Source organism: Myotis yumanensis, unplaced genomic scaffold, assembly GCF_028538775.1.
Source record: "Myotis yumanensis isolate MYYU_CA2020_CCGP unplaced genomic scaffold, mMyoYum1.0.hap1 SCAF_3, whole genome shotgun sequence".
In the NCBI taxonomy this organism is placed as follows: Eukaryota; Metazoa; Chordata; class Mammalia; order Chiroptera; family Vespertilionidae; genus Myotis; species Myotis yumanensis.
In genome coordinates, this window is record NW_027223754.1 from 201,200,556 (window position 1) to 201,756,867 (window position 556,312).

General features: G+C 46.1%; 6 protein-coding genes, 1 non-coding gene and 2 pseudogenes across 16 annotated transcripts; 6 read left to right on the top strand and 3 right to left on the bottom strand.

Annotated features, from left to right (window-relative positions):
* Positions 1–942: 942 nt before the first annotated feature.
* Positions 943–64,153, top strand: TXNRD1 (thioredoxin reductase 1). Of its 2 annotated transcripts, none has more exons than XM_070410944.1 (14): positions 943–1,049; positions 21,902–22,024; positions 25,296–25,368; positions 26,757–26,876; positions 31,654–31,796; positions 32,214–32,329; positions 33,724–33,949; positions 36,566–36,658; positions 37,302–37,378; positions 40,581–40,737; positions 44,179–44,286; positions 49,667–49,762; positions 51,914–52,048; positions 62,200–64,153. In XM_070410944.1, exons 2-14 carry the CDS (start codon positions 21,938–21,940, stop codon positions 62,260–62,262), a joined length of 1,494 nt encoding a protein of 497 aa, XP_070267045.1. In that variant the 5' UTR covers positions 943–1,049; positions 21,902–21,937; the 3' UTR covers positions 62,263–64,153. The 2 variants fall into 2 exon arrangements, with proteins under 2 accessions (XP_070267045.1, XP_070267044.1); XM_070410943.1 differs by lacking the exon at positions 943–1,049 and adding an exon at positions 2,344–2,446.
* On the top strand, positions 12,789–16,123 carry EID3 (EP300 interacting inhibitor of differentiation 3). Its single transcript, XM_070407957.1, has one exon. The coding sequence runs from the start codon at positions 12,880–12,882 to the stop codon at positions 14,062–14,064; it is 1,185 nt and encodes a 394-aa protein (XP_070264058.1). The 5' UTR covers positions 12,789–12,879; the 3' UTR covers positions 14,065–16,123.
* Positions 64,154–100,275: 36,122 nt separating the features above from the next.
* Positions 100,276–111,378, bottom strand: LOC139006514 (fructose-bisphosphate aldolase A pseudogene; annotated as a pseudogene).
* A 20,103-nt stretch (positions 111,379–131,481) lies between these two features.
* CHST11 (carbohydrate sulfotransferase 11) lies at positions 131,482–359,979 on the top strand. 3 transcript variants are annotated; one of them, XM_070410945.1, is made up of 3 exons: positions 131,482–132,122; positions 240,399–240,484; positions 354,679–359,979. In XM_070410945.1, the coding sequence occupies exons 1-3, from the start codon at positions 132,005–132,007 to the stop codon at positions 355,531–355,533; spliced, it is 1,059 nt and encodes a 352-aa protein (XP_070267046.1). In that variant the 5' UTR covers positions 131,482–132,004; the 3' UTR covers positions 355,534–359,979. The 3 variants fall into 3 exon arrangements, with proteins under 3 accessions (XP_070267046.1, XP_070267047.1, XP_070267048.1); XM_070410946.1 differs by having other exon boundaries at positions 131,483–132,107; XM_070410947.1 differs by lacking the exon at positions 131,482–132,122 and adding an exon at positions 180,623–180,693.
* Positions 359,980–389,954: 29,975 nt separating this feature from the next.
* On the bottom strand, positions 389,955–473,155 carry SLC41A2 (solute carrier family 41 member 2). 6 transcript variants are annotated; one of them, XM_070410948.1, is made up of 11 exons: positions 473,076–473,155; positions 449,954–450,679; positions 442,956–443,063; positions 436,032–436,103; positions 434,741–434,885; positions 430,754–430,900; positions 416,763–416,910; positions 412,078–412,157; positions 410,419–410,550; positions 408,867–409,015; positions 389,955–393,315 (listed from the first exon to the last, which is right to left on the bottom strand). In XM_070410948.1, exons 2-11 carry the CDS (start codon positions 450,506–450,508, stop codon positions 393,130–393,132), a joined length of 1,722 nt encoding a protein of 573 aa, XP_070267049.1. In that variant the 5' UTR covers positions 450,509–450,679; positions 473,076–473,155; the 3' UTR covers positions 389,955–393,129. The 6 variants fall into 6 exon arrangements, with proteins under 6 accessions (XP_070267049.1, XP_070267054.1, XP_070267053.1 ...); XM_070410953.1 differs by lacking the exon at positions 473,076–473,155 and adding an exon at positions 473,048–473,067; XM_070410952.1 differs by lacking the exon at positions 473,076–473,155 and adding an exon at positions 472,924–472,982.
* Positions 473,156–473,874: 719 nt separating this feature from the next.
* Positions 473,875–483,389, top strand: LOC139006515 (Na(+)/citrate cotransporter pseudogene; annotated as a pseudogene).
* A 3,356-nt stretch (positions 483,390–486,745) lies between these two features.
* Positions 486,746–496,739, top strand: NOPCHAP1 (NOP protein chaperone 1). 2 transcript variants are annotated; one of them, XM_070410955.1, is made up of 4 exons: positions 486,746–486,885; positions 488,599–488,685; positions 490,747–490,883; positions 493,648–496,739. In XM_070410955.1, the coding sequence occupies exons 1-4, from the start codon at positions 486,771–486,773 to the stop codon at positions 493,855–493,857; spliced, it is 549 nt and encodes a 182-aa protein (XP_070267056.1). In that variant the 5' UTR covers positions 486,746–486,770; the 3' UTR covers positions 493,858–496,739. The 2 variants fall into 2 exon arrangements, with proteins under 2 accessions (XP_070267056.1, XP_070267057.1); XM_070410956.1 differs by having other exon boundaries at positions 486,860–486,885; positions 487,513–488,685.
* A 5,643-nt stretch (positions 496,740–502,382) lies between these two features.
* Positions 502,383–551,038, bottom strand: ALDH1L2 (aldehyde dehydrogenase 1 family member L2). Its single transcript, XM_070407958.1, has 23 exons — positions 550,961–551,038; positions 544,678–544,822; positions 540,596–540,830; positions 535,736–535,901; positions 533,957–534,058; positions 533,658–533,747; positions 530,899–531,033; positions 529,631–529,756; positions 528,729–528,820; positions 525,978–526,125; positions 523,404–523,523; positions 522,694–522,821; positions 520,762–520,912; positions 519,956–520,026; positions 519,769–519,874; positions 519,461–519,548; positions 518,832–518,925; positions 517,098–517,194; positions 516,172–516,270; positions 512,692–512,857; positions 510,563–510,668; positions 507,253–507,452; positions 502,383–503,266 (listed from the first exon to the last, which is right to left on the bottom strand). The coding sequence occupies exons 1-23, from the start codon at positions 551,006–551,008 to the stop codon at positions 503,211–503,213; spliced, it is 2,769 nt and encodes a 922-aa protein (XP_070264059.1). The 5' UTR covers positions 551,009–551,038; the 3' UTR covers positions 502,383–503,210.
* Positions 533,132–533,260, top strand: LOC139007871 (small nucleolar RNA SNORA24). Its single transcript, XR_011471009.1, has one exon. It is a non-coding gene; the product is annotated as a small nucleolar RNA SNORA24 (small nucleolar RNA).
* Positions 551,039–556,312: the final 5,274 nt, after the last annotated feature.

Genomic DNA, 556,312 nt, shown 5'->3' on the forward strand with positions numbered 1-556,312 from the left:
GCGTTTGCGCACGTTCAGAAGCTGAGAGGATTGGAAGGGGCTCAAAAAAGTGGATTGTGTTTGTCTGCCAGGTCATAAGTGTGGTTTCTCACAGCCTTAAGAAACCAGCACCCTTTCACCTAAGTCTGCTTCAGTCTGGCAGTATCCAGACAAAGAGGTGGGGAAGACATTTATTTATTTATTCATTCAGCAAATATACATACCTGGCTACTGGTGCAAGTGTCAGAATATGACAGAGCATGGACGTATGAGAGAGCATGGGTACTTGGGCAGCTACAGGTGGCTTGGCATGGCTGGAGTTGTATACTCTCCAGTTTTCCTTAAAACTTCCATGACAAACCTAAACCTGAGTGGGACAAGGAGGAAGAACTATGGGGGAAGTTGTGTGTTGGTGCAATTTGTCACTTCGTTTCAGGGTTAGTCAGGGTATAGTAACTTCCTTTAGGGAATTGCCAGGCTGACTAATCCATTACCTGAGGGCACTGGGTCCCTCACTTTGCTGTTCACTCTATAGAATACCCAGGAGTTAAAAAAAACACAACAACTCATGCCCAGGTGGCACCCCATACCCATGCCATCCGAATATCTGGGGGTGGGAACCAGGTGCCAGCGTTTTTTATAAGATCCTTCCGTGATAACACGGCAGCAAAGTTCTGGAGTCACCGCCTTAGGGCATAGTCCAGTTTTGTTAAGTTAAAACCCACTCTTATTTTGGGTTCTGGTTCCAGACATTCCTTAAATTGTTTTTGTTCTTTTCTTGGGTTGGGGGCGCTATCAGCAGGAAGAGGATGTGGCGTCACCCTTAGGGGAGCCTAGCTAGCCGAGCCGCGGGCGTAGGTCGCCAGGGCTGCACGAGCCGCGGATTTCTGCTTTGTCATTCTGACTCTGGCTTTCTGCCACCGCTCGGCTCACACAAGGGCGTGGCTTCCCGTAGCCACCGGGAACCAGCAGCGGCTCCACTGTTCGCTTCAGTCCCGCATTGCATCGGAGCGGAGCGGACGGTGCGGGACACCTGCAGGAGGGCCCGAGGCCCGGGAGCGCGTGTGCATGTAAGCCTTGGGTGACCTGACAGCCGACCCAGCCCGAGCGAGCGGCCGGGACCGAACACCGCCTGCTGGGTGCCCGGGAACGCAGGGAGGGGAGACGTTGCAGGGGTGTCTGAGGGAGGGTGAGGCTCTTAGCCCGGGTTAGTGAAAGCTTCACCTGTGGTAGGGGGACACCGGCCCCCTGGTGGTTTCCTTCCTCTCGCTCTTCTTTGTGGAGACAGTTTGCTTGCACAATATCCGAGAAAATGGGTTTTTGTATCGTTTCTTAGTGCACGACCTTGACAGATCCTCGACAGCATTAAGAGAGTGTAATAATTTCACGACGCTTTTCCAGGATTTTCACACCACCGAGTCCCCGAAAATCCTGAGAGGTTGGCAAATTACATGTATTTACATGTTCAAGGCTCAGAATCGTTGGATTCGCCCTAGGCAATTAAGCGGGGACAGCTGAGAGGAGCCAGGGCTGTTACGGGACTTTTTCAGGCGATACAGGATAGTGTGTAAAGGCACACACCACACTGCCCGAGTGTGGGTCCTCCAGCTGCTGTTGACCAGCTTGTGACCTTGGGCAAGTGAGCTTTTCTGTGCCTCAGTGTCCCTATCTGTGAAATGGACCTGCTAGGCCTTGCTTCAAGAAGGTTGTGAAGATTGTGTTCATATATGCACAGCCACTACAGAAGTGTGTTAGCTATTATTGCTGTTATAAACACTATTAAGTGTTGGTGTGGTTTTTGTCTCATGAATAGGCCTGGTATCAGTGTAACTGGAGTCTTTTTAGTTCTATCACTGATGCATTCTCTGAATTCACCTGAAAATTTGGACCATTAGGTCCCATATGTCATGGAGGGTGTTGCTGTATTGCTTCGGGCAAATAATCTCCCTAAGTGGAAAGAGTGTTCGTAATTCTGCCCTATGGATTCAAATTTCCAAGAAACGTTGGGAGTTGGATTTTGACGTCCTGTATAGATGCAGAGTTTTAAGATTAAGTTGGGAGGTGTTTTATAAACCGCTCAGTTTAAAAGCTGAGGTAATTGTGCCCTAAGCTTCCCTTTGGAGGCTTTCCTGGGTTCCGGGTGTCCTGGGAAGGCAGCGCGAGCATGTTTAGGAGACTGACTCGGGTCTGACCGGAACGCTGGCCTGTGGGATCCGAGCCGGGCGCGGGCGAGGTCGCGGTCAGGCTGCGGCAGGGGGCGCTGTTCCGCGGGAGGCGCGGTGCGGGGCGCCGGGGGGCGCGCACTGGGCTCGCGGAAGCCCCGCCCCCGGCGCGCACTTCCCGCCGCGTCCCGGAGCGCCCGCCTCCCCCGCGCCGCGAGCGAGCGCTGGCCGAGTGACCTCGGAGACCGACGTGCTCGTGTGTTTGTGAAACGGAGAAGGCTGGCGGCCATGGTCCGACCCTGAAGGTAGGTAGGAGACGCCGTTTCTTTCGCCCGCTGCGCTGGGAGTGGGCCCCGCGTGGTCGCACGCCGCCTTTCACAGCCGGGGCGGATGTGCACCGACTCCACCGGAGCCGGGCCTTGGAAATGACACGGAAACGCGCGGGCTGGTCCACGTGTTACTGGAAGTTGATGAAACGTTGAGTAAAGCGAACTGGCGAAGGGAATATGTAACTCTTTTCATCTTTAAAAATGCATTTTTAAAAAAATATATTTTATTGATTTTTTACAGAGAGGAAGGGAGAGAGATAGAGAGTTAGAAACATCGATGAGAGAGGAGCATCGATCAGCTGCCTCCTGCACATCTCCTAGTGGGGATGTGCCCGCAACCCAGGTACATGCCCTTGACCGGAATCGAACCTGGGACCTTTCAGTCCGCAAGCCGACACTCTATCCACTGAGCCAAACCGGTTTCGGCTAAAAATGCATTTTTATCAAGTGTCCCTTTCCTCCTATTGTCCCTTCCTCTTTCCCCGTAAACCTAAAGAACTTAAGAACTTTTAGGAGAAGTGTAGACTTGTTTGTTTAGGGAAGTGCTGAGAAGAGGGGATCAGGAAATGCTTGTCGTTTTGGGCCCCTGTCCTCCTGTTCTGTTCTCTGGGAGGGAAGCCCAGACACCCCCGGTGCAGGGAGAGCAACCAGGAAGCTCGTGGAGTGGTTTTATTTCTCTTCAGGTGTCTCCTTTCTAGCCCAGAGTTAGCAGTTGTGTGGAAGGAAGAGGGAAGTTTTCCTTTGGCTGGTGGCAAGCGTGCTGGCACTCCTGCCGCCGGCCCCTGAGGGAGGCAGGGTCATGCCCTGGCGCAGGCAGAATGCTTGGAGGCTGGTGTAGGGGCTGTGTAACAGGGATGATCGACATCGGGTTGGTTACCATCGCCTGGACACGTCTGCTTTAATTTCTGCTAATTATCTTTTTGTCCTTGTCTGTTTCTATCTATATAATTTTTAAGAAACGGAACTCATATTTGAACACATTGCCTTCTGAGAAAGTAAACTTGTGGCACAGTTAAATGCAAAATCTATTTAGACATGTGTGCCTTTCGGAAGGATATTAGCAATTAATTTACATTTTTATTCTTCTAAAAATTTTATTTACGTTTTTGAAAAATGGTTATAGGAAATGGAGATAGGCTTCAAAGACAAATAGCAAGTTAATGGACAATAAAGAGATAAAAAGGCTTTTGGCTTCATTTAAAATGTTGTGTTACTCAGACCTTTAGTTTGCAGGGAAAATGAGACAAAGGTCTATTAACATTCCTGTCTGATTGTTCTCTTTGTTCCACCTATTTCATAAAATTGCACTTAAAAAGTTATATAGGCGTTTGAGCTTTATATAAATTCTACAGATGATCCTGGTTTTAACATCAATGGGAGGAAAAAGAATCACTGTTTTTATACGATTTGGACCCATTTTACTGATATAATCTGATGTTTTCAATTCCATATGGTCATAGGTAATTTCAGACATTTAGGGAAGTGAAAAGCACACTACCAACTCAATTAAATCATGTAGCACACCTCTTTTAAGTAAACTTACCTCTCAGCTCTGTATCATTTGGTTTATTTTGGGTTTTTAATGAGTCCTAAGGAATGGAGGAAGAGACACAAGATAAGGACCACTGGTTTGAAACGTTTGTGAATTTCCAGCCAATTGTTGCCCACATTTGGGGCTAACTGGTGGGTTTTGAAAACCTTTAAGGAACATTGGGTTTGAGTAAAGAAAGGCATTTATTTAGTGGAGATTTGAGTGTTATAGGATTAATGTTAAAATCCTAAAGTCTACACCTTAAAAAAAGGTTAGGGTTTCATACTCTGATGGCAACATAAATAACGGAGAGGGAGTTTTTACAAATCTCTTCTTCTCCCTTCTCTTAATAGTTTTTTCCTTTGCCTCCTTACCTCCTCAGTAAGTATCAGTGGCAACAGCAGAACTCACCTTGCTTTCATTGTACTGTAGAAGACAAGGGAGTGAGATTCCTGTTTCAAGGAACTGATAAGCTCAGATGATTACCTACAGGAAGAAGGTTTTAAAGAAGCGTTTCAAAAACTGAGTCTACGGAGCACCTACACAATTCTCTGGAGTGCTTATTAAACATGCATGCCTGGGCTTTACCCGAGGTCTTGCTAAATAAGCCCTCTGGAAGGGACTAGGACAGCCGTGGCAGGCTGGATCCGGCCGTTTGAAATGAATAAAACTAAAAAAAAAAAAAAGACCGTACCCTTTTATGTAATGATGTTTACTTTGAATTTATATTAGTTCACACAAACACTCCATCCATGCTTTTGTTCCGGTCCAGTTTAAGAACCCATTGTGGCCCTCGAGTCAAAAAGTTTGCCCACCCCTGGGCTAGGATCTGCCTTTATTTATTTATTTATTTATTTTAAGCAAGCCCCCTCAGGTAATTCTTACAAATACCAAGTTTGGAACTTTAATGTTTAAGTTAGTTTAGTCAGGATTGGTTGCTAAATAATTAGAAGTGAGGAAACAAAGAACTATTCTTTAATACCCAAAATATAATAGTTAGAAGATAGCTAATGGTAACTCAACAGGTGAGTAACAGTTTATATGTGAATAGGAAAATAGGGAAATATGCTATCTGTGGCTAGGACTTGTATGTCCATGTGTAAAATTAGAACTAGGGAGCTACTAAATTCTGAGAACTATAAATAGAGTTCCTATTGCTCAAAGGAACTGGCTTTCATGAACATTTGAGTTCTTAAGGGCATAATGCAAGTATTCTTTATAGGGAACCTTATATGTAAATCAGTGTCTCTAGGATTCCAGAGCATTGAAATCACTTGTATAAAATGCCTTTTGTTGGTATTGAGAGGAACAGCAAAGTGAATGAAAAAGTGCTTATTGGAATACTAAGTGCTGGACATACTTAAGACTTTAGTAGTCCCCAGTAGTTTGAAATAGTAGTTTGGGAGATAAGACTTAAACTGTGGCAACATGGGACTTAATTTCTTCAAAGCAGGTGACAAACACAAATCAGTGCATGATAACAATCCAAGTGAATTATGAGACGGTTGTGAGAGGAGCTCAGATGTGATTGGGTAGTGGTCAGGCTCGGTAGCCCCGTGTTCCAGCCTTAAATCTGGGTACACACTGAAACAAAGACAGGTCTCCTCCTTTCAAGCCTAATCTCCAGTTACCAGAAATCAGACTCTTAACTGAATAGACACCAGGAGATGAGTGGTAATTTAGTAACTCTCCAACTATTACCTTTCTCTCCTAATATTCTATCAAAACTGACAGAAAACATTTCTTTTTATTCTTTCCTCTGAGACAGTTCCATCGAGGGAGATGAGGAGGGTACCTGCTTTTGGTCTAGTTAAGGGTTGAGGCCTGAGGAGAATTGAAGGACCACTTTGAAGATGAGGGAAGTGAACAGGCTCTGATTTACTTAAGAATAAGGAAAAGGGTAAGGACTAACAAGAGTTTAAAGGAGGATAGATTATTAGGACTGAAAATGAATTTATCTGGTGCTGAATCCATGTTGCGACCCATTGACTCCTCCCACTTTAACCCACTGACAACACAAATCTTTTTTGCTGTGTAGCTGTTCTTTTACAGTACATGTCACTATTCTGGTGGTCCAGGGTTCAGATTTCCTCTGGCCTTTCCTGTCTGTTCACTTACCAGGGCCTGACTGCTTCCTATGTGTGTGCCTGCAGTCTATCTGAACTTTGCCCAGGCTATTTCAGGTACTTAATTCCTCTTGCCCAAAGCATTTCATCAGTCTCTAACTTGCCTTCCACTGCTGATGTCCCTCTCTTTCCAGTCCATCTGTGTTCAGAGTCATCTTGCTGATTGCTTCTGTGCTGCCCCCAGATCTGTACCGGTGATAACGTGCACACGCCTTAGTTTGGTATTCTGTGTCCTCAAAGCTCTGGGTCCCACCTATTTTTCTGGTTATTTTCTACTCTGCTCCCTCACCTACAGAAAGCTCCTGGGAATACTGTTACAGCCATAGTCCCCAAATGTCCCTTTTTTTGCTCTGCTCTTTGTTTCAATTCCTGACTTCCTGCTCAAACCCACTTCCAACTGCCTGTTTTAGAGTACAAGGCCAGATTTGCCCATTCTTTCTCTCCTATGTGCTCCCACAGCACTCCCATAAATCCTTCTCTGGAAAAGGAGGAAGCCCACCAATGACTTTTTTTTGGCTTCCATATCAGTAGTAGAGAGTTAGTCTTAATTCTTTGTGCCTGTGATCCCAGATCTGTACTATATAGAGCTCAGCAAATACTTAAGACATTCCTATTAATGACAGTAGCTACCATTTATTGAATGTCTGCTGTGTGCTAGACTCTAAAAGCTGTAATAGCTGGTTGAGTAAATCCTCACATTAGTCCTATGAAGGAGATGGTTTATCATCCAATTTTACAGATGAGAAAATGGAGGCCCTGAGAATTTAAGGAGCATGTCCAGATTACACAGCTAGTTAAGTGGCAGAGCCAGGAATGGAACCCAAGCCTATCTATACAGTTCACTTTGGTGTACTCACACTTCTGGCACTTGGCTGTGTGTTATTGCTATTGGGATACATGCCTGATCTCCCTGGTGTGATGGTGTGATTCAAGGCTGAGCCCATGCAAATCTTAGTATTCCTAGCATAGCTCTAGCAAATTGGAATTCATTCATTAGATGCTTGCCGAGTGGAACTGCATTCCTCTGTGCCTACTAAATGGTAGCTTCCTTTAAGATGAAAATGATTTATTTTTATATTTTCTCTGTGTTTTAATACCTAATGTGCATTCAGTTAATATTTGTTGAATGAATGATGTTAGGGCTCACTTAAGTGAGGTGTTTAGGTACAAGGTGTCTGATTTTTTAAAAAAATATATTTTATTATTAATTTTTTACAGAGAGGAAAGGAGAGGGATAGAGAGTTAGAAACATCGATGAGAGAGAAACATCGACCAGCTGCCTCCTGCACACTCCCCACTGGGGATGTGCCTGCAACCAAGGTACATGCCCTGTACCGGCTTCGAACCCGGGACCCTTGAGTCCGAAGGCCGACGCTCTATCCACTGAGCCAAACCGGTTAGGGCAAGGTTTCTGATTTTGTGAAGGTGGGCTATCTTTGTCAGAGACCAAGCCCCCTAAGATGTTCAGGAGAGAGTCTAGGAAGCATATAAAGCAGTTCAGAATTTTAAAGAGCTGTATGATAGCAGTGTTGTCCACCAGTCAACACTATTCAGCAGTCTATGCAGGTGTGTCCAGGTCAGTTGAGAAGAAATTCACATTATGTCTATTTTGCTACTTATTGAGCACCTGTGTTTTCGTTATTTAGCTAGGTACTCTGTTATCTCTAACACAAGTTTGTAGGGCAGAGTGTGTACTTTAAAATACATTTGTCAACGAATGTTTGTGTATGACTTTTTACATAGAGTCACAACCCCTCTCTACAGCAGAGGAGGAAACTCAAACTCTGAAGAAAATAAGTGGAAACTAACAAAGTACTAGTTTTGATTTGAACCCAGGCCTCCAGGGCAGAGTTCCTTCTAGGTCGCTTCCTCTGAAAGCCACATAGCCAGTGCTTTGCTACCCAGGTCTATGAAAACTATGCTCCTGGTCATTGCTGACTACCAAGATGTCCCAGGAGAGCTGATAATTGCTCTTATAACCTGAAAGGCTCTATTCTCCTCTGTCACACCCTTGTTTACATTAGTTCTTGAGGCTTGGCAAGTCTGTTGCCACTGGGTTTTCCTAAGTGTCAGTTAAGTGTATGACTTTTACCACAGACTAAGGTGGAGGTTTTACATACTGTGAAATATTTCAGGGAATGGCTCCAGATTATTTTGTGGGATTCAACTGTCATTTTATCTTTTATTTCATTAACAATAAAACAGTATTATTTGAATATAGAATAGTTAATTCAACACCTCTTTCAGATACTGTGTTTTCAAAGGAATTTGCTGAAATCCAAGGAGCCATTCATGGGAAAAATACACATAAATAATTTTGCATATCATCTCAGACTCTGTGGACCTGCTTCAGAATATTTAGTAGATAGGATTACCTTTCAAAGTACTATACACACTACATTAGCTAAAGCCTTACGTTTTAAAATTTTATTATATATCAAATTTCTTTTCACTGATATTTGTTATAATGGGACATATTTTTGTATTCCTCCTTACGGATTTAACCTTTAAAACATTTTTCTTTTCCTAAATTAACATCAAGGAGTGAAGCTACTGGTTTGATTATTTTTTTTTTTCTATTTGATGTCTAATGTTTATTAAACATTTGTTACCTTTGGGATAATTTAAGATTGATTAAGTACTCAACAGTTGAAAATACTGTCAAATCTATCACATAATTCTCACTTAATACATATAATAACTCCATGATGTAAGAAGTAGTATTCCCATCTTACAAATGAGGAAACTGGAGCCTGAGGTTAAGCAACCTGCCCAAGATAACAGTAATAGCTAATAGGTCAAGATTGGAACCCAGGCTTGCCTTCTTTCACCGTTCATTGTCTTTTCAGAAACCCATTTGAAAAACATATATCTGCCTTGATCATAGCACAGTTTACCTTTAGCCTAAAGAACCAAACAAAGCAAAAATATACACCCAGAAACATAACCTTAAAGGAAGTTAAAAAGAAAAAGAAACTGTACCTAGTATCCTAGCATCCTGCTACTCTGACAAATCAAATAGGACTTTTACCTGGCAGGATGAGGAGAGAAAAGCTGCTATGAGAGAAGAAACAAAATTATTAGGGAGGTAGCTAGAGGCAGAATAAGTCTTATCTGTTGGAGTGCAGGACTCCAACTCTTAAACATCTATTTGTTATAGATTAATCCTGAAGTAAAATCCCACTGGAAAAGGTAGTGTGCACTGTGTGAGTTCTTTTTTTATTTGGCCAGAAAGACCTGTGATCTGTGACATATATCCCATCATGTTTGTGTTGAGTGCTGGGGTTGTGGGACAGAGCTCAAGAATGCTTGGAAAGAATGAACCTGAGTTATTAGCAAAGGGACTAAAAAAGAATGCAGGAAGGAAAACTGAAGAAAGGAAGAAAGAAAATGGAGGGCCATATTGAGCCCTTAGAGCCACTCCTGACAGAAGAAAAAGGGGAGAAAAGGAGCTAAATTATCTTGGAGGCCAAGTTGTGTCATTGGTTGCCTGAACTAATACTAATGCATTTTTGCTTTATTTTACAAGTCATAAAGAAGTTTACCAGTATAACTGCAATTGTGTATTGCTGTCATTTATATAATTACTATAGGCCCAGTGTACAAATTCTTGCACAGATGGGGTCCCTTGGGATGGCCTGTGGAGTTCTGGCCCCAGCTCACGCCCTCAGCCTCATGGCGCCGCCCCCTCGCTCCACCATCCTGCCTGCGGGGTGAACAATCAGGGCCAGGCCCCCACCTGGCTTCTTCAGGGCCTGGGAGTCAGGCGGTGGCCCTGCCCCCCAATGCCACTGCTGGTCGCCATCTGTGGGGTGACTGGCAAGGCTATCAGGCCTCCGCTCACACCTGCCTTGGCCTGGTGTCACCCGCTCACTTGCTCCACCATCCTGCCTCAGTCCTCCCATTGGGGCCCATTGGGGCTGGCAGCACCTCCACTGCCGCCCGCTGCCAGCACTGCATCGCTGATGCCTGCCATGTTCCGCACCGCCCCTTGGTGGTCGGTGTGTATCATAGCGAGTGGTCAAACTCCTGGTTGAACTGCCTGAGGGGACAATTTGCATATTAGGCTTTTATTATATAGGATTACCAGTAATTTGACCTTAGTTTAGAAAGTCACTGTTTAGTGATTTAAGGATTCACAAGTGTAGAAATTCCCATTCTATAAATTATTAGGGAAAGTCATTAGACATGAAATTTTTATTTTGAGGCTACATCTGAACCTTGTGCTCCAAAGGCAGATTTAAGAAGGCAGAATATAATGCAAGTATGTCTTCTTTCTGAGGCTGATTTAAGTTATGTATTACTAAGGTTTCTTAGGGACAGGGACCTAGCATAGAGTGAATTAAGTACTGGAAATCACACCTTAATAATATGCTTGTCTTATTGTGTTCTGTTGCTTCAAGCAAATTGTGTGGGCTGTTATCTCCTGAGAAATCCCTGTAAAATGTATTAGTAATACTTTATAAGTAGGTTAGGAGAAATAATTTACTTTTCTAAAGTATTTTGAAATTCTTAGATGAAAGGCTCTGTATGAAGAAATTGGTGTCAGCTATTTTCTCTGAGTTCAGAGAAAATAGGCACCTTAGAGTGGGAAGGTTGGCTTATCTTTAGCACTTCTTTATAAGTTACTTTTATTGACTTGCAAGTGAATATCAGAAGCTCCCAAGAGTATGGTTAGTTGTAAGAGCAAATATTTTTGGGTTTGGGACTTGGAATTAGCTATGTGTTTTCATCTAAGATTTAAAACAGGTTTAAATATTAGTTTGTAATTGGCTGACTTGGGGGCAAAATATGGCCCTCTGTTGATCGTGGGTCCCAACTTTTTCCTCTTGATCTTTCTTTATTTCAGAGACGGGATAAGCCTGACTTTCTGAAAAGCATCAACTTTCATTTCCTATTTGAAATTAAATCTCTTGCTGCTAAGTAACTTGTAATAGGTTGTGGAAGAAAGTTTTTCATCTATATTCATTTATACATTAAAATCTACATACTCAAATGCATCCATGTGAAAATAGCTTTGCTTGGAAGACTTAACACATTCTTGCTTTAGAGAAGCTAACAGTGTAATAGGGCAGAACAATATATATATACACATACACACACACACACATACACACACGTGCACACACACCCACACACAACTAATCTTAATAACATGGTGTCTGAAAAATGCATGCTTCTTCCTCAGTTACCCTTACTTAAAGAAATAATGGTGAATGGTAGTAATATAAATATTTTGGAATAACTTAGTTTTGCCATTCATGGATTTGCAAGAAACTTTCTGCTAATGTCAAAGAAAAATGAACCATTACAACATGTATCCCAATTTCGGTTCTGAACAAATAGTCATACAATCTTCCACTCCCCAATCGTGTTAAAAGCTCCTACTTCCCAAACAATAAAGTTAATTTTTCAATGAAGAAAAGAAAAAAAAAATAAGACAAATGAACCAGCCTAGGTGCAAAGGACGGAAGGTAGGGCTAATTTCCTTCCTGGAGTCTTGAAACCAGAGTTGATAGATGAAGTGTGGTGTCTTCTCTCTCCTTTAAAAGGAGCACCTGTTGCAGTGATTAAAAGCTTTTTATCTTGTGGGCAGAGTGCATGTTATCTTAAAAACAAAATTATTTCTTTCCAGTGTTATGTATAATTTGCTGCTCATGTGACTGCTGAGCTGAGCCCTTTCTCCAACTGTACTAGAATTTCCAGTGAACTAGTGTGTGAATTTTCCAATTTAGATTAGTCACCCGATTTACAGCATTCACTTGCATATCCTTATAACAGATTGTGTTTAAAATCTTCATGGCTTTGCTCACCTTTTAGGGTTCAGATTTACTATCCATTCAGTCTGTGGCCTTTAGCCTTTGGCAAGCTTTCAAATAAACAGCTCTTGCAGAGACTGTACCCACTTTATTCTCCCACCCTTGGGTTGTGGAGAACCGAAGATCACTTGAGTAATAACCCCTCTCCCCATCTTCGAGCTTGCTCTGGCGCCGAAATTCGAACACAAGTGACTACCGCCCCCCCCCCCCCCCTCCTCCGCCCTCTCCCCATCCCGAGGTAGGTTGGAGGGGGTTGGGCTTTGGAGGGCTTAAGAGGGCCCACCATGGTAATTGACGCAATTTACATTTGTATAATAAAGAATTGAGTTACAAACAGCCATCTTGCAAATGAGCCCTTGGAGTTAGGCCTACTTGTAATAGGGTTTTGCAGTCTTGCTCCTTGGCCTTACGGGCATGGGCAGTTTATAATCTAGACAGATTTAGTTCTCAAAAAATGAAAGAATAATCATAGTAATAATGAAAAACCAAGGTCGACCTAACTGCAATATGTGACAGCAATCTAAAGCGCAGGACCTTGAGTTTCCCCACAGTTTTGTCAAACATCCATGTGTTTCTCTGAAAGCTAGATGACACTGTCAGTAAACGCTAAAACAATACCTATCGCCTACACGGGTGTTCAGTGTGGGGTTGGGAGCCATTGTTGCGTCGTGCGTTCTGTGCGGCCCGCGCGGTCCGGCGCGATCCTGTGCATGCGCTGCCTTCCGCGAGGTGGGCTTTTTGCAGGGCCCTGCGCCTGGGCTCCGCGGGGTGGGCTGTCGGGAGGCGGGTGAGCTTGGGCGGGGCCTCCTGCGACGCCAGCCCTGCGCATGGGCGGACGTCTTCTCAGCTCTGCCTGACGCCGCTGGCCGTTGTTGGTGAGAAACATCGCGAAGGCCCCGAGCAGAGCGCTACCTGATCTCCGCTGTCACCGACATGTCTGATGAAAAAGATTCCCTGCGGGGAGACGAAGAGAAAGGAGAGGAGCCGGTGGTGCGTGCCATCCCCGGCAGTGCCATCCCCGGCAGTGCCATCCCCGGCAGTGCCATCTCCGGCAGTGCGTTCTCTCTGAAGCAGGCCGAGGAGGTGGACCCCCTGAAGCTGGAAGTGGCGATGGGGGCTGACGGCTTCTCTGACAGCTGCTCCGAGGACTGCTCCGACGACCTCAGCTGTGCGGCAGCCCACATAGATCCAAATCTCCTATTGCTTGTGGCTGACGAGGAGAAATGCCGGAATATCCGCAGGCAGTACCGGCAGCTCATCTATAATGTCCAGCAGAACCGGGAAGACATCGTGAACACGGCGAGCGACTCATTAACCGAGGCTCTGGAGGAAGCCAATGTCCTGTTTGATGGAGTGAGCCGAACAAGGGAAGCAGCTCTCGATGCCCAGTTTCTTGTTTTGGCTTCTGATTTGGGTAAAGAAAAAGCAAAGCAGCTGAATTCTGATATGAGCTTTTTTAATCATGTAGCATTTTGTGATTTTCTGTTTATTTTTGTGGGTCTGAACTGGATGGAAGATGATGAACGTGATGCGTTGAATGGTTGTGATGATAACATAGTTCTTTCCTTCTGGGAGACAGTACATAAGGAAGCAACATCCTGGATATCGCAAGCTGAAACATTCCACTTTCTTTTTGGTTCATTCAAGTCAGAGTCTTCTGCACCGAAGCGGCGACCTGGACACCATAAAAAAGCTCCCAGGGTGGAGGAAAACGTGGATATGCCTACAAAGCTGAGGAGGCTGGACCTGAGTAGCAATCAAGAAGGGACAGAAAAAGAAGTAGAAAGAATCTTGGGGTTGTTGCAAACGTATTTTCGAAAGTATCCTGACACTCCCGTATCCTATTTTGAGTTTGTGATTGATCCAAATTCTTTTTCTCGTACTGTGGAGAATATATTCTATGTTTCTTTCATTATAAGGGATGGTTTTGCAAGAATAAGGCTTGATCAAGACAGGCTGCCAATATTAGAGCCCATTAATGTTAACCAAGTGGGTGAGGAAAATGATCCCAGTTCCCATGGCAGGAAACAAGGAGTTATATCTTTGAGTTTACAGGACTGGAAAAATATTGTGGCGACTTTTGAAATTTCAGAGGCTATGATTAAAAGCTCTTACTAAATATTTTTGTTCTTAGTATAGGGTGCATTTCGTGGCTTTTCTAAAGTATCATCTCAAAATAGAGTGTAAAACCTAAATAGAAGCCCATATTGTATCTCTTGTAAAGTGAGAAAATATTTTCAAGAACATCAGAAATTGTCTTACTGTGCAGTGTATTTTTCTTGGTAGTTTATAAAGTTGTCATGAGCTGTTATTTAAAAACAATCACTGGCATGTTCATGGAAATTTTTTTGAATGTCCTTTAAGACTTTATTAATAAAATTCAGTTCCAAATTTCGTAAATTAAAAGGTATGTTATAATTTTCAAAAAAAAGTATCAGTTATGCTCTGTGATACTGTATTCCTCTGTTACAGGGAATAAAGAGAATCCCATATGGGATTCCTAATCAGGTTGGGGAAAGAGTGGGTAAAAAAAAAATGCTAAATTAAAGAAAGACTATCTGTAGGGCAATGAATGTGCAATGTTAACACTTAAACACACACACACACACACACACACACAACAACAGGTGCTTTGCTTCATTGCTAGAAAGACTCAGTAAGATTAATTAGTGGGTATCCACATTCTAAATAATTCTCCTGTGATTAGTTCAAAAGAAATATAGTGTCTACTGTAGTAGATGATGTGTCAACTAAGTGCTGAAACGTGAGTAGGAATTGGTCACAGATATGAACGGTATACTGGACATGGAGGCAAATATAGGGAATTGTGAGAGGTTTATGGCATTAGAAAACCATAAGATCTTTATTCTAGTTGAATGTTAAACTGGGCAAAAATGAATTACCTTTTCTGTTAGTATTCTCAGAGGAAGAAGATACTTTTGTTAGATTATTTCAAACAAAATCTTTTAACATCTAGTTCTAGTCTTTATCTCCTTGGTTAGTTTCTTCTTTGACTCCTAGTTTTTCTTTGTAATTTCTGCTAGTACACCGTGTGTCCTTCAGAAATCAGTGATGTTTCATTATGTAACAACAGCCTTGAATATCTGTTCTCAATTCAATTGTGCGTTTCTTAATAGGGCTTTCAATGCCTGGAACTGCCCCTGTTTCAACTGAAATAATTGATTAATTTATTCATAAAAGCCATAAATGCTCCTTTTTCTTTTTAAAACATAAACTAATGCCTTATTTGGAGGTTATCCCCCAAAATTTGGGTTTGTAAGAAAGCAGTTTTGAAGGTGCAGTGAGCATGCCTATAAGCTTCTTTTCTTGATCCCTATAGGAATTTAATCTTTGGTACTGATGGATTTTGCCATTAAACATTATTTGGCAGGTGGATACATATTTTGCATAGCAATAATGATAAATTTTCCTATTAAGTCTAGTGTGGTATGGAGAGGGGAAATCCAAAGACTAAATGAATGACATCAAGATTGAGAGGAGAGGTTTTTGTATGTGTAATATTGAAGAGTTTTTTTAAGCAAAAATAGAAATTTCTTATGAAACTTGGCCAATTATTTTCCTAACAAATTAAGCCTTAGATTTCCCAGTCAGTTTGAGTGGAGGGTCTGCATGTCATGACCCTTGACCTCCCCCACAGTTCATAATGTAGACAGATCAGTTCTCACAAAAAATTTTGAAGGAATGCTGACCCTTCCTGGTTGTCTATCACCCTTTTATTTAGCAGTCAGGAAAGCATCTTTTGGTCTCACTGATCTTCACTTTAGCCTGTTTCTTTCTACCAGTTGAGTTCCTTGATTTCCAGAGACTTGCTGTTTGAGGAAAAGATACTCTTAAAATGATAGCAAAAAAAGAAAAAAATCTTCCTCAGTTCTTTACTTGCCACCAGATTGCTCTGTTAAATGCCTAGTGTATTTACCAGGAGTATTGAGACTTAGTGATGACTAAATGCAATAATAGAGAATGTGAAGGTTTGGGGTCTCCTCTACAGTTATAGCTGTTAAAATATAAATAAAATTAACCACTTGTTTTGTTTTTTGTTTTTGTTAGTTTTTTTTAAAAAATATATTTTATTGATTTTTTTACAGAGAGGAAGGGAGAGGGATAGAGAGTTAGAAACATCCATGAGAGAGAAACATCCATCAGCTGCCTCCTGCACACTCCCCACTGGAGATGTGCCCGCAACCAAGGTACATGCCCTTGACCGGAATCGAACCCGGGACCCTTGAGTCTGCAGGCCGATGTTCTATCCACTGAGCCAAACCGGTTAGGGCCACTTGTTTTGTTTTTACTGGTTGTCATGATACCTGGGTTGCCTTATCACTTTGAAATTAAAATGACTGCTTGCTTACCTTGAAGAAAAAGGTGAGTTGACCAATAGGTTATTTAATTATAGGGACTTAGGTATCCACCAAATTGCAAATCTTGTGGGTTTCCCACTAATATAGAGTGGCTCAAATTTCAGATTTCAATAAAATCAACTGAACTTAGGAGAATATTATGGCAAAAATTTTTTTTTACTAGTACTTTCTTATATAACAACCACTTTCTGTTCAAAGGACCTGGGATTAGATCCTGACCCTCTAATATTCTAGTAGAGACTTTGGGCAAATTATTGAACCTGTAAACCTTAGGTTTTTTTTTGTATTTTGTGTTTTTTTACTAAGTGAAAATAATACCTATCTCACGTTTACAGTAAGGATAAAATTAGAAAATGTATGCGACAGGCACTTTAAAATATGAACGATTGGGTATGGTATAGTGAGAAAAGGAAGAGATTTGTAATCATACAGACTTGAGTTCCATTCTTAGTTCATGGGCAAGGCTCTTAATCTCTAAGTGCTTTTATATTGTCATTTCTGAAATGGGAAAGACATCTGCTTGGCAGACTATTGTGAGAATTAAATGGTAATACACGTACGTACAGTGTGCACGCGTGCACACACACACATACACCTACCCCACCCCACCTGCTGTAGCACCATATCGCTGCTCATTGTGAGCACTCATATTGGTGCCTCATTCTCTAGATCAGGGTTAGAAAATCCATGCTGCCACCTCCTTCCATGGTGACCATCTCTGTCATGGTTTATTCACTTTATTTTAAGTTTAGATATGACTTCATTTGTTTTAGGAAATCAGTTACCAAGCGATTGGAATTAGTGCTTTGTTGATTTACGTAACAACTACTTGAGTGCCCACTGTGGCCAGGCACTGCTCTAGGCACTAGGGAAAAAGTGGTGGACAGATTATGACCCAACTCTCATGGAATTTGTATTTCACTGGGTGTATTAGTTTCCAATTGCTTCTATAACAGATTACCATTTAGTGGTTTAAAACCAATTATGTTTTATAGTTCTGGAGTTTGGAAGTCCAAAATTGGTTTCTCTGGGCTAAAATATTGTTTCTGCACACTTGAGTTGCTTTCAGTATTATTTTTGCACACTTGAGTTGCTTTCGGTATTATTTTTGCACACTTGAATTGTTTTTGGCATTGTTTTTGCACATTTGAATTGCTTTTGGCCTTTTTAAGGGGAATCTGGAGCAGTGTTTTACTGGGGTGGGGAAAAGACATTACTGAGAGGTAGATGGAAGAGAGGAAAGAATAGCTAATATGTAAGCCCGGCAAACACCTGCAGGTGGGGTGTTGTGTATTTACACTTATGTCCTACTAGAGGCCTGGTGCACGAATTCCTGCATGGATGGGGTCCCTTGGGGTGGCCTGCGGGGATCAGGCCCCAGCTCGCGCCCCCAGCTCCGTAGCCACGCCTGGCACACTGCCTTGGCCTGGCTGGCGCCACCCCCTCACCTGCTCCACCATCCCACCTTCGGGGCGATTGATTGGGGCCGGGTCCCCCACCCAGCTCCCTCAGCACCTGGGAGCCGGCCAGCGGCCCCCACCCCGTCTGGGGGCAATCAGCGGGGTGATTGGGCCTCCTCTCGCATGCACCTTGGCCTGGCGCTGCCCGCTCATCTGCTCCACCATCCTGCCACGGTCCCACTCTCATCAGGGCCCATTGGGGCTGGCAGTGCCTCCACTGCTGCTCGCTGCCAGTGCTGCATCACCGATGCCTGCCATGTTCGTGCCGCCCCCTGGTGGTCAGCGCACGTCATAGTGAGCTGTCGAACTCCCAGTTGAACTCTCAAGGGGACAATTTGCATATTAGGCTTTTATTATATAGGATAGCATGGTTCTCAGTGAGGTCTGGATTCCTATAGGGGCCCCTGAGGCTCTTTCAGGAAGTCCTTGAGGTAAAAATATCTTAGTAATACCACTTGGGTTGCGGGAAACGAGTTAAGTCGGCTCGCGTGAATTGCGCGTACTCCGTGGGAGCCGTCTTAAACTCGGTTCATATAGATTTGCGGTGGAGTTCGGGAAACGTGTAAACTCGGGCCGATTGTAACTGCGTATTACCAAATATTTCATTTCAATCGAACCCATACTTCAAAAGATATAGGCATTTTAACGCGCCATCTTATATTTTGGCGGGAAATTCACCCGCAACCCAAGTGATACTAAGATGCTGTTTGTCCCTTTCACTCTAATTTTCTTGCAAGTCTACCATAGAGTTTTCCAGAGGCTACATGCATGACAAGTGATGTTACAATAGAGTGAATGCAGAAAAGATATGGGCTGCCTTTTATTAAGAGAGACATTAAAGAGAATTACCAAGATATAAAACAATGCCACTCTTTTTGCCAATTAAAAATGTTTTAAATAAATTATGTTTAATTAAATATTAAGATATTTAATGACTTACAATATTTTAAATCTTTTCTTAGTTTTAATTTTTGATATGATAAATATTATAAATAAACCCCATTAATCAAAGCTCTTTGGGGTCCTAAAAATTTTAAATTGTAAAGGGATTCTGAGACTAAAAAACTTTGAGAACTCTTCTGTATCAGCTACTATAATTAGCAGCCACTATTTCTAGTAGTTGTAATTGAAGGTGAAAGGAAGGAACATTTTTCTCTAGTCTGCTTACCCCATCTGTATGCTCCTTTCTTACATTGCCTGGCGGAGCTGTCTTCTACTGTCTCTCTTATTTATATTTCAGATGGGAAACCACTTACCTGGAGCTGAATTACAGTAGCGTCACTTTTAATTTAGATTGAAATTTGAAGACATCATGTTTAGTTCTGGAGTTAGCTGAATGCTTCAGTTGCCTGTCTTTCTGATTTTACACAGTTAAAAATGTTCAGGCTCTCTTAGAGCTTGCTTTGTAAAGTCTGTGCACTGGTTGATATAATTTGACTTTAACCTTGGACCATAAGAATCCAGGTCTGATACAGAATTTCAGCACAGAACAGATTATAAACATTTTTGGAGGGAGTATGTGGCATGACAATGCTGCCTTTTTTTTTTTTTTTCTCTTGCTTTAGTAGCTATTTTGGGGGAGGTGGTTGCAAGAATGGGTGGTTTTCTTTTAGGCAGCCAGTGATTGTGTTCTGGCATCATTTGTGTCAAGTAGATGCAGATAAAATGGGGCTGAGATTCAAAATGGTTATTTTCCAGAAGAACATCTAAGTGCATTTATTAATTCTTTCAGGCCAGCAAGTCAGCTTTATGTTCTTTAAAAAAAAATTTTTTTTCTAGCTTTATGCTCTGTGATAGCAACTAGAGCAGCGGTTCTCAACCTGTGGGTCGCGACCCTTTCACAGGGGTCGCCTAAGACCATCAGAAAACACATATATAATTACATATTGTTTTTGTGATTAATCACTATGCTTTAATTATGTTCAATTTGTAACAATGAAATTGGGGGTCACCACAACAAGAGGAACTGTATTAAAGGGTCGCAGCATTAGGAAGGTTGAGAACCACTGAACTAGAGAGTAATGCTTGTTATCTGAAGATTATATTGGTCCTTTGATCTGAATGGCTATTGTTACCGAATTGTTTTTCCCCCCACAGTGCCTTGTGTTGAAGGAGGAGCCTCTGCCATAATGCCAGTTGATGAATACTGGCTGTGTTTACCAGCCTCTCATGTTAGACCTTTTGTACAGACCGTCAGGGTGATGCAGACTTGTCCCCACTGTTGCTGGTTTCCAGGTGTTCTGCCTTGCATCCCTGGGCCATCATGTGTACCTGCTATGCTGCCAAGGGGCAGCCACAGTGCTGCGCCTCCCCCTCCTCCTCCTCTTCCTCCGCCATCACCACCACCTTCCTCTATTGCACCCCCTTCCACATCCCAAGCTTCCTGTTCTACTGACCCCAAGCTCAGCCTTTCACCCTCAACATCTGAGGTAGGCAGGAGAAAAATGTAAAGTCTAGGCTGGTAAGTTTGGGGGCTTTTTTTGTATTAAGGTTAAAACTTGATTTTTAAAAAATATTTTTTATTATGCTTAACTTTTATTTAACTTTTCCAGTTATTATCCCATATTAGCACAGATTTTTATTTTAATGAACGGTAATATTAAGTATATCACCAAAAACTGTATTTAAATCTAATGTGAAATGGTAAATAATGTGTATAAAAACCAGGGGAATGAACTTTTTAAAATTAAAAGTCCAGCCCTGACCAGTTTGGCTCAGTGGCTAGAGCGTCGGCCTGTGGACTAAAGAGTCCCAGGTTCGATTCTGGTCAAGGGCATGCACGTTGGTTGTGGGCATGTCCCCAGTAGGGGGTGTGCAGGAGGCAGCTGATGGATGTTTCTCTCTCATGGATGTTTCTAACTCTTTATCCCTCTCCCTTCCTCTCTGTAAAAAATCAATAAAATATATATATATAAAAAATTAAAAGTCCAACAATTATATTATAAAGACTGTTATGTGCCAAGTATATGGAATCTAAATACCGAATACAATACAGGAGGCTTCATGTATTGGTAGATTAAATAAATGAGCTTTATAGAGTTGTGTATTTTTATTTATTTACCCCCCACCCCTCCTTTTTTATTCAAAATGCCTTGCAGAATTAGGGACTTTTCCATTTATGTCAATTGATGATTTATTTCTGAATTTCTAGATTTTATGCCTTACCTAAACAATATAGAAAAGTCTTAAGTATTTGGCTAATCTGTTTCAATGGCTAGTCACCAGTCCACTATCTTCATCTGAGACCCTAGCCCACACATTATTGTACCTTTGACTTGAAAATAAAGATGATTGACAAATTGTATTGATGATTCTATTAAAAACATACAGTACAAATGTTTAAAAACCCAATTTAAAACCTAGTTTAAAAATTCTGGGATATGCCCTAGTTGGTTTGGCTTAGTGCAGTGGTCGGCAAACTCATTAGTCAACAGAGCCAAATATCAACAGGACAACGATTGAAATTTCTTTTGAGAGCCAAATTTTTTAAACTTAAACTATATAGGTAGGTACATTGTTATTAACTTAATTAGGGTACTCCTAAGGCTTAGGAAGAGCCACACTCAAGGGGCCAAAGAGCCACATGTGGCTCGCGAGCCGCAGTTTGCCGACCACGGGCTTAGTGGATAGAGCACTGGCCTGTGGACTGAAGGGTCCCAGGTTCGATTCTGGTCAAGGGCACATGCCCAAGTTGTGGGTTCGGTCCCCAGTGAGGGGGCATGCAGGAGGCAGCCAATTAATGATTCTCATCATTGATGTTTCTGTCTCTTTCCCTCTCTGAAATCAATAAAAATATATTTTTTAAAAAAGAACAATCCTGAGTTGCTTCTTCAATATTAAAAAAAAAAGTTCTAGGATAAAAGGACGGATCAAATTTAATTTAGGCCTAAATTGATTTTGTTGGGCCATCAGCACCTTACTTATGTGACACTTCGAGGAGCTATCTGTGGTGTGAGAAGATTGAATGTTTCATTTGTGTGCTGTAATATAAATGAAACATTTTTTCTTTGAAAAACTCCTTTTGCTTTTCTTTAAAGAAAGGTTTTTCACAAAACTCTTCAGACATTGCTGCTTATAAGTTAAATTATTTTCCCTTTCATTGTTTTTGTTCTTTAGGCTTATCAAGAGGGCAGACTTCAAAAGCTACTAAAAATGAATGGCTCTGAGGATCTTCCCGGGACCTACGACTATGATCTCATCATCATTGGAGGGGGCTCAGGAGGACTGGCAGCTGCTAAGGCAAGTCTTTTTATGTGTTATGTGGGTTACAACAGTTCTCCAGATTCTCTGTGGAATTTGAGCCACTTTGTGACATTTTGCACATTAACTTGGGTAGGACATGTTAAGGGGACCACTTTATAAGTCATTTTTCCAGCTTGAACTAAATGTTCTTTATTTTTTTAAAAAGATACTTGTATTGATTTCAGAGTGAGGAAGGGAGAGGGGGAGAGAGAGAGAGATAGAGACAGCAATGATGACAGAGAATCATTGATTGGCTGTCTCCTGCACGCATGCACGCATGCGCGCGCGCACACACACACACACACACACACACACACTGATGATCAAGCCCGCAAACTGGCATGTGCGCTGACCTGGAATTGAATTGTGACCTCCTGGTTCATAGGTTGATGCTCAACCACTGAGCCACGCTGACCGGGCTGAACGATATGTTCTTTACATAAAAGTACTGGACTTAGTATTGTTGGGATGCATTTTTATTCATTTTAAGTTTGGTTGATTTTTCAAAGATAATAAGGGTGTTGTGTGGAAATGGTTTGAAATTAAATATATTTCTTATTCTTAATAAATATTTATTTTTTTTTCACTTTGATGTTCCTATTCACAACTCCTCCTCCACAATAGAAAGGTGGAGAGTGGTTAGATTTCTTAAACTCAGTAAAAATGATTTGCCTCTTGTGTATATACTGTGAGCTAAGAGAATAACCACTAACACTGGCCTGGGGTGGCCGGTAGAGGATTACAGGTAAGAGAGGTCAGAGTGAGGCTCCTAGCCCTGAGTTGAGATTCATTTGCCATGTGTGAAGGGACCCTTGGAACTGTCATTCTTGCTGAAGAGGTTCTTTTAAAAGATGAGGTGCTTATACTCCTTGTAGCTTGTGGTGAATCAGTAAAGGTAGATTCAAAGGAAGCTGCCCAGTATTGGAATAGGCCAATACCTGGTATTAAGTAGTGCTTTGCTATAAATGACTAAGGCCTAGTACTGTGTATATGTATTTTACTGGTGTGATGGTGGTTTTGGAGGACACATAGACTCAGTATTTTCAAATAACCCTTGGAGGTCTAGTTGCCAATACACAAAGCTTATTCTCTGAGAAAGGTAAAGGATGCTCTTCAAAATGAACTTTTGACTGTCACCACTCCCCTAAAATAGATTGGGAAATCTTATAGATCTCAACTTTTTCATTGGCTCCTCACATTAGTAAATCTGACAATTTTAAAGGAAAAACTTCTCCAATATTCTGCCTAGAAACAAAACTTAAAAGTACTTTAAAAAAGATTATAAGATACTAGAGGCCTGGTGCACAAAAATTTGTGCACTCGGGGGGGAGAGGGGGTCCCTCAGCCCGGCCTGTGCCCTCTCGCAGTCTGGGACCCCTCGGGAGATAACAACCTGCTGGCTTAGGCCTGCTTCCGGGTGGCAGAGGGCAGGCCCAATCCCTAGGTGCAGCCCCTGGTCAGACTCAGAGCAGGGCCGATTGGGGAGTTGGGGCGCCGCCCCCTGTCATGCACAGCGCAGGGCGGATCGGGAGGTTGCGATGCCACCCCTAGTCACGCTCAGGGTAGGGCCGATTGGGGGGTTGGGGCACCGCCCCTTGTCACACTCAAGGCAGGGTCGATAGGAAAGTTGCAGCGCCACCCCCTGTCACTCACAGAGCAGGGCCCATCACGGGGGTTGGGGCTCCATACCCTGTCACACACAGAGCAGGGTCGATCAGGGGTTTGGGGAGCTCCCCCCTGTCATGCACAGAACAGGGCCGATCAGGGGGTTGAGGAGCTCCCCCCTGTCACTCACAGAGTAGGGCCAATAGGGGAGTTGGGGCGCTGCACCCTGTCACACACAGAGCAGGGCCGATCAGGGGGTTGGGGCGCCACCACTGTCACACTCAGGGCAGGGCCGATGGGGAGTTTATGGCTCTACCCTGTCACACACAGAGCAGGGCCCATGGGGGGGGGGGGGGGGATTGGGGCGCCGCCCTCTATCACCCACAGAGCAGGGCCGATCAGGGGGTTGGGGTGCCGCCCTCTATCACCCACAGAGCAGGGCCGATCAGGGGGTTGGGGCGCTGCCCCCTGTCACGCTGATCCCGGTGCGGGGAGGCCTCACGGCTCCACTGATCCCGCCCGGCAGAGTCACAGATCCAGGTCCCAGACCGCAGACAGCCTTGCCTGCTGCCGCCTGCCTTCAGTATGCAAATTAGCGGCCATCTTGTTGCTTCAGGGTGGGGTCCACACTGGGGTGCCTGGCCAGTCTGGGTGAGGGGCTGAGGGCCGTTTTCAGGCTGGCGGGCAACTGAAGCTCCAAACCTCTCCTTTTTTTCTTTTCTTTTTATTCTGGCATTTATTTATCTTCTATGGCTGTCACTGGAGCTGAGAGCCGGCTTTCTCTCTGAGGCTCGGCTGAAAGCAGGTTTCTGGCCTTTGTTTTCTGTATTCGAAACAATGTTGCGACTCCAGCTCTGAGATCCCCGCTGACTGACAGGAGTTTTCTGGGGTTTTGTTTATCTTCTATAAATGTTACAGTGTTTCCAACTGAAGCTCAGAAGCCGGCAAGGCAGGCGGGGAACATTGGAGTCCTCTGTCACTGAAGGAAGCAAGCCTCCCTGTTTGCATCAGCTGCCTGGCTGCCCGCCGTCATCTTGGCTGACAGTTAATTTGCATATCTCCCTGATTAGCCAATGGGAAGGATAGCGGTTGTACACTAATTACCATGTTTCTCTTTTATTAGTGTAGATAGGCTGGATCAAGGGTTATAGATTATCAGTAAGTCTGTTTTACTGGCTACTTAGCACTTGCTTTGAAATGGTCATATGTTTTCCAGGTTATCTCTTAATTTGTTACTGTTTGAGTGGAATTATGTAAGAGGATGCTAAGATTTCCAGCTGATGGACAATTTTATAACTAATTTGTTCTTAAAGCCAGTTATAGGATTATCTAAATATTGCTTAATTTTTTTCTTGAAATAGCACTAATTTTGGTATATGAAATTCCCAGGTATTAATAACTGGTGTTGCTTTAGGCATTGTAGCCTAATAAAAATAGCATGGATTTTTTAACATCCCATTTCCAGTCTGTCTGGAAATGGACATGTTAAGGTATGGGGGGGAAAGCTGTGTTCCCTTTGTGCTTTGGGGGGTTTGAGCTGTGATCTTGCAGTACATCATCCATTTTTATGAGACTAGCAATAACCTGGAAGTTGTTTTTATTATTTACATTTTTAATGGATAAAATCACTTTTCTAACTCATTTTAATAATTTTATTTTCTAGGAGGCAGCCAAATATAACAAGAAGGTGATGGTCCTGGATTTTGTCACTCCAACTCCTCTTGGAACTAAATGGGGTAAGTTTTTAAAATATTTTAGAAGTGAATATTTGCAGGAGCAGGTTTTTCCTTGGTATTGGTTTAAATGGCTCCTAAAATCCAATTATAAAATAAAAAATTAAACAAACAACCAGCCCTGGCTGGTGTGGCTCAGTTTGTTGGAGCATCATCCATCCTGTACACCATAAGGTGGAGAGTTCAATTCCTGGTCAGGGCACATACTCAGATTGTGGATTCAGTCCCTGGTCAGGATGTGTGGGAGGCAACCAGTCCATATTTTTCTCTCACATTGATGTTTTTCTCTCTCCCTTCCTCTCAAATCAATTAAACAAAACAAACCCCAAAACATGTACCTCTTTTACTTATGCTATGTTAAAATGGAATCCAGTTAAATGTTGAAAATTTAGATTCCTGGAAGTTAAGATCATACAAAACTTTATCCACAACTTTTATGATGATTTAAAGCTAACTTATACCATTTTGTTCATCTCCCCACCTGCCTACATTTTACTCTCATGGAGACAGCTATCACCATGTTTTAAGCTCAAACATGCTAATCTTTTTTTTTTTTTTTTTTTATGAATTCTTTTGTGAGAATCAGCAAAAGCTAAAGACCACACCATCTCTTCTTTAAAACATGCTCATATATTGAGGCCTGCGCAGGTCCCAACCTGACTGTGGTTTGGAGTTGCTATCTGCCTCATAAAGTAAAGTAGAGGATTTGTCTTCTGGGAGGACTAAGTCGTCTTCTCCTTTGAAAAAGCCTCTCACATAGTTGGTTTTGGCATCTTTTAGGAATAGAAGGGCAAGTATTGAGGCCTCAGGAGTCTGGGTTTTCATTTGAGGTAGAAAGAGAAGATAGTGGTTAGAGCTAGAAAGTCGAGAGTGGGGTATAGTTATTTCCAGAATATGTCACTGTTAACCCAGCCTGGGCTTCATGATAGTCATAGAGATGGATTCCTTAATAATAAAATAGTAGTAAAAATGCAGTTTATAAAATGCTCATATACAACATATTTTATATGTAGTTTCAGGCCCACTACAGTTCAATTATGCTCAGTTTCACAACCCCTTTATCAGGTAGTTCTGCTCATAGATTCAATGGCAAGTATGGGTTGTGCACAAAGTAAAATTTCAATTTCTGGCATCTCTATCAGCAGGCAATTAATTTTGAATCTTTGCAGTATGTGGACATTTGCTCATTTTTGTGTTTTCTGATGTCTGTGTTTGGTATATAAGGCTATCTGAACTTAGAAATATCACAAGACTTAGGGATAAACTTGTCTAAACAGTATTGGCTACATTAAGCAAATAGACTGTGGTTCATAGACTAGTAATAATTGTGGATCTTTTTCTTTGAAGGATTGTAAAGCAGGTTGTGAACTGATTTCTCAATGTTGTTGCAGGTCTCGGAGGAACATGTGTGAATGTGGGATGCATACCGAAGAAGCTGATGCACCAAGCAGCTTTGTTAGGACAAGCCGTGCGAGACTCTCGGAACTATGGATGGAATGTTGAGGAGAAAGGTATGGGGGGGAAAGCTGTGTTCCCTTTGTGCTTTGGGGGGTTTGAGCTGTGATCTTGCAGTACATCATCCATTTTTATGAGACTAGCAATAACCTGGAAGTTGTTTTTATTATTTACATTTTTAATGGATAAAATCACTACAGTTATCCTGTGTCAGGTGGTGACATAGCTGTTATGGTAAGAACAGATATTGTACTTAGAGTTTCTTTCTTTACTAGAAAACCAGAATTCTTTCAAAGAAATCATAGAGAATTTCATAGAGGAGTACAAATTACATTTACTTTCCTTTGAAGCTGTTACATTTTTCTCAGTTTAAAGAAGTCTGTTTCATGAGCTGATATTTTTGGGGTGGAGGATGGTTAGTCTTTTTCAGATTAAAAGTATTTGGAGCCCGGTCAGTGCTGCTCAGTGGTTGAGCATTGACCCATGAACTAACACAGTGGTTCTCAACCTTCCTAATACTGCAACCCTTTAATACAGTTCCTCATGTTGCGGTGACCCCCAACCATAAAATTATTTTCGTTGCTACCTCGTAACTGTAATTTTGCTACTGTTATGAATCGTAATGTAAATATCTGATATGCAGGATGTATTTTCATTGTTACAAATTGATCATAATTAAAGCATAGTGATTAATCACAAAAACAATATGTAATTATATATGTGTTTTCCAATGGTCTTAGGCGACCCCTGTGAAAGGGTCGTTCGACCCCCAAAGGGGTTGCGACCCACAGGTTGAGAACCGCTGAACTAACAGGTCGCTGGTTTGATTCCTGGTCAGGGCACATGCCCAGGTTGCAGGCTTCATCCCCAGTAGGTGGCCGTGCAGAAGGCAGCCAGTTGATGATGTTTCTCTCTCATCGATGTTTCTATTTCTTTGTGCCTCTCACTTTGTCTCTAAAAGTCAATAAAGGCATATTTAAAAAAAAAAGTATTTAGAGTACCCTAGAAAAGTTGAAGAGGAATTTGTTGACTTTATCTGGTAGGAGAATAACATGAGGTCTGGCACAGCTTCATGGCTAATTAATGACCTAGGTCACTAAGTCCTTAAAGAATAAAACTCTAGCCCCTATCTGATTTTAGCTTTGAGATCTATGGGTTATGGGATATTTGAGGGACATCTTTCATCCAGAAGCTGGGGTAAGTTATTTTGTGGCTTTTTTTGGAGTTTTAATTAATAGGTGATTATTTCTTTAAAAAGGCCTACATACATGCTTTGAAAAACTTTGCTTCCACTCAAACTAGTCAGGCTTCCTTTATTGATGCTTTTCTTTCTCATTTAAAATTAACTTTTTTGATCCCCGGCATCTCCACCAAAAAAATAAATAAATAAATAAATAAAATAAAATTAACTTTTTTCCCAAGTCTGGAATCTTAGAAAATCAGTTATTTCAAAAGTTTTCCTGGGGTCATATCTCTTCCTCAGACCTTAGAAGGCTACTTTCTGGGTTTTTGGGATCTTAAAAACATAAGAGATAAGTATAGGCCTCTGCTGAATGTAAATTTTATTAATAGGGCCAACTGAATATTATTTTAATAGATTCAGTAATCAGGTGGGTGGTGAAATATAACTTGGTAAATTTGGTAAGTATTCTTTCCAGCAAAAGAATGTCTCTGTCATTGTTATGTAATAACTAGAGGCCCATTGCATGAAATTCGTGCACAGGGATGGGGGTGTGTGTCCCCCCTCAGCCCAGCCTGCACCCTCTCCAATCCAGGACATCCCTCTCACAATCTGGGACCACTGGCTCCTAACTGCTCACCTGCCTGCCTGATGGCCTCTAACTGCCCCCCCCCTGCCAGCCTGATCACCTCTAACCGCCTCTGCCTGCTGGCCTGATTGCCCCTAACTGCTCCCCTGCCGGTCTGGTCACCCCAACTGTCCCGCCTGCTGACCTGGTCATCCCTAACTGCCTTCCCCCCGTCCCCCCCACCCCCCCGCCGGCCTGGTTGCCCCCAACTGCCCCCCCTGCAGGCCTGGTTGCCCCACACAGCCTGCTGTTCAGTCGTTTGGTCGTCCCTCACTAACACCCCTGCCAGCCTGGTCGCCCCATGCAACCTGCTGTTTGGTCATCTGTCCGGTTGTTTCGGTTGTGACGGCCCCTGGCTTTTTATATATTAGGATAATAAGCATTGGCTATTTTTTTATGTTGAATTTATTTCTAAATTATATAATAAGGAAATAATAAACGCACTGCAACGGGGGTAATAAAAGCCACTACAAGCATAGCCCACATCCGTGCAGCAAAAGCTCCCTGAATTTCATGGGAGTTTTAAAACTTAATTCAAGGTTTCTTTATTTGTCTATCCTTACAAAAATTATTTATCCAACCAATTTAAGTTTTACCACTTTTGTGTTTCCTCCCCCTTTCCATATTTTAAAGTAGAAATATATAGTTTTCTATTTTTATACCTTATACCTCTTGTATTTGTCAGCCACAAAAGCAATCTCTGTCTTTGTAGTTAAACCCCTTCACTCTCCCCAAGTTGAAGCCTGGTGGTTTGCTTATTGTTATCTTCAGCTTTTCTCATTAAGCTGAAGCAGACAGTGGCCTAGCTGTGAGAACCAGAGGCAGGCTTTGTAGGAGTGGCCTATCAGGATCCACTGAGGGAGCAGTAATTACTCCCCTCCTTTTTGTGTTTAAAATGATTGTGGTAAAGAATTAGTGGATTTAGACAAATGTTTGTCATCTGATCTTAGAGGAAGAAGGAAACTTAGAGATGTAATTTTCAGATGAGAATCCCCTAGAGACTGCTGATTCATTTTCCTAACAGATAAAGCGAGGAGGCTTATTTTGCATTTTTCTTATAGAAACAGATCTAATTGTGTGTCCTTGAACAAAGAACAGTGCTCAGTTTTCTGGGAAGAGTCTTCTCTGACACTGAAAATAGTTTGGTGAGGGAGGACAGGGACACCTGAGTCTGCCCAGTGACAGGGGAGTGACACCTACGGGACGCAGCCTGTGATCTGACATTTCCCTGAAGCTCCAAATGGAGAATGTACAGAAAGCAATTAAGGCCTTAAAAAAAATTACTTGAGCTCCGTTATGTAAATTGGATGAATTGGTCCTTTCTGGAAGATTTATGGGCTTTGTATTTTCTAAGATTTCCCTATTTGAATTCTCCTATGCTTAAGAATTAAGTGTATCTTTAAAATATTAAATATTTGGAAAGCTTTAGAATCCCATTGTCAATACAAAGAAAGCAAGTTCATTGGTTTGTATTTGGGGGCTTGCAGTTTGGGATAGATTCTCCTACCACACACCTGTCTTTTCACATACACTGTCTGCGTTTGCCACTGGGTTAGTGTGTAGCCTTGGGCAGGCCATTTGTCCTTCTTGGGTTACAACTGGTAGACCAGGCCAGTGGAATTGGGAGGCCTAGGAGAAATGCTGGGGCCCTGCCGGCAGATGGGTGAGTGTGGGGATGTGAAGTATCCAAGTAATATTTGGGAATGCAGTGCATTTATTAGTTCCTTATTATACAATTTAGAAATTTTTATCCATTGAAGGTGGTGGATTTAGGCATTATTAGAAGACAGGGCAGCCCTGGAGAACTGGGGTTCAGGAATGTTATGACCAATAGTCCAACAAGGATCCAGTGACCACTATTAGTATGTAAAGTAGGAATTTGGGTTTTACAAGACCAGAAACTCAGTTCCCAGACTGGAATGCAAGGTCAGGACATAGGAGCAGCTAGAGTGCCCTGATGCTAAATCCCAAACTGGTGGGTGGAACTTTTAAAATCCTTCTGCCTGATCAAAATCACACTATAGAGACTGGGGATGGATGGTGGTTGGCTATCCCCTTATCAGAGGATGAAGGAGCTCTGGTAGAAAAGGGGGTTTGAGAAGTTTGGGAATCGGGGGATCTGACGGCAACAATGGAAGGCTGACTGAGATTGGATCTGGTCTAATCATTGAATTTGGATTTCTGTCATTGAAATAACAATTTGTTGGTGCTGTTATTTACTCTCAACTATGTCTTCTTTTAGAATATGGTATCTGCTATAGGATTAGCAGAGTATAGTTCACTTAGTAGTTCTACAACTGTAAAGTTTCAGAAGTGAATCTTCCCTTTAATCTAGTCCACTGTTTCTTTACGGGGGTGTTAATGGCATTGGTGTTAATGGCACTGGCACTTTGTTGGCCAGACAGCTCTTAGTTGTAAGGAACTGTAGTGAAGGATGTTTAGCATTACTGGCCCTTGGGCATCCCTAAATCACTGTAACTAAGCCAAAATCACCACTAATAAAATGCTGGGGTTTGCTTAAATATCCTAGTTTTTTTTTTTTTTTTAAAGAGAGGTAGCCTGGCCAGTGTTGCTCAGTGGTTGAGCATGGACCTATGAACCAGAAGGTCTTGGTTCAATCAGGGCACATACCTGGTTTTGTGGGCTTGATCCTAGTAGGGGCCCTGCAAGAGGCAGCCTATCAATGATTCTCTCTCATCATTGATGTTTCCCTCCCTCCCTCCCTCCCTCCCTCCTTTCCTCCCTCCCTCCCTCCCTTTCATTTCTAGATAAAGAAGAAAAAAGTTGAGAATGGTTATTTTAGTCTTAAGAATGTCCAGGAAGCCTTGCATTATTTAGTATTGTGGTAGTTTTCTAAAAAGGAAAGAATATTTGAAGATTAAAAGGTTGTTTATGGCTTGAAATGAAGGACTTGCCCTTTTCAACTAAAAGCTCTGCTCTTTGTATTCCATGTGAATAGTTACTGAGAAACGATCTTCGCCAGGCAGTTGAAAGGCTAAATGTTTTGTCTTATTTCCTTGTGCAGTTGGACATGACTGGGGGAAAATGACAGAAGCTGTGCAGAATCACATTGGCTCTCTGAACTGGGGCTACCGCGTGGCTCTTCGGGAGAAGAAAGTCACCTATGAGAATGCATATGGGCAGTTTGTGGGGCCTCATAGGATTAAGGTAATTGTGTGACAGCCTAAGTAGCTTCTTTTGGTTTGTGTTAAGCTTTGGTTGGAGGTAAGGGAGGAAAGGAGAAGGGGATCATCCTAATGAAAGTAATAGCACTGTGACCCAGAGTGTCCAGTGTGGTGATTTTGCCATCACATCTCCTTGTGGGGCTTTCTTCTGTGATGTTGGAGAGAGTAAGAGAACTAGATTCAGGGCCACAACATCTGGATTTGAGTCATGGCTATGCCGTTTACTAGCATAGTGACCTTGAGCAAGTCCCTTAATTGCTCAGAGCCTTAATATCTCTTATGTATTACCAAATTTATATGAGGATCAAATTGGACAGTGTGGTGAATGGCTTTTGTTAATGTGAAGTTACAATTCTACGTCATGAGAACTATTAAAAACTGACATTTTGGTTCCTTTTAGACAACGAATAACAAAGGCAAAGAAAAAATTTATTCAGCAGAGAGATTTCTCATTGCTACCGGTGAAAGGCCACGTTACTTGGGCATCCCTGGTGACAGAGAATACTGCATCAGCAGGTAAGGAAAAGATCGCAGGGAGAAAAGAAAAACCCATTGTGGATTTATGCTTTTGCTTTAGTCTTAAAACCCATTTTGTCCATTTCCTGGAACTTAGTGGATTTTTTTACCATATTTTTGCCCAAAAGGGCAGGGGTTTGGGAAAAAAGAGAAAGGAAAAGTTATTTTAGATATGAGAATATTTTAAAAATTAAAAACTATAAACATTGGTCATCTTACCACCCAGAGTTTACATCACTCACATATTGATGTATGCTTATATTGAAATTTATATATGTGTGAATATGTTTTATGAATGTATTTTATAAAACCAGATGGACAGTCACAAACATTTTGTGAAATGATACATATGTGTATATATATAGGATCGTCTGTTACCTTACCCTTTAACACTTGCAATGTGACACTGAAAGAATGAGAGGATGGCAGACCATTTAGATTTATCAAAGCCTGGTCCCTATTCTCTGTTCAGTTCACTGTTCAAATGTTTGCAGTGTCAGTGTAGATGAATCTTCCGAAATAAGTGAGTCAAGTAAGAAGGTTTTGCTAAGTGATTTATTTTTGTCCAAGTGATAATACTGGTGACATTGTTTTTCAGATGTTTTAAATTATCAAGACATTAACATAGATTGTTGATAAACATGTCCTCTTGGATGCTTTTCCTCCAGTGTATCTGATTGTGTTATAGATTACTCTTTTTCAGGCCTTTTTTTTTTTTTTGGCGGGGGGCGGCGGGGGGGGGGGGGAGGGTATGATTTATTTCCTCTGTGCTTCATATAGGGGCAGCTCTGATGGCAACTGTTGTCTTTGTTGTTTTGAATAGGCTCCCTTCTCAAAATTTAAAAAATTTATTTTCTAATGCTTACGTGATTTCACTCATATATTCAGTATTCTTCATTGAGCAAGAAGATTTTGTCAGATTTTACTTTTTATAATTGACGTTTACATACAAAAACTGTATGTTGGGTTTTTCCCCACTCTTGATAATTGGTATTCCAGATAAGAAGTACCAGACTTTCCACCTCAGGGAGAGCTGAGTGGTGGGATAAGGGTTTAGATTTTTAAATGTAGGATATTAAACACAGTAGTGAAGAATTGTTCCAGACAATTCAGAATCGGTTTGTTTGACTGTGAGTTGGACTGTGGTCAGAAGTTACATAGTTTGCTGTGTTTGGCCCCAGAGTAGCTTGAGCTACTCCCCAAGCCACTGGGTGGCAGCAAAGGGAGAGTCTAAGACCTTATAAAAACTTCTCATATTATGTATGTAGCTAATTAAATTTTTACATCTTAAAGGTTTCTCGCTCAGAAGAAAGTAAAAATATTTGCTTTGATTTGGTCATTATTCCCATGAACATTTTTTTATTTCTGCCTTTTTTTTACAAATCTCTTTTCAGTGATGATCTTTTCTCCTTATCTTACTGCCCGGGCAAGACCCTTGTGGTCGGAGCATCCTATGTCGCTTTAGAATGTGCTGGGTTTCTTGCTGGCATTGGTTTAGATGTCACTGTTATGGTACGATCCATTCTCCTTAGAGGATTTGACCAGGACATGGCCAACAAAATTGGTGAACACATGCAAGAACATGGTGTCAAGTTTATAAAACAATTTGTACCAATAAAGGTAAGTGGAGTTGCCTATAAGTTTGTTGGTTCTATACACATATTAAAAGTTAGGAAATAGATTTCTATAGGTGATAGAAGTATAATCTCAGAATTATAAAACATAAGGGGCACTGTAATTCCTCAATTATGTGGTAGTGGTATGTAAACTTGTACCTACCTACCGCCTAAATAGCTTTGTTCTTATTTGCAGAATAATAATTTCTTCATTACCTTTGCTTCTCTTCTGTTTAATACTTCCCTTTATGCATTCCTTTATTATCTTTGGTCTGTTATACTTTGTTCCTTCATACATACCAGTGATTTAAATAAGAGTTCAAGACTAGGCAGCTTTTAAAAAATTTCCCGTAAGACATTTCTCCTAGGTGTACAGTGTAGTCAATAGATGTGCTATACTATTCTGGCTTCCCTGAATACAATTACCTATTTTTGTTATATGGGGTGGCCTTTTTTGTTCATTTCATCTTCTCTTGAAAGGGGCCGAACGATATGACAAGTTATATTGGGACTTGTTAACATTACCATAGATGTTTGATATGTAAGAGTGACAGAATCAAACACTTTGTGAATCTCAGATTAATAGTTTCCTTTAGTGCAGGTGAGGATGGAACTGTTCTGTTAAAGTTAAGGAATTTTAGCTGCTATTTTAAAAATTGCTTCGTGGGTTAACATAGTTTCATTGTGTGACCATGAATCTCATAGTGTTGATAGCACATGGAGCACTGAGGTCAGAATGGCGTGGATTTCATACTGTTCTGCCAGTTTCTTGCCATATGACTTTGGGGGAATTACTTTACCTCTCAGAGCTTCAGTTTTGTTTTATAAAATTGGGATGATAATAGCACCTATCTCAGTTCTTGTGAAGATCGTAGTAGCTTACAGTTAGAAAGACGGTTCTGGCTCAGAGTAGGTCTAAGATGAATCTATCTCATAATATTGTAGTGGGGATTAAGTAACAAATGTCCTGAAGGTTATCAGTACTTATTGCTGTAGCTGTTTTTTAGGGAGTGGAGGTATATGGTTAGAAAACAACGGCTATCAGTAATGCCATACTGATAGGAAAGCAGCATCTTTTTTTTTATATATAACATCTGGGGACTTGTGAGCCCCTTTGAGGACCTGGTGGACTATCCCTGGTGAAATAAACCTGTGTCTGTGTACATAACATTTTGCTGAGGTTACCAGGTGTCTGATTCCCCAGAGGCTAGTGCAGCCGTGGGCAAACTACGGCCCGCGGGCCGGATCCGGCCCTTTTGAAATGAATAAAACTAAAAAAAAAAGAAGACCGTACCCTTTTATGTAATGATGTTTACTTTGAATTTATATTAGTTCACACAAACACTCCATCCATGCTTTTGTTCCGGCCCTCCGGTCCAGTTTAAGAACCCATTGTGGCCCTCGAGTCAAAAAGTTTGCCCACCCCTGGGCTAGTGTGAACGCTTGCTACATTATAAAGAGACTGTGTGGAAGAAGCCTCTGCAGAGAGGAGGGATAGAGGGCATTTTGGGCAAAGAACAAAGTATGAGCAAAAATGCTGTTGGGAATAAAATTGTTCTAAATGCAGAAATTGTTCTAGATACAGAAAAAGCCTGACTGGAACAGAAAAGTGAGTAAGGCAGAAAGGAATTAGAGGTGGGGTCAGGCCCTTATCATTTTTAAGCAAATCTAAGCCATGGACCAATTCAACTTTTCTCCAAAGATTAGAACATTATACCTTAAATTGAATGGGAAAGACATTTCTTAACTGTATAAGAAAGCAAGGGGGTTCAAGAAGGAAATCTTGACTGTCTATTAGATGTTGAAAATAAAATCAATCGTGACAGTTTTCCCACACAGAGCGGTTGTATTTTAAAGGGAGGGTAGCCATTGCAGGTTATGTGTATGGATTTCTCCCAGTAAATATTTTACAGAAACCCATGATTTGGCTGTCATTCAGAGGCAACAGAGGTTCACTACATACTTGCAGAAGCCTCCAGGCAGTAGGGTTTCTTAGTCATTGTCACCAAGTTACCATGGACATCTATGTGTAGTAGGCTAGTATGTTCAGTCTCATCATAGCACAAGAACCAGGACTGCTCATTCCCTCCCTACATCCTTCACTGAAGACAGCCCGTGGTGATGACAAACAGACACACCTCCTTGCCCACTATGGTTTTTAGGGCTTTCTAGATGTTATCTGTATCATGATTGACCTACCCTCATGTCTGTTCTTTGTATAGAGCTGGGCATCTGTAGTCAAAAGAGAACCTCTGAATATGAGCAGCAGTGGCTCTCCAGGGGATTAGTGGTTCTGGGTGACTTACAAGACAGCTAGTCATTGGTTTGATTTTAGGGATTGTAGTCTGCTTTCTTTGGCTTTCCCTTTCACTTTTCTCTCTGAATTCTGCATAAGAACTGTGTGACAGAAAACCTCTCTAGCAAACATTAAGCAGTGAGAAAAGGGATTAATAAGAGAATCACATTATCCTAATGATGCTGGGGTGAGGGAGATAGGACATGAAAGACCTTTCAAACCAGATTTTGTGTTAACGTTGGGTTAACCAGACAGAAAGGGAGAAAGTAATTATCCACTTGATACATGTCTTTATCGTTGAGTAAAACCTTATCACTTTTATAGGTTGAACAAATTGAAGCAGGGGCACCAGGCCGACTCAAGGTGGTAGCTAAGTCCACCAATAGTGACAAAATCATCGAAGGAGAGTACAATACGGTAAGGAACAGATATAGATCCAGGTTCATACTTCATTTTAGATTTCAGATTTCTCCACTGTAACTTAAAATATTGTTTGTTAAATGGCTGTAAAAGGGCATCAGCATTTTTAAATGAGCTAGAATTTCTCTGTCCCATGTTCTTCCCTTTTAACTCCCCAGCCCACCACTTTTTTTTCTTTATTGATTAAGGTATTACATATGTGTCCTTATCTCCTCATTGCCCCCCCATCCCTCACTCATGCCCTTACCCCCCTGGTGTCTGTGTCCATTGGTTAGGCTTATATGCATGCATGCAAGTCCTTTGGTTGATCCAGCCCAATACTTTTAATGTTTAAAATAACTGAATTCAGTCATAGGCTCTGCTGTCTTTGTCTTTAATCTTGTCTGGATTAATTGAAGAATTGTTAACTTCCTTTTTCTTAATAAGAAATGGATAAGGATTTCTGCTATATCATGTTTGAAGGATTTTTTTTTTAAAGGTTGTAATTTGTTTTAACTCTTGCATTATTTTCTTAATGAAATTTCTTCCCAGGTCTGTATAAACCAGGTTGGCTTAATAAGCAGAAAAAATAATGATTAAATAACTCATGCAGAGCCTTTTTGTTATAAGTCACTACCTATATGTTAATTTTTTTTTTCAGGTATTGCTGGCAATAGGAAGAGATGCTTGCACAAGAAAAATTGGCTTAGAAGCCGTGGGTGTAAAGATAAATGAAAAGTAAGAAAAAAACCTTTATTATATCTTATCGAATACTATTTCAAATACTTATAATATTGATTATTGCTGGAGTTTTAGATTTTTAAAGTTAATTTTTATCATAGTTGAAGAGTTCTCTTTTTAAGTTCAGAAAAAGTCTTCCAGCACCACTCATACATAGTATTTTCTGTTTTTCTTTTCAAAATCGAATTGAGAGCTATATTGGCTTGCTTTTTGTTTCTTTAGTGTGTATGTGTACAGAAAAAGATCCATCCACGGTTAATTGTAGAAATATGCTTTAGCTTCACTCAGCATGTAGATTTGAACCATGTTTAAAGCTACCAGGTTTTAAGGTCACTAGGACTAGGGTGGTCACTACATTTCTAGTGACAGCTGCAGGTATGAAAACGCATGTCTTCAAGGCTTTTAAAAGTTAAAGTCCTTCCATCTCTCTCCCAATTTTTTTGAGGGGGAGGCAATCAGAATTTTTGGTGGCCTTGTTTTGACAAGGCTTTAAAAAAAAAGGTAAAGTCCTTTGGACTGTACTCCTGCACCAGATAATTGAGACTCTGGTATCTGCTTATGGGAGCAGCATGAGGTATTTCCCAATACCGCCTTTCTTGAATCCAAATATAAAAGCACCTGCTGTGAACGGCAAGCTCCGTTGGAGTAATGGCAAGCTCTTAATCCTTGCAGGAATCACATCTATTCAGGAGAAGAGATTTCTAATCTTATTGTGAAGATTATTTTTTCTTCGTTTTTTTCATAACTTGCTAGCCTGTTTCCAATTAGGTCTGAGGTTTAGATTTCATATAACGTTAATAGTTATTCTGTATTTACTGTGAGCCATGGACTATTGTGCTGAATGCTTTATTCACATTCACATTCAATCCTCACAATCCCTTACGGTAGATAAAGATGGTGTTCTTTTTCTTCCTACTATTATTCCCATCATCATTATTCCCATTTACTAGTATATGTGTGTGTGGGGGGGGGGGGGGCGGGGGGGAATGAAGCTTAGAGATAGTAAATAGCTCTCCCAAGACCAAAGAGGTAATAACTAACAGACCTGGTTATTACAGTTTATAATTCTTTTTTTTTTTTTTTTTTTTAAATTAAATCTTTATTGTTCAGATTATTACATTTGTTCCTCTTTTTTCCCCCCATAACTCCCCTCCTTCCAGCTCCCACCCCACCCTCCACCCTCACTCCCCACCCACTGTGTTCATCCATAGGTGCATGATTTTTGTCCAGTCACTTCCCGCATCACCCACACCCCTTTTTCCCCCAAGAATAGTCAGTCTATTCCCTTTCTATGTCCCTGATTCTATTATAATCACCAGTTCATTCTGTACATCAGGTTATTTATTCACTTGATTCTTAGATTCATTTGTTGATAGATGCATGTTTGTTGTTCATAGTTTGTATCTTTACCTTTTTCTTCTTCTTCCTCTTCTTAAAGGATACCTTTCAGCATTTCATATAATACTGGTTTGGCGGTGATGAACTCCTTTAGCTTTTCCTTATCTGTGAAGCTCTTTATCTGACCTTCAATTCTGAATGATAGCTTTGCTGGATAAAGTAATCTTGGTTGTAGGTTCTTGGTATTCAGCACTTTGAATATTTCTTGCCATTCCCTTCTGGCCTGCAAAGTTTCTGTTGAGAAATCAGCTGACAGTCGTATGGGTATTCCCTTGTAGGTAATTGAGCCTCTTTCTCTTGCTGCTTTTAAGATTCTCTCTTTGTCTTTTGCTCTTGGCATTTTAATGATGATGTGTCTTGGTGTGGTCCTCTTTGGATTCCTTTTGTTTGGGATTCTCTGCGCTTCTTGGACCTGTAAGTCCATTTCTTTCTCCAGATGGGGGAAGTTTTCTGCCATTATTTCTTGAAATAGGTTTTCAATATCTTGCTGTCTCTCATCTTCTGGCACTCCAATGACTCTGATATTAGACCGCTTAAAGCTGTCCCAGAGGCTCCTTACACTATCTTCACACTTTCGGATTCTTTTTTCATTTTGCTTTTCCAATTGGGTGTTTTTTGTCGAATCTTTGGTTTGATTATTGTACTCCTCTGGTCTGCTATTGGGTATAATATTCTTTATTTCAGTCCGTGTATGCTTACTTTCTAATTTCTTTATCGTAGCATCGAGGGTCTCATTAGTTTTCGTGAGGCTCTGCACAAATTTATGGCAAGCCCTCAAAATTGCGATTCTTAGCTCCATATCCTCCATTTCTGTCATGTTTTTTTTGTCTCCGCATCTTTTATGCTTTCTTGGTGCACCCCCTTGTGGTCTCTGTGCGCAGTCTTGTTCTAGCCAAGCCTTAATTGTTGTAGTTAACACTAGAGGGATTTGACCCCCAGGCCGACTGGCTATAGGAATCAGCTGTATGGAAAACGTCTGCCTTCTGGGGAGGCGCTAATCCAGCCTTTGCCTGAGGCGATCGGCAAATGGCTGTGCGCAGGCTTTGGGCGGGGCGGGCTCAACAGGGCGGGCGGAGGGAGCAGTTATGGCCACGCTCAGTCCCGTTCCCAGAGGCTCTGCTTCTCAGAACCCCGGCAGCCGCTGCAAACCTCGGAGAGAAAGCTGCCCTCAGGTTCCAACTGATGCCGGATAATCCCGCTTCTCCCGTTTGAGTCTGGGTCCCTAGAGACTCGCCCGGATCTGGAGCCCAGAGTCTGAGACTCACTCCCGACCGAAAACAACAACCGCGCCCTCAGCCACCAGCCCGCTTTGCGCGCGCACCTCGGTACCTTTGTATTTTCCACACTGCGCCGCCTGTGAGCCTCGATTTGCTGTTCTCTTTCCTTCTAGTTGTAGAGTCTCTCTTCAGCCAGCCTTCCTGTGGTTCTGGGTGATGTCTGTTCAGTCTTTTAGTTGTATTTTTGAAATGGTTGTTTGCGGCAGCGGTCTCCGGTGTTTACCTACGCCGCCATCTTGGTCTCCAGTTTATAATTCTTATTCTTAACCACTATGTTCCAGTTTTTCCATTCCAGGGTTTCTGTCAAGTTTTCTTATTCCTTTATTTTTCAGAATAGCAGCGAGAATGGTCTCTAAGCTTTTATTTCTTCTGAAATAAATAAAGTTGTTTTGTTTGGTGTCATACATTAGAACATTGTCCCCAGCTGGAGTCATAATTTGGGGCTTCTTTGGGATAGAGGGGATTTTTTTCTACTTAATTAATAATGGTAATTAATGATGATTTTTAACGGGATCAATTTACAGGAACGGAAAAATACCTGTCACGGATGAAGAGCAGACTAATGTGCCTTACATTTATGCCATTGGCGATATTCTGGAGGGGAAGCCGGAGCTCACCCCTGTAGCCATCCAGGCGGGAAGGTTGCTGGCTCAGAGGCTCTACGCTGGCTCCACTGTCAAGGTGAGTGACACTTCACCCACTGAAATACTGTTTTTAATAATATGCCCAGTTCTCTATTTAGGGATAGTTGGGAAGTTTCCCAGGTCTTAAATAATTTAGTTACTTTGATGATGGCATCCTAGATGTGCTTTATTACTTAATTCCAAATGACATTGTTAGGAATGCTGTACCTTTGTGATTTTATTAAGAAAACTGTCACTCTTGGAATTACAATAAAAATAAAATGAGCTTGATTAATCAAGTTTCAGCACTGTTATGTTCCATTTACACATAATAGTTGCATTTTATATCAGTTTTATTATTAAGGTAAGAAATCTTGTTGTGATACCTATGTAGAGTATGTAAAAGGATTTGGGGATCTGGGGAATAATGGCAGTGTACAGAGCTGCTTAAATCAGTGTTCAGGCTGTATTTCCCTGTCCTTTCTAAAAATTGGTCATCTGTGCTTAGAATGTTGAATGTGTTCTATTAATAACTTAATGTGGTTTTTAAAAATCAAAGTAGGAAATTGAAACTCTTAGGTATCTTTCATGGGACCAGTTACTGAGTGTATGTCTGCTCATGGTGATTTTGCTTGGGGGCAGGGAGAGAGGGGGGGTAATGGGGAGTGACAGCTAATGGGTATAACATTTCTTTTTCTGGTGATAAAATTTTCTGGATTAGATTGTGGTACTAGTTGCATATTTTGTGACTATACTGAAAACCACTGAATTGTAAACTTTGAAAAGTGAATTTTATGGTACGAGAATTCTATTTCAAATGTTAAAAAAAGTAAGAGAGGGAGGGAGGGAGGGAAGGAAGGAAGAAGTGAGGAAGGAAACACTAGCACTGAGAGAGAATACCCAAGTAAGATACAAACTTGGAATGGGGCAGGGAAAAGAGGGCTCCCCAAGGTTGAAAAAAATGTTTTATTTTGCATTCATTTTCTGGAAGGTATTTTTACTGAATATAGAGTTCTAGATTTACAGTGTTTCTTTAAATATTTTAATGATTTTTCCATTGTCTTGTGGCTGCAGAGATTCTAAAGAGAAATGCACTATCATTTCTATGTTTGTTCCTCTTAAGATTTTCTTTTTGTCATTTTTTTTTAGCAGTTTGAATATTGCATGCCTTGCCATGCTTTTCTTTATAACTATTCTGCTTGTGATGTGTCTGAGATTCTTGGATTTATCTGTTTATAGTTTTCAGCAAATTTGGAAAATTTTCAGCCATTCATTATCTTTTTATTATTTTTTTTAAATCCTCACCAGAGGATATTTTTTCCATTGATTTCTACAGGGGGTAGAAGGGAGGAGAGAAACATTGAAGTGAGAGAGACACATTGATCCATTGTTGCCTCCTACACATGGTGACTGGGGATGGGGAACCTGCAACCGAGGTATATGCCCTTGACTTGGCATCTAACCCCAGACCCTTCAGTCCACAGGCTGATGCTCTTAACCACTGAGCAACTGGCCAGGGCTTCAATTATTTTTTTCTGTCTACCCCCTTTTTTGTTTTCCCTTAGACTCCAATTAATGAATATTGGTTCACTTGATATTATCCCATGATCTCTGATGCTCTGCTCCTGTGTCCATTTCCTCCCCACCCCGACCCCATCTCAGTGCTCCATTTTCTTAGAAAACCTATTGCCATGTCTTCAAGTTCACTGATTTTTTTTCTTCTGCACTCTCTTGGGCTATTAATCCCAATCTGTGTGGCTTGCAGTTCAAATAGTCTTTTTTTCTCCTCAGCAGGTTGATGGTTTCCTTTACCTGGTTGAATAGACAGAACATATTTATGATAGTTCTTTTAATGTCCTCTGCTAATTCCATCATCTTTTGTTCAGTGTTTGTTTCTGTTGGTTGATTTTTCTCGTGGTATTGGTTCACATGTTCCTGCTCTTTTGCATGTCCAGATACTGTTGGGTGGATGCAGATACTGTATATTTTACATTGTTCAGTGCTGGGTTTTGTTGAGTTCTTTTATACAGTGTTAGGATTTGTTCTGACAGTTCGTTAAGTTACATAGGGTTAGTTTTATCTCTTTTGTAACTTGCTTTTAAGCTTTTTTAGGGTTCGGCTACAGCAACCTTTCACCTAGGGCTTAGTTTCAACCATTAAATTGATGCCTTTGGGCATCAATTAACCCCATTTCTCTCACATGATGAATTCTTTCTGCTTTGACTATGGGAACAGGAACTATTTCCAGTCCTATTGGAGCTCTGGTCATTTTGGAGCCTACTGCTTTCCAGTGGTTCTTTCCTCTGAGGCGTTTACAGATCAGTACTCAGCCCAGATCCCAGGAGTTCTTGTCTAGCTCTACTGGCTTCAGGGCTCTGCCCAGCAGCTGCTGCCAGATGTTTAAACAGTGTTGCTTCATATCTGTCTGGTTTTCTAGTTGTGTAAAGCAGGGAGGTAGGTCTGGTCCCGGGTACACTATTGTGGCTGTCAGTGGAGATCTGCCTTTACTGTTGAATCAGAATTCCAAAGGTTTATGTTCTTCTTAGAGAAAAAGGATTCTATTTATTGTTTGCACAGGGAGACTCATTTTAAAGATTTCACCCTACTGTTTTAGAGAGTGAGAATTCAACTTCTCATATTTTAAACGCAGAATGGCTCACCTCTGTGGGTAAATGTGACTGGGTAGGTTTTCATCAAATAACATTTACAAACATTTTGCATTTATATAATAACAGTTTTCACAATTCACATCAGCATATTAAAGACTGAAATATTTGGTAATTGAGAAACATTTATTTGCTTAATACAGCATTTTACAACTTCTTTGACTTCAGAATCCGTTTGTCATCTATGTCTATTATCATAAAATGTGCTTTGGAAATAGAATCCTTAACTTTTTTTGTTTCTCTAGTTTTCATTTCACTTTAATTGCTGCATATTGTTACATGGAGTGTATGTACTATAGAACTACTTCCTTATTTGCACTTTAAAGCTGCTCCATATTGCCACTATTGAAGAGAGCTATAGCATTGCTCAGTTAATGCACGCAGCTGTTTCTGTATGTTATTATAGATGTCTAAGAATAGGTTTATTGGGCCAAAAGGTATAAAATATTTTTATGACTCTTAATATGTATTGCCTAATTAATTTCCCATAGAAGTCTATTAGTTTCTGTCACCGATAATGAGACCATCAGCTTTGAGTACACTTGTATTGTTTTTGGCTGCTTTATTAAAGGTAGAGGAAGTATGTCCTTGTTGTTAACATCCATGAATCATTTATTCATGACTAGTCTTGCCAGACATTAAACCTCTGCCAAAACTTCATGACATCGGTTCATGGTTCTCATGTGGTAGGTTTATACCTGGGATTGTTGTGACTTCCCATATTTTGGTAGAAATTCATTAGTCTGCTTTTCTCCCCTAATTTGAACCTTTTTGAAGCATACCCTTTTTTTGAGTTATAACTTCTCTTGTAACTCTTCTCCATTTTGAAATAGTGTGACTATGAAAATGTTCCAACAACTGTATTTACTCCTTTGGAATATGGTGCTTGTGGTCTTTCTGAAGAAAAAGCTGTGGAAAAATTTGGGGAAGAAAATATTGAGGTAAGTTCTACTCTACTGCTTTCAAAATTAAAAATAATTTTAAGCATACAGAAAAGTAGGAAAATTGTACAAAGAATTTTTGTACAATTATCCAGATACACATACTATTAATATTTGTTTTTTATGTCGCATAGTCTCTCTTTCTCTGTTTCTTTGTATCTGTGTGTATTTTCTTTCCTGAACCATTTGTGAGTAAGTAGAATGCCTCTTTTCTCCTAAACATTTCAGTATATATTTCCTATGAATAAGAGCATTTTCTTATAAAATCACAGGGTAGTTATCACATTTAGGAAACTTAATATTGATACAACTAGAGGCCTGGTGCACAAATTCGTACATGGTGTGGTCCCTAGTCCTCGCCAGTGATCAGGGCTGATCAGGTTCCCTGCCTTCCCGCCTTCCCCTCTCCTTCCCTCGCCACCCACATCCACTGCCACCCACCCCTGGTTCCCTGTCCCAGCCCAGGGGCCTGGCTCCGGATCAGGCGATCGGGGCCTGCAGGCTGGGGGCAGCTCCTGCGTTGAGCATCTGTCCCCTGGTGGTCAGTACGCATCATAGCGACCGGTTGTTTGCTAGACTTTTATATATATATAGATAGATACTTTTATGTGATCTACCTTCTATTTTTCAGTTTCATCATTGATCCAATAATACTTGCTTCTACTTTTTAAAACCAACTTTACTGGTTTCTTTTTATTATTAAAACAATATTGTTGAAAATAGGAAAAATATAGGAAAATACAAAGAAAAACATTAAAAATTAACTTAATTTCTGCTGTTTTATTAGGTTTTGTCCCTCTGCTGTTATCCTCTAATTTACACTAACTTTTATCATATAGTCAAGGAAAATGCACATGAAGTGCGCTATTTTCATATACACAAGTAATGCTACACAAAGTGACTGCTGCTTTTTAAATCATTTGAGGAAAAGTTTTTAGTAAAACCTTCTAAAAGACCAGAGTAAGTTTTAGGATGTAAATTTATTTTAAATCTCTTACCAATCTTTTTCTTTATTATGTGCATTAGTAATAGCATGTAATATCTTGGTCTAGGAGTAATATTAACTTTTTTCTGATTCTAAACAGAGTGTTTCCTTGTTGTAGGAAGCTCGAAAAGATAAAAAAGGAAATTTTAATTCATGAAGTAGTAACTGCTGTTAATATTTTGGCATATTCTAGTCTCTAAGTAGTTATGTATGTTTTTATATATTGAATGCATGTATAATTTTGTGTAGGTACATATATCTTACTTTTTTTTTTTATAATATATTTTATTGATTTTTTTACAGAGAGGAAGGGAGAGGGATAGAGAGTTAGAAACATCCATGAGAAACATCCATCAGCTGCCTCCTGCACACCCCCTACTGGGGGTGTGCCCGCAACCAAGGTACATGCCCTTGACCGGAATCGAACCTGGGACTCTTGAGTCCACAGGCTGACGCTCTATCCACTGAGCCAAACCGGCTAGGGCTATATCTTAATTTTTTAAAAAGTGTGATTAAGTTATGTGCAGTATTCTGGCCTACTTTACAATAATATTAGATCATGAGCATTTCCCCCTAAAAACATCATTTTTAAAATGACTTGTGTAATTCTTTTTAGGGATGCTATACAATAATTTGTTGTGCCATTCTTTATAGTGAAAACCTGTTTACAGTTTTATACTATTAATAGAATGATGAACCTCTTCATTGTTCACTGTCTGTTTCTCTGATTATTTTCTGAGAATAGATTTCTATCAAGAGGTTTTTAAATTTTAAGGTTCTTAATATACGTTGCATATTTCTTGGCAGACCATCTTTGGATTTTGTTTTATTAGAATTTGCATTTTTTACTATATGAATAATGCATTTGTGTTGAAATTTTGGAACATGTAAAGGAAATAGGAAACAACTCTTTTTTTGGTAACAGTAATTATTAGCAATTGGGTAAAATTTCTTTAATCATCTTTTTCCTATATAATTGTTATCATACTATGATATACATTCAATTTGGTAACCCATATTTTAAGAAAAATTTACATCATTTTTATAATATAAAAGAACACTTATAATGTCTACAAGATCAGTATGTTTTTAAAAGATAGCTAACCATATATGTTTCGAATTGAGGCTAGCAGTTAGAGGAGAAAATAAATCCCTTTAGTCATACAGGACTTAAGTTTATGAAACATCAATAAGGATGTCTATGTCCTTCCATTTGCCTACCTTCCCTCCCTCCTCTGCTTCCCTTCAATACTCCTGGTGAATAATGTCAATGGAGGGAATGTCTTTGGAAGCATTAAGCAAGAAAACTTGATAATTGCTGTAATTGTTGCTGGCACTTGACTTGTTTCATGACCAAAGTTGTCCTTCCTCTCAGATAACAAAATAGAGGTTTTTTGTGTGTGTGTGTTTTTTTTTTTTTTATTAAATTTTTATTGTTCAGATTACATTTGTTCCTCTTCCCCCCCCCACCCCCCCCCCCCCCCGCATAACTCCCCTCCTTCCAGTTCCCGCCCCACCCTCCGCCCTCACTCCCCACCCACTGTCCTCATCCATAGGTGCACGATTTTTGTCCAGTCTCTTCCCGAATCTCCCATTCCCCTTTCCCCCCCAAGAATAGTCAGTCCATTCCCTTTCTATGTCCCTGATTCATTATAATCACCAGTTCATTCTGTACATCAGATTATTTATTCACTTGATTCTTAGATTCACTTGTTGATAGATGCATGTTTGTTGTTCACAATTTGTATCTTTACCTTTTTCTTCTTCCTCTTCTTAAAGGATACCTTTCAGTATTTCGTGTAATACTGGTTTAGTGGTGATGAACTCCTTTAGCTTTTCCTTGTCTGTGAAGCTCTTTATCTGACCTTCAATTCTGAATGATAGCTTTGCTGGATAAAGTAATCTTGGTTGTAGGTTCTTGGTATTCAGCACTTTGAATATTTCTTGCCATTCCCTTCTGGCCTGCAAAGTTTCTGTTGAGAAATCAGCTGACAGTCGTATGGGTATTCCCTTGTAGGTAATTGAATCTCTTCCTCTTGCTGCTTTTAAGATTCTCTCTTTGTCTTTTGCTCTTGGCATTTTAATGATGATGTGTCTTGGTGTGGTCCTCTTTGGATTCCTTTTGTTTGGGGTTCTCTGCGCTTCCTGGACCTGTAAGTCCATTTCTTTCACCAGGTGGGGGAAGTTTTCTGCCATTATTTCTTCAAATAGGTTTTCAATATCTTGCTGTCTCTCATCTTCTGGCACCCCAATAATTCTGATATTAGTCCGCTTGAAACTGTCCCAGAGGCTCCTTACACTATCTTCACACTTTCGGATTCTTTTTTCATTTTGCTTTTCCAGTTGGGTGTTTTTTGTCAAATCTTTGGTTTGATTCTTGTGCTCCTCTGGTCTGCTATTGGGTATAATATTCTTTATTTCAGTCCGTGTATGCTTACTTTCTAATTTCTTTATCGTAGCATCAAGGGTCTCATTAGTTTTCGTGAGGCTCTGCTCAAGTTTATAGCAAGCCCTCAAAATTGCAATTTTTAGCTCCATATCCTCCATTTCTGTCATGTTTTTTTGTCTCCGCATCTTTTATGCTTTCTTGGTGCACCCCCTTGTGGTCTTTGTGCGCAGTCTTGTTCTAGCCAAGCCTTAATTGTTGTAGTTAACACTAGAGGGATTTGACCACCAGGCTGACTGGCTGTAGGAATCAGCTGTGTGGAAAACTTCAGTCCTCTGGGGAGGCGCTAATCCAGCCTTTGCCTGAGGCGATCGGCAAATGGCTCTGTGCAGGGCTTGGGCGGGGCGGGCTCAACAGGGCGGGGGGAGGGAGCAGCTACGGCTGCTCTCAGTCCGTCCCCAGGGGCTCTGCCTCTCTGTCCCCGCAACCGCTGCAAACCTCGGAGGGACCATAGCCAGACAGTCCCGCTTCTCCCGTTTGAGTCTGGGTCCCTAGAGACTTGCCCGGATCAGTAGCCCAGAGTCTGAGACTCCCTCCTGATTGAAAACGACAACCGCGCCCTCAGCCACCAGCCCGCTTTGCACGTGCACCGCCGCACCACCGTACCTTTAAATTTTCCACACTGCGCCTCCTCTAAGCCTCGTAATGCTGTTGTTTTTCCTCCTAGTTGAAGAGTCTCTCCTCAGCCAGCCTTCCTGTGGTTCTGGTTGATGTCCGTTCAGTCTTTTAGTTGTATTTTTGAAGTGGTTGTTTACGGCAGCAAACTCCGGTGTTTACCTATGCCGCCATCTTCGATTCTCCTTTTGTGTGTGTTTTTTTAAAATTCGTATGTTAATGCAAGACAACATGTAATGACATGGCTTCTTTCTCTCATTTGCTGGCTCTTTATTGTTATTATGACTTAATGTTTACTCTTTAGCCTGAGTTGTAATTAAGGGATGAGCTTATAGCAAAAGTATCTGACAACAGGACTTTTAAAGTCATTTACTTTCTGACCAGTTCCTATTTATTTCATGAATTTTTTGGGAGGTGTTTTGTGTATGTTTTCTTAACTTTGATTTTTCAATTGCAGTTGACATTCAATCTTATTTTATATTAGTTTCAGATGTACAGCATAGTGGTTAGTTATCCTATATAATAAAAGCCTAATATGCTAAGTGTCCGGTCTTCTGGTCAGCTATTCAACCAATCAAAGTGTAATATGCTAATGATATGCTAAGGCCGCTCAACTGCTTGCTATGATGTGCACTGACCACCAGGGGGCAGAAAGTTGACCAGTCGACCAATTGCTATGATGTGCACTGACCACCAACGGGGAGACGCTCCAACTGGTAGGTGAGCTTGCTGCTGGAGTCCAGCTGATCAGGACTGAGTGAGATGGGCTGGACATGCCCTGGAGCCCTCCCGCAGTCCCTCCCATGGCTGGCCAACCTCCCATGACTCTCCCCGGCCCCGATCGTGCACCAGTGGGGTCCCTTGGTCTGGCCTGCACCCTCTCGCAATCCGGGACCCCATGGGGGATGTTGGAGAGCAGGTTTGGGCCCGATCCTGCAGGCCTGGCTGAGAGACCCCACTGGTGCATGAATTTGTGCACCAGGACTCTAGTGTAATTTATAAAGTGATCCCCCCCCCCCATCAGTCTAGTACCCTCCTAGCACCATGCATAGTTATTAGAATATTATTGACTGTATTTTCTATGCTGAACTTTGACGTCTCTGACTATTTTGTAACTGCCAATCTGTATTTCTCAATCCCTTCACTTTTTTTACCCAGTCCCCTAACCCTCCTCCCCTCTGGAAACCATCTTCTCTGAGTCTGTGTCTGTATGAATTCTATTGCTTAGTGAAAGTCTAAATACTAAAGAGCCTCCATTGTCTTTGTACCAGAGCTAGTGTTTGACAAACATGCTTCCTAAGATGATGAGTCTAATTGTGCTTATATCTTCTTAGGTTTACCATAGTTACTTTTGGCCATTGGAATGGACGGTTCCATCAAGAGATAGCAACAAGTGCTACGCAAAAATAGTCTGTAATATGAAAGACAGTGTAAGTACAATTCTCGTTTAATCCTTTCAGCTAATTTCATTTTGTTTTTAATATGTAGCTATATTTTGATCACATGGTACACACTACACTCCTTTCCTGTTTTACCTGTTGGTCTCCCCAGCTGCATAGACCTCTGAGAGCAAGGACCATGGTGACACAGTGCTCTCCCCCCCAGCTTCACCGGCACAGAGCCCTACACATAGGAGGAAGGCAGCTAAACTTGCTGAGTGAAGGAGCCATAGGGACAACTTGAGAACTCTTTGTGTTTTTGTGTATGAAAGGAAACCAATTAAGTCATCAATGATCTAAAAATGGCAAAAAGAAAAGAACAGGAGTACTGCAAGTTTATATCCTAAGCAGCTGTCCCGAATGAGAAAGCGGTAATGGGAAGACCTCTTAATTGGGTTCTGATTTAAGGTTTCATTATCATCTGATTTAAGGCTACATGTGTCAGTTGATAATGAAGGCCTATGGGCAAATTCTTTGACCTCACAGTTTGTCTCCATATGTACAAATTGGTTTTCAAACTTTTCTGACTGCTCCCCCCATTTTATATTGTAACCCAGGACACATGTTTGTTGTGCACATACTCTATAAGTATTGTGAATTAAATCTTATGAGAACTGGTATTTTTAACTTAGCTAGGCTCTTACTTTAAGAAAAAATACAAATGATGCTAAAGAAACCACATATTAAAAGCCTAATAAACTCATAATTTTCTTATGTGGGATTGAATATAATTAAGCTATATATCCTGTTTAGAAGTTACTGCTCTCGACAGTAGCACAGTAGCAGATTGCTTTTTGCAGAGCCCAGGGTTCTAGGAAAACCTGGATCCTGTGCAAAAAGACATCATCATAGATGCATTTAGTAAGTGAATATACTAGGATAACCATAACAAACTCTACACAGTTGGCATCAAAAACAATTTTAGGTCCAGTTTTTTCTTTTCAGACAAGTTTAATGAAAAGGTTATTTGTGTGAGCATACATTAGATAGAAGTTAAGTAATTGTGCCAGGGCATGTAGTAGCTAATGGAAGGGCTGGAATTCAGTCCCAGGCAAGGTCGATTCCATGTTATTAACCATTATCCCATGCCTTTTGTAGTCTTTTGTAGTCCTTGATCCTGTACCCCTCATTTCTTCCCTACCCCACAGGCAGCAGTCTTGAAGTTGGAGTGTCTCACCTGTTCATATTTTTATGTTTGCCACCTCTGATGTATCTGTAAACATTATAGATTGTGGTTTGATTTGGTGGTATCCTTAGCTAATTAGAGCCTGCAACTTGTTTTTAATCTCAGTTTTTGAGATCTATCCATGTTACTACATTATTTCTAGTGTATTTTAAGACCTAGTGTATTTTGTACTTTGTTTATCCATATGCTGAACCCCTGATTGTCAGGATGAATGATGTAAGTCCAACATGGAATATATTACAGTACTTTGGCAACAGAATGACTTCTTGATTGCTTTCCATAGAGTGATTGAGCCTTAGGCTGAGCACCCCACAGCCTGAGTTGCCTCGTCGATTATGAGGAGATTGGACTAGACAGTCTATCTCAGTCAGAGTTGGCTCTCAAAGTCTGAACAATGAAGTGAATCAAATTTCTCTCCTCTTGGCAGAGTTTCTCCTGAGTTTGGGATAAGGAATCTATCCAAAATAATTCCTACACAGTTATTTCAGAGTTACCAAACATTTTTCTATTGTTTTTCAAAAATGCTCTCTATCCCCAAAACCTGAGTTAAAATGATTTTAACTTGAATGAGTGCTCTGAAATGTTTCAGCTGTCACAGATAGGTTATCTGGGGCTTTGAGACAGCCCATAGAGGAGATGAGGACACAGCTGCCTTTTGAAAACATTTTCCAGAACATTTTGAGCTTTTGGAGTTGCGGGCAGTTCTGCTTTCAGTGTTTTCCCTCGTCATTTGTCGCTAGTGCTCTTCTCTTCCTTCTTGCTTGATGTGACCCCACACTCTATATGGGCCCATGTTGGAGTTACCTTCAGCCTAAACAGCTTTTAGCAGCAAGCATTAATATAAGTCTGTGGCCACTTTTAAATGGGGTTTTTAGAATGGACTGGGAAAATACTTCAGGCTGCTAAGGGGTGGGTGGAAAATCAGCATAATTGTATTACTTTGTTTTATATTTTAGGAACGTGTTGTGGGCTTCCACATACTGGGTCCAAACGCTGGAGAAGTTACACAAGGCTTTGCAGCCGCACTCAAGTGTGGACTGACCAAGCAGCAGCTGGACAGCACCATTGGGATCCACCCCGTCTGCGCAGAGGTGGGTCACCTGCACTCTCATGGCTCTGCCTAAAATGCACACACAATCTGGCTTACAAGTGGCACATCTAGCATTCTGGAGCTAGTGTTCTTCCTGCTGTATCGAGCTGCTTCTATACCTCCTTGCAGCTCATGAATGAGTGAGAATACCTCAAAAAAAGACCTTGTCTCTAGAACCCACATTTTCCTCTTTCAGACGGTTCTTGTTCCTGGTGTGAACTGGATAGTACTGCCATGCTATTAATTGGTGAAAGCCATAGAGTGATTTATAGAGATGTGCCTTAAATCTTTTATTTATCATGTCTTCTAAATTATTTTTATGGCAGTCAGTTAATAATGCCATTCATACCCAGAAACAGCTTAAATACTTGGTATCTCGGATGCACCTTGAGAATAAATGACAATGGGTGCCTCTTTAGCTTTGGATATTAGAGAATGAGATTTGAAAATGATGATTTTAAAAGATCAGGCACATGATAATAGAATTGGAAATTGACCATTCTGGGCCTCTGGGTGTTAGTTTTCTTCATGTTTGTCAGTGATTATTGTGGAGTTGAATGTTGTGATGCTTACTGTTAACTACAAATTGTAAACCCAAAATGTGTCTATGTTGAAGAAGTTGATGAAGATTGGGAAGAGGTATCTCATACCAGCTTAAGTATGGAATTGAAATTACAGTCAGTGGTTTCCATAGTGTACGTTGTGCTTGTGCACACATGCACACACGCACACATGCACACACACTCCTGCCAGATTTCGTTCAGCAGCCTGCTAACTGGTGGTCTCTGTTCTTCATTGCCCTTGTACAACTGAACTCTTTACTGAGTACGAAATGTCAGCTTCAAGGCCTGGGAAAATATTTTCGTTCTTTTGCTTTGCCGTGTTAGGGATAGTGTCCTCCTCTACCTTATTATGCACCTGGCTGGGATAGTAGCATGAAAGTTCAACATGTTCAGTGATTAGGGCATTATTCATAGAGAACTACTGTCTTATGAACTCAACCTAAGCTTCAAAAATATAATGTAAAAATTGAAAATTGTCTAGATTAATGCTCTTAAACAATGCGCTGTGATAATATATTTTATTCAGTGTAATGAATAAGACTGTCACTGTCTGCCTAGGGGAGGAGCCAATTAACTTTTTCCCCCCTAACACATAACTTTTAGCGAGTATGTTAATGTCCTAGGGCTGCCTTAACAAAGTAGCACAAACTGGGTGGCTTAAAACAAAGGTTTTCTCTCAGAGCTCTGGAGGCTGGAAGTCCGCCTCACGTTGTCAGCAGGGCCATGCTCCCCAGACACTCTAGGGAAGAATCCTCTTGCTCTTCCCATGGCTGCTGGCAGTCCTTGGTGTCCCTTTACTTATAGGTGCATCACTCCGGTTTCTGCCTCTGCCTTCACATGGCCTTATCTCCTATGTGTCTGCGTCCAGATTTCCTTTTATCGTAAGGGCATCAGTCATTGGGTTAGAGCCCACTCTAATCCACCGTGACCTCATCTTAACTTGATTATAAATAAAGACCCCATTTCCAAATAAAGTCACATTTACAGTTGCTGGGGCCTCAGACTTGAACATATCCTTCTGGGGGGCTTAATTCAACTCACAACAGTGAGTATATTTAAAATTCTTGATGCCAGTCCAAGGGGCTTAAAAGCTACCACAATCATCTCCAATGTGGATGAAAAGATAACTTCTCAGTTTACATCTGTGTGTCTAATGTTTTCATCTGAATTCAGCTCTCACTGGGCTGGTTAGAAGGAAGACCGCTGAGGGCTTGGCTCCTGCGGCCCTCCTTGGTAGGGTTGTGCTGTGACTCAGCAGTGGTGAGCCCGGCAGCATCTGGCAGGGTGTCGGCCAGCTGGGCAGAGAGGTGCAGTAAAGAGGCAAGACATCTTTCTGAAGCCCCCCTACAGGGAGGCCAGCCAGAAGCCTGTTTTCCTTGGTACACCTGGCACATTTGAGAGCCTTTTCTAAGCATTTACCGCTGTGCATCTCCATCTGTTGATTCTCCTTTGACGTTGAAGCTCTGAAGCTAATTTCACTGCTTTGATAGCCCCCCCGCCCCCTTCCTCCCCCGGCTATTGGCTGATTTATGAGATAAAAGTTGGGTGCAGTGTCACTCTGTGAGCACACTTGTTTTGCGGTTATGTGCACAGCACTGTGCTGGGCCCTTGAGGATACAGCAGGGACGTAAGACGCAATTAAGAGCAGGGAGGCAGGTGAGTGAAGTGCCAGTCACAGTTCAGTGTGTCAAGCCCTAGTGCATGGTAATGGTATCATGTGGTGTTTGGAGTAGGGATACGGGGCAGGGTGGCTGAGGAGGGAGTCTTGCCTAAAACTAGAAGAATGTGTTGTGTTAGCCAGTCAGAAGGAGCACCAAATAGAAGGCCTTTGTGGGAGCAAGCATGGCTCACTCAGGGAACTGAGAAACCCTCAGTACTGCTGTAGCTTGAAGAGCTTATAGTTTTAAAAATCATATATATGTATGTACACACTTATACATACATACACATATACATACACATACACATACACATACACATACTGGAGAAGTAAGTGGAAGGTCATAGCCTTGTAAATCAAGGTACAGGTCATTTTTACTTTATCCTGAGGCACTGGGCTTCAGCTGAGAAAAGCTTAAAGTGGGAATAACATGATCAGATACGTTGTTGAGAGAAATCACTCTTGCTACACTGGAAAATAGACTGGAGGAGACATGTCTAGAGGCAAGAGTGGCAGCCTGAACTAGGACGGTGGCAGTGGAAATTGAGACACTGATCCACTGAAATAGAAGGGCGAGTTGATAGTACTGGCCAGCTGGTTGGAAATGTGAACAGGGAAGAACTGAGAATGATTCACATTTGTGTCTGACATAGGGAGTGATAGATAGAGCAGGTTCTAGGGGAGAACTCCGATGACAGCACTGATGTTTGTGTGGGTTCCTGTGTGTGTCCAGCACTCTGCTCTATATGTATCGACTTAGCCCTTGGAAGAAGCCCAGGAGGTCGGTGCAGTAGTATCTCCATTTGACAGATAAGAACAGAGAGGTTGAGCAACTTGCCCACAGTTACCAGCTTGGAGGTGGCAGAACCGGGATTCAAATCCAAGCCACCTGACTCCCGAGGCACCATGCAGTACAGATGATAGGCCATTTCCACAGACCGTCTTACAATATTTAACAGAATTTAAAAAATGGAAATGATATTGGTGGCAACACGAGCATAATGAAGACACACAGACCTGGGTTGTGATCTCAGTGAATTCTTTTCAGTGAACCTGGCAAGTCACCTGGCTTTTCAGGAGCTTAGTTTCCACGTTAAATAAATTAGAGATAATATCTAACTCATAGGGTTGGTGAGCAATGCTATGTGGAAAGTGGAAGCGTCTCAGACAGTTCCTGGCATATGATAGCTACTCAGTGACTGACTACATCTGATAGATGGATTTCCCCAGGGTATTTCATTATAGATGAGCCTTGACTAAATGGTCATCACTACAGTATTTTTAAGGGGAAGGGGGAGGGTGAGTGGGGAAGGGATATGTATTTTGAAAAAGCTCCTCTGAATTTTTTTTAAATCCCTGGTTATGAACTATTTGCTTAGAAATTCGATTTTGAAAAACCAAAGGCTTCTAACCCCTGACTATGGAAATCTTTTTTGAAGCTACTTGATTGAGGGAAAGTGAAATTTGATTGGTAGGGGATTTTAGGGACCCTTCTCTGTGCTAAATGCTGGGGTCTGACATGGACTTGCTACTGGACCACTCACTGCCTCTTCATGTCAAGCTATATACTGTAGAGGGGTGCTGCTCCAAGTGCTGGCCACAGAATGTTTGTTACTGTCCTTAGTGAGTTAAGGATGGAAATGAAGAAAGGTTTAGAAACTTGGAGAGTAATTTGACAGCATTGGATTTAATAATTAAAAGTAATATGCCTTTTAAAAATTCATTTTCCTAATACATTTTATTGCATTACACAAGTGTCAGTCCATTGGATGGCTTAGAGATAATCATTTAAACACTGGTCCTGAGCACTGCTTTGAAGTGTTGAGAACTAGTCCCAGCTCCCAGGCCAGCTGTGGGCGGTTGGCAGAATGAATCATCAAATGATGTCTGTTACACTGTTTTGACAAAATAACCCAGGCAATTGAGCAACCTTTGCTTTTGAAGAGTAATTACTTAAAAAAGTGGACAAATTCCTCAGTTGAGACTTTGCTCTTTGGAGCAAAATCACTTCTAAAGGGTTTCCTTCTGGAATTGCTCTTGTTTCTGTGTGTGTGTGTGTGTGTGTGTGTGTGTGTGTGTGTGTGTGTGTGTTTTAAATATATTTTTGTTGATTTCAGAGAGGAAGAGAAAGAGAAACATCAATGATGAGAGAGAATAATTGATTGGCTGCCTCCTGCACCCCCTCTACTGGGGATTGAGCCCACAACCCAGGCATGTGCCCTTGACTGAAATCGAACCTGGGACCCTTCAGTCCTGCAGGCCGATGCTCTATCCACTGAGCCAAACCGGCTAGGGCAGGAATTGCTGCTGTTTTAACCAGAAGCCCGTTGGTGTCAATATGAGAGGGAATCTTAGCCTGGGAGCATCAGTGATGCATTAGCATTATTCAGTGTGAAGATAGTATGGTGATAATTTATTCTGGACATCTGAGCAGCAATATTTGAATGGGAAACTGGTTGTACATCATTTGGAGTCATAATTTCAACTTGTCAAGTATAAATGTAGGGGAAATATAATAGCTCAAGAGGAAAGAACATTAGAAAGCCCCCTGTGAAATGTCTTTAAATGAACTTCAGTGCCCAACAGCAAACGTTTTAATAGTCAACATAATCATAGTCTAGAGCAGCGGTTCTCAACCTGTGGGTTGCGACCCCTTTGGCGGTCCAACGACCCTTTCACAGGGGTCGCCTAAATACATCCTGCATATCAGATATTTACATTACGATCCATATCAGTAGCAAAATTACAGTTATGAAGTAGCAACAAAAATAATTTTATGGTTGGGGGTCACCACAACATGAGGAACTGAATTAAAGGGTCACGGCATTAGGAAGGTTGAGAACCACTGGTCTAGAGTGAGGGGTTCTTGTGAGGCTGGGAGGTGTTGGAAGCAGATGTGAGTGTGAGGTGAAGCCCGAAGCAGTGTTTGATCCTTTGTTAGTGTTCTTTGTGTTGCACAGAAAAACATGAAGGGGCAGCTTCAATGCTCGTTTTTTAAAATTTTATGAAGCTTCTAAAGCAGTTATATGCAAATGAAATCTTTGTAAAAATCGACCCCATCAGTTTTTTCATGTCTACTAACAGTGGCAGTATATTGGCTTCCCCCATCTTTTTAATGTGAGTGTGTTATCAGTATAAGAAAAATAGATAAGAGCTATTTCTTATCTGCTTGCATGTTTGATAGGTTTTATTTTCTTTCCAAATCGTAGGTTATATTTCTAAATTAATTCCCAAGAAAGAAAACTTAAGCTGGCAAATTCATAAGCCTGAAATTTCTTTGAATGCATTCCCTGGCTCTTTATTGTTCTTTCATTGTAAAAATTGAAAAGAGTGTGTTTGTTGGTATTTTCAGTTGCCCATGATATCATTCTAACTGCTATTTTCATTATTGAATATTGTCTTTCTGCCCTCTTCCACAGTCACACATTTTTTAAACAAAGGAACTTTATTGCTTTTCCAAAAAGTCATACTAACTTACAGTGTCATCAGCATTGAATTGAAGAGTGCTAATGAAAATGCTGCAAATTCAGTGTAAAATAAGTTATGGGTGATAGCTTATTTCAGGGATTTTCACATATCTTTGCTAACAAGTATGAACTCTTTTCTCATCATTACTTTTTTAGATAAGAATTGTTTATAGTTTCCTCCAGCTTCCTATTTTAAATGTTTTCAGGTACAGGCCATTATTTCTTGATCTGAATTTTTTGAGGGGCTGATGACATATTGGTATATCAGGAAGGGGAGAGGCTTTGTCACTGTTTTAAGCTAAAACAGACCATGGGTATTTCTCAGTATTGTTTTCCTTTACATAACAGTATTTCCCCCTTTAATTCAAAAGTACTTTTGATGCTGAAAGCTGTTGTTTTGATTTGTATAAGTCAAAGTGGCCTTGATATTTTTGTGCTCTTTCATTTTTGTATTAAAAACCAGCAAATCAGTTGTTTCTCAGGAGCCAAAGAGACCGCTGACTAAAAAAGAAATCCAGGTGCCAACAAGGATGCAGGCACTCAGTGAGTCCACACAAGAGGCCCCCAAATAAGCCATGGCGCCCAATCCCAGTAAAACAATTACTGGCTTCAGAGGTTGGTCCATCCCTGTAGGGTAGGACTGATGGACTCGACAGAATCTTAGCAATGTTACCTCCCAGTCTACTTTAGTGCAACCAAAACGATTTGGATTAAAATATCAGTTGTACTCAGAGATCAAATATGTTTCTAACTTTAATTTATTGGACACAAGCTTTTTTGTGTTTTCATGTCTGGGCAATATAGGTGGGACAGTTGGGTGGTGTTTTGGTTTGGTGTGTTTTGCCTATAAAAGCAAAGGTTTATTCCTTGCTGGTGCTCTCTGGTCTTCATGGATGAGCTCAGCTTCTGTGCATCTTCACCAGGACCAGGCTGATGGAGCCGCTTCCTGAGGCAGTGCTGGCACGTGGCAGAGGGGAAGGGAGGTAGGCAAGCACACTTGGTGTTCAAGAAGTCATGCATCCCAATTCCACACACGTGTCTTTGGCCAGAGCATGCCCCGGTCCCCAGGTCTGTGTCCCAATAGGGTGGAAATGTGTGGTCCACACAAAAGGTCATCACAGGGAGTTGAAAACACTATATGAGTTATTATGAAGTGTCAACACAATGAAAGATCAGATTTAACAGATAAAAAGCAAAATATGTGACTCAGTAATTGACGACCTATCATAGTGTGAAGGTGGAAAAATTAAGAACTAATTCCAGGTACGTGGCCTGGGCATCCAAGTGGTGGTGATGCCAGCATTGGGAAGAACAGGGTTAGGGGAAGAGAACGGGTTCAGTGCTGGGCATTTTAAGTGTGAAGTATCATCCACGAAGAGGCACAATTAGGTCTTACTGGTGTGTAGCTCAGAAGAGACACAATGGCTGGAGAGATGGCAAATTCATCTGTGTAGGAGGGTGTAGTTGACTGAACGAGACCACTGTAATAAGAGGGTATCTAGATGGGAGAGAGCTGAGGATAGGGCCCTGGGGTGGTACTTTCTGGTCTTGTCATGTCCTGCATGCATGGACAGTGGCAGCATTTATGCAACACATTAGAGTAAGTACATTTAGGTAGCTCTGGTCTACAGCCAGCCCGCCTAGGGGCTTGGCCATTGCGAGGGCTGGGGCAGTCGGTGCTTCAGTACCCCTATGCCAGGGCTGAGGAATAGCCACAGAAGAAGGAAACGGGAAAGATCACTACCAAGGAAACAAAGGGAGGAGAGAATTGTAAAAGGTAGGTGAGCTCAGCAGCAGGAAATGCTGCGAACAGGAAATGTGTGGAATGAAGACTGCAAGGTGCCCTGTGGATCTGGCAGCTGGAGTTACTGACAAGTTCAGGAGAGGTGTTCACGTGGAGTGGTGGGGGCAAAGCCAGATGTCAGCGAAATGGGGAATAAAAATAGACCACAGATTCCAACAGCTTTGCGGTTTTGGCTGAAGGAGGATGAGAGACATCGGTGATAGAGCTGATCATAATGTTGAGAGAGGATTGTGTTACGATAAATGCGATCTAAGAAAGACCAATGGAAAGAGCAAGGTTAAGAATAAAAGGGGTGAGGTCAGGTGATGTGTGAAATAACGTGAGGAGATGAGACCCAAATCCCAGCCTGGAGGGGGCATTCTTGCCCTGAATTGTAAGGGGGAGGGGTTTAATCCTAAGAGCAGTGGGTGTGGCACACCAGGCAGGTGATGGTGACTCTGTTTCCCCTTGTAGGGAAAGGTGTCATCCCTTGTTACCGTTTCCCTCGCTGGAAAAACTTTTGAACATTTTTGGGTGGTGTTGGTCTGCTAGTGACAAAATCACTCAGCTTTTGTTTGTCTGAAAATGTCTTTATTTTGCTTTCTTTATGTATTTTTTTGTTGACCGTAGAACTCTAGGTTGACAGGGTTTTTTTCTTTCAGCACTTTTGAATTTGTGCCAGATACCTGCATTTTGTTGTCCTCCTTTCAAGAGTACCGAGCTTTCTTGTGGACCATTAATGTCCTTTTGGCTCATTGGATCCTTTGGGGGGTTGTTTTAAGCTTTGTTAGGGTGGTCTAGGGTAGGTGTTACTCTGGTAATGCTTAGCCTTGTTCCTAGGTATGGCTTTGTGGGGGTCTCCACTGGTTGCCTCAGGGGTTCAGGGAAGCCACTGGACTCTAGGTCGTGAGAACTGGGACTTCTCCCAACCCCGAGTGGGCTCTGGTGGTGGTTCAGTTTACAGCTGTCTGGCTGTGGCTTCTTCCCTGGCCTCGTGAGGGCCTGCCCCCTCGACCTGCACAGCTTGGTATTCAGCCAGAGATGAGGGACCTGTATGCAGATCTCTGGAGCTTTTTATCTGTATAGCTCCTGCCTCTGGGAAATTCTGCCCCACAAATCCAGCTGCCTCAGCCTCCCCAGTCTCCCTTCTTGTCGCTGCAAGTCACCAGGATGTCTGTGCTCTCTGGCTCCTCCACCAGCATCTCCTAGGTGCTTCCAGGTAGACAGCCAGGCCTGTGGAAGGCTCATCTTACTTGTTTCTCTGAGTACAGGAATCACAGCCCAGTGCCTGTCGTCCCATATCTAAAATAACGGTTTCATATATTTTATCTAGTTTTTTGTTTTTTAAGCTGAGAGAGATGGTTTAGTACCAATTACTCCAGTAGGACAGAAACGAAGATCTGTTTCTAGATGTAGAATTATGATGTTTTTTGAATATCGACTCTGTTTCCTGTTTGGTGAAACTACAGCAATAAGCAGCTGTTGGCTACCTTATGGTAGACTTATAGGCCAGGATTGCGACACTGGTCTTCCACGGAAATCCTCACGTGTGGCAACCTGCGTTACAACCAATCAATTAGGACTCCTGCTAAAAATGAGATTCCTGGGCCCTACCTTAGCTCTGCCAAATGAAAATCCGTATAATTTCTGTGTGTTTCAATCAGTCTAAACAGGCTGTGTTCACTAAAGTTGGAGAAGCATTGTTTTACATATACGCCATCTTGTAAAGCAGCAAGTTAAAGCTGCCTAAAGATGTTAATTAGCTGTAAATCCACCAGCGCCACATGTTTGCAAGGATGTGAAATGAGAACTCGTCAGTCACTGCAAATAAGAGTGTTAGTTGGTCGAACACCTTGGAAATCCAGTCAAGTCAGAGCTGCATTTCCCCATCCAACCCAGCAATTGTACCTCCAGCTCTGGGTGTGAGGAGACTCCTGGATGCCACAGAGCATGTTGCCAATGGCATGTTGGCAATAGCATGGATGGCCAACCAAAGGAACCTGGATATGTAATCGTAATAGATGCACCACTTGAATGATTTGGATATGCAGTGTACAGCATGTGTAGCATACTGTAGTAATTGAATACTCTTCAGTGAAAAAATGGAAGAATTAGAGCTGTGTGTCCGTCCATATGGGTGAGTTACAGAAACATGTTTAGCTCAGAAAGCAGGTAGCAGAAGACAATGTCTTGCCATTTTCATGTAAAGTTTTAAAAACTTACAAAAGAAAACAGGAAGAAATTCGTAGGAAGGGTCGGCAGTGATTGGGGGAGAAGTAGGGAGGAGGCACGTCGGACTCTAGCCACATTCCTAAAGCACCCTGAGCTGGCTGGGTACATGGGTGTTTGTAATGATACACCTTGCACATTTCTGCGGGTCCCAAATAGTTCATGTGCATTTTCTTAGAGAAGAGACAGGCAACTTGGGTAACTTGTTTTAATCACCCTTTTGCTAATAAAGTTTGTCATTAAAACATAAGTATTTTTCTCTTTCGCCTTTGTTTTAAAATGTTTTCCCCTTCTATTCTCTGGAGAAGTTGAGGATATCCGTGGTCGTATCACTTCTCTGTTTCTTTCATTTTAAGTCGTCATTTTAACTCGATACGTGTGGTGTGATCTGAACTCCTGTTAACTCATCTGCTCGTGTGTCTGAGAATCTCGTGCTTTCTCCTCCCACAGGTATTCACGACTCTGTCGGTGACCAAGCGCTCCGGGGGGAGCATCCTGCAGGCTGGCTGCTGAGGTTAAGCCCCAGTGTGGATGCTGCTGCCAAGACTCCAAACCACCGAGGTGTTTCCTTGCCCAAGTCCAAGGTGAAGTTTTCAGGAAGCTTCTTTGGCTTCGACACCTATGTGTCCTGGGCCTGTATCACCCGAGGCACCCTTGGATCTATGGGTAGGAGGTGGTGAGTGGAAGGCGGGCAGCATCACACTGGGGTCACCATGACGGACTCGAAACTGACCTTCGGCAGTGCATCGTAGGGTGCGTCCATGAAGTCACTGGCCTGAAGCCCCCGCGGTGGGCCGTGATGGAACTACTGGCGAAGCAGTTTTAGCATGACTCTTTCTGTGGGTTTCTTATCCTCTTTGCCAAGCTTCTGTTGTTGATTACTGTTTTCTATTTTCTCCAAGGTGTTAATGATACTAGAGATGAAAAAAAAAATGTTAGCGCTCAATTTTTGTCCAAAGCAAGTCTTGGTTCGAGTATGCTCATGGCTGCCTTGTTGCTTGGGAGGCATGGTTTGGCTCACTTGGAGGCTGATAGGCTCGTCCCATGATCCAGAACTGTCCTGGGACTCAAATGTTCTGTTCTACTCGACTGACCTGTTCAGTGTCTCCCCTAACAAGTTACATGTTCAAGCAAGTAAATGTGTGGTCAACTCTGGCCAAATCTGCCCCATGTGTTCCATCACTAGTTACTATTTTTCTTTCTGCTTAGGAGAGGAAATGGCTACTTGGCCAGCCTATCTGGGCGAAATTCCATTGCACAGACCTGACTGGTCCAGTACGATCGCCATCATTATTCATCATGGAGGCAGATGTGCTCCTTAAATGGGGAAAAACAATACATGTCTTTATTGAGTCTGCTGCATGCTGGTCTAAGGGAGCTGAAATGCTTAATACTTGTTTAAAACTTTTTTTTTTTTGAGGGGGTAGCTTTAGCTTTAAGCTAAAAGCACAAAACGTCACGGCTTTATTTTTCATGTATTTACGTATCTGTCCCTTGCTAAGAACTACATTTATAGGAAAATGGGTCTTTCCACACTACCATTTAACTCTTTTGTGGTAATTACGTTTTTAAGGAAGCTCATCATATACCATAAGTTATTATTTTTGAACACAGGTGGATGTGAAGGATTTTTGTTTAAAAACCAAATGGTTTTGATACTTCTGTTGAGTGAATGACTGTACCTGGTGGGGTTTTAGCGAAAGTGTCTGTGCTTCGTTAACATTCCAACTTGTGTTACCAAGAGGAGGTATCCACAGTTATAGACTCCTGTGTGAATGTGCTGACTGAGGATTATACTCGGGCATCGTCTCACTGTGTAAGTTGGATTTAAATGTGTGCTGTGGCCATCAGGCCTCCCACCAGCAGTCCTGTAGCTCCTGTTTCACTCCCTCCCCTCTGCTGGTATCTGTCAGCTACAACACCGAGTAGTTGATTCAAAGTACATTTCTTGTCACCTCAGGGAACCCCTGCGTGTGCCTGGCATTCCATCACAGAGCCCTAACCCTTCCCACAGGGCCCTGCCTCGCACCCTCATCCCACCTGGTTATGACGAAAATGAGAAAAGGAAAAACAGAAAGGGAGATTGAGGCAGTTGACATCTAGTTTTATTTATTTTTTTAATATGTTTTGTCTCCAAGTGTGCCAGTCTCTGAAATTTGAACAGGAGGCAGTGAGAGAGGATTGTGCCGAATCATGTGGTTCTCCCTGCTCAGTGGAATGGAAGGTTCTGCCCCCACAAGAAGGATTGTACTTTATGGACTTGTCTTGTTTAGATTCTGTACTTGCCCATTGTATTGAAACATATTACGTTCTATGTATTTTTGTTATAATTCTTCTGAAAAAAAAAAACAACAAACAAAAAACCCAAACACCAATGTGAACTATTAAAAGGTATGATAACCCACCCTGTGTGCCTTCTTACTGAATGGTGGTCTTGGGGTTCTTTGCACGAGCCTTCTTATCGGCGATCGCGAGAACCAGCTGCTAAGGAAGCGGCAGTGATGGGCTCTCAGGACTGGGCAGTATGCTGACGTTTACAAATTTATGGCATCGACTTTTCACATTCCAGTTTTTAGCTCGTCCTGATTTCACCTGTCAGTCTTGGCCTTCAGGGTGACGAAACCACCCCATCCTACTCCAGGTCACTCTGGGTCCCAGGACTTGGTACGTCCATGGCTGCCTCTCTGTTACTGAGTGAAGAGACGAGAGGAAAGTATGGAATGCTTACATCCAAGGCATGGTGGTACAAAGTGAATAAACACTGGTTAATTTATGTGTCAGCTTGACTGGAACATGGGGTGCCCAGCTCTTTGGCTAAACCTCATTTCTGGTTTGTCTGGGAGGGTCAGGTGTTCCTGAATGAAGTGAGCACTTGAAGCCGTGAAGTGGAGAGCAATTTGCCCTCCCCGGTGTGGGTCACATCATCTGTCCACTGAGGCTCTTAGCAGAGGAAGAAGGAATTCAGCTCTTCCCGATTGCTTGAGCTGGGACATCCACCTTCTCCCGCCCTCCTGGCTCCTTGCTCTCAGACCGCTGGACTCGGACTGAACTACCCACTGGCTTTCCCACCGGCTTCCTGCGTCTCCAGCTTGAAGACGGCGGCAGGTCGTGGGACTTCTCAGCCTTCACAATTGCACGAGCCAATTCCTTATAGTAAATCTTTTCTGTATGTGTGTATGTATATATACATATGATTAAAACAGACCTTGCCCTGAAGCTGTGCACGGTTAGGGGGGCAGTTGAGGTCAGCAGTGAATAAAACAATAATCCTTGTCCTCAAGGTGTTTACATTACAGTTGAGAGAAATGTGCAGAAATACCAAGTAAGTTACACAACGTGAAGTGGTGGTGGGTGCCTAGAGCAGTGGTCGGCAAACTCATTAGTCAACAGAGCCAAATAACAGTACAACGATTGAAATTTCTTTTGAGAGCCACACTTTTTAAATTTAAACTATATAGGTTGGTACATTGTTACTAACTTAATTAGGGTACTCCTAAGCTGGCCTTTGCTAAAAACGTCCTCAATCTGATGGAGGTACGTTCGCTGTGGTCGACCCCTTCCAACTCTCCCATCCACACTCGTCCTGTACACTTGTTTCGTCTATCTCCTTTCCAAAAACCGACTTCTGCGCATGGGCCATGAAGTTTCAATTGAACTGTATGTGCGCACCCGCACATGGTATTTTGTGGAAGAGCTACATCAAGGGGCCAAAGAGCCGCATGTGGCTCGAGAGCCCGGTTTGCCAACCACTGGCCTAGAGCATGTAAGAACCGGCACCGTTGGGAGCCATGGGAGGTCTCTGGGCAGAGGAGGGGTGTGGGTCAGGGTTGAGGCAGCCTGAGGCTTCGGGCAGGATGGAGTGACTGCAGTCATTCAGGGGAAAAGCTCTCTCGGTTCAAGGTGGTGGTAGATGCGACAGGCAAGTCCTGGTGGGATTTAGCGTTGGATTGGATGTGGGTGGGGGAGAGAAGTCAGCAACGACTTCAACTTTTGGGGCTTCAATAACTAGGAGGATGGAGGTAGGAGGTGTCATTTCACTGAGATGGGAAGTGATGGGAGGAGGGGCAGGTTTGAGGGGAACATCAGCTCAAGGTTTGGGTCCTGAGTTTGAGATGACTGTCGGACCTCGGAGTAGAGATGGCGAGGTGGAGCTGGAGAAAGGTCAGGATGGAGAGTTAGATGTGGGTCAGCCCAGAGAGGATGTGTCAAGTCCCCAGGAGGAGGCTCCCAGGGCTCGAGTGCAGGGAGAAATGAGGAAATCGCTGCTAGAAACCAGCAGCTGCCCCAAAGGAGAACAGAGCAGAGCCAGATTCTTCCTTTCATGAAGAATGGCAGGTTTTAGACCCATAAATGTGGGCAGGGAAAGGACATTGCAGGCAGACAACCAGACGACATTGAAACAGAAAGTAAGAGGGAGATGGACAGGTGAATTGTAAGCAGCCTGTGGAAGGCCCCAAACAGCAGGCCAATGCTTTTGATGGCATTCGGGGCCATGGGGAGCTGGGAAGGTACTGGACTGCAGGCTGGGACTGGAGTGAGGAGAGGCGTGCACATACTGGATTAGACTTGCACCTTCATCTCCCCTACTCCTCTGCATAACTGATGGGCAGCTCGGTTGGGAGCAGATTAGCATCCTATTGCATTCCAGACTGAGATAACACCAGTTTGAATCAGCTTTGCCACCTCTTGGCCAAGTTTTCCATGTGTAACCTCGCTCTGCCTCAGTTTCCTCATCTGTAAAATGGGGATATTCATTGAGCCTTCCTAGCGTGGCTGTGAGGGTTACGAAGTTGAAACACATGAAGCGCTTAGAACATGGCCTTACTATGCAGAGAGTAAGCATGTGGTCAAATTGACTTCTTACACAATTTGGTCAAAGAGAGATGAAGTCACAGGCAATTGCAAGTCAGAGCAGCGGTCGCCAACTGGTGGTCCGTGAGGTCCGAAAGGTTGGCAACCGCTGAGTCAGAGCAAGGAAAAGGGGCAGTTGTCCTGGAAGAGCTCAGATGGATATTACCCTGGAGGCTGGAGGTCTGAGATCAAGGTGCTGGCCAGTTCATTTTCTTTTTTCCTGAGGCCTCTCTCCTTGCTATGAATAAGGCCACAGACTTAAAAGTTACAGGGCTTGCGAATCAAAAGGGAAGGACAGCCTGGCCAGCATGGCTCAGTGGTTGAGCGTCAACCTATGAACCAGGAGGTCATGGTTGGATTCCCAGTGTGCCAGGCTGCATATCTGGCACTTCGGCCAGGCGGGGCACGCTGTCCTAGAACACATAGATAGGAAGGTCTGACATCAGGCCAGGCCTTGAGATATGGTCTCATAGCCCCTTCCCAGCACGCAGGCCTTCTTTCTCAGAAGGCCCGGAAGTCTCATTCCAAATTTGGGAGACAAAGGACTGGAAAAAGTATAAATAGAGTTTCCTCCATATTGGAGGCCCAGAATTTGAAAGACACATTTTTCTCTGGGCCTCCACAGAATTTAATAATAAAATGTAACTCCTGTAGTCGGCACGGCAGTTCAGCCTCTGCTTCGGCAGGGTGCTGTAACTGTAGTCGTTGGCCAGCTCAATAAATCCTCGCTTGCTGTTTAAGACCTAATTGGAGTCGGTGGTCTTATTCTCGCGAATGTTGATCCACAACACCAGTCAGGGCACATGTCTGGATTGCGGACTCGATCCCCAGCAGGGGTCGTGCAGTAGGCAGCCAATCAATGATTCTTTCTCATCGAAGTTTCTCTCCCTCTCCCTCTCTGAAATTAATAAAAAATATATTTTAAAAAGGGGGCGGGAGGAGAAACAGCTCAAGCACTGTATGTTCAACTATAAAACTGGTGCCAAATAACAAAGGTAGACACGGAACAGATAAAGGACCTACATGTATATGGTGCAGCCATAAAGTCTTTATGGTAAAGGTAGAAAAATATATCTGACCTAAAGGTGGAGAAAGACTTCTTAAGCCATGGCCTAAAAGCATGAACCATACAGCAAAGACATCGCGTGGGCCAACTGCATCACAAGGTCTGACCCCAAAGACCACCAGGAAAGAGTTAATAGGATTAACAAGAAAATCAGGAGAAGCTAATTTCAGTGTCTAAAACTGACGAGGGACTTAGACCCAGGGGACAACAAGGAATTCTGCCCAATCAACAAGAAGACAGGAGCCCCAAAAGAACATGGGCAAAGGACATTGAATCGGTTATTCCTGGAAGAGGAAACCCCATCATCTAACAAGAGAGATATACACAAGCTTCTGGCTAATTAAGAGGTGAATTGGGATAATGAGGGCGAGTTATACTCACCAGATCTGCAGACATCAGGAAGCTGATTAATGCGTAATGAGGGGACCTCGGGCTCTGCTGACGGGAGAACAGACTGCTTGTTGCTCCGTGTGGAGACAGATCAGGCACCTCAGACCCCAGGACCCAGCAGTCCTGCTCCTGACATCAGCCCCGGAGAAATTCTCACACATGTCCCTAAGGGAAAGTGCTTAAAGATGTCCGTTGAGCATCTTTTTGGAAGTTGGACCCAATTCTGCTGTCTCTCCCTGCAGGGTGGGTGAGCAGGCCGGGGTGGATGCAGGACACACAGCATTCTGGGAGGTACCATGACATGGGTAGATGCGAATGAGGAAAACCAAGGAAGAGAATGAGCCCTACAACTGCTGTTGTGTATTAAAGTGACACACCTCTTACAAGCACCTCTACAAGCAGCACCCAGCCAGCACAGCAGAGTGGCCGACTGTGGAGGGCAGAGGAGGAAGCAGTGGAAATAAAAGGAAGTTAAAGAAAAAGAGGGCACCACACTAATGCCAGCTGTCCTGCAGCCCAGGTGGCGAGCAAGGACTCTCCAAGCCTCGCTTTTCTTCCCCATAAAGTGAAGATAATAATGGTGCTCACCTCCAGAGTTGCTGGGAGGACCACATTAGTTAATACATACGTGAAAGTACTCAGAATAGTGGCTGACAGTAAGCGGGTGCTGGGTGAGTGGGCACTACTATTCGTAGCAGGAGGAGGAGGAGCTCAAATCTCGGCATAGGAGGTCTGAAGAAGTAAAGGTGCAGTGCTGGGCCCTAGCTGGTTTGGCTCAGTGGATAGAGCATCAGCTGTGGACTGAAGAGTCCGGAGTTCCATTGTGGCTGGGCACATGTCTGGGTTGCCGGCTCGATCCCCAGTGGGGGGTATGCAGGAGGCAGCCAATCAATGTGTCTATCTGCTTCTCTCCCTCCCTTCTACTCTCTGAAAACAATGGAAGAATATCCTCTGGTGAGGATTAAAAAACAAAACAAATTAAGGGACAGTTGGGATTCAAGCCCAGGACAGTGACCTGCCTCTTTGGACTTCAGCCAGGCCCCCTCCTGCCCAGGCAGCAGCCAGGAAGTCTGTTGGTCTGGGAAGGACCAAGTGACTCTGAGCCCCTCTGACTTGGAGTGTGGCTCAGAGCCCCATTTGATGCTCAAGGAAGTGAGGGTGACCTTAGGGAGAGCGCTGGGCCAGCAGGGGGCGACCCAGAAGCACAGGCTTGTCTCCAGCAGGGGACAAGCACAGAGCCAGCGTGGGAAGCACTCCACGCTCTGCCCCCATCGCCCACCTGGAACCCCACGTAGGCCTCCCCTAAGAGAGTAATTACAAAATTAAAAATGGCCCCGTAAAGTATCTTTCCATTTGGGAACCCTAGAAGGTGACACTGATGGGTGTTATCGGGGCTGACGCCTTCCTCCCTGCGCCCCCAGCCCTAGTGTGGAGACAGCCCTGGGGATTTTGTGGGATGAGTTCCCATCCTGGAGGTGGGTGGTGACTGGTCCATGGCAGGCCCCGCCCTTCCCTGACTTGCTTCCTACTGTAGTAAATTTGAGCCTGGTAGTTGGTGAAATGAATTTCTCATGGTGAAGTGAGGAGCCGGGAAATGATTAGGAGTGCAATTGCCTTGGCTCCTGTTTTGCTCACACAACTTGAAGAGTGCTTTGTTATAAATGTATTTTTATGATTCTGGTGGCATTCTGCCGGGTCCATGACCTGGACCATTAAGCAAAGGAAGGGAAGAACATCAGCAGCTGATCAGGGCTGGACTCATCCCTGGGGGGCAGGGGGGGGAGGTAACTCTGAGAGACTGGGCTGGGGGCTCCGGCAGCCACAAGCACAATATTAAAAGCTTGTCGTCAGCATCATAAATCCTGCTCTCCCCCGAGCTTCTGAAATAAGGCTGCTCTGATAAAAGCGCCCACTCTGCCGCACGCCATCCAGGGCTCTCTCATGCAGGACCTCATTCGGCTCCCAGGTGGGCCAGAAATCGGCATATTGCCCCATTTCCCAGAAAAACCTCGGGGTGGTGGCTCAGGCACAATGTGGACAATCTGGTGTCTTCAGCAAATAAAGTCAAGGGAGAGTAACAAGGTGGAAGGAGCCAGGGCCCCCAGGTGACGGGCCCCGAGCACCTGCCCACCTCCATCTGCTGGGTGAGAGAGAAAGACGCGTGTGTCTTATTGGCCCACTCTTGGAAGATACTGCACTTTGGGGGCTCTGATATAGCAACTTTACCTAATATAGCAGCATTCCAACTAATAGAGCAATTTAATTTTTTTTCAGAAAATAACAATATGAGAAAAAGCTTATAGTTTCTATTTCAATGAAAGGAAATCAGTATATAGGCACAAGATTTTTAGGGCAGTGAAACTACTCTATATGATACTACAGTGTTGGTTACGTGACACTATACATTTGTCCAAGGGTGATCCCCATTGTAAACTCTGGACTTAGAGTGATAAGGATGTGTCAGTGTAGGTTCATGGATTTCACAAATGTGCCGCTCTGGTGGGGGATGTTGCTAATAGGGGAGTGTGTGTGTGTGTGTGTGTGTGTGTATAGGGTCAGGAATTAGAGGAAATCTCTGTACCTTCTGATTAACTTTGAACCTGAAATTGCCCTTAAAACAATAGCCTATTGAAAAAAAACCCCAGTTTTATAGACGTGCACCAAATATGGAAGACCCAGATGGTGTGGCCTCCGTCCGTCTTCTCATGGCTAGTGGAGAGGCCCACGCTTATTTGACAGAGCACCTGGGGCTTGGAGTGTTTTGTGAATAACTCTCTATGTAAGATGCCCAGGTAGGTTCCCCAAGGTTCACCTGGGCCTGATGGTCTGAGGATCCCTCCAACCAACGAATGAGCAAGAATCTAGTCACAGGACAACCCAGCCTGTTGCTATGGGAGTGACGACCATGGGCCTCACAGAGTGGCTGTGACAAGTGCAGGCTGTTCCCAGCATGTTTTCATTTTATCCTTTGGACACTGATCTTAGAATTGCTCTGTGTGATGGTATACTTGTCCCACCTCTTTTGGATTCAACACAGCTACTAAAGCTATCAGAATTATACAGCTTTGAGTTAGAAGGGCCGATTTTGAGTTTGCGTATGTTTCAGAAATCTGAATTTAGTTTTAGATAATGACAGCATGTGACTCTCATTAGATTCATGAGGTGTTGTATCTGAGGAGAATGAGGGCATTAATTGTATTTATAATGAAATTCATTAGTGCATGAATATTTTATTCATGACTATTAAGCGCTGGTAGACTAGGCCAGCGCTGTGCTGGGTCTGAGTTTGGAGTCATCGCTCCGTTTCTGTAGCTTCTCTGCTCCTTCCCTCAGGCAGCCACACAGGCACATGTGTACACACCTGTGCCCAGGCCCCTTGTGCAGCAGGAGAACAGTGTTCAGGTGACATATTCTTTCTGGAAGCAAAAACATGTCAGGTCTGATCTAACAGGAGTGGGGAACTTTTCTTCTGCCAAGGGCCATTGGATATTTATAACATCACCTGAGGCTCGGTACATGACATTCATGTACTTGGGGGTTGTTCCTCAGCCCATCAGCCCAGCCTGTGCCTTCTCACAGTCTGGGACCCTGCGGGGAGCGGGCCTAAGCCAGCAGGAGGACATCCCCCGAGCCCAGCTTCTGGCTAAGTGTCTCTCCCCCTGTAGGAGTACACTGACCACCAGGGGGCAGCTCCTGCATTGAGCATCTGCCCTCTGGTGGTCAGTGTGCATCATAGTGACTGGTCGTTTGGCTGTTTGGTCAATTTGCATATTAGCCTTTTATTATATAGTATTCACTTATTATAAAGTTGTGTTCCTATGAATAAAGCTCCTAGATTTATTGAATTTCAAGTCTCATCTGCAGTTGCCTTGGCAGGGCCAGATCAAATGATTTCGTGGGCCTTATGCAGCCTGTGGGCCAGACGTTCCCCATCCCTAAAACAGAGCCTCCGTTATGTGGATGCAACAACAGAAACAGGCCCTCAAAACTTCTGACGTTCTATGGGACTTGGGGCCCAGGTCCCAACGATAGATTCCCTGGATGGCTTCCCTCGATGGCTTGGAGTCTTCCTGGTGAGGTCTGTACCCTCCCCCGGGCTCCCTTCCTCCCTAGCTGCAAGGGAGGCTGGGAAAGTGAGTTCCTTTTAGCTTTTCTAGTCTATCGAGTGGATCAGCCAATGCACAGTGTATATCTCAGCATCTAAAATAGAGGCAAACTAGACAGTGGAGGGAAACGGAGGAAAACCAATCTTTGTTTCCTGTCTGCCCTCCTCCTGCAGGCTCCCCCACTCCCCCGCCCCCCCCCCCCCCCCCCCCCAGTTGTAGGGCTCAAAGAGCTCCATAATGTGCTGCATGAGTTATAGTCATCATCTGGAATGTCAGAGCTGCCAACAGGGAAAGCAAAGCGAACCATCAAAGCGGGCTGCCTTGACCCCTGTTTACTTGTTAGAAGGTTTGGATTTGAGTTAAATCGTCATTAAGCAGTCGAAGCACTCGCTTTTACACCTCACCTCTCGTGACCCCCTCCTCGTCTGGCCATTCTTTATCCTCAGTGCAGCAGGGGCCAGTCCGTTCTCCCCATAAATAAAATCAGTGAGAAACCTCCAGGTACACTGCAGGGCACACACAGGCGCGGTGAATGCCGACTGGGCTGGGCGCATGTTAATTCACCAACAGGGAGAAAAGTGTCAATATTTGTGGGGAGGCGAAGTCGCCACGCTTAAGAAAAGGCCACATTATGGAGATGGAATGTTGTATGCAGCGACGTTTTTAGAACCCAGGGGGATCAATAAAGAAGAGTGAAGTACGTGTGTATAAGAATTAGGCACAGACGAGCCTACTGGCTAAGACATAAAGCAAGACTTCCTACCCCACCCCCCACCGCCCCACATCCCCATTTCAAGAAATAATGGACATTTCCCAGGGACTGTTCTGTGCAAAAATCTAAAGGTGCTCATGCCAAAAGACGGAGGGGGAACCACTGCTACCAGCCACCACAGAGGTCTGTATTCTGAGTGGATTGGCTGCTTTGTTCTCCAGTCATAAAGGAATTAGAGAAGGGCGGGTCAAATCCCAGCCCAGCCACGTGCTGTGTGACTCTGGGCTTGTTCTTGAACCTCTCTGTGCCGCAGTTTCCTCAGGTATGAAATGGGGGTGATAGCATCAGTACTTTCCTCCCATGGTTGTGATGACGACTAAGCAAGTTAACTTAGGTCAGTAAGGAGCTGGCAACGGAGCTGGCATGTAGACAGGGCTCTGTGGGAGTCAGCGATTATTGGACGTGAGCTGCCGGCAGGCAAGCAGCGGATCTGGCCACAGGATGCTGGCTTTTCCCAGCTGTGCCTGCGAATGTCTTGTGCCGAGCAGAGATTTTGAAAGCAATGCATGTATTTTCTAGAAGGAAGGCCCAGAGACGGGGTAAAGGGGGGTAGTGGGAAGGGGGTTGACCAAGTGTCCTATAAACAGCATAGGAATTCAGACTTTGCCATCAGACGCGTTTCAGTTTCAGTTTGAACCCCGTTGCTGGTCCACACTAGTGTGATCCTGGAGTAGTTCTCTGCCCTCGTGTGTGAAGGAGAGATGGTAAATGCTCCTAGCCCGAGGGCTGCTCAGAAGGTGCAATAGGACACGGATAGAAAAAGGCTGGCGCATGCCTGGCACATATGGCGTTCAACAAGTTAATGCGGCAACAATAACTCAGTCAGAAGCAGCCTGCGGCTGTGGGAGAGGGACTTGCCTCTTGACTGTCTGCCCCATAATCCATCATTTCACTAAACAGCAGACCCTGATGGGGTGCAGGGTGGAAGCGGTCCCAGCTGTGTGTAGGGGGGTGCCAGCCACTTGGGATCCTCTCTCAGCCTGTGGGTGCCTGTGAGCAGTGACTGGGGCTGGGCTTTGAGAGGTGAGGGTGTCAGGAGCTGGTGTTGGGTGGGGCAGGGGCTGTAAGCAGAAGAGACTGGACAACCTCCATGCAGCATGGGCCAGGATGGGGGCCTCCAGGTGAAATAGCAGGCCCCAATCTAGGCTTTCTTGGCTGCAAATGCTACCATTTCTAGTTCAGAGGATTGTTTTTGTATTTGAGACCCACTCAGGAAGATCAAGAATGATCAAGATTATTAAAATATAGAATGTTTAGCCTTTGGGGCGGAGACTATGTCTGCTTTGTTCACTTATCCCTAGGGCCTCAAAGAATAGGTACCCAATAAATATAGGTTGATTAAATAACTGAAAATGAATTTAAGTAGCTGGTATTTGAAGCTCCCATATACACAAAGATGTTTGTTACAGCATTATCTATCCTCCTATCTAATAAAAGAGAAACATGGTAATTAGCCGTACATCCACTACCCTTCCCATTGGCTAATCAGGGCGATATGCAAATTAACTGCCAGCCAAGATGGCGGCCGGCAGTCATGCACTGAAGCGAGCAGGGAGGCTTGCTTGCTCCAGTGACTGCGGACTCCAATGTTCCCCGCCTGACTTGCCGGCCTCTCAGCTGCAACTCTAAGCAACTATGTTGCAAATATAGAACCTAAACCAAACCCCAGAAACCTGCTTTAGTCAGCCGGGCTTCAGCCACCCGGACCACAACATTGTATCAAATAGAGAAGGTAAACAAAGGCCAGAAACCTGCTTTCAGCAGCCGAGGCCTCAGAGCTAAAGCCGGCCCAGAATAAAAAAGAAAAAAGAAAAAAGGAGTGGTTGGGAGCTTCAGTCACCCGCCAGCCTGAAAACGGCCCTCAGCTCCTCAGCCAGACTGGCCAGGCACCCCAGTGGGGACCCCCACCCTGATCCAGGACACCCTTCAGGGCAAACCAGCCCCCCCCCCCCCTCCGTGCACCAGGCCTCTATTCTATATAGTAAAAGGGTAATATGCCTCCCAGCACCGGGATCAGCAGAGCTGCGAGGCCTCCCAGCACCGTAATCAGCATGACAGGGGGCAGTGCCCAAACCCCCTGATCGCCCTGCGGCTCTGTGTGTGACAGGGGGCAGGGCCACAACCACCCTATCTGCCCTGCTCTGTTCGTGAAAGGGGAAGGCGCCCCAACCTCCTGATCAGCCCTGCTCTGTGCCTGATAGGGGGCAGCTCCCCAACCCCCTGATCGCCCTGTGACTCTGTGTGTGACAGGGGAAGGCGCCCCAACCCCCTGATCGGCCCTGCTCTGTGGGTGATAGAGGGTGGCGCCCCAACCCCCTGATCGGCCCTGCTCTGTGTGTGACAGGGTGCGGTGCCCCAACTCCTCCCTCCCCCACAGGCCCTGCTCTGTGTGTGACGGGGTAGAGCAATAACCTCCCCATCGGCCCTGCCCTGAGTGTGACAGTGGCGGCGCCCCAACCCCCTGATCGGCCCTGCTCTGTGGGTGATAGAGGGTGGCGCCCCAACCCCCTGATCCGCCCTGCTCTGTGTGTGACAGGGGGCGGTGCCCCAACTCCCCTATCGGCCCTACTCTGTGAGTGACAGGGGGGAGCTCCTCAACCCCCTGATCGGCCCTGCTCTGTGTGTGACAGGGGTGGCACCGCAACTTCCCTATCGACCCTGCCTTGAGTGTGACAGGGGGCGGTGCCCCAACCCCCCAATCGGCCCTACCTTGAGCGTGACTAGGGGTGGCATCGCAACCTCCCGATCCGCCCTGCTCTGTGCATGACAGGGGGCGGCGCCCCAACTCCCCAATCGGCCCTGCTCTGAGCCCCACCAGGGGCTGCACCTAGGGATTGGGCCTGCCCTCTGCCACCTGGGAGCAGGCCTAAGCCAGCAGGTCGTTATCTCCCGAGGGGTCCCAGACTGCGAGAGGGCACAGGATGGGCTGAGGGACCCCCTCTCCCCCCCGAGTGCACAAATTTTTGTGCACCAGGCCTCTAGTATATATATAAAAGCCTAAGCGACCAGTAGCTATGATGTACACTGACCACCAGGGGGCAGGTGTTCAACACAGGAGCCAAAACCATAGCATGGAAACATGGAACAGACTGATGAATCTCAGAGAGAAGTGGGGGGTGCGGGGGGTGGGAAGGACAGAAAAAGTTTAACCGAAGATCTTATATGCATATTAGAGGCCCAGTGCCCGGATTCGTGCACCGGTGGGGTCCCTTGACCTGGCCTGCACCCTCTCACAATCCAGGACCCCTCAGGGGATGTCAGACTACCGGTTTCAGGCCAGGCTGAGGGACCCCACCAGTGCACGAATCGGTGCCCCGGGCTCTGGTTTATAATAGAGAAGAACTAGTTTTTTCTAGTCTGGTTAAGAAGTCTGTGGTATTGAATACAATGTAGTGGATGTTAGTATTAGCGTTAACAGGAGGAGTATAAAACATGAAAAAGTGTTTATGGAAAATACAGGAAAAGATTATAGATGAAATTTAATAATGCCGTGATTAAAACAATATAAATGTGTAAATCTAGATTAAGATTGTAAGGCACATTTAGAAAGGAAGTTATTATTGTGTAAAATTAGTGGGCTTATGAGCAATTAAACACTTCTGATAATGTTTTACACTGGCTTCGAGAATATCTTTAAACTCTTTTAAAGACGCTTTCTAAATCGATGAGCCAGTTCACTGTTTTCCAGGGTCTGCTTGGTGAGCTGTGAAGGCCTCATTGGATAGGGAGGGGCCTTCTGGAAATTTCCGTCTCCCCACTTCCTGGCTCAGGGCGACAGGTTATTCCAGGCAAACACAGTGGCCTCAGGTTCTCAGTGCAGAGGGCCTCCCGGGGACCGAGGTGCCATCATCTGTGCTGGTCAGACGTGGCCAACAGAGGGCTTTCCGAGCTTTTATTTCCAAGTCTGTTTCTTCCCTTCTTTTTTCTTTTTTTCTTTCCCAGTTTTAGTAAACAGCCAGGTCTGTGGTTGGAACGTGTGGAAGGTAGCCTGGTCCCTCCCCTCCTAGGCTTGTCCCTGCTGCTTGCGGAGCCCAGGCCTCTGCCCACTCCCACCCACACCCTCCTGTGGTCTGACGGGGACCCAGCACTCCCCCAAAGCAAACCTTTGCTTCTGCGGTGTCCTAACGGACGTTTGATTCTTTGTGGGACCCGCTGGTGTCCTGCCCAGCTGTTGGGTTGACTTGCTCCTGGAACTACAGCTTCCAACTATCCAGGCCTTTGTTTGTAACAACCACACTCTGGGACGGGGAAATAGGTCTCTGTGAAGGTCCAGGCGGAGCTGGGTGGGCTCAGCCTCGCACAGCTGGGTGCCAGTGAGACTGCCCCAGCGAGACAGAGCCCAGCGCCACACGGCAGGCGAAGCCAGGTGGGCCCTGAGAGAAAGTCCACTGCGTCTCCCGTCGGGCCCTTCTTTCTGCCCCGAGGTCTGGGCTTCCCCTTACGTGAGTTAGAGCAGAATTCTGAGGGTCGGCTTTGGGGGCTGACAGGCTAGAAGGGTCTTGGTGTTTTTCTGGCCCCACCTGGCATTACAGGGAACAAGCAAGAGCGTCCCTTCACGTCCACTTCCCAGCTCAGCCACTTACAGGGCGAGTGTAATAACAGCTCTCATCCATTCATCTAGTTCGGTAGATGCTGCACATTTTATATGCTTCATCCTTTTTCTTTTTTTTGCTTCATCCTTTTTCATCTCTGCAGCTGTGGGCTGTGTGTACGCTTCAGCAATGAGGCCCAGAACGGGCAAGCTGCTGGCCTGGGGGTGCCCAGCTTGTAGATGGTGAAGCCAGGATCCAAACACAGATGGGTTTTGCTCCCAAGCTGATGACTTAATCCGTATCCTTATTACCTCCTTCTGTCCTGCTAAGCCAGTTTCCCTTCCGAAGCAGCAGAATTGACTGTGTACGGTGCTCCCTTCTCTCCTAAACCCAAACTGCACAAATCCTGAACACCCAAAAGTTGTGTTTTAAAAAAACCAAACACACACACTTCTAGCTCCAAAACTCATGCAGCAGCAAAACCTGTGCAGAGCTTCCATGAGGCTCCTCGTGGTCTCGATTTATCCAACTCACTGGGAATGTTCATACGTTTACTGAGGAAACATTAACGATGAGTTGGACTGTGGGTCCGCCCCAAATCTGCTGGAGGTGCAACACGGTGCGCGGAATGTACAGACTTTCTCTCGAACCCCGGAAATCCTGAATTCCGAAAGGCATGTGGTCCCAAGGGACTGAGCTGAGCGCTGAGGTCTGTGGAACCTTGCCCGCTCTCGCTCCCCGGCCCCCTGCTTGGCCAGGCCCTGTAGGAACTCTGGAGGCAGTTGGGTAACAAAGGTCAAAGGTTGACAGGTACACGCCCTTTGACTCAGCAGTTCCTCTTCTAAGAGTTTCTTCTAAGGATTCAGCATGTGAAAATCTGGAAATAGAGTAAATACCCTAAACTCAGGAAATAGCTTTGAAAAAGGCTGATACATTCAAACAGTGGATCCCTATGAGCCATGAACATTGGTGCTTGACTTGTAAGTCTTCTAATCTGGAAAAATATTCATTAAGTGCTGTTAAGTGGAGGAGAGACCCCAAAGTTACAAAACAGTACATACATACTCTATGATCCTATATTTGTTAAAAGGAGAAAAATGACAAGAAAGAACACTGTTTTATTTATTTATTTATTTATCTATTTATTTATTATTTTGTATTGATTTCAGAGAGGAAGGGAGAGTGAGAGAAAGACAGAAACATCAATGATGAGAGAGAATCATTGATTGGCTGCCTCCTGCACACCCCCTACTAGGGATTGAGCCCACAACTTGGGCATGTGCCCTTGACCAGAATTGAACCCAGGACCCTTCAGTCTGCAGGCCAACGCTCTATCCACTGAGCCAAACCAGCTAGGGCAAGAAAGAACACTGTTAATCAGTCCTCACAGTTGCCTATCCAGAGCAAGCAAAGTGAGGTGGGCATGCTCCCCTCCCCCCCCGGCCCCCCCCCTTCACTCCACAGCCAGAGCACTAGATGGATTGCAGTGGCTGCACTTTCTGCAACCTGAGGTGGGTCATTTAGGGATTTTCATCTGTTCCTTTGACAAACATGTCTTCTATTTTTCAGGCACTGCGCTAAATGTCAAGGATGTAGAAATCAGTAACACGAGGCTCCTAAGTTGTCTCTCCCGGTGGCTGTGGTTATACCTTACTCATCTCTATCTTCCACGTTTCTCGTTGTACCTGCTATCGCATAGATGGGGGCTCAGCAGATGAATGACAAGTGAACAGGGTCCCTGTCACAGTCCTGGGGAGGGTAACAGATAAAGGAATAAGCTTGATAAGGTTATGGGCGGCATGTCCCGGTGGGGACACACAGGAGGGATGATTCACTCTGGGGACAAGGTGAGGGGAACTGGTCTGGATAGATGATCTCCTTATGCCCAACCCTGTGTTCAACTCCATCGCAAAGACAACAAGCTCACTCAGCGCCTCTGACCCAGACTGCGCGCCAATGCCAATGCCAATGCCGCGGAGGAGCCGGGGCAAAGGTGCTCTCGTGCCTTAGGTTCCTAAGAAAGGATGGGATGACAAAGACGACTTAGGCTCCTGCCTCTTTAATCCGGTGTGTTCTCCTTTCCTTTGCTGTCTCTCAAGTCAAGGGGGCGGTGGGGAGAGGAGAGTCCTTGGGAGGTGGGGGGTTGGGGGCGCGGTCCACAGGCGGTCATTTTATTTTTCAGAATTTCGGTTTCACTGCCCTAAAAATGCCCTGTGCTCTGCTTACCCCCTGACAACCACTGATCTTTTTCACTGCCCCCATAGTTTTGCCTTCTGTAGATGTCATATAATTGGGATCACACAGTGTAGCCATTTCACACGGGCCTCATTCCCGTAGTGATAAGCATTGAAGGCCCCTCGCCGTCTTTTTGTGACTTGACAACTCGCTCCTTTTTGTGCTGAGTAAGATTTCATTGTCTGACCCCTTGCCTTCCCACTTTGTTCTCTTCTTTCAAAATTGTTTTAGCTATTCCAGTTCCTTTGCCTTCCCATATAAAGTTTAAAACAATCTTGTCTATTTCTACAAAAATCTTGCTGAGAGTTTGAAAGGGATTGGGTAAAACCCATATATCAGTCTGGGAAGAATTGACATCTTTTACTGTATTGAGTCAGCCAATCCATGAACACGCTATGTTTCTTCATGTATTTCGATCTCCTTGGATTTCCTTCGTAAATATGTGTGGTTTTCAGCATACAAGTCCTATACACGTTTTATTATATTTACAACTAAGTATTTCATATTTTTATGAACAACTGTTAAGTGGTATTGTTTTCAAATTTTGATGGCCAGATGTTCATAACTATTATATGGAAATACAACTGATTTTTGTATATCTATCTCGTATCTTGTGTCTTTGCTAAACCCACGTATTTATATAGCTTGAGGATATTTTTTTTTTTTTGTAGATCCCTTGGCAATTTTTTACATGGACCCTCATGTCATCTGCAAACACATCTTCCTTTCTGGTCCGTATGCCTTTTATTTCCTCTTCTTGCCTATTTCACTGGCTACTTGCAGCACCATGCTGACTAAGTGGTGAGAGTAGATATCTTCGCCTTGTTCCCAGTATTAAGGGGAAAGCTCTCAGTCCTTCACCATCAAGGATGTTAGCTGTAGGGTTTTCTCGGGTAGATTTATTTATTAAGTATTCCTTCATTCCCATTTTTCTGTAAGTTTTTATCATGAATGGGCATTGAATTTTGTCAAATACCTTTTCAACATCAGTTTATATGTACATGTGATGTTTTCTACTTTAGTCTGTTAATATGATGGATTCCACTGATTGATTTTCAAATATGTATTTTTATTTTTTTCTAACATTTTTATTTTATTAAAAAAAATCTTTATTGTTGAAAGTCCCTTTTTTCTCCCCATTGATCTCTTCTAGCCTGCCTGCCACTCTCCCCCCCACCCCATCCCCGGTCCCAGACCTTCACCATCCTATTATCTGTGTCCATGGGTTATGCATATATGCATACAGATTCTTTGGTTGATCTCTTCCCACTGATTTTTAAATATTGAATCAGCCTTGCATCCTAAGGATAAACCCCACTTGTTCATGGTGTACAATTCTTTCTATATATTCTGAATCCTATGTGCTAATGTTTTATTAAGGATTTTTGTGTCTATATTCATGAAGATATTAATCTGTAGTGGTTTTTTTGTACTGTCTTTGTCTGGTTTTAATATCAGGGTAATACTAGCTTTATAGAGTGAATTGGCAAATGTTCCTTCCTCTATATTTTCTGATAGAGAATATAGAGAGAGACAGTGTTACTTTCTCTTTAAATGTTTGGTAGAATTCTCTAGTGAAACCATCTGGGTCTGAAGATGTCTTTTTTTTTTCTTTCAGTTTTTAAATTACAAATTCAATTTCCTTAACAGTTGTGAGCATATTCAAATTATCTAGTGCATATTGAGTGAGTGGTGGCTGTTCGCATTTTTCGAGGAATAGGTCCCTTTTATCTAAGTTGTCAAATAATGTGTGTTCTCAATAGCATTTTTAAAGCTCGCTTTCCTGTGTTCGTTCTTCTCACATTGAAATGAGATGCTGATTTCCCTACATGCCGTACCCACCCTCCTTCAGGTCAGAGATGAGAAATGACATAAAGCTGTATTCTGTGTCTTGGACCCTCAGGCAGAGCCCAGGATGGGACAGTCCCAGTGTAAACTCACAGAGTTTCGGGGCATCAGCTGTCCATGGGCTTCTCTAAAGTGTCCTGGAACCCGAAGGGCTGGAGACCCGTCACCTAAGCCTCCCTAGAGAGACCTCAGATGAAGAGACCAGAGCCCCTTCCCTCATTTGAGAAGACTCTCCAGGGGCCCCAGGTACCACTAGGTGGCGCTCAGAACGCACAGTTGCTTGCATTGGCCAATGTGGATCCAAGAAGCTCAGCTCAGCAGGACAGGTCTGTGGGGGGGCATTTTGTTCTTTCCGTGAGATGAACGCTAGAGCCTAGAGCAGTGATTCTCAACCTTCTGGCCCTTTAAATACAGTTCCTCATGTTGTGACCCAACCATAAAATTATTTTCGTTGCTACTTCATACCTGTAATGTTGCTACTGTTATGAATCGTAATGTAAATATCTGACATGCAGGATTGTCTTAGGCGATCCCTGTGAAAGGGTCGTTCCTCCGCCAAAGGGGTCGCGACCCACAGGTTGAGAACCGCTGCTCTAGAGCCTGCAAGGACCACAGGAGCTCTGGGCTGGTGGAGTTTGCCGCACTTTCTCAGACAAAAGTGTTAAGGCTTGAGAGGCTGGCTGGAGGCTCCTGGGAGGTGTCCGAGGACCTAAGAGCAGAAAGTCCACACTGAGACAAACATGCCCCCTGGAGCCTCTGTCTGGTTAGGAAGCAGTGACGCCCAGACAGGCCTGGAGCAGAATCCGGAACCGATCTGCCCTGGTCCCCTTCCAGGCCTGGCTCTGGAGTCCCTGGGGGAGGCCTGAGGTCAGCCCTGCCTCTGCCACTCGCCGTGTGCCTTGGGCAGGTCTCGTGCAGCATTTTTTGCTGGGTTCTGGACTAAGTCCAAATCCTGACTCAACCACGCCGGGGCTGTGCCACCTTCGGGAAGTTACCTCAGCTTTGAGAGCCTCAGGTTCATTGTCGCGTGGGGATAACCATGACATTCACCTCCTCGTGCCGTGAAGCTTGAATCCAGGTAGATGTGCAGCACAACGTAAGCACTCGATGGGCATGAGCAGGTACCTTTATCATCACTGTGATGATTAATCCTTGTGCCTTTCCCATCCCTACCCTGGGACCAGATGTATTCGCTTCCCACTGCTGCTGGAACAGATGCTACAAACGTAGTGGCTTAGGACAGTGTAAATTATTCTCTCACAGTTCTAGAGGCCAGAGTCTGTAATCCAGTGGCATTCTTTCTGGACACTTCAGGGAGGACCCATGTCCTTGACTTACTGGGCTTCCAGAGGCCACCACATTCCTTGACTTGTGGCCCCTTTCTCCCACCACACCAGCCTCTTGCTTCCACCATCACATCTTTTCCTACTAACTCCAACCCTGTTTTTAAAAAATATATATATTTTTATTGATTTCAGAGAGGAAGGGAGAGGGAGAGAGAGAGAAATGTCAAGGATGAGAGAGAATCATTGATCAGCTGCCTCCTGCATGTCCCACATTGGGGATTGAGCCTGCAACTCGGGCAGGTGCCCTGACTGGGAATCGAACCTCCTGGTTCATAGGTCGATGCTCAACCACTGAGCCATGCCGACCGGGCTAACTCCGATTCTCCTGCCTCCCTCTTTTAAGGATCCTTTTCACCTTGGATCATCCAGGATAATTTCCCCTCCTGAAGCTTCTTACCTTAATCATGGGACCCAGTGAGCTGAGGCCCAGTGTGTGGGGGCTCCAGGGATAGCTCTCTCTTCCACGGGACAGGAATGAAAATCAGTGTAAGCAAGTGGGTGTGTACATATGCCACATGCAAAAGATTTTCATCCCAGCATTGCCGGTAACCGTGAACGGTGGGAAGACATAGTGAGTTTGGTTAAGTGGGCAGTGGTGTAGCAGGAAGCAATGCAGTGCTGTGATGACTGTAAGACTGGAGGAAAACTCTGTTGAATAGTACTGAGAAAAAAGTATGCACAAAACTGAATATACATATTCTGTGATTATAACCGTGAAAACATGATGTGGGTTTACAAGGATTAAAATTAGAAGGCCCTTATTAACGAATGGAAATAATTACTTTGTAAGACTGCTTGGGGTTATGAGTAGCTAAAAATACCCTTTAAACTATTCTGCAGTGAACACTATATTTTATTTCTTCTAAAGAATTCCTGCAGGGATTTCTTCTTGTTTGCTTGTTGTTATTATTGTGTGTGTATAATCTGATTTTATTTTCTGAGGGTCCACCTAAATTTGATTTACAAACTTGGTGTCGCATATCCAATTTTGTGCCCTATTTTCCCCACTTTACAATATTAATGATCCTTTTTAGAAAATGCCTTTTTAAAGAGCTTCATAATATTTTGTAGATAGATTTATAACTCTGTTATTTATCTATGTTGCTGCTTTTACTAGTAAGATGGTTTAAATTTTTCACAGCCAACCCAGCATTAACATCTTCGTATATTCATTGTTGTTCCACTTCAGGAAAGATTTCTAGATATGTGGATTATTTATCTACATACCAGTATGTACTAGAGGCCCGATGCACGAAATTCGTGCATGGGTAGGGTCCCTAGGCCTGGCCGGTGATCAGAGCCGATCTATGGGGCAACCAGTGGGGCAATCGCCCCCCACCCACTGCTGGCACCCACCTGGGCTAGCCTGGGGCCTGTGGGCTGGGGACAGCTCCTGCATTGAACGTCTGCCTCCTGGTGGTCAGTGCGCTCCCACAGCCAACCTCCCACAGCCAGCCAACCTCCCTCAGCCAACGAACCTCCTGTGGTTCCTCCCCCCGGCCAGCCGGCCCCAATCGGCCCTGATCGATTGGGACTGGGCGAGAAGGCCCCAGTCGGCCTGATCACCAGTCAGGGCCAGGGACCCCACCTGTGCACGAATTCATGCACTAGGCCTCTAGTTTTCAAATAAAATTCTAGAACTACGACAACATAAAGAGTGGAGCCTTTATAGCTGCTGTTTCCTTAGCATTGCCATGGTGCTCTGCTGCAGTCATTTCTGAATGGGTGGACCAGTTGGTTGCCATTTTCCAGGGTCTGCCTGGTGAGCATGTGACACCGATTTCCTGATTTCCTGCCTTCGATCTTGAGGGTTCCAGTCTTTGGATGGATGCTATGTGTGGAGAGTGGAGGGACAGAAGGGGACAAGGGCCCTCATGGTCTCAGCGAGCTGCTGGCAGGCACTTCTGACTTCTTCCTGGGTGGAAGGAGAAAGCATCATAAACCCAACCCTCTCCACAGCCTTCTCCACATCTTTTACCCCATTTAACAGCACTGTAAGGGCAGCAGACTATCTTTAAAAAGGAGCCACTTTGGAGAATGTATTCTGTAGAAATAACCTTTTTTTACACTCCCCTCTTCCTATGTCCCTCGTTCCCATCTTTTGCCCATTTTTTGTACCATCTTTTTTTCTGGAGCTGTGACCCTCAAGCTTTGGTTGGGTTGGAAGCATGGGGAGGCCAGTTCTTTAAGACGTAGATTCTTGGGCCTCCCTTCCAGGGTCTGCTCTAGGCAGATGTTTGTCTCTGCATTTTTACCCACCTCTCCAGGTGCTTGTCCTGCAGCTGGAGTGAGTGAGGATCACTGTTCCCCTACACTGAGGCATGTGCCCTGGAATCATGGGCAAAGCCCAGAGGGGATGAAGGGAAGAGACCATCTGAAGACAATCAACATGGTGCTTGCTTCTTTCTCCTTCAAATGCCTAATCAAACACAGGAATGAAACATGACCTGACCTTCCTTTCAGAATCCTTGATGGTGACCTTCACGTCCCAGGAGAAAAGTTAGTCAAGACTTAGATACACCTGATCTGGATTAAAATTGAACAGCTGTACTGAAAACCATGTCCTTGTGGAATGACAACTGGATGTGCTCAAAAGATTTGTTCAAATGACTGGGTGGAGATCCCAATTGAGGACAATAATTCTTTTTTTTTTAATTATTAATTTCAACTATTTCTTTTACTTTTAAAAAATATATATTTTATTGATTTTTTACAGAGAGGAAGGGAGAGGGATAGAGAGCTAGAAACATTGATGAGAGAGAAACATCAATTCAGCTGCCTCCTGCACACTCCCTACTGGGGATGTGCCCAAAACCAAGGTATATGCCCTTGACCGGAATTGAACCTGGGACCCTCTATCCACTGAGCCAAACCAGTTAGGGCAGTAATTCTTTATGATCAGGTCCATCCAAGATGGACTCAGATGATTCAACCAGCTCAGGAATCTTCGTCTGTTCTACTGATATTGAGAATGCAATGATATTAACATATTTCATTGATTCTAAGATCACCTACCCCCACAAGCACACACCTTAGCAGCTGTGTAATTGGGATGTGTCCATGATTAAAGGTCTCATTGTCATTGACATGAGGTCATGACGTAGCTACCATTGCCTGACCCAACCCTCAGCCCCAAAGTGCAGACCCTGGAAAGAAATGCTTTGTCAATGCCATCAGTTGCCTGGAGGGTGACTTTGTGTTAAAAAAGATCAACACTGACAACATTCAGGATTCAGTTGAAAATCATTAAGAAAATGTGAACTCTGAAGACGTTTTGAGAATAACTTAACCAATTTTTTTTTTCACTTCCATTTTTCTTTCTAGGTGTGCCCAAGGGAGATAGGTGATATATCCAATAAGTCACTAAATGAGTACTTTTGATAAGTCTACAGTAAAAATTTTAAGAGATAAGACACATTGAATAGTTTAATTGGGAGTATTTTTTCCTTTCCTAGTGGTACATAAAACAGTGGTGCTTCTGACAGTTGATGGCATCTTAGATACAATGAAATGCAGCAGCAGCTCATACACAGGGCATTTCCTACACCAGCTGTCAACACTTCATGCGCACAAACTCACGCAGATCCTCATTACTGTTAGTCCCAGAACAACCGAGAAGGAAACAGAGGCACTTGGGAGATGAGGAGATTGGTAGAGTTGGGTGGGATTCCCATGCAAGCAGTATGCTCTGGGACCCAGGATCGTCGCTGTGCTGAGGGTCTGACTGAGAAGTGTATAAGCTTGCAATGTGTTGGATAATAACCGGTGAAGAATTTCCCACCAGGTTTGTATTTTAACGAGCATGGTATGGATCGGGAAGAAAATGTGCAAACCTTTTGCAAAGATAAGGCCAATTCTGTGCAGGCAAAGGGCCGTGGTGGGAGCCTACATCATGGTTATTTCTTGTCCTGAAGCCCCCAGCAGGCACGCCCTCATCCACCAGGAACACCGCACATCAGGAAGTTTCTTGTGGCTTCTCATTGCATTGGACGGAGACTTTAAAAGAGTAGACACAAAATTTGTTTCTACATTGAAATAGGGAGTGACTTCGATGATGACTGATCTGCACATTTTTGCTGCCTTTGTCAGGGGGAGAGGCAGTCCCAGCTTTCAGGGACTGAATTTAAATTCTTTGCAAAGGATTATGTAGGCACTAAGGCCAAGGGTACAAATGTAGATTCAATGTTTGACCTAATGGTAAAGCCTACCCCCCAAGTTTACTTCATGTAGCAGCTTCTAAAAAGTCTGAATTAGCACGAATTTTATTGCTTTTATTGCACACGATGAGATTGATATGGTAACAGTGACATTTGGGATATGAGTGACTGGAGTTGATCATGGAGACAATCTTTGGGGGCTCAGATCATCAGCAGGTGACAAAACGTACAGCTTTGGTGATAAAACGGAAACCAAAGAATCCGTCATCTCTGTTCATAGAACATTTCCTTTGAAAACTGTTTTTCTAAGGCAAAGACAACAACAAAAGAGAAGACTGGTATCAGAGACCCTTAAAGCCGCTGTCTGCCCCAAGCGTTTTGCTCTCTCAGCAGCAGAACGTTTAGGAAAACGAAGCTGACCCAGACCCCAAGCACCCTGGGTTCATTTTTGTCTGCCCTAAGGGAAACTGATGTGGAAAAGTTTGAGAAGCTCTGCTTTACAAAGAGTCCCTTGAGCCTCATGGCCATTGGTCATGGAAGTAGGAAAACACGCCTGGTTCCTTCTGTCCTGGGCTGCCTTCCATTGGTGTCCACCCATGACCATGGCCTGCCCATTGGCGGGCAGGGTCTTCGCAGCTGAGGGCTCCCTTGGCAGAATGTCCTCGGTAGTTTCAGCCCAGGAGGCCCAGGTAGTGTGGTTTGCAAGGCAAAATTAGAGACCACCCTAGAGTCTTGGGTCTGAAATAGTCTTTTCCTCTGTTCGGTCCCCTCTGGTTTGGTGTTGGGGAGGTGGAGCTCTGAGGGGCTCAGTCTGGAAGTCCAGTGAGACAAGAACACGTTGCAAAACCAATAGAGTCCACACCTCTGTGTACACAGAGGTTGGAATGTTTGCACATTTTAGAATAAAGTTTTTCCTATTGTATTAGGATTTTGAAAAAAGAGAACATATTTCCATGTATTATAATATTCATTCATTCAAGAGTATTGTTGAGCTGCTCTGGGCATGGAGAGTGCAGCAGCAGCCAACAAAACAGTTAAAATCCCTGCCCTAATGGAGTTTACCTACTAAGGAGAGAGAGAATTTTAAAAAATGATAAAAGTATCTAGAATATCTGATGGTGATCTATAAAGACAAATAAGGAAAGAGGGATGAGAATACGTGTGTGTTAATGGGTTGGTCATGATGACCAAATATCACTGAACAGGTGACATTTGAACAAACAACGGTGGGATGCTGGGTCTGTGGTTTTGAGGGTACAGCCTGTTGACTTGCCTGATGGACTGGGTGTAAAAGGAGGGAAATTGGGGATGACTCTGAGGGGTGACAGGCAGCTGATGATGTGGCTCCTAATGACCCCACCTCCTGGTACCCATGTCTTTGTGTAATTCCCTTCCTCTTGAGTCTGGGCTAGACCCAGTCACTTGTTTCTAATGAGTAGAAGATGGCAAAGTTGATGGGATGTCATGTCCCTGATTAGGGTACAGAAGATCTGGCTTCCTCCTGTTAGTGGGTTCTCTCTGCTTCCCTGCTGGCTTGCACACGTCATTGGAGCAAGCTGCTGTGTTGGAGAGGTCCCCAATGGCAGGGATCTGAGGGCAGCCCTTGGTCCAACAACCCTCGAAGAACTGAATCCCGCCAACAGCCACATGAGCTCAGAGGGGTCTTTCCCCAGTTGGGCTTTGTGATGAGATCACAGCCTCTGCTGACACTGTGATTGCCACCTGTCAGGGACCTTAGAGCTGAAGGCCCAGCGAATCATGTCCAGCTTTCTTACCCTTAGAAACCGGGAGCTAGTAACATGAGTGTTTTAAGATAAGCTTGAGGATAATTGGTTATACAGCTATACATAACTAATACACAAGGTTTTTGGTCAGGGCAACTGGAAGAATAAAATGACCATTTCTCATATCATAAGATGAGTGTAAATTGAAGGTTTTTTAATGGGAAAATAGCAAATTTGGTTTTGCATATGTGCAATATATTCATATTTCTGTCTCTGTGATAATGTTTCTCATGGATTTTTCAGATGGTAGTGACCTACCAATAAATATGATCTAAATGCTCTCCCATGGACCATTTCTTGAAATGTTAATGAGTGCATGTTCAGAAATAAGATTCTATGATCATTTAAGTCACAGTTATGTCTAGAAACCGAGAACCTCAAATACATACCAACCCATTAATTCTGACATCTCACTTGTAGAATTTACTTATTCTTTTACAGTTTGCACAAAACTGGGATAAAATTCATTATGTTGACTCTAAGGAAGAGATTTGCCGGAGCAAATTGACAGTACAGGCCATTGAAGGGAAAGAATGTTTAATTTTTAGCATTTGAGAAGGATGTAGTTATGTTAACAATTTCACTGGCTGTTAGTAGAAGTTTGCCCAGCTTGCTGAGGTGCTGAATTATGATAGCCTAGGTGGAGACCAGGAGCAAAGCATGGAGCCCAGAGAACGAAGGAGGCAAACGAAGGAGGTGACTGGTTGGACACTGGAGTAAGGAAGAGGGAGTGGGTTGATACTCTGTGTTGCTTATCTACTTTCTCATCTTCTTGGGAAAGAGTACCATTTTGGTGCTGGTATCAGGTGGCCAGTGTGACAAGAGATGCCGGTCTTCACACAACCCTGGAAGGCAAAGAGTTGTTCACTTCAGCCATTCTGATGGCTCCGCTCCCTTTGCCCTGCTGGTGTAGGATGGGCGGCACAGTCAAGGTCAGTGAGACGTGAAGGAACTCTCCTCTGGGGCACCTCTGTGAAGGGCTCTTTGCTCTTTAAGGAGCATGTTGAGGGGAAACCTCCCTTTCCTGCTCCGGGACATTGCTGCCTTCTCGTGTTGCTTGGAACCAGGTGAAGTGATCCAGCCAACAGGCTGAGGGTGGCCTCGTGGAAAGACAGGGGAACTTGGTCCCTGGATGCTGAGCTTGAGCCTACACGTTATCCGCACCTGGACAGTCACACTGGGGACCTGTTTTTCTATGAGATAGAAAATTTTCTGATGGTTTAAACCATTTTGAGGTGGGTTTTCTGTTCCTTGCAGCCTGAAGCATTTGGAGACAGGAAAATTCTAGATAAGATCTGGTTTTCTGGCTTAGTCAGAGAACTCATTTACCGAAACAGAGAATTCAGAAGGAGAAGGCGACTGGGCTGGGATGTGAGAGAAATGATGACGTGGACCCAGGCATGTTTAGTTGGAGGTGCCTGCGGGACACCCAGGTGAGGACATCTGTGGAAGGTCTCACGTCAGACCTGGAGGTGAGGAGTGGGAGTCCTTGTGTAACCGAGAGGTGGTGGTTGCAACACAGCCTTTGATTTGGGTTTGAGCCCAAGCTTTATCTTCTAATACCTGTGCGACTGGGCAGGGCACTTAACGTTTTTAAGCCTCCATTTCCTCACTTGTAAAATGAAACTGCTTGCGTTAATATTTCCAAAGTAGGAATCCTTACCCCAGTGTGGCAGAAGCGATGTTACATCTCCTTTAAACCTGGTTTCCACTTCTCTAGGGCCCATGGGCCAACCTCATGTCCCAGAATCCCCTGCTGTTAGGTAAGGGTCCCATGGATGTGATACTCTCTCTTTCCTCACCTGTCAGCTGGGTGCAGAGAATCCAGGGGTGGCCCTGAGACCACAGGGGGTGAGGGAACCTTGAGATGGAAGGAGCCTGGATTCCTGAGAGGCTTTGTGGAGAACCCCAGGCCCTCCAGCCACCTACATTGAACTGACATGAGCAGAAAACCAACCCTGACCACGCTGTTTCTATAGCAGCTAACATTCCTTACCCAGACTCACACTCCAGTGTATCCCAGCGGCTGATACACAAGATGATTTTAAATGTCGATGTTATACATTTGATTGACAGATATTAGAGAAAACGCATATATACATAAAACTAGCTCATCAGTCTTATGATTTTAGATGTATTATTACTTAAAATAAGGGTTGATTTGATTATGTGAGTTGGTTTAAGAAAAATATCAGGTAAATCACAGAGCAAGTGTTAGGTGGGAATGGCAGAAATGGTAACAGTGGCACACACACGCCGGCTCACTTCATGAGATGGTTGTGGGGCTAAAATGACACAATGTACGGGAAGGACCTCTCGGAGGCCTGGCACATAGTCAACGTGATAAATGGTAGCCCTCACCTTGTGATGGGCAGACCTGCATCACAGGATTGAGCCCACCGCACCATAGGACTGGTTCACTGTTGACATGCTTATCACCCCTGCTAACTCTGAGCTTAAGGATGGGGAGCTGCCTTATTCCTCGTGGCATCGTCAGTGTGGCTCGGTGCCCAGCACCCAATGGGAAACCAGTAGATGGTTTGGGTGTAGACAACCTGGGCAGCGAGACGTCCTTTCTAGGATTACAGATTTGAATCCACTGGACGATGAGCCCCTTGCAGACAAGATCTATGTCTGACTCAGTGCTGGGTCCCAGAACCCAACACAGTACCTGGCACATAGTGGGTCCTCAATAAATAGTTATTACGAATGCACCGATTTTAATCATTCTCATAGACTCCTACATGTTCTAAATTTGGGGTTGGTCTCGAGTTAGCACCCCAAGGCGGTGCCAAGGTTCTTCCCAGAAGCTGGTGAGGAGTGGCACCCATGGGACTCCCCATCCCTTGTCCCCTGTCCCCTGTCCCTTCTCCCAGCAGCTCAGCCCTGCCTGGGGGAGGAGGACAGCATGCAGCAGAGGGGAGAGTGTGGCAGAGATAAATCTCCCTCCGAGGTAAAAGCTGGCTCTGCCTCCTAATAAAACTCAGACGAGAGTGTGTATTTTAAAGCAAATAAATGTTTCAGGGCCTGAGAAGGGAGACGTTAATGGCTCCATTCGAGTTCGCGGAATTTATTTTCCATCAGGGCCGGGCTTTCTGAGAAGCCTGGTTCAGTCAAGGTTAGACATGAAAGATGCGCTTGTGGGCTCAGTGGCCCCACGTCAAGCCCCCGAGAACTCACCCGCTGCACACTTCTTAATTAGATCTCCGACCCCGCCGCCGCCGCTGGCACAGGGACACGCTGGCTGTTTCTTGCTCCTTTTGGCTTTTTCCATGTTGGAAAAGATAATCTTTCAAACTTGTTTTTCACAGTCAGCACTGAGACAACCAACCAACTATCGGGCTGACCCATCCGAAGGGTGCCCATTAGTCGGCAAGGAGGGGTCTGGCTTGCCCTTTCAAGAAGGAGTATTTTAAACAATGAATGGTGTTGACAGAAGTGAGGTTGGGAATAAAGATTCCTAATGAAGAACTCTAGCAATAATTACTTATTGTCTATATTTATCGAAAATGAGTACATACAGTATTGCTGTTTCTCTGAAGAGAAGAATGTGCATAATTATCACAACTTTATCTCCTTTCCTGTTTTGGTGACTAGCAATTGCCATTTTTTAATTACTAGGGCAAAAAGAAAATGTTACCCTTAGGTGAGATGGCTCTAGTGTCATTAAGAATGCATTTGCACATTAATATCAGTAACTTAGTGTGCAGGGAATAAATAGAAAGTATTTGGGCTTACCATCCAGCTATTAGACCTGTGATAGAAAAATAGCCTGGGATTGGAACTGTTTGTTTCTGGATTCCTGAAATGAAATGAGTTAGTTTTCCTCGGAGGTATATGGGAATCACCTCTCTTAACAAAGGAGACATATCTAATAGTACATGTCCATTTATGTTTAGTGAAGTGCTCGTTATTGTTTAACAACCAGCTCTCCAGGCAGAAAAATTCTTGATACATAGCATTGGCCAATTGCTGTGGTGTAAATACTGCCATCATGAGAGATAGCAATATGATATCATGGAATACACGGTTGGGATGGTATGTGGGCAATTAACTTCCAAAGCTGGTGTGAGCTGGCTCAGCACATGACTGGTTATACATTATATATTAAACACATTGGTTGAGGACATACTCTGTGCCAGGCACTGTCCTAGCTGCTGAAGTCACAGCAGTGAACCAATAGACAAAGCCCCTGCCCTAATGGAGTAGGAGAAACAGACAATAAACAAACAAGCAAACTAATAAATATGTAACATCACGTCAAGGAGTGATGAGAGAAAAAGCAGAGGAAGAGGAAGGGTTGTGACAGGTGAGGGGGAGCGCTTTGGGTACAGTGGACAGGACAGTCTTTCAGAGGGATGTCATGAGCACACATTTTAATAAAGGGAAGGAGTGAGTCCATGAGGATGCCTGGGAAAAGAACATTCTAGAGAGAAGGGAAAACAAGCACAGCGTCAATGAGGTGGGAGTTGGGAGGATGCCTGGGGGTGGCATTGAGTCTGTTTCCGAAGGTCCAGAGATCTGGGAAGCTGGGGCTCCCCTGTAGGACATGGATGAATGTCTGGCTGTCTCCAGGAAAGCATTCGCGCCCTAACTTTAGGCAAGGGCTGAGCCTGGGGAGACCATGGCTCTGCCTCCTGTCCAAGCGCCATGGCTCTCTGTGGGAAGTGTGAGCCTCCCTCTTACTCTCATGCCCTCTATACCTCCAGCTCCTTCATGTCCCTCATACGGATTGGCTCCTGACATCCTTATTCCTCTTACATTCAAATGTATGCCTGTACCTAGAATGGCACTCCACAGGGGCAGGCTAGTGCACAGCTCATTCTCTGTCTCCCGGAACAGTGCCTGCCCCATCGTCAACATTCAGTAAATATTGAATTAATACAGGAAGATGCCAGCGTCTAATTAGGTCATTAGGACTTCCATTGAGGTCCTGCCTGAGCTCCTACCCCACACCCTCAACATTTCCTATCCCTCTTCCTGCCACTTTTGTCCACTGCTTGGCACCTACAGAGTTGCCTGGGAAGAGGTGCTCACAAACACTTATTGAATGATTGAATGCATGGCTATTATTTTATCCGAAGTGACTTTAATTTTTATTCTAGATTACTTTTCTTTTATTCCTCCTTCGTATTATGGATAGGATGTTCTATTGATATTTTCAAAATTGTGTGTGCAGGGAAATAAAATGATCTATGAATTTTATTGGAGTACAGTGAAGGAAGCATTCAGATCTTTATGAAGGGGCTGCTGGGTCTGACAGGTGTGAGAACTTCTGTGTTAGGCAGAATGATTCTCAGTTACTTTCCTGTTCTAACAGGCCCCTGGGGGTCACCCTGAGTGTCTCAGAAGCTGTAAGAACTTGGGCAGGCCGAGGGCAGCTCTGGGGACCTTGGGAAACTCCGCTGGTGTCTTCAATGAGACATGCGTCTGGGACAAAGGTGGGCCTTCCTTTCTGGGCATCTCCAGTGAGCACCAGGAATCGGAGAGAGGGTCATTGGTCTCCAGTGCTCTGAAAACCCGGTCAGCGATCAGAGAGCGGGGGTTTGAAGGGAGTGTCCCCCTTCATGCCATACTTGATGTTAAGTGCACAGAGAGGTACCAAGTCCAGCCAAGGAGTGAGGCTTCTTTTCTTGTGGGAGCAAAGTCTTGTTGGATTTAAACACAGACCAGTCTGCTCTGAGCTAGTGATGAGAATGGAAAACATATTGACATTGCAGGTGTTTAAGTGTGAACATAGATGCTTCTTTCTATCTGTTCATTAGTAACTGGGCAAGTCTCCCCACTCGAGAGACTTTGTTGTTGTATTTTATTTTCACACCGACTTCTAAGGTGAAGACATTTATGGCAGGACTTAATCTTCAGAAATAGGGACCTGGCAGCTCAGTGTTGAGAAAATGATACAAAGGACAGTCATGGCAGTCGTACCATTGGCTCTGAGATTGAGGCTGGAATGGTCACCTCTGTGTTTGAGACGAGGACAGCAGGATCAGAGAGGTGCATGGATTTACCCGAGATCAGCCTGCTGGTCAGAGGCAGCCTGGGATTCAAAACCAGGCTTCCTGACCCAGGACTGCTGGTTTCTTTGATGGGGAGTTAATAATAGAAGGCAGGAACCATACCGCACAAGTCAGGTTTCTCCAGAGAAACAGAACCAAGAGGATGTGTACATATATATATATATATATCTAGAGAGATTTTATTCAAAGGAATTGGCTCTTGTCTACAGGGTAGACCAGCAGGCTGGAGACGCAGGGAAGAGTTGCAGTTTGAGTGCAAAGGCTATCTGCTGGCAGAAGCCCCTTTTGCTTTGGGGAGATCAGTCTTTGTTCTAGTAAGACCTTTAACTGATTGGATGAGGCCCACCCTTGCATGAAGGGAATCTGCCTTACTCAGAGTCCACTGATTTAAACGTTAACTGCATCCAACAAACACCTTCACAGAAAGATCCAGAATACTGTCCGACCACATATCTGGGCACTGTGGCCCAGCCAAATCGAGACATTAAATTAACCATCACACATATATTTACTTAAAAATATGTTTCTTTTTTTAAAAAATATATTTTATTGATTTTTTACAGAGAAGAAGGGAGAGGGATAGAGAGTTAGAAACATCGAGGAGAGAGAAACATCCATCAGCTGCCTCCTGCACGCCCCCTACTGGAGATGTGCCCGCAACCAAGGTACATGCCCTTGACCAGACTCGAACCTGGGACCCTTCAGTCCGCAGGCCGATGCTCTATCCACTGAGCCAAACCGGTTAGGGCTAAAATATGTTTCTTAATGATAGCAAATGTAGTACATATTCAGTCTAGAAATGTGAAAACTGCAAAAATATTAAAAAAAAACAACGTTCAGTTCTACCAGGTTCCACTGGGATGGATATTTCTTACTACTTTAATTCTAAGCATGTGGAGTCTTTCTATAAAGAATATATTCATATCCCCTGAAAGGTATAACTTCACATTAATGTTTTCAGCCTACTTATTTATTTACTTATTTATTTATTTTATTTTGCAAGACTCCATGAATTTTTCCCTAGGTTAATAAATATTCTTGAACATCCTGATTTGTAATGATAGCACAGCAGGCCTGTCTCATGATGGTTATAGTGAATGGCTTTCCCTTCTGCTCAACATCCTTCTCCCCCCCGCCCCTTTTTTTTTTCTCTCATAATAGCACCTTGACTTTCTTTTAGGGACCTTCCCCTCCCCCTCTCCCAGTCTGTTTGGCTCAGGATGGGCCTGGGGCCAAAGCTATAAATATCAAGAAAGAGGGGTTTCTTTTCTCTAGGTTGCTAGGCTGGTAGACTCTAGGTCTAGGACAGCTGAAGGTCATTTTTGTCAATATTTGGACTTGATCCTAAAAATGAAGCCAGTATAAAGGAAAGCAAAGTAGAGAAGTGGACAGAAACAGACTCCTGATTACATTGTTTGCACACCCGAATGCAGCCATGCCTGAAGCTACTCTGCTATACTTTCCAGCTGTGGAAGACAATAAATGCATCATTTGTTGCCTCAGCCAGTAGAGTTAGATGTTGTCACTTTCCCCAAAAGGAGTTCAGAGTCCTTTCTGATACGCCATTCCACTTGACATGACTGTACTGTTTGGGCGTTTTGAGTTTTTTTGCTAATTTACCCACCATAGGCGAGATGTTGCAAGAGGATCTGGAGAAGACAAAGATAACTAAGACATGTTCTCTGACCTCAAGGAGCTGTGACTCAGTGACTGGGACCGCGCATACTTTAGTCATCCATAAGGATGTGAATTCTAACTCCCTGTGGGGATTCCTGTCAGCTTATGAGGATCCGGACAAGCTGCCCAGAAGAAGCATGTACCCTTGACCTGGAAGGAGGCGGGAAGGGATTGCAAATCCCTTTCCAGGGTCTAAGACAGGAGTGGGCAAACTTTTTGACTCGAGGGCCACAATGGGTTCTTAAACTGGACCGGAGGGCCGGAACAAAAGCATGGATGGAGTGTTTGTGTGAACTAATATAAATTCAAAGTAAACATCATTACATAAAAGGGTACGGTCCTTTTTTTTTTTTAGTTTTATTCATTTCAAACGGGCCGGATCCGGCCCGCGGGCCGTAGTTTGCCCACGGCTGGTCTAAGAGGACCTGTGTGATCTGGTCCAGAACCACAGCGTTAAAGAATGTACATGTGAATCGCCTGGGGATCTTATTAAAATGCAACTTATGATTCAGTAGGTCTGGGGTGGGGCCAAGATTCTGCATTTCTAATGTGTTCCCAGGTGAGCTGGGCGCTGGCCGAACTTTCAGCAACTATGAGTGGGGAGGGCCTGGACCTTAACCACTCCCTCCAGCCTGGCCTCACACCAGGCCTCCACCTGACCCTCTGCCCTTTGTGTCCTGGACCCACCCTCTGGCTGCCTCAAGGCCTGCAACCCACTGGCCCTCCGCTGGGATTGCTCCTTCCTGCCCTCCCACTCGGAGGGCTTCTCTCCAGTCTCTGCTCAGATACCACACGTCAGACAGGCCACCGGCACCCCCGCCTGCTTCACACGGTACTTCCAAGCTTTCTGCACATCGTAGCGGAGGCAGAAGACAATACTGGACTAAATGGATGAGCAAAACCTCGAGGGGCTCCGTTTCTTGCACATTTGTAATCTGTTCTGGGCACGTGGCCAGGAAGCTCAGCCGCGTTGCATCAACCTGTTTGACCAGAATCTGCAATTATCACGTTGATTGATTGACTTACTGTCTGCCTTTCCCAGGAGGAGGGAAAGCCCTGGAAGGCAGACCCGTTCATCTCGCTCGTCACTCTCCTCAATGGTGTCAAGCATGTGCTTAGCAAGTGTTCCCCCCGTGGATTGAATGAATGAGTGGGTGGGAGATAGAGTGAGACAGGAAGCAGGACGAACAGTGCTGGCAAAGGGGAGATGGTGAGCAAAAGTGGGGGATAAAATGAGTCACCCACTTTAGCTGGAGCCCGAGTAGAGTGTGTAGAGGAGGTGGTTGGTGAGGAAGGTTGGGAGCATTCTGTGGAGGCCTCCTGGTGATGGGTGCATTGGTCAGATGTGACCACAGGTCAGCTTGAGGAGTAGCCATCTGGCTGATGGGGAGGGGGAGAGGGAGAAGGTGGATTGAGAATGCGGACCAAGAGCTGCCAGAGGCTCTTGAGGCAATTTGTGTGAAAGGGGGTGTGGTGGTGGCAGGGGAGCAAGGGGACCGGTAGGAAGCTGGGGAAGGCTGGGAGTGGAAGGCTGGTGAGAAACAAGACTGGTGATTAAGCCCAGCCAGCGTGACTCAGTGATTGAGCATCAGCCTATGAACCAAGAGTTCATAGTTCGGAGGTCATGGTTTGGAGGTCATGGTTTGATTCCTTGTTAGGGCACATGACCCTGCTGCGGGCTCAATCCCCAGTGTGGGGTGTGCAGGAGGCAGCTGATCAATGATTCTCTCTTATCATTGATGTTCTCTCCCTCTCTCTCTCTCTCTCTCTCTCCCCCCTCTTCCTTCCTCTCTGAAATCAATAAAAATATATTTTAAAAAAGAGAGACTGGTGATGGAGTGAGGGTGAGGGACCAGGGGCCTAGACCCTTGAGGGCGGTGCTCTGGTCAGAACGGGTTAAAGGGAGGGCCAGGTTCTCTGGGGAAAGGTGAGTGAAAATAGAGGAATTGGTTCCTGATTCTAGTTTGGGAAACTGATGGAGTTACATAACCCGAAGTCTAGAGCTTAAGGAAGGGTTCGGCCTGTGATACTGAGGACAGTGGCAGGGGATGCATCACCTCCCTTCTCAGGCCTGCAACGCGGGTGCAGGCATACCTGGAAGTGCCGTGAGGTTGCGAGGTAGCACAGGTAGGTGAGTGACTCACAGGATGCAGTGTAGTGTGGGTGTCGCTGGAACCGCTCCAGGAGGGATGTGTTTATTCCCCCAGTTGACGGGTGTGTTGGTAGCTGATGGCTGATCACTGAGTCCCTGCAGAGCCCTGCCTCGCCCAAGGATGTGCCTCCTTCCCTGGGATCAGCTACATCCAGTGACTGGATAGGTGTGTGGGCGCTAAGGCTCAGCTTCCCCGCCACGTTGGAACAAGTCTGCAGCCCCAGCCTAGCTGCAGAGCCCATGGGATGGGCGGAGACTTGCTTGTGACTGTCCCTTGCCCCTGCACCCTCCCCCCAGCCAGACCTGCTTCCTTCACTGGCCCTCCAAGGCAGGTTTTGCTCCTGAGTGAGTGCGCTCCCCGATAAACTCCTTGCACGCCAGCCTCCATCTCCGAGTCTGCTTCCCAGGGAACCCAACTTGCAACAGATGGTAAGATCTTGGCAGAAGGCTTTTAAGGACTAGAATATCAGGTGTTGCTTTTTGGCCAGGATCTTAGACACGATACTGCAAATCTTGAGTACAGAGCTAAGAAGGAAAATAATATTCTGAAGGGCCGGGCTCTGGGTCCAAAGGCCCCTCCCACACGTCAGCGATATAGAAATGATTGGGATGCAGTGCTACAGTTAATGAAAGACCAGAGGGGCTAATAATTCAGAAGAAGCAACGAGCATTAATGACGTTTCCAGATGTATATGGCAGACGTAATGTGATAAGGAGACTATCTGACTTCGTTGATGGCAAAGTTGCAGGGTTTGCAAATACTGAGGTCAATGAAAATAAAAGATGTAATTTTCCCCCCATGAAAATTATGGCACCCCTGAATTCTATGCATGGATTCCCTAAAACACACACACACATTAGTGTTACAGTGTGTTAATACTTTAAGATAGTTCTAGATAGTTTGATATAAATGTGTGTTAGTGACCCTCTTAGCCAGTTGGATGCCACGCTCCAGGGCAATAAGATAACAGTAGATCAGAAGGGGTCATCGCTGCTCACCAGGTGTCTTACTGATTAGCACAGAGAATAGCACAAGTGCGTTTTCACCGGTGAAATTTGTGTAGAAATGGGCTCTCCTTAGTGCTGGTCAAGATTAGCGGATTGGCTGAAGTGCTCTGAGACCTGCCCCATGCTGCATGGATGGAGCGTAAGGACCCATCAAGGCTTGTCCTGTATTCTCAGGGAGGTGCCTGTGTGCAGCCCTGGGGTGGGAGGCCAGCTGATTGCCTAACAGCAAACACAGGGATGACACACTCCTGCCTCTGAAATTTGGTTGTCTCGCCCTTAAGAAACAACCAATAGGCAAGCAAATCAGCTAAAAAGTCAGAAAGCTGGAACATCACCAAGTTTATAATTATGCTTGTTAATCAGTAAAAATAGGTGAGGTGAGGTGAGTTTGGTGTGAGGGTCACTTTCAGTATAACCAGTGGTGAGGTAGCAGAGAAGTAGCCCACCTCAAACATTCCGGAAAAGTCTTACATCTATCAAAAAGAGCCCAAGAGGTTGTGCCTGACCGTATTGGCTTAGGTCAGTTTGCAACCTGGACAGTTAAACTGTCAGCCTATAATCATTTAAGCCACCACCAGTACTTCACAGAAGGCAAGCTGAGGGGAGGATCGCAGGCTCCATGATGGGCACAATGCCATTCTGCTGGCAGATTCTGGCATTATTGGCCAGAACGTCGGCGTTTTCCATGGCGGTGAGGGTTGAGGGGGTGTGTTCACCAATCTTCAGCACATAGCGCCACTCGGCAAAGTCAGATCCATCCTTCTTGTACTGGGCACAGCACTCAGACAGCCCATCCAGTCCTTAGGTAGTAGTCTCTGCCAGGGGTACCATACCCTTGTCCACCTTGATGCCCATAATACCACCCTTGGATCTGATAACTTGGGGGAAGGGACGCCCATCATCTGTCTTCTGATAGAGCATCTCATGGAAGAGGGTGACACCCCAATACAGGGGTTCTTGCAGTCATCGGCCGTCACCAGTAGCTGGCAGGAGAAGCGCTGGTCTCCTTGGGGTTCTCAGTGCCAATGGACTGCAGCCGTGTGGCAATGCTCCCAGTGGACTCATCTGCAGCCAGGGTGCCCTTGCTCAGAGCCACGATGCGGTGAGCAAAGTCAGATGCCTCTTCCTTTTGCTCTGGGGTCAGCCCTGGGTGTTGGTAGGGCCTGGGGCCAGTCAGTTCCTGGCCCAGGAGAGAGGCGGGCTTATGTGGTGCAGCCGTGGAGGGCAGCGGGCTGGCGAGTGGACTCTGGATTTAATTCTTGCTCTGGGTCAGGTGGAATCTTTTCAATGACTCCAGTGCGAAGGCTTCTGCAGATGTCTTTAAAATAGTTATATTCTTGCAAATGTATTCTACGCTACCCAGCCCTCAAATCTGTGATATTTACATAACTCAGATGTCTGAGCTGGGGGGTGTGCCACTGATTAAGCGTTGAGGAATTTAGACTTTGAGACTTACAGCGATGATTCTCGTATCCTTAAAAATCCTCTTGTTACGTACGTAGACTGCATTGCCTGGATCTCTCTGGGGGCTTATGATTTCTGCAATATTCACTAATTCCACCCATTTTTCTATCCATCAACAACATACCTGGTCTACCATTTCTCATCAGTAGATCCCTGCATTAGTTTGGGTCAAAGGTGAATATTTGTATTACACAGTTATTAGCTGCTCAGTGGTGTGCTGGTTAATTGGGAGGGAAGCCCTGACTTGTAGCATTTGCCAGTTTCTGTGGTGTTAATATTCCCACCATATAATGTCAAGCTACCGATGTTTAACAACTGTCTCGCAAACATCCTAAAGACTTACCAAAGAGCACCCCATTGGAGCTGTGTGACCTTTATCAATTTATTTAATATCCTTGGGCTTGTTTCCTTGTCTGCAAAATGTGGATATTATTAGTGCCTACTTCCTGGGGAGGGTGTGAATATTAAACAAGCTGATGGGTGAATGTGCTAGCCAGCGCGATTGTATGCACTCAATAAGTAATGGTTGCAATCATTGTTACAGTTTACAAACACCTGATTATATCTGATGAATTAAGCCCCAAACAAACAAAATACTGCCCTCCATCTCCTATTAAGTTTGTGGATTTCCACAGATTCCCAGATAGGTGGGTCATGTATAAATCATTTTGCTGCATATGAGTCTTTTCTGAGTAGGATCTGGTTCACTTTCATTTAGCAAAAGATATTTCTATAATTGTATCAAGAGTGTCCTGCTAGTATACTGTTGGAGTTTCGGGGCTTTGTCATCTAAAAAAAAAATCTTTTTGCTTTTCATGATTCAAAAAAAGCACACCTTCTTGAAAGCTTGAAAAATGTCCCTTCTGATTTTCACTTTCATATCCAGAAAGGACTAAATTATCCCCGGCTCCTTTGTGTACTTCAGAGGCAACAGAAATGGACTTGCCTGCTTAATGCAGCTAATAATATAGCACACTTTGCTGTCAAACAGCTTTATCGATTGGCAACACTACCTGTGAATGCCTTACCTGCTGCCTTTGGAAGGTATATTAATGGCCAGCTCCTGAAATTATGGCAGAGGCAGCGTCTGAGTTAATGGTTTCAGTGAGAGCTTCTAAAAAGTCTAGGGGAGGAGTTATAATCTTTCATTTTCATAATGAAGTGTCAAGATGTGTCTGGCCGCATGGTAGAGAATACCTAACAATGGCTGGGGCAATCAAGACATTTAATTATCCCTCACAACAAGATTTCTGCAATGGGCAGTTCCAGGTTGGTGCAGGGGCTCACTGATGACTTCCCACCTCCCCTCTGTCATCCTCATCATGTTCCCTTTGGTCTTCGGCTGGTTGCCTCATGGTTGCAGCCTGGCTGCTGCAGCTCCAAGCATCTCCTCCTTATACAATCATGTCCAAGACAAGAAATGAGGAAGGGAGAGTGGTAGGAAACTCTTTCCACTTTTATCAGGAAGCAAAACATTTCCTGGAAGCCCCTGAACAGACCTCTTTTCATATCTCATTGGCCAGAATGTGGGCTCATGGCCACCTCCAGCTGCAGTATCTGGAAAATCACAGTAGGTCACCATGTTGGTTTAGAACCACTCATGATATATCCCCTGGAGCTTGGGGAGGAGTTTTTACTCCCTGAACTCAAGGGCTCTGCACCTCATATAAGAGCAAAACTCAAGTTCAGGGTTCTATTAGTAAGGAATGGGGGTATGGAGGGGTGGGGCAATATCTGTCACATGTAATGAATAAATGTCACATGTATGACCCTCACATGTTAAATTTGACTCTATGAGGCAGGTCAGGTAGACTAGTGGACACCTGATCCTGCCTGCCTGATGTCCATACCTCTTTCTTCTGTTGGTAGAACCTTCATTCTCCTTTGGAGAATCACCTCTCCCTGACCCCGGGAACACATGCAGTGGGTGGAGACACTCAGGGTTCAGGTGACCCTGGCTGATCGATCCATCAGCTCCCTCCGCCTCCTGCTCGCAGTGATTATTTCAGGGATGGGCACAGGACTCAATCTGATTTGATGAGCCTCAATCCTAGGAGATTTTTGGTAACTGTCGGAAAAGATTCGATTTCTTCAGGGGTTGCTGGGAGGATGTGGGTGTTGCCCTCTTGGGAGTGGGGGTGGGGGGGAGGGTTGCTTGTCTGAGGGGAAAGCAGGCCAAGAAGTGAAGAAAGACAGGTTGCTGCCAACATTGTTTGAGTGCCTGATTCCAACTGTGGCTCGTCTTCTCAAATTCACACACACAGCCATTATAGTTCTTTTGCTTTTACCAGTCTGTGGGGGTTTTTGTCTGTTGTCATAGAAAGAGCCCTAAGTTACCTTCTATGTGAAACTTTCCTGACCCCCTGACAACTCCTCTTTTATTTTTGACTGCACTGACCTCAGACAGGCTCTTACTGCCTTGCTCCCTTGCATTGTTTTATTCTTTATTAGAGGCCTGGTGCACAAATTCATGCACAGGTGGGGTCCCTCGGCCTGGCTGGCAATTGGGGCTGATCAGGGCCATCTCATCCAGTCCCTATCAGGACGATCAGGGCTGGCAGGCCTGGGGGTGGGGGCGGAGGGACCACGAGAGGTTAGCCGGGCAGGGGTGGGGGGGTGGGGACCATGGGAGTTTGGCTGTGGGAGTGCACTAACCACCAGGGGGCAGCTCCTGCATTGAGCGTCTGCCCCCTGGTGGTCAGTGCATGTCATAGTGACTGGTCAACCGGTCGTTCAGTCGTTTGGTCGCAACGGTCGTTTAGGCTTTTATATATATAGATGTATACAGATTGCAAAGCTTCTCGTGGCAAGGACCGTAGTAGCCAAGAGCAGGGATGCTGGAATCCTGACTGCTGTTTTGGGTTGACCACTCTGGGCAAGCTGTTCAACCTCTAGAGTCCTTGGCTTTCTCATCTGTAAAATGGGGATGATAACAGCGCTGTGTGTATTAGTTTCCTGTGGCTGCTGTAACAAGCTACCACAAATGCTTATGAAGCTTCTTGACACACCATAAGGGATGAGTATGCCCCACTGCACCTGCACCTATAGTAACCAAACCAATGGAAATGTGAAAAATTCAAGGATGGCCACTTCACTTGGCTTAACTGGCCAGAGGCCTTGACCCAGCCCTGTGAGATGAAGCTACTTGGAAAGGAAGATTCTGGAGCTCACTCTGCCACATAATCCATCCCCACCCCCACTTCCAGGCCAAATCCTGAGGGGGGTGGGGAGCTGGAGTTGGGTTTCCGGGGATTGGAGGATTGCGTCCCACCTAGCTCTGGAATCACACAGAGTGACATTCTCATTCAGGGACAGCCCAAGGTTGGATTACATCCCTAGCAAGTCTGCTGAGGGGAGAGCACAGAGGCCCTTTCAGAGGAGAAAGGCATTAAGAATGCAACACCAAGATCTTGATTTATCACGTTCACTTTTACCTGTCAGTCTCCTTGGATACGCCTCTCAATTGCAGGGTGCGGGTTTCGCTTAGGCATTCTGCTCACAGCCCGGGCTTGGTAGCTGCATAATTAAACGGAAAAGAGTCACCAAAGGAGGCTGGAGAAGGATGACTGCTCTCAGAGGGGAGGAGGGGGAGGGCTAGGGAGGAACCTGGAGGACTCAGGGTCTCAAAGGGGTCGCAGAGCAAACCACTGCTCTTGGCCATGTCTTCCCACTGAAGCACCAGGTGTTCGTTGCCTGCAGAAGGCCTGGTTCGTCAGAACTCCCTTCTGACCGTTATTGAGGAGGTGACATTGGATGCATGCACAGGTCCGACCAAACGACTTAATCCATACGTGCCCTCTCTCACTCTGCATGAGGCCGATTCACTGCCTGGGACCGGGAGAATGAATGCAGGCTGGACCATCATATTGGGCTGAATAGTGTGACATGGTTTAGAAGAGGGGTCTTTTGCAGAGGTAACTGGTTAAGATGAGGCCCTACTGGATTAGGGTGGCCCCCAATGCAATGACTAGTGTCCTGATAAAGAAGAAAATAGGACACAGACACACAGAGAAGAAGGCTCCGAAGATGGAGGCAGACACGGAGCGATGCAGCTACAAGCCAACAAATGCCGGGGTTTCCAGCGGCCCCCGTAGCTAAGCAACAGGCACGCAACAGATTCTCCCTCATCTCCAGAAGGAACCAACCCAGCGAGCACCCTGATTTCAGACTTCTGGCCTCCTGAACTCTGAGAGAAGGAATTTCTATTGTTTTAAACCCCGAATTGGTGGTCATTTGGGACAGCAGCCCCGGGAAACTACAGTGATGGCGAACCTTTCGAGCTCGGCGTGTCAGCATTTTGAAAAACCCTAACTTAACTCTGGTGCCGTGTCACATATAGAAATTTTTTGATATTTGCAACCATAGTAAAACAAAGATTTATATTTTTGATATTTATTTTATATATTTAAATGCCATTTAACAAAGAAAAATCAACCAAAAAAATGAGTTCGTGTGTCACCTCTGACACACGTGTCATAGGTTCGCCATCACTGAACTAACTAACACAACTGCCTCGGACTGACGTCAGGCTACAGAGTGAAAGACAACGGAGGGGCAGAGTCGGAATGCCCCGGTCCTGCCTCAGCTCACCAGATGATGAGTCACTTTGGGGGTCCGAGGGGGAGCCCAGAGTGTGACCCCAACCAGCTCATTCACGTAGAGACTTGAAGCAAGCTGCGAAGTGTCTTCCCCTGACAGCACCGCTAATAAAAACCACACCGTTGGAGCAGAGCCTTAATTAAAGCTTTCATTCTGGCCGAGCTGGAGTCCTTCTGTAATGAATTTTTATTCTTTCCTCTCTCTCCACTTGTCAGGAAAGCAAGTACGCTTATCTCAAGTACTTAATCAAAACACAGCCGTGTCCATAACCACGTACAGATGTTTTTATCTGCTGATTAGCATGTAGGCTGTGGGTCTTGAGAATAGTGGATCGCAGCTGCTCGAGATGACATGTCAGAGACTTTAGTGAACCCCCTTCAGATGGGTTCATGGGGCTAAAATTACTAAGGCAGGAAAGGCCACTAAGAAATTTTTCTTTTCAACCGTAAGAGCATTCCATCAAACAGAGCACATATTTGCCTCGAAAACTGTACTTAATCAAATTTCGCTTCTGTCCAAGCCAGTCTGAGGGTGGAGCCAACCCCAGCTGATGCAGAGCAGAGCAATGGATCCTGATGACATTGCCTGACGCCTGGATGAAGCTGTGCCTGAAGCCATCCCTGCCGACCAGCTTTTAAAAATATTGGCCCTCATAAGCCTCAGATCATAGCACTTTATGTAAAATATCCAACTTGTTTCTTTAGTTCCAATAACGGGTAGCCGTTTCCCTTCTCTTCCTGTAGGCAGTCATCCTTGTGTGTTTATCATGTAACTTTGTGTTCATATCCTTTGTTGTAGTTGGAATCGACCCAGATGGTTTTGTCATGTCTCATTCTTTCTTTTACTTTTTTTTTCACTGGGTGCCATGTTTTTAAGGTCCACACATGATGCTATGGGTACCATTTTACTAATTGATTCTCATTATTGCGTGCTTCTCCCTGGTATATATTTACTATAGTTTACTAGTATATATCTGTTCCCCTGCCACAAAACACTGTGATGAACATGCTGTGTGTGTGCCCTGTGGATCTATGTAAGAATTCCCTTGGGTCCTAACACTAGCAGTGGGATTTCTGGGTCCCGGGGGGCACTTAATTTGACTATGTAATGCCTGATTTCTCTCGGTAAGGGTGACCCAGTCTACACTCCCAGAAGCAGTGTCTGAGGGTTCCCATATCTCTATTTCTCCTCCCACCCCCAGCACTTAGCATTTTCCAGTTTTTTAATTTTCGCCAATCAAATAAAAATAAGGTAACATCTCATGCTTTTAGAATTGGCATTTCTCTGATTACTAATAATTTTGAGTATCTATCAGTATTTATATACCTATCAGTAATGTGGGTTACCACTTCTATAAGCTGCCCATTTCTATTTGTTCATTTGTGAGGGTTCCTTATATATTATAAATATCAACCCCTTGTTGATTTCAGAAATTGAAACTATTTCCTCCTTTCTTTCATCTGTCCATTAACTTTGTCCACAGTGTCCTTTGTGGGTAAGAAATCCTTTTTTTTTTTTTTAATATATATTTTTATTGGTTTTTTACAGAGAGGAAGGGAGAGAGATAGAGAGTTAGAAACATCGATGAGAGAGAAACATCGATCAGCTGCCTCCTGCACACCCCCTACTGGGGATGTGCCCGCAACCAAGGTACATGGCCTTGACCGGAATCGAACCTGGGACCCTTGAGTCCGCAGGCCGACGCTCTATCCACTGAGCCAAACCTGTCAGGGCGAGAAAGAAATCCTTAATTTTAATACAATCATGGTAGGCAGAACTCTAAAGGTGTCTCCCCAGAATTCCTGTCTCCTAATTATTTAATGAAACACTAATAGAGGTATTGTAGTGAGGGGACTCTGCAGATGTAATTAACGTTAAGGATAGTATTAGTCTATTCTGGCTGCTATAACAAAATAGCAGAGACTAGGTGGCTTATAAATTTCTGTTTAAAAGAAAACAGAAATTTCTGTTTATAAGAAAACAGAAATTTATTACTCACAGTGCTGGAGGCCGGGAAGTCAAAGATCAAGGTGGGGGCAGAGTCGGTATCTGGTGAGACCCACTTTCTGGTATATCGGGCACCTAGCTGTAACCTCACAAGACAGAAGGGCAACAGAGCCCAGCGGGCCTCTTTGTAAGGGAGCTAATCCCATTCATGAAGGATCTGTTCCCATCATCTAGTCATCTCCAAATGACCACCCTCCTAATACCATCATCTGGGCTGGGGGTTTGTGATTTTCAACATGTGAGTTTTGGGAGGACACAGGCATTAAGAGCGTAGCAGGATTGTCCTGGACCATCTGGTTGGGCCCAGTCTGGTCACTTGAGCCCCTAAGGGCAGAGGCATTTCTTTGGCTGACATCGGAGAGATGCAGGAGGAACAATGAAGGCGACGGGAGGTCAGAGGGATTTGCATCCTGAGAAGCACTTGACTGTGTGTTGCTGGCTTGGAAGGCAGAGGAAGGAGTCTCAGATCCAAGGAATGGGTGTGGCCTCCAGGAGCTGAGAAGGACCCCTGGGCTGCTGGCCAGCAAGAAAACGGGAGCTCAGCCCCACCACTGCCTGGCCCTGAACTTTGTCAAGAACCTGAGTGAGTCTGGAAGTGGATTCTCCCCCAGGACCTCCAGGTAAGGGTCCAGGCCAGCCTGGTGGGAACCTGGGCCACGTACCAGCTGAGCTCACTGGACTTGGGACACAGAGCTGGGAGGTAACAGTGGCGGGTGAAGTCAATAAATTTGTGGTAACTTGTTATGGCCGTGATAGGAAACGAATATACTAGTAGTAGTCAAATCTATCGATCTTCTATCTGAGGGCTTGAGCTTTTGGATTTTTTTTAAGTCCCTCCTCACCTCTATGCGTGTAACATTCTCATGGGTAGGGCAGGAGGTGGAAGGTGATTGCCCCCAGAGTGAACATTGTTTTTCAGGGGAGTGAAAAAAGTAATACTCTTTTTAATCAAAGTACAGATCTACATACAATATCTAAACAGAAAATTGGTATAACTGTGGTATTAAAAGTTCCCTGTTGTGAGCATGGGGGGTGGGGGGGTCATAATTAGGAAAAAAATGCCTAAGAAAGCTCCTTAGGAGGCAATAATAGAAGAAAAAGGTGGAGAAACACTGACTCATGTCATAATGATATTCTTTATTTTTTGAAATCATAGTTTTATCTTAAATATTGAGTTCTTTAACATATGTAGAATTTTACTGAGTTCTTCTAAAAATACCTATATAAAATTTTTACTGGAATTGCATTGAATTTATAGGTTAATTTGAGGGAGAACTGACAACTTTATAATATTAAATCATCTCATCAAGAGCATAGAAATCCACTTCACTTATTCAGATCATCTTCTGTACCTTTTATTAGGTTTTTAAGGTTTTCTCCATAGAGGTATTTGTGTATTATTTGTTATTGCCAGGATACTTTAAAATACCTGTGGAGCTGAGAATGGTGTCTTATTTTTGATGCTGTATTTACTCAAATCCAAGATGCCATCAATGTAAGATGCATCCCAATTTCAGAGACATTAAAATGTGAAAAAAAATGTGTTTGAAAGTTATATTTTTCTATTGATTTATTGCTGGTGTAGAGAAATGCTGTTGATTTTTTATGGGCTAATCTTGTATCTGGCAACATTGCTTATAAGTCCTAATAATTTGTTTGTTGCTCCTGTTGGTTTTTCTAGGTAAATGATGAGCGTTTTATCTCTTCCCTTCCAATATTTACACTGTTCTCTTCTTTCTTTATAGCTCTGGCTGTGACTTGTAGTACTATGTAATCATTAGTAGTGAGAGTCGATTGTGGACTTTCAGTTAATGGGGCAACAGGTTATTTTTTTTTTAAGTCAGTATGCTTGGGTTTTACAATCTAAGAACTGTGACTGATATTAAGTAGTTTCTTCAAGGATACAGAGTGCAGAACTCTAGCCAATTGTTGAAGGAATCCATATTTTTCAGTCATCTATCTTCACACCACCTGGCACAAATGGAGTGGCTTAGCACCACCTTGGTCTGTGGATGAAGGCAAATTCTTTTAGAAAGGTGTGTGGCAGGAAGAGAATAATTGGTGGGTTTAGTGGAGTGAGAATAATAATTAAGATAATTACAAAGATGATGATGATCCTTTCATCTTTATGACTATAAGTTTTCAAAGTAATCCTTTATCACATTTGATTCTTGTGACAGTCCTGTGAGGTGGTTGGAAAATTATCATTCCCACCCAGCCTGCTCGTGAAACTAATATAGTGGCTGAGTGTCGACCTATGAACCAGGAGGCCACAGTTTGATTCCCGGTCAGGGTACATGCCGAGGTTGTGGGCTCGATCCCCAGTAGGGGGCATTCAGGAGGCAGCCGATCAATGCTTCTCTCTCATCGTTGATGTTTCTCTCTCTCTCTCTTTCTCTCTCTCTCTCCCTCTGCTTTCCTCTCTGAAATCAATAAAAAAATTTTTTTTTTTTAAAGAAAAGTATCATTCCCTTCATTTCTACATGGGGAAAGGAGATCATTCCTTTCTACTTGGGTCCATGGATAGCTTCTGATAATTCTATAAGGGTTGGGGCAGCTGGGCAAAGGGGTAGGAGGGCCCCTGAATCAAGTCAAGTAGAGTTGGGGAGGGGGTGTTGCTTATTCAAGACAATCTTGATCAACAACTGGAAAGTACAGTAGTGGCCCAGCACACCAAGAAGACCCCGGATGACAGGCCAGGGCCATTTGATAAGGAAAGAGCCGGTCACCTAAAATGGCTTTTGGAATCTCAGACAATGGCAGAAAAGCGTGGCTCAGGGAAAGAACCCCAAATGAGAAGATGTGCGATGTCAGAAAGAGTTTTGGGTCTGAGTGGAAAAGGAGGTCCAGATGAGTGCTTCCGATCTAAGACCGAACCAGAACTTCTGCACGAGAGTCCTAGAGAGCTCCGTTCTGTGAGAATTTGTAACTGATTTTAAAAAACACCCACCACCAACACACACGTTATGTTTAGAATTTTTTTTTATATATATTTTTTTTTTTATTGATTTTTTACAGAGAGGAAGGGAGAGGGACAGAGAGTTAGAAACATCGATGAGAGAGAAACATCGACCAGCTGCCTCCTGCACATCTCCCACTGGGGATGTGCCCGCAACCCAGGTTATGTTTAGAATTTTATGTCTGTACTATGCTAGCATTTGCAATAAAAGACTGATGAAGCAATTTGGTTAAAGGTCCTTCAGCCCCCTCTTTCCACCAGAGAAAAGAATGAGTGGAGACAAGAGATTTATTACAAGAAACCCGCTTACGCAATTGTGGGACTGCCTAGGCAAGTCTGAAATCTGTGGGGCCGGCCGTGAGTTCTTTTTTCCTGGGTAAAGAAAGCCTCAGTTCTGCTCTGAAAGCCTTCCCACCGATTCAGTAGGCTCATCCAGGGTATCCAGATATTCCAGGAAAACCTTCCCTCCTTAAAGTAAACTTACAGTAAGTAATCACACCTACAGAATACCTTCACAGCAACACCTAGATTAGCGTTTGATTGAGTAACTGGGATCTACAGCTTAACCAAGTTGACATGAAACTCACCATCACAGCCCCTGTGCAGTGTATAGTTGAGTTGCCTTCATCCACTGAGTCATTCTCACTTGAGCCCATTGTCTCGAGACAGGGACGCTGCTGAACACTGGTGAGCTCTGGATGGCACGGAGGGGGACAGCGGGCTGGTGACATCAGCCTCTCCTTCCCAGTGACCTCCCCAACCTCCCTTACTCACTGCTGACTGGCTTATGGGGGCAAACACTCCCTGCAGGTGTAATATCAGAGAGAACATTTAAGACTAATAAAAAGTGATTTTTACCCACTGTGCCTCAGCCGTGGCAGATACTGCAAAACTGACTGTGTAGGTTAGAAGAGAGTTGCACTGTGAACTTTTTGCATTTGTTCAACCTTTTTGTACATTTGTCATGCCCTTGGCCTTTATATTGTATTAACATTCGTGTTTTATTCTTTTGAGAGTCAGGTGGCATGTTCCACAGGTCGGGTATGACGTGAAAGAGGAGGATTGGTCCAGGCCCATGGACAGCCTTGCTAAGGTGAGGGTGGAGGATCACAGGTGAGACCTGGAACCGGAAGTCAGGGAGGAGCTAGTCTTCTGAGACCCTTCCTGCACCAGTCAGATAAGGGACACAGAGACGCTGTTCTTTACAGGGAGAGGCACTCATCAACGGGCTTTCACAGGCTGGGGAGCCGTGAGGTCCTGGCCCCCTGTGTCTGTGTGACAAACAAAAGTACAGCAATGGCCCGGCCCTCTGAGAGGACACTGACGACAGGCCATGGCCATTCGGAAAGGAAAGGGCTGGTCTTTTGAAATGGGTATCAGAGTCTTGAACAGTGTAAAGCATTGGAGAAAAAGTCACATCAGTTGCAGGAAGCAAATTATTCAGCAAGAGAACTTATTGCCCCGAAAAAGAGAGGTCACACAGTGGGAGAAAACCTAATCACACCAGTAAAGGTTCAGTGAGTAACATGCAGGACCAGATGCAATGTGAGAAATCGGAAAGGTTCCACTCGCAAAGGATCAATACAAGTCAATGACATGTCACATGATGCTGAAGAGGTCTAACTAGTAAATTGAAAAACAATAGCTTCCCTACACAGGTTGAGATGTTAACAGATTTTACCAATACATGTCATGGTATCTAGCATTTGCAGGATTTGTAAATGGTGAAATTCAAGAATCTTTCTCTGTTGCAAAGAGTTGCCCCCAAACAAGTAAAAGCCAATATGTATTTTTTTTCATTACTGACTTTAGTTTTCATTACAGCTTTATTGAGATATAATTGACATGCAAGCAATGGCATAATGTGATGAGTTTTGATATATTTGTATACCCGTGAAACCATCATTACCATCAAGATAATGAATACACCCATCACCCCAAAGTTTCCTCATGTGCTGGGTGGTCCATTTCTCTCTGCTCCCCAGGCCCAGGCCCAGGTGAGAACATTGATCTTCCTGTTACTATAGATTAGTTTGCATTTTCCAGAATTTAATATAATGCAGTTAAACAGTATGTATTCTTTTGTGTCTGGCTTCTTTCACTCGGCATAATTTTTTGAGCTACAACAGAATCACCCTGCTGTGTGTACCTATATGTTCTTGTTTTACTGCTGGGTTGCACTCGTTCCATGATATGGATATACCACAGTTTATCCGTTCACCTGTTGATAGACATCTGATTTGTTTCTAGTTCTTGGCTGACAAAGCTGCGATGAGCATTCATGTGCAAGTATTTGTGTGGACGTATGCTTTCATGTGTTTGGGGTAAATGCTTAGAAGTGGAATGGCTTGGTCATATTGTAGGTATATGTTTAATTTTGTAAGAAACCACTTTTACAACGTGCGCTTTATTATATGTACCACCTACAGACTATGGGAGTTCCAGTTACTTTGCGTCTTCGCCAGGACTTGAGATGATCCTCCTTTTTTAATTTTAACCATCCTGGTGGCATTTCACTGTGGTTTGAATTTGTGTTTCGTTAATGACCATTGGGGTCTAGCATCTTTTCATGTGCCTATTTGCCATTTGTATCACTTCTTTGGCAAAGTGTTTGTTCAAATACTTTGTTCATTTCTTATTAGGTCATCTTCTTATTGAGTTGTAAGCACTCTCTATATTGTAGCTACCAGCCCTTTGTCGGCTATATGTTTTGCAAATATTTTCTCTCCAGCTGGGCTTGCATTTTGCTTTTCGTCGCTTTCTTTTGAAGAGCAAAAGTTTTAAATTTTGATGAAGTCGAACTTGTTGATTTTTTTTCTTTTCTGGTTCACATTTTTTGTGTCCTACTTGAGAAATCTTTGTGAGACCCAAGGTCACTGAAGTGTTTTCTAATATTTTTGTCTAGAAATTTAAAATAATGAATGTTTTATTTTCAAAATAGAAATGCCAAATATCTCCTCTGTCTTAGAGGACCTATTTGGCATTTGTGTGGGTGGTGCCCCTTCCATGGTTGACCCCAGGAAAAATTCAGCCTCTCTCATAAAACAGAAAATCTGGATGTTGTCACAAGATACTGCTCTTTTCATTGTGATCTGATGATGTCCAAAACTCTTGGTGATGAACTGAAGAAATTCTAGTTGATGCTACAAAAATAGTTAACTTTATTAAATGAAGTTCATTCCAGATTATCTGAGTTGTGTGAAAACCTGGGGTGAGGAAGAAAGACTTCTTCTTTCTTGGAACACTGATTCTTGTCCAGAAGCCCAAACAGCCATGTGGAGAGGCCACGGGGGAGGGGAGGCCACGTGGGGAGGCCACAGGGGGAGGCCACGGGGGAGAGGCCACGTGGAGAGAGGGAGCCTTCCAGTCCTACTGCTGTGGTGCTGGACACATGAGTGAAGACAGTTTGCATGCTCCAGTGCCCACCACCATCACACTGAGAGACCTCAGATGAGACCAGTGGCGACGATCCAGCTGATCCACCTATGGAATTGTAAGAGCTTAGGAAATGGTGGTTGTTTTTGTCATTCAGTTCTGGGATGGTTTACTACCCAGCGATGGGTAGATGAGCACTCTAGAACAAAAGTCCCCTCAGAAGCTTCCAGGGTGGAGAAAACGACCGTGCTGAAGAGTGTGCCGCGGCACCTGCTCTCTCGTGGCCTTGTTCTTGCTGCTCTCACTACCGGAGAAGAGGAGAAACTCAACCTCTGCGCCGCTGTGCCCGGCCGCCCATCCCCACTCCGCCACGTTCAGCCAGACGCCCCTCCGCTGTGCCCAGGGCAGGGGTCCGTGGGGCAGAGATCTGGATTCCCATTCCCCCCTGCACTCCTGCCTTGGAACCATTTTCACTTGTCCCCCATCGCCCCTCACTGCCTTTTCTCTAGAAAGATCCCTGACCCTCAGGTTTGTTGCGATTGTGACTTGTGAAAATGCCGGGGCCATGGTCATGCAGACCCTGCTTCGGTAGACCTGGGTTTGACCTAGGAGGAGGGACTTTGTCACACAGCAGGTCGGGTGACATAGGACATTATGGGGCCATGGTTTGAGACACTCCTTGTCCGCTCCCCTGGTGGACAAGGGCCATTTCTGTGTCCTGAGTTGTTCCTGATGAGTAGGAGTGTGAGTGTGCATGAGAATGTGTGTGAGCATGTGTGTGTGTGTGGGCATGTGATGAGTGTGTGAGTGGGGGATGAGGGTATGACTGTCAGCACATGAGCATATATGAGTGAATGGGAACATACATGTGAACACATGACTATGAGTGTGTGAACATGTGTGTGAACATATATGAGGACATGGGGTTGTGTGGCAGTGGGAGGAAGGCGCCAGCCATGGAAGGGATGTCAGTGCCCTGGGAGGAAGTGAAGGGCTTTGGTGTGGGACACATGAACTTGATGGCAGCGGCTGCTGGCACTGGTGACTGGCAGCACCCAGCAGCTGAGTTAGCTGCTTTCCGTACAAACACAGGCGCCCGTGCTCTGGCGGAGTCCAGAAGCCACACGTTATAAGCAGGTGTCCTGGGCGGGTAACGGAAAAGGGCAAAGGAAACCAGATGGACCTGGGAAGGGATGTGGGCTGCACTGGAGCTGGGCAGTGGGTGGGGGATCTCACCTCGTTTAGTACTGCCCCTGCCCCCTTTAAGGGAACTCCTGGCACTGGAGCGGGGAACTAGCCGTGGCGTGGTTTTCAGAAGTTCTCACTGCCGTTTGGCAAGTCAGAGCCACAATAATCATCATAATGACACTTGCTAGCACTTGCTGAGCATAGTTCTCCGGTCCAGACACTGTGCTAAGTCCTCTTGGGGCATTAGCTCACTTAAGTTCAACTTGGATGATTGCAGACATCTTCTGGAATCCTGATCCTGAAATGAACATGTAGAACAAAGTATAGATATCCCTGCTTAAGAGAAAAGTTTTTTTAAAATTATAATTAAAAAATATTTTTATTGATTTCAGAGAGGAAGGAAGAGGGAGAGGGAGAGATAGAAACATCAATGGTGAGAATCATTTGTGGGCAGCCTCCTGCATGCCCCCCGTAATCTAAGCATGTGCCCTGACTGAAAAGGAACCATGACCTCCTAGTTCGTAGGTCAATGTTCAGCCACTGAACCATGACAGCTGGGCAAGAGAAAAGTTTTAAATAAAATAGAACATATAAGAAATGCACAGACCGTAAGTGTGCACTGCAATGAGTTAGCACAGGTGAGCACACCTGTGTCACAGCCCCCAGAAACCCCCTGTGGGCCTGCCTAACCACAGTCCCCGGCCTCCTACAGGAATTGTCATCCAGCCCTCTAACCCAGGGGTTAACTTCGCCTATTTATAAACTTGCTGTGAATTGAACCACACAGTAGGTGGTTTTGTGTGTGTATGTCTGGCTTCTGTCCCTTGACATGTGTCCATGAAGTTTGTCCATGATGTGGCACGTGGCAGTTTCCCTTCATTTCCTTTGCTGTAGATGTGGAGTCTTGCATTGTGTGATTGCACCACAATTTATTTGTTCATTCTGCTGTGGGTAGATTTTTTTTTTTTTTTGGTTTGAGCTCTTACAAGTAAGGCTTAGGTAGCTCTGCTATTTATTGTTTGGCTTAAGGAAATATTATCTGTTCATATTGAATACATAGTACAGGTGGCCACGTAATCCACTGCAATGGCCACTTAATGCATATCTGCTGAGTCACCAGCACTCCAAGAACGTCAGTCCTGCCTTCAGGAACCAGAACTTATTCCGGGTAGTTTGCAAGGGGTCCAGCCCCATTATGGGGGTGGTGAGATGAAAGAGCATTGGAGTTATCTGGTCAAGAACTTGCCTCCTCCAAGCCTCTGTTTTCTCATCTGTTAAATGGGAAGACCGACAGCTGCCTGTACAGGGGTACTGGGGAGACTTAAAGAAAATATACACGAAGTGCCAGGCACCTCCTGATAATAGCTACATTGATTGAATGTTTACTATATATCAGCATAAAAAGTGCTGCACATATTCTAACTCAATCATCTCAACACCCTTGAGGCGGTGGCATCATTATTGTCAATTTACAGATGAGGAAACCAAGTCAAGGGGGTTGGGGAATTTACCTAAGTCTACACTGACACAGCCGTAAGCAGCTGAATTGGGAAGTACACTGTGACCTTGACCACCACTGTGATCTTGGCCACTGCAGGTCACCCTGCCCAGGAGCTGCAGCAGCCACCTTGGAGATTCAGCTCAGAAACATCCACAGAGCAGGTTAGCACAAGTTTCAAGCATCTGGCTGACCTTTCTCTTCACCTTTCACTTAGGGCCAATTCCTGGCTTCAGGCAGTAAAGTGAGAGCCAAACACAGCTTCCTTTGAAATCCAGACTCTGTTCTCTCTCTCCCCATGGGGCCCCGGGGCAAATGAATTCTTGCCGAAGATAGTAGCAGCTTGTCTATGGGGGAAGCTCCGGGAATGTTGGACTGATGCATTCAATCTCAAATGTATTGATGATGAAATGAATTGATAAATTCACTCATTTATTTCACATGTATTTACTGGGCAGCTGCTCTGTGCTGATGTGGAGCACTAACTCTAAACATGACCGGTGGATGCCCTTGCCCGGAAGGACCCTGTGTTCTTGAGTTGGGAGGCACAAAGCAGCAAGTGAAAGGTATTTTCAGAGTGACAAGTGCTTTGAAGAAATGAAATGGTGTTCATGACTGAGGCTGGCTGGTGGGGAGACACTACGTTAGGAAGGGTGGCTGGGGAAGGCCCCAGTGAGGAACTGACATTTGAGCTGAGGCTGGACCAGCGAGAGGTTGGCCATGAGCATACCTGGGGCCAGCATCCCAGGGGAAGGAGCAGCAGGTCTCTAAGGCAGGAGCAAGCATAGCAAATTCAAAGAGCATCAGAGCAGGCCAGTGTGGTGGGATTGTGCTAAGCAAGGTCAAAGAGATGCAGTCAAATAGCAGGGAGGGGCCCGATCGCCAAGGGCTTTACAAGCATATAACGTAGGAACGGCTGGCCAGTCCTCCCCCGCAACACCTGGTCTAGCCTTCTTCCATGGTAATGAAACCCCACTTTTAACTGGGCACACAGTTGCCTTAAAGACTACATCTTCCAGCCTCTCTCTCTCAGTTAAGAAGTTATGTGACTTAAGTTCTGCCAATAAGGTGTTAGCAAAATAATCTTCTTCAAAAGTGCTCTTCGCCTCGTTCTTTTCCATATCCCCTTGCATCCTGCTGCTTGGACCTCTGATGCGATGGCTGGGACTCCACTGCTATGTTGTATCACGAAGAGGTAGATTACACCTGGGGATGGTGGCGCAATGACGCGGAAGGTACCTGCATCCCTGAGGACTTTCTAAGTCGAGTCATGTTGGCCAGTCTTTGACTGCCTACTTCTCTTCTCTCCAGGAGGAAGAAATAAACAAAATGCATTTTTGTTGTGTGTAAGCCACAGTTATTTGGGGTCCTTATTACCCCTCAACTGAACAAAAGCTGCCTTTGCTACTGATTTCCATAATAAAGATTGTGGATACTCCTAACTTTTTAACTTGAGCAACTGGATAGATGCTGCCATTTAAAGGGATGGTGGAGAGTAGGGGGGAAAAATTGGGTGCAAATCAAGAGTTCTCTTTTAATTATATCCAAACTGAGATGCCCATTATACATCCACGAGGTGCCGTGGACAAGCAGGTGGCTGGATATTTGAGTTGGGAGCTGGGGGGGTTGGGTGAGCACAGAGCTGATAAATTTGGAAGCTATCATGGTGGTGTCGGTGTGTGTGTGTGTGGGGGGGTTGTGACTTCTCCAGAGCCACATGGAGAGACCCCAGAAGCACTCAGTCTTCTGAGGGGGTAGTGAGCTTGCCATTGCTGTTATAGGTAAGCTTCACTTTATACCATACATTCTTGGACAAAAAATTGAATTTTGGTCAGTCCAATTCCATTATATATGTGCTGGACAAATGTGCTACTTAAAAAAAAATCCTTTTGTGAATTATTTCAGGAGGGCCAAGTTTCTTGGTTGCCTGCCTCTTGGGGAACCCCCTGCCCCTACTCTTAGTCCTTGTGATGGGGGGGCGGGGGGCTGAGCCCATTTCTGGCTCCAGAGGACAAGATGTTACCAGGTCTGGCCAATGAGAACAAGCTGTGTCTTAAGGGACATGTCTGAACCAATATTCAGTCAACATTTTATCCTTTTTACCTGTTTAATTTGTTCCAATTTTGTTGGGTGTTTTTCACGCATTTCATTCTTGCATTTCCTTCCCTAAAATATAAAATGAGAATTAAAAACCTTTAAAAAAATAAAAATGAAGGTGTTCAAGAGGGATTCATAAATCTAAGAAACATGAAATTATAGCATTGCAAAGGAACTTGCTAATCCAGACACCTGCCTTTGTGAATTTAATAGGAAAGATCACAGCACATGAGAGCTGGCAGGGACTTCTGAGGTCTACAAGGCTAATGTTTCCCGGGCACCAATTTATGGAATGGCCTGGATTTCAGGGAATTTTTTCCTACTTACAAAAACTTCACTTTTTAAAATCCTCACCTGAGGATATGCTTTTATTGATTTTAGAGAAAAAGAGGAAGAGAGAGGAAGGGTGAGAGAGGAAGAGAGAGAGAGAGAGATGGTACAAGACCCTGGCATTTGAACTGCTCCCTCTGCCTTGTTTTCGCTTCTTCCCACAGACCACTGAGGTGGGAACAGGTGGCATCCCACGCCTTCAAAGTCACAGCATCGTATTCAGAGTAAACTGGTGTCTGGGCAGCCAGGTCTGACTGTTGTTAATGTACTCATGGAAGCTAAAGAAATATAGAAAGTTCTTTTTCCTTCTGGCAAATCCTGGCTTCCAATGCTACTCAAGATTCAAAGCTGACGAACGACCTTTCTGCTCTAGCTGGGACTGTTCCTTTCATGGGGAGCGTCTCATGGCCCCTGCCTGGCAGGGATGGCTGCAATAGTGGGTGGACTTTAATCGCTCACATTTCATTCCCAAAGCGGTTATTTTCACTTGTATGATGCTTTGCAATGTAAATGCACTTTTATGGGTACAGGGTGGGGCAAATGTAAGTTTAGGGTTGTTCGTATGGAAAATAAGACACTAATTAATAAATAACATTACAAGGATAAATTCGGTGTTTTGTGTACTCACAACAGTAAACCTACTTTTGCGCGCCCCCCCCCCCCCGCCCCCCCCCCTCCCCGCCACAGTATTATGCCGCAACAACTCAGTGACTGAGATAAGCATATCCATTGTATGGATAAAGAAACTGAGACTAGAAGAGGGCTAGTTAATGGCAGAGTTTAGGCTTGAACTTATGTCTTCAGACTTGATGGCTACATGACATTCATCACTGGCAATAGATCTCTACTGACTTTGGTACTCTGAACCGGTGCAGGTGTGGTCGAAATCATCCGTTCATCTGTTCCCACCCAGCGTGGTGAGCTGAACACTGGCCCCTAAAGATGTCTACATCCTAATCCATGGAACCTGTGAATGTGTTACCTTACACGGCAAAGGGAAGTTTACAGATGTGACTGAGCTACTGATTTGAGATGGGAGATTATTCTGATTATCTGGGTGGACCTGATATAATCACAGGGGTCCTTATAAGAGGGAGGCAGGAGGGTCAGAGTCAGAGAGAGAGAGAGAGAGAGATTAGAAAATGCTTTGAAGATGGAGGACAGGACCACAGGTAAGGGATGCAGGCGGCCTCTGGAGGCTGGGAAAGGCAAAGAAACAGACACTCCCTAGAGCCTCCGGAAGTGATACAGCCCTGCTGACACCTGGATTTTAGCTCACTGAGCCTGATTTTGGACTTCTGACCTCCAGAACTGTAAGATGATCAACTTGTGTTGTTTGAAGCCACTAAGTTTATAGGCATTTGTAACAGAAGTAAGATGACACAAATACATCCAGCATCCCTTCTTGTTCCAGAATCTCAACTTGGCCTCTAGGGTTGGTCGCCTGCCTCTTGGGGAACCCCCTGCCCCTACTCTTAGTCCTTGTGACAGGGGTGGGGCTGAGCCCATTTCTGGCTCCAGAGTACAAGATGTTACCAGGTCTGGCCAGTGAGAACACTGCATTCTCTGTCTCAATGGCTGGCGGGGTATGAGCAGGTGGCCACAGTTGGGCTCCTCAGAATGAGGCTCTAGATGCCTGCTGGAGCCGCCAGGGAGGAGGCCTGCACTTTCCACAGTGGAGGAGGCGCTGAAGGACCTGTAGTAGGTGGCGGCCACTTGAGAACAAAGACAACACAAAGGGCATCGGAGCAGAGGGCTGGAAGGAGAGATATCCCTTAAGACACAGCTTGACATCTTGAACCCGGTCATGCCTAAAGCCAGCGATGCCCCTTGAAGATCCCAATGAGAGAAGCCAATAAAAGTCCCATTTTGTTTATGCGAGCTGGAGTTGGATTTCTAAATCCAAATGTTCTCGACTTAATATAGTTGCTTGGTAAGGAGTCACCTAAATAGTATTATTTGATGATTGATTTTGTTGAAGTTCAACACTATTGAGCAGAATCTAGTACTATTCAAGAGGAGCCAGCTCAGCAGGCATGGCTCAGTGGTTGAGCAGTGACGTATGAACCAGGAGGTCACAGTTCGATTCCCAGTCAGGGCACATGCCTGGGTTGTGGGCTTGATTCCCAGTAGAGGGCATGCAGGAGGCAGCCGATCAATAATTCTCTCTCATCGTTGATGTTTCTATCTCCCTCTCCCTCTCCCTTCCTCTCTAAAATCAATTATATATATATACCATGTTCTTGTCCCAATGGCATTGACCATGCAATTAAAGCCGGGTAGAAAATAGGACTCCCCCCCCCCCCCCGACCCCCCCATAGAATGTTACAGCTGAGAGTTACTACGTGAGTCCTAGTACATAAGAGACCCTAACACTTGTGTATCGGTACATTGCTTTCCTCAGGCTTTACCTCATGCGGTATGGAAACCCAGAAAAGGGGAATGACTTGTTTTAAGCCACATGGTCAGCTGGTGGCCGAGCAGGATCAGAACCCCTGCCTCTGACTCCCAGCACCGAGCTCTCTAAAGCGTGCTGCCTGGAGCTCTGGAGTGAGTCTTATCCCTCCCCCTCTGTGGCTCCGGAAACTCATACCCTGCGGTGTGCAATTAGTATTTGCAGCTCTCCCTTGTTGATCAGCATTCTTAATTTTATTTCCAGAGTCCTAGGTTGGTCATTATCATAATGAGATTACTAACATCTTGAATATTAAAAATATGACTCTACAGAATAAGGTTTGTGTTCCAAGGTTATTGTTGTTTACCAATACCCATCATTCAACCTGCTTTTTTTACATCACTTGGTGGGGCAAGATACCCTCTGCCATATCCTATATTTGAAAGCATCTCCATTTGAGTTCCTGATATTGACGGCATTGACCTGACACAGCTACGTGAACCAAGCTCGCCAGACTATTCTAGATTCACCCCAGTGTCAGAACAGGAAGGGATCTTAGAGGTTACCTAGTCTGATCTTTGCTTCTTTTCATTATACTTGTTAAATATAATTTAAAGATGTCCTTTTAAAATTAAGAATTTATTATTTAAAACTATATTTTTTATTGCTTTTGGAAAGAGAGAGGAAGGGAGAGGAAAAGAGATAAAAAAAATCAATGTGAGAGAGAAACATTGATCAGTTGTCCCTCGTTTGCACCCAACCAAGGATCCAACATGCAATCTGGGTATGTGCCCTGATCAGGAATCGAACTGGCGACTTTACCGTGCATTGGATGATGCTCAATCAACCAAGCCACATCGGCCAGGGCAAGACTTTATTTTTTTAAAAAAGCAATTTAAAGTTCATAGCAAAATTGAGAGGGAGGTACAGAGATTTCCCTATGTCCCCTCTCCCCACACACGTGCCTCCCCATTATCAGCACCCCCCACCAGAGTGGTGCATTTGTTACAGTAGATGAAACTACTTTGACGCCTCATCATCATTCCAAGTCCGTGGTTTGCGTTAGAGTTCACTCTTGGTGTTGTACAGTCTATGGGTTTGAACAAATGTATAATGACATGTATCCATCATTATGGTGTCATACAGAGTTTTTTCACTGCCCTAAAAATCCTCTGTGCTCTGCCTATTCATCCCTTTTCCCCCTTCCTCAGCCCCTGATCTTTTTACTGTTGCCATAGTTTTGCCTTTTCCAGAATGTCACATAGTTGGAATCATACAGTGTGTAGTCTTTTCAGAGTGGCTTCTTTCACTTAGAAATATGTATCAACCATTGCATTTTCCAGTTGGAAAAGTGAGATTTGGAATATCAGCATTCTTGGTTAAAGGCTATTACTATTCTGCTCATTTATGAAGAACATTGCTATTTTAAAGAATGTTAGGTAGCTCACAGACATTCCAGGAGGGTCAGAGGAGCAGATACGTGCCTAGTCAACAAGAAACAAGACTCTCATGGGGCTGCTCCAGTAAAGACATCGCTGTGACCATCAGAATAGGTTGACTGGTGGCCACCAAAAAGGTATATCCACACCCTAATCCAGAGACACCGAGAATGTGACCTTATTTGCAAAAAGGGTCTTTGCAGATGTGATTAGGTTAGGATCTCAAGAGGAGATCATTATGGATTCTCTTGGTGGGCCTCAAATTAAAACACAACCAAAAACAAGTGTCTTTATAAGAGGCAGAAAGGAGAAAACACAGACTCAGAGAAGGCCAAGTGAAGATGGAGGCAGACCTTAGAGCCATGCAGCCACAAGCCAGGAACACCTGGAGCCGACAGAAGATGGAAGAGGAAAAGATTCTCCTCGAGAGTGTTCAGAAGGAGAGCTGCCCTGCCGGCGTCTTGATTGTGGACTACTGGTCTGCAGAACTGTGAGGGAATACATTTCTGTTGTTTTCAGCCACCAAGTTTGCAGTCACAGGAAATGAATATACTGCCCCTGGGTGCATGGGTGAACCTGAGATTGCATCCTGTAAACTCCTGGCAGCTGTTCCAAAGAGCCAGACGCCGCTGCCACCACCCCGGCCACACAGCACACGTGTCTGATTGGCAGAGTCTAGGTCCCAAGCTGAACCCTAGCTGCAAGGGATCCTGGGAGAGCACTTCCAGGATCTGGCTTCTACCTTGAGTGGGAGGGACTTGTATTAAGGAATGCTCAAAGACACTGGGTAGCTCTAAACATGACCAGCGTCCTCTAAAAAGGTGATTTACCCAAAGTCAGTATATTATTAGTGTGCTCAGGCTACTATAACAAATACCACAGACTGAGTCGCTGACACAGTAGACATTTATTTTCTCATAGTTCTGGAGACTGGAAGTCCAAGATTGAGGTGCTGGCAAGGCTGGTTTCTGGGAAGTCTCTCTCCTCGGCTTCTAGGTGTCTTCCTTCTCGCCGTGTCCTCACGTGGCCTTTTCTCTATGTGCCGGCAGAGAGAGCTCTGGTGTCTGTTCCTCTGATAAGGACACCAGTCTTATTGGATTAGGGACCGACCCTTATGACCTCATTCAACCATAATTACCTCCTTAGGATTCTATCTTCAACATGTAGTTACATTGGGGGTTGGGCTTCAACATGAATTTTGGGGAACACAACTTATGACAGTCGCACAGTTAGTTTGAGATGTGTGGAGATTTGAGGACAGGCATCCTGGCTCCCAAACCACCTCCTAGCTCAACTCCCACTAAACTTGGACATGCTGGGTCACAAGGTAAAAAACAGAGGCCCGTGTTAGCTTATTGCCTGGCAGGAACGAGGCAGAGAAGGAGAGGAAATGGAGCATAGAAGGGGAGGAAACTGGCCGAATTCTCTCAGATACATCTGTGGCTCGACTGTAGGTTCTGCTTTTCCATCTATACTTTGTAATCCGTATATTCTGAGTCCTTAGTGGCAAGCAACAGAAACCGACTCCGACTTATACAGAAAAGGAGTTTATTAAGAGGAGAATGGATAACTCAGAGAAACGCTAGAAGGGCTGCTAAAGAGCTAAAGCGTTAGGGAGACAGCTGTAGTCACTATCACAGCACAGAGGCCATCCAGAGAGGCCACCACTGCTGTGGACCCCGGATGCCGCAGCTGCCACCACTAACTCAGATCCTCTGCTGTCTCTGCTTCTTTGCATCAGCAGCTCCTGATTCAGCATATGCAGTGGGTGCCTCTGATTGGTCTGACTTAGATGTGTGTAGGCTCATAACAATTCTAAAAATATGCATTATCATTCCCACTTTACAGACAAGGAAACTGAGGCTTAAAGACATTATATGACCCGCCCAAGGCAGTTAGGTCTGCCTGACTCAACAGCCCATTCTCCCAGGAACCACATTTGGTGCCTCAGCCCCATTGCTCGGAAAAGGACACAGGGCTGTTCCAGTCAGTGTTCTACCCACGAGGTAAGGCGGTCTGTCCCCTTCTCATTCCACCCTTCCCAGCATCAAGGGATACGTATCATTTAGCACACACCTTTGCGGATTTGATAGACTAAAATGGTGTCTTCTTGTTTTGGTTTTCTTTAACTATGAGGTTGAACATTTCCCCACATTCTGTTATCAAACTGTTTCCTTTTTGCATGGGAAAAAGCCCATCCACGCTTTTTGTCCATGTGTCCATTGGGGTCTCAGAGGCATCATCTTAATTGTTCCTCTGAGCGCTTCCTATTGCAAAGAAACTTAATGCTCATCTCCCCCCCCCCCCCCCAATGAATATTTTCATTTGCTGTTTAACTGTGTTCATTTTCCTTTGACACAAAGGAGTTTCACATCTTAGGAACAAACATTTCACAACTATTTCTCAGGCTGCCCACATAACACAAGGGATTGTTTTAGGGCAAAACATCTCTAACACTGGATACTCAGATAATATCCCCCTTTTCACGCCTTGCTAGAGCATAATACTTTTGGGTCCATAGGTCTTCGGTGAGTCCTTTCATCTGGAGAGAGAGGGGCATAAACAACTCTGAGAGGCATGGTTCTTCACCAAACCCCAGGGCAAAAAAAACACACAAGAGAACATTGTGCCAATAATTTACAGACTCATCTTATCCTCCCTCCCATCTAAACAGCTATTTGCAGGGAGAGAGGAGAGGAGGACCAGAGAATGCTAAGGCCCTGGCTTAGAGGTCACCAGCATTTGAGCTGTAGGAAGCAAGGGCTCTGAAAGGGAGCTTGTCTGTGCGTGCAGGAACCCCGATGAGGGGTGGAAAAGCTCTCCTTTAGCCCCGAATGGCCCACCTCCCATCTCCCCTGTGCTTAGGTGACCTCTGCCCCCAAGCGCCTTTAAGCTGGGCCTTGATAAGGCATGATCTCGATGAGAAGCCTAGAAGAGAGGCTGTCAGTTGTCTGTAGAAGACATTGACACAGTCTGTGCTCTAAAGCATGGGTCTTGGTGCCACATAACCTTGATTCACATCCCACCTCCCACCAGCGCTTAACAGCTGTGTAAATGTGAGCAAGTCCCTTCATCTTTCTAAGGCTCCGTGTTGTCACCTGTGTAAGGGGAGGCTCGCGCTGTCCCTGTGTGATTGCTATGAGGGTTGGCGGTGGGGCATGTGCTCAGCAGAGCCCGGCATGCAGTAGGGAGCCCATTCTACCGTATCAGGAAATTAACTGGCAGGGGCTTGTGGGTCGTCTGCTTCGTGCTTTGGCATCAGGTCTGTGGCAACGGTCCCAACAGTCCACCTTCATGAGCTTCGACTTGGGGAGGCCTAGGAGCTGGGGCACAGCTCACCAGGTGACCCTGCAACTAACTGTACAGGATAGTGTAGACCGCGGAGTACAGGGACAACTTAAGAAACCTAATCTTCTCGATTGATGGAAGTTATACACCTGTATGAATTTGCTAAAACCCAGCAAATGATACTTAGGACGAGGGGGGTTTATTTATGTCTATTATACTTTAAAAAAACCAGGAGAAAAAAAAATCAGAAACAAATTCGAACTTTCTTCGTATCTCTTCCTGCTTTGGTCTGCTTTCTAGTTTGAGTTACACAGCGGAGCGGCCACCACGAGGTTTTCAGTTACAGGTTAGGTTCTGAGCATCTTAATCCAGACCTGGCAGCAGAGCATCAGGCCCTTGGGTCAGGCCTGGGTCACACTGGGCACCGCCCAGGCCGCTGCTGGCCTTGTCTGCCCAGCTCCCTTTAGGCCCTGCTGGGGGCACTGGGATCCTGGCTCAGGGGCCACTGTGCCAGGGTCCAGCCTCTCCTTTTCACTGAAGAGACCTTCTGCCTCCCAGGGCACAGAGCGGGAGGGCTCTCCTCCCTTCAGAATCTCCCCCAAAGCTCCCCTTCTCTCCCTGGCTTTATTTCTTCCATAGTTTTTTTTTTTTTTTTTTAATTTTAATTTTAATTTTTCTTTTGATGAGAGAGAGAAAAAAGGGGGTGGTGGTGGTGGGGGGAAAGACACATTAATTTGTCATTCCTCTTATCTGTACACTCATTGGTTGATTCTTGTATGTGCCCTGACCGGAGATCGGACCTAGAACCTTGGCATATCAGGATGACGCTCTAACCAACTAGGCTACCCGGCCAGGGCATCTGTTTCATAGTTAAAAAATTTTTCCCAAGAAAGTCTTTATTAACCCCCTCAGGCAAGGTAGCACAAAGCTTATCTGAAGTGGAGGAGGAGGGGTGGAGAAGTAAAAAAATACAGGGGAATAAACACAAATATTTCAGTAAGTACTGCTCAGGGAATGTCAGAGGGCCTAAGTAATGCTTATGTCCTAACTGCGGAGCAGCAGGAGGCAGGAGGCCTGGAAAACGGGTCACAGGGGCTCTGGAGGGGCCGGCAGAAGCCCAAAGCGTCATTGAGTGCCATGTCACCCTCTCTGGCACCTGGCCAAGGAGGCAGCTGCAGCCACCTTCATGTTACAGGCGGAGAAAGCAGGGCTCAGAGAGGTGAAGTGACCTGCTCTGGGTCATACTGGTCCATCTGAGCCCTCAGCCCGACGAACGGTCTGGAGAGGAGAGAAGGGACTTGGGGCCACTGCCACGCGCTGCCTGGCTCCTGGCTCTGCCAACACCTCTGTGGGCCTGGGTGTGTTAGGTCACCTTTTCTGCCTCCGTGTCCTCCTCTGTGAGAGAGTAACACTGGCCCCGATCTGGAGGGCGTGGGTCAGGGGCAATGTGTACCGAGCGGGACCTGGCCCGGAGAGCTGTGGAGAAGGAGATGCACCCCTGTCTTAGTGGGGGTGCCCGGGTGGGCGGGGGGCAGGCGGGGGGGTCTTTTGGTTGCAGCCTGAGAGCTTCTGTCATCTGGATGGGAGTTTGGGAGTTGACCAGGGGCCACCTCTGAAGAAATACTTGAGAAGGATGAGCAGCTCCAAGGGGCCAGGAGGGTGATGGAGGCCACCTGGGGGCAGGTGGAGCGGGCATGGGGCAGGGTCCAGGTGCCACAGCCCTGTCTCCTCAGGAAGGGGGCAGAGGAGCCACGGCAGCATCCGATAGTCGAACAGTAACAGTGGGCACATCTTTCCTCCTCCCTCTCCTCTTGCTCATTTTCTTCCCATTCTCTCTCCTTTCTTCTTTCTCTCTCCCCCTCCATGTTCTAAAAGGCCCGTGAGGCCCAGCCTGCTCTCCGCTGTCATGAGGGACCCGCTTGTGTACCTGCGGTTTACCTACCTGTAGAAGATTTGTACCCTGGATCTCCACACGCTGCGGACAAATGTTTTTAAATTCAACTCCACAAATATTTACTGTGCTCTGGGTAACTGAGCGTACTTTGTGCTGGAGGTGACAGAGAGATGCAAATGGGCAAAGCCAGTCCTCGGAGGAGCCAGTGTGGGGCCCCTGGCTGGTGCTGGCAGGACACATGCCCCCCTGCCCCAAGGAGGCTAAGGAGCTCTCTGTCTACCAGGGCCCCGGGCCACTCCTTTCCCCCACAACGTGCGGAAAGGGCCACGGCTGCCAGTCCCGCAGGATCTCAACAAGACCGTGCATTGAAGGCGTCATCTGCAGGAACGAGGTAGCACTCAGCCTGCAGGGTTTGGTGAATATCTGTCTGTTCACCGCGGGTGGCACACACGAGCTGGAATTTGGGTTTTGCATCCATTTCTTCCTCTCCTTAAGAATGATCTGAGATCAATATACATTGGTCTTTTCCTCAACGTGTTTTTTGGGGCCATACCCCTCTTTGACACAGACAGGCCCCACTTTCATTTGCATGTTATTGAATTTGGAGAGGAAGGGTCCATGCCTAAGGATCAACCAAAAGGTTAAGCCAAGTCCCGCAATGAGCAACGGTGACTATTTGCAGAAGCTCTTGGGGCAAAAAGGAATTTAGAAAAAGGAGGGAAAATAAGATCCAAAAAGGGACTACGAAGTTGCAGCCAGGAAGACGGTGCCCCACATACTTTAGGCTCTCTGACTGCCTGGCCTGGGCATAGAATGGAGCAGTACTAGCATGTGAGTAGTTCTGGCTGATAAATGATGGACAGAGCAACACGTGTTTCCTTGGGCTGGATCTCTGAATTGTGCCACATGTACAGCTCCTCTGCTAATCCTGCAGACATGTGGTGGAGTGAGATATGAGCCCTGGTTGCTTTAAGCCACTGAAGTTAGGGCTTGTTTGTTACTGCAGCAAAACCAGCCCATCTGACTGTTACACTGGGAAGACAGAAAGCTTGATTTGAGAGGCAAACTTCTGTTTCCCTCTCCACAAAGTTCAAAATATCAAATCTCCTTTTCCCACAATTTTATCAGTCAACATTGTCCTTTATAGGACCAATATTTATCATGTAGCATGCACAAAAGTTGTAACCGAGTTTTGTTAGGATACTAATGGAAAGGAAGCAGTGCCTCTACTTTTCCCTCAACCCTAAAACAACTAGTTGAACTTTCTACCCCAAGAAAGCATCACCTCTCCATCTCTGACTTATTTGTACCTACTAGGTGCCCACTGCTATGCTGAGCATCACAGAGAGACAGAAACAAACAGAACTCAGCCTAGTAGGTACAGTGACTCAAGAGGGGTTCGGACCTAGTGCTCAGAGCACAGAGGAGGACAGAGGCCGCCTCAGGTGAGAAATCAGGGCAGGCTTCATGGAAGAGGTGGTAGTTTCCCTGTCAGAACCTTACCCCTCACTGTATGTTTAGGCCAAACCCTGATTGTGGAAGGCTGGGCATGGCTCCCCATCCTTCCTCACCACGTGGGCCACCTTGACCCCTCCATGACCCACCAGGATTTGACATCTGACCTCTCCCTTGGCCCTGTGACGTCCCAGACTGCTTTATGCATGTCCAGGCCTTTGTACAGGTACAGTGTGGTCTCTGCCCTGGAAGGTGAGGGACCCGTTGAGTGAGCAGAGAGCAAATCCCTTCACACAGCTGCTCTCCCCACCGCATTACGTGAAAGCAGGAGTTAAGGGCAATCACTGGAGAGTGACTTTGTGCTGGAGCTTGTTCAGCTAGGCTGCAACTCATTCACATGTGAGCACACACGGATACAGTACAGACCAGCTACACACATATTGTGCTGTAACTGATTGTCTTCTGTAATCAAAGACAAGGCCGCTGACTTCGCTGCTGCCCCCCACATGGTGACTGCTGGAGGAAGACTTGGGGGGAAGGAAACTGAGGTCACAGCGGTGGTGTCTGCCGTCTGCCGCCTGTATCTGTTTGCAGGTTGTGCCTCTGATGTGTTGAGAGGATGAGGCCCATTACATTCAGACTCAATAAGTATTCGTCAAATGCCTATTATGGGAGAAGCATTGAAAGACACATTATCTTGTTTCATCGTTAAGTTATAGTAGTAACGACTTGATTACATGGCACAAAGTCAGAGAGTCTTTACAAGAATATTTTTCCTGGTATATATTATTGTTAGAATTTAAATAATGCTTTAGCTTTTAAAAATACTGCGCACATTTATAAGGAACATAGAAGGACATGACAGTGCCTGAGTCTGCGTACAGAAACCACAAACGGCAGAAGAACAAGATCTGGGGTTCCGGGTGGTAGATGGGCGGGCTGGGTTGGGGAGCCTGTGATCACGGTATTTGCCCGCATCCACTCTATTGATTGCGAAACAACCGAAAGGCAGGGAATTGGACATTTTAAACCACTTCACACAAAATAAGAAAGCGATAGTCAGCCAGGCTTGGCTTCCCAGCTGTTCCTGGATTTGGATGAGAGTGACTTCGCGGGGCATCCTCACACTCACATCCATCCACCAGGCTGAGACTCAGGGAGCGCTCCCCTTAGGAACCAGAGCTTTACAATCCACAACCCCCTCTGCCCCGTGGAGGGGTGGGTGTCAGAGGCTCTGCGTAAATCCCCGGGAAAGCTCAGCCGTCGCCTGACCCTGCGGGTGGTGCAGCTTCCCTAACCTTGACCTGAAGTCAGCCTCTCTGACCCCTTTCCACAACTTCGCTCAAGCTGGGCTGTCGTTTCAAAGACAAAAACAACAACGACACGAAACCACCCCGTTCTGGGAGTCGGGAAAGGGTACTCGCTCCCTGGGGGGGGGCAGGGACAACTTCCCGGCTACCTCCTCCGTCCAGAGGTTTTTAAATCATCGCCTCCCATCAGACCCCTGCGCGCTCCCGGTGCCCCACCGGCTCCCGCCACTTCCCCGTACCAACGCCGGCACGAGCGGGTGGCAGCACCGAGGCGATTTTATGCGTATTTTTTTCCTCCGGGTTTTGTCATGGAAACGCTGACACAACCTCCAGACGGCGGCCCAGCCGGCTGGGGACTGAGGGCTTTTGGGACCCTGCGGGAGCGAGGCGCGCACTCCGCACTCCCCGGGAAACAGCTGGACGCGACCAAGTCCCGGGCAGGGGCGGGGGGACCCCGACGCTCCGCCCCTGCGCTCGGGGCCCTCCCTCCGCCCGGCTCTCCGCGGGCGCCCTCCCCTCGCCGGGGGCTGCGAGTTGCATTTGGTAAAACCCAGCCCCGGAATATATAGATCATTGGAGCGCAATGAAGTAGCCTTTGGAGAGGAGGGAGGGTGCCGGTCCGACAGCCACAGCGGCCAGCGCAGCGGCAGCGGCAGCGGCGGCGGCACCACCATCACCGCTCGCACCCCAGCCGCCCGGCCCGCGAGGAGGCAGCGGCGGCCGCCGGCGGGAGCGGAGGCGGCGGCGGTGAGACGAGGAGGAGCCGGAGGAGCCGAGCGCGCAGCCGGCGGGTCCACGCATCTCGGCACTTCCAGAGCAACTCCGGCGTCTTCCACACCCCAGCCCGGGGCTAGGGGCTCCGGGAGCGGCCGCAAAACCAGCCCGAGCCTCCTCTCGAGCCCTCCCAGCCCTGCCCTGCGCCTCCCGGGCTCCCCTCCGCGCCGCGGGGTCCCCGCTCCTGCGCCCCGGGCGCGCCTCCCGGACACCCCGGTCCCCGCAGGCAGGACAAAGCCATGAAGCCGGCGCTGCTGGAAGTGATGAGGATGAACAGAATTTGCCGGATGGTGCTGGCCACTTGCTTGGGATCCTTTATCCTGGTCATCTTCTATTTCCAAAGTATGTTGCACCCAGGTAGGGGGCGCGTTAGCGTGGTTTTGTTGGATATTTTCTTCTCTCTCGCGCTCTCGCTCGGCCGCTCCGCCTGGCTTCTCTGCCTCTTCCACCCTTACCTCCGCTCCCTCGGCCACCTCGGGGCCCCTCGCTGCCCGGCTCGGCCGGGGTCACCGCGTCGGGATGGGAAGGCGGAGGGAAGATGTGCTCCCTCCTCGGCTTCCTCCCGGCTCCGGGCTGGAGGATGGGACCAGGAGGGGCGGTAGTTTTTTTTCTTTGTGTCTCCTGTCTGTCCGTCTGCGAGGTAGCTGGGAAAGGTAGAGGCTGTGGGAAGCTGCTGGGAAGCGGGGGTCGGTTTGAAGAAAGCGAAACTTCCTCCCCATTCCGGCCGAAGTCGGAGGATGAAAGAGGCGCCGGGAGCCGGCCGCGCTACGCCCGAGCACGCTGCCCCTTCCCGGTGGGGGTGCCAGGGGCGAAGGGTGCGGGCTCGGGCGAGGTAGAGTCCCTGCCGCGAGCCCTGGAGCCCGGGGCCCGGCTCCACGTGTCCGGGGCTGGGCGCCGCGCCGAGCAGGTGTGGGGAGAGGGTGGGTGCCCGGCGCTGCCCCTCCGCCAGGCAGGGGAAGGGGCCTGGCGCTGGCTGTTTGCCCCCGGGGTCCGGATCCGCATTGACCTTGCGGATGGTTCCGTTGGGCCTGGTCCAGCTGCCCTGCCCCCTGCCCCCTGCCCCCTGCCCCAGCCCCAGCCTCGCGCGCCCCAATCCCCACCCTGCACCCGGGAACCCGGCGCTCCTGGGTCACACCTTGGCCACCGCAGTTTTGGAGGAAACTTCTGCTGGGACCTGGGCTGACCATCAGGTTGCACCCCCACCCCCCACCCCCTTCCTGGGCTCCTAGCACCTGGAGGCCCCGGGCCGCGTGGGAATGAGTTCCCTCCTCCCAGACCCCGGGGCTTAGGTGCTTTCACCTCTGACATCTGGAGGGGGAGAGCCAAGGCTCCTCCTCCCCAGGAGCGAGAGGGAAAGTTTGGGACCTGGAAGGGTCGGGCGCCCTGGAGCGCGGAGGCCCGGCGTCCCCAGCTCGCCTCTGAAGCCCAACAGGTAGAAAGAACCTTCTTCAGGGCAGGCTTCCGGGGTAACTGGTCTCCCCGCCCCACCAAGGGTGCCCCCCCACCCCCCAGCACTGACTCTGAAATCCGTTTTTTTACGCCTGTGGGTTGTCTTTCTCAGCATAGTCGCAGCAGTAATTTGCTTTTATAATTCTAAGGAGGAGGGAGCTGGAAACACGTTTCCTTCCAGGGAAACTGGATTGCTTTTTTTCTTTTTGCCTCGGTCTTCTCCATTCTGCGTATCTAACACTTTCAGCAGACCTGGATTCACCCAGCCTGCGTTGGGGTCGATGGCAGAGGAATAAAACTGTTCTTTCCATCAGATAGGCAGGCTGCGGACTGCAAGGTTCCTTGACAGCGTGGGGACAGAATGGCCCCTGGGTCACCCTGGAGGAGCAGTTGTTAAGGCGGCCACGCTGCCAGGGACATGGTCTGACACCATCCCTTGCCACCTCAGGACATCTGAGCCAGCCTTGTCAAAGATGGCTTTTGTTGGCCGTTGGGTATTTTTAGTTTCCTGTCAGCAAACGACAGCAGGGTTTGTCACCTCACCCAAACCCGTGGCTGTGAAACTTCTAAGGGAATTTAAAAATGGACCTCGCTTGCATCGCCCGCAGTCCGGCCGCGGTTGCAGGGGCAGGACCAGACAGACAGTGGCATCCTGGTGGCCAGGCCAGGCTCCACCCTGAGGGCTGGAGGACTGGGCGGCGTGCACAGACCTGAGGCTCAAACAATTTAAACAAAGGACCGAATGCTTTGCTCTAGACTCTGGAGATGTGTTTAGGCCGCATAAAGTTTTGCCTGGACTGAGGTGCCAGGTAATTCTTTGCCGAAATGCCCGGAACATGGAGAAATGCCAGCCTCGAGCAAGAATGCCCTTTAACTTCTCTGTACCTATTAGCTGTCCAGTGAAACAGTAATAAAACTACTAATACCACCCATGGTTTCCAACACAGCCTGGGCTTTTTTCTTTTCCTGTGTGAGAATTGGGAAGTAACTTTCTAGCCAGAGATACCAACTTGGAATGGGCACTTGGCTAAGAATTCCAGCTCTAGTTAAAGAATCAGAACCCAACTGGAAAGTGGCATCAGCCCTTGTCAGCCTGGGCCTATGGGACCAGCGGAAGGATGCTGGTCTAAGGCTCTCCGGGTCAAGATCCTCTGTCCTTGCCCCTCTGCTCTCAGCCTTTGCTTCCCTTCCTGGTTCCATTTCCTCCTAAGAAATGGCATTTGTTTATTATTCTCATCTATGTGAGTGTGCTGTCCTGATATTTCCCCCCCCAGTCCATAGAACAAATGCTACTTTCAGTACATCCTATGGGATGTAGAAAAGAACTGGAGAGCTCGACTAAAAAGTCTTCCTTATTGTGAATTACATTTGGTTCTACAAAAACTCCGTGTCCATGATTTGTTGTTATATGGGACATAAATATAGGCTTTGAAATCCATAGGAAACATTTTCTTTCTTCTCCATTTTTAAAAAATTGCTCTGTTGATGACAGCGGATGCGAAGGCTTTGACCTACCGCTTTGATTTTCTTTGAAAGTCAGCTGATCGTTGCTCCCCTGAAGGACTTAGGGCAATGATAACCGATCCTTTCCCCTGGCGCTTCCGTTTTAGTCTCTCCGGATCACCCTGCAAGAGGCAGAAGGCACAGCCTGGCACAGATTGTGTTGCTAAAAATTTGGAGCCCTCTGGCAGGAGTTCTGAGTACCTGTATCTGAGATAAATAAATTGTATTCCAAGTGACATGGGTTCATTGGCGGCTGGAGAATGCCTGGAGCGTATGAGGTGGGAGAGAAAGAAGAAAAGGAGGAGACAGCTCAGTGATGGTGGTGGGGGGTGTCTCTTACTCTGAATTTGATCTGGGTGCCCTTGTCTTTCATAAACTTGAGTAATTTGTACACTTGAGTGCTTGAGCTTTCATTTGGTTGGAGGGGTCAGCAGAAGTGGTCCTTGTCAGTCAGTAGGGCAGTTTTCCCTAGATCTTTGATGCTCGGAGTCAACGGTCTTTGTTAAGAATGTCTTTTAGGGCAGGGCCCAGGTTTCAGGCCGAGTTCGAATCCTGATGGTTTGCACAACACATAGTAGGTTCTCAATAAAACACGTGCTGGATGAATGCATGAAGTGGCCAAACTCTAGAAGACGGGCTTCTCCGGTGTTCAGGGATGTGCGTCAAGCCTTGCCAAGCACGCCTGGTCCGTAAGTCTGGCTCTATCCGATGTGGACGCATCCCTGCCTTTCCAGTCTCTCAGGGAGCTGTGTGGTGCCAGGCAGAGCTGAGCGCCCCCAGGCTGCCTGCGTGCCCAGCGCCCAGCTCTGTGCACCTTCCTTTTGTGTTCCTCCCAAGGTCTGTGGCTTTGTGTGAAGGCCCCTGTTCCATAGCAGCCTGCAGAGGAGAAAGCCTTAGCCTTGTTCCCTTCCTCTCTTTGCATTTTTTTTTTTCCTTTTGCAACATGTTTACTTTCACTGTCGCCTGGGATTGCTTTGGTTGAATGTATTGAAAGAAAGGCTGTACTCTTTACTTAAAGACTTCTTGAGTTACCCCTTTGTAGTTTCGCTTGATGAGATTTCAAACACTTTTGCATTGCAACTTTAATCTACTTATAAACAATATGTGCTCATTTTAGACAACGTAGGAAGTACAGAAGAGAAACAATCCTTCCTTATTCCAGCACCCAAGGGCAACTGGTACTTTTTTCTACATATTTTGGAATATATATGTATATATTATATTTAAAAAATAGTTGCGATCACATCATGCATTTTGTACCCCGTTTGATACAAATACACCATTAGGGTGACTATTAAGTTTAAAGACCGAAAATTTAACCACAGCCTCTTCAATTTATAGACTTGCACATACCTCTGCCCTCCCCCCACCTCCTTTGCAAGATATCGGTCTAATATTCCTTTTCTTTTGCTTTTTAATTTTAAATTTAAAAATCTTATTCACGAGATGAGTCTTGGAGTTGCAGGGGCTGTACTTATGTTCTCTATCTGCGACTTCCTTTGAAAAGGTCTAAATAGGAGACGGTTATGAATCCTGAAACAGTGTTAAATTAGCTGTGGGGTGGCCCCTTGGCAGTTTAAGTGTTTGCGCCTCCATGGGCGTGTTCACAGCTGCATTCAGATAAGACAGATGCACTAGGGCAGTTTCCTGAGACAGCTCTAGCCATTGCTGAGGACTCCTCTTTCATTGCCTCCCGAGATAAAGTGGTGCTCAGGCCCCAGAGAAAGGGTGGTTGGGGGATTTCTTGGGGGCACAGGGCCAGGGAAGCCATCCTCAGCAGAGGCGGCTTCTGTTTATGTTTATCTGGTTGAAAAGTCGTTTTGTTTAGTACCAGCTCTATTAGCACAGCCATTTAGAAACAGGAAATTAAAGGCACCACCCTTTCCCTTCTTAAATCCAGCAAAAGGACAAGCCTCTTAATCTGGGGAGGGTAAGTGAAAAGGGCTCCCTTGAAAGTCCTAGCCGGTAGGCCGCTGGTAAGTTCAGATTCTGAGAATGAACGGGAAGTTGTTATGCTGACTCATTTTCTCTTTGTAGTTTTTCCCCAGTTGAATTCTTGAGACCTCACCTTTATCACAGGGGAAGCAAGAGGCAGGTCTTCCGATGAGATTATTGGATAATCTGATCTGTCCATCAAAAATTCTTGGAATTGGTAATTTGACGCATCTTAGATCAAATAGGACTCATCAAAACTTGAGAGCAGAGTTGCTCTCTCCATCTCTCTCTCCTGCTTGGTGCCAGATTCGTTCTAGGCACTGGGGATAAAACACACACTTTCATTTCTGTCCTCAAGGAACTTACATTCTAGTGGGGAAGCCAGACTCGAAACAAATGCAGAAATAAAAATGTATGGCTTGTCAGATGTGTGAAGAGAGAGAAACAAAGCAGAGAAGATGGGTGAGGCGGGTAAGAGGCAGGGATTGCAATTCCATCGAGATGATTAGGGAACGCCACTGATCAGGTGACATTGGACACCTGAAGGAGGCGAAGAAGCGGACACCACCCCAGGAAGAATGTCTCAGGCAGGGAGCAGCACCCTCTGGGTCCCTGAGGTGGGAACATGCATGGCCTGCAGCACTGAGGGAGGGAGCAGCCACAGGTTACGAGCTGGAAAGAGACTGTGTGGGCCTTGGCCTTGGGCTTGGCCTTGACTGAGTTTGGGATGGGAAGCTCTGGCGGGGTTAGACCAGCGACACTGGCAGGAGGGGCATGGGACAGGGCTGGAAGCTGCTTGCACTTTTTTTTTTGCAAATATATGTTTTTATTGATATCAAAGAGGAAGAGAGAGATCAAAGCATCAATGGTGAGAGAGAATCATTGATCACCTGCTTCCTGTACACCCCACATTGGGGATTCAGCCCGAACGAAACCCAGGCATGTGCCCTTGACCGAAATCGAAACCGGGACCCTTCAGTCTGCAGGCCATCGCTCTATCCACTGAGCCAAACCGGCCAGGACAGCTGCTTGTCCTTTTGAGCTGACCACTTCATCAAGTGGTCGCCATGTAAATCCCATCCCCCCTCCACCAACCCGGCCCCACTTAGACCACCCCTCTGCCCCGCTGTAAAGTAGTCATGTGCAAATCAGGAGAAGAGCCTTGAGAACTTGTTCCACTGAGCTTGAGCTGGGAAATGGCATTCATCACCAAAAACCATCGGAAGTTGCCCTGACTTACGTAGGCACCCAGTAAAAATACCATATTTTCCAGATGGAATGGACTGATGATTTGGGAGCGGAAGACCTGGGTCCTAGCGTGGGGTTCCCCCGCTTCCGAACCCCGTGAGTTACTGGAAGACACTCTTTTTCTCAGGTTCGTGCTTGTGAGACTTGGCCGTGTTACTGATGGAATCTCAGCACTGCTGTCCTGGTGGGCAGGTGTTTCTCTTTCAGGGAACGCAGAGCAGCACCTGTGTGAGTCCTGACCCGCTTCCCATAATTGTGGGAAGGCCGGGGAAAGGCACTCCCGCCAGACCCCAGGCTCCGACCCGGAAGGACCTGGTAGGCCAGGGCCCCCTGCTTCCTAACTGCTTTGCCCCACCTTTGCCCTCCACAGGCCAGGCTGCTAGTAAGGCTTTTCTGCCCAGCCCCATGGGGAATCTGCACCTGTTTTCACAGCCGGAGGCCCTGCAGTTAGTGTCTCTCTGAGGAGCTGATGAGGCTGGTAAGAGACTGGGAAGGGAGGGGAAGTTCTTTAACTTGAAGCCTTGAGGAAAGGATCGCCAGGGTGGATTTTAGATGCTTTCCCGCCGCTGCCGCTGAGCTCTCTCTCCTTGCCCTTTAGAAATGTGTTGTGGTTGTTGGTTTACTTGTGCTTGTTCCTTTCGGATTCAGCAGGGGGTAGGTTCTGCCTCTGAGCTGGGCCCAGAGGCGTTTAAGAGGCATTTAGAGAGTAAATACAGTCATGCGCTGCGCTGCTGAGCCCATAGGATGAATATGTTCTGAGAAATGCGCTGAGAAATGTGTCTTCAGGCGATTTCATCTTGTGGAACCTCACAGAGTGCACTTACACAGACCGAGGTGGGATAGCCTGCTCTACCCTAGGCTGTCTGGTCTAGCCCAAGCCTGTCAAACTCAAGGCCAACACGGGCCAAATAAGCAAGGTTTAAGTTTACGTGGGCCACAAAAAACCAAAAGCTTCAATTTTCATAGAAACGTAGGTTTATTTCGAAAAGTATAGTAAAAAAAAGAAAAAGAACAAGAGCAATGATAAAATGAATTTTTCTTCCCGACACTTGGCATTTCTTCTCTGCTACTGCCTTTCCTACTTCGGGGGAATCTCGTTCGCAGTGATTACTCTCAAAACTGACCCAAGGTGAGTGTCAGTAATTCTGGATCTGACAGGAGACTTATTTCCTTTCATAATTGTAAATACGTGCTCACACTGTTATATCAGCTGGGCCGCAAAAATATTTGTTGTGGGCCGTATGCAGCTGCAAGTTTGACATGCTCAGTCTAGTGCAGTGGTCGGCAAACTGCGGCTCGCGAGCCACATGCGGCTCTTTGGCCCCTTGAGTGTGGCTCTTCCACAAAATACCACGTGCGGGCGCGCACGTGCAGTGCGATTGAAACTTCGTGGCCCTTGCGCAGAAGTCGGTTTTCGGCCTGGGCGAGTCTCTTTTGAAGAAGTACTGTTGATATTTGGCTCTGTTGACTAATGAGTTTGCCGACCACTGGTCTAGTGTATTGCTCCTGGGCTACAAGCCGGTACGCCTGTTTCTGTACTGAATACGGTGGGCAACTGCAACATGATGGTAAGTATTTGTGCGTCCAAACGTATGTAAACATAGAAAAAATGCAGAAAAAATAAGGTTATAAAAGAGAAAAATGGCACCTGTACAAGGCACCTACCATGAATGGAGCTGGTAGGACTGGCAGTTGCTCCGGCCGAGTCAGTGAGTGAGTGAGGAGTGAATGTGAAGGGCCTAAGGCATTCTTGTGCTAATGCAGACTTCATAGTGCACAGATTTCAGGCCACACTGAATTTATAAAACAACACGAAATTAAAGCGAGCAAGAAAATGATGCAATCCAGAGACACAGTAAAAACGAGATAGATCAAGCTGCTGCTGGTGTAACATGGCATGCTGTTTTATAGCAAAACTTTTTTGTTTTGTAAGTAGAAAGAGCACACTCTAGAGTAATAATAATAAAAAAGTATAGTACAATAAATATATAAACCAGTAACATAGTGGTTTAATATCAAGTATTATGTATCGTACATCATTGCACGTGCTATACTTTTATATACAGACGGCTGTAAGGCATGGCGCTACAGTGTTGCAATACTGTCATGTCACTGGGCTGTAGGAATTTTTCAGCTCCATTATAATCTTACTAGAGGCCCGATGCATGCAATTCGTGCAGGAGTGGGCCTTCCTTCCCCTGGCCTTCCCTCGAGCCGCCGGCAGGCACCGGGCCCCGGGCTTCCTTCACAGCCCCGGCTTTGTCCGGAAGGACGTCCGGTCTAATTAGCATATTATGCTTTTATTATTATAGATGGGACCACAGTCGTGTAAGTGGTCCATCCTGAGTGTCAGTGGTTCTCAGACACCTCTTCGCTCCTGTCCCCACCTCACCGATATGCACAGAGCCAGGCTGGCCTCTCACATCCAAACTGCTGCTTGTGTGGTTGGTCCCACTCTGCCCTGCAGACCTCTGTGCTCCTGCTCTGCGTGGAGTCAGTCAGGACTCAGGGCAGAAACTGGGAAGCAGTCTAGGCATTTAAAGCAGGAAAGCATTTCATGCAGAGACTCTGGTGCTTATAGAATTGGTGGGAGGGTCTGGAGGCCCAAGGATCTCGCTGGGCCTTCAGGAATGAGTCGCAGTTAATCGTAGCATATGTAATAATTTAGAAACACATGTATTGGCATGGCTGCTCAAAACTGGCCCACCAGGGGTTCTGCTACCCCCGAGACTGTCCCCTGGAACGTCCCAGTTCAAGAACAAATTGATGACACATCAGGAATCCTGATTTCATAACTGGGACATTTACCCACTGCAGCTGCCTGTCGATACCCAGAAAATAGGAGAGGGACCCTGTTATGCTGTAGCCGAAAACCCTTATGTCCCCATCACTAACTTTGCCAGCAGCAAACAACCCCAGAGGCAGGGAGCTGGCCTCTCACTCATGCTTTCTGAATATTGAGTGAGTGCTTCTGTTTTGGGGGAACCATATTCACATCCAAAAACCTGGCTTCCAGGCAGCCTGGGAAACACGGCTTTTACGTGACCAACCTCTGCGGTATGGGAAGGCCTTACCGTACAGGAGGGGGTGGATGGGTGATGAAACATCTGCAGCGCTCACCACACGCTGTTGGTGAAACACGTTCGAGCAGTCATCCTCAGCATACTTTGTTTCTAGATCATCTGTGCGTATTGCTACCAGTAACTACGTGTCTAGGATAAGGGTACTGTATTTCTAACTTTCTAACAGTAAGTGATTGTAAATCCACACATTTATTCTCGTCTGGGTAGTTCTGTTGGCTGACTCCGTGTCAGCTCTGATGCTATCGTCCTTCTTACCTTGCAATTCTTGTGTGCGTGTGAGTATTATCTCCCAACCGTGGTTTCCTGGCTGGGATCTCCTTAAATCCCCATTCCGTTTTGTGAGGATTACTTTAGGTGGAAGTAGATAATATAGCCTGTAAGCCTATGTATGATTCAGTGGTAAGTGGTGAGCCATTGAAATGTGCTCAGAGCAGTGGGATTATTGAGGCGGCCACCAGAGTCCCTGTAAGTGTGGCTTTCCAGCTCCTTTTTCAAAAGTTTCATAAATGGCTGGTAACTTGATATGGTGGGTTAGGTGGGGGTGTTTGTATCCATTTGTATTTAACATTAATTCCTTTAAAAATATTTTTATTGATTTCAGAGAGGAAGGGAGAGGGAGAGAGAGATAGAAACATCAATGAGAGAGAGAGAGAGAGAGAGAGAGAGAGAATGAATCATTGATCAGCTGCCTCCTGCATGTCCCCAACTGGGGATCGAGCCTGCAACCCGGGCACGTGCCCTTGACTGGAATCGAATCTGGGACCCTTTAGTCCACAGGTCGACGCTCTATCCGCTGCACCAAACCAGCTAGGGCAACATTAAAAATATATGTTTAAAAAATATATGTTTATTGATTTCAGAGAGAAAGGGAGAGGGAGAGAGAGATAGAAACGTCAATGATGAGAGAGAATCATTGATCAGCTGCCTCCTGCACAACCCCCACTGGGGACTGAGCTCTCAACCCAGGCAGGAATCGAACCGTGAGCATAGGTCAACGCTCAACCACTGAGCCACATACTGGCTGGGCTTACTTCCTGTTTTTAATATGAGTTCGTTTTTTTTTACAATAAGTACAATGGAAGGCCTGGTGTCTTCTTCCTAGGCGCCTTGGTGGCGGGGAGCATGTCCACTGGACTTTGGAACCCCAGGTCTGGACTTGTGAATGGAATTGGTGATTGTCAGACCCATCATGGTCAACTGTGAACGAAAGTCCGGTGTTCACCGGGGCTAGTCCTAGCACTGGGGAGTCCGAGTTGGCTTTAGATAAATAGTATGGGGAGGACCGAGTTCAGTTCTAACTCAGGTGCCTGTGGATAGAGATAAGGAGACCCTGTCATATAAGTGTTTAAGTCCTTATCAAGCTCTGGCTTGAGTGATTATCTTAAAAGCCCTGGGAAAGAAAAAAACACACCACTAAGGCAACTCGAGTAAAATAGGCAGGTGGCTGGGCTTCTGCTAGATGCTGTTCGCTTCAAAGAATCCCGGAGAAGGACAGCACAAAGGCCCCTCTAAGGCAGGTTGTAATGTGACACTTCGCCCTTCTTAATGGTTGACGTATTTTACCTTTAATACCATCGTATACGTGGCCACTCGCCATAGTGAGAAGAGCCCAGAATCTGCAGTCCAGAGACCCGCTTTCTGCCCCCCATGTCCGTTCAACATCGCTCAAGATATTTCCGGTGAATGCTTCCTACGAGGTAGGCTGTGTTTAGGTACTAAAGACACAGCGGGGACCAAAAGAGACACACATCCGTGTCCTCATGGTACATGCGACTGGGGAGACACAGTGAACAAATGCATGTTTAACAGACAGAGATGCCGGATGGAGACACATGCTTCGGAGAAAAAGTAAAGCAAGAAGAAGGCTGTGCGGGGCGGCGTTTTTAAACAGGGTGGTGAGGGAGGCTCCCCGTGGCGGTGGCTTTAAAGATCCAGGGGATGAGGCTGTGTAGGGGATGAGCTGGTGAAATAATACAGGTATTGCTTCCTGAAGGTTGACATGGGTCAGGTGTTTAGTGTATATTATTCCTCATGGGCATCTTATAATGCACACGCGTTATCACTGTTTTACACGGGAGCCACTGAGGCATAGAAAATGTCACTTGTCTGAAGTCCCACGGGAGAGGAATGGATGGAACTGGAATTAAGCCATGGGTCTGACTGAAGGCCTGTTGCTCTGGATATCTGGGGGGGCTGTCCATTGGGGGTTACCCCACCCCCACATTGGGAAATGTGTGGGGGTGCTCTTGACCCCCTCAAGGATTGAAGGCATCAGTTCAGTGGGCAGGGCCCCGGATGCTACATATCCTGCAAAGGGTGGGATCTTTCTGCCCGTCCAGGAATCATCCGCCCAAGCGCCAACATGTTCCTCCCTGAGAAATAACCTCCCGACTCCACGCTCCAGCAGCATCTGGCACGGGCCCTGCTTACACCCCATGACTCGGCCAAGTGCCTGGCACAGTGTAGGGTCTGAATAATTGATCGACTGAGTGAAAGTCACAGACTCAGAGATTTGGCCCCTGCATTTGCCAGGTGACGGTGGTAACATTACCTCTCTGACGTGGTGGTGAGGACTGCAGGAGAAAAATGAGAAAATCGGTGCGAAAACGAATTGAAAAGAGGTGCAGAACCAGCACACGTACTGTTCTTACAACAAACGCACCGTGAAGCCTCCTTCTCAGATTTTAATCTTCATGTTTGCAAAGTGCTGTTGTATTTTATCCTCTTGGAAACCCGGCAAGGGCTTATCCTTCTCATGTGTGTGTCCCACGCGGTAAGGGTTACTAGGAGTCGCTTCTGGACTCCTGTGAATGTCTTCTTTCTGAGCGTACCACCCTCTGCTGAGCTGGCGCGCCTCCCGGCCCAGGCCTGGGCTGCGCTCTGCCTCGTGCAGCGTTTTGCAAAAGCAGAGTTCATTTGGTGAAAAGTCAGCCTTGTGGTTTCATGCCGAATGCAAAGGCCATAGCTCCCCCGCCCCCAATTATACACGTAATTACCCCTCAGGTTCCCATTAGCTTGAAAAAGTGACACTTGAAAAAGAAAATAACATGGGGTGCCCGTCAATGCCATTTCCGAGGCTGAGCTCCGAGGAGGAGGAAAAGTTCGTTATGGATGGGGGGGGTGGGGGGGTGAAATAGCTGTGTAGCAGCCGGCCTTACAGGAGCGGTGGTGCGAGGCTTAGGGTGGCTCATGGCACAGGCCAGCACGTTCAGGCCTGTTGTATGCGGAGGGGGACTCTACCCATAAAGTCCTCTTGCCCAGGGGCCAGTCACGCCCACTCTTTTAAAAATATATTTTTATTGATTTCAGAGAGGAAGGAAGAGAGAGAGAGATAGAAACATCAATGATGAGAGAGAATCATTGATCAGTTGCCTCCTGCACGCCCCCTACTGGGGATCGAGCCTGCAACTGAGGCACGTGCCCTTGGCCGGAATCGAACCGGGGACCCTTCATTCTGCAGGCCGACGCTCTAGCCACTGAGCCAAACCGGGTAGGGCCCCCACTCTTGGCTCAGCTTCCTCTGGTGCAGGGATTTCCAACCTTCCTCATCTCGTGGCACACATAAACTCATCACTGAAATTCTGCGGCACACCAAAAAAGGTGTTATATTTTTTTGCCGAACAGACAAAGAAAGAAACGGTATAATTTAGATTTATTCATACTGGACGGCCATTGTTGTGTTGGCTGTTGTCATCTTCTTATTTGACAACGTAAGGGGAAAGAGGTCAGTGCCCCTGCCTAAATAGGCAGGTATGTATTGCATGTTTTAAACATTCTTGAGGCACACCTGTTCACAGTCGCTGCTCTGGGGGATGGCAGAGGCCCATTTGTGCCCATTGTCATCAGAGCAGGTACTGAAACTGAGTTAAAAGGCTGTAATGTTGATGTGGGTGAGGCTCAGGGCTCTTCAACCTGAGGCTGTGGGCATAGTCGACACTCTTCTCTGCTCTGCCCCTCGCCCCTCAGAGCCAGGGCCTGCTGAACTTGATACTTAACCGAGGGTGAGGGGTCTGTCAGTGCTTAGGGTTTTTTACAAGTTGAAAAAGTCCCTTTTTAGGCACTCGACCCTCCAGTGAACTTTCTGCTTCAACTCATTATTGGTTTATAACAGTGGTTCTCAATTGGGAACCATTTTGCTCCCTTCTCTCCCTACTGCAGGGGGCATTCGGCAGGGTCTGGAGACAGACACTTGGGGTGGGGAGTCCCATTGGCATCTAGTGGGTAGAGTCCCCGGATGCTGCTAAACCTCCCACAATGCACAGGACAGCCCTCCCGCCCCTCAGTAAGAACAATCCAGTGCAGAATATCAATAGGAAACCCTCGCTTAGGTACAATATTTTTGTGATGCGTCACTAAAAATAACACTAACAACAGTGCTCATTTCCTGGGAATTGCGGTGTCAGGTAGTATGCCGTCCTTGAATCATAACATTTAATCTTCATTACAACCTTGTCAGGTGAGCATTTACCAGTCCCATTGCAAAGATGAGGACACTGAGGCTAGAGAGGTTAAGGAGCTGGAACAGGATCCTGGCTCGGGCCTGACGGACACAAAGACTATACCGCACCAGTATACCCCTTGTGCATGTTCTTGGTCTCAGCTAATTAGGTCAAGAGGCAATTATTTTACAAGAGCCTCAACCTCGCCGCAGACTCTAAGTGGGCCATTCAGTGATAGCCCCTTCTCTCCTTACCCTACACTCTATCCCTGGCTGAGCTCATCCCCAGAGGGCCAGTGCTGTCATCTGTGTTCAGATGACACTCATTCTCCTCTTCGACTTGGATGTGTCTTAAGATCAAATGTTACATCTGCATGAAACCTTCACCCGCTTAGACAGACGGAGGGGATGGCTGTCCTCCCCGGCCTCCCGTGGGACTTGGTGTGTGCACACTTCCATTATTATACTCTCTGGCATTCTGGCTCATTACAGGCAGGCCATGACCTGCTTACCACGGTACCCCAACATCGGGAGTAGAGCCTGGTACATAGCAGTTGCCTTTTGGGGGCTGCTGCAGCAAAACCACAGGCGAGGTGGCTTATGAACGACAGGAGTTTATTCCTCACAGTTCTGGAGGCTGGAAGTCTGAGATCAGTTAGTAAGAGCTCTCTTCTGGGACACAGAGTTTTGTTACATCTCTGGAGTCTCTCTTATTAAGGTCACTAATCCCATTCCTGAGGGCCCCACCCTCATGACCCAAAGACCCCACCTCTTAATATTATTGCCTTAGACATCAGGTTTTCTTATTTTTTAAATAGTTACTAGTGATAAGTTTTATTTTATAGTAGGACTAGAGGCCCGATGCACGAAATTCATGCAAGGGACTTGGCCCTCGCAGCCACGGCTTCGTCTGGAAGGTCGTCTGGAAGGATGTCCGGAAGGTCGTCTCGCTGTCCGGCCTAATTAGCATATTACACTTTTATTATTAATTGCTTGGAAAATTTCACTGTACTTTTTATTTATTTATTTAAAGATCAAACAACATTTTTTCCAATTACAGTTGACATGCATTATTATATTAGTTTCAGGTATAGAACATAGTGATTAGCCATTTATATACCTTATGAGGTGAGCACCCCACTAGTACCCATCTGACACCACGCATAGTTATTACAATATTATAGACTATGTTCCCAACGTATGAATTTGGGTGGGGACGCAAACGTTCAGACCACAGCAGTAGCCACTCAGTGACTATTTGTTGAATGAACAACTGCACTGCTGGAGATTGGCGGCCAAGCAGAAGGTCCCGTGTATTGGGATGGCCCTTAGGGAATTCTCAGCCACAGTCCTCGCCGGTTTGATTTTCCGTTTGATGCTACAGTGAGTGAGCTGCCGTGTAAGAGCGCACAGGACAAATCATCACAAATCTAACACCACGGCTAGATGTAGACGCAGCCAAAAACCAAACAACTGGCAAGATGTGGTGCTTCTGTGCTGTCCCCCGAGAGTGACCGGGGGGCGGGGGGTGTCCCAGGAAGGGACCTACTCACTCAGCTTGGAGGGAGGGTCTGCAACAAGACTCTCCCGGGCCAGCCCTGTCCAATGGGAATGTTCTGTCAGCTACATGTGCAACTACTAGTATGTTTCCTGGTAGCCACAGTGAAACAGGTGAAATTAATGTCTAAAATGTTTCCATTTTCATAGGCAATCGGCATTAAAAAAATTATTGAGATATTTTACATTTTTTTGTACTAAGTCCTCCGAAGTCCTGTGTGTATTGTATATTTATAACACAACTCGGTGCAGACGCGTGCTCAGTGGCCACCTCTGGCTAATGGCTAGCTACCATATTGGGTACTGCTGCTCTGAAGTACTAGAGAACTTTGTATGCATTGGATTGCAGTTTTATGCTTGCCTTCCCCCCCCTCCCCCACTCCCTCCCCCTTTATTTAAGGGCAGGTTTTCATTCCTGGCTTTAAGTTACACCCTTTGGGAAGACTGTTGACTCTCTCAGGACTTAGGTGTTCAATCAGAGAGATTAGCCGTGGAGTCCTACTGGTCTAGCTAAAGTATTTCAGGCCCCTCAGGTAGATATCTTCAAAGCCTTCTGGTTAATCAATCGCCAGCCACGAGGCAGTGAAACTCAGAGGGGTTCAGGAAATGGCTTAAATTAGGCTTAAAATGGTTCTCACACAAATGTTGGCGTGTAAAGACCGGCCCAGGGAACATTCATTCTGCCGGGTGGACAGAAGCACCTGTGATGAACTGTCTTATGGGCCAAATGTGATGGGGCTACACAGAGAGACAGATTGCTAAGGGAGGGGGAGGGGGTGATTGAATGAGAGTGGGGTGGCGAGGAGGACTTCCTGGGAGAGGTGATGTTGCACTGGGCCCTGGGGGAGGAGGAGAGATTGGCTAGGGGGGAAATGGGGGAGGGGAGGACAGGCATTGCAGGCGAGGGCACCTGCCTGAGCAGGGTGAGATGGGAGGGAGAGTGGGCTCAGGGCGGACACGTGGTTGGCAGTGGGCCTGGAGGCCCCTGAAAGCTCTGAAGTTTGAGTTTTATTCTTGGGACCAGAGAGCTGCAGGGTTTGCTGTTTTACAGACGATGAAACCTAAGCTCGGTTTAGAGAAACTTGGGTTTCACTGGAAGGGCAGGCGTTTTCAACTCAGTTTCTCAAAATGAACTCTGGGCCATTTTTGAAATAGTTGCTATTATTATCATTTCATGGGAGGTAAGCTTATTCATGAATGTCTAACGTGCCGAGTAAGAAATAGCTCAGAAGCACTCTGGTGGGCTTTGAAACTCCGCTGTTTGCATTGCTTGTGCCCAGATGGTAGGCTGTGGGGCTGAGTTTCAGTGTCTCGGTGGCTCACGGCGCCCTGGGTCACCCGCTGAGTCCCGAGCAGCAGTGGCAGGAGCAGGGGAAAATGTGTCCGTAGATTCTGGGAGAATTTCTCGCTTCTGTGTGAGCTCACCGGGTGGCCTGGGGTCAGGGTGCGGCTGGGGACTGGCCCGGAGGTGAGCAGTGTAGACAGCCCGAAGTCAGCCACTTACTTCTTCCTGGGAGCCAAGACCCGGGGGTCAGGCTGAGGGCCCCCAGAGGACGCTCACCCTGTGCGCTGTGTGTGGGATCCGATCTCGCCGTCCCCCGGAAAGGTGCTGCCCTATGTCATCTTCGTATCAAAAGGCCGCCTCCTTTGAGGTCCCCAATCCCGGGCTGTGGGAGGGAGGATGGGTGAATTGTGGAGCTCATGCATGACATAAAAAAGCATCTCTGGCCCGAGCCAGTTTGGCTCAGTGGATAGAGCGTCGGCCTGTGGACCGAAGTGTTCCGGGTTCGATTCCAGTCAAGGGCATGTACCTTGGTTGCAGGCTCCTCCCCGGTCCCGGCCCTGGTCAGGGCACGTGCAGGAGGCAATTAATCGATGTGTTTCTCTCACGTCACTATTTCTCTCATCTTTCCCTCTATATTCTACTCTCTCTGAAAATCAACAGAAAAATATCCTTGGGTAAGGTTTTAAAGAAAAGAAAAGAAAAAAGGCGTCTCTGGCTTTCAGATAATTTCGGGGGGGCATCATGTTCGTACAAAACAGAGGGCCCCCTTCATTCTCCGCTAGCCTGTGCCGCCTGCCAGCTGTCGACAAATATCCCAGGGCTGGTTTCCTCGTAGGGCATCTCACCAGCTTTGATCCCCCCATCCTTTTTTCCCCATTAAAACAAAAACACACGGCGAGAACTCTCCCCAAGGCTTCATTAAAAACAAAAAGTAATATAATGTCATTATAGATGTGCAGCCTTTTTTAAGGGGGCGTGTGGCCATACAGACTCCAGGGGGGTCCTGGATTTACACTCGTAAACTTCTAAGGATTTAGGGATTAGGGGTTGCAAGGTCTCATTAAGGCAGTAATTATTATTGGATGTCTATGCACAGTATTGGAATGGAGATCCCTTTGAAAATGGGAGAATTAGATAGGGGATCCTCCAAGCCAGCGGTTCTCAACCTGTGGGTCGCGACCCCTTTGGGGGTTGAACGACCCTTTCACAGGGGTCGCCTAAGACCATTGGAAAACACATATATAATTACATACTGTTTTTGTGATTAATCACTATGCTTTATGTTCAATTTGTAACAATGAAATTGGGGGTCACCACAACATGAGGAACTATATTAAAGGGTCACGGCATTAGGAAGGTTGAGAACCACTGCTCTAAGCCCTCAGGGTTTATCGTAGCACTTTCTGTGCACTTTGGCTCTTTAAAAATGGAAGTGCCGGTTCGAAATCAGAAACGAAGCAGGCAATCTTCTAGTCACTTGTAATGCAGCAGCTTTTGCTGGGAGAGCGTGAGCCACCAGATGAAAGACAATTATGCGCTTAAAAATATGAATTAGTCACAGCAGCCCTGCTCCTGTGAGGCGAATCCCTTTAATTCAGGAGGGGAGTGGCTCGGGACTGCGGAGAGAGAATTCTTTTGAGGTTTTCACAGGCTTTGTTCCCTGCATCTGTGAAAGCAAATTGAGATCTAAAAAAACAAACACAGATCTGAGAGCAAGTGCCTTCTTGAAAATGGAATTCCAGTGGACGCGGAGGATGTTGTCATTGGAGGGTCGCAGGACATTCCTCCTTTATTGTCGTCGGAAATAAACGAGCGATGGGTCAACAGCAACGAGTTCTGAGCCCAGAAGCCTTTGCTGCCGTCGCCGAGTGTGTTCGATTCTTTACAAAACACGGTGACCCCGACAGGAAGAGGCGGCGCAGGGATAGAAAAGGCCCTGGGGTGGAGGTCAGGAGACCTGTGTTCTGGTCTTGGTTCTTCTCCTCAGTTCTGGGGACCTTCTCACGTGTTACTAACAAATGTCCACGTTGCTCCTTCACGCCCAGGGGGCCCAGAGCAGGTCATTCCAGGCCCAGGAGGGTTTCAGTAAGCCCACCCGTATCAGAGTGCCTCCCAGCCTCGCTGTTGTCTATTTTGGGGTTCTGGGTAAAATTGTGCTAAAAAGAAAGTGTTTCAAGTCTAAAGCCATCAACAACTTGGCAGTTTACTGCTTACTGTTTCTAGGACTATTTATTTCCCTCAACTCAGATCTCCTTCTGTGAACAGTTCTCCGAATTGATACATACTTACAGTTAAGGGCGAATCATAATTAGCGTGAAGAATTCCTGCTAATGCAGTAGGAACAGGTTGACATCTACCCACACCTCCATCCATCACTGAAACATTTATGGACCAAACATTTATCCGACTCAAGAGACACATCTAAAGGGGACTTAGTTCCTGCGTTCAGATAACTTGCAATTTAGCAAGTGGTGACAGACCCATAATTGTGAGCTGCTGTGCTTTGGGATAATGGCTATGGGCAGCTAGAAAAGGGGGCGTAAATAGTTTAGGGGAGGTCGGGGAACTTCCCAGAGGAAGGACATTTGAGCAGGACCCCGGCCATTCATTCAGTGACTCAGCAAGCCTACCGTGTGTGCCAGGACCGGTCCAAATGCTACGGAAACAGCAGGGAACAAAACAGACGATGATTCCTGTTTCGGTGGAGCTGACATGGTTGGCAGGCAGTTTATCAAGTGGCAAGGTTGGCTGTGCTACCGCTGGCTCCTTCTCCACCGTTATATCTCTACACCCCCCCCTCCCCCCCCGCCTATGCGATGTCAAAGTAAAGCAATGTTCACATGTGTATTTATTTATATTTCTGATTACAAAGTTAACCCAGCTGTGTCATAGAGAATTTTGAAGAAAGGAACCTACTTCTAAAATTGTCACCCCTGACCCCTGCCACCCAGGAAGAATGTCTGTTAAACTCTAGTCTGTTTATCTGTGAATATATATATATTTACAAAGATGCAATCGCTGTGCGTATATTATAGTGTATCTTGCTTTTGCCACTTAGTGCTGCATCATGGGTATTTCTTCATGTCATCCAATTTTCTTTGAAGACACCGCAACCTTCCATCGTATAGAAGTCATAATATCCCATCATATGGTCATTCTCTTTTGTTGAACAATTTTGAAAAGGACTTTCCCCTTTTAAAAAATTACCATGATGCACCGTTTTGTGCATGAATCTTTGCCTGAGTTTCTTTATGTTTCTTTGAAATAAATTTTCCAAAAGAGAATGCTGGGCTGCAAACTGTTGAGGGCGTGTGAGAGGCCTGGCCGCATTGTTTTCTGGAAGGTTGTATCCGTTTATGTTCCAGCCAGCAGGGTATATGAATGTGTGATGTCTGAGCCAGCCTGATGTAGCTGTGGTCTGGATGCCTAACAGCCTACCTCAGACTCAGCCTGCATGGGGCCTATTTGGTTTCTGATCCACACTGGGTTACAGACAATGTCCCCAGTGCCTGCCCTATCACAGACTTGCCATGAAATATGCGTTTGTTACCTACGTGCCTGTATGTCCGAATGAATGAGCCAAGGAGAACAGGGGGCAGTTTCAGTGGGAAGAAAATAGAATTTGTGTCCTTGTCCCAAAGCACCTTATCAAGGGACTTTCAGGGGGAAGGGAAGCCCATCTACAGACAAGTGCTGGTCTGGAAGCCACCTCCACAAGCTCAGGGCCTGTCCAAGGCCTGTGGATAGAGCATCCTCAGGGCTGAAGTTCAATGCAAAGATATGTCTTGACTGTTTGCTCTTTGGGTACCATTTAGTCTTTTCCGCAGCCTGACCCGGGAGGCACTCTCTTCATCCTCATGTTTAGGTGGGACTCAGAAGTTTTGTCATTCATTTAAGGTAACACAGAGCTATGGTCTACATGTTTGTGTCTCCCCCCCCACCCCCCCCCCCCCGCCCCCCAATTCATATGCTGTAATCACCAGTGTGATGGTGTTAGGAGGTAGGAACTTGGGAGGTGCTTAGCTCATGAGGATAGACCAGGGGTGGGCAAACTTTTTGACTCGAGGGCCACAATGGGTTCTTAAACTAGACCGGAGGGCCGGAACAAAAGCATGGATGGAGTGTTTGTGTGAACTAATATAAATTCAAAGTAAACATCATTACATAAAAGGGTACGGTCTTTTTTTTTTTTTTTTTTTTAGTTTTATTCATTTCAAATGGGCCGGATTTGGCCCGAGGGCCGTAGTTTGCCCACGGCTGGGATAGACCCTCATGAACGGAATGAGAAGACAGCCATCTGTGAACCGGGAAGAGGGCCCTCATGGACCATGTTGGCACCCTCATCTTGGACTCCAGTCTCCAGAACTGGGAGAAATCAATTTCTGGTTTTTTTTGTTTTTGTTTTTTTTTTTGTTTTTTAAGCCACTCAGTCTGTGGTGTTTTGTTAGAGCAGCCAGAATGGACTAAGACACACTGCTGGTAAGCGGTAGAGCTGGGATTCCCAAGTCTGTCGGACTTCAAATGCTTTACTAAGATCTTACCTCTGTAAAGATCATGGGGTAGTGTCTGTGTGAAAATCTCCTTCTGTGATGGAGAAGGAAAATGTGTGTTGGGATGATCCCTGAGCTGGAATAGCAGGATGATCCGTGAGCTGGAAGGCAAGTGGACAATTGCTTGACGGTTAACAGGGCCTGATAACAGCTCTGGGAGGCATTGTGCACCCAGTGGCCCCCGGCAGGTGTGAGGAAGGGATTCGGATGCAGGGAGTTCATGTAGTGACAAGGACCAAGATATTATGGCACCGATTCTTTTTTTTTTTCATTTATTGATTGAGAGAGAGATGGGGGGAGAGGAAGGTGGGGGAGAGAGAAAGGAACATCGATTAGTTATTTATGCTTTCATTGGTTGCTTCTTGTATGTGTCCTGACTGGGGATGATGCTCTAACCAACCGAGCTACCCAGCCAGGGCCGAGCCATCGATCCTTCCATGCGTCCTACCACTTTCAGAAGAGTGATGCTAGCAGTGCCCCGAGAATGAAACCTCTCTGGGAAACTGCTTCTTCTTCTTTTTTTTTTTTTTAAATATATTTTATTGATTTTTTACAGAGAGGAAGGGAGAGAGATAGAGAGAGTTAGAAACATCGATGAGAGAGAAACATCCATCAGCTGCCTCCTGCACATCTCCCACTGGGGATGTGCCCGCAACCCAGGTACATGCCCTTGACCGGAATCGAACCTGGGACCCTTCAGTCCGCAGGCCGACGCTCTATCCACTGAGCCAAACCGGTTTCGGCGGAAACTGCTTCTTGATGAAGTTCTCAGGTTCCCCTAAACAGGAAGCAGGGGTGAGAAAAGCAAAACCAAACCCAGCCCATGACTGTGTTTTTTCTTTTGCAAAAGTGAAAGATAGTTACACACACACACACACACACACACACACACACAAATACACACACGCACACACACATACAAATACACACACGTACACGCGCGCGTGTGCCCAGCAGATGGGGCTTCTGTGAGACATCTCTGTTGCCTAGGCCTCCAGAGGGGAAGCCTGGATATATTTCATCATTCTCTCTTCTTGAACATTTTATAAGATTTTCTCTTAAAAAAAATGCCACGATAAACATTTCCACACAGCAGTCTTTGAGTTTTATGTCATTTCTTTGAAGCAGTAATGGAAAATCATTATTCTTGATATCAGAGTGAGACTGGCTGTCCACCACTCTAGTGGCAGCACCCAGGAGTGGCTTGGGGGAAAATTTAGGTCCCCACAATTTCCACCAACCCACACTAGCCCACCCCAAAGACACACTTAGGAAAAATGCAGTGTTTTTTATGCAAATGCAGTGCCTAGCACCACTCTCCTATCCGGTCGTCTCTCCCATAAGCCTTTTTGTATCAGAACTGTCGCTGTCCCTCTCCTCATATTCTCTCTCTCTCTCTCTCTCTCTCTCTCTCTCTCTCATCCTCTCCAGGGTATATTTCCCCCCCATTTTTAGGGAGAGTGGAAGAGAGAGAAAAACACAAAGAGAAACACATTGATTGGTTGCCTTTTGCATGAGCCCTGACCAGGGCCTGGGCCTGGGAGGAGCCTGCAACCAAGTACTACATGCCCGTGGCTGGAATAGAACCGGGGGCTCTTTGGTCCACAGGCCGACACTCTATCCACTGAGCCAAACTGGCCAGGGCCTCATATTCTCTTTTATGCACACCCTGACTCCCATCCACTTAGCACTGTGGTAGAACCGGAGGAGGGGAAGTGAGAACGGGTCTAAAATAGCTGGCTATTAGGTTTCCTGTTAAATAGGATGTGGTCAGTTAACTTTGGTTATCTGTGTGTCTCGTTCAGACACGGCTAACAGTAAGCATACCACGTGCCCGGAGCACAGTGGGGCCTGCCTGGGACTGAAAGGTGTTACCAGAAACACTGGGCCCACAAACAGCCTGAGGAAAGCCACTGTGACTTAGCATGTGGGAAACAAAGGTGACGTTACCTGGAGCCCTCGGCAGCAGCAGGCGATTTCAAGACTCCAGGAGGCAGCTGGGAACATCTCATTTAGGGCCATTGGGGGCCGTGGTTATGGTTTGGTTCTTTTTTCTTTTTTTAAATATATTTTATTGATTTTTTACAGAAAGGAAGGGAGAGAGAGAGTTAGAAACATTGATGAGAGAGAAACATCGATCAGCTGCCTCCTGCACACCCCCTACTGGGGATGTGCCTGCAACCAAGGTACATGCCCTTGACCGGAATCGAACCTGGGACCTTTCAGTCCGCAGGCCGATGCTCTATCCACCGAGCCAAACCAGCTAGGGCTATGGTTTGGTTCTTAATGCACCGTGGGTGAGACCCTGAAGTTGTCTCTCTGGTCTAGGAGGTTACAGGAGGGAGTGTTGTTGTTGTTGTTTTTACTACTGGAAACGACTACATGGACGGAGCTGTTAAGCAGGGCCTGGGGTGAGGCATGTTGATGGATGGGCATTTTCAGAAAATCTGCCTGTCTTTATTTGGCATTTCCAGACTTGTCTCAAATACTTGTCTGAGGAAGTCTTAAGGTATTGGCCAGGAATCTTTTAGATGTAAATTATCCCTCCCCATAATTCCATTCACATTGGTTTTAAGCAGAAAAGGGACTTTTTTTTTTTTTTGGTGCAGGGAACTGAAGGAGTCTAAGGACCCTAGGACCTGGTCTCTCATGCCTTATCTCTCTCCTCCTGGTGGCAAGATGGCTGCCAACAGTTTCAGCCTCCATCCCACCCTCTCAGAAATCAAGAAAAAGAAAGAATAGTTACTCCCGACCCCCCCCCCCCCCTCCCCTCCACCCCGCAGCAGTTTCCACAAGAGCTTTGGTATGCAGACTCATGAGGGCAAGGATTTTTCTATTTTGTTCACTGACATTCCCCAGCCCCTGAAACGGTACTTGGTTTATATAGTAAGTGTTCAATAAATACACGAGTGAATGAATGAATGAATGAATGAATCTCGTTGGTGTGGCTGGGATCACAGGCCCAGTCCAGGAGTTGCGCTGAGTGTAGGAGAGAATGGCTCCCTAAGCAAACTGGGGGTGCTGTTACCCAATATGGGGCATATGATACTGGACAGAAATCACCCCAAGTTTGAGTTGAGCTGGACCAATGGTATTGGACCTGCGTTGAGAGCATTGGAGGAGCCTTCTAGCAAAACCAAAGGGGTCACCGAGTATCAATCGGCCTCATAACTGGGCAGCAGGCATTCTAGCCGGGCTGTGGAACCCTAGACGTCACAGTGCCTTGATTGAAGAGCTCAGGGAAGAGCTGCCAGCATGTATCTTGTGACTGAAATAAGAGCCTTAAACTGGCTGTTGAAATCTTCTTGAAAAATAAGACAACACGGTGACGTGTTCAACATGCTCACTCCACGTATAACTTAGGGACATAGGGCATCCTGGCTGCCTTTGACCCAGGGTCACCGAGGGCTGCAGACAGATTTTCTCCTGTCCTTAGTTATCTCAGTTCTTATCTTTAGCCTCGGTTCTCAGAACCCTTCACCTTAAAAAAAAGCGAAAACAACCAGTTCAGAGAAAGTCAGCCTCTTATCTTAACACAGAGATCGGGGATTCCGAGAAACCCCGCCCAAGGCCACGGATGCAGAGCGAGAAGCTGGAGGGGCACCGTGGGCCCCTGCTGGTGCCTCACCCTGGCCCAGGTCTGCGAGGCGGCCCTGGGTGGCTTCTCCGGGATCCTGCCACACGGTCCAAGTCACGCACCGTCATGTTGGAGGCGGCAGGAAGGGCCCTGGTGTTAGCCCGGTGGGGTCACGCGGACCTGGGTTCAGCAACCTCAGTGCTTGAGTTCCGGCTAGGAAGTCATAGAGGTAGAAGAAGTACTTTGTAGAAGAAATGGGCTTAGGAAGCAAGTTATGGAGGTAAAGGAAGGGCCGTTGGAGCTTGGGAGTGAGGAAGGTGATGGTAATACCCTGGGGGAAGGGGGAGGAGGAAGGAGAAAGGCAGGGGCGTGCTCCTGGGAGGGACGGGCGCTGGGTCCTCCATCCTAAGGTTTTAAGGGTGGAGATTTCAGGGGAGGTCCCAGGGGAGGATCTCGATAGAATATCCATCAGCTTTCCAGGTGTGACCTTTCAGGGTCTGGGTCTCCACTGATTGATTGGTGGGGCCAGGGAAGGGGGTCATCATCCAATGCAGCTGGACCTGAGGTCAGCCGTGGGGTTGCGTGTCTGGTTTTGCCACTTTTCTGGGCTTGGAGTTGAAAGACAACTGAGGCCTAGATGTTATCTCTAGGGAGGAAGGGTCAGGGCGTCCAAACCGAATGACCAGTGATTTGCTAGGAGAGGAAAGGTCACCCTGGGGCGAGGTCCCACCCTACAATTGTCCGTTGCTAGGCACCCAGTGCTTTCCACCCTGGTGACCTTCTGTACCTGACCCATGGCCCTTGCTCTGCTCATGTCTGTCTAACTGCCTACCACATCCATTGTCAGACTCGGGAAATGGGTCGTGGGGACCTTGAATTCCAATCCAAAGCGTCTCTCATGTGCAGTAACTACAGCGCTTTTGTGATCAGTAGAACCCTTGAGCTGAAAATGGAAACGATGGGAAAATGAAAAGGTCTCCAAACGCAGACTTCCTGCTGGCCCACCTTCCTCCTCCGTTTGGGGGCACCTGACTGACATACCATTTTTAGGCGGCAGGGCCATCTAAGGTGGATTGGATCTTGGTTTGAAGCTGGAGTGTAAATCATCGCACAGATGTGTGTGTGTGTGTGTGTGTGTGTGTGTGTGTGTGTCTGTCTCCTCCTCTCCTCGCAGCCTTCTCTGCCTGGGAGTTTCCCTTTGCTGGGTGCCGTCCAACGCATGATGCCGCTAGTCATTCCTGCTTGACCTTTAGATTGTTCTCTGTCGGGAAAATATGATCATGAGTCTGTGTTCTTGAGCCGATGTCTCACAGTCTTCCCGCCTCACTCCCCGTCCCTGGGAGAAAACAGGTTTAGTGTGAATTTCATGTTCACCGGATGGAAACGGCGATCAGATGGGAAGATCATGCCGTGGCTCCTGGCTGTCGAGGCGGGAGTCTGCGGATGGCCCGTGGGGCGCCCGGCTCTTGAAGGTGGTGACTTCAGCTATTTGGGGGTCTGGCTTTTTGCCTGTTGGCAAGACAGCCTGACTGGACTGTGGGGTTCATTAGCCCGTGTGTGCCTGCGAGTGTGACAGCCCGGCCACGGTCATGAGCTTCGTGCTCTGGTCCTCTCTTCTGGATGGGGAGATGGTCTGAGGCTGTGTCCCGGGAACTTTTCAGTCGGCTGAGCCATGGCGCCTGTTTAACGACCACACCTGAGAGGCCAGCCTGCCAGGGCTGCTCCACAGGAGAAACTGAATCATAGGGTCGTGACGACTCAGAGCTGGAAAGAGCCCCTAAGCAAATTAGAGGGAAGAGCCCTTCCCTGGGAGTAGAGAGACCCCCAACTCGGGGCTCCAACTCCACTCCTGTTACAGCTGAAAGGGGTCTCTGATGAGGGGGGATGTTTATAGGCGGGTGTGTGTGTGTGTGTGTGTGTGTGTGTGTTTATAGGCATGGGGTGGGGTGGGAAGCTTGCTAGCTTTCTACTTTCGTTATGCAAATACAGAACAGTCCAATTTAGCAGCCTCATAGAACTAGGTTTTCATAAAGAGGCACATCTGGATAGAGTGAAGAATAAACACAAGCAAGCCACATTTCAGTGTGAGATTAAAAAATATATTTTTATTGATTTCAGAGAGGAAGGGAGAGGGAGAGGGAGAGAGAGATGGAAGCATTAATGATGAGAGAGAATCATTGATCGGCTGTTTCCTGTATGCCCCCCACTGGGGATTGAGCCCTCAACCCGGGCATGTGCTCTGACCGGGAATTGAACCGTGACCTTCTGGTTCATAGGTTGACGCTCAACCACTGAGCCACGCCAGCTGGGCTCCGTGTGAGATATTTTAAAGTCTCACTTTGCTTTTGGTGACTCCAAGGTTCACTTCATGAGGAACACAGCAGGGGGTGACCGTAGGTCTGTCTGCCTGTAGTCTTGTCCCCATCCATGACTCCGTCAGAAATTCATGCTTAAAATGACCCCATTGTTCCCAACAATTACTAGACTAATAACAGTGGCGCCTCTTCTTGAGTGCCTGTGACTGTCATGCTGGCCACTTGAGAAACAGTGTCTTGTTTAACACAACGGCTTTGGAGAGGTTCTCGTTGTCCTTACGTGACAGCTGAGGAAGTTGCACTTGGAGAGGCAGAACATTTCTCTCAAGGTCACCAGCCGAACATAGACTGCTGGCTCCTGCAGGTTCAGAATCCTGTTTCAACGCACCTGTAACAGTGTGGACTCATTTTTGTAAAAAAAGTAAGAGCTAAATCTTCCTAGGTGGGAAGTAGGGCTACAGATCATATTATTATTTGTGTTTTCGACTATGTATTCTTTGCATGTCTAAAATACTGGTAAAATTTTCAAACAGACACACGTCTGACAACTTAAATGTTTTTATTTTTATTTTTTTATTATTACTATTTTTAAATATATTTTTATTGATTTCAGAGATGAAGGGAGAGGGAGAGAGAGATAGAAATATCAATGATAAGAGAGAATCATTGACTGGCTGCCTCCTGCACGCCCCCCACTAGGGATTGAGCCTGCAACCCAGGCATGTGCCCTTGACTGGAATCGAACCCGGGACCCTTCAGTCCGCAGGCTGATGCTCTATCCACTGAGCCAAACCAGCCAGGGCAAATTTTTTTTTAATTTTTTTAATTAAGCTAATGTGCTAGGGGCCCAAGACTTCTGGAAATGGGCCTTTGCACAGGGGATGCGGGTCCCGGGGAAGGAGGAGGAGGAAGAGGCTTGCTCTGTCCCAGGAGGCGGGTCCAGCTCGGGGCACCCTGGAGACCGAGGATTCGCTCCGTAGCTAAGTGCACCTAAGCCTGTTTGCTGCTCACCATTGTGTCAGCTCAGGCCGCCTTAACCAAATGCCACAGGCTGCCTGGCTTCAACCACGGGAATTTATTTTCTCTTACTTTTGGAGGCTGGAAGCCCAAGATCAAAGTGTTGGCAGGGAGGTTTCTTCTAAGGCCTCGCTCCTTGGCCTGCAGATGGCTGCCCATTGCTGTGTCCTCACATGGTCTTTCCTTTGTGTGTCTTTTTGTGCCCAAATTTCTTCTTGTAAGGACTCCAGTCAGTTTGCATTAACACCCACCATCACAGCCTTATTTTACATACTCACCTCTTTGAAAGGCCCGTCTCCAAGTACAGTCCCATCCTGTGTTCCTGGGGGTTAGCACTTCAGTGTGTGAATTTGGGGAGACACAGTCCAGCCCACAGCAACCCTTCCTGGCAGATTTGGGCAGAGATCCGTGCCTCCAGCATTTCACTGGTGCCAAGGGCCACGGGGCTCCCCATATTATCCGTCGTGGGGATGTTAAGACGACAGCAGGCCTTAGACCAAGTTCTGCCTTGTGTACACTTTTGAGCAACCAGCCATGTCAACCTTCACTGTAGCGTATGCTTGGACCCCAAGGGAGGCCTGGTTGTGTGATCTCAGGCTGTCGGACAGCACCTTGCGTGGAAGTTCCTCTCATAGCAGGTGAGAAAGTTCTGGGGGCAGCAGTTGGCGTGCTAGTTGGATTAGGCAACAGAATTCCCTGCAAATGTCTGGCGGGACCCTGGGCCAGAGCATATCCTGACAGATGTCAATCTTGGCCTAGAGGGTGTCAAGTCTAGCCAAACCATCCATCTTGAACACCTCTTACCTCACCATTGTGAAGTTATTTCTAATATTCATGATGCTAAATTTCCCACCTTCTGGTGTATATAAAGATGGTGGATGGGCTATTAGACCGCCATTGGGGAGTGGGCTTCTGACTTACTTTTCCTTCCTTCCTTCCTTCCTTCCTTCCTTCCTTCCTTCCTTCCTTCCTTCCTTCTAAAATTATTTATTGGTTTGAGAGGGAGGGGGGAGAGAGAGAGAGAGAGAGGGAGAGAGAGAGAGAGAATGAATTTCTTCTTTCACTTATTGTGCATTCATTGGTTGCTTCTTGTATGTACCCTGACTGGGAAATGAACCTGCAACCTTGGCGTGTGGGGACGCTGCTCTAACCAACTGAGCTACCCAGCCAGGGCCTGATTGTCATATTTCAGTTACTAACCACCCTGCAGTGTGTGTTTCCCGTTTAGGGACCTTACATATTACCTGGCTGCATCTAGTGTCAAATGGACATACACTCTGTCATCCAGTTGCTCCTATTGTGTTTTAAGGTAAATTGCAGACAATATAAGATTTTGTGAGAAAACTTCACCATGTTAGCATTTAGCCCTGAGCCCGCAGTATTCCCAGATCGAGGTATGAGCACGGTGATTTCCCGTCTTGAAACGTTCAACAAAATCAGGAGAGGGATTGGATCTGATGCTGCATTTTTATTAGATGTTAAGTCTTGAAACGGTTTTCCCCCAACATTGCCCTGGGGAATCAGAGAAGCAGAAACTGAGTTTCTGTTTTCACCCTTTGAAAAGAGAGGATGGATTCATCACAAGAACTGACATTTAAAAAAAAAAATACAGTTTGGTATGTGTGATGGGTCTGAAGAGACATGTAGAACTCAGGAGTACATATTTTTGAACTGTTTCAAAAATTCTAGCGTAAGGTTTGAGGAACAATAAAATATTGACCATCGTTCAAAGAGGAAAAATACAGGGCGATCTTTGGCAAAGCCTTTCACTTTGCTCACATTTCACTCCTTTCTGTGACTTGTTGAGAGCCAGCCCCTACTGTGATCTCCTGATGCTAGGGGAGGTCTCTGAGGGTTTTTTTTTTTTTTTTAATCTTATCTCTTAAGCCTCCAGCCTCGTGGACACAATATATTGAATCACTTCCTCGTTCATCCCAGAGATATTTCTGAGAGCCCATTGTGTTTAGGCACGGTGCTAGGCTCACTACAAGCAGCCCCTCACTAGGTCCATATTAAATCCTGTTAGATTTCCCCCAGATATCTCCCTTCGTGACCATCAGAGAGAATTGTCGCCCCAACCCACCACTTCATTGGATGCAGACTTTTCTGGGAATGACCTGGGGTAGGATAGACAGGAGAATTTAGCAAGAGCCCTTAAGTAAAATCTACATAATGGATAGTTGCCCCCAACTCCCATGATCTGTTCTTCCCATAGCAGCCTTAAAGAGTTATTTAAAAACGAAAGTCAGTTTACTTTAGTCACCTCCTTAAAACCCTCCAGAACTTCCCATTGCACTTGGGATGAAATTTTCACCACTTACTGGGTCTACAAGGCTCTTCAAGACCTAGGCCTTGTCCACCTTTACAATCGTCTCCTGCTACCTGTGGTCTCACTTGCTGTGCTCCGGTCATGTGGATCTTCTTGGTCTCAGAACCTGCCTGAGGGCCTTTGCACTTGCTGGTCCCTCTACTGGGAATGCTGTTCTTGAAGATTGCCTGATTTCCATCAATCTGACCATCTGTTCTGAAAAATTACCTCTTGTAACACCACCCCTTAAAAAATATATATATATTTTTATTGATTTCAGAGAGGAAGGGAGAAGGAGAGAGAGAGAGATAGAAACATCAGTGATGAGAGAGAGTCATTGACAGGCTACCTCCTGTATGCCTCTACTAAGGATCAAGCCCATAACCCGGGCATGTGCCCCCACCAGGAATTGAGCCATGACCTCCTGGTTCATAGGTTGATGCTCAACCGCTAAGCCACACCGGCCAGGCACTTCTTTTTTCTTCATGTTTGACTCCTTGAAATGAGCTTCTTTTTCTTTGGCATTATCCATTTCCTCAAGTCAGAATAGAGGCTGCCTGAGGGCACAGCCTTTGTCTGTTCATCCTTCCTATGTATCCCCCACACTACCCCAGTGCCTACCCCAGAGTAAAAGTTCAATGAATATTACTGTTGACTCATGGAATGAATAAATCTCTTTTAATGCCCTTGGGCAGCAGTGAGTCAAGAATGGAATTCCTTTTTAAAGTTAATGCTTTTGGCTGAGGATGTGATCCTGGAACAAGACTCAGCTTGGAGGTACCACCGTGGGTTATGGCATCAGTTGATCTAAGTTTTGTTTTTTTTTTTTAAACAAGAATCCAGGATGTAACTGAGGACAATTTCAAGTTGAATTCATATCTACACTTACCTATAACTCTCTTACTGACTTTCAGCCAAGTTAGATTTTTTTGAGCAAGGAGAGATCAGCAAGTGGAACAAAACAGTCATGGAAATGGTGTGTTAGGGGTCCGGTTTGCTCGCAACATAGGCAGCTCAAACCAATCACATTCATGGGGCGCGGGGTAGGGCGGGGCTCTGATCCCCGTGCTCATCCGAGGATGGATGTGGAAGAGAACATTGTTGCCTGGAACCAGGTAGGTCTTGGGCTGTTTAATTTGTTCTTTGGTAGACAGACAGAGGTGTTTTTCGAGTGCACCGGTCGTTCCCTCAACAGGTATTTGCTGAATACCTGTTAGGTGGGAGGTATCCGGCGAATAAAACAGACATGAGGACTTGTAATCGAGTGGCTTTGGACACGTCCTACGTGAGGGAAGTGGAAATAATATGTATGTGCAGATATGTGTCACATGCTTCATAAATGGTGAGGGTGTTAGTTAATCGCTGGGATTTGTTCTAGAAAAGCAGGCTTCAGGTGGGCCATGGAGGGGTGATTTGATGGCCCTGGGACTCTGGCTCAGGCTAATGCTGGAGGTGACTCACCCAGGTTCGAAGGGAAGGGCTCACCTAAGGTCTTGTATATGTAGGGAGACCTGTTGAAGGTCTGTGAAGGGCAGTCCCTCCTGAAGCATTGAATTCTTTGGTGCGACACTGCCAGTGGAAGCGAGCTGTTTGTCATTTGTAAACCCTTCAGTGCACCAGGACGTGGGGCTACAGTTGGGTGGATAGAATTGGGCTGATTTCCTAAATCTCCAACAGGGTCCCCCCTGAAGGGATGCCAGATGAAAGCTAGAGCCTGCCCCACTTGCTGTCACTGCCTGGGAGCCATCCCATCCCATGTTCATGTTCCTTATCACGGCTCTTCTTCCAGGGGCCCAGCGATAACATCTCAGAAATGACACACACAGTCTCCACTTCTGAGGATGTGGTGAATTGGAGGCAGTTTTCCAGGGGAAGGACTTTGTCTCAAAGCATTAAAATAGAATCTGTTCTAAGTCAATATTTCTTTTCAACTTCTCTGAACTCCTCCGATCCACCTCGTTCCTCCACTTCAGCAATTTTGTAGGCGTATTAGTTCTGTAAGTCACCTTGAATTCAGAATAGTAACTCTGGGGTTGGGGGCAGGGGACTAGCTGATTGACTAGAGGCATTTAGTGTGCATTTAAAAAAAAACATTTAAACCCAGCAGGTGGTGTGTTTTATAAAGAGATTTTTAACAATTAAAAAATTTAAAACTACAAAAATCATGTAACATAAAAGTTACCATTTTAACCATTTTAGGTGTACAGTTTAGTAGTATTACATATATTCACAGTTCAGATCTCCAGAACTTTTTTTTTTATCTTGCAAAACTGTATTTGTTAGACAATTTCCCATGGCCCCTACTCCCAGCCCCTGTTAACCACCATTCTACTTTCTGATTCTATGAATTTGACTACTTAATACCTCATAAAGTGGAATCATATAGTATTTGTCTTTTTTTTTTTTTTTTTGACTAGCCTATTTCACTTAGCATAGTGTTCTCAAGGTTCATCCATGGTATATAGTATGTATCAGATCTTTTTCCTTTTTATTATTATTTTATATTTTTGATTTCAGAGAGGAAAGGAGAGGGGGAGAGAGAGGGAGAATCATTGATTGGTTGCCTCCAGCACATCCCCCACTGGGGGTTGAGCCTGCAACCCGGGCATGTGCCCTGACTGGGAATCGAACCCTGACCTCCTGGTTCATAGGTAGATGCTCAACCACTGAGCCACGCCAGCTGGACAGATCTTTTTCCTTTTTAAAGTTGAGTAACACTCCATTGTAATGTATGTAACACACTTTCTTTGTCCATTCATTCAGTGATGGATGAGATGACACATGGGTTGCTCCCAGCACTTGGCTATTTTGAATAAGTGTTATGAACATATATATGCAAATCTCTTTGAGACCCTGCTTTCAATTCTTTTGGCTGTATACCCAGAAGTGGGATTACTGGATCACATGGTAATTCTATTTTTAATATTTTAAGGAACTGCCATACTCTTTGCCGTAGCCTCTGCACCATTTTATATTCCTACCAACTGTGCATAAGGGTTCCGCTTTCTGCACATCCTTGCCAACACTTGTTATTTTCTGTTTCTCGATAGTAGCCATCCTGATGGGTATAAAGTGGTATCTCATTATGGTTAAACAATGCAGTTTTATTACTTTTTACTTCATGTTGTAATCATTCCATAAGTTGTAATCAATACAAAATGGAATCAATGCATAATGTAACCAGCACACTAATAGAAGTTAATTGCTGCTGCTTATTGTTTATTAAGTCTTCTGTGCACCCTGCATGACTCAATTCTCACCTCAGTTCTATGAGGAACGTTCCATTTTTACCCCATTTTACTGATGAGGAAATTGAGGCTTGGAAAATTGAAGTAACTTACTCAGGGTCACACCTAGCAAAAACCAGCATCTGAGAATTTGAACCTGGCTGTTTGGCTTTCGGGGAAGCCCCTGCCTCCTCCCTCTTTCTAAGGAACTAAGCTACAGAATATCCCGAGCTGACCCACGCCAAGAGAGGTATAGACAGCGAGATCCTTCCTTGGGAATAGTTTGTTGGTGAGCTCAGGAATAAGAAGATTTTGGAATAAGGTTCATGCCTCAATTGTCAACAAAGCCGCATGTAGCAGCCCACAGCTGAGCCCCCCAGTGGCCAAGTCTCTTTAAGCCCATAGCTTGTAAAGGACTCTACGGTTTTGGTTCGAATTCCCATAACCCTTGAGTAACTAATAGAGAAAGTGAGGGACGAGGCACCTAATTTTGAACATTTTCCTTGACACTATTCAATTCCTGAATTTGGTTTCTATTCTCTGTGAGTGTGTGTATCTGTGTGTGAGGAGGGAAGGATGTTGGATTAATAAGTCAGAAGGTTCATTCTTAGATTTCCCCCAGGTTTTCTGGAAAGCCATGGAAGCTCTGGAATGCCTGTCAAATTACAAATGTCAAATATTTGCTTTAATTTTTGTTCATCTTCATCTTATTTACTTTTGTTTCTTGGCTAGGTCTAATGTAGTCCAGTCCCCTGTAGGTGCGGTGGAAGTGGCTGCTAGCCGTAATTCCCCATATCGGTTCTCATGTTTGTGTTGGATTGTCATCTTAACAAGTGCTTCGAATTACATTAGGAAAAATACATTACGTTATTCCAGGTCAGGGGAGCAATTTCACACTCACATCTGCTAATCCTATTTGTAAATAATGGCACAGGGCCACCGAACAGGGCCAATTAAATCGGCAGGGCCATTCCTCCCTCTTTGATATGTTTTATTTACCTTTTTCTTATTTTGGCACCATAAAATAGAAGCCAAAATCTCCATTGAAAACTAGACTCACAGACTAATGCCCTAAAACTTTCATTATTAAAACAAAGACAGATTTGAAAAGCGGATGTGTCATTTCCTGCCACAACGTCCTGGACAGAGCTTGAAGGATGAGTTTGGTGTGTTCTGAGGACCATTGAACTGGGGGAGGGGGTGGTCTGGAAGAATTTGCCATCCAGAGACCGCCATTTCCGCTGGACGGGACAGGGAGGCCTGCTCAGCCCCACCTTTGAGGCGACGCTTGTGGACGACTTAGCCACCTTCTAACTGTGTGACCCCTAGAACCGTTATCTATGATGCCCAAAGGACAATACCTCCTCGGGGGACCTGTGCACAGATTTCACAAGCTGAGGTACATCAAATACCTGGTAAAATATGATTGTTGCTTAAAAGGTGGGATGCCTTAGAGGAGAGTTACTGTCCTTATTCATTAGGGGCTGAATTGTGTCCCCTCCAAATATGTATGTTGAAGCCCTCATCTTGGTGACCTCAGAATGTGACTGTATTTGGAGATAGAGTCTTTAGAGAAGTGATTATGTTAGAATGAGGCCATCTGGTCTGACTGGTATCTTTGTAAGGGGAAATTTGGACGTGTAAAGACATCCCGGGGGTACATCTGGGGGTACATCCCAGAGGACAGACTATGTGACAACACAGAGAGAAGGCGGCCGTCTGCAAGCCAAGGAGAGAGGCCTCAGAAGAAACCAACCCTGCCGACACCTTGATCTCAGACTTCCACCCTGCAGAGCTATGAGACAGTAACTTTCTGCTGTTGAAGCCCTCCAGTCTGTGGTGTTTTGTTATGGCAGCCCTAGCAAACTTGTCCACCCTTTCATTCCGTTCATGCTTTTACAACTTCTTGAGTACCTCGTGTATGAAAAAGAAGCTCACATCCCATTTTCTCTGCAAATAGTTACCTTGAAGTTTCTCCTTCAGTTGTTTTTTTTTATTTATTTATTTTTTTATTTTTTATGAGGGGCCGAAGTCTCTTGGCCTTCACTGACTGTTGCCTACCCTTTCTGTCTGTTTTCTGTCTTCTTCCTCCACCCTCTCTGAGGACCGCTGGACTATTAGGCCGCTGTCGGGCATCCTGCAGGCCATCTTCCTGTCCCCTTCCTTGTTCCATCCTATGGCTCCAGGGATGTTGGGCCACACCTTTCATCTTCCTAAGAGTCTCCATCTTTGAGAGGGGCGCCTCCTTTCCCTTCTGGTCTGTGCGTGGGTCAGATGTCAGCGTCTTCACTTTCCTAAGCACGCGGGTCCCTTTTATTTTAAAGGCTTTATTGCCAACCATTACTGGGACACAGGCAGATAGAATGGGAAGTGATTAGATTTTAGGGGAATGTTAAACTGCCAGGGTGGGCTTCCCTTCAACCCGGTGAAAAGCCAGGAGAACAAAGGGATGGGCCCATGAGGACAGGGCAGTGTTAACCCTCGTGACTCAGGAGGGCCACACCTTCCAAGATGCTTTTTTACTGGAAACTTCCCTAAGAGACCCTCTTCATTGAGGAATTCAGCACTTTACTTCTGGTTTATCCGACTTGGCAGGCGGGGTCTTGGGTATCTGTGCAACTCGGGTTTCTGAGAGCCCATTGCAGGGTGCAGCTCCAAGAGCTGGGGTCCTTGAGTTAACCATTGATTTTAATAGTCTTTTGCAGCTGATAACATTGCTAAGGGTTTCTTTTAAGGAAAGTTTTAAAATAAGAGTTTTTAGGTGGTTGGAGGGAAAAGTTATTTTTTATTTATATTGTTTTCTAGCAGTAAGGAGAGAGAGAGAGAGAGGTGATTATTCAGTTTTGACTTTCTTCTCGTCTTTTCTTGATCTTTTAAACCCCTCTCAACATGGCCTCCACTCTCCTGCTCCACGACGTTCAGTGGCTCACTATTGCCAGTCCTTGTTGTTGTTTTTTTCCTCTTCCCAGGGCATCTTTAGTTTAGCTCTCCCTATCTGGACCGTGTTTTTTTTTTTTTTCAATTTGATGGATCCCAAAGAATAGAGCAGGAATTCAGCAGATACTTATTGGTTGGTCTTTTTTTGGGAGAAGGAAGGGGTGCTTGGTTTTTCTTCTTTTATAGGCTGTTGAGAAGCCAGAGGTTAGTTTTGATTTACTCTTTAGTGCACAGACCTTCCCTAGCCAGTCGGGGTGGGGAAGAGGGTGAAGGGTGGGTAGGTGTCTTTGGGCCTGCATCAGAGTTGGGGTGAGGCCTGCGACCAGCCATTGGAGCCCCAACCATTGAGGGAGAAATGCTTATAGCCTCCTTCTGGTCCCCTGCCGGGATGGGCTGGGAAGGGAAGAATTAGGGAACCCAAGTCCTGGGCTGTTTGTTGGGAGCCAGAAGCAGCAATTGATTGTTGGGCCATTAACTTTATGCAGCTCTGGCCCACACTCTACATTTCTGCCAAACAAAACAAAACAAAAACACAAAAAGTCAAGGGGAAGACCGGGAGGAAATGTGTCCTGACAAATGGCTAGAGATCCATCCTGGTGGTTACGAGAGCTTTGATTATAAAGAAGTCATTATTATGTAAATCAAGTGGACTCTGAAGTCTGGACAGCAGGTAGCTCAACATTTGAGAACCAATCAGGAAGAGGAATTATAAAAAAGGGGTGGGCTCTCCTGGCTTCAGACTGCCTCCTGCAGGGCCAGCTCCTCTCATTCTCTCCCCCTGCTTTCTTGCCGCCCTCCATTGTCCCCCTGTGGCCTTGGGGCTGCCACCCTAGGATCCAGGGCATTTTCTGAGCCCTGTGCACCCAGCACAGCCAGCCTAGGGCCTGGGGGGATGTACTCCATAGTGTATTGCTGTGTCTCTAAATAATACTCATACAGCTTTGCAGTATTTGTTTGTGAACTTTTACTCCAGCACCCTTAAGCTCTTTCTGTTTCTCCCTGAAGCTGTCTTTTGAGTCCATTTGCCAGGTCTTGTTAATGGTTTGTGTTTTTCTGCTCTCATTTATTAGATTAGAAGCTTAGTTCTTGGCTTCCCCCTCTTTAGGGGAAGTTCTTGCTTTGTCTCCATAAAACGTTGCTGTGGGGCCTTTGCTTGGTTTATTACTTTGCATGAATACCTGGCAGCTTCTAGCCGAGCTTTCCTTTTATTTCTTTTAACGTGCAACACTGCCTCCCCTTTGGAGGGCCTGGGGCTTGCTACGGGTTTGACCTCTCATTTTTCACGTTGGGAGGTAAGAGTTTGCATTTGTCAGTCCCAGCCTAGTGATAAGTGGCACAGAGAATTTTAAATGGGTTAAAATTAAGCCAAGTGGCTAGTCAGGAGCAAAATTAACTAAGGACACCAGAAAGGAACAGGAAAGGGAGAAGATAAACGCATTCCTGAGGTCTTCTGCCATTTGATAACTTACCAATACAAGACCAGTTTGTTTTCAGCTTGGTGTTTCGCTGTGAACCGGGTAGAAAGGATTACTCAAACCTTCAACAGGAGAGGAATATAGGAACAAAATGCCGCGATGGTTCAGATGCTGGATCTGTTGAAGTTACACACAGGCTTTCCCCTCCGTAGCCTGTTTTAGTGGAGGGGTTACCAATCCCTTGCATTGGGGGGTTTCAGTTGGATGACAAAACTGTCAGTCATTTTTGCCCTGGTTGGTGTGGGGCTCACCTACAGGGCTTTAGCTTCAGTGCCTCTGATTCTCTGAAAGAAATAAGGAAGGAGAAGTGGAATCGGATGAGTACAGCAGGATGGTGGGTTCATCTGGTGATTCCAGGGCATAAACTGGGGGGAGGTTCCTCGGGTCCAGGTCTCTGGAGCGCCCCGGCAGGAAGGCGGGTTTGATCGAGGGGGTTGAAGAGACCCCTTGGTTTCCATCCCGAGCACAGGGCCGGCACTCAGTGCAAACAGGACCTGCTATCAAGGACACTGCATTACCCTCGCAGTCCTTGAGGGCCAGAGGGGCCCCGAGTTCCTCAGCCTCAGAGACGAGAGGCAGGAAAGTGGAGCCACTTCTCAGAGCATTCTGCAAAGGAGCTAAGAACAGGCCCGGAGGCGGAGAAGGATGCTGGAGATAGTAGCCCCTTCTTGCAGTCACAGCTGGGCCATGAGCCCAGGTCTGTCCTTTGCAGGTTTTGTGTCCTTGACCCTAAAGCAGTGGTTCTCAACCTTCTGGCCCTTTAAATACAGTTCCTCATGTTGTGACGCAACCATAAAATTATTTTCGTTGCTACTTCATAACTGTAATGCTGCTACTGTTATGAATCGTAACGTAAATATCTGATATGCAGGATGGTCTTAGGTGACCTGTGAAAGGGTCGTTCGACCGCCAAAGGGGTCGCGACCCACAGGTTGAGAACCGCTGTTCTAAGTGCTTGGTTTTTAGAACCGAGTGTATTGGTCAGATAATTCAGTTAGTGAAGATGTACATTTGGCCCAGCTGACGTGGCTCAGTGAACCAGGAGGTCACGGTTCGATTCCCGGTCAGGGCATATGCTTGAGTTGTGGGCTTTATCCCCAGAGTGGGGCGTTCAGGAGCTAGCTGCTAGCCGATCAATGATTCTCTCTCATCCTTGATGTTTCTATCTCTCTCTCTCTTCCTCTTTGAAATCAATAAAAACATATATTAAAAAATATCTTTAAGATGTACACTTGGAGTACCTGTTGGTTGCTGTGGGACAGAACATACCCCCACCCCAAACAGAGCTCAGGTGTTCCCCCCAGACTGCTGGAGATGTAAATGGAGGGAGGTGGTGTGACTTGTGAGAGCTAATTGATTTCCATCCCCTCTGCAAATCAGCCTTTCAACTTTTCAGCCCCACCCCTGCACGTGTGAAACAATTAACACGTGAGGCAGCCGGGAGGCAGCGCGGGTGCTAAATTGGGCGGCTGGTAGACGCTGTGTGATTCCAAATATCAAGTGCAACATGAGTTAGGGAAGGAAGAGGCTGATGTGGGGAGTCCATCAGCAAAGAGTTCGAGAAGGAAGCACAGGGAATAGATGCTCTGTTAGAATCTGGAAACTCCTGAGGCCCAGGGCCCAGGAGAGGAGAATTCAGAGGCAGCTCCTTCTGTGAGTCATCAAGATAAGTATCTGCTCGGCGCTTCTGAAACTGCACGCAGTGGGTCTGCGCAGGGCCCAGGATTCGGCCTTCCTGACAGGCTCCCGAGTGATGCCAAGGCTGCTGGTCTGAGGACCACGCTCGGCGAAGCGAGGTCTTAGGTAAGTAACATTTAGATCGGGCATTAATCTGTAGATCAGATCATGTAACTGAAGGTGTTAGTTCCAGGGAGAAGGAGCTGTTGTCACCTGGGATGAGCATTCCTGTCCACACATCCTCAGGGTGGTGAGCGGCATTGCATGGCCTGAGTTTACACGTCACCTGTGTCACTTCCTAGGTGTGTGTGACTGTGGTGTCTTAGTGTGTTTGCGTTGCTATAACAAAATATGGACGGAGGAACTAGATACAATAGAAATTGATTTCTCAAAGCCTGGGGGCCGGAAGTCAGGGCAGGGTGCCAGCATGGCCCGGTGAGGGGAGGAAGGGGCGGTGCTCCTGGCATCGAGCGGATGGAAACCAGGGAAGCTGCTAAACATCCTGCAAGGAATTATCCGGCCCCAAATGTCTCTAGTGCTGAGGAGAGAATCCCTGACCTAGACCAGTGCCTCTCGGACTTAACTGGGCACTGGGTCCTCGATTAGTAGGCCTGGGGTACGGCCTGACACACCCCTGGTTGATGTTGATGCTGCCCGTCGGGGACCACACTCCTTGTAGCAAGTGTTTTCTAGAGTAGTCGATGTCAGAGTGACCCTGGTGTGGAATCACACTCCCCCACTTAACTTAGCTGTGTGACCTTGGGCCAGTCACTGAACCTCTAGACACTTAAGTTTCCTCATCTGTGAAATGGGGGTAGTATTACCCGGGTTAAATGCGATAATAGCTGTGAAGGGCTTAGTGCGGTACTTGCCCGTGTTGAGCAGTCAACAATGTGGCCGTTACTTTCATCACCATGATTATTATTTGCTTAGCAATTTGGCTGTTTGTCCAGCGTTTCATCATTTACCTCCCTTGTGCCAAATGGCTTTGCTAAAATAGGATCCGTTGGGAGGAGATAGAAATGACCTCCGTGACAGTGAATTATAAAGAGAGCTGGTATCATTTTCACTCGTAAGTCACCCCGCTGTCTGACACCGGGTGGGGGCCGAGGCTGGAGCAGGATGTGTAACATCGACTTTGTTCATCACGTCTGTGAATCATAGCAGTTATTCTGCACTCACTCATCGAAAGAGTGTGGGGAGAATTTCCTAAAAAGAAAGGGCCCTTTTCCTGGGTTTTCACTCTACAACGGTTTTATGGATAATAGAGAAGCATGACAAGTGAATCTAGATGTCCATTTTCACCGGCATTCAGGAATATTTGCTGTCTAGCGTAGGAGAATTTCAGAGCAGGGGTAGAATTTCAGAGCAGGGGTAGTCCTTAATACCTGTTGAGGACTATTGACAAGGGAGTTTGTCTTCATTCTTGTGATACCCTTATTCTAAGACCAAAGACTAGGAGAAGCCCAGCATTGCCATGTATTAGCCATGTGACCTGGGAATTATGTCACATCTCAAAGCCTCAGTTTCCCCATCTCTAAAATGGGAGAAAAACAGCATGTCCTTCTGGAGTTGAAGTGAGGCTGACAGGAGATGAAGCATGTACCTCCCCCGCTAACTACTGAGCAGTGTCGTTCTAGGCCTGCCCTGGAAGGTTGTTCCTAGGAAGCCCGCTTTCAAGTGTTCGTGCATTAGACCCGCGCTGGGAAGTTAGGAATAGAGCTTTGAAGGCTTTCCATCAGGTCTAACTCACGAGGGCCTGGGTGGGGCTCAGGAGTCACCTAAGGGATTCTGGGACTGGTGTGCCACCCTGAGAAAGTGCTAGTGCTGAGGTTGGAGCGGTCACCGGTGGTGCCGTGGTGTCCAGCAGAGACGGAAACCTGTCCGGGCGGAGCGGTAAGAGGACACACTAACTCCCGAGAGTTGTTCTGACAGGCCTTTCATTTTGGCAGCGGCTTCTGCTTTCTTTGCCAAGCCATCATTCATTACTGGGAGAGAGGAGGGGCCGGGGAGGGGAGGGGAGGTACACAGCTGGCTGTCAGAGCAGCTGCCCTCCAGGCAGGATAACCCTGGAGCCAGCTTAAGCAATCTGGAAGTCAGAGGTGGAAGTGAGGGAGGAGAGAGCAGAGGCAGGTGCCACAAGCATTTCTGGGTTTCCTGGCAAATGTGCAAAGATGATACAGAGCAAGGGGAGTGGGGAGAGGTGAGTGCGGGGGAGGAGGGCCGGTGGTGAGGAAGCCCTGCGGGCTCCAGGTGCTGGCCCCCAGGAGGATCTTTGGAGGAAAAGGGTCTGAGCTATGGAGTGCCGTGTAGGGAAAGGCAGGGAGAGCTCAGGTGTGCAAGGCCCCCCCCCCCCCATCCCCCCAAGTGTCTGCGCAGAGCTCCCGGGCAGAGCAGATGGCCACTGTCACTGCCAATGCTAAATCAATGACTAGAGGAGGGTGAATGGTGCCAATTAGCAGGATACCCAGGTTCCCTTCTCCCAGCCTGAAGGGCCCCATCTGGGAACCCTGGCAGAGAACACTTTGCCTCCTATTGATAGAGATTCAGCTCTTACTGCTTTATTGAGAGACATTAAGGTGAATGAAATGGATCAAAGCAAAGACTATAGAGCCACTGCCCGTTTTCAAGTTCCAACTTTGCTCCACATCGGCTGGGTAACCCTGATAAAGTTACTTTACCTCTCTGTGCGTTGGTTTCTCCATCCATCAAATGGGCATGGTGACTTAGTTCCCTCAGTTATTGCCGCAACAATACTGCCTAGCAAACAACCAGGAGGCCTGCGTAGAACACGCTGATAACTAGTGTTATTCACACATCTGGGTGGTCAGAGGGCTCTGCGATCTTGGCTGGCCTTGCGCACGTGTCTGAGAGTCACTTATCCAGAACAGCCCTGCCGGGATGACTGAGGTATTGACTCTGCCTCACGTGTCTTTTCCTCTGGCAGGGGGGCCCAGGTATGTCCTCACAGAGGTGACAGGTGCAAGAGTCTGCTCCCATCCCACTGACCAGAGCAAGTCACTTGGCCGAGCTCAGAGTCAGAGCCTGGGGCACAGTGCCTGCTGGAATTGGCATGCAAAGCTACTTGCCAAAGGAGTGTGTCAGGGAGGGGTGAAGAGAGATAGCCCTTTTTGTAATTTATCACAATTACTAACTTCACAGTTTTTCTATTACGAGCGAACCCTCACCCACCCAGTTATCATCCTTATGACGTGAGATGAGGTGAGTGTTTTTGTGGCTTTGATAATCATGTGAGACAGTGTGATGGTGGCGGTGGGAAATATCACTAGTGATGTATTTATGTGATGGGACCTTCCTTCTCATAGCTGAGCCACCATGACTACCAGCACCACCACCACCAGGACAACCAGAATTACTGGTACCATCCACCATCCTCCATCTTCTCTGGCGACTTTCCTAACCAGTGCTCCACGTTTTGTACCTGTACCTGCTTCTATTAACTCACACTGTGTTTGGCGTGCAGTATTTTTTGATGGGTCTCCTGTTTGCCTCCCTCTAACGTGGTAAAACAGGTCCCTGTAGCTTAGTATCTAGAGCAGAACCTGGCTTATAGTGGGTGCTCAATTAATACCTGTTGAGGACTATTGATAAGGGAGTTTGACCTCGCTCTTGTGATACCCTTATTCTAAGACCAAAGACTAGGAGAAGCCCCGAGGCACATAATTAGAATCTCAGGCACAAGTGACAAGGGACACTGGATTCCATGGATGGGCACATGTCAGGAAGCCTCAGATTCAGAGGTGCTCTAACTTAGATCTGTATAAATGACCTTGTCATGACTGCCCACATTATTTAAGGTGACACTAGCTTCTGTATCATAAATCCCCAGATGTCGGTGAATGAACACAAGAAAAGCTTATTTCTCATTCATGCAACTGTCTAGAGCAGGAGTTCTTGGTTAAGCTGCTCATCTCCACTTGGTGTTTCAGGGACCCAGGCTCTTTCCATCTTGTTGATCTGCTATTTTCAACACAAGGATCCCAAGGTCACTCTGAAGGTCACCTTTTTATTATTATTTTGCTTTATTTTATTTTACTTTTTTTAGCCAGCTAGCCAGAGGGTTAGATGAAGGCATTTGGTTTATTGAGCCAGGCCTGGAGTTGGCTCCCATCACTTCTGCCTCCATCCCCCTGGCCAGAGCTTGGTCTCAGTGGGGCAGACCTAACACAATGGTGTTTATGCAAGAGATGTGCAACATTCTTTTTTTTTTTTTTTTCACTTATATCTGATTTTCCACTTTTTAGCCAATCTTAACCAAACCCTACTTTGGTTCCATGTAACGTTGGGTCCTAGTCTGCAGCCCCGGGACAAACGGGAGTCTTCAGACCAGGCAGGCGGGGTTGTTGGAGAACATGGGCCGCTATTTATAGTTTTTGCATGGCGAAGGTAAGACTGTTACTCTGTGCTGTTCTTACAACACAGTAGATTTTTAGGCTAAATATTTATAAGGTACCGCTGGCTGACAGCAACAGGGAACTCAGTGCCCATCGTGCTTGGTTTAAAGCCTCTGAGATCAATAATGGCTGAATGTGCTTTCCGGAGCAGAATTTAATCTGCGTGGAGTCGGGGACTATTGAATTGAGTGACTGCAGCAAAACTTGGCTCCTTTCTCCTTGTCGTGAAACATTGTACAGCCTGCCCTCCATGATCAATACAAGGGAGATGTTGATGAGGGGAGTCTGTGTGGCAGACAAGCCGTTCCCTTTGTCAGGATTCAGATGCTCTGGGAGTGTATTGATGAGCAGTCAGCTTGTGATTCTTGTAAGTGTGTATGTGAGATTCTTGAAGTTCTTTACAGAGGAGTCAACAGCCCACACTGTTATCATAAAGTCTCCTGAATGCTTGTACTATGAGGACTGTGCCCAGGAGAGCCCCTAGTTTTATAGATTTGGGAAGTTTGTATGTACATTGAAATGGGTAGGGGAGAGGGGGTACTTTAAATTAAAAAAAAATGTTTTTATTTATTTCAGAGAGAGAAAGGGAGAGGGAGAGAGAGATAGAAACATCAATGATGAGAGAATCATTGATCGGCTGCCTCCTGCATGCCCTCCTATTGGGGATCTAGTCCAAAACCTGGGCATGTGCCCTGACCGGGAATTGAGCTGTGACCTCCTGGTTCATAGGTCGACCTCAGTCACTGAGCCACAGCAGCCGGCTTGAGGGGGTACTTTAATCATGCACATCTCACTTAAAAAAACACCCCAAAACCTCTTGTGTTCGATGCCATAAATCAAAGCATCATGGGAGATGAATTTTCTAGACTTTGCTGTGTGGAATTTCACTGAGAAAAAGTAGCTGAACAAAATGCCAAAGCAGTTTGGGGCAAACCCTTGGCTCAGTCAGTCTCCGCCATCATGGAGTTTACAGCCTAAATCCCCTTCTCTCTGTAAATGCAACTTTCATCGATTCTGTTTATAATAAAGTCTCTTCCCCCTCCTCCCAGAGTTCCTTTCAAACCCCCCTCGTCCCCCTCCCACCTGGAAAGCATTGGCTCACTTCTTTCCATCACTTAGGAAATTCTGTTTGGGGGTCCGGTGTATGTGACTTACTTGGAACCTAGAAATCCACATGCCAGTTCCTGCCTTCCTGTTTTCTCTCAAAGAAGGCTGTGCTGTATGTTACTATGTTCCCCGTGTCCTGCCAGCATGCTTCCGCATCTTCTCGTTGTCGTTCAGTTCGACTCCACATGACGTTACATGGTAAGTACCACCGACAGGCAGTGGTGTAGTCGGACCATGCGTGGCCAATTTCACGGCTTTGCATGGTTTGCTGAACGTTATGCCACCCGCCTTGGTCATGAAACGGTTTGAAAAGTAACCCTTTGGAGCAGCTGTTCTGCTTGGTAAGTTTCCTGGTCAGTGGAAGGGAGTGCGCCGGCCAGAGTCTGTGACCTCACGTGAGTGATTTCTCCTTGCCAAGCCTCGGTTTCTTACTTACCGTCTAGGTATATACTGAGCTTTCCTTGTCAGGGTTGTCAGGAGAATGTGTGCAAGGCTCCTCGACTGTAACGAACACACACAGGCCCCAGTGATGGATGACGGCTATTAATTATTAGTGCTGCATACAAAGTCACTCTCAGTGAGAGATTTAAAACATCCGTGGTGCGGACTGAAGGGTCCCGGGTTTGGTTCTGGTCAAGGGCACGTACCTTGGTTACAGGCTCGATCTCCAACCCTGGTCAGGGTGTGTGTGGGAGGCAGTCAGTCGATTTGTCTCTCTCACGTCTACGTTTCTCTCGCTCTGTCTCTCTCCCTCCTTTCCACTCTCTAGAAATCAATGGAAAAATACCCTCAGGTGAGGATTAACCAAAAAATTAAAAATAAAAACATCCGTGGTGGAAATAAAACGAAATAGGAGATCAGAAGTAGTGATTTTTCTACTACTACTTTATTTTAATCTCTAGCAGCCTTTGTGGGGGCAAATCCATGGTAGCTGGAACCTGTGTACCATGTAGGGCTCCTGTTCACAGATTCAGTTCCATACATACTATCATCAGGAGCTTATGGTGTTCCAGGTACTGTGCTGGGAACTGTTTGGTTAAAAAGGTGGGACAGAGTTAACAGGTCAGCCAGGGGGCGCTTCCTTTAAGGCCTTATTGTTGGGGTGACCCTGTGCCCTCTTTTGCCCTGGATAGTCCTGGTTATGGCTGTTGTCCTGGAGTAATTACTAACAGTGTCTTTTTCATGTCAGAAGTCAGAGGTGCCCTAGTTTTGGGAAATCAATGATCTGTCAATTACCAATAGAGTCGATTATTGAGACACGGGGTTTATTGAGAAGAGGACTGTTGGAGTTCTCTGCACAGGAAGGAGCACACAAAAAGCTATTATTCCTCAGCGAGTTGAGTCCAGGCTAGATGGACAGCGTAGGACCAGCGAGGAGGAGGCAGAGGGAAGGCGTTTTGGAGATACAACAAGCTAAGCGCCACCAGTGTGATCGACGGAAACCCCACGGGAGGCACCATCTGGAATTGCAGGGGGAAGAACCAGTCTCGGCACCCAGGCTGTTTTGTTTCAGTTTCATCCCTCAGCCCATCCCAGATGTTTTCATCGAGATCCTAACAATTAGGCGTTTTTTAAAAAAGTATAAATTTATTGATTTCAGAGAGGAAAAGAGAGAGAGAGAAACATTAATGGTGAGAGAGAATCATTGATCAGCTGCCTCCTGAATGCCCCCTACTGGGGATCGAGCCCACAACCTGGACATGTACCCTGACCGGGAATTGAACCATGACCTCCTGGTTTATAGGTCAACGCTCAACCACTGAGCCATGCTGGCTGGGCCTAACAATTAGGCTTTAATCTTTGCCTTAAGAATTCTCTAGCAGAGGGATTTGGGGAGTAAGCAGCCAGGGAGGAGCCACTGCTTCAGGTGCTGAGCTGGGTCATTACCCTGGTTTTTATGTCCATTTCCTTCCTGACTCTAGGTGCACAGGCCCCAAGGGAGAAGCTCAGGGCGACTTTGTATTCCCACGGGTGCTTCAAAATGACCTGATTCCAGGGGTGGGGAGTGGGGGTGGGCAGGGGGCTCAACCCTGCGGTGACATAGTGATTGCCATTGGAGGGCTTTGCTTTTTGATTCCATTTCTCCCACACGCTGAGAGGACATTGGTTGCGGTAGATCTAGGGAAGTGTTATGAGTTGATAAGAATGCATGTTCAGAGTTTATTTCTAAGACAGTAATCACGAGGAATGTACATTCAGACTTCCTGGATTTGGGATGTGAATCCGCCCCCCCCCCCCCCCCCCGTGCCTGCCTTCGGTTTGAGTGTCTGTATGAAATTAAGGTGGAACAGGGTCACGCCTGGCTTAGGTATTAAAGCATCACCCTGTGTGTTCATGACGAAGCCTTCACCTTTGGAATTCCTATTTGCAACCCGGGGCAGCACAAGCGATTTTCTGTGTCGTTAACTTTCCCCTGTAGCACCAAAGGGCAGGAGGCGGCTGGTGTCCCCGTTCTCTTTCTCCAAGGCAAGTGGAACTGCCGTGTGTTCTGTGAGATGGATGATGCGTGATTGCCCTCCTGTTGGCGTGGTGTTTGTACTTTCATACAGGAATCCTTGCCGACTCCGAGGTGCACTTCACTGGGATGTTCCCTGTTAATTCTCTGAAATCAATACTGGATGAATGGAGGGCTTCCTGTCCATTATTAGCAAGGTTTTGTGGCAGGCTCTTAAGTGCAGACAGAATTCTAGCAGTGGGCTGAGAAGGCCAAGGCCATGACCTCGGATAAGTCATGTCAGGCCTCAGTTTTCTCCGAGGTAAACTGAGGCAGACAAGGACATGGAAAGTCCGCCTCCCAGGGTTGTTTTGAGGATGAGTGAGATGATCGTGAAAGGACTCTGGGTCATTCTAATGTGGTGTAATGCTATCATTGAGTAAGCCGCCCAAATCCATGGAGGACTAGAACAAGGGTGAGCCTCTCCGGATTTGCTATGGCCTGTGAGCTAAGAATAAAGTTACATTTTAAAATGGTTGGAGCCCAGCCGGTGTAGCTCAGTGGTTGAGCATCGACCTAGGAACCAGGAGGTCAGGATTTGATTCCCGGTCAGGGCATATGCCTCGGTTGCGGGCTCGATCCCCAGTGTGGGGCGTGCAGGAGGCCAGCCGATCAATGATTCTCTCATCATTGATGTTTCTATCTCTCTCTGCCTCTCTTCCTCTCTGAAATAAATAAATAAATGTGTGTGTGCGCGTGTGTGTGTGTATATGTGTGTATAAATGGTTGGGAAAAAATCAAAGAAGAATATTATTCCCTGTCACATGAAAATTCTATGAAATTCAAATTTTCAGTGTTCTTAAATAAAGTTTCCCTGGAACTCAGCCACTCTCATTTGTGTACGGCTCTTCTGTGGCTGCGTTCGCACTGCCACGGCTGAGCTGGATAGGAGAGGAGGTTCAGGTTTACCTGCCGTGTTTCCTTCATTCGTTATTTGGGTTCCGAGGGACTCAAGCTTCTCCGAGGCCCAGGAAGGGACATGAAGGAGGGTTGTCCATGGCCTTTGACCAGATTCAATTTGACTCTCGCAAAGTCCCGGAAGGGGACTTCACTCTCAGACCCGTGAGGCCTGAGCATGGTGTTCAGGAGGGAGGGGCCTGTTTTAAGGCTGGGAGGGGCCTGGGCAGATGCAGTCACCCTCGTTAATACGCCCCGAGCCTGTCCCTCGCTCTGCGTGTGGTGGCTCCTGTGAAGGAACGGGAGACCAGAAAACCATGTGTGTGTCACTTGGAAGAAGAGCACTCTGGTAATGAGACGGGATCGGAGGACGATGGGGACAGGGATTATAGCCAACCCTTCATTCCTTCTCCGCAGAAGAGTCCACCTGCGTAGTGAGTGCAGCGTCCATGGGGGCACGTTGGAGGGCTTATTTCTTTAAAATCTGTGATCCGATTTAATTTGCCTTAAACAAAAGAAGCAATTTAGTGTGTAATCCTGGGGTTTATGGTGTTTCTGCTAAGTCCTTTCACCTTTTGAAAGGTGGTGTTTTGCATTTTAATAGAAACTATTGTTTTCCTGAGAAAAAAAATGTTAATGCTTTCTTCTCTCTTCAATGGAATGATAGAGTCAGAGCTAATATCTAAGGAGATTTGAGGCCCAATGCTGCAAATCTTGAGCTCTCGATCTCCCTGTGTGTATGACGTATACACACTATCAATTACAGACTTCCTTTAAGGAATTTCCAGGAAGTGCTCTTACCACGAGGGTACAAATTAATGTTTTTCTAGTTTAATTACAGCAGTTTTGAAAGGAAGCACCTTTCAGACCATTATCTAAAGCCGACTTCCTTTAAAATTAGAGGGGCACCGGTGTACTGATGGAAATCTGCCCTAGCACACCGAGACTCACCCGTGCCTGGGGGCAGCTACGCAGTACGTGTGTTTTTTTAGTTTTCTTTTTTACTCCTCACCAGAGGATATTTTTCTTTTGATTTTTAGAGAGTGGAAGAGGGAGGGAAAGACAGAGAGATATATCGATGTGAGAGATCGATTGGTTGCCTCCTGCATGTGCTCTGACCAGGGCCCCGGGCCAGGGAGGAGCCTACAACAGAGGTACATGCCCTTGACCGGAATCGAACCTGGAACCCTTCAGTCCGCAGGCCAGGCCGACGCTCTGTCTGAGCCAATCCGGCAAGGGCTGCAGTGCGTTTTGACCTGGGAGAGGACGTGTGTTTTGAGGGGCTGTGGTAGGGATGTCTGCAGAAACGCGAGGGGAACGCGTCTCTCTTACAGCTGTCATCATACTTATCCAGTTCCAGCTCCCGCTTTAGTAACCGCCTCGCTGCCTTCCAGTGGAGTGACCCCAAGGAGCCATTATTACGGCCCTCGCTTGATGGGTAATTACTGGTTGTGAGGTTTGATTTGACACCAGCAGTTTGCGTGATCGCCTGTCGGGTTTGCATGGCTGAGATGGACGTTTCCATTCATCTGAGGCTGCAGCGTGGAGACATGGTTGCAGTGGGGTTTGCCAAAACGTGACAGTTCCCTGGAAGGACCGGGACAGCTGTTCTGAGAACGCGGCAGAGCCTTCACACTTGGTTGCAGTGAAGTTTCTCTTGCAGGTGCAGGGTTGGTTCTTCTTCTTCTTCTTCTTTTTTTAAATTCTCACCCAAGGATATTTTTTCCATTGATTTTTTTATTTTTATTTTCAGAGAGAATGGAAGGAGGGGGAGGGAGAGAAAGAGAAACATCGATGTGAGAGAGTCACATTGATGGGTTGCCTCCTACAGGCGCCCTGACCTAGGCTAGGGATCAAACCTGCAGTCCAGGTACATGCCCTTAACTGGGAATCGAACCTGAGACCCTTTGGTGCGTGGGCTGAGACTCTAACCGCTGAGCAACACCAGCTAGGGCCAGGGTTGGTTCTTAAAGACTAGTTGGGTTTTCCCAAGAAACTACTTGTGTGTGTGTGTGCATGTGTGTGTGGTGTATGTGCATGGGGTGTGTGTGTGTGTGTGTGTGTGTGTGTGTCTGTCTGTCTGTCTTAGGAGGCCCAGCTGTAAAAGAGAAGGGGTCTCCATCGGGTACAGGAGCTCCTTTGGCCTCAGCTGTTATTCCTAGCTGTGGGCATCAGAACTGAACAAGGGTCCAGGGCTGCCATTGAGGTCACTTTTCTTTCTGCACAGCCACGTAGCAGGCAGTAAGGGATCAGACAGCAAAAAAATGTTATGGCTTATCTGCTGTCAGCCCTCAGGGGAGTCTCTGAGCTGCTGCTGGGCATCGGTTTCCTCATCTGTCAAATGGGTCTAACCATACTCACCCTGCTCATTTCACAAGGCCTTACACATCCCGTAAGATACCCGACCAGCCATAAAGGAACAGGGGTGGGTCATTCCATGAGAGACAATATAGCTTAGCAGTTAGTTATTAGTTAGCAGGGTAGGCATAGACAGGGGTCCTCAAACTTTTTAAACGGGGCCAGTTCACTGTCCCTCAGACCGTTGGAGGGCCGGACTATAGTTTAAAAAACAACAACTATGAACAAATTCCTATGCACACTGCACATATCTTATTTTGAAGGAAAAAAACAAAACGGGAACAAATACAATATTTGTATTTGCATGTGGCCCGCGGGCCATAGTTTGAGGACCCCTGGCATAGTAGTTGTAGCTGTTAGTAGCAAGAAAGGCTAATTAGTACACGCTGCTCCTACTTAGCCAAATGCCTTTAAAAAAAACAACAACAAACCTCTGTTTTACTATAGGACAGATGGTTCCGTCGCCTGAAATCCCAAAGCGCCTGTTGAAGACCTTAGGATGTACTGATTTTGTTCAGTTATGGGTTTTTTCCTGGAGCCGGAGTTGGGCAGGGGGAGGGACATGCTCTCTGCGTGCAGCCAGTGCTGCAAAGTGTTTGTGGGTCGGAGGGGGAGGTTTGAATTCCCTGGCGAGCCCTTGACCTTTGCTGTCTCTGCTCAGGAAGTCAGACAGGCCATGGCCCGAGGTGCCTGTGTTCACCCCTTTTCTTTTCTGGCCTTCGAGGTTTGCTTTGAGGTCGACTGCCTGCTTTTCCTCTGGACTCTGTGAGCTGAGGGAGAAAGAATCGGACACATTCTGAATCTTGCTGGTGGACTTTTTTCATCTGTCAAGGGAATCCCAGCATTCCTTAATTAGACATGTCTTTTCCCCAGCTGCTTTAACTAAATAATAGTGATGATGATGATGATGATTGACTTCAGTTTCCCCAGCTTCCTGTGCAGGTGCTCACACACAGGTTCCGTGAATGAATGAATGACTCGGAGATTTACAGAGGAGGATTTAGAGATTCACCATGAGCGTCAGGTCAGGGGGCCTTTGAGACAAACACTCATTTCCTCTGGGTTTCTGGCCTTTCATTTTCCCATGTAACTGCTTTCTTCTTCTCCAAGTGCATTTCTGCCACGCATAGCCCCACAGGTGAGCATGGGCAGGTATGACTACGAGCAGGTGGGCTGTCCTCCCTCCCGTGGCTTCTCTGTGGGCAGCAGCTTGGGAAACCCCCCTGCAGACCTGTCCTGGCCTCCTGGTTGCTACGGAGGGTTGAGGTTTTCAAGATTGTCAGTTGGCACGGAATTCAGACCTGGTCTCATGCCACCTCTGCGTTGTAGAAACTCAGGCCCAAAGTGAAGTGACTTGTCCAGGGACACACGGACTTAGGGGACAACTAGATGGAAACCTACATCTCCTGACTCCTTCTAGCCCTGACCTAATTCCAGGAGGGCAGGCTGTGACTTCTGTCCCAGGGTGTCCCGGGCAGAGATGATACCTCGGAGGGAGATGCCCTGCATAAGGTGTCTGCTGGGCTGGGGAGGGGGGTGGGTCCCAGGGCGACTCTTTGGTTCCGTGGACACTGAGGGGAAATGGATGTGGGTCCTTTCCACTGTCTGGTTGAAATGAGTCCCCGTCTCCCAGCCTGGCGAACTGTATCCTCTTCCTGGCCCGTGGGCACTTTCCTCCTCTCCCCCTCACGGCTGCTGCACGGGACACCAGGCTCTGGCCCAGGGAGCTGCCGGGTGAGCTTGTTTGTCCGAATTCCTGCTCAGTGGTGAAATCCCAGGCAGGATGTGAGCACTCTCCCTACGCACAGGAAATGTGGCTCTCCTGGAGCTTATAAAACCGGTGTCTGTCTCCACCAGCTTTTCTTGCCCCGCTATATTTATCAATAATAGGAAATTCAATCAAAAAAGACATTCCTTGAACCAGCGCCTGCTTCTCCAATCCACTTCTGGTCTCTATGCTCCGGTACTCGCTCGGGCTCTGGTCCTCGGAAGGGAACGTTTCTGTGCACGGTAGGAGCACAGAGCCCACTTCCCTGGGAGCCCGTGAATCCAAACCTGCCGGCAAGTCGGTGTACCTCACCCAGCCCGTGTTCTTCTCTGTAAATGAGGAAGGTGTTGTAAGGACGACATGAGATTGTATTGTGTGTGGAATAGGCCTCCCTCAGTGCTTGATACTTGGTGAGCCTACAAGTCGAGGTGGGTGCTGTCCAGACAGCCTCGCTCTGGAAGGATCTGTGTAGGTGTGTGGCAGGGGTTCTCAAGCAGGCTGGTCATCAGAATGACAGGGGTTCTTAAAACACCAGCACCACATACTCATTCAAATATCCAGAAGTGGGCCCACTATCCCACCATTTTATAAATGCCTTTTTTAATTGATTTTTTAGAGAGAGAGAGAGAGGAAGGGGGCGGGGAGAGAGAGATCGAGAGATCAGTTTTTGTTGTTCCACTTATTTGTGCATTCACTGGTTGATTCTTGTACGTGCCTGACTGGGGATCGAACCCACAACCTTGGTGTATCAGGACGATGCTCTAACCCAGTGGTCGGCAAACTGTGGCTCGCGAGCCACATGCAGCTCTTTGGCCCCTTGAGTGTGGCTCTTCCACAAAATTCCACGTGCGGGCACGCATGTACAGTGTGATTGAAACTTTGTGGCCCATGCGCAGAAGTCAGTATTTTGTGGAAGAGCCACACTCAAGGGGCCAAAGAGCTGCATGTGGCTCGCGAGCCGCAGTTTGCTGACCACTGCTCTATCCAACTGAGCTACCCGGCCAGGGCCAGCATCCTACCATTTAAAAAGGCTTCCTAATGCCTCTTCTGATCCCCAGCTATGTTTGGGAACATCTGCTGGATGGGTTTTACTTTTTTCTAACCATCTTTGGTAAAAGCAAGACCGTGGTGCGGTATAAATGCGTGGAGGATTTAAATATTCTGGCCATTTTTCATGCTTGGTTTGGGCTCTGCTATTTCTATGCGGTGGGACAGCTGGGGTGGGAAACGGGACCATTAAAAATTGTCTGGTAAGAGAAGCTGTGATGCTTCACTAACTAGAAATGGATACCCTGCTCCTTAAAAAGGCCTTCGTCTTATTACTAAAGACAACTGAATTAACGCCACTCAGGAAATTATTTCCTGGACGCCGAGGTTTGCTTCTGAGATAGCTGTGAGATGGAGGGTGAGAGGCAGCTCACGGCTGGCTTCCTACCTCTTTTCAGGTGGGTGGGTGGGGTTTCTTCTCCCTCTCCCTCTCCCTCCAACTCCTTCTCTCCCTCCTCTGCCGCCGTGGCACTGGGAGAATGCGACCTAGTCACTTTCTGGAGAACCCTGGTGTTTGTGGAGTCAGGCAAGCCAGCTTAAATTCTGGCTCCAGCCTTTAAATAGCTGGAAATTTCACAAGAAGGTAACTGTTCCCACCTAGGGACCTACCTATATCCAACCTGGCACGCAGCGTGAGGCCAAAATGTTTCTGTTGAGCGATGAGAAATATACCAGACCAGGATGCCATGTGGCCCTTTCCGCTTCCTGGCTCTGTGACCCAAAACACGTCTTTGAACCCCACAGAGTGAGCCGTGGTCCCCTTGGTGGTTACGCGGGTGTTCACATGCCTTTCCTGAGCTTTCCCAGGTGAAATACTGTTTCTCGTATAAGGAATATTGTCATTGTATAAGGAATATTTAGTACTACTCAGCACTTTTGCTGGTTATTTATCTGTTATTCCTCTGTATGTTTAACATAATAAGTTGTATGTAAGTATCTTCCTTCCTTCTTTCCTTTTCCTTTTTCTCTTCCTTTCCTTTTCCTTTCTTTTTGGCTCTTTAGTGCCCTGGGAACCTGCGGCGCCCACACTCTTTGAAGAAATGTTCTCTGGAATCTCACGTGGGATGCCCGCACCCCACCCCAGGTGCTGTCTTTAAAGATTCACTTCTCGGGCCGTGTTTGCTGGGGAGGGAAGAGGACGCCTGAGTGAAGCTGCTCTGACCGCGGGGCTGCAGTCTTCACAAGGCCAGACAATTCTTTTTCTTTGCTTCTCAATCGGAATCGATGTCTCTGCAGAAGGACCTGTTTATGGTGGTGACTAGCCCAAAGTGTCCTTCTGTGGATCAATGTTTGCTTCCTACTCTAGCGACTCAAGAGTGAGAAGGACACATGGAGAAGATAGCAAATATGTTCTGGTGCCAACAAATGGGCTGCCTTTCAGAAACATCATTTGCATTCAGCACGTGTCTGTTCAGTGGGCAGTTATGGAGTGTGCCGTTGCTGGCATCTGCCTGCCTGCCTTGGGGAAGGTCGGAGTTCAATAGCAGCCCCCATGTGGCCCTGTCGTCACTGAGCCAGTGGGTTCTGCAGCTGGGCCGTGCGTTTATCTGACTCTAGGATTCACTGTTGAAAAATGTGTATCTGGCCAGAAAACAATCTTAGACACAGAAACATTAGAGATTAAGTTCCTTACAGATAATTTCAGTATTTTAAGCATTGGTATAAGCATCTCTTTATCCATCCATTTATCTACTCATTATTCATTCCATCCATCCATCCATCCATCCATCCATCCATCCATCTATTTTGGCAAGTGCTTATTAAGCACCTACTATGTGCCAATTCTGTGCTAGGCTGTAGGGACAAAAAAGTCAAATAAGACAGGTCCCTGTCCTGAAGAAACCAGCAATCTAAGATGCAGGATGTTTTCCTAAATTTTAAGTCAACTTCTTACCCGACATCTCCCTATTTTTATTTTGTTTTCGTTCCCATCTCTTTTGAACAAAGCACGGCATGTGACCACTGTGACATTTTCACTTGTTTTCATAAACCCCAGTTCTAGAGTTGGATTTCAGGTTTTGCATAACTCTAAGCACAGAGTCAGTGCTTGTATAATTCAACAGGAAAAGAGAGGAGAAATCATGGTCCTGAAAAGAAGATCAAATCTTAGGCGTGTAAACATGTGTTAAGGTATCCACTGGAATTCAAGTTTTTTGTTTTCTTTTTTAGGTCTCAGACTGTGTATTATTCAAAATTCCTTTTTGAGCTTTGGGTAAATTAAAGTGCAAAACTTCTAAATCTATTATTTGAAGGCCATTTGGGAGGCAGAGACTCCCATCTTTCAAATTAGCATAGGGACCGGATTAAAATGAGTGGTTAGAGCATGGGCTTGGCGTCTGACAAACCTGGGCTTGGATCTTCATTTTGCCCCTCTCTTCCTGTGTGACCTTGGGCAAGTGACTTAACCTCTCTGGGCCTCAGCTCTCCTCTTTGTAAAACGGGGACAGTGACAGTATTCACCTGGGGGAATGATTCTGAGGACGGAGTGAGATCAGAGATTTTGCAAAGTGCTGGATGCAGGCCTGGCATACTGCACTGTCACATCTCGCTGTTTTGATTTTTTATCAGGAGCAAAGGGATTGTATGACTCCAAAGAGAAAAGAAAAATCTTGGCAACTTGTAGTTTCAGTGGTGAAATGAGATGTGCGGCGATGGCTTTGGGATTACACAACTAGCAATCCCCTGAGAGAGACGAGTGCTTCTCATGCCATCTTTTTTTTTTTTTTTACCGTTGCTTTGACGGGGATGAATGGTGAACAAGCTATTTTTGCAGCTAAGGGGTGGCGAGTGTTTGTGTCCGTAGAGAGGTGGGAGGAGAGAGAGTTTTAAACCTCTAAGCAGAGCCATAGATTTTCACCTGACATGCCTGAGGATTAGCATATCACTCAGGCAGGCCAGCCACTCCCAAGAAAACCTGATCCTGAAATTAATTTCAACAAATCAAAACGGCAATTATTGGTCATTGTAACTGACATTATATATATTTTTTGAAGGGCCGGCCAGCAGGTTGGATTTTATGCTAACGCTTGAGGCAAAGAGTTCAGTGTAATGGAAATTATTTCCACAAAAGGATTATTTTCTTTTAAAAAGAGAGTTTCTCTGGGTGTTTTGTTTTGTTCTGTTTTTTTTTCTGGGAGGTAGTTCTCTATGCTGTTTATAGAGGCCTTGATCCTTTTTAAACTTAAGGAGCATGGTTGGCCTCCATGGTAATAAATCGAGAACCATATGGGGGCTCAGGGGCATTGAATTTATGTGCTTGACTTCTTCCCCCATTCAGCTGGCTACTTCCTGGGATGGTGCATTTGATTGATGATGTTTCTGGTGTTCTGTGCTGCTGGGATGTCTTTGAAGTTTCTCCTGCCATGGCCTGAGGTTGGCCCCTGTGAGGTGTTAACGGGCTTCCTGCTGGGGCTTTATTTGTGAGGGGCGCTTGTTAGAGGGGCCTTGATGGGCCAGCGGGGACCCTGAGCCCTTGTTCTTGTTTGTCCACTAGGAAGGTTGATTCTCAGACCTTGCGTCCCAGATCCCCAACTCGTGTTTGGAATTCAGTGCCGCATTGGTTTTATTCTTGCTCAACAGACCACTTCCTGTTTAGCTTCGGGGGAGGTTCCAGACCCTGGTGGGTTTTGGTGGTAGGAGATCAGGCCCAGCCCAGGAATATGCTGGAACAGTAGTTCCGAGAACCCACACTGGCAGGTAGACTCCAGCAGGGGATTTGCAGCGGGTACGTAGAGCTTGTGTCTTGAGGGAAACCACCAAGCTCCCCAATGTGCCCAAGGTTGCTCATGGCATTGTCTCACCAGTGGCCTCCCTGCCCGTACACTCTACTCTCTCTCTCTTCCCAAATCCCATTCTCCTCTTTCTAAAATGAAAGCCTGTTCATGTCTCTCTCCTCCTTCAAACAACATGAAGAATGGTGTGACCTCCCCAAATTCCCATGTGAAGTCCTAAACCCGGGGACCTCAGAGAGTGACTGTATTTGGAGACAGAGCCTGTGAAGAGGAGATCAAGATAAAAAGGGGTCAGATGGGTGGGCCCTCATCCCACCTGACTCTGTCTTTATGAGAAGAGATGACTAGGACACAAACATGCTTGTGCATAAAGACCTGTGAGGACATAGGGAGAAGGCAGCAAGCCAAGGAGAGAGGCTCGGAAGGAGCCAGCCCTGCCGACACCTAGATCTTGGACTTCCAACCTCCAGAACCATGAGAAAATAACTTTCTGTTGTTTACGCTCCCCTGCCTGTGGTGTTTTGTTATGGCAGCCTCAGCAAACTCATACGCTTGGCTACCTTTGACCTATGGGATACATTTCCAACCCCAAGGAATGTCATAGGAGGGCCCTTGTTTTCTGGCTTCTGTCTACCTTTCCGGCCTCGGGCTCCTCCATTGCCTGATGAACTACAGACCCTTCAAGGCTAAGTTCAAGGCCACTTGCTCTGTGTGGCCCTCCTAGACCACCCTGTTTGTTCCCTCCCCTCCCCACAGAGCTTGCATATTTCTCTGGATACTCCTGAAACTATGCTATCACAACTTTATGAATCATCCTATAATTGTTTGTTCTTTTGTCTCTCTGAGACCTTGAAGGTAGGGATTTTGTTCATCTTTGCTCCCTGGCACTCAGCTCTGAGCCTGGTAGCTAGTCAAGGTGTATGGACTTTACTGATCTGTTTCCTTAGGACCCCGCCCCCAATCCTGTGCTCTACTAGAAGAGATGACAAACCTTGATTCTCCATGGGGAGTTAGTTAGTAGCGCCACACAGGTGTGTCCTTAGGTGACAGTGGTAACAGGTGACAGCGATAGCACCAGTAATTGTAGTTAGTGTTTATTGAGCACGTTCTATGTGCCAGATGAGCATGCAGCTTATTGAATCACAGTACGCTGTCAGCTAAGCATATCCTCAAGTAAACTGGAGCCCAGTTTCCCTGGAAGATGGTGCAGCCATAGCTGTGAGCAAGAAGAACCAAAGGGAAAGCCTTCTTTATCCCCAGCTCCTTCCCGCAGGCCAACGCCCAAGGCAGGTTTTCCTGAAGATGCCCAATCGCACAGTAAAATTTCAGTGAAACTGAAGATGCCCAATCGCACAGTAAAATTTCAGTGAAACTGGCAAAAGAATGAAACCTCCTTTAACTCCTTCTTCATCTGAAGACATAGAAAGAAATCGCTTTCAGCAAGAACTCTGGTCACTAGAGCCGTTGGGATCCACTGGGCGCCCTGCCGCTCGGGAGCGGGGTGGCCAGGGCTGTCCCCTGGTGCCCGCCACTCGCTGGACATGGAAACGGAGACCTGGAGATGATTTCTGAATCGCCATCAGGTCATAAGAAAAGTTCGTGAGTGAACCAGACTCTATGCTCCTTTCCCTGTGATGCCCGGATAGAGAGAATTTTCAGTTCACTCCTCATTCCAGGTACTTCCGGGCTTTTCCATTGCTTTCAACTTTGAAAACTTGTGCATGAAGAGCAATGACTGGGTGGTTCTGATTGGATACACGTGACAGCATTTCCTCGTGCGCGGTGTCCCCAGGACTGATGTCACAGTTCTTTCTGAATTGTGCCACACCACAGGGTCCACGGAGGGAATGAGAAGATTAAAGAAGTGTAGCAATGCAATCAGCAGGTCCCGGGCTTAGAGGATCTTAGACTGGGGTTGGGAGACCCAGTGTCTGCAGCACTTGCGCCTTATTCCCATTCCACCTTTCATGCCCAGGCAGACACTGCTGAGGAAATGAGGTTTCAATGGACAGGTACCAGGGGCTCTCCCTGAGCTTCCCTGAATCTGGGGAAGGAGAAGGGCGAATTGATCACCTGGAAACCAGAATGGCTAAGGACAGCCGAGGACACCTGCCTGCTGGGCCTTGCTGGAGAGATCGTTAAGCCAATCCTAACAATTGGAAGTCGGTCAGATTCCTTCATTGGGTCCGGTCAGCTGGTTGTATGGCAGGAAAGCGGCATATTCTAACCCCTGGGATCTGGCTGCCTGATTCAGTCTGGCCCTGCCATTTTCTTAACTGTGAGAACTTAGCCAGGTGACTTGCTCTTCCTGCCCTGGTGTCCTCTGTGGCAAAATGAAGATAACCATGGTGCTTGGTGTATAGGCTGCATAGAGATTAAATGGGATAATGTATGTAGATAGCTTAGGACCCGTTTTAACAGAGAGGCTCAAAATAATAGTGGTTTCGAAAAGATGAAAGTTGCTTCTTCTCTTACATATAGGCAGGGTGTATAAGCGTAGGGCTTGCTATGGAGATTGGAGAACAAGGGACCCAGCTTCCTTTACCTTGCTGCTTTGCCATCCTTCGTATGTGCCTTCTACCTCATGACCCACGATGGCTGCTTCAGTTCCTGCCATCATTGCCACAGTCCAGCCAGGAAGGGGGAGGGGAAGTGGAGGGCGTGGTCTGAAAGTTGCCCACACCTCTGCCACAGCCCACTGGCCAGAGCTTAGTCATAGGACCACATTATTCAAAAGTGAGTTTTAGGTTTTAGATGGGTCTCCCACTAAAAGCTCTGTCACTATGTGAAAAGGAGAGATTGGACATTAGGGGGCAACTGGCAATGATTCTTCAAGAGTTAGATGCTCAATAAATGGTAGTTTTCACCACCACCACCACCACCACCACCACCACCACCATTAGCACCCCCAGCATCATTATCATCGTAGTCATGGTCATCATCATTTCTGAACTTAGCCTATAAATTCCTCCGCTTCCTCACTTCCTAATTTGCCCCCTTATTTTCCATTTTAGCTTGTGCTTTGTTCTCTTGCAGTATTTGGTCCAAATCCATGTGCTTCTGGCACCTTCATATACCTAGAGGTTGGGAAGTAACCACAGCCCTGTAATACCCTGTGTGACGGAAGTGAAGATGAAAGCTGGTGAGGGCACTGGCAATTTAGGAATAGGGGAGACGAGCGCATACAGTCTTAATTGAAATCGTGCAGGGCAATTTGGTGTGGGAAGAAAGCAGTGTAACTGCCTTTCAATGTAGGTTAAGAATACGTTTTGTTTTCTTTTACTGCTTCTACTCGCATGTTTGTGAGCCTCCACTGAAGATGCCTTGCCTCTCCAGGGAGTTCTTCTCAAAGTGTTAGTCTAGCTATCCAGCCTCCTGGCTCACCTTTGGGGTTTCCAAAACACAGGTTCAAAGTCCTTGGCCCCGGAAGGATGTGGAAGCCGAGTTCCTTCTACTTTACTTGCATGTTGAATGAAGGAAGAGATTCCTTCCATAGACTCTTCCTTATTCATGATTTAAACGCTCTGCAAGTCTGTCATGGTGGAGATGCTTCACTGAGAAATCATGTGGACTTTGGACTCATGAAAGTGTTAAGGGACGGATGCCACTTTCCTGCTATAAATCCCGGCGAGGCTAATTGAATGGACCTCTAGCTAGCCTTTCTGCATCCCAGAGTCAAGTTTTAGCTTCATCATTTGTCGTCTCCCTTACTTAGCCTTTTAAAAATACGGTGTCAGAAAGTGATACGTTCTCCAAGGAAAGTTACTCCAAGATTATGGCCTTGCTTCTTCCTACTAAGGCATTTATCTTTAAAGAACAGGGGCCATGGAGACAAGGGACTGGGAAATTCTCAGAAAGAAACATTAAAGTCGACGTCATTTTTCTTCTCTTCCGCATCCTCTCCTCCTCCTCGCCCCTGCTGATGATCCTTGAGAACTCTCTGGGGAATTCCTCTTCTTTGCTTTATTCCTTGTTATTGTTCTGGTTCGGGCCTTCAGCATTCCTTGCTAGGACTGTTACAGCAGTCTCCTGGTTTCCCTGCCTCCTGCCTCATCCCAAGCACGTTCTCCCAGCACAGATCTGAAGAGTCAAGGTCTTGGTTGTAGGTAATCAGTTCTTTCCATTGCAATCAATGGTATGAATGTGGTACCGTGTCCAAAGCCAGGCCATCACTATTGGTGTCTGCTAACAATTAATAACAGGCAGAATAGCTGGCATGGTGGTAGGTATTACTAATAATCCTCTTTTACAGTTGAAGAAATGGAGGCTAGAGAGACTAAGTTACCTACCTAATGGCACCTGCTAAAATGTAGTGGGGTCAGAATAGGACTGTGGGCAGCGAGACTCAGAACCGGTGCTGTCAAGTACAGTGGTGCCTTGACTTACGAGTGTCCCGACTAATGAGTTTTTCGAGATACGAGCCGTCTCTCGGCCGATTTTTTGCTTTGAGTTGCAAGCTAAAATTCGGGTTACGAGCCAGCTTCAGACACCCCACCGCTAGTTGGCGCAGCAAACGTCACAGTGAACGCCACAACATCAGCCCAGCATCGCGTGTCTCACTCGTTCATTTTTTGATTTGACATACGAGTAATTTGAGTTACGAGCTCCGCCACGGAACGAATTAAACTCGTAAGTCAAGGCCCCACTGTACCACATCATGTGTTGGGCTCATTTCTTTCCCCCTCTCCAGCCCTCTCCTTCCCTCATGCCCTGGCTTCCAGCCCCACGAATCAGTTTCACACCTGTCTTGTCACCTTGAACCACAAGACCTGGGAGTTGTCCATGTCACTGTGCCTTTGCCTAGCGGTTCCTGCTGGCTGGCAGGGAAGAGTGCCTGCCCTCGCCTTTTTGGTTGGCAACATTTTACTTCAAGGTCTAGTTCAGTCTCCTCTGGGAAGACCCCCCTCCCTCTCCTGTCAGGTATATGAGCCAAAGGTGGCCATGGTGTATTGGCCCCCTAGGTTTTTATTTCTTTACTGCAGGCCGAGACCGTTAGCTCAAAAACACGCCAGCGCCAAACTCAAGTTTTGACACATCCAATTGTTAAAAAAAACAACAAGAACATAAAAAAACCAAACAGCTCAAACAAACACATTTTTAGCTATTTAGGACCTGCCTGCTTTGTATACCCTGCAAAATTACAAGCATATGTTGGCCATTGGTAAGACAGAGCCTTATGGTTATAAGTAAGATACTAGTGGTATTGCTGCCATAAGACCAAGCCTTATGGTTATAAGTTACTAGTGGTATTACCGCCACAAGACAGAGCCTTATGTTTATAAGTAAGATGCTAGTGGTATTATTGCCATAAGACCGAGCCTTATGGTTACAAGACTCCAAGCTGTTACTGCCCTTTGGAGCTCTGTGACTAACAGCTTCCCCTCCCTGCTGTGGAGGGATGTCACGTGGCACACATGAGCCTCCTCTCCATTTTCCCTCTCCCCCAGGACTTCCCTCATCTTCCCCTTCTGAATGGAGGACTCTGAGCCGAGCCTCTGGTTGATCTCAGAGGGGCTTCCCTTCCCTGCAGCCCTGCTCAAATCCCTCCTCCCCCAGTGAAGTCATTGTGTGTTACTGCCTCTTCTGGTCATGCTTGTTTCCTGATCAGCCCACAGACCCGATGATGCTCTCTTACGAGTTTCCATCGGATTCTGAAACCGCCTCCCTTTACTGTACTCGTTGGTCCTGGCATAGTTGGCGGTGGACTTCATGGCCGTCCCTCTTGGGTTACAGACCAAGAATCAAGGAAGCTGAGGGTCCCTGAGTTCGGCAGGACCGAGAGAAGGTTAATGAACCCTTGGACACGGTCCAGCTTTCCCAGTATTATAAATCCATTTGCTGTTTTGCATGTGGTCGCACCTCATCTTGGTATCTATATATATAAAAGGCTAATATGCAAAGTGTCCCCTCGGTAGTTCGACCGTGAGACCCGGGAGTTCGATTGCTCGCTATGATGTGCGCTGACCACCAGGGGGTGGCACGGAACATGGCAGGTGAGCGCTGAGGGAGTGAGGGAAGGAGGAGGTGGGGAGGGAACTGCGGTGGTGGTGGCGGTGTGCAGGTGGCGAGGGAAGGAGGAGGCGGGGAAGTGGGGAGGTGGGGAACCTGATCGGCCTGATCGCTGGCCAGGCCTAGGGACCCTATCGGTGCACAATTTCATGCACCAGGCCTCTAGTCAAGTATAAATGTGTTGGTATTTTGTGAAGCACCAGCGGTAGGGCCCATGAGGAAAGGGAGAGAGAGATAGGAACATCAATGCTGTTTTGATGGCTGTGTCTCGCCACCCCTTTAATCTAGACTTGCCAAAGAAAACAAAATAAATAGGTAAAAAAGGAAGGGGAGGAAGGTTGTTGGCATTACAAAAGGATTCTTCTCTATACTTTCCCTCCCAAATTGTGTTAGAGTGAAACTTAAATTTACTGCCTCCTCGCCCCCCCTCCCAAATACTTTAATTGGGATTAAAGTTGTTCCATAATAAAGTTAGGTCTTGAGTTAGTAAAGATCCTTTTTTTTTTTTTTTTGAGAAAAAGAACTAAAATGTGGTTTTCTTGGCATTTGGCAGGGTTTGTTTTGAAGTAACAACTCTTTTTTCCTTAAAAATTATTAATGTAATAGTGATATAAAGTTTTAAGGGTAAGTAAACGTATTTAGCAAAGCAGCATGTTAAATATTTCTGTGACAAGTTCGGTTTCTTGTTCAGAATATTTTATTCAGGAAGGAAAGTGACTTTCAAAGGTCGTGCCTCTCATTTCAGTTTTCTTCGATGGCGTAACCGACGCCAGGCGTGAAGACACGGGCCCGCGGCATCTGCGGCGGCCCTGGCCCCTCTCAAGGGTTAGCTTCCAGCTCGCTTCCCTCGGAGGCCGGGGAATAGAGCAAGAACACATTTCCAATCGTATTTTCCCTCGTGCAGTCACTCACTTGCCGCTCAGGATTCCTGTTCAGCGATTTCCATTTCGCTGAACTTTTTACTTAGCGTTGAGTGACTTTTCCATTCATTTTTATCCCAGTAGAAACACATCCATGAAGGTGGCCAGGTGGGTGGATAATAAGCGGATTCATCCTAGAGTCCTGGGCACAGTTGGATTGTGAAGGACAATCCTTATTGGTAGATTACATTAACGTTCCTTCACGACATCTATTAGTTCAGCTCTTTTCAGTGACCGGTCAGCAGCATTTAGAAGGGACGTGCATTAGAAACCGAGGAGGTGAGAGAAGCTGTGATCACTTTAGTGTTTTTTGGGGTGTAGCTCCCGTCCTCTTTATGTAAGTCTTCATAGGATTAACGCAAGGCTGGCAATATGAAGGCATCTTTTTAGAGTGAAACTTAAATTTACTCCCCCCCACTCCCCCCTCCCCAATACTTTAATTGGGATTAAAGTTACTCCATAATAAAGTTAGGTCTTGAGTTAGTGGAGATCCTCTTTTTTAAAAAAAAACACTAGAAAAATGACAATTCTGGAAAGGTTACATGTGACTCGCTGTGAACATCGATGACTCAGAGAATGTTCTTCTCATTGCTTATTGATCAGCATTTGCTATGGGCTCCTGCATTGCCATTCTCCCCAACAAGCCTTAAGGATCCACAAGCCACCACATAAGGAAGGAAGGGAGGGAGGGAGGAAGGATTTGGTGTGTAAGCCCGTGTTGGCTATGCATGGTTCTTTCCATGAAAGATGCAGGATCTAGAAGCTCTGCTAGTCTCCAGGCTGCTGGATTGAGGAACGAATGGATGTGTGGAGTGATTTTGCAGGGAGCTTTTTGATTGGATTGTTTTCATTTGCACACTGGTTTGTTAGTTACCAGAATATAAAGGACACATTTTTTTTTACTTAATTGTATTAAGGAGCTCCATTATTCTTGGTTCACACAAGCCAGGTTTCTGATGAGCTGTGCCACCCCACCTTCATTAGGCAATTTAAAACGGGAATTACACGTTTTTCGGAAAGTAGCTAATTATGGATAAACCGGACACATTTGCATTTTTGTAGAACTACTGAGGGAGGCAAAGATTCTGGGTAGAAGACTACATCCTACTGGGCTGCAACCACATTCGTGGCGGGAGCTATTTCTTCTGATTCTAAGAAGACTTGGAAATGTGACATGTACCTTCTCATTCTCTCTTCAGAGGCCTCACTGCCTTTTGGGGTCTGTGGGCCGAGTTCTAGGTCAGGAGCTCTGTCCTTGATGTTGCCATGGAGACTCCCTCACCCTCCTGGATTTCAGGGTGGAATGGAAGTGGTGGTGGGGGGGGTGTGGAATGAAAAGACACAGGCATCTGGAACTGTCACCTGCGAGGGTGGCAGCTTGTCTCTGGGAGAATCTGTCCTGGGTGCTCCCTGGGTCGCCATGCCCTGGGTGTCAACTGCACCATGTCTGGGTGCGCTGATCTGCTCATCCTGAGGAGGTTGGCGTGTCCTTACGCCTCAGGGCCAGAGCCCACACTGACTCTTTGACGGCGCTGCATTCCAGGAGCAATGTGGAATGTTGTTTACCTCTAGCAACATAAACCTCGCACTGTGGGACCGAGGTATTCGCGAATATCGTCCTGTCTCCTCTGGCCAAGGTGGTTCAGTATCGACTAAAATTAAATCCACATGGGTACACCGAGCACAGGGGAGACCTGGGGGGCTGGAGAGCACACTGCCTGTGTGTCTGTGATGACATTTATTTGCCCAGTGGTAACCTCAGAGTTATAAATCAGGACATTATTTCCCAGACAGGATCCTGTAGTCATTCATGATGCTATAGGAATTCCAATTTATAATGTATGTCTACATAGACAGGCAGAGAGCATGAAAGGCATCCTAGCTTTGGATTCAGGGTTAATAATAAGCGGATTCATCCTAGAGTCCTGGGCACAGTTGGATTGTGAAGGACAACCCTTATTGGTAGATTACATTAACGTTCCTTCACGACATCTATTAGGTCAGCTCTTTTCAGTGACCGGTCAGCAGCGTTTAGAAGGGACGTGCATTAGAAACGGGGGAGAGGCTGTAATTTGATAAAGTGTATCCATTTAATTTGTTAGGTTTTATTTTCTATATAAAATGGAGAGAATAGGAAACTGGACCAGTCTTCCTGCCTAGCAGGGGCAAGATGGACTAAGAAAGTGTCTTAGGGACATGCGTTCAGAAAGGCTAAGAAATGATGCCTGGCGGTGATGAGAAATGAGAGTGAGCACTTTCTCACCCCCTTTCAGGGCAGAGTCAGACCGTGTAACTTCCTTTAAGTCTCCTGTGGGTGTCCATAGACCCAGGATGTAAGACTAATGAGACCAGCTTCTTCACATGGAACCGGCTGTGAGTTGAGGGCCTTTGGGACAAGGTCAGGGGTGTGTGGTCCGAGGACCAGCATCATTGGTGTCCCTGTTGTTAGATGTTAGAAATGCAGAGTCTTGGGCCTCACCTGCCCAGGTAATGCCCTGGTAGGATCTGCCCCGCACTTCGCTTCACTGTTCTCCCTGGTTCCGCACATTAGCCTGTGACGCATTTTCTTGCTTTCTCCTGGGGATAGTGAGGACTCCAGGTTTGGGGCCATGACTCTGCTCATTGTGGCTCTGCTGCTTGAAAGTTCTAGCTCTCTGCCTTGCTGTTCTCATCCGTAATGTGGAGATAAGAGCACCCAGCTCAGAGGGGCTTTTTAAGCAGTAAGTAAGAAGTATTTGTTAAAACACTGCTCCAAGAACCAATCCGATAGTACAGGGTGATTATGAGTGTGATGATGGTGAGGTTTGTGACGTATGTCCCTGCTGATGGCCCATGCCTTCGAAGAGACTTCATCTTTGTTTTCCTCCATGTCCCTTCTCTGTGCCTGGAACGTGGTTGATGGTGATGTAGCATCCGAAGCTGAAAATCCTGCATCTTTGGAAGATCAGTGTGAGTCAGAGGCAGCAGCCCTAAAAGCTAAGCTCCCTGGGGAGCATTCTAGAAGCCTTTAATGAGACTGTTCCTTCGCCGTCAGGTTCAGGCAAGTCCCCGGCTGCTCTTCGGGGAGCAGACCACATCGCACACAGGTGTGGGGAGCGAAAAGGTGTGGTTGCTAAGAAAACACCGGCTGTTTCCATCACCGTGTCACTGTGGAATGAGATGGGGAGTGACGAGCGCAGATACGTTTGAAATTGATTTGAATTGTCCATCAACTGGGGAAGATGTCATCTTGGAATGGGGTGTGGTTGTGAGACACAGAAGATCTAAAACAGCAAATTCTAGGGAGGTGGGCTGGGCTTCTCCATGGACACACGGTCCATCAGGTGGGACTCTTAACCTCAGGCCTTGTGGGTGCCCAGGTAGTTCTTGGCAGAGCTGGGCAATAGAATTTGGAAAGCAAAGAGTGATGTCTCTTTGCTAACCTTTCTCCCTGCTACCCACACCTGCTGATGCCTCCACTTATCGCCTTCCTCCTGGGGCAGCGGAGTCCAGGCGTACAGCGCAGCGCCCTGCGTTTATTCCTGGCGCCAGCGCCTGCCCGCTGTGTGACCTCCGGCAGGTTACTTCGCTTCGCTGTCTCTGCATCTGTACAATGCAGGTAACAATATCAGAGGCTCTGGTAAGATAATGCTTGGAAAGCTCCAAACCTAATATTTATCTTATATTACAAACTAGAGGCCCGGTGCACTGGTGGGAGGTGTGGCCTGCAGGGATCAGCCCACTGTGGGAGCGCTGCTCATCCTGGTCAGCCGAGCAATGCTCCCCCTGTGGGAGCGCACTGACCACCAGGGGACAGCTCCTGCATTGAGTGTCTGCCCCCTGGTGGTCAGTGCACATCATAGCAACTGGTCGACTGGTCGTTCTGGTCGTTGCACCGTTCGGTCGCTGGGCTTTTTTCAGTTATCTTTTCAGACTTAACAATGATGTAAACGTAACTGTAAAAGTTATGAATAACATGAGTAAATCAAATTTGCCATTACATTGACCTATATTTTAAAATGGCATTGTAATTTAGGATCCATAAGAAGAATATAGGTGCATCTCATATTTAGGGGGAGTCACCATTTTAGCTAAGAACCATAACCATCAATTCCCAGACTTTGTAATTTTAGTTTCTGTCTGGAGCTCTGGCAGGCAGCTCTTTGGGGAAAGCCATATTTTTGCAAAGAAAGAAAGAGAGTGTGCGAGCGTGCACGAGATGGGAACCGCAGCTCTCGGGCCCAAAGGGCAGGTCTCTGGTGACCTCAGGCCCCTCTCCTGCCCTCCACTACCTCCCCTGGATGCTCTTGACTCAGATTCGTGTCACAGCAAAATCAGAAGCGACTGATGACATGTCAAGGACCTTTGGGGAAACTTGCAAATGGGTAAAACCGCAGCGTTCAGCCTGGGAATGCGAGGGCTGCCTCCTCTCTAATTACGAAGCTAATGAGAACTGGAGACGCAGGCTCCAGGGGCCCGCGGGGAGCCAGGAGCGATTGCGATGCCCGGCCTCGGCCCAGGGGTTCACTCTGGAAACATGGTCTTATCTAATCACGCGTGGTGTGTGTTGCATTGAAGAAGTGGAGTGGAAATTGAGCTTTCCCTCTAAGATTCCGCTCCTTGAGTTAAGGTTGAAGTCAGGTCAGAAAGAATACTTTTTCGTCTGCGGCGTTTTGACAGCAAAAGCGTCAAGCCAGTGGCAGGGCTTCCGAGGGACTTTCAGGAGAAGCCCCGAGTCGCTGACGCAGCCGACGTGCCGGCTTCTGGGAGCAAGGATCTCAATGCCGCTTCAAGTTTTATCCCACAAAATATTTTCAAAGTAAGAAAAATCTCTGGGATTCTATCCAGCAACTTCTTTTTTATCTGCCCTGGTCATGCCGTCCTCCTTTGGTGATTCACCGGCAGCCTTTGGCTTTGCTCCAGAGACGTGAAATTCTCGAAGGTGACCTGCACAGAATGGTGTCAGCCCACAGTGACTCATCACCTGTCTGAGAATCACGTCTTCCATGGCCGTCTGCCTGAATATCCCTCCTGGGGGTTTCTTGTCTGCCTACGAGACCCTTTTCATGAAACGTGGTCCATGTGCAGCTTGCGTGTCATTTGTCATCTCTCGCAGTTCTTTCTTTTCACGACAACAGAAAGAACGATAGCGATGTGTATGAAGTGGTTCTCTTCAACATGTGTTCCATTTCCATGGTGGCCAGTGGATGTTCTAAAATAGAATTTGGATCATCACCGCTTCCTTTCCAAGCCCACGGTTAAGGATGGGACAGTTACTCAGGATGCGTTTGTCTGATATTTAAGGGACACCCTTGCTCTTTGTTCCATTTCATGGCGGGGGGCGGGGGGGGGGGGGGAGACAGTTGAGGAAAGGGCCATGAAACTTGTGTCAGGACCGCTCATCTGGAGGGGAGGCAGTGTCTCAGGCACAGAGACCACCAGGCAGCCTGCTGGTGTTAGCACGCCCCAATGTCACTGGGTAAGAGCACTCCTGCATTTACCCTCTCGCAGCACCCTGGCTGTGAGGGATCAAGTTGGGGTGAACAGTGACTTCATCTTTCCTCAACTGAGAAGAGTGAGGAGTGCTTGAGATGCTAGAGTAAGAACATTGTGGAGAATATGCCGACAACAGTTTGAGAAATAACCCACAGGCAGCCGGCCTGGAAAACAGCCTAGAGGTTCTTCAGAACTTGAACGTGGAGTGACCAGCGGCATTCACTTCTGCGTATATACCTGAGAGAATTGAAAGCAGGAACTCGAACAGGTATTTGTGCACCAATATTTATATCCCTATAACAACCGCCAAATAGTGGAAACCATCCAAGTGTCCATGGAGAAGTGGATGGGTAACACAGGGGGTCTGTCCACACAGGGAAATAGTATTCAGCCTTAAAAAGGAAGGAAGTGCTGATGCGTGCTACAGCATGGATCAACCTTGGAGACGTTATGATAAATGAGCTGTCAGTCACAAAAGGACAAATACTGGCTGATCCCCCTTATATGAAGTTCCTAGAATAGTCCAAATAGAGACAAAAGTAGACTGGTGGTTGCCAGGGCCGGGGTGGGGGGATGGGGAGTTATTTAATGCGTACAGAGCTTTAGTTGGGAAAGATGAAACAATTCTAAAAAAAAAAAAAAGATGAAAAAATTCTGTAGATGGATGATGGTGATGGTTGCACAATAATGTGAATGTTCTTAATGCCCTGAACTCTATACTTAAAGGTGATTAAAATGGTGAATTTTATGTTACGTGCTTGCCCAGGGTCTCTGGGAGGGAGGTCCTCAGGGACAAAGGGGGGTGTTGGTTAGAAAAGGGAGGGTGACACGTGGTGTGTTTCCAGTTTTTACACGAGCAGGACAAGTCGGTCCTTTGTCAATGTCGTATCTGTCCCTGAGGTGGAGAAGGGGCGTGGTGATCTCCTCTGGCCTCACATGCCTTGTGAATTTTTCTGCAGAGGAATGTGGCCATTCCCCCCACCTCCCTGCCCTGGATTTGACTCGTCTTACAAGCGCCCGGAGGTGTAAGTTCAGGGAAATGAATACCTGTGGTGGAATCCTGCCTGCTGTACTTTATCAGCAGCATCATGAAGCACACGGTGGTGGTGGTGGCGGTCACTAAAGCACTTCATAGTTTCCTCGCTTCCTCCTGCCTCTTTCTCTACCTCCCCCTCTCCCACCCTCACCCCAATAACCCACAGATTCCACTGGGCTGGGCTGATGGTTGATGTTCCGCCCTTCGTTTACTTTGGGCACTGGTTTAGAAGTATGAATAGAACTGATTGCTGTCCGGATGTAGGGTTTCTGAAGAGAACCTTCCTGGTTGTAAAGACAGTACTCAGAGCCCTAGCTGGTTGGGTCAGTGGATAGAGCATCGGCCTGCAAACTGAAGGGTCCCGGGTTCTATTCCAGTCAAGGGCACATGCCCAGGTTGTGGCTCGATCCCCGGTAGGGGGCATGCAGGAGGCAGCCGATCAATGATTCTCTCTCGTCATTGATGTTTTTATCTCTCTCTTTCTCTCCGTCTTTGAAATCAATAAAAATATATATATATTTTTTAAAAAGACACAGTGGCCCTAGCTGGTTTGGCTCAGTGGAAAGAGCGTCGGCCTGTGGACTGAAGGGTCCCAGGTTCAATTCCGGTCAAGGGCATGTACCTTGGTTGCGGGCACATCCCCAGTAGGGGGTGTGCAGGAGGCAGCTTATCGATGTTTCTCTCTCATCGATGTCTCTAACTCTCTACCCCTCTCCCTTCCTCTCTGTAAAAAAAAAATCAATAAAATATATTTAAAAATAAAAATAAAAAAGACACAGTACTCAGAAAAGAATGAGCAGAGTTAAGGCTGAGAACAGTGTAAACTATAGAGATTGGGCCCCGTGTGGGCACAGAAAAAGGACCGGGTTGGTGGGGCGAGGGGAGGGAAAAGGAGAAAATGAGTTTTGCTGTTGTGGGAAATCAGGAGTCTGAGCTGCAATAAGGAGCTGTGGTAGGCGCAAGCCTTCCCCGGAGGTAACGGATTAGGTGCTTTCTCTCTGGTCTCTCGCAGTCATAATGAAGTCATTGTCAAGCCCATCTGAATCCCTGCAGTGAACACACTGGGTGGAGGCTGGCCCTCGCACAGGCCTGCATGGTCTACAAGTATGCCGTCACTCTGTCCTGCGGCGGGGAAGTGGGGAGGTGTCGTTTATGAGAGCCAGCCTGTTGCGTCCTGCTTCTGAGAAGTGGGAGGCGTCCGGGAGTGAGTGGCACACTGTCCTTTCTGTGTGGGGTGTCCCTGTGGGAAGTGAGAAATCCCCAGAAACAGGCACAAGTCCTGGCTGAGCATCCTTGCCGTTACCTGCAGAATGAAAGTGAGAAAAGGACCCCAGGCGAGTTTTGGTACAAATTGTGGGGGAACTATCAAGTCATTGCCTTCTCAACTTCTCTGTCCTGCTGTCCTTGTGAGGTTTAAGGACCGAGTGAGCGAGTGGCCCCTCGAGGGCCCGAGGCTTCCTGGCTTTGCTGAACCTGGGGGCGAGGGGGGGGGGCTGGGACCCTGGGGGCCGACCAGCATTCCTTTTCGGAGTCTGTCCTGGTTTCCTTTGGAGAATGAATGTGGACTGTGTTCCCATGGAGGATGGAGGGGAAAAGCCGCTCTGAGTCAGGGTTTTGAGAATAACAGCCCTTGTCTCTGGCCGTCGGGCACATGCTTGGTTGATGGACTATCTAGAAACCTCGGCTTAAATATAGAACAAATGGATATGAATCTGTTTTTTAAAGAGGGGAAACTAATATTTACTGAATGGAAACTCTATGTTCTAAATATGTTATTTTCCGTCGTTCTCCCAAAATCTGGTGAGGCAGATGATAATAAGTAACATTAATTACAAACATATGTCGGGCTCTCTTCTAAGTATTTTATGTGTAAAGTAGACAGATTTAAACGTAGATACAAGAACTCATGACACTGAGACACACGACTGGTTAAGTAACTCGCCCAAGATTTCACTTAGTAAGTGACAGAGTCAGGATTCGAACCCAGATATTCTGGCTCCAGAGCCCCAGCATGGACGAACCCACTATCCATGAGAAGAGGAGCCCCAGTGTGACTTGCCCAAGGTCATGGAACTATAAGTGAGCAATTTTATTTCTCAATATTTCCGATTGATCAGGAATAGGAAAGGGTTCAGCTCTCCTCCCCAAGTTCTTCTTAGCTGGCCTCCTAGGGATACCCCGAGCAACCCAGAGTGCCCACCGAGAAAGGTCTGGGGTTCGCGTCTACACGTAGTGAAAAGGGAACTGAAATGCGGCCCCACCAAAGCGTGAGTGTGGCACCTCGTCTTTTTTCCCAGGGTGGGGACCGATTCCATCACGGCAGTCTCCTGTTGGTGTCTGCAGCGACCTCAGTCCCCCCACCCCTTTCCCTCCTGAACAAAACCCGAACAAAGCCAAACAAAAAGCCCAAAAGCGAGAGAAGTGGTGGCAGGACCAGCGTGTTCGCTGGGGTAGTTGGCCTTTGCCCAGGGAGTGAGCCCAAACCTGCCGTGACAAACACAGCCCCAGGCCGTGCCTTTTGGAGCAGCGTCCCCCAAAGCATTAGTTGGGTGGCACTAAGGTTTCCCAACCAGATGATTTTCTGCCGTCAGAGCAGTATTTCTGATTCGGGCCTATGTCACAGAAACACCAGAGAAACCAAGTAGAGAACTTACCTTTTCTATGAAAAAATCAATAATAAAGTACTCAAGTCTTTTGGCTACTCTCACAAATACTGACGTGTTTGTCTTGCTGGTTCCAGGGAGGAATACCGGTTTGTGGGGGGTTGAATTCTATTGTGAAGGGGAGTAACTGGGATGGTACAAATTGTTAAGCTCTTCTCGAGCACTGGGTACAATAAAGAAGGAATGCAGCTCCAGAAAGGGGGTGGGGGTGCAGCTATAGGCAGATGGGCCAGATGGTTTGATTGCCAAGTGGATTGGAGCCCAAGTCTTCAGGTTTTCAAGTGGGTAATTAGACCAGGAAGGAGCCAAGCGCAGGCTTGCTGGCGCCAGGAACAGCAAGATTTTCCCCGTTCAGGTAGGATCATCTTAGAGCTGAGCTGGGAGCATGTCAGTTAACAAACACCTGATGCTGTGTCCGTGATTGGGGGCAGAGGTCATAGAAGAGTGCGCAAACGGGATTCCCACCCCTGAGCAACAGGAAGTCTTAGGCTGAAGAGACACTAGAAGAAGACAGTGTGATTAAGCAGCAGGCTGCATGGTCTTGCTCCCAAGTGCGAGCATCTCTGGTGAGCGGTACATCTGACATAAAGCACAGGCTCTGGAGTCGGAATGTTTGGGTCTATATTCTAGCTGCTCAGGCTGTGTGGCCTGGAGCAAATGATTTCATCTTTGGGGTCTTTGGGTTTTCCTATAAAAGGAGACTAGTCATAGAAGCTACCTCATGAATTTGTTATGAGGATTAAATGATTGTCCTCCTGGATAAAAAGAAAGAAGGCCTTTGTCCCTGCTTCTGGTTTTTGAATTCAGTCTAAATGCCTGGAACTGTAGCAGCTCTTTTGTGCCCATGAGACAGTGATCAGAATTGGACGGGGAGAGGGGGCGGGGAGATTTGATATGCAAAGGATGGCTGCTGAGAAGGGCGGAACTGTCAGGATCCTTGATGACTCTGCTGGGTGGCCAGGGCAATGCCTACCTCCCTCCAGACTTTCTTATGTGAACCACTGCTGGTTAAGTTTTCTGTTATTTGCAGCCAAATGTACCATAATTAATACGAATTTGTTGCTGTACTGTAAACTCGTTGAAGGTAGGGCAATGACTTATTCACCTTTGAGCTCTCAAAGAGAACTTGGTGCCCTGCACACAGTAGGTACTCAGTGATTTAAGACAGGAAGATGGGTGGTTGGAAAGAGAGGGAGGAGAGAGGGAGGCAGGTAGAAGTGATGTGCTGGTAAGTGTTTAACTGTTATCTTTCTGGGGAAAAGAGTCTGGATTTTCCACCACCCTCTGGCAGGTGGAAAATCTACATATATCAAAGCCTAATATACAAAGCTTCCCCTCCGGAGTTCGACCGACCAGGAGTTCAATCGCTTGCTATGACGTGCGCTGACTACCAGGGGGCGGTGTAGAACGAAAGAAGGCCCCAGCCAGCAGCTGGGGAAGGGAGGCCCTGGCCCACAGCCGGCAGCCTCTAGGGATCCTACCCATGCACGAATTTCGTGCACTGGGCCTCTAGTATATGATAAAGGAAAAAGCCAAAGTTGGGACCATTGTTGGGGGGAAAAAAAGGCAAGAACTATGCCAAGGGACATTTCTGTATCACCTTCAGGATTTTCACGGATGTTATATCCAGGTGTCAGTTTCTTTAAAAAAAAAAAAAAAAAAAAGATTGTGAGTTATTTACTGGTTCCACCTCATCAGAGGCCCAGAGGGGAGCGCAAAGGCAGCGAAGGAAGAGATGTGGGAGATTAATGATTTGCTGAGAGGACTCTGCGTGACCGGCGAGCCTCAGCTGCTGCCTGTCCACTGAAGGGGAGAGGGATGAACTGCTGGCGACTCAGACCAGGTTTTGAAACGAGGACTCACTTCCGCTGGAAGAAAAGCCTGGAGAGCGGGGTTCCAAAGGGGCCGTCACTTGTCAGCAAGTTGCAAACTGTACCTGGGGGTCCGAGTCTCGGCCCCCACCTGACCACCCTTTGGACACTGAATCAGAGGCACCCCCTCAGCCATGCGGAGTGGACGTCCAAGGGGACATTGGTCGGAGGAATGGTGATTTAATGCTGGGGCTTTTCCCAAAGGAACAACCAACAACCCACAGCAGAGGAGCAGGATGGGTTCCTTGTTATTTATAGTGTTTTTCCCGGTCACCTGGCCTCTTCCCACATGGTTGGTCCATCCTGTTGTGTTAAAAGGCAACCTTACTTTTCAGTTTAGAGATCAGGATCTTGGGGAGTTGGCCATCAGCCAGATACCTTGATCTTCCTTTAAGCAGAATGCAAAGGGCCTTGTACTTTTGCCTTGCTGTGAATATGGCCTCTCTTCTAAGGCACGCTTGTTCTTCAAGGGCCAGGTAAGTAAACATTTTAGGCTTTGAGGGCCATGGGCGTCTGTTACAGCTTCTCACCTGTGTAGCTACAGAGCGAGAGCATCCATGGGTGATAAGTGAACGATGTCATGGCTCTCTTCCCATGAAACTATTTTTACAAAAACAGGCAGCCAGGCGGATTTGGCCCAACAGTGGCCAACGGGAGCTGGGAGGGGTTTTAGGTGGACTGAAAACTTCTGTCTTGGATCCTAATGCATTGCAAAAGTCAGTGCTGCAAGACCCTTCCCCACTGGAAATCCCAATGGGGAGCAAAACGGGGTCAGTGGAACCCCTCCTTCCCCACTGGTGGTGATGCGCCAGCCAAACGGTAGGAGGCAGAGAACGTCTTTGGCCACTTTAGTGAGAGCACTGCTCTTGTCTGGATGGTGCAGCGCCTGGGACGTCCAGTGAGATGGTGGTGGCATGTTTTGTGTTGGTTGGCAGGTGGCCACAGTTTAAATTTCTCCCCGGGACTTTGCTCAGCCCTTGTTTCTCTTGTTCCCTTCATCCTTCTGATAGTGTGGAGAAAGGGAAAATTGGGTGAGTGCTGACAATCCCTGTTTGAGCTTATTTCTCAGCAGTTTTCAGGCTTTGGTCTTATTTCAAAGGCGCCTATTCTACCATCTTGAGGTGTGGGTTGGGACTCACTAGCCTTTCCTCCCAGGCTGGGAAGAGTTCGTTTCCAATTTTACAAACGTGATTTCCCCGACAGGAACAATGATCACCCAATCGCAAACCGCACAAATCTATTTTCACATGAAGGCCAGAGGAGGTCTGGGGCCAGGCAGACACCTTGTGGACCCATGTGTCGGTGTTAAGGTCTCCTAACACTGACAGCGCGGATTCAGTGGGAAGTCGCCTGGTCTTCAGTTTATCTCTAAGCGTGTATTGGTTGTAGGTTATTAGAAGCAGTTCAGCTTCAAGCGACGAAAGCCCTGCTCTTGTTGCTGGAAGCACCCAGTTTCAATGCCTTGTAGGTCTTGCAGGAAGAAGTGACTCACCTCACCCCCCTTTCTGGCTTACTCTGCACCAGTGAAACTTAGAAGGGTGTCCTGTCTATGGAAAGTCTGGATTGACATGTTTTGTTGATTATGGCTGTCAGATTCTTCAAGGTGACTTAATGGTGGGGAGACCTAGCAGGTTTGGAGAGTATTTTTAACCAACCTGTGTGGGTCTGATAGCCATTTAGGGACTAGTAATGGAATCTAGAGCTCTGTGTGAGGCTGTGGGAATGCAGTGAGGGGTGCAGGGAGCCCAGGCTTGAAAGACTTGGGCGTGGGCAGCTGTTGGGTGATTTGATCCTCACGTGGGCTGGTGGTCTCCTCTCATGGTCTGCTAACAGCTGTCAGTCATCCTGCTTTATAGAGTCTGTCCACCACAGGCAGCAAGAGGGGCCAAGGGTGGGAAAGGGGGGGCAGGCTGGGTAGAGGGAACAGCATGTGCAAGGGCACAGAGGCACGAGGGACCCTGTCCTATTGAGGAAATAAATGCCTGTCTTGGAGGGCAGAGCTGACCAGTGTTTGATTGGAGATGAGAATGGACCAGGAGCAAAGGATGTGTGGGCCCTGGCGCTGGTGCCCCTGCTCCTGGCAATGACTGAGCGTATGCCGCTGGCGTTAGCCTCCCGTTTCCTGTGCTGCATAACATGAGGTGCAATACCTGCACCCCAGGCATTGTCCCTTAGGTGCCAGGGAACCTGGGGTTCCACAGAGGAATCTCAGGGCTGCGGGGAAGAATCGAGGAGGGGGGAGGTAAGCATCCCCTCCCTTCCCATCAGAGCAGCTCTGCTTCATCCTGTGTCCGATACTGGCTTTGCTGCCCAAGGTTTTCTTCTAACGGAGACTTCCGTGACTCGACAGGTTGGGCCCGCCTGTACTAGCTGCCCTCGGAGGGCCTTCTTATGCTGGCCCCACGGGGCTCTGTTAGGATTCATATGAGTTTGAGTCAAGACCAGAACCTTAGACCCTGAGCCAACCAATTCCACTGGCATAGTTTTCCCCATGAAGAAGTAGGAGGGAGAGGGACTTGAAGCTGCAGTGGGGTTGGTGGGGAGGTGGGTTACAGAGTTATCGGAAAACCCAGTTTCTAAGCTTGTCATTAGAAGAGCCGTCAATTTCACTCATCCCTGCACTCATCCAGTCATTGATTTGTGTATTTATTCAGTGCCATGTAGGCTCGTGGTGTTCAGTGTCATCATGGGGCCTCCTCGGGCTCACCTCCGATGAGCTTGGTTAATGCCAAGCAGATGGATAGGATGCTCATGTTAGGTGATAACGGAGGCTCTGCTCACTTGTGACTTGCCCTCTGGAGGAGGACGTGGCGGGGGGGGGGGGGGGGGGCTGTTCCTTTGATATCACCATATTAGGGTCATTGTCCCTCCCTTTTAGGGGAAGAATGTGGTGTGAAGATGAGCGGGGTAAGGAGGACTTGATGCACAGGCGAGGGAAATGTATTTTTGTCATAGGGTTTTCACTCTCTAGACTTGTGGGTTACAGTCAGTCATCTGGAGTGACCAGAAGAAAAATCTGCTCATGGTTGAGACTGGAGGTTCACACCTCCCTCTCCCCTTTCCTCTGTCCCCCTCACTTGCTGTCTTCATCTCTGCATATTTGTAGCTTCTATAAAAGATGCCGTTCCTTGTAGAAGTCAGAGACAGCTGGTCCTAGTTTTGGAACTAACTGCCAGGACCAGCTGTGGGACCTTGGACAAGTCACCCAGCCACCCTGAGCTCAAGTGCAGAGGAGGGGGTTGGTCCATGTGGTTCCAACGCCCCCCTGGCCATGCCTGGATGCCTAGATCCTGTCTGACTGCTGTGTCCGGAAGCATTAAAATTTATTGTCTTCCCCGGAGCCAACTCCTGCTCCATTAAACAGCTTGTCCCTGAGGCAGATGGAGCTGGCAGAGGGCCTGTCCTTAAAAGCAACAGGTTGGGTGCTGGCAGGCTCACAAAGGAAGTCTCCAGGGAGGTCGCCTCCCTGCTGCTCTCTGCGCAGGGGGTCCAGGGCCCTCTCACAGCCTGTGGGCAGAGAGGAGCCCTGCCCCCAGGGAGAAGGGATTACTGAGAAAGCAGGGAGGGGGTGGCGGGCAGGGGAAGATGGGAGAGATGCTCCCAAAGGCAGACCCTGGGACACTTGGCAGAGGTGGCATCAGTCATTGGAATCTTGGGTGACATGTGTGGCGGACGTTCCTGGGATGAGCTTTGGAAGGACAAGAAAGACCTCCCAGAAAGAGAGGTCATAGTAATAGCAGCTGGTGGTTAGTCAGCTTCCATTCTATGCAGATTAGTTATGTATATTATCAATAATACCTGAGATCACATAGAGCCTCCATGTTACAGGGGGGAACGGAAGCTCAGAGACCTCAAGGGACCAGCTGCAGGTGACTTGGTCGGGAATTCATGGAGCTAAGATTGGAAGCCAGGTTTGGCTCCAAGCCCCCCTTTTCCATGGCCCCAGCTGAGAGAGTATGATAGGGATGGAGGGAGGGGCCCTCCATCGCCCTGGAGCCCGGGTGGAGGCGTCAGTGTCCTGGGCCTGCCATAGCAAATGACCACAAAGTAGATGACTCGACACAACAGAAATATATTCTGTCACGGTTCTGGAGGCTAGAATTCTGGAATGAAGGCTTGGTTATTTCTGGAGGCTCCGAGGGGGGATCTGTTCCGTGCTCCTCTCCTAGCTTCTGCTGGTTGCTGGCAATCTTGGTGTTCTTGGCTCATAGAGGCATCCCTCCAATTTCTGCCTCCGTCCTCACACGACGCTCTCCCTTGTGTTCTGTCTTCACATCATCTCCTTCTCTGAATGTCTCTGTGTCCACACTTCCCTCGTGTAAGGACTCCGGTCATGGGATGAAGGCCCACCCTAATCCTGTATGACCTCATCTTAACTCGATTACATTTGCAAAGACTTTATTTCCAAATAAAGTCACATGCACGGGTTCCCAGCAGCTAAGACTTGAACAGATTTCAGGGGTACACAGTTCAACCCACAACACTGGACATGGCTGTAAGGTGGGAATGGGGGGTGGGGAGGTAGGGTTCATTCCCAGCTAGGACCCGGAGGCTGGAGAAGTCAGCGCATGGAGGACTTATAGACCATGCTTAGAACTTTGGACTCAGTCCTAGACTAGGCAATGGGGAGTCGGGGGGGGGGGGGGAGCATTGAAGGGTCTGAATTGGGGATGGGTGGTCAGACAGGCTTGGTGAGCTTTGGGAGGAAGGGGCAGGGACAAGAGGGGACTCTGGGTGCCATCAGGAGTCTTGTATAACAGCCTGGAGGAGAGATGAGCAGGGCCTGAGCCAAGGCACTGATGGAAGAGGGTTAGATCACACAGGGCCTTAAAGGTCAAGGTTGGGTGTTGAAACATTTCTAATCCAGGTTGACAATGATCTGGATACACATCAAGGGCCTATAGGAAACTGAAGTTGAACTGGGAAAAGACAAGGCAATCGTATTAACACTCTTCTTCTCCACTCTGCTTGCGTTTACCTTTGTCCATATACAGAGACACAGCTTTGGAGTTAACCTAGGAATTCAATGTGGCGGAGCAATAGGAAGGTTTGGTTGAGCCATAGTGGGGTTCACGGTGCCTTCTAGGAGCCCTGTCTTGTGTGGGGTAATTAGAACTCAAACGTGGATCAGCATGGGGAGAGCTTCTTGAGATAGGAGGCAGCGATGGTCATGGCCCAGCAGGCAACGCTAGTAATTGATGATGCTTTAGAGTTGGGTAGCAGAAAAGACACCTGACTTGAACTTGGAAGAAGATAAGAATCTAGTTTCAATTCCCCTACTTACTGAGTGATTCGTCATTTAACTTCTCTTAGCGTAGTTTCTGAAGTTGACGTCCTTGTTCTGTTTATCCATAAAGAATAAAGAAGACTGTTGTAAACTCTCGCCACTATTCTAAAGAAGGTGCTGGGCCTACATGAAAACACTTCTATTAAACCATAATACATTGAACTTGGGGCTGTGTTTTACCCACCCCGTGTCTCTTGGACTTAGAATGCCAAGGTTACTGGAAGGGTTTAAAACACACACACACACACACACACACACACACGCACACGCACGCACACACATGTTTTATATGTGTGTGAGCATGTATGTGTATGCATGTATGTGTATATAAACTATGTGTGTGTGTGTGTGTGTGTGTGTGTGTGTGTTTTCCCTCATACCTTTAAAACTGAGGTTCTCCATCAGGACAAGTTTGCCAGAGGCGAAATTTGCCAATGTCTCTAAAGAACACAGTGTACGGTCACCTTGAAAATATCAGAGCCACTTAAGCTGGCCACATTGCAAGAATCTTTGGGAAATGGAGCCTCGTGCTTCCGACGGGCCATACCCCCTGGAACAGGTGAAATGCATCCGGGATGGAGGGTGCCTGGCAAGTCGGGACCTTTTCAGGTCGGCAGAAGTGCAGTTACAGAATACCTTTGAGGTTTACTCAGACCTGGCAGGAATTCAGTTCTTTCTTGGAAGGCCGTGAAAGCTCTGTTTTACATGCTGTTTCTCTGTGGACAGAGAGGTGCTCCCCGGGGTACACTGGACTGTGTCGCTGCCGCTCTTCCCCCGCCTCCTCTTCCATTCGCTGGTGTCCTTTAGGATCCAGGCCCTCCTCCAGGACACGTCCTCTCTGCTGAGCGCCTGCAGCACCTCTGGCCTCACCCCTGTTAAAACACACTGCCTTGGGATGTTCTCTCCCCGGTGAGACGTGCAGAGGGTTTAGAAGCCACGCTATGCATCTGCGGCTTCCCAGGACCGGTGACCATGGGAAAGATCACTGTATCTGTTACCTGTCCAGACCGGGATTCAGAGGGACGGGCTGGGTGGGCGGGCTGCTGATTAGGGCTGGGGTTCCTTTGCCTCCTGGCCTCCTGGATGGTTTGGTGCTCTGACTGGGGCACTGATGGAAGAGGGAGGAGCCAGGCTCTCCTTCACTGCAGTCTGTTGTGGTTTGGCTGGCTGGCAGTGACCATTGCCATGCAACAGCCAGAGGTACTGCACCAGGGGGCCTCTCTCCCACTGTCTGTGCATCGGCCCCTCTGTATGCCCCCTTCAGCCCTCAGCCCTGCCACAGGAGGGGACAGAGGGGACTGGAGCTGTGAACTGGGCCAATTGTAATTGAATTCTACTTGCTATACCTTTACTGATGAGCTGTAAGTCATTAACTTTGAACAGAGCTAAGATGGGGTGAGAGTGGCTCATGGCTGGCTACCTAGCTGCTTCTTACGACTTGGAAGGCCATCTTGACATTGTATAGATGTGACTGTGGGAATTGCTGATGGGACCTAGAAATGCCATAACTGTCATACTTCGCTATTACTTGCGGTATGTTTCACATTTATTAGCTCACTTAAGCCTGAAGACAATTTTCTCCATTTTATAGATGAGGAGGCTAAATCTCAGAGATGTTAAGTAACTTGCCCAAGGTCACACAGCAAACAAGAGGACGAGTTGGGATTCAGTCCCAGGCCATGTGACTGTATAGTCTGTGCTCTTAACCAGTATTGTACACTGCTTTTCTACTTCTGAAATAAAAGTGGAAACCCACCCATGGAGATCTTTAAAATAAAAGTAGGAGATTAACTCTTTAAGTCAGTGCTGTCTTATCTATAAAGCTATAGTTTTAAGTATTTACTTAATAAAGAAAGTAGTTAAAGGTATGCCAGACACTCTTTAAGTCAGGGGTCATCAAACTTTTTAAACAGGGGGCCAGTTCACTGTCCCTCAGACCGTTGGAGGGCCGGACTATAGTTTAAAAAAAAACTATGAACAAATTCCTATGCACACCGCACAAATCTTATTTTGAAGTAAAAAAACAAAACGGGAACAAATACAATATTTGTATTTGCATGTGGCCCGTGGGCCGTAGTTTGAGGACCCCTGCTTTAAGTGATCTCATAATAGCTTATTTATCTCACAACGACCTTGAGAGGGAAAAAATGTTACTGTTATTTCTATTTTATAGATGAGAAAATTGAGGCATAGGGAAGTTCCATTACCTATCTAAGGTCACAGGGCTAGGATGTGACAGAGCCAGCATTGGAACCCAGTCGTGTGGCTTCAGATGACACACACATAAGTAAAACTAGCTTACAAATCGAAACAAGACAAACTTCTCGGTGGAAGAAATTCTAGGCATAGAGAACACTTTTGGAGTAGCCATATTAGTTATCAGAGCTCAATTTATGAGACCCCTCAAATTGTTCAGAATGTGTTATATTCAGAATGAAAATAAAAGGCGTATAACAAATACAACCTGTTGAATTCATTGAAAGCAACAATCAGCAGGATTTGTGGACAGTTTACCTTCAGTTGAGCATCCCTTGTGTTCTCAGTTTTCTGTTCTGAGCAGTTACTTTGAAAACTCAGCGAAAAGCTCAGAGGCTATCTCAGTCCATTTTGTAATCTCCTTACCACATCTCGCTGTGGCTGGGTACATCACAGCGAGCGTGCTGGATTGAGGGGAATTTGAAGTGTTTTTTTCCTGTAGCAGAACCTAATGAAGTGGGGAGATTCCAGGCTGGGAATTTGCGGTACAAATTCTGTGCTGTCCCAGCCTGTCCATCTACCTGTCCCAGCTCAGGGGTCCCTGGGAGGTCAGTCTTGGGAGGTCAGGCAGGGAAGGTGATGGTGGTCCCGGTGGTGTTGGGTGGTACCGTGGACCACACTGTGCCGGGAGCCCCCAGCGCCTGGTTTTCCCTTTGAGGACTCGTGCTCAGTGCAGCCCTCCTGTTCAGCTTCATAGCCTTCTTTTACAGTTGGCAGAAGAGGACATGTTGCGAAAGAAACTCCCCTTGCAGTCCAAGCACTTGGCCATCTGAGCAGCCCCACTCCACAATCTACCAAATTGCTAAACTCAGAAACAGTTAACGGTCTTGACATATCTGACAGCTTACAAAACCGCCCTGCCCTGGGTTTGATGGCCGCAGTGGTGTACGTGGAGTATGAAACCAACGTCTGTTTGGGGAGGGTCTGAGTTAATCACCCCCCATCCCCTTATCATAAAGGGTTAAGTTTCATAAGAGCCGGGCTCAGGTGCCCATTTCTCTCCTCCACCCACACCCTGTTCCTTTCCCATCACCTTCTTGGTTGTTGTTCTAAGAGAAAATTGACTCATTTTTAACATTTAACAAGCCTCCCCCTCCCATTAGTAGGTGTGTGAGCAGCTGGGGATTTTACCATCTGTGAACCCTTTACCCTCCCAGCAGGTTCTCTTTCTCCTTCGTGGCCCTGTGCATCCAACCCGCTCCACGCGCCTTCTCTGTGCCCCTCTGCTCTCTTTCTCGCGTCAGGAATCAGGCTGGGTGGTGCTGGGCATGGGGTGACCTCAAAGCTTTCCTTCCTTCCGGAAAACTGTGCCAGGCGTTTCTTGTCGGGGAAGAGAAGTGAGTGCACAGGGTTCTTGCCCTCAAGGGGCTCATGAATTTGGGAGGAGAGGCAACAGCATGGACGTTACTAATTGCGGTTTAGCAAGTGCTCAGGATGCGCAAGGCACTGGTTTCTCTGAATGGTTCCGTGTAATCCTCACACAGCCCTGAGAGTTTGGGAATTTTCTCCTCATGTTAGCGATGAGAAAGTGGCCAGGAGGATCCGTCAATGGGCCCAGGTTACATAGCTAGCAGGTGGTGGAGCGGGCAGCCTGTCTTCAGACAAACAATATTATAACCATTATTAGTAGCAGTAGGAACAGTTATTGAACGCCTACTACGTGCCGAGTGCTTACGCCCACTATCTTTCGGTCTCCATGAAATGCTACCGGGAGGGTTTTATCAGAAGGCCACGACTTGCCGTGCATCACACTGTGGGAGGCAACAGCGTGGGGCTGATAAAGCATGATTCTAGAGCTTCCAGGCTCCTCACCCCTGGGTCCTATCCCCTCTCGCTACAGCAATGCCAGACTTGTCCCCAGCCCAGCCACATGTTAGAGGGAAAGGGAGGGAGACTGAATATGATGGCAGCACACAGGCCTGGAGTGGGATGATCCCGGGGGCCTGGGTTCTATGTTCATTCCAGATGGGGTGTATGAGTCCGTCAGCATTTCCGGGCCCGGTGGTCGCAGTGAGCCGGACAGAGGGACCCCTGGAGCTTGAAGCCCAGGGCAAGGGGACCGCGATGAGGTAGGTCCCTTCTGGCAGGGTGAGTGCTATGGGAAAACACACAGGAGAGTGAGGTCACAGGGGGCCCCAGAAGGCCTCCCTCAAGCGGGGACACTTGAGCTGCAGTCTACGTGATGATCTGGGTGAAGAGGGGTATGGCTGAGGCAATGGAAGGCAAAGAAAGTTCTGGAAGCTGCAGCAGCTTGATGGTTGGACCAGAATTTCCTGGGTGTGCTCTGAGATCTGTGAGTGGCTCTCGGCGGCCGAAGGGTGGCATTCGGCGGGGTGAGGTGGACACCGTGTGGCTCCCTCTGAGGGGGCTGCTCTGTAAGCGGCAGGGTTGGGGCCCCCTTTACCGGAAGGGCCCCCCTGTGAGCCCAGGGGTGAGACGTGCGCCCTCATCCCTTAGTGAGGTACCCCTTGGCCGCTTGCCTGGAGGGTGGAGAAGCTCACGATTGAAATAAAAGGGTTGGCACTCTTGTCACCTCTAAGCCCAAGGGCCATGATTTGTGACCACAGGGTGGATGGCATGAGTGCATACCTGTTGGTCTTCTTTTAATGATCAAAGTATGAAAACTGCCGTCTCTTAGATTTGTCCCCTCCCAAGCACATCCACACGCAACGGTGACAGTCACACTTCTCACGTGCTCGTTGTGTGCGCCTCATTGGGTTGAGTGCTTTTGTTGCATTAGGCCTTTTAGACAACCCTGTGAGCTGAGTACTGTTTGGATTCCCACTTGCAAGATGTGAAAGCTGAGGTCAAGAGAGGTGAAGTGTAAAGAGCCCAAGGACACACAGTTGGGAGAACAGGCCAGGTGTCATTGCGCCCATTTTACAGAGGGAGAAGACTGAGGTGCGGTGATGGAAGAGATTTGGGCCTGGAATCTGGGTGTTCTGATGGTCTACCAGCAACGGGAAAGGTGGTAGAATTGTCTCCTGTGTGCCTTGCCCTGACTTGTTCAAGGACTCCAGGCGAGCAGGAGCGGCAGTTCCTGCGGCCACACCCCTTTGGACATTCTGAGCCCATGCCAAGCCTGCCTCTGCTTCACCCACCCTGTTCTGTGCAGCCCGTTGTCCCCAGATCTCTCTTGCACCCCAGGTCCCCCCAGCTCACCTGGGCCACTTTTAAAAGGGCTGTTTCCTGGGCCTCTGGATAGGCCTGTTGGGTCAGGATCTTGCTCACCAGGCCCTGGAATCTGCATTGACCTCACCCCAGGCAGTCCTGAGAGATGTTTAGGTTAGAGAACCACCAGCCTTGGCCTCAGTACTGAGACCCCAAGGGGTGGAAATGGCCGTGGATTCTCTCTGAGGTTCACTCTGATGCTGAAACACAGGACCATGGTTACTTTGGCCAGGGGAGAGGCTCTTAGATCATCCGCCCCAGGCGTTTGGGGACGTGCTGGAAATAGCTCAGTGGCTCAGTGTTTCTATTTTGTATCAGTGTGATTAGGTGTGTCTGGGGGCCACAGCCTAACGTTTTTTGGGTAACTTTTAAAATTTTTGTAGTAAAATATATATAACATTTTAACCATTTTTAATGTTCAGTTTAATGGCATTACGTACATTCTCATTGTTATGCATGGAGCCCAATCTAGAAGGCTCCTTTGGCAACACCGAAGGAAGGAAGGAAGGAAGGAAGGGAGGAAGGAAGGAAGGAAGGAAGGTCTTTGCACACAGTAGGTGCTTAATCTTTCAGATGACAGTGGAGCCCTGGGGATTATTGGGGTGATAGGGTACATTATTATGCATTTAGTAAGCTATTCCCCTTTTGACTTCCTTATGAGCAACTTAACCTCAGTCTGAGGTGGTGAAGGAGAGGCTGGCCAGCTATGCTTACCGTCGCTTTCTATTTCTGGGCCAGGCAGGATGATGAGTTCATTGTCTGGTCCATGCCAAGGGCCACTTCCCCTGCCTCCCCCACTTCTCCCCAGAATGGAGAAGATCTCAGTAAGAAAATCCACGTTTCCCCCCAGCTCGTGAGTGGGTAAGAGGCAGCCCACGGTCATGACTAGGACTAAGGTTTCCAGTGCTGCCCACTGCAGACCGCTCTGGTTGAGAAGCAGACAAATGGGCCTTTTTATATTTAAGAGGAGATGTTTTTTTTTAACCGTGTATCAACAAAAGATCTGTAGACGATTTTGTTAGACATTTCACACTGCTGACTTCATAAGTGCAAGAGTGCTCATGACCCGTTTGTGTTTTTGGTGCGTTCGGGTTTATTTCTGTGGTTGCCAGGCTCTGAGGAGCCCACAAAAGCTGGCCTGTTCAGGGGTGGAGTGTGTTGCCAGTGGGATGTTGGTGAGGCTCACGGCAGGGTGGAGAGGGCATGAATCAGCCGGTGGATGCAGAGTTCCAGAAGTATTGAATTTTGCAGCTGGGAGGGATCTTATACAGAGTACCCCACCCCATTTCAAGATGATATTGAGACCCAGAAAGTGTGTGTGGGGGGGGGTCCTTTCCCAAGTCCACAGGACTCATAGGAACTCAGCCAATGCTGGCTTCCAGGTCTCAGTCCTCTGACTCTCCAATGCCTCAGACCTTCCTGAACCTTGAACTCTGGCTTTGGTCGAGTACAATAGAAGTGTTCCTGAAGCCAAGGGTCCTTTCCAAATTCCCTCGTGTAGTTTGTGACTTCCCTGTTTTTCTTTTCCTGTGTTTGGGTAGAATCCATCTTTGCTCCAGAGCAGACCTTTCCATTTGAGTTTCTTTCCCAAGATCTTTATCTTCTTGATTACATTTTGGACACCCACCCACGCCCCCCCCTTCCCGCCCCCTGGGTTCTGAGGAGGCCCCTGGGCGCGTTGGCTCTCTCTCTCCAGGATGGCAGCACAGCTGGTTGGAAAATGGAAAATTGAGTCATCGGCTTTCTGGCGTGGCTTATCTTTTCTCAGAGGTCTGAAGTCCCATCTGATATTATTTAGTCTGGGAAGTGATTTGGATGTAAGCAACAGAAATGACTCAACAGAGCTCTCTGTGATTCGGATTCTGGACGAGGCCTTGGAAACTGGCTGATTTCCATGGAGAGAGACCGCCAGGTGAGAGCCAGACCCTCACATTCCCAGCAAAAACCAGGAAGGTCCTAGGCCAGTGGTTCTCAACCTGTGGGTCGCCAACCTGTGGGTCGTGACCCCTTTGGGGGGTCAAATGTCCCTTTCACAGGGGTCGCCTAAGACCATCCTGCATATCAGATATTTACATTACGATTCATAACAGTAGCAAAATTACAGTTATGAAGTAGCAATGAAAATAATTTTATGGTTGGGGGTCACCACAACATGAGGAACTGTATTAAAAGGTCGCAGCATTAGGAAGGTTGAGAGCCACTGTCCTAGGCTCTTGTGACATGCCAACCTCTCAGCTGCAAGGTCGGATTAATTAACTGACTAATTCCGGGGTGTTTATTGAGGACTTATTTTGTGCTGGCTTCAGCCAAAATATGGGATAGAAAAAGAAATTTAACACGGTCTCTGACCTTAGGAAGAGGCATGGAGTAAGCACCCAGGTACCTATGAAAGGGCTTAATTCCATGTTTCTGTTTCCTTGCTATCCTTAAAGAATGAGAGATGCTATGGAAAACGGTATGGAGATTCCTCAGAAAATTAAAAATAGAGCTACCGTATGACCCTGCAGTTCCACTTTGGGTATTTTTCCAAAGAAAACAAAAATACTAACCAAAAAGATATGTGTACCCCTGTGTTCATGGCAGCATCATGTACAATAGCCAATTCATGGAAGCAACCTAGGTGTCCGTCTATAGATGAATGGATAAAGATGTGGTACATATCTACAACTCAGCAATAAAAAAGAATGAACTCTTGCCATTTGCAACAACATGGGTGGACTGGGAGGGTATTACGCTAAGTGAAATAAGTCAAAGACAAATACTGTATGACAGCTGTTGCGTAGAGGGAGTAAGACTGAACTCAGGTCCGATTGAGTTTGAGTCTCTGCTCCACCCCTTGACTGCGCCCCTGGACAAGCCATGCAGGTCCCCAGCCCCCAGCCCCTCACCATGGAATGGAGGCACGCTGACTCATCTTGGGACTGTAGGCACTTCACTTAACCTCTCTGACCTCTCATTTCTCATCTTTAAAATGAGAGGCTATGAAGATGCCTGTGGAAGACCCATTGGGACAGGCAGGCAGCTAAGCAGGTATTCATTATCGTCATTCCCGTGTCAGGAAGGGGCTGTTTAATGCTTTATCTTGAATGAGGTTTAAAAAACACACAACTATATTCCAACGTGGGTAACTTCTCTCTCTCTTTTTTTTTTAAGATTTAAAAAAAATTTATATAACTTACAAAATGATCACCCGAAAAGTCTAGCACGTCAACGTGGGCAACTTCCAGTTGCCAGTGGGTAGACGCGTCCCCTGGGCTGTGTCCTCGGGTTCCCAGCCTGATTGTCCCCAGCCAGCCATTCCCTCGGAATAACTCTTTAGGCCAAGCATATTGGAGATAAAAGCGGACTGGTTAAGCATCCTGCTCGGCGGGCCCAGCTGACTAGGAGCCATGTTTTGGGTCACCTGCTGCCTCTGGGTGGCCTGGCTCACCACCCTCTTCACCAGCATGGATAATCAAGAGGCACACAGAGCTGTTATTTGTCATCGAAAACCACGTACAATGGTCACATAAGATCAGCCCTAAGTAACTGGTCCCTTTTATTTCTGATAGACATTTGGGGGAAAAGGCCCGAACTTTGAATAAAACCATTTGCTGGTGTTGTTCATTGGTTGAATGTCGACCCATGAACGAGGAGGTCAGGGTTCGATTCCTGGTCAGGGCACATGCCCAGGTTGCAGGCTTGATCCCCATTGGAGTACGTGCAGGAGGCAGCCAGTCAATGATTCTCTCTCTCATCATTGATGTTTCTCTCCCTCGCCTCTTCTTTCTCTGAAATCAATAAAAATATATATATTTTCAAAATAAAAACCACATTTGCTTTTTGCTCTCACCACCCTTCAGTCGTTTCATTTGGGGATTGACGTTAGAAATCATTTGTCACTTTCCCCCATATATTATAGGTTTGGGGGATAAAATACCTTTTTCGGTTTCCGTTAACAAAAGAAGATTTCAGGCTAAGTTAGAGGATAAAAGAAAATGGAAAGTAAAGATTGGTTTCTGAATCTGACGGAAGTTTCCAATACTGTTCAACCACAGGAAAGCCAAAAGCTTTAACTATAGGTACAGGCTGGAATGATAAAGTTCAGAACATGAAAAAGGGGGTGGGGATTAGTTAAGTAAATTAGGTCAGAGGTCAGGCTGCCGGTGTCCAAATACCATGAGACTCAATTTCTTCTTTTGAGTTGGAGTTAAGACCCTCTGCGCCGTAGACCTGGAGATTGTAGATAATTGAGAGACGTGTGAACGAATAAACGCTCAGTGTCAGATCCAGTCAGAGAACAGCAGACAAATGTGTACCTGAGCCTTCAGCCTCTGCATCAGAGACAGAATTGTGTCCCATTAAAACAGTGGTTCTCAACCTTCTGGCCCTTTAAATACAGTTAGTTCCTCATGTTGTGACCCAACCATAAAATTATTTTCGTTGCTACTTCATAACTGTAATGTTGCTACTGTTATGAATCGTAATGTAAATATCTGATATGCAGGATGGTCTTAGGCGACACCTGTGAAAGGGTTGTTCGACCACCAGAGGGGTTTCGACTCATAGGTTGAGAACCACTGTGTTAAAAACTTCCTGGATGTGTAAGGAGCCCAGTTTTTCTCTCTTTATATCTGTTCTATTCTGCTTCCACGATGTACCTGGGCCCAGACGATACTTGTCAAGAACGGGGTGCCCAGTCCTCTGTGGCTTCCTGCCTCAGTTGGAAGGACGGGAGGTTTTCCTATGTCTTAGTGACTTGCTTGAGCGAACGGCTCAGAAAGGTTCCCACATACTGATTGTGGAAAGCCCTGAGCGTTGACATCTACTGCGATCAGAAGGAAGTGAAAGACAAAAGTGCCCTCCCTGCTGTTTCTGTGGCCCTCCCTGACCTGGCCCAGCTTCCCTCTCTGCAAAGCCGCTCCCCCTGGACCGTGGACATCCAGGAGCCTGCGTCTCCTGCCAGCCTTTTCCGAGCAGAGCCTCCTGTAAACAGATGCTTCCTGCGTCCTCACTCCTCCGGACAGACGGACGGACGTTGGGGCCTGCTCCCAGGGATGTGAGCTCCTTTGGCTCCTGCTGGAGGAGTGACCTTGATCATGGAGAAAATGTTATCCCTCTTTGTTTATTTGGGGTGGGGTGCTTTCTCAGATTTTGAGAAAGCTGGGTATTACTTGATTTAGTGACCAAAGATTAGAGATCGACTGGAAACCAGGATTTAAAGGAGCACTGTCCGGGAGCTCTGGGGCTGTTTTTTGGAGGAGGGTTAGGTCTCATGATTGAAGGTCTTTCTTGGTGCTGCTGAAGACCCACTGCGTTCAGGACACCGGGGCGGGGACCTTGGTGTGATGAGTGGCTTGGGCATGGGGCTGTCACAGGGTAGGTTATCCTGAAGCTGTCTGCCTGCACCTGAACGGGCCCTCCCTTTGGTGTCACCCTCCGAGGGCAAGGGCGTTTGGATGATGTGGCACTTTGCCACTCGGACTTGAGGATTTTTGTATTGGCTTGGAAAACATTAAATGTGCGGGGGGTGGCGGGGAGAGACCTCCTTCCAGGGGTTTGGGCTTTAAGATGAGGGCTGGGGTGGGAGTGGAGGAGGCCCTTGGATGTGTGAAGGGAGACAGGAATGTTCTTCATCATCATCGTTTCGTATTTGATCAAATCTAAGAAGGCTACAAGTGTAAGATGCATCGCTATTTCAGAGAAGTTAAAAACATGAAAATAATGTGCACCCAGGAATCGTGGCTGGCCATATACTCGACGCTTTCATCTCCTCCCATCTTATGGGTGAGAAAACAGGGACACAGATGGGCGAGGAGATGTGCAGAAGATCCCTCTGCCGGCTAGTGGATCGCCAGGACGCCCTAGGGCTCACTCTTAGCCGCCTCGCTCTACTCCCCAGCAGTGAACTCCGCGTTGCGTTTCACATGTGTGTCCGAACACTTTGATGTCAACACGTTGACCCCTCTGCGCTCCATCACCTTCATGAAGTAACTTAAACCGCATTTCCATGGCTTCACAGGACTGCTCTTTCTCGGGATGGACCCAGGGTTGTGAAATGCTGCTTTCTGTGTGTTTCAGGTTCACTCATCTCCCCCTCCTTGCCTACATCAGGTAGGTCTCTATTGACAACACTCAGATAATGACCGTTTACCCGTTATCTCGGTCTAGAGAACCTGTCGTTACTGGCTGTGTAACTTTGGCAGATGCACTTGTTTCCTCACCAGTAAAAGGGGAATAACACTTGTGTTCAGGATGGTCTTGAGAAAGGGAAGGTTAAATAGCGTTTACTAAAGGGGCTGGCATTCAACCTGGCATAGAACGGAAGCTCAAAATATGTTCTGCTTATTTTCCCCTCTGCCCTGGGTCACCCAGATGGTAGGTGGCCCCAGGCTCGAACCCGGGCCACTTCCCACAGACACAGAGAGGGGGTGGCCCTTTATCCTCTTGTACCTGTAACCACTGGCAAACGCCCTATTATTTTACAGCATAAAAGGCCCTGCCTGGCTGACTTTGAAGGGAGTTTTAATTGAAACCCAGCCTGAATGTGTGCACACCAGGCCTTCCTGCTTCTTGCAATAACAAGGGTCTGTGCCCGGCTTTCTTACTTTTGGGAGAAAGATGGGACTGTCTCCATATTGTCACAAAGGTGTGTTTTTTTAATAAGTCTGAAAACGCTCAACCTTTCCCTGGGAAACCCACTGCAGCCGCGTTGGTTCTCCCTTTCCCCTCCTTGGGTTCATCCTCATCCCACTGCGTAGCCTCAGAGGGACGGAGGAGTGAGGCTGGGTGGAGTGAGGTTCAGCGTTGCATAGACTCCCTAGGAGGGAAGGAGGGAGGGGAGAGATGGGGAGTGTGGGCTGTTAATAGGCTACAGCTGCAATGGTCGTTCCCTCTGACCACACTTCAGGAAGAATAACATCTGAGGCGCCGCATGGCTCCCCCAAGGCCCCGAGTGCCTCTTTGCCCCCAGCCCGGGGCTCCCCACCCACTTCTCCAGCACCTTTATCTCCCTCACCCAGATGGCAGCAACTGAAGAGATACTTAGGCACTTGGCATTCTGGACAGGCAATAATTCGGCACACTATTGTGCTCTCAATTTTCAAAGATCTGTCGGGGGAAATGTCCGCATTAGTGGCCACAGATAACTCTGGGACTTTCTTCGGGAAAGTCTCTATTTAGAACTTCCCTGGCTTTCGGCAGCATCTTTAACTCATAGAGTTGATATGGATCAAGTGTTATAATAAAGCCATCGGTTTTAAGTGGGGGAAATAATATACAACATGGAAGAAGCATAAAAGCCACTCTAGCCCTGGCTGGTTTGGTTCAGTGGTTAGAGGACTGAAGGATCAAGGGCAGGGACCTCAGTTGCAGGCTCGAATCCCAGCCCAGGTCAGGGTGTGTGCTGGAGGCAACCCATCGATGTGTCGCTTTCATGTTGATGTATCTCTCTCTCTCTCAATCAGTCTCTCTCTCTCCCTCTCTCTCTTCCTTTCTCTCTCTCTCTCTCTCTCTCTCTCTCTCTCCCCTTCCCTTCCACACTCTCTAAAAAATCAATGGAAAAATATCCACTGGTGAGGATTAACAACATTGTTTTTCTTTTTACACCGTATATGTATTCACACAGCTGAGATCCTGATCCTTGTGGTTGTTTGAATTCTGCAGCTTTAACGTAAACCCCTTTCCCATGCCTCTCGTTGTTACCTTTAACAACACTGTCATGTTCTGAGTAGTTCATATACTGTGATTTAGTAACGATGTCCCTACGTGAACTATGATTTATGAAATTCTTCCTCTAATCTTGGACATTGGGACTGTTTACAGTTTTTGGCCGCTGAAAGGGAAGTATTATAGGAAACATCTTTGTGCATAAATCTTTCAGCTTCTGTTCAAATCCCGCCTGGGTGTAATTTCCCAGGAGGGAAATCGCTGGAGGGGAAGGCTGTAAACATCTTCACAGCGCCAGCCGCGCGGTGTGTGCGGGGGTATTTTAAAACTCCGTGTTCTCCGTTAGCATCTTGGGCCGGCGAAATGTCAGGAGAAACGGAGACTCATGGACAGTTAAGAAGATGACTCCCATCTTTAACTCACCTAGACATACGGAGATGAACATACGGGTGTGGGCAGGTGGGTGGCTGCCTGGAAGGCTCTAGCTCCTCGTTGCCGTGAGCATGTCTTTCGTCGAGGGAGACCTTCCCTGTAACGCTGTCTCTTGCTCATGGAGAGAAGGCTCTGTCCAGCAGCCGCACGGCCGCCTGCGGGAACTGCCTCCCTCTCTCCTTGAGCAAAGCCGACATGGTTCGACCTCCCTTGTGCATCACCAGCTCCTTCTGTGCACTGACTGGCTCGTGACCTCATGTGTCTATATCACGTCCATGACAGTGAGGTTCGGGGTTGGAATAGAAGAGGGTTTTGAGGTGCTCTCTTGGGGGATAATTAGAAAAAGAAGGCACTGGGTGGGCATCAGAACGGTAGCTTATTTAACTTACTGCGTGCTTACCTTGGGCCCGGCTGCTCCAAACACTTGACATGAATTAACTTATTTAGTCCTCATAACAGCTGTACTGAATAAGCATATTGTCCCCATTTTACAGATGAGATCACTGAGGGCCAGGCGGTTGAGCATATTGTCAAGGTCACATAGGATGTGAGCCCCTGTGTATTAGTTTCCTTGGACTGCCCCCACAGAGCACCACAAATGGGTGACTTAAAACAGCATAGTGTATTCTCTCACCGTCTGGAGGCTAGAAATCTGAAAGCCAGGTGTGGGCAGGGCTCTGCTCCCTCTGAAGAGTGTAGGGGAGAATCTTTGTCTCTTGTTAGCTTAGGTGGCTCCAGCAGTCCTTGGCTTGTAGCCGCATCGTTCCAATCTCAGCTTCCATCTTCCCAGAGCCTTCTTCTCTGTGTATTTCTATGTGTCCTCTCCTCTTCTTATCAGGACACAGTCATTGGACTGAGGGCCAACCCTGGTCCAATAGGACCTCATCTTAATTTCACTAATTACACCTACGGAGACCCTATTCCAAAAAAGGTCCCATTCTGCGGTTCCAAGCTGACCAGCCTTCTGTACGGGAGGGAAGAGGGTAGATGTGGGGTTCATGCCCTGCCACGCTTGAGGCTACCTAGAATATCTCCCCTCGCAAGCAGCTGCACTATTCAGGGGGACTCTGAAGCTGTGGGGGACCCCAGAGGCAGACCTAAATGTCTCTAGGTCATAAAGTCAGACTTGGAGCAGCAGCCACAGAGAAGAAAGTATTTTGGCATGTTATCGGCATCACTGCAAAATAAATTTATAAGCATTCCAGGGAAACCGGGGGGTTGGGAGGGGGGAGCGTGTGAAATTCTCCAGGGGGAAGGGCGGGCACATGGAAAGTGAGTGTACAATGCCCATAGTTACTCATTTAAAGTGTGCAGAATGTAATTAATAGGATCTGGACTGCTGGGGCTGTCTCTCTCGTTTTATTTAAGTGAACATAAAACGTAATTTATAAGGGCTTTCCTAGGTTAACTGCCAATTTCAGTTCCTTGAACTGTTTTTCCACAGAGTCTTACGTTTCTCAACAATAAAATCCGTCTATCCCGTTAGGGTTTTCGGGACAGAATTTGCGCTGAGCTTGGGGGTCGAGGCGGGTTCTCCTTCACCCCAGACACTTGGACCCTCTGCCCTTAGACCAGCCTGAAGGTGCCAATTCCTGTTAATTCTCTGTTAATGTGAGCGTTTTTATGTCATTGAGGTGACAGTTGTGTATAAAAAAGACTCCTGAAAAGATGAAAGCTGCAAATCATGGGAAGCTAGCCTTTAAGTTAAGAATCTTACTCTTCAACTTATAAATGTAGTAAAATGCTAACACTCCCATTTAGGGTTAACTGTTGTAAAACTGATTTTTTATTTTTCAATTATAGTTGATGTACACGTTAGTTTCAGGTGTACAACATAGTGATTAGACATTTATATACCTTACTAGAGGCCCGATGCACGAAATTCGTGCAAGAGTAGGCCTTCCTTCCCCTGGCTGCCGGCACCAGCTTCCCTCCAGCACCCAGGACCTGGGCTCCCCTCCAGCTGCCAGCAGGCACCCGGGACCCAGGCAGCACTGGCTTCGTTCGGAAGGTCATCCGGTCTAATTAGCATATTATGCTTTTATTATTATAGATGAGGTGATCACCCCAGTAAATCTTGTACCCATCTGACACCACTCAGAGTTATTACAATATTTTTTATTATATTCTCTATAGGGTAGCTTTTGATTCATATTTGAGCCTTTAATAAACTTAACTTTCTTTAACATTTTAAATTGCATTAAAAAAAATTTAGTATATTGCTCTAGCTGGTTTGTTCAGTGTAATCAGCGTTGGCCGGGAGACTGAAGGGTCGCAGGTTCAATTCCGGTCAAAGGCACACACCTCTGTCACAGGCTCAACCCTGCCCCCCCCCCCCCAACGGACCCCCCAGTTGGGATGTGTGCAAGAGGCATCCAATTGATGTGTCTCTCTCATGTTGATGTTTCTCGCTCTCTGTCTCTCCTTCTCCCTTCCACTCTCTCTAAAAATCAATGGGAAAAATATCCTCAGGTGAGGATTAATAAATTTTTTTAAATTTAGTATATTAATATCCTTTTTTAGTACTTCAGTTGTCTGACAAAGGAATACTTACATAATATTAATCTAATACCTCAAACTTAGAAATACAGTGACTCTTAAGTTTATTCAGTGCTCCAACATTACATGTAAACTTAGAAGATTTCAACTTAAAATCAGGAGGCAAAAAAATTATTTAATTAGATCTTTCATATTGTTATTGCAAGGTAGACCTACTCAAATAGGTCTAAATAGGTCTTAAAATACAGTAATCTTAAGGATTTTCTTCTTAAACATTTCTGTACTTTTTAAAATAGCCTTATTGAGACATAAAATTCACCTATTTTAAGTGTAGAACTGAATGAATTTCAGTATGTTTACGGAGTTGTACAACCATCGCCACGACCTAATTTTAGAACATTTCCATCACTTTAAAAAGAAGCTTTGTGTCTATTTACCGTCACTCGCCTTTCCAACCCCAGGCCTTAGGCAACCACCAGCCTACTTTCTGGCTGTATATTGGCCTGTTTTGGACATTTTCCTTATTTACCTTGAAATCATACTAGGTTGGGGTTTTAAGAAAACAATTGTGCCATGTCAAACAATTTTGGGGTCCCCAGCAGTTTTGGAGGTTACTGCCTCAGTGGCCTGAAGTTGATGATCTGACCCCTAGCTGGGGAGCTAAGCTCCCCCTCTGATTGGGGCTCTTGCAGCCGATGATCCAGGCCCAAGACCCTTCCTACCTAACTCAAAAGTCTCCCCTCTGCTTCCTGCCTGTCTGCTGGGCTCGCTGCTCCAAGACCTGAAGTGGGAGCTGACTGAGCACTCCGTGGGGGGCTCTGGCCCCGAGGCCACGGTTCTGAGGTCATGCTCATGCCGCCACGCAGCCTAGGCCACGATCCATCATCCTCACAGGCTCACCCAGTGGCCACGCCCACCCAGCAGCCTCTTGGCCCAGCCTCAGGTTCCTGCTCCAGGTTCCCCAGCAGGATGGTTTAGAAAGCAACCCCCCAGCAGAGACGTATAGATCTCTGTTTATTTATAGATCCGTGCTCATGGCAGCATTATGCACAGTAGCCAAAAGGTGGAAAAGGCCCTCATGTCCATTCATGGATGACTAGATAAGCAGAATGTGATCTGTACACACAATGGAATATTATTCCCCCTTAAAAAGAGTGGAATTCTGACACAGGCTATAATATGAACGAAACTTGAAGTTTCTAAGTGAAATAAGCTAAGTCAAATAAGCCAGACACAAGAGGACAAGTACTATGTGATTTCACTTCTATGAGGTATTAGAGTAGATTCGTAGAGAAAGAAAGTAGAATGGTGGGTGCCAGGGGCTGAGGGGAGGGGATTGGGGAGTTAGTGGATACATTTTCAGTTTGGATGATAAAAAAAAAAGTTCTGGAGATAGATGGCGTTGTTGGTTGCACATCTGTGTGAATGTACTTCATGTCACTGAATTGTACACCTAGGGTTGCTCTCCATGCTCTCTCAGTGCGTGGACTGCAAACCCTACTGGCCAGGAAGATCATTTTTTCAGTTTTGCACCCTGCCATTTTTCTTGCTTAATCAGAACCATTTCTGAGCGTACTTTTCTTCAATCATATATAATCGTACCTTGATATTCACACAGCATTGGCTCTAGGACACCCCCGCCCCCAGATGCCGAAATCTGCGCATGCTCAAGTGCCTTACAGAAACTGGCGTAGCACAGTGCGCCTCATTTTCTTTGATTGTGTGAGAGTCATTGGACCACATTGTCTCTAAAGACCCTTCCTGTCCGAGATGCCCCTGATTCTGCACTCACCTGTCTGACAGCTGGTTTGCGCTTGAGCAGGGACCCTGTGCTTTTTGGAAGTAGGCACGACCCTCTGCTCCAGGCATGTTCTTTTGCAGATGGGATAGAACAGTGATGGTGAACCTATGACACGTGTGTCAGAGGTGACACACGAACTCATTTTTTTGGTTGATTTTTCTTTGTTAAATGGCATCTAAATATATAAAATAAATATCAAAAATATAAGTCTTTGTTTTACTATGGTTGCAGATATCAAAAAATTTCTATACGTGACACGGCACCAGAGTTAAGTTAGGGTTTTTCAAAATGCTGACCCGCCGAGCTCAAAAGGTTCGCCATCACTGGGCTAGAAATCATCCAGAAGAGGAAGTGTGTTGACTGCAGAGGCCCTGGTTTTGGTGAATGTATTTGGTGGCCCGGTCTTCTCCGGCAGGTAAATGCTGTAATGTAGACAGTACATCTTCAAAGCTGAGTATCAGAGTCGTCGTCGTCCCGTCCCCCCGCCCCCCCCCCCTCGCCCCTGCCCCCCCCCCCTCCCCGGCAGGTTTCTGTGGCAGTAAATTGCCCGGCTTTTAGGTGAAGCCGTGTCTTTTCTCTTCCCGAGTTCTACCAAGTGCATTCATCAAATTCTCAGATTTATACCCTTGACCTTCATCTGCCAAAAGTTTAATTTGCTTTTTCTACAACCACCTCCCAGGCTGGGCATCAGGAGCTCTGAGGAGCTTGTAGGAGGAGGAGAGACTGACATGGAACTTAGCTATAATTAGGCTCAGATTATTCCCAAGTGACATAAAACCTCAAATCCCTCCTTATTCTTTAGTCGTTGCTTCTAGGGGCTCCAATAAGAAGAAACGATCTGAAATTGGTTTTGAATGGCTCTGGGCTGTCCCTGCCCGGGGGACCGTGAGCAGGAAGGAATAGGAAGCTGGAAAATTGAAGTTGGATCATGGTATTAATGAAAGCTTAGGCTGAACCTGGCCCCCACCTCAGTGCTTTGGGGGTCCTGAAAGGTCACCTGGAACACGATGTGTGAATGTCTATAAAGCACCCATAGGCCCTGGTTAGTTGGAGAACCTGGGTCACCGTTCAGCACGGCCTTTGTGCCTGGCCTCTTCCAGGCATGAACATTTCTAAGCTGTAACGTGGCTCATTTCAGAGAAGTGGGGGAAAGCTTGCAGGGGTTTGGATCCCAGCTCTGCCACTTACAAGCTGGGTCATTGGAGAAATTCTTCAACCTCTCTGAGCCTCAGTTTCTTGTCTTTAAAATGGGCATGATACCGCCTACTTCCAGGTGTTTGTGAGGAATAGAGGAGAGACACTAATAAAGATGAGTGTTTACTGAGTGCGTGCAGAGTTGTTTAAGGCACCTGGCAGTTCCACAAGAATGCCTCCGATTTGTTTTGCTTTATGTTTTTGTTTTAACGCCTTTGCTAAGAAGGCCCTTGGAGTAATTTTGAGGAAGTCTGGTAGGAAAGAGCATGCCAACTCCTTTGTTCTTTTGCTGTGAGTAAGTGGTCTGACCTGATACCCGTTAGCAGAAAGAATATCTTCTGTGAAACCCTCAGGTCACTTGACCTGTTGTTTTATTTTCATTCATTTGACCCAATGTGCTGAGTACCTACTATGCACTAAGCACTTGGGCAGAGGGCAGATAGAGAGGGGCCCACAAGAAAGGTAGGCCTGGGGGCTCGGCTGCTAGGGATGAGAGTGGGAGGGGGTGAGAGGCTGGTCTGCTCCCCCAGCTACCCCTGTGGGACCTTTGACCTTTGGCTGTTCTGCCTCCTCACTGGGCCCAGTTTTTGGTGTGTGCTGACCCCCCCCCCCCCCGTGTGCAAAAGGGCTTATACTTTGTGTTAATTGTTCATTTAAGTCTGGCATTTCTCACATCTACTCCAGAAAATAAAAATTAAAAACCACCAAATGTCTAGTAATGAGAGTGCTTAGTTCCGTTTTATCCCCAGAAAAGCGAAGGGCTTAAAGGGAAGCTTTGAGCAAAGCTCTTCCAAGACAGTAAAAAAGCAAAGTTTAGTATTCCGCCGCTGTTCGCCGTTTAATCATGCCGCATCCCTTTGGCAAGAGATGCTTTAGTCTGGGGCGGCTGAACGCATATAAGCGTGTTCTGTCTTGATGTGGGGACAGAACACGAGCAGTGATGGTCAGATGTGAGATGAGGACCCTTCAGACGCCAAACCTGAGTCTCGATTCTTTATTCTTTGCTGGGCAGTGCAAACAAGGAAAGCTAAAACCTGGGCCTATCCAGACATGAAGCATCCCACATACACACTGGGTTCAAAACGCCTCAGATTTCTTAAGATAAAAGTAAATCTCTCCTATTAACCAATGTCACCCCCATAAATTTAATTTTTTAAAAATGGGGGGGAAAGAGTAAATCTCCCAGAGGTACAGGTTCCCGAGTATTTGAAAACATTTCTTAGCATGTCGTAGTGTTTCTGAGGACTGACTTACCTCTCTTTCCCCTCAGCTTTCTGAGAGCTGCGTAGGACTAGGCCAGCTCTGTGCCCGATGGTGACAGGAAGAACCCTTGGCGCTTCATCACTCCCTCCCGTCCCTCCTCTCCTCTTTCTTCTTCTTCTGACTATTCCTTCTAGAGCAATGGTTCTCAACCTTCCTAATGCTGCGACCCTTTAATACAGTTCCTCATGTTGTGGTGACCCCAATTTCATTGTTACAAATTGAACATAATTAAAGCATAGTGATGAATCACAAAAACAATATGTAATTATATTTGTGTTTTCCGATGGCCTTAGGCAACCCCTGTGAAAGGGTCGTTCGACCCCCCAAAGGGATCTCGACCCACAGGTTGAGAACCACTGTTCTAGAGGTTGAGCCAGAACAAAGAATTCAGGTTCTAGCTGTAGTGACTCAAAGGGAGGCTCTCCTGTTGCATTTAAAAGGTGGTCCAGCCCTAGCTGGTTTGTCTGGGTGGATAGAGCGTGGTCCTGGGTTCAATTCTGATCAAGGGCACGTTCCTCCCTGGCTTCTCCCCAGTCCGGGGCTCGTGCAGGAGGCAACCAATCAATGTGTTTCTCTCACATCAATATTTCTCTCTATCTTTCCCGCTCTCTTTCACTCTAAGAATCAATGGAAAAATATCCTCCAGTGAGGAGTAAAAATAATAGATAGATAGATAGATAGATAGATAGATAGGAGGGTGAGGTTCTTCCCCTCTGAGACCTTCTAACTCCGCCCCCTCCAGTGGAATGTCAGGCTGGAGTCCTGGGTGACTAGGACAAGAGGGTTTTGTTCCAAGAATGGCCCCTGTGGCCCATGCTCCCCCAGGACTCAAGGCCACCAGCTCTGCTTTCTAGAAGGTTTTCTGGGGGAGAGGGGAGTCCCCATAGTTATTGCTATTATTATTAGATGGCATTTTTTCCATATGAAAAACCTAGTCATTCCAACCAAGATGCCGGCCTTTGGCCTTTGGCCTTGGATTGTAAGCTGGGAAGACATGGATGGCACATCTGTCTCACAGCCAGGATTTGTCTTTCCTTTCACATCCTCTCCCGGCCCTACCCTCTTCTCCCCCTCCTTCCCCTGTTACTGCCTCACTGCTCTGCCCCAACCCCCCACCCCAGCCCCTCACACTCGACTGCCCCGCCCCCAGCGCTTCTCCAGGGCTGTATAACCATGTTTCTCCGGGGAGAGCCACTGCTCTGTGCTTACGAATTAGGGGCTTCGAGATCACCTGGTTTTACCTCTTCGCCCGACCAAGGAGAAAGCTAAGGCCCAGGGAGAACTTGTCCAAGGTGAGGCTCTTGGTGCGGTGGTAGAGCTGGGGTCAGGATCCAGGCCTGTGACATTGCACATGGACGGTGTTGGGTGCCATGTACCAGGCTGTTCTGCACTTTCATATAATTCCCATAACCACCCTCGGATATAGGCACTATGACTGCATTCAGCAAGCTGGATGTTGGCTCCATGTCCCAAGAGGAGTTAATAGTGAAACCAGGCTCTGGATCCAGTTCTGGTTAATTCAGTCCTGAGCCTTCTCATTCCCAAGGGCACTGCCTGGTGACCCGTTTGTCCCAGTTTGCCTGGGACTTTCCTGGCTTCCGCACTGAAAGTCCCCCGTCCTGGGAATGTCCTCAGTGCCAGGCAAACCAGGACAGTAGGTCACTCTAGCTTCAGTAGGGTGACCTCCAGAGGGGGTGGGGAGAGCTGTGACATAGCGCCTCTCCGGGCAGACTGTGGTCCCACGGTTACAAAGCAGAGTGGCCTGTCCTTACGGGAGTAGCTCCCTCGGAGCAAGCTGGGTATGGCTCACCCTTCTTCTAACCTGCTGAGCTTGACTCGGACACTGCCCATCTCAGCGCCCTGCGACAGATGGACTAGACCACGCTGGACGGCGGGAGTCTGTGCATTTGGAGAAAACATCTCTGTAATTACAGCGCCTCCCCGGACTCTCCGAGCGTGGGGAAGAGGAGGACCCGTGCCAGGCTGTTAGGAAATCAGACCGGGAAAGGGCTGAAGTCAGCTGGGTGTCAGAGCTGTGCGGCCAGGGACAGGGGTGGAGACCATTTGGGCCTGGGTGACTCAGTCCAGGAGGCTCCACTTTGAATGTTGAGGGACGTGAGAGCACTGGTTTTTGCGGTGGGAGTGCTAAGTGTAAAAGCATCAAGACCACTGATTCCAGCCCAGCTGGCGTGGCTCAGTGGTTGAGTGTTGACCTATGAACCAGGGGGTCACGATACGATTCCCAGTCAGGGCACATGCCCGGGTTGTGGGCTCAATCCCCAGGGTGGGGCGTGCAGGAGGTAGCCCATCAGTGATTCTCTCTCATCATTGATGTTTTTCTCTCCCTCTCCCTTCCTCGCTGAAATCAATAAAAACATATTTTTTAAAAAGAATCACTGATTTGAGAAACAGACTGGCTTAGGTTTGAATTTGCTTCTTTCTCTGCCATTTGCTGGCTGTCATTTGGGGCAACTTAACCTCTCGAAGCTTTTGCGCTCAAATGGGTACAACCATCATCAGGAGCAGGGCTGGGTGGGCAGAGGGGAAATAAAAAATGAAGCACCAAAAATATAAATAGCCCTGGCTGGCATGGCTCAGTTAATTGAGCGTCATCCCGTGCATGGGAAGGTTGCCGGTTTGATCCCGGGCAGGGCACATACCCAAGGTTGCAGGTTTGATCCCTGGTCGGGGTGCATACAGGAGGCAACCAATTAGTGTTTCACTCTCAAATTGATATTTCCCTCTTGCCCTCTCCCTTCCTCACTCTCTAAAAAAATCAATAAAAATATTTTAAAAATATATATGTGAATAAATAAGGTGGAGATAAAGGATGTTATTATTCATTATTTCTAACAGGATTTTTATGAGAATCTAATGAAGCAATGTGAAAAAAAAAGGCTTAATTAGCATTGTGTCAGGCATCTCAGGCACATGGTAAATTCTCAATGTGTATTTCTCATGATGATGATTATTAGCGGTTGCTGTGTTTTATAAGACCTGAGTTCCAGGCCGCAGAATTGGTTTTATGAAATGCATCAACAGCAGGTTCCCACCCAGAGAACCACAGCATTTCCGTTTTGTGTCTGTAGACCTGAGTGAGCGGTGCCGCCGCTGCTCCCTTCTGCCCCAGCAGCACGGGCAGGGGCCCGGGGAGCCGCCCCGAGAATGAGTGGGCCCCACTCCCTTGTCTCCAGCGGACTTCCCGTCACGGGCTCTCAGCTCACTGGGAGTGAAGCGTCCCCTTAAAACCAACAGTGCTCGTCACCATAGTGAAACAAACACGAGGGGCTTCGTTTTAATTTTAGCTTCATTTATGTGTTTGGAATACACACAACTGTTCCCGGTTCCAAGAAATCGTACTGTAAATGGAGCTAATTAGGTTCTTCCAAAAACGGTCTTGAATTTCATTGAGTCGAGTTTGGAAAGGAGAAAACAAGTGTTGCTGCTAAATAGAACTCGTGGTGATGGGTGGACAGTGGGAGGCCAGCATTAAACATCCTCAGGGATTCCTTTCTTAGGGCTCTTGATCATCATACCTTTCATTTTCAAAGGGGAAAAAAAAGTAACAGCATCCTGATGCTACTGGAAGTTTCCTCCATAGATAGCAGGCAACGAGCTGTCTGCTGCGCGTAAAGGAAGCCTTCATTCCTAGATCATTCATAAGCTTCTTTGAGTACCTACTGTGTGCCAAGCACCAGAGAAACAGCATGAATAAGATGGGGAGGATCAGTATCCCCCCCATACCTAGTGCCTGGCACATAGTAGGTACTTGATAAGAATTAATCGAAGGATAAGTGAGTGAGTTTAGTAACTGTTAGCTAATAGTTTGGCCATCATCTCGCTTCATTTTGATGACTCCTATAACACTGGATTACATTTTATATCACCTGTCCTTGAAGTGGCCAGCCAACCAGGTCTTGGGCCAGGAAGAAACGATTGAGACGTGGTGGATTGGGCACTTGACATTGGTCCTGCGTGGCACCTGAGAGCATAGGCTGCCTGTGCTAGAATCCTGTCTTCCCCTCTTACAGGTCTTGAGATCGAGGCTCAGTATTCCAATCTGTGAAGTGGGGACATTCGTGTACCCACCCCATAGGGCTGTTGTGCCGATTAAATGTGCGACTTCTTGCTGTGCCCTGAACGCTCTCTGACCGTTAAATGCCACCGTCTGTGTGTCTTGGTGGCTCAACCTCCTCTGATGCCTTTTTCCCCTGAGACACACACAGGGTCGATGGACTCACATTGAAGTGCGGGATTGGCAGCCCTTCCTTTGTCTCCCAGGCCTGCAATAGGTCCTGTCATTTGATATGAAGAGTCCAGTCGTCAGGTCTGAGTCTCAGCTTGGCAACTTTCCACCCATGTGGCCTTGATCTTGGTCAGGTTCCTGAAGTTTAGGAGGTGATCTGTAAAAGGCAGGTACTTCCTTCACTGTGTGAAGGGTCACGCTTCGCCAAGTGCCTGGCACACAGTGAGCGCCCCATAAATGGTGGGATTGTGATCATCCCCATAAAAAGCACACAGGCCCCTTTGGCTTCTGTGGCCTGGGGTGCCAAAGCTGCTTCACACGGCGCCTGGTGAAGTCCGGGCAGGGCTGCAGGAGCCGCCGAGGGCAGGCGGCCTCGGGAAAGAACCCGTGCTGCAGGCCCCACACGGTCAAAGCATTTTAAAGGCCTTGTATTAGAAAAATAAACCAATTAAATAATACTGCCCCCCATAAAAGCTGACTTTTAATGGATTGCACGCTGGGGTTCTCTCCGTGGCGGTCCCGCAGCCACAGGTCTCGGCCAGCCGGTCTGCCGCCATGGGGAGAGTTTAATCTTGCATGGCGTGGGCATAATTTTACAAGCTTTATGGCTGTTTTTTTCTCCTCCGAAGTGTTGCTATGTCATTGTGCACCAAGGGCAACTTGCGTGCATTTAACAGTTTACCTCGTTTTGGGTGGAAATGAAAAATGAAGTAGTAAATTAAAGAAAAACACAACATGGATTTTTTTTTTTTTTTTCCCCTCTTCTCGAGGCAACCGTGGAGGAACAAAGGACCAGTGTTTCCCCATCAGCCTAATCAAATTCTAATGGCTTTTATGTGCGGACAGTTGCGCGCAGATCGCCTCCTGCCCAGAGAGGGCTGTAGGCCGCGGCGGTGTGCTGGGGATCACACTGCTGACCCCAGGAATACTTGGGGCCGTTCTCTAGGGCAGGGGCCAGCAAACTGCGGCCTGGGGGCCACAGCTGGCCCATCATTTATGTCTGTGAAGCGGTTAAAAAAAAAAAAGCAAAAGAAAAATCATATTTCCTGACATGTGAAAATGAGGTGGAATTCAGATTTCAGCGTCCGTCCATGTGCCGGCGCACAGCCGCGCCCATTCATTTCTGCATGGTCTGTGTGGCCGAGTGGAGAAGCGAAGACAGAGACCATATGGCACAAAGCCAAAACAGCGCCTGGCCCTTTGTAGAGAAAGTTTGCTGGCCTGGCTGTCGGAGGGAAGGGAGGAGAGAGGAAAGGAAGCTTGGAGTGTCCCGGAGTTGATGACTTACCCTCGGGGTGTTCATTCGGCTCAAAGTGACAAGTCCACGGAGAGGTGCATGAGGAGTGGGTTCACCCGGAGACCTTCCAGAAGTGATCAGCTACTGGCGATGGCTTCTCTCACCTTTTGGACCCCAGGTTGGTCTGCGTGGCTTTCCTGGCAGAGAATCCGGAGCCCGGCCTGAGGTCTGGTAACTTCTCATCAGCTCACCCGACGGCTCAAGAATGGAGAAGTTCCCACGTCCCCTCCCAAGGACAGGGGGAGTGATTTTGGTCATATATTATGTGCCAATCTAGTTTATGGTCTCCAGTAGCTTCAGAAATTTCTAACACACACCTACTTTTTTTTTTGCCGCCACCCAGTTGAAGCATTCTGCATGTAGTAGTGACTCATTTAATCCTCACAGTCAACCCAGGGAGCCACGTGCTTTTGATGGGGAACTCAAGCGGTTAAAAATGGTTCCCTTTAGTTAGGCAGTTAATAGGCTTGGGAACTGGTGCACGTAGAAAGCTATTGTTCCAGGGACTGGAATGTCTGGCTGGGCCTGGCCTGACTCGAGGAGACCCGCAAGGGATTCGACCTTTGTGCCCCAGGAAGACTGCAGCCACCAAGACAGTGTCCGAGCCATTGTGCTCAGGATGCAGATAGAATCACCGGTCAGCTGATGAAGGGGTGCTCTTATCTGATTAACCTTTTTCCCTGAATTCCAAGCCCTTCCCCTACATTTTTCTTCTCTTTATAAAAAAGGGTCGGCTGGAGATGAGATGTAAGACGGTCTTTTAGGGTATGTAACCCGCCATCCTCTCGGATCGCCGGCCACCTGAATAAAGCCCCCCCATAAAGATGCAACCCTGGCCTCGACTTATTGATTCTGGTAGTGACAGGTAGCACGTGTGCCGACTTTTCTGGGCTCACTTTTCTCATCCCCGTTTCACAGACGAAGAAACAGAAGCACAGAAATGTTAGGCACCTTGCCTAAGGTCACACAGCTGGTGAGTGGTAGAGTCAGGATCCAAACCCCGGCTGTCTGCTGCAGAGAATGTCCTGCTGCCGCTCTGTAGGGGTGGAGTGTCTAGGCCAGCCGTGGGCAAACTACGGCCCACAGGCCGGATCCGGCCCATTTGAAATGAATAAAACTTAAAAAAAAAGACCGTACCCTTTTATGTAATGATGTTTACTTTGAATTTATATTAGTTCACACAAACACTCCATCCATGCTTTTGTTCCGGCCCTCCGGTCCAGTTTAAGAACCCATTGTGGCCCTCGAGTCAAAAAGTTTGCCCACCCCTGGTCTAGGCTGTGAGAGGACCCGTTTGCTCGTTCCCATCATGCCCCCACCATGTCCGTGCACAAGAAAATCGCCTCCTCTGTGAGAAGAAGGCACTTGTCCATTCATTCATTCCCCACCCTCCCTTCAACAAATGATTATCAGACGGCTAACGAGGAGGGGCTGCACAGAGTGAGGGTGTTTGGGAATAAGAAGAATGAGACCAGAGAGAATCTTGTCCATTTAAAAGTAGTCCTTGATGTTGGGCTTTTGAGACGTTCGCTTAATTCCCCTCTTTTGTTCATTGTACGTGCCACCTCTGTCTGTCTGGAACGACACACACTCTTCCTTTCTGCCTCCAGCCAATATTTTCACGAAAAAGAACCTCATTTACCAGAGGCTTTGGGGAGGCCAGGCCCCGGACTCATTCCGTGGGAAGAGCCCACCTGGGGACCTGGGGGGGGGGGGGGGCGGGGAGGGGGTGGGGAGCACGGTACTGTTCTGGGGACCGGATGCCTTGGGGACCAGGAGCAAGAGGTTCTGACTGACTGTTGAGGGAGGACGCTGTGGACTGTTAGGAAGGTCACCAAGGCTGGTGCTGGCACAACTCACTGTCTTAGAACAGCCTTTACAGTGTCTTTTGTAAGTAGCTTCATTGCAGTGTCTTAGAGGCCTGTGTTGTTGCCTTAATATTTGCTGGGAAGAACTTTTAGCATTATCGCTGCCCTGCCGGGCGTGGCGATGCCTGGATGTTGGGAAGGCAGGGTGGCCCCGGTGCCGTTAAAGGTACAGCTGTGCTAGAAGCCGCTTATCTGTCTTCCTTCCCCACCTGTTTCTTCTTCCCGCCCTGTGCCTTTTCCTTTGTCAGACAACAACCGTTTGTTGCTCATTGCTGATGAGCCTTCACTTTCTTTCCTCAGTCATGCGGAGGAACCCCTTCGGCGTGGACATCTGCTGCCGGAAGGGGTCTCGAAGCCCCCTGCAGGAGCTCTACAACCCGACCCAGGTAAGCCCGGGAGCTTCCTGTTGTATCCGTGCATCGATTTGGGGGGCTGGTGGGGGGCGATGAAAAACTCCGAAATGCTATGCTTTGGGGATTTGAAACTCCTTGCACTGCCTGGCGTGTTACCTTCAGTGGTTGCTTTCTGGGTCACCCTTTCTCTGTACAATGGTTAGAATTAGGTACTTCCATGGGGTCGTGCTGGAGTGAGCCCCCCGAGATCCACACGGGTGCCAGCTGTGGGACTCAAACGACAGAGCTGGCGGGCTGTGCAGTCTCCCCTTTGGCATCCCCAAAGAAGGTGCACATGGGGGTGAACGTGATTATGAAAGCCCAGGAACGCCCCAAGAGTCCCACCTCACTGCGCCATTTTGGCAGGACGCCCTGTGTGCGTGTGACTTTTGCTAAGTGACTGTCACTGGGAGCAGAGGGAGGAGTCCCGGTCGCCATGATGCGTGTGGGTCTTGATGAGGAGGCTCCGAGGCTGGTCCTTTTGTGGGAACGTTAATTAGCACTTGACGCTGAGAAGTGGTGAGTGAGCAATAAGTGGCCCGTCCGCTGACCTTCGATCGCTGTTAAGAAAAGGGAAAAAAATGACTGCTTTGGCCATAGTCTCTGAGCTTTATTTTATATCAAATTCTTAATTTAGTGTGTCTGTGGACCAAGTTGCTTGGTGGAGGCCAACACTGCTTGGTCCTCGAAGGTACTGGACTTCCAGAAGTTTTGCAAAGGGACAAGCCTGAGGATGTTCAGATCCCACATCTCTTCCCTGTCTCTCACCTGCACTTCCTTCTGGAACAGTGGGCTCCTGAGGTTGCTCATCACAGGTGGCCTACCCAGGTCAATGCACTGCTCCGTCAGCCCCTCCCTCCACCTCAGAGCTCGGTGTGACCGGGCCAGGTGGGCTAGGCCACTGCAAACTGGGGCTTCCTTTACTGGGAGCTTGACATTTGGGTTTTGTTTGGTGCCCAAATATTTCGATGATAGCAGGCAAGTCTCCCGCTCCATTCTCTGTCCTTAGGAAGAGGCAGAGCCAGCTTCGACAAAGGGCAGAATTTCTGGTCGGCCACATTGACAACAGCACAAACAACCGAGATGCAAGCCGCTCCCCTCTTTATGTTGCCACCCTCTGTTCTCAGACCATTCCGCCTTCAAACCAAACTGCCAGAGCACTGCTGCTTTCCTGAGGAATGTCATGGGCAACATATGGTATCATGGGAAGAGCCTCTCTCTGAAGTAGATGGCCCTCTGGGCTGTGTCTGTGCTGTTCACTGCTGTGTCCCCAGCCCTAACGCAGGGCCTGGCCACTAGCAGGTGCCCCCAAATATCTGTGATTGAAAAATGAATGTCCAGGTTCAAGTTCCTACCTTACCACCAACTGGTAGTGCAACCTTGGATGCACAATGAGTCCTCCATTAGGCTCATTTTTCCCATCTCCCTGGGATGTCGGGAGGGTGAAGTAACTCAGATGTGTCAGAGGCTGTGTAAATATGACTCATCAGTATCATGGTCATGAGGATGGATTCAGTGTTGGAAGTCTTGACTTTAGAGTCAGACCAGGTTCAAAGAATGGCTTTCTCACTTATTGGCTATGTGAATGTGGGCAAGACACTTAACCCCTCTGAGGCCACTTTCCTGCCTTTATAACATGGTCCTCAAAATACCAGCCTTGCCCTCCAGTGTGGTTCAGTGGTTGAGCGTCGACCTATGAACCAGGAGGTCACAGTTTGATTCCCGGTCAGGGCACATACCCGGGTTTCGGGCTCGATCCCCAGTGTGGGATGTGCAGGAGGCAACTGATCAATAATTCTCTCTCATCATTGATGTTTCTATCTCTCTCTCCCTCTCCCTTCCTCTCTGAAATCAATGAAAAGATTAAAAACAAAAATACCAGCCTTGCAGGCTTACATGAGAAGATATGCCTTCCTTGGTGCCTCTTATGGAGTTTGTTCATCCCCGGATTCCTGTCACCCATTCACTCCTTCAGCTGCTATTATGAGTATCTGCTCTGTGCAGCTCAATGCCAGGCACTGGGCACAAAAGGGTGAGCAGTGCATGCGGTTGGCCTTCCACATCTGGTTCCATCCCAGGGTTGGCATGAGTGAGTAGACGGGCAGTAAACCAGTCAAAGGAGAGAGAACCCTCCTGGGTAGAGTCCATCTCTCACTCAGTGGTAGCGTTGTGTGGGTGAGATGCTCATTTAGCAGCAGTAACCCCGGACCTGGGAGGGGGGATGGGGCTGGAGAGGCGGCTCTGGGAGCATCTGCGAGGGCGTAGGTGGGTGAGTCACCGCCCTGCATCAAGAATGCCAAGGGCAAGCTGTCTGGCCCCTGTCGCTGGTCACCAGGAAAGTTTCCCTGCAGGAAGATGGCCCTGTTTCCTCGGGATGTTGTCCCGGGATGTTTTTTCTTAGGCTGGTTTCCTTTACAAGCTGCAATTATGTTCCACTCCCACACAAGATCGGTCCATGGCGCTTCTTGGAGAAACTGTTGGTGTTCCTTTGGGCTGCCCCGGGGTGCTACGGGGAGAGTTTAGTTAGGTCAGTGGTTTTCTACTGTCCTAATGCCGAGACCCTTTAATACAGTTCCTCATGTTGTGGTGATCCCCAACCATAAAATTATTTTCCTTGCTACTTCATAACTTCATTTTGCTACTGTTATGAATCGTAATGTAAATATCTGATATGCAGGATATATTTTCATTGTTACAAATTGAACATAATTAAAGCATAGTGATTAATCACAAAAACAATATGTAATTATATATGTATTTTCCGATGGTCTTAGGTGACCCCTGTGAAAGGGTCATTCGAGACCCCTTCCGGCAACCCCATGGCCTGAGTTAGGTTTTGTGTCCATGAGGCACTTGCAACTTTGCACCTGATCAGGCCTGGTGGCTGGTTTCTCGCGTTTTCCTACCAGCCAGACTGTTGGCGTTGCTCAGCCTGGGTCGATGGTATCACAGAAGCAGAGGACCACCCCTGCAATCGCTAGAAACCAAACTGCTCCTGGAGACCCGGGTCCCCCTTGGATGCTGATTGGGTATTTGCGTTTGACAGATGGTGGTGAAAACAGGAACCGTTTATTTCAGATGATAAGAAACCAACATTGCGGCAAGAAGGCGCCGTCTTGTTACTGTGTACTGGTGCCATAGACCAGATGCTTATGCACATTTCATCCAGTGCTTATAATAAGCCCCAAGCTAGGCATTACACCCTCATTTTATGCATCGGAGAACTGAGCCGAGAAGGTCATACAGCCTGCCCAAGGTCACACCACTAGTAAGAAGCAGAGTCAGGATTCAAACCCAGAGCAAACGACACATCTGTTTATCTCTATGCTGTGCTCACTGTCTCCAGCAAACTTGTCTTGGCAGGAATTATTCCTTGTCCCCTCAAAAAAAAAAAAAAAAGCACGCAGATTTTTGTTGGACAAAAGCTTAAAACCTCCCTTGGGAAAATTGGCTATAATCTGATTTTAGTGCCCAAGGTTTCTTATTTTAGTGCCTTGCAAACCTCTAACCATTGAAACAATCGGTTAAAAAAGTTTGTAGTTGATATTCTTAGAAAAACTGCACTCCGATGTCTTATAATTTTCCCGGTTCTCTGCTGCCTCCCTGGCCCCAAAATAAAACGTAATTGCCGATCAGATCAGCTGGAGTCAAGTCACTGAAAGTTCAGGAGTTTCCAAGTGCATATTTGTGGGCCGCGCACATCTGTGGGCCGCCCTGGCTCAGCTCAGATGCAGGGCAGAGCTCCGATGTCAGCCATTAATAGGGCATAATTGTCCCTAAATGCCAGCGAGGGCGAGACAGCTTGTCCTTCTGCCTCGCCCACCTCCTGGTCCTCTCTCGGGTTCCCTGAAATCTTCACAGCATCACTCATGTGGTTCAGCCCTGCCCTGCCCTGCCTGGTTCTTTCTTTAGCATTTATACTCGCTCTGTGATTACCACGTTCGAGAAGACAGATGCACAGCCCCGGGCTGGCCAGCAATTCATGAGCACTGAGCCAGGAGGCTTGCACGAGGTTCACTGGTCTAACAGGCGTTCCTAGGGGTCTCTGAGGACCAGTCAATGTTTTATTACAAAATAATAAAATCGGACCCTTATTGGTCCATTCTTCAATGTGTTAAAGTAAATTTACTTCTCCATAAGGTAGGCCCCAGGAGGAAAGATGGAAAGAGGGGGAGAGAGAAAGGAGGAAGGTAGGGATGAAAGAAAAAAGAGAGGGAGAAAGGTACTATTCATGGACTATATAATGCATCTCAGTGACTATTCTAGGCGTTTTTCACACATCTCTCATTGAGTTTTCACAACAACCCTAAAAGGAAGGGATCTGATAACCCCATTTTCAGATAAGTTAACGGAGGCTCAGAAGGGCTGAGTTATTTGCTAGACTATCTCAGCTTCTAAATGGTAAGCTGGGTCTATCCAACCTGGGGGGATTGTAGGAAGGTCAGAGCCCATCACTATCTTTTCTGGGTGGACAAAAATGCTTCCTCGAGGCTCTTTCTGCACTCTCCTCCGCCCCCCCCCCCCCCCCCCCCCCCCCCCCCCCCCCCCCCGCACACACACACACTAGGCTGAGACCTGGGATGTACCCAGGATAGTTGCAGAATTCCCAAAGCCAGGGCCAGGGCTCATGAGATGGGATGGCATGGGATGCACAGCAGTTGTCCAATAAACAATTGCAAATCAGTGTTTTGCTTATTGAACCTGATATTTGGAGACAACTTTGTCTGCTGGGCGGAGCCACGCTAAGCAGGTGTCACCCCGAAGAACTCTGCTATGGGACAGCACACCTTGGTGAAATTTGGAAGCCGAGCTCATTGATTCGGTCGAAGGTTTTAAGTTGATAAAAGCTAGGGACCTCTCCTCGTCCCAAACTAAGCAGTTTCTCAGCAACACTTGCCAAAAGATGCTTCTCCTACAGGCATTTGTAGAATAAACAGAGGAAAAAGACATGGGGAAGAGAGGCACTTAGGTATAGGATGTGATACGTGCTGGGTGAGAGGCTTTTAGCAAAGTTATGGGACAATCAGGAGTAAGCAGGTAACCCTCCGAGATGCAGGGCACAACGGGAGGCGCTAGGGAGGAGGTGGCATTTGAGCCAGGCCTTTGAAAGCACATCAGACTTCACCTGACAGAGAAGAGGGAACAGCATCACGGAGGGAAGGAGCAGCAGGCGCAAGGACCGCAGGGGGGACAACCCATGGCACATTCAGAGAACAGGGAGGAGTTTGTGGCTGGAGTCGGAAGCTGGTTGGAGACGAGGCAGGAAAGGAGGTTGGTGCAGGTGGACAGGGCTTGTCCACTGTTCCGGGAGGTTTAGTCTTTATTCACCGTCAGGGTTGGAGGCCCTGAAGAGCCCACAGACGATAGTGTGCAACGTATGGACCAGCTTCTGCTTCTGACTCAGTCTCTTGTTAGCCACAGGGCTTCTCCAAGGCAGGCCGTGTCCCCTGGCCCCTGCATGGCCTCGTCTATAAGATGAAGGGTGTGGACTAGATTGTGGTTCTCAATCCCCCTGCACATTAGGACACTCAGGGAGCCTTGAGCAAATGCCAGTGCCCAGGCCTCACCCCGAGGTTCTGATTGAACTGGTTGGTCTGGGATAGGACCGGATGTCAGTATTTCTCCAGGTTCCCTAGGAGATTCTGATGGGCAGCAGGGTTCCGGAGCCCTGGGCGGGAACGGCTGAAAGGACCCCTTCCCTTCTAGAAATCGTTGATTCTCACATAACCCGTTACTTGAAAAGCAGCTCAAGGCACGTGCCCTGAGGTTGTTCATGACCATTTCTGTTGGAAGTCCCCAGGTCAGTGTTGTGCATATTGGCCTCGTTCACTAGGGTGGGGATCACATTGGGAAAAGTGTGTGGTCAACGCCCTGAGCGTTGGAGACTCAGTCAGTATTTTGTGGACAAACCCGAGAGAGCCCCCAGGCAGGCAGCGAACTAGGAGCAGCCCTGCGTGAGGACACTTGAGCCACTCGGACTCGTTCCACGCCAGGTGTCTAATGGGCGCTTCTGAGAAGGGAAGAAGGGCTCCCTGCCCTTTGAATTGTTGTTGAGGAAGAATGATGCTGAATGGTCATATCCACTGGGGACGGCAAGAAAGAGCAGACATTGTCCAGCCCCAACTCTGGTCAATTAATCCCTTCATTACCAACCACCTGGTAAATGACGAGTCTGTCTAATTATCTTGCTTTGACCCAACAGCTGCCTACCAGCCGAAGAGGGATTAATTGATTTAGTTGTGGACTGGCTCCCTATGCAGAGATATTACTTACTGTCAGCCTAGCAGAACGGCAGCTGGCTGGCCAAGATGAAATATTACATTAACTTGATCTTACACACAGCACTTGGGAAAATGCTTCATTATTAATTGCAAATTACAATAGACGAGCAAAACCCATTTCAAAAACCAAGGACAGCGAGCGGCTCCATTGTTCTTGAACCTGGGAAGGTGACCTGGTCGGGTTTCCAGTCAAGCCAGGACAGAGGGGGACTCCAGAGCCAGGTATGATCTGGGTCAGAGGAAAGGGTTGGATGCTCAAAGGAAGTGGGGGGAGCCCAGCCCAGGTGTGTGACCTGGGGCAATTCCTTAGCCTCCCAAACCTTGGTTTCCTTAGTGGTAAAATAGGCGTGCGAGGCCAGGCTTGCAGGCCGGTGAGATTCTACATCATGTCTAAACAGCACCCAGGAGAAATGCCGAGGGCAGAGTTGGTGTTAACCAGTCGCCGTTAATGAGCTGAGTTTGGTAACCTGGGACTTACCTTATCAGGTCGGGGCCAGGCTGTGCCCTTGTACCGCAGGCTCAGGCGTTTTGCAAATGCACACTTGGAATTTTGTTGAAAAATAATAAGATAGATTATTTCCTCTTGCCTGGAAGCTACTAGCTTCATTGTGAGCACTTCCTAAAAATGTTGACTTATGTGTTCTGTCTGATAGATTGTTATTAGTAAGCTTGATGCATTGACTTATAAGGCCATGGGTGTGTGTGTGTGTGTGTGTGTGTGTGTGTGTGTTGGGAAATGGGCAGATACAGCTATTACGTTTTTTGTTGTTGTTTTTTTAAAAATATATTTTATTGATTTTTTTACAGCGAGGAAGGGAGAGGGATAGAGAGTTAGAAACATCGATGAGAGAGGAACATCGATCAGCTGCCTCCTGTACACCCCCCACTGGGGATATGCCTGCAACCAAGGTATATGCCCTTGACTGGAATCGAACCTGGGACCCTTCGGTCTGCAGGCCGACGCTCTATCCACTGAGCCAAACCGGTCATGGTACAGCTGTTACGTTTTAAAGGCCTCCTGTGGTTGTGTTTGTCATACCCCCAGCACCTAGCTAAGTGCCTGAGTAATGGCTTTTAAGTAAGACTCGTCTCTGGGCCGTGTTAATGTGATGTCATTGATCTCATCGATGGGTCCGCATTCATTCAGGCTGTCTTTGTAGGCGGTTGTTCTGTTTCAGGAAGCCTAATTTGACCCAGTGTGTTCACATCTGCAGAGTAAGCTCCGTGTCCGTCTGTGTGGATATAATCTGGCGTGTTTCGATGAGAGAAGGGCATTCGCGTGACAAAACGACCTGGGCAATTTCCAAATGGTAACACAGCTGTAAAATCTGCCATTTTCGGAAGTTATTTCCTAAATTACCCTCAATTATAAGAGGCCTCGACATAATTTGATTTTTTTTTTTTTTGTAAGTTACACAACTCAAGAAGCTTCTCAGCCCATTGGATTTAACCTTGTTGGCATGGCTAGAACTGAAACAAAGCCCTAGCTTGTTCTCAAGTTTTCTGAGGGGGAGCCTGGCTGGGGATGGGTGTCAGCACAGCCCCATCTTCCTGCCTCCTGTCCCCCTCACTTCCCAATGGCAGTCGGCATGCAGATCTGGGGGGAGAAGGGCTTTTCCTCTACCATTACTACTGCAGTGAACTCTGGGGCAAAGAGCTGAACCTTTCCTAGAACTGGAAACCTTGGTTGTAAAATAGAAATAAAATACCAGCAGTTCCGTTATTAAGGATTAAGTTAGAAAATATATAGAAAGTTCCAGGCATGTGGTGCGCTGCTCAGCAAATTCTGATTTTTTATTAGCTTCGATGAAACCTCCTTCAGGAAGCTCTCCCTGATTTGTTTTCCTCCTTCGAGTTCAGGTTAAATGTCCTTCTAGAACGGTGCTGCTGACTCACAACACAATGCGACTCACACATGTAATTTGAAATTTTCCAGCAGCTACATTTTAAAAAGTAACAAGAAAACAGGTAACATTCATTTTAATAATGTTTTATTTAACCCGGTGTATCTAAAACATGATCCTTTCGACATGTAATCAACAAGAATATTTAAGATGTTTTAATATCTTGTTTTCATTCTAAGCCTTTGAATTCTGATGAACACATCTCAGTTCACACTGGTCACACGTCACGTGCTCAGTAGCCACATGTGGCTGGTGACTGCTCTGTGGCCCATGTGGGTCTGTAAAATGCCCCTTTATCCCCACCGCATGCTCATGTTCCCCTTGTTCCTGACACTTGTTCACACGTTGGACATGACTTTACTAGGCTTTGTGCCCGGGGGCGGGGGTTGTGTCTTATTCATCTTGGGGCACCTAGTGGCTCCCCAGCCAGTCACAGAAATGGGGCTCAGGAGGTGTGGGCTCTGAGGGCACCTCCTGTGCCTGTGCCTCCAGCAAGCCCGGCGGGTGGAGATTTGTGCTGAGGAGGTGGCCAGGGCTTTGAGCCCCTGGAGGCACCGAGGCAGCCACCCATCCAGGCGGGAGGGAGGTTTCCTGGGGCCCAGTGAGGTCCATGCTGCAGAGAGTACGTCCCTGCTCCAGGCCAAGACCTGATGGGTCCCCGACAGGCATCCTTCCTGCGGTGTCTGTGCCAGTCCCAGGGAAGGGCTGCCCCTCGGAGAGGTGTCCTTACCAGTGGTTCTCAACCTTCCTCATGCCGCGACCCTTTAGTACAGTTCCTCATGTTGTGGTGACCCCCAACCATAAAATCATTTCCGTTGCTACTTCATAACTGTAATTTTGCTACTGTTATGAATCGTAGTGTAAATATCTGATATGCAGGATGTATGTAGGCGACCCCTGCGAAAGGGTCGTTCAACCTTCAAAGGGGTCGCGACCCACAGGTTGAGAACCGCTGCCTTAGACTCTATGAGATTCCTTCTGAAGACTAGCACGGGGCGGGGGGGTGGGGAGGGGAGGTTGAGAGAACAGTGCAAGGGGTTGGATGCTTGAAGGGACTCGGGAGAGACAAGTAGGCGCTCACTCCATGTGCCCTGAATGAAATGGAACTGGAATTCCTTTGCACCCTCCGTCCCTCCCCCACTTCTTGCAAACCCCCTGTATTCGGTTCCAGAGCTGCCGTGACAAAGGGCCACAGGCTGGGGCTTCCACAGCAGAACTTGAACCTGGCAGCCTGGAGCTGGAAGCCTGAGTGAGCTCAAGGTGTGGTTCCTCCACAGGGCCGTGCGGAAGGCCTTGCTGCCCCAGCTTCTGGAGGTCTGCTGGCGATCCTTGGCGTTCCTTGGCTCGTGGAAGCGTGACCTCAGTGTCTGCTTCGTGTGCACACGGCGTTCTCCCTGTGCCTGCCTGTGTCCAAATCTCCCCTTTTTATAAGGGCGCTGGTCACATTGGCTGAGAGGCCCACCCTACTCCATCCAGTATGACCTCATCTTCACTAATTACAGCCACAGTGACCCTGTTTCCAGACAAGGTCACATTTTGAGGTACTGGGGCCAGGATTGCAACATACGAGTTGGGGGTGGAGGGGAGGACACAATACAACTCATACCACTTGCTGTGTGCAGAGCACTGTGCTGGATGCTGGGGCTCTGGCCCTCTGTTAGTTCAGACTCCGATAGGAGCAAAGGGCCAGTAAACTGTTACAGAACGACGGCTGTGCGAGTTCAGTGCACGATGCTGGAGGGGCGTAGAGATGAACTATTACCTGGACTCGGCGTGTGCACGTGGGAGTGTGTGCATGTCGGTGTGCTCATGTGTGTACAGTCTTTGTCGCCCCGTGGAGCAAAGGCACAGGAGAGATGGCACACGGCCGAAGGGTGGACTTCACCCTCCCGGACACAGTCAAACCTGGGCATGGGGGCAAGGACGCCCTGTCTGTCAAGGGACTGAGCATCGCCCCGGGGCCCTCCATCCGTGCCCCTCTGGTTAGGACAGAAGCCAAGGATGCATGAACACCAAGTGCCTCCGTAGCTCCTGAATTCTAGAAAGGTCGGCAGCTCGAGTCCCAGCGGATCCGCGGTTCAGTGTCTACGTGACCACGCCGCGAGACTCTGCCAGGTTGGCCTTGCCCCAGCCTTGGCAGGTGCTGGGCAGGCCTGGAAGGGAGCTGGCCGTTCTGGAACATGCCACAGGGTGTGACGGCCAGACAGACTCTGGTGCTGCCTAAAATGGCCTGCGGCTGAGTTTCCCTCTCCTCGTCTTAAATCAGGGGTTTAGAGCCACACATGGCCAGGGCACAATTCTGGCCGTCATCCTGAATACTGGAGAGAGCGCTGTGACCGACGTTCCGTCTCCAGCGTGTTCCCTGAAGGCCATGTCCACAGACATATCCACGGACATGAGGACGTCCTGCTGGAGCAGAGCTTGGCATCTGAGAGCCGGGCAGGCTCAGTGCCTGCTGGGACCCAGGCCTCCCATCCCGTCCCGGCATCTGGGGAAACGCTCTGAGAGAAAAGGGGAATGTCTGAGGCCACACAGCCTAGAAGTGATCAGAGCACGGGGCTGGGCCCGGCCCTCCTGGGCTGGAATCCCAGAGCCCACACCTGCCAGCTGTGTGGCTGGGAAAACTTCTTACTTTCTCTGTGGCTCAGTTTCCTCAGCTGTAACATGAGGACCATACCCGCACCTACGTCATAGGGTTCTTGTGAGGACTGAATGAGCCCAGACACGTGAAGCACTAGAGCAACGTGTAGCACTGAGTGAGGCCAACATAGTGTTTCTGCTGTTATTATTATTCAGGCGCAAAGGCCACGAAGGAGCAGATGGTCCCCGAGGACAGATGAGCATGTTGAAGTTCAGATCACTCAGAAGACAGGCCTCCCCTACAGCCTGATCATCTTCCACCTGTTAAAAGGGAACTTTAGAATTTTTTTAAAAAAAGAGAAATTCTAAAAATTGCCCAGCTGGTGAGGCTCAGTGGTTGAGCAGTGACCTATGAACCAGGAGGTCATGGTTCGATTCCCGGTCAGGGCACGTGCCTGGGTGGTGAGCTTGATCCCTAGTAGGTGGTGTGCAGGAGGCAGCCAATCAGTGATTTTCTCTCATCATTGATGTTTCTCTCTCTCTCTCCCTCTCCTTTCCTCTCTGAAATCAATAAAAATATGTATTTTTTTAAAAATCTGAGTGCTCGGGCCACACCTTCAACTTCCTAATTTAGAATTTCTGTGGCGTCACTGCTTTTTGAAAGTTTCTGGTTGGTTCCCCCTCGCAGCCGAGTTTGAGAACCGCTGCTCTAGGATTTATTACTCAGAGAGGCCTGGGGACCAGCAGCCTTGGCACTACCTGCCTGGGAGCTTGTTAGAAATGCAGAGCCAGGGCCCCCACCCCGCCTGCTGGATGGAAACCTGCATTTTAACAGGGTGGCGAATGGTCTGCATCAGCGATGACGGGAGAGGGCTCCTGGGGGAACAGCCGCTCTCTGGGACCCCGGGGAGAAGCAGCTGGCCGGTGCCTTAGATAACAAGACAGGTGGTGGATTTGGGAGCCAGGGAAACCAGAAGGGGTCCTCGCCTGTCCCAGAGCCTGGCACGCGTCTGCTTTCTGGAAAATTGGAAAACGGAAGCTGTGTTTATGCAGCATGGAGTGCTGTCAGTGGCCGGGAGCTGGAGTCCCCGAGGTGGGCTGGAGGGATGGCCAGCCTCTCCTTCCTCTGGAGGCATTCAACGCTCACAGCCGGCTCAACTCTGGGAGAAGAGATAGGTGACTGCGTGGGCGCCCTGGAAGCGAAGGCCACTGCGGTGCCTTTAAAGGCAGCCCCGTCCTTCCTGGGTGCTGTGTCCCGGGGTGAAGCGGATTTATAGGGTTTGGAGCTGAACTGGGCTCCCTCGGGCGGCCACGGTCCATGTTCGTTCTTTTCATGCGTTGGGCTGTTTCTGGCCTTTGTCAGGAAACTGGAAGGAGGACCCCAGGGTAGACCCTCCATTCCCCCACCCTCACTCCAGCCTTTACCGCCAGATGACATGTGTAAATGCCATTCTCCTCCTCTAACCGCCCCCCACTACTCCCATTTCCAAATGCCAGGAGCAGCAGACCTCAAACAAAGCAGTTTACTGGGGAGAGAATGGAATTTAGAGCCCCAAGTCCTGAATTCAAGTCCTGCTTCTTCCACTTACTAGCAGGGGGATCTTGGGCCAATATCTCAACCTCTTCGGGCTTCAGTTGCCTCGCCTGGAAAGTAGGAATAATTTATTCAGCTCTGTCTAAAGAGGCCACATGGTATAGCAGTTAAAACTTGGAATCAAGCTGCCTGAATTCAAGTCTTATTTACTGGCAGACAGCCGTGTGTCAGTTACCTAATCTCTGGGCGCCTCCGTTTCTTGATCTGTAAGGTGGGCATAACAGCAGTGCCCGCCTCTTTGGATTCTTATGAATATTTAATGAGTTGCTTTATGTTAAGGGCCTGGAATAGTGGCCAGCACAGTCCACACTCAAATTTGTCAGCAAGGATTATTTTCTCACCTTGATGTTTTCATCTTTAAAAATTCCCACTATTCGTCCTTAAAAAAGAAAAACAGATAATCACAGTTTGGGTCCTAGGAACTTTCCCTTCAGAGAAACTCCTTTTGCCCAGTGACTTTTACAGCTCCTCACATGCAAGCCACCCGTCATTGGCTTTTCAGACGCATCCTTCCCCATTTTACAGATGGGGAAACTGAGGCACAGAAAGAGGTTGTTGACGTTTAATGTAACACGTGTGCGGTCCTCCAGCCAGTTGAGAAGTTAATTGCGGAGCCGAGGTTCCGTGGCTCTTGGCGCCAGGCCACCTCCACCAGGTCAGCTGCTGTAGCGGTTCTTTGAGGAACCTGAACTGAACTCCTTTGAGTCTCCATTCGCTGTGCGTAGTAGAGATGGAACCCCCCCTCTCCGTGCCGACTCTTGGTAGGTCGTCAGCCGCCATGAAATGCGGGCGAGGCCTGCTCTGGGCACCCCTGGGTGAAGGATGCCCCTTCTCTCCAGTGAGCGGGACCCAGTGAGGGGATTTAGTGCTGGGCTGTGTGTCTCCCCTGCTGTGTGCCAGCACCCTCTCTCTGCTTCCTGGCGTCACCTCTCCAGAAACTCATTCAAACCCCTAGTAAGTCAGGCCAGAGCATCCCTGAGTCCAGAGCGACATTGCTCAGGTTAGAAACAGCACCTGGCATAGGAAGTGGAGGGATGTCCTCCTGTGGGTTGAGGAGTTGGGAGGCTGCTTTTAGATGTGCTGGTGTTGAGCTTGTCCCTGCCTAAGTAGGCATAGGGACCATCTGTAATTTTCTCCTAAATGCCCCCTCCCTCCTCCCGCCCTGGTCTTGCTAGGAGCAGCTCCATGGAGACACCATTGGATGGTCATCTTTGATCCACTTGCCAAAGCGCCAACCAAGAATCAGTATTCAGACAGGAGCACAGTGATGTGGGTCTCTTTCCTGATAACAGGGAGCGTAGAGCCCATGGAAGCCAGCCTCACACAGGCTGCTGGGAAAAGCCGGGGCAGGGCTGCCCCGTTGGGGAGGGTTGGCCGCACTGACAGGAAGACCCATTGGGTTTCTGTGGGGTCTGTATTACTTCTACAGCCTTGCACAGACCGCCCGCAGTAGCTGGTAGAAGGAATTCATTATAGGAAAGGGTCAACTCACCCCTCACACCCACCTATCCCTAAGGGTAAGGTTTTAAATAAACTCACACTGAGCCCCTGGTTTTTGCGGATGGAACATTCTGGGTTCCACTTTGCAAGAGCAACCCAGAAATCCGTTAACAAGGAGCAACTGGTCATCTTCGCAGAGGGACAGATGTGAATCAGAGAAAGTGATTTCTGCCGCTAATATTAACACTACGGTGTCGGGTGAATTTCCCGCCAAAATATAAGATGGCGCGGGCAATTATTTAGGTTTCCCGCGCAAAATCAGAGTTAGTTTAAAATGCCTATATCTTTTGAAGTATGGGTTCGATTGAAATGAAATTTTCGGTTTCTTGTGTAAAAAATAAAAATTTATTCAATCACAGACATTTTTTTATCTATTCAGTACATAAATAATTCGATATATGTAAACTAAATACGAAAAACCCAAAAAATACTTATTACCTAAAAATATACACATATTTTTAAAGTTTAAAATAAAATTTTCATAATAAATCAAAACAAATAGAAATTAATAGTTTTTTAGCGTATGATATTTTTCAAAACACGCCCCTTTATGTAGAGGTATATTGCAAAATTTGCACATGTAGCGTGTCTCACTGCGCAATTTATGAATGGAACATACGCGACACCTTCTCAAAATGTTTTTCTTTTTTCCACTTCCGACAATTGCCTGTAACGTATGCTTTCTCATGTCCATCGATAGCCTGCATGGTGTTCTCTACTTACAAGGGATTTTTATGATACCTATTACCCCAATGGGTATGAAACGGTTCGCATACGCAGGTAGGTATCTTTGTGAACGGCAAACAAACAAATATTTGGTAATACGCAGTTACAATCGGCCCGAGTTTACACGTTTCCCGCACTCCACCGCAAATCTATATGAACCGAGTTAAGACGGCTCCCGTGGAGTACGCGCAATTCACGCGAGCCGACTTAACTCGTTTCCCGCAATCCAAGTGCTAGTAAGTGAGCCCCGCCATCCACTCAGCCCAGCCGCTGCGGAATTCTGTAATTGTTATGCCCGAAGGAACCTTTATCCCAGGACTGATGGGCCTACTTGAAAATGTCATTGCATTTTGTAGGGCAATTGCATGCCAGAGTGACATTTGGAAATGGGGAGGTTGTCTTGGGACATGTCCCCTCAAAGGTACTTAGTCACCCCCCATAGACTGGCTCCCAGATGGAACCCCGCTTTCTCCCACTCGCTACTCGGGGTCTCTCTCAGTTCATCCCCGTTTAGAGTCTCAGTCTCGCTCTCGGTAGGTTTTCCTTCGTTTTACAGGATAAATACACAGATGTCTGAAAAGAAATGCGACTTTTGTAAGGAACTGGCAGATACTAGGGAAGTTCACAAGCAGCTGACATCCAATTATTCACGGTCACGGGGGAAAGGGATGAAATGAGAAGCAGAAATCCACAGATCATCTCCAAACCTCGTGATAATCAATAGCCTTCTCTTCCAACATGCCTTTCACCAGGGCCAAGAAATAGGCTGACTCACCCTGCTCTTCAAAACGGAGTCCTGAGAGATCAGTAAAGAAGGGCTAATTTGCCAAACCCTATTTTAATGAGAAGCATCTAGAGCAGCGGTTCTCAACCTGTGGGTCGCGACCCCTTTGGGGGTCGAACGACCCTTCCGCAGGGGTCGCCTAAGACCATCGGAAAACACATAATATAATTACATATTGTTTTTGTGATTCATCACTATGCTTTAATTATGTTCAATTTGTGACAATGAAATTGGGGGTCACCACAACATGAGGAACTGTATTAAAGGGTCGTGGCATTAGGAGGGTTGAGAACCACTGATCTAGAGGAACCAAAATTATTATTTTTTTAAATGTGTTGTTTTTTTAAAAATTATTTAAAGTGTCATGTTTCTTGAGCAAGTGCCGAAATGAGCGTATTTTGTTGGTTTGTTCATTGTCTAACCACTGAATAACATGTGACATTGTGACTTTCTTTTTGCTAAAAAGAAATGATTGGGATTCAGGCCTAGATGATCTTGAAATAAGAACCAGGAGCTAGCTAGGAGGATGAGAGTCAATTGCAATTGATAATTGAGTCTCCTTCCCCCAGGGCACCATGGTGTAACTCAGTCAGAGGGGAAGAAGTGATAAGTATCTTGTTAAGATAAGGCCTTGCCAAAAACAGCCCCTGGCAAATTGCTGCCATTCGTGTATCAGATTAGTGCACAAGGTGCAGTCTTTCTTGAGCCTAAGGAACCTGCTGGTCTTTATCAGTTCCGTTGTTCTCATTTCACTTGCTAAAGAGCCATGTCCAAATCTGGCCAAAGCTTGGAAGGTGGTGGTGCCTCCTATCTCCAGCTTTGCACAGGGGGATCCCAGGAAGTCCCCCAGACCATGGCCATCAGTTTGAGGGGCACCTTCATCGAGGCCGAGGAAAAGGATCTGTTTGGGGAGTAAAAGCCAGCCTTGTGAACGCATGTGGCAGGAGCTGCTAAACCCAGATGAGGGAACCAGAGCAGACATCTTGTTTTTCCTCTCTGGTGCTGCCCTTGACTTTGCCCTTGACTCAGGGTCATTCAAAGCCCAAGGCCTGCAGTTACTTGCCTCCTAAACTGGGATAGGCAGAATGCCCCCCAACCCCCCGCCCCCAAAAACAACAAACACAAAAACAAACCCCCAAAACCACGATGTCCATATCCTCGTTCCCGAAGGCTGTGAATATGTCACCTTGAATGGCAAAAGGGACTGTGCAGATGTGATTAAGTTAAGAATTTTAAGATGGGAAGATTTTCCTGGTTTATCCGGGCAGGTCCAGTGTAATAACAAGGGTGACGAGAGGGTCGGTGTCAGTGTCAGCGTCAGTGATGGAGATGGGATGATGGGTGGAAGCAGAGGTCAGGGTGATGTGAGGATGGGGCCATGAGCCAAGGAATGCAGGTGGCCTCCAGAAGCTGGGAAAGGCACAGGCATGGTTTCTCCCTTAGAGCCCCCAGAAGGGATTGCTAACACCTTGACTCTCAGACCTGTGACCTCCAGGGCATGGATTTTTGTCTTAAGCCACTGATTTTATTACAGCAGCAATAGGAAACTAATACATGAGCGCCCATGTCCAGGGTCCAAGAGAGGCCTGGGAGATGCTGGGTCTGTGACTCTAGCGTGGTAAGTGTGAAAAGTGGGAAGACTGATGATGTTGGTGGGGACACTGCCTTGGACAGAGCGTAAACTGAGGTACTGTGAAAATGCATAACTAATCTAAGCTGTGAGCCAGCAACCCTGGTGGCCGAGGTACGGTCGAGGTCTGGGCTGCCTGTCGTAGATAAAGCAATGCACGGGCACTTGGTGTAAAATGTTGGGTGCCGGCCGACCGGCTGGACTGTCTGCAGTTGCATTATGAAGCCAGGAAAAGGCTATTTCATTTCCATCTTCTTTTGGGGATGGGAGAAAAGCACCAGCCTCTCCAAGCTTCCCTTGACTTCCAGGAGAGGTTTATCCAGCCACAAAGCCTATGGGTGAGCCCAGATTGATCTCCATTCTGAAAAATGCAGTTGAGCGAAATGATTGTGATGAACGGCGGCTCCAGAGAAATATAGTGCCCCGCTTCCATGTCTCAGGCTGGGGAAGTGAAATGTGGAGGCTTGGAGGAGGGAAGATGGGTGGTGAATGAATTGCCCAGCTGAACCACAGAATGGAGGCGGATAAAAGCATTGTGCTGAGCAGTTATGCATCTCATTAAGATGCACGCAGTCTCGGCCTCTGGTGCTAGGGGAATTGTCAGAGCAATTATGTGCAAACCTCAATTGTGAGATTTGAAAAGGGGTCAGTGCACAATTGGCAGGTGAAGAAAAGGAAGGGAGATGGTTTGAAACAATAGGTATTTAATGGAGCAAGAAGACAGGGATATAAAGAGGCAGACACCCCGATCACTCAGGACTAAGTGTGTGTGGCCTCAGAGTCAAATGCAGGCCAGGTGGACAGTGCATGTGGTGCCCTGAACAGGCCTTAGAATCAAAGTGGTTTGCTCTGTAGGAAGTTACAGGGTGGTGCTTAGGACACTTTTGTCTAATGAATGAATGATTGGTGCTCGCCAAATGTTTGTCAAGGAAGTGAATGAAGGAAGAAGGGAATGAATGAACAAATGAATAAGCCAATAATCCATGTAAAATGAGGATACTACCAGTACCTACCTTGTATGGCTGGTGTGAGAATTAAATGGAATAATGCACCCAAAACCCTTAGCACAGCGCCTGACACTAGCAGACACTCATATTTAGCTCGTATTGTTCGTACGTTTTTTCTCAGGGGCGTTGGTGAGCTTCGGCTGCCGTAACAAGATACCCGACTGGGTGGCTTAAACACTAGGCATTGCTTTTCTAAGCTCTGGAGGTTGGAAGTCCAAAATGAAGGTACTAGCAGAGTTGCTGTCTGGTGAGGCCTTGCTTCATGGCTTGCAGACCACCGCCTTCTAGCTGGGCCCTTACATGGCGCCTCTTCTCTCTGTGAGAAGAAACAAAGGGAGCAGAGGGAAAGGGAGATTGGTGTCTCTTCCTCTTTGTCTAAGGGCACCAGTCCTGTTGGGTTAGGGCCCCACCCATAGACCTCATTTCAACCTAATTACCTCCTTAAAGGCCCTGTCTCCACAAAGGAGTCAGGCCTTCAACCTCCGAATTTGGGGAGGACACAATTCCGTCTGTAATACTTACTGGTAAAGAATCAAAACTTTCAAAAAAAAAAAAAACTAATTAAAGAATCATTAGGCCCAACCTGATCACTAAGCTGCTACACAAAAACCTCTGAAACCACTGAAGTAACCTTTTCCTGAGACGAGAGATGGGAGTGTTCCAGAAATTGGACAGACTTCCAAGAACCCCTTTCCTTCATGGGTGGGGTACCTGATCCCATGCTCCCCCAAAGACCCCCAGAGGCCATCCTTTCACTCTTCACTGTTAGAGATAGAGGCAACCCACGAATGCTTTTTTCTTCCCTAAAAAAAGCAAATTCCCTGAACTCTCTCTCTACCAGCTTCCCTCACACAGATGCGCCGGGAGTGAAAGTCAGCCACGTGAACCTACGTGAGCGCTTCTGGGTAGCGTTTCTTTTTCTGTCCTTTTCATCTCCGAATCCACCTGGAAGACAGGGGAAGCTCATTAGTGTGGCCCCTGCTCATTTAGAACATGGAACATTTCCTCCACGCCCACCATGAAGCACGAATCTGTGAAGCAAGTTCACAGTGTGAGCATAATTAGAGAAGACGAGCCCTGTGGAGCTGGGAGGTACCTGGAGATGATCCCCTCCGTCGGTCCCGTCGGTCCCGTGGTGGCTCGTTTCTTTTCCAATGAAAACATCCCGGCTCTGCCCAGCGCACACAGTGGGACTGTTGACCCTCCTTGCGGACGCCAGCCTGACTCACGGCGCCTTGTTTGTTTGTGAGAGACCCAGGCGCTTTATTGGCTGTGGGTGCTTTTTACTATGTGGACTTCGAGTATTAAACGTGCATTTAAAAGCAATATTCTGCGTTCAGCTTTTCCACTAATGACGACTGGCCTCCTCCCAAGGTAGCTTGCGTTATTTTGGTGAGGTTTTACAGTTATTTAATAATAAATACTTCATAAAACCTCCTGTACAATTCATTCTAACCGGCACTCCCTCTTACAGTTATGTCACCAACAACTTCTTTCTGAAGGACCAGAACTTTTGTCTATTCATGTGAACCTTGAAAGCGGCATTCACCGAACCCCGAGAAGCAGGGAGAAGCGTAATCCTTTGCAGGACAGGGGCCGAGCGAGTGGAAGAAGGCGTGTGAAAGCGTTCTGCGCCTTCGGGGAGGGTGAATAAACGCTTTATGTTTTTCTTCGCTGCCATCTCTGGCTTGGGCAGCCCCCCAGGAGGGGTCAACATATATTTGTGGGTGCAAATGCATTTCCTAGGACAGTCCCTGGGGAATGGGCTGCTTTTCAATGTGATTTTTTTAAAAAAAAGTAAATGAGATGCCTACTTATTCATTTAAATCAAACTGGAGCTGCCATAGGACGGGATGTTCTCATTAGCAGATCAGCACACCCGCTCTGGAGTCAGGCCTATTAGGGCACCAGACTTCAATCAGTGGGTTATTTCCCGAGCCCAGGTTCAGAGCGCCGGCGAGGACAGCATGACAGACGTTCCTTAGCCTTGGACTCGAGGAATTCTCTGCCACAGCCCTGGCCCACAGGAATGGAACACTCAAGTATTTGGGGCGGGGCTTCTTATTCTCTCCTTCCTGGGTATTTAATGTATCTTCAACTCCAACTCTGGATTAAGGCTTATTGCCAAAGTGTCTTCTCAGCATAAAGTCAATTCTGTATTTGGTAGGATGATGGTGTGATGATGATGATCATGATGGTGATGGTGGTGATAGTGATGATGATGGTGGTGATGGTGATGATGATGATGGTGATGGTGGTGATGATGATGATGGTGAGGGTGGTGATAGTAATGATGATGGTGGTGGTGATAGTGATGATGGTGATGGTGGTGATAGTAATGATGATGATGGTGGTGATGGTGATGATGGTGGTGGTGGTGGTGGTGGTGATGGTGATGATGATTATGGTGATGATGGTGGTGATGATGGTGGTGATGATGGTGGTGATGGTGATGATGGTGGTGATGGTGATGATGATTATGGTGATGATGATGATATAGCAGAGGTGGTGGTAGTAGCGGTAGTCATGGTTGTTGGTAACATTCCTTTCACACTTCCTCTGCACCAAGCACTATGCTGGTGCTTTGCACACATTATTTCAGTCATCATAACCCTAAAAGGTAGAAACTCTATTTGACAGATGATGATGCCAAGGCTCAGAGAGGTTAATAACTTGCCTTAGGTCACATAGCTGGCAAGTAATCACAGCGGGAGGTAGTCCCCGGCCATCTCATGCCCTTACACCCTGCCCTGCTGCCTGGCACAGTGTTCTAAGTCTCCATCTGCCAAGACTCTTACGTCCTTGGATACATGCTACTCCCATTACGGTGACTGAACGGGCTCGGAGTGGAGGGTGTCAGGCAGGGCCCCTACATTCGCCATAAAGCCTGCGGTTGGGAGGCAGGAGACTGTAGGTCTTTTGCTTAATCCCAATGTCCCATTCTTCCTGTGCTTCCTTTAGGGGCCTATTTCCAGCTGGACAATCGCTGACAGGTGGCCCCTCACCTCACAGAGCCCACTGACCACACATGTCCAGACAGTCTCTTTAAGGTTCCGCTTTTCACATTCAAGAGAAGACAAAGGGCAGAAGATTTCGGTCTTCAGCTGCCAGGGTCGCAACATGAGCCTATACTAGTAAAGGCTTGTCGAGTTTGGAAGCATTTCCAGTTTCCTTCTCAGAAAGGAGTTTTGACTTTGGGCCACTGATGCTCAGCGAAATGTGTTTCCCACTGTCCAGGACAACGGTGGTACTGAATTATTCTAATGGAAGAGGGTCAGCATCAGCTAGAATGAGCAGCAGCATTTCAAATGAGCTGGCCTCTCCCTCATTCTTTACTCTCGTCTTGGGCCCCTCTTTCTCTTCCAGCCACGCAGGCCTGGGTTAGTTCCTCTGCTGTACTTGCTTTTCCTGCCACTGGGCCTTTGCACATGCTGTTTCCAATTCCTAGAAAGCTGTCTTCCTTCCCTTTGCGATTGCTCAACCTCAAGCCAAGGGTCGCCTAGAATCTGTTATATGTTTCCTTATCACCTTTTCCTCTCCTTTATAGCCCTTTGCCCATTATAATGGTTTTGTTTATTTATTTTTTTTAGTACTTGTTTAGTGCCATCTTCCCCATTGGATGCTAAGGCCCAGGATGCCTGCCTCTGTGCCTGCTTTATGCCCAATTAGCTCCTAAAACATGGCAAGTGCTGGGTAGCTGGGGTGAGAATGTGGCACCTCCAGGTTTAGAACAGCTGAGTGTTCTGACAAATCTACTCCATATCTTCTTTTCCATCCAGATTCCAGATCAAGAGCAGCAAATAGAAAGGCGGTTAAGAGTGAGAACTCCAGAGCTAGGCTGCCTGGGTTTGGATCCTAGTCTGGCCTCTTACTAGCTGTAGCCATTTCTACTGCCGTGTAACAGATTACCACAAACTTAGCAGTTTACCCCAACACACATTTATTAGCCCTCAGTTTCCATGGTTCAGGAGCCTGGACCGCCTCAGCTAGGTCCTATGCTCAGGATCTCACCAGGCTGCATCCCATGCCAGGCCCAGGTCCCTTTCCAAGCTCTCATGTTAGTGGCAGAATTCATTTCCTTTCAGCTGTTGAAATCGCAGGCCGGCAGGACAGTCTCTTGAAGATACTTACCTGATTAGGTCAGGCCCATCCAGGATAACTTCCCTTTTAATGAACATACTGTCAACTGATTAAGGACCTTAATTACTTCTGCAAAATTTGTCTGCCATTGCCTTATAATGCAACAGGAGTGATGTCCTATCATATTCCCAGGGTCTACCTCTACTCAAGGGAAGAGGATTATACAGGGCATGTACACCAGGGGAGCAGCACTCTCAGGGACCCCATCTTAGAATTCTAGCTGTGTGGCCTTGGGTAAGTTGCTTAACCTCTCTGTGCCACTGTTACCTCATCTGTAAAGTAGGGCTAACAGTAGTACTCACTTCATAGAGTTTGTAGTGAAGATGACATGAGTTCTTTTATGTTAAATGCTTAAAACAATTCCTGGCAGGTGGTGAGTACTCAATAAATGTTAGCTGTTTCACAGCCATAAAGATGAGAATCCCAACCCAGCCAGTGGGATCCACACTCAGGAACACACTCCCACCAACTGGCTGGATAATGAACTCTGAGAGGCCAGGCTGAAGGGAGAGGAGAGGCAGGAGGATATAATGAGCTTGGAAAACTGGCCATCTGAGAGAGGAAGGACAGCTTCCCCTCCACAGCTGGAAAACGGGCGAGGCAGACAGAAAGCTGTGTCAAATGACCAAAGCAAATTGGATCTAAGTGGACACAAGTGCCCCCATTACAGTTCCGGTCACTAAACATCTTAAGGCAAAGAGTCATGTTGTTGTCTCTTTGGAAAGCTTAGAAATCCTTTATGTCAGGGATTTGAATCAAGATTGACATTTTAATTACGAAGAATTGCACATAACTGGATATTTGGGCAACTTTTGTAAGCAGCTGTACCCCAGAATATAGATCAGACCTAAAGAAAGACTCCCAGTTGGTTCAGTTTATTTATTTTTTAGAAAATATATTTTATTGATTTTACAGAGAGGAAGGGAGAGGGACAGAGAGTCAGAAACATCGATGAGAGAGAAACATCGATCAGCTGCCTCCTGCACACCTCCCACTGGGGATGTACCCGCAACCAAGGTACATGCCCTTGACCGGAATCGAACCCGGGACCCTTCAGTCCACAGGTCGATGCTCTATCCACTGAGCCAAACCAGTCAGGGCCCGGTTGGTTCAGTTTAAAAAGATAAAGGTCCCCGACTGACGTGGCTCAGTGGTTGAGCGTCGACCTATGAACCAGGAGGTCACGACTCAATTCCCAGTCAGGGCACATGCCCAGGTTGCTGGCTCGCTCCCCCATGGGGGGCCTGCAGGAGGCAGCCAATTAGTGATTCTCTCATTATTGATGTTTTTATCTCTTCCTCCCTCTCCCTTCTTCTCTGAAAACAATAAAATATATATTTTTTTTTAAATGAAAAGATAAGGCTCCCTGGTTACCCCGGTGAAACCTGAGTGCGGGTGCGATGTGGCTGGAGGGAGGTCTGCCTAGAAGTTTGCTCCGTGACGCATGCATCTGGCTGGAGAGTGTGAAGCATCGACTTGTTGATCAGGCTGGGATGCTGTAACCACATGTGGGGAGACAGCGAGGTGGGTCAATGAAGCAAGTTCACGGTGGCATGTTTATGCGCGCCAGCTGACAGCGAGAGAGAGATGACACAGCTTCTATCTTTGGCAGGAAGTTGCGTCAGAGAAACCCCTTTCAGTGGGGTCCCCTGGGGCAGGTCATCCCCTCTGCTGTAAATCTCATATTTTGTATCTGACAGTTCAACTCAAGTCATGTTATTGACAGTGGTGGTGGGCACCATGGATGCTCTGCCCAGATCCCCCTGGGTGCCCACCCACCAGTGTCCGTCTGCTTTTACCTAAAGGCCGAACCTGGGACTTGCTTCGGAGGCTGCATTTGGGCTCCTGGAGTTGCTTCCTCTTGTGCACAGAGAAGGGCAAGAATCCAGGCATTTGCCTCTTCCTGGGCAGCTCTTACTTAGCCCGGCTCCCTCACCTCGAGTGGGGGCAAACTCGGAGGAACCCAGTCACGCTCCCACGCTCCCCGTGGGATCAGGTTTAGGACTGGCTTTAACGCCTGAAATCACATCCTTGCTGGGATTCTTCATTTCCCATCCGACTCCCAGGACCGGCTATGTAATTTGCAGAGCCCCTTGTTAAAACGTTCTTAAGAGTTAAGAATCTCAAGACAGTGATAGTAGAGTGTTTCACCAAGCATAAACCCTCTGATTGGCAGGCCCCGTGTGATGGGCAGGCCCCGTGTGATGGGCAGGCCCCGTGTGACTTCACAGGTCACACACCTACCAAGCCAGCACTGGCCTGCCCCCCCTCCTTGCCCCCCACTTTCCTGGGAGCACCCCTTATTAAGTCACTGTGTGTGAATTCTTGTACTGAGCTCTGTTCTGGATGGATTCTAAAATGCATACGCACCAAGCCTTTCCTCTGGGAGCCGAGGGAAGACAGATGAAGGCACCGATCATTACATCACACGTCTGACCACGAGGCAAAGCCTAATCCTGCAGGTACCCGCAGCGAGCCGTGTGGGAGGAAGTGCTGTCTGGGAGCACATGAGGGCTCCTGGGTTCCAGGCCAGGCTTCTTTCTTCTGCCCTGGGGACTTGGTGTGCATTCTCCATGATGGACAGGGAGGACTGGGCTTGATGGAGTGGGAGAGGGATGGGAGGTACAGCATGAGCAAAGGTGTGGAGGTGGGACTTCTGTTTATTTAGCAGGTGCCTACTGTGTGCTCGGTGCAGAAGATTTGAATTTAAGACGACCAAGTCCCTGCCCGCAAGTGGCCCGTCAGAGATGCTTACAAACCAGCTCTGGTCAAGTTCTGGGCCAGGGAAGTTGAGCTGAAGGGGGTGAGAGGAAGTACAAGATATGAGGGAGGGAGTCTGGTCTTCTAAGAATTTATCACTAGGTGTTAGGAATCTTAGAAATTCACATCAAAGAAAAGATTTCTTTAATTGTGGAATTTCAGACACTGACACGCTCTTGGGGTTGACTTGGTGGTGGTGGTGGTGGTGGTGGGGAGGGGAACCTTTGGAAAACCAGCCCTGTAATTGGTTCCCTAGCCCATCAGTTTGCTCAGATGACATGGTTAACCCCTCTTCTAAGTTTGTTGGACTCTTACTGGAAATGACCCCGGGCCCCTCCGTGGCCTGGCTGGTGACAGTGCTGGGCCGAAGGTGCTCACTTCTTCCTGCTCCTCTCCAGGGAGCCCACAGACCAGCCCCAGCTTCCCAGAACCATGAAGCACTGGGCCCCACGCCTCCCCCGAAACCCCAGAAGCCGGGAAATGCAGGCTGTGGTCCTCCCAGCGAGGGCGGGATGGGGAGGCTGTGTTGAAATGTGTGGTTCTTCGGGGGCTCTGGACCACTCCTTTCTTTATCATCAACGTTGCCAGGCTGAGGCCATCCCTCATTTTCACAGCAGGCCTCCGGGCAGGGAGGATAATCGCTCTTCCTTCCGGGAATAAGTGCATAAATGCCCTGAAAACACTGGGCTGTGCCAGGAAGCAGGAGGAGGAGCTGCCTCTCCTTTTACGCTGTGGCTGTGCCGTCTCTCTCGTTAATCCCTGAGCTGGTTAGCTGTGCGTCAAGTTCAATGTGAGCACCCGCTGATCACGGCTCATGATTCTTCCTCGACACATAACCCATTTGTGGCAGTAACTCATGACTTCCTCACCGTCTTTATTAACCAATCCAACAAAGGCACACATTATTCTCTGAATATAGATAATCGAACGATTTTTAATTATTTCGTCGTGTTGGAAGCGGGAAGAGAGCGAGAGAGCTTCACATTTTCCTCTCTGCCTCTACTGTGGTCATTTGGATTTTTTAATTGTTTTTGTGGTGGTGGTGGGAGGGGTGGGGGGTCCGGCTTCGAAAGCATCCCTAAGTGTGGTCTGCAGAGTCCGGCCCCGGCTGGCCTTGGGTCACGTCTCAGAGCCCTGTTTCCAAGGAGACTTCCTCTGGTCCTGTGACATTCCCCACACCTGCCTGTTCCCTCGGCCTGTCTCGCCCTCCACGGGAAGCTCCACGGGATAGGGCTTCCTCAGGAAAGCTTTCTCTGGCCCCCCAACTAGCTCGGGTTCCTTCATCACGTGCTCTAGCTGTTCCCTGTGCTGTGCTTTTCTAGCACTTCATTCCACAAGTATTTATGGAGACCCTACTGTGTGGCCGGCTCTGGTGAGGCGCTTCTGCCATCAGTGAACAGAGCAGGCACAAACCCCTGTCTTCAGGGAGCCTGTAATTCTGCATGTTTTGAGAGTGTGATGATAAATAACTATTTGGTAAGTCGTTTATTAGCGTGTCTTCCCCACTAGCCTGGAAGCTTCATGAGGACAGAGCCACATCGGTCCTGTTGGCCAGTCTCCAAGGCACTGCCAAGGACCATGAATTTCTGGCACATAGTAGGTGCGCAGCAGGTTCTCAGGGGGTGAAAGGTGGCTTGTGATCTGATGGCTGCTTGATTCCCGAGGCTCTCTGAGGTGGCAGTGCCTTCCTTTGGGATCCAGGTGTCATTATGTGGAATTAGTTTCTTGGGGCCCAGGAGAGAGGATGTGAGGGAGGAGGAGCCGGCTCAGCCGCAGGTCTCCCCGAACCCTCGGGGTCTGCTCTCTGTCCACCCTCTGCGATGCGCCCCACAAATCTTGCACTATTTCCAAATCTCTCCTTGTGGATCGCTCCTCATTTCAGCTTCTGTGTATTTTTACTCTTACAGTTTCTTGGGGTAATTTTATGTTTTGTCATCTGTGTATTTGCTGGGTGGTTGCATCAGCCTCCCTTGCTTGCCCCGAGGCCACTTCATCAGGTGTCAAGACGGGTTTCCCCTCTGGGTGGGGGTTGGTTGGTCCATGTCTATTTCACCACTTGGAGCCCATGCCTGGCTGCTTCCTGCTGATTTGTCTAGATGAGTCATTAACCTCCTAAGAACCCCACACCCTCAGCTGAAAAACAGATCATCACCCTCCTCAACGAGATGTATTTGCTCCATTTATCTTATGGGACTGCTCATTCGATCACTCGTCCATTTATTCATTCATTCATAAAGTGAGGGAGGGGACGGGGGAGGAATGGAGCAGGTCAGGACTGGAGTTAGACAAGCAAGGCTCCTGGTTAAGCCGCATTCACTATCTGGTGGTCAAGTGCAGGTCAGCGTCCTGGCCCTGGGAGGGAGGAAGAGAGGGAAGGGTATGAAGGCATTTCTCCCTGGAGCAAGACTGCTAGTGAAGACGTGCCCTGCCTCTGTAGCCAGCCCCACCCCCCTTTTCAATGTCATTGATCACAAAAGCCTCTCACTAGGTGGTAACTGGCCTCCAGGGTAGCACATGGAGGGGCCTCCACACAGCCTTTCCTGATCTCCCCACCGTGTCTGTGCTTTGTATATATCAAAGCCCGTGAAAGACCACTGGGCGGAGAGAGGGCCAGAATCTCCACCTTTTTAGGGATGAAAAAGTACATTTTTACCCTTAAATCATCACCTAAAGGCCCCTTCCATGGCAAATGCTACCTGGCCATCTGGTGGCACGTGCCCAAGGCTTCTCATCTTTTAATATATGCCCAGACTCTTAAAAGGCCGTAATTGCCCGCTGTCTTACAAGCAATCCTCTTATCACAGGGGGTCGGGGAGAGAGTTCAGGAGGCAGACATCAGCATGCACACCTGGCACATCCAATTCAGCTGTTTGAATAAGACGGAAAATGGCCGTGCTGATGGCTCTGCGGTTCCCAGACACTTGGCGGATTGACGTAGCTGTAGGACACGTCCATGGCACAGCTGCTGCCGCAGCCCTCAGCTGAGTCCGATGAACCCCATTTCTCACTCTGATGCGGGCGGAGTTCGCCAGGGCTGCTTTCATCCGCAGAAGTGAATTAGAGAGCCGCTGATTGCAAATGCGGGGGGTGATGGTTGGGGGTGGGTAATCACTCAGCAGAGAAGCAGCTGCCAGTGGTCCTCATCTTTTGTGCAACAGCTCCCAGGCCAACGCGCATGACACAGGCTGAATGAATGTTATTCGCATTCAGCCCCCTGTGGTTTTCATTCTAGGCTGGATGGACTGGATCAATTACAATTTAATAATAATAATAACAATATAGCTAATATGTATTATGTATGATGTGCTAAGAGCTTTATATGAAGGGTCTACTATGGATCCCATTGTACAGATGTGATCACTGAGGTCTAAGGAGCTAGGGCAGTGGTGGAGTCGGGATCCAAATCCAGGTCGTTGGCCATCTCACATCCTCATGTCTATGTTCAGTGTCCTCAGGGATCCTGCCTCACTTTCCCAATTCTGCCACCTTCTACTTCGGCCAGACGGAGTTACTCTCTGACTTGAAGGAACATTATGGTCCACCCCTCACTTTACCGAGAAGGACAGTGGAGGCCTGGAGAGGGAAGGCGGGACCAGGGAAATATCTCGGGTCCTAACCTTTTGCAAAATTCTGTGTATTTGTTCTCCGTGTTCTCTCTGCCAGCTGGAGGTGTTCTTCAAAGTCCTTGGCCTTTTAGACATGCTCTGTACTGTCCATCCCTATGACACCTTTCACGGCCACCCTCTTTCTTTCTCTAACACTTGGGTTTTGTGCATTTATTTATTTAATGGCAGTGTGTCGTGTTTAAGGCCTGGATGTGAATCTTGGCTCTGCCACTTAGCAGCTGTGTGACCTTGGGTAAGTCACTTAAGCTCTCTGTGCCTCAGTTCTTCGTCTGTAAAATGATATTAGCAGTGGGCGTGGAGTGAGTGCCCACCATATGCTCTCATGTAAACTTCTACCCTTCCTATTGGAGGTGGGATGGGAAAGGGTGGTTAGCACCCAACAACTGCTTGAATCGCCAGCACCCACCACTCTCAGGATGAAGGGAATTCTTGAGGTTTGGGGGTTGGCGTGGGGGGAGTATGGAACAAAGTTGGGGTTGGGATGACACAGAAAACAAGCTTATGTATCTGCTAGGAATCCCCTGCCATTGGCCTGGTCGTCTGAAGAGAAAGAGCTGTGGGATGTTTGTCTCCAGTCCCCCTTTCCTGGGTGCCTTTGGTGGAAATCTCCAGCGAATCCGCTAGGGAAGAGTTTCTATATCTGGATGGGTCCCAGTTCTGCAATTCCCTTTAGTGGCTCTAACTTCAGTTCCTTTAGTTCTCAGCTCCACTCTCCCCGCTTCCTAAAACCGGAAAGGCTCCAGCAATCTTCAGGGAGTTTAACAAATCCCAGAACCAGTGGCAGGTCCCTGTCCAGAGAGCTAGGCACCTGCCTTGCTCCTGGCACTCCAGCGGAGAATGTCTTTGCCTGAGATGTCAGTCTGGGAACTCGGGGCTCGGAAGTGTCAATGTCAAGTGCATTTCCTGTCACCTTACTCTGGATGCACCTGGGCTTGGCAGCTGTCAGGGACTGGGGTTCTCAGAGTCTCACCTGGCTTCCCATGACCTTTGTTAGAAGATTGTGCCATCCTGGAGTCAGTGGGACAAGTGACAGTAACTTCTGTCAAGTGACAATAACATTCATTCATGTGCTTTGAAATTCAGGTCTGTAGTCATATTTTATATTGACCTTTTTTGGAATCGGTGGACATGATTTGGACTATAATAGGGTATACTTGTATATTATAGGTGGAAGATTAATATAACAAAATACTTTAAAACAGCCAGTCACAGCACAAAATTTGTATATGACTGTTCATAGCTTTATTCATAAAGGCTCTAAACTGGACACAACCCGAATGTCCACAAACTTGTGAATGGATACAGAGAAGTGGTATGTCTATACAGCGGAGTACTATTCAGCCATAAAAAAGGAACGACTGTGGATACATGTAGTACTATGAATCTCGACATTATGCTAAGTGAAGAATGCCAGGCTCAAAAGGCTACAAACTGTCTGATCCCATCTGTCTGACATTCTAGGTAATGCAGAGCTACGCTGATAGCAGATCAGTAGTTGTGCTGGCCTCAGCCCCACTTTCAAGGGGCAGACCTGAGCGGGGGTCCTGATATTCTTCCCCCACCTACACTAGCCAGTCCTGCAGACAGAACCACCATCAGGACTCGATGTGTGGCTGCTGTTGTATAGCCGTCAAGCCATAGCCAGGCTGGACCTAGCGGGGAAGAAGCAAGATGAGGTCAGCAAGAGTCCAGGGCAGCCGGTAAGATAGACACTGTCTTCATGTTTTCCTGGTGAGGTCAGCAGGCCCCTCTTTTCTTTAAGTTGAATTTATTGGGGTGACATCTATACTAATAAAAGCATAATATGCTGATTAGACTGGATGTCCTTCTGGACGAAGCCGGGGCTGCAAGGGAAGCCTGGGTCCCGGGTGCCAGAGGAAAGCCAGTGCTGGCAGCTGGGGGAAGGAAGGCCTACTCTTGCATGAATTTCGTGCATCGGGCCTCTAGTTGGTTAATAACATTACATAGGTTTCAGATGTACAATTCTACAGTGCGTCATCTCAACAGGCTCCCCCTGGAAGCTGGAGACAAACATGTTCATTTTATATAAAATAAATTTGCATTTTCTGAATATGCCAGAAAAGCAATTTTTCAAAGTGCACCTTTTCCAGACTATACCCAGTGATCATTTTGGAAAACATAGGAAGACTGAAATGACATTAGAAGGACTTTAACTCCTCTACCCAGAGATAATCGTCATAAACGTTTAAATTTATATTCTTCCAGGTTTTTTGATGAATATATAGAAATACATATTTTTTTAAAAATGGGATCACATCATGATCTTATTCTTTTCCTTTCACAGATTGTGAGCATTTTTACTTTATTAAATATTATCCCAAAATGAGATTTTTACCTACTGTAGGATGTTTCCATTTACATGTTATTTATTGACATAACAAATCGCGGTAAAGCTTAGTGGCTTAAAACCACAATTCTGGTTATTTCTCACAGTTTCTGTGGGTCAGGCATGTGAGGGTGGCCTGGTTGGGCGGCTCTGCCTTGGGGTCCCTGGTTTGGTGTGGGCTGGGCTGGAACGGGGGGACCCGCCTCCAAGGTGGTTAATGCTCCAAGGTGGTTCATGCACATGGCTGGCTAGTGGCACTTTTCCTCGTGGCCTTTCCACAGGACTGCTTGAGTGTCTGCACAGCGTGGCACCTGGGATCTGGGTTGAATGGTGGGGGAGAGAGAGAGAGAGAGGGAGAGAGAACCAGGCCGGAGCTGTGTCTCTTCTATGGTCTAGCCTCAGAGGTCTCACGCTGTCACTTGGGCAGGAGTCTGTCAAATGGAATGTACATTCCTGAAAGGCTTAGGCACCTGATGTACACGAGCCCGGTCTGCACTTGGTTGCACTTAGTCCAGCTGGGACCTAGGAGCAAAGGCATCTGGGGCCACCGCAGCTCCCTGCCCCCTTTAGATCATCCGCTTAAGCATCCTTATGACCAGCCCCTGAGGGGATCACCGTAGAATTCAGTGGATTAGCAGGGTCTGGCAGGAAGCAGAATTCAACTCAGAGACTCGAATGAAGAAACCACTTACAGAGATTTGAGCGGGGACGAGGACACCAACAAGATTTGAGGCACATGAGACTGGCCAGAGGCCTGAAGGGGTGGGGGAGTTCGGCTGTCCAGTGCAGTGGAAGCAGGGAGGGTGCACCCTGATCTCCTCTGTCCACTCTTCTCTCTCTGTTTTTCTCTCTGTTTCTCTTTCTCTCTCCCTCTCTCTCACTTTCCTTGCCTCCATCTCTCCTTCTCCCGCCCTCTCTCTCTCCCTTTCCGCTGGTTCCTCCTATTGGCCAACTGAAATGAGTCAAGCAGTAGCCAGCATGGACCCCATTTGGTATGGTCTGTGGGGTCACCTCCCGAGGAAGAGAGAACCGAGGAGAATGAGCGGGAGGCGGGACCGAAGAGGAAACGGAGACTAACCAGCTCATTGTCCGTCAATATTTGTGGCACATCATTCGGGCCCAAAACAGTGCATTAAAACAGGGGTACCTAACCCCTGCCATGTTGTAGATGTGGGGCGATTTTATTATTAATAATAATCCTAACAGCAGTTTAGCTATAATGTGTTAAGTATTTTCCATGTACAGGGCAGTGTATTACATTACAGGGCATTTTACACACACTCTTTCCAATCTTTATAGCCAATCTGTTAGGCACGTGTTCTCGCGAGCCTCTTCCAGGCAGGGAAAATGGTTTGGAAAGGCTCAGGCTCCTGCCTGGGCTACAAAATTAGTAGCAGAGCTCGACGGAGCCCAGATCTGCTTTATTCTAACTCCAGGTGCTTTCCTCGCAACGCCGCCCGGGCCAACCTAAGGGGCTGGACTGACGTGATTTCTGCAAAAGCCTTCAATAGCTTATCCTACAATGGAGCAATTTTTTTAAAAAAAAAGAAGAATATAATCTTTAACACACCAACTCATCTGGACAGTTGCCCAGAAGTTAGAGTATTGTCTGTTTGTCAAATTATGGGGGTTGTGCCAGCGCATACAAAGTAGACGAGTAGAAGAGTGAAATGAGGAACTCAGCGCTGCGAGCGGTGAGCTGACGTCACAGGGGTCACCTTCCAGATCTTAGCAAATGATCGTTTGAGGCTGCTGTTGTTGATGGTCGAGGCTTGCTGGCATCCCCTGAAGACAGTGTCCTGGCAGCCCTGGGCACCCAGGAGGCACGCTGTCAAGTCCTTAGTTCTAGAAGGAAAGTTTCCCCCCACTGCACATGATGGATGTGAGGGGGATCAGAGGGAAGTGGGGTGGGGGAGGGAGGGAGGGAGACACGCCACATAACGACATTACTTTGCACTCAGCACATCACAATAATGGAAATGACCTGCTCTGTCTTCAGTGCTGGACACGTGATAAAATAAAAAACAACAACGTAGGAATTTCCCTGTTTGATTTTATTACATCCTTCAGCTTCTTCCTGCAAGGAGGCAGTGGCCTTGATGACAGGATGCGGGGCTGGGGGGGTCACCTAGGTGGAGGAGGGGCTTTGGTAAGGGCTTCCTGTGCAGCCAGAACCTGGTGGGTTTGAGTGATGCGTGTGTCTCCTCCGGGCAGAGAGTCTTCTGTTTATACGCCACACTCTAGGTGCCGTGATTGAAATACCTGAATGCTCTGGTTATTGCCCGGTCATTCTCTTGGAGATGCAGGCTCAGGAGTAGCAGGGCTCAGGGGGAGGAGATGACAGGGGGCTGGGCAGCCCATGTGTTCACTAAGTCTCCAGGGCAGAAAAGAGGGGGCCAGGCTCCCATCCAAGCCTTTGCCCGCCCGAGGGGCAATGCCACATGGACTAGACTTTAAATCCAATTTTAGCCCAGCCGGTGAGGCTCAGTGGCTGAGCATCGACCTATGAACCAGGAGATCATGGTTCGATTCGCAGTCAGGGCACACCTTCCAGATCTTAGCAAATTACCAATCCCCAGTAGAGGGCATGCAGGAGGCAGCCGATCAATGATTCTCTCATCATTCATGTTTCTAGCACTCTTTCCCTCTCTCTTCCTCTCTGAAATCAATACAAATATATGTTTTTTTTAAAGAAATAGAATTTTACTTGAACCTAACATGTGGGAAGTGCAGTAGTGCTTGGCGAACATGGACCTGGGGTCCTGCACACAGTAGGCACTTTCTTAGGCAGCGTGACTCAGAGCCTAGCCAGTGTGGGATGGTTAAGAATGAGGCCTTGGGAGCCACGTGGCTTGGGTTTTGCATTCCATCCTCTGTCATCATGGGTGAGTCACCATGACAATAGCCCTACCCCCTGGTGCTGTACAGGGATTAAATGATTTAGCGCTTGGGAAGAGTTTGACACATGGTGGCTGTTAGTCATTATTATTCTTCCTAATTTTTAGCCCCACTTCCAAGTAGCTATGGTGGCCTTGTATGGCTGGATTTTTTCAGGAGCCCAGTTGTCAGCTCCTCTCCTGGTTCCCAGCCATCCAGCACAACGCCATCGGATTAATTTCCAAATTAATCTAAAGCTTTGTGCTCATTCCTTATCTGCATTAAAAGAATTAATACCGGTGTCAGAGCCCTGCCTCACAACTTGGCGTCCGTTCACGTGGACACGATCTGCGGGCTCGCATTGGAAAGTTTGAGCCAAGAATGTGACACCCGGGGAGGGTGTTCGGGTGCATATAATTTAATTAACATTATTGAACACCTACTCTGTTCCAGGCGCTGCTGTTCGCCATTTTACACCCACCCCACCGGTGTTTTTGAGGAGAAAAAACACTTTAAACACAATATGAACTTGGAAACCCCAGATGAAAGAGAAGGGTTTCAGCTTGGGGTGGAGGTGGGAGAAGCCCAGAGCCCCCCTCCGCACCCTGTCCTTTCACCTTCGGGCCAGTCATGTGTGGAGTGCCCCTGGCTTGGCCTCCCTTGGTCTCTGCCACTTTGTGCCGTTGGAGAACTGACCAGAAGTGACCGGCCCAAGGCCATCCTGGGAGGCTCTGTGGAAACAAAGCCAGAGCCCTTATTTCTTGGCGTATCGTCCATCTTCCCACTCCTTCCTCCCCCTTCCCTTCTCTCTCCTTCCCTTCCCCTCTCCATGAGCCTTTCCACTGAACCCTAGATTTATGATGAGGTGACATTAGACAAGGAAGGGAATGCTCCTGAGCCTGAGTTTCTGTATCTGTAGAGAAGGTATAAATATACCCACTTAGCTGGGCTGTGGGGCATGAAGGAGGTGTGACTATACCCAACACAGTCCCCAATCCACGACGTCAGGCCTCACCCTTCCCGCCCAACCCAACTCTTAGAGTCATGGAAGATGCAGAAATAGGAGGATGGGGGCGGGCTGGAGGGGATCAATGGAGGGGGGAAAAGGAGATATATGTAATACTTTCAACAATAAAGAATTATTTAAAAAATAAAATAGTATTGAACAAATACACACACACACACACACACACACCCCAAAAATAAAGCAAAAATATTACTATTCCCCAGCTTTCAAAATTAACAAAGGTTCACTTTTTAAGAAATAATGTCTTTGGTACTTAGAGTAATTAACTCTAGGGATAAAGTTTAAGACATGTTTTATTTTTTAAAAAGAAAGAAAATGCAGAAATATTTTAGTGTTTCTTAGCAGTCATTTACATTCTCAATGCACTCAGATTTGCAGTTTGATTGAGAGAAGAACCACCAAATGAACTAAGAATGGCGCTGGGCAGTGACAGTCCCTGTGGGCAGGATAATCTAATTACACAGAGGAGGGCAGCCCACTGGGAGCCCTGCCTGCCAGCCCCAGGCAGCAGCAGATTGTGGGGTCCCATGTCCCATGTCCCCGTGGCTACAAAGGACTGGAAGGTACAAGACAGGTGAGGGGACAGTGAGGGGTGAGGGGCTCAGCCTGTCTACCGGGGGAAATGGTTCCAACGAGCAGCAAATGATGATCACTGGTGTGCATCTTGCCGGGTCGCCTCTGGAGAACAACCTTTGCATTTGGGTTAATTTAGAAAATATTTTACATCTGCTGTGTTTATTGTTAACTCGCCCAGTTCTGGCGGGGTAGCTATTAAATTCCTAAGGCCAAGACAGAAGACAGCGTTTACAGTCCTAGACCGGGCGCCTCCCACTCCCCCCCCCCCCCCCCCCCCCCCCCGCAGGTTGAAATGAGGCCAAGAATTGGCGACTCTTGGTTTTGACCCTGAGCGGCGTGTCCCCACCCAGAGGCAGGTCCAAAGGGCCAGGGGCTACCGCCTGCTCCAACCATGCTCCCTGCCCAGGCCATGGGCCATCAGTTTACCCTGGGCCTCAGGACCCCTCCCCACACCACTCCCTCTCGGTCTAGGGAGGTGTTTAAGCTTTTTTAAAAAATTGTTAACACATAACAAAAATTACCATCTTAACCACTTCTGCGTGTGCAGTTGAGTTGTTAAGTATATTCACACTGTTGTGCAACAGATCTCTAGAGTGTCTTTGTCTTGCACAATGAAATTCTGTCCCCACTAAACAACACCCCCCCCCCACCCCCAACTTCATGCTACTCCCTGTTCCTATGAGTCTGACTAGGGCTTCATGTAAGTAGAACCAGGCAGTGTTGATCTCTAGGGGACTGACTTCTTTCACTTAGCCTCGTGTCCTGCAGGTCCGTCCATGTTGTAGCATGTGACAGGTGTCCTTGCTTTAGAAGGCTGAGTAATATTCTGTTGTACGTACGTATACGCCACATTTTTTGTTGTTGTTAATCTTCACCTGAGGACATTTTTTCCATTGATTTTTTTTTTAAGAGACAATGGAAGGGAGGGGGAGTGACAGAGAGAGGGAAACATCAATGTGAGAGAGACACATGGGTTGGATGCCTCCCACCTGTGCCTGGACTGGCGCCGGGGATGTAACCTGCAACCAAAGTATGGGAATCGAACCTGGGACCCTTCAGTCTGCAGGGCAACGCTCTAACCACTGAGCGAACCAGCTAGGGCCACATTTTCTTCATCCATCAGTGACCATTTGGGCTGCTTCCACCTGCATTTGCCCTTTTGAAACAAATATTTTCTGAGCACTTACTACGGGGGAGGCACCCTGTCTGCTGCTACCCCAGCACCCCTACTCCATGTGCCAGAATGTGCCAGGCCCTGGGCTGAGGTCTGTATTCATGTCATCACTTTACATGATTTCATTTAGTCATACCAAGAACCCTGTAAAGTGGGTGCTACCATCATCTCAGTGAGGAAACAGAGGCTCAGAGTGATGAAGTGACATGCCCGAGATCACAAAGCAGGGAGGGGCAGAAGCAGGATTAGAACCGGGACAGACTGGCTCTGGGCTTGTAATTGCTAAGCAGTAGATGGGTAGTCAGACCTTAAAGTCTGGCCCAAGCATTGAGGAGTGTCCTGAAAAAGCTTCCCAGGCATTTCCCTGCTGAATGACGTAGCCTTGATGAATGACACCAGACCTTTGTCTCCACCCCTGTTCCCCAATAAGAGCTGCAGGGACCCACGGAGAAACCTTGGGAGGGAGCTGTCTTTACACCTCAGTGTCCCTTACATCTGCAGGGGGCCAAGATCCTGTTCCCAGGGCAGTTGAACCCCCACCCCCACCCCCAGGCTGGAGCAAAGCTTGGACGCGCAGACAGTCTCCCAGTTTGAAAGAATGTAATGGGTGCTGGGCACCCCAAGTGGCCCCTTGCTGTCTGCACATGATAAGGTAAGGGGTGCTAGGTTCACAGAGTTCATTTCACAAGTATTTATTGAGCACCTAACAGGCACTAGGTGCTGGGGGTGCAAAGGTGATCTGGAAGGCAAGGCCCTGACGTCCTAGGGGGAGCTCTTTGAAGAGATGGCCAGGGGAGGGGGGTGCTGCAGTCACTGGAGTTGGAGACAAATAACCCCCAGCATCCGAATCCTCTGGGCTTATCCTAGCACTTGGTGGTGCCCCAAGACCTTCCATTGGCTCCTCCCGTAGAATTTTCTAAAAAGGCTTTATGGCGCGCGTGTGAGAGAAGCTGCGTGGTTGTCATAACAGCATGGTGACGAGCTCAGGAGGAAGACGCCCACAGACTCAGTGGGAAACAGCCAAGGACGTGGAAACGTGCCGAGAGGGTTGTAAAGGGGAAGAGAACACGGCACTCCAGGCGGGGGTGGGGCTCTCCCCGGGTCCCTGAATGCCCCTTGCAGGTGGCCCTCTGCACAGAGTGAGAGCAGGGAGGAGGGGTCCGCCTGGTTGGAAAGCACCCTTCAATATTCCTTGGGGGGGCTTATACTTCCTGTGCACCCCCTGCTACCAGCCCGAGGCCCCGAGGCTTAGGCCACTTCACTCTGCAGGGGCAAGGGGCTCATGCCAGACAGCTCCGCCCGTTGCCGAAGCTGGGTGATGCTGGGGCACCCCCGGATGGATGCCAGGGAACTGGGAAAACCCCACGGCCCCGCCGTTCTCCTGTGACTCTCCGCTGCCAACTTCCCCCCAAGTCTGGCCCTCACTGTGGATCAGCAGGCTCCCCGTCTCCAACACGGAGATGGTCGTGCCTGCGCCGGCAGGACTGAGTGCAGTATGTGAAGCTTTGGGCACCCAGCCAGGAGCTGATTTTTCTCATCCTTTGGCCGCTGGCATATGTGTTTGGGGTCTCGCTCTGTCTTAGCCCTTCATGACATTCTGGGAAATGCTCAGAAATTGAGGGTGGGGCTCATTCATGCCCAATAACTGTGGGCAGACGTGGTGGGGGCTGTGGAGTGGACGGGGAAGGCTCCTGCATGCCCTGCTTTCGGTGGTGGACGGGGAGCGACTGCAGAGCTCAGAGCAGGCCTCCAGCCGCGCAGTACGGATCCCCCACCTTGGAGCTGGGCTGCGGGCAGCGTGTGGAGGACACTTCAGGCTTTTCTGTTCGGCTTTCCTGTTTGATTTAAGAGATGCCGATGCGAGGCAGCTCTGCCACTCCACCCTCAGCAGGCTCAGCTGGACAGCGAGGGTGGGTCCCTTCCTCTCCTCACTCCCCTGAAGGTCTGTCAAGCCTTTGCCAGAAACCCCAGCAGGAGGTAAAGGGCGGAGCCTGAGGCGGGAGAGGAGGGACAACTGTCTTCTTTGTGTATTTGGGGAGCAAGAGCTTGGTGGACAGAGAAACAGTAAATCAGGTCTCGACCTTCCTTTTTCCTCCACTGTCTCCCGCTCCATCCCAACAACCCACCCACCCACCCCCATGGTTATGAAGATGGTTTTCTTCTCTCTATCTCACTGGCGGGGCAACATTCCAGTGCCCGTGAGCTAAGCTGGCTGGGGCCACTTGTGCATCAGCTGGTCCGATCGTCAGCGGGTCCGATCAGAGTTCACCTTTGTTGACCCCTTCTAGGTACTGAGGCTGCAGAGGTGCTCAGCCCAAGCCCCTGCCTCTGGTTCACACTCCGGAAGTTCCAATGTTTCGTGGAATTCTTTGCAAAAGGATGACGTTCTGGGAAAGACCTTTAGACTTTGCCCAATCAAATGTCATCTTTTTGCCTGGCTAGCGTGGCTCAGTGGTTGAGCATTAACCTATGAACCAGGAGGTCACGGTTCAATTCAGTGGTCAGGGCACATGCCTGGGTTGTGGGGCTTGATCCCCAGTAGGGGGCGTGCAGAGGGCAGCTGATCAATGATTCTCTCTCATCATTGATGTTTCTATCTCTTTCTCCCTTTCCCTTCCTCTCTGAAATCAATGAAAATACATATTTTAAAAAATTTCATCTTTTTTTTTTTTTAATTGATGAAGAAAGAAAGTAACTGGCTTGGGGAAATTGAGTTACTCCGGCTCACAAAGCTTCGGAGCCCAGCCCAACCTCAGCCTGTGCTGGGTCTCTGGGCTGCCACACCAGCATGCTTTTCCAGTTACATAACAACCCAACGGAACAGGATTCCCTGTTCTAGGAGCATCTAAAATTCACAGCTTGCAGGTCTCTCTCGTCTTTGGGCGAGAAACAGAGAATAAACTTTAAAGGTTTCCCATCCTTCACCCGAAATGACCCTGTGCCCACACGTTACGTTGTCAGTGCCCTGCATTTTATGATAGAAGACATGGGACGTTTAGCTAATTCTCCCGGAGGAACGGCGGGACTGACGGGACACGGAGCTGTGCGGGGAGGATGGGAGGAACCCGCCTCCCATGCAGCAGTTTTCAGGAACAGAGAGCTGGCCGGGGAACCCCAGCACCTCCCTCCTCCCGGGGCAGATGAGAGGAAACCTCTCGGCATGTTCGCAGGTCCTGCCCCTCCCAGGCCCTGTCTGCGATCAGCATGTGAGAAGTAACGCACGCCGCATTTCCCAGTCTGGAAAATTAGCCATCGCCGTCTCACATCGCTGGGGTCTGGGGAGGAAGGAAAAAAACGTAACACCCCAGGTGCCTCGTGTGTTTGAATCAACAGGTCATCCTGGCCCCGGGGACCTGAGCGGCTTCTGCCTGCGCCCGCGGTTGCCGCTGCCCGGGACGGGACGGGACGGGACGGGCGTCCGTGTGTTTTTGAGGGTCCCAGGGCTCCCGGGCAGTGTGTGGGGAGCACGCCGAGGGAGAACCTTGCTCAATGAGCCACTGTGTCTGTCTTGGCTCGGGCTCCTGGAGCGTGGTGTCCAAGGGAGCCTGGGCCCAATAAAGACGGGCTTTCTTTCCCTCTCCGTTGACAGAGGGGGTTTTGAAGGTAGCAGGGGAAACAGAGTGCGCAGTGTTCAGGGACGCAGCCCACCTTCCCGGGTAGTTTTCCACTGCGACAGACCTGCCCGGGCAAGCTGGCCCGGGAGCCGGGCCTTTTCCAAGCGCGCTGTGTGCCCTGGGGCCGGGCGGGCCGACTGGCGCTTTTGCAGAACCCGGTCTGCAACATCCTGGGTCAGGGGGGCGAGGAAGACGCGTGTCCCCGGTGCGTTAGGGTCCTCCAGCTGCCGGAACCAAGTCCCCCGCACTGGGTGGCTTAAACAACAGACATGTGTTGTCTCTGTTCTGGAGGCTGGAAGTCCAGGGTCAAGGTGTGGGCAGGGTTGGGTCCTTCCCAGGCCTGTTGCAGGCCCCTCTCCTTGGCTTGTAGACGGGTCACCTTCATGCCCCCCTGGCTTTCTCCCCGCAGAGCAGGCGGGTCCAGATTTCCCCTTCCGAGATGGACACCAGCCATGTTGGATGAGGGTCCCCCCCTCGTGACCTCATCCTAACTTGATTTCTGCTGTAAAGACCCCATCTCCAAACATGGTCCTATGCTGAGGTCCTGGGATGGTGGACGCCGACATTGGCACTTTGGGGGAGGAAGGGAACACAATTCAGCCCACAGCAGTGTGTACCTTACGTTCCAGCCTGTTTATCGGGAGATGGGGAACCAGCCCGGGGGCCGTAACTCGGTCACTTCACAGCGGATTGATGACTGGCCCTTCTCCCTGCCTTCTGGTTCCATGTTCCTTCTTCCAGACACACCAGTCAGAACCTGTTTATACCACAACTAGAGGCCCGATGCACGAAAATTCGGGCAAGAGTAGGCCTTCCTTCCCCCAGCTGCCGGCACCGGCTTCCCTCAGGCACCCGGGACCCGGGCTGGCTTCCCTCCAGCCCCAGCTTTGTCAGGAAGGACATCCGGAATGACGTCCGGAAGATGTCTGGTCTGATTAGCATATTACCCTTTAATTATTATAGATAATTAGAGCTACTCCTCACTGGTTGCTCCTTAGGTACCAAGCAAGGTTCTAGGCCCTTTATTCATGTCATCCTCTCCATGGCCCGTGACAGGCTCTGATTGTCCAGACAAGGGAACAGAGGCACAGGAAGGCTAAGTAACTTGCCCAAGGCCACACAGCTAATAAGCGATAGAGCCAGGATTCGAACCCAAGCCATCGGGTTGCAGGGGGTACATTATAAACTACTTCCTTAGTTAATAGACTCTGTATTTGGCATGAAGCCCATCATAGCTTCCGTGCTTAAGAATTGGGATGATGCAAGGGGTAAGAGCACAGGCTCTGGGTTCCACGTCTGTGCGTCCTTGGTTATCGGCTGTGTGACTTCGGGCAAGTGATGGAACCTCTTTGTGCCTCACTTTTCTCATCTGTAAGGTGGGAAGGACATTCTCTCAAGGTTATTTTGGGAAGGACACATGAGAGACCAGCACACAGTAACTGTTAAGTAAATATTATATTAGTGGCAATATTATTTCACCATTTTCCTTGAAGAGCCATCACCCATGCCTGTGTCCACCTCATCATTCTCTGTCTGCACAGTCCAGAGCAGCACTGTCCGGTATGGGAGCCCCGAGCCCTTGAAATATGGTCAGCGTGACTGAGATGTACTATAAGGGCTAAATATATACCATAATTTAAAGGTATAGCATCCAAAAATCTAACTTATCCCAATAATTTTTATATTGGTTACGTACTAAAGTGATCATGTTTTTGATATATCGGGTTAACAAAAATATGTAATTACAATTAATTTGTCTTGTTTTACTTTTTTTTAATGTGGCTACTAGGAAATCTAAAATGGCATGTGTAGCCCGGCTGGTGTGGCTCAGTGGTTGAGCGTTGACCCAGGAACCAGGAGGTCACGGGTCGATTCCATGTTAGGGCACATGCCTGGGATTCTGGCTCAATCCCCACTAGGCGACATGCAGGGGGCAGCTGATCAATGATTCTCTCTCATCATTGATGTTTCTATCTCTCTCTCCCTCTCCCTTCCTCTCTGAAATCAATTAAAAAAAATTTTTTTTTAATAAAATAAATAAGATGGCATGTGTAAGTCATACTGGGCAGTGTCGATCTAGACTATAGCCTGGAAGCCCCAAGGACCACATCTGTTTTGTCCACTGCTTTATCCCAGCACCTCTCTCAGACCCCACCTAGCCTTACAGAAGACACTTTAAAAGAGAAATAGTTGATGTACTTTTGATAATACAGATGCTCTGCTCTTAGACCCAGAAGGGTCTGTAGGGCACTAAGCCAGGAACAGGGGAAACTGGAGTTTTCAGCTCTCTGGGTCTGTGGCGTTGTCACTACCCTTGGCCTTGGCCCAGGCTGGCCTCCCCCTGAATGGCCGGGTTTGATGGCTGGGCCTTGCTCTCTGGTGGCTGCCCCGCTAGTCAGCCCAAGGGAAAACACGGCTGTGGGTGTCGCTTCTATTTTCAGCAAGTTAGAGAAGCCAGTTTGCACAGAGGACACGGAAGCTCCCTTCATAGGCCCAGAGGCCATGAAAGGGATCACTGTGCACGGTGAGCAGGAGAGAAAGGCCTGGAGGAAATTTCCACCGAGTCTCAGGTCCTGTTCTGGCTGTGGCTTCTCACACGGAGCCTTGTGAACATAAAAATGCAATCCTTCCACCTCTGTTCCTCCTCCATCCCCCCTTCTCTAGAGCAAACCCCAAACCCAGCCCTTCACCTCAGGTTTATGGAAACAGACCAGCCTCACCTGCAATCCTGACAAAACCCAAGAGGTAAGGCCTCTCGGGGTAGGGATTTCAGTCAAAGAAAGCTGGGTCTGGACGGGGCCTTCGAGACCGGTCCAGTCTCTTCCTTCTTGGCTTTCTGTGTCCTCCTCCTTCCCGACACATCCGTGCTGCTGGTGAGAGCTCAGCGTGCAGGAGACGTGAACCCAGATGACCACGTCCACAGCTTAACCTGCCCACTGTCCCCTCGCGTCCATTGCAGATCGCCTGGGCTCCCCCACGTGCCCTCCTGAGAGGGATGCTGCTGGATTCACCTCCGCCCAAATCCTGACGTAGCTTGGCTTCAGTCGTGTGTCTTTGCGCAAGTGACAACTTCTCTGCGACTCCTTTTCCTCCGCTATAGAGATGGGAAGAGTTGCGCCTGCCTGACTCGTCACTGGGGTTAAGTGAGATAATATGTGAGCGGCAGCAGGCGGTGCCCGGCACGTGGTAGGCAGGTAGGCAGCAGGGGAGGGGCTTCCTTCCTCTGGCCAGGACAGGTGAGCACAGGGATGCTGGGCTCTGTGGCCCGTCTCCAGCACACACAGGATTTTCACCCCAATTTAATGACACTCGATGAAGAGTTCTCTCCCACGCAGATCGGGAATCCGGAAGCCGGAGATTCCCAGTCCTGCATTGCTCTCCAGGGCCACCTGTTCTTCCTGTTTGTGTCGGGATTAGAACAAGGAATCTTGCCAGAGAGGAGATATTCCTTCTAATTAAACATCCTGAGCCTCATTTCCCAGTTGGGGATGATGCAGTGAGCTCCATATGGGTGGAAGAGAAGGGGAGCAGGAAGCCGTTAGTAATAGAAATATAAACTCAGATGGTCACAGGGGTTATTCACGAAAGTCAGAGGTCCGCATTGCTAACACGGCACCTGGCACACAGTAGGACTTCAGGGCGTGCTGGTCCCTTGTCCTTGGCGTGATACCGAAAGCAGGTGGTAGAAGAAAGGAGAAGGACTTGAAGGCCTGGACCCGGGTTCAAGCATTAGCGTTGTCTCTCGTGAGCCGTGACCCCCTCAAGCAAGCCACTCTCCATCTCTGAGTCCCAGGGATTTCTCATCTTAAAAATTGGTCATGAAGATTGAATACCAAAATGAAAGGGCTTTGTAAATGGCAAAGCACAGAGTGTTAGCTCCCCATCCTTAATTGCTGTGGGTAATGATCATGATTTTGTGCCTCTTTTTTATTTGATTTGGGTAAATATTAGTCAATTCCCAGTTATGATTCAACCTAGATTTTTTTTTTTCTCAAATGCTACAGTTTCTAGGCCATCTCCCAACTCTGGCAACCAAATATCAACCACGTTCGCTTCCTGGGAACAGAAACCTAGGTTTCCTTCATCCTTTATTCCTTCTTGCCTGATCCGTCAGGGGTCCCCGGCTCCCCGAGGCACCAGATGGGAGAGTAGGAGCTCTTTTTGAGAAGAAAGAAAAGGCCCTTTGAAAAAACGGCTGATACCGAATGTTTATTTAATTTCGGGGGGAGGGGAGCGGGGGCCCTGTTTTTGTTTGGTAGGTGTAATGCAAGTAGAGTTTATTGCTACTTGAGCTTTTAATTGGTTTACTAATATTTTTTACAGCTTCTTATTTTAATGTTTACAGGCCCCCAGATGCTGGGGTTTACCGACATCCGTGAAGGGATTGATAAATGATTTAGTTGAAACAGCAAAACTGGAGGCATTGTATGAATTAGGAACTGTGCCACGGAGCCCACTCTCGAGCCACTCATTTCATGCGATTTGCGTGCTGCAGCTGTTTCTCACCACAGTCAAAGGAAAAACAAATATCGACTGTCTCTCCCCCCGCTCCTCCCCCCGGGAAAACCAGGGGGTACCCAGGGGACTGGGCAAGGCCTTTGGGGAGCAGCAGGCGGGGCTGGCAGTCTGGTCGGGGTTAGGTCTTCAAGGCAGGGCTTCCTCCTCCAGGTTCGGGCAAGCCCTAGTCCCCCTGCCCTCACCTCTGTGCACTTCTGGTGAGGTTTACCTGCCCGGATGGAGGAACCGGCGGACACGTCATCCTCATGTCATTCAGAGCAGCCGTGGGACTTCTGCACACACTTTCCCTCAGATGTCAGCTGGGGTTGAAACCCTCTAACATCTCTTTTGACCTGGTGATTATCTATTGAGTCTGTGGTTTAGCCTGGGCTGATTTCGGTGGGTTTGTTTGGCTATTGCTTTTTCTTCTCCGGTGCCATCAGAGATTGCTTGCAATTTCTGACATCTTTTTTTCCCCCCCTTGGATATGAAAGAGATATTTGTTTACTACAGGAAATATATAAAATATACACATCAAGGTCAGGGTTATGGTGCCCAGGGCTGCTGCACACATTAATAAAAGGTGGCCTGGAAAAAAAATCAAATGAATATACACATCAAATGAATGAACTAGAATTCACCAGCAAACCCACCATCTAGAGATAACAATTATTAGCAATTTTGATAAATATCCTTTCAGACTTTTTTCTCTGATATACACCTTTGTGGTTGCTTATTTTTTTAATGGACATAGCCTATATATTTTTTTGTTTTATCCATTTATCTTTTTTGAGCAGTTTTGCTCCACAATAGTCAATGGCTGATGTCCAGAGGGGCATGGACACACCGACCGTAAGAGCAGATAACACACTGGGAATGGTTTGCCCAAGTGCCTCATGCCCTTGCAGAGAGGTGACGTTGGCTGCAGCTGTGCATTTTTGTTTGGGGACCTTCAATGTCATTTCAAGGACACTGACATAATATAGATACCTCTCGTCCTTTCTTTAGTCCACTTCAGGTACTATTCTTAACAAGTTCCTGAGGGTGACTTAGTTATTCTTGTTCCCTTCCTTTCTTCCTTCTGTCCGTTCATTCATGCATGCATGCATGCATCCTTCCATTTATTCATCTAACATACTCTCTGTCCTTCTTCAGCCCAAACATGTATCCATCCATCTATCCACCCATCCATCTATCCATTCAACATACTGTCCATCTGTTCTTCTTTCCATCCATCCATCCACCCATCCACCCACCCGGTGTACTCAGCAACTAGGGTGTGTCAGGCCCTGTTTTTGGCGGGAAGGACGCAGAGGTACATGATGCGGCCCCTGCCCACTAAGAGTTAACAATCTCCATCCAGAATCTCCATCTGCCCTGGGCAGGAGATGGTACCCTCCATCTGCTCTCCCCACCCTGGCATCCGTCATTCCAGCCCGCTACCTGGCAGAAAACCAGGGGCATGACAGGTAATTCCTCTTTTCCAACGGAGGCATCTCAAGGGTAGAAACTGTATCACTTCCCTGTTATAAATCCCTAAACGCCGACACACCACAGCCCAGGACTGCGTGAGACCACAAGATGAACTGAACGTTAGAGTAGAGGGTGAAGTGGCGGCAGCAACATTTTTAAAAAGCTCTTTCTCAACACAACGATTCTGTATCTCATACATCACAGAAGAAAGGAGACGCTGACAACAAGCTTCTTGATAACTTTAGGTGTTTTTGCGTGTTGTTCTTTTTTTGTTTGTTTTTTGGTGTGGTCTGCCCAGGTTTTTGAGAGGCAGCAAGGCTGTTCTCTCCAGGTTTAAGCAGCATTTCCCCTCCCTCGAGATTTGTTCTGGAGAAGCGGGGCTTTGTGTAAAGAGGTAAGATTTATTTTGCCGGGGAAATAGAACGCGGAGCATCGCTGGAGGAAGCCCTCGTTGGCTGCCGGCTGCAGTGACTGTAAAATGTTCTAAGTGTGAACAGCCCCACCCCCTCAGACAGAGTGGGCTGCACTTTTTCCAGGAAAACGCGGTTGTTTCTTTTTTACGGTGCCATTTCGACTTCCCCGGACTGCCATAGATTTATAAGGAAGCAGTTTCTCCAGCGGGTCTTGGTGACATCCTACAGCTTTACATGTACCACTGATGAAGGTGCTAGAACCGTTCCATGTAAACATTTTTCCATGTCACCAGCTTGGGCCCATTCGTTACTTTTATGGAGCTACACCACATGTGGATGTTGTTTTTTTAAAGATACCAAAATATTTTTTAATAACCCAACCCCGAGGCAAACCTCAGAGGTTAATTATAACAGCGAATGTGGCCAACGCTCAGGCTGTTCAGAAAGAAATAGACAGAAAGTGGCTCCGCGCTCTTTCTGTGCCGCAGTCACACCTTCCACATGGTGTGTCCCAGGGCCCCACCCCCAGAAGCCCTCTCGTCTTCATCCTCTCCTCCCTGCCATCTCTCTGGTGGGTGGCAGGTGGATGGGAACGGCCTTGAGATTTCAGAACAAAAGGCCTTGAGGTCTGACTCCATTTACCCAATTTCTTGCTAGCTGTGTGGCTTTGGTGAAGTTACTAGCCTACTCTGGGCTTATTCCTGCATCTGGAAAAGGCAGGTATAATAATCACACTCATCTCAGGATTTGGGGGGAGAGCTTTGGAAAGGGAACAAAGGGAAGCAAGGGAAGAAAAGAGAGAGAGAGAACACCCCTTTGCCATCATTTAAAAAATATATCAGCCCTTGCTGATTTGGCTCAGTGGATAAAGCATCGGCCTAGCCTGAAGGGTCCCGGGTTCGATTCTGGTCAAGGGCACATGCCCTGGTTGCGGGCTCAATCCCCAGTAGGGGGCGTGCAGGAGGCAGGCAAGCAATGATTCTCTCTCATCATTGATGTTTCTCTCTCTCCCTTCCTCTCTGAAATCAATAAAAATGTATATTTTTTTAAAGAATTGTAAAAATGTATCATAGTCTGGAAAGTCTCGCGTCAAGCTGTGCCATGTCCGTAGAGGTAGCCGAGGGTAGAAGTTACGAGTGCAGAGTCTGCAGACGCACTGCCTGGGTGTTAGGCGAGGGTGGGTGCCTCCATTTCTCCTGTAAACCTGAGGTAATAATAGTGATTACTCCTGGGGTGGTTGTGATGATTAACTTACGTCAGCGATTTTCAACCTCTTTCGTCTCATGGCACACAGACACTAATTACTAAAATTCTGTGGCACACCAAAACATGTTATATTTTTTGCCAGTCTGACCAAAAAAAAAAAAGAAGGAATAATTTTGATTCATTCATAAGGGACGGCTATTGTTGTGTTGTCTGTTGTCATTTTTTTATTTGACAATCTAAGAGAAAAGAGGTCAGTGCCCCTGATTAAATAGTCAGGTGTTGCATGTTTTAAAAATTCTTGTGGCACACGGGTTGAAAATCGCTGATGTAGATAATCAGTCTAAAATGCCAGGCAGTGTCTGGCACATATATGTTCAATAATTGCGAGTAGTAGTATTTCTAATGTTTTACTTTGTGTGCCTATCGAAGACTTTGTATGTAAATTTGAAACAAAAATTTGTAATTTTCTCTGGATACAAAGACCCATTTAGTCTTTCCTTCTTTCCTTTTTCCTCCCTTCCTTCTTTCTTTGCATATTTAAACCAACATATATGGAATTGGCATCAGGTTACTTTATTTAAATAGCTGTCAATTGCAAGTTCAGTTTGAACAGGGATTAAAAGATATATGTAATATTTTGAAATTGTGGCAATTATAGATTCTTTTTCCCCAAAAAAAACCCCACACCTGAACTGTTTTCCTCAAAGTTTTCAACTTTGGGTGGAGCCAAGAATCGAGAAATTTAATAAAGGAAGTTTGGGTGTGTTGTCCCCCCAAAATGCAGTACAGGAGATCAGGGGTTATTGTGAAACGTGAGCGGCCTCTTGCAGCCCCTTTGCCTTGCCGAAGCCCGATTTTATTAAGATAAGACTATTCCATCTTCTTCTGTTGTTCTCGGGACGCTGCACTTTTGTAATTTATTTGGTACCATGCATCTAGTTCAATTCTAGAGGGTGTGATTATGGACAAATAAAATGGGATGGAATAATCCGAGCATCCTGCGTCATTGGTATTCAAATTCAGTATTCAAGGCTCAACATGCATGAAATACAAATTTTGCTCTGAAATACAATGGATGGCCAACAATTGTTTCTTGATTAAACTAAGAAGGAAAGGGGGGGGGGGAGGGAGAGGAAGGGTCCCGTGCGTTACAGCAGGTTGGGGGCTGGGTCCCTTCAGAGACGTGGGGAGGAATCTGATAACCCCATGTCCACAGTTCTCCAGCTCTATGTGTGCTGTGGTTGGGACAGAGCCAGAACGACAAATTATCTTGTTCTCCAAAATCATGCTAGGGGTAGGGTGACTACCCTAGCCTGCAAACGTTAAGGTTCTTCTAGCCCCTCAGAAGAGATTGACAGCATTTTGGTACCATGGAGACCTGCAGGGTCCTGCTCCCTGACCACTATTTTTACAATAAAACGAGAGGCCCAGTGCATGAAATTCATGCACAGGTAGGGTCCCTAGTGGCTGCCTGCTGCTGGCCGGGGCCTTCCTTTGTTCCACACTGCCCCCTGGTGGTCAGCACACGTCATAGCGAGAGATCGAACTCCCAGTCGGTCGAACTCCCGAGGGGACATTTTGCATATTAGGCTTTTATATATAGAGATGTTAGTGATGCAGCCCCAGCCTAGGGACTTGGTGGTCTATCTCTCCTGGGCCCTCTGGCTCACGGATGGCCTGCCAAGGCTTGTCTTTCACGGAGTTTGCTAGAACGTGGGTCTGGCTCTAGGTAAATGTCATGCAGTAATGACACACACACTGTTGGAAATTCCGGCCCTTGGGTTTTGTATCAGCCTTAGCTCGCCTCTCAGTTAGAAGCAGGGTTCGACCCTGTGCTGGGAAGGGCCCAGTGGAGACCCAGGGCAGTGTTGCACGAGTGAATGGTCCTGACCTCGTTCTCCATCTGCGTTTCCATCCAAAGCAGGGTGTTTGAACTCGAAGAGACTCCAGCATTCATCCCGGCTCTGCTTCCTACTCAGTTTTGACCGTGGGCATCCAGGAACTCCCGGGGGCCTCAATTTCCTCCTCTGTAAAGCAGGGCCGGAACGATCCCACCCTGACAGGTCGTGAGGATTGAACGAGGCCTGTCAGCTTCGTAGCACCGCCTGAGGGCCCGGGTGACGGTGGTCTCACGTCTAAGTTATCTGGGGGCCTTTTCAAATGCTTGAGATGCCCAGACCCAGAGATCAGCATCAGAAACTCTGGAGATAGGGGCCCAGGCGTTCCTGTGTTTTAAATCCTCAGAGATGAATTGGATGCTCAGCCAGGGTTGAAACTAATTGTAAAGGAACTGGATTCACAGAGCCTTCTCGTTGGGAGGCAGTGTAACCAGCATGACCATAGGAGCTGGAGTTGAATACATGGGTTCTAACCCCAGCACTCCCCCCTCTCCCTTCCCCCCCACACACAGCCATTTACCATTGACCTCGAGCCTTGACTTAACTTCCCTGGAAGTCAGTTTACTCATCAAGAAATGAGGACAAGATTAGCACCTCTCATAGAGTGACGGGGAGATTAAGTGAGATAATACATGTCAGGTCTTCTAAATGCCTGCCACAGAGTAAGCCTCCGGTATGTGATAAGCATTTTGTGACTCATTTCACCTTCATAACAGCCTGAGGTTGCAGGTGCTCTCATCATCCACATTTTAACTCTGGGAGACAAAGACACGGGCATTCGTGTAACTTCTCTGAGGTCACAGGCGCGTGAACCCGCTCCCCGCTACACCAAGCTCCTCACCTTCACAGAGCACCGAACACGGCGCTGAGCGGGGTGTCGAGTCAGGGCGTCTGCCCAGCTAGGCTGCCGGTGATGCCCGGTCCGTGGGCTGCAGCTGGCCACACAAGTGGGTCCAGGGTACGTGCTCTGTAAATGATGTTTATTTCATCTGGGGTAGAGATGGGCTGTGCGCAGAGGGAGAGCAGCATTCTGGGTCCTTCTGTCTGTCTCGCCTGTGACCGTTTATTGCTCCTCTGGGGTGGGCGGCACTAATTCATGCCTCACGAGCAGCATCCTCCAGAGATGTCGGGGTCACGGAGGAAGAGAGAGAAGCCCACCCCAAACCCATGCTTTTCAGAGGGAATTAGGTTCTGGGACTCATAGCCCTGCGGGAACTTCATGTTCTTTCGAATCGACCCAGTAGTTTTCCTTTAAGAACACAGAGAAGCCCCAGGCAGCCATCGCACCCCGACATTTCTCTCTCCCTATTTCTACAGGCAAGGAAAACGGCCCAGGAACTAAGGAAGCCCCCAGCCCCAGTGAGGCTTAGACACACGCACTCCTGCACTCCTCCGGGAGCCCAGGCCCGCACAATCGCCCGCTCTGTGTCCGGTCAGCCAGCTGGGCCGAGCCTTCCTGGGCACCGAGCTCTTTCCTTGGCCTCCCTCCCCCACCTCCTGCCCCGCTGGCTCCACACCCTCCTGAATGTTCCATTCTGAGCAGCCACAATCGGGAGCCTGTTTCCTTGCTGGGAAAGGGGGCAGCGTGAAGGCTTTTAAACTTGCTGGGTAATTTAAGGTATTTATCGCTATTTGGAGAGCTCTGCTTGTTTTGAATCCTTCCCCCCGCCAGCTTTCAGGAATGGTGCACATGATTATTTTTTCTCTCTGAAAAGGATGCCTCTGGGTCCTTCCGCTGCCCCGAGGCCGGATTCTGAATGCAGCCTCCAGACCTGGGCGCCTGTGCTAAGGTTTTGTTCATTCTCCATTCAGGCCGCCCATAAACATTCATTAGGCGCCTCCCGTTCCAGGCCAGACTCCTGTTTACAGACAGCTCCCCGTCCTGCGCTCGCCTGGCCGTGAGCGTTTCCAACACGCGGGGCAGCAGACGTGGAGGTCAGAGAGCCTGGCTTTGGATCCAGGCCCACCCAGGAGCTGTGTGGGCACCGTTCTCTGTTTCTCCAGAACTTTTTTTCATCCGTAAAATGGGTGCAGTCACAGCTCCTTCCTTATTGCTCTGGAGGTCAGACTACCTGGGTTCAAATCCCAGCTCTGCCATTTCCTCCTTCTGTGATCCTAACTTCTCTGTTTTCTGAGTTAACGTATCTTTACGTGGAAAATGACAGGGCGTTCTCAAAAGGGAGTGAGAGGGCTGGCCGAGTTAATGCATTTAAAGTGCTAGTGCCGGCACATAGAATGTGCTCAGTGCAACCAATGCCAATGAGATAGATAGATGATGATGATTGATAGATGATAGATAGATAGATAGATAGATAGAGAACACACACACACACACACACCTCCTCTCCTGGCAAGAGGCACTTGGTAAATCTAAATTACTCCCCTCCCCCTTTCCTAAAGGCTGAACGAGCCCATACCTGGACAGCGGTGGGAACTTGCCAAGCTGCTGAAGATTCTGTGCTCTGCACTCCGCTTGCTGAAGGTCTTACTGACCTAATAGGGAGAGAGGAGAAGGGTCCCCTGGTGCACCCTGGCCAGAAGCCCCCTGGTCTGCTGACTTCCCTCTGTCCTTCCCGGCTAAGGGAGACCCTCCCTAGGGGCCTGCTGCAGAGACATCCCCACACTCAGAATCTATAAGCACCGGCTGCCCCGGCACCGCCCTGGGGCAGTGGCTCTTCCTCCCTTTTCCATTCAAGTTCCTCCATGAAATGCTTTCATCTTCCCCATGTTCCCCTTGCTACCTCCTTCATGGATTAACCCTCCCTCCCCCGAAGGTGATGGGCAAACCAGAAAGCCCTAACACCATGTATGGAGATGAAAAATATCACCAGATTGGAAGGCTTCCGTGAAAACATGGCCAGTTTTATCTTTCCTCCTGACCGCGTGGAGGGGGCAGGTGATCTTTCTGGTCAGCTTGCCTCTAGTCTGCTGGCCTGCACCCCCTCCTCCGGGAAGCCTCCCATGATCTCCAGTCTGATTGGACACTGTGGTTTTGTACTCCCCAGGGATGTAGGGGAGCAGGTCAGAGCCAGGCTGCTCGATGGAAACCTTGACTCTGCAAGTGAATTGGCTTTGCTGCGTCTTAATTTCCTCATCTGTGGAATGGGATCAGCATTAGCCCCTATTTCACGGTGTCATTGTGAATATTCAGTGAGATGCCCCACATAAAGGGCTTAGACTGGCTGGCCACGTATCATTACTGCTGCTCGGAGTATTATTTTTGTGAGTTTATTACTTTTATTGGTTTTGTCACCAAAGACCTTATTAGACCCTCAAGGGTCTGGCAGCAAATTAAAAATCAGAACAGTATCTCATTCAACTCCAGAGAAGGTCGTAATGATGAAAAAGCCACTGTTATAAGTGAGGTGAAATTTGTTTACAAAAGAATCCTCTACTAATATAAAAGCTCCCTTTAAGTTATATTTTTAGACATTTCAGCCAAACTTAATTTTTTTCTTCCTCTTCCCCCTCCCCCCCCCCCCCATTGCATAAAGTGGGGAGAGTTCCCACAGCCCGGTGGGCGCCCCCTGCAAGTGTGGGCCGGGGGGCACAGTGAGGCTAGCACACTGGGCAGGGACAGCGATTTCCTCTCTGTAGCTGGCGGTCACTGCTCAGTGGCCATGACGTACCGGTTAGAAAATATCTTCATTATCAGCCCAAAGGAAAGAATGCCAACATTTCTGCTCCGACTTCACGTGTGATATGATTCAGGTAGCCCGGGTGTTTCATCCTTGACTGTGACATACATGCCTGCGAATGCCAGAGAAGTGCAAGGATGGCTGTTTCTAGAAGCACGGAAAGCTAGGGGTGTGCACAGGGCTGCAGGGCTGCAGGGAGGATGCTGCTTTCTGCTTCCTGGCAGATTCCTCTGAAATACTGCAGTTGAACCAAAAACTCTGAAGGAAAACTGCTTGATGAGATATCCTGTGACCTGAGAGCTGGCCACCCGCCCGGCCTTGGTCCTTCAGTGCTGGAACATGTGTGTGGTTGGCCTCAGATGCCAGTCCCACCTCCAGAGAGACCACGGGAGGAATGCCCTCCCAGCGGGGCGAGATGCTCCCTGTGACGGGCAGCTCAGTACATGACAAGGGGCGCACACACTGCGAGGCGGCTCTCCAGGCTGGAAACTGGCTCATTGTATTGACTGCGAGTCTTCCTCCTACAGTGAGCCTCCTCCAGGTTTCCCACGTCACTCCCATGGCACCCTGTTCCACCCACGGCTCCCCCCAGACGTCCAGGCTGAAGATGAGCTGAGCTCCTGGTACGGGGCCATACCTTTCCCATTACTTTTCTGCGGCTGCCATAACGAATGACCAGAAGCTAGGTGCCTTCAAACAACAGAAATCGCTCTCTCACGGTTCGAGAAGCCAGGGTCTGAAATCGGGGTGTGGGCGGGCTCGCGCCCCCTCTGGAGGCTCGAGGGGAGGGTTCGTCCGTTCCTCTTCCAGCTCCCGGTGGTGGCTGGCGCCTCCGACTGGGGGCCCCAGCTGTCTGCTCCATCTTCTGTGTCTTCTGTGTCTTAGGAAAGACGCTTGTCATTAGATTGATCTCAAGATCCTTAATCACATCTGCAAAGACCCTTTTCCACGGGCCATTCACAGGTTCTTAGGAATTTGGATGTGGGTGTGTCTTTGGGGGCCACATTCAGCCCATTGCCCCTTTTATTGGGAAGGTTAGTTTTACGGATTAGCCCCGACTGGAGGAGGTTTTCTGTGGTGAGTCTCGGGCATTCCCCCAAGAATAAACATCTGGTAGTTCGTTTCCAGCTGTGTGACTTGTGCAAGTTACTTAATCTCTTTGGGCCTCACTTTTTTCACCTGCAAATAGGAATAGTAATAACAGCACCTACACATAGGCTTGTTGTGAGGATTAAATAAATTCACGTAAGGAGTAATGCCTTGGGTACTGTCTGGCACATAGCCAGCCTCTTTAAATATAAGCTATTCTGATGGTGGTTATCATGGTATCATAATCGCATTGGAACCTACCCCCAGACAACAAGACTTCCTAGACCACTCATTTATTTATTTATGTATTTTGCAATTTTTTTTAATTTTATTTTTTTAATTATAGTTTGCATTCAATGTTATTTTGTATTAGTTTCAGGTGTACAGCAGAGTGGTTAGACAATCATATACTTTACAAAATGCCCCCCCCTCCCCGATATTTCAGATACTCACCTGGCACCATACATAGTTATTACAATATTATTTATTACTAGAGGCCCAGTGCATGAAATTCGTGCACAGGTAGGGTCCCTAGCTGCTGCCACCGGCTGCCAGCCGGGGCCTCCCTTCCCCTGACTGCCTACCTGCCACCGCCCCTGGCTGGGGCAGGGCTGGCTTGGGGGAGGGGCCGAAGGCAGTTGGCCGGCTGGCCCCACCCCTTGGTCGAACTCCCAGTCGAACTCCTGGTCGAGGGGACAATTTGCATATTAGGCTTTTATTATATATGATATTCCCTATGCTGTACTTTACATCCCTGTGACTATTTTGTAACCACCAATTTGTGCTTCTTAATTCCTTCACCTTTTTCACCCAGTTCCCTAAACTTCCTCCTCTCTGGCAACCATCAGTCTGTCCTCCATATCTGTGAGCCTAGAGCACTCACCTGACATTCAGTGTATTCTTCTAGTGTGCTGGCCTTTTATGTCTCAACTTCTTGGCTCAGTCAAAATATAGCTTGGAATATGTTGCTGTGTGACCTTGGGCAAGTTCCTTAACCTCTCTGAGCCTGGAAGGGCTGCTAAAAAATGAAAAGGGGTCAGTCATGTGGCATCTGGTTGACATCAGTCTCCGTTGGCTGCACCGTGAGAAAACAGCATGTTGCAGTCTGCTGCCACTCCGCAAACCCCGGTGGCATCTTTCTTCCCCACGTGTGTCTTTATGGCTGCTTGGTCTTCCCCTGCTGTCAGCTCTCCCCGGCCTGTAGTGAATGGCTTGCTGTTAGTTTTAGTCAATTTCCACCCCTGAGCCCAATTTTTCTTCCGTTTCAGGAACCGATAAGGCTGCACATTCCAGATTGCAGTCCCAGAGCATATGTTTGGGGAGAAAGTGTGTTAGCTATCTAATCAGTCGGTAGCTGTGCAGTTAGCTAAAAGGTTCCCAGGTAAATTCTAACTCGGTGTGCTTAGAACACCTGCTCTTTCCTTAAAATGCTGCATCATTTCCCTCGGTGGTCTGTCCTGGTGGGTAGTGACCGGATCCTAATATTTCTATAACAATAGCCACCCTAACAGAGCCCTTACTCCCTGCCGGGCGCTGTCCTCAGCACTTGGCGTTTCCTCCTTGTGAAGAAGGGCCTGTTACACTCTCCATGTCACAAACCAGGAGAGAAATGAGGCCCAAGGAGTTCCAGCAGCTTCTTGCCCTTTAGCACCCAGTTGTGGTCGGTGGATTTGAACCCAGGCCTCGGAGTTCCGCAGCTGTGTTCTGAGCCACCACCCAGCCCCTCGGTAATGTCTGCAATGATTTCTAGGAAGCACAGTCCTGCCAGCGTTTTATGGAATTAATTGAACGTGGAATGGCTTTTCCTGTTAACTGAGGAACCTACATCCGTCTCTGCTAGCAGATTAGGATGTTTCCTTTGCCCCCTGGTTGAGACTGTTGTCGGTGGAAGTGGAGTTCTTGGGGTGCCTCTGGGAAAATAATTCCCTGAGGCCCCCAGGAGAGGATGGGGTTCGTAGAAAGCTTTATTGATGATGGAAAACTAAGGGGGTTCCCCTTCAAGGTCCCATCTCTGTCTGTCCAGCCTGGAAGAAGTCCAATCTTGCCTTCAGCGGGACTAGAATGAAAACCAGTGTCCAGAGTTTTGGCTTCGTATTAAAGTCCACTCCAGGCCAGCATCCGGCTGGCTTAGCTTGCGTTCCCAGCTGCAGTCCATTGCGTGTGAGGTCTTAAGGCCCCATGGCAGGCGAGTGCAGGGTCACAGAGCAAGAGAGAGTATAAAAGGGAACCAGGAGGTAAGAGAGAGGGAACTCTTGGTTTGGGGGTTTTTAACATTTCAAGATTTCACACACTTGCAGTGGCTTTGGCCTCCTAGCCAATCCATTGTTCCCCAGGCTAGAATAATAGGCACCTCCCCTGTGCCACCCCGACTTTTACTGCACATGTGCCCGTCACCCCCTTAGTTTGATCCCTTCCCCCAGTGATCTTCAGGGAATGGACCGGTGGTTTCTTGGGGTATGAAGCTGTAGTTTCCTGGTGACGCTGCCCAGATGACCATGCTTATAATGTCTGGCCTTCCCTTTGCTCCCTCCTCCTCCTCCTCCTCCTTCTTCTTCTTCTTCTTCTTCTTCTTCTTATTATTATTATTATTATGTATTTTTCTGTTCATTTATTTTATTTTTTAATCCTCACCCTAGGATATTATTGATGTGAGAGAAACACATTGATTGGTTGCCTTCTGTATGCGCCCCCACCAGGGCCCCAGGCTGAGGAGGAGCTTACAGCCAAGGTACATGCCCTTGACTGGAATCAAACCCGGTACCCTTCGGTCCACAGGCCGATACTCTATCCACTGAGCCAAACCAGCTAGGAATCTTCTTATTAATATTAGCTAACAGTGGTAACAAAACTAGTGCAAATTTTTGTCTTATGGGTTTTCCCATCTGGGATATAATGCCCTCATCTTCTTACCCTGTGCTGGTATCAAAATATGGTCTTTCAAACCAGATGCTGTGTGACCTGGAGAAGCCATATCACCTCTCTGAGCCTCACTTTTCTGGGGTTAATAACATTTCACACATGAAGTGTACTCATGTATATAAAGCGTCAGGCACAATAGCACGTCTCAATACATGGTAACTTGAAAAGTAAAATATAAGATACTTTGTGTTTTTCTAAAGAAAGGTGCTGTATAACTCTCAAGATATAATATTTTTTTACTACATTTTGTTTTCTCAGATAAATCTAGGTTAGATAACTGTAGTACTACACGTGTGTTTAGTGGAGAACATGCTAATATTGAAATATTCTGGCCAAATGAAAACTTCATAAAGAGTTGAACCAGAAATTTTTCAGAGTTGAACCAGAAATAGATGAGGCTGATCATCATCTGTAATAATAAAAGCGTAACATGCTAATTAGACCAGATGTCCTTCCAGACGACCTTCCAGACAAAGCCAGGGCTGCAAGTGAAGCCCGGGTCCCGGGTGCCAGAGGGAAGCTGATACCGGCAGCTGGGGGAAGGAAGGCCTACTCTTGCACGAATTTCATGCATCGGGCCTCTAGTCATTTAATAATTTACCATTGAAATAGGTCTGATTAAGAAACTATAACAGACATCAATTGCATCAGGTCCAAGAGGATCTCCCCATCTCCAGATCCTTCACTTAACGCCCGTCTGCCCTTCACTCAGGAAGGTCCCACAGGCACAGGTTCCGGGGGTTGGGATGGGCCCCTGGGGGCCGTCTTCCTGCCCAGCACCAATGGACATTATCCTTTTTGGCACAGACCACAAGCTCATTTCTCGGGGTGCTGCGTGGCGTTGGCTTTGGGGCCAGGCAGGTTTAGTCCCAGCCTCAGCTCCCCCTGCCCCCAGGCATTTCACATCTTAGCGCCACTCTCTCCTTCCCTCATCCGAAAAATAGAGGCTTCAGTGCCCGTTTTGCAGGGCTGTCGAGAGCACAAAATGAAGTAATGTGTGCAGAGCGCCTGGTCCTAATTGGCTCGAAAAAATGGGAACCATTCTTCTCCACGATGATTACTTTTAAATTATTTTTAATGCTCCTGTAACAACAAACAGAGCCCAGTGTCTTGGTGGAAACGAACAAGGGTCTTTGCGTGCAGGTCGCGGGGTTTCTAATAATGGGCCGCCCAGAGAAGAAAGCACCAGCCCCGGTGCCAGCCGCCAGGCCCGGGCGCGGCGGGGAACAAAGGCAGCATTCAGCTGACCGGAGGATAGGTGTGGACCCGGAGGGAAGCGGAGCGCAGATCCGCGTGTCAAACAGTATTTTATTGTGAAGGCTGCGGATCAAGGCGGCCTTTGGGAACCACGTTTATATTAAAAGAGGCACAAGATATTTTATGGCCCCTATTGAGGCCCCGCACTAAATAGCAACGCTGTTTGATCAGCCTTTCACAGGTTAGGCGATGTTTCCAGGAGGAATTGGGTATAAATCTTTCAAGCTGCCCATTTGAAAGTGGGAGAAAGCAGTGGAGATTTGAGGGCAGTGGAGCGGAGAACGAGAGAGAGAGAGAGAGAGAGAGAGAGAAGGGGACCCTCTGATCAGTCACCACAGTTCAGATGCGGGCACGCCCTCCTTAGGGGCCATGTTGCTGAGATGGGCAGCTGGAGATTGGGTGGCAAAGCGGGGGCCCTGCTTCCCCTTCCAACCTCATCTCATCTCACCCTGCCCTCTGGCCCTGCGCTCATCAAACCTGCCAAACTAGTGAGCCTTTGCTGTTCTTGCCCCTGGAAGTCCTTCCCCACAGATCTTCCTGTAATTGGCTCCTTCTTGTCAAGTCTCAGATGAAAGCTCCTCCCCCGAGAGGTCTCCGGCCCCACCCCACCCCCTACAGTCACTCCTGTAGCATCATCGCTCTGTTTTATTATCGTCATAGCAGTTGCCACCGTCAGAAATGATCCTGCTCATGTGTTTGTCCATCTGGTGTCTCTCTCGCCACCTCTGGAACAGGGTCTCTAAGGGAACAGGGACCTCAGCTCCTGTCCACTGCCATCGCCCCAGCACGAGGACTTGGCCTAGCACGGAGAAGGCATTTATGACAGGAATCACTAACACCGAGAGTTTATTCTTTCATTCAGTTGCTCTCCACAAATCCATTATACAGATGAGGACACTGATGCATAGTTAGATACATGGAAAAAAAAATCATTACTAAACTAGTCAGACATATTTGAGGTATTGCTGAGTTAATTGAACAACTATATCAGTTGTCGATTGCTACAGTCATTCCGATAAGAAAACACCCTATTTCTTCATGCAAGTTGTCAAGGGTGCCAAGGAGCAGAAAGAGCAAGATGGTTTTCTTAAAATTTTCTACTGGGTGGGAGACAGAGACTGCATTTAAATAAATATATATAAATATATGTATTTATATGTTTATTGATTTCAGAGAGGAAGGGAGAAGGGAAGAGAGATAGAAACATCAATAATGAGAGAGAATCATTGATCGGCTGCCTCCTGCACGCCCCCTACTGGGGATCGAGCCTGCAACCTGGGCATGAGCCCTGACGGGGAATAGAACCGTGACCTCCTGGCTCATAGGTTGACGCCCAACCACTGAGCTATGTCGGCCAGGCAAGACTGCACTTTATATTTTCAGAGAGTCGCAATGAAGATTCATCGAGCATCCATCCTGTGCCAGGCCATTCTGCCACCTTTTATTTTATTCTTATTTACGATGTATTTTTTGCTGGGATTCAGCCCCCAGAGTTGGATACTTTTATTTTTAAATACTCACAGCAGCCCTGAGAAGTATAGCACCGGCCCCGTTTCATCCGCGTGGGAAGCAGAGATGGAGGGAGGTGAAGGCACTTGGGCTCACAATCTTGGTTCTATTTTTATTCCTGCCACGATTCTCCGGATAAAAGGCTCTACCCGACAGAGCGTGCCTGGGACACAGGAGGTTCTCCTGAAAAGTTGGCCGAGTGAATGAAGGAGGAAGGACACCCACCAAGCTGTGAGGGTGGACATCGCTGCTTAGAGATGAGGACATTGAGATTTAAGAGATTTGGTTCAAGGTCACTTGGCTAGTAAATGAGTCAAGATTCCAACCCAGACAATTCCGGCCTCTCGAGCCAATGCTGTCTGGACCCAAACGTCTTCTGCGCATTTAGACTCCCCCCCTCCCACCCCCAGGAGAGAGGCAAGGGGAGAGCAGGATATATGTGTTTGTAACCCCTCGAGGGGCAGAATCCCTACTCTCTCAAGACCAGAACTACCGCAGGCCCTGAACGTCCCTCCCCAGCCACGGTCTCCTTTGAATGAGGGTCGGGAGGGGGGTGCTCTGCCCTGGCCTCGGCCCTACACGTGGCTCTCTGGGGGGAGAGGGGCTGGGAACAGAGAGACCCTGCAAACAAAGCCCTCCCGGGCAGCGAGGCCAGGCCTGCGAGGCAGTTGGGCTTGACCAGAGCGTGGCAGCCGGGCCGAAGGCTCAGGGACACCTGCCCGGGGAGACAGCGCACTCTGTTTCTCATTTGGAAACGACTCGTGTCATTCACAACCGAGTGGGGAAAAAGATGAAACAGGGCCCCACCCTGTGGAAAGTCTTAGAAAATCTGAATTCGCTTCCAGAAGTACCGCCAGAGTCATTGCGGCTCATCACCCGATGACCAGCTCCTTCCACGAGGCAGCGCTGGCTGCGGGACACGGGGCTCACCCCAACCTCTCTGTGTGGTGGTGGTGTTGTTGTGTGTGTATCCCCCCAACCCCTCACCCCCCCCCCCCCCACACACACACACACACCATCACAGTTAGCTGCTGGCCCGCCCTTCACTTGGGAGCGTGAGGGATTTAATGACAGTTGGTAAAGCCCCACCAAACCACCTGCTTTTGTTTGAATGACCTGCATCTTGGTCATCTTCCTTCTCTCACCCAGCATTGCTGGGCTCCTCCTAGGAGCCAGGTTTGCGCCAGGCCCGGGGGTACAGGAGTACGCATTGCCACTGCTGTCCTGGTTCTCACGTCGAATACGTTCTAGTCGGGGAAGACAGGCAGTGCCAAACAGATGAATGGGAAAATGCCAGGTAGTAGAATGCAGCGATAAAGCAAAGCAAGGTGATGGTGCTGTAGGGGAGGGGGGGGGGGTGCGTCGAGGAAGGCAACTGGGGCAGGGACGTTTGCACTGTGAGATGTGAATGGGAGGAAGGAAGCGGCTGTGGGGACATTCGGGGAAGATGTTCAGGCAGAGGGAAGGGAGGACAGGTTGAAAGGCCCCCCGGTGGAAGCCAGGTCGTCGGTGTAAAGGACCCAAAACAGAGTGCGGCTCTGCCATGGGGAATGCTGGGAAAGGCTGGGAGAGGGGGGTCAGGCTGGCGGGCGGGGGTCAATCCGTGGGGCCTGGTCAGGCCACAGGAATAAGGATGTGTTTACGAGGAAGCACCATCGCTGCTGACCGCTGGGCAGAGTATGGAGCCTCCCACTGGTACCCTCTCCAGGGAGGGTTTATTTCTGCTTGTTGGGGCAATGACCCGGCTCTTGCACCCGGTAGGATGTGAATGGAGCTCTCCCTGGGTGTGTGTGGATGTTATTAAACCCCTCACACTCCCCTCTGCTCTGGTTCGTGCTCACCAGGCTAACTTTTAAGTCTCTCAGTCACTCGGACCTTTCATGGACCCTGCACTGCCCGTGTTCTCCAGGCGGAGGAAGGCTGGGCGTGCTGGGCTCCGGTTCCACATGCCACAGCCACGTTCCTGATGAAGGCGAGGGTTTGGGTGGAAGGAGTGTGGGGGGTAGGGTCAGACAAGTCCACGTTCAACTCTCCAGCTTGCTCCTTAATGGCCGTGTGATCTTGGACAAGACCCTTAAGGTTTCCGCACCTCAGTAACCATGGGGATAGGTAATAATATCGACCTGGAAAGGTTGCCCTGAGGATTAATTGAGATAGTAAGTGGAAACATCTAGCACACAGCTAAGTGCTTGACTACTCTCAAGGTTTCTTCACTCCGGGTCAGTTGTGTTATCCTTGGAAGTGAAGGAATAGAACTCCAGCTGCACACCCCTGAGCCCCAGTGAGGGGCCGGGGCCACGGGCTGTGCACACTGCCATCTGAACCATAGTGAACATAACAGGAGATCGCCAACAGAAAGGAACGAGGTCCTAATTCATGCTCGCTCTGGAGGTGATCCTCACAAACATGGTGCTCAGCGAGAACAGCCCGTTACAAAAGACCCTGTATCTTACGATTTCATTTCATGTGTGTGAAATCTCTAAAGTCATAGAGATAGCCAGGGAATGAGCATGGCAGTGATGGAGGAGCAAGGACAGGAGGCAGAACCCGGAGGAGGGCAGGGCTCCCCAGCCCCAAGCTGAGGGCATCATTGACAAGGAAGGACTCTTCCTGCAACTGTGCCCAGACCCCTGGGGGTGGCTCCTGCTTTCTTCCTTGAGGGATTACAGAACACATCGGAATTGGTAGGAAGTACAGGTGGACCAACAGGTAGGAGAACAGGTAGGCGGGTGCGTGGTGTCAGCCTGGGGTAGTGAACAGAGCACTGGTCTCGAGTGTCAGAGCTACTCAGCCTGTTGCCTCTCCGAGCCCAGTCCTATCGTCTGGAAAAGGAGAATGATAAACCCTGCCCCTCCCTAGCTCCAAGGGCCCTGGGAAAGCTCGGAATAAAAGCCAGGCACCTCGGTTCAGTCCAGGTGCTCCGCAGCTGTAAGGAATTACTGTCTGTGTAGCCGCTTCCCTCAAAGGCGGCCTGCAGTCCCCCACGCTGCAGATAGATTATGATTAAAGTGCGGGAGTAAGTCAGAATCTTAGTAAACGCTGCGATCACTTTGGCATTCCTCCAGCAAACTGCATGGGTTTTTTTTCTCTCCTCTCTGCTCCCAAGCAATCTTTCTTACATTGGAGGTTGCCAAGATTTTATGGCTATGTGGTTATCTTATCCATCCAGATGGTTAGCATTATTTTATGCGAAGATGAATCTGCAAAACCTCATCTGTCTTATTGCTCCAGGAGCATTAGGTGTAAGGCTCTTTAAAAATCTTAAAGGGCTGAGGTGGCACGTGACCACACACTTTTTATCAGTTGTGGCTTGAAAACGCTGCTTTTCTATCCCTTTATATTTATATGTAAGCAAACTAGTTTGTTTGGTATAAACTGCCTAAACTTTACGACTCTTAATGCATCTGCTTGTGACTGAGACTTGCTTTGTACTGAGGAAAATTAAGCTTTGATTTATCATCCAGTGATAAATTGTGAACACTTTTTTCCATTTTTATTTTGCTGTGTCTACTCTTTGTGTGTGTGTGTGTGTGTGTGTGTGTGTGTGTGTGTTGACTTCAGAGAGGAAGGGAGAGGGAGAGAGAAATAGAAACATCAATGATGAGAGAGAATCATTGATCAGCTGCCTCCTGCATGCCCCCCACTGGGGATCAAACTCTGCCCTGACTGGGAATCGAACCCGGACCTCCTGGTTCATAGATTGACGCTCAACCACTGAGCCACACCGGCCAGGCTTCTTTCCATTTTTAAGCATTGATCATTAAAGCGTAATGTATGAGTCAGTGACCAGGGACTCAAATACCCCTTAGTGGTGTGACCTCAGGCTAGCCTCTGGGCTCCCTGAGTTCCAGTTTCATCCCTAGGTGAGCCCCGCCTGCAGGACTGCTGTGACGGTGACATGTGATCATGCATGCGCAGTGCCTGGTGTAGAAGGACTTCACGAAGGCTATTAGGTAGCACTGTCGCTGTGGTTGGGCCAGTGAAGGATTCTGTGTGAGAGGTTGGGCCTGGACTCCTGTCTGGGGCAAGTTCGATGACAGCAGCAGCTCCTGGCCCTGCGGGTGCTGAGCGCCCGCTCTCGGCCTGTGCACACCTGAGACAGGACTCGTCTTACACCATTCTCTTGTGCTATGCCTGGGCATCTCTGGCAGACCGTCCCGGGTTTTCTGATGGTTCCAGGAATTCTTTAAACCATTTCTACATAGTGACTCACAGGGTTGACCCGACTTTTTCCTCACAGTCGAGTGAACAGCCACTCACCTTCTCTTGCTGTGGCACAGGGCACGGCTGACTGTCCCCAGATGGCAGGATGTGGGGCAGACACACTCTAAGAGGCAATCCTCTGCACGTCGCTGCTCTCCCAGGTGCAGAGGACACCAGCACCCGGGGGCCGGTTGATGAGTGCTGTCAGCGAGGGCAGGAGACTTGATTCTGCACAGGCAGTTCCTGTGTGCTACTCTCCATGGGCTCTTTACCCAGGACTTCCAGTCTTCTTGCCACCGTGGACACCATTCTATCAGAAGGAAGGAGTCTTGGGCTGTTTTTGTTATTGTTGATCTTGGTGGTTTATTGTTTGTGTGTTTGTTTGTTTTTAAGGTTTTATATTGTGAAACCTTATCATATAAAGGGTTGGTTTGAAAGTTGTTTGTATTGGTCCCAACTTGAAGGCATGTGGCCCTTTTCCTATGTAAATACCACAAACCCACAGGTAACAAGACAATCTCTCTGGACGTTGCCAGGTACTGGGCAGGGTTGCCATAGGGCCCAGTTTTCAGGAGTTGCTCTGGGAAGTCCACAGAGGTCACCAGCACTTCCTGGGCCATCAATTTAGCATCCGAGTGCCTTATGCATGGTCTTCTTCTCATTTGGGTTTTCAAGCCCATGGTTGTTGACTGGATTCTCAAAAGCACCTTGCACGTTAGCGGTACTTAGTAAATGTATGTAAATCTTAGCACAGCAGTAGTGATACCTAATAGCCATGGCTCACATTGAGTGAGCACTAACGGTGTACTTATACCAAGCTAAATAAAGGCTTTACTCAGATGATCTTATGTCACTCTCCAACCGCCCCATTAAATAGGTGCTGTGACAATCCCCATTTTGCAGATGAAGAAACTGAGGCCACAGAGCTTACGAACTTGCCCACAGTCACAGCTGGAGAGCAGGGGCGAGGGTTCGATCCCAGGATGGTCTTCAGACAACTTTTGGGAAGTTGAACAGGTGCTTCGAGCAGAGATGGGAAGAAAGATGCCAAGGTCAACTTAGTTCAAGCTTCCTTTTAAAGAAACGGCCTTTTCTGCCCAGAATGATCATATTCCGGAGAGCTGCAAAGGAAAAGGTTTCCCACAACTTTCGATTTCAGTAACTGTTCTTACTGAGCAACAACAGCCCAGATGCGGTCTCCTGGGGTGGGAGCTGCTGTTGTCAGGCCCGACCGCGTTTCGTTCTGGTTAGGAGGCAGCTTTGTCATTCTGCTTCCTGCTCTTCGCCGACGCGTGGGGGAGTTAATGTTCGCGCTTGAATTGGGCAACCGTGTGGTTGTTTTCTGTGCGTCACTTCCCAGCGTGGCTTCACCTGGGCCTTGAAATTCTCAGAAAATACAACTGTGTAAAGGTGCGGGTTTTTGTTTTTGAAGTTCCAACATGGGTCTTTGTTAGACTAATGTCTTTTATTCATTCATCAAAAGGGAACGATCAGCCAAGACCCATGTAAAAATCAGTAAATGCTATTAACAGTCATTGTATTAAAGGCGATGTAAAGTGGCACACAAACATGGGGAAACGTTCACCATCAGAGAACTAGAATTACAGCCACAGTGAGAGGCCACGGCACCCCTTTCAAAACAGCTAAATCAGAACGACTAACAATACCAAGTGTTGGCAGGCTGTGCGGGAGCAGGAGCTCTCATGCACTATGGGGGGGGGGGGCGGTGAGGGGGGACGACGCAGGTGGGCAAAACCAGTTTAGATCACAATTTAGATGGCAACTGGGGACCTTTGTGGGCTTTAAGGCTGTTCCAGCAAAGGAGAACCGTAGAGACCTGCTGGTCCCATCCTGACATTTTTGCAAATGAGATGCAAGCACTCAGGTGACTGCAAATCCACTAGGTTTTAACTCTGGAAGAAAGTTTGCTGTTAGCCGGCCGGTGTGGCTCAGAGGTTGAGCGTTGACCTAGGAACCAGGAGGTCAGGGTTCCTGATCAGGGCACATGCCCGGTTGCAGGCTCAATCCCCAGTGTGGGGCGTGCAGGAGGCAGCCGGTAAATGACTCTCTCATCGATGTTTCTCTCTCTCTCTCTCTCTTCCTCTCCCTTCCTCTCTGAAATCAATAAAAATACATTTAAAAGAAAAGTTTGCTGTTAGAAAAGATGGGTTTAGGAAAATGCCTGGAGCTCTTGTCCTGGCCTTTGACTTGGCCCCTGTCCCTTCCTGCCCAGCCTGCAGCCTCAGGGCCATCATCGCCTGCTGCCTCCCCTGCCTGACCTACACTGGATGCCTTTTCCATCGCCCAGGGCGGGGCCAGTGACCATCCTGCCCCGTGTGAAGCTGAGCCTGGTGTGTGAGGTGTGCCCTGGTTACGGCTGGGGCCGCACTCACCTCCGTAGCTCAGAGGAGAGGGGGGCAGAGCCTGGTCAAGGTTCTCTTTCGTGCATTCATTCAGCAGCCTTTTACTGAGCACTCCCTGTAATTACTTATATAACGAGTGGTAGTAACTGCATTTATCTCATGCTGCCCTGTGCCCGGCACTGTGTTAGGTGCTGTCTTACAATAGAGCCCAAGACATCCTGGGTCCCTGTCCAAGGCTAGAGACGGGGTGGGGGAGGCACCTGGCCTTTAACGCAGGGGAGAGATGAGGGCTGCCCTGGGAGAGGCAGAACACCCCCTTCCCTCTCCCTCCCACCCCCAAAAAAGGCATCTCAGGAGAAAAATCCAGCCCCTCATCCCACCCCAGCTCTGCCCGCGCAGGCCCTTTCCCCAGCCCTCTCTCCCGTGGTCTCTCTGTCCCTTTTTCTCTTTCCTATCCCCCTCCTACACACACACCTCTTTCACAAAATGCTAGTGTGTGTTTTTTTAATTTAAAACCACTGTGCAAAAATCATAATTTAGATCAAAACTGGGTAGACTCAATGCGGAGAGTGTTTTTAATTTGTCTAATAGCAAGTGTCTCCCCAGTCAGGTGGGCGTAAGGCTCTTGTGACGCGGAGATTTAAGTAGGAATTAGTCCCATGCAGCCACAGGAAATCAGTCGGGCAGAGAACGCATTGAAAAGAAGGAGCCAGCAAGATTTCATTTTCATTCAAATAATGTGGTGCCTGTAATAAGCTGGGAACCTGGTTACTAGCGGCCTACCAAGGGGAGTAGGTGGGAGGACTTGCATTCAAGAGAGTTTGCAGTGGGGGGGGGGGGGGGGGGAGGGGGGGGGCGGGGGCCTTGAGGACTTAGACCTTCCTGCAGGAGTCTGCATTGTGAGGGTTGCATTGCTTCATTTGTATTCCTCCTTTCAATTCGCCGAAATTGGTGTGACTTTATGTTTTAAGTTGTCTTTGCTCGTTTCCTTGCTGGGTAGCAGTAAAAGTGATTTCTGACTCCAGCTCATATGAAAAGTGGAAGCATGAAAACCAGCATCCGAGGCCTTCCTCTGGCCAGTCGAGAGAAAACAGTGAGAAGGGGCCCGCATTAAAGGAGACATGAATGAATGAATGAATGAGTCAGGAATTCATTGCCTGCAGTCCCTTCTGGAGAATTTCTCTAGCGCATAAAGAGGCCCCACAGAGATCCTCATTGTGGCACTGTTTATACGAGGGAATTGTTTGGATAGCCAAGTAAATTGTATTATTCCAGACTATGAAATACTCTGCAACGATTAGGAAGAGCAAGGTAGACCTAAGTCTAATAAAATAACTTCATCTCCTGTTGTTGAGGAAAAATGGCATGTAGCTAAAAGATACTTTCAGTCCAAGGCTGTCTGTCTTCAAACCTGCAGTGTACAGTATTTTCTACGGGTTCATTTACAATAGAGGCGTACGGACATGTAGAAACTGGTCTGGGCGGACTCTGATCAGACTGAAATCAGCGGCTGTATGTAGAAAGGTAGAGAGGGGACCAGGAGTGAAGCTGTGACAGTTACACCCACGGAGGGAGCCTCGGTCCTCGGAGCGGGAAGCCCACAATGCTGACCAAGCTCTGGCAGGCCAGGCCTCGGCGCGGGGGGGGGGGGGGGGGGGGGGGGGGGGGGTAGCTTTGTCCCCGCTCTGAAGTCAGGCAGGGTGTCTGCCTGTCTACCATGTACAGGACATTGCGTCAGGAACCAGGGCCTGTGTGAGCAACACTACCAGCTAGCCTTTGAAATAGCACTTGCAGTCTGCCAGGTAGTTTTATGTATATGAACTCCCTGAATCCTCACCACGAATCTCTGCCGCAAGCACTATCATTATTCCCATTTGACAGAGGAGGAAATCGAGGCCCGGAGAGGTAGAGTGACTCACCCATTGTCACACCACTAGAAAGAGGAGGAACTGAGATCTGATCCCAGAGCCCATGCTGTGAAGCTGCTGTTCAATATGTGGATGGCGATAGCAATTATCCGCCAAATGGGGCCACTGTAGAAAGTGAAGTGTAACTTACACCAGGAGTCTGCAAACTTTTTCCTAAAAGGCTAGATAGTATATTTTAGGCTTGGTGGGCCAAGAGGCAAAATTGAGACATCACATGGGGACATATATAACCATTTAAAATGTAACTATATAAAAATATGGCCCAGCCAGCGTGGCTCAGTGATTGAGCATCAACCTATGAACCAGAAGGTCATGGTACTATTCCCGGTCAGGGCCTATGCCTGGGTTGCGGGCTTGATCCCCAGTGTGGGGCGTGCAGGAGGCAGCCGATCAATGATTCTCTTTCATCATTGATGTTTCTATCTCTCTCCCTCTCCTTTCCTCCCTGAAATCAATAAAAATATTTAAAAATAGTTTTGAAAAATAAAATAAATAAAAAATATGGAAATTATTCTTAGCTCCAGGACCATAGAAAAACAGGCAGCTGATTGGACCTGGCCCTCAAGTTTATACCGGAAGTTTCTGTCTTGCCCAACTCTACCTGGCATATCTATTCATCGGAAAGCGTTGCCGGGTGTCACCTAGACAGTGGGGAGGCAGCTTAGCACCAGGGCCATTCACAGTTCAAAGCCCAAAAGCCCAGGAGTCCTGTGTTCAAGCCCATCTCCGCCCCCTGGAAGGAGGGCCTCCTCCCCCATGAGCCACTTACCCTCCCAGAGTCTCAGTTTTTCAGCCTGTAAAATGGGGACAGACCTGCCTCCTTCTCAAGGCTGCCATGCAGCTCTAGTGAAAATCCACATATCAGCGTCCTTCTCATTCCTATTACTCAGCACTCACCAAGCACTTCTGCGCCAGGCACGCCACCCCCGGGAGCTCACAGGTTACCTGGGGGCCAGGACGCCACGCACAGATATTGCATGAATGTGGTCTTGGTGGTCATTTCTGTGAAAACTCCGAGCCTGTGGTCAGGAGCAAAGGCCCCGCTCCAACACGGCTCTTGGGGAAGGAACGAGTTTGGTTACCGCCCAGCGTGGTACCTGGGATCAAGTGTGCTCCAGTAAAACGAAGCGTGAGCGTGGCAGAGGGTGTGAGCTTTAATGAGAACGTGCCATCGAAGTTCTTGGAACTCCTGGAATTAACAGGCCGAGCTGTCAGTGGAGCTGTTCACGGCTGGGCGCCGGTCCTGGGCTGCGTGGGGAGTGATCGAGCCGCTGGAGTCCGCACCGCCTTCTTTTGCATCAGAACTCTCCGCCATCTCTGCCTACATAGCCAGAGCGGCTGTGGGTTCCCAGCTTTGCTGTGGAACTAGAGTTCCCGGGGCCCGAGTCAGATTCCAGGCCAGGCGCTGCAGGAGTCAGGGGCTTCCCGCCAGACTCTTTGCTGGATGGGACACAAAGCAGCCAGAGAAGGCTCTGGAAGGTGGGGTGGTCCTTGAGTCAGCTATTGGGAAGTTGCAATGGAAGTGGGCATGGGGGGAGGGGTCCTTTGGAGCTGATGAGCTGCCTTCAGGTCTTAGAATTGCCACTTAAGGACCATGTGTTACGTTGAACAAGGAATAGGACTTCTTTGCACCTCAGCTTACCCATCTGTAAAATGGACATGGTATTGCCCAGCCACCCCGCTTGCTGTGAGGAGTAACTAGTGGAAAATACTAACATTTAGTGAGTGTGTCTTACCTGCCAGCTCTTGTGCTGAGGGCCTCGTCTTTCCCTCTTGAAGGCACTGTGAGGTGAAGGCACGGAACAAGGAGACATTCCGTGTGTATTCCAAGAACTTAGGCAGTTTGGCTCCAGAATTATCAACATCCTGAACCACTGGATGCCTCTGCCCCATTAAGAGAGATAATATTCATAAACAAAAACAGTTCTCAAAACGTGTGTGGTGCATGGTGTGTGTGTGTGTGTGTGTGTGTGTGTGTGTGTGTGGCCTTGCGGTTCCGCTTACTGCACAGGCATTTCCTGTACACCTACTCTGTGCAAAGCTCGAGACCTAAAGATGACTAAGTCACAGTTCCTGGCTGCGAGAAGGCAGCTTCCAGACAGATATTTTTGTCTTGTTTCAGAACCGGTGATAAGGATGCTTCCTTGTTCTCGTCTCCCCATCCTGTGCTTTAACTTACCATTAAGTCTTTTTTTATTTTTTATTCTGTGACCACATGGTCAGAAGGAGCTGGGGGTAGGAATCCATTGTGTAGAAGCAGCGCTAGCTTAGCCCACCCCTCGCTCTTCTCATGCATACCTGGTGCCATGTGCCAAGGTAACCACAGTGAACTGTTCCGGTCTGTGGGAACAGTGGGACAGCCCAGGCGGAGCCAAGCAGATGAATAACGTTATTGGAGGAGGATGTAAAGACAGAACCTTGTGTCAATAGTGATGTGACCCGCCCCCTCCCCACCCCATGTAGGCAGGGGTGCAGGCTGAGAGAGGGAGGCGCGGGAAATGTGTTTGGCCTTTGCCCAGCAGTTCTGAATGCGCATGATGCAGCCTTAGATCCCAGGGGATCCTGAAGCCCGTCTGCCTGCTGCCATGCTGTGCGAGAGACTCGCGGAACAGTTCCCGCACCTTCTGCTTGGCTCCTCCCTCTCTACCTTTCCTCTTTCTTTCTTTTCAACTTAGGAAATTTTTGAAGATGAAGAAAAGTATAGCAAATGACATAATAAGCAGTCTTTTACACACCGCCCCAAATTAATAAAATATTTTGGTGTATTTGCTTCGACTCTCTCCTAGGTCCGTATGTGTAATAGAAACACACCATCCCCAAGGTAGAAATGCTTTTGACTCCCCCGTCCCCCCCCCTCTCAGCCTCTTAGTACAGATCTGCCCTCTGCACCCCAGCGTATGTATTTCCATTCACTTCCTCTGTATGTGACCATTTACAATAGCAGTACAGTTTGTGTTTACCTGATTCATACAGGTGCTGCCCCCCTGAATATACTATTCTTCCGTTTGCCTGTTCCCTTCCTCCTTGTGTTTTGAGGTCCAACCTTGTGGATCCCTCGGTTTGTTTTAGCCGCTCTATCGTTCTCCGTCCTATGACTGTACCGCATTTTAGTTTTCCACCTCCCTGTAAATAGACACATAGGTTGCTTCCAAGTCTTGGTCACTACAAACAACACTGATTGGAGCGTCTGGCGCATGTCCACCTCCGGATGCACACGTGCAAGAGCTCCCTAGCATCTGTGTCAGGACACCCACCGGCAGCGGACGAGGGTGCCTGTGTCCCTGTATTCTCCTAGCCAGACGATTTAGGCAGACGTTTCGCATTTCTCAACAAATGAATGACTTCTCCCTATTCAAACAAACAAACAAACAAAAAACACATTTAAATGAGAAACAAATGAGGAGCGTGCACATAAGTGTGCGAAGCCTTTCAGTGAGAAGGAATGCTTTGTAAATCCCTGGGCTCAGCGTCTTCCCACCTCCAGGCTCCTGGGCAGCCTGGCCCCTCTGGGAGAGAGAGCCTCCTCGCTCCCTCTCCTGGGACCTCAGCCTCTCACACAGCAGCATCACATCGTAGCCTCGGCCAAGTGAAGGCGTCTTCCCGCAGCAATTTCACCAAGTCGTGACTTTCCTCCTCTGGGTCATTTGAAACTGCTGTCAGCACGTGGTCCAAGTCTCACCCCCCACCTCTCACCTGGACAGACACCCCTCATTCTCGCTGGCCTCCTGGCTTCAGTTTCCCCCATTTAATGCTTCCATTCATTTCACGCAATCATTTATCAGCCCATTTATTCATCCGTCATCGGCAGAAGCCCTGCCATGTGCATCTGTGTATTACGGCCCCTCATTACCTGCTGGATCAAATCCAAATGCCTTGGCCTGGCCTTCGAGGCCTTTCCCCATCCCACCTCCACCGTTTCCCCGGCATCCAATCTCCTTGACATCAGTTTTGCAAACTCAGGGTTGTGGTGGGCCAACACAGCCAGTGGGTTCGGTGAGCCTGAGGGCGGGGGGGGGGGGGGGGGGGCGGCGGCAAAGGATTTAGAAAAGACAGACATAGAGAATAATCTGGCTCCAGGTGGATCTCCTGTGCCTGGCTGAGGCCACAGAGACCCAACAGCAAACTGATGCTTTATTTTATAGCCAGAGGTAAACAAGGTAGTGGTCACCATAGTTACAATGTTCTCGTGAGTTTCATTTGTTTTGGCAGCAGTTGTTTTTGCATCTCCCTCAGCCCATTGGCTACCCAGATAAGATCTAGGGAGCGTCATAAGGTCAAGCTTAATTATTCTAAGAGTGCTGTGCCCTCTAAGCTGGGACTTGTTTGTGGCTTTGCCAACAGGTCAGTCTGAGGCTTAACCCTATAGCCGCTCCCTACAATGGTAACAATATTCTTGCTCCCTCTGCCAATGCTCCAGTCAGTGCTTGTTCAGTGCTTTGTGGTCACTTGCGGCTCAGCTTGGTTCTTATCAAGGAGCCTTCCCCATGCTCCAAGGTGGAGCTCACCTTTTCCTTTCTCTGCTCCATTAGAGCTTGGTGCATCGTTTTCTGTCTCACCAGCCACCTTTGTAGCCTCGGGGCTGAGGGCTGGGCCTGGCATGCAGAAGGTGCTTAAGTAAAGTTTTGTTTTTTAATGAATTTTTTAAATTGATTTTCAGAGAGGAAGGGAGAGGGAGAGAGAGATAGAAACATCTCTCTATATAAAAGCCTAAGCGACTGAACGACCGGTTGACCAGTCGCTATGACGCGCACTGACCACCAGGGGGCAGATGCTCAGTGCAGAGCTGCCCCCTGGTGGTCAGTGCACTCCCAAAACCAACCTCCCATGGCCCCTCCTCCCACTGGCCAATCTCCTGCAACCCCGATTGCTGGCCAGGCTGAGGGACCCCATCTGTGCACGAATTCATGCACCGGGCCTCTAGTCAATGATAAAAGGGAATTATTGATTGGCTGCCCCCTGCACGCCCCCTACTGGGGATCGAGTCTGCAACCCAAGCATGTGTCCTTGACCAGAATGGAACCCAGGACCTTCCATTCCACAGTCCAATGCTCTATCCACTGAGCCAAACCAGTTAGAGCTTAATTAAAGTTTTTGATGACTATCTCCCAACTCCTTTACTGCTGCACCTACCAGGTCAGCAGAGGCAGCGAGTCTGTTATCTGTTCAGGAAGTTTTTCTGTTGAGCAAATTAGTGCCGGAGACATGACTGAAGGTTTATTTAATCTTAAGAAAAGTAATTGGTTTTTTAAAGAGTTGAACATAGTGATGAATGAATAGTCTTTATTTTTAATCAGGAAGTCTTATCTAAAGCAAACATTCTCTACTTGAAAACTCTTTTGATTTTACTCTTTATTTATAAAAGTAATTCAACTGAATGTAATCGACCGTCTTTAATTTGGATTTTGCTAATTAAGATCAAGCTCTTCCAAATCAATAGGAGTTGGGGGAAGAGACCTCACTGCCTGGCTGGGCGGCCAGTCTGGTACATGCACTAGCTGACTGGGCTGCATTCTGTCAGCTCACTGGCTCCAGCTGCATGGGAATCCCCTGGAATACTAGCCAACATGCAGATTTCCAGGCCTGGCCCTCGAGCTAATGAATCAACTCCCTGGGTGCGGTCAGAAATCTGCATTTTTAACAAGCTCTCTCCTTGACTCCATCTCACAGTGAGAGTGAGAACCAGGGACCTAGGTCTGTGCTGCCCAGCCTGGTAGCCACTCATCACATGTGCTTTTGGGCACCTGAAATATAGTCAGTCCACATGGAGATGTGCTGGAGGTGAAACAGACCACCGATGTCTAAGACGTAGTGCTCCCCAAGGTAAATACCTTGTTAATATTCGTTAAATATTCAGGACTGTTAAAACAATAGATTTTGGATCTGTTGAGCTAAATTATTCATTTCACCTGTTTAACTTTTTTTATTGTAGCTGCTAGAGCATTTTTCATAGATATGTTTTTATTGATTTCATAAAGGAAAGGAGAGAGAGATAGAAACATCAGTGATGAGAGAATCATTGATTGGCTGTTTCCTGTACATCCCCACTGCAGATCCAGCCCTCAACCCGGGTATATGCCCTGACCAGGAATCAAACCATGACCTCCTGATTTATAGGTTGATGCTCAACCACCCAACCACACCAGCCAGGCGCTGCTAGAGCATTTTAAATTACAAGTGTGACTTGCATTTTATCTCCATGGGTTGGCACTGGCCTGGTTTGTTGAGTAGCTAAGAGCATGCTGCTTATCTCCTGGTGAATTTCCAGTAGTTGGTGTTGTTCACTAAGTGTCCGTTGGATGAATGAATGAATGAATGAATGAATGTAGTTGATCAGTAACACATGATTTCCTGTTGCCTCCTGTGGGCCTTGAGACAAGCTGTTTGACTTCCCTGGGCCTCAGTTTTTTCATCTGTAAAATGGGCAGAGTCACCAGAGCCCTGTTACCCGCTTCTGGTAGGATCTCATCAGTGAATTAGGAGGAAGGGTCTTAGACCTCAACTAACAGTGACTGAGAAGCACTGCTGAGTGGGGACAGGAAATGGTGCTGCCTGTGCTTGCTGAGGGCTGAGGTCAGAAGCCTCCCTGGGAACCCACTATAATTTCATCTTCTGCTGCAGCCCTTCCCCAGGGCACCTCTTGCTTTCCCTTGGAACCAGAAATCACCCTGCCCCCTCTAGTGAGCTGCATTGCCCATCTTTCTTGCAGCTGAACCTACACAACTTCTGAGTCTGTTATTCATTTTTATTCCATTACCAATTCCTGACTCAACTCTAGAAATGCCAGATGAAACATCATTGTGTGTGTTTTTCAAAACCCTTCTACATTGCTCTGAAGGTTATGTATTCACAAGGCAGGATGGTGTTCAGAGGGCAAGCTCAGATCATCTGGGTTCACATCCCATCCCCACATATTAGTAGTTATGTGACCTTGAGCAAATGAGCCCAGTGCCTGAGTTTCCTCATCTGTAAAATGGGGATAACACCAGTAATAAATTCATATGTAAGATGGAGAGAGTTACATGAGAATCCTTACTAATAAAAGGCTACGTAGCCTTCACACCCTCATGCATGAAGCCCTCACGCCGTCACAAGATGACTGTGCACACAGCAGAGGCGAGGTTCCCATGGCCCTGCACACGCGCCGTGGAGGCAGGACCCCCGGCTCTGGCCTATATCTTTGGGGCAATCCATTGAGGAGCCCCGGATGGGTGGGCGGGGCCTACCTCTTTGGGGCGATCAATCGCGGGGCTCACGCACTGTGAAAGGGCACAGGCCAGGCTGGGGGACCTTCTCCCAAGTGCATGAATTTTGTGCACCGGGCCTCTAGTAATGTATGTAAAGCAATTAGCATGGTACCTGGCACCTGGTAAAGTAGTGGTGTTATTACTGATGATGTTATGATTGCAGTTTCAAAAACCTTTATTCTGCACTCAGTGTTATGCCCAGTATATCACCCAATATCCCAGAGAAGGGAAATTTCCCCCATTATAGCAGCTTTTATGAAAAATGGCCTAGTGAAAGGATTAAGGGTGTAAGCAGCCATAAGATCCAGAAAGGAAAAGTCCTAGGAACTAGACAAAATATGATAATAACAATAATACTAAACGCCTGCCGTAGTCCAGTCCCAGTGCTGGGTCATGTCCATCACACGCGTGGTCTCGTTTCATCTTCATGACCATGCCATTCGCCCTGGGTGTGGAAGCTGCGCCTCAGAGAGGCGGCGTCCAAGGTGAACCTGCTGCTGCGAGGTCGAGTCCAAACCCGAGCCGGCAAGACCTCTGCTCCTTCTACCGCCTCATAGTTCTCTCTGTCAAAGTGCTGGGATCCATCCTTTCCATGTGTCTGAAAGTCTTTTCCTTTAATAACACACTTTCATCCCCAACATTATTGAAGACCAGGCAAAACCAAATCCCTGAGGTTGAAACCAGAGGCCCTGCTTGCTGGGGAGAGTACCCCAGGGCTTGCCGCATGGGTGGGCTGTCCTCAAAGGGCCAGGAGGGTCAGGTGATGATGAAAGGCGGATGGTGGGGTGGGCTGCCGGGGTGTATGGAGCTCCCTGACCCTGCAAGAATCAAGGCTGAAGGCGCAGCGTTCTGGCATGCTCGGCATTGAGCAGACCAGGGAGGTTGCTCCAGGTGAGAGTTCAGGATGGGAGGTGAAGGATGGAGTCAGGAATTAGGAAGCTGGGACCTGGGCCCCCCAAGGCTGGCCAGTGTGTTCAGTTCCAGAGGGACTGAGCAGAGAAGATGGAGCCTGATGCCCACTTGGGTGCTGGCACGTGGCAGGGACACAGTGTGACCCGGTCCTGGGTTCTAGTAGTTCCCGAAGCCCAGTTCACCTGGGTTTGGACTCAGCAGCCACTCACACCTGGCTGCCAGGCTGGGCCCGGGAGGGCAGGACTCGGGTCCACGTGCTGCTGCAAGCGCCTGGTCACATGGTCACCAAGGTCCCCTTGAATTCTGAAAGCCTGTCTTCATGGGACGAGCAGGGCGAGAAGTCTGCCTTCTCCCGTTTTCAGAGAGCCTTTGTGTAGCTTGGGGAACTCTCGATGGTGTTTCATTCGCCTGGCCACCCTCCAGGTTGTCCGCTGCCCATTTCAGAGAAATCCTGAATGCCTCCACATTCTACGTGCTCATTAAATAATAACAACCCTAACCATTAGCAAGGCCTTTCTCTGTGACTTGACCGACATTCTTCTCGGTCATGCTCTGTCCCGTTTCACAGAATTGCCTGTGAAATTTCACAGGAGCCCTGGGTTTATAGATGCTGACACTGAGGGAGGCATGGAGAGGTCGAGTCCTTTGCCCCAAGTCACACATCTAGCGAGGGGGCCCCCAATTATGCTCTGACTGTGCACATGAGGACGCAGACCTATGGGGTCTTGGAGGCCTGGGCCCAAGTGATTCCTCAGGTCCCTTAGGAAGCATCCGATAGGTTCGTCCCAGGTGGCTGACCTACCCCAGCCCACGGGGGCAGTCATCTCTCCCTCCCCTGCTCCCTCAGCTCCTTCCAAGTCCCTCCCCCTCTTCTGCCTGCCCCCCCACCCCCCCGCCAAGCAGTGTCTTAAAGCACGTTGGAAACATTAGCTTGGCCCTGCTGTTCATCTTAGCTGCTGTTGGCTCAGATATAGTTTGGACGTTTCTCCAAGGGCAGACAGCAGGCCAGCCAGAGCCAATAATGGATTCCAGCAGACTGGACGCCATTCAGATCTCATGCGAGCCTGGCATCCGCGTCCTCCTCGTGCATTAGCAGCTGTGGGGTGCTGAGCACCACCCCCTCCCCAACCCAAGGAGTTTGGCCCCGAGGCGGCCCGGAGGGCTCAGCAGGTGGTGGTCATGGCTGACCTCCTGGCCCCTCACCACCCCCACACACATACCCCTCGGGGACTAATAAAGAGAAATGCTGGCCCTTGGGCTCCCCTGACCTCCATGCCTGCTGGTTCCTGTGAAATCGTGAGGCCGGGAATGCCTCTTTCTTTCCTGCTGTGCCTGCTGGGCCTGGGACAGGGCTGGCCTCACAGGCGCGCAGGAGACGGGTTTGTTGAATGGAGCGTTTGAAATTCCTGTTCATAGTGTTCTGCTAGCACAGCAGTTCTCAACCTGTGGGTCGCGACCCCTTTTGGGGGGTCGAATGACCCTTTCACAGGGGTCGCCTAAGACCATCGGAAAACACATATAATTACATATTGCTTTTGTGATTAATCACTATGCTTTAATTATGTTCAATTTGTAACAGTGAAATTGGGGGTCACCACCACATGAGGAACTGTATTAAAGGGTCACGGCATTAGGAAGGTTGAGAACCACTGTGCTAGCATGTGGGCTGCTGGACTCCAGGCCCCTCGCCCCATCTGCTTGCTGGGCGTCTGCTTTGGATGTTATTAATGTAACACGCCTGAAAGCGAAGAAAGCCGCTCCTCTCACATCCCCGGCTCAGCAAATGGCACCCCCTGCCCCCTTTCAGCTGCCTGGACGGAATCCTCAGAGCCCCCCTCAGCACTCTCTTCCATGCCACGCATTCAGCCCACACGCAGAGCCTCTCAGCTCCACCTTCAACACAGACCAGGAGTGCAGCGGCTGCTCCCACCCCACCCCACCCCGCTGCTTCCCCTGCCCCCATTCTCGGGGACTCTCTGAGCTTCCACCCCCTTTCCCATCCGGAACAGTCTCATGCTGCAGCCCGAGCGGTTCTAGAGCATAAGTCAGATCACGTCTGTCCTGCACTCAGCCCTCCACTTCAGAAGGAAGGCCGGGCCCTCCCCATTCCGGGCTCACTGTGGTTCCTCGTACACACCAGGCCCGTGCCGGGCACACGCCAGGCACACGCCAAGCTCTGCCTTCGTCTTGCTTCCCCAGATATACTCGTGGTTAGTTTACCTTCCTCACTTCTTTGGGGCCTCTGCTTAGACATCACTTTGGATTCTCCGAGGATTAAGGAATTAACACGTGAAAAGCATTTAGAACATTGGGTGGCTCACTAGCTGTTCCTTACGGCTGTGTTCTTATCAGGGATCCTTGGGGCCTGATTGATAGCGATCACTGAGGCTGGTGCGTGGACTGCACGCCCAGGGCCTGGCCCACGCCACACCCAGTGGGGATGTCAAACGTTTGTCGAAAGGAAGATGCCAAGATGAACGCCCTGCTCAGTACAGGCCACGAGAACTAGGTTTCGCCCAGGCAACCTAGGAATTCCTGCTGCCACTGCTTCGGCCTTTTCTTTCTCCCCCAGAGGGGTCGCAGTGAAGGCTGTGGCCCGAGCGGCTGGGTCTGCTTCCAGGGCTGGCCCAAACCTTGTTAGGCCTTCTCCGTGCAGAGCAGCTCATAATCTGAAGCAGCTGCTGTCCCCCAGCAAAGCCAGGCTGTGGGTGTCCGGGAGCCCGGCCTTCGAGGCCTCCTCTGGTTAACTGGACCTCGGCTGCTTGTCCCTGAGGGGATGGAAGGCCCCCAGGACACCCCGGTGGCACTCGGAGGCACACCCCAGTTTCAGCCTCCGGTTTAGTGGCAAGAGTTTCTGCCTGTTTGTGTTCTGTAGGCCGCTGTGTGTTGAAAAACAAAGGCATGGAAACTTCTCGGGAATAACAATACATGAAGCTTTTCCCCCACTACGAGGGGATGACCCTCTGCCTGGCCAGAAGCCTCCCGCTGATTGGCAGCCTGCTCTGTGCCCGCGGAGCCGCCTGGGGCTGGCTTGGGAAGGATCTTGGCTCAGGTAGTGTGGTTTATGCAACGTTGTTTTGTGAGTGGAAGCCCCGTGGCCTGGTGAGTTTGGAGTCAGGGAGACCCAGGTTTCGGCTCCAAGTGCATCACTTACTCTTTGCCTTCACTTCACCTCTGGGAGCCTTCATTGTGTCATCCATAAAATGGGGGTGAGACTCACCGCCTTGCAGGATCTCGGTGAGGACTAGGGACCGTGTATGGCAAGAGCCCAACACGTAGGTGCTCAGGAAACAGGAGCCGGGATATCTTTCCATTTATTTGTGTGAGTTTCCATTTCTTTCGTCCACGTCTTACAATTTCCTTTTTCAGCGATAGTTTACATCCAGTGTGATTTTGTGTTCATTTCAGGTGTACAGCATAGCGTTCAGACGATATACTTTGCAAAGTGTTCCCCCCAACATTTCCAGAGCCCACCTGGCACCATACATGGTTATTCCAATATCATTGACTCTATTCCCTAGGCCAGTGATGGCGAACCTTTTGAGCTCAGCGTGTCAGCATTTTGAAAAACCCTAACTTAACTCTGGTGCCGTGTCACATATAGAAATTTTTTTATATTTACAACCATAGTAAAACAAAGACTTATATTTTTGATATTTATTTTATATATTTAAATGCCATTTAACAAAGAAAAATCAACCAAAAAAATGAGTTCACGTGTCACCTCTGACACGCGTGTCATAGGTTCGCCATCACTGCCCTAGGCTGTACTTTACATCCCCGTGACGATGTAACTACCAATCTGTACTTGGCAGTCCCTTCACCTTTTTGCGCCCAGGCACCAATGGGAGCTGTTAGTCATTGCTTCGTGCAACAGCTCTTTATTGAGCACCAACTGTGTACTAGATGGAGAATAACACAGACAAACCCCCCTACCCCTGTGGAGTAAACGTTTTAGATGGAGAGCCAGACGATAACCAGGTAAACAGTAAAATGGATAAGTCAGGCGGACCGGCTGTAGGTTAAAGATTGTGGGCAGAGGAGGCTCACTGAGTAGATGGCGTTGGAGCAAGAACCTGAAGGTGGCCAGGGAGCTGTCTGTGCAGATACTGGGTGACGTGCTTCGTGCTCTGGAGAAGCAGTGCCCAGCGTGGACCCGCCTCGAGGGGGAGGCTCGCCCTCCGTCATCGTCATCTTTGCATCTTTTGACATGGGCTTTTCAAGACATACCTCTCTGGGTCCCATCGCCTGGCTTCCGCCCCTTCATATTTTTTTTTAAGTATATTTTTATTGACCTCAGAGAGGAAAGGAGAGGGAGAGAGACATGGGAACATAGATGATGAAAGAGAATCATTGATCAGCTGCTTCCTGCAAGTCCCACACTGGGGACCGAGCCCACAACCTGGGCATGTGCCCTGACCGGGAATCGAACCCTTGACCTTCTGGTTCATAGGTCAACGCTTAACACTGAGCCATGCCGGCTGGTCTGCCCCTTCATTTCTAAGCCTTATTCACCAAATGAATCACCCTGCACAAGACTTGCAGTGTCTTCAAGGAGTTTTGTCTGAATAATGGAATTAATCGGACCAAATGTTATTTTTAAATGTTCCAGGGAAAGAATGAATGTGTGCCACTGTAGGGCTGCCAAATGTTAATGTGGAATACTTGGGGCAGCACGTAGCTGAAAGCGGGGGAGGAGCGGGTTGGGGAGGAGGGACAGGATCACGGCCAGTGTCCGGATCAAGGTCAGTTTCTAACCTTTGACAGTGAAGACAGGAGGACAAAACACTGGACAGTCCTTCTCCCCACCCCTTGCGTAGCCAGCTCCTCCTCATCATTCGGGTCTCAGTGCAAATGTCACCTCCTCAGGGAAGCCCTCCCTGACCAGCCCACGGAATTACCTCCTGAGCCTTGTCACCACCTGAAATTATCTTATTTCAATAGTTTGGCATGTGTGGTTTATTTTCCCTTTTAGGGTGAAAGTGCCAGGAGGGCAGGAACCTTGTTTCCCACGAACCTAGGAAAGTAGATGGTACACAGTAACTGCTTATTGGTTATTGCCAGTGTTTATTGGTTAAATGAGTGGATGAAACCCCTTCATATAGAGCTGGGGGGTCACCCTAGACCAGTATTTCTCCACTTGCAGGTTATGTCCCATGAGTGGGTTGTGACATCAGTTTTGTGACCCACAGATAGCATTTAAAAACATGAAATAGAGAAGAATTCAAACTATCAGGGCTCATTACACACAGGAAGTATTGTTTTTTTAAAACTAGGTATCCTTGTGCCTATATATTCTCTTTATATCTATGGAATGACACTTTATTTCTCACTGTGGAGTAGTCAGCGAAACTCAACAGTGAATTCTAAGCTTTCTCAAGCTCGGTCTTCAAAAGGAGCATTCTCCCCTTCGCGACTGTAAACCTAGTCCCATAAAGTTTACATTCCGGGGCCCAAGCAGAACTTTTAGAAAGATTCCTTTGTTTCCCGTTAGCGGGGGTGGAGGGGTGGGGAGTGGGAATGAAAAACTTTTCACTGTAGAGGGGACCCAACCTCATAAGTCTCCGCTGACACAAGTGAAGTTATTTACATGCTCACATACAAATATACACAAACACACACAGATACATGCTCATACACCCACCAGCACACAAGCACATGGACACATACGGATGCACACAGACACATCCACACTCAGCACTCACACAGTGGTCCAAATATGTATCTGTATATACACACATGTGCACATATCACACAGATACACTCACAAACACTCATGCATACATCAACACAGACACAGTTACAGACGAACACGTGTGTGCACAAGATCATCCTTATTTCTTCCATTTCATGTGCTGTCACCTCCCTCCCACCGTGGAGCCCCGGGCCATTTTCAGGTCTGCACACTGGCCGGGAGCCTCAGAGCACAGCCCGGTCCTCACCGGCGTCGGGTAGGTGGGCCGAGCACGCCCACCGGCTTGGCAGTTCGGCAGACGTGGGTTTGAATCTCTACACCTGGCTGAGTGACATCACGGAGCCTGGTTTCTAACTGGGCTTTGGGGATGTTGGAGGTCACGCCTACCTCCAGGTCGGGTGGCTATGGGTACGAGCTGTGGGCACGTGAGTCCCAGCAGGAACATCGGGACCCACAGTGCCCCTCCCGCTGTGTGAGGTGGGCCGGCTCCCGGGCCCTGGGAGCCTCTCTTATAAAACGGGGACGTCACATCTCCGGCTGGACGCTGAGCAGGGACAGGTCTGTAGGAGCGGTGCCAGCACAGTGGCTGGCGAGGCTTGGGAGGTGCCTGTCACCTGCTGTGTCCCCCAGGCTGCATCTTCCCAGTGGGCCCCCTCCTAGCCCCCCCGCCCCCCATGCTGTCCTCACACAGAAGCCAGGCTGGGCTCCCCTGGGGACCCTCCGTCCCATCGTTTAGAGACGTCCCTCTGAAATGATGCTGCATCGCTCGCTCCTGCGTTATTATAGGGATCAGCCCCGTGTCCGGGGGGCTCGGGTCTAAGGCGTCGGGGCAGAGGCCGCTCAACTAACGCAGGTCAGTTGAAAAGATTGTGTCGGTTTCACCTTCTGAGTTTCTGGCATCTGGCTCACAGACAAGGAGGTGACAAGAGTGGCTACCGGGGGGCGGGGGGTGGGGGGGGGCATCCCGGGTCCAAGAGCAAGGCCCGTGCAAACACGGCGCCTGGGATGGGGAGGAGCAAAGCATCCCTCCTCCTCCCCATGTGACGCATGTTCTGCGTGACCTTTGGCCTCCAGAACAATACAGAGCAGTGGATGTCAGTGACAAAGAACCTGAAACTCACAGAAACGCGATAACCTAACCAGGGAGCAACAGACTGGCTGCCATCTGGGCTGCCTCCTGGCCCTCCCGAGAGGCGTTCCCATGCGGGTGGCCCGGGAGCTGCTCTGCCCACAGACTCACCCACCCCCGGGAGCTGCAGGGCCTTCTCTGTCCCCTCCGCTTCCCTCCATCCTCAGCCGCCGGGGAATAAATGCTGACCGAGGATCTGGTATGTGCCTGGCGTGTGCCGGGTGCCTTGGGGGACCGGAAAGCGAAGGGGACAGACACGGCCCTCACAGATGTCTGCATCTGGTGTGAGGACAGACCTTATCCAAATCACGAGACCCACGCCAGCCAGGCGTGCTGGGCCCGGGCGTGCTGGGAGATCGGTCTCACCGCCAGCTCAGGGCGAGCCAGGGCGGGGAGAGGTCGCCATCGAACAAGGCGGTGAACTGGGGACATCTGGTTTCATCCTTACCACTTCCCCTGTACAGTTCCTCATGTTGCGGTGACCCCCAATTTCATTGTTACAAATTGAACATAATTAAAGCATAGTGATTAATCACAAAAACAATATGTAATTATACATGTGTTTTCCGATGGTCTTAGGTGACCCCTGTGAAAGGGTCGTTCGACCCCCCAAAGGGTGCACGACCCACAGGTAGAGAACCGCTGCCCTAGAGGAAGGCCTGCATAGAGAACCACATGTATGCTTCCATTGCTAGGAATTGTCCAGAAGAGGCAAATCTACAGAGACAGAAAGTGGATAAGAGGTGGCCTAGGGCTGTGGGCAGTGGGGGGGCGGTATGATAGCTAAGGATGTGGGGGGGGGGGGGTAGGTACAGAGTTTCTTTCTGTAATGAAATTGTTCTCAAATGAATTGTAATGATAGATGTCCCCCTCTGGGAAAAGACTGAAAAGCATTGAATAGTACGCTTTGAATGGGTGAATGGCATGGCATGGGAACTATAGCTCAAGAAAGTGGTTCTAGCCCAGCTGGTGTGGCTCAGTGGTTGGGCATCGACCTATGAACCAGGAGGTCAGGGTTCAATTCCCAGACAGGGCACATGCCTGGTTGCAGGCTCCAACCCCAGTGTGGGCAGTCGACCAGTGATTCTCTCTCATCCTTGATGTTTCTATCCTCTCTCCCTCTCCCTTCCTCTCTGAAATCAATAAAAATATATTTAAAAAGAAAGTGGTTCTAACATTTTTCATTTAAAGTCGAGCCCTCTTACCCTTCTGTCAGCTGGCCTGTCCCCACAGCTGGGAAGCAGCTGGGTCAGCTTCTCTCTCTCCCTCTCTCTCTCTCTCTCTCTCTCCCTCCCTCCCCTCCTCCCTCCCTCCCTCCCTCCAGCTCCTAGGTGAGGAAGGCGGGAGGGGTGGAAAAGATGCAAGAGAAATCTGGCACCCTGACTGGGTCTGGAGCTGCTGTCGGCTCTCTCTCCGCCAGCACATACCTCCGACGGGCTCTTCCCTTCATGGCGCTTTTGGGTTCTCGGGCACTTCCCAGTCCCTGGGGATCTCCGGCCTTTGGTTTCCTTAATGAGACACTATTCCAGCTTGTGGCTTCCACCTGGTTCCTCAGCCCCTGCAACCCCAAGGCCCCGGGATCCCATAGTCACGCCCCCTGCAGACAGCCCCTCGTGGACCTGCCCAAGGATGACCCTTGCCAGCCCTCCTCCGAGCAGGGCCCCTCCTCGGGTCCCGGGAAGCCACCTCCTCCCTCCCCTGACGCAGTCTGAGGGACTGCCCTGTAGCTCAGCAGGCGCTCGAAGCTGCTGGGGAGTCGCAGGTGAGAGGCTCAGACAGCGGGTGAAGGTAGGGGGCACATGTATGCAATTCTTGGTGATTTCAAAGCCCCTCTCTCCATTTAAGGTGAAAGGCAGACCTCTCAGCCGTGGGGGTGTGGGCAGGTGGCGCCCATGGCTCTAGAGCAGCTCTCTCCAGTAAACCTCTCTAAACCCTAAAACCCCAGCCTTCTGTGAGGACGTGGGCAAGGTTGAGTGGGACTGTGGGGCAGCGTGGAGAGTCTGGGAACTCAGTTCTTAGTGCCTCCCTCACAGCCTCCTGTAGTCCAGTGCCTGCTTTGATCGAGTCTCCCGTGTAGGCTCATGCTTCAGCAGAAACTCCCATTTTAATATCCTGATTCAATTATAGAATACTAGAGGCCCGGTGCACGAATTCATGCACCGTGGGGTCCATCAGCCTGGCCACGGGATCGGGCCGAAACCAGCAGTCCGACATCCTCTGAGGGATGTAGTAGTGCGTGAAGCGTCAGGCAGCTGGGAAGGAGGCCAAGCCTGGGCCAGTCCACTCCCACTTGATAGCCCTACTGAGGAGATGGGGAGAGAGACTCATGCTGCTGCGCCTGCCAGCTGTGAGCCCAGCGTAGTTCACCCGTCAGTCAGCTGAGCAGTGCTTCCACTGTGGGAGCACATTGACCACCAGGGGGCAGCTCCTGTGTTGAGTGTCTGTTCCCTGGTGTGCGTCATAGCAACTGGTCGTTTGGTCGTCTGGTCCTTCAGTTGCTTAGGCTTTTATATATATAGAATATATCGAGATTTTAGGGGAGATCAGATTCCCATATCTTCCCTGGAGGGGTGGATTGTGCTCAATACTAGTAAAACCATATTCATGCCAGGATAGGCTTGTCCACTGAATGCGTTTCCTGGGATGCCCTGTGAATGCTTTTTAAAGACATCCCTTTCGTCCAGCCAGTGTGTCTCAATGATTGTGTGTCAACCTATGAGCCAGGAAGTAGCGGTTTTGACTCCCTGTCTGTGCACATGCCAGGGTTTCAGGCTCAATCCCCAGTGTGGGGCATGCAGGAGGCAGCCAATCGATGATTCTCTCTCATCGTTGATGTTTCTATCTCTCTCTCCCTCTCCCTTCCTCTCTAAAATAAATTTTAAAATATTTTTTAAAAATAAAATAAAGACGTCCCTTTTAAAACAGTGCCTGAAATGCCCACGTGGCTTTGATTGGAGATCCTGGTATTTTCTTGCCACTGCCCCCATACCCTCTTCCCCCTAACCCCCCTCCCTATACCATTTGAATAGCTCCTGTATCCAAATCAATAACAAGGGCTTTAAAAAATCACAAGGAAAGTTGAGGTGGCGGCATTCCGCCCAGGTTTTGGTCTCTTTGCTCGCACACCTGTCCTGAAGCCTCCGGCGGGGACGTCACCAGAAGATGGTAGAAAAGAGCTTTGAGAAACGGCTCTTCTTTCCTTCCTCTGTGACTCAACAGCCAGGCTTTTTTTTTTTTTTTTTTTTAATGCCCTTCATGTTGATTTTCTGTTAATCTTGGGAAGGACCCAAGGACAACGGCAGCCAATTTCTAATTGAATCCAAATTTGGGGCGTGGGGGTGGGGAGTGAGGGGCGAATTCTCTTCGCAGCCACATGCAGTGTCATTGCTGAGCAGTGTCTCCAAGGGTGAATGAAGCGGGACTTCAGAGGACGAAGGCGACTGGGCAGCCAGACCCTTTGAAGATGAGGGAGGGATGCTTTTGGAAACTTTTAAAACATAAAGCAGCTTGGTAAGGACGTAACTAGAACACGGGGCCCTGATGGACTTGCCTCGCTTGGTTCTGAGTCTACCTTAGGGTCGGTACCGCACACGTTTGCCGTCTCGCGCCAACGAGGGAAATGAGAAACCACCACAAACAGAAACATCTCCCTGGAGGCTTCCGCGTGGCTCACCCGGTGCTTTTTCTGATTCCCCAAAAATTAACGTTATGGGAGGGGTGCGGTGGGGAGCACCAGACGTAGGTAGGGAAGGAATCGTCTCGGGAAAAGCTGAGTGAGTCTCCTTGGAAACGTGTTGATGGGCTGACAGCAAAGGGAGGCTGGGCTGGGTGGGGTCGGGCATGAGTTGTGAGGATGGAAAAGTCACAGGGAGCCGCCATTTCCCCAGCACTCGCCGTGTCTACGGTTCTGTGTGAGCATTTTATAAATTGTTTGGTAGCTCTGCGGTGGGCACTGCTGTTATCACTCTCATTGTGCACCTGGGGAAACTGAGGCAGCGAGCTGAGAGGTAAAACCTGGGATTCACTCCTCTCTTCAGCTCCCTTGGTGGAGGTCAGAGGCAGAAAGAACAGACGATTCGTTTTGCCTGTGCATTTATTTACTGTGTGCCTGAAATAACGCTCCTCACAGCCACCTCACCTCGCAGCTCTGCCCTCCTTTTGCAGAGGAGGACATGACCAGAGAGGTTAGGTAACATGCCCAAGGTCACACAGCTAGAAGGCAGTGGCGCTGAGATAACAGTTCAGGTCTGCCTGGTTTCAAAGCCCAATCAGCCACCCTCTCGGTGGCTCCGGAGCCCTGTAGACAGCGTTCGGGGTGAAGGCAACTGGGCGTGTCTACACGGATGGGCCGCTCACCCTCAGAATTACCAGCCAGGAGGAATCGTGTTTAGCCAGAGCCTCTCTCCCTCCACGGGCCCTCCACACCGCAGGTAAATTCTTCAAGCGGACGTCATCACTCTTCAAACCTGCCCCCTCTCCTCGCCAGCATAAATGCCCTTTCTCCTGGGCTGACTGGATGGGGGCCATGCCTCCCAATTTACGAGGTGATACCAGCCTGAGCTCTGAGCAGTGTGGCTGGGCGCTTCTCCTGGCCCGGGCCCTCGCCTCTTAAAGCCTCCTCTCACTTGGCTGGGAGCAGGGGGATTGTGACTTTAGGGGACAGTCGTCTGTTGTTCTGTGCAAGCACGTCCAGACCCTCTTCCAGCCTCCTCCTGCGGGACCCCCAAGATAAAGAGGGAAATGCACTCGATGAGGGACTCCAGCCCCCGGCCCCGCGGCTGGGCCGTGGGGACACAGTGCTCTTGCGGTTCTCCCGGTGGCTGCGGAGGACAAATCCTGCCTTGTCCACCAGGCTGGGAGCCTGGCCTCTTCAAACACGGCCAGGCTGTGGTTAGTCCCACCCAAGCCCTCCTCGGGGTGCCAGCAGGTATGCCAGGACCTGGCAGAGCTGCATTTATTCTGCTTGGAGATTGGACATGCCCGGCTTCCTGTGACACCCTTTAGCCAAGACGAGACAGTGGGCGCATGCACGTCTGAGACGGAGCCCTCCCAGACAGCATCCTGTGGGCAGGGCTGCCTGCCTGGCTTTGCCCACTCTGAGCATGAGGGGTACACCCACCAAACCCTGGCAGGGGCCCCCGTTCCAGGTGCATGCAGTGCAGCGTCCATACTCTGGACAGTATTTTCTGCAAGGGTTTCTAATGGCAGGTCACACATGGGACAGCTGCCTGTGCCTGCCTGGAACTCGAGGCCTAATGTTCAAATCCTGACCTACAGGCAGAGCCCAGCGCAGAGTCCCAGGTGTGCATCCTGCCGAGGCCCTGGACTTGCTGGGCACCTGCGGGCAAGTTCTGGCCCCTCTGGCAGTCTTAGCTCCTCATCTGTGAGATGGAGGCCATCGTGGTCACTTCTGTCCGGGCCATTGTGAAGGGTTCAATAGGACGCGTGGCATAATCACAGCTCACATCGAGTCTGCTCACCAGACGCCAGCCGCCAACCAAAACACTTCCTTTTGTCTCACTTAATCCTCCCTGACCCCATCAGGCAGACTGTTCTTGTTCCTCACGTGATTGATGTGGGCCCAAGAGGTGCAGAGCGTGTGGAAGGTGTTGATGGAGGGAAGGAAGCCGGCTCCTCAGCAGCCTGCAGGCTCACTGGCCCCTCCTGCCCTCACCTAGGCTCCTGTGGCTCACCCCCACCTCCCGCCCTCCCCCCCCCCCCCCCCCCCCCCCCGTCCCAGCAGGAAGCTCTGCCATCTCAATGCCCCTCCCCTCGGGGAACATTGCTCAGGGATGAATGGGTCTGGGATGCAGGCTGCTGCTGGAATAAATGAGCTCATGTGCGCCGTGCCTGGCTCTCATCGAGTGAGCATCACCCTATGAATCTCGATGAGCTTACCCAACGTATAGCGACGTTGGATCAGTGTTTAAATGGACGGCCTTGTGCTCGCTGAGAATGAACAGTCAAGAGAGGCCTGTCGACTGTGGGCAGCTCGGCTCCGCGCGGGCTCAGACATGGAGCCCCTGCCAAGCCCTGAGAGAGGTGCAGCCCCGGCCCCAGGCTCCGAAGGGTCTGGTGGTGCTCGTTTTCCACAGGGGGTGCCAAGGGCTCCGTGACCCTACTTAGCATGGCCTTTCACACACACACCCTCCGCCACAGTGTCCCAGACACCTGCTTACATGGGGACTTGCCATCCTCTGGGCCAGACGCACACCTGGGGGTCCCAGTCACACCTACACCCCCTTGTGGGCCTGTCCCCATTCCCTCTCATTTTAGGTGCCGCATGGGAGAGTGTCTACATAAAAGTCAAGGTGCTGGCCTGAAGGTGGGTGGCTCTGGAGTGTCTATGACCTGTGAATCCCCATTGCTCAGATTAGGAAACTGAGGCCAAGATGATTGTGGGACCAGCCCAACGTTCCCAGCTTCTGAGTTCCCTGCTTAGGCTCTTTCTTAAGCTGCCTCGCCATGTGTTACTGGTGAAGAATTAATTTTACAAAAAATATTTTCACAGTCTTCTCGCCCTCCCTCCCCCAGCCCCTTTCAGGAGTGTGGGCTGTTTTTAATCCTACCCCCGACCCCTCCTTCTTGTAGGTAAATAGGTGATCACTGCTCTTTAGGAGAATTGCATGGTGTCTCCGCCCTGCCCCCAGGACTTGCCTTTAGCCGCTGGCCTGTAGATTGCCATGAGCAAGCAGATACGACACTTGAGAGTAAGCAGAAGGAGCACTTTCAATCCTGTTGCTACCCATGTCTAAATTAAGGCAAGGAGGTTCCCCCCAAAAAGGCAGACGGTACTAAAGGCTTGAAGGGCACTCTGCAGGAGGCAGGCTCCTGCCGGGAAAGGTTCTCTGACTCTCGGGGTGCCTGGAACCCCAACACCTCTCTCCTTGGAGGGTCAGCATCCACCAAGGCCGTGACCCCAGCCTCCTCCTCGCCCTCCTTCGCCCAGGGAGGGCTGGCTGTGCCCTGCCCCCGGATTCTGGGCTGCGGCGGTTCCCGAATGGGGAACCGGTGCGAGATCACCCCCAGTGCACTGTCTCCTGGGCCTGTGACTCTTGCCTCCCCAGCTGGCACACAGGCTGGGAGGGCCAGGGTTGAGATCTGGGGTCCCCATGTCCCTTCGCAGTGATGTCAGCATCCCCTTCTGGATGAAAGGGCTGGGCGATGAAATGCTATGTTGGCGTATAGTGTGAAATCCTGTTCTTTCCTGTCCATTGCATCTCTGGATGACTCTGTGAGATCAACTATATCCTCCCCTGGCCCCTTGCCACCATCACTCATTCCCTTTCTTTCTCTCTCTCTCTCTCTCTCTCTCTCTCTCTCTCACACACACACACACACACACACACGCACATGCGATGCTGGCTGCGGTCCGACAGGAATATAGGCTTCCTGCCATTAATCGGACGCCCTGCCTGCAGACACAGCATCACTGTCTATTCATAGTTCTTGTTTAATTCTAAGAAATGCTGCTCTAGCTAATACCTACTTCAGGGTGCATGGCTGGTTGTTGTATCAGCACTTTTTGAATTATAAACACCCCCCTTTAGCTGCACCTCCTCATTTATTTTAAGTGCTCTTCAGAACGAAGAGCTGCCGGGTGGCCCGCAGGCCCGGGGTGTGACACGGAGGATGAGCTGGCCGGAGAAGTGGCCGGCCCCTGGAGGTGGTCAGGGAGGGTGGCCGGGCCTGAGGCTCCACTTACTCCCGAAGCCCCGAGAACCATGGGCCCAAGCCACCTCCCCACGGCAATCCAGGTCCCAGCCTTGCACCCAGTTCCTGGAGTGTGAGAATGGGCACCCACCCCGCCCTCCAGACCTTCCCTGCCTTCCAGGCTCCGCCACATCTTTGGGCCGGAGGCCGTGTGGTCTTGCAAACGTGTTGTTCTTTGTAAATTGAATGAATGGAGCTCTCTGGTTCCACGGGCTCTGCTGGAGGCTTGTGGGGCCCAGGAAACACGCCTCCTCCTGAAACGTGCCCACTGAGCAGCAGGATGGCGTCAGAATATTGGACCAGCCCCCGTTTCCCGAGGCCCTACTGTGTGCCAAGCATTTTACCCATGCCATCTGGTTTTACCCTCCCCACAGTCGCAGGTGGTGGGTACCGTGCCTTTCCCCTTTTCACGGATGAGGAAGAAGGAACCAAGGAAGGTTCTGTAAGCTTGTCCACAACCTAACAATACTGAGGGGCGGAGCCTGGATTCATAATGTCAAACTGGGACAAACACCTGACCCAGGTTTCCGGGGGCTCGGGCAGTCCTCACGGCCTTTCTGGGGGAAGTATGTTTGCCTTTGGTTCTGTGTTGCACTTGGCCCTGAGGGCTACGACTCAGCCTCCCTTTCCAGCCTTGTCCTGCAGGCGCCTCAGCCAGTGGAACCAGGGGGGCCAGGGTCTGGGTTGCAGCCACACTCACCCCAGGACCACAGCCATCTAGCACACACGTCCCCTGAAGATGAATCGTCACAGCTACTAATCTGAAACAGTATGACATGCCGGGGTGGCTGCCAAGGCTGAACAAAGCCGACAGACGCTTGACCTTTGAGGGAGAACACCGCGAGCTTCCCTTCGCTTTCCTTTTGATTTGCTCTGTAATTAGAAACGAAAAACAAATTGGAGAGGGTCCGTGAGCAGAAGAAAGCTAATTTGAAAGAAAAAAAAAAAGAAACAGAACGCGTCACACAAACAGGAAGTGGAAGGTGTTAGCTGTGTGGTGTTAGCTGGTTGGATGCTGCTCTGGGGCTTTTTAAAACGACAGCACCTGTTCTAGAGTATTCTAGACCCGTGTGCACCTCCTCTGCCTCCCTTAACGAAGCTGGGGTTTTGGCTTAGTCTTCTGGGGGTCAGAGGAGCAGCGCTGAGCGGCCATGCACCAGAGGGCAGGACAGGAGGCAAATATGCCCCCTCGCACACAGCGGAGAAGATTGATTGCTTATTCCACGAGGGTTCTCAGTGTCTCATCTAGAATCCTTAGCAAAATGCGTAACCAAAGACGGCTTAAACCTTTGCTGGAGGTCCGGCTTTGAAGTTTAAAGGCATTCTTGTCCTTTTCATTATCTGACAGACGGGTCAGAAGTTGGGTTTGGGTGGTCCTTGCTGACCAGCGAGGACCGTGTTGTAGGTCCCGGTGCAGAGCCTGAAGCAGACCCGGGACCTGCCCCTCCCTGTGCTCTGAGAGAAAGCCAGGACAGCTGGATTCAGGTGGGGACCTAAGGGGCTTGTAATTAAAAGGCTGTGGTGGAAACCAGAGGCCTGGGATTGGTACCTGCGACGGCAAACTAAAAATGGACTCTACCCGCAAGGCAGACAGGAGGATCCCAGCCATGGGGGGGCCACCGGGAGTTGGAAAACAAGAGAGGCAGCAAGCATCTGCCTTCTCATCTCTACACCCCCGGCCCCGCCCCCGGGCAAAGGAGGTCAGCTCCAGGGTGGAATTTTCTAGAAAGGGTGGGCTTGGTTATTGATGTAGGGATTAGGATGGGGTGTGCTAAGATATGAGGGCTGAGACATCACAGTGTAATTTCTCAAGAATTTCCTAGACACGTGTTTTATAACTAACTGGGCTTTGCTATGTGTGATTAGAATACACTGCCTACTAAACTCATCAGCAAGGTTTACTGTATCTGAACAGTCTCATTATCTGTCTAGCAGAACTCTGGGCCCTGAAGGGGTTGGGTGTGGGGCAGGATAACTCTGGGGAGATGGAATAGGGATGATATTAGGGACAAGTCTAGGGCATGTCAAATGGTTATATAACAAAATTAATAATTAGGAAGGACAAATTTGGCCACTTGGCAGTTTTGTGTGGTCCACCAAGCTGCCCTAGGCCACCAGTATAATTGTGAGCAGGTGGGTCTCTAGGGATCTAGAACCACACCCTGGCGTGGTTTCTTGGGTGGCAGTGGAGTGGAGGTGATGAGATTGAACCAACCGGTCCGCCATCCTACACACTGCCAACATTCCTAATTGTCGAATGAATGAATGAATGAGTTAATGTGCTTTTATAATCGGGTTTACACAGAAATCTACGCTCAGGACCCAAGGAAGACAAGTTTCATTCTCCAGTGTCTTTCATTTAGTCTCATCCGATAGGTACTTACTTATTGGGCACCTGCTATGTGCCAGGCAGTGTTCTAGGTTCTGGGGACACAGCAGTGAACACAACAAATAAACACTTGACGACAGAGTTTATGGACTGGTGGGGGGACAGGCACACAGTCACAGCATCATGAGAAAGGCTGGGAAGGAGGAGGACAGGCCCCTAACCTGCTCAGAAAAGTCCTCCCGGGAAGCAACTGGTTAGCCGAGGCCTGACAGGTAAGCTAGAAATCAGCAGACAAAGGGGAGGGAGAAGTGGACCCGGGCAACAGAGAATGCTTTGGGGTAAAATTCAGTATTGAAAGAGTGGGGGGCCTCTAGGCATAGCATGATTTTAGAAAACAACAACAATAATAATTGCTCACGGCTCTCCATCAAGAGAATTTTCACTTCCTTTTCATAGGCTGCAGCTCTAATTGGGTAAGAGGTCCCTTCAGAAATAGAGATTGTAATTAGTTGCTATTCAGAAGTCTTCCAAGGAACTAATTTGCAAGTCTCTTCAGGCTTGGCCTTAAAGCTTCCCCAACGCTGTTACTTTGTGTGAACCAAGCCTTGAGAAACCTGCTGGATTTCTGATGAAAAGAAAAGAGGAAGTCAGGTGTGCCCACAGGAAGCACACGGGGCACACAGGGCTTCCTGGTCCTGATTCAGAAGCATCTGGAATAATCAAACTGTCTTCAATCCAAACTCCTTATTAAAAAAAAAAAAGAAAGAAAGAAAGAAAGAAAAGAAATAGAAGAGTCCTGAGGTGAGCCTGCATCAGCTGGGAGTCTGTTTTCCTTAAGAAGCAAGGGAGTTGGAGTAGCAACCTCAGACACGAGCCACCCACCCGGCTGAGGTTAGGGTGAATTTCAGAATCCCCAGACCTGAGTTTTAAACTAATTCTCCATAGTGCTCTGCATTTTGCAATGTCCCTGTGAAAAGTGCTGGCTACAGGGTGCTGTGGTCCCCCTGGTTCAACTCAAGAAAACAGTGAGGGCCTGGCCAGCGTGGCTCCGTGGTTGAGCATCAACCTACGCACCAGCAGGTCACCTGTTCTATTCCGGATCAGGACACATGCCCAGGTTTCAGCCTCAATCTCCAGTAGGGGGCGTGCAGGAAGCAGCTGATTGATGTGTCTCTCTCTCGTCGAGGTTTCTCTCTTTCCCTCTCCCTCTCGCTCCAAAATAAGTAAACGCATATTTTAAATTATTTTTTAATTTTTTAAATATATTTTTATTGATTTCAGAGAGGAAGGGAGAAGGAGAGAGAGAAAGAAATATCAATGATGAGAGAGAATCATTGATTGGCTGCCTCCTGCACACCCCCTACTGGGGATCGAGCCCGCAACAGGCATGTGTCCTTAACTGGAATCGAACCTGGGACCCTTCAGTCCACAGGCTGATGCTCTATCCACTGAACCAAACCAGCCAGGGCTTAAATTTATTTTTTAAAAAGAAAACAGTGGGGACCCCTGAAGTCCCATCCTCGATGTCTTGAACATCCAGAGGCCCCAGCCCTGCCCGGGAAGGCTCACCTCATCCTGCCCTCCCAGGTGCCTCCTGCTCTTACAGTTGCTAGAGGGGAGGGGAGGGGAGGGGAGGGGAGGAGAGGAGAGGGGAGGGGAGGAAGGGCAGTGCCACTGAGGAAGGCAGTGGGCAGAAAGGGACAAGGTGGACAGCCAGTGTCTCTCTCCCCCTTGAAGGGCCTGTTAAAGCAGTACCATCCTTGTCCCTGATTAATTGCTGAAAGGGGAAATGCGGTTTACACGAGTGTACTAGCAATTAAAACAGGGGAACAAAGCTGGGAAAACACGCCAAAGCACTCATAATAATGCTCTCTAGTTAACAGGAGCTTGGAGGATTTTTCTTTTCCTCTGATTGTTTACCTCTAATCATGACCTTTAGTTTCTAGAATTGTTTTAAGAATTAAAGCAAGAGAGAAAAAAGGGAGCAACAAAGATAAGCTGGCGGGGAAACAGACACGGGGTTGGGTTGACCCGTAACAGACCAGACTCCTGCCCGACTTGCTCTGTCTCCGTGAGCCAGTGGCTCTGAACTTGAGCTTTCTCGTCTGTGCGTGGTGCTCTGCCTCCCGTGCTCGCCCTGGGAGGCCGACAGCTGAGTCCAAGGCCACCTGGGAGCGGGCGGAGGGGCTCTGTTGGCTCCTGGGCTGCAGCTGCCTGGAAGGGGCCCTGCCGGCAGAGGTAGCGAGCCTGTCGGAAGCACCGGTGTCAATGCCGGTGCAAGGACGAGCCTCTTCTCCCCGGAACTGCAGCAGCTGTTCTGCGTCCTGAGCGTGGCCGGCTGCTGTCTGCTGACCAGCTGCCTTCTGAGGGCAGTCTTTCCTGCCTGCCCCTTTCACCCTGTCTATACCTGTGCCTTGACATTAGCTATCTCCTCTGGCATTCCAAGCCAAAGAGCGCAAACTCACCGGAACCTTCCTTGGAGGGCTGGTTTGCTGCTCGCAAAGGCTTTGGAGGGGTGGAGGGTGGGCATCTCCGTCACACTGACCCCTCCCCTGAGCACGGGTGCAGCCCCAACAGCTACTCTGCCGCCAGCAAACACACAGGAAGTCCGATCCATAAGCAAAGCCGAGCCCCAATGTGTGCGCCAAAGAGACTAATTTCCCCCCATGTGTGCCGGTGGGTGGCTCTGTACGACCCTGAGACTGGAGGCTCCAGTCCGCTTGGTTTGGACGTATCCAGAGGACATACCCCAAAGCAGGTTTCTCTTCGCTTCATCTCGGGGGCATGGGGAGCAGAAAAGAGAGAGACTCTGGTATCTTCCATCCTGTTCATGGGCTTTCGAACTGCGGCTCTGAGGCCACATTTTCTAAAGAAGAGCAAGCAAACGGGTGTAAGCCAGGCCTGCCCGTCCCTGCAGCCCAGAGCCTCGGGAGCAAGCGTAGACCTCGCCGAGCAGCATTCTCATCTGGGAATCAGAGACGAGCTTATCCGCCTCTCAGGGTTGGGGGATTCAGGAACTACCTCCTCAGATTTCCAGCACCAAGGAAAGGTTTCTGGAATGTTGGGTCCCTTCCCTCTCCTCCCCTCCCCTCCCTTCCCTGTCCTGTCCTGTCCTGTCCTGCATGTAATGATTCCAAAATGTGGTTTGCAGTGAAACGGTGGCCTTCCCCGAGGAGCACTCACTCCCCAAATAGAAAACCCAGTGCTTCTGGGGAGACCCCAGGCAGTCGGGCGTGGCCACCAGGCAGCCCTGCACGGAGCCCGGGAAAGACTGGACCGGGCACACGGGGCCTGTGTTCCAAGCTTGGGAGTCTGGACTCCCCGTGGAAGGCCGTAGAGACTCGTGGTGGCTTCATAAAGTGCAGGAATGATGGGCTCCAAGCTGGGTGTAGAGCAGCGGTTCCCAACCTGTGGGTTGCGACCCCTTTGGCAGTCTAACGACCCTTTCATAGGGGTCGCCTAAGACCATCCTGCATATCAGATATTCACATTACGATTCATAACAGTAGCAACATGACAGTTATGAAGTAGCAATGAAAATAATTTTATGGTTGGGTCACAACATGGGGAACTGTACTTAAAGGGCCAGAAGGTTGAGAACCACTGGTTTAGAGGGACTGACCTGGTCCCGAGGTTTCGGGGCAGCAGTCAGACTAGAGGGGGTGTGACTTATGCCCAGGCTGCCAGCATGTGCAGGAGTGGCCAGGCTGTGGGGAGATGTCTAGGCATCTGGCAGGGCACCTGGGCAGAGAGCAGTGCCATGCCCGGAGGCAAGGACTTGGGAAGAGGCGGGTGACAACGCGCTTTCAGATATTTGGAGTTTGGGGTTCCTATGGGACATGGCTGGGTGATGACCAATGGGAAGGTGAGGCCTGGCTTTCTGCCTTCCCCGGGAAGAGTCCTCCCTGCAAAACCATTGCCCCCGTGTCTCTGAAAGGTCTGGGCAAAGAGCGTCCCAGGTGGAAGGGCAGGAAGTTCAACCACCCAGATGAACTGAGTGTGCTGTGTTCCCTGGAAGAGAGGGAGGGAAGGAGGGAGGGAGGGAGATCTTGCAGAGGAGGCAACTGGGAAGAGGTCAGTGACTCAGGCTCACCCAGCAAATGCTGGGCCTGGCTGAGCCGGAGCTTCATCCTGAGGCATCCGACTTGGTCCCATGTATTTCCAGATGTTTCTGGTTAGAAATTTCTATAAAACTCAGAGAAAATGCCCCGCCCTTCTGGATCCTGGCCTGTGTGCAGAGCACCCGGCTGACTGAGCTGTGGCGGAGCCCAGGGAGCAGGTGGGCCGCGGCCTGGGCCCCACCTCCAGGGCACCCCAGGAAGCCCACATGGATGGCTGTGACCACTCTGCTCTGCCCTGAGCTGGCCACGCCCGGGCTTCTGGAGGCTGGTTCAGTTCTGAACTCCACCCGGGTGCCCGTGGGAGACAGGGCCTCCTGTAATTCCCTAAACAAAGCTGTGGATGTGCTGGAAGTCCGTGTGAGACACCCTGAAAATCCGATTGTGAGACCCAGGGTGAAAGGGGTCCCTCTGCTGAGCGAGGCATCTTCATTTCGGATCTCGATGGGAACAGAATATGGCTTCTGGGGACAAGAAGGCAGAACCCATGCCCGAGGCTCACACCCTCGAAACCTGTAGTGTCTTTGAGAAGAAAGTTTGACTTCCCTTTAACACCAGTGACAGATGATTTTTATGGGACATGCTAACGAGTTATGGGAATTTTCAAAACTCTGGGAAGGGTATTTAATCAGAGCTCCCTTCCTATGAGTTTAGTTCAGTAAGCATTGCCCGAATGTCTCCATGCGCCCAGAATTCCTGCCTGCCCCTGTGAGGTGCACCCGGGCTGTGGACCAGCCTGTGTGGTCCAGGCCATTCCCAGCGGGCATGAGGTCGAAAAGGCGGGCAGCTGAAGGTCAGCCTGGGGGTCACTGGTGTGAGACAGAGGGTCCATGCTCCAGAACTGGACCACCAGGGCCAAACCCAGGCCCTACCTCTTACAAGCCGTGGGCCTTGAGATTTGTGTGTAGGCTCTCTGAGCCTCAGTGTATTCATCTGTAAAGTGGGGGTAACACTTCTCAGGTTATTGTGAGAATTAATTGGCACAGTGACTGCCAAGTGCTTAGCAGATGCCTGGCCCATGGTGGGCACCCAGTACCTTCCATCCCTTCACCAGACAGGTCCCACCAGCACGTCCCGTGTGACACGGACTGCGCTGCGGCACAAAACATGCAGGCATAGTGGAGTGTTGTGAGGAGGCCTGTATGGGACAAGAATTCTCAAACCATGAAGCTGGGCTTCCATTCTTGCATGTCAGTGGCTCTCAACAAAGCAAATATGACAGCTAAGCTGGGTCAAAGAGCAAAGATAGGCCGATGACCTTGGAAAGTTGCTTAACTTTCTGGGCCTCAGTTTCCTTATCGGTAAAATGGAGGTGTTAGTGTGCACGGCACAGAGTTATCAGAATCAGAGAGAGTTAGGTGCATGCCAGCACGGGTCTGGGGCTGTGGGCGTGGCCGTCAGCATCACTGTCACTCCATGTTGGCCAGCTGGTCCTCTGGCTGTCACTCTGGCTCTGATTACCCACGACTCCATTGAAGGATAGAGTTTCCCATGGGAATAAAGAGGCAGGCGCCCCCAAGTACCAGTTAATTTCTCAGTCCACCTCCAGGCAGGAGTCTACCGCCACGTGGAGCCCCCTTCTCCCAGCCTGGGGCCGTCCTGGTCCATCCCTGTCCCCCCGCCTCCCCCATATGTGATCCCCCGCGGGACCCGGTCCTTCCCCTGCCACATGGCTCCTGCTCACTAAACATTGACCTCAGTGAATGCAACACCTGGTTTTCTTCCACCTGAGCCTGCAGGTGAATTTGTAGGCCACCTTGGGGTCATGGACTTGCTAATGAGTGGTCAGTTGGTCCAGACTCTTCTAGATCATTCTGTTCTGCTCCAAATCTCACACTGACCCTTTGCCCAGTGCTTCCTGAGGGCAGTGCAGGAGACACGAGAGTGGAGACATCCCTGCCTCCTTTTGAGTGACTAGCTTTTACATTTTTTCCGAAGAAATGGAGGCAAGGGGATCCTTTTCTGCCTGGTTTTATTCCCAGGGCCCAGCCTGGAGCCGGGGCAGGGAAGGTGAGCCGGGAGGAGGGCGGGCATGGCTCTCCCCTGGGAAGGCTGGCGGCCTGTCCCCCGCCGTCCCCAGGTGCCTTTGTTCCCTGGAGCTGCAGGGCCTCCGATGGAGGACTCAGCCAGCACAGGGAGTAGATTCATTCATGGGAACCGGCTCCCCTCCCCAGACCCTGACCCACTTGCTTTCTGGCGCTCTCTGTTCGCTGTGTTGTCTCAGAGAATGCCACTTAGTGTATGAAAAGAGATTCCCTCGCTCCACGGGGTCGTCATGTCTGCGAAGCCTCCTTTCTGGAAGGCCTGGCTGTGGGGTGCCGCGGCCTCCGTGGGCCCCGCAGCTCATGCAGCTTCGCAGGTCGGCCTGGCTCCACCACTTTGAGCGCAGCCAGTGCAGGGACAGCCGTCGAGCCCCACCCACAGGTGCCCTGGGGTCGCTGACGCTGCATCTGCGCCTCCTGTTCCCCCGCCACCCCTTGCTTCCCGGGCCTTCTCTTGCTCCCCTTTCCAGGGGAGATTGGTCCCCACCAAGGAAAGGCGTCGCCTGCGCTCTGATCCTACTCCAGCCTCACACCCGCCTGTGAGATAATGAGCTCCAGGTGACTGAGCACCTACATCAGCATGTCAAACTCAAAGGCTCACGGGGGCCACATAAACAAGGTTTAAGTTTATGTGGCCACAAAGAAAAGCTTCAATTTTCATAGAAACATAGGTTTATTTCGATAGAGACATGCTGAATACAAAGGGCTGAAATAAATGAGTCATCGTTAACATAAAATAATAGAACATTTTAATAAAAAGTAATCTGTTTTCTTGAACATTAACTTAGCAGACACTGAATAACTGTACAAATTAATAAGCATAATACAAATAAACCTATTTTTCTTGTTCTTTGAAAGCGAAATATTTCCTGTTGCGCACACCAAACAAGTCAGTCCAAGACTAATGACGTGGCAGTCGGCTGCTAAAATATTCGCCGCTAGTATTAGTGGAGAGAAATGGTGAGCCTGCGCGTAAGGCATGTAAGGGAAATGAATGCAACACGATTATAGCAATCAGTCATGAGCGAACGTTGTAGTTCGTTATTAATTATGTATAACAGGATATTGTAAAAATTAAGTTACGAAATTTTTATTAAAATGTTTCTTACATACCGTTATATTGGGTGGGCCACACGTGGCCCGTGGGCCGCAAGTTTGACATGCTTGACTTACATGCTGAGTGAATACATCTGATCTTTTCGGCCACCTCTGAGGCAGGGGCTATTGTTTGCCCATTTTGCAGATGGGGAAATAGAGACTTGAAGAGGTTAAGAAAGCCCCAGGCCTCTGGGCTAGCCAGTGCAAGGTCTCAGAGTCCGACACCAGGTACTGCCAGTCCCTGAGTTAGCACCTGTCAGCTGCCACACAGACTGCATTGTAAAGTCTTCCTTTCCTCATCTGTGACCTGTTAGAATGTGTCTCCCCAAACCTTACCTTGCTTTGCACTAGCCTCCTCTCACCATCACCCCCAGTAAAGAAAAGGTTGGGGGCAGCTGCCAGGTTGAGGTGATCTCCCAAGGGATGGAGCATAAGACCAGGAGGTCAGCGACCCGCTGGTCAGTGGGAGAGGGCTGACCAATCCAGATCCCACCGAGGGGCCAGGTGGGGCCTGCAGGCAGCAGGCTGGGTGGTCTGGGGGCCGGAGACGTGTGCCTGCCTGGCAGAGGCCAGGTGTCAGCCCTTCCACAGCGCTCAGAGCCCAGGCGTGCGGGCACATGCAGGCCTGGGCTTTCTCTCCCGCTCCGCCCTGTACTCAGCACTATCTGGCCTCCACCCTGGAAAGGCAGGGGAAATGAAAGAACAAGTGACATCAGCCACTCTCCCTCCTTGCTGGTACGGAGGCTTAGTTAAGGAAGGTGAGTGCAAGGGACTTCTTGATCATTTCATAACCACCTTGGCCTGAATGCAAGATGAGTGATGCCTTTGGTGCCATCCCCTGCACACCCCCAGTGCATTGAACATAAAGGAAGCTGTTTTCAGCATCACATAGCACCTTAGGAGGTCAGTGCTGTCTTATACGCCCATTTTACAGATGAGAATATTGAGGCCCGTGTTAAGTAACTAACCCAAGGTCCACCTCCGGTAGGTGGTGGAGCCAGATTTTAAGTCCCGGCTGCCTGGTTACAGAGCCTGTGTCTTACGCCACTCTGCCGCTTGATGGAAACAGATACAAGTAAAGAAGATCTCTTTTTTTTTTTTTCAGGGGAAAGAACCTTTAACTTTGATTATTAATTGCCTGGGCATGAAGAGCAGCTGCAGGCCAGGGGATATGCTTAATTCTTTACAGACCTTATTCTTTTAAACCTCATGACAGCCTGTGACGTGTGTGCTACTATCAACCCTCACCTTACAGACGAGGAAACTGAGGCGGGGAGGGTGGAAATGGGTGAGTGCCCCTGGGTCATCTGGCTAGTCAGGGGTGTTGTCAGGAGTCACGTCCAGGTGTGTCTGCCTGATTCCAGCATCTGACCTCCGACCCCTGTGTCAGGTCAACTCAGCAGAATCCCCGGCTTCCTAGGCAGGGTGAGAAACCAAATGCTCTCCATGTTTGCTCAGTGTCTATTTAATGGGTTCAGGGAGGCACTAATTTTCTATAAAAATTCTATCCTGGCTCTGGCTGGATGGCTCGGTTGTTTGGAGCATCATCCTGCACACCAAAAGGTTACAGTTCGATTCCTGGTCAGGGCACATATCTAGGTTTCAGGTTCAATCCTCAGTTGGGGCATGTATGTGAGGCAACCAATCCATGTTTCCCTCTCACCTAGATCTCTCTCTCTCACTCCCCCCCCCCTCCCTTTCTCTCTAAAATCAATAAATATATCCTCTGGTGAAGATAAAAAAAATTCTATCCTAAAATTAATCCTTCCTTCCACTGGCCCAAACAAGGTCACTATTCTGTTTTAAAAACAAAGTTGGTGTTAGAATTTCCACTGAATATGACCCCACGTGTGTCACCAAAACACTGCCCTTAGGTTGGTAGAAGGTAGCAAGGACGTCTTCTATAGCTCACGGAGGTGGTTTAGCACCATGTGGATGGCACTTGGGCACCACCCCTCATGCTGTCCCCGAATTCATCTCTACGCCATCAACAAGGGCTGCTGGGTGGATGAAACGAGAAGATTCCACTCTTCACAATAGATGTTTCTCTCTATATACAGCAGCCACGCCCACAAGGGAAGACGGGGTCCAGGCCTAGGGCTGCCGCTCCCGGGAGTGGGCGATGAGTTCCCGTCTCTGGGCCTCAGTTTTGCCATCTACACATCAGGACATGAGATCAGATGATCGCAAAGGTGTTTTCCAACTCAAAGCTCGGCGCTCGGAAGACTCTAGGGGAGTGAATCGCTCGAAAGCTCTGGGACAAGGATGTTTGCACTCCGATGATCCTAACTTGAGGGCGTCTTATTCATGTCTGGGCCCCAGGTCGAAGCCCAGGACATCACGTATGGTGTTATGTGTATTTGTATGCCCCAGACGTGACCTGAGAGGCAGCCCAGGATAAAAAAAAAAATCCTGTACGTTTCTCAGTACACAGCAGGTGAATTTAGATGTGTTTGCTCCTGAAGTGCTCGGCGGTGGCCTTTCGTGAAGCTCCCAAGTGGACCATCCTTGGGAGAGGGAGAGGCAGTGAAGTGACTGAGACAAAAAATCTTCGTGCTGGAACGGCACTAATGTGTGGGCACAAGGCTGTTCACCCTTTTCTAAGCCCTGCAAGTGCTGGGCACTGAATGCCTGGCACCTGGATGGAGAGATGCCCAGGCCCTGTCCTGAGGCCCTGGAGGAGGGAAATGAGATAAACTCCCTTCATTCTCGGTGATGTAACTCTGAGCAGGGTGGAGCAGCTTCAAAGAGGTCAAGGTGGTGGAAATGGCTCCATGGGTGCCCAGTGTGTTGGGGATGGGGGTGGGGAGGGAGGGAGAGAGGGCAGTGCCTCCAGGGCAGGGGTGGGAGGAGGGTTTGGGGCCCCATCTGCAGAGCTGGCTCAGCCTCTCCTCTTTATGAAAGAAAGAAACACAAAACATGCACCATGAAAGCCCAAGAGAGTGGCTTGCAGGCACCTTTGGGACAATAGGGAAAGGGGATACGGTTGAAACGTGCTACTTGATTAAGAAGTAAGGTGACCTTTTTGGATCTCTCCATCCATAGTTCACTTTGACATTCCAACGCACGCTGTAGAGCCTGCTGGTACATATGAATAGCTAATCTCTGCACACCGAGAAAATTGCTCCGCAGAGCACCAATGTGCTTAGCAGCTGCCAATCCACATTGCCTCCGATTGCCTCTGTCTTCTGTGTCAGCGAGATATTGAATGGCCGCGAGCCAGACATTTCGCACAGATGACAAATGTGTTGGACGTTCACTGCAGACCCGCTCGTGTAAAAGCAAATGCTGCCTCAGCAGTTCTCAGTGGGACGCAGGGCCAGCGGCCTTGCAGGATCCCTCCTCCGGGGCCGTGGTCAGGAGCAGGTACCTAGGACACCCAGACCCACTGAGTCACAATTTCTCAGGAGTCCCCATTGTACCAAACACCTGCGGTGATTCTTAGCGACCCTGAAGATAGAGAATTGCTATGAGGCAGAGGAAGGTGGACCAATATGCCTGCTATGCTGCCAGCCTCTTAGGAAGCAACCCTCTAATAGGTACAGAGATCAAGAGAAGGACTGTTGACCGCGTGCCTTCTGTGTGCCCGGCTAGTGCTTTCCTGGTGAGCTCTCGCGGAACCCTCAAAGCAACCCAGAGAAGTAGACACTCTAATTGTCCCCATTTTACAGATGGAAAGCAAGCCTGAAAAGGTCAAGTGATTTGGACAGAATATGAATAGAACATTCTGGTGAGTCTGGGAAGAGAAGCAGGAAGAGTCAACAGAGCCCGTTGGTCCAAGGAGGGAGAGAGCAGATGGAGAAGCTGGGGGTGTCACAGCGCCCTGCCCCTGGAGAGCACTGCCCTTGGGGAGGCGCATGGGTTGGGGCACCCTCAGCAGTTTGAGGCTGTGCAGCGGAACCCTCCTCCCTCTCTCCTGCCAGCATTCAGCTCAGTCAGCAGGTGCACACTCTGCCCGCCCTCTGACTTCTGATTTCCCAGGAAACCCAGCCTCCCCAGCAGTGTGGGAGCCGCATCCCTTCCCCACCATTGTCCCTGTTCCGGGCCACCATTCATCGGAGGCCAGTTCAGCTTGGCAGCCACCCCATCCCTGTTCCTGTGCCCCTCCCGCACCCTCCCAGGCGTCCGGAAGCCCAAACAGCTGATCTGAGATGGAAAGGAGGCCTTCGAGCCACACCTGGCCGGGCTGGAGGGGAGCCCTGGCAGCTTGCACCCCACGCCAAAACCCCAGGGCAGCCCTTGGTGCCGTACCCTCTCTCACGATTTCCCTCCTCCTGTTTCCTGGCCTCGCCAGATGGGTGGAAAGTACCAGTTTCCCCCCTCAGCAAAGGCTTTTGCGGTCACCGGAGCCCATTTCCACCCAACACCCAGAGCCCCAGCTGCCTCTCTCTTGGCCTCCGGCCGCTGGGCCGATGCTGAGCTCTTGCTTGGCTGCAGGATCTGTGCCAGAAACCCTCTGTGGGAAGGTGGGGTGGGGCTGCCGGGGCAGGAGCAGGAAGCCTGTGCAGCCTCATCAGGCATTTGGTGGCCTTAAAAATCCCCGCCGTCCCCCAGTCATTCGTTCGGGCATGCGTTCATTCATTCCACAAAGCTTTAAGGCAGCAGTCGCCACCCAGTGGTCCATGGACACGGGTGGTCTGTGAGGTCTGAAAGGGTGGCGACTGCTGCTTTAAGGGCCTGGTATGTGCCGACACTGGGGATACAGAGTGAACCAAAAACTGAAGCCACCTGCCCCCTCAGAGTTTGCATTCTAGACGGGAGAGACACACAGAATGAGTGTGTAAATTGCGTTGAGTATTACAGAGACAGGTGAGGCGGGCGGCGGGAGGGGCTGAGAGAGCTGAGCTTCCACTGGTTTCTCTCAGTACCTGCTGCTGACAGTCAGCGTCCCGGCTGCACTCTGGAGCTCCTGCAGTCTGCCCGTTCCACCCGGTTCCCCGTCCCGCACTGCCCCACTGAACAAGGCAGCTGGGCCACAGACTCCGCGAGGGCCCCTCCTCCCTGGCCCCATCCTCAGATGCCTGGGTGAGGGTGCCAACTGGTGGCCCGCAGGCAAACCCAGCCCCAAAAGTACGGTTTGGCCCACAGCATTTAAGAAAAAAAATTATTTCAATTAATGCAGGGATGACACATACAGTCTGGTCTTCTGGCTTCTCTCCAGAAACTGAAAGATCTTCAAAGATGGGGTCCCATTCCCTCATGACGACATGGGTAAGGCTGAAGTGGCATCCCCCCCACCTCCCAGTGGCCCAGGGACACCCTGCCCACTCTGGAGGGCAGTTGAGTCTGTGACCCTAACCGAGGTCACCGGATTCAAACCCCGCACACAAAAGCAGTACCTTACCCACAAGCCTAAAAGGACCCTCCACGGCAGCGGTTCTCAACCTGTGGGTCGAGACCCCTTTGGCGGTCGAATGACCCTTTCACAGGGGTCGCCTAAGACCATCCTGCATATCAGATATTTACATTACGATTCATAACAGTAGCAACATGACAGTTATGAAGTAGCAACGAAAATAATTTTATGGTTGGGTCACAACATGAGGAACTGTATTTAAAGGGCCAGAAGGTTGAGAACCACTGCTCTTACAGTAAACCCTCCATGTGTGGGCCTCGATTTCACCGACTTCGGATTTAACAGACAAAATTTCCGGTCCCTATGTCATACGCGGAAATTAACACCTTGTTAATTTTAAAATGCTTTTAACCAAGATTTGCTTGAATTAACAGGTTATTTTTGTTATTAATTCAGTGTTATTTTTAACACATTTTAGCAAATAGGCCATATGTTGGAAAAAACATTGTAGTTTTGCCGACATAAATAAATGTTTCATATCTACAACTAAAGTCTACGTATTTAAATCCAAGAGGTGCCGCCCGTAAACAACATTCGGGGATGACTAGCCCGTGACCACTCCGCACTGCAAGTGGTAATCGGTTCTGTTGTCTCCTGACCTGACCTTTCTGCAGCTGCTGTTCCCACGTGCGCTAGGCCACGCCCCCTAAGCCACGCCCCCCCTAAGCCACGCCCCCGCCGTGTGCATTTGTTTACTCATGGCGACTGGCGAATGCGTATTTACTAGGCCTATTCAGTATAAATATAAAATTACTGTGACACGTATAGGAAACTTTTCTGTGAAATTAAACGTTTCATACATACTTTAATTACACAAATGTGTCTGCATGAGTAAAAACAAGTAAATTAACTAATTTGTCCATTTTTTAACAGACGCATTCGGAAAACCTACTTATTATATAACGGACTTTTGGCTTTCGCAGACGCCCCCACCTGAATTAGTCCCTTACAGCGAGGTCTTCCTGGACGCGCTTGTTTCTGCCCACGGAGCTCGGAGCCCTGGCTCACCTTGTCAGCTGAGCCTGGTCAGTGCCCAGCCCTGGGTCACCCCACAAGACGTCTCCTGCACCCCCGCCTCATGTCCTAGGGCTTCCCACCCATTGCACCTTTAACTTCGTTTGCTTTGGAAAGAGATTCCATCCTTGCAATCAAGCAGGTGTTTCCCTTTGTGATGGGTTCAAATCCTAAAAAACCAATTCCTTTGGCAATGTTCATGTCAACTAACCTGGATTCACCTCTTTCCTGAACACTTTATGTTCTGCAGCAGGTTCAGACCAGATTGGTTCTTTAAAGGCCCAATATCTTTCTCCTTTCTTTTCTAAACATGGAAGCTTAAGCATTCTAGGATTCCCAGTGGTTCTCTATGGACACACCCAAAGCCATCTGAGACCCGTGACCCTCTAGACCAGTGGTTCTCAACCTTCCTGATGCCGCGGCCCTTTAATACAGTTCCTCATGTTGTGGTGACCCCCAACCATAAAACTATTTTCATTGCTACTTCATAACTGTAATTTTGCTACTGTTATGAATCGTCATGTAAATATCTGATATGCAGGATGTATTTTCATTGTTACAAATTGAACATAATTAAAGCATAATGATTAATCACAAAATATGTAATTATATACGTGTTTTCCGATGGTCTTAGGCGACCCCTGTGAAAGGGTCGTTCGACCCCCAAAGGGGTCGCGCCCCACAGGTTGAGAACCGCTGCTCTAGACCTTTGACCTCTGGCCCTATTGAGAGGAAAGCCCGTTTCCATTAGATCTGAGGACCAGGAAGATGCAACTCGCCCAAGGTCACATGCAGGTCCCTGCTCGTGTCCAGTCTGTGCGTTAGGTTGTAGCTTGTGGCATTGAAGCCACTCAGGCAGGGGTCCCCACCTGGAGAGCTGTAGCATCCCCAGAGCTGAGCACACCCAGAGCAGGTACACCAGATCTCTGTGGTGGGCCCCAGGCCTCACTGGAGTTTCAAGCTCCCCTGTGGTCCCAGTGAGCGGCCAGGGTCAAGACCCACAATTTCAGGGCTGCCCTGGGGCTGGTGACCCCCAGGTGGGTCTTCGGACCGTGGGAGGCTGCACAGTGCGTGGTCTCAAAGCCCAGGCTGCCTGGATTTGAACCCCAGCCCCAGTGTCTAGCTGCCTGATCGTCAGCCAGTTACTTTTTCTCCCTGCCCCTCAGTTTTCCCATCCATAAATTGGAACACTAATCTTATTTAGAACGCTAACGATTAACAGGGGCTGGAACATAGTAAGTAAATGGTAGCTAGTATGCTTAGTTATACTGTGTACCTCTTTTTTGCTGTGGGTGTGGTTTCACCAGTGATTCCTCATGAGTTGCCCTTTTCATGAGAGTTTAGGAATTTCTGTACCTGAAAGAAATGATAGCATCACAGCAAGTCAGGCGGTCAGGGTCTCCTCTGCCCCTCCCCCATCCTAAACGCCACAGGATGATTGATGGTCGAGCAATGAGGGGCTTGTGGGGTGGGGGAGTTTGTATTAGGATTTTCAAGTGGGGAAACCGAGGCTGGGCCCAAGCTAACGGTTGTTAATGGCAGACTTCGCCAAGCCCCCCTCACCCGATGCCTCCGAATTTACCGTTTTCTCTGGGATGCCACTGTTCTCTGGGAGGCTGCTCCCCCCTCCGGTTGGGTCCTCGTGCGTGAGAGAAATGTAAACACCACAGAAGATGTTTTAATTTAAGGGCAACCAGCTTCTCTTCCTTTTAAGATGAAACGCCAGAAAGTTTGAAAGACTTTTTCAAACAGCCCCTAAATGTGGTACCTACACTGATTATAGATGCCTTTTTTTTAAATGTCCAAATTAAAAATAGGCATCCAAACAAGAAGGCAGGACCCAGCCGGGAGCCTGCAGCCGTGTCCACGGTTTCCTAGAACCAGCCCTCGCTCTGGCCTAATTTATACTTTCGGGAGATGAAAGGGAGGCGGGGGGGATCAGGGCTGGAACTGAAGGCAGATCTGGGACGCTCTTGGCCAGGGGTCCTCAAACTTTTTAAACAGGGGGCCAGTTCACTGTCCCTCAGACCGTTGGAGGGCCCGACTATAGTTTAAAAAAAAAACTATGAACAAATTCCTATGCACACTGCACATATCTTATTTTGAAGTAAAAAAACAAAACGGGAACAAATACAATATTTGTATTTGCATGTGGCCCGCGGGCTGTAGTTTGAGGACCCCTGCTCTTGGCAGTGGACGATGAACCCGGGTTCCGTGTTCTGTAATTAGGAAAAGCTACGAATGGGTGAGGGATGTTACATCACAGTCCTTTCCTCACAGTGCAACGCCCTGGTTCTCAACGTGGGGTCCTGGGCCAGCAGCCTCCGCCTCCCCTGGTGGGATGAGCCCCCCACAGCTCCAGATTCACATGTTGAAATCCCATCCCCCAGGTTCTTCTAATGTAACTGGATTTGGAGACAGGGCCTTTAAAGGGGTGATTAAGTTGAGTCCATTTAGGGCGGACCCTAATCCAGTAGGACTGGTGTCCTTGTCAGAAGAGGAAGGGACAGCCAGGTGACAAGCAACAAGAAGGCGGACATATGCGAAGCAAGGAGAGAGGCCAGCCCTGTCCGCACCTCCCTGACTGTGAGAAATAAGTTCCTGCTGTGCCGTCCACCCAGTGTGTGTGTGGTATTCTGTAATGGGAGCCCGAGCAAATTTCCACACTCGGGAACTTGCTAGAAATGTCGATTCTCAGGCCTATCCCTGACCTACCAAATCAGGAACTGCATCTTCACAAGCCCTGCGGGTGATGTCCACGTGTGCTGGTGGTTGAGAACCACTAACATGAAGTATTAATACTTGGCGGTAGCCAGCCCCCCAAAAATGACATGTGGTTGGAAACATGGTCTGGTGTGTTAAATATAAACCTTTTAGCAGGCTCTGGAGAAGTTCCAGTGGGTTCTTTAATGAGATGGCGTATGCGAAAGTGTTCTGTAAATGCTGGAACGTTCTGTGGACTTTAGGCGGCAGTGAATAGAAACATTGGTATTCAGGCAGCTGGGGCAAGCAACCCTCTGAATACTCCAAAGTGAGAAAATGGAATCCAAGCACCTCCTGAGCTGACTGAACTTTCTGAGTCGCTTAAAATCTTGTCCATTTTCTTCCCCAAGCACTTGGAATGTTGCTCCTTTCTGAGCACAAAAACAAGATTTAATCACATTTCCCTTTTTGCCCTTGCTACTAGGAAGCCCACAACCAAGTGAGGTCTTTAATCACAGCCTGTGTAGTTAGTATATTTGATTTTTTATTCTATTTCAGTTTTATTCTGCATCTATGTCCTTCATGGTGGCTTCAAATACCTTTAGGAAGAAAAAAAAGAGAAGGAAAGGGAGTGAAAGAGGAAAGAGATTCCTCTCACACCTCAGAGAGTTACCAGATCAACAAACCTCTGCTGAGTGGAATTGATAAAACGTGGCTGGGAAAGACAGGTGTTCTCTTTCAGTGACAAGGGAGCAAACTGCTCATCAGCGAGTCCTCTTCATGCCCTGTCTTCCTGTCGCCCCATCCCTGTAGATGATACTCAGGGAACTTGTCCATTGCTGGAGTTATTCCTGTTAGTGGAGCTCCTGTGAGTCCTGCTTGGGGACCAGTGTGGAAGTGACAGGGCCAGATTTGCACGTTTTTAAGGTTAGAAATCGCTGTTTGCCTGTGGTTTTCAACCGAAAGAATTTTTACAACACACAACACCTGACTATTTAGTCAGGGCACTGACCTCTTTTCTCTTAAATTGTCAAGTAAAAAAAATGACAACAGGCAACACAAAAATAGCCATCCAGTGTGGATGAATCGAAATTATACCTATTTTTTGGTCGGGTCAGCAAAAAATCTATTTCTTGGTGTGCCGTGGAATGTTAGTAATTAGTTTATGTGTGCCATGAATGAAAAAAGGTTAAAAATCGCTGTTGGGGTCATTAGAAATGGGCAGAGACAGAAAGTAGATACATGATGAATCTGTAACGAGTAAAGATCTTGTGGTGTTTCAGGGGGCTGGGTTTTACAGTAACTAGAAATGAGAAGTGGTGGGAAAATTGAGTCCTCGTGCGCACAGGGGAATGGATATCAGATGGCCGGGAGCCTGCCCAGCAGACTGCGAGCGCCTGACACGCTTCCGACAGGACTTCGGTTCCAGTAAAACAACATCGTCCGTCAGTTAATATTGTCCATTTCAGTGTTCACATTTGTTTGGGTCACGTATACCTACTTGTGCATATTATATTTGTGCATATTTTAAGTAACATTGTATTTTTAATAAGTTAAACCAACACCCGTCTGTATTTATTTTAAAATAAGAAGTCCTAAAAATTGGTTTGTCTGCCCTAACCAGTTTGGCTCAGTGGATAGAGCGTTTACCTGCGGACTCAAAGGTCCCAGGTTCGATTCCGGTCAAGGACATGTACCTTGGTTGCGGGCACATACCCAGTAGGGAGTGTACAGGAGGCAGCTGATCGATGTTTCTCTCTCATCGATGTTTCTAACTCTCTATCCCTCTCCCTTCCTCTCTGTAGAAATTCAATAAAATATATATTTTTTAAAAATAGTTTGTCTAACAATTCAACACTGGAGGCCCAGGTGGACTTCCTCCTCCTAGAAGGGACCCGGCTGTGTCTCTCGATTGAGAAGGTGCTGGTTCTCTTGACTCTGGCCTCCGAGTCCTCAGGGACTCGCTGCTACAGGTGTGCCATTCGCCACGCCAGCTGGCACGGAGAAGAAGGAAATGGGAGAGAAAGAAACCTCAGTACCACATGGCAAAGCCCCACTGAGTTATTTTCTGTCTCTACAATTGGACGTAAAGCGATACGCTGCTATCGTTTCTATTTTTCACGGCTTTGTGGTCCTGAATGCAGTATTAACTGACATGCTCCCTCCCTGGGGACGCAGAAGGCACCGAGAATTGTCTCCATCTGAAAAGAGCTGGGAAAGGGGCGGCGGAGGTGGGAGGTGTGCTGAGTCCCCGTTTCTCTGCTCTTTTAATAATTTATTGCCTTCAAAACTGTCCATAGCGATTCAAACGGGCAAAATTGATGGCCCCTTTTCCTTCCTGGTCCTTCTATTTTAGGACAATCTGTTGCTTTGTTTTTAATGGCATGAACGTTCTTCTTAAGGTGAGGGATTAATCCGCTAAGAAGTCAGGGTATGCAAAGGTCATCATTTTCCTGTTCAAAATAAATAGTGAATTCCATGACCTAGGGCTGGCCTGCAACAATAGGGTGTTGGAGGCCAAGATTCAGGCGCGCCACGGTGGCCTGGTCTCCTGTCTCTTATTCTAGGTCAGTGGTTCTCAACCTTCCTAATGCCGCGACCCTTTAATACAGTTCCTCATGTTGTGGTGACCCCCAATTTCATTGTTACAAATTGAACATAATTAAAGCATAGTGATTAATCACAAAAACAATATGTAATTATATATGTGTTTTCCGATGGTCTTAGGTGACCCCTGCGGAAGGGTCGTTCGACCCCCCAACGGGGTTGCGACCCACAGGTTGAGAACCGCTGTTCTAGGTGGTTCATGAGAACTGGTTCCGCCTGGAAGTGAATGGCCTTTTGGGGAGAAACTTGCTCCTAGAATGTAGAGGAGCACACACATCTTCCCTGTGGCCCCGATGCAGGCTGCCAGCTCTGGCCTGGTGCCTCCTAGCCTGTGAGCCCTTTAGGAAAAGGTCGTATCTCCCAGCGGAGCAGAATAGAGTGAGGGCCTTGTACACTGTTAGGTCTGCGCACGTCTGACTGGATAGATGAATATGGCAGAAACAACAAGCTCAAAGGCAACACGTGCAAATACCCAAATGTTCTGGTTGCAAATAATATCATCCAGACTCCAGCTGCCTCACACAGCAAAGCAAATGTATTAACTAATGTAACAAAAGCCCAGGAGTCAGGGGTCTGGTTTCTGCCACGTACAGACCTAGGTATTCAGATGATGTCACCCCGATACATCCCTATGTCTTTCTGCTCTGCACCCTTCATTCCCAGTCCAGCCCCTCCCTGACCCCACACTCCAGGGGCCATCCACACAGCTCAGCAGCTTGAGAGAAAAGGGAACTGAGAATGGAGAACAGGTTCCCCGAGGAAAATCGAGGCCCTGCTGCCAGAGGAAGCAACAAGCAACAGATGTCCACAGTGACGGGCTTGGAGGAACAGTGCCCCCCACTCCCCCTTGCATCAAAATAGAGCAATCAAATGTCAGCCCTCTGTGCTTGCTTGTTTTCAAGAAAATGGGGTGCTGGAATCGAAAGCGGGTGGCTTTGTTTGCCAGGCAGCCCTGAGTTGAATACTGACTGTGTGTTGCTCACTGTGTGATCTCAAGCTAGTAACTTAACCTCTCTGAGCCTCCCTTTCCTGGTTCTTCCCAGCGAGACTGGAAGCTCAAAGGGGCAGTTACCTCATTGTGCTGTTTTATTACTGCATCTGCAGTGCCTGGCAGCATGATGCCTGGCACAATGGCAGGTACTTGGTGATACTAAATAAATCAACAACGGTTCAAATTTGTTATACAGTGAAAGGAAAAACTGTATAGCCCTAGCCGGTTTGGTTCAGTGGATAGAGTGTCAGCCTGCGGACTGAAGGGTCCAGGTTTGATTCCCGGTCAAGGGCACATGCCTGGGTTGCAGGCTCGATCCCCAGTAGGGGGCGTGCAGGAGGCAGCTGATCAATGATTCTCTCATCATTGATGTTTCGCTCGCTCTCTCTCCCTCTCCCTTCCCCTCTCTAAAATCAATAAAAATATATTTAAAAAAGAAAAACTGTATTTATGTAGCTGTAGCAAAATGCCAGGCACGTAGAGGGTGATGCATACGTTATAGAGTTGATCATTATATTATTCCACAAAGGAAGGATGGGGGAACCAAGAGCAAGAGTAAGGGATGGAGACGTAGGCCACTTAGTGGTCCGCTGGCTGTCTCAGTGGCCTGCTCCGGCCGTCACGGCGATGCCTGTGGCCAAGTGCAAACATCCCGCCCGAGTACTGAATTCTCCTCCCTCTTGTGTCCCCTCTGCAGCTCGAGCTGTCCAACAGCGCGGTCCTGCACCAGATGCGCCGGGACCAGGTCACCGACACCTGCCGGGCCAACAGCGCCGTGAGCCGCAAGCGGCGGGTGCTGACGCCCAACGACCTGAAGCACCTGGTGGTGGACGAGGACCACGAGCTCATCTACTGCTACGTGCCCAAGGTGGCCTGCACCAACTGGAAGCGCCTCATGATGGTCCTGACCGGGCGGGGCAAGTACAGCGACCCCATGGAGATCCCGGCCAACGAGGCGCACGTCTCGGCCAACCTGAAGACCCTCAACCAGTACAGCATCCCCGAGATCAACCACCGCTTGAAAAGCTACATGAAGTTCCTGTTCGTCCGCGAGCCCTTCGAGCGGCTGGTGTCCGCCTACCGGAACAAGTTCACGCAGAAGTACAACACGTCCTTCCACAAGCGCTACGGCACCAAGATCATCAAGCGGCAGCGCAAGAACGCCACGCAGGAGGCCCTGCGCAAGGGCGACGACGTCAAGTTCGAGGAGTTCGTGGCCTATCTCATCGACCCGCACACCCAGCGCGAGGAGCCCTTCAACGAGCACTGGCAGACCGTCTACTCCCTCTGCCACCCGTGCCACATCCACTACGACCTCGTGGGCAAGTACGAGACGCTGGAGGAGGATTCCAATTACGTCCTGCAGCTGGCGGGGGTGGGCAGCTACCTGAAGTTCCCCACCTACGCCAAGTCCACAAGAACTACTGACGAAATGACCACGGAGTTCTTCCAGAACATCAGCTCGGAGCACCAGACGCAGCTGTACGAAGTCTACAAACTCGATTTTTTAATGTTCAATTACTCAGTGCCAAGCTACCTGAAATTGGAATAAAGGGGAGGGGGGGGGGCTGGGGGAGGGGGATGGGGGGGCGAGGGAGAGAATCATGCTTTTTAATTTAAGATTTTTATTTGTCAAAAGAATTATATGAATATTGGGTTATTTTGTAAATTAATATTTCTTTGGGGATGATGCTGCGAGCAGCATAGTGAGAATTATTTAAAATCCTTGGTAGGGAAGGACAGCTGTCTTTGCAGGAGAATAGGGTGGGTGTCCCTGGTTTTAGACATGAGTACTGCAACACTGTCTCAAAGGTTTCCTTGTGTTCCGGTGAATTCCATGAACTGTGCATTCCATAAATTCTAATTAATATTATTTATAGTTATTTAAACATAGTGTCTGTAGAGATTTCTTGATGTGGCAGCATAAGAAATCTGTGTTTCATTCTGCGCTTGCTCTAGCTCACGTGGGGGCGTGAATGTTCTCAGTCGCCGCTCATAGACTCACTGTGTGGTAAGAGCCGTTGTGATGTGTGTTGATGCCACCGTGCTTGACATTCTGCCAGAAATAAACGGAAAGAGGCACCTTTGCAAGGGACTAATTCCACACCGATTTTCAATCAACCCCAAAGTCCCTTGCCCTAAAGAAATGTGATTTTTTTTTAAGCCAAGGAGAGAGCTGATGGTAGCTTTTTATTTCCCCCCCCCCCACCGGAATTAATAGTCTGATAGAATAAGCTTTTCTGAAGAAATTTTTAACTGGCAGTGCCAGTTGTGATGAAGATGAAATGGCTGTTGCTTTATAGTCAGCAAGTATTTATTGAGCAACTACTATGTGCTGGGCCTCATTCTAGGCCCTGCAGATAGAGCATTGAACAAAAACAGTAGTCTCGGCCCTCAAGAAGCTTTACATGGACACCGAGTATCCAGCTTGACAATTAGCAAACCTCCGCTATCTTGGGCTATTTATGAGCAGGTCCATGACCCCTATAAATTTGCATTTTTCTATGACATGAATTTGAAAACCACATGCCTGGAGCAGGCCCCTGAATCTGGTGCGTCATCCAAGCTCAAGGCCCCACACAATAGATGGCAAAAATATCTCCTATCCTGTGCCTGCTTTAAGGTACTGGTAGTGTCCACCTTTAACCCCAGAATAGTCTTGCCAGACACAGCTTGGAAGAGTGCGGTGATCGATTAGTGATGTCTGCTTCGGGTGAGGGAAGGGGAGCTTCAGCTGCTTCCAGTGCCACCTCCTGCCATCTCCAGCCCAGCACCCACGTCTCCATGTTGTTTCCTACTCTTGCCACATAACACCGTGGCAGGACTCCTACCCTCGGGGATTTGCAATGGTCTGGCGTTTCTACCCCTCATGGAGGTCAGGGGTGGACTCCGGGTACACACGGGCACATGCACACCCTCTCTCAAGTCCTCCCAAGGCTAAGAGGCCATCAGCACCTGTGTGATCGCCATGCATAAGCAGCAAGGACAGCCTTCCGTGACGGTAATTCATGCCCCTTTCCTCTGGAAGGCTGGAAATGTCCACTTCCTGTTCCTTGCTAATGAACACCTGCTCCCGCTCCTCACCTGCAGCCATTTCCCACTTCTCGGTTGACATTTGAGCCACATCTCTTGCAGCTAGTGAATGAGTTGGTAGCAGATTTTGTACATAATAATAATAATAATAATAGTTCTAACAATAGGGGATGGGGTGGGCTGGGGTGTGGGTAAGTTTTGCTTTTTGCTTCGTTTTTTCATGCAGCCTATAGCCAAGGGGTGAGAAGACTATTCTAAAACAAACAAAAAAATGAATAATTTATTCACAGAAACTATGAAAATTGTATGATAAAGCTCAGAGCCAGCTCCGTGAGCAGCAGCTGCCACATCTCACCGAGAAAATTATTTTATTGAATGTGAGTGAGGTGTGCCCGGGAGGAGGTGGCCGGAGCTATTTATAAATGCTGTGTACCTCCTTCCACGCTCTCTCCCCTTGTGAAGGGCGCAGCGACTCTGCCCTGGATGGATAGAGATTTATGCAACATGTTTTACCCGTCGAGGGACAGTCTCCGGCTGTCCCTGGAATTGGGACTCTGAACTCTATTTCCAGGCAAAGGAAACTGTCCTCAGAAACAGGGCTTCTGCTGACAAAACAGGCTGTCCATCGTTTTAAAATGTGTGCTCTACAGAACACAGGTCCTAGGGGATGTCAAGTTCATGTGATGCAAAATGAGAGTTTTGTGGTCACGTATCCTTGGCAAACGAAGTGAAGTCAGCTCCCTTCCTGCGGGACTTTTCAGAGCCCTAATGTGTGCTGTGCATTGCCAATCCCAAGAGGATCGTTGCGTCAGCAGCATTTCCTGAACTTATGTGACCAGAATTCTCTATTTTGCAGATCATCTCACAGAGCTAGCGTTCCGCAGAGTATACTTTGGTTAGGTCGATTTAGCCCATCTGAGTTCTTCAAGGATAAAAACTGCCTCTCTTACCCCCTCCAAAAACCAAAAAAAAATCAAAATCAAACAGCACCACAGTGAGCAAGCAACAGAGGTAGGTACCTTATCCAATGAATTCAACTTTAACTTGTGTGCAATGGTTCTAATCCTGGATTCTACCACAGGCAATACTTCATCCCTCCCAAGCCAGTAGAGGAAAGTTTTGGGTGGTATGGACAGAAGTGGGGGGAGGGGGGGCATAAGGCCAAAGTGGTCCCCCTATGCCTCAAGCCTTAGGCTGCTCAATGCAAGCAGAGTGAGCTCAACGCTTGATGAGCACTTTTTCGGTTCCATAGGTTGGAGCTGTTCACTGTGAGTTCTTTGGTTTTTAAATGGAAAGTCGCTTAGATCTCCTGACTTTTGCGTTTCCGTGCCTGTCTTTGATCAGCTGTGCGAGCGAGCTCGGTGCTGTGTGCAGGTCGCCTTCTTTCATCCGTTTTCTCTCTCTACAGTGAGAAAGATTGCCCCTCAGGGGATGACACATCACTATGGTTCTGCAGCGAGAGATTCTTTCTCCTTGTGTTTTGTTTTCAGGTTTCATTTTCTAATGGTATAAAAATTTTTTAATTGATTCCACTGTTTTTGCCGAATGTAGAATATAGTGTGTCCTTGGTTAAAAAGAATTCATGGTTAAAAATGTGCCTGGAAAATAAAACTTTCTGGGGTTTTGTTAAAGAAAACTGTTTGAAATGCTTGCTGTGGCGTGCTTAGCTGGAGAAAAGTACAGGCAGGGGTCCCACCTCCGAGCCACTTTTCAAGGGTGCTGCCGTGTGCGCAAAACCAGGTACAGCCAGGGTAGTACTGACAAGGACATTCCTGCTGACCTATTAGCCACAGCGTTGGAATCCTTGCACCTTCTCTGCCCCCACCCCGCTCCCCGCCTCCCCAGCTGGACTGGGGAGAAGGGCAGTCTGCTGACCCTGGTGTCTCAGAGGGGACCTTCCTCCCTTCCTACCTGTCCACCAGGTGAGCTTCACCGTCCTGCTTGCTCAGGACCTGGATGCCACAGGAGAGCAGTGGGCAGTGGAAACTCCAGTCAGACCAGTCCTCCTGGTGGCAGAGCCCTGGAAGCCCAGGGTCTGAATCCTGCCCATAAAACAGTGATGGCGAACCTATGACACGCGTGTCAGAGGTGACACGTGAACTCATTTTTTTGGTTGATTTTTCTTTGTTAAATGGCATTTAAATATATAAAATACATATCAAAAATATAAGTCTTTGTTTTACTATGGTTGCAAATATCAAAAAAGTTCTATATGTGACACGGCACCAGAGTTAAGTTAGGGTTTTTTCAAAATGCTGACACGCCGAGCTCAAAAGGTTCGCCATCACTGTCCTAGAAAGTTCCCATAACTAAAGCCAGTCCCCAGCACACTTAGCTGGTGGGGTCTGGACTAGTGCTGAGGTGGTGATCACAATAGTCCCTGTTCTAACCCGGCAAGAAGCCGAGGGACTCTGTCCCGGTGGGTGATGCTCAGAGCACCTCTCTCAGCCCAGTCCTTGCCCCACGCGCACACAATCTGTGCAGACCTGGGGAGCAGAATCCTTCCCTTGCCCACTCCTATGTCAGCAGGACTGACCTCATCGCTCTCCCACGTTCCTACAACCAGCATTTCCCCCAGCCTTTTCCCATCACAACCAACTAGACCCTATGAACAGACAACAGGACCTTCTACAGCCAGCTTGCCTGTTGACCGTTAACAGGCGCTCTGCAGTCTGCTACTCTGTCAGGTACGGAAGGGGCTGCCCGTACTATTGTCTTAGGAGCATGCTCAGTATGGCATATGGACATATAATTTAACATCTCTGTGGAGTGTGATTTTTTTTTTTTACATATTTGTATGCAGTAGAGGGCTTGTTGTAGAAACCTCTCCCTGTATCTTACTGTACTGTTCAAGAAAGCTGAATTCCACATTGCCAACAAAAGCGTGAAATGTTCCTGAACCTTCCTCCAGGAAAAGCCATTCAAGCCTGATTATTTTTCTAAGTAACTTCAATTAAATTGAAGAAAAAAAGAAGCTTCTCTCTGTGTATGGTTTGTTCATGGCTCACGGACAGAAGGCTATTGGGGGGGGGGGGGGAGCGGGGGCTGTGTTCCTTAGCTTGTGGGGGCTCCTGCCGGTGTACAGCAGAGAATGGAGAAAGTCCGTGATGCGGACCCCGTCGGCGTCTTGGCCAAGGCAAAGACCACCATCATCCAGACCCTTCCTGTTTAGTGCACGAAGGCGAGCTTTCTTCATTCTGTTTTGTCCATAAACTCTTTGTAGACTATGTGATAGAAGACCCACCATGACCATGTAGTCCTACCAGCCATGTGAAAAATAAGGAGACAGCCCGGGCCAGTGTGGCTCATTTGGATGTCATCCCATGCACTAGGAGGTTACCAGTTCGATTCCCGGTCAGGGCACATGCCTGAGTTGCAGGCTTAATCCCCAGTAGGGGACATATAGGAGGTAGCCAATCAATGTTGCACTCTTCTATCGATGTTTCTCCTTTCCTGTCTAAAAATCCATAAACAATCTATATATATAAAAGGCTAAGCGACTGGCCGACCAGCCAATCAGCCAGTAGGTATGACACACCCTGACCACCAGGGGGCAGACACTCAATGCAAGAGCTGCCAAGCAACAGCAACTTTGCAGAGTGCCCTCTCGTACTCTGGAACCCCTCAGGAGATGTCGGACTGCCAGTTTCAGCCTGATCCCCGCAGGCCAGGCTGAGGGACCCCACCTGCCAGAGGGACCCCACTCACTCTGCAGATGCCCTTTGAGTCCCAGCACCACCCCAGGTGCAGCCGGCCGGGGAGGGACCACGGGAAGTTGGCTCCAGGGCGTGTCTGGCCTGTCGCGCCCAGTCCCGCCCCACCAGCCACCTTCTAATCAATTTCCTTTCAATGTGCATGATTCCATGCACTGGGCCTCTAGTTAAAAATAGTAATAATAAGGAAACAGAGACTCCAAAAGGTTAAGTGGTGTTGGTGACAGAGCCAGTATAGGAACCCAGGTTGATGCACCTTCAGAATCCCATGCTTTGGACACTAAACGACATGCCTCTCTTAATGACTGTCCCACTGTCCAGAAGTCCTGTCTTTCAATCCCCAATTGCCCAATTCTAAATCCGTTCCTTTTCTGATGCCCCTCTCTCATATAGCTTCTTTCTGCTCCATGGATGGACGTTTCTTAGCTTCATTGATAAAAACGATTTATTGATTTACATTTTGCTAAAGAAGAAATCACTCAAAGTTGTTTCTCTGTTGTATTGTAGTCTACTTTCTTTAAATGTATTACCTAAACATTTTAACATGAAACTATTGGGTTAAAAAGTATATTTCATATTTCAGCCCTACCAGACATGGTTCTCATCACCAGTGGCCTGGCTCCCACCCATGCCTGGTGTCATCGCTGCCCTTGCTCTGGTCTCATAAGGTTGGGAAATGTCTAGACATGGAGCTTAGTTGTCTGAAGTTAATCGAAAATGCGCTTCCTTTTTAATGTAGTCAGTGGATAGAACTTTGTCATTCCCTGCCCCTGTCTCAAGAACATCCCCAATTTTAGTTTACTTCTCTTAGGGTAAGACAAATGGCCTCTTGTCAGTGGCCAGCTAACCAGTTGGTATTTCAATGGTATCACAGGTGCCCACTGTCTGATGCCATAGAAACTACAGAAACTACGGAACCTGAGGCCTAGACCAGCGGTCGCCAACCGGTGATCTGCAGACCACTGGTAGTCCATGAGGTCCAAAAGATTGGCGACCGCTGGCCTATACCATTGCCAGGCCAGGCCAGGGCGGGGTCACTATTGATCCACCACCAAATGAACAAAAATTGCCCCTGGCAGAATGATTAGCATACGGTGGCAGGGTGTCCTTTCTTGGGAAGAGCTTTCCTTTCTCAAGTGACATCTTTCCTACATTTTTGGTGTTCAAATAATTTTTATAACGGTAGATGTTCATTGATATTAAAAAGTAAAATGTTGGCAATTCCATTGTCAGCCCCCAAAGTCATTTCAAACATTTTCTCAAAAAGTCATGACATCCAGAAAGACCAGGAACCACTGGCCAAGAATGTATTTGAGACATGAAGTGAGGGGCAGAAACTCGAGGGCTTGGTGGAGAACAGAATTCCAGGGAAATCCCTCCTGGGGTGCAATTTTGAGCTTTGCACAGCTGGTACCCAGGTACCTGCTCTCCCATTTGATCCCTGAGGTCCCGGGTGACTTACCAGAAGTAGAACACTGGTCTGTGTTCATTCACTATAGAGAGCTTATCAGACATCTTGGGTCCAGAGTGACGGACATTTCCAATGTAACACAAAAAAGGGACATTCTAGCAAAACTGACATGAGACTAAAACAAACAACCGTTTCCCCATTCCATAATCCTCTCCTAGCGCCAGCCTCCTCCCCACATCACAACAAGCTGTAGATGGAAGTTGCCTGTTGATTCCGAATATGTAGCTGGCTGAGAACTGTTCACAGACATACTACCTCCGCCTCTTCCTCTGACATAGGAAAAACAGGAACATCTGAATGATGCCAGAGTTGACATAAATAAGAACCCTTGAGCCCTAGCCAGTTTTTCTCAGTGTTTACAGCATTGGCCCTCAGACTGAAGGGTCACAGGTTCAATTCTGGTCAAGGGCACATACGTAGGTTGCAGGCTCAATCCCTAGCCCCAGATGCGGCACATGTGGGAGGCAATCAATGAATGTGTCTCTCTCACATCGATGTTTCTGTCTCTCCTCCTCCTTTCCACTATCCCTAAAAGTCAATGGGAAAAAAATATCTTTGGGTGAGGATTAACAACCAAAAAAGGAAAAAGGGGAAAAAAAAAAGAGCCTTTGAGATCACCAGCCCCAGTTCAACCACCAAGGAGTTGTTCATAATCTAGAGGCAATCTGAGGGCCTCAATGTCCTCATTGGCAAAATGAAAAGAATTTTTAATTTTTCTTAAATGAGCCCCTTAAATTGTTTTGTGCTGAACACTCATATCTAAAACAAATGAAGCAGAGATGTCGGGATTGAATAGCGTGAGGCCCAGTGGGGCCTCTTCCCTGTAAAGGTCCTATGGACTTCCCTGGACCCCTAGGGTTCTAAGGAACACAGTTTGAGAACCACTAAGTTAGATGACCGCTGAGCCCTTCCAAGCTTTGACATGCTCTAATGATTTACCCAAATCTTCCTCTGTGGCTCCTCGCTCTGTGGCTTTACGCCAAAGGCTCCTTAGCAAAGGCTCTGGAGGTAAAAACTGCTTTAAGGAGGGAGTGAAGGCAACAGCATTAGGATGAGATTACAATGGAAGAGAGGAAATTAGGAAAAGGAAAAATTAGAAGCTAAAGGCAGATGCAGGAAACAAGTAGCTCACACCCAGATCCAAGATGGGAAGCAGAGTTCACACTCTTTCCAAATGATCTACCAGGGAAATGCGGTTCCAGATTCCTACAAAACCTCTTTAATTTGAAATATAAGAGACTGGACCAAAAAAACAGACTTGTATTCATCTGCTTTTTAAAAAAAAAATAAATAAGAGAGCATCTCATTCTGAGAGACTAGCAAAGGGCTTGGATTTCACGCTGGTTTAAACAAGCCAGCTGGGGAGGGTGATCTTCTCTGGCGCGTCCAGCCTTGGACCTTCACTCGACAGATCATGCCAGAAACAACTTGGTGCTGGAACCAAACTGGCAAAAGGATGAAGGCAAATGCCTAAAGAGGAAATGAAAGAAGGGCCTCTCACTACAGGAACGACACCTGTACACTGAGCGTACAATGAGCACAAACTCAACTGGAGGTGGCTGGGAGATGTTTGCTTTTAATGTGATCTTTTCCAAAAATATATCGTTCCATAAAGAAAGTTGGCCATAAAAGTGGCTAACTTTTATTAACTCATGTAGTTTATAATGTGCCTTGTAATGTATAAAATGTTTTCCATTTACTCCTCATAACATCCAAATACTTGTACCCTTTTTTAAAATATATACTAGAGGCCCTGTACACGAAATCCATGCACTCAGGGTGGGGGGTCCCTCAGCCTGGCCTGCACCCTCTCACAGTCTGGGAGCCCTTGGGGGATGTCTGACTGACGGCTTAGGCCCGTGGTTAGTTGGACATCCTTAGTGCTGCTGCAGAGGTGGGAGAGGTTCCCACCACCACCGCTGCACCCACCAGCTGTGAGCCTGGCTTCTGGCTCAGTGGTGCATCCCCTGTAGGAGCACACTGACCACCAGGGGGCAGCTCTTGTGTTGAGCATCTTCCCCCTGGTGGTCAGTGCACGTCATAGCAAGCGGTTGAGCATAGCATTTCATTAGCATATTATGCTTTGATTGGTTGAACGGACAACCAGACGACTGGACACTTAGCATATTAGGCTTTTATTATATAGGATTTTTATTGATTTTAGAGAAGGAAGAAAAAGGAAGGAGCGATAGGAACATCAATAAGGGGAAAGAATCATTGATCACCTGCCTCCTGCATGCCCCACACTGAGGACTGAGCCTACAACCTAGGCATGTGCCCTGACCAGGAATTGAACAGTGACCTTCTGGTTCATAGGTTGATGCTCAACCACTGAGCCACACCGGCCGGGTGTATTTGTATCCTTTTACAGGTAAAAGGGAGCAGAAGAGTCGAGTCATTAAATAACTTGCCCTGATTTTGTCATCTATGGCAGAGCCAGGACTCACACCAAGTCTGATTGACTCCCCAGCCCGTGGGAACCAGCGTCACTTAGGCCAAGCCCAGAGGCAGGCGTCTAAATCTGGGGATGATGGTGCTACAGACAGACATGGAGAGAGATTAACACTTTAGCCAAAGTGGCCAAAACTGATTAAATACAACTGAAAGATATTAAGAGAATAAAACAAAAGAAGCTGGAAGAATGAAAGGGTAGAGTCAGACTAAAATAGTCACAGAAAACTAAAGGACTAAATTAAGTTTCTGCCTGTGCTGTTGAAATAGGAAAACTCAGTTCCCTCCCTGTGTTTCTCCTTTCTTCTCACACCACATTGTGACACTCAGCACTCTGACACCAGATGTGCCGGGGAAGGGGGGGAGGAGTCCCCACAACAAGCTGGCCACTGATGAAAGGATTTGTCTTACTCAAAGGGGAGTAAACTGAAACTGGGAATGTTCTCGTCCAGACTTGCTTCCACTGACATTTACAGTGGGATAGCGTCAGATCTCACAGGTTAAGGTCTCAGTCCCACAAGATGACCTCCCGCCCATTCAGATGCCAATCACAAATCACCTGTGCTTCTGACCAATTGGCTATAAATCAGAGGTTCCCATGACCCCTTCTCGGGTTCAATGAATTCACTAGAGCAGCTCACAGAACTCAAGAAAATAGTTTTCTTACTATTCTATATAATAAAAGGCTAATATGCAAATTGTCCCCATGGGCAGTTCTACCATCCAGGAGTTAGACATGTGCTGACCACCACGGGTGGCGAGGAACATGGCGGGCGTTGGCTCTGCCCCACCCCCCGCCAGCAGTGGTAGCAGGCCGGGGGAAGGGAGGCCCTGGCCAGCAGCCTGCAGCCTCTAGGGTAGTGGTTCTCAACCTTCCTAATGCCCCGACCCTTTAATACAGTTCCTCATGTTGTGGTGACCCCCAATTTCATTGTTACAAATTGAACATAATTAAAGCATAGTGATTAATCACAAAAACAATATGTAATTATATGTGTGTTTTCTGATGGTCTTAGGTGACCCCTGTGAAACAGTTGTTCGTCCCCCAAAGGCAGTGGTTCTCAACCTTCTGGCCCTTTAAATACAGTTCCTCATGTTGTGACCCAACCATACAATTATTTTCGTTGCTACTTCATAACTGTAATGTTGCTACTGTTATGAATCGTAATGTAAATATCTGATATGCAAGATGGTCTTAGGCAACCCCTATGAAAGGGTCGTTCAACCACCAAAGGGGTCATGACCCACAGGTTGAGAACCGCTGCTCTAGGGACCCTACCCATGCACAAATTTTGTGCACTGGGCCTCTAGCTTATCATAAAAGGATATGATGGAAGAATACAGATGAGCTTCCAGATGGAGGAGAGGCACAGGGCTCGGTCTGTGGGAAGGGCACCAACTGTCTGTGCTCTTTCCCAGCCCTCCACTATCCCAGAGCCTTCATGTGTCCACCAGCCGGGAAGCTCTCCAGAACCACACTTGGGGGATTTCTATGGAGTTTCCTCACTTAGGCATGATCGAGCATTAACTCCATTTCTGGCCCCTCTCCCCTCTGAGTAATGGGGGTAGGGCTGAAATCCAAGCTTCCAGTCATGGATTGGTCTTTCTGGTGATCAGCTCCCCTCCAGAAGCCCACCAAGAATCACCTTATTAGAGCAGAAGACACTGCTATCACCTGGGAAATCCCAAGGGATTTAGGAGCTCTGCGTCAGCAGCAGAGCTCAAATATTACAACAGCAGAGGTTCCTGGCACTCTGATCACTTAGGAATTACAAGGGTTTGGGGAGCTCTGTGCCAGAAATAAGGACAGATATATATATATATATTTCACAGCTGTCTGTTACAGTATCTTGCCAAAACAACTGGACTAATAATCAATACACTTGGGGAAACTATTCAGAAAGGTTAAACTTCAAATAAAATCCAGATAGCAGAAGTGAAGTTTAAATTAGGGGTCTCAGGCGAGGCTGTGAGCCTGCTGAAGGGAATAAGCCCCGAGTATTCTGACAGTCTGGACAGAGCAGTCCAACCTGGGTGTCACACATTAGCCCCAACCCGAATTTCAAAGGCAGCTGGCTGTTCGGGCTGAAGACACTGTGTTCCAGAAGCTGCTCCCATCGCAGCGCTGCACAGTGCGCCCCGGGGTGAGCGGCAGAGGGATGCGTGACCTTCCAACAGGGTGGAGAGGCCAGAGATCAACAGGTGAAGAGGAAGAGGCTGGACGGCAGCCGGGCGTATCCCGGGCCCAGACAGCTGTGGATGTCCCTCAGGCTCTGGTCAACACAGCTCCCTCTGCTTGGTTGGGCTCCAGCAGATGTGCCAGGTGTTACCTGGCGCTGGGCAGACCTCCTGTGAACTAAATGCTGGGCTTCCCCACTCGTCTAGGAACCTGCAGCTGCCGGGGGATGTGTTCATTCATTCATTCATTCATTCATTCAAACATGTGTTAATCATCTGCCTGTTTCAGACCCCATGCAGGAGGCCAAGAATATGAGGGTTCTGAGGACTCATAATCAAGAGAACACAGAAGTGTTAACAGATAAACTATACATGAGGAAGAAACACCAAACTCTGCCTGGGAAAGAAGCGATCCAAGTCAGTAAGATAGAGAAATAGAAGGTGAGGGATTAGAGGAGCGATTTTCAACCTCTTTCGTCTCACGGCACACATAAACTAATTGATAAAATTTTGCACTGCACCAAAAAATACTTTTGCCGATCTGACCAAAAAAAAAAAAAAAAAAAAAGTAGGTGAAATTTTGATTCATTCACATGGGACAGTTCTTGTGTTGGCTGGTGGCATTCTTTTATTTGACAATCTAAGGCAGTGGTTCTCAACCTTCCTAATGCTGTGACCCTTTAATACAGTTCCTCATGTTGTGGTGACCCCCAATTTCGTTGTTACAAATTGAACATAATTAAAGCATAGTGATTCATCACAAAAACAATATGTAATTATATATGTGCTTTCCAATGGTCTTAGGCGACCCCTGTGAAAGGGTCGTTTGACCCCTAAAGGGGTCGCGACTCACAGGTTGAGAACCGCTGATCTAAGGGAAGAGAGGCCAGTGCCCCTGACTAAATAGTCAGGTATTGCATGGCTTTTAAAAACTCCTGCAGTTGAAGAGTCCCTGGGTTAGAGTAGTGCCTCTCAACAGGGAGTGATTTTGCCCCCTGGTGGACAGATCTCTACCACAAAAACTTGTCTGGCTCAAAAATGCGGAGGCTGGGAAACCCTGACCGAGAAATATTAAGAGGGTACACTCTGTGGCTCTTAGTAACCAATGGGTGTGCGGGTGACGGAGAGGAAAAGGGGGCAGCGAGGAGGACTGGCATGTTCCTGTCCTGGAAACGATGGCTGGAGACTGGGGCCATCATGAAGGTCAGGTCATCAGGAGCGGGTTCCGGGAAGGCCATGCTGAACTAAGCTCATGTGGGCCATCCAAGGAGAGATGGAGCAGTGGGTCTAGAACTCACTGCTCAAAGTGTGGTTCGTGGACCGGGGGCATGAATATGACTTGGGCGCTTGCTAGAAAGGCAGTGTTTCAGGCCCTACACCCACCCTCTTATAGTGTAAGCAGCCGGTGATTCACGTGCATGGCTGCATCTGATGTACAAGAGACAGTCCAAAGGGGAGAGGGGCCATCGTCCATCATTGCCTGTTCTGCCAGCCGCCCTGCCACATGAGTATGATGAGAGCCGCTGGGTCTGGTTGGACGGCATGTGCGGCACCAAGGTACCTGGGTGAAGGTGCCATTTGACATTGACCCCGAAGCAAGGGATGCATTTTTCTTACCCTGCTTGTAGGTAATGGGCACGGGGGCTGCGACCACCCAGAAGGTGTATTGTTCTAAGTTGCACAAAAGCCCAGTCTCATGTCCCCTCATTTGCAGTTTTGAAATCTAGAAAACCCTGAACACCAAAGGCTTTTTCGTAGACTTGCAGCAAGCCCACGTGGCAGCAAAAGCTGGCCTTCGCTGACATGCGACTAATGATAGGTTTTTTTTAAAAAATATATTTTATTGGTTTTTCACAGAGAGGAAGGGAGAGAGATAGAGAGTTAGAAACATCGAAGAGAGAGAAACATCGATCAGCTGCCTCCTGCACATCTCTTACTGGGGATGTGCCCGCAACCAAGGTACATGCCCTTGACCGGAATCGAACCTGGGACCTTTCAGTCCGCAGGCCGACGCTCTATCCACTGAGCCAAACCGGTTTCGGCAGATAGTTTTTACTTACCCCACTTACTGTGAAAACTCATACATTTTCCTGCAGAGAACGCTCATGTGTTTTCTTGAGGGGGATAGCCCCACACCCTCCTGGAGTATTGGGTAATACAAGCTATTTGCACAGCATTACTCTTCTAAAATTTGAAAAATTTTCTGAGTTCCAAAACACATCTGATCCCAGGCTTTCAGATAAGAGCTGGGAACGTGTCCTACCCCAGTTTTACAAATGGGGAAACTGAGGCTCAGAGAGGTTAAGCACACGAGGGAGCCAGGGTTCAAACCCGCACTCTTTCTGCATCACACCAGTTTCAAAAAGCTTATTGAGGAACACGCTGATGAGGACCCGGTCCAGGCCTTTCCCTCACAGGCAATGCATGTTTTCAGACAGAAACCTGGGTCAGAGGCGCGAGGACCTGCCTTTTGTGTGGCTCTCCCGTAACACAGCGAACACAACGCCAGTCCCTCCACTTGAGCTTCCTGTTTCGACAGGCGCCTCTGAGTGTTCTGACCGCTCTGAGCCCAAAGCCGGGCTCCCTGTGATGGCAGCATCCATCAGCTTCAGCCCCCTGGGCAGACACAGAATCCCAGCAGCCTTGCAAAGGAATGAAAGCAGTGAATGCTCATCGTACCTGTGATGGAGACGAGACAAACGCAGGCAAACCAGCAGGGATGGCTTCTGGGGCGCTATTCTCATTCCACAGGCGGGGGTCTGCAGCGGGGTCCAATGCCAATTCCTTCTTAAAAAGATGTTCGAGTGCTTTGGAGAGCCAACGACGTCCGTGTGCTTTGTCATCTCTTCAGAATCAGGGCTTGCTCCTGATTCCTCTGCTCCTTCAACAAAGGACAGCTTTTATTCTCCTGACAGAAATAAACCCAGAGCTAGGAATTATCAGCCAGACAAGAGTCAGTGAGCCATCTCTGAAATTTTGCAAACTCTAAAACAGTGGTTCTCAACCTTCTGGCCCTTTAAATACAGTTCCTCATGTTGTGACCCAACCATAAAATTATTTTCGTTGCCACTTCATAATTGTAATGTTGCTACTGTTATGAATCATAATGTAAATATCTGATATGCAGGATGGTCTTAGGCGACCCCTGTGAAAGGGTCGTTCGACCGCCAAAGGGGTCGCGACCCACAGGTTGAGAACCGCTGCTCTAAAATGCTATGCATAACCCATGGACACAGACAATATTATGGTGAAGGCCTGGGGTGGGGGGTGGGGGCAGGCTGGAAGCGGGTAATGGAGGTAAAACGGGGACATCTGTAATACTTTCAACAATAAAGATTAAAAAAATACTTCAGTGAATATTGAACTCAATGTCTTCTGCTTCATTTCTGATTCTTCCCATTGTGTACACATGAATGACACATTTAAGTGTATTTATCACTTAATATTATTTGATGTATACATTTAGATATCTTCTCTGGAGAAGTGTTTATTCAAATCTTTTGCCCATTTTAAAAATTGGTTTGTTTGTCTTATTATTGAATTATAAGAATTCTTTATAGATTTTACATAGGAGTCCTCTATCAGAAATGTTTAGCAAATATTTTCTCCCCATCAGTGGCTTGCCTTTTCATTTTCTTAACAGTATCTCTCAAAGAGCAATCATTTTGATGCTGGTATTTTTTACATTGTTGAGTGCTTGCATTCCTTTAAGACAGAGGTGGGAACGTCTGGCTCATGGGCCATATAAGGCCCACGAAATCATTTTGTCTGGCCCTGCCAAGGCATTAGGGATGAGTTAATTAAATGTTTGACCAAATATAGCAGCTAATTTTTAAGTTGATAATTTTTTATGGCCCGAGAATGATGTTATAAATATCCAAATGGCCCTTCTCAGAAAAAAGGGTCTCATCCCTGCTTTAAGAGATGTTGGACCCATCTGGCATGACTCAGTGACTGAGCATCGACCTATGAACCAGTAGGTCATGGTACGATTCCCAGTCAGGGGACATGCCTGGGTTGTGGGCTCCATCCAGGGTGTAGGGTGTGCAGGAGGCGGCCAATCAATGATTCTCTCTCATCATTGATGTTTCTATCTCTCTTTTCCTCTCCCTTCCTCTCTGAAATCAAAAAATATATATTTTAAAGAAGAGAGAGAGGTTGGGCTTTATAGCAAGCAGTTATATTACTTGTGGATTAGATTGATCCTTTTGAAATTTTTTTAAACTCATTCAGGAGGGGTCCTGAGTAGACTTTTTTCTAGAGTTAATTAAGCTCCATGGGTAAGGTCTGGCCTTTCTGAGGATCCTACTTAGTGTCCCGGATATTCAATGAAATCTTTCACTCTGGCTAAAGGCAACTCAGATAATACCTGGCACTGTGTGACCCCTGGGAGTTACTTGATATAGAGTTCCCCAGCAATTGTCCTTCCCTGAGAAGTTGTTCTGGTCTCATCTGATGGGGTTTTACCCTATACAGGCACTCACTGGTATTCAGTCAAAGGACCTCTTCCCACATTTCTGAAGCTCTTTCTTACCGTAGCTCTTCTCACTCAGGTTACCCTACTCTGCCAATCCTAGACACCCTGGCCTCTCAGAACATCCGTCTGCTCCTCAACTCAGAAGGAATGGTGGACTGAGTGTGGGAATTACCTCCAGACAGAGAGCCATGGCCATGGTAGACTGCCCCTCAACGGTTCCCTTTTCTCAGGGATCAGCCTGGTGCCTGATGTCTGAAATAGTTGTTTCCTATATTTTTCCATTTTTCTAGGGCTTCCTTTTGGGGTTGAGGGGGCGGGTGGTAATTCTGGACTGTGTTTATCCCTCCCGCTCCCTCACAGAAGTCTGCTTATTGTTTCAAAAGCTATAGCTAAGTCAATACAACACGGCTTATTTTGTTAATCCCTTAACCCTGAGAATTTAGTTAATCCCTTAACACTAAGAACTCTAATTTTAAAGCAATTATAAACAGTGCCAATATGAACATTGTTATTAAAAAAAAAAACCTTTTATTTTCTTTAGAGGATATTTTCTTGAGACTTATTAGAGTTACCAGAACAAAGGATATGAACAATTTTATAGTTCTTGTTGCAATAGTTTCTTATTGCCCCTGAAAAGCACTGTAATATGAATACGTATTTCTCTTGGTTACCAGCATTGGGCTTTTTCTTTTTAATTTATTTTCATTAGTTGAAGCCATGAGTAATGGTGCCTAGAAGATAGCTCTGTTTATTATTTTTTTCTTTTGTTGCTAGGAAAAACTGTGCATTTTCCCATAAGACAATTGAACGTCTGGATTTTCTTGTATATAAACTATCTGTTCATCAACCTTGATGATGTAGCAAGAGGAATTAATGGCACTTAGATTGTAGAACCTCATTCCATTTTGTAGGACGGTATGCTATTATCTGTTGTGTTTTTCACATAGCTTAACTCCCTCTTTTAGTTTGCATATGACTTTCATTTTTAAGTGTTTCTTTAAGTAACAGATGGTTAGACTTTTTTTCAAATAGATTTTAAAAAATATTTCTATTGATTTTTTTAGAGAGAGAGGAAAGGAGAGGGAGAGAGAAAAAAAAACATCGATGTGAGAGCAAAACATTGATCAGCTGCCTCTGCATGCCCCCTACCTGGATGGACCTGGCAACCTGGGCATGTGCCCTGACTAGGAATTGAACCGGCAACCTTTTGGTGCACAGGATAATGCCCAACCAACTGAGCCACACTGTCCAGGGTCAGATGGTTAGATTTTATTCTTTTATTTTTTTCATCCTCACCACAGGAGATGGTTTTGATTTATTTATTTGTTTGTTTATTTATTTATGAGAGAGAGGAAGGGAGAGGAGAGAGAGAGAGAGAGAGAGAAACATTAATTGGTTGCCTTCCATGTGTGTCCCCGGGGGTTGAACCCACAACCTAGATATGTGCCCTGACTAGGAATTGAACCCACAACCTTTTGGTGTACAGGACGACACTCCAACCAACTGAGCCACAGAAGCCAGGGCAATTCTTACAATTATTACAAAGCTCCTTTTGGCTTCTAAAAGAGCAATCAAACTAGTCCCTTGGTCCACAAACTGTGGCTCGCAAGCCACATGCGGTTCTTTGGCCCCTTGAGTATGGCTCTTCCACAAAATACCATGTGCGGGCACGCACGTACAGTGCGATTGAAACTTCGTGGCCCATGCGCAGAAGTCGGCTTTCGGCCTGGGCAAGTCTATTTTGAAGAAGTACTGTTGATATTTGGCTCTGTTGACTAATGAGTTTGCCGACCACTGAACTAGTCTATGCTAAAGGTCAGGTTAAAGGTCAGTTTGACCTTCAAAGATTAACCTGGCCAACCCTACAACCCCATGAATACTGACAACACCATTTCTCTTAGCTGTGTGCAAGTTTTCCCCAAAGCCTTCTTGTTCTATTTTTTATAGCTTAAGGGATAAGTAAACTCCAAATTTGTTTTGTAATTGCATCTCAATGCTTCTTCTTAACTCCTTAAAGGAGCCTGTCTTTAATCCAGAAACTCTTTCTCAGAACATTGCCCCTAGAAATGGTGGGTTTCTGTGCCATTCCCTCCCAATGACTGCACTGAGATTGCCATTCGGTTTAGAACACTGATGTTTAATGAATTCCATTTACCCTGGCCTTTCCTCTGGGGCCCTAGACCAGTGGTTCTCAACCTTGGCTGCATATTAGAATCACCTGGGAATCTTTTTAAAATCCTGATGTCTGGGCCTCATCCTCCGGAAATTCTGTTTCTTTGTTACTAATGTTGTGGCCCCACCCCATAACAAAGAAACAGAATTTCCGGAGGATGAGGCCCAGACATCAGGATTTTAAAAAGATTCCCAGGTGATTCTAATATGCAGCCAAGGTTGAGAACCACTGCCCTAGACACTGGGGCCTGCTTCTTCTAGCTCAGTGGTTCTCAACCTTCCTAAGGCCTCGACCCTTTAATACAGTTCCTCATGTTGTGGTGACCCCCAACCATAAAATTATTTTCGTTGCTACTTCATAACTCTAATTTTGCTACTGTTATGAATCGTAATGTAAATATCTGATATGCAGGATGTATTTTCATTGTTACAAATTGAACATAATTAAAGCATAGTGATTAATCACAAAAGCAATATGTAATTATATATGTGTTTTCCGATGGTCTTAGGCGACCCCTGTGAAAGGGTTGTTCGACCCCCAAAGGGGTCATGACCCACAGGTTGAGAACAGCTGTTCTAGCTCATCAAGGGCCTGCCATCTGTTTGGCTTGTGTTATGCCGCCTGCTTTTGTGATTGGGTCTTGACTTAGATTGCACACAGGTGCACCTCCCACCCTTAAGTGGCTCTTTGTGCCGAATCATTAACCTTCCTTTACACTTTGCATGAACTGCTGAACAATGGGTTCGAATGAAATCCTGTGCAGAAAGAAGTCCAATCTGAAAAAGAGACACCCCCAGAGCTGCTCTGGAGGAGGCTCAATCCCCCAGGAGCACTCAGAATCCCTTCACCAGGGAGTTTTACTCAAGCTGCTCTCCTGGGTCCAACCCTCCTCATCACCTCAGTGCCCCCCCCAGCCACACCAGGAGCTGTAGTTCTGTCTCTCATGCTTGCTCCGCCTTCCTTTCTAAGGCCCATCATTTCTTAACCTTTTACATTCACTCTTATTCTTTATGCTTCCTTGAGGGTCTTTGGAAATCTGGGAAGATTTGGTTAAAAAAATTTTTAAAGGTTATTTACACTTAGAGATTATGAATAAGCCAGGAAAGAAGTGTTGTGGATTTTTTTTAAAATACGCAGATGGGCTTCTTTTTATTTATTAACAGCTTTTATGCATTTTCAATATTATTCCTTAAAGCAGCTGTTTCTCTTTCCCACCTGCCTGTCACTTCAGATTTCCATTTGTTCATTTACAAATCGGGATGGGGCGGTATGAAAGCAGAGCACACGGTAATGTCCTGATTTGAAGTGTATCCGTTTGCTCATTTGCAAATCTGAGGGGGGAGTTACAAAAGCAAAGCACAAGGTAATGTTCCTGCTTTAAAATGTGACTCACATACCTGAGAGCCGTTTAGAAACCCAGCGAGGGTCACAGAGAGACCGCTGGCTTATGCTCCACCCCCTGAATACCGTTTCCGAGGTGTTAGAACTAATATAATACTTGCCAAACTTATATTAGTTCTGCGGGCAGGCTTCCCCCCACTTGACTGTACAACTCTGAGGGGAACCTTTTTCTCTTTATCCACGATTGTACCTAGCACGATGCAAATGAATAACACGTGCTTAACTGGGCAAGGCATCATCTGTTTATACTTCCAAAAAGTTTTAAGAAAGCCTATAAAAATGTTAATTATCTGGCGTTGGGGAAAATGTGACACAACCTGACTTAAAGAGGGAAAAGTGAGGAGGGATAATGTTTCTTTTCCTGGATGGAAAATATATAACGTTCAGCGCTGGTCTCAAGGAAGGCACGTTTTCAGATGACAAGCGGCTCTTCGGGTTAGTGGGGTAGCCAAGTGACGGGGCTGACGTACGCGGGTAGAATTTGAATGTGGAAAATACAAAAGGGAAACTATCCAAACCGTATAGACACCAGGAGGCTTGGGGTCACGCTATAGTTGGAGGCCAGTATCTTCATGCTTAGCTTTGGCAAAATGGATCCAACCCTGAACTTAGCCTCGTTGGTAAGAATGAGCAGTGACACAGCAAAGTGGGAGACCATTCTCTGCCTGCTGGGCCCTGGCACATGCAGACCCTTGTCTTGGTCACGTTAGGTCAGAACTGCCTCACCTGGAGGGGATCACTCAGGGCCTGGGCAGGGACCACTGACCAGCCAGCGTGAGCCGGCCAACAGTGCTAGGTTGGTGTTATTCGAGGTGCCGGGCAAGGCTTTAAGTAAATCCCCACTGGGCTGAGCATATCCACTCATCCCACATGCATTTATTGAGACACTGAGGAATATCCAGGTGAATAAATAACAGGATGTGTCCTCAAATTGGTCACAGAGCATAGGTTATTAATAGCAAAATATGGTAAGGGCATAGCTCAGTATCTTGGATGGAAATCATGTTTAGACAATGATACGACGTTATTGCTGACATATCCCATTCTATGATTGACTCTTATTCTTTGTCTCCCAATGTGAGAATAAGCCTCTTGCAATATACATATCACTCCGGATCCCAGAGAAATGATCTCCATAGAAATGTTCAATTGTCCTAATTATTCTAAAGTGAAATCCATTAGTCAATAAATGAAACCCAGGCATGGGCTTACTCTTGAATAGAAGCTGTTAAGTTAATTAAACAAGGAGGCCATTAGACTGAAGTGGCTCTAATACCTTGGCAACCTACACAAGCAAATCCAAATATAAGCCTGTAAATGCCTCAAGGTTATGAAATCAAAATGCCAAGGACAACCGATCGCAAACAGCCAACTAGGCTTTAAGCTGTACCCAGTCAACTAACTTCCTTTCTTTGCTTCTGCACCATCTCTATGTAAGACTTCCCCCTGACTCCTAGGGGCAGAGCACCCTAACCATGTCTGGTTTGGTGTTGCCCAATTCAAATTCTTTTTTGGTCAAATAAACTCTTAAAAGTTTTAATATGCCTCAGTTTATCTTTTAACAAAGCATACAGCCTAGGAATCTCCTAATATTTGGGAAACCCATCCAAAGCAAAAGAAAGCCCACAAAGAAAAGAAAAAAAAATAAATCCAGAGCAAATAGAGAAGATTAAAACAAATATAAAAAATACCAGGTGGAGCTGGTATCTTCCAAGAGGTAAGAGAGGGCACTGTATTCATAAAAGAAGAAATGCCAAGAACAAGGGACGAACAGGAAATGAAAAGAGCTCTTGGAAATTAAAAGCAGGATAGCCAAAATAATTCAATTGAAGACAGGGAGATAAGGAAACCTCACAAAGAGAAGTAAAAAAATAAAATAAAATAATACAAAGATAGAAAACAAGAAAGATGAGACGGGAGGTTAATCTCCTAAGGAGGTACAATTGCCAACTAATAGGAATTCCAGGGAGATAAAACAGTGAGTAGGAAATTATCAAATAATAGTGGACATTTCCCCAGAAGTAAAGGAGGGATTCTATGTGTTAAGTACAATGAATTTTTAAAAAAGAAAAAAAAAACACCCCAAGGAGCATATCATTATAAAATTTTTAGTAAACAAAAGCTTCTAATAAAAGAAAAATAGCCCTCGCTGGTTTGGCTCAGTGGATAGAGCGTCGGCCTGAGGACTGGAGGGTCCTGGGTTTGATTCCAGTCAAGGGCACATGCTCAGGTTGCGGGCTGGATCCCCAGTAGGGGGGTGTGCAGGAGGCAGCCAATCAATGATTCTCTCTCATCATGGATGTTTCTATCTCTATCTCCCTCTCCCTTCCTCTCTGAAATCAATAAAAGAATGTAATGATGTTATTTAAAAAAAAAGAAAGAAAGAAAAAGAAAAATAACAGCAAGTAGAAAAAGAAAACTACTATATAGTCGGAATGGCAAGAAATGAAAATTGCAACGTAAAGGTGGAAGATGACATACTGAGCAATTGAACTTACCCCCTCTTATTCCTGTAAAAAAGAAAATGAGAAATTAAGGATGGCTCCAAGTTTTTGGCCTCAGCAAGTAGAAGGATTGGGTAGTCATTTATTAAGATGGGGTAGACTATGAGGGAGGAACATTACTTAAACAAGTTAAATTTGTGATACCTGTATTAGTTAGCTACTGCTGCATAACAAAGTATCCCAAAATTTAATGCTTGAAAAACAATAAGCATTTACTGTCTCACAGTTTCTGTGAGTCAGAACTTGGGGGCAGTTTAGTTGGGTGCCTCTGGCTCAAGGTCTCTCTTGAGGTAGCAGTGGGGCTGTCAGCTGGGACAATGGTCTCATTTGAAAGCTCAGCTGAGATTGAGGGGATCTGCTCCCTCAATCTGCTCCCATGTTTTTTGGCAGGCCTCACTTTCTCACCATGTAGGCTTGTCCGCAGGGCTACCTTATGACATCATGGCAGTTGACTTTCCCCACGAAGAATGATCCAAGAGAGAGGTAGAGAGAGCGAGCACCAAGACTGAAGTGACATCCCATCCTGTCTGCCATACGCTATTCATTAGAAGGGAGTCAATGTGCCCAGCCTGCCTACACCCAAGGAAGGAAGATTACACAAGGGCATGAATACCAAGAGGTGGGCACACTCACTGGATGTCCATGTGGCAAGGTCATGTGGGCTGTTTGAAGAGAATCTGGCATTTGGGGGGTAAATCCAGCTGGAAAGTCATCATCAGGAAAGTATTTATTATTGGATGTTAGGCATCGGAGACCATCTTTGAAAGGACTGGAGGAATCGATCCTGGGCTACACCTCCAGGAACATGGCCCAAAGCTACCCTGCAAAGCTAGTCTATTAAAGGAACAGCCATGGGCCTTGTGGCTACAGAGCCCAGAGAAAGTATACCTCTGCCTCCCCCAGTGCAAGAGAGATGCCAGGTATACCAGCAGTTTCCTCGAGTAACTAACTTTAGAATCAAAGTTCTCAAAGGAGCATATTCTATGTCCTAGTCACATGGAGTTGGAAAATGTGACTTTTTAAAGGGTCTATTATGGGAGGGTGGAATTCATATCATGGAAAAATAGAGAGAGAGTGTGTTTGAAAGATGTGAGGCATCTATAAAGGACTATTGTTCAACACATTCTGGAAGGAACTGAGATAATTTAGCAGAAACTGGAAGTCATAAAACAAATCTAAGAGCCACAAAGAGATATGGAGATTATATCCATTCAAAACTCCAAGTTGTTAACCAAAAGCAAATCTGAACAGTTTGTGATAAAGATATGAATACAGACATTAAGAATGTGATAAGTTAGGTGGGAGAAATAGATGAGAAAAATCTCTCAGAATATAAAACAGAAAGACAAAGAAGTGGAAAATTAGAGATAAAAAAGCCAAGAAACACATAATCTCAATCAAAAAGACTACATTTGACCAAGTCATCCAAGAAAAAGAAAAGGAAAATAGAAGGCATAAAATTATTTTTTTTTAATTTTTAACTCCCAGAACTCAAGGAAAATACTTGAAAGGGTCTTCCAGATACCAAGTTCATTGAGTGCAAAAAGGCCCACGTAACTATATGCTATTATGAAATTTCAGAACACCCAGGGTAAATATAAAGATGATAATGATGATTATTTTTTTAAGCTAACATTTTTATAGGGCTTACTATGTGCAAGTAGATGTTTTAATCACTTTTTACATACTGACTAATTTAGTCTTCACAGCAGTTCTATGACTTAACTACTATAATTATTCAGATGAAAATACCGAGGGACGTACCCATGGATACACAGCTAGCAGGTGGCAGAATTGGGATTCAAACCACAGTCTGGCTTTGTACCCTTGACCATGGCTTTTTTTTTTCTTTTATGAATACCAAATTCTAAAAGGTAGCAGAGACATGCCTTCAAATGTCTGAAGGAAAACGATTTTGAATGTAGAATTACCCAAAATATTAATCCAGTAAGGGGGGGGGGGGGGAGTTTAATACATTTTCAGACATGCAAGAACTCAGATATGCAAAAACACCTATATTTGAGACATACAAACACCTATATTCTTTATCTGAAAAAGTAACTTAAGGATCTACTGTGTCAAAAGGAAAAACAAATCCAAGACAATAACATGAGCTCCAAGTGCAGTGAAACTAATTAAAGAATGTAACCAAAGTAATCCCAGGATAACTTCTATGCAAATGAGCCTAGAAAGTCAGTGTATATTAGTGTGCTCAAAATACATTAAACAGCTGGAAGATACTAATGATAGAGAAATTTGTTTCCTATCAACAAGAAAGAAGATAATTTTAAAACACCGGGGGGGGGGGGGGCGGGGGGGGGGTAGGGGGCAGGGGGGCAGCTGTACAAGAATACTGATTCCAAAAGCAACACAAACTAACCACAAAACAATTCAGAGTATTCTATGGAGTTGAAGGGAAGAGGGTCAATTTGACTTTGACTTTCCCCTTTGATGGCACCAGTGTGAGCGGCAACCCCATAGGACTAGATTTCCTATTTAAGCATCCAGTCAACCTGCCCTGGCCCTTCATTAAATAGTTTATTGAAACATAACTTTCTAAACTCTGTTTTCCATTTACATAAACTTGACAAGTAACAACGCAGCGAACAGGACTTGGGAAGGAGGGAGAAGTGGAGTAATATGCAGGGGTGCAAATTCTCTTATCCTGCATATTGGTAAGTAAAGGAACAATATCCAACAATTAAGGATCAAGAATCAGACATTTAAACAGATTACTTATAGTTATACAAGAATCCAAAATCACAGCCAGTTATTAAAAAATATAGCCAACAGAATGAGGAGGGAGGTGTCTCATAAGGAGACGGTGTAAATTACGTTTTGCCTGTTTCATGTTGGTCATTAGTAAACACTGCTTAAGACCAGCGGTTCTCAACGTGTGGGTCGCCACCCCTTTGGCAGTCGAACGACCCTTTCACAGGGGTCGCCTAAGACCATCCTGCATATCAGATATTTACATTACAATTCATAACAGTAGCAACATGACAGTTATGAAGTAGCAATGAAAATAATTTTTATGGTTGGGTCACAACATGAGGAACTGTATTTAAAGGGCCAGAAGGTTGAGAACCACTGGCTTAAGACCAAGAATTCTTGAGGCAGAGGGGTAAGCATATGCAGGCGTCCCTGGATTTATTGCACTTCACAGGGGTGGCGTTTTGACAAATTGAAGGCAGGGAACCTCCACCAGAAAAAAAGATTATGACTCACTTTATTGCAATGGTCTGGAACCGAACCCACAATATCTCCGAGGTGTGCCTGGAGTTTAGAGCTATGGAGGTAGCCATGAAAAGACTTAGAGCTGGAAATGAGTCAAAGGGCTTACCTATGAGAACAACCGGGAAGGAGTGGGGAGCAAGACTATCTCCACAGTGTTTGGCTTTTCATTTCCAGATGCATCTTGAAAGAATCCAAAAAGGGTGATGCTCCCGCTCAAAACCCTGGTGAAATTTGGAACCCCTGACCCCCCCGCATCCGTCAGCGCTGGCCATCTCGCTTCAGTAAGTGTTTCGGTGAGAAACTCAATTTCAGGAGGCAGTTTTTCCAGTTTGGAGCCAATTTACATTCTTCCTCTTCCACCAAGACGAAGAAGATGGACTGGGCCCGGAGAGAGGCGGCAGGTGGAATCTGATGCATCGCCTGGGAACTTTTCAGAAATGCAAAATGCCAGGCCTCACGCCAAGCCTGCCCAACCAGAATCTTCGTCCTAACGCCCACCCCCACGCCCGTGACTTACATGCACGTCAGTGTTTGCGGAGCCCTGCCCTGAAGGCGTAGTTCGTAATCTGGCTGCCCTTTAGAATCACCTGGAGAGCTGCCTCAAAGCAGCTAAGTCCGAATCTCTCAGTGGAGAACCAGGCAGCGGCCTTTATGGAAGCTCCCAGGTGATTCTAATGCTCAGCTGGGAGCTGGCGTTGAAAACCTTTGCACAAAAGGTCCACGTGATTAGATTTCAGGAAAGCTTTTACCACGACCGCCTCCCTCGCAGATTCCAATATTCATCCCTTCCCCGTGGGCTCCCCTACTTCTAGCTCCGTTTTTCTCCATAAATGACTCTTGGTCCGGTGATGGACAGGAGGCAACCGCGGAGGGAAATAAGAAGTGAGCTCGGGTGATAAAAAAGGAGAATGAGGAGGCAGCCCTGACACCAGCCAAGTCTGTGTCAAAGCGAAATGAGTGACGGGAGAATCATGAAGGACCTTGGTGGTTGGGCAGAAAAGCTCCCTTAATGAAGTGGGGGAAAGAGAACCACTGAAGACAGGAGAGGCGTGGGAGGGATATGGTGAGAATTAGGACAAGTTTGGTAAACTGGATCTACCTAAAAGTACATATTGACCCAGTTTAAGCCAAACATTGAAATGATGACACATTCTTCTCAGAAAACTACCTACCAAGGTGCTTCCCATTCAAATCCGCTCTGGAGCCGACAATAAAATCCAATCAAGTGTTGCTAATTACACCCTCTAATGAATTGTGAGACTGCCTAATCCACAGTCCAGAGACTTGTACAGTCAATAACTGTGTTAAACAGCCTCAATTACTTACATATGGTGTCTCACTTTGGTGTTAATTGTATCCATTAACCCACACAGAATCCGTTTGGAATTCCTGCAGGATGGTTTAATGCGCTGGTTCCTTGGAGGCCACTAACCGCATTTGCCTTTGCCCTGAAATTATTCAGCCTCTGGATAAATAGCAAAGAAGTCTAAATTTCTTCCTCATGTGAAATGCTTCATCATATCTTTGAATTAAACCTCAAAATCACCCCTACCAGTGTCTCCCAATCACAAGGGTGTCTGAAAGATAGACACTAGAGCAGCGGTTCTCAACCTGTGGGTCGCGACCCCTTTGGCGGTCCAACGACCCTTTCACAGGAGTCGCCTAAGACCATCCTGCATATCAGATATTTACATTACGATTCATAACAGTAGCAACATGACAGTTATGAAGTAGCAATGAAAATAATTTTATGGTTGGGTCACAACATGAGGAACTGTATTTAAAGGGCCAGAAGGTTGAGAACCACTGCCCTAGAGAAAAGGGAACAGGCTTGCTTCCCTCCGTCGGATCCTTTCGAAGGACATTTGTCATCTGAACTAGTGGTCTCAGGAGCCAAGATCTTCTCCAGCTAAGCAAGTCATCTCCGGTTACCACGCTGAATGGGCCTCCAATGTTCCTATATTTAACCCTGTGCTTTTGTGGGCATCTGTGATTAATAGACTTCAGGGCACCATCTTACTTCTGATGATCATCCTAATGGACATGGTTGATATGGTTGAAGCCAAAGGATGGCACACTCCAATTACTTGATCGGGAATGGGACATTAATAACCGAAGTTGTATTTAATATGTTTTGTTGCACACCAGGGCTTACGTAGATACGGTGGTGTGTAATATGCAATAGAACAAGTTAGGATATATGTTGCCATAGAGATATTTGATAGGGGTTGTGAAACCTAGGAAATGCATGCAGAGCCTGGTGCTGGGTGCTCCTGGACATTTCATACAGAAAGTATTACTTGCTCAGCGTCAAAAGATGTGGGAAATCTTTAAATCAGGATCCTGTGATGATGTCAATCAACCTTATATTAGCACTAAAGGCAGTGACAGACGGTAGCCTGGGCAACGAAGAGAGACCCTCTGTCATAACCTCTAGAGCCATGTGAATGCTTCAGCAGCAAATTTTCTTGGAAAACCCCATTCGGAACAACATGCTTTCGGAAGGCTAGGCTTGCTTTCTCTTGTAGGTTTGCTTTAAAAAATACAATCATAATAATACATGTTCACTGCAGAAGATTTGAGAAATATAGCGAAGCATGAAAAGAAATTCATCTAAAATCTTACCATTAAAGATTATTATTATTTTGCTGTGTTTCCTTCCAACCTTCTGAAAATGCATAGTTATACATCAACATATTTTTTTTAATTTATGCTTATTTTTTATTGTCTAAAGTTTTATATATGTCTCCTTTTTCCCCAATTGACGCCCCCCCCCCCCCGCCCCAGCCATTCTCACCACAGGCAAGCCCCCACCGCCCCAGTGTCTGTGTCCATTGGTTATGCTAATATGCATGCATACAAGTCCCCTACCATTTGTCTCTGGATCTATTCTTGTTCATCAAATTATGACATCAACATATTTCTTATCTCTCCTCCAGCCCAAAGCCACTGAGTCCTGTGGAAGCCCTTCCCTATCCCCAGAGCATGTCTGAGCTACCCTTAGGGAAGAGCAAAGTTGGGGCCTTTATTTGATGCCCCCCAGTGTTCAGCGGTCCATAGTGAGGGCGCTGCCACAGTTCACCCAAGGTAGCCAGGAGGCCAGCATTTCCAATGACCCTTTCTCTGAACCAGGGGTACACTCCACCAAAGAGACCGGAAGCCCCTTAATGTGTGATTCAGTGGGTGTTGCAAAGTCACCCTGACGTGGGGAGGGGCCGGGGAGCTGATCAGCCGCATTCCTGGCTCTGCATTAGGACCATGAGGTGGCTGGCCCCACAGCTGACTCCATTAGTAGGGTCTCGGGGGACTATAATGTGGGGTGGTGAGACATGCTGGCTAGGCCTTCAGGGCGGTGCCACGCGGACCTCACTTCCACCTGAGTTCTTCCCACTTCTCCCTTCTCCCCGTGGTCTCTCCAGCCTGCTCCTTTCCCCTTGAGCACACTGCCACGCATCCCTGTAGAAATACTAAGCTCACTATGCTCTGCTTCTGCCTTGCAAATTTCACAGCCTGAGGACTGCCCCAGGTGGGTTGCAGTTTCTGTTGACTCCATCAGGGGCAGCAGTGAGCACGGGTCTCAGTGACCACTGATTTGGAGAGTGTGGGGGTTGAGATGGAGACCATGGGGTGTGGATAAAGTGGAGTTCTGAGGCCGTTTTCCTAAAATAAGATCTGAAATTATAGACCTGACCTCTCAGGGAGGATTCTTTTCCTTCCTGAGGCATGTACTTCCCCCTTACCTGGGCTGTATTTGTGTCCTTGCATTAACTTCCCAGGAAAATGGATAAAGTGGCTTCATTGTTACTCTCTAATCCCTGGGTGGGGGTGGAGGAAGGCAATCCACAATAAGATCAAACTGCATATATCCTGTTTTTTTTTTCACTTTATTGTGAGAATTTCACCCATGTCATTAAATATTTTTGGAAAATATGACCAAATGTCATGATACGTATTTTATACATATTTTGTAAATTATGTATCCTGATTTTTTAAACCATTCCTCTATTGTTGGACATTTAGTTGCTTTACAGTTTTTACTCATATCAATAACTGCTATGAATTTTCTCAGACATAAATCTCTGACCCGCTCACAGATAATGTACCGTGAGCTGCGAGGACCTTGCTTCATCCTTTGAACTCCCCTCAGTGCTGAGAGAAAGGGTTTCGCAGATGAACTTCACGCGTGGCCCAGGTCAGCTTTCACTGGGGCCTGTCAAACCTGTCTCTCTAACACTAAGCGACATTAAATCACCAGATCATGCCACATCCAATTAGCATCCACCATGAGCTCTTCACTCTGTAAAGAGGCATCTCGTGTTTTGTCATATTCAATTTCTGAAATGCTATTAACAGAGACCATTTAAGGTACTAGAGAATCAAAACACAAGTAATGATTTTTTAAAAACACTTTGCAATGAATGTATCATGCGTGTTGACTCATAGCTTCAGCAACAAAGTCCCCTATTCTAAGAATGTCCTTGTAAGAGGAACTACTGAACAAACCTCGGGCAGTACCCAGCGTAAACTACCCTCCCTGTGCTCCTGGTGCTGATATACACCATCAAATGCAAATCATAGCATTGAGTGAAGGCTTGTCAGCCAGGTACAAGCAGTATACGTGCACCTGTGCACAAGGCATGTACACACACACACACACACACACGCACGCTCATACACATTTATTCTATGTGATGGCAATGCCTCAATGATAGGGAAATCAACTGCTGAGCCATCAAGAGAAATAGACTGCCAAGACCAAGGATACTTAGATCCGGAAGCGACCTGACTATTGCCTTGGGGTGGAGAAACTTCTAGAAATCACCATTAAAGGCTATAGTTTTCCCCCCCGTGGGACTTTACTATCTGCCCAGCCCGGGCCCAGAGTTGCTCCAGGAATACAATCCAACTGAGTTAGACTGAATCCCAGGAGGAGTTCTGAAGCTGTTTCCAGTCTGTTTTACGGAATAAAACTCTCATTTTGATATGATGGGAAAAGAGGTTTGGCCAAACTCAATCTAAGCATGTCCTGCTTCCTAAACAACCTAGAGGCAACCCGAGAGTTACCACTGGAAAAATCATACAAGTATTTTTCACTTCTGAAAGTGCCTGCTTCCAGTATTGCATGAAGTCTCAACAAAGGTTGTTTTCCGGCCTATTCTTAGCAGCTGATAACATGGCCTTTCGGGGGCCTTGCCTCTGACGTGCAGACTGGCGTGGTGTCACCTCAGAGGTGACAATCATCCCCTCTGCCTACTTCCCTTTGTGAGAGGAAGACACGATCCAATTACCATGTGTCCCTGCCCTTACTTGGCCTCAGCAGATTGGATGTCAAGCCTGACATAAGTCAATTAGCTTTTCTGCCTGGAGGAGCTGGAATTGGTGGCTGACTGAGTGACCCATCATATCAAAATGAGAGTTTTATTCCGTAAAACAGACTGGAAACAGCTTCAGAACTCCTCCTGGGATTCAGTCTAACTCAGTTGGGTTGTATTCCTGGAGCAACTCTGGGCCCGGGCTGGGCAGATAGTAAAGTCCCACGGGGGGAAAACTATAGCCTTTAATGGTGATTTCTAGAAGTTTCTCCACCCCAAGGCAATAGTCAGGTCGCTTCCGGATCTAAGTATCCTTGGTCTTGGCAGTCTATTTCTCTTGAGGTCTCTCTTGTGTTCCCCAAATAGCTTCAAGCGTGGCAGCCTTCTGGGTAATGTCTTCCTTTAATATCCAATGAAGATTTAATAAGATGAGTAGAAAAGAGGAACTTATATATTTGTTGACTGTCCAGTAAATGCAAACAAAGATTCCTCATTGTGCCCAAGCACAATCTTTTTGTGTTATTGTCAAATGCACCATTCCAGGCTAATTTCTCCCACTGTTAGGATAAAGATAGCAGAGCTGTGATTACTTGCAGCGCCCTGGCTCTTCAGAACCTATTTGTATGGAAACTATAGATTTTCTGGCCTCTGCAGTTCCCTAACACCATTTAATTAATACTGTATATATTGTTGCTCATGTTACATCATGCATTTCGCACCCCCCCCCCCCAACTCCTAGCTCTCTCCCCCCCACCCCCCTCCCTGCCCGTGAATACTGGTTTCCAATGACTTTCTCAAAGGTTGTTACTGTGCTTTGTTATGGGAGCCAAAAATGCTAATCTTACCTGATAGTGTAGGAAAAGGTGAGGATAATTTTTCTGATCATGTTAACTTTACCGTTTGGAATTCTATAGTGTGAATATAAACTAACACATTGCAACCATGAACTTCCAGGCTGTGGTTACTGCATTTCCAGATGTGATGTCTTCCAGTGTTGACTGCTTGTTGACAGATTCCAATGCTAGTTAGGTCCCTTAAACTTCCTTGTAAAACCCACTCATAGCAAGGACACTCCTAAGTCAGGTTAACCAGCACCCCCGCCCTTGAACCTGAACACCCTCAGTATCTGATCGTCTTCTTCATCCTCCACCCCCAAGCCATGTCTGATCACCCTGGCCTGTCTTTAGCCAAGAATCCTGTTAGGTCAGTGGTCGGCAAACTCATTAGTCAACAGAGCCAAATATCAACAGTACTACGATTGAAATTTCTTTTGAGAGCCTAGGGTACTCCTAAGGCTTAGGAAGAGCCACACTCAAGGGGCCAAAGAGCCGCATGTGGCTCGAGAGCCGCAGTTTGCCGACCACGGTGTTAGGTCAACTTAGCTAGAATGGCCTTTACCTCTGATGTTTCTTCATAGTAATTTTCCATGCACTTACCCCTATCCTGATATTTGGCTATAATTCCCACTTGTCTACCCTGTATTTGGAGTTGAGCCCCATGTCTCTCCCCACTGCGAAATCCCATTGCAGTGGTCCCTATGCCTACCGTGACGGTCCTGAATAAAGTCCACCTCACCATCTTTAACAAGTGTCCTTGAATTTTTTTCTTTAACAACCTCTGCCTACCACACACACTGTCCTGTTGCCAGTGGGGAGGCTGGGCGAGGGCCCAGGAGCATAGTGAGAAGAACGGTCCTGTCCAGACAATGAATGGCTGTTCCTTGTCCAATGCAATTTAAGACTGACCTGGGGGGAGCACGACATCAACATACCAACTGGAGGGAAGAGGGGACACCAACTGGAAGGGCCAATCGCAGAACAGTGGTCTGTAAGCCTTCTGAGGAGAAAGAAGTGGCCACCCGCCCCGAGGGCTGCCTGGCACGTGGCACAGAGCCTGCAAGGGGGTAGGGAGACCTTCTTGGGTGGAACTGACAGGATGCACAGGGGAAAGGATGCCTGCCACCACCTTGCCACACTTGGATGCTAGGCCAGAGACAACGCTGCAGTCAGAACGCTGACAACAGAGTCTGGGGCTGGAAAGCAGGGGTTAGCTGTGGATTCGGTGGCCAGGAGCTTTGCACTTGTCCTCTGTCTGACATGTCACTCGAAATCAACTTGTCAGCACCATTCAGGAAACCTATTAGTATTCTCACCAGTGAGAATGATCGGCTTTCCATGCTGCCTTCTTGGAACTGGGGCCAGACCTAAGTCCAGGGACTACCCCACGGGCAGGGGTCTGACTTCCTGGGGGCATCTGTTTGACCCCACCTTAGGTTGACCCCTAAAGGGGAGAAACAGGTACCAGACATCTGGTTGACCCCACACAAGCCTGACCCCTAATTTAGAGGAGAAAAACAGGAACTGGGCGCACCATCTGCCTGGCTGGTCCCAGGCATCGGACAAAACTAGGCGGGACGGTAGTTGCTTTTTGCAAACGGAGTCCATACAGGATCAGCTTCGGGTCTGGGCACCCTGCCCGCAGGCCGCTGCTGATCCAGGTCCTAGTCCCAGGCACCCGAGGAAGACTCAGAAATAAAATTTGAAGAATTCACTATCAAGCAGAGGCGTGTGAACTTTTTGTGTGTGCAACAGGCCAGACAGTGGCTACTTTAGGCTTTGCAGTCTGTATGTCTCTTTCTCAGTTCTGAAAAAGTAGCCAAATACAAATGTAACCAAACGGCCATAGCTGCATTCTAATAAAACTTTATTTACAGAAACAGGCAGTGAACTGGATTTGGCCCGCTGGCTGGATCCCAACCATTGCATGTGGCAGAGGGCCGCGGGCAGAGGCTTCCCTTACCTGGATCAAATGGTGCTAATAGTGGGACTACAGGACCGAATGATAAATGCACCTGTGATTGTGGTAGATATGCGCAGACTCCCCTCTACAGAGCTCTTATCGTGGTAAACTTATCATTTACCACCAGCAATTGCATCTGATTCCCTACTGCCTTGCCAAGAGAATGTTTTATCCGATTTTGAATTTTTGCCAGTTCGATAGTGAGAAATGGTATCTCAGTGTGATTTTAATTAGCATTTCTTTCCATCTGAGTAGTTCTGAGCATCTTTTTTTTTTTTTTTTAATGAACCATCTGTCTTGGGCTATTTTATTATTTTGTTATTGGCCTTTTTCTTCCTGATTTATATTAGTTCTTTACCTATGAAGATTAGCCCTTAATGTGTATGCTGCCGTTGTTGGATATGGTAGTCTATCTATGTATCAATTAGGTCCAAGTGGCTGACAGCATTGTTCAAATGTCTGAGATACCTCGTAGTCACTCAAGTGGAGCTGTCCAGCAAGCACTTGGAAATACACATCCAGAACTCGGGTGAGAGGCCTGCACTGGAGAAATGAACTTGGGAATATTAGAAACAATGCGATGGGTTAGGTCACCTGGGGAGAAAAAGTAGAGAAGAGGTAATAAATACATGACAACGTTTAGAGATTGAGGAGGAACAACCACAGACAGAGAAGGGGCCTCCAGGGGTGTAGAAAGGAATACTTTCAGTTGAGTGGTGGGGACAGAAGCCTGACATCTCAGAGAGCAAAGTGATTAGAGCGCTGGTGGTCTGTGAGGTCCGAAAGGTTGGCGACCGTTGGGTTAGAGAAATACAGTCGGCTGCTAGACAGTTGAGGGTTAACTTGATGTCGGAAGTTATAAACTGAAAGGCCTGTCTGAGCAGCCATGAGTTTTTCACCAGCCACATTCAGCTGCTCAAGGGCAGGTAAAGCACTGGTGGAGAGCTATGTCTAACCAGAGCTGTCCAGTCACAATGGAGGTGGTAGTGGAGGATGTATGGATTGATGAGCCCAGGAATCTAAGCTGAAAAGTGAGAAGAGTGCTTCAAACAGAGAAAAAAGTGATAAAGCAATAGATTGGAGATCTAGGTATGGTCAAAGCCAATATATTATACTCATAACTACAAGATATATACACAGCTCACCCCAGTCTCTTCTGGGTGAGTTCTATACAGGCTCAATGTCCATGTAGTTTATTTAAAAAAATACATACAACAGGACGGGTAAATATTTCTTCAATTTTATTCTTATTTGAGTTTACAATAATTCAAGGATGAAAGATGCCCAGAATAAATGGGGAGACTATCATACCACAGATATAGTATATGGCAAGGAAGCCCAAATACTGAAAGACTTTTTAAAATGTACTTCATTTGGCTACATCACTGATAGTCTCGATGCAGAATTTTTGATGTCTTCCAGAAGATACATTACCCTAAGTTCCCATTTTATCATGTTCTGAGAAATGATTTTAAAAAAAAATGGTTGGTAACCAAGAATAAAAAAATGTTTTTAAAAAATTATCTCTGTGTAAATAAGGTGTCTGGTAGATTAGTGAAAGGAAGAAGTTTGGAAAGCAGGAATTTTTATGTTGTATAAAAATACTGTGAATTCACATTATTTAAGACTGATAACAAATTATTCTTGTGGGTAAATAGGTCATCTTATCATTTGCATACTTATCTAAAGGCTTTCAAAAAACAGTACAATGTTTTAGAGTAATCTACATCCCTCTTATAAATTAATCCAGTTAATTGATGACTGATTTTTCCATGATTTTTTTTTTTTTTATCACATGCCTTTTAGACGTTTTGTTGCTGTAACCAAGATGAGAAAGGAGCTACAAATCAGTCATCCTAGTTCTTTCTCAGCGTCTACCTAGAATGACGGGATCTGGGAAGGGTGGTAGCAACGAAATGTTCTATGGAATAAGGCATTGTTCTCTTTATTCTACCGTTTTTATTTATCTGAGTTTTCCTGGGGCTTAGGAATATGAATAATTCACAGTTGGCTACACTTACCATCAAGACATTAAATGGAGGTCTCCCTGCCTGAAATCTAAAAGCAGCAGCAATGCTCTGTTCCATAGACAGCCCTGCTTCTCCATTGCTCTCCTCTCGGGTAATCAGGTAGGTACTCCTGGTGCATTGCGGGGGCGGGGGGGGGGGGGGGGGGGGGGCGGTCATAAGAAGAGTACTGGCTCAGGAGATTGGACACCTGGTCTTTAGTCACAATTTGGTCACTTTGCAGCCGTGCAACCTGTAAAATGTAACTTCTCTGAGTTTCAGGTTCTTTTGTTATAATACAGAGAAAGAAAGACCTGCCTGACCTATTTCACAGGCACTGTCAATGTACTACTAGACCAAAGGTGTTGATAAATGCTTTAAAAATGTGGTTTGCTGGCCCTGGCCGGTGTGGCTCAGTTGGTTGGACATACACCAAAAGGTGGTGGGTTTGATTCCAAGTCAGGGCACATACCTAGTTGCGGGTTCAAGCAACCAATTGATGTTTCTCTCTCACATTGATGTTTCCTTCTCTCTCTCTCTCTCTCTCTTCCTTCCTCTCTCTAAAATCAATCTTTACAAAAATGTGGCTTAAAAAATCAAAATAGAGAAATCATTGGGAAATATAAATGTTTATGAATCACATGGTGCAAATGTAAACAAGTAATTTACCAGTACTTTACAATAAAATCAAATAAATTATTTATGGATTTTTTTAAAATAAAAAAGTCTTTGCAGATAAATATTCATCAGCTTAACTTAATCATTCTTTCTTTCATAAGAATGTTCACTATGTGGCGTTATAACTCTCCAAAGGAGAAATTCGATAATTCGTTCAGTTCTCTGCCTTAGAAGCTTCATTATAAGGCAGAAGAATGGAATAATTAAAGTTTTAAAATAAGCAAAAATATATAACTCTAAACCACGGTCCACTTATTTTAGAGAGTTTAATAGGAACACTTTCCCCAATAGATGTATAAACAACCTACTATTTATATAATATTAACACTAACTCACAACTAAGCCATGAAGATCAAAGCTAATGTGCATTTTTCTTCCCTTATCAACTAAATTATTAAATATCTGATGGTCTTAAAAATGAACTACATGTGATATAAAAATGCTCACCTACTGAATGAATAAATGTTGGTTAAGTGTTTGGAATATAGATCAGAGGTTAGAAACTGTTTGAGATATAGCAGTGTGTATGACAGGGTCCCCTGTAGCAATGAGCCTGAACAAACAGATGACGTGTACAGGCATGAGCAACCACTGAAGTAACCCACCAACTTCTCTCTTAAAATGGCACACCTCAAAATATCAACGGACTTCTCCAGAAGAACCAATTCATCACTTGCCCATTCTAAATCTTCTATGTTAAATGGCACAGTGGTTTTAATAAGAAACAATTATCATGTAGGTAAGAAATACTATATTCTGGACAGTAACAAAATTTTTGGACCAAATGACAAAAGTATGTCAATAAAGTCTATTTAAGAATAACTATATAATGCTAACATTCTAATAGCACTATGATCTTTGCTAACAAGCCAAGATTCAGTTCTCCATAAAAAATTTCTCTCTCTCTCTCTCTCTCTCTCTCTCTCTCTCTCTCACACACACACACACACACACACACACACACACACTTTCTCGTCTCTACAAATGCAGCTTGGATTATTTCCTTTTCTTATCTATTAAGTCTTCTGAACCAGATCGACATTCTTTCAACAAATCAATGATCAAAAATGACCCACTGCTTTCATGAAAGATCTCTCAAGGTCATTCTGTGTTTCAAGGGCAGCCTGCCAAGGACTTGCAGAGATGAAATTGAATTAGCATTGGCACAGGGAAATTCATAGCAGCAGGTCAAAGTCCATTTATCTTATGCTCAGCAGATCCTATTTAGTAAGTAATTGGCAAATTGTTCCTCATCTCGCAGAGAGGCGGGTACAGTTAAAAACTATTGAAAGCGTGGTTGGGCCCCTTTCATTTTATGGATGGTATGCAGTAGGCACCACACATCCGTGAGACAACAGAGGTTAAACGAGAACTCTCCCCTAAACTGGCATTATAAGTTAAACAATAATCAAGTACATTTCTGCTGTGTCTGTGGTTTTAAAATGATTCACTGTAAACATCCTATAGGCTTTCCTACTTCATTAACTTCGGAGATTGAGCTTGCTTCTATGTCTGTGTGAAATTAGCATAAATACTGTTCATTCTGGTTCGACACAAATTCCTTTAAAAAATGTTAAGGCCATTTAATGGAATCAGGGCCAACTGCAGAGTGCCCTGACTGAAGTCAAACGACTGATTTACGATTTTTGAAAGAGCCACTGGCGGTTATCTTGCGTTTTCCTTCTCGGCAACTTGAGAGCAGTTTGTAGGATTAATTAGTCTCCAACGTCTCCATCTCGATCTCCAATAAGCCAAAGAAAATGAAAACTTAAGGCTAACAACGCTGTCCCAAGCAGATCCCCCAGTGCCGTTAGGTAGGGGATGGAGAAGCTGTCCGGGTCCTTTCCCTTCCTCCAGAAGTGACGGACCATCCAGTCAGCGATCCACAGCAAGGTAAATACCTACAAGAGAACACCGGCGATTACTCCTGTGGCCTGGACATTCCCAGCCTGGCGAACATGACCATGAGTCTAAACTACTGCTTTCAAAAAGTTAACAGCATGCATCTCAGAACCATGCTCGAAAAGAAGAAATAGCTCATTGACAGGAAGATTTTCTTTTCACAAGAATACATTTCATTATATTTCTGTGATAAAATTCTTCTTCAACATTTCACATGTATCTTCTCATTTTCTTCTAGCCTCCCAATTACCACAATCATCCTTATAGTTAATAGAACTGTGCAACTGCCAAATCACTGGTTTGTTTCAACTTTTTTCTATATGATAATCCTGTGACGTAGGAAGAAGATACATGAAGGAGAATATAAACATTACAATTAGGAATCATTCAATTCCTAAATGATTGAAATAAAGATGGAGAACTGACCATTCATGTATTAATTACTAGAGGCCCAGTGCACGAAATTTGTGCACTCGAGTGGGGGTCCCTCAGCCCAGCCTGTGCCCTCTTGCAGTCTGGGAGCCCTTGGGGGATGTCCGACTGATGGCTCAGGCCTGCCCCCGCTGGAAGCAGGCTTAAGCTGTCAGTCAGGCATCCTTAGCACTGCTGCGGAGGCTGGAGAGGCTCCCAACACAGCTGCTGTGCTCACCAACCGTGATCCTGGCTTCTGGTTGAGCAGCGCTCCCCCTGTGGGAGCGCAATGACCACCAGGGGGCAGCTTCTGCATTAAGCGTCTGTCCCGTGGTGGTCAGTACACATCATAGCAACTGGTCGTTCTGCCGTCAGGCCAAAACTGGCTCTCCAACATCCCAGGTGCACAGTTAGCTGGGGCTACAAAATTGCCTGGGTCCCAGATTGTGAGGGGGCACAGGCCAGGCTCAGGGACCCCACTGGCGCACAATCAGGGTGGGGAGGAACACTGGAGGTTGGCCAACTGGGGAGGGACCATGGGAGTACTCCAGGGTGTGTCTGGCCCATCTCTCTCAGTCCTAATTGGCCGGACCCCAGCAGCAAGCAACCGACCAGTCGGGGCATCTGCCCCTGGTGGTCAGTGCACGTCATAGTGACTGGTAGACCAGTCGACTATCTGCCCCCTGGTAGTTAGTGCATGTCATAGGGAGTGGTTGAGTGGCCTTAGCATATCATTAGCATATTATGCTTTGATTGGTTGAACGGACGATGGGACGCCAGGACAACCAGACACTTAGCATATTAGGCTTTTATTATATAGGATAAGGCCATTGGTGGCTTGCAGAAGAAAATTTCATGGTGAGAACAATGAACAGAAGGTAAGAGCATTGAGGAATGACCTGTCTATATAAATACAGATGTAGACAGAGTGTCAAGTTATTTTAAAGGACCATTCAAATACTCAGGTAATGCATTTGTTTTCTAGGATATCGAGAATACAGGTGTGGGCAAAAGTAGGTTTACAGTTGTGAGTACACAGGTAAACACAGTTTATTTTTGTATTATGATTTATTTATTTTGTAGTATTTATTTGTGTTACAACTATAAACCTACTTTTGTGCATCCCTGGAAAAAGACCTCTGTGATGCTTCGAGTTTGGGGATCAGATAAATGGTTTATTTTGTTTTGTTTGTTGTTGGTGGTGGTGTGTGTGTGTGTGTTTATCCATTTAGAGTGGAAGGATTCTGAGATTTTCAAACTTCTGAAGGGTTAAGGGGACCTAAGATCAGAGAGGTTAACGTTCACTGGTTAGGGACAAGCTGGCAAGCACAGTGGATTACTGAACAGCACTTTTCTAGCCCTAGCGGTTTGGCTCAGTGTTTCCTTGGAATATTGTGAATAATGAATTATTCAAAATGGCATAAAGTAGCAGGTACTTAACACAACATGTTTTATTTTAAAACTAAATGGTTATTTCAGAAACGCATGCTTTTCACAGTGAAAACACTCAAAAATCAAAGTAAGAGTAAGCTGTGTTTTCTTTCACATCATCTGTTTGTTTTTTATGAAATATGCATAACCTTTTAGAGGTAAATGTACCCTCTGAAAAGGCAATTTTGTAGCCCCAGCTAACTGTGCACCTTCTAGCTGTGTTACTTGGAATTTAAATAAATATGTAAAGTACAAGAATATATGTTTGCTCTGGACAATAGTGGTTCTCTTGGCCAGCACCTTCTCTGAGCTAGAATCAGCATTCCCAGGTGCTAGTCTCCCCTCCATGCCCCAACTAAAGGCCAGTAACAAACAGCCTTGTGTACTGTGTGAAGGAAGATGATTTCTTTGGGAGAGGAATGCTTAGAAATATGAAACAAATAAACACCAGAAAGAGCTCATTAGCACAGTTCTTCCCAATCCCTAACTTACAAAGGCTGAATTCATTTCCCCTATAAAAATATGCTTCCCTAATCCAGTTTCCAGGCTCGAAACTTTATGCACTAAAGTCTAATATTTAAATGTCTGTTAAGAAGAATTTAGGATTACCAGTCAACAGGAAGCCAATCTCCTGATATTCAGACAAAAGCATCTTTGCTTTGGTCTGAACTATGTTTGCGAGGTGGCAGGTGGGGGAAGGTGAGACAAGAAGGGACCTTATTTGGAGGAGGAGCCCATAATATTCGCCCAACTGCCCCAGGGGCCCATGGCACAAAAATAGTGAAGACCTTCTGTCCAAAAGAAACTCGCAGAATGTGTTCGAGGACACACATATTCATAGCCTTGATTTTTAATAGCAAAACACTATAAATAACCTGAAAGTCCAATAGAAGAAGAATGGGCAAATAAGTTATGGAATATTCATACAATAGAATATTATATTGCACACTTCCCTGCAACCCTAAGATCAGGGGTCTGCTCTGCTTAGAGACATTTTGCCTGATCCCAGCATAACTCCTTTACAATAGCAATGAATTCAACTGTGTCTTTTTTTTTCTGACACGGCATGATGGTTTCATCATCCTTTGACATCTTTAAGCATCCCTTTTAATGAATGCAAACATGTCTCGTTTTACTACATTTCCCTAGATGGCGCAAAAACAATTTAGATTCGTTTTGTTAGTCAGAATTAACATGGCTATTTCGTTTTAAAATTAAAAAGTGGTATGGTGCTAAATATTTACTTTTTAAAATAACTAAAAATTTTAAGTTATAGAATCATTCAGGCCAGTCCTTTGGGAGTGAATATTCTGAGTCACAATCAACCAAGATTTTATTCTGAAAAATTTTAGGAATGGTTTTTCCCATTAGTGCTTGCACACAGCTATGCCGCAAGATTTTTGAGTAGGTTATGTGAAAATTCCTCTAAGTCATGTCTGCAATCTCAGCAGGGCTCAGGAACGGCCTACCCAGCACACTAGAAAAAGATGGCTCAGCTTCCCTGGTCCTATCTTCTTCTTATTCAGACTTGACAGGCTGAAAAGAGCTCCACTTCTCAGTGACTTGCTCCGCGGGATGCAGGATGCTGTGCCTCTAATGAGGCAGGGCAGTCATTGCATCTTCTGTACAGAACTGCCTGGAGCCTCAGCATATCTCTCTATTGAATTAATCATAGGAAACTGTCTCAATTTTAAAACCCTGCCATCTAAGCTATAATAGCATAATCACATTATTATATCACATAAATGCAATCACATAGCTAAAAAGGAATCTTAAAAATTCACCTAGTATTTCAATTTCTTACCTTAAGGTAACCATATGAATCAACTCCCAAAGTTAAAGTAAAAAAAAGTATTAGAACTGTAGATCCTCCCCTCACTTTTCCTTTATCATTCTCTTCACACTTTTCTCTCAACCCAAGCTAACAGACAGAAACCAATTAGGAGGCAGAGGCAGAGCAGTCACACAGAAAGAATAAAGAGATCCCTGCTTTCCAGTTGGAATCTGGCGGATTTAAATCCCGAGGAGCGAAAAAAGAATGTGAGTGAGGACAGGCAAACTGTTAAAATCCCCTAGTCGGTTAGCTCTTTCCTTTCAGATGCCATCTGGGAACTGGATTTGGGTTAAGTATCGAAATTTGAAAGATATAACCACACCATTTAATGAGGACCTACTATGTGCCAGGTATTTATAACTACTGTGCAAAAAGAAATCATTGTCCTCATTTTATAGGCAAGAGCAAGAAGACCCCCAAAGAATTAAGTAACTTGCCCAACAAGGCTAAGCCAACAAGGCTAAGCTACCTTGCTCAGCTACTGGGTACTTATTCTGGGGTTCCACTTACAGTCATATTGCCACTTCTTCCTCATTTAGAAGAATGACTCCAAGGAATGGGGTATCAGAGGCATGGTAGGGATTCTTAATGCTAGAATCCACAGAGTTTAATCCTCTCACTGACACCGTAAGAGACTTATTGCCCAGTAATCCACAGCTACTATGATGATGGTGATAAAATACTGAAACAATAATAGCACTTCAGATGCATTATCTCTTTTTTCCTTATAAAAAGCCCTGAGGTAGGTCTATTCTCAGTCTCCTTTGACAGATGAGAAAACACAGTCCCTGAGAGATTACCTTGCCCAAACTGCCACAGGTGGTGAGTGGCGGCAAGCAGAGCCCAAGCCCTTACGCACTATCCCCACTTCATCAGAGGAAATGTATCAGATCTCTCAGGTTTGCTGGGAGTGAGGAAAGTGTTGAAAATTATTATTCTACAGAATAAGCTACACTCTTTATTCTGGTCTTCAAGACCTTTCATGATCTTGCCTGTAGTTTTTAATTTTATTTTCTATCACTTCCTTTCATAAGCCCTGTGCTTCAGAAATTCTAACTATCTATATATATAAAAGCCTAATATGCAAAGTGTCCCCTTGGGAGTTCCACCGGAGACCAGGAGTTTGATCGCTTGCTATGACATGCACTGACCACCAAGGGGCGGCGCAGAGCGAAGGAAAGCCCTGGCTGGCAGCCAGAGAAAGGAGGCCCCGTTCGGCAGCTGATAGGTCCCAATCAGCCCTGATTGCCAGCCAGGCCTAAGGACCCTACCCGTGCACAGATTTTATGCACCGGGCCTCTAGTTTTCTATAAATACACTGCTTTTTCTCATTTACTTAAGGCTACTCCCTTCTGTGAAATGGCGTTTTCTATGGATTCCACAAACTCTTACGCACTATAAAACGTCCCTGTCCCCAAAGAAAGAAGCTGTCCTATGACTGAGCTTCCACAGCACTCTGTCCTCCTCCTCCTCTCAGGACACTTGGGACATATTTATGTCCTTGACCGGGTTCCTACTTGACTCTAGTAAGACATCGTTTCTGTGCAAACTCTGTGAAAAGATCTAATAAAACCAAAGACACAGCTTCAAGCCTACAGAAAGTGCCATCCTGAAAACTATGACCCTCACTAAGGGCTAAACAAAGTGCCCAAGTTATTCTTATAAGCACAGGAGTGTAGACTGGAGCCAGGCTCCATCACACGTCTGGATCTGGGTACGTCACTTAACTTCTCTCCACGCCAAATGCCGCGTCTGTATTGGGAACTCATAGTGTAACTTACCTCCTGGGCTGTTGTGAGACTCAGCCAGTTCCTACCTGCAAAGTGACTAGAACAATGCACGGTTCACAATAACTGCTCCATAAACAGTTGCTACTATGATTTTTGAAATCTGTATGTATGTGGATGAAAAGTGGCGCAGATCACCAAGCCTTAAGAAAAGAACTGTCAGAGATGAAAATCTTTCAGAAAGAACAACTTAGGTGGTAAGGAGAAAAACTGGCTTATGTATTAGAGAACCAGTATTCTTTTCCTCTCAAAAGTCACAGGTCAAAAGGAGATACAACTGATCCCAATAAAGTACCCAGTCGAATCATGGCAAAACAAGTTGATTATAGACTTCCAGGTAAATTACAGAGGTACTGGGAACACAGTGTATACCTGGGAACCCGAGGGAGTCTGTTTTAGGCCAAACAAATTTAAAAATAGGTAACTTCTAAACTTAAAAACAGACCAATTCAGAACGATCTACTTAGACTTGGAATATAATTTTTCAGGAAAACAATGTTTTATGTATTGCCTGAGTTCTCTGGCTAACCATCAAAGGCAATTTAACTTAATATTACTTTAGTAGTAATTACAGATTTTAACATTAACATACTGTTTTACTAGTTACCAGATTATTTTAATTTTAACACATATTACTAATACGTACAACAATGCTTTGCAACAAATCATATTTATTATGGGAGTGGGAATTCACAAAATCATATGTTATGAATGCAGGAGGGGATTTGCATGACAGCCAGGGCCACTATATTTCCTGGTGTGCCCAGGATAGTAACGGTTGATACTTGTCGCTCTAATATTTTTTAATATAAATATATTTTAAATGTATTTTTTATTAATTTCAGAGAGGAAGGGAGAGGGAGAGACAGAAACATCGATGATGAGAGAATCATTGATCGGCTGCCCCCTGGTCGCCCCTTCCTGGGGATGGAGACTGCAACCCGGGCATGTGTTCTGATAGGGAATCGAACCTCGACCTCCAGGTTCATAGGTTGGTGCTCAACCTCTGAGCCACACTGGCCAGGCTGTTGTTTTAATTATTAACAGCTCCCTTTCATTCTCAAGGGTCCTGGTTTGGATGAAAATTACATGGTTGCCTTCGTGATACTCACCCTTAAAATACAAGTGAGGAAAGTACGCCACAGGACAGTGCTGTGACTTAGCCGAAGTCATAGAGCTAAGGGACCAGAACCAGAACCTAGAACCAGTTGTTCCTAGTCCAGGAGTCTCCCCGTCATACTGCACAGACTCTGCAGGAGCAAGACCAGGGTGACGCCTGCCATGGGGACCAGCAGTACACGGCAAATGTGAAGTCTATGGGAGGAAGTCTCTGGCCCTCCCAGTGGGACTTTATGGGGTCAGGAACTGAAAGCTGAGGATTCAGGGGATCTTGCTTACGTACCCCCTTTCTGCTTTCACTGTGCCCACTTGTGGCTTCTTGTCCACCACCCCTAGACCAGTATGGGACAGATGATGGGGGAAGTAAGGAATTCCGTCTTGGCCGTGTTAGGTTTGGGATGCCTTTTCAACATTTAACTGGAGATACCAATTTGGGAGACAGCAGGGAAAGGGTGGTGTCTGAAGCTCAGGTCGCTCATCACAAGAGCAAGAAGAGAGCTGCACAGTCGGAGAGCACAGACAGGGCCGAGGGAGGGTGGGTGGTGTGGAGACAGAAAGCCTCAGGGCACTGAATAACCTGCCCCAATAATGAGGGAGAGAATAATAATGCGAGGACAATAATGAGGATTAACTGCAGCTCCCGCCATTATTGGAGACTTATTATGTTCCAGGAACTCTACCAAGCACTTTATACACATTAGCTTATCCTCTGAGGCCAGAGAGGTTATGAAACTTAACTAAGGACACAAAATAAGTAACAGAGCAGAAATGCAAGCTCCGGCCTCACGCAAGAGAGCTCTGATCTCTCTCCAATGCTCTGCGCACTGGGGTCTTATTTTCCCTCTTCTTTTCTCTGCATGTGATGACAGATAGTCTGGCTTATAGAGATTTGTCTTCTGTGGAAGCATTAATTTTTATGTTTCCATAATTAAAATAATTACACAGAACCATGTGACTGTGACTTCAGAAGATGTTGTCAATGCCTGTTATTTAACTTATTTTTCAATTACACGTTTGTCAATGCTTCTTTTCGCGAGTATGTAGACCATATTTCTGCCCCAAGCATGTTCTGCTAGAGGAGAAATGGAAGATGTTTGCTCTTAATTTGCACTGCTTGTATTGTGGCCACGTTCATATTACAAACCACATGTTTTAAAACGACCATGAACTGTTATTTGGAAAACAGAAACACTTCTTAGAAATTCATTAATCCGTATTAACCAATACCCTATTTCATTACGCAGGGCGTTCATGTTCTCGTTTAAAGTGGGCTTGGGATTTGCTGAGAACAATTTTTCTTGAGAGTACAAACCTTTTGGGAGAGATGAGATGGTGCAATTGACACATAAGCATAAAATTCAACAAGTATTGCTTAGTGATAAAATTTGAGGAGGCATCTGTTTTTAAAATTATATTAATAAAAAGTATAAGTATTGCCCTAACCAGTTTGGCTCAGTGGATAGAGCGTCGGCCTGTGGACCTGAAGGGTCCCAGGTTCGATTCCGGTCAAGGGCATGTACCTTGGTTGTGGGCAACATCCCCAGTGGGGCGTGTTCAGGAGGCAGCTGATCGATGTTTCTCTCTCATCGATGTTTCTCTCTCATCGATGTTTCTAATTCTCTATCCCTCTTCCTTCCTCTCTGTAAAAAAATCAATAAAAATATATATTTTTTAAAAAGTATAAGTATTATGATTTTGTTAAGAGTAGTTTCCAGTAACCATATTTTTATTACATGACCCTGCTCCCTGGCAATGCCCCCTCCCTCCCACCCCGGACTAGGAACAGCTACGGGGCCCAGATTGGACCATTCATATCTGAACTTTCACAGTTGAAACTGGATGTGAAAAAGCAGGCTACTGTCCCCATGAATGAAAGGCATGCAAAGATGGGGACTTTTGCCCCAGAAGTGCAATGCAGACAACAGAGAAAGGAGCCAGTGAAGACGGAAGATTGTGCATCTTAAAGGAGCCCGAGAGTCATGATGGGGAGGCCCAATGCTTTCTAGATCTCCATCTCTGCCCCCTCGAAAGGTGGGAGTGTCTTCCTCCCCCTCCAATTCCACATCTAGTTTTATATTTCTTGATAAAGTCCCATTTTTGTGTAAGCAAGTGCCGGCAGGTTTCTGTGACTTGAATTCCAAAGAGCATTGATTCAGATATCCATTGTTTTGCAATACATGTATAAAAACACTTGGATGTTTGTTTTATTATGATGATAAATGAATTTTTCTTTGCTATGGTAACAATAAATTAAAGAATTAATTTTTAAAAAGAGTTTCATATATATTGTTATTAGTTCAAGTTTCTCATCAGCTATAATGTATACTCCAATCTCACCCAAAAAATCTTCTAAAGAATGAAAGCCAGGCACAAGCACCAAGTTTGATTCTGAAGCGACAGGGGAAGAAGACTCTAAGGAGGTAAGTCTTAGGCTCTTTCTAGCTGTTTCGTTCATTTAATTCTAATCTCCCACAGCTAAGAGAGGATCCTAAGTGGCAGGGACAAAGTCTCCCATTTCTTCTGTACAGTGATGAGCACAGTACTGGGAAGACTGTATGTACTATATAGTTGATGAAATCGTGATAGTTACAACTCTCAACTTTACATATTGAAAATTTGTTATCACTCCACTGTTTAAAAGAAACATTTTGTCTCTCCCACATGAAAAAAACAAGATATGCCAGGAGCGACAGTTTTCTACAACCAAACTTTCACAGCGAGTCGCTCATAGAACTTGGTGCTACTAGAATTCTGTAGAGTTTGTGGTAACCTAATTTTCTTTAGGAAGCCATCAGTAGCTAAAATAAGCAACTAAAAATTTCATTTAGAGATGGTTTGCACTGTTTACCGATTTTATTAAACACTTTGTTGGAATACAATAGGCATCTAGGGCTAGAAAAGTCTCATTGTTCTTTTCCCATTTAGACTTTTTAGCAGGAAAAAAATGTCAATATACTCCATCTTTTGGCCTTTTGTAGGGTATGTGACCCAAACTCTATGTTAGGATGTAAAAAAGGCCTCTCTTTTTCTTTGCTGTAGCCTTCCGCAATTTATGAGAAGCACCTGGTAATTAAATACCAAGATTGTTACCTCCTTTGGTTCAAAGCGCCCCTCTGTTCAAACTGAGGGATAAGATAAGCTACTCTCAAGGCTGCATTTTTACATACATACCCCTCCTCCCTGCTGGTTTACAACCCAGGGATAATTAGTAGAAAGTTCCCTACCCCCCCACCCCCCTCCCTGGCTCCTCTTCAAACAAGCCTCTTTTGAACTCTTCATAACTTTTGCTCTAAGAATGTTTTATAGACTTTGGAAAAGTACTGTAAAAAGATAAGACACCTCCCCAGGATATCTGCCCGAACTGTCCTAAAGAACTAACAAAGACAATCCCCCAGATGTCTGCTCAATTTCACCTAGCAACAGCGGTAGCCCCCAAATCACCCTCCTTTCCTTGTCCAGGGCTTTAAAAGAAAGAGCAGCTTTTTTGTTCTTTGCCTTTTGTATTGATTAGCAATGCACCGGCCCTTTCCCTTTGGGGAAAGTAAAAATAAACTTTCTTTCTGCACCTATCTGTTCTTTTAGTTGTGAATTCTTTCACAGCCTGTCACTGGCCCAGAAAACCCTAACACTCTATGCTTTTGCTTTTCACAAAGGAAGGCTTTCTAATACAAAGGGGAACAAGTAGGGGCTTTAAATAAAATAGGGAAATGAATCACAATGTACTGCTGTTCCTTCTTGGGTAGAGAGATTGCCAGTCTGTGTATTTGATTGATAGTTATCTTTGACCCTTCTCAGGTTTATTATGCAGTCAAGGTACTACATCCTTGAAAAAGACAGTAGGGAGAAGGCAAGAATGAGTTCGAGACAGAAAACCCTGAAGAAGATACTCCCTTCTGTACGTCTTAGAAGGAAACCCAGCAAGGTCCGTCACAGCCTGGAATTCCATATTATGCTTTTGATTTCACAAACTAGCAGGTTTTAAGCAGTCAGTGGAGCACCTGAACAAGTAAGATGTGAAGGCAGAGGAAATCACTGCATAGAGAGAAAGAACCCAGGTGCCCCTGAGTTTGTAGAAGAAAGTACACTCTGGTTCTAGCACATCAAAGTTGTAGCTTCAATGGGCTAATTTGATATAGATGAAAAATTGTGTTCTAAGGTCAACAATTATACCTTTAACCACAGCTAGCAGCCTCATACTAAGTAAAGGATCACTGATGACACAAAAGGTATAACGGACAATACAGGATGGTGAAGTTTAGTGCCAACCCATCCCTACTATTGAAAAAGTAACTCAACATGTAATGTGATTGATCAGGAATGCCGTTCACACATTACTCTGGCCTTGACATATTTCTTTTTTTTTTAAAATATATTTTTATTGATTTTTTACAGAGAGGAAGGGAGAGAAATAGAGAGTTAGAAACATCGATGAGAGAGAAACATCGATCAGTTGCCTCCTGCACAGCTCCCACTGGGGATGTGCCCGCAACCCAAGTACATGCCCTTGACCGGAATCGAACCCGGGACCCTTCAGTCCGCAGGCCGACGCTCTATCCACTGAGCCAAACCGGTTTTGGCGAGGCCTTGACATATTTCAACTACTCCGACTGCTCCTGGGCACTGGGCAAGAACATGAGGAAGACAACAATCCATCCCATCTACATCCATGGTTCAATGGCCTTAACATCACAAAACGAAGGCACATTTGTTAGGTTCCTTTTAATTGCAAGACCCATAATAAATACCTGAACAACATAATTTGCGACATAATGGAGTCCATCCTATATAATAAGAGGGTAATATGCAAATTGACCCTAACAGCAGAAAGACTGGGAATGACTGGTCACTATGACACACACTGACCACCAGGGGGCAGATGCTCAATGCAGGAGCTGCCCCCTGGTGGTCAGTGCCCTCCCAAAGGGGGAGCTCTTTTCAGCCACAAGCCAGGCTGATGGCTGCCAGTACAGCAGTGGTGGTAGGAGCCTCTCCTGCCTCCTCAGCAGCACTAAGGATGTCCGACTGCAGCTTAGGCCTGCTCCCCTCTGGCAAGTGGACATCCCCCAAGGGCTCCCAGGCTGCCAGAGGGATGTTTGACTGCCAGTTTAGGCCTGATCCCCCAGGGAGCGGGCCTAAGCCAGCAGGTAGACATTCCCCGAGGGATCCCAGACTGCGAGAGGGCACAGGCCGGGCTGAGGGACACCCCCGAGTGCACAAATTTTTGTGCACCGGGCCTCTAGTGTGTAAATAAGACACAACCTAAACCATTCCAAGTCCCAAACAATTTCAAACTGAAATGGACTTTCTACTTTTCACTTGACAGAAGAACTAGCCATAGGACCAAAATTAGAAAACTCATATACTCTGAAGAGCTCCTATACTAAAGTTCCTTTTATAGAAAAATTCAAACATACACAAAAATAGACAGAACAGTACAAATCCCATGGGAAGCTCATTATCACCACTCAGTTTCATCAATTATCAACTCATGACCAATTCTGCTTTATCCATACCCCTAGATATCAAGTCATTTCATCTTTAAACATTTCAGCAAATCCTTACAATTTTGACTGAACACTGATAAAACTTGTGAGGTTTTATGTTCATTGCCTTTTATTTTAAATACCTATATCAGTGTAAGAGAGGAAACTGGTGTTTACTGAAAGCAAGGAGGAGAAAATTTACATTTCTCTCTCTCTCTCTCTCTCTGTGTGTGTGGTGTTTTTGTATTTTTTTTTTTCTGGAATATCTGGGACCTAAATGTAGATGTAAGTTTTTTCCCCTCCTACTGAAGGAAGAGACAGAGCTGACAAGATACAGTCATTCAGTTTAATGAACACTCACTGAGCAATAGCAATGGGGCTAGATGCTGAAGATGTAAAAAATGAGTAAAACAAAGAGCCTTTCTCTAGAATGGGTAAGGCAGACACATAAGAACAAGAAACAAATGTCAAATCAATCCATGAAGCAAAGAGGTAGAGTTATAAATAGAAATACGTTCTAAAAATGGCATGTTTATCAACAGACCAATGAAGAGCCTCTGAATATGTACCAGGGGATTGAGGAGAACATAAATTATAATAAATGACCATATCATATAAAGCCATAAAGGTAGCCAGCAGTAAAAAGGCATTTGAAATAACTTTGTTCCTACTGAACAGTGGAAAAATATTACTCCCCAGGTAGGTAGTTGCTTTTTCTTCCAAGCTCTGACAGCAAGTTATATGTAACTGCCCCCAGAGTTTAGTATATTATACTAGAGGCCCAGTGCACAAAATTTGTGCATGGATAGGGTCCCTATTGGCTGCCGGCTGGGGCCTTCCTTTGTTCCTCACCGCCCCCTGGTGGTCAGCGCACATCATAGCAAGCGATCCAACTCCCAGTCGGTCGAACTCCCGAGGGGACACTTTGCATATTAGGCTTTTATATATATAGATTATGATATTATATTCATTATAATTATTTGTTCATATAATGGTCTTCCCTCCAGACTATGAGTCCTTGAAGATAGGGTCTGAATTTATTCATCCTCGGATTTAAAACCAATTCCTGCATCTACTAGAACAAAGGTTTATTGAATGAATAAGTGAATGAATTATTTACAGGTGACTTTTAATAAAATATCCAGCACTATAACTGTAGAAAAGTTAAAATATCAATTAAGTCATAAGGGTTCTTGTTATCTTAAGAACAGATTCTAGTCCCCCTTGCCTGACATTTAAGGCCTTTCCATCTACATTGTCCCTAATCTATCCTTTTAACCTTATCTCATCTATTCCCTTCTCCTATGTATGAGTTACTGTGTATGAGTTACTTTCTCTTTCTTTCATAAGCTCTGTGCTTTTTCATCTCTATGCTTTTACTCAGGAATCTCTAAAGTTTTAAATTATGTAGCCCTTTCAGTATAAAATGTTTGAGCATACTTAACACCGTGCAAATATAGTATGCTCATTATAAGATAATCATAAAATAGAAGAAAACAAGCATTTTAAGCAAATGAGGAAAAACATATAGACATTTAAATCTTTTCTTTCCATACACAATGCATTATTTCACATATGCTTCACTTTGAAAATTACTGACTTACATATAAAGAAGAAATCTCAGAGAATCTTTGTGAAAATTAACTGAAACAAAACATGTAAGCACTTAAGAGCACAGGTCATATTGGAAACACTGTAAATGTTGGTTAATTTCATTAGCATCACGCAGTTTCTTTCTACTGGAATAGTGTCCCCAAACCTATCCTCTAGCCTCACTCATGTGTGTCAAACCCCTGAAAGGCCAAATTCAAATGTTATTTCTCCAAAGAATTATTTGAATACATTCCTTGAGGGGTTAGGATTGCTCAGTATAGGAAGTACCAAATCCTATAGAACTTAGCAAGAAGTCATGACTGAGAAACCAAAATAAAGCTGGAACCGTTGGAAAAAATTAAGATCAATTTATAAAAAAAAAAAAAAAGGATACAATGAAGAAATCAGTGATTATTAAGCCCAAGAAAAATAAAAATACACAAAAGAAAATATAATCACAGTATATTATCTGGCTCTATAGTAAGCAATGTTTAAATAGGCCTAATAATGAGAACACTGACTACTAATTTAACAAAAACTTGTAATATAACTATATGGGAAAGATGGGGCATCTCTGAGATTAATAAAAAAAAAACTAGAAATTTAGGCACATCACTTTAAAACATACAGATAACTACCAGAAGAAATAGCTAAAATATTTCAAAGGGACTGTCTGAGAAATGCTTGAAAGGTAGAACCCTTTAGAATTATTTAATCTTAAAATCCTGTACATGTATTATATTGATCACACATTTTGAAAATAAAGACAATTTTCTTCAATTTTAAAATTAATAGCCTTCCATGTAAAATAAATGGCAAGCTGAGCATATGCATTCACCTCTACTCTCTCTAAGTAACTTCAGTAACACAGCAGTGAAAAGATTTACAAAAGCACAGAAATCTCCCATAGAAAGGAAAAAAAGATAAAGAAATAGAGTATAAGAAAAGAGAAGAAGTTTAATGCAAGAGTCCCAGGAGGCAATTAAGATTCCAGAAAGAGAGAGAGAATCACCAAAGAAGCTATTCAAAAAATGTTCCTACAACAGAAGAACATGATTTTTTACAAAAGGTTGAACTATGCTCAACAAAACAGTCCAAATACATCCAAACCAGGGCACATCAACATGAAATTTAAGAGAAAGGGGGGAAAGAGAAGATCTTGCCAGCTTCCAGGGAGATAACAATAGATTTGTACAATGAAATCAGCCATGAGAATGGCATCTGCTGTTCTCAATGGTAATGGGAGAAATGAACAGACAAGGAAGCTATGCCTTTCTCTGTTTCCTAAAAGAAACAAAATTCTATATCCAGTCAACGTATCGATGTACAGAAAGAAAAAAGAAAAAAAAGTGGCTCAGTGGTGGAGCATTGACCTATGAACCAGGAGGTCACGGTGTGATTCCCGGTCAGGTCATATGCCCGGGTGCCAGGCTCGGTCCCCAGTGTGGGGCATGCAGGAGGCGGCCGACCATTGATTCTCTCTTGTCATTGATGTTTCTTTCTTTCTCTCTCTCTCTCTCTCTCTCTCTCCCTTCCTCTCTGAAATCAATAAAGGAAAAAAAAGTTTAAAGGCAATTTACAAGATGCAAAGGCTCAAAATATTTACTCGGATGCACTCTTTCTCAGAAATCTATTAGAAGATGTATTCATATAAAACAAGACAATAAAAAACAGGAAGACATGGAATCCAGGAAACAGGAAATCCAAAGGTTCTATTGATCAGATCATATTAAAACAGGTCTTGAGTTACTAGTTTTAAGATCAAAGCATTAGGAAGGCAGTAAGTTGATTTTTTTAAATGTCAAAATATTTCATGCCTTTAGATTTACATGTAGTTATACTTTTACATCAATGAGAGCATAAAAGAGATTACAAGAGGTTTTAACTCTTACCTGTAACACAGCAGCAAATAAAAATACGACTACGAAGATTACAGTTAGCGAAGTGTGACCACTCTTCATCAGATGAATCGTGTAGAGGAAAATTAAATGTCCGGGAATCACTAAAAGCAGCAGAACTTGGGCAGACTTATGATTTACTCCTGGAATGTAACATGTGAACGTTGTCAAAACAAAATCATATTTTGGTTAATAATAGGTCAGTTACTGAAATTTGAGGATTACTTTTTCGTTACGATACCACATAGCATCACATAAAATTCAACTGCTAAAAAGAAATGTATTGAAATTTGGAGATTACCTTTTTTTTTTTTTTTAAATATATTTTATTGATTTTTTTACAGAGAGGAAGGGAGAGGGATAGAGAGTTAGAAACATCGATCAGCTGCCTCCTGCACACTCCCCACTGGGGATGTGCCCGCAACCAAGGTACGTGCCCGCAACCAAGGTACATGCCCTTGACGGGAATCGAACCTGGGACCCTTGAGTCCGCAGGCTGATGCTCTATCCACTGAGGCAGACCGGTCAGGGCTGGAGATTACCTTTTAGTTACTGCATCATATAAAATTCAATTGCTAAAAATAAATTTCTTTGAAATTCTCCCTATGGGATAGTATGTTAATTAAACAAAAGGTGGTTGATAAAAATTTGCTATGAAGAACACTGGTCAGACTTTACATAAAAAAAGAGGAAAGACAAAAGAAAAAATATAAAGCTCCTACAGTACTGAAATGTTTTCATTGTCCTTTCCCTTTCGAGTTCTTTCACTGTTATCATAGGCTGGGCATTTCTGATCCTCATTCAAAAGTCAATTTTTCAAATCTGACTTACTAACTGGTTTGGCTCAGTGGATAGAGCATCGGCCTGTGGACTGAAGGGTCCCAAGTTCGATTCCGGTCAAGGGCATGTACCTTGGTTTCGGGCACATCCCCAGTGGGGGGGGTGGGGGGTGTGTGTGGGAGGCAGCTGATCGATGTTTCTTTCTCATTGATGTTTCTAGCTCTATCCTTCTCCCTTCCTCTCTGTAAAAAAATCAGTTGAGTATATATATATTGTTTTAAGTCACAATTACATTTATTTTCATCAGAAAAAAATGACACGAATTGTGAGGCTTAAATGGTTGTTTTAGTTTTTGGGTTCTCACATGCCTGATTGGCATAAATAATGCACGTGTCTTGTAACTGAGGTTATCACCCCTCATCCTGTTTATCTGAGATCTAAGGCCTCCATTGAGAAGGCCAGAAAGATCACTACAGGAAAGACAGTCCTCTTTCCGACTCATAAACAAGATATCCCAGAGAAAGAGACAAGAGAGAAAAATTACACAAAGCGCCTCAACAACTGCAGAATTGATGGGAATGATTTTTGCTCACTGGGATTTAATGAACAAAATCTACTCTATTTAAGATCTATTTAGCACTCGGAAATAACGAAGTTGTGCCACACTCACACTCACAAAATACGTATTCAACAACTGTTGCCCGCCTATCCTCACAGAGAGGAGAAGTTCCTGAAATAAAACATGCAAAAATCCACAAGCACATACCTGAACCAAAGAAAGTTCTAAACGGGTAGTAACAGCCTTTGCGTTCATCAGGCAGCTCTCCTGGAATGCTATGCAAGTGGAGGTACGTAGAAATCCTGCTCGCCTGAATGGCCACCAAATTACCACCAATCCCTGAAACACAGAGTAGGTAGCCTCATATTTTAAACAACTTGCATCAGTTCAACCAACTGCAAGCCTCTTTATGTCACACCCTGGGCCAGTGAAACAAAATAAAGAGTTCTTCTGAGACGCGGATTTACTTAAGTGGAGGTAGATATTCCAAAGGCATGAAAAGCATTGTTCTGAAAGACATTATTTTTTCACATCTGACTTACTGTCTGGTCTGAAAGCAGACCAAAATAAGTTCTTTTTAAAAGTTACTATTGCCGAACCGGTTTGGCTCAGTGGATAGAGTGTCAGCTTGTGGACTGAAGGGTCCCGGGTTCGATTCTGGTCAAGGGCATGTGCCTGGGTTGCGGGCACATCCCCTGGAGGAGATGTGCAGGAGGCAGCTGGTTGATGTTTCTCTCATCGATGTTTCTAACTCTCTATCCCTCTCCCTTCTTCTCTGTAAAAATTCAATAAAATATATATTAAAAAATAATAATAATAATAAAAAAAAATAAAAGTTACTATCAATCCCAAGATATAAAACTAGGTAACAAGATGTATTATGTTTATCATCTTAATGAGAGAGAACGTATGCTAGATTTATTCAAAAGATAAAGCTAGATACTTTTCTTCTCAGGTTACCAAAGAAATTTGTATATGGCACTATAAAAAAAACAAGAAAGTCATCTTTTAATCTAGATTATCTTCTTATATACTCTGCACATTCTAAAATTATATAAAAATTTCAATGTAGAGTAGAAGTTTTAGATATAAAAGTGGATTTTGGAGAACTTATCTTCATATAAAATGTTTTCTTATACATAAGTAAATAAAAGTAATTTATACTAGATGTGTAGTATATCCTGTGACATGTTTTCCCCAGGCAGAATTACTTTTTAAATTATATTCACTTGGGCTATACTCAAATCCAATTTAATGAGAGCCAGACCAAAACCCAGTAGGACTGGATTAAAATTATCTTATTAAACAGAATCCATAGAAAAATCCCTGTGAACTTAAGTGCTGTAATTCCCATTTTATAGAAAAAACATAACGCAGATTTTAAAGGGATCAGCAGAGGACTGATAGATTTTTTTCTTTTGTTTTTAATTTTTATTGAATTTAATGAGAGGGATGACAGATTTTCATGGACTCAAGTGACTCAAGCAACTGACTCAAACTGAGCTAACTCTAATTTATCCATGAAAATTGATAAGGAGCAGCAGTAAACAACACAAGATAGCAGATACAACCCAAATATCCAGAACTGAAATATCATATTTTGCCTCACTACCCTTAAAAGCCAGGTATGCCTGACTCTCAAACTTATATCAGTAATAAGATTAAGAAACAGTTCTTTTCAAAAATGTGTTCTGCATATTGAAAAAGGGGAAAGTCACTTTCATTCTGAGCAGCAACCTGGGGTTGGAGAGAGAATGAATGGGATGGGACAGACAGCCCTCTTAAATCCGAGCCCTAAGATTCCTCTTAGCATTTAAGAGCATAGAAAGCCTTAATATCATTATGAATAGTATATCTAATCCTTACCATTAATAACTGGTGTGTAAACAACAATTCCAACCAAGTTTGGATCAGATACAGTTGTGTCCAGAATAAGGCCTCCAATGCTGAAAGATACAAAATCATATAATTTAGGGAAGAGGAAAGGAAATGTACTAATTTGAAGCTGTTCTTTATATACAAACACCTCTACCTTTAAAAATAAAATAATTAGCCTGAGCCTGCCTAGTGTCGCTCAGTGGCTGAGTGTCAACCCAGGAAGCAAGAGGTCACAGGTTTGATTCCCGGTCAGGGCACATGCCCAGGTTGCGGGCTTTATCCCCAATAGGGGACATGCAGAAGGCAGCCAATTGATGAAGTTTCTCTCTCATCAATGTTTCTATCTATTCCTCTCTCTACCTCTCTCTCTCTAAATATCAATAAGAACGTATTTTTTAAAAAGAAGAGATTGTTTTTAAAAATAAAATAATTAGACATTAAAAAATAGATAAAATATATTCAAGGTAAAAATCAATGTCAATCACAAATGTTGAAAATAAAACATGATATAAGCTGTAGCCCCAGATTTCAGGGCTCTCTTTCTTTTTTTTTTTTAATTTTTTTTTTTTTACAGAGAGGAAGGGAGAGGGATAGAGAGTTAGAAACATCGATGAGAGAGAAACATCGACCAGCTGCCTCCTGCACACCTCCCACTGGGGATGTGTCCGCAACCAAGGTACATGCCCTTGACCGGAATCGAACCTGGAACCTTTCAGTCCGCAGGCCCACGCTCTATCCACTGAGCCAAACCGGTTTGGCAGGGCTCTCTTTCTGATCTCCAAGATAAGTTACTTGTAAAAAGGAAAGTATATACTTTAAGTGCATATACAATGAACACTTGCAGAAAAACACTTAAAAATATTTTTGTTGCCTAGATAATAAAACTTGTTATAGAAAATATAAATAAAAAGAAAATAAAAATCTACCATAGTTACATCACTCAGAGTTATACTGTTAGCATGGTAGTAAATACCCTCCCCAGACATTTTAAAATGTGGATATGTTTAAAAATAAAAACCCAAATTGGAAAAGTATTTTCCTTCACTTTTATTAAATTTTATTTCTAGCATGCCCTAGCCGGTTTGGCTCAGTGGACAGAGTGTCAGCCTGTGGACTGAAGGGTCCTGGGTTCAATTCCGGTCAAGGGCACATGCCCAGGTTGCAGGTTCCTCTCTGGCCCAGGCCCTGGTCAGGTGCATGCAGGAGGCAACCAATTGATGTCTCTCTCACATCGATGTTTCTCTGTCTTTCCCTCTCTCTTTCCGTCTCCCTAAAAATCAATGGAAAAATATCCTCTGGTGAAGATAAAAAAAAAAAATTATTTCTAGCAAACAAACACATGAGTATTATTTAAAAAGTGAAATACCACAAAGCTTATAAAATCGCCCCTGGTCCCACCCCCCAGATCCTGCCTTCCACTACCAATTCTTTTCAATTTCGTTAGCTGTTTCTTCTGGCATTTAATTCTGTATTTCTAAATAACACGTTTTCCCTACTGTTTCTTAACTTATAATTTTAAACATTTCCCTAACAGCATCCACTGTGGCAGATGGAGGATTTAATCTCACTCTTCCCTCCTCACTTTCGTCCCTTCACAATTCTCTTCTTCTCTCTATCCTGACCGTCTGGTTACCATTTTTGGTGAAACATTTAGAGTTTATTTTATTATAACAATGGGATCATACTTCACAACTGAAATACACAGCATCTTGTTAGATTTCCTCACTTGTACTGTTTGCTTTGTCTCATATTTTTCTTAAATTTTTTTAGCTGTTTGTTACTAATTCAGCCTCAAATTTGTAGCAAAGTTAATGAAATGCCCCCGATTACAGTCAAGCTCATCCGGCAGGTAATCAATCGATTCCACTTTCTTTCTTCTTAGAGACATTCCTCCTGAAGCCCACTGTTCTCCCGATAGCCTGGGCAGCTGCTCTCTAGGCCTGGTGCACGGCTGTCATCCCCACCTACCCTTCAATGGCCCCATGAGGAGGCTTAATCTATGACTGTGACCAACTCCCAGCATTTCACAGGATCCTGTTGCCTGAATCCTCCCAGAAAAAAATCACCTACATTACAGAAAAACGAACCACATGCTATCCTCATTTCTATGTTGTCTTATTTCTTAGTTCCTTATTTTGATAAAATTGTCTTTTGTCAACGTTTATATGAAAGGGCCTATGGGAAACCAATATACTGAAATCCTGTGTGTCTGAAAACTTCGTGAGTCTGTCCTTATGTTTGGTTGATGCTGAGACCGTATTTTATGTTCATTAAAACATTATCCCTCAGAATTTTGGAGAAATCGCTTCTGGTGTTGGTAGTGGGCATCATTCTGATTCCCAATCCTTTGTATGCAACTCGTTTTCATTCCGGAAGCTTTGGGGATTTTATGATGACGTGCTTTGATGTGGGGCCCTCCTACTCCAACTCATGGTGCTGGACCCGTCGTGGCCCCTTTCAATCAGGAAGCCCATGTTCTTCCGTTCTGGGGAATTTCCTTATGTTATTTCTTTGATAATTTCCTCTCCTTATTGTTTGCCTCCAATTGTCTACCTCTCTGTTCTCTGTTCTACTTTCCAGGATGGTTCTACCTTCTAACTATTCTACTGATTTTGTTTCTGCTATTTGTATATTTCTGAATTCCAAGAGCTCTTCCTGTTTTTTTTTTTTTTTCAATCCTCCTCTGAAATCATTCTGTTCTTACAGAATTGTGGATGCCACCGCTTCTCATTTCTCTGAGGACATCGGAGATAGTTTTTTGAGGTTTTTCAACTCTCTTCCAGTGGTTCTCAACCTTCCTCATGCCGGGACCCTTCAATACAGTTCCTCATGTTGTAGTGACCCCCAACCATAAAATTATTTTCATTGCTACTTCATAACTGTCATTTTGCTACTGTTATGAATCGTCATGTAAATATCTGATATGCTATAGGTGTTTTCCGATGGTCGCAGCCCACAGGTTGAGAACCGCTGCTAGGCTTTCTTTGAGTACCATTTTTTTTGTCTCCGTCTTTCATGTTAGAAGCTTTAATCAAATGTCTGATGAAGGGCTACCCCTCCTTACAGGGCACGGGAAGGCACACTTGGAGCTCTGTGTGCCTGGGCAGAGCTGGTCAGCAGGGGGGCCTCACTGAACAACGGTCAGGTGGGCATGCAGTTCCTTCACTGAAAGACCTGCAAGGGCCAATACTTGCAGGTTTTCTGTTGAGCTGAAGACCTCCCCCAGAAAGACAGGACCTGGTTTCTTGCCTGGAGCTGTAAGCCTGAGGGCCGGCTGGTGCTTCCGGAATCTAGAGCCTCTCCCATTTAGTCTCTCCAAAGTGAATTCCTGTCTTCTGCTAAGGTGGGAGGGGCAGCTACCTGGGTGGTCAGGCTAGAGAAGGGCTATTCGGACCTAATTGCTTCTTACACACACTGCCCACCAATCTTCATTTCAGCTTTCGGAAGTACTCACGGCCCTAATGCCTCCACCTGTCTGGGTTCCTGAGGCTCAGATCCGGGCGCTGCTTCTGGGTGCTCCCCCTGCTGGCGGCTGGGTTTTAGCTTTTTTTTGTTCTGTTAACAACTATCCACCTGATTCCTATCTTACTAATTTCTCATTTGCTGTCCTCTCTGTTCTCCTTCTCTTTGTAGTTTTATAGCTTTTTATCTTTTTATTGTCATTTTGGTAGTTTTAGGAAGGAAGATAAGCACGTCAATCTACCATGTTTAACAGGAAATTGATACTCATTTCTAGCTTACTCTTTTCACCAACGGTATAAAGAACACCTTTCCTCGTCAAAGACTTATAACAATGCTATTTTTAATGGCTGACTGATACTCCTTTTTCTGACTGCATCACACTTCATTTGATCAATATCTGACTGCTAGGCCTCTAAGGTATTCTCTCTTTCTTTCGTTAAAAATTCCATGGTGCCAAACCGGTTTGGCTCAGTGGATAGAGCATCGGCCTGTGGACTCAGGGGTCCCAGGTTTGATTCCGGTCAAGGGCATGTACCTTGGTTGCGGGCGCATCCCCACTGGGGGGCGTGCAGGAGGCAGCTGATCGATGTTTCTCTCTCATTGATGTTTCTGGCTCTCTATCCCTCTCCCTTCTTCTCTGTAAAAAATCAATAAAATATATTTTAAAAAAAATTTCCATGGTGATTAGGGTCCTTGGAACTAAATTTGTTGCACATATTCTTAATTATATCCTTAAGTCCTGTCAGAGGCCTAGAAGTGGAAATAGTTGAATGGCATACACATTTCTAAGGCTTTCTGATACCTATCTGAGCAATTCCCTATGAAAAACAAGTAATGTTCTTGTCAGGTTACAACACACACACACACACACAAAAACACACCCACACATACAAACACACACATACAAAGACAAACACCACCAAATTTCACTCAGTAATCTGGTAAAGATTTGGTTGGAGAGAAGTTTACAACTGGTAGCCAAATGAGGTTCTCTATATCTACTGATTTCTGTAATTTCTATCACATATATCCATTATCACTTTGGATAATAAAGAATTGACCCAATATACATAATATAATTGACCCAAGAAATAAAACAGGCAATCAGTTTGTTTTAATGTACACATAGATACAGGCACATAGACTGCACGCACACGTGCACACATACACATACACACACACACACACACACACACACATTTAATACTAACCTACTTATAACCATAGCTGTTATGACAGGCTCCCAGCCCGAGTAGAGCACTGTCCTGGTGGCTGGATGTTTGGCTGCTACTATAATCCAGATAGGAGTTAGAGCCAAGAAAAAGACACCAACCAACGGAGAGATGTAGTAATAATTCTCTAAAATTGAAAAACAGACAGCATTTCAGTATTTGTTCTAACCATGTAGCGAATATTAAAAATTTACCAGAAGATATGTTATCGAACATATTCACAGGCTATTTATTTTCTACAAATTTCAAACAACTTTAAAACTGTAGATAAGGTGCCCAGCCCAAATGGCTCAGTGATCGAGCATCCACCTATGAAGTAGGAGGTCACGGTTCGATTCCCGGTCAGGGTACATGCCTGAGTAGCAGGCTCAATCCCCAGTGTGGGGCACGCAAGAGGCAGCTGATCAATGATTCTCTCTCATCATTGATATTTCTCTCTCTCTCTTTCTCTCCCTCTACATTCTTCTCTCTGAAATCAATAAAAATATATTTAAAATAAATAAAACTGTAGATAAGATAAAAATATTAATGTAACTGAAAACTAATACATTAATTCAGCAAACATTTATTGAAATACCTATGTGACCTAGCAATAATAGGATGGGAAGAGCAATAATAATAGGATGGGAACAGCAATAATAATAAAAAAATAATAATAATTAAAACAACAAGAGTAAAAGAGCCAACATTTATTTGGCTCCTACTATTAACCAAACATTGTGGGAAATGCTTTATATTCAGCTCGTTTAATTGCCCTCACAAGTATGAGGAGAACACTGTCATTCTTTTTTTTTCTATTAAATTTATTGGGGTGACATTGGTCAACATAAACATACAGGTTTCAGGTGTGGGTTTCTATGTTATAAGATATGTATGTCATTTCTACTTAATAACAAACTGAGGCTTAAGAGTTTATAGGATAGAAAACTGGAAAAGAGGAAGCTATCAGAGAAAGAGCTTGAGAACTGACTATCAAGCCTTAGTGTGAACTCCACAAGGCTAGGCCAAGAATAACGGGGGATTTGTCACTCAAGGCCTACCCCCCTTTAGAGGAGAGGCCTCTTTGAACACCGAGAACATTCAGTAGACCCATGACGGGTAGCAAAGCTAGCCCTAGTGTCAGGTATGCTGTAGCTTCTCCCCAATCAAACTCAGAACCAAGCCTTGTGAGGCTCAAGCTAATCCACAAATGACAGCCCACAAGAACAAAGTCCAATACTTTGCAAAGAAAAAAAAATCGAGCATGTAACAATATTACATTCACAATGTCAAGCATCCAACCAAAGATTACTTTTTAGAGTTTGGGATAATATTTGGTAGCATTTACAAGCTTCGTCAAATACACTGAGACATCCTACTTCCGTTAGACATGTCACCCTTCTCATAAAAGTATCCAAGTACTTATACTAATCTTTATAAAGCTAATAAATTAAATGTACAAATACAGCGAGTCTTAAATTTTCATAAATACTCATATATATAAGTATATATACACAAACTTGATAAGATTTTGATATAAAAACCACAAAAATAGGTCAATTACTTAATTATGAATTTAAAAATGGAATTAGAAGACTGACATGTTACTCCAATGGGCTAAGTTAACAAGTGCACACACACACAAAAATATGTACTGCATCATCAGCATAAAACCATTAAACCTATGAGCCGAATTCTCAAATATTTTTATATTTAAATCTCCCTAAGTTTAAAAAATTGCCTGTCTCTTCTTGAAACAGTGACATCATTCCAGGACATTTTGGTTATATCATTTTAACTGATGGAGGTTTTATTATTATCAGAGATTATTATCAGTCAGGGCATTCTGGATTCTTCTCAGTGACTCTAATACTTATTTTGTATAGGAGAGACTTTATAACTTAAAGACAATTGATCTCATAGTCCTTGTAGCCTTAGATTTAAGTTAAATGTTACTAAATTTTCCTGACATCTCACAAAATTCTTCAACCCTATTCATATTATCTTTCATTGAATTTTGTATTCCTTCATCTTCCTAACATATTTACAGAACTTCTCACCTATGCCTAAAGATATTTCAAACTAGATAAAAAACCTCAAACTCTTTTCTATCAGGAAAGAACACCTTACTATAGATATTAAAATAATATCCAAACAACTTTATTCTTGTGGCTTTATTTGATCTTCCATCACATCTTCAAAATAGTTATACCCACAAAATTCATTGGAAGATTTTCTCCCATTTAAGGGACTTTGACTAACCCTACATATAGTTTCATTTTTTTTCTCTATGATTTTTAAAAAATGAAAAAAAAACACCTGTATTGAATGGATTCCCAGCTCTCCCTTTTAAACTACTGGATAAGGATAAAAAAAAAATCCTAATTAGGAAGCATTCTTACCTCCTAAAACAAGCAAGGTTGCCAACAATCTCTTTATAGGGTTAAACAGAAACGAAAAGCATTAAAATCCATCAAACACAATTGAAAAGAACTATTTTGCTAGGTCCGACCATCTCAGTATTTCATTTTCAGGTCAATAGAGGAGCACCATGCCAGGCTTTTCGGTTATTCTCAACATGAAATCTCCGGAAGGTCATCTGAAGTTGAAAAAAAAAAACACCTATCCCAACCCCTGAATCACTGCCCTGAATTTTCAAAGAGAAGAAAAAATTTCTCGGAATGAAACTAAAAATAATGAGTGCAGTTCCTCAAAAACTTAACCAGAGTTATCATATGACTTTTTGTCAAGAGAACTGAAAATATATGGTCGTGCAAAAGTGTACAAGGATGTTCATAGCAGCACTATTCATAATAGCCAAAAAGTAGAAGCAGTTCAAATGGCCATCAAATGATGAAGGAATGATAAGCAAAATGAATGATAACAATAGAATGATGTTAATTCATACAATGGGATATTACTCAGTACTGATTCATGCTACAACAAAGATGAACCTTAAAAACGTTCTACTTTGAAAAAACAGCCAGACATTAAAGGCCACATATTGTATGGTTCCATTTATTGAAATGTCTACAATAGGCAAATCCATAGAGACAGAAAGTAGATTGCTGGTGCCAGGGAATGGGGGAAGGATACAGTGGGAGTGACCGCTAAAGGTTTCTTTTTGCAGTAACAAAAATGTCCTGGAATAGACAATAGGCTGCACAAACTGGTGAATGTACAAAACCCCACCAAATTGCACACTTTTAAAAGGTGAACCGTATGGTATTCTGAATTATTATCACATTAAAAAAAAAATCCAACAATAGCCCTGGCCAGTGTGACTCAGTTCGTTGAGTATCATTTCATGCACCAAAAGGTTGCTGGTTCAATTCCCAGTCAGGGCACATGCCTGGGTTGTGGGCTGGATCCCAGGGAGTGGGTATGCAGGGGGAAGTTGATCAATGTTTTTGCTCTCACATCAGTGTTTCTCTCTTCTCCTCCCTTCCACTCTCTCTAAAAATAAATCAATGGAAAAAAATATCCTCACTCCTCGGGTAAGGATTTAAAAAAAAGGCCAATCATTATCCAATTCTAGAGATTTCCCCACTTTGCTTTCTCCTGCCTCCTTAATCTACCACCAAGGGATTTCATGTACCTTCCTTATGTTTCTGTCCTTTGATTCTAAATGCATAAAAGGAATTCAAAATGCCACTCTCCAGAACATCTTCTCAATTATTTAAGATCTTGCTTCTGGGCATGTCCTCAAAAACTTGGCTCAGCCCTAACTGGTTTGGCTCAGTGGATGGAGCATCGGTCTGTGGACTGAAGGGTCCCGGGTTCGATTCCAGTCAAGGGCATATACCTTGGTTGCGGGCACATCCCCAGTAGGAGGTGTACAGGAGGCAGCTGATCCACGTTTCTCTCTCATCGATGTTTCTAACTCTCTATCCCTCTCCCTTCCTCTCTGTAAAAAAAAAAAAAAAAAAAAAAAAAAATCAATAATATATATATTTTTAAAAACTTGGCTCAAATAAACGCCTATAAAACTTTTTCTAAAAGCTAACCATGAACTTCTGCATTGATATCAAAATCTAAAAGAATGTCTTCCTCCCAAATAAAATATCTATTTAAATGTCCCTAATTGAAATAACATTTGGTATTCATTTCTGGGTACTGTGGTAGGCTGCATAAGGGCCCTCAACGACATCCGCACCGTAAAATAAACCCCAGATTTTTAATGGTACTTTATACAGCAAAATCCTTCCAACGTCAAGGATTCTGAAACGGGGAGGTCATCCTGAATTACTTGGGTGAACCGTAAATGCGATCACAGGTGTACTGATAGGTGAGAAGCAGAAGGAGATTTGACTACAGAAGAGAAAGCAATGTAACCACAGAAGCCGGGATGGAGCGATGTGATTATAAGCCAAGGAATGCTGGCAGCCACCGGAAGATGGGGGAGGTAAGGAGCAGCTTTCCCCCTGAAACCTCTGGAAGGAACCAGCCCTGCTGACACTCTGCCTCTAGCCCTGCAGAACTCATTTTGGACTCTGACCTCCAGAAACAAGGTTTGTGATATTTGTTACAGCGGCAATAGGAAACAAATACAGGTGGAAAAGTAAAACTCAGTGGAATGTTAAGCCTACTTAATACCTGTGTACTTTACTACTGATTCCCTGCTATATGTAAACTAAAGAGGATTAATACAGCTAAAGTGGTTCAAATTCCTAGGATTCCACTTAACTGCCCGACATAACCGCCATCTTTTTTTTTTGAAAATATATTTTATTGATTTTTTTACAGAGAGGAAGGGAGAGGGATAGAGAGCTAGAAACATCAATGAGAGAGAAACATCGATCAGCCACGATCAGCCACCTCCTGCACACCCCCAACCGGGGACGTGCCCACAACCAAGACACATGCCCCCGACCGGAATCGAACCTGGGACCCTTGAGTCCGCAGGCCGATGCTCTATCCACTGAGCCAAACCGGTAAGGGCAGCTGCCATCTTTTTGATCCACTGATTTCCCCTTTTATTAGATTGCCGGTGGCATTTTGCAACTACTGTATAAAATTTCATTAATGGCATTTATTATTCCCACCCTAAATTCTTTTGAAATATGTAACTGCTACTAGTATGAGTGACACCTTTGTATGTTAGCAGTTTCTGTGTACGCGAAAAGCAATGGGCATTACAATGTAAGATGCAAACAATTTTTTAAATGCCCTTTATAAATAACCATCAGAATTTTCTCACTAAATTGACCTTCTAGGAATCACTCTAAACTAAGATGGTGCAGTACTAAAAATTTCTGAATGCCCAACCTGGTTTGGCTCAGTGGATAGAGCATCAGCCTGTGGACTGAAGGGTCCTGGGTTAGATTCCAGTCAAGGGCACATGCCCGGGTTGCAGGCTCCATCCCCAGGGGATGGGGGCGTGTAGGAGGCAGCCGATCAATGATTCTCTCTTGTAATTGATGTTTCTCTCTCTCTCTCCCTCTCCTTTCCTCTCTGAAATCAATAAAAATATATATTTTTAAAAAACTCTGAAGCCCTAACCAGTTTGGCTCAGTGGATAGAGGGTCGGCCAGCGGACTCAAGGGTCCCAGGTTCGATTACAGTCAAGGGCATGTGCCTTGGTTGCGGGCACATCCCCAGTAAGGAGTGTGCAGGAGGCAGCTGATCGGTGCTTCTCTCTCATCGATGTTTCTAACTCTCTATCCCTCTCCTTTCCTCTCTGTAAAAAATAAATAAAATATTTAAAAAAACTGAAGAAGAGTGACACGCACAATAAATTTAGATTCTACTCACATCACCACATCAAGGCAGTGACATTCTAAAATGTCGTGTAAATAACTCGGTGGCATCCTTGCTAGTGTCCATAGCACTGAAGCAACAACCTGAGGCTGATTGTTACTGCTCTTACAGCTTCAGTTAAGCCATCTTTTTTTAAAAATATATTTTATTGATTTTTTACAGAGAGGAAGGGAGAGGGAGAGAGAGTTAGAAACATCGATGAGAGAGAAACATTGATCAGCTGCTTCCTGCACACCCCCTACTGGGGATGTGCCGCAACCAAGGTACATGCCCTTGACCGGAATCAAACCTGGGACCCTTCAGTCCGCAGGCCGTCGCTCTATCCACTGAGCCAAACTGGTCAGGGCTAAGCCATCTTTTTTAAGTTAACCTTGAAGAATGAGAAGTCAACATTTTGCCTCTCAGAACTTGCTCAAAAAGAGAAAAGCAGATAATATTCAAGTTTTTTTAAAATCACATACATAAGAGAATTTCATAGCCATGTAGTTAAAATAATTGAAAGTTTTTAAAATTATCTTAAAATAATGCAAACAAAAAGAAAGAAAAGATAACAATCGACTTTAGATTTTTTAATAGCATTTAAAGATTATTACATGTTGAAAGATTATTATGTGAATAATAAATGCCTATTTGCACTTGAAATAGATCTTTTCTAGCCATATGTTGCTATTTTAATTTGTCTACAGTGATACTAATCTCTAGAAACTCCATGCTAAGGTAAGATACCCTACCAATACACTCCTAATACTAAGTCCTCATCAAAAGGATCATTTTTGTTATAATATGTATTGAACATATACTATGACAAATCAGACAAATATAGCTGTCTTCTATTTTCCATGCATCTACGACTTCCTGAATAACTTCTCCTCACATTAATTTGGTAGCTTTCAAAAAATAAAGCATTTGGTGGAGTGCAATTTGCTTAACAACCACTATGGGGCGCTACAAAAATAAAAACATTTATCCTGAAGCTTATACCCTCACAATGACATTTGCACACAAAGCTAATGACTGCCCAAGTGTAAAGAATGTCTTAAGCCCTAACCGGTTTGGCTCAGTGGATAGAGCGTCGGTCTGTGGACTGAAGGGTCCCAGGTTCGAGTCTGGTCAAGGGCATGTACCTTGCTGGCGGGCACATCCCCTGTAGGGGGTGTGCAGGAGGCAGCTGATCGATGTTTCTCTCATTGATGTTTCTAACTCTCTATCCCTCTCCCTTCCTCTCTGTAAAAAATCAATAAAACATTTTTTTTTTTAAAAGAATGTCTTAAGAGAAGTATCAATAAAGTGCAAGGGGAAGTCAAAGGAGAAAAGGACTGGAAAATGCAGGTTCTGTGTAGCTTCCTGGAGGGGAGGGGAAGGATATAGGAAAGAAGAGAGAGAAACCACAGCTTGTATGAGAATCAGAAGATGGCTGAGTTTGGCTGGAGTAACGGACACAAGAAAGGGAGGAGCAAGCCAAACCTTGAGAAGGTCAGTTTCTACGGCTCCAGGCAGCCTAAATGCCAGGCTGCAACTTGAAATCTGTTCACTGAGCAATGAGGACTTACGCAGGGTGACTGCAAAGGATAAAGGCAATAGAAGTAAACAAAGCCCTTGGGCCTGTTTTGCCCCTGCCTCGCCCCCGCCCCCCACCCCCCAACCAACTGGAAAGGTAAGAAGAGGGGTGGGGGACCTATGTTCATTTCAGGTATCAGAAATCAGCACATTGTATCAGAACTCAAAGAAAGGCAGCACACTGAGTGAATGTCCAGCAAGTCTTAGTACAGTGTATCAAAGCTAAGAGCACATGAGGGGAGCTGTTCCAAGTCATTTCTGAATATCCAAAATTCTAAATGAGACTTTTCTCCATGTCCAGTTCTTTGAGAGCCATATACTATACGGCCTCTATTTACAACCAAAACTTAAAGCTGCCATGAAATCCTCTTTTTGTCTCTAAAGACTGCTAAGTGTTTAATAAAATTCAGGAATTAAACTCTGTTACTAAGAACTGGGCATCTCAGCAGGATGCACGGGGTCTTGGAACTTCAATGTTCAGAATACCACGCATTCCAGGCTGACAACTGCTATCTTATGAGGCCCCCTAGTGCTCACAATGCAGATACTTCAGAAGTTCAAACATTGACACTTCAGAAAAACCTTTATTAAATCAACTATGGAATCCATCAGTAGCTATGATTCTTGTACCAATTCCACTCTGGGATGTGGGGGTTCCCACACCACCAAGCAATTCTCAGACACCAGCTGAGTGTCCTACCATTCAACTCAATTCTGACACTATCTACAAGAAGATATAACATCAGAATCCACAGGTTAAGGGTTCAGCCCTTCCTACAAGACCCCCCCCACACACATCCAACACACACACACACACATACACACACACACAGCTTCAGATGCCAGTCCAAGTCCAGGTTGTCACCTGTGCTTCTGGCTGAATGGCTATAAATCAGAGGTTCCCACAACGCCCTCCTTGAATTTAATTAATTTGCTAGAGTGGCTCACAAAATTCAGAGGAACATTTTACTTACTAGATTACCAGCTTATTATTTATAATAATAAAAGGGTAATATGCTAATTAGACTGGACTTCATTCCATACAAAGCTGGGGCTGGAGGGAAGCCTGGGTTCCAGGTGCCAAAGGGAAGCCAGTGCCGGCAGCCGGGGGAAGGAAGGCCTACACTTGCACAAATTTCGTGCATCAGGCCTCTAGTCCTCTATAATAACAGCCCAATATGCTAAGTGTCCGACCGTTAGATAGTTGGACCAGTTGCTATGACATGCACTGACCACCAGGGGGCAGGCACTCCAATTGGTAGGTTAGCTTGCTGCTGGGGGCTGGCTGAGATGGGCCAGACATGCCCTGGAGCCCTCCCACGGCCCTTCCCTGGCTGGCCAACCTCCTGCAGTCCCTCCCCAGCCTGCCTGCCCCGACCAGGACTGGGCGAGATGGGCCGGACATGCCCTGGACGAATCCGTGCACCAGGCCAGTTTCGGCCTGATCCCCACAGGCCAGGCCGAGGGACCCCACTGGTACACAATCCGTGCACCAGGCCTCTAGTAAAAGAATAAAAAAAATAAAAAGATATAACTCAGAAACAGCCAGATGGAAGAGATGCATAGGGCAATGTATGGGGGAAAGCCCATAGCTTCCATGCCCTCTCTGAATACAAAATTCTTCCCAAATCTCTATGTGTTCACCAACCCCGAAGCGCTCCAAGCCCCATCCTTTTGGGGTGTTATGAAGGCCTCATTAAATACGCATGAGTGAGTAAATCATTGGTGACTGGTGAGTGATCCCACCTCCAGCCTCTCTATCCTCTCCAGACATCAGAGATGGAACTGAAAGATCCATCCCTCTACTCTGGGTGAATCCCCCAGCAACCAACTGGCCCCATCCTTAGGTGCTTTCCAAAAGTCACCTCATTAACATACACCCAGGTGGGATGAAAGGGGCTTGTTATGAGTAACAAGACACCTGTTTCACCTTTTGGTTCTGAAGCAACTTCACGCATTGAGGACAAGATATTATGACAAAATACTCTGACAAAAGATGCTCCCATTGCTCTTATCACTCAGAAAATCCCAGCGGTTTGTGGAGGCTGAGTCAGGAACCTTGGACAAAGGCTAAATATATATGAGAAATATATTCTGAGCACCTGAATGACCAAACATCTATTTCTTATAAATCACATCACTATAGTAGCCCATCTATATATATAAAAACCTAAGTGACTGTTATGACCGGTTGACTGAACTACTGGTCGACCGGTCGCTATTATGCGCACTGACCACCAGGGGGCAGACACTCAATGCAGGAGCTGCCCCTGGTGGTCAGTGTGCTCCCACAGCCAACCTCCCGTGGCCGGCCAACCTCTTGTGGTCCCTACCCCCAGCCAGCCAACCTCCTGTGGTCCCTCCTGCTGGCCAGCCAACCTCCTGCAGTCCCTCCCCCAGGACTGGGCAAGATGACCCCAATCAGCCCTGATCGCTGGCCAGGCCGAGGGACCCCACCCGTGCACAAATTCATGCACTGGGCCTCTAGTTAAAAAATATATCTTTTTTAGGGAAATAAATTATACAGGTGAAATGTAAAAGATCTGATTTTAATTAATTTAGCTTGAATTATTTTGAGCCAACTTGCAGAAGACAAGGCCTAAAAATTCTAAGCAATATTTAATAATAAAATTATTTTTCAAAATTATGGTCTCTGGAAGATGGCGGCGTAGGTAAACACCGGAGACCGCTGCCGCAAACAACCATTTCAAAAATACAACTAAAAGACTGAACGGACATCACCCAGAACCACAGGAAGGCTGGCTGAAGAGAGACTCTACAACTAGAAGGAAAGAGAACAGCAAATCGAGGCTCAGAGGCGGCGCAGTGTGGAAAATACAAAGGTACCGAGGTGCGCGCGAAAGCGGGCTGGTGGCTGAGGGCGCGGTTGTCGTTTTCTGTCGGGACTGAGTCTCAGACTCTGGGCTCCAGATCCGGGTGAGTCTCTAGGGACCCAGACTCAAACGGGAGAAGCAGGATTATCCGGCATCAGTTGGAACCTGAGGGCAGCTTTCTCTCCGAGGTTTGCAGCGGCTGCCGGGGTTCTGAGAAGCAGAGCCTCTGGGAACGGGACTGAGCGTGGCCATAACTGCTCCCTCCGCCCGCCCTGTTGATCCCGCCCCGCCCAAAGCCTGCGCACAGCCATTTGCCGATCGCCTCAGGCAAAGGCTGGATTAGCGCCTCCCCAGAAGACAGACGTTTTCCGCACAGCTGATTCCTATAGCCAGTCGGCCTGAGGGTCAAATCCCTCTAGTGTTAACTACAACAATTAAGGCTTGGCTAGAACAAGACTGCGCACAGAGACCACAAGGGGGTGCACCAAGAAAGCATAAAAGATGCGGAGACAAAAAAACATGACAGAAATGGAGGATATGGAGCTAAGAATCGCAATTTTGAGGGCTTGCCATAAATTTGTGCAGAACCTCACGAAAACTAATGAGACCCTCGATGCTACGATAAAGAAATTAGAAAGTAAGCATACACGGACTGAAATAAAGAATATTATACCCAATAGCAGACCAGAGGAGTACAATAATCAAACCAAAGATTCGACAAAAAACACCCAATTGGAAAAGCAAAATGAAAAAAGAATCCGAAAGTGTGAAGATAGTGTAAGGAGCCTCTGGGACAGCTTTAAGCGGTCTAATATCAGAGTCATTGGAGTGCCAGAAGATGAGAGACAGCAAGATATTGAAAACCTATTTCAAGAAATAATGGCAGAAAACTTCCCCCACCTGGTGAAAGAAATGGACTTACAGGTCCAAGAAGCACAGAGAACCCCAAACAAAAGGAATCCAAAGAGGACCACACCAAGACACATCATCATTAAAATGCCAAGAGCAAAAGACAAAGAGAAAATCTTAAAAGCAGCAAGAGAAAGAGGCTCAATTACCTACAAGGGAATACCCATACGACTGTCAGCTGATTTCTCAACAGAAACTTTGCAGGCCAGAAGGGAATGGCAAGAAATATTCAAAGTGCTGAATACCAAGAACCTACAACCAAGATTACTTTATCCAGCAAAGCTATCATTCAGAATTGAAGGTCAGATAAAGAGCTTCACAGATAAGGAAAAGCTAAAGGAGTTCATCACCGCCAAACCAGTATTATATGAAATGCTGAAAGGTATCCTTTAAGAAGAGGAAGAAGAAGAAAAAGGTAAAGATACAAATTATGAACAACAAACATGCATCTATCAACAAATGAATCTAAGAATCAAGTGAATAAATAACCTGATGTACAGAATGAACTGGTGATTATAATAGAATCAGGGACATAGAAAGGGAATAGACTGACTATTCTTGGGGGAAAAAGGGGTGTGGGAGATGCGGGAAGTGACTGGACAAAAATCATGCACCTATGGATGAACACAGTGGGTGGGGAGTGAGGGTGGAGGGTGGGGCGGGAGCTGGAAGGAGGGGAGTTATGGGGGGAAAAAAGAGGAACAAATGTAATAATCTGAACAATAAAGATTTAATTTAAAAAAAAAAAAAAAAAAAAAATTATGGTCTCTGATGGTATCATTCCACTTTGCTTTATTTCTTGATCCAGTTAAACTACTAATGTATCATATATAACACTCAAAAACTGAAGCTTCAGATGACAATAGATTATGATTAAGTTGTTCATAAGGAGTGCTTATCACTTGTATAATTTTAGAAAATAAAATTTGAAAAGTCAGCATACATTATTCTCCTCTAAAGTTGATCTATCTTCTGGAATCTCATACTTAGGTCTATATCATCTATTATGATGACATTTTTCAATGGTATTCTTTTTTCTTACTTTTTTACCACTGTGGCTTTAACTAAGCAGCTGAGAAATGTGTTAAAATGACTGCATGGTAATTAAGTACCCAAGTCTGCAAACAATAAACCTTTTTTATGTATGTAAGGGAACCCATCCCCAAACCATTACCGTCCCTCCATCGCATCCCCAACTCCATCCTCAATGTTCCTGGCCAGATCCATAGAATTTCTGTCCACTTAATAATATTAGAAAGAAACCCTTTACTCTTTTCTACCCCTCCCTTCTTCCCTCTTATCTCTTCCTCAGAGTGGGGAGTCTTATCTAATTAGTAAGACTTGGGAAGCGGGCACTAAGCATGCCTAACTCATCCCTTTCCCTTTTGGGATCCAGCCCAGCGACGACAGTCTCCCTTCACCAACCATTAACAGCCTGTTCCTGTGGGGGTGAGGACTACAAGCCATCCAGCTGCCTGGCTGTGAGTGGGTGAATAAGTTTAACACGGTAGGAGGACAACATGAAGTCACATTCTCTAATACTAGCCATAAGCCAATATTTCAAGCCCCGACTTCAGCATTGATTTCTAAACTGTATAATAGTTTAGAGGACAAAAGTATGACCAACTGTCACCCAAGAATATAAATTAGAGCAAATAATCCCTTTAAAAACATAACTCTCATTTTCTATGTTTTTAATTGGCTGGGAGAGGAAGGTATTGAGGATTACCCTGAGTATACTTGAATTTATATCATTCCTTGTTCATTCCACAACAACAAAACAACCCAAGGCCTATGGGAACGAGACCTTACATTTAGATCATTAATCGTTTGATGTCCTTATTCTAGGTAGAAACATAATAATCTTCTAAATGAGAAGACTATTCCTTGAACATACGCATCAACTCTTACTAAGCATTATTTTTATGCTGCTCATTGCAGAATTCGGGTAATTTTATATACTAAATGAAGCCTCCCTTGATGTCTCTGAAAGTAGTAGATAATTCCTGCCTTTGTTATGCTCAAGCCTTTCCTTTATTTCAAAAACATGTATCTGAGACTCTTCTTCAAACTAAACGTAGTTTAGACTTACTCTAAAGTAAAGCATAAGTCTGTGAAGTCTCCATGAAAATGTATGAGGATATGTGAATAAATGCTCCTGGTTTGGCTTATAAACTATCTTTCCCCCCCACCTTGTATTACTGTGCGTTTCTGTTTTAATTTTTAAAAATTTGGCATCTAAAAAAAAATGAACCACAACCAATTTTTAGCACTAAATCGATTCTTACGAATCATATTCATTTATATTGGTAGTAGTCCCAGAGCATAAATCGCAGTAAACAAGTCATTAGATTCTATAACTACTCTATCACTATTATCAGAAATCACATATATAAGATGACTCCAACTTCACACAGTATTCAGGTTAATTTTCATGGTGATTTTTATTCTTTTAGTTAATTGCCAAGCTGGTTTCTGATTGGGGGAAAAAATCACTAGGTTTCAGGCACCACCATAAGCTTGTGTTCTGGGACAGTAGTACAGTGCACGTATCAGAACACTGTACGTTGACTCCGCTGGCTACCCAGTTAGAGGAAAGGGCAGAGGTCATAGAATAGACAGAACTGTGTTCAATCTTCCTACCAGGAGTGGGTAACATACATAACCTGCATGAACCTCAGTTTTCTCATCTGAAATTAGAGATGATAATATAGAGTTTTAAACTCTCTAAGAAAACAAGTATGTAAGAAAAAATATATGAGAACCACCACACATAGTACGTGTACAACGAATAGCAGTTATTGTCCTAATCAGTCTCAGCCACAGTTCTAACATGGATGAAGGCCACCACAGATTCATGGCATTGCTATAACAATATTTATTTAAAGAGACTCTGATTAACACATTGTATTTAGTGTCAAGTCAACTTACCAAGACAGGAGTACAAACCCTGGCTTATCCAAGCCAATATGGCAAGCGTTATAAGGTCACCAAAACTAGCAGCGATGGGTGTGGCAACATTATCAGGATTTATACCAGTCTTCTTTGAACCAACGATAACCCCAACCATGATTATTCCTAGAAGAAAGAACACTCATTACTTTTCTGCTAGGATTTTAAAAACAATCAATTCCCTTACATACAAAATACACAGGCTAAGACAAACAGCCTAGAATTTCAGTTAGACTGCTTAAACAAGCTGACTAACACAAACAAAACATTTGACACTAGTGCCTGGCAAAATGCCTTTAAAGGAATTCCAAGAGGGGAATCATGGAAGATTCGAGAAGGTCAATATTGCGTTTAGACACCTGAAAACGTCCGGTAAAATAAAGTTAAAGCTAAAGTTTCAAATGTAGTAACTTGTATGTCTTAGATGTAATATATTTGTGTGTATCAAACACACACATTTTATTTTAACCCTCAAATAATGCATGAAAATATCAAAGAAAGCTAAGTCATATTTATATGCATAGCAACTGGGGAAGAAAACCAATAAAAACAGATTTGTTTACATAGTGGTCGCCAGGAATACTTGCTTCCTTTTATTATTTGAAGGTATTGAAATGTTAAGAGGAAGGAAGCAATTGAATTTTGAACATGAGGCCAGAAGCTGTCTTTGTATAGAATACTCTCGCAATCCAAAGTGTGTGTCTAGGAACCTATAACTAAAGGACAGAAGCTGAAAATGTGACTGTGTACTTACACTTTTAAGTCCTTATCTTCCTGAATCATAGAAACGGGAGAAAAATGATAACGTTTATATCCACACCTAATTGTATAGATTTTCTCATGCCCACACACTCATTCAAAGGATGCACTGGAGGCAATTTAAGATTAGTTTACTTATGTGCTAATAGAAACCAATATGGAAGCCTTGATATGGCTATAAAAAAACAACAGGATCTCATGGCATTTTAAGATTGGAAATGACTCTAAATGATTTTCTTCTAGCAAACTCGTGTCATAGGCAATACACCTGAGAGTACGGTTTACATTCCTGCCTAAGGTCACAGAGGTGGTAAGTAACTCTAGTCCACTGTTTTCTCTACTATCCCATAAAGCCAAAATTGTTAAAAGTAGAATTGCTGGGGGGCGGGGGGGGGGGGGGGGGGGGCGCGGAGGATGGGGGATAAGGACACATACATAATACCTTAATCAATAAATAAAATTTTTTTAAAAAGTAGAATTGCTGTCTTGCTTCAAAATAATGTCTCATATCTTATATTCTGGAGGCTTTTTCAATCTATGGACTTACCTTTCCCATAATACCAATGAAGAACAAAAAAAGCAACAGCAGAAGAAGTTTTCAAATGTATTATGCAATAATCAATCAAGATGTGATCGTGCAGAATTTTTTTCAAAATCAGCACATTTAAATATCTACATGGAAAGTTCTACTACAGAATGCCATCTATATAATTTCAGCTGAAAAAAAAAACATTTTGTCATTTGGACCAACGGAAAGAGCTAAGAGTCATCAAATAGGTTTTAATTCTGCGTTTTCTGTGAACATGCTGACGAAATTAGACAAGTCAACTTACTTGAGTCAGTTTTCTCACCTACAAAAGGTGGTTAATAGTATCTGTTCTACATATATTGATTGGGTTATAAAGGTTAAGTTATCATAAAATTAGAACATATTGTTCAAAGTAAGAAGCACTGAACATGTATTTTTAAAATTGGAATTTTTATGGTTTTGAAAATTCTAGGCAGTACATACATGTGCTAGACTGAAATTTTTTAATAATTCTCTCTAAATAAAACAAAATTAGAAAGAAACAGAAGCAAATGAGCCTAAATAGAATGCTAATGCTTTAACATTTCTTTAACCAGAAATGCATTTTCTAATGGCTTAACTTCACTCTCCTTTGGTCAGTGTTGATGCTACCCAATTCTAGTATTTCTATACAGTCATACACCACTTAATGACAGGGGTACATTCTGAGAAATGCATTGTATTTCTATACAGTCATACACCACTTAACGACAGGGATACATTCTGAGAAATGCATTGTTAGGCAATTTCGTCACTATGTGATCATCATACAGAATGCATGTGTACAAACCTAGATGCTATAGCCTACTGCACACCGAGGCTGTATGGTATAGCCTATTGCTCCTAGGCTGCAAGCCTATACATCATGTTACTGTACAACACAACACGAGATTAAATCAAGCACAAGAGAAAATGATGCAGTTGAAACATGGTAAACATTAGATGTATGAGATTGCTGCCCAAGAAACACATCATACTGTTTTACAGTAATTTTTTATAAGTAGAAAGAGCAAACTCTAAAATAATGATAAATAATACAGTAAATACATAAACCAGTAACATAATCATCTATTATCATTATCAAGTATTATGTACTGGACATAATTGTATGTGCTATACTTTTATTTTTTTTAATATATTTTTATTGATTTCAGAGAGGTAGGGAGAGGGAGAGAGAGAGAGAAACATCAATGATGAGAGAGAATATCATTGATCGGCTGCCTCCTGCATGCCCCCTAGTGGGAATCAAGCCTGCACACTGGGCATGTGCCCTGACTGGAAATCAAACCATGAACTTCTGGTTCATAGGTTGACACTCAACCTCTGAGCCACACTAGCCAGGCTGTGCTAATAGTATACTGGCACATATGATTGGCAGCACAGTAGGTTTGTTTACTTCAGCATCATCACAGACATGCGTTGTGCTAAAACATTACAATGACCATGACATCACTTGGCAATAGGAATTTTTCAGCTCCATGATAATCTTATGGGACCACTGCTGTATATGTGGCCCATCACTGACTGAAACGTCAGTAAGCAGTGCATGACTGTATAGACCAGAAACTACTCCTGATACAATTAAGTACTAAAACGAAATGTTTGAAAATATTTTAGAAGTCTTTTTTAATAGATTTTTATTGATTTCAGAGAGAGGAGGGTGGAGAGGGGGAAAGGGAGATAGAAACATCAATGAAAGAAACATTGAACAACTGCCTCTTGCATGCCCCCTACTAGGCATTGAGCCCACAACCCAGGCACGTGAGCTGACCGGGAATCAAATCAGTGACCTCCTGGTGTTTGGGACATGATGCTCAACGAACTGAGTCACACTGGCTGGGCAAGAAGTCAAGTCTTAATTATAATTAAATTCTCTTAAGTTCTGAGAAAGAACCTAGCCAAAAAGTTAGCTTCATTATATGATCACCTAGCAAGAGAATCTTCTTTTGAACTTTGCTGGTGATATAAGGGTGAAAAGATGATGATTATAAAATAAAAAGAACCAAGTCTTTATGATTATGAGTCCATAAATAATCTAGTTATCCAGTGTGAAGTTCATATTAATTACTAAATATTTTTAAAATGATATCCCAACTGAAAATTTCTCATGTAGTTAGTTTTTTACAACTTCTGGCTCTCTCAAGTTCAACAGCCAACAATCTGCTATGTTAAGCTTACGGTTATATTTGTATTGCCACAGAGATAGTGCAGAGTTTTCTTTGAAATCTGAAAACTTGAAAAAATTTCAACAGAGAGACTGCCTTTGGAACTCAGGATTCTTGGAATCCTTGTTACTCAAAGGACAAGCCAGTAAAATCCTCAGCATGATTTTCCGGAAAGAAGTTTCTCAATTAAGTTAACTTAACAGAAACAAATGAGTAACTCGGCTATGCTCCTGATCTTGTTTGAGAACTGTCCCAGGGTACCTACGGCCAGGAGACAACTCCAAAAGCCTGTTCTGCACTCAGGTTTACACATAATAACTATAAATATATCTGAAATAAGGTATTTTTAAAGTTTGTAGACAACTTGTTGATGTTTTTTTTTTATTATGAACACATACCATTTAAACAAAAATAGGCATAATATTGGGAAATGAAAGTAAAAGACTACAAGTGGGCGCTTGTAAATGTACTTACCCTGCAGAAGAGAGGCGATGAAGGCAGTTGCTACGCTGCTGGAGCACAACAGTATGGAGTGATCAAGGTAGTATTTCCCCTCTGGGATCCAGCCCAATATAACTGCCGCCACGGCTGCTAGAAAACCGACGACTGTTGCTTGAACCTAAAAAAAATTTTTTTATAAAATTTAATGGAATTATTCATTTCACAAACACACCTGTAAGTCTGATTACATAAATGTGCATATGAGAAGTCAGAGGAAAGTATGGCTATTAGTAACTGAGCTGCCTTTTAGAGAAGCCACGATATTTTAGTTTTAATATTCTCTAAGGCGGTGGGTTCTCAAGCTGTCCAGGTATGGAAGAGGGTCCAGGGATCTGTTTTTAACAAGCATCTCAGTGACTTTCATGATGTAATCCACAGATCATCTAAGAAAATAGCGACTTTAGGGCTGAAAAGTCTACAACCCAAAAAGTGAAGCCTGACGCCAAAGGCAGTGTTGGCAAGAGAGTGGGTTTTATAATCCAAAGAGTTTGACTCCTCGCTACACCACTTACTCTTGTGGCAAATTATTCAAATTCATTTATTCAACAACTATTAATTTAGCGTCTATTATGTACCAGGCACTATGGTTGGTGTTGGGCTACCACAGTGGTCAAAACAGGTTTATTCCCTGCTCTTAAAGAGCTTTGGTTGGTGGACATTAAACCATAACCTTACATGTAATCACCATCATGATTAATGACATACAAACTTTAGTTCCTACCCGGCCGGTGTGGTTCAGTGGTTGAGCGTCAATCTATGAACCAGGAGCTCACAGTGTGATTCCCGGTCAGGGCACATGACTGAGTTGTAGGCTCAATCCCCAGTAGGGGGCATGCAGGAGGCAGCCAATCAATGATTCTCTCTCATCAATGATGTTTCAATATCCCTCTCCCTTCCTCTCTGAAATCAATAAAAATATATTTTTTAAAACATATATATATTTTTGGGACATCCTATATTTTTGTACAGATATTAAACTCAAACTCTGTCTCTCTTATACACTTATGACAGAAAATATTTTGTATATTTATATTTTTATATTGTATGTTTTTTATATTTAGAAGTACATAATTTCTAGAGAAAGAAAACTTTCAAAATCATTGATATTCATTTATTCTATCCCTTTTTTGCAGTAGTAAATTATCACTTGGGGGTCCCCTGAAACAATTAAATGGTAGACTTAACTAAAATTTATTTCATTCTTACAGGTAACAACCAAGATCTGTAAACCCAAGATCTATAAATAAATATGTGTATCACTTACCTGTTTTAAAGCCAAGTTGCCAATTATTAGGTTCCACTTTTCAATGGGTGAATCCATCTTCCCAATATTTACCTGTTAAGGTGGATATTTTCAGGTATCACTGAATAAGCTATATGCTCTCTATTCTATTTAAACAGCATAATAAGTCTTAAAGCCAAAGATAAATCTTTAGTAAATCTGATGAGCTCACATTGAACTTTAAATATAATTCTTAGTTAGCTACTCTTCTTACATCTCACATTCAGCTTGCCTGAGATGTTTCAGAAAAATTTTTAGCTTACTTACTAGCACACAAGTGGACTAGCTAGTACTACCCACCTTCCCAGTGATGTTATTTTACAACTAACACCATCAAGTGCATCCTAACATGCCAAATTTTGTGTGTGTGGGCCCAATACAAGTACATAATTTTCAGTTGCCAGCATATAATTTCACATCATGAAACTAATATGATTTGAAGAATTATTGACCAAATAATCCAGATATAAACAAATCATTCATAGGGACATAATTTACATTTGAGTCATGACTAACACTGTTAATAATAAAAAAAATCATTCAGTTCAATATGAATTTTGATCATGTATCTCACTATTAAAGTTTATATATCTTTCTGCTAAATGGAAGAATGCACTCCAAAAAATATTATTATTCACATATTTAATTATGCTATAAGCCAAATCATTTTATCAACCACTTAGGATTCATAAAATGTATATGCAAATCTGACAAGTTTTCTAATGCAGCATTTTAGAAAACAATGAGCAATCGTTATTAAAAATACTATACAGAGCCAGATTTCAATTATTCATTATCTGCTTGGTCACAGAAGATAGGTGAAAGGGTAAAGTGCAAAATATATAAGGGTATTACATACTTATGGGTAGCTTTAACTATGGTCAAACTGGCTTCACACCATTCGGTTACGTGCTACACCAACCTTTCCTGTATCAATCTAGAAAACAGATCCTGTTGTCTAAACTCACTCTGGACTGCAGTCTCAAAGTATCCAGCAAATGCAAATATTAATATTTCTCAGTGTTTTGGAATAATTATTCATTCTGTCTTAATTTGTACACTTCTTTTCTAAGCCTGGAAATCTAAACTGTCAATACCATTATTTGGAGCTTTAGTTTTTCTTTATTTTAGAAGTTTTACAATTTGAATTGCAAGTCTAACTTACCATTATTAGGGACAGAGGTCCTGCCAACTTCTTCATATCCCTCCACTGAAATGTAAGCTCAATGAGGGCAGGATCATTTTGTTTTGTTTGTTGCTGATTCCCTAGCACACACAGCAGTGCTTGGCATATAGCAAAGACTCAAAAATATTTTCAAGCCCTGGCTGGTTTGGCTCAGTGGACAGAGCATCGGCCTGCGGACTGAAGGGTCCCAAGTTCCATTCCGGCCAAGGGCACATGCCTGGTTGCGGGCTCAATTCCCAGTAGGGGGCCTGCAGGAGGCAGCCAATCAACGATTCTCTCTCATCATTGATGTTTCTATCTCTCTCTCCCTTCCACTCTGAAATCAATAAAAATATATTTTAAAAATACAGTTTTTTAAAATTAATGAATTAAAAAGGTAGAATGTTATAAAATAATATCAGAAAATCAAGAGTTCTCTGAGAAGAGGTTTAAGGCAACAGAAGTCCATTTTGGCTATAGTGGGAAAGTGCTTATCAAATTGTGTTAGGCAATCTGCTTCTGGGAAATAGTTTCACAGGCTTTTAAAAAAATACTATCTTTAGGACAATGGATAACATTTTGACTCATTTATATCTAGCATTCAGAAGCAGGAAATTTCAGACCTCAGGTAATAGCACCCAACAATTTGTAGAACCACTGAACTTGGCTTACTTTCCAATTACATACTGCTGTTATGTATTTATAATAATATCTTCTATAATAAATATCTACTGTTGAAAAGATAAAAATCCAGGAAAAATTACTCAAGTTAAATATTTTTTAAGCCTCACCTGAGAATATGTTTTTATTGATTTTTAGAGGGAGAGGGAGAGGGAGAGAGGAAGAAAGGGAGAGAGTGAGAGAGGGAGAGAGAGAGAAAGAAAGAGAGAGAGAGAGAGAGAGAAACATCAATTGATTGGTGGCCTCCTGTACTTGCCCTGACCGGGGATGAAACCTGCAACCTTTTTGGTGTATGCTTTATACAGTAACAAGTTTTAAGGACAACTAACCTTCAACAGATTGAGGTAATAGGCTATATCTGATATCTTATGTTTTAAGTTCGCTATCTTTATACTTTCCCAAGACCTTCCTTATAATCCTATACGCTCATTTATCCTGATTCTCCTACAGATAATCATAAAAATGAGAAAAGACCCTTTAATTGAAAAAAAAGATCAAAATAATCATAGATTGGTCTTTTAAAGCTATAATGGCTTTTATTCCTTTAACAAGTGAAAATTAAAACTACATTGGAAAACTGTAAAATTTTTTAAAGATTTTTTGCACAGAGTTGAAAAGGCTGATTTTCAAACAGTGCTCGTTTTAAGTTTAAAAAATAATTACTCTTCCCTCAGGGAGTACAATTAGGAATCAGCTACAGCAATCTCAATTACACAACAGGCAACTAAGTTAAGGTCGTGGCAGGTGGGGCGTAAGAGAAAGAGAAGAGGGATTTCACGGTAGGAACTGACAGTCCAGCTGGAGAGGGGAGGCATGAGGTGATTGGCAATGTTGTTAGTAAACTGATGAGAAATATAGGTAAAAGGGAATGGCTAGAGTAAGAGAAAGTCATGAGTTTACTTTTGAATGTAGTGAGTGGTGCAGACATTCGAAAATTCAGCTCCGGAGGTCAGGAAAGAGACTGGAGACACGGGCCTGAGCCACGTGCAAGCAGTGTTGGATTACATGAAATTACTGACAGAGAACACGTAGAACAGAGTACGAAAACCTTAAGAAAATCTCAAATCAAGAGGATGAGCAAAGAAAAAGAGACCAAAAAAGTAGACTGAGAAGCAGCAAAGAAAGAGTTGGGAGAATGGGGGGAGTGTGGGGTCTCAAAGTTGAGGGTAATAAAAATTTCAAGTAGAGAACTGGCAGGGAAGAGTCCATAGGAGGTAAGACTTTAGGGACTTTGCTATTAAGAAGCCATTAATCTGGGATGTGAGGGTGACCTGGCCGCGACATCTGTCACCCCATTGATTGCCAGGGTTGACTCGGCTCATCTGGCTGGCTCAGCGGATGTCCCCTGCCTCCGTCACCAATCCAGATGCTGCCTCCGGAAGCTACACGCTCAAAGAGGACGACCTTCCCTCACGAGGAGAGGACCTGTCTCCAGTCAAGGGTGTTCGAGTAGCTGCCCTCCCCTGCTAGGACCTCCAAACGAGGTCTCGGGAAGTCATTAACCTGGAGTTGCCCTAACGGTGGACAGAGTATCAAAACAGCTGACAATGACGCTCTAGCATTCTTTAAGAATCCTAGTACTCTGCCTAGCAAACGAGACCATTCTCTAAGCAAGTAAAACACCATAAACTAGATGAATATACCATGTTAACATAGCTTGATGCCACAAGTGACTGGTTTTCCATTGACTAATATGTTTACTTTCCTCCTCTCAAATCCAGAAAAAAATTCAAGTGGCTACTCCTGGTCTTTTAGCTAATTCATCAGCCAATTCTGTCACCTCTCTCTGAAAATGAGTTCTGGTTTCCAACATGTCTTGCTCGCTACAACCGCTGTTACCACGCTGATCCAAGCCAACATGATCTCAATTTGCCTGCCTGCTTCAGTCCTTGGCCCCCTGTAGTCTTGACTCAACACAACAGTCAAAATAATCCGTTAAAAATATCTACCAGATCACATCATTCCTCTGTTCAAAATCTTCCAGTGGCTTCCCATTTCACACAAGAACCAAAGTCCTTGCAACAGCGGATAAGGTAATCTCATCCCCTGTGACTTATCCCCTCGCTCCCTTGGTCCCAGCCCTACTGGCCTCTGTGCTGTGCATCTAACACAGTGGTTCTCAGATTTTTGATGTGCATCAGAACCGTCTGGAAAGCCTGTTAAAATACAGGCTGCCGAACCAAACACCCATCATTTCTGACACAATAGCTTTGGAGTGAGGCCAAGAATTTGCATTTCTAACAAGTAGCTGACGCTGCTGATCAGAGGACCACACTTTGAGAACCATGGGTCTAACATATCAGCAACAGTCCTGCCTCTGACCTTTGGTACTACCTGGAACATCTCTATCTCAAAGAGCCTCAAAAAATAAAAGGTGACAGATGAGAAGTACATGGAAAAAGTAGTGGCTCATGGCAACAAACTAAGAAAACACAGATTATGCATCAAGTCTATGGTGTCTTAATTGCTTGGAGAACTGAATAATTCCTTCAGTTTATGACTCAAATATCTTATGATCAGTGACACAATCCTTGACCTATGGAGGCGGCAATGTCACCCTGCCTCCCCAAAGAAAGGCCAAATTACCAAAGGACTTGTATGCATGCATATTAGCATAACCAATGCACACAGACGCTGGGGCGATGGGGGCTTGCCCAGGGTGGGAATGGCTGGGGGGGGGGGGGGGGGGCGGTCAATTGGGGTAAAAGAAGACATATGTAAAACTTTAGACAAAAAAAAAAAAATTGGAGGAGGAACCAGACAACTAAGTATCATTAGAATAGTGCTCATTCCCTAAGAATGTATATGCTATTAGAGATTGAGTACTCTGTTTTAACAATGGACTGTTTTAGTATCATATTCCTGGCAAAACCATTTTTAAAAGATAAATTAACACATTTCGTACTGCTCAGGAGTTTGCTCGTGTTTCGCACGCCATCTGTTAAGGACAGCTCACGAGTGTTCTCGTTTTTCACGCCCATGGAAAAAGGAGCGAATCTAGATACTTATGTAAATTTTGTTTGGTCCCTCTTCATAGAGGAAAATGTTTTATGCAGTACCATACGTTTAAAAAGTACTAGGAACTTTAATTGTTTAATTGTTTTTGTAAATAAAAATGTTATAATTATTGAAAAACAACACCTAAAGTGCATTATGGCCGAAACCGGTTTGGCTCAGTGGATAGAGCGTCGGCCTGCGGACTGAAAGGTCCCAGGTTCGATTCCGGTCAAGGGCATGTACCTGGGTTGCGGGCACATCCCCAGTGGGAGATGTGCAGGAGGCAGCTGGTCGATGTTTCTCTCTCATCGATGTTTCTAACTCTCTATCTCTCTCCCTTCCTCTCTGTAAAAAATCAATAAAATATATTTTAAAAAAATAAATAAGTAAAATAAAGTGCATTATGGTGATTTAAATAATGTGCAGTTTGCCCAAAAACGTGCGGTCCCTGGCATATTTCTTAGAGGTTTCTATGAGGTACACAATGTGTTAAGAACTGCTACATAGTTAAAACTGAAAAATAAAAAAGAAATTAAAAATAAAAAGAAAGTCAAGGGTAGGACGATGTTAATGGAACCTGACAAGTAAATTATTAACTTGTCGGTCTTCTTTAAAAAGAAGAATATTAGCGTATTTTCTGATCAGTTAGATATAACATTTTCTGTACAAATAACTCATAATTTGGTTGTCATGTAAGCGTGAGTCGGCACACTCGTGTTTTGCTTTTGTACGAAAGTTGGATTTAGAAAATAAAATTATTTGAATTATTCAACACTAAAAAAAAGAAAGAAAGGCCCAACTAGATCACTCTGCAGTGAAAGCTACGACTGATACACTAAGCTCCTAATCAGCTTTGGAATTCTCTCTTAAATATGAACACACAAACAGACATAACCAGACGTTTGAGGAAAATACCTAATATAAAATACAGATGCCAAAACAACTAAAGTTCAAATTAAAAAACAGTAAATTCAGCCCGACCAGTGTGGCTTATGCAGGAGGCAGCTGATCAATCATTGATGTTTTTATCTCTCCCTCTCTCATCCTTGAGGTTTCTATCTCTCCCTCTCCCTTCCTCCCTCTGAAATCAATAAAAACCTTTTTTTGTTTTAAGAAAGCGCGAACTCACCTTTATCCAGTTTTAATGGTAACGTGATCAAATTAAACAACATTTAATTTGCAGCATATTCCTTTTTTAACCATATTCCCTACACTATGGCCTATTTCAAAACTAATGTTTAATCTATTATTTGAATAGAAACAAATGCTGGATAATGCGTGAGAATGTTGCTTTTAGAAATATTTTCTTTTGAGGTAAGCTAGCCAAAATTTCCACTTTTCTGCGAAGTTACCAAGTTGCATAATGCTTGTATGCTTAACTATATTTATCAGAACAAAGTTCATTTTCCAACACAATGAAACTAAAGCCACCTTTTAATTCTCATCCCAATAACCTTCTTCTCCCTTAAAGGCTGCCACTTTTGTTTTTCAAGACCTCTTCTTTACTCTCTTCTCCTGCCAAAAAGCCTCTTGGATTTGGTTCTACCGAGGTGATCCACCAGTTCTTAAAACATAACACACGTGCTGAAACCGGCTTGGCTCAGTGGATAGAGCGTCGGCCTGCGGACTGGGGGGTCCCGGGTTCGATTCCGGTTAAGGGCATGTACCTGGGTTGTGGGCACATCCCCAGTGGGAGATGTGCAGGAGGCGGCTGATCGATGTTTCTCTCTCATCGATGTTTCTAGCTCTCTATCTCTCTCCCTTCCTCTCTGTAAAAAATAAATAAAATATATTTAATTAAAAAAAAATTTAAAAAAAAAAACATAACACACGCATATTGCTGTATACTACTGCTTCTCGGGATAAGGAGGGCCTGTCATTTTCAGATCAGACAACCCAGAGGACACTCCAGGTGAACTATCAAGCAGAAATACTTAGCATAGCCCCGAGGTCTAGAAATGTATCAAACAGACAGGGGAAAAAACGTTTCCTGATACAGGTTCTCCATAACAGATGGAAACAGCATAGGTAACGTACATACACTGAGGCAGGAAAAAACTTACTGCAGTGGATAATCTAGATGCCAATGTCATTTCCAAGTTCCCTTTGAGACCAAGCAGTGCAGGAACTAAAATGAAAACTTCTGTTACTTTTTTGAACACCTCCCAGTGCTGTAAGGAAAACAAAAATAGAATTTGCTGACACTTAAAAAAAAAAACATTTCCGAACAAAGACATTTCTAAAAAATCTCAGCTTTTTTTCCAACGTTGCATTTGCATTTTGAATGACAACACAGGTCATTTAATCAGTGAACATTTAGCTTAACCCCGTTCTCCATAACTCTGAAGCCTTGAGCTACTTTAGAAGCTCCAGTTAGAGTTGGGATTGATAGCTGATAGTCACTACATCCCAAAATACATCTAGCTTGCTACACACTCCACCTTTAAAGTTTACTTTATCCCTTTTTGATGGCAAAAGTTAGTGTAACTCATGCTTAAGAGCACAGACTAAAGAACCAGGTAGCATGGGTCTGAATCTTGGTTCCAACACTAATTACAACCACCCCACAGGAAAACTACATTAATATTATTATCTAGGAGAACCAAGATGGCGGCGTAGGGAGCGGACCTGTGTGTGCTGCTCTCTCACAGCATCATTGAAACTATCAACTATGAAGTAAACAACCGCCACTCAGAACCATGGGGAAGTTGGCCCAGTGGGAGATCTACAACTGGAGGAAAAGAAAGAAGCCCAGTGAGACTGAGTGGGAGCTACGGAGGCACCAAAACCAGAGGTACGCAGTCACACGCCACGCGGGCTGCAAATGGATTCTCGGTTTTTTACGAACCCTCGAATCCTCTGGGCTTGCACGGGGCGGGTCTCTGAGGCCCCAGATCCCACAGGGAGAGGCGGCCACGGCCTTGCAGTGGTCGGAGAGCGAGGGAAGCTCTGACACGCGGCTGCTCGCCGGCACTGAGGGACAAGAAGTCCTGGTGTCCCAGGGAGGCGAGGGGCGCGGAGACGCCGCCATCGCTATTTCCTCCACGCTGGCGACTCCCTGTGACCCCGCCCTACCCTCAGGGCTGTGCCAGAGGCACAAGAGGGAACAACTGTGCTTTTACAAACTCTCAAATCCACTGAGCTGGTTCGGGCGGGTCTCTGAGGCCCCAGGCCCCAAGGCGAGAGACGGCACGGCCTTCCAGCGGTCAGGAAGCGAGGGAGGCTCTGGCGCTCGGCTGCTCGCCGGCACTGGGGGACGCAAAGTCCTGGAGTCCTGGATAGGCAAGGGGCTGCTGAGTCTCCGCCCCGGCGACTCCCTGTGACCCCGCCCTACGCAATTTACATTCCCATCTGGGCTGTGCCAGACTCACAAGTAGAAACGCCTTTGCTTCTGCAAACTTTCAAATCCACTGAGCTGGTTCAGGTGGGATCATGAAGCACCAGACCCTACGGGGAGAGGCAGCACGGCCTTGCAGCCATCAGAAAGCGAGGGAGACTCTGTTGCACAGCTGCTCGCCGGCACTGGGGGACACAAAGCCCTGGCAGAGAGTCAAGGGGCCTCGGAGACTCAGCCAGTGCTATTTGCTCCGCCATGGCGACTCCCTGAGTCTCAGCCCTAATCAATTTACATCCCCATCCAAGCTGTGCCAGGTGCACAAAAAGACCCACCTGCGCTTTTGCAGCCTATCCCAACAAATTGCAGACTTCAACTGCTCGCAGCCATGAGAGACACACTCAAGAAGCAGACCCAGGAGAACCAGGATGGCGGCATAAGGAAGAGACATGTGCGTGCTACCTCACACAACAACATCGAAACTACCAAATATCAGACAAACACCTATCATACAGAACCATGGGAAAGTTGGCCCAGTGGAAGCTCTACAACTGGAAGGAGAGAAAGAACATTGAGACTGAGTAGGATGTGACACCAAGTACAGAGCCCAACCCAACAAACTGCAGATTTCAACTCCTCGCATAGAAAGAAGCGCATTGAGACTGAGTAGGATGTGCAGAGGCACCAAGTACAGAGCCCATCCCAGCAGGCTGCAGATTTCAGCTCCTTGCATCTGGGAGGGACGCAATCGGGGGGCAGAGTCGGGTCCGGGGCCGGCCAGGGCTGGGCCTGACTCGGCCGGCACTGTGGAACTGCTGTACCAGCAAGCGCACAAACATGCCCACTGGTCCGTCTCTTGTGGGGCGCTGGGGGACAGCAGACAGGCAGTCTGTGCACTTGGTGGAGGGCAGGAGTGCTGGATGTTCAACCACCAGGAACGCCTGGAGATTTTGTCTAGTGGGGAGCCGCGGGCAGGGGACAGAGGGCCAAACTTCCTGTTTCCCGGTAAGGCTGGGATGGCCCCGGTGAGGTCGGGATGGCCCCGGTGAGGTTGAAACGGTCCCGGTGTGGTAGGGACGACCCCGGTCAGGTCGAAACGGCCCCAGTGTGGTAGGGACGACCCCAGTGAGGTTGAAACAGCCCCCGTGAGGTAGGGACGACCCTGGTCAGGTCGAAACGGCCCCGGTGTGGTAGGGACGACCCCGGTGAGGTGGAAACGGCCCCCATGAGGTAGGGACGACCCTGGTCAGGTCGAAACGGCCCCGGTGTGGTAGGGACAACCCCGGTCAGGTTGAAACGGCCCCCGTGAGGTAGGGACGACCCCGGTGAGGTTGAAACGGCCCCCGTGAGGTAGGGACGACCCCAGTCAGGTCGAAACGGCCCCGGTGTGGTAGGGACGACCCCAGTGAGGTTGAAACAGCCCCCGTGAGGTAGGGACGACCCCAGTCAGGTCGAAACGGCCCCGGTGTGGTAGGGACGACCCCGGTGAGGTTGAAACGGCCCCCGTGAGGTAGGGATGACCCTGGTCAGGTCGAAACGGCCCTGGTGTGGTAGGGACAACCCCGGTCAGGTTCAAACGGCCCCCGTGAGGTAGGGACGACCCCGGTGAGGTTGAAACGGCCCCCGTGAGATAGGGACGACCCTGGTCAGGTCGAAACGGCCCCGGTGTGGTAGGGACGACCCCAGTGAGGTTGAAACAGCCCCCGTGAGGTAGGGACGACCCCAGTCAGGTCGAAACGGCCCCGGTGTGGTAGGGACGACCCTGGTCAGGTCGAAACGGCCCCGGTGTGGTAGGGACAACCCCGGTCAGGTTGAAACAGCCCCGGTGTGGTAGGGACAACCCCGGTCAGGTTGAAACGGCCCCCGTGAGGTAGGGACGACCCCGGTGAGGTTGAAACGGCCCCCGTGAGGTAGGGACGACCCCAGTCAGGTCGAAACGGCCCCGGTGTGGTAGGGACAACCCCGGTCAGGTTGAAACAGCCCCGGTGTGGTAGGGACAACCCCGGTGAGGTTGAAACGGCCCCCGTGAGGTAGGGACGACCCCAGTCAGGTCGAAACGGCCCCGGTGTGGTAGGGACGACCCCGGTGAGGTTGAAACGGCCCCCGTGAGGTAGGGACGACCCCAGTCAGGTCGAAACGGCCCCGGTGTGTTAGGGACGACCCCGGTGAGGTTGAAACGGCCCCCGTGAGGTAGGGACGACCCTGGTCAGGTCGAAACGGCCCCGGTGTGGTAGGGACGACCCCGGTGAGGTTGAAACAGCCCCCGTGAGGTAGGGACGACCCCAGTCAGGTCGAAACGGCCCCGGTGTGGTAGGGACAACCCCGGTCAGGTTGAAACAGCCCCGGTGTGGTAGGGACAACCCCGGTGAGGTTGAAACGGCCCCCGTGAGGTAGGGACGACCCCGGTGAGGTTGAAACGGCCCCCGTGAGGTAGGGACGACCCCGGTCAGGTCGAAACGGCCCCGGTGTGGTAGGGACAACCCCAGTCAGGTTGAAACGGCCCCGGTGTGGTAGGGACGACCCCAGTGAGGTTGAAACAGCCCCCGTGAGGTAGGGACGACCCTGGTCAGGTCGAAACGGCCCCGGTGTGGTAGGGACAACCCCAGTCAGGTTGAAACCGCCCCAGTGTGGTAGGGACAACCCCAGTGAGGTTGAAACGGCCCCGGTGTGGTAGGGACGACCCCGGTGAGGTTGAAACGGCCCCCGTGAGGTAGGGACGACCCCGGTGAAGTTGAAACGGCCCCCGTGAGGTAGGGACGGCCCCGGTGAGGTTGAAACGGCCCTGGTGAGGCTCAGACGGCCCTGGTGAGGTTGAGACTACTCCAGTGAGGTTGGGACAAATAAAGGGGACCAGTATGGACTGATGAACAGGGGTAGATACAGAAGCAGAGCAACATTGAACAGAATGTTAAACTACAGTGGGAAGCCTGGGGAGGGTTGCGGGGGGGGATTAAGAGACCAACTGAAGGACTTATATGCATGCAGATAAGATTAACCAATGGACACAAGACACGGGGCGGGGGGGGGGGGGGCGGGGGGTAGGGGCCGGGGGAATGTCAAGGGGGGGAAAAAAGGAGACATATGTAATACTCTTTGTAATACTTTAAGAAATAAAAATTATTAAAATAAAAAAATAAAAAATATTATTATCTAATTTCACAAATCCTATATAATAAAAGGGCAATATGCAAATTGACCGAACGGTGGAACAACCAGTCCCTATGACCCGCACTGACCACCAGGGGGCAGACGCTCAATGCAGGAGCTGCCCCCTAGTGCCTCTGTGGCAACACTAAGGATGTCTAACTGTTGCTTAGGGCCCGCACCCCATGGGGAGCGGGGCCTAAGCTGTCAGTCAGATATCCCCTGAGGGCTCTCGGACTGCAAAAGGGCACAGGCCGTGCTGAGGGATCCACCCTCCCCAAAGTGCACGAATGTGCCTGGGCCTCTAGTGAAGAAATAAAGATTCAGAGTGGTTAAATGATGTTCCCAAGGTCAAAAAATGAGACTCAGAATTGACCTCAGGAGTTCTGAGTCATCCATGTTCTGGTCCCAGTTTGAGGTTTTGAAGCAAAAAGGTTGCAGAGCATCTATAATAATCTAATCTAATAATAGACAAACAGGGTAATTGACCGTGCCTTTGCTACACCTCCCATTGGCTAATCAGCGAGATATGCAAATTAACCGCCAACAAAGATGGCAGTTAATTTGCATATGTAGACACTAAGCGGAGCAGCGAAGGCGCTGAAGGCAGCTCCAGCCGGAGCGAAGGCCTGGGTCCCGGGTGCCGGAGGAAAACCAGTGCCGGCAGCCAGGGGAAGGGAAGGCCTATTACACAAATCTTTTCGTGACCTGACTGTGTGATTCTGGATGAGGCCTGTATCTTTCAGATCTCAATTTCTTCATCCATGAAATGCAGATACTATCTGCTCTGTCTAGACCTTTGGGAAATACCATGATAATGAAAGTAACACATATTAAAGTACTTCATGAACTGAAAAGACCATACAAATGAATTACCACAAAGTGCTATTTTACAAATGCTCTTAAGAGGTGACTGTCCCAGTAAGAGACTTTATAAACTAAGCATATTAATTTATGCCAAAAAATAATCAAGAACACAGCCATCATTAATACCAAGATAGATGAGGAAAAAAATTTAAATCCATCAGCTAAATTAAAGAAAAACTCACTTTGTCCCCAAAGTTTCCCTAGAGGTTGTTCTAAACAGCTGTAGAACGAGGGCCAAAAGAGAGTTTAGGAAATGTTTATTCAGATCAGTCTCTGGTAAAACCCTGGTTCAAAGGCTTTTCAAGGAAAACCCTCCCTTGCAGTTAAAGATGGGCCTAAAATAGCACTGGGACTCCAGTAGCATCCTGGATCCCTTACCCTGTCAAAAGGTAACAAACATGTTTTTGTCCCTGTTTCATGATGGGTTAAGGATTCTGCTGTGCTAGTGGGGAGATGCATCCTTCAAAGATGATGGTGTGGCAGTGGTGGTAATGATGATGATAATCAATAACAACAGATAATAATAACGACACTGCTAGGGATATAATGGCTAAAATAAAACAAAAACTTACTAAAAGTAACACAAAAAGCTATCTGATTGAAAATGGTATTATAGAGAGTCTAAAGACATGTTTATAAGGATATTTATGATAGCACCAGCATGGGGGAATGAGTAAGTAAAATTCTGGTGTAGACATACAATGGAACATCAAGCACTCACTTGAAAATGCAGAATATCTCTGTTACTAATTTGGAAAGGTGTCCAAGATGTAATATTAAGCAATGACAATAAGTTCCAGAAAAATATATATACAGCATTTCACTTTTATGTTTGGAAAAAAACAACACCTCTGCCCTAACCGGTTTGGCTCAGTGGATAAAGTGTCAGCCTGCGGACTCAAGGGTCCCGGGTTTGATTCCGGTCAAGGGCATGTACCTTGGTTGTGGGCACATCCCCAATAGGGAGTGTGCAGGAGGCAGCTCGATGTTTCTCTCTCATCAATGTTTCTGTCTATCCCTCTCCCTTCCTCTCTGTAAAAAAAATCAATAAACTATTTAAAAAAAACACCTCTGCACAAATGTATATACATGTGCACAGAAAAAAGTCTGCAAGCATGTACAACAAACTCAGAACGAGGTAACCTCCAGAGGTTAAGAGAGTTGGGGCTGGAGATGAGGAACAGGGAAGACTTTTTATCTTTTGTTTAACACTCTACATCAGTGATGGCGAACCTATGACACACTTGTCAGAGGTGACACGTGAACTCATTTTTTTGGTTGATTTTTCTTTGTTAAATGGCATTTAAATATATAAAATAAATATCAAAAGTATAAATCTTTGTTTTACTATGGTTGCAAATATCAAAAAATGTCTATATGTGACAGGGCACCAGAGTTAAGTTAGGGTTTTTCAAAATGCTGACACGCCGAGCTCAAAAGGTTCGCCATCACTGCTCTATATGGTTCAAAGCCAACTTTATTATTGTAAAACTTTATGAAGACTCACGTCCTGGTCAGAATGAGACTATTTCTCTTAGAACTTCTAGAGGAAAACAAACAAGAAAACACCTACAAAGAGCAAAGTCTCTACCCAGAGTCAGCGTCAGTTCATTCTACTATGGGACAACTGAAATCTAAAGGTAAGAGTCTGAGATGCGTAGCCTGCCTAAAGCACCTGGAACAACACAGACAGTTCAGTTAAAGACGAAAACCTACCTGGACTATATCCAAAACCATGCCGGCAGAGACGGTTCCAAAGCCAGCTAGCAGAAATGGCACGAGGATCTGCAGGGCCATGATGCCGCTGGATTCCTTCGGCAGCTTTTGGTTTGCTTCCACGATGACATCTTCCTCGCCGTCACTGGGCCTCTCCTCGGCTTGTAGCATGGCGGTCATTTCCGAGGTCTCCCCTCCGTCACAGTAATTGTAGTTGGCATAGTCGTCGTACTTTGGGCTATAGCTGGATGGCGTGTGCCCATTATTGCCATGGAAAGACGGCTCAGGGACTCTGTGATACTCCACGTGTGGCTCAGATCTGGTACCAAACGTTTGTGCCACAGCTGATAACCCCTCTTGCCAAATGCCGTTCGCTTTTTTGTGCCTGTCTTCCGGGTTTTTCTGGTAAATTACTGGAACCATACTCAACAATAAGTTTAAAAACTTATCGGACTGAACTGTATGTAAGCTTAAAGTCCAGTCTACGAAACCTCCTCCACTGCTTGGACCACCACTGGTTTTATTAGTAACAGATCTTCCTTTACTATTAGTCATATTGTCATCGCAAAAGACCCTGTACTCCTTAGATCTGAAGCTTCATAAACCATAGCAGATGAATCAGAACCACACAGATGCTGGTTTCAATTAAGATGCTGAATTCATTTTGTAGCAAAATAATGTTTCCACTAATAAAAGTTGTTTAGATGTTCCACACAGGGATGGAATCTGGGAAAGAAAAGATAAGGTAATTTTTAAAAAGCAGATGAACTATGTGGATACTTAAGATTTTCATAATTAAAGATATAAAACACTATCCTCACAACATTGCCATCAGATAGGTATTATAAGCCCCATTTTATAAATAAGTCTTAATCTTTCATCCCTGGTTCATGAAACTGTCAAGCACAAAGCTTTCATTTTAAACCGAGTTCTGATGTTAAAGGTTTAATTTTAACCACCGAACTGTATTCCTCACCACTTTGTGTGCTGAGTTTGCTTTAAAACCCTCACAATAAATCCTTTTGCCTTAAAAAAATAAAACACATATGTTCTTAAACCAACCCTAAGATACATTATACTTCTTGGACTTAACACATAACTGCTTTGTGCCATATAACCGCTTTGTATGCAGAAATATACTACAGAGCTATTTTCTGTGCTCAATCTCGGTTATAAATTTTCTTATCTTTGCATATTCTATGTAACTAATACCTATGTAATGTCTTCAACTGTCCCTGAAGTTATACAGTGGAAAAATTTATTAAATCAAGTGATAGCTTCCATTACTATAGGGTGATCTCAGAATCAAACTGCTACAACACTTTACAAATGTCAGTACACAATAAAAGGTAAGGCATATGATAATATATTTTAAACACATTAAATAATAAACCATGTTAGTTTATTTATATATTTTTTAAAATATGCTTTTATTGATTTCAGAGTGTAAGGAAGAGGAAGAGAGAGAGAGAAACATCAATGATGAGAGAGAATCATTGATCGGCTGCCTCCTACATGACAGCCCACAACCAGGGCATGTGCCCTGACTGAGAATCAAACCATGACCTCCTGGTTTGTAGGTTGACGCTAAACCACTGAGCCATGCTGGCTGGGCACTTTATTTATATCTTAATACACATAGTGGTCAGTGCACTCCCACAGGGGGAGCGCCGCTCAGCCAGAAGCCAGGCTCACAGCTGGCAAGTGCAGTGGTGGTGACAGCAGCCTCTCCCGCCTCCACGGCAGTGCTAAGGATGTTCTACTGACAGTTTAGGCCCGCTTCCCTAAGCTGTCAGCCAGACATCCCCCGATGGCTCCCGGACTGCTAAAGGGCGCGGGCTGGGCTGAGGGACCCCCCACCACCACCCACCCAGTGCATGAATTTCATGCACCAGGCCTCTAGTAGGAGTATAATCCCTCCGTTATCTAGGGGAAAACCAAAATGAAAAGGGATCACAAATATTCACTTAACCCTCTATTTTGCAAGCCAACCAAAAGAAAGCTCGTAATACACTTACCACTTAATGCCCTTCTCAAAGTCTGCTCTGACACACAATTCCAGAGTGGGCCCTGGATAGGCTGGCCAGTGACCAGATTCTCTCACAGACTTTGAACTAAGACACAAACACATACTTACTATTGCTAGTTCGAGACTGATGGGCACTGAAGCTGCAAGATCGTACCTACCTGCCCGGGTAGAGAGCCTATTTGAACAGCTGCAAATGCTGTCAAAGCTCTCTATCACAATGGCTCTAAGGGCCTCGGGTGTTTCTCAGGAAACTGGCACTGACTTGATAAGGGACAGATGGCCCCACCGCCTGAATGGACTGCCCACCTACCAATTTAGACGAAGAACTGTTGTTGTGGGTACTGCTGCTTTTAAGGAAAATTATTGTATTCTTCAATACTTGTTTTCAAGGCCTTAGAATATCCATCTCTTCTCCTTGGATAGGGGACAAGGGGATGCTAAGGTGTGCTCATCATTCTCTCCTTTTCCTTCTTCCCCTCTGGTGATTTTGGAGGCGTCTGGATAGTCCTACCGGGAAACATTCTTTTTTAAAAAATATATTTTATTGATTTTTTTACAGAGAGGAAGGGAGAGGGAAAGAGAGTTAGAAACATCGATGAGAGAGAAACATCGGTCAGCTGCCTCCTGCACACTACCCACTAAGGATGTGCCAGCAACCAAGGTACATGCCCTTGACCGGAATCGAACCTGGGACCCTTCAGTCCGCAGGCCGACGCTCTATCCACTGAGCCAAACCGGTGAGGGCGGGAAACATTCTTAAAATACAGATTCTAGGACCCCATACCTACTGACTGAGAATTCTATGTCTGAGCCCTATAAATATTTCCTTTTAAGCTCCCCCAGTGATGTCGGTGCAAGCTTCCTGTGATCTTTTACTGAGAATCCAATGAGGAGATTAAATACCAGTTGCCAGTTTGGGCCACCTGCAGATTGATGGGCACACACAGTCAGTCCGTGTTTAGAGAAAATCAGATGAATGGAAACAACGTCCGGGGGAAGCAGAGAAGAAACCAAGCAGCCCCAGAAAGCGAGATAAACACGGCTGGGCTGCTGCCGAGAACCTCCCGCGTAACGGGAGGCCAGGCTGCCTGTCTGGGACTTAGGAGATTCCCGGCAGCCTGAAGTGAGTCAGACTGAGTTTCTTTTCCTTCAACCCACTCACCTCTTTTTTTTAAAAAATGAGCATTTCACTGCCTCCAAGGCATATTTAATCAGACAAAATATAAAACACACATCAGAGACTGAGTTTTCACTGAAGGGCAAGTGATGGATACAGGCAGTTCCTTCCTCTTCAGGAAGCAGAATTATCAGCTCGATCAACATGGAAATGCAGAGAAATGGAGATGAGCCAGAAAGAAGGGTGACAGTCCCTGTATTGCCATTCAGTCACCCTAAAATTCAGAAAGCTCAAAATGCGCTCTTGGGAAACTTGATCAACAGAAAGATGGAGGAGGGAAGGGAAGGAAAGGAAAGGAGGAATTTCCCAAGATGAGTCATCTCTCTGAGAATAGTGCAGGACATGGCTAAGCACAGAGTCTACACTGGATTGGCCTTTGGGATCCAGATGCAGAGACACGTCCAGTTCATACTTTTGTTCCTATTACTAGTATTCTTACTTCAGCATAAGCTATCGTGGTTAGGTGGGGAGGTAAGTACTGTACCAGGGCCGCTGTGCACAGAGACCATACAGAGCCTTTGTGTCAAGTCAAAACCAGAGTGCCTCCCAGAAGAAGGAAGCTTGTGAGTGGAGCCCTGGGCTGCAGCTCAGCTCACTCCATCCCCTCAGCCACGCACCCTCGTGTACTGCAGAGCGCGCATCATCTTACCCAGCAGCCTGGGCAGTCGGGTAAAATATTAGACTATGTTTAAAGAACATAAAGCACAAATGATGGGCATGTATTTTTGTTGTTGTTTGCTCAGCATCTTTCCCCAGTTTTTTTAGCTAATGGTATCTCCATTTCCTGTGTGAAGCCATCCTTCCCCTAGTCCAGTGGTTCTTAGCCTTCTGGCCCTTTAAATACAGTTCCTCATGTTGTGACCCAACCATAAAAGTATTTTCGTTGCTACTTCATAACTGTAATGTTGCCACTGTTATGAATCGTAATGTAAATATCTGATATGCAGGATGGTCTTAGGCCAGTGGTCGGCAAACTGCGGCTCGTGAGCCACATGCGGCTCTTTGGCCCCTTGAGTGTGGTTCTTCCACAAAATACCGACTTCTACACATGGGCCACGAAGTTTCAATCGCACTGTATGTGCGTGCCTGCACGTGGTATTTTGTGGAAGAGCCACACTCAAGGGGCCAAAGAGCCGCATGTGGCTCGTGAGCCGCAGTTTGCCGGCCACGGTCTTAGGCGACCCCTGTGAAACGGTCGTTCGACCACCAAAGGGGTCGCGACCCACAGGTTGAGAACCGCTGCCCTAGCCGGTGAGGTTCTGGTAGGTCTGTCAACCACAGTTCCCTACCCTCCAGACCACATGCTGACAGGTGGCTTGAGCAGGATCTGAGCCCTCCCCTCAGTTTCATAGGTTTGTCGGGTTACTCCCTGCTGAGTGCCGGCTGGATTACATGATTAACAACACAGGCACCATTCCCGCTCCTGAGGAAAAACAAGCAGGCGAGCAAAGAAAGGAGATACTTTGAGATAACCGCCATGAAGGGAAGAGTTAATTTAACAAAGAATGAATGACTTACAGGGCTAAGAGGGGAAGGCCTCTGGGAGTGTCCTCACTTCGCTTTGGAATAACATCATTCCGAAGCAGTCACTAAGTCTTCCTCCCCACAGGTCCCCTCTACCACCACCACCAGCACTGCCACTTGCAGCAAAGCCTATCTACATAGAAGATCCACAGGAGAACCAGAGCGAGGCAGTATCATTAGAACCTCTATTTCATATTCGAAGCCCATCCCACCCCTGATCTTCCCAATTACACGAGCCAATAAAACCCCGTCATTGATTAAGCTAGTCTGAGTGGTGTTTCTATAAAAATAGCTAATTTTTTTTTTTTTTAACAACGCACTTTGGTAGAAGTTATCTTACTACAGGTGCACACCATGGACCACTTGAAACTCATACAGTGATATATGTCAATTACGTGTCAACACACTAGAAAAAAATGTATACACATAATCAAAAAACTATTTTTTAAATCTTTCTCTAAAATTAAGTTTATATTTTAACACAAAAAAAATGCAGATAGGACAAAATCTCAAAAAGATAGCTTTTCCATTGAATACATTTAAATTTATTTTAAAAACTCCATATTCCCTATGAAAGTTTTGTCATGGGCCAGCACTGGGCTACAGAGATGTGTCAGGGAACCGCTGACTTAAAGGAAAATACTAATACTTCACTTCCTATGAATTCAATTTGGTTACAAAAACAAAAAACATTACTACTAAAATTCCTTATTTTTGAAAGAAAAAGAAGTGTGTGGTATGTGTGTTGATTTACTAACGTGGTATCTCGGAGGAAACCTACCCCTTGTGCTGGAGTAGGCATTCTGTTCCATTGCAAAGGTTAAATCACCTGAACAATCCAGCAGAGCTGTGAGTGAGCAGGCCTACATCATGCCGGATTACTGAATGCAGTATATGGGAGTTTAATACTTTGCTATCTTCCCATAACAATAAAAAGGCTTTTATGTAATGTATTACTAGTAATTATCACACTTAGAAAAAAAATCACAAAAGTTGTTGATCAGGTGGATATTTTAGATTTATATAAATAAACATAAAACCACAGTACTGTCACATACATGTGTACACACACAAAATAACCTAGAAGTCTAATTGTGGCTATCACGTATTCTTACTTTTGCCCCTCTGCAAGTGTGCATTCTGTTCCTTTCACTTTCTTTTTGAACACATCTTCTATGTTTCTGTTTATTACTGAAATGTAGCGAGTTCCCAAACGGGATGTAATATATGCTCAGTTAAAATAGCTTTCAGAGAGATCATGCCAAACAAAACTAGACCTTAACTTATATTATGCAAATTATTTCCTTGTTTTTAAAAAAAAAAAAAAAGAACATTGGTATATTCTTTTGAATACTAGCCAGTAAGTACTTTACCGCATAATTGTATAACAGGTTTGTTAAGAAGGATCATGTCTATTTAACTTGCTTTTTGCAGCACTCAAATAGCAAGTTGACTTTATGACTGCTCAGTTTTCTTCAACTATTTTCATTTTATAGATCCCAACCTCACCAATTTCTCTCAATGATTAAATCCTTCCATTCAAGCAAAAGCTATTTTTAAAAGCTTTTTAGATATCAGTTTCATCATCTGAACTCCTCAGCTTTTGCATTTCTTATCCCTTTTCCTGAAGAATTTACCCTCAGATCACCACTCAGCACATATGCCAAACAGCTCTTACGCAATCATCCCTTCGGTTTTCTCGTGTTCACTCTGACAACGCTTTCTGCCGTCCTGCCATGACCTCATTGTCACACCCTTCTCCCTTGAGAAGTCATCAGAACCCATGAGGACAGCCTAGTCCCATTTCTGCAGGTCATGGCCCTTGACTATGGAATCATATTAAAGAACTCTCTTTCTCCATTTGAACTAGCCCTACAGCTATTATTAAAATCATTTCTCATTGTTAGCCCCTTGATTTCATCGTTCTCATCCACTGAGCTCCCTGCATTGCTTATTTTTGGTTACTAATTATTTCATACTAACTCAATGTTTTCTACGAGATTACCTAAGCCAGCTAAATTATTCTCTTACTCTTCCCAAGTTTCAAATTTGCTTTATTCAGCTTTCCTACTTCTACACTTTGTACCAAATGGTTCCCAACACCCAAGAACTTTCACCTGTTCAATAGGTCATAAAAGTATATTACCTCAAAGAAACCTATCCAAATTAATGTAGGATTAAGGGTACAGAGAGGAAAGAACCGTCAAAATTAAGTGCTCAAAATACGGCTAGCAATTTTCCTATCACAGTTTTAAAAAAGAGGTATTTTTGTTTAGTTTTGTTATGTTTTTAAAGAAAGGCATCTAGCCCTGGCTGAGTGGCTCACTGGAGCATTGTCCCATACACCAAAAAGGTTGTCGGTTCAATTTCCAGTCAGGGGACATACCTAGGTTAAGGGTTCAATACTGGTCCGGCCACAAACAGCAGGCAACAGATCGATGTTTCTCTCTCACATCAGTGTTTCTCTCTCGCTCTCCCTCTTCCTCTCTCTAAAATCAATAAAACATATCTTCAGGTGAGGATTAAAAAAAAAAGGTGTCCATTTGGTCTTCCACTGCCAATTCTCACATAGCACAGGTGAGATCTTTTTTCCTGTGATATTTAATAGATCACTTGAACCTCAAAAGTTAAAAATCAATATGGTGATGTAAAAGAAATCTCCTGAACTCTAAATATACTGTTGCTGCTGGGCAGAGATGTAAGTCATGGTATCCTTAAGAATATATGACCAGGAAAAAAACAGGGGTGTGGCTGTCTTCTGCCCATTTCTTCTAGCTACCCAAGAAAATGGAACTATCTATCCCAGGGTAGCAATTCTAAAGAATGAAGGTAGGCCCAGTCAAGAACTGGCCCACAAACCTTATGAGGTCTAAGTCTCAAATGGCTCCAAGCACAGCTGAGTTATAGTCATTTACCTTATCCTATAATTTTTATCATTGTTCAGTCATTTAAAAGTGCTTGGAAACTGAAATATAAGAAATCCTACCTCACAAATACTGTCCTTCCTAATTAAAAGGCTCACTTCTAAAGTGGAATGGAAGTATCTCCATTCCTTTTTTTTTTTTTGGCTGAAATACAGTTTACTTTTTAAAAAAGTTAATTTGAGAGAGAAAGGGTGGGGGGCAGGGGGAAGACATCGATTCGTTGTTCTACATATCCATGAATTCATTGGCTGATTTTTCTACGTGCGCTGACCAGATACCAAATCTGAAATCTTGGCAATATTGGGACAGTGCTCTAACCAACGAGCAACCCAGCCAGGACAGAGTCAGCTTCTTTAAAAAAAACCTTGACTTCTTTGGCTTAAACTGGAAGCTGTCTACTTGCACTGAATTCAAGCACTCACGTAGGTTTCATTTCGCTGACAGGTAGTGATGTAAAACTTTCTTAACAAGTTAAAAATGGGAGAAAAGTGAAAAAGCAATTAACTGCCATTTCAGTCACTCTGGACTGCTGTGAATTGGTGGTCTTAATGTTTTCTAACAAAGACAAAAGCTTGGAAAGTTATTGACATGATTCGGCTACTGATATACAAAAGCAAGCTGATTCCATAAATCCATCACTCATTTCTAGGATTGCCCACTGACACAAAAGGCTAATGCCATGAAATTTAGCAATCCTGCAGTTTCTATATACCTAAAAGACAGCCAAATATTTGCAAAGAATTCATGTAAAGCCAGAGAAATCATCTGTGGGTTTAATAAACCTTCTGTATCATAAATCCTCAATTAGCACAAATAATTTTTCAAAAGAAGCCAGACCCAGAACAAATGATTTTGTTCTCAGAATCACAATGTTCAACTTCACTTTAAAATAATAGTAAGTTTTAAAAGAATGCTTTGTTTGGAAGAAATATACATAAAAAAAACAAGACAATGAATCAACTAAACTACAATCTACAGTTACACCATTTCCACTTATTGAGAAAATGTTGACAGAGTAAATATGGTGTGTGTCCTGGAACTAAATGTATTCCATAAACAAAGTACAGTTTATCCTGCCAAGTGCCATCTGTTAGATTTATATCTTGCTCCTATCAAACCGATCAACTGAAACATGTGAAAAAAATGTTCATTTAACTAGGTATTCTGGTTCAATTGATAGCAGTACAAAAATAGATTTTTTTTTTTTTTAAAGAATACAGGCAGCAAACACTTGCCGGAAAGATCAGTTTGTTTGAAACAACTCAATGAATGGCTGGATATCAAAGGAGTTGTCCAATCAGAGAACTCTGTTTTGAAGTTGAGAAACTGCTTTTAAACAACAACAACAAAAATTAGACTTCCCTTATTCTATCTTAAACATTGCTTACCTGTATCTTATTTTTTTAAAAACTACCCAACATTTAATAACTTGCTCCTATAATTGACATGTAATTGACATTCATTTCCTGCAAACAACCACTAAGAACACAACACCTCCTCTTGAATCCTTATTTAGAAATTATAGCTACAGAAAGCCATGCTACTAAAAACTGGTATTTTTATTTTTCTGTAATAAAGATTGAGCTCCCACCCTCCCCTTTTTTTTAACGTTAGCAGCAAGGAAATTTACAGCTAAACCTGAAACTCAAATCTATGATCAATTTATTAAACTTAACATTATACTACTTTTATTTTCTTTGGTACTGGTTTTATAATTCTTTTTTTTTGGAACCAATATTTCTTGTAGGCATTGTTTTTATAAACTGACGCAATACACTGTATAAAAGATAGTGAACTTAAGAATAATAAAACATTTCCCTACTGTTTTTCTCTGGTACTTAATAATCTGAAATACCTAAATTTAGAAACTAGATAGAGTTCCTCAGCATTTCAAATGAGTAGAAATTATTACTCAGAACTTATACAGAAGTATACTTTCATACTTTTACCCCTAATACATTCTTCTACTCCTAAAAAGAATGCAATTTTAAAAATGCAAACACACTTCTGGAACCTATTAAAATATGCACTTGACTCTCTGTATAATTAAACTGAAAATAAAAGCCTCCAGGAATTTAAGGTGCAGAAAGGATGCCAGTGTGTCAAAGTTTCTTTTTTCTTTTGTTTTTTAATTTTCATTTGAGAGAGAAAGAGAAACATCGATTTGTTGTTCCACTTACGTGTTCACTGGTTGATTCTTATATGTGCCCTGACCTGGGATCGAAACTGCAAACTCAGTGAATCAGAACAACGCTCTAACCAACTGAGCTACCCTGGCCGGGGCTCAAAGTTCTAAAACCTTTTTAAGAAAAGGGAAAGAAGAAAGGAAGTTAATGTGTCAAAGTTTAAAAGAAAAACAAAGCTTTCTTTGTAAGAAAAGTGAGAGGGGAAAAAACAAAATGATTTGCCACCTGTCAGGTGATAATGTTTCTTCTACATTTTAAGATTAGGAGCGGCTCACCATCTTCAGCTGCCGCATTTCAAACATTTACTTCTAATTTCCCAGGGCCCTTCCTGTCCCCTCTCCTGGAGCCGGCGACCCGGGTAAGCAGGCCTTACCTTCCATCGGGTGATGACTAGGGCAGCTCCGGCACTGAGGTCTTCCTCGGGAGGTGGCCCACCTCCTCCCCTCCCTGGCACATCTTCTCCCCGGGGAAGGAAGCCAGACCTACCTTCCCCAAACTGCACTTTCCCTGAGGAGTGTCCCCTGGTACACAGGGCTCAACGAGGGTTCAAGCGCACAAACCCACTAGCAGAGACTACACGCAGATCAGATCAACTACAGGCACACGGTGTTATGTTACTCAATTATCTTGGCATCAAACTGAAACAATGACCTAACTCACCACCTTTACTCCCTGCAATCAACTCTCTCCTCTACCCTTTGGTCAGGGCTGCACACTTTTCTTCTATTCAAATGCCAGTTTTAAAAAAAGAAAGAAAGGAAACGGGTGAGGGGGGTGGGGGGCAGGGAAAGGAGCCATTTTCTGAACAGCTCTAAATCCAACCTGCAGTTCAAGCCAAAACTACTCTCAAAGCCACGCCAAAGCATCATAGTTGTCACTAATGGTCTTTGCTCATAAAAAAGTCCTGACTATACCCTTCTTTCATACTTCATTTGAAACTCTGCTTCTAATGTCCATTGGCATTCTCGTGGGGGGATAGGGGGTCCCTCAGCCCAGCCTGTGCCCTCTTGCAGTCTGGGAGCCCTGGGGGATGTCCAGCTGCCGCGGGGGTGAGAAAGAGGCTCCCACTGCCGCTGCACTTGCCAGCCATGTGCCCGGCTTGTAGCTGAGCTGTGTTCCCGCTGTGGGAGTGCACTGACCACCAGGGGGAAGCTCCTGCGTTGAGTGTCTGCCCCCTGGTGGTCAGTGGGCATCATAGCTACTGGTCGGTCCACCATTTGGTTGATTTGCATATTAGCCTTTTATTATATAGGATTGTTTTTCCTTTTTTTCCCCACAGGAGCAATATGTGTCCAATGCAAAAACTAAAAAAAAAAAAGAAAGAAAGAAAAAAAGCCAATGATAAACAAAAATTGTTTATTCTGGAAACCCACCATCCGATATAATCACTGATCACATATCGATGTATACGATGACATTTCCATATTTTTCTATATATGTATACTAGAGACTCGGTGCATGAAATTCGTGCACGGAGGGGGGAGAGTCCCTCAGCCTGGCCTGCACCCTCTCATAATCTGGAACCCCTCACGTAGGGTCCCTAGGCCTGGCCGACAATCAGGGCCTATCAGGGTTTTCCTTACCCCGGCTGCAGGCAGCTGGTCCCGCCCACGCCGCTGCCACTGCTTGCCATCTGTGCGGCATTGCCACCAGTCGCCTCACACTGCAGGCAACAGCTGTGGGGTGGGATTGCTTGGCTGGCCTGGGCCTCCCTCTGTGGGGTGATCGCTGGCTGGCCCTCCCTCTGTGGGGCGATCAATCGCAGAGCCCCCAGATCGATCACCCTGCAGAGCGAGGCCCTGCCTACCCACCACAGCACCATCAGCTGGGTGGCCTGGGCCTCCCTCTGTGGCCTCCTGGGCCTCCTTCTGTGGGGCGATCGCTGCACAGAGGGAGGCCCCACCCACCTGCTGCAGCGCCACCAGCCAGGTAGCCTGGGCCTTCCTCTTTGGGGTGATCGTGGATGCCCCCCTCTGCCCCCTGACCGATTGCCCCACTGGCTGGTGGCCTAGGCTTCCCTCTTTGGGGCGATCGATGGCAGAGCCCCCCCACATTGATCACCCCATAGAGGGTGGCCTGGGCCTCCATCTGTGGGGTGATCATGGGGCGATGCCGGGGCCCCCCCAAAACAATCGCATCGAACCCACCTTGGCTGGCCTGGCACCAGTGCATGTCATAGCGTGGTCATCTGGAAGGTCATCTGGACGGTCATTCTGCTGTTCCGTCGTTTGGTCGATTTGCATGTTACGCTTTTATTATCATAAATATGTTTAAAACAAAAAAGGGCTCATGTTGCACATAGTATTTTGCATCCTACTTTTTGCATTTCAAAATGTATCAAAAATGCTTCCTCATAATATTATTCTACAAACCTTTTTGGTGAGGACTGTTTGTGTGTGTGTGTTTTGTTAATGCTCACTAGAGGATTTTTTTCCCCATTGCTTTTTCAGAGAGAGTGAGAGGGAGGGAAGGCGAGAGAGATAAACATTGATGTGAGAGACACATCAACTCGTTGCCTCCCACACATGCAACCCAAGTATGTGCCCTTGACCAGGAATCAAACCCCAGACCCTTTGGTTCGCCCAGCTGATACTCTAGCACTGAGCACACTGGCCAGGACTACAAAGCTATTCTTAATGGCTACTTAAAACTGTACTATTTCTAAAACTCCCAGGAGCCCTAGAATTTCTTCTCTCTCTCTTTTATTTTCTTCTTTCTCTTCTACTTTTTCCCTCTCCACACATTTCCCAGTGAGAAAAATATAGTCAACCCTCGGTTCCATCTCCCATCTTGAACAATTCAGTTCATGATCTGACAACCCTTTCCTGCCGATACATCAGCATGACAAAAAGTGCCTCTCAGGCCACAAACAAAGAAGAGAATATGAGTCAGTTTACCACAAAACCTCACATTATTAACATCTCAGGAAACTGAATATTTTTGTGTTTTGTTTTGTTTTGCTTTCACTGCTGGTGAAATGGAGCTTTAGCACTATTTTTAAAACATACAGAGGCCATCAGGGGTGCTAATGTTGCTAAGGGTGTGAAAGAAACAATGATCAGAGGCAACTGAAAAGGTAGAAAAACTGTTGTTGATTTGGGTAAACAAAAAGCAGTTAGCCCGTGATAGCGTTACACATGATGACATGCGTAAAAGCAAAGATGCTGCATACTGACTTCCTGAAAGATACCCCTGGAACAAGTGCTGAAAGTGATTCATTTAAGGATGAGAGGGAGTGGTTAGATAAATTTAAGAAAAGAAGTATTTGTTTCTAGGTCAGACATACTGTATATAAGAAAGGTTAAAACCAAATCATTTGGGAGCCTGGGGCAAATTCAATTTACATTACTTCTAATGGGAAAAAATGATTCGGTTTTCAAACAAATCGCTTCTCAAACAGCCTTCTGGAATAAATTTTGAGAGCCAAGGTTCCTCTGTACAACTAAAAGGCAACAGCCTTGCCCTGGCCAGAGGCTTGCTTGGTTGGAATGTCATCCGGTACACCAAAAGGCTGCAGGTTTGATTCCTGGTTAGGGCACATACCTAGGTTACAGGTTTGATCCTCAGTCAGGGTGTGTACAGGAGGCAACCAATTGATGTTTTCCTCACATTGATGTCTCTCTCCTCTCTCTCTCTCTCTCTCTCTCTCTCTCTCTCTCTCTCTCTCTTTCAAATCAATTAAAAAAAAACATATCCTTGGGTGAGGATAAAATCCTATATAATAAAGGGGTAATATGCAAATCAACCGAATGGCAGAATGACTGGTTGCTATGATGTGCACTGACCACCAGGGGGCAGACACTCAATGCAGGAGCTGCCCCCTGGTGGTCAGTGCACTCCCACAGGGGGAGCACTGCTCAGCCACAAGCCGGGCTGACGGCTGGCAAGCTCAGCAGTGGTGGTGGGAGCCTCTCCCACCTCCACGGCAGCACTAAGAACATTCAACTGCACTTAGGCCCAGGCCCATGGGGAGTGGGCCTAAGCTGTCAGTCGGACATCCCCCGAGGGCTCCCGGACTGCTAAAGGGTGCAGGCTGGGCTGAGGGATGCCCCCCCCCCCCCACACACACACACACACACACACACACACACACACACCAGTGCACGAATGTTGTGCACCGGGCCTCTAGTAAATAAATAAAAGGCAACAGCCTTCCTTCAATTAGCACATCACAAATGCTTTCAGACCAGTACCATGCTGCTGTATGTTTTCCACAACCATGATTTCATTTAAAGCGTATGTATTTGTTAGATGATTGTGACTCAATGACTGTCTCTGCCCCACCAAGCTCCAAGGAAGGGCCAGGTTATCATCTCATAGATGGTATGTCTCCCCCACAATCCACCACTCACAATTCAAAATTATAATAACTCCAAACAAAATACAGGTCACAGGGGTATGATTTTTCCAGAAAGATGACCTCATTGTTTCTTCAAAAATTACAAAACATTACATTATTCCAATGTTTTTCTCTCTTTTGGTGCTCCTTTACTAATGCTCAAACATATGCTTAGACCATCCATTAAGCAATGTCCCCGGGGGACTGTGACAGGACTGTTCTGTTCTAAGGAGCAGTGCGAGTCTGAATTCAGAATATGAAATCTATGCACAATCAAAATCCCATACCTGAGTATACAGATTTCAATGAATGACATTTGGAAAAAGAGAATATTAACTGCCTGTTCAAAGTTGTATTACTCATGTGGAATCACTGGCAAATGCTTTATGCTATGTTTGAAATTGCACAAAGCTTACTGGGATATTTGCTACCCTTCCATTAGATCAGTGGTTCTCAACCTTCCTAATGCCTCGACGCTTTAATACAGTTCCTCATGTTGTGGTGACCCCCGACCATAAAATTATTTTCGTTGCTACTTCATAACTGTAATTTTGCTGTTATGAATCGTAATGTAAATATCTGATATGCAGGATGTATTTTCACTGTTACAAATTGAACATAATTAAAGCATAGTGATTAATCACAAAAACAATATGTAATTATATATGTGTTTTCCGATGGTCTTAGGCAACCCCTGTGAAAGGGTTGTTCAACCCCCAAAGGGGTTGCGACCAACAGGTTGAGAACTGCTGCATTAGATGAATAAATTACATCACTTGCATTGAGTGATTTTATGAGGGAATTTCAAGTGACTTATTCATCAGATCTTCACACTTAAATTAAGAGAAATTATTTGCTTCCAGAAAATGAAATGTCAAGAAGTGTCAACACACTAATGATATTGATAGTAGTTAAGAGCTTGGGCTCCCAAGTCAAACTGTTTTGGCTTAAATTCTGATTTTCACTAGCTGTGGGATCTATGCCTCTACAACTCAGTTTCCTCATGAAAAAAGTATCTCCTTATGGAGTTATTGTGAGGATTAAATGACTTAATACATATAAAGTGCTTAGAAGAGTGGATCAAGCCTTCAATAAATGTAAGCTAATTATTATCATCATTATAATTACACATTTTTACAAAAGGCTGTGACCAAGCAGTAAAATGATAACCTGGGGAAGATCTGGAATTGCTGAGTAGGGGACTTAGGACGTTTTATAAATTAGACCGTTTTCATTTTCTTTTTAGTATGTTTTTACTAGAGGCCCGATGCACAAAATTCATGCAAGAGTAGACCTTCCTTCCCCTGGCTGCCGGCACCACCTTCCCTCTGGCACCTGGGACCCGGGCTTCCCTCGAAGCCCCAGCTTCATCCAGAAAGTCATACAGAAGGACATTGGTCTAATTAGCATATTATGCTTTTATTATTATAGATTGATTTTAGGGGGAGAGGGAGAGAAAGAAACACTGATGTGAGAGAGAAACATCAATTGGTTGCTTCTGGTAGGCACCCCACCGACGACCAAGGACCAAACCGCAATCTGGGCATGTGCCCTGATGGGGAATTGAACTGGTGACCTTTGGGTGCACAGGACGACACTCAACCAACTGAGCCACACTGGCCAATTGTTTTTTAACTTTTTTTTTAAATGCAGAGAAATTCTCTGCTTAAATTAAATCTTATGTGAATCCCAATTTATAAAACAGGTAAAAGCAGCAAGGGTTGAAGCATCAGAGCCACCCACTCCTCCCGCTTCGTACCTCTCCAGTAGCCAGTAAAAGCACAGACTTAGCTGGTCAAAAAAAAAAAGGTAATAAATAAGAAAACATGACTCTAAAAAAGCATTTTCATGGTTCTATTTCTTCAAGTGGATTACCATATTTTAATAAATCATTTCCCTATAGCAGGGCATTTTCTTGATGAAATTACATTGCAATGAAAATGAACATCTTTGTGCATAACGCTTTCCATATCTAGAGTTATTTCCTTAGGGTAAATTTATAAAAGTTAGTTCCAATATAAGTTCTTAAGATGCACAGCTCAAAATAGGACTCAATGGAACATAAATGTATAAAATGTAATGAGTTTTAAAAGCCATCCTATATCAGCAAACTTGGATTCAAGCATTCATGTTTACGATACATAAAACCTGATTTACAAAACTAATTAGAAAAGCTTCCACATCTCAGAAATACACTAAAGAGAAATTTGATTCAGAAATTGAAATCATTCTACCTTTCATGAATGTTTCGCAGCTCCCCTTGCCACTTATCAAAACCATACCCTGAAAGGGTTTCCCCTTCACAGATGGGTTCCACAACCCCGTTCTGTGAAGTCACAGCACTGTGACAGTATAATCGTTCTCTGGCAACCACCTGACATCATTCAATTCTTATCTGTAAGTTCTGAACATCTATGTGCAGATGTTCTATTTTTACTTCTTCAAAGATCAAAATCTACTTTCTGTTGCCGCTCCATTAATCTCATATGAATGATACATTTTAATCTAACTTATTCCCTCTGTCCCCAGCCATCTTTATAAAACTACGTTTTGGTAAGTGCTCAGAGAATGCCTTTCTGTTCAAACCCCAAAATCAAAAGGTTTGATATTATTTTTATTATCTCTACTACTATTTTAACATAAGAGCACTTTTTGTTAAATTATCTTTTAAATAACTAAATGTGGTTCTATCACATGATTTCAACTTAAAAAAAAGGATTTCTAATAAAACCTTTTCCTTTTTTCAAAAGCAGCATCAAGGTCATTTTTGTTACTCTGTAACAATTCTCATATTAAAGGCATTTACCCTCCATCAACAAAGATTTGTGTAGTCCCTACTGGTTACCAGGCACTTGGCTAAATGCCAGAGATTCAACGTGGACAAGACAAAGGCAAGGTCTGCTCTCATAGATCTTTCAGTCTTGGTGCAACGGCTGAAAGGTGAAAGGCAAAACAAGGAATCTTTATGAAATGGAAGGATCCAGAACTAAAAATAGTGGAATGATTGGGAAAAATAGATGGGAACCAGTTTTGGAAAACCTGTAACACCGGGCCAACAAATTTGAAGTTTATATTTGAAAGACGCAATTCAACGGCATCTGTAGAAAATATAAACCTAATCAGGCCCTGATTCAAACTTTTCAATGCCCTCTCATCCACTCTCCAATAAAGCCCAAGTCTGTAATAAGGTTAACTCAATCCTGCATAATCATCACCACCTACCCAAGACCTTCAGCTGTGGTCACGCTGGACTTCTGTGTCCTCTGTTGTAGGGATTTTAACTATATACCACAATCTAATAAGTATCTGTGTGTGACACACTCTTATTTTCTATTTCACTTCTTTTTCAAAACATATAGGTCACAACCCACTAAATTGATTTTACAATCTGATAGGTGCCTAGTTTGAAAAATACGACTTTAGTGAGCAACACTCTTACACTTCTTAGTTTGTCCGTGTTCTTTTTGCCCGAAACACTTGGGCTCATCTTCACTCTTCCCTTTTACCTGGCTACTGTGTGTGCTACTTTATGATCTTAGTTCTTACACATCACTTCCCTGACCCTCTTACATAGAGTTCCCCCTCCTCTGTGATCCCAAAGTGCTCCATGCTTTGTAACATTCACTATTCTTTATTGTAACTGCACTTGTCTTTCCAGGCTGTAAACTCCATGACAGCAAGGAGTCTGTCCACAGGTGAATCCCAAGGGCCTAGCCTAGTGCCTATTACTTATTAGATATTCAACATATAGTGGAGGAATAAAACAAGGATAAATAATCTATCTTTAACCACACAATGAAATGATCACCCACTTAAAAACTGTTATTTCCGTGGGAAACATATTCTTAGTTCCAATTTCATAAATGGCGATTAAAGCCCTGGCTAAGTAGCTCCGCTGTTTAGAGCATTGTCCCATACACCAAGGTTTCGGGTTCGATTCTTGGTCAGGGCACATACAATGAATGCATAAATAAATGGAACACCAAACCAATACTTCTTTCCTCCCCTCCCCCCTCGCTCTCTGTCTCTCCCTCTAAAAATCAATCAATAAAAAAATCTTGCCCTGACTGGTTTGGCTCAGTGGAGAGAGCGTCAGCCTGCGGACTGAAGGGTCCCAGGTTCGATTCCAGTCAAGGGCATGTACCTTGGTTGCGGGCACATCCCCGGCAGGGGGCGTGCAGGAGGCAGCTGATCGATGTTTCTCTCTCATCCATGTTTCTAACTCTCTATCCCTCTCCCTTCTTCTCTGTAAAAAATCAACAAAATATATATATTTTAAAAAATCTTAAGTGGTAATTAACTTCCTATAAAAGTTAGCCTACAAAACACCATTATCCAGGACACAACTAATGAGAGACGGCTGCTTATTTTCCCCTCTACCACAGCACTCAGCACTGAGGGACACTCTTCTTTCTCTCCACCAGTGGCTCCTCCGACAGGAAAGTGATTTATATAGTGGCTAAAATAGGGATAAAGGTCAATATTCCAGTTAAGCCCCACCCCTGAGCTTTCACTGGCCCTCTTAGATTTGTGTGCCTTCACAGTGAGAAAGTTTTCCTTTCTATTCCAATTCCTATGAGATAAACTCCCTGAAACAGGGCTTTCCCTCCCACAAGAAACCTGAAGTTTTTTATGTGCTACAGCTGTATCTGGGTAGGCAAAGTAAGAAGAGGTAGTGTGAGCATGAGTCTAAGCTAAATCCTCCAATCCAGCTTTCTCAGAACTGAAAATGAAACTGTATTTTAATACTTGAATCCTCATCTGGCTTTTGGAACTTTATCTTGCCGGAAGCCAATTCTAGCATGTCATAATTTCAAGAGTTTCTGATGGCATTTCCCCAAACCTGAATAGGATACATTAAATTGATTGTTTTCTGCCAGACAGCTCAGGGCATCTTAATCTACACCTTATTGCCTCCTACTGGCCAAACACTTCAACAGCCGTAGGCTAATTCCCCCATTCTGACAATGGACTCTGTATGAAACCCTGACCCTTTGAAGTGTATATCTCTGCCTCACCTCAGGACAAATTGTGTTAATAAAAAGCAGGGGGACCTTAGAACTTAGAACTTAGATCTTAGTTTCCTTTAAGCTAACCTCCTCTGACCCCCAAATGCCTTTCAAAATTATACTTCGTCTCTGGACTCCTATTTAATCTATGCACAGCCTTCTCCAAATTTCCTGAACCCTTCCTGATGCCGGAACAAGAACCCTGGCATATCTCAATTTGGCCAGAATCTGGAGAGAAGGGGTGTGATTATAGCACACTACACACCTTCAACATGAACAACAGTAATCCCAGTCTGATTCTGGGTCCTAGAAGAGCAGCAGGGAGGACCTAGGTGGAACAAATGCAATGGGAAGAGAAATGGAATGAAGGACAGGGAGGTTTCTTCCACTTTTCTTACTACTTTTCATTGCTACTTTTCTTGGGCAAAAATGTCTGAATAAGTTGAATCTGTCTTTATATCCTACAACTGTCCTTTCAAACTGTTTCACTCAATTGGTAGTATACTTTTGAGCAGTCATATTAGAGTGAAAGAAAAATGGGCTTGAATTCCTGGTCATTTCTCACCTTCCAGACTCCTTACGCTGTCCAGAGATCTCCATTTTCAACACCCACACTTTTAGAAATAGAGCAAGTTTTGCCCAAACCTCCAAACTGTTTCATGATCCCACACTACTCACCTCTCCTAATCCCCCCTCAAGTCAAAACTCTCATTTCCGCCAGGCCAGTGTTGCTCAGTGGTTGAGCATTGACCTATGAACCAGGAGGTCATGATTCAATTCCCAGTCAGGGCACATGCCCAGGTTGGGGGCTCACTCCCCAGTAGGGAGTGTACGGGAGGCAGTCAATCAATGATTCTCTCTCATCCTTGATGTTTCTCTCTCCCTCTCCCTTCTTCTCTCTGAAATCAATAAACAAAATTTAAAAAAAAAAAACAACTCTCAGTTCCTCAGAGAGGAGACAGCAATCTGATTAAATCTATTCACAGTAGATAGACCATCTGCCTGACAGTTCTAGTCTCTGAACTCTACCAGATTACATAGATATAGGTATTTTAATTTTATTTTAAAGCTATAGAAATCTAACTACAGTAATTTCAGAGACAAGATGAGAAGTCCCTAGGAGTCTCCCATAAAGGAAGCAGATCTGCTCGGACCAGCATTTTCAGGGATCATGTCCCAAAAGTTGTTCCCACTACCCTCTCCAGGAGGAAGAGAAGGCCAACTGGAGAAAACATTTGCAGCTACAGGAAATTTACACATCGCTTGGGTACGTCAGTAACAATATTAGGTTGGACAGGTTATATTTTCAATGTTTGATCATCATTTCATTAGCTAAAACAAAAAACACCCAGATTATATATTGAAATTACTAGCTTCATTCTACTAACAGAATTAATTAAGCATAAATGGGTTAAATGTTTCCATTGCATTACAATTTGGGAGTTGAAGCACAGGATTGGACTGCTCTTCACACACTTTTAATAAGTTATTTACCCATTATTTCCACCAGGAAATCTTGTGTTTTATTTGATAACGTTTCTGAAAATTGATAGAATACTTTTGAGCGGTCATATTAGAGTAATAGAAAAATGGGCTTGAATTCCTGATCATTCCAAGGGTGGTGTCTTTTTCAGTGGTTTCTGCTACGTAAGAGCTGAAGCTAATGTCGAATTTGTGTGTACTCAGAAATTAACCACCAAATAAGTATAGCAGCATTCATTCAGCTGGAAGTGGCTCTTCCGCACCATCAAAACTATTTGACCCCAGGTGGTTTGGCTCAGTGAAGAGAGCGTTGGCGGGTCGAAGATTCAATTCCTGGTCAAGGGCATGTACCTCAGTTGCAGGTTTCATCCTGTCTGAGGGGACAAGCAGGAGGCAACCAGTCAATATGCACATTGATGTTTCTCTCTCTCGCTCCCCCTCCCTGCCTTTCACTCTCTCTAAAAATCATTGGAAAAAATATCCTCAGATGAGGATTAAGAATAAAAAAAATTTGTCTTTGCCACCCACATATAAATATAATTATAATAAAGACTACACAAACTTAGGAAAATAGGACCTCCCACTTCCCTTAATTTCAGGTTGATGTCTTTATTAGTCAGTGCTAGCCCCTTAACCAAAATTTTTTTTCTACAAATGTAGATTATAATTAAACAATAAACAAATTATCCAATTAAAATATGGGGAAAAGATCTGAATAGCCATTTCTCCAGAGAAGATATACAAAGAACACAGGAAAATATGCTCAACATGATTAGTCAGCCGGGAAATGCAAAGCAATACCACTTCACACCCACTAGGAAGGCTATAATGAAAATTAGCCAATAGACCAGTGGTTCTCAACCTTCCTAATGGCGCGACCCTTTAATGGTGGTGACCCCCAACCATAAAAGTATTTTCGTTGCTACTTCATAACTGTAATTTTGCTACCGTTATGAATCGTCATGTAAATATCTGATATGCAGGATGTATTTTCATTGTTACAAATTGAACATAATTAAAGCATAGTGACTAATCACAAAAACAATATGTAATTATATATGTGTTTTCCCGATGGTCTTAGGCAACCCCTGGGAAAGGGTCGTTCGACCCCCAAAGGGGTCTCGACCCACAGGTTGAGAACCGCTGCAATAAACACTAGCAGTGTTGGTGAGGATGTGTAGAACCTGGAACCCCGCATACACCGAATGGTGGGAAAGCAAAATGTTGCCCCTACTTTGGAAAAGTTGGCAGTTCCTCAAAAGTCAAACATACGTGTTTACCCAAGAGAAATGAAAGCCTATGCCTGCAATCAAACATCCACAAACGTCCGTAGCAGCATTATTCACAATGGCCTAAAAGTGGAAACATCTTTAATGTCCACCAACTGCTGAACGGATAAGCAAAATGTTATACTGTGGTACGCCATTACAGTGGAATATTATCCGGCCATAAAAAGACTAAAGTACTGATACACGATACAACATGGTTGAACCTGGGAAACATTGTGCTTTGTCAAAGGGGCCACTTCCAAAAAGCCAGCTATGTGATTCCATTTCTATGAAATGTCCAGAACTGGGAAATCTACAGCGACAGAAAGTAACTGAGTGGAGGTAACGGGGAAATTAGGTGCGACTACAACTGAAATGGGGTTTCATTTTGGGATGATGGCAATGTTCTGGATGGCGGTAATAACTGCAGAACTTTGTAACGATACTAAAGCCACATTTTGAAAAGGAGGAATTTTCCAGCATGTGAACTATAACTCAATTTTTTTAAAAACTGTTCAATTACAGAAAGAGATTACATGTCTATACATGTCAATGTGATATAGCTAATACATACGGATATGTAATCTTTCTCTAAATGACCTCCGGGGTTTTTGTTGTGTTTTTTAAACTGAGATATGCTTCCCATCTACAAAGACAAGAATGAAAGAACGCGGTGACTCAGAGCAAATGCCGAGCCCTGAAGCGGTGGATGCGGGGTGTGCCCGCGCCGGCCTCGCTGCCTCTCCATCCGCGCTCACCTTCGACCCATCACTCAGCCGCCGCCCGCCGCCTGGCCAGGTGTCCGGGCCCGGACGACCCACCGCGGCCGCCGGGTCCGCTGCCCGCCGGCCCTCCCGCCCGGGGCTGGGCGGGCACAGCGGGCCGGGCTCCGGCGCTGGCGCTGCCCGCGGGCCGGGAGGGCGCACGGCGGCTCGGACTGCCCCGCCGCGCGGCCGCTCCCCGCACCCCCGGCCCTCCCGCGCCCCCGCCCCAGGTCCCGAGCCCGGGTCCCGCCCCACCTCCCTCTGGTACCTGGGATGCGCCCGAACCGGGCGCCGCGGCCAAAGCCGAGACTTCCCCTCCATTACCACCTGCCACGGCGCGCGGCGCCCGCCGGAGTGGAGGGGACCCCGCCTCTCAGACCCGCGCGAGGCACCTGGGGCGGGGGATGGAGGGGCATTCACCTCGTCCCCCTGCGGCGACGGCGGCAGCTGGCCCGGCCCGCGGTCCTCCGGCTCGCGCGTCTCCTCGCACCCGCGGCCCCGCGCTGACAGCCCAGGAGCCGGCGCCCGAGGCCGCGCGCTCCCCGCCCCGCCCCGCCGCCGCGACCGCCCGGCGCAGGCGCACGCGCACCTCCGCCCCGGGTTGCGGGGGGAGGAGAGGGGGCAGCCCGAGCCTGGTGATGTGGCCGCGGGGGCGGCGACCTGGAGCCCAAGCGCCGCCCCCTCCCACTGCCCCCTCCGGGACCCGCGGCCGCGCCCGGAACGTCGCCGATGGGGGGCCCGGATCGCCAAAGGAAAGAGGGGCTTTCCCGAGAGCAGGGCTGGGGCCTCATTGTGGCAGCCACTCGGACACCACCACCCCCCGGCCCCACCCACCCAGAGCCACATCCCTGAGTGTTCCTGGGTCCGAGCCTCCAAATCTATGACTCATGGTCTATGTTCTCAGACCCAGGGTTAGCGAGCGGGGTTCGTTTTTCTTTCTCGCAGACTGAGATAGAAACCAAGGCGCACGTAACTCTGGATGCCTTTCCGCAGCGCCATTCGAAGAGAAGGGAATGGACCACCAGGAGGACAGATCCCGGGCAGCTCCTAGCACCCTCCCCGTGGGAGAGCGGTGTGGAGGCGGCTGGGATGCCAGGCTTCTCAAGTTGGCCCACACTTGTTTTTAACTCCAGGTAACAGAGAGCCAAGGTTTGCCGTGTAAAACCAAGAACTCATTTAACAGCTATTTATTGCGCACCTTCTGTATATGGTTCAGGTAATGGGCTACACCCCCGTGGGATATTCCAGTGAACAAAACAGGCGTTGGTCCTCAGGTACTTATTCTAACGGAGAGACTGTCACTTAAAGGTTACACAGTTAATGACACTCTTTTCCTCAAATTAAAGCTCCCATCAACTCAAAGGCACACCGGTGATTTAGGAGCAGCTTTTCAGGTGCCAATGGACGCCAGGGCATATGTATTTGTCCAGTTTTTTTTTTTTTTCCTTCTGCTTTTCAAACTGAGTTTTGACCTTCACCTTCAGGGTAAACGGTGCTTCTGTGTGTCCTGGCCATCTGTAGTCTTTGCTTTTTTGAATGGCCCATGCAACATAAGTAAAATAAAATGGCCATGCAGGTGTTCCTCGCCCCCTAAACACTGTGAGGAATGAAAGTGTAATTGCAAGGAATAAGAAAACACTGTTTTGATGGTATAGCCAGTGGTTTTGTTCTTCTGGTTTTTCATTACACATCACTCGAAGGTAATCAGCTGCTCTTGAAATTTTGCCAGAAATAAAGTTCCAATCAAATAAGTGTTCCTCCAGTGGGTCATCCAGTCTTTCAAGGTTTCTGCACTAAGTATATATAGGAGAGGCCACCCTTTCCAGGTTTTGAAAATTCTTCCTCTTGGGAGTGTGCCAGCACCTTCCCAACCCGTCTTCTTCTCCCAGGCACCTTACCTTTGCCTTTTCCTCTCTTAAGCTCCAAGGGTCTTTCTTTTGCTTCTAACTTGTTTCCGGAGCCTATGCAGCCCAGCTGGCTCATTTCTTATCAATCTAAATAAACTTTCTCTTATAATTTAAAAAAGAAAGAAAAGCCCAGCCAGTGTAGGTCGGTGGTTGAGCATCGACCTGTGAACCAGGAGGTCTCTGTTTGATTCCGGGTCAGGGCACATATCTGGGTTGCAAGCTAGATCCCCAGTGTGGGGGAGTGCAAGAAGTAGCCGATCAATGATTCTCTCTCGTGACTGGTATTTCTGTCTCTCTCTCCCTCTCCCTTCCTCTCTGAAATCAATAAATTTTATAAAAAGAAAGAAAAAAATTCTACCACCATTTTTTCTGAGAGAGCTGATGAGTTTCAACTGCCCTAAATGCCATTAGTTGACATGTGGTGGGCAATGCTCTTCATTCTGAATGCTATAGCATAGTGTGTATTTTTTAGGTATTTTAAGCTTCAAGTAGGAATCTAAATTTAAATTACATTTCTAGCCCTAGCCAGTTTGGCTCAGTGGATAGAGCATCAGTCTGCAGACTGAAGGGTCTCAGGTTCGAGTCCCGTTGCAGGCTCCACCTCCGGCCCCAGTTGGGGTGCACAGGAGGCCATCAATCAATGTGTCTTTCTCACATCGATGTTTCTCTCTCTGTGTCCCTCCCTCTCCCTTCCACTCTCTCTAAAAATCAATGGAAAGAATATCCTCAAGTGAGGATTAACAAAACAAACAAAAAATTGCATTTCTACCCTGAAAATAGATGGTGGAAGAGATATCCCCTTCTGAAAAATTAGGTCCTACTGTGTTTAGGCAACGACCACATTATTACTTCATCTTCTGCCTGACCACTGGCAATTTAAAATGTGAAGCAAGTGGCTTAGAATTGTGGGTTGTATAAATCACTGTTGTGATGATATAAGCCTGGGAGTTGTGAGAGTGTGTAACAAAGGGACCTGTCTGCTCTACAGACTAAGAAAGAGGAAGTGACATTTAATCTGAGCCTTGAAAACTGAAAAGGAGTAGACCAGGCCACAAAGGGAGGGGTGTGAGAGTGGGGAGTGCGCGCAACGTTGAAATTTCAGGTTTGAAGGCCCTTTGTTAGGAAGCTGTTCCACCTCCTCAGGTCTTGGAGGATGGGTGGGGAAGCCCTACTGACTGGACTGAGATTCAGTTCTGCAGGGGAGGTGGGCAGGAGCCTGGAGGGCCATGCTGAGGACTTTGGACTTAAACCTAAAGACAAAAGGAAGCCACTAAAGAGCTGGAGAGGATCCATCTGGACATGATCAGATTTGTGTTTGTAAAAGACATTTCTGGCCCCAGTGTGGGCAATGAATAAGAAGGAAGCAACAGAGGATGTGTAAAGACTAGTTTTTGAGTTTGTGGGGAATGAAGATTAGGAGAAGATGGTGGGTTGAAGAAATAAATCAGGGTTAGAACTGTAAGGACTTGATCTTTGACTATATGTGAGTGGGAAAAAAAAGTGCCAAAAAAAAAAAAAAAGGACTCCTAGCTTTTTAGCTCGAGCTTGTACAAAATAATATAAACGGGGCCACCTTTAAATGGAGTCACTGCCATCCCAGAGAAACTGCTTTGCAGGTTTTATTCCTCAAACCGTTGGAATGTTAAAACTGGGCAAATAAACCTTTGAAGTTGGCCTAAAACAGCGTTGTATTCCAAACAAACATTTATTGGGACTAGGACTGAAAATTAAGTAAATTATTTGAAATTCATATCACTGTTAGCTTATCTGCACCTATAGATATTCCTTCCTTCCCCTTCCCTTTCTCATAAATACCCCTTGCCTTTACCTCCTAATTGGACTACTGTTTGGATTTTTGCATGAATCCATGCTTTTGGAATAGTTATGTTTTGAAATAAATGTTGTTATCTCTCACTTTGGCCTTTTATTTTTAGGTTAAAAGTATCCTATATAATAAAAACCTAATATGCAAATTGACCAAACAGCAGAACGACCAGTCGCTATGATGCACACTGACCACCAAGGGGCAAATGCTCAACACAGGAGCTGCTCCCTGGTGGTCAATGTGCTCCCACTGGGGGAGTGCCGCTCAGCCAGAAGCCGGGCTCATGGCTGGTGAGTGCAGTGGTGGTGGCGGGAGCCTCTCCTGCCTCCACAGCAGTGCTAAGGAGCAGCAAGTTGAATGGTAAGGAGCAGCAAGCAGGCGGGGGGGGGGGGGGGGGGGGGGGGGGGTAAGGAGCGAGGGGTCCCAGACTGTGAGAGGCATGTCCAACAGCTGGCTTAGGACATCCCCTGAGGGGTTCTGGACTGCAAGAGAGCACAGGCCAGGCTGAGGGACCCTCCCCCGCCACAAGTGCATGAATTTCACGCACCAGGCCTCTAGTGAATATATAATAGGTGTATATCCTATATAATGAAAACTACTTATGAAAATGAAATAGGATTGGAGAATTTAGGGGCAGTATTGGGTGGGGGAGGATATCAAGAGGAGGAGAGACTAATGTATATAGATTGATCCAGGGAGGTCTTGCTGGTTTGAGCAGAAAAAAGTGTGAATGAAAAAAGGGATTCTATGAAAAGTAACTTCACATGGTAATCTGATCATCAATTTTTTAATGGGGCAGGTCATGATGAGTAATCATGCCCCAGGCATATAACTTTCTAGTAAAAGTTTTATCTTTTCCTTATGTAACCAAAGAAGTAGGTTGGGCTACCTGCTGCCACTATGGCCAATTTGTAAACAGGTGCTAGTGTAAAAGGAAAGGGATTTATTCCAGGTGCTGCTACCTAGGAGAATGGTGGACTTCTGTCTCAAAGACCATCTCATCTTCCTGCTAAAGCCCAAGGTTCTTATAGGAATAGAGAGGGGAGGGCTTTTAGAGCTTTTTTCTATCCAATTATCTTTCTAGCTTTTGGGGTGCGTAGGCCCTATCCATTCATCTTTCTAGCCTTTGGCAGGCTCAGTGCAAGAATCTTTCTGTGCCCCTTTGACTGACTGTCTACCGTACCACTTAAGCATGCCCTATCCATTGTTTCTGTGCATCTAAGTTAACACACCTTTTATATAATATTCCCAAGAGAGCACATAGTCTTAACTATCCTGCAATCCCATCCTACCTTCCTCCGGTTTTCATGTAATCTTCCTTAAATGCCCTCCTTAATCTCAAATGCACAAAAGAAACTGCCAGCCTGGCCAGTGTGGCTCAGTGGTTGAGCACTGACCTATGAACCAGAAGGTCACAGTTCCGATCCTGCTCAGGCATATGCCCAGGTTGTGGGCTCGATCCCCAGTGTGGGGCATGCAGGAGGCAGCCAATCGATGATTCTTTATTATCGTTGATATTTCTATCTCTCTCTTCCTTCCTCTCTGAAATCAATAAAAATATATATTTTTTAAAAAGAAAAGAAACTGCCAACTGTTCCTCTTTGAAGCATTTATCTCAGTCTATTGAGAGCTTGCTTCCAGGTGTATACTCTGTTTAGCTCAAATAAATTTGTATAAAAATTCTCTACAGGTTTGAACATTTCTTCTGTCAACAGGAGTAAGGGAGCAGTTATGCTTGAAAGGGCGAGGGCTATGCCCTCCATCTTGCCTGTATCCTCCATGTTGGGGCCACGTGCGGCCTTCTTCCCGGAAGCCCAGGCCTCGGCAGGGCCCACAATCCCCTCGCGCCACCCCCCTATTAAAGCCAGTTTTTCCCACTCGGGGGCACTCTGCTCCTGGTCGCTGGGCTGGCCTGAGGCGGAGTCGGGTTGGCTAGCCCCCAATAAAAGGACCTTCTGCTTTTAAATCGAACTGGCTCCCAGTCTGGTCTTTGGGGATCTTGGAATCTGGGCATAACAATGCTATCTGGGGAGAGCACAGCAGGCACAAAGGTCCTGAGACAGAAGTGTGTATATTGTGTGTTCAAGAGACAACAAAGACTCCTGTGTGGCTGGAGTGAAATGACCAAAGAGGTAGTGGTAGCAGGTGCAGTCGGAGAAGCAGCTGGAAGCAGGTCATGAGACTTGTAGGTCACTGGAGGGCCTTTTGCTTTCACTCTGAGTGAGACAGGAGCCACTAAAAGGATTTGAGGAGCAGAGGAATGGCCCACTGTGACTTAGGGTTTAATGGGAAAAGCTGGAGAGGAGGCTTTTACAATAACCCAGATAAGAGGGAAGGTGATCCAGACCAGGGTGGTTGCAGAGGAAGGGGTGCGAAGAGGTAGACTCTGAATGTTTATGTTTGAAAGCAGAGCTGACAGTCTGGATGTGCTAATGGACTGAATGAGGGATGTGAGAGAAGGAGAGGCATTAAGGATGCCTCCAAAGCTTTGCCTCAAGAAATTGGAAGGATGGTGCTGGAGGCTAGGAACAGTAGTTAGCATAATAAATGCAGGAGGTCCATCAAAAGGTTGATGGACACCTACAGCAGGGCTGAAAATCTGCATGTTATTACCTGCTGCTGGAACAGCAGAAGGAAGTTCCCCAACCTGATGATCTTCTTATTGTTTACCAGGCCTTACCTTTGATATGTATATCCGCTTTGCTAGAGGGCAAAATGTGTGAATAAAAAGCCCTGGGTGTGGTGCGGAGATTCCAGGAGCATAGTCATTAGAACTAAGTTTCTGTCTGGCCCTCCAAAATGCCTTCCAAATTCATATTTCTTCTCTAGCCTCTTCATTCATTTATGCACAGCCCCTTTTCCAGATTCCTGAACCCTTCTAGATGCAGAGAACGACCCCGGCAGGATGGCATTACCATTCGCTGAAATGAGAAACACTGTGAGGAGAAAGTTCAGAAGACAGGTATAAGATCACCCAGTGAAAGTTCCAAGCACCTGTTCGTACTAACTCATTCAGTCCTCACAACAACCCAGTAAGTACTGCTGTTATTCCTATCTGACAGATGAGGAATTGAGGCATTACTCTACAGTGTTCCTCAGAGCCCAGCTGTAATGTGGAGATAATAATCCTATTGAGTTTGCTACTACATAGTCTATCAGGGAAGTCAGTCAGCTCAATAAACAATTACAACAACATCTAGAGTCCATTGGGGAAAGTCTGAGGGACCATAGTTGTACAAAGCAGAAACATCTCCTAAAGTTTGGGGGTAGAGGAGACAGGCAGGGCTCAGGAAGACTTCCAAAAGGAAATGATGTTAGGCTGAAATCTAAAGAATCAGTAGTCAAGCGAAGAGAAATTTTAGGATGGGGTGTAGAAAAGGAAGGAAAGAGCATTCCAGGTAGAGGGAACTACTTGTGCAAAAAGGGGCGGTGGGTTTGGAGGAATCGAAAGAATTTCAGTATGTTTGTATGTTGATTGGTCCCTATTGAGAAGTTTCCGCCACAAACACATGGCAATGTTTCAAGGGTTTCCTATTCCTAGTGTCTTCAGGCTGTATCTTTGAGAAAGCCGAGGTTTGCTACTCTTTATTACTCATCAGGTTTTGTCGGTCCTCAACCATGACCATGAGTTCCTGCCTCTGGACTTTGGACTTGCTGTTCTCATTAATTAGGACACTCCATTCTCCCATAAACCTTCCCAGGCCTGCACCCTCTAGGTGGTCTTTCCTCTTTTTTCTACAAGAGCCAGTGAAAGGCTTGATCACAGCACTTAAAAACAACACATTGGGGGAGGGAGGAATGGGTGAAAAGGTAACGGGGAAGTAAGAGGTATAAACTTCCAGTTATAAAGTAAATAAGCCACGCCCTAGCCAGTTTGACTCAGTCAATAGAGCATCCACCTGCAGACCAAAGGGTCCAGGGTTCGATTCCCATCAAGGACTTGTACCTCAATTGCAGGCTCCTCCCCTGGCTCAGTCCCTGGTCAGGGCGAGTGCAGGAGGAAACCAATCGATGTTTCTCTCTGTCTTTCCCTCTCTCGTCCACTCTCTCTAAAAATCAATGGGAAAATATCCTCAGATGAGGATTAATAAATAAAATAAAAATTAAATAAATAAGCCACGGAGTTGTAGTATACAGCTCAGGGAACATAGTCAATAATCCTATATAATAAAAGGGTAATATGCAAATTGACCTGTCACTCCGCCACAAAGAAGGCGGCGCCCACAGCGGAGGTGGAGGGTTTCCATAACACAAGATGGCTGCACCCACAGCGGAGGCCGAGTTCCCATAACGTGCCTTAATGAGCAATCAGCAGGGACCTGAGGCTATGCACCCCCCCCACCCCCATGGGGCTTGACGGAAGACCTCAGGTTGTGCCCCCCGCCCCAGCACCAGGCTGGGGGACCTCAGGCCATGCCCCCTACCCAGTAGGGCTTGATGGGCGACCTCAGGCTGCACCCCCCACCCCGGCACCAGGCCAGGGGACCTGAGGCCGCACCGCCCGCCCCAGCTCTGGGCTGGGAGACCTGAGGCCGTACCCCCCCCTCCACCTGGCAGGGCTTGACAGGGGACCTCAAGGTGCACCCCCCTGCCTCAGTGCTGGGCCAGGGGACCTGAGGCTGCACCCCCCTCTCCCCCCCCCGGCCCAGTGGGGCTTGACAAGAGTGGGACCAGCCGGGTCTGGATCTAGCCCAATTGCAGGGGGGTGGGGGGGAGTGGCCTGGTCTGGATCTCGCACGATTTTGAGGCGCATGTGGGTGGGCGGGGACTTGACTCTGGGTCCCATGGTGCACCCCAGACTCTGACAGGAGGAAGATTTTCATATACATTTTATTAATTTTCTTTCATCTCTGACACTTCTATTATAGAGAAAGGGCAAATAGCAATATTAAAATATTTCCTCTAATTAATCCCCTTTTAATGTGCATGAATTTCATGCACCAGGCCACTAGTTTCCTTATAACTTCAATAAGAAGGAGCTTTATCAAAGTTTTAATCTTTGCCAATCTGTTCTCAGATGACCCGGCAAGAACAAAGAGACTTCTAACCCAGCCCGGAACTTACACGCCTCACCACCAGGATCCATTAGGTCTGAGAAACACGGGGATGACATGACACACTCCCGATCACCAATTGACCGGTTTCATAAGGCTGACCATCCTGTTCCCGGAACCAGCAATACATACATTCATCAAGACCTAACACCCCCACAGGGGCTCCACTTCCAGGACCACAAATCACCAGAACCCCCTTTGTGCTCCTTACCCACATTCCCTTTCCCTGATTCCCCTAAAACTTACACCTAATGAGTTTAAGGGGAAGGTGAATGTTAGGGTTTTTACCCGTCACCTTCCCAGATTTCTGGCATCTGATATTATTAAAAGTGCAAGAAAAATAAATAAATAAGTAAAGAAAGCAGAAATGCTCCATTAATTTTGTACAATGTTGTACTACTTGTGGGATGCTTCTGATCTCAGTCAGTCAACTATTTATACACAATGAAAATAGAGGACATTTCTAGGGGGTGGAATCCTGGTTTACTGAGGCGATCAATTGATCATTAAAATAATTAACAATTATTCATTTGCTTAACTTCTCTCTGTTCATTCATTAGTTAAACCTGAGTTAATCATTAACCATGTGCCCAACTCCAGGTGAGGTACTGGCAACACAAAGAAGAAAAGGTGCTGTCCCTTACCTGGAGGCTTTGCAGGCATAGTCGGCCTTAACTAGAAAGAGTGAAAGTAGCCTTTAAAACTCAGTAATCGGTGTTTTCTTCCTCAGCATCTATGGTCATTTCTCCCATAATTCTTTGTACCCTAAGTTTTATAACTTGATAATAAAGTGGTATGATGTTAAATTATTATTATGATAATAATGCAGTTACCAGTTTCCTTACATATATATATATATATTTTTTAAATCCTCACCTGAGGATATTTTCCCATTGATTTTTAGAGAGGGTGGAAAAGAGAGGGAAAGACAGAGGCAAATATCGATGTGAGAGAAACACATCGATTGGTTGCCTCCTGCGTGAGTCCCGACCAGGGCCCAGGTTGGGGAGGAGCCTGCAACAGAGGTACGTTCCCTTGACCAGAATCGAACCCGGGAACCTTCAGTCCGCAGGCCAACGCTCACTAGGGGTCCTTATATACATTTTAATAATCTCATCAGGGTAGCCTTTGAACCCCAGGACACCCTGTGAAGTATGATTATTCTGATTTTACAGAGGAGGAAAATGAGGGCAACATCCTGCTCTGTTTCCTCCTGCTGGTCACCCTGTGGTTCTCCGGGGACCCAGGCTTCAAGCCTGGCTGGATGTCAGCCGCCTGGATGGAGGGCGAGACAAAATATGTCACCGACGCCACCGTGGCCATCTTCGTGGCCATATTACTATTCATTGTGCCTTTGCAGAAGCCCAAGTTCAACTTCTGCAGCCAGACTGAGGAAGAAAGAAAGACTCCGTTTTATCCGCCTACACTGCTGGATTGGAAGGTGGCCCAGGAGAAAGTTCCCTGGGGCATTGTGCTGCTGCTGGGGGGTGGATTCGCTCTGGCTAAAGGATGCGAGGCCTCGGGGCTGTCTGAATGGATGGGGAAGCAGATAGAGCCCTTGCACGTTCTGCCCCCAGCAGCCATTTCCTTGGTCGTGTCCTTGCTCATTGCTGTATTCACTGAGTGTACAAGCAACGTGGCCATCACCACCCTGTTCCTGCCCATCTTTGCCTCCATGTCAAGTTCCATTGGCCTCAACCCTCTGTACGTCACGCTCCCCTGCACCCTGAGTACGTCCTTTGCCTTCATGTTGCCTGTGGCCACCCCACCTAACGCCATCGTGTTTGCCAACGGACACCTCAAGGTTTCTGACATGGTGAAAACAGGAATAATGGTGAAGATAATTGGAATCTTATGTGTGTTTCTGGCGATCAACACCTGGGGATGGGTCATATTTGACCTGGACAATTTTCCTGACTGGGCTAATGTGACTCACATTGAGACTTAGGAAGAGCCTCAAGAGCATAACACAGCCCCGCCTTCCTGAGGACTCCCGAAGCTTCAGGCAAGACATATACATATGTGTGAAAATAATGGGGGACTAAAACTGAGCCACATTCATTTCATTGTATTTCAGATAAATACTATAACCAATCTTAAGTGAAACAGAAAGAGAACAAGAAGGGAGGAAATAAAGATGGGAGGGAGGGAAGGAGGGAGGGAGGGAGGAAGGAAAGATAAGAGAAAGAAACTAATCTAAGTAGTTGATGACACACATTCAGTTTGGGGCAGAATGGGGTAGGGTGAGGCGAGGGCAAGAATTTCAAACAAATTCTCAACTGTTTTTCAGAAGGTTTGCTTTTTGTAATGAATGAGCAAAACAGTTGTAAGCAGTTTTAGATGTATTGTAAGACCAGGTAAGTGAATGCATTTGGGAGCCAGGTGTCTCAATCAGGAAAAGGTACATAGAAGCATGAAGTGCCCCAGTGAGGTCGGGACAGCCCCGGTGAGGACGGGATGGCCCCGGTGAGGTTGGGATGGCCCCGGTGAGGTCAGGACAGTCCTGGTGAGGTTGGGATGGCCCCAGTAAGGCTAAAACGGCCCTGGTGAGGTCGAAACGTGATTACTTATTATGGAAAACTGAATATGATGATCTTGCTAAGAGAGCTGTAGCCACTAGCAAAAATTCCAGAGGAGGAATAACCCTAGACATGATATTAGGAGAAGGTGATTTTAACACAGCTCAGGAGCAAATGTATATGCCCGAAGAGGCACTTATTAAAGTAACCAGTTGTGCAGTAAATGCCTGGAAATCCCTACCTTATACAGTAGGAAAAACAACCACCCTTACAGAGGTTAAACAGAAGGTCGAGGAACCATATCAGGATTTCCTTTCTCTCATACAGGCAGTCAAGAGAGTAATTAATAATGAAGAGGCAGCCGATATCCTAATCAAACAACTGGCTTTTGAAAATGCTAATAATACCTGTCAGGCTTTATTAAGGCCGATTCGCAGAACGGGAACTATAAATGATTTTATAAAACAGTGTGCTGATGTAAGTCCAGCATTTATACAGGGTGTAGCTATAGGTGCAGCTCTCAAAGGGGAGACATACCCTCAATATGTACAGGGCATAGGACAAGCCAGCAATAATACAGGTAATAAAAGAAATATGAACTGCTACTCTTGTGGCTTATCTGGGCACTTTAGCAGAGAATGCCCAAGTAGAAATAATAATACTCAAGCCAGATGGCAAGCTCCTCGACAGCCTGGAAATACATCAGGGAATAATATTAATCCTCCAAAAACCGTTTGTCCCCGATGTTAGAAAGGATTCCATTGGGCAAAGGAATGTAGATCAAAATACCGTAAAAATGGTCGGCCTTTAAATTCTACAAACAGCTCCCAAGGAGGTTATATCCCATCACCTCAATTGGGAAACTTGAGAAGGGGCCGGCCCCAGGCCCCTGCAATAATAGGGGCATCGACCCTCAATCCCTCTGCAAATTTCAATCAGTCAGTGACCTCTTCAGGGCAACCCCAGGCAGTGCAGGATTGGACCTCCATTCAACCACCCACACAATACTAACCCCAGACTTGCCAGTAGCAGCCATTCCTACAGGAGTGTCCGGGCCGCTGCCTGAGGGAACTGTAGGATTAATATTAGGGCGGAGCTCCACCTCGTTACTGGTATAAATACATATGTAACAAGACAATAAACATCAGATCCTAACCAGAACTTGGCTGGAGATCCTGGCTAGGCTGCTGATCAACTGAACGCTGTCTCCGTGTCATTCCTTCTTCGCTGACTCTGTCCACACCTTGGGGAACCCCTGGACCTGCTGGGGTTGGACCCCAGCAGCAACGAATGCCTTGGCTGGTGTTGCTCAGTTGGTTGAGCATTGTCCCATGCACTAAGAGGTCCCGGTTCATTTCCTGTTCAGAGTACATGCCCGGGTTATGGACTCCATCCCAGATGGGGGACGTGCAGGAGGCAGCCAATGGATGTTTCTCATCGACATTTCCCTCTCTTTCCCTCTCCCTTCCTCTCTTTCTAAAATCAATAAAAACATATTTTTTAAAATGGGCAATGAATTTGAAGACACATTTCTCCAAAGTAGATATACAAATGACCAGTAAACATATGAAAATATGCTCAACATCACTAATCATTAGAGAAATGCAAATCAAAACTACAATGAGATATCACCTTACACCTATTAGGATGACCATTATTAAAACAAACAAACATAAAATAACAACTGTTGGTGAAGGTGTGGAGAAATTGAAATAGAATTGCTATATATTCAGTAATCACACTATGGGTATAAATCCAAAAGAACTGAAAGCAGGACCTCCAAGATATATTTGCGTACCCATGTGATTGCAGCATTATTTACAAAGCCCAGAGGTAAGAGTAACCCAAAACTCCACCAAGGGATGAATAGATAAAGAAAATGTAGTAGCCCAGCCGGCGTGGCTCAGTGGTTCAGCATCGACCTATGAGCCAAGAGGCCATGGGTTGCGGGCTCAATCCTTGGTTGGGCGTGCAGGCGTAATGATTCTCTCTCATCATTGGTGTTTCTCTCTCTCTCTCCCTCTCCCTTCCTCTTTGAAATCAAGAAAAAAAATTTTAAAAAGAAAGAAAATGTAGTATATGCATAGAAAGAAATATTATTCAGCCTTAAAATGAAGGGAATCCTGTCACATGCTGCAGCATGGATAAATGTTGAGGGCATTATAGTAAGTGAAATACGTAAGTCACAAAAATAATGACTGTATGATTCTAGTGATAGGAAGTATCTGAAGTAGTTAAACTAATAGAAACAGACATTTAAAGGAGGCTGCCAGGGCCTGGCGACAGGGGACAATGAAGGCATTGCTCCATAGATACAGTTTCAGTTTTTCAAGATGAAAAAATTCTAGACATCTGTAATATAGCACTGTGGATATAACATTTTTGAACTGGACACTTAAAAAAGGTTAAGATGGTAAAATTTATGGTTTGTTTTTTTACCACAATTTAAAAAAATTGTTTTAAGAACAAAGAGGAGAGCAGCCCGTGGTGCTCTCTTCACATCCGAATTTGTTTAGCTTAAAAAAAAATTAAAAAATATCCGAGGAGCCTTGCCATCAGTTCTCTAATGACAGCGCTTCAAGAATTGCAACCTTCCTTGTCCCACACTAGCAAAGACCTCCAGGTTCAGCCAGGTGTCGCTCTCGCCACCGGCCCAGGCCCCGCCCCTAGCCCCGCCTTTCAGCCCGCCCCTCACCATCGCCCCGCCCACAAGCTAGTTTCCTCCAATCGCGACCCTAGCCCCGCCCCTGCCAGAGCCTCTTTCCTGCATCCGGGCGTAGGTGGGCTGGCTCCGACGCCTCGCAAGCGGCATGGAGGTCCACGGCGAACCCCAGTGCAGCCCGAGCTCTTCCTCGTCCCCCCAGGACGGCTCCGGGGTCTCGGTGTCCCAGGAGCTGCTGACGGCGGGGAGCGGCGGCCGCGGAGGTGACGGGCGGGTGGCTGCGGCGTGGGGCGCGCACGTGCGGCGTGGGGCGCGCTGTTGAAGCGGCCGGGAGGACCGCAGGGCTGTGTCCAGGCCCGGCGTCCCGGCGGGGGGCCCCGGGGTGACAGCAGGAATAGCGGGTGGAGGGCGTGCGCTGGGCTCCCGGGCCCGGGGTGGGGGGTGGGGTGGGAGGTGTGTGGCTTTTATTTTCCGCGCGGTATTGAGCGCCCATTCTGTCGAGCGCCTGAGCACGCGCCTCCCTAAGGGGCGGACCTTGGGGTCGGCTCCCTGGGCCCCAGCAGTGGGCAGGTCGGGAGCAGATACTGGTTATGGATCACCCCACCATCCCACCCACAACCCTCCATACTCAGAGAACCAGCCCTTCGTGCTGCTTTCTTGTAGAGGGAGGGGCAGGTCCAGGGAATCCACACGGGATTTCAGACACCGTAATAGAGAATTAAAAATCACCAATCCGAATCCCAGCGCCACGAGTAATTAGCTGTGGGACTTTAGGGGAGTTGCTTATGTTTTCAACCCCCCATTTTGGTAGCCGTACTTATAGAATTATTGCGAGAGAATTTAATCCTCACAAGACCCTGTGCAGAACGTTCTGTTATTTCCATTTATAGACGAGGAAACAGAGTCCTGGTGTATCATACAGATGACTTGCCAGAGATCCCGTGGCTGGAAAAGGACAAAACACATTTGAATCCAATCGGTCTGCCTCCAGAATCCAAGCTCTCGACCAGCGGTTCTCAACCTATGGGTCGCGACCCCCTTTGGAGGTCGAACAACCCTTTCCCAGTGGCCACCTAAGACCATCGGAAAACACATACATATTGTTTTTGTGATTCATCACTATGCTTTAATTATGTTCAATTTGTAACAATGAAAATACATCCTGCATATCAGATATTTACATTGCAATTCATAACAGTAGCAAAATTACAGTTATGAAGTAGCAACGAAAATAATTTTATGGTTGGAGGTCACCACAACATGAGGAACTGTATTATAGGGTCGCGGCATTAGGAAGGTTGAGAACCACTGCTCGAGACGCTAATCCAGTCGCTAGGCCTGAAGTAGGAAGCAGGGAATGACTGTGGGGCTCTGCTTGGTGGGCAGACAGGGTTTTGGTACCAGAGGGAGGAGATTTTGCAGGTATTGGAAACGGGGGAACTCGAGGAGTGGCGAATGATGAGACGGAATAGATGGAGTGAAGGCACAAACTTCTCCAGGGGGCAGTTTTGTTCAGGTTGGGCATCTTTAATGAAGGGGAACTAACCAGGCCGGCATGTTTTACAAATGAAGAAACCATTGCTCAAAGAGGTTAGGAATTTGCCGAGTATAACACAGCCAGTGGCCTCACTACACCGTTGTTGTACCTGCACCGCTTCCTCCATTCTGTCATTGCAGAGCAGCTTTAGTCACGGGTGGGTTTCTGATCCAGAAAGGTGCAGTTTAGGGTGCACTTACTCAGCACCAGTGACACAGAGATGTACGAGACAGGCTTACGAAAGGGAAGGTAGATTGTGCAGATTTGAATCCATGTAAAGAACTAACATGTTGTAATGGAACTTGGGGTGCTTCTCTTTTTAAAAGCGTTTTTGGGAAATGTGGGATGGTCAAGACTTGAGAATGGTCACAGAAAGTTTGCTGATTGGCTCCTGTTTCTTAATGCCATTAATACATTGTGCGTTTGTGTATGTTTTCAGGTATATGGGACAGATTGCTCATCAACCCGAAGCCTAATTCCAGAAAGAATTCCAGTCTTCAAACAGTTCGGATAGAGAGGAGTCCCTGTAAGTATCCTTTCCCCTCCCTCTCTTCCTCTCTCAAGTCTGTGCACAAGGATAGAATTCCTTACATATTCTCCTGCTCTAAGACAGTAATAACTTTTCCCAGAAAAACTTTGTGGGATGAATTTTTGGAAATCAAAATTAATGTGTGGTGATTGCAGGGGGGAGGGGTGTGGGTGAGGTGGAGGAGATATAGTGGGATGGGAAAAAAATATATTAAATTATTATTGTTAATCTCTGGAAAATTTTTTTAGAGGTTATTGAACCCAAATTTAATACACATGTATGAGAAAACACTACCACATTCTGTTAAATTGAACACAATTATTTAAATGGTAAACGTTACTCGTAACATGACATAACAGCCAATTCTGGTCATTAATTGCTCCATAATATTGCTGTACCGCACACTCATAAGTACATACCACACTCAGGCTTTATTCATGTAACATGGGTAATTCACTTAAAAAAGGTTTTTTTTAATTGATTTCAGAGAGGCAGGGAGAGGGAGAGAGATAAAACATTAGTGATGAGAGAGAGTCATTGATCGGCTGCCTCCTGTACACCCTCCCCTGGGGATGGAGCCCGCAGCCCCGGGTATGTGCCCTGACCAGAAATTGAACCGTGACCTCCTGAGCCACATCAGCGGGCTTGCCCTTTCTTGACCTTTACCACCATTTTCTTTTCTCCTGCACTCTGGACATGTATCACCTATTGTGTAGCTGTGTCAGTGACTGTGTTTTGAGAGCTAGTGATGTGCTGGGCCTCATAAGAGTAAGAAACTATCCCATGTTGACTGCCCTGCTTGTAGCACAATGCCTGGCAGTTATCACTCCTCTTTTACAGATGAGTAAACTGAGGTTTCCAGTGATTAAATTAAGTGTATTAGTTAGGACTCCTGTTATTGTAAATGACTAAAATCCAACTCAGATTTCCTTAAGTAGGAAAGAAAGAAGGAAGGAAGGAAGGAAGGAAGGAAGGAAGGAAGGAAGGAAGGGAAAGAAGGGAGGGAGGAAGGGAAGGAAGGGAGAGAGAGAGAGAGAAAGAAGGAAGGAAGGAAGAAAAGAAAGAAAGAAGGAAGGAAGGAAGGAATGAAGAAGAGGGAGGGAAATAGAGAGCGAGGGAGGGAAGGAGGGAAAGGAAAAGAGTAGGGAGGAAAGGGGAGGGAAAGGGATGAGGAAGAAAGGGAAGGAAAATAGAGAGGAAGGAAGGAAATTTTGTTGGCTCATTTTATTGCGTAAAACCTAGTGATTTCAGATACATCTGCATCTTGGTGCCCGGTGTCATTGGGGTCTTCTGCTCTGCATCTCAGCTCTTCTCTCCTAGGTGTTGGCTTAATCCAGAACAGGCTCTTCTTCCACCTCTAGCAAGCTGGCCAGTTTATCAGCAGCCCTGGGCTTAGATTCAGCAGCTCGCTCGCTCACTCGCTCACTCAGAAGGAGGATTTTTTTCCCCCTCAACAGTTCAAACCATGTTTCAGGGTGATCTCTTACTGGTCTGACTAATTCATGGTATCACTGTGTATGCCACTGAACCAACTCATGGTGGCCAAGGTTGCAGAGCATGTAGGCACATCCAGGGTGAGGGGCAGGAGTGACTAAGAGTGACAGAGCTGAAAAGGAAAGTCAGGGTTATGTTATTAGAAGAAAGGGGAATAGATGTTGGACAGGTAAAAACAAACACTAATTTACATGCCCAGGCAACTCAGATAGTCAGGGGTGGAACTGGGATTCCATTAATAACCTTGTTGGTCTGCCACCACACCTGGTGCACTTAACTATTAAGTCATAGGGCCTCCTCATTATTATTTGTTGAATGCCAGCCTTCGAGGACAGTGGTCGCCAACTGGTGGTCCTCGGACCACTGGTGGTCCGTGAGGTCCTAAAGGTTGGCGACCGCTGTTCTATGAGGTTATAGCGCTGGGGATATATGAAAACCCCAAATTATTGGTAAATAATTGCTGAATTGTGTTTGTCATAGGACCGGCCGGGATGGCTCAGTAATTGAGTGTTGACCTATGAACCAGGAGGTCATAGTTCAATTAACTATATTTTCTCTCTTTAGTATTGGACCAGGTACAGACCTTTCTCCCACAGATGGCTCAGGCGAATGAAAAGCTAAGAAAAGAAATGGCAGCTGCACCACCTGATCATTTCAATATTGAAAATATTGATGAGACTCTTGGAAACATTATACAAATGGTAATTATACTTAGTTTTCATTTCAGATAGTAAAATTACCAGTGTGCCTCATCACCTAAAAAGAGCGAGAATTTTTCCATTTTCATTTTTTTTTAAATTTTGTTTTATTGCTTAAAGTAGTACAAAGAGTATTACATATGTCTCCTTTTTTTTTTCCCCCTTGACATTCCCCCGGCCTCCCCTACCCCCCATTGTCTTGTGTCCATTGGTTATGCTTATATGCATGCATACAAGTCCTTCGGTTGATCTCTTACCCCACTTCCGCCCCCCAACCCTCCCCAGCCTTCCCGCTGTAGTTTGACAGTCTGTTCGATGCTGCTCTGCCTCTGTATCTATTTTTGTTCATCAGTTTATAATGGTCTTTATTATCCATAAATGAGTGAGATCATGTGGTATTTTTCTTTTATTGACTGGCTTATTTCACTTAGCATAATGCTCTTCAGTTCCATCCATGCTGTTGCAAATGGTAAGAATTCCTTCTTTTTTACAGCAGCATAGTATTCCATCGTGTAGATGTACCACTGTTTTCTAATCCATTCATCTGCTGATGGGCACTTAGGCTGTTTCCAGATCTTAGCTATGGTAAATTGTGCTGCTATAGGGGTGCATAATATCCTTTCTGATTGGTGTTTCTGGTTTCTTGGGATAAATTCCTAGAAGTGGGATCACTGGGTCAAATGGGAGTTCCATTTTTAACTTTTTGAGGAAACTCCATACTGTCTTCCATAGTGGCTGCACCAGTCTGCATTCCCACCAGCAGTGCACGAGGGTTCTCTTTTCTCCGCATCTTCTCCAGCACTTGTCGTTTGTTCATTTGTTGAAGATAGCCATTTCCATTTTCATTTCACAGTTACTTTTCTTCCTGGTAAGTCAGCTCATGTTTTTAGTACTGCATGGGTGCTTGGTCATTTTAATGATTAAGGATCTTATATATAGGTTAGTAAGCTTCCCTGGGTGAAGTTGAGGGATTAAATAATACAGAGTCATAGGAGGGCTTTTCCAAGTCATATATTTGTTATCTTGAAGCATTCATTCAGTAAATGTCCTAACTGGGTTTTTCTTTTCTTTTCCATCCCAGGCCCAAGGAGGTAATCATAGTCTGATCCATTGAAAATTCAAAAGTTAATGATATGTTTAACAGAATACATTATCTCACAGAACACATTACATAAGACACGTGTGAAAAGGGTCTCAATTTAGACTCAGGTCTTATTTCTGCACTGGAATTCTAACAGTTGTGTCTCCACAGAGCTGACACCATTGTGGGTAATATCTAATTCGTCAGCAAATCTGGTCAGCTCTACCTCCAGAATATATCCCAAATCCAACTGCGTTGCATGAGCTCCTCTCCTGCTGCCCCTGGTCTAATAATCATGGTCTCCCCTTGGGACTCTGGGAATAATTTCCCAACAGGTTTCCTTGCTCTCACCTTTTCTTCCCTAGAGTCAGTTCTTCACAGTGTGTGTGGCCCACCGTTTGGGAAGCGAGGGCCTTCCCGTCTCATTTCTAATCAATTCCGAGTCCTTCCAGGCCTGTGCGATCCTGCCTCCCGCTGTTCGCTGACCAGTCCCCTCATTGTCTGCACTTATTCTCCTTACTCCAGGCCTTTTCCCTCTTTGTAGAATGCTCTTCCCTGGATTTCTGCATCGACTCTCTCTGTCTCTTATCAATTGTCACCTCTTCCAGTGACCCTATTGTTACCTTATTCTGCTTTATTTTTCTTTCTTTTCTCTATCCTGCACCATGCTGTATATGTAGGTGTTGCTTGTCTGTCTTTCCCTACTTGAACAGAGGTCAGCAAACATTTTCGGTAAGGGGCCAGATAGTGAATCCTCTAGGCTCTGTGGACCACGCTATCTCTGTCCTGACCACTCACCTCTGCCCTTGTAGCCTGGAAGCAGCTGTAGATGAGACTTAATGAATAGGCAAGTTCTGCTAACTTTACTTGTGGACACTGAAATTTGAATTTCATATAATTTTCATGTTTCATGAAATATTGTTCTTTTGATTTTTTTTTCTCTACCACTTAAAAATATAAAAACCATTCTTAGCTCGTGAGTTAAACCAAGACAGGTAGCAGGCTGGGTTTGGCCTGTAGGCCACCATTCCCAGCTCAAAAACATAAGCTCCACAAAGGCAAAGATTTTATTGTTATTGTTGAGTCTCCAGTACCTGGTGTGGTGCCTGGCTCACGTTAATGGTTGTTGAATAAAAGAGTGTATTCAGGACATAGAGAATTGGGTTATGGGAGCCTTTTTAGACTTAGAGTAATTGTAGATCATTATGGTGGACTCTGGCAATTAAAAGAACAAAAGCGCCATATTGTATTAAAAACATGTCCTTTATGCCTTGGCCAGTGTGCCTCAGTTGGTTGGAGCATCATCCCATGCACTGAACAATTGAGGGTTTGATTCTGGTCAGGGCACATACCCAGGTTGCAGGTTTGATCCCCAGTCAGGGTGCCAGGGTGCTTAGAGGAGGCAACCGACGGATGTTTCTTTCTCACATTGATGTTTCTCTCTCTCTCTCTCTCCCTCCCTCCCTCTCCCCCTCCCTCTCCCCCCTGCCCCCTTTTCCTCTCTCTCCCTGTCCCTTCCTATTTCTCTAAAAAATCAATAAGGACGTATCCTCGGATGAGAATTGAAAACAACAACAACAACATGTCCATTGTGTTTCAATATTGTGCTAAGTGTTGGTTGTTCCCAATGTTTTATGGGAAATTTATTTTTAGGGAAATAAATTTCTCATGTGGTGTTTTTTGCAGGACGTGGCCTTGTTTGAGATGAATCAGTCTGATTCAAAAGACGAGGACAGTTCTGAAGAGAATTCACAGGACAGTTCCGAATCCGAGGACGAAGATGACAGCAGCTCTTCCGAAGTCACCGTAGATAACATCAAGCTTCCTCATTCAGAAGACGGAAAAGGCAAGATAGAAGTCTTGGACAGTCCTGCCAGCAAAAAAAAGAAACAGTGAAATAAATTATCCAAGCAGCAGGTGATCTACGCCTGCTAATTCTGTGAAAAAGAATGTGGCTTGCTGGTTATTTTGCATTTCAGGTAGATGGTGCTTTTATGTCACATTGGATGTGTTTTGTTTCTTGGAGAAACAGAAGCTGACTTTTAAGTAGTTGGAATAGGTAGCGTTTGGGGATTTTCTAAGAGAAGTCTGTCTTTGACCTCATGCTGAAGAGATTCAGTTTAGAAAGCTTAACTATTTTGGGTGATGAGTGAATTTTTTGGCATCTTTTTCCTTCAGCAAGCTTATTTTATTTTTATTTTCTTATTAATTTTTTTTTTTTAGAGAGAGGAAGGGAGAGAGAAACATTAATTCGTTGTTCCACTTATTTACGCACTCACTGGTTGATTCTTATATGGGCCCTGACCCGGGATTGAACTGGCAACCTTGGCATATCAGGACGACGCTCTAACCAACTGAGCTACCTGGCTAGGGCTTCACACTTACTTTAAATTAAAAATGTGAGTCACCTGTTCATTTTAAACTATCTCAGATAAAACAACCTAGGTCAGTGGTCGGCAAACTGCTGCTCTCGAGCCACATGTGGCTCTTTGGCCCCTTGAGTGTGGCCACGAAGTTTCAATCGCACTGTACGTGCGCGCCCGCACGTGGTATTTTGTGGAAGAGCCACACTCAAGGGGCCGCAGTTTGCCGACCACTGACCTAGGTGGATTTCTTTATTATACCATCAAATTTATTTCTTAGCATCAAAGTGGGGGAGAAATTTTTAAGAGAAATCCTTTTATAATAAAAAGAATTACCTAGATTTAGCTGCCCTCAGGCATATCTCCTCTTATTTAAAAATATATTTGTTTCCAGTTTGAGTTGGGAAGCTGGTTCTCTGTGGGTTTAATCACTGTCGGTACCTCCTCAGCCACTCAATGACTATAAAGTGTATTGGTTGGAAAATTTTATGTTTTGTTATTGTTTTTTTCTTTTTTTCATAAAGCAAATGTTTTTTCTCAGCTACACAGTTGCTCATGGTTTGAAACCTATCAAATGTAGAAACTAGGGACACTGCAGGAAAAAACAGGGCACAGAATAAAAGACAGGTAACAGCTGTTTTCTCATTCAAAGGCAAAAACGGTCCACTGAAGTGGACTTTCTGCTTCATTCTTGACCTTGTTAAACTGTTTCAGAGCTCATCAGCATGGGGCTGGCTTTGCTGAGGATGTGGCTATTTTGTCCTCTAATGTTCTAGAGCTTTCTTTTAAATAGTTTTCTCTTATTCCTCACACTAGCCTTGTAAATACTCTAAAGATAATCCCCAAGGTTCTTTCTGGTATTTCCCATTGGAAACTGGAACCAGATCTCCCAGACTGTGCCTCGTGGATGCAGGAAGAGGCTAACAGATCTGGAAATAAAACTTCTAAGCTGGAAAGGTTATTGTGCTAAACTTCATAGCTCCAAACACACTGTGATGAATTATTAGTGTAAATATTTAAAGATTGTCTTCTACCAGATCATTTATTATGCTACATTGTGGGAAGAGTTGCATTTGCCTGGTTCACTACTTAGCATGGTGCTCGGTACACAGTAGGCACTGAATAAATCAATTAACAGGTGTATGAGGACATTTTAAGCCATGGTAGGCTGCTCCAGGCAGGGGCATATGAAGGTGTAACTTTATAGGAAATACATATCCAAGTAGAAATAGACTGAATGATCAGTAACAGACTGGTCAGTCTAGAAATACATACTAGTATGTATAATTTAGATATTTTTCTCCTGCCATGGCTATCGCATATAATAGAACTAGGCTTCCTATACAGTTGGGGAACTTAACTAAATTCAGGTCCTCTGGACATTTTTGTGACAGAAGAAAAAGAAAAAAATTAACATTTACTATATGATACGGATGTCATTTTAAGCAAGTGTAAACTGTAATAGTTATTTAATGTACAATGTCAGGACTGGCTAATTTTAAACAAGGTTAGATTCTAGCCTCATACAATGTACTAAGATAAAACTCTATATGGATTAAAGATTTAAATATAAAGAAAGAAAGTTATAGGGGTTCCATACTAAAATGGAGACTATTTAATAATGTAATGGGCAAAAGCTTTTTTAAAAAGCAGAACATTAAAGCCCAAAGTTAACAAGAGAAATAGAAAGTTCATCCACATAAATATAAAAACCTAGTTGGCAAATTTAAAGGGCAAGGGACCAATTGGGAAAAATATTTGCAACATAAGACAGAGTGCCATTAGTATAATCAAGGCTCTTACAAATTAGTAAAAAAAATCAATTTAATATCTCAACAGTGAGAAGACCATAAGACTTAAACAAGTAACAAAAGTGTTCAACCACATTTATCAAAGAAATGCCAATGAAACCAAGATTGTATTTCCTACCTATCAGCAGATGAAACAATAATACTTACTGAGCCCTTTCTGTGTGTCAACCACTATTTTTTTTTTTTTACTTTTAAGAGTTACCGTCATTCATATGTATGTAAGAATTTATTGAGTTGTACATTTAACATTCATGCACTTTATGTATGTTATACCTTAATTAAAAAGCTGTTTTGTTTGTAAACAGTTTGCCTTACAGTCTATTGGAAAGTAAACCACTGTTGTGCTTTGGTTGGTCTGACCCTGTGCTCTCTGCCGGATGCTGAGGTGAGAGATGATGGCAGCCGCTGGGAGAACAGCTCTGTTGATGAAACGTTCTCTTCAAACTTGTGGGGTAGTGTATCGTCTATGGCTCTGTGACAGTTAGAAATCGCAAAATTCGGTGTAATGGTCTCTGACACAAAAATTTCATTCTGAATGAATCTGCCATCTGTTCTAACACTTCAATCATGCAGCAAATATTATTAAAAAATGCCTTGCACAGTAGTTTGTGGTTGGTATTCTTGTGCTTGTATCCACTACTATGGTAGGAAAGACAAGGACAAATGTTGAGTCTTACTTTCATCTATATTTCCCTCAGTGCCTAGTATATATAGTGCCTTTCATTTGGTTGTAATGTACAATAAATGTTCATTGTACTATTTTTTCTTTATGTTAATAAAGTAATTCATCTTAAATATCAATGGTTCACAAGCTTGCGGGGGGGGGGGGGGGGGGGCGGGGGATAAATATGATTGGTAGACTTTTCCCAAAAGTTTAATGTTGGAGTCTTTGTGGTTGACTCCCCACCACCCATTCATGGAAAAATCTTGGCAGTGATTGGTTTGGGTATGGGTGTGGGACGTGAACCTTCCCAATAAGGCATGAGCCAAGTCCTGTTAGTAGACTTTGGGAAGGGCACGTATTTCTCATCCCTAACAAGGAGGCACATGAGGAGCTGGGTCCTTTCTGGAAAAAGGACTCGATATTTATAACTGCGTATGATTCCTGGGATTCCCATCTAGTGGCCATAAATGGAGTCAACTCTTGAGGTACAGTCAGCACACCAAGGACAGCAGAGAGAAGAAGCAAGGACATCGAGTCACTGCATCGCGTAACTCTAGATTGAACTATTGCCGAATTTCTTGTTTCGAGACAAATTTTCTTACTGTTAAAAAGAAAAAAGCGCCCTAACCGGTTTGGCTCAGTGGATAGAGTGCCGGCCTGTGGACTAAAGGGTCCCAGGTTCGATTCTGATCAAGGGCATGTGCCTTGGTTGCAGGCACATCCCCAGTGGGGGGCGTGCGGGAGGCAGCTGATAGATGTTTCTCTCTCATGGAGGTTTCTAACTCTATCCCTTTCCCTTCCTCTCTGTGAAAAATAAATAAAAAATATATTTAAAAAAATGAAAAAAGGCCACCAGCTTATGAGATACTCTGCTAATACCCATTCCACAGATGAGAAAACTGGCATGGAGATGCTAAGCAGATTTCCTACGGCTTCACAATAGGTACATTTGAGTTCAGTCACACCTCGCCGTCATCGGCCTGCTAGTCACTGTGCAGTGAGCACAGGCTCTGAAGCCGCCTGGATCAGAGCCCAGACCAGCCACACCTCAGTTTCTCCATCTGTCAATGGGAATAACAGTATCCCTCCAGGGGTCTTAGTAAGAAATTAATGAATTAATAGATAGCATATGCTGAGAACAGTAAATGTATGCTATAGGAATAATACATAATGGGAGCAGAAACTGGGGAAACTTGGTAAAATTAAAGATTCCTACATCCTTTGACTCAGGAATTCCACTCCTAGGAATATATCCAATTAAATAAGTATGGCTTTGTTCACAAATTTCTATATAAGAGTTATTGTGATGTTTAAAATAGCAAAAAGCAAACCTAAATATTCAACAATAGAGAGCATTAGTATAAACAAGGCTCTTACAAATTAGTAAGATAAAGCCACTAAACATGCAGAGGAACATTTATTGGCATAGAAAGATGCTTACAGATGGTTAATTGAAAAAGCAGGCAACAAAGTCATGTACACTTATTATATTGATACTGTAAAACAGTATATGCCTAGAAAAAGTCTGGAAAATCTCAAGTGATACCCGGTTATTTCTGTGTGGAGAGTTTATGGTGAGTCTTACCTTCCTGTTTTACATATTTTTACATAATTCAGTATTTCTTAATTATTTAAAAATCCACTTGGGTATTATTTGCAAAATAGTAATAATAATCCACCCTATCCATAATGTCTCATGGCTGATGATATTCTGGTCCAGGTTTCCCTCAATAGCTATTATTTTCTTGGAGGGGTGGTATGGGGGAACCAAATTTGGTTCCTCACCCTGTCTCTACCTATCTCCACAAAAGCTCTTGCAGATAATGTCCATTCTGCTTAGTTTTTTAGTTTAGTTTTTTATTTTAAATATATTTTTATTGATTTCAGAGAGGAAGGGAGAGGGAGAGAGAGATAGAAACATCAATGATGAGAGAGAATCATTGATAGGCTGCTTTTTGCATGTCCCCTACTGGGGATCGAGCATGCAATCCAGGCATATGCCCTTGACCAGAATCGAACCCAGGACCATTCAGTCCACATAGGCCGACGCTCTATCCACTAAGCCAAACCAACTAGGGCTAGTTTATTTTCTTAAATATATTTTTATTGATTTCAGAGAGGAATAGGGAGGAAGAGAGAAATAGAAACATCAATGATGAGAGAGAATCATTGATCGGCTGTCTCCTACTGGGGAATGAGCCGGCAACCTGGGCACATGCCCTGACCGGGAATTGAACTGTGACTTTCTGGTTCGTTGGTTGATTGATGCTCAACCACTGAGCCACACCGGCTGGGTTAGTTTTTCAGTAGGACGTTGAATGGGCCTACCCTTCACTACCCAGGCCCTGATTTAGGCATTGGCAATAAAAGCTACATCAGCTTGGTTAAGACCACCAGCTTCATTGCTTAAGTGCCTGCTCTGCCACTTAATAGCTATGTGATTTGGGCAGGTTACTTAACCTCTTTCATTTGAAAGCAAATATTCATTGAGCTTCTCCTACATAGTAGGCACTAGAGATGCAGCATTGAACAAAAGAAGCACCTGTTCATGAAGCTTACATTCTAATCGGGGGAGATTGGTGATAAATATAATTCAGGTTATGATAAATGTTATGAAAATAACACAGGATGAGGAGAATAAAGAATGACAGGGCTGGTGAGGTATGAATGTAGGTACATAGGTGCTAGAGACAGTAGTCAGGGAATGTATCTCAACTGACGTGATATTTGAGGAGAGACCTAAAGAAAATAAGGCAGCCAGCCAGGAGGTGGTGTGTGGGGAGAGAGTTTCAGGAAGAGGCAGTGGCCTGCTGGCGCTGGCTTGCATTTGATCTGATTACATGCACCTCTTCCCAAACTTGTGTTCAGTGAAGTCGAATTGATGGCTTGAAATCAGCCTTGATGAGAGCATTTATACACAGAAATCAGCAAATACTACGAATTCTCCCCCCTAGAGAGCCATTTGTTAAATATTTACCAGCACACAACTGGGGAGAGGGAGCAGTAAGCGCAAAGGCCCTGAGGCAGGAGTGTTCCTGGTGTGTTTGAGGAACATCAAGGCAACCAGGGTGGCTAGACAGAATGAGAGGGAAGTAGTTAGGAGATGAGGTCAGAGGTGGCCAGGACGTCATAAGCCATGAAAGCACACAGGGCTTCATTCTAAGCAAAATGGAGGCCATTGGAAGTTTTAAACAAAGGTGTGACACCATCTGACTTATGCTCTGAACAAAACCATATGGGGAGGAATCAGGAAGACTAATTTTATCTAACTCAGCAATAAGTTAGATAAAAGAAGATGATCGCTTGGTAGTGGTAGAGTTAGTAAGAAGAGCACCTCAATTTATTCACTTTTTCACATATTTTGAAGATTAAGTAAGATAACATTTAAAAAGTGCTTAATATTGGCCTAGCTCACAGGAGGCCAGCAATAGATGATAGCTGTTTTATTATTATTATTATTATTATTATTTTAAAAAATATTTTTATTGATTTCAGAGAAGGAGGGAGAGGGAGAGATAGAAACGTCAATAACGAGAGGGAATCATTGTTCGGCTGCCTCCTGAGGATTAAGTCTACAACCTGGGCATGCGCCCTGATGGGGAATCAAACCTTGACCTCCTGGTTCATAGGTTGACACTCAACCACTGAGCCACGCCGGCCAGGCTGTTGTTATTCTTACTGACAGAATGCCAATCCTGGAGTGAGGAGGGGGTGTTCATATCTGGTTAGGAAGGCAAATAATTTTAGCAACAAGTGGTAAGTACTGTGTTCCAGACAAGTGGGAGCATAGAGGAGAGACACTTCGGCCAAGTTGGGGGTAGGAAGACCAGGGAGGCTGTTTGAGAGTGGCTTTAGCAAGGGCCTGGGGAAAGGGAATTAGAAGGAATGTACAACTGCTTAAAGTGTCTACACCTCCCCAGTTCCGTGACAAACAGATCTCAGCTTTATCCTTTAGCAAAAGAATCAGTGATCTGAAGGAACAGTGATAATTTAATTACTCGGTGTGTTAATTAAGTCACCCAGGAGTCTGTGGATCGTTAGGTTCCAACTCATAGTCACTGCTAATTTTATGAATTCCATGGAGCCTTTGATTCTGATCAACAGATTCAGCCGGTAAGAACTTTAGAACTTGCTGTGAAAAAAGAAGTTTTTAATCTGAGGCCCAAGCATGGGCTTCAGGAGGTCTGGAATCCTGTGAGGACATTTGCAGAATTATGTGTGTGCAGTGAACTTGGGAAGTAGACGTAAAACAGAGCAGTTCCATGTTTATCAAATTCCCAAGGAAGTTTATGGCCCCAGGAAGATTAAAAGCACTGCTACTGAGAGTCACATTAGAAGGTAAAAATAGCCTAGAAGAACGGGCACGTTTTTGTTTGCCATCTCATCTATCATGAAAATATTTGGTAACATGATATTTTAAATCATATGAAAGCAGTTCAAACACTGCATTTAAAAGTGGTTCCTTTATAATAAGGTCTTTGTCATTTATGCAAATATGAACCCTGAGAACATTCATTCCAACTGAGAACTTCAGTTGTGCCAAGCTTGGATGGTAAATGAGCCACCATATAATAGCAAGTGCTTTTAGACAAGATTCGCTCTGTTGGCCATGCCAGGATCACCTGATAGTCTTCCTTTTGAGTGCTTTCCATCTTTGATTTTATTATTATTTCTTACTGATTATTGATTTCCTACAGCCCCCTGATTGTAGGCTGCCAGAGTTTTCATAGTAACAACCATTCCCTAAGGCAGTGATGGCGAACCTATGACACGTGAACTCATTTTTTTTGGTTGATTTTTCTTTGTTAAATGGCATTTAAATATATAAAATAAATATCAAAAATATAAGTCTTTGTTTTACTATGGTTGCAAATATAAAAAAATGTCTATATGTGACACGGCACCAGAGTTAAATTAGGGTTTTTCAAAATGCTGACACGCCGAGCTCAAAAGGTTCGCCATCACTACCCTAAGGGCTTCTTCAAAGCCAACGAGATTGCCGAAAGTTTACTTTAAAAGGAGGAATAATAGAAGTGAATTGCTCTGACCATCTTCGAGTCATACAAGAATGGTGATCGTTTACCTACCTATTTATTTTTGTCTGACAACAGGCAATGAATTCTATGAATCATATGTGAGTTGTAATAATTCCCGCTTCTTGAGCACAGGCTATGGTCCAAACACCTTGTTAAGTGTATTATGTGGATGATGCCATTGGATCCCTCCAACACCCCTGAGACAGGGACTTTACCTATTTTATAGATTCCAAACCTAGGCTCTGAGTGAGATAGGTAACTAACTTGCCCAAGATCACACAGCCAGCGAGCAGCATAACCAGTAAATAGAAAATGGAAAACAAGATGTCCTCTGGAGGATGGGTGAGCTGCAGGAAGGAAAGCACCCCCTTTCGCTGGGCCATCGTAATTTTTCACCTGTGGCATTTTCCAGTGCTGCTGAATCGGGCACCGTGTCGGGCCATGGATGAGAGAAAGAGTACAGGAACCAGTGATTACTGAAAAGGGTTGTAGGCAAATGAATTAATCCATCTACTTAATATATCTCAACATATTGATTAAATAGTGATGGTGGAAACAGTTAACTTTTATTGAGTGTTTACCATGACAAAGCACAGTGTGAGGTGCTTTACTTATCGTATTGCATTGAATCCCCGTCAAAAAGCTCCTGAGGGAGGCATTACTATACCCATTTCACAGATAAGAAAGTTGAGGCTCAGAGAAGTTGCATAAGTTTCCCAAAGTCACATAGCTAGTAAGATGGTATGATATGGACCAAGATCAGTCTCCAAAAGCTATGTACTTTACACAATAGTGGTGGGTAAAAGTAGGTTTACAGTTGTGACTATGCGAAACAGTTATTCTAGTTGTGTTATTTATTAATGATTGTATTATTTATTTGTATTACAACTGTAAACCTACTTTTGCCCACACCTATATATCATATCGTAAAATTTACTTTAAAAGCTACTGACAGGTTGAGTGTTCTCCACCCCTGAAAAATTAAAAGCTATTGACTAGAATTTAAACTCTTTGGGGTCAGAGGTCAGGTCATTAAATTCTGTATACTCCTTAGGACATAATATGGTACCTTGTACCCAGTAGGTACTCAAGAACTGTTTGTGGGTTGATCACCCATCACAGGGGATTGAAAAATAGAACATCAAAGGCACAAAAATATATCTTATTTCAAAATATGAAAAAATAAGATATAGAAGGTATATAGCTCAGGCACAGGTGTAATGCTTAGACATGTGACCTGAGGGTCTCATGGGTCACGTGTGACTCTTTGGCTCGTGGCTGACACCACCTTCCTCGGCACACCCAGCCCTCTTCTGCACGTCGGGAATGGAGGAGTGGTGCTGTCTGCCAAGGGTTTCCTGGTCGTGGCATCGCTCTAATATTCCAGGGTCACCGTCTTCGTTTTGAGGTATTCGTTTAGCGCTTCCTCACCTAGGAAAGAGAAAAACTGTTGGTGGACAGTGTTCATAGGTGGCTGTGATGTCACCAGACTTTTGGACACAGGTGTGGATGTCTAGGTCACTGAGCAAATAGAACGTGGCCCAGACCAGTCTTTCTCAAACATTAAAATTCATGTTTATCACCTGATGATTCTGTGAAACTACAGCTTCTCATTCAATTAAAAATGGTCTAGGTCCCATCATTGAGTTTACTGTCTCTCTCTCTCTTTAAAAAAAGTTTTTTTTTAATTAAAAATTTTTTTCAATTACAGTTTACGTTTAATATTTTGTATTAGTTTCAGATGTACAGCATAGTATTAGACAATCATACACTTTACAAAGTGTTCCCTCTCCCAATATTTCCAGTACCCACCTGGCACTGTACATAGTTATGGCAATATTATTGACTACTAGGAGCTCAGTGCACGAAATTCATGCACTGGGGAGAGGGGGGGTCCCTCAGCCCAGCCTGGACCCTCTTGAAGTACCCCCTGCCCATCGATCGCCCTGCAGAGGGAGGCCCCGCCGCAGCACCGCTGGCCAGGTAGCATGGGCCTCCTTCTGTGGGGTGATTGTGGGGTGATGGTGAGGGCCCCTGAGCAATCACATCACACCCGCCTTGGCTGGCTTGGCACCAGTGCGTGTCATAGTGTGATTGTCTGGACAGTCATTCTGCTGTACAGCCCTTGGGTGTATTTGCATATTACACTTTTATTATTATATATATTCCGTTTTTTGTACTTTACATGCCCATGACTATTTTGTAACTACCAATCTGTACTTCTCGATCCCTTCACCTTTTTCACCTAGTCCCTCGCCTCCCCCTCCCCCACTCTGACAGCCATCAGTCTGGTCTCTGTATCTATGAGCCTGTTTCCTTTTCTTTTTTTTTTTACACATTTGTGGGTGTTTTTTTAAAAAATATTTTTTTTATTGATTTCAGAGAGGAAGAAAGAAGGAGAGATAGAAACATCCATGATGAGAGAGAATCATGGATCGGCTGCCTCCTGCAAGTCCCCCACTGGGGATCGAGCCCACAACCCTGGCATGTGCCCTTGACCGGAATTGAACCCGGGACCTTTCAGTTCGCAGGCCGACGCTCTATTCACTGAGCCAAACCGGCGAGGGCTATGAGCCTGTGTCTGTTGTTTGTCCATGTACACTGTCTTTAGATTCCACGTATAAGTAAATCATATGGTATTTGTCTTTCTCTGACTCACTTATTTCACTTAGCACATACTGTGTCTCTTGACCTCATTCTTTTTTCTCGTGCTTGCTTTAATCTTGTGTTGTTTTATGCATTTAGTGTAGCCTAGGTGTACAGTGTTTGTAAAGTCTACAGTGGTGCACAGTGATGCCTTAGGCCAGTGATGGCGAACCTATGACACGCGAACTCATTTTTTTGGTTGATTTTTCTTTGTTAAATGGCATTTAAATATATAAAATAAATATCAAAAATATAAGTCTTTGTTTTACTATGGTTGCAAATATCAAAAAATGTCTATATGTGACACGGCACCAGAGTTAAGTTAGGGTTTTTCAAAATGCTGACACGCCGGGCTCAAAAGGTTCGCCATCACTGCCTTAGGCCCTAAAATCACTCATCACTCACTCACTGAGTCACCCAGAGCAACTGCCAGTCCTGCAAGCTCCATTCATGGTGGGCGCCCTGTACAGGTGCACTGATTTTTATCTCTTATAACCATATTTTTACTGTATCTTTTCTATGTTTACATACGTTTGGATCCACCAATACTTGCCATTATGTTACGATTGCCTACAGTCTTCAGTACGAATCATATTTTAAAGACAAGGAAAATGCAGTTTTCCTTATTTATGTAGCATCTTGGGAACAGAGAAAGCCATATCCAGGCAAAAACAAATAGTTCTTGCTCTCTGTTCCTACTCTGAGCTAGACAATCATCAACTTCTAGCAGTTAAAGGGCATGAGTGCCACAGGCGAAGCTAATGAGTGTGTGATTCTGACAGCTGAGCTAAAACAAGGGTTGTAACCTTACATTAGAATCACCCCGGGGAGCTTTTAAAACTCCTGATCCAGGTCACACCCCAGAGCAATATATCAGCATCTTTGTATTTTTTAAAGCTCCCTGGTGATTCTAATCCAATGTGCCACTGGGAACCACCAGGCCAAGGGAGTTTAAAATTGGGAGAAGAAGAAACCATTAGGCAAATTCTGCTGTTTTATCATAAAACAGAGACCTGAAGCTGGGCCATTATACTCTATCCAAAGTCAAGTGGACACAGTTTCCTTGCTTTAAAATAGCATTTTCTCTAAGACAATCGCCCACTGTGTTTTGGATGCAGGGATGAAAGCTGGATTAATAACATGAAGGAAAAAAGAAAGAAGACTTTCTACCTCAATGGCATTTAAAATGAGAGCTACGTTTATTGCTGCAAACACATTGCCCAAAGTTGTCAAGAGAAAAGTGTAAAGATGCCCCAAATTAACCAAACTTATATTAGTGGACTATAATTTCAGTAAATCACAAATATTTCAGTTTTTGAAATAACATGCTAGACTGACTGTGGGGAGGAAGAACATGGGCTCCATAGCCAGATTGCTTGGCTTTGAATTCTCTGCCATTGGCTGGCTGTGTGACTTTGAGCAAGTTACCCAACCTCTCTGAGCCCCTATTTTCCTCATCCATTAAATAAAGATAATAAATGGTACCTGTCTCCCAGAGCTATTGTGAGATTGCTTGTGGTCATGCAGGTAAAGCAGTTAGAACAGGGCCTGGTTTAGTGTCAAAGTAAGCTGCTACTTAAATGTGTCACTGCCCATAATGAGTTACATTTTGGGCTTTCTACAAACTCCAAATCCAAGTTCCCAGACCCCCAGAAAACCCTGCCGGTTGCAGTGTTGACCCTGAAAGCTTGCCAAGCAACTCAGAGACAGGATTTATTCTGGGAGATAGCTGGTTATTGCCCTGTATCCATTTTTCCTGTCTTGGTTCCCATGAACACTAAACCAAATTCATGCTGAAGGTCAAGTAAAAAACAAAAAAACAAAAATGAACCTATCTTAGTTAAAAGATATTGTCAGAGGTTCTTTTTCCTTTCATTGTTACTCTTCTTTTAAAAGGAAACACTTTCCCACACTATTTGTGTACTTTTTTATATGTTCAAAAGAATGTTTAATATTTTCAAACATTCGTAGTTGCTCTAGCTCAGTGGTCGTCAAACTCATTAGTCAACAGAGCCAAATATCAACAGGACAATGACTGAAATTTCTTTTGAGAGCCAAATTTTTTAAACTTAAACTATATAGGTAGGTACATTGTTATTAACTTAATTAAGGTACTCCTAAGGCTTAGGAAGAGCCACACTCAAGGGGCCAAAGAGCCGCATGTGGCTCGAGAGCCGCAGTTTGCCGACCACGGCCCTAGCTGGTTTGGCTCAGTGGCTAGAGCATTGGCCTGCCGACTGAAGGGTCCTGGGTTTGATTCTGGTCAAGGACACGTACCTCGGTTGCAGGCTCAAGCCCCAGCCAAGGAGGGGTGCATGTGGGAGATAACCAATGGGTGTGTCTCTCTCACATTGGTGCCCCTCGCCCTCCCTGCCACTCTCTAAAAAATTAATGGGAAAAATATCCTTGGGTGAGGATTAATAAAACAAACAAACAACTTAGGGCCCTGTAAAGCCAGAATGCCCTTTGAAACAGTACGTGGGGCCCTAGCCGGTTTGGTTGAAGGGTCCCGGATTCAATTCTGGTCAAGGGCATGTACTAGTATGCTGGCTGCATGCTCAATCCCCAACCCCAGTGTCTCTCTCACATTGATGTTTTCCCTCCCTCTGTCTCTCCCCCTTCCTTTCATTCTCTCTAAACATCAATGGAAACGTATCCTCAGGTGAGGATTAACAACCACCACAAAACGCACAGAATGTGGGTGTGGCATGAAGCACAAAGCAGACTGGATGTGGAAACACAGGAACGCACAGGAGAAGAGTACAGCGTACCTAAGTCTTTTCCAAAGCCAGATTGTTTAACTCCGCCGAAGGGGGCTGCCACGTCCGTCTTGTTGTACGTGTTAATAAACACGGTCCCCGCTTCAAGTTTCTCACTAATGTACATCGCTTTGTTTATGTCTCTTGTGAAAACCCCCGAGGCCAAACCGTACTCTGTATTATTTGCTCGCAGCAACACTCCATCGATGTCCCTACGAGATGTTTTTAGGAAGACATAAAACTTCATTAAGTGTAGGGCACAGCACTCCCATTTGTGTTCTAACATTTCCCCCTCCGTGCTAGAAACAGGAACACATGATTGCTTACCTGCTTACATTTTTATAAATGAAACTGTCCAGGTTTATACCAAAAGAAAACCCAATGAAATATTACAACTCCAGTATTAACAGTTTCATACATGTTATACGGCACCATTTAAAATCTGATCTGAAATCATCTTTTCTTTAAAAAAAAAAAATTATATATATAATTGATTTCAGAGAGGACGGGAGAGGGAGGGAGAGAGAGATAGAAACATCAATAATGAAAGAGAAGCATTGATAGGCTGCCTCCTGTACACCCCACACTGGGGATCGAGCCCACAACCCAGGCATGTGCCTGACTGGGAATTGAACCATGACCTCCTGGTTCATAGGTCAATGCTAGTGAACCACGCCAGCCAGGCTAAAGACATCTTTTCAACTTTCTTCATTGGTTCTCCTTTATGCCTCTTCATTCCCTCTCCTCTCCCTGGAGTCCCACTTCTAGATATGTTCTCAGAGTGACCCCTACTTCCCTCCATCACTTCAGGTTTTACACACGCAGCTCCAGGCTCATTCAGTGTCTCACCCTGAAGCCCCCCAGCGCCCACCCTTGCCAACATCGAGGCCTAGATGGTAGGAACTCAATGGGAGGGCTCTGCATCCAGACTGCCTGGGGGACCCTGGACAAGTGACTTCTTCTTCCCATGCTTTCGTTTATTCTTGTGAAAATGGAAATAATAATAATAATAGCACCTGTCTTGTTGTTGTGAGGATTAAATGAGCTAACAGTGCCTGGAACTTAGTAAATGCTCAATAAAAATCGGCTATAATGCCCTGGCCAGTTAGTTGGAGCATCATCCCATATATCGGAAGGTTGCAAGTTGGATCCCTCTCCCTCTCTGTCTCTCTTTCTCTCTCTCTCCAGGGAACACATGTTCCTCCAACTCAGGATTTTGCATGAGCTCTTCGTGTACTTATGGTTCACCTCCTAACCTGACTGGGAGCTCCCAGAGGGCAGGAATAACATCTTGTTCCTCTTTACACCGTGATGTTGCATCAGCAAATGAGAGGGAATTCAGTTACTGTGTTAATTCAACAAAAGGAGAGTAAAATAATCCCTTACATCGATCTCCTGATTTCCCGGCCATTTGTCTCAGTATGTACTCACTTCCGACATGCCTGCCACGGCGTATCTCACCTTTCTGAGTGTCATCCTAATGCTTAGGAAGGCACAATTCTCTACAATATGGTTAGTAGACGCAAGCCAAGTATTTCATCTGGTGCTCCGGCAAAGAAACAGAATCTGTTCCAAAACTGGAGGGAAAATTAGTTGTGCTGGCTTTGTTAAGAGACAGCAAAGGCTTGAATGTGGAGCCTGCTGAAGGTATTTTCAACGGTCATCTTGACTACATGGAAGTTTAAACTCACAGGAGAGATTTGGAACCTAACTTGGCGTGCACTGAGACTCCGCTAACTCTCTCACACTCCTTCATGCACTGCACATGGTAAGGACCCACATATCTATAAACTGGACTAAGGCTTTATTCCATTGCTTGTGTGGACAGTTGAGATGACATAATTTTATAGTATGTCTTGCTTATGTCTAGAACAGTGGTTCTCAACCTTCCTAATGCCATGACCCTTTAATACAGTTCCTCATGTTGTGGTGACCCCCAACCATAAAATTATTTTCGTTGCTACTTCATAACTGCAATTTTGCTACTGTTATGAATTGTAATGTAAATATCTGATATGCAGGATGTATTTTCATTGTTACAAATTGAACATAATTAAAGCATAGTGATTAATTACAAAAACAATATGTAATTATATATGTGTTTTCCGATGGTCTTAGGCGACCCCTGTGAAAGGGTCGTTCGACCCCCAAAGGGGTCACGACCCACAGGTTGAAAACCGCTGGTCTAGAATAATAACAAGCATAACAGTGGCAACACACCAATAGCAAACACTTCACTTATTTAATCTTTAGAACGACCCCAAAAGTTAGATACTATTAATAGCCCAATTTTGCAAGTAAAGAAACTGAGGCACAGACTGATTAAATAACTGGCCCAAGCCGACAGAGGTAGACAGGTGTGGGGCCACAGGACAGATGCTGCCCACTGTACAATCCTGCCCTTGGCCTTCTGTGATTAATTGCTCATATCCTGGTCTGTCTCCCATTAGATGGTAAGCTCCTTGAGGACAAGAACTGCGACTTATCTAGGCCTATGTCCCCAAAACATGGCTTCTTCTATCTGCATGTTTAACACAAGGCCTATCTGTGGGGGAACTTATAACGAAAGGAAGGTAATGGCATCCTTGAATCAGTTTGTCAAAGTTTACTCACTATAGCTTAGTGTCCCCCCAAAGCCTTTTACAATGTCTATTAAAGACCAAGAAGTTCGTCTGAACTTTATATTCTGCTTCTTTCCACCTTATCATGGGTTGAAGGAAATCTAAAGTTAGAATTCAGAAGAATTTTGTGGCGTATATCATGAGTCTGTGGTACTAAACATTCTTATATGAGCTCAGTTACTGTACAGCCTTCTCTGATATGCTGAACACTTTGGAAAATTTCATGTGCTCGAACACATCAGGATATCATTTACATTTGATTACATGGTGATTGTGGCTATTTCTATAAGAAGCTAAGTATTAGGCTTTTGCGGGCATAATCCCCTAGGAGGGCAGCAGTCCTTTTTGGACAAAAATCAGATTTCACAGATGCTGCCTTCCCTAGGAATGTAAATGTGGAAACTGGTTCTGTTATTCTCAGTTATTTACCTTGTTCCAGAGACATTTCAAGTGTCAACTGTACAAAAATGAAAATTTAGTCAGCTAAAGTCCCATGTCAGCATTAATTTAGGAAGCAAAAGTATATTTCAATCATTAGTTAGCACTCTCTTCTCAATATTTAAGTCAACTATTCTTATAGTAGAGAATTACATGTTCATTGATTTTTATGCTCTGTATATAGCTCAATGGCAGAATAATAATAATAAAAATCCCACAACGTATGTAGTCAAAACTCGTTAAATTGTGCCCAGAGAACATACCCATTTTGGAATTTAGAAATGACCATAATAGGCCCAAAGGATTCCTCTTTGGCCAGGTACATGTGGTCTTCCACATCTGTGAACACAGTCGGTTCCATAAAAAAGCCTATTTGAAAAACAGAGGGAAAGAACGTCAATTATAGGTTAATCTTCAATGAACAGTTCTTATTTAATTACATTACACACCTTTTTCTTCCCTCTGGGTCAGTAAAACCAAGAAAACTTTCATTTTCCTATTTGGCATTAGCATTCCTAGGTTCTTATATTTATAATGCCTTTATTACAAACATTTCAAACATATGTACAAATAGGCAATATAGTATCATGAATAGTAAAATAATTAGTTATTTATATTTGCTGTATTTGATTCACTTTTTACTTGCTGAAATATCTTAGAGGATATTCCAGAGATTACAACTTTGACCTCCAAGTATTTCAGTACAAATCTAAAAAAATAAGGACATTTTCTTGCATACTGCACAATACATTATCATACCTAACAAGTTTATGCTAATTCCTTATTCATAATTTACACTTCAGTTTCTGATTGTCTGGAAAGATCTTGTTACAGTTGACCTGTTGAATTCAGGATTTAAATAAGTTCTGCACATTGTATTAGGTTATTAGAGCTCTTGTGTCCTTTAATCTAGAATGTTTCCCCTTTATCCCTGCCTCTTATTTTTCATGCCATTGATGTGTTAAACAGACCAAGTCACTCGTTCTATAGAATACCTTGCATTTTAGATTTGTCATTGCTTCCTTGGGATGGTATTTAATTTGTTCTTCCAGCCCCTGTATTTCTCGTAAATGGAAAATTGGACCTACAGGCATGGTCAGGTTCAGGTTAAATGTTTTGGGCAAGAATATTTTACAGGTGGTGTTGCCCATTGCATCTTATAGGAGACACAGCGTATCCAGTCGCCCTGCTCTCCCCGCTGCTAAGATTGACCAGTGGTTCTAAGTGGTGACAACCTGACCCCTCCATTACAAAGCTGTGCTTTTCTCCTTCTGCTGGCAGGCGAGCTTGGGGGTGATACTTTGGTATCTTACAAATGCTCAGGTCCCCATTAACCTTTTACCTAATAACTTTAGCCTCTCTGATGATCATTGCCTGAATCAATTATTTCATTCAATTAGGGAGTGCAGATTGGTGATTGATTGATTGATTTTAGTTAATCCTCACTGAGAATATTTTTTCCATTGATTTGTAGAGAGACTGGAAGGGAGGGAGAAAGAAAGGGAAAGAGAGAGGGAATGAGAGAGAGAGAGAGAGAAACATTGATGTGAGAGACACATCAATTGGTTGCCTCCTGCACTCACCCCAACTGGGGCCAGGGATTGAACCTGCAACCCAGGTATGTGCCCTTGATTGGGAATTGAACCTGCGACCCTTCAGTGCAGGAGTAAATAAGGGGACGGGGGGCGGGGGGGGGGGGGGGTTGGGGGAGGAGGGGAGGATGCTCTAATCACTGAAATACACCAGCCAGGATGGTAAATTATTTTATTCTATTATATTTTTCTAGATTACTTAGCAGGGATCCTTTTGCAAAAATAAAAAAGTCTCCTTTATCACCTACTCAGTTATCCAGAAATTCAGTTCATACAGGAAACACATGATAAATGTTGAATTTTTTCCCTTTTAATTGCCAATTTTCAGAGTAGGATGCTGGCACACAATCTACCTACAGGAGTAAAAAACGAGTTTTTGCAGTTGTTTGTCTTTTTCTCCTTTTGGGTGTCATAACAGTGAGCCATTCGTGTGTTTCAGTAACAAGCACTGCTTCAGACAAGAGGAATGACTCGTTCCCAGGCTCTGCTGGCTAAGGTGACATCTCACAGTGTCAGGAAGAAAGATCAGCAGCTCTTGAGCAACACAGATGCCCACTACCCTTGCTTACTGTACAGCTAAGGGCCCATCACATCTATTTCATGAGTGGATTTTCATAGCCTCATATAGCAGGATGTGATCCCATTTTACACGGGAGGTTCAGAAAACCTGTGTTGTCCAAGGTGCCACAGCTTATAAGTGGCCAAGCAGGAGCTACAAATTAATTCTTCTGACTTTTGAGGCAAGCTGGTGTTGCTATAAAAGCTGCTGCCATCTCTGTGAACTTCGGAGGTGATCTTACCTGGCCTTGGAACTTGTCTGCCCCCGTACACCAGGGTGGCCCCCTCTTTCACGCCTGCTTCACAGTATTGAAGAAGCTTTTCCAGATGCGCTTTATGATTCTGGGGCCCGTGATCAGTAGCTCTGTCAAGCGGATCACCAATTTTCATCTTTTTAATTTCTTCCACCTGTATGTTACCCAGTTCACAAAACACAATGGACTGTTAATAATAATAATGGGTACCCTTGACTGAGCTCCTACCACGTGGTGGTGTTGTACTAAGCTGTTAAAAGATTTGTCGTCATTTCATCTTCAAAGCAGCATTAGAAATGGGTATTTATTATTTCCATCTCACAGCTGAAGAAACTGAGGCTTAGAGAGGTTACGTGACTTGCCCAAGGGCACACAACCACCAAATGCTATAGTTTTGTTAAGCTCTTACCTACTGCGTTTTAACAGAACGTAGCTACAAATACTATTTTAAAATGATCCTGAGAACAAATATGCATAACTCAGGGACATAGACAACAGAGTGGTAAAGATTGGGGGAGGGGGAGGGGGTAGCAGAGGCTGGGTGGAAGTGGGCAAAGGATGGGGGAGGGAAATGGAAATGGGGGACATCTGTAATAGCATCAGCAATAAAAAAATTATCCTGAATGTTAATCCATTAAAACAGTAAATCTGATGTTTTGGAATTTTTAATAGTACAGTGTGCTTACAGCCAGCTGGCCAGCCTGACTCAGTGGTTGAGCATCGACCCATGAACTAGGTACAGTGGTCGGCAAACTGCGGCTCTCGAGCCACATGCAGCTCTTTGGCCCCTTGAGTGTGGCTCTTCCACAAAATACCATGTACGGGCGTGCACATACAGTGCGATTGAAACTTCGTGGCCCATGCACAGAAGTCTGTATTTTGTGGAAGAGCCACACTCAAGGGGCCAAAGAGCCGCATGTGGCTCGCGAGCCGCAGTTTGCCGACCACTGAACTAGGAGGTCACAGTTTGATTCCCGGTCATGGCACATGCCCAGGTTGCAGGCTCAATCCCCAGTAGTGGGTGTGGGGGAGGCAGCCCATCTATGGTTCTCATCATTGATGTTTCTAACTCTTCCTTTCCCTTTCTCTCTCTGAAGTCAATAAAAACACATTTTTTTTAAAAAAAATGCAGTGTGGCCCTAACCGGTTTGGCCCAGTGGATAGAGCGTCGGCCTGTGGACTGAAGGGTCCCAGGTTCAATTCCGGTCAAGGGCATGTGCCTTGGTTGTGGGCAACATCCCCAGTGGGGGGTGTGCAGGAGGCAGCTGATCCATCTTTCTCTCTCGTGGATGTTTCTAACTCTCTATTCCTCTCTGTAAAAAATCAATAAAGTTTAAAAAAAAATAATAATAAAAATAAAAAAATGCAGTGTGCTTACACTCTTCCTGACAAAAGAGTTTCCAAATGGCCACATTGTTATCTCTTTTTCTCTCTCCAAGTGTGGCAGACCGGCCTTGTGAAATTCTCACGGCACGGCCATGCCGGAGGAATTGCTAGACTGTTCTGATGTAAAACCATCTTCATTGAACGATGTTCATCACTGGCATGTCTTTGTAATCACTTTTTGTACATCTCAATTTTCATAATCTATTTCTGCATTTTCTAATGTTAAGTCCAATTCTAGTAAGAAGGAAGAATGGGAGTAACTGGGACCCCACAGGCCCATGAATTTGAATTTAGACCTGTCTATAATCCCTCAGGAAGTGCTCAGAAAGATACCTGTTGAATGAATGAGTGAATGAATGAATGAATGAATGAATATAAATTGCATGTGTATAAAACATTGATGGATTGATATAGTAAATCCTTAACATTTCTGGTCTCAGAATTTGAAATTTCAACAAGTTATAGTTGTGAAAACTCATGACATGGTACTTTAACTATTTTCCTGAGGCACAAAATTGCATTGCAGGGATATTTAGGGGGCAGCCACTGCCCACAACATGTATCTCCATCTGATTTCCTTGTTTTCTACTCTCATAAAGAAAGAATGTTTGCCTCTTGGGGGTGGGGTCCGGGAATTGGCTCTGAGAAAAAAAAAAGCTGAGTGCTGGTTTTTCAAATATAAAACAGATTTATGATTACTATCCATCATCCTATATAATAAAAGCCTAATATGCTAATTGTCTGGTCATCCAGTAATGATATGCTAAGGCTGCTCAACCACTTGCTATGTTGTGCACTGACCACCAGGGGGCAGATGCTCTGACCAGTAGGTTAACTTGCTGCTGGGGTCCAGCCGATCAGGACTGAACAAAACAGGCTGGACACACCCTGGAGCCCTCCCACAGTCCCTCCTCAGCTGGCCAACCACCTGCATCCCTCCCCAGCCCCGATTGTGCACCGGTGGGGTCCCTCGGCCTGGCCTGAGCTCTCTCACAATCCAGGACCCCTTGGGGGATGTCGGAGAGCCAGTTTCAGCTCAATGGTGGAACGACCGGTCGCTATGATGCGCACTGACCACCAGGGAGCAGACGCTCAACACAGAAGCTGCTCCTGGTGGTCAGTGCACTCCCACAGGGGGAGCGGCGCTCAGCCAGAAGCCAGGCTCACGGCTGGCGAGCACAGCGGCGGTGGCGGGAGCCTCTCCCGCCTCTGAGGAGCGCTAAGGATGTCTGACTGCCAGCTTAGGTCTGCTCTTCACGGGGAGTAGGCCTAAGCTGGCAGTCAGACATCCCCTGAGGATTCCTGGACTGCGAGAGGGCACAGGCCGGGCTGAGGGACACCCCCACTCCCCGACGCCGAGTGCAGGAATTTTGTGCACCGGGCCTCTAGTAATAATATAATGTAGTTTAGTTTAGAGTTTATTTTAGTCACAGAATTCATCTTAATAGTTCTATAAATGACTTTTAGTCTATATTTACAGAATCATGACCAATCAATAGTGGGCATCTGTCTATCTATTGACCGTTCTCTCTCTTTCATCTGTCTTGATGAAGGATATGGTATTTGTCCTGTTAACTGTGAACTGAGGATTTGTAAGGATTGAACAGTGTATCTCTCATAGTTAATTTAGGGGTTTATAAAAACCTCAAGTGTCGTGGTTCTAATAGACTATAAATGCAGAGCCAGGTATAGGTAATAACAGCTCTTAAGGGTTTTGTTTATACAGACCTATAACTCTTTACTATGAAAAATTATAAACACATATAAAAGCAGACAAATAATATAATAAAATTCCATGTACCCATCACCCAACTTCAACAATTACCAATTCATGGCCAATTTATTCCACCCCTCACTTCCTCCCCTCCTGGGGAGCAGGAGGGAAGCAAAGTCTAGACATTATATAATTGAACCTATAAATATGTCACAAAGTGGCTCGAAAAGATAAGGACTAAATTGTTTTTTAAAACTACATAAGCACAGTACTATTGTCACACCTAAAAAGCCACTAAGTCTCAGAAATACTTTTTGAGTTTAAGCAATTTCTGTCCGACTCATGGAGCCAACTTAAAGGCGCCTTACCACTCTTGTCACAAATTCATCGTGGATGGATTCTTCTACAAACAAGCGCCCAGCTGCAATACAGTTCTCTCCTTTGTTGAAAAATACCGCTCCCATGCCCTTGGGCAGCAGAGGAGAAAAGGTTGTTAACATTACTTGGGAAGTCAGGGTTGTAATAATATTGCGCGTACTGAGAATATATGCTATGAAAGGCAGCAGACAACAGAGAGGTCACAGACAAACATGACTCCGTGGCCTAGGTGGTGATGAGCGGGGCTGAAGATACCCCGCTTTGATCTAGCCTGCCTTTTGGGGGTTCTGTTTCTCCTTTTCCTCCTTTGGTCCATGAGCACTTAACAAAAAAGTGTGTAAAAGTAAGAACATACCACTAAGGAACAGATTTTGTGTTGCAAGAAAGTCTAGATTATAAATTTAAATGGAATGCCTGTATGTCAGATTTTGCTTTTGAGATCTCTACATTAGTTTGTATAAATCATGAACGCTTTAAAAATACCTTAATGAGACAAATTATAAAGACATTATTTTAAAAATAAAGTGCTCTGAGTGTTCCAAAATCTAAGCATAAAGAGGATAATTTCTACAATGACTAGACAAGGCTAGATCTCACTTTAAGATTTCTGGTGAGCTTCCCAGTGACATTATTAGCTTCCCTCTGCCATTATCAAATGACTTATTTCCGCTGGGCACCTCTCCTGCCTTTCCAGTTCACCACCGATCAATTGAATACTTGACTAGTACTTCTTCTTCTCGGTGCTTTTTTGTTTGGTTCTAATTAATAAAGATCAAAGTTCCTAAATTTACATTTTTATAGGGTATTGTAAATAAATACAAATTGTATACTTGAAAAAAAAGATTTCTGATAAGCAATGAGGTGAAATGTGTGTTAGAAATAGGCACTTATGTAGTTGGATTTGACCCACTCTTACCATTCGCACGGCTTTGTCAATTTCACAGTCATTGAATATTATAAGTGGGGATTTTCCGCCAAGTTCAAGAGAAACTTTCTTTAAGTTGCTCGCAGCACTAGAGAAAAATAAAAGGGAAATGAGCATTTAGCCTCTCTCTCTCTCTCTCTCTCTCCTTCCACCATAAATTACCACTTGACATGGAGAACATAATTGAGCCTCAGAAACATTCAGAAACTTATGCAAAGACAAAGCATGAATGGTTGAATGGTGATAATTGTTGAAGCTGGGTGTTGAGCACATGGAAGTTCATTATCCTATTCGTGTGCTTTGAATATATGAGAAATTTTCCATAATGAACTTTTTGTTTTAAATTCTGTGGAAAATGACTAGCGATCCTTATAGGTAAATTCAGATTAGTTAGGTATACTAATTTTGGTTACATAAAGGCCTGGCAAGGAATTTAGCCTCAAACCAGATTACTGGAGCATTGGAAAAAAATATATAAATATAGATTTTTAGAAGTAAATTGTTTATTTTCCTTTTCTTGCAGAAGCACTATTTAAAACATTTTTAAATTTTAAAGAAATGCAGAAAGAAGGGAAAGAAATCAATTCCATGGCTCAATTACTTTTTTTTTTTTTTAAATCATTTTGATATAGTTTTTTCTGGTCTGTGCCCAACCATAGCCTTTGCCTTATTTAACATAGTTGGGAATCACCCAATATATACAATTTATAGCTTATTTTCCTTTCCATTTACCATTTTAACAACACTTCTCACTGTTATTAAAATGTTCCATGAACATGAGTGCACTGTATTCTGTTATGTTGACTGCCTTTAACCATTGCTTTATTTTTAACATTTAGATTAATTGCAATTAAAAATTTTAAAAAATATGTTTTTATTGATTTCAGATAGAGGAATGGAAAGGGAGAGATGGACACATCGAGGAGGAGAGCAAATCATCAACTGGCTGCCTCCTGCACGCCCCCTACTGGGGATCGAGCCTGCAACCCGGGCATGTGCCCTGACCAGGAATCGAACAGTGACCTCCTGGTTCCTAGGTCGATACTCAACCACTGAGCTACACTGGCTGGGCAGGTTATTTGAAAATTTTATTAATTTTTAAAAATATGTTTTTATTGATTTTTGTTAGAGAAAGAAGGGAGAGGGAGAGGGAGAGAGAGATATCAATGTGAAAGAGGAAAATCAAGTGGTTTCCTCCTGCATACATCTCAACCAGGGACCAGGAATCAAACCCACAACCTGGGTATGTGCCCTGACCGGGAATGGAGCCAGCATAAGATGATACTCAAGCAACCGAGCCACACTAGCCCAGGAGATTATTTGTAATTTTTTTAAAAAAACAATGTTACTGCTTTTTAGAAATTTATTTTATTAATCATCCAGATTTGGGTCATTTATATGTCTTTTTGGTTTCTTACTTATGCTTGAAAAACAATTTGGGCCACAGATCTAGCACAGAAAATATTTTGTGCTGGATTGTTAAAGCTGCCAATCGGGTGTAGAATTTCACTATGGCTCTAGTTTTATTGACTGTGGGCTTTTCCACTTTGGAAGGTATTTTATTATACTCACACAGGCCAATGCCCTGCAGTGATAAGTAGATTTCTCTTCTAAATCTGATGTGATTTTCCTTCCTCCCAAAGCACCCTATTCCAAGAAGCAAACGCTAAACCAAAAACCTGGTTTGGCAGCATCTACAACAAACCGACATATTGAAACCAATACCTCCTCATGATCTGTTTGCCAATAGGAGTGGAACCAGTAAAACCAAGTTTGCGGATGTCAGGATGTTCAGAGAGGCGTTGTCCTGCCACGCCACCTGTAGAATTAGGGAATCAAAAGTGATTTCAAACATTAGTCACGTGCTGATGGCCAGGGTGGCTTTGAAATCACTGAAGATTTCTAAACTCTCATTTGAATCTTAGTTTTACATTTTCTGTATTAATTATAAACTGACAAAAATCTAAATAATGTCCTCCATGCAATTGTCATCCCTCCTCCCCTGCCAAAAAAAAAAAAAAAAAAAAAAGGATGGGAAAGCCTTGTTGTTGTTTGCAAACTTCCAAAATAGTTTTTAAAAATTGAAATGGGCCACCTTAGGGTAGTTTTACAATGCTGTACTATTTCTGCCGCCCGCCCTCCCACCCCCCACCACCTTACTCATGCACCATTATGTTTCCATTTTAAGACTTTAGGGCATGGTCAGTATATTTATCCTTAAGTTAACTGTTTGGTAAACAGTGTTTAGGTTTAATATAGTTATAATCCAGGACAGACTCCAGTGGGAAAACAGCCACTCAGCTAGCCCTGTACCATTCATTAACTAGAGTGAAAAGGGTCTTTTGGTGGCTTACCTGAGCCCGGAATGATGTTGATTACCCCCCTGGGAAAGCCAGCCTTAACAGAGAGCTCTGCAAACTTCAAAGCAGTCAAGGGCGTGACCTGAGCAGAAGCAGACAGCAATGACCTTCTTCAGACTCTGTCCTGGCCCTTAGATCAGTCCCGCGTTTTTCACCTATGGCCGCACGAGGGCTCATTTTATGGTTTTCTTTTCTTTTGACGTAATTACAGCAAAGTTGCAAGACTGGTACAAAGAATGCATGTCTCTGATGTTAAGTAGATGGGAGAGGAGGGTTTTGGCAGCCAGCCCCTGGTGCCTTACCTGCGCTGGCTTGAGCACTAAGGTGTTGCCTGCTGCAAGACAGGCGGCACTCTTCCACGCCAGCATCATCAGCGGGTAATTCCAGGGGATGATAATGGCACAGACACTGCGGAGGAAGAAAGCCGACATCCTTGGTTGTCTTGAAGCAGCATAAGTCACTCAGAGACGCTTGCTTGCCTTGCCTTACCCAAGTGGCTCCTTCTTGGTGAAGGTCAGATTGCGATTTGGACGGGCCTGGTTGATAGGGATGGTAGAACCCTAAGACACAAAAGAGGTGGATGCTTATTTTACTCTTTGAAATGAGTAAATTTAACCTGTGTCAGAATAGATGAGAGACTTGAGGATATCATAGGTGGTTTAACATTTGTTCCCTGTAATCTCGAAGAATCCATTTCCTGTCTGCCTCTCTTGTTTTGCCTAGCTTACAGGAATAGACAGTGTTCAGTTGATAAGAAATACATCCACATCATGAAAGGAACTTCTATTCATTTCTTGAAAGAATCCAGGCATGGGAGAATAAACGTAATTCTAATTTATTCACCTCCATTCCAATTTCTTGGCATGGTAGAGAATGTTAATTGCCTGCCCAATATTCCTTATCCCCTTTTTCCTTAGTAATGACGGGGATGGCGACTTGCCCAGTTTTCATAGCGGACAGGGATGGTCAATGGAAGATGTAAGCACAAGGCATTGAGAGGGGAAAGAGCACAGCTCAAGCAAGTGCTGTTTTTCTGTTCCTCCCAGTTCTGTTGCTGAAATGGCTGGCGCTGCAGTAACTATCATGAGACCATGAGACAATCCCAAGAGTGAAGATCACAGGATCCTAAGGATGGCCCGGCAGAAAGAGAGGGGACCTTCATCTCACATACTAGACCTGATTGCCTGCCTTTGGACTCCTTGAAAGTGAGACAAAAATCTACATAAGGGGTGGTTCTTACACAGAGTCCATCCATTTTCCTTCCAGAATGATACAGAGACAACATCTGCGCTCACCTGAATTTTGTCGCACCAGCCAGCAAAATATCTGAATGTTTGCACAGACATTCCAATGTGAGTCTTGAGAGCCAAGGTGTAGACCGCGCCAGAATCGAGGGCTTCAATGGTTGCCAGCTCTTCTTGGTTCTCTTCCAGTAGGTCTGCAAGTCTGTATGGTCAGAGAAAGAAATCTATCCAACAATATTGATTGAACCCCTATGTTGTAGAAGGCACCCTCCTAAGGGCTGAGAATTCAGAGGTGAACATAACTGGACCAGATCTCTGTCCTCAGGGAGAATATAAGAAGACAGACATTAAACAAATAATGTCCTAAATCATTTGTTTCAAGAGTTACAAGAGAAGCAGAGGGTGTTGGAAGCCTGTATAATTTGCCTCATAAATGTACAAGAGGTAGAACAGTGACTGAGCCAAGGAGATCAATGATAGAAATCAGTGGGCTTGTGGATAGTTCATGAACATACAGGGAGATGTTAGAGTGCAACCCACACCCCGCAGCCCATGAACACGTGAGGATTTCTGGTTGGTGCAGGATTATTTCCAACACTAACTGGAAAGGAAAAGATAGAGATAGATGGAACAAATTACAGACACCACAACAGATTTCTGTGTGGTGTCCAATTTCTGTGGGAAGACAAGCTACAGGACTGTCTAATGACTATGAAATAGTAAAAATTCATCTTTTTTGTCCACTTTGGCTATTTGCTTTCCTACAGTAGTTGTCTGAGTTGTCTCCTCTCTGGACCGTTCCAAAGACAGGCATGACATTCTCCGATCCCAGTGTTTCTTCCAGATCCTACTCTAAGAGATCTTTAGACCAAGGCCAGCTATTTGGCTTAGGTAAGCAGAAAACTTAATTTATGATAGAATTGACTTATTCTTGACATACTCAGTTATCAACTTATAATACCCTTCCAGGCCTTAGTATTTCCCTTCATTCCTTTTGTTTCCTACACATAAAGGAGGTTTAATTTTTATCTTTGAAAATCAGAGGGCCCGGCTGGTGTGGCTCAGTGGCTGACCATTGACCTATGAACCAGGAGGTCACAGTTGATTCCTGGTGGGGGCATATGCCCAGGTGGTGGGCTCAGTCTCCAGTAGGGGGTGTGCAGGAGACAACCGATTAATGATTCTCTCTCATTGGTGTTTCAATCTCTTTCTCCCTCTCCCTTCTTCTCTGAAAGCAATAATATATATATTATTATATATATTATATTACAGAATATATAATATAATATATAATATATATCATATATATTATAGAATATCTAATAATATATATTATAGAATATATATACAATAATATATATATTATAGAATACCCAGCACCCTGTTATTTTCTTTAAATATATATATATTTAAATATTTAAAGAAAATAACAGGGTGCTGGATATTCTCCATTGCTGGGTTTGGCCAATGAGAGTCCAATGGGCGGCACTCCCAGAAAACTGGTGAACTAGAGGCAAAAGTGGTCAGGAATTGGAATCCCCCAGCTGCCTCACAGATGGGCTGTGGTTCAGCAGCTGCTGTGTCCCCCAACCAAAACCACCACAGTGTGGTTTTCTATAGCCTTAGACCTTGCCAGAATCTAGTACCGGCCCCTTCCTCTGTCCTTGGAGTAGTGGTAGCTGCCCCCTGTTGCTACCCTTGCCTGGGTACTTCATTATCCCTTGACCTTGCCTACACCTTGGTAAACAGTCTTTTATTAAAGTTCTTTTCCTACTGGGACCTTGAATGGTACAAAAAATAATACAAAAGTCGGGAACTCACATATATGAAATTTTGTATGACATAAATAACAGAAGACATGTTATATAATAGGTGTATATTAGGATGCTTTGAAGAAATATTTTAAATCTTGGCAATGTTAGTCAATATCAAAGTTCGCAGACTTGGCTTCCTTGCCCTCTTACTGGGTTTAAAAAAACATACCTGTACATCAATCTTCCTCTTTCTCTTGCATTCATTCTTCCCCATTCACCATTTTCAAAGGCATCTTTGGCTGCTGCTACTGCTTTATCAACATCCACCAAAGAAGCATAGGATACTTTGCATATTGTCTATTTCAAGATGAGTAAAAGTAGGCTAAAGGTTATTTTATAGTGAGATATATGAATATGCTTCTTCGAATTAATATTATATTATAAAATCCAGAGACTGTTATGATGGAAACCCAATACATCCAGTAACAGAGTAACAAGAAAAGGAGACCCCCAAAACAATTTTAACATGAAAATTGTGAGCCTGAAATTTTGTATTTCTCACTACATTATGGAAAGACTCATTTAGGACAACTATAACTATTTCCTCTAGTGCCTTAGGAAAGTTGAGTTTCTTGCCACGGAGCTTGCAAAGTTTGAAAAATTTCCCCACAGCTTTATTGTGTAGGTGTGCCTCTGATGTGTATATGTATCTGTCTAAATTCATCATAAATATTCACTCTATAAAATAGGCTACGGTAGTTAACAGCAGCCAGGACCGGAACTGAATAGTTGAAAAGAATGCAGGAAGTACATTTATATGAAGTGCTCAGAGGCAGAGTGATAGAATAAAGTAACTTCTTGAGACTGTCTGTCCGACAACTGTGTATAAACCAAAAATCCACAACCAGTGGTCACTATGCCCACTGAGCGATTACTCACAGAGCCGTCTGTTGGGTTGATAGTGTCGTAAGTCTTTCCATCTTCAGCATCTGTGAACTGTCCATTTATGAAACACTGATATGGCATATTTACTGTCATTGCATTGACCTCCTTGGAAACCTAAGAGAGAGTTATAGTAATAGATTCAATGGATTTCTGTGCTTACCCATTTGATACTGACTAGCAATAAAGAAGCTATTCCCTAGTGCAGAAGGAGAAGTTAAGTCAGTGGGATTCTAGTTCCTACTTTCCGAAAAGACAAATATATGTAAGATCTGGGCCTCATGATGTTCAGGCTGGCGACTGAGGCAGGAGGTTGGCATCTGTGATGAAGGAAGTGCTTGAGGCTGGGCTTTATAAGATCTGATTTTTTTCCTTATACAGATGAAGAAACATTAACACAAAAGACCTCCAGATAATGGAAACACTACCATCTAGTGGCAACACCTATGGAGTGCAGCCATTGCTTTTATTTAAGCCTTGAAATTGCCTTTATCAATAGGTTTCCTTTCACACTGGTGCCATTTTGAGTTTTCTTTCCTGATGTTCCTCCTCATTTCCACTCTCTCTCTCTTACATGTGTTGCCTAAATTGCACTCTCCACAATTAGCTAATAAGTGCTGAAAGAAAAGACTGTCAACCAAAAATTCAATTTACAGCAAAAAATACCCTCCAAGAACAAATGAGAAATTAAGTCATTCCCAAATGAACAAAAACCGAGAGAATTCATTGCTATCACATTACCCTTAAAAATACTAATAGTTGTTCTTTGGGCTGAAATGATAGCACACAAGACAGTAACTTAAATCTACATGAAGAAATAAAGAACACTGATAAAGGTAAATACAGAAGCCAGAATAAATGTAAAAAATGACTGCATGAAGCAGTAATTATAAAACGATGTTGGTGACTTTATAATGTAAAAAGTTGTAATTTGCATGACAATAGTAGCAAAAATGAAGATTAGGGAGCAGAGTATGTTGCAGCAAAGTTTTTCTATACTGTTGGTATTAAGTTGGAATTAATCTGTATAGGAAAGTTTTAAGCAAAAATGTCCATTGTAATCCTCAAGGCAACTACTAAGAAAATAATCAAAAATATATAGTAAAAGTAACAGTAAGGGATTAAACGGGCACTCTAGACAATATCCTTTTAATGCAAAAGGAAGCAGTAAAGACAGAATAGAGAAAAAAAGGCATAAGACAAGACATATAGACGCACAAATGACAAAAGAACAAATAGATAAGTTAGGCTTAATCAAATTTTAAAACTTTTGTGTGTCAAAGGACACTATCAAAGGGGTAAAAAGAAAGCCCACAGAATGAGAGAAAATATTTACAAATCATATATCTGATTAGGGTGAAAATATGTAAGGTCTCTTAAACCTCAAAAATTAAAAAGACAAACTCCCAATTGAAAAATAGGCAAAAGATCTGAATAGATATTTCTTCAAAGAAGCTATACAAATAGCCAATAAGCACACGAAAAGATGCTCATCACTAGTCATTAGGGAAATGGAAATTAAAACCACAATGAAATACCAGATTACACCCAGTAGGACAGCTAAAATAGAAAAGACAGAAAATAGCAAATAGCAAATGTTGGTGAGGACATGGAGAATTAAATTTTCCTACATTGCTAGTGAGATTGTAAACGGTGTAGCTATTGTGGAAAAGAGTTTGGTAGTTCCTCAAAAAGTGAAACATATGACTCATCAACTTACTCCTAAATATATACCCAAGAGAACTGAGAATATATGTGCACACAAAAACTTATACATTCATTTTCATAGAAGTATTATTTGTAATAGTAAAAAAGTAGAAACAACCCATATGTACATGAAATGAGGAATGGATCAACAAAATGTAGAGTATCAACACAATGGAATATTATTTGGCCAGAAAAAGGAATGAAATAATAGCACATTCTACAACATGGTTGAATCTTGAACAAATTATGCTAAGTAAAAGAAGCCAGATGCAAAAGGCCACATATTGTATAATTCCATTTATATGAAATATCTAGAATAGACAAACATGGAGACAGAAAGTAAATTAGTGGTTTCCAGGAGCCAGTGGCCAGAGGAGGAGGGCCGAGAATGACTGCCAATGAATACAGGATTTTGTTTGGGAGTGATAAAAATGTTCCATAATCACATAGTGGTGATGGTTACATAACTCTGAATATACTAAAAACCACTGAATTTTACACTGTGAAGGGTGCATTTTATGGAATCTGAATTGTATCATTTTTAAAAAGATTTTAAAAAATTGATTTCAGAGAGAGGAAGGGAGAGGGAGATAGAAACATCAATGATGAGAGTGAATAATCCATCGGCTGCCTCCTGCACACACTCTACTGGGGATTGAGCCTGCAGTCTGGCTATGTGCCCCAACTGGGAATCGAACCATGACCTCCTGGTTCAATGGTTGATGCTCGGCCACTGAGCAACACCGGCTGGACTGAATTATATCTTAATACAACTGTTATTTTAAAAACAAGTGGATGAAAGATATAGCATTTTTAATAGTATAGGAATCTTAATGATTTAGATTTTAGACACCATAGACTTACATAATCCACTACTAGCTCTTCTTCCTGATCTTCTCCTCTTAGTTTCCTCACGACTTTTTGGATGAAGTCTTCAAACTTGGTGGCCATATAGACATCTTCATTCTGTAACTGAAGCCCACCACATTTCTGTCTGATCGCTTCAACCAGCCTTAAAGTAAGAACCAGCTCGTGTTACTCACATTTATTAAAGGATTTAGGGGAGCTGTGTTATTATAGTTGTCGTTTCAAAGTAAAACATGTCACATGCCTATATCTATCCTATGAAGTCTTCTATGATAGCAATCAGAGAAATTGATAACACCAGAAGAAAAAAAATTAAAAAGCTGTGTGGAAGGACAATGGAAGTTCTTTATATGCTTAAAGAGAAAAGAAAGCAAGGCACAAATATTTTAATTACTTGCAATACAAGCAAGATAATAAGGGGCTCATAAAATCAGTTCGTTTTTCTTTCAAATGTAGTCAAGCAGTAATAAAATAAAGGAAATTTCCTAACTGTAAAGATTATGAGAAACACAAGTCATATTTTTTTGGGGGCGGCGGGGAGGGGGCATTGCACTGTTTATTTCTATTAGTTACACTGTGCTTTTAACACATTATAGTCCCTGTAGAGTGGGTGCAGTCAATGGTGAAGTACAGGGGCAGGGAAAACTTCAGAGAAAAGCACAGCAAAATGCTAGTGTTCTGGAAGAACTGCAATAATAAATTAGAGATTAGGATGAGATAATAAGTAGTCAATATACCCATCTCTCTCCCAATATTCTCTCTTGATGTTCTTCTCACCATCTTTTAATGTACATAAACATGTACACGTGGTTATGCTAGGGTGAGGTGAGAGTGGGATACAGGTGTGATAACTCATCCAAGAGGTTTTTGAGCCTGAGTCTGAGATACAACTGTTAAATTGGCTTTGTGGAGAAGAAATCTATGAGGATGAGTTCAGAGGAATGGGAGAGGGAGAGGGAGAGGGAGAGGGAGAGGGAGAGGGAGAGGGAGAGGGAGAGGGAGAGGGAGAGATATTTTTGCCTCTTTCCTTTCCTCCCTCCTCCTCAGAGGCAAGGGAGCAGGAGGGGAGCGCCGCTGGGGAGGAGGGAGGGAAGGAAGGGAGGCTCGAGGGAGCAGGAGGAGCGCCTCTCCACAAGTCATATTGTAGAATATTTTCTCTAGATTGCGTGTAAGAATAAAACAAACATTTGTTTGTATCACATGGTTAATGTAGGTACTAATTAGAACCATAGTTCAATATAATATCTGAAATCTTTTCCAATCCTTTGATTTTTCACTGCTGATTTTTCAAAATACAGCTGTTATTTAACATTTCTTGCATAGCAATGGTGAACTAGATGCACCATAGAAAGCCTACCACAGCTGTTGTTCAGTCATTTATCCTCTAAAAGAGATGAGATGCCTTGGTAATTCAAGATAATAATATCAGATGATCATGGTAAGTCAGACACTCAAACAGGAAATGGGTAATTCCTGCAAGAGTATTTTACTGGCAAAAAAAAAAAGTACTAAATGTACAGGATTAAAGTCTTTAGTCGAGCAAGTTAGAAATTTCTGGGGAGTCATGAGTCATAGCTGAGAAATTTGTAATTTGAGGAACCAAAACTCGACTTTTGATAAAAAGTCATTTCCTCTTGAGATGATTATTTTTGGTTATTGAACTGCAAAAGCTTCATGAATGAAGGGATCTTGTCTTGTTGATGACTGTATCCCTAGTGCAAAAAACAAACAAAAAACTGTTCCTGATATATAGTAAGTGTTCAATAGATGTTGTTAAATAAATGAATGAATAAATGAGAAAACAGAATATTTGTTAAGAACACACTCGCTGTGTTGACATGAAAGGTTGTGTCAAGAGGAGTGACATTGTTTACCTTATTTAGTTAGTGACTATTGTGTCAAAGAAAAAACACCTCTGAACCTGGCCGGCATGGCTTAGTGGTTGAGCGTCAACCTATGAACCAGGAGGTCACAGTTCAATTCCCGGTCAGGGCATATGCCCAAGTTGTGGGCTTGATCCCTAGAGTGGGGTTTGCAGGAGGCAGCTGATCAATGATTCTCTCTCATCATTGATATTTCTATCTTCCTCTCCCTCTCCCTTCCTCTCTGAAATCAATAAAAATAAAAACAACAACACCTCTGCAACTCTCCACTATTAGGATTTTGGTACACTCTTCGTTCCAAAGAGTGGGTTTCTAGGACTCTAGCCTTTTCAACTTGCTGTAATCCTCTGTAGAGAAATTCTGACTATAGGTTAATGATCCTTATTCTCACAAGTAGCCTGGTAATCCTCATTCTAGATAGATCTTACTGGGCAATTTGGGAGGATAGGAAAAAACTATTTTGGTGGGAAGTGTAATCAAGGTCAGGTATCCTTATGGATCAAACTATGTAGGAAATTCCCGATTAACATTTTCACCTGGAACATCCCAATTCCAATGTCAAATTAGAGGAAAATCAGCTAAGAAATATAAAGACACATTTTTAAAGAAAACAAACAATTAGAAGGGTTGCTTTTCTGGGTATATAGGAGATATGAAAACTACTTCTGGTTAACAACAAAGAGAAGGAAACAAATATATATATATTTGACTATGGAAACAAACCAAACAAAAAAGATGAAGAGAAACATAGCAGACAGGTAGGATAAAGTAATAACATCCAGAACAAGGGATTTAGATTTTATTTTCCAAGTCGCACTCAGAATCCCTAGTGGACAGGTGTGAATGAGTAAGGTGGTGGTTTTACCTGACAACATCCATTGAGCTTGCTCCAGATTTAAAGAAGTCTGTTGAGTCTTCAATAACAGGAATGTTGCTTAAAATTCCAGCCCAGATGACCTAGACAACAAGAATAACTTTTCTGAGGGCTGTACCAGCTAGAACACTGGCAGAGACTGGCTGGCTCCTCAGTAAACCGCTTTCTTCTTCATCTTGGATACAGGGCTTGACTGCCTTCCTCAGTATCTCTTCAAGTTAGATGCAGCTGTAAGACTGCCATCCAGCCAATGAATCTGAGTAGAAGTGATCTGCATTCCAGTCTTGGCCCTTGAAAAACTTCCCTCACACAATTCTCTCTGCTCTTTTTGCCCTTCTTGGCTGTCTGGAATGGAGGTGACCCCCAGGATGACCTTGGAGAGAGCAGAACCTCTGAGTCCCTGAATAAGTCGATCCCTAATCCTCAGGTTCCAGCTTTCCCCCTAATTCAGATGCCAACCTGAAACTTGCTTGGGATTATTTCTGTGAGTGAAAAATAAATCCGCATATAAATTTGGGGGTTGATTTCTTATTGTAGCTAATACAAAAGAAGAGGAGCCCTAACCGGTTTGGCTCAGTGGATAGAGCGTCGGCCTGCAGACTCAAGGGTCCCAGGTTCGATTCCGGTCAAGGGCATGTACCTTGGTTGCGGGCACATCCCCAGTAGGGAGTGTGCAGGAGGCAGCTGGTCGATGTTTCTCTCTCATCGATGTTTATAACTCTCTATCCCTCTCCCTTCCTCTCTGTAAAAAATCAATATAATATATTAAAAACAAAAACAAAAGAAGAGGAAATAAACTTCCATCTCTACCACTTTGAGTCCCGATGGGACCAGGTACAAAAGTGCTTCACTTTTCACAGGTAGGAGAAATAGTGAGGTCATCACATGCTCACCTTGATGGTCTCCGCCACCTTCATCTCTTCGGCTGTAAGTTCTACCACTGAGGTCTCACCCGCTGAGAAGTACTGAGAGGCAGGAATCATTTTCCCATCTTCAAACTGTAGATTTCTCACCATCAGCTACAAAGTAGCAACAAAATAAGGAGGAGAATTGAGGGTTCGGGCAATTCAAAAGTGAGGTGGGTGGAAGAAGGAATCATATATTTAAGGAGTAGATTATTTGGCAAATGCAAACATGGATGAAGAGGACTTGCCATTATGTGTAAAGGGACTGAAGTAGTATTTTAACAATGGCAGCAGACAGGAGACAGTTAAGTCTAGGAGTAGATACATCTCAAAATGGATAATAAGTTCCTGAAACATTGACATTTGATGTGGGAATTTGAACTAAAATCTACTATAACTACCACCACTGCCATCATGTGAACACTTCACATGCACATGTGTGTACGTGTATGCTTAGTATGCATATGCTGAAGTATCTTATTTAATCTCATAAGTCCTGATGGAGGCAGGTGCCATTATTAGCTCTGTTGTATTGATGGGGAAATGAGGTTACTGAGGGTAAGTAATTTGCCCAATGCCACACAGCTAGTGAGTAACAGAGCTGTGGTTACAACCCCAGAACTAGCTGAACCCTAAAGCCTGCAATATTAATAGCCGATCTATCCTGCAAGCTAGCGGAGAATATCTGTCATGTGGCAAATTCCCTTTTGCGTTCTTCATGGGGAAGCTTCCCAAGAGCCCACTGAAGCCAGAGCCCACACTCCCAAGCCCAGGGATGAGGGTGGGCACCTGCCTGGTGAGGCCGAGGCAGTGAGCATCTAAAAAAGGACCACACCCATCTCATTTGATCCTCCCAGACTCTGGCAGTGGGAAGGCAGACAGATGGGATTACTCTCTCTGTTTCATAAATAGGGAAAACTGAGACCCAGAGGGGAGAAGCATCCTTCCCAAGACCAGTAGATGGCAGAGCAGGGGTTTATATCCCGTTTTCTGACTAAATTTCATGCTCTTTCTACTACATTGCAAAGCTGGCTGTTCAGGTCCTCGGGGCCATCCTGGGAGCCTTGTTCTCATCCAGGCACATCGAGGTGGCTCATCCCCAGAGAAAAATGGGCACAGGTATCTTGAGCCTCCCACATCTCACTGCAAAGCCAGATGACCTTGTGAAAGATATTCCCTTAATAGCTTGGGGTATAGAAGGAAACCAAAAAAAGCGGGGGGGGAGTATTTTACAGGTGACCGTATTGAACACTCACTGCTTTTCCATCGTTACCAAAAAGAACAAGTCCACTTTTGGTAACAAGGCCAGGCTTCTTGGCACCTTTCATTTCCAGGGGTTCTCCAGGAGGCACGGAGCTATTCAGTAGTGAAGAGCCATAGAACGTGACCATCTAATAAAGAGATCAAACCCAGAGTGTGAAGTGGGGAAGCTGCACCTCTGAACGGGTGTGTGCAAACAGTACTCTCTGCAAAAATGCTGGAATTGTCACTCAGGATAAAATCAGACATCCCCATCCTCAGACTATAACAAGCATCTGTAGAGATGACACAAAGCAAGAGATAGTCTGCAACCATAGGGTTGAAGAGTAAAAAATGTCCCACACCCAGACAACATGAGTATACATTTGTCATTTATTCACATCGATACAAAGGTGAATGAGATGAGAAGCTCTCACAGACTTTGCAGGCTGGAGGTAGGGTTTTTGAAGGGAATGGAGGTGTTGGGGGGGGTGGTGTGTATTCCAATGTATTGTGATGATTGCTTTGTGGGTAGTTCATGGAAATAGGACTGGATCTAGACCAGTGGTTCTCAACCTTCCTAATGCAGTTCCCCATGTTGTGGTGACCCCCAACCATAAAATTATTTTCGTTGCTACTTCATAACTGTAATTTTGCTACTGTTATGAATCGTCATGTAAATATCTGATATGCAGGATGTATTTTCATTGTTACAAATTGAACATAATTAAAGCATAGTGATTAATCACAAAAACAATATGTAATTATATATGTGTTTCCGATGGTCTTAGGCGGCCCCTGTGAAAGGGTCGTTCCACCCCCAAAGGGGTCGTGACCCACAGGTTGAGAACTGCTGATCTAGACCATAACCAAGAGACCTTGTTATTAACTGATTTGTTATTATAATTCTATTACTATCCTCTGTCATTTATTGAGGACAATAAAGTTAACATTTGCTGACTACTTTTGGCAGGGACCAAGCACTTAAATGAATGAACATGTGTGAACTCATTTAATCTTCACATAACCCATAACTCATAAAGGAGGCACTATTATTCCATTTTACAATAAGAAAACCCAGGCACTCAAAGGTTAAGTAACCTGCCCCAGGTTCCATAGCACATAGTGCAGAGCCAGAATTTTAACTGAAACATCCCAGCTCCAGCTCCCACACTCACTGCACTAAACTCCCTCCCTTGGTCCTTCATTGATCCCACATATTTTTATTTTACTATTATTTTTAAAATATATATTTTTATTGATTTCAGAGAGGAAGGGAGAGAGAGAAAGAGAGAAACATCAATGATGAGAGAATCATTGACCGGCTGTCTCCCCCTGGAGATCGAGCCGGCAACCCGGGCATGTGCCCTGACCAGGAATTGAACCGTGACCTTCTGGTTCATAGCTCGAAGCTCAACCACTGAGCCTCGCCAGCCGGGCATGATCCCACATATTTTTATTGGCACCTCATATGCACTAAGAACCCTGCTTCGGTGCTGAGATTATCAAGACAACAACTTGAAGCCCTTACCCCTAAAAGATTCATAGTCTTGTGGAGGAGAAGGGCTAGGTAAATAAAGAGACACAATATATAATGTGCTGTGTCAGAGGTAGGCAGGGTATTGTTGAAACAGAGAGGATGAACCCTCAACCTCAACAGGCTGGACTCGTGAGCAGGTCAGGAAACTTCTTAGAAGAGGTGAAACCTGAGAACTTGAGCTGAGATTCCCCAGTTGAGAAGGCCTTTCCTGCTCTGGTTCCGCCCACCTCCCTTCCCCCACCCTTCCCCATCTCTCCCTTGCCTCTCACACCTGCTGCCCACACCTGAGGCTCCGGCTTCATTGTGACTTTGGGGTAATATATTCTTCTGTTCCCGGGTCTTCATCTCTTTTTCTTATTCTCTACCTGTGACCTTTTCTCAACGTGCAATCAAATAAGTCAGCTTTTTCAGGAAGCCTTTCCTACCACACCTGAATCTGGGCCTCAGGGATGAATAGCACTTATCCTATTGCATTTATTCACTTCTCTGCCTTTCCCATAAAACCGCAGGCTCCGTGAGAGCAGGGGTTGTGCCTACTGTCTGCTCCACAGCAGATGCTCTCTGTGGGCTGAGTCACACATACCTAGAATCACAGACCCTCCTCATGACCAAGGGAAGACCGGAGGAAGCCTAGACTTATGTGTAATACCTCTTACAATGGTAACATGAAAAAAAAACAACAACAAAAAAACCCAAAAACGTGGTCCCTACTCCATGCATCTTTGGACACCTGTCAACTGTGGCCGTCTCCCTTCCTAGTTGTGGAAGAGCATTTTCTTGTTTATTGGCAAAGCTGTCACATAACTGGTATCAGATTCTGACTTGCACAAGTAACATTCTTCACTTTTAAAACCCTGGAGGGTGCTGGGTTATTGCACAAAGGTCTATTTTTCAAATGTTTCTGCGAAGTTGAACTAATTATTGCAATGGGTACAAGGTGCTTTGTGGGTAAGTTCATGGAAACAGGACTGGATCTAGACTGTAACCAAGAGAACTCATTATTAACTGATTTGTTATTATAATTCGAATAGAGGCCCATTGCACGAAGAGATCCGTGCAATAGGCCTTCCTTCCCCTGGCTGCCAGCACCGGTTTTCCTCCGGCACCCAGGAAATGATGTTATGGGAACAAAATAATGTTCTGGAAACGGTAGGGAAAGTATTTCCAATATAGGCCTTGTTAACATAAGAAACATTAAAACCTGTTTTTAAAAAAAAAGTGATCCCTAGAACATACCTGTCCATTTATCTCTGTCCAAGCGCCAGGGACTTTATCATGGCCTCGGATCCAGTTGTGTAAAACTTCAGCAGACTGATCCCAAGAAATCTAGGAAAGCACAAAGCACAGGTTGAACCTCTTGGTGGTGACAGCGTCAAAGACAACGGAAACATTTCCGTCCCTCAGAAGTAGAAGTAGAAGTGGTTGGGCTGGCTGGCTTGGAGATCTGCCTTTGGGCAAAAAAATAGTACACTGGGAACCACTCAAAGTTTGAGGGTCATGAATTTTGAAATGTGCTATTGAGTTGGTATAAATACCTCAGCATTTTCCTTTTTCTGGATACCTTCATAGGTTGCCCCTTCTTCTGGCTGGGGAATCCGAGGAGCTTTTCCATCAGCTATGAGTTGAACAGCTTCCACCTAAAGCCAGAAACGTTACCTGTGTCACAGTCCAATGGGCAACAACAGGATGATCTGTTTAACTGAAGTTTCTGCTCTACAGAATTACTGCATATAAATCTGCCCAGAGAGTCAGGCTATATAATAACTAGCATTTCTTCAGATCTGTCTATGTGCCAGGCAGCGTGGTAGTTACTTCATGTGAAATACCCCTTGCAACTTCACTCCAATCCTGCAAGGTGGATATTATTATTCCTGTCTCACAGATGAGGAAACCGAGGCTTAGAAAACCTAAGCAGCTAGCTCAAGATTACAGAGATGGCCTGTAGGTTGTCAGAAGAAAGATCTGCACCCAAGTCCATCTACTGCCAATATCAAGTCTGCACTTCCTTCTTTAAACAAATTTCAACCTCTCCTGGGCGATTCAATGGAAATTTCAGGTATATTATTGTAAAATAAGTCATGATGGGTTATTTCGTCTCATCATGATGATTCCAGACAGTGATACATTGCTATATGGAAGTCATTCAACTTGCTTTCTAGCTTAGGACACCTGGAAGTTTAAAAAGTTAACATCTACCCATGAGTTGGATTGCGTTTGGGATGTGTCCTACTTTCTCTTCCATGTTATATTTATATTTATGTTTGTCTGGAGTTGAGAGCCTCTCTCCTTCACTGGGAGGCCTATGTGAGCTCAAGTTCTCAGATTTCTCTCTAAGCACTCAGAGCTGTTGACCAACCTCCCCAAGAGCACATGGAGCAAACCACCTGGGAACAAGGACAAGTTTACAGCTCATTCATTCTACCCACTTCTAGCTATCATATCACCTGGGTTTGGGTACCAGAGCCAGATTGGAAAAAACGCCACTGAACACATATAATACTATTTTGATTGTATTATGTAATTATCATTTTTGAGCACCTATTGTATGCCAGGTGCTTTACACAAATGCCATTTAATTTTCACAACAACTATCCGTCAGGTAGTATTATCTAGATTTTATAGATAAGGAAACCAAGGCTAAAGGGTCTAAGTGTCCTGCCCATTGTCATACAATAAATAAGTGATAGAATGAGAACTTTGGTGTCAATAAATCATTAAATGATACAAACAGAATACTGCTCTCCTCCCTCTGAAATCAAAGGCTGCTGCTGTATATCATCTTACTGTCCATCTCTGTGTTGCTACTTCTACCATATCAAACTCTGGAAAACATTAAATAACAGTAAAACTTATCTTTCAATACTTTTACAGGTTTATATAGTTTTACTTTGTGGGGTACATGCTCTGAGCACATCTGAACAAATAGAGCAACACCAAATTTCACCCCATTATATAGACTGATTTCAAATACTTTTACAGGAAGTCCAAATTACATAGCACAATTTCTTAAGATTCTCTGTACTTCTTTACAATTAGTGTTATAAGCAGGGTTGGAGATTCAAGTAATTGGCAAAATAATTGAAACAGTTTGATTGCTAGTCATCCATTTGATCATTGCTCTCAGAAGATCAAATCAGCTTCATTGACTAGAAATTTTAAAGTTCAGATATCCACCCTAAATACACTATCCTACTGGTAAATGTAAAAGTTCATTTTATTTGGATTTACATTTTTAATAAAAATTCCTAAAAGAAAAATATCTTCAAAACTCTAAAGGTTTACTAAATTCTTCTTGATGGCATAAATGTACTAACCATGGCTTTGATTCCTTCAGGAAAAAGAAATCGATTATATAGTGCATCCACTGTATCATTGGGTTCAACATCACATGACCTCTGAAGAAGGATGGGTCCTGTGTCTAAACCATCATCAGCCCAGAATACAGAAAATCCAGCTTTCTTATCTCCCATAATTAGAGTCCTGTGAAAATAAAGAGTTTCAACTTAAAAGTTTGGTTAACTGTACCATAAAATGATGAATTAGTGATAGTAAAGCAAGGTAGTTACAATGGAGAGTTGATTGTGAATGAAGCTACTGTGAGATTTTTTTTAAAAAATAATTTTTGATTGATGTCAGAGAGTAAGGGAGAGGGAGAGAGAGATAGAAACATTAATGATGAGAGAGAATTCACTGATCGGCTGCCCCCTGTACACCCCGCACTGGGAATGATCGAGCCCCCAACCCGGGCATGTGCCCAGATCGGGAATTGAACCGTGACCTCCTGGCTCCTAGCTCAATGCTCAACCACTAGGCCATACCACTGGGCTGTGAGAAATTAATAATAGAGCTGGGAAATGTCACCACTTATAAAAAGCAATACTTAATGGTACTGCTATTTTATACATCCATACATCTCTAGTCTTGTTAACACATACTAATGACTTACAGTCTACTGAAAACGGCATTAGAGTCCATCATTACTACCACTCACTGACTACCTGGTGTCGGCTTCCTACAGCAGCATCAAGTAATTTTACCCACCTGGGTTCAATTCTTACCTCATATTTGACCCTGTATTAGGTAGAATAAGATAATGGGAGATAAAACTAAGGCTGCTTAGTGCAATGTGAAGAGGAAAACTGATTGTTGATTTAAGTTGTGCAATTCAGGAATAAGCATCATTTAGAACTAGAAGTCTGCATAAATTCTAGTAAAAGATGGTTGATTAATTCAACTAGCATTTGTATTTTGGGCTCTATAAAGCTTAGCCTAAGAGAAAATGCCCTACCTATGGGGCATAATACATATGAACTGGGTATGTGGACAAATAAAATCACATTAGAGAGCAGGCTAATGAAGTAGTAGATCAGCCATGTCCCCGATCGAAATAATTTTTACTTCTCTGAGCAATTAATCAAGCCAGACCTAAATAAATCAACCAATCACTCTTTTCAGAAATGTTGTGGAATTAATTGGCTTTATGTTACCAAGATCCTTGAAAATATTCATATACTTTGACCCAATGATTCTGCGTGTAGAAGCAATGTGAAATGAAAAAAAACACACCACAAGTTTAAGTACACAGATATGCATTACAGTACTATTTAAAGAGCAAAAAGAAATCAATTTATGTAATCAGATTTTAAATATAATGAATGAAATGTTCATCACACTTAAGCTAAGTATAGATTTTCTGTCTATTCAATAATCTGACGCTGAGAGATATCTGGGAGATGTGCAGGTAAAGGAAAGAAGGTAGAGAAAGTGGGCAAGGCCCACAACATGATGTACCTATGGCAGTGGTCGGCAAACTGCGGCTCTCGAGCCACATGTGGCTCTTTGGCCCCTTGAGTGTGTCTCTTCCACAAAATACTGACTTCTGTGATGGGCCACGAAGTTTTTTTTTTTTTAAGTTTCTTTTTTATTTTATTTTATTTATTTATTTTTAATTAAATCTTTATTGTTCAGATTATTACAGTTGTTCCTCTTTTTTCCCCCCATAGCTCCCCTCCACTCGGTTCCCACCCCGCCCTCTGCCCTTACCACCCCGCCCTCCACTGTCCTCATCCATAGGTGTACCATTTTTGTCCAGTCTCTTCTCACACCCCCTACACCCCTCCCCCACCAAGAATAGTCAGTCCATTCCCTTTCTATGCCCCTGATTCTATTATAATCACCAGTTTATTCTGTTCATCAGATTATTTATTCACTTGATTTTTAGATTCACTTGTTGATAGATGTGTATTTGTTGTTCATAATTTGTATCTTTACCTTTTTCTTCTTCCTCCTCTTCTTAAAGGATACCTTTTAGCATTTCATATAATACTGGTTTGGTGGTGATGAACTCCTTTAGCTTTTCCTTATCTGTGAAGCTCTTTATCTGACCTTCAATTCTGAATGATAGCTTTGCTGGATAAAGTAATCTTGGTTGTAGGTTCTTGCTACTCATCACTTTGAATATTTCTTGCCACTCCCTTCTGGCCTCCATAGTTTCTGTTGAGAAATCAGCTGACAGTCATATGGGTACTCCCTTGTAGGTAACTAACTGTTTTTCTCTTGGTGCTTTTAAGATTCTCTCTTTGTCTCTTGCTCTTGGCATTTTAATTATGATGTGTCTTGGTGTGGTCCTCTTTGGATTCCTTTTGTTTGGGGTTCTCTGTGCTTCCTGGACTTGTAAGTCTATTTCTTTCACCAGGTAGGGGAAGTTTTCTGTCATTATTTCTTCAAATAGGTTTTCAATATCTTGCTCTCTCTCTTCTTCTGGCACCCCTATAATTCAGATGTTGGTACACTTGAAGCTGTCCCAGAGGCTCCTTACACTATCTTCATATTTTTGGATTCTTTTTCATTTTGTTTTTCCAGTTGGGTGTTTTTTTGCTTCTTTGTATTTCAAATCTTTGACTTGATTCTTGCGATCCTCTAGTCTGCTTTTGGAACTCTGTATAATATCCTTTATTTCAGTCAGTTTATGCTTAATTTCTAGTTGGTCCTTCTTCATATCCTCGAGGGTCTCACTAGATTTCTTGAGGGTCTCACTAAATTTATCAGCGGTTTCTAGAAAATTCTTGAAAAACCTTATAAGTGTGGTTTTGAACTCTATATCCTGTAGTTTGCTTTCCTCCATTTCTGTCATTTGTGACCTGTTTCTTTGTCTCCGCATTTTTTATGCTTCTCTGTGTTGATAGAGTGGCTTTCTGTGCTAGGTGTCCTATGGGGCCCAGTGGCTCAGCCTCCCCAATTACCTGAGGTGGACACTCTTGGTGCACCCCTTTGTGGGCTCTATGCACAGTCTTGTTGTAGTTAAGCCTTGATTGTTGTAGGTATCACTGGGAGGAATTGACCTCTAGGCCAATTGGCTGTCAGAATCAGCTGTGTCTGCAGTGGGAGAACTTCTGTGCTGAAGACACCCTTATGGGGCAAGACTTGCTTCAGTGGGGCTTTGGTGCTCACTGAGTCTGCCCCCTGAATGTGTTCCTTATGGATCTGAGGAGTTGTAATCTGGATGGTCCCACTCTGACCACTGGGTACACTGGCTCTTGGATCTCTAAGGAGGTGCTAATTTAGCCTCTGCCCAGCAGGAGCTACAAAGAGATCTGCAGATTCCCCTTCCTTTTTTGGGGTTTGGAGGTGCCCAAATGAGGCCCAGCTGTGAAGCAATGCAAGCTGCTGTGGGGCCTTGGGCCTTCTTTTAGAAGTTCTGGGTCTCTCTGACCCAGCTGCAGTTTGTTAGGTAATTTTCAGATTGCAAAGGGCAGGCCTTTCATATGCAAAAGCTTCTGTGCACAGCTTGGGTGGGGCGGGGTCTCAGGGGATCAACAGGGCAGAGCAAGCAGCTATGGCTGCTCCTCAGTCCTACCCTAAGAGGCCCCGAGTCTCAGTGTCCCAGTAATCGCTGCAAGCACCTCCGAGAGAAAGCCACCCTTGAGTTCCAACCGATGCCAGACAGTCCAGTTTCTCCCCATATGAGTCTGGATCCCCAGAGACTTGCCCAGAACTGGAGTTCAGAGCAGTCGGGAGCTTGAGACTCCCTCCTGATTGAGAAAGACAACCGTGTCCTCAGTTACCAGTCCTTTCCACGTGCACCTTCGTACCTCTGCACTTTACTTCCCCACCTCCTCTGAGTCTCAGTGTGCTTTTCTCTTTCCTTCTAGTTGTAGAATTTCCACTCAGCCAGCCTTCTTGTGGTTCTGGATGATGTCCGTTTTGTCTTTTAGTTGTATTTTTGAAGTGGTTGTGCGAGGCAGCAATTTCCGGTGTTTACCTATGCCGCCATCTTGGTTTCTCTCCCCTGGGCCACGAAGTTTCAATCGCACTGTACATGCACGCCCGCACATGGTATTTTGTGGAAGAGCCACACTCAAGGGGCCAAAGAGCCGCATGTGGCTCGAGAGCCGCAGTTTGCCAATCCCTGACTTATGGCATTGGGTACCTACAGTGTACCAGGCATTGTTCTTGATTCTGGGAAATACAGCAATAAAATAGAACATAGTCCCTCCCTCAAGAAGCTTAAAGTTGAGTGGGGGAAGACAGACAACAAAGATAATTTCAGGTAACTCAGCATTTCCTGAAATGTACTTGAGATGTTCTATGCAAAAGAAAAAAAAAGTTCTATGATCAAATAAGTTTGGGAACACTGTGTACTCAGATTCCCTCCGGGAGATTATGATGCTAACATTACAAGCTCTAACAAGTCCTGTGATAAGAAAATCCAGTATAACCAAGCTTGTCTGATGGTAGAACCTTTGTTTAAACCTAGTTGAAGCCCATTCTTGTAACCTGGTTACAGACCACTCTTGGGAAATGCTGTTTTGTCTTATGCAGTTCCTCTAACTCTCAGGAGAGTTCATGCAACAGTGGCAATCATACAGGACCTCACAATTGTTCAAGCGTACCTACTTCCTTGATCATCTAGGTAAAAAACAGAAAGATTGTGGGCAATAGGAATAGGCTCATTTTCTCTGTTATTAAAAACATCTCACCAGTCTAGTCCGCATGGCTCAGTGGCACATGCCCGGGGCACATGCCCGGCTTATGGGCTCGATCCCCAGTGTGGGGCATGCAGGAGGCAGCTGATCAATGATTCTCTCATCATTGATGTTTCTGCCTTGCCTTCTCCCTTCCTCTCTGAAATTAATTAAAAATAAAATAAATAAAAATAAAACAAAACATTTCACCAGTTGATAGCAGAGGCTCCTCTGTGCCTGGGAAGGATGGACGGGTGGTAAATGATGGAACCGTGCTTTGGGCTGTCAATTACATCCATGGGGATGAACTGTGTGCAGAAAGGAAGCACGTTTAGCTCGGCACCCACGGATCTGTAGGCCTCTGCCACCTCCTTTATGGTCTTGCCCTTGACTCTCCATCTGGGGAACTTGAACACAGGGGTCCCATCTTTCTCTGCAGCCAAAGCTGAGCATGAAAGAGAAGATTGTTTTCATTAAAAATAATTTTAGCCGTAATTTCATATTGCTGTAGAGCTACACATTGTAATTTTATAGCTTTGTGAAACATTTACAAATAAAACATGGCGAAGAACAATTTAGATTCTGGCCAGGATTTGACCTGCTATAATTTTACCATGAACCGTTTATGTTTCTACTGTGATTTTTTTTTAAAATATATTTTATTGATTTTCCACAGAGAGGAAGGGAGAGGGATAGAGAGTTAGAAACATCGATGAGAGAGAAACATCGACCAGCTGCCTCCTGCACATCTCCTACTGGGGATGTGCCCGCAACCCAGGTACATGCCCTTGACCGGATTCGAACCTGGGACCCTTCAGTCCGCAGGCCGATGCTCCATCCACTGAGCCAAACCGGTTTCGGCTCTACTGTGATTTTTATCTATGTACTAGAGGTCCCATACACGAATTTGTGCATAGGTAGGGTCCCTTGGCCTGGTTGCCAATCAGGGTGGTCTCACCGCGGGGAGGGACCGCGGGAGGTTGGCTGGACATGGAAGGTTGGCTGTGGGAGTGCACTGACCACCAGGGGGCAGCTCCTGTCTGAGCAGCTGCCCCCTGGTGGTCACTGTGCGTCATAGCGACCGGTCATTCAGTCGACCGGTCATAACGGTCGCTTAGGCTTTTGTATATATAGATTTAAGGTATAATGTTTGAGCTCAAACATTTGTAGCTAGATAACATTTTTTGAGATTTTTAACTGAGGCTTTCTTTTATGGATCAAAATTTGTACTTCTCTTACTGATCCCGCCATTTAAAGAACATTTGCTTGTTGTTGTTTTTTTAAATATTTGGAGCCAGGTGCCAATACATCACCACCCAAATTAGACATACTTAGTCTCTGGCACAGTTGGAAAACCTCAAGTTTCTTCCCATGCCCGTTGGTTGAGGAGAGTCCCTTTAATCACAGGGCAAACTGTAAACCAGGACACCTTCTCTCTGCCAAACAGGCAGAGTCCAAAAGATAAAGGAAGAAAGGAGCTTAGCTGAACCTGTCTAGTTCCTTCACCCAAGTTCACCAATCTGATAAGTTAGGGGAGGAGAGGCCAAGACTGAAGAACACATGCTCCCTGTAGGGTTCGGCCATACTGGAGCAGATCCTAGGCTCTGTCCTGGAAAGTGTCCCTTCTTGCCCAGACAGGGTGGCTCAGTGGTTGAGTGTCCACCCATGAAGCAGGAGGTCATGCTTGATTCCCAGTCAGGGCACAGACCCAGGTTGCAGACTCAGTCCCCAGTAGGGGGTGTACAGGAGGCAGCTGATCAATGATTCTCTTTTCCTCTCTCCCTTCCTCTCTCTGAAATCAATTTAAAAAACATATTTTAAAAAATAAAATAAAGGGAATGACTCCATTCTACCTCTGTGTGAAATGGACTGGCCCTCAAAGTGCAGACAGCGCAAGCATGTTTTTTCCATAATAAAAACTCATTTTTACTTCTATATACCCTAAAATATTAAGTACATTTCTTTTTCATTGGTAACTCAAAGTAACTACATTTTAGGCTTTTTACCTATATATTTTTTGGTTCCCTTTCCTTCTCTTAATCCAATCATCAATATTCATTGATTCCAGATGGGATGCCTACACCACAAAGCCTCAATTCCAAAGCCTAGTAAGTCTTGAAGGCCATCAAGATCAATCCATGTGGAAGAACTTGAGAAACCAGTATAATGATGTTCATAAAATGTAAATAATCATAAAATGCTCAAAAACTGTAAACAACTCAAATGTCAGATAATAGGAAAATAGATACATGGTAAAAAATAAAAGTTAAATTGGGAGAAAATTGTGAAAGGTCTAAGAATCACATGCTTGCAATTCTTCTGAAGTCCATGTACATGGCAGAGACTGCTAGTTGACTCCCTTCATCCTTTATGAGTGGATTCCTATAATTTAGCTGAACACATAGCCACACTGAATAAAATCTGTATGGCTCAGCCTGTCCTGCAAATAGATTTGACCTGTAAGTAAATTCTAGCCAATGGGACACAAGTAGGAATAATATGTGCATCTTCTGGATTATGCCCTTAATGAAAAACTTGCCCTCTACTTCTCTTTGTCTTGCTGCTTGCTGGATGCAGACTGGATAGTCAGGGTAGAAGAAGCTACCTGGACCATGGGATGGAAGTCCATGGCAAAACAACAGAAAGAGCTTTCATTGTGATAAACGCAGAACTGTCACAACAGTTCAGATGGCCAACCCAGACTTGAGAAATGAACTTCTATCTTAATTCAAGCTAATATTATTTGGGGTCCCTCTGATACAACCGAAAATCTGATATCCTAAATTTAAGTCTTCCCAAATATCCCACACAGAACTAGTGAAAATAGAGAGATAGTCCTAGCAACAGGAATCATTCAAAAAGAAGCAGTTGGAGCCAGGTATATAAAAATGCATGAGGCAGGTTCCCTCAGAATTCCCCAGGTTGAGGAAACCTTTTTCTGAAACAAGGACAATTTTTAAATCAGTGATTAAATTCATGTGCATATGGGTTCTTGGCCCAACTTTTCTTTTAGTTTGACTCTTGAAAAATAATATTAAAATATAACATTGTTAAAAGCAATAACAAGAATGAGGAAAAACCCCAGAGCTGCTTCTTTCAAGAAAAAAGTAAAATTTCAGGGTTATTGGTATATTATTTTTCAACCAACGTGTTGCATCATACCATGACTCATGAAGTCCCAAGTCGTAAGCCAAGATTTCTAGGCACTATCCTGTTCCTGACCTGTATTATTTGTAGACTGTTTCTATCTCTGTGTCTTCCACCCTTTCTTCTTCTTTTTTTAATCCTTACCTGAGGATATTTTTTTCCATTGCTTTCTGGAAAGAGTAAAAGAGGGGGGGGGGGGGGGAGAGAGAGAGAAAGAGAAAGAGAAAGAAACATTGACAGGAAAGAGACACATCGATGGGTTGCTGGGAATCCAGTCTGCAACCTGAGACCCTTTGGTGCATGGGCTGAGGCTCTAACCATTTAGCAACACCAGCCAGGGCCTTGCACCCTTTCTTGACCTAACCATAGCATGCAAATCAGAAACACACTGCAGCCCTAGACGGTTTGGCTCAGTAGGTAGAGTGTCGGCCTGCGGACCAAAGGGTCCTGGGTTTGATTCCGGTCAAGGGCCTGGTCGGGGTGCGTGCAGGAGGCAACCAATCTGTGCTTCTCTCACATCAATGCTTCCCTCTCTCTTCCACTCTCTCTAAAAAAAATATCAATGGAAAATCCTCGGGTGAGAATTAACAACAACAAAAGAAACACACTGCAGGTTTGTTCTGAGGATGGCTGTCTTCTTTATCTACCGTAATCACCAAGCAGCCCCAGCTATAATTTGTTCTGAGACAAATGCCTTCTTTATGACCCCACATCAATATCTAGGATTGGGTGTGGTCTTCCCTGTATTCCTTTTGGCATCTCTGCATCAAGTATTATTCTTTGAAAAGTCACAAGTGTAACTCAGAAAAAAATATATGCCTGGAAATTCCGCTGATGGATCTGATTATTACTATGGAGATAAGTGGAGAAATTCAATACAACAGGTGCCTGCTCCTTTGTCTTGGGACCCACAGAGAAGGAGAATTTTTGACTCTTATGTCCACCATGCCAATAGACTTGGCCAGACAAGGCTTTCAATAGGTCTGGTGGGAGCCGCAGAGCCCAGAAGGGAGGCATGCAATCTAGGTCTTCCGGGCCTGTGGCAAGTCAGTGGAAGTACAGAAATGCTAATGAGAGATGCCGGCTCTGAGTGGGCCCCAGGCTGAATAGTTGCAAGTCCAGTTCAGAGTCCTTGATACACTCACCCAGTGGGTCAGCTTTTCCATCCTTGTCTGGAACTGTGAACACCCCCACCACTCGATGGCCCTCTTTGCAGAGGTGGCTGTAGACTTCTTGTCCAAAGAGGCTCTGACCAATAAGGGCCAACTTCAGCTGGTTTTTGAAATAAACCTGTGAAATAATTCAATAATGACAGATGTTAGCATGGACAGAAGACATATGGGTAATATTCATTTTTAAATCATTCGAGATGACTTGAGGACAACACAAGGCTCAAAGATCTACTAAATACATTTTTTACTAACATACGCTGAACCTAGACCAGTGATGGCGAACCTATGACACGCATGTCAGAGGTGACACGCGGACTCATTTTTTTTGGTTGATTTTTCTTTGTTAAATGGCATTTAAATATATAAAATAAATATCAAAAATATAAGTCTTTGTTTTACTATGGTTGCAAATATCAAAAAATTTCTATATGTGACACCGCACCAGAGTTAAGTTAGGGTTTTCAAAATGCTGACATGCCGAGCTCAAAAGGTTCGCCATCACTGACCTAGACTATCTGAGATCCAAACCTAGTGTCACCCACCCCTTATTAGTTGTGCGGCCTTAAGCAAGTAACTAACTTCTGTTTGCTTTTTTTCTCATCTGTAAAATGGGAATAATAACATCACCAACCTCATACAATTTTGAAGTACAGGACTTTAATATGCAATAGGCTTAGTGCAGTGTCTGACACCAAGTGCTGCTTAAGTAAAAGCTTTAATAATGTTTTAAACGCCCTAGCTGGTTTGGCTCAGCGGATAGAGCGTCGGCCTGCGGACTCAAGGGTCCCAGGTTCGATTCCGGTCAAGGGCATGTACCTGGGTTGCGGGCACATCCCCAGTAGGGGGCGTGCAAGAGGCAGCTGAATCCATGTTTCTCTCTCATCGATGTTTCTAACTTGCTATCCCTCTCCCTTCCTCTCTGTAATAAAATATAAAAAAAAAAAAAATAATAATGTTTTAAAGATTTTACTACTTATGTGCTTTTTAACACTGGTTTATGTATTTGTTTGTTTTTTTCATAAAGTCCAGAATTCCAAAATCCTTGGTAAGTGGATCCAATTCATTTGTTCTTAAAACCTGGATTGATCTAATGCAGTGGTCGGCAAACTCATTAGTCAACAGAGCCAAATATCAACAGTACAACGATTGAAATTTCTTTTGAGAGCCAAATTTTTTAAACTTAAACTATATAGGTAGGTACATTGTTATTAACTTAATTAGGGTACTCTTAAGCTGGCCTTTGATAAAAACGTGGTATTTTGTGGAAGAGCCACACTCAAGGGGCCAAAGAGCTGCATGTGGCTCGTGAGCCGCGGTTTGCCAACTCCTGATCTAATGGAACATTCCTTTAAAAAAATATATATGTATGTATTTTTTTTTCAGAGAGGAAGGGAGAGGGAGAGAGAGAGAGAAACATCAATGAAGAGAGAGGATCATTGATCACTGTCTCCTGCATGCCCCACACTGGGAATCGAGCCCGTAACCCAGGCATGTGCCCTGACCGGAATCAAACCGTGACCTCCTGGTTCATAGGTCGCCTTTTTAGGCATGAACTTAACAGTATACAGGCTCACACCTTCCCTGTAATTGAGCTGATAATTAAACAATTGAGGTTTTAAAAATCCTTTTCCAGGGCCAGCGGAAGTTTCTATCCCCAAAGAGCCTAGAGAGCTTCAACATCTAACATATATTCACAAGCAAATATTAACTCTGCCTATGGAAACCATGTAACTATTTCATTTCCTCTCATCAAAAAATCTGAATGTTCTGTAAACATTCTGTCTTCAAATCCTATAATTAATGCTGTGGCTTGAAATAGAACTTACATGTTGTCTATCTTACAAAAGGTGGCTTTACCTCATGCCATTACCAATGCCAGATATTTTGAAACATCTGAAATACTACTCTTAAAACAAAGGAGCCAAGAGGCTGAGCTGACTCAATGTCAGCTGTCACCCATTATTTGGAGTTCAAATTCACATTCAACACGCCTCCAGAAAGACAGTGTGTAAGGAAACCGTGCCAGTTTCTTTGGAAATACTGCATTCACCGAAACACCGTCTGAGCTCAGTGCTTAAGCTGAAGTTACAAAGGTGAGTTTCTAACACTGAGAAATGTTCAGATTTTAAGTGTGTTTATAATGCGTTAGCATAATTCCAAAGAAAACTGGACTGGGATATTTTACCTTACTCTTATTTCTCCAGGTATAACCTGAAGACTGACTGACAGTGTTGGCAGAATCAGCTGGGCGAGTGCGTTAGAAATGTGGATTCCGAGACCCCACCCCGGATCTACTGAGTTAGGCTTGAGGCCCAGGAAGCTGCATTTTAACAAGCTCTTCATTGACTCACAGGCACATGGAGTCAGAGGATCTCTGATTTATGGAGGGTGTGCGCCTGCCAGCTACAAAAAAGATTCCGCCCTGGGGAGTTTGGATTCCGCCCGAAAAAAGGGGTGGAGATATTAGCAAACAGTTTAATGAGATCCTAAGATATGCCAGGTGTTTCATATATATCACTTCCTTTTGATTGCCCAGTGATTCTTGGAGACAGGCGTTATTAAGCTATTTTACAGATAAGGAAATTAAAACCAAGAAGTTAAGATACAGCCCAGGGTCAAATAGCATACTAAGTGCTATATCAATGTTATCATTCTCATTTCCTCAGCATTTAGTGCTCAGGATATAATACATTATCTAATATGGTTTGAGGTTGAATTTGGAGGTTCTAAAAGCAAACTAGACACCAAAGCAGGGGTCGGGCAATAAGGAAATAAGTTAAGAACATGGTTGCTAGAACTAGAGCAGGGGTCCTCAAACTACGGCCCGCGGGCCACATGCGGCCCGCCGAAAACATTTATCCGGCCCACCGGGTGTTTTTGTCGCCGCTGCCTGTCCTGCTTAGCAGCCAACTCGTCCCGGCCTGCAGTGCGCATGTGTGGAATGTCTGAGGGACAGTGAACTGGCCCCCTGTTTAAAAAGTTTGAGGACCTCTGAACTAAAGTATAAAGCCAGTACTTGGTTCCAGGAGGCAAAGAAGGGTCCAACCTCTCAGTGATTCCTAAGATCACCTCAAGTCCTGGAATCAGGCCATGAACCCACAGCCACCACCCAAACTTGTTCCAGATGCTGGCAGAGGAAGCAAAATAAATATGAGGGCTAACTAATCCCCACCATGAGGAGAAATTAAGAAGCAGTGAGCCAGGCAAGAGAGTGGACAATAGTAACTGACAAAGGGTTTTATTACTGTAATAGAAGCCTGGTGCATGAACGCGTGCATGGGTGGGGTCCCTTGGCCTGGCCAGCGATCCAGGCCTATTGGGGGAGCCAGCCGGCCGGGAGGACCTGTGGGAGGTTGGCTGGCCGGCAGGCTGCGGGGAGAGAGGCTGCAGCTGGCCAGGTGGGGGGAGGGGGGAGCCGTGGGAGGTTGGCTGGTGGGAAGAGGGAGGCGGGAGGGGATGTGGGAGGTTGGCTGTGGGAGCACACTGACCACCAGGGTGCGTCATAGCGACTGGTTGACCCATCATTTCGGTCATTCCGGCAGTTCGGTTGGAACAGTCGCTTAGGTTTCTATATATATATAGATAATTGCACTAGTTAAAAAGATTCAGTCATTTCAATAAATTGAAATCAATAAATATTTCTAAGTCCATTTCTTTCTTTCTCTATTTTTTTTTCTTAATCCTCACCCAAAGATATTTTTCCATTGATTTTTTAGGGAGAGTGGAAGAGGGAGGGCAAGACAGAGAAATACTGATGTGAGAGAAACACATTGCTTGTTTGCCTCCCGCATGAGCCCAGACCAGGGCCTGGGCCGGGGAAGAGCCTGCAACCAAGGTACGTGCACTTGACTGGAGTCGAACCCGGGACCCTTTGGTCCTCAGGCTGATGCTCTATCCACTGAGCAAAACTGGCTAGGGCTCTAAATCCATTTCTTTAAATCAGAGAATGGAAAAGTATATTCTATCAGGAAATGTTATAAAGTAATTTTCCCCTTGGATTTTGCTACATCCAGAGAGATTCCTCCCCCGCCCCCCAATTTTGCTTTAATACCAAACTCATAAAAAGTGCTGTGATTTTTTTCTTTTTTTCTAGATGACAGTATAATTTATATACAGAATATGCCCTTTTCAGTGTATAGTTCTGTCAGTTTAAACAAACACACAGTCATATAACCACAATCAAGATAAAACAATGTTCCATCAGCCCCCAAAAGTCCTTTATGTCCCTTTGTAATCAATCCTTGCCCCATCTCCAGCCCCTGGCAATCATTGATCTTTTGCCTATCACTAAGTTTTACTCGTTCCAAATGTTAGATAAATGGAATTATATAATAGGAAGCCCTTAGAGTCTGTCTTCTCACCCTTAGCATACATATTTGAGTTTCATCCATGTTGTATGTATCAGTAGTACTTCTTTTTTTTCTGAGTAGGATTCCATTGTTTGGATGAATATACCACAGTTTGTTTATCCTGTCACCAACTGAAGGACATTTATTTCCAATTTTTGGTGACTAGGAACAAAGCCTCTATAAACATTCATAAGTAGGTATTTATGTGAATAAAAGTTTTCATGGGTAAATACCTAGGAGTGCAATTGCTGGGCCATAAAACGTTTAACTTTATTTAAAAAAACTGCCAGTTTTCCAAAGTGGCTGTACCATTTTACACTCCCACCGGCCATGCTTGATTTTGAACAATTCTTATAGGACACAGTCCAAAGGATGGCTCCTCACTTTCTATGGAGCAAGAAACACCCAATGTTTCACTTACCCCATGTCTTCCTTTTGGCCATTGAAGAAATTGCCTTCTCCCCAGCCACAAGTCCCTGTTCTTCCACGAGCATTCCTGGGTGCAGTCCGACTCAGGCCCCTGACCCCTCACCCTGCCCGGTGCTTCCCCCACACACATGTTTTTGTTTATGCTATTTGCCACCTGGGATGTTCAGATTTTACTAGTCAAATCTTATGTAAGCCCCCTTATTGTAATAATCTTTTCGCTCTTCGAGACTTTTTTTCTGCTCTCCAAAAAATAAAATTCAGTGAAAGGCGTTGACAGAGGAGGCCAATAAAACAGGCTGGCACAGGCCCCTTGCTCCCTTGCCATCCAACCTAGATTCCCGTATGCCACGTGGCGGGAGAAACTTAAGGAGGAATCCAGTGCACTGCTCGAGAGAACAAGCAAAAGCTCCACCTCAGCAGATCTCTTTTTCTTTAATTTAAAACAGATGAATGCTTCCAAAATAACTAGCACTGCCTGCATGGGGTAAAGTGAATGCTCATTATTTGGTGTTGTCTGGAGGATGAAGCTTTTCCACTTATGCCACTTTGGATCAGTTCTTGGTGCTACTTGACACGTCTTCCCAGCTCCCAACTGTTCCCATTTGAATCTGCACACATGTAATTATGGCTTTGGCAGAGAAGACGAATCGAAAGCAAATTCTTGTGCAACACAGCAAACATGCACTTCCTATTAAGAGATACTGTAAGTGGGATGGATGTGGTTTTTTTTTTCTCTTCCCTAGACAGCTTGTCGTCTCCTTAGATACAAGGTGGCATCTCTCCAGAGGCCCCCAAAAGGGCTGAAGGCAGTGCCCCATGCAACGTGTGGGCTCTCCTTCCATTTCTGGAGGTGCTGATGCAATTCCAAGGCCCAAGGCTGGGCCAACGCTAGGTTCTTGCTACAGTTTACGAGTGTCCCAGAGTGGCTGCTTCTGCAGCGCTTAGTAACCCTAGAGATCTTGCCGCCTGCAGCTCAGGAATAACGAGCTCGCAGCCACCAGCAGTAAGTGCCACTCTCTGAATGGGCCCCGCGAGCCAGTGGGGAGCGCTCACGCCTCTCAGGCCGCCGAGGAGCAGCAGGCTGACTCGATAGCGCTCTCCTCCAGCAGATTGTCTCCGTCTAGCTAGCAGCTAGTTCGTTACCAGGGATCTCACGATTGAAAGGGAAAAAAGAAAGGAAGCCCCAGACACTGCCCCTTGCCCGGTGACCGTTCCCAGCCGTCAATCCCAGACAGACCTTGGAAGTTCCAAAGCCCCTTCCCCATAGAAGACGATGGCACGCTTGCCAAGCCCCATCCGGACCCTCCCCGGACTCTCTTCTGCAGTCTCCCAGTTTTAACAGTGCGATCTTGGCTTTTAGCTGTCTAAACACCGCTGCCCACCCCCAGCCCCGCCGCCCGGCGCCCCAGCCCAGGGTCTCTAGACTCTAGTAACTAGTCCGGGGTGGGAGCAGGGACGCTGGCCAGGGCGGGACTCACCCGGCCGGTGGAGAAGCGCCGGAGCGCCTGGCTGCCCCGCAGCAGCATTCTGGCTGGACACTGGCGCTTGCGAGGGCGGCTCCGCGGGCGGAGGCGCGGGAGGCAGGCGGGTGGCTCAGCGTGCGCGGCCTGCAGCTTCTAAGCCCCGGGCGGCCGCGCTAGCTGCGGGCTGGCAAGGTAAGCCCCCGCACCCGCCCCCGGCTCCAGCCCGGGGCTCCAGCCCCGCCCCGTCCAGCCCGCACAGCTCCGCCCCTCCAGCTGGCAGGGCTCGGTGGCCAATCCCGTGAGATTGGGCGGGGCGTGCGCTGGCCGCTTGGTGCCTCGGCGGCCCCAGGCGAGTTGCTGCGCGGGTGCCCAGAGGTAGGGACAGCTCCCTGGGGCTAGCTCGGTTCCAGTCGTGTTCCAGGTACTCGCTGGCTGTGGGACCTTCTACCAATTGACTCAGACCCTCTGCGGTATAGAGGGATCTACCTTAATGTTCAAGCTGCCACTCCAAGTCACGTCCATACACAATCCTGAGAAGGCAACAGGCATGCCAGTGTGCATCGAATTACGAAATTGAAGGCATGGGGGCACCTTCGCTATTTAAGGATCCTGATACCTATCGCACAGTCGAATAGGAAAATTTAATTAAATTTTGTGTATAAAGTACATGGCAAAAGACCTGGCACAGAGATAGTCTCCAATAGATGATTGTCAGATAATGGATAGATAGGTAAATAAATGATAGATAGATAGATAGATAGATAGATTCCTTTGCTACTCAGACATGCTTAGCTGAGCACTTGTCTCAAACAGAACTTAGCCTGGCCTGCAAAGCCATCTGCAGTCTCGTATTGCTCTTATTACTTACTACTCTTTTGCACATGTAATCCTGCCTAACTGTAGTGCTTGCCAATTCCTCCCTGGATAATGCTTCCTAGAAGAGCTTGTCACCTGCCCTTGTCACTTGTCCCCAACTCTGCATGACCAAATTCCTTCTCTTCTTAAAGGTATAGCTCAAATACAGCCTCCTGGAGGCATTTTTCTTGATTCTTTCTCCCTAACATCCTTATTCCCCCAAACTAATCCTTTCCTCCTCTGAACTGGAAGGATTTTTGTCCCTTATGACATGTTAATTGGTTCGTGGTATTTATGTACCTGTTATCTTCTCTACTGGAAGCTCCTTGCAAACTAGGCCCTGTCTGATTTATAAGGATTTACAGTATCTATCACTAAAAAGAGCTTTAAACGTACTTGAGAGAATAAACGAATGAATATGTTTAGGAACGTAAGAGGGAGAGGAAAAGAACAATTCTCAAAGCTTGGAGAATTGCAGCAAACATCCAGGGTTTTGCTTTGGGAACTGCCCCTTGCCAATTCAACCCATTTCCCTGACAATATTTTGTCAGGGAAATACTGATATTCATTTTATTTGTTCTGACCTGTGTAAACTGGGAGGGGTGGGCAAGGAGTGTGGTTTTCTCCCCGAATGGGGGTTCCATAGTTCTATACTCCAACTTTAGAAAACGAGTTTATGTTCACCCAGATATAATGAAATATGATGACTAAGATTTTCTTCTGTAAGAACCAAAAGAATAGTTCTCTTGATAATTGGAGGTTAGACCAGATGCAATTAGAGAGTTTCACAAACAAAAAAGCACTGCTAATCTAGATTTATATAACCAAAAAAAATGGAGATGAAATACAGTCATTTTAGAAACAAACACTTGAGAGAATTTGCCATCAGCAGACACACTATAAAAGAAATATTAAAGAGTGTCCTTCAACCAGGAGGAAAATTACCCATAGGGAAGCTTTCAAATGCAGGAAGAAATGAAAAAAAAAAAAGGCAAATATGTGAGTGAATTTAAGTGAACATGAGCCATATGGACAACAACAACAATAATAGAATCTTGTGGGAATATATATATATATATATATATGAAAATATACAAACAACAAAAATTGTTGGGTAAGTTTGGGGAGCTAGGAGGAATGAAATGATCATTAGGCAGAAAGGAAGTAATCCTAGATAGAAGTTCAGAGATAAAAGAATTAAGAGCAATAGAAAGGGTAAATATTAGGACAGATTCAAGTTAATATTGTCTAAAATAATTCTAATATGTTTTATAGAGTTCAAAAATATATATAATTAAAATATATGACAACAATAGTATCTGAGTTTTAGGGAGGGAAGGTGGACTTAAAGTGTTCTAAGGCTATAGCAATGTCTTAGAAATAATAAACATACTAATTTATGTTAGACTATAATAAGTTAAGATGCATATTATAATCTCTAGTATAACCTCTAAAAGAATATTAATACTATGTACAACTACCAAGTTAATAGAATGTAAAACTATCAAGAAGACAATGATTTAAAAAAAAATCAATCCAAAAGAAGGCAGGAAAGGTGAGAAAAAGAAATATGGAATAGGTGGAAAAACATGGAAGGAAATTAGTAAGATGTTAGATTTAAGCTTAAATATACCAGAAATTGCAGTAAATGAAAAAATAATCCTAACTGCTTTATTTTTAGAAATTTACATATGAAGTTCTGTACCCTCATTTTTAACATCTGCCCCACACTCCATGGAGTGTCATACATGTTATTTACTTAACACATCCTTGCTGGTGAACATAAGGTTGTTTCTAGTCTCTCCCCTGAGCAACCTTCACCAAAGGATCCAGTCAGGTCTTTAAGATGAGCACCTAGAGGTCTGTTTCTAACCCAAAGGTAGCAGTTTAAACACTGATGCACACCACCAGATTGCACTTAAAAGGTGGGATACAAAAAAACGCTAGTTTTTTTCAGTGACTATGGGGATTATCATTGGTCTTTATGTAAGAGATATATTTCATTTCATTTATTTATTTAAACTAAAAAAAAAAAAAAAAAAAAAGAGCCCAACATCCGCCAAAAAGAAAGGAGTCCAATAAACACCCCAGGTTCTCAAATGATACCCTTAGAAGACATCACCCTAGGAAAGAGTGTGATATACAGGTAGCACAACTCCTGTTAAGCCAGCCCACTACTTCAGATCCCCCATCCCTCCTGGGATCCAGGGGTGGAGCACATGACCTAGAATAAGCCAACGGGTGCATGTCTCCCATCCTCTCAATTACAAGGATTGATTCAACAGTGTGCACAGTGTCCTAGTAAGGCTAATCAAGGCCAGCAAGACTTAATTCTGGGACTTCTGTTTGAACTATCAGTTAAGTGTGCTTCTTTTCTCTCTCATGCTAGATTTGGTATGCTGATGAGCCTGAAGCTGCCAAGGCCTACCATACAGAACCTAAAGAATGTAGCAAAAATTGTGGAGAGACAGAAAAGAAACAGTAAAATCTAAGATCTGACATCATTTGTAGCCTGAAGCTGGATGGGTATGAAGGCCAATTTTGCCACTAAATGTATTAAAAATTACATACTGTAACAAGTGCAGTTGTTTCTCAAGGACTCTTGACTGCTATTTCGGCAGACTCTCTGCATGCAGTTTAGGGGTCAGTCAGGGATTTGGCAGAGTTTATACTCGAATTTTAGACCCCATCCCTTGGGTGAGTCTCCTGCTTCAGTGTACAACCTCTCCCTCACTGCCTAATTTCCAGTCTCTCTTCCAACAACCCTGGATGTAGTTTGCTACCACCTTAAGCCAGTAAGACTGCAGCGTTTCACTCCTGGATTTGAAGGGGTGAGGGATACTGTCAGGCAAAAATTCACAAACTCATAATTATTCCCAGTTGCTGAGTAAATTTTCTTGTGGTTTCTGCCTGCTTTTATTCTTTTTCAGATTTTTAAAAAGTTATTTTCATTATATTTTGCTTACTTTTCCTAGTTACTAACTGCAAGTAGGTCTCCATTGCCTCCTTACAAGGACATAGAGGTATTCTTGTAAATTAGTTTGCTACATTAATTATAAGGTTTTTCTAAGATATTTATGCTTTTTAAATTAGGTTATCTCAACCCACTTTGTAGACCATACTTGTATAGAAAGACTTCCTTTTTGTTGTTGTTCTTTTTTTTTTCTTGCTCATTTTTCTCTTTTGAAGATGAAAGAAGGGTTGGCAAACATTTTCTTAAAAAACCTATAGTAAATATTTTAGGCTTGTGGGCCATATGGTTACTGTTGTGACTACTCCACTCTTACATTCTATTGTGAAGCAGCCATAGACAATCCTATCTAATAATAGACAAACATGGTAATTAACCGTACCTCTGACACGCTTCCCACTGGCTAATCAGGGCAATATGCAAATTAACTGCCAACCAAGATGGCGGCCGGCAGCCAGGCAGCTGAAGCGAACAAGAGGCTTGTTTGCTCCAGTGATGGAGGAAGCCAAGGTTCCCTGCCTGCTGCTGCTGGCCTCTGAGCTGCAGTCTAAGCAACTATGTTGCAATTATAGAAGCTAAACAATCCCCAGAAACCTGCTTTCGGCCAGCCGGGCCTCAGAGCTGGAGTTGCAACAGTGTTTCAATTATAGAAGCTAAACAAAGCCCAGACACCTGCTTTCAGCAGCCGAGGTCTCAGAGCTGGAGCCGAGCCTCAGAGCTAAAGCTGGCTCTCAGCTCCAGTGACAGCCATAGAAGGTAAATAAATCCCAGAAATAAAAAAGGAAAAAAGAAAAAAAGGAGAGGTTGGGAGCTTCAGTCACCCGCCAGCCTGAAAACGGCCCTCAGCCCCTCACCCAGACTGGCCAGGCACCCCAGTGGGGACCCCCACCCTGAAGGGGGTGTGACCAGCTGCAAACAGCCATCATCCCCTCATCCAGGCTGGCCAGGCACCCAAGCGGGACCCCCACCCTGATCCAGGACACCATTCAGGGCAAACCAGCCGGCCCCCACCCGTACACCAGGCCTCTATCCTATATAGTAAAAGGGTAATATGCCTCCCAGCACTGGGATCAGCAGAGCAGCGAGGCCTCACTGCCCCGGGGTCAAGCAGAGCCGCGAGGCCTCCTAGCACTGGGATCAGCGGAGCAGCGAGGCCTCCTGGCTCCTGGAGCAGTGTGACAGGGGGCAGCGCCCAAACCCCCTGATCACCCTGCGGCTCTGGGTGTGACAGGGGGCGGGGTCACAACCTCCCTATCCACCCTGCTCTGTTCGTGACAGGGGAAGGCGCCCCAACCCCCTGATCAGCCCTGCTCTGTGTGTGACTGGTTGGAGCTGCAACCTCCCCATAGGCCCTGCCCTGTGACAGGGGGCAGCACCCCAACGCCCTGATCGGCCGGCTCTGTATGTGACAAGGGTGGCACCACAACCCCCTGATCCGCCCTTCTCTGTGCATGACAGGGGGTGGCGCCGCAACCTCCCCATCAACCCTGCCTTGAGTGTGACAGGGGGCGGCGCCCCAACCCCCCAATCGGCCCTACCCT

Excerpts from the sequence above, each read along its gene's own strand:
- EID3 (XM_070407957.1), top strand. The coding sequence starts at position 12,880 with ATGTCTGATGAAAAAGATTCCCTGCGGGGAGACGAAGAGAAAGGAGAG.
- TXNRD1 (XM_070410944.1), top strand. The coding sequence starts at position 21,938 with ATGAATGGCTCTGAGGATCTTCCCGGGACCTACGACTATGATCTCATC. Across the intron at positions 37,379-40,580 it reads GGTGTAAAGATAAATGAAAA|GAACGGAAAAATACCTGTCA; the intron begins GTAAGAAAAAAA and ends ATCAATTTACAG. Across the intron at positions 44,287-49,666 it reads TTGGGGAAGAAAATATTGAG|GTTTACCATAGTTACTTTTG; the intron begins GTAAGTTCTACT and ends ATATCTTCTTAG.
- CHST11 (XM_070410945.1), top strand. The coding sequence starts at position 132,005 with ATGAAGCCGGCGCTGCTGGAAGTGATGAGGATGAACAGAATTTGCCGG. Across the intron at positions 132,123-240,398 it reads CCAAAGTATGTTGCACCCAG|TCATGCGGAGGAACCCCTTC; the intron begins GTAGGGGGCGCG and ends TTCTTTCCTCAG. Across the intron at positions 240,485-354,678 it reads AGCTCTACAACCCGACCCAG|CTCGAGCTGTCCAACAGCGC; the intron begins GTAAGCCCGGGA and ends TCCCCTCTGCAG.
- SLC41A2 (XM_070410948.1), bottom strand. The coding sequence starts at position 450,508 with ATGACTAATAGTAAAGGAAGATCTGTTACTAATAAAACCAGTGGTGGT. Across the intron at positions 416,911-430,753 it reads GGGTTTGTACTCCTGTCTTG|AGAATTATTACTACATCTCT; the intron begins GTAAGTTGACTT and ends TTTCAATTTTAG. Across the intron at positions 410,551-412,077 it reads TTACACACCAGTTATTAATG|GGATTGGTGGTAATTTGGTG; the intron begins GTAAGGATTAGA and ends TCTGTGTTTCAG.
- NOPCHAP1 (XM_070410955.1), top strand. The coding sequence starts at position 486,771 with ATGGAGGTCCACGGCGAACCCCAGTGCAGCCCGAGCTCTTCCTCGTCC. Across the intron at positions 488,686-490,746 it reads TCGGATAGAGAGGAGTCCCT|TATTGGACCAGGTACAGACC; the intron begins GTAAGTATCCTT and ends TTCTCTCTTTAG. Across the intron at positions 490,884-493,647 it reads TTGGAAACATTATACAAATG|GACGTGGCCTTGTTTGAGAT; the intron begins GTAATTATACTT and ends TGTTTTTTGCAG.
- ALDH1L2 (XM_070407958.1), bottom strand. The coding sequence starts at position 551,008 with ATGCTGCTGCGGGGCAGCCAGGCGCTCCGGCGCTTCTCCACCGGCCGG. Across the intron at positions 544,823-550,960 it reads GGCGCTTCTCCACCGGCCGG|GTTTATTTCAAAAACCAGCT; the intron begins GTGAGTCCCGCC and ends ATTATTTCACAG. Across the intron at positions 533,748-533,956 it reads AGAAAAAGGAAAATGCTGAG|ATTTCTTGGGATCAGTCTGC; the intron begins GTATTTATACCA and ends GTGCTTTCCTAG.